The 576,716-nt window shown below is 46.1% G+C and overlaps 7 protein-coding genes and 1 pseudogene across 17 annotated transcripts; 2 read left to right on the top strand and 6 right to left on the bottom strand.

The window, feature by feature from the left end:
* Nucleotides 1-32,652: 32,652 nt before the first annotated feature.
* LOC126531985 (neprilysin-4-like) lies at nt 32,653-55,281 on the bottom strand. Its single transcript, XM_072288331.1, has 7 exons — nt 55,037-55,281; nt 54,160-54,450; nt 50,315-50,512; nt 50,116-50,151; nt 48,414-48,706; nt 43,162-43,305; nt 32,653-33,000 (listed from the first exon to the last, which is right to left on the bottom strand). Exons 1-7 carry the CDS (start codon nt 55,221-55,223, stop codon nt 32,653-32,655), a joined length of 1,497 nt encoding a protein of 498 aa, XP_072144432.1. The 5' UTR covers nt 55,224-55,281.
* A 1,372-nt stretch (nt 55,282-56,653) lies between these two features.
* On the bottom strand, nt 56,654-79,360 carry LOC129385020 (uncharacterized). Of its 2 annotated transcripts, XM_055070819.2 has the most exons (7): nt 78,133-79,360; nt 73,768-73,836; nt 72,158-72,340; nt 67,922-68,089; nt 62,242-62,379; nt 61,555-61,731; nt 56,654-57,276 (listed from the first exon to the last, which is right to left on the bottom strand). In XM_055070819.2, exons 1-7 carry the CDS (start codon nt 78,205-78,207, stop codon nt 57,109-57,111), a joined length of 978 nt encoding a protein of 325 aa, XP_054926794.1. In that variant the 5' UTR covers nt 78,208-79,360; the 3' UTR covers nt 56,654-57,108. The 2 variants fall into 2 exon arrangements, with proteins under 2 accessions (XP_054926794.1, XP_054926793.1); XM_055070818.1 differs by lacking the exon at nt 78,133-79,360 and having other exon boundaries at nt 73,768-74,005.
* Nucleotides 79,361-83,601: 4,241 nt separating this feature from the next.
* Nucleotides 83,602-135,259, bottom strand: LOC126530819 (uncharacterized). 3 transcript variants are annotated; one of them, XM_050178110.2, is made up of 14 exons: nt 134,841-135,259; nt 131,968-132,091; nt 124,340-124,558; nt 120,763-121,041; nt 98,606-98,893; nt 96,963-97,124; nt 95,353-95,450; nt 94,491-94,624; nt 92,710-92,795; nt 92,267-92,342; nt 87,665-87,793; nt 85,509-85,588; nt 84,957-85,051; nt 83,602-84,204 (listed from the first exon to the last, which is right to left on the bottom strand). In XM_050178110.2, exons 1-14 carry the CDS (start codon nt 135,053-135,055, stop codon nt 84,153-84,155), a joined length of 2,037 nt encoding a protein of 678 aa, XP_050034067.2. In that variant the 5' UTR covers nt 135,056-135,259; the 3' UTR covers nt 83,602-84,152. The 3 variants fall into 3 exon arrangements, with proteins under 3 accessions (XP_050034067.2, XP_050034068.2, XP_054926792.1); XM_050178111.2 differs by lacking the exon at nt 87,665-87,793; XM_055070817.1 differs by lacking the exon at nt 120,763-121,041.
* Nucleotides 135,260-147,666: 12,407 nt separating this feature from the next.
* LOC126530817 (uncharacterized) lies at nt 147,667-378,539 on the bottom strand. 6 transcript variants are annotated; one of them, XM_050178103.3, is made up of 76 exons: nt 378,358-378,539; nt 372,838-373,289; nt 368,934-369,124; nt 366,483-366,549; nt 360,018-360,236; nt 359,400-359,515; nt 358,883-358,992; nt 354,186-354,290; nt 354,011-354,068; nt 353,224-353,401; nt 352,575-352,689; nt 347,395-347,588; nt 346,374-346,464; nt 339,774-339,816; nt 339,160-339,269; nt 335,823-335,960; nt 334,417-334,530; nt 329,995-330,093; nt 329,308-329,412; nt 325,751-325,932; nt 323,012-323,176; nt 322,165-322,295; nt 321,206-321,304; nt 319,572-319,844; nt 318,389-318,520; nt 316,692-316,772; nt 315,957-316,126; nt 314,250-314,510; nt 313,867-313,987; nt 312,247-312,408; nt 306,987-307,055; nt 299,348-299,570; nt 297,151-297,332; nt 296,004-296,077; nt 294,831-294,878; nt 281,611-281,851; nt 280,132-280,238; nt 277,400-278,023; nt 275,858-276,491; nt 273,589-273,678; nt 268,257-268,823; nt 261,194-261,673; nt 254,812-255,743; nt 252,899-253,163; nt 247,616-247,989; nt 243,760-244,083; nt 239,445-239,648; nt 233,759-233,921; nt 231,886-232,377; nt 229,362-231,437; nt 228,922-228,983; nt 228,195-228,383; nt 225,959-226,288; nt 215,666-216,032; nt 209,544-209,719; nt 208,184-208,523; nt 206,772-207,146; nt 198,950-199,126; nt 198,804-198,837; nt 197,977-198,146; nt 193,150-193,208; nt 191,591-191,861; nt 189,141-189,298; nt 173,374-173,469; nt 167,199-167,474; nt 166,105-166,209; nt 165,795-165,904; nt 164,562-164,805; nt 164,293-164,408; nt 160,780-160,897; nt 158,609-158,768; nt 157,161-157,297; nt 155,539-155,669; nt 152,119-152,428; nt 150,700-150,882; nt 147,667-148,294 (listed from the first exon to the last, which is right to left on the bottom strand). In XM_050178103.3, the coding sequence occupies exons 2-76, from the start codon at nt 373,251-373,253 to the stop codon at nt 148,202-148,204; spliced, it is 17,202 nt and encodes a 5,733-aa protein (XP_050034060.1). In that variant the 5' UTR covers nt 373,254-373,289; nt 378,358-378,539; the 3' UTR covers nt 147,667-148,201. The 6 variants fall into 6 exon arrangements, with proteins under 6 accessions (XP_050034060.1, XP_050034066.1, XP_050034063.1 ...); XM_050178109.3 differs by having other exon boundaries at nt 215,666-215,864; XM_050178106.3 differs by having other exon boundaries at nt 299,348-299,546.
* On the bottom strand, nt 283,186-284,373 carry LOC140218392 (tigger transposable element-derived protein 4-like; annotated as a pseudogene).
* A 560-nt stretch (nt 378,540-379,099) lies between the features above and the next one.
* Vha14-1 (V-type proton ATPase subunit Vha14-1) lies at nt 379,100-380,304 on the top strand. The gene is made up of 5 exons (XM_050178115.3): nt 379,100-379,288; nt 379,566-379,647; nt 379,720-379,802; nt 379,873-379,995; nt 380,147-380,304. The coding sequence occupies exons 1-5, from the start codon at nt 379,247-379,249 to the stop codon at nt 380,174-380,176; spliced, it is 360 nt and encodes a 119-aa protein (XP_050034072.1). The 5' UTR covers nt 379,100-379,246; the 3' UTR covers nt 380,177-380,304.
* A 9,543-nt stretch (nt 380,305-389,847) lies between these two features.
* On the bottom strand, nt 389,848-429,268 carry mdlc (RING finger protein mdlc). 3 transcript variants are annotated; one of them, XR_007599519.3, is made up of 10 exons: nt 429,111-429,267; nt 428,212-428,285; nt 425,392-425,487; nt 424,707-424,814; nt 424,459-424,568; nt 419,339-419,445; nt 409,807-409,990; nt 401,596-401,702; nt 397,634-397,819; nt 389,848-390,036 (listed from the first exon to the last, which is right to left on the bottom strand). XR_007599519.3 is itself a non-coding variant. In XM_055070816.2 (10 exons), exons 1-9 carry the CDS (start codon nt 429,238-429,240, stop codon nt 397,701-397,703), a joined length of 1,035 nt encoding a protein of 344 aa, XP_054926791.1. In that variant the 5' UTR covers nt 429,241-429,268; the 3' UTR covers nt 389,848-390,036; nt 397,687-397,700. The 3 variants fall into 3 exon arrangements, 2 of the variants coding, with proteins under 2 accessions (XP_054926791.1, XP_050034070.1); XM_055070816.2 differs by having other exon boundaries at nt 397,687-397,819; nt 429,111-429,268; XM_050178113.3 differs by having other exon boundaries at nt 397,659-397,819.
* A 103,625-nt stretch (nt 429,269-532,893) lies between these two features.
* LOC126531984 (uncharacterized) lies at nt 532,894-536,650 on the top strand. Its single transcript, XM_050179692.2, has 2 exons — nt 532,894-534,450; nt 536,146-536,650. Exons 1-2 carry the CDS (start codon nt 532,963-532,965, stop codon nt 536,401-536,403), a joined length of 1,746 nt encoding a protein of 581 aa, XP_050035649.1. The 5' UTR covers nt 532,894-532,962; the 3' UTR covers nt 536,404-536,650.
* The last annotated feature ends 40,066 nt before the right edge of the window (nt 536,651-576,716 follow it).

Here is a 576,716-nt window from a genome sequence, read left to right as displayed (position 1 = left end):
GAGAAAATTATTCTGAGCTTACTCGTTTATTTGGAGCGTAGATTGCAGCCAGCACGTGCGTCGGGAGCGATTCCTGCGCCGCAGCAGCGCTCTCAGAGAAATATTTCTAGCTGGCTGAGACAATATTTGCATGGGCAATAGGCTTACCGATTTTTCATTTTATCGAGAAAATTATTCTGAGCTTACTCGTTTATTTGGAGCTTAGATTGCAGCCAGCACGTGCGTTGGGAGCGATTCCTGCGCCGCAGCAGCGCTCTGAGAGAAATATTTCTAGCTGGCTGAGACAATATTTGCATGGGCTATAGGCTTACCGATTTTTCATTTTTTTCGAGAAAATTATTCTGAGCTTACTCGGCTGAGACAATATTTGCATGGGCTCAGAATTTTTCATTTTTTCGAGAAAATTATTCTGAGCATATTCGTTTAATTCGCGCATAGATTACCGCCAGCACGTGCGTGGGGAGCGATTTCTGCGCCGCAGCAGCGCTTTGAAAGAATTTTTTCTAGTTGGCTGAGACAATATTTTCATGGGCTATAGCCTTAACGATTTTTCATTTTTTCGAGAAAATTATTCTGAGCTTACTCGTTTATTTGGAGCGTAGATTGCACCCAGGACGTGCGTCGGGAGCGATTTCTGCGCCGCAGCAGCGCTCTCAGAGAAAGTTTTCTAGCTGGCTGAGACAATATTTTCATGGGCTATAGCCTTAACGATTTTTCATTTTTTCGAGAAAATTATTCTGAGCTTATTCGTTTATTTCGAGCGTAGATTACAGCCAGGACGTGCGTGGGGAGCGATTTCTGAGCCGCAGTATCGCTCTCAGAGAAATTTTTCTAGCTGGCTGAGACAATATTTTCATGGGCTATAGCCTTAACGATTTTTCATTTTTTCGAGAAAATTATTCTGAGCTTATTCGTTTATTTCGAGCGTAGATTACAGCCAGGACGTGCGTTGGGAGCGATTTCTGCGCCGCAGTATCGCTCTGAGAGAAATTTTTCTAGCTGGCTGAGACAATATTTTCATGGGCTATAGCCTTAACGATTTTTCATTTTTTCGAGAAAATTATTCTGAGCTTATTCGTTTATTTCGAGCGTAGATTACAGCCAGGACGTGCGTTGGGAGCGATTTCTGCGCCGCAGCAGCGCTTTGAAAGAATTTTTTCTAGTTGGCTGAGACAATATTTTCATGGGCTATAGCCTTAACGATTTTTCATTTTTTCGAGAAAATTATTCTGAGCTTACTCGTTTATTTGGAGCGTAGATTGCACCCAGGACGTGCGTCGGGAGCGATTTCTGCGCCGCAGCAGCGCTCTCAGAGAAAGTTTTCTAGCTGGCTGAGACAATATTTTCATGGGCTATAGCCTTAACGATTTTTCATTTTTTCGAGAAAATTATTCTGAGCTTATTCGTTTATTTCGAGCGTAGATTACAGCCAGGACGTGCGTGGGGAGCGATTTCTGAGCCGCAGTATCGCTCTGAGAGAAATTTTTCTAGCTGGCTGAGACAATATTTTCATGGGCTATAGCCTTACCGATTTTTCATTTTTTCGAGAAAATTATTCTGAGCTTATTCGTTTATTTCGAGCGTAGATTACAGCCAGGACGTGCGTTGGGAGCGATTTCTGAGCCGCAGTATCGCTCTGAGAGAAATTTTTCTAGCTGGCTGAGACAATATTTTCATGGGCTATAGCCTTAACGATTTTTCATTTTTTCGAGAAAATTATTCTGAGCTTATTCGTTTATTTCGAGCGTAGATTACAGCCAGGACGTGCGTTGGGAGCGATTTCTGCGCCGCAGTATCGCTCTCAGAGAAAGTTTTCTAGCTGGCTGAGACAATATTTTCATGGGCTATAGCCTTACCGATTTTTCATTTTTTCGAGAAAATTATTCTGAGCTTATTCGTTTATTTCGAGCGTAGATTACAGCCAGGACGTGCGTGGGGAGCGATTTCTGCGCCGCAGTATCGCACTCAGAGAAAGTTTTCTAGCTGGCTGAGACAATATTTTCATGGGCTATAGCCTTACCGATTTTTCATTTTTTCGAGAAAATTATTCTGAGCTTATTCGTTTATTTCGAGCGTAGATTACAGCCAGGACGTGCGTTGGGAGCGATTTCTGCGCCGCAGTATCGCTCTCAGAGAAAGTTTTCTAGCTGGCTGAGACAATATTTTCATGGGCTATAGCCTTACCGATTTTTCATTTTCTCGAGAAAATTATTCTGAGCTTATTCGTTTAATTCGCGCATAGATTACAGCCAGCACGTGCGTGGGGAGCGATTTCTGCGCCGCAGCAGCGCTTTGAAAGAATTTCTTCTAGTTGGCTGAGACAATATTTTCATGGGCTATAGCCTTACCGATTTTTCATTTTTTCGAGAAAATTATTCTGAGCTTATTCGTTTATTTCGAGCGTAGATTACAGCCAGCACGTGCGTGGGGAGCGATTTCTGCGCCGCAGCAGCGCTTTGAAAGAATTTTTTCTAGTTGGCTGAGACAATATTTTCATGGGCTATTGCCTTAACGATTTTTCATTTTTCGAGAAAGTTATTCTGAGCTTATTCGTTTAATTAGTGCATAGATTAAAGCCAGCACGTGCGTGGGGAGCGATTTCTGCTCCGCAGTATCGCTCTGAGAGAAATTTTTCTAGCTGGCTGAGACAATATTTTCATGGGCCTTACCGATTTTTCATTTTTTCGAGAAAATTATTCTGAGCTTATTCGTTTATTTCGAGCGTAGATTACAGCCAGGACGTGCGTTGGGAGCGATTTCTGCGCCGCAGTAGCGCTCTGAGAGAAATTTTTCTAGCTGGCTGAGACAATATTTTCATGGGCTATATAGCCTTACCGATTTTTCATTTTTTCGAGAAAATTATTCTGAGCCATTTCGTTTATTTCGAGCGTAGATTACAGCCAGCACGTGCGTGGGGAGCGATTTTTGCGCCGCAGCAACGCTTTGAAAGAATTTTTTCTAGTTGGCTGAGACAATATTTTCATGGGCTATAGCCTTAACGATTTTTCATTTTTTCGAGAAAGTTATTCTGAGCTTATTCGTTTATATTCGCGCATAGATTACAGTTAGCACGTGCGTGGGGAGCGATATCTGCGCCGCAGTATCGCTCTGAGAGAAATTTTTGTAGCTGGCTGAGACAATATTTTCATGGGCTATAGCCTTACCGATTTTTCATTTTTTCGAGAAAATTATTTTGAGCTTATTCGTTTATTTCGAGCGTAGATCACAGCCAGGACGTGCGTTGGGAGCGATTTCTGCGCCGCAGTAGCGCTCTGAGAGAAATTTTTCTAGCTGGCTGAGACAATATTTTCATGGGGTTAGTCTTACCGATTTTTCATTTTTTCGAGAAAATTATTCTGAGCTTATTCGTTTATTTCGAGCGTAGATTACAGCCAGGACGTGCGTTGGGAGCGATTTCTGCGCCGCAGTAGCGCTCTGAGAGAAATTTTTCTAGCTGGCTGAGACAATATTTTCATGGGGTTAGTCTTACCGATTTTTCATTTTTTCGAGAAAATTATTCTGAGCTTACTCGTTTATTTGCAGCGTAGATTGCAGCCAGCACGTGCGTCGGGAGCGATTCCTGCGCCGCAGCAGCGCTCTGAGAGAAATATTTCTAGCTGGCTGAGACAATATTTGCATGGGCTATAGCCTTACCGATTTTTCATTTTCTCGAGAAAATTATTCTGAGCTTATTCGTTTAATTCGCGCATAGATTACAGCCAGCACGTGCGTGGGGAGCGATTTCTGCGCCGCAGCTGCGCTTTGAAAGAATTTCTTCTAGTTGGCTGAGACAATATTTTCATGGGCTATAGCCTTAACAATTTTTCATTTTTTCGAGAAAGTTATTCTGAGCTTATTCGTTTAATTAGCGCCTAAATTACAGCCAGCACGTGCGTGGGGAGCGACTTCTGCGCCGCAGTATCACTCTGAGAGAAATTTTTCTAGCTGGCTGAGACAATATTTTCATGGGCTATAGCCTTACCGATTTTTCATTTTTTCGAGAAAATTATTCTGAGCTTATTCGTTTATTTCGAGCGTAGATTACAGCCAGCACGTGCGTGGGGAGCGATTTCTGCGCCGCAGCAGCGCTTTGAAAGAATTTTTTCTAGTTGGCTGAGACAATATTTTCATGGGCTATTGCCTTAACGATTTTTCATTTTTCGAGAAAGTTATTCTGAGCTTATTCGTTTAATTAGTGCATAGATTAAAGCCAGCACGTGCGTGGGGAGCGATTTCTGCTCCGCAGTATCGCTCTGAGAGAAATTTTTCTAGCTGGCTGAGACAATATTTTCATGGGCTATAGCCTTACCGATTTTTCATTTTTTCGAGAAAATTATTCTGAGCTTATTCGTTTATTTCGAGCGTAGATTACAGCCAGGACGTGCGTTGGGAGCGATTTCTGCGCCGCAGTAGCGCTCTGAGAGAAATTTTTCTAGCTGGCTGAGACAATATTTTCATGGGCTATAGCCTTACCGATTTTTCATTTTTTCGAGAAAATTATTCTGAGCCCTTTCGTTTATTTCGAGCGTAGATTACAGCCAGCACGTGCGTGGGGAGCGATTTCTGCGCCGCAGCAGCGTTTTGAAAGAATTTTTTCTAGTTGGCTGAGACAATATTTTCATGGGCTATAGCCTTACCGATTTTTCATTTTTTCGAGAAAATTATTCTGAGCTTATTCGTTTATTTCGAGCGTAGATTAAAGCCAGCACGTGCGTGGGGAGCGATTTCTGCTCCGCAGTATCGCTCTGAGAGAAATTTTTCTAGCTGGCTGAGACAATATTTTCATGGGCTATAGCCTTACCGATTTTTCATTTTTTCGTGAAAATTATTCTGAGCTTATTCGTTTATTTCGAGCGTAGATTACAGCCAGGACGTGCGTTGGGAGCGATTTCTGCGCCGCAGTAGGGCTCTGAGAGAAATTTTTCTAGCTGGCTGCGACAATATTTTCATGGGCTATAGCCTTACCGATTTTTCATTTTTTCGAGAAAATTATTCTGAGCCCTTTCGTTTATTTCGAGCGTAGATTACAGCCAGGACGTGCGTTGGGAGCGATTTCTGCGCCGCAGTAGGGCTCTGAGAGAAATTTTTCTAGCTGGCTGAGACAATATTTTCATGGGCTATAGCCTTACCGATTTTTCATTTTCTCGAGAAAATTATTCTGAGCTTATTCGTTTAATTCGCGCATAGATTACAGCCAGCACGTGCATGGGGAGCGATTTCTGCGCCGCAGCAGCGCTTTGAAAGAATTTTTTCTAGTAGGCTGAGACAATATTTTCATGGGCTATAGCCTTACCGATTTTTCATTTTTTCGAGAAAATTATTCTGAGCTTATTCGTTTATTTCGAGCGTAGATTACAGCCAGGACGTGCGTTGGGAGCGATTTCTGCGCCGCAGTAGGGCTCTGAGAGAAATTTTTCTAGCTGGCTGTGACAATATTTTCATGGGCTATAGCCTTACCGATTTTTCATTTTCTCGAGAATATTATTCTGAGCTTATTCGTTTAATTCGCGCATAGATTACAGCCAGCACGTGCGTGGGGAGCGATATCTGCGCCGCAGTATCGCTCTGAGAGAAATTTTTCTAGCTGGCTGAGACAATATTTTCATGGGCTATAGCCTTACCGATTTTTCATTTTTTCGAGAAAATTATTCTGAGCTTATTCGTTTAATTCGCGCATAGATTACAGCCAGCACGTGCGTGGGGAGCGATTTCTGTGCCGCAGCACCGCTTTGAAAGAATTTTTTCTAGTTGGCTGAGACAATATTTTCATGGGCTATAGCCTTAACGATTTTTCATTTTTTCGAGAAAGTTATTCTGAGCTTATTCGTTTAATTAGCGCGTAGATTACAGCCAGGACGTGCGTTGGGAGCGATTTCTGCGCCGCAGTAGCGCTCTGAGAGAAATTGTTCTAGCTGGCTGAGACAATATTTTCATGGGCTATAGCCTTACCGATTTTTCATTTTTTCGAGAAAATTATTCTGAGCTTATTCGTTTAATTCGCGCATAGATTACAGCAAGCACGTGCGTGGGGAGCGATTTCTGCGCCGCAGCACCGCTTTGAAAGAATTTTTTCTAGTTGGCTGAGACAATATTTTCATGGGCTATAGCCTTACCGATTTTTCATTTTTTCGAGAAAATTATTCTGAGCTTATTCGTTTATTTCGAGCGTAGATTACAGCCAGGACGTGCGTTGGGAGCGAAAAAGACAAGAAGAGGAAGAAGCAGCCACAACGTACGGCAGCGGTTACAACAGCAGCAGCGACTGTAATGGCAACGCCGGCTACTACCTCAATTTTCCAAAGATAGACCGTCATTCAGTCACCGACAACCGAAGAGGACGCTCGACTAGCCGCGGCGGGAAGGGCGGTGCGGGAAAATCCCGATCTCGATCCCGCTCTCGCAACCGAGCACAGAGGTCGAGAAGCACGTCAATGACGCGCGGTGGCGGCGGTCCGGGCACCGCAGCTGTGGGCCACATCAACCAACAAAGTCAGCAGCAGCAGCCGTGGCAGCAGCAAGGTCACAGGAGCACTGGGCAACAGGTGAGCTGGGCGGCTGTCGCCGCTTCTCCCGGCGGCGGAGGCGCTTCGGCGGGCCGCTCTGGCGGGCCCGCCGTCGGCGGCGGCGGTGGGAACGAGCTCGAGCGAGCGATAGAGCGAGTCCTAAAACAACGTTTAGAGCCATTAGAATCAATAATTGCCGAGCTTAAACGCGAAAATGCGCTCCTTAGAGAGGAGAATATCAAATTGAAAGGCGAGGCTCCACAACCGCAGCAACCATCGCAACGTCAAACGACGATGCCGCCGTCCTCGGCGCCGCGATCACCGACTCCATCACGGCCTGAGCCGGCCGGGATGGACACGGACAACGAGGGCAGCTGGAGGGAGACGGCGGATGAACGCGATGATCGTCCAGTTACCGCGAAAAGGATCGCACTAGATCCTGCAAGACCCGACAGCAAACAGGGATGCGGCCGTTATGAGAAATTACAGAAACGTGTAGACAACATCGAGAAGAGTCTCGAGGAACGTTTTACAAGACAGACGGCTCATATGAACGAAATGTTCAATAACGCGCTAGCTAACCTCTCTGAACAAATAACACAAATGTTCGCCGCGCACTTGGCGCGCATAGACGACATAGAAACGAGGCTGTCGCCAGCTGCAGGCAGACCAATCAGAACAATGAGCAAGCCGTACGCTAGACAGCAACAACACAATCAGCAGCAGCAAAACACGCTCACAGACGTAGAGACGCAACCGCAGCTGCAACCGCAGCAGCAACCAAGTCGCCTCGATGGTGACGGGTTAAATTAAACACAGGCATCACCATGGCTACACACGCAACGAAGCACACTAACACTGGGAAACAACAATACACAATCTGGCAGTGGAACTGCCGGGGCTACAGGAGGAAGCGGGGTAATCTCCAGCAATTCATACGCAGCCGCGAGACGAAACCGGACGTGATCCTTTTACAGGAGACAAACCATCCGGTTAAACTAGCTGGCTACAAAGCCATAGACGCGACCGCGACGGAGAACAGGCAAAGAAGGAAACGGGCTACACCCCGCGTGGCGGGTGGCACTGGGCCGGGGGCGATGGTGCCACGCCGGCCGTCTCCCCCGCCGCGCCCGTTGCCGGTCGCCGCCGTGCTCGTTCGACGTAATGTCACTGTAGCGCAGCGAGAACTTGCCTGCGTAAATATACCTCACGTGTTCGTAGAATTAATTCCTAAGAGCGGCCGAGGACTCTTCGTCCTTAACGTGTATAGTAAACCCACGCTGCAGCACAGATTCGGGGACCTACTGCGGGGCGCGCGTGCGGCTTCCGGCGGCGAGCCTCTACTTGTTGCGGGCGACTTTAACGCGCCCCACGGAGCCTGGGGCTACACCCGAGAAACACCCAAGGGCAAACACCTTTGGGAAGACTCGCAAGACCAAAGGCTTGCACTGATCGCGAATCCCGCCGATCCTACACGCAGAGGGAACAGCGTGAGTGCCGATACGTTACCAGACCTTGCGTTTGTTTCAAATGTAACAACAGCGCACTGGCAAAATACCCAGGAAGATTTGGGGAGCGACCATGCGCTGATCGAGATCACGATAGGCACGGGCCCGAGCGGTCGTGGTACTAACCCTGAGGGCAAAGGTCGTCAGCTCAAACTCGTGAAGTGGGACACGTTCCGCAAGAAGCGAAAAGAAGCGGGGCGAGGCGACGAGCCGATTACGGACATAGACGAGTGGAGTGAGACGCTCAGAAGGGACGTAGGAGCAGCAACGAGCGACGTTCCGCCCGAGGCGAACCTCGAAATAATTGACAGCAGGCTCCTACACATGTGGGAAGCAAAGCAAGCCCTCCTAAAGAGATGGAAATGCCAACGACATAATAAGGCGTTGCGCAAACGCATAGCACAGTTAGACAGAGGCATTGAAGAACACGCGCTTCAGGTATGCAGGGCACAATGGGAAGACACGTGCAATGGCCTCGAGAGGCAGATGACCGGGGCGAGCGCTTGGCGTCTTTTTAGACACCTATTAGATCCGGAGGAGACTCGGGCAGCTCAAGGCCATAAGACTCGTAGACTCGTAAGAGATTATAAAGGCGATAACTTCCTCGACGCAATACGTGACCGTTACTTTAAGAAGTCCGAAAGCATCCAGCACGCCGAGTACGACGGTGTCACAAACGAGAAACTGGACGCGGAATTTAGCGAATCGGAAATTCGGTTAGTCTTGTTCGAACTCAACACTCGATCGGCGCCCGGCCCGGACCGGGTTACCAACAAGACTCTCCGAAACCTAGATGACGAGTCAATCTCCCGACTCGCGGCCTACGTCAATGAGTGCTGGCGAGAGGGTTCCCTTCCCAAAGCGTGGAAACGGGCCCGCGTTATCATGATTCCTAAACCTGGCAAGCAAGTTACGCTCAATAATCTAAGACCGATTTCGCTTACGTCTTGCGTCGGGAAAGTCATGGAACACGCAGTTCTCACTCGCGTGACCGACTTTCTCGAAGATCATGACGCGTTCCCGCACACCATGCTAGGATTCCGCCGCAACCTCTCAGCACAGGACGTGTTGCTTCAGCTTAAACACCAGATCGTTGACGACACTACCAGCTCCACTAAGGCAATTCTAGGCTTAGATATTAAAAAGGCGTTTGACAATGTTAAGCACGAAGCGATCTTAAAAACAATTAGAACATTAGGACTAGGCCAAAGAATGTATAATTACGTTAGAGATTTCCTCACGGGTAGGCGCGCATGCGTCGTCGTCGGCGACGAGGAATCACCGGAATTTGAGACGGGTCCGTGCGGCACGCCGCAAGGGTCCGTCATATCACCATTACTATTTAATTTAGTTCTACTCGATCTACCCGAGAAATTAACAGAAATAGAAGGATTACATCACAGTCTCTACGCGGATGACATCACCCTCTGGGTTCCCGGAGGAGGATGTGACGGTCACGTCGAGCGAACACTACAGGCAGGAGTAGATGCGGTTCAGAATTACATGCGTGGAACGGGCCTCGAGTGCTCGGCAACCAAGTCCGAGCTCTTACTCTACAAACCCACAAGGAGAGGTCGTAAAACCCTGCGCGAAGAGGAACGGGAATATTCCAAAATACGCATTACATTGGCAGATGGTACTCCCGTACCGCACGTAGAGAAAATTAGAATCCTAGGGTTACACCTGCAGGCAAACGGCCATAACGGAGAGACGGTGCGAATACTTCGTCGTTCGGTAGATGACACGATCCGACTCTTGCGTCGCATCACGAATAGACGCAATGGTATGCGTGAAGAGTGCGCGATCCGTCTCGTGCAGGCGTACGCGATAAGCCGCATAACGTATGTTGCCCCCTACCTGAGGTGGATCGGGTCCGAACAAAACAAAGTCGAATGCATGATCCGAAAGGCTTTCAAGAGGGCGGTCGGCGTTCCACTCAACGCGAGCACCGACAAGTTTCTAGAGCTCGGAGTTCACAACTCCCTCAACGAGTTAATCGAGGCGCACGACATTGCGCAATACGAACGATTATCAAGGTCAAAGGCAGGTCGATGCATCCTCGAGTCGCTCAGCATCGCGTACCACACTCAGCATGGAGAAAAGACGGCGGTTCCCGCCTCTGTTCGCGACCGCCTAATCATCCCGCCGCTTCCCAAAAACATGCACCCGACGCACCACGCCGGGAGGCGCAACAAACGAGCAAGCGACCTTCAGAAGAAGTTTGGTAACAGCAACGAGGCGGTGTACGTAGACGCGGCGCGATATGGAGGAGGGAGAAGCGCGCACGCGATAGCGGTTGTAGACCGCTCGGGTAGGTGCCTCGCGAGCGCCACGGTGACCACGGGACACACGGAGGCGGCCGAGGAAGCCGCGATAGCCCTAGCACTCGTTGCGGTGCCGAACGCTGCGATCGTGATCAGCGACTCGCAGGCGGCAATCCGCGGCTTCGCGCGTGGTCGTGTCTCGCGGGAAGCGGCCCGCATACTCCAAATTTCTGACGACGGCGACTCGCCCTCGCAACCCCAAAATTCTACGGTCTTCCTCCTCTGGACCCCGGCACACACCGATGTTCCGCTCGCGGGAAACGAGGCGGCCCACGCCACGGCTCGAGGTCTCACACGCCGAGCCGCCGCTGATTATGTGGCCGCCTCCGCCCCCGAGAGCGGGGCATCGGATCTGCCGGATCGGGACACTACAACAGAAACACAGCAACAAGAAACACACTGGGCGTGGGGCGATCGCCTAACCACGTTCAGAGACCTCACCCAACACTACAGACTTGAAAGACGCACATTCCCGCCACCGCACGATAAATTGAACAGGAACGAGGCCGTAACATTACGCTTACTCCAGACACACACCTATCCTAGCCCCGCTATCTTACATCACTGCTATCCGAGTTTGTACCCAACAGACGCGTGTAAAACATGCGGACACAGAGCAACGCTGCGACACATGCTCTGGGAGTGTGCCGGCAATAACGGTAATCAAAGCAGCTCCGTTGGCGACGCGTCCAGAATCGCGGCTGTTGCCAGAGTAGGAGAAGGCTCGAGCTCCGTTCTTCCCGACGCCGCCCCGGATGCGGGAGCCGCGGGGGACCTTCTCCGTAGGCGTCGCCGCCGCTGGGAGGCGGCTATCAGAAGTTCAGAGCTGGCAGACCAGCTCTGGGCCGTCCGGCAAGCCAAAGATGCCGCTCGAGTCCAAGAACTTCGAGCCGTCACCTGAGGCCACGACATCAAGAACTGCCGGACTATTCTTTACTAAAGTTTCTTCTTCTTCTTCTTCTTCTAGCTGGCTGCGACAATATTTTCATGGGCTATAGCCTTACCGATTTTTCATTTTTTCGAGAAAATCATTCTGAGCCCTTTCGTTTATTTCGAGCGTAGATTACAGCCAGGACGTGCGTTGGGAGCGATTTCTGCGCCGCAGTAGGGCTCTGAGAGAAATTTTTCTAGCTGGCTGCGACAATATTTTCATGGGCTATAGCCTTACCAATTTTTCATTTTTTCGAGAAAATCATTCTGAGCCCTTTCGTTTATTTCGAGCGTAGATTACAGCCAGGACGTGCGTTGGGAGCGATTTCTGCGCCGCAGTAGGGCTCTGAGAGAAATTTTTCTAGCTGGCTGCGACAATATTTTCATGGGCTATAGCCTTACCGATTTTTCATTTTTTCGAGAAAATTATTCTGAGCCCTTTCGTTTATTTCGAGCGTAGATTACAGCCAGGACGTGCGTTGGGAGCGATTTCTGCGCCGCAGTAGGGCTCTGAGAGAAATTTTTCTAGCTGGCTGCGACAATATTTTCATGGGCTATAGCCTTACCGATTTTTCATTTTTTCGAGAAAATTATTCTGAGCCCTTTCGTTTATTTCGAGCGTAGATTACAGCCAGGACGTGCGTTGGGAGCGATTTCTGCGCCGCAGTAGGGCTCTGAGAGAAATTTTTCTAGCTGGCTGAGACAATATTTTCATGGGCTATAGCCTTACCGATTTTTCATTTTCTCGAGAAAATTATTCTGAGCTTATTCGTTTAATTCGCGCATAGATTACAGCCAGCACGTGCATGGGGAGCGATTTCTGCGCCGCAGCAGCGCTTTGAAAGAATTTTTTCTAGTAGGCTGAGACAATATTTTCATGGGCTATAGCCTTACCGATTTTTCATTTTTTCGAGAAAATTATTCTGAGCTTATTCGTTTATTTCGAGCGTAGATTACAGCCAGGACGTGCGTTGGGAGCGATTTCTGCGCCGCAGTAGGGCTCTGAGAGAAATTTTTCTAGCTGGCTGTGACAATATTTTCATGGGCTATAGCCTTACCGATTTTTCATTTTCTCGAGAATATTATTCTGAGCTTATTCGTTTAATTCGCGCATAGATTACAGCCAGCACGTGCGTGGGGAGCGATATCTGCGCCGCAGTATCGCTCTGAGAGAAATTTTTCTAGCTGGCTGAGACAATATTTTCATGGGCTATAGCCTTACCGATTTTTCATTTTTTCGAGAAAATTATTCTGAGCTTATTCGTTTAATTCGCGCATAGATTACAGCCAGCACGTGCGTGGGGAGCGATTTCTGTGCCGCAGCACCGCTTTGAAAGAATTTTTTCTAGTTGGCTGAGACAATATTTTCATGGGCTATAGCCTTAACGATTTTTCATTTTTTCGAGAAAGTTATTCTGAGCTTATTCGTTTAATTAGCGCGTAGATTACAGCCAGGACGTGCGTTGGGAGCGATTTCTGCGCCGCAGTAGCGCTCTGAGAGAAATTGTTCTAGCTGGCTGAGACAATATTTTCATGGGCTATAGCCTTACCGATTTTTCATTTTCTCGAGAAAATTATTCTGAGCTTATTCGTTTATATTCGCGCATAGATTACAGCCAGCACGTGCGTGGGGAGCGATATCTGCGCCGCAGTATCGCTCTGAGAGAAATTTTTCTAGCTGGCTGAGACAATATTTTCATGGGCTATAGCCTTACCGATTTTTCATTTTTTCGAGAAAATTATTCTGAGCTTATTCGTTTAATTCGCGCATAGATTACAGCCAGCACGTGCGTGGGGAGCGATTTCTGCGCCGCAGCACCGCTTTGAAAGAATTTTTTCTAGTTGGCTGAGACAATATTTTCATGGGCTATAGCCTTAACGATTTTTCATTTTTTCGAGAAAGTTATTCTGAGCTTATTCGTTTAATTCGCGCATAGATTACAGCCAGCACGTGCGTGGGGAGCGATTTCTGCGCCGCAGCACCGCTTTGAAAGAATTTTTTCTAGTTGGCTGAGACAATATTTTCATGGGCTATAGCCTTAACGATTTTTCATTTTTTCGAGAAAGTTATTCTGAGCTTATTCGTTTATTAGCGCTTAGATTACAGCCAGCACGTGCGTGGGGAGCGCATTCTGCGCCGCAGTATCGCTCTGAGAGAAATTTTTCTAGCTGGCTGCGACAATATTTTCATGGGCTGTAGCCTTACCGATTTTTCATTTTTTCGAGAAAATTATTCTGAGCTTATTCGCTTATTTCGAGCGTAGATTACAGCCATGACGTGCGTTGGGAGCGATTTCTGCGCCGCAGTAGCGCTCTGAGAGAAATTTTTCTAGCTGGCTGAGACAATATTTTCATGGGCTATAGCCTTACCGATTTTTCATTTTTTCGAGAAAATTATTCTGAGCTTATTCGTTTATTTCGAGCGTAGATTACAGCCATGACGTGCGTTGGGAGCGATTTCTGCGCCGCAGTAGCGCTCTGAGAGAAATTTTTCTAGCTGGCTGAGACAATATTTTCATGGGCTATAGCCTTACCGATTTTTCATTTTTTCGAGAAAATATCCTGAGCTTAGTCATTTAATTCGCGCATAGATTACAGCCAACACTTGCTGGGGAGCGATTTCTGCGCCGCAGTATCGCTCTGAGAGAAATTTTCTAGCTGGCTGAGACAATATTTTCATGGGCTGTAGCCTTACCGATTTTTCATTTTTTCGAGAAAACTATTCTGAGCTTATTCGCTTATTTCGAGGGTAGATTACAGCCATGACGTGCGTTGGGAGCGATTTCTGCGCCGCAGTAGCGCTCTGAGAGAAATTGCTCTAGCTGGCTGAGACAATATTTTCATGGGCTATAGCCTTACCGATTTTTCATTTTCTCGAGAAAATTATTCTGAGCTTATTCGTTTATATTCGCGCATAGATTACAGCCAGCACGTGCGTTGGGAGCGATTTCTGCGCCGCAGTAGCGCTCTGAGAGAAATTTTTTCTAGCTGGCTGAGACAATATTTTCATGGGCTATAGCCTTACCGATTTTTCATTTTTTCGAGAAAGTTATTCTGAGCTTATTCGTTTAATTAGCGCTTAGATTACAGCCAGCACGTGCGTGGGGAGCGATTTCTGCGCCTCAGTATCGCTCTGAGAGAAATTTTTCTAGCTGGCGTAGACAATATTTTCATGGGCTATAGCCTTCCCGATTTTTCATTTTTTCGAGAAATATATTCTGAGCTTATTCGTTTATTTCGAGCGTAGATTACAGCCAGGACGTGCGTTGGGAGCGATTTCTGCGCCGCAGTAGCGCTCTGAGAGAAATTTTTGTAGCTGGCTGAGACAATATTTTCATGGGCTATAGCCTTACCGATTTTTCATTTTTTCGAGAAAATTATTTTGAGCTTATTCGTTTATTTCGAGCGTAGATCACAGCCAGGACGTGCGTTGGGAGCGATTTCTGCGCCGCAGTAGCGCTCTGAGAAAAATTTTTCTAGCTGGCGTAGACAATATTTTCATGGGCTATAGCCTTCCCGATTTTTCATTTTTTCGAGAAATATATTCTGAGCTTATTCGTTTATTTCGAGCGTAGATTACAGCCAGGACGTGCGTTGGGAGCGATTCCTGCGCCGCAGTAGCGCTCTGAGAGAAATTGTTCTAGCTGGCTGAGACAATATTTTCATGGGCTATAGCCTTACCGATTTTTCATTTTTTCGAGAAAATTATTCTGAGCTTATTCGTTTATTTAGAGCGTAGATTACAGCCAGGACGTGCGTTGGGAGCGATTCCTGCGCCGCAGTAGCGCTCTGAGAGAAATTGTTCTAGCTGGCTGAGACAATATTTTCATGGGCTATAGCCTTACCGATTTTTCATTTTTTCTAGAAAATTATTCTTAGCTTGTTCGTTTAATTCGCGCATAGATTACAGCCAGCACGTGCGTGGGGAGCAATATCTGCGCCGCAGTATCGCTCTGAGAGAAATTTTTCTAGCTGGCTGAGACAATATTTTCATGGGCTATAGCCTTACCGATTTTTCATTTTTTCTAGAAAATTATTCTTAGCTTGTTCGTTTAATTCGCGCATAGATTACAGCCAGCACGTGCGTGGGGAGCAATATCTGCGCCGCAGTATCGCTCTGAGAGAAATTTTTCTAGCTGGCTGAGACAATATTTTCATGGGCTATAGCCTTACCGATTTTTAATTTTTTCTAGAAAATTATTCTTAGCTTATTCGTTTAATTCGCGCATAGATTACAGCCAGCACGTGCGTGGGGAGCGATTTCTGCGCCGCAGCAGCGCTTTGAAAGAATTTTTTCTAGTTGGCAGAGACAATATTTTCATGGGCTATAGCCTTACCGATTTTTCATTTTTTCTTGAAAATTATTCTTAGCTTATTCGTTTAATTCGCGCATAGATTACAGCCAGCACGTGCGTGGGGAGCAATATCTGCGCCGCAGTATCGCTCTGAGAGAAATTTTTCTAGCTGGCTGAGACAATATTTTCATGGGCTATAGCCTTACCGATTTTTCATTTTTTCTAGAAAATTATTCTGAGCTTATTCATTTATTTCGCGCATAGATTACAGCCAGCACGTGCGTGGGGAGCGATTTCTGCGCCGCAGCAGCGCTTTGAAAGAATTTTTTCTAGTTGGCAGAGACAATATTTTCATGGGCTATAGCCTTAACGACTTTTCGTTTTTTCGAGAAAATTATTCTGAGCTTATTCGTTTAATTCGCGCATAGATTACAGCCAGCACGTGCGTGGGGAGCGATTTCTGCGCCGCAGTAGCGCTCTGAGAGAAATTTTCTCTAGCTGGCTGAGACAATATTTTCATGGGCTATAGCCTTACCGATTTTTCATTTTTTCGAGAAGATTATTCTGAGCTTATTCTTTTAATTCGCGCATAGATTACAGCCAGCACGTGCGTGGGGAGCGATTTCTGCGCCGCAGCAGCGCTTTGAAAGAATTTTTTCTAGTTGGCAGAGACAATATTTTCATGGGCTATAGCCTTAACGACTTTTCGTTTTTTCGAGAAAATTATTCTGAGCTTATTCGTTTAATTCGCGCATAGATTACAGCCAGCACGTGCGTGGGGAGCGATTTCTGCGCCGCAGTAGCGCTCTGAGAGAAATTTTTCTAGATGGCTGAGACAATATTTTCATGGGCTATAGCCTTAGCGATTTTTCATTTTCTCGAGAAAATTATTCTGAGCTTATTCGTTTAATTCGCGCATAGATTACAGCCAGCACGTGCGTGGGGAGCGATTTCTGCGCCGCAGTATCGCTCTGAGAGAAATTTTTCTAGCTGACTGAGACAATATTTTCATGGGCTATAGCCTTAGCGATTTTTCATTTTCTCGAGAAAATTATTCTGAGCTTATTCGTTTAATTCGCGCATAGATTACAGCCAGCACGTGCGTGGGGAGCGATTTCTACGCCGCAGCAGCGCATTGAAAGAATTTTTTCTAGTAGGCTGAGACAATATTTTCATGGGCTATAGCCTTACCGATTTTTCATTTTTTCGAGAAAATTATTCTGAGCTTATTCGTTTAATTCGCGCATAGATTACAGCCAGCACGTGCGTGGGGAGCAATATCTGCGCCGCAGTATCGCTCTGAGAGAAATTTTTCTAGCTGGCTGAGACAATATTTTCATGGGCTATAGCCTTACCGATTTTTCATTTTTTCGAGAAAATTATTCTGAGCTTATTCGTTTATTTCGAGCGTAGATTACAGCCAGGACGTGCGTTGGGAGCGATTTCTGCGCCGCAGTAGGGCTCTGAGAGAAATTTTTCTAGCTGGCTGAGACAAGATTTGCATGGGCTATAGCCTTACCGATTTTTCATTTTTTCGAGAAAATTATTCTGAGCTTATTCGTTTATTTCGAGCGTAGATTACAGCCAGGACGTGCGTTGGGAGCGATTTCTGCGCCGCAGTAGCGCTCTGAGAGAAATTGTTCTAGCTGGCTGAGACAATATTTTCATGGGCTATAGCCTTACCGATTTTTCATTTTTTCGAGAAAATTATTCTGAGCTTATTCGTTTAATTCGCGCATAGATTACAGCCAGCACGTGCGTGGGGAGCAATATCTGCGCCGCAGTATCGCTCTGAGAGAAATTTTTCTAGCTGGCTGAGACAATATTTTCATGGGCTATAGCCTTACCGATTTTTCATTTTTTCGAGAAAATTATTCTGAGCTTATTCTTTTAATTCGCGCATAGATTACAGCCAGCACGTGCGTGGGGAGCGATTTCTGCGCCACAGCAGCGCTTTGAAAGAATTTTTTCTAGTTGGCAGAGACAATATTTTCATGGGCTATAGCCTTACCGATTTTTCATTTTTTCTAGAAAATTATTCTTAGCTTATTCGTTTAATTCGCGCATAGATTACAGCCAGCACGTGCGTGGGGAGCAATATCTGCGCCGCAGTATCGCTCTGAGAGAAATTTTTCTAGCTGGCTGAGACAATATTTTCATGGGCTATAGCCTTACCGATTTTTCATTTTTTCTAGAAAATTATTCTGAGCTTATTCGTTTATTTCGCGCATAGATTACAGCCAGCACGTGCGTGGGGAGCGATTTCTGCGCCGCAGCAGCGCTTTGAAAGAATTTTTTCTAGTTGGCAGAGACAATATTTTCATGGGCTATAGCCTTAACGACTTTTCGTTTTTTCGAGAAAATTATTCTGAGCTTATTCGTTTAATTCGCGCATAGATTACAGCCAGCACGTGCGTGGGGAGCGATTTCTGCGCCGCAGTAGCGCTCTGAGAGAAATTTTCTCTAGCTGGCTGAGACAATATTTTCATGGGCTATAGCCTTACCGATTTTTCATGTTTTCGAGAAGATTATTCTGAGCTTATTCTTTTAATTCGCGCATAGATTACAGCCAGCACGTGCGTGGGGAGCGATTTCTGCGCCGCAGCAGCGCTTTGAAAGAATTTTTTCTAGTTGGCAGAGACAATATTTTCATGGGCTATAGCCTTAACGACTTTTCGTTTTTTCGAGAAAATTATTCTGAGCTTATTCGTTTAATTCGCGCATAGATTACAGCCAGCACGTGCGTGGGGAGCGATTTCTGCGCCGCAGTAGCGCTCTGAGAGAAATTTTTCTAGCTGGCTGAGACAATATTTTCATGGGCTATAGCCTTACCGATTTTTCATTTTTTCGAGAAAATTATTCTGAGCTTATTCGTTTAATTCGCGCATAGATTACAGCCAGCACGTGCGTGGGGAGCGATTTCTACGCCGCAGTATCGCTCTGAGAGAAATTTTTCTAGCTGGCTGAGACAATATTTTCATGGGCTATAGCCTTAGCGATTTTTCATTTTCTCGAGAAAATTATTCTGAGCTTATTCGTTTAATTCGCGCATAGATTACAGCCAGCACGTGCGTGGGGAGCGATTTCTGCGCCGCAGTATCGCTCTGAGAGAAATTTTTCTAGCTGGCTGAGACAATATTTTCATGGGCTATAGCCTTAGCGATTTTTCATTTTCTCGAGAAAATTATTCTGAGCTTATTCGTTTAATTCGCGCATAGATTACAGCCAGCACGTGCGTGGGGAGCGATTTCTACGCCGCAGCAGCGCATTGAAAGAATTTTTTCTAGTAGGCTGAGACAATATTTTCATGGGCTATAGCCTTACCGATTTTTCATTTTTTCGAGAAAATTATTCTGAGCTTATTCGTTTAATTCGCGCATAGATTACAGCCAGCACGTGCGTGGGGAGCAATATCTGCGCCGCAGTATCGCTCTGAGAGAAATTTTTCTAGCTGGCTGAGACAATATTTTCATGGGCTATTGCCTTACCGATTTTTCATTTTTTCGAGAAAATTATTCTGAGCTTATTCGTTTATTTCGAGCGTAGATTACAGCCAGGACGTGCGTTGGGAGCGATTTCTGCGCCGCAGTAGGGCTCTGAGAGAAATTTTTCTAGCTGGCTGAGACAAGATTTGCATGGGCTATAGCCTTACCGATTTTTCATTTTTTCGAGAAAATTATTCTGAGCTTATTCGTTTATTTCGAGCGTAGATTACAGCCAGGACGTGCGTTGGGAGCGATTTCTGCGCCGCAGTAGCGCTCTGAGAGAAATTGTTCTAGCTGGCTGAGACAATATTTTCATGGGCTATAGCCTTACCGATTTTTCATTTTTTCGAGAAAATTATTCTGAGCTTATTCGTTTAATTCGCGCATAGATTACAGCCAGCACGTGCGTGGGGAGCAATATCTGCGCCGCAGTATCGCTCTGAGAGAAATTTTTCTAGCTGGCTGAGACAATATTTTCATGGGCTATAGCCTTACCGATTTTTCATTTTTTCGAGAAAATTATTCTGAGCTTATTCTTTTAATTCGCGCATAGATTACAGCCAGCACGTGCGTGGGGAGCGATTTCTGCGCCACAGCAGCGCTTTGAAAGAATTTTTTCTAGTTGGCAGAGACAATATTTTCATGGGCTATAGCCTTAACGATTTTTCGTTTTTTCGAGAAAATTATTCTGAGCTTATTCGTTTAATTCGCGCATAGATTACAGCCAGCACGTGCGTGGGGAGCGATTTCCGCGCCGCAGCAGCGCTTTGAAAGAATTTTTTCTAGTTGGCTGAGACAATATTTTCATGGGCCTTAACGATTTTTCGTTTTTTCGAGAAAACTATTCTGAGCTTATTCGTTTAATTAGCGCATAGATTACAGCCAGCACGTGCGTGGGGAGCGCTTTCTGCGCCGCAGTATCGCTCTGAGATAAATTTTTCTAGCTGGCTGAGACAATATTTTCATGGGCTATAGCCTTACCGATTTTTCATTTTTTCGAGAAAATTATTCTGAGCTTATTAGTTTATTTCGAGCGTAGATTACAGCCAGGACGTGCGTTGGGAGCGATTTCTGCGCCGCAGTAGGGCTCTGAGAGAAATTTTTTGTAGCTGGCTGAGACAATATTTTCATGGGCTATAGCCTTACCGATTTTTCATTTTTTCGAGAAAATTATTCTGAGCTTATTCGTTTATTTCGAGCGTAGATTACAGCCAGGACGTGGGTTGGGAGCGATTTCTGCGCCGCAGTAGCGCTCTGAGAGAAATTGTTCTAGCTGGTTGAGACAATATTTTCATGGGCTATAGCCTTACCGATTTTTCATTTTTTCGAGAAAATTATTCTGAGCTTATTCGTTTAATTCGCGCATAGATTACAGCCAGCACGTGCGTGGGGAGTGATATCTGCGCCGCAGTATCGCTCTGAGAGAAATTTTTCTAGCTGGCTGAGACAATATTTTCATGGGCTATAGCCTTACCGATTTTTCATTTTTTCGAGAAAATTATTCTGAGCTTATTCGTTTATTTCGCGCATAGATTACAGCCAGCACGTGCATGAGGAGCGATTTCTGCGCCGCAGAAGCGCTCTGAGAGAAATTTTTCTAGCTGGCTGAAACAATATTTTCATGGGCTATAGCCTTACCGATTCTTCATTTTTTCGAGAAAATTATGAGGTTATTCGTTTATTTCGAGCTCAGATTACAGCCAGCACGTGCGTGGGGAGCGATTCCTGTGCCGCAGTAGCGCTCTGAAAGAAATTTTTCTAGCTGGCCGAGAGTGAGTGAGTGAGTGAAAAACTATCAGCTCTAGATTCGCTGGTCTTCTGCGGTCTTCAGATGGAATCGTCCATCTTTTAGCACAACGGTCGGTTGCCCTTAGTCCAGGGCTCCGCTGGATGCTGCTGCCAGTTGTGCTCGCCGAATCAGACCTTCTTGGTCGACCTGGCGATCGCTGGAGAGCACTCCCTCCCATTGCTCCGCACTCGGGTTTGGTATAACGGGTACCACGTCTATCTTCTGGCATGCCCACGTTATGTGGTACAGCGTGGGTGTTTCGTGGCACCAGGGGCATTTGTAATTGTATAGTGTGGGATAAATTTTGCTGAGTACGTGTAGGTTCGGGTACGAGCCCGTTTGTAGCTGCCTCCACGCGACAGAGTCCTTTCTGCTAAGGGAGTTGTGCGGTGGTGGATACCGCTTTCTGCAGCCCTTGTAGTAATTGATTATTGCCGAATAGTCTTGGGGTACAGGTTCGGTCTCCTCGAGGTCGCCTACGTTGGATGCTCGGTAATAAGTGTACCCTCGAGCTATCCTGTCCGCCTCTTGGTTCCCTGCCACTCCCGTGTGTCCCGGTGTCCATACTATCGTATGCCTAATTGGTTCTTCTTTTGTTTGTCGTTCTGTTATGTGTTCTCCGGAGCGGAGTATGCAGAGTGCCCCGTGCCCTATTCTGCCGCGTAGATAGTTGCGGCACGCTGTTTGCGAGTCTGTAAGGATTGTTAGAGACCGTTTAGACCGATAGCCCTCCGCTGCCGCTAGAGCGACGGCCGCTTCTTCAGCCTCGACTATCGTACAGCCTTGTAGTGATGCGCTGGTGATCTCGCGTAGGTTCGAATCGATCACCGTTGCTACCGCGTTGCTGTCGCTCTGACCCGCTGCTCTGGCGTATGTGGCTGCGTCCACATATACCGTCGTTTCTTGGGGTGCTAGGGTCTTTTGTAGGTATTCAGCCCTCGCTTCTCTGCGTGCTTTGTGTAGGTTGGGATCCATGTTCCGGGGTATGGGTGCTACCTTTAGTGTGTTGCGATACTCATCCGGAATTGTTTCGGCCTCTGTATCTCTTGAAGTTGATCGGCGCAGCCTAGTTTCTTCAGGAGCTCCCTGCCAGATGGGGTCTGCTGTAGTCTGCGTTGTTGGGAGACTAGTTGCGCCTCTTTCAATTCGTCGAAGGTGTTGTGTAGTCCTAAGGCTAGGAGCTTTTCGGTTGAGGTGTTCTGGGGAAGGTGGAGTGCGGTTTTGTAGGCTTTGCGTAGAATCGCGTCCGCCTGTTGTACCTCACTCTTGATGGGATTGTAGTATGGGAGGCTGTATGCCACTCGGCTGACGACCAAGCTTGTGACCAGCTTCAGTGTGTCCTCCTCTCGCATGCCGTGGCGTCTGTGTGAGATGCGCGTGATCATGCGGGCCACTTGTAGGGTGGATGCCTTGAGTAGGGCGAGGGTGTGGGTGCAGCGTTGGTTTGACTGTATCCACATCCCCAGGATTCTGATGAGCGTCCTTTCCGGTATCGGCTTCCCCTGGAGGTAGACGTTGAGCTTTAACTCGTCGCTGGTGGGGACTGTGCGGTTTTGCTTTCCTCTCCAAACTCTCAGGAGCTCGGACTTCTCAGTGGAGCAGGCTAGCCCTCTTGCCCTGACGTAGTCCTCTACGCAGGTGGCTGCCTCTTGTAACTTCTCTTCTTTCTGTCTGAGCGAGCCTGTGTTAACCCAGATGGTGATGTCGTCGGCATACATGGCATGGTGTATGTCGTCGATTTCATTTAATTGTTTTGCCAAGCCAATCATTGCTATGTTGAAAAGCGTGGGGGAGATGACCGACCCTTGAGGCGTCCCTTTGTTTGGAGTAAGGAACTTCTCTGATCGGAGCCCTCCGAGGCCAATCGTTGCCGTTCTGTTTGAAAGGAAGGCTTTGACGTAGCCGTAGACTCTCCTCCCGCAGTTCAGGTCGTTCATGCTCGTGAGGATAGCCTCGTGGCTTACATTGTCAAAAGCCCCCTTGATATCCAATGCCATTATTATATTCTCCCCGCTCCTGGGGACGTTCCCGAGTACTTCTTCTTTGATTTGAAGCAGTACGTCTTGGGTGGATAATTTTGCTCTGAATCCAAACATGTTGTGGGGATACAGTTCGTTGTCCTCCATGTACTGTTGTAGTCTCAGCGTCACAACTCGCTCGTACAGTTTACCCAGGCACGATGTGAGAGAGATCGGTCTGAGGTGCTCAATTTGCAGTTTCTTGCCCGGTTTAGGAATCATCACTACCTCTGCATGCTTCCACTCCTCGGGGACGGTCTCAGCTTCCCAGTGTTTGTTGAGAAAGTCGGTTAATTCTGCGACTAACTCTTCACTGAGGTTGCGGATGAGTGCGTTATTTATCTTGTCTGCACCCACGGCCGTGTTTCTGGTTGTGCTTCGAATCGCTGCGTAGACCTCTTCTCGCGTGATGGGTCTGTCCAGGTTATCGTTTTCTCTTCCTCGGTAGCGCTCTGCGTAAGCTGCTGGGTTTGTGTCCCCGAAGCATTTAACGCGTACCTTATCCAGGAGTTCCGAGTCTTGTCCCTCGAACTGGTGGATGAACCGGTAGATGGTTTTGTTGTTTTCTGTCTTGGTCTTGGTCGGATCTATGAGAGCCTTGAGGATATGCCACGTCCTCGCTGTGTTCAAAGTTCCGTTGAGGGAGTCGCTGAATTGCTGCCAGTTTTGCCTTGCCAATTGCGCCGCGTACTCCTCTGCTTTCGCTGTGACTTCTGCGATCTTTATCTTTAGCTTCCTGATGTATTTTTGTTTCTTCCACCTCTTCGTGAGCCCGCGTCTAGCTTCCCACAGCTTGAGCAGTCTGGCGTCTACCTCGGGCGTCTGCGTCGTTCGCGCGATTTCTTTGGTGTACTTGCGCTGTTTTTCAATAAGCATTTTCCCCACTCTTCTATCGATTGGATTCCGTTCTCGGCGAAATTCCTATCGCATGCGTCTCGAAAAGCCCTCCAGTCCGTAATCTTTGCCGATCCCAGCTGACGCCTCAGCCTGTCCGAATTTACTTGCTTCTTGAGTATGTAGTGGTCACTACATAGGTTCTCTAACAGGTTCTCCCACACTGCTTGTTCCGCTCCTCGTATGAACGTGAGGTCGGGGCAGGTGTCGGTACTAACGCTGTTTCCGATTATGGTTGGAGTGTCTGGGTCTGTGAGGAGGTTGCAGTCGGTGTTCTCTGCTGCCTCCGCTAGCGTTTTGCCTTTTGGGTTTGCTGTTTGGTATCCCCAGCTTTTGTCCATGGCGTTAAAGTCTCCTAGGATGATTAGCGTGCTGTCTTTCGCTAGTTCGCGTGCGCCATAGAAAAGCTCGTGGAATTTTGCCTTCCTCTGTTTCGGGGGGCTGTATGCATTTACAATAAATATACTGCCCCTCTTTCTTTTCTTCTTTCGTATAATTTCTACAATCACGTGCTCTACGTCGGTGTCGGCTATCCTGTCGTGGCTTATGGCGATGAGTGCCTTGCTGACTAGCGTCGCCGTTCTTCCTTTCTCTTGAGTCTCGTAACACGTGTATCCTGCGAGTGTTGGTGTCGTGCCCGTCTCTTGAAGCGATATGATGTCGGGTGGTGTTTGTTGCGTATGAATGTATTGTTGGAGGAGGCCCTGCTTCTTACGGTAGCCTCTGCAGTTCCATTGCCATATATCTAAAGTTTCTTGCTTGCTTAAAGTTGTACTGGCCATGTTTAAGCCTCGGTGTTGTTTGCGGATGTGTCGGCGAGGGATGCCAGCGCGGGGCGGTGGTAGGCCTTCTCTCTAATGTTCTCGGTAAACTTCTGCTTGCGGATGCTGCTTCGGAGCTCTGCGACTTGTAATTGCACTTGCTGCATTTGTTGCTGCTGTTGCTGCATCATCTGCTGCATCATTTGCCGAATCTCTGCTTTAAACGTGGCGAAATCCTCGTTGCCTGCTTGCCATGGGGCTTGGGTTTGTACGGTCTGTGGCTGCGGAGGGCTGTTCGACCTAAGGTCTCGCACTGCCTTCGTTAGCTCTGCTATTTGGCGTTCCAGATCTTTCTGCCTAGCGCGTGACAGCTCTAATTCGCGTCTAAGCGCTATTTTCTCCGCGTCCTTGTCTAGGCTGTTCGCGGTTGCTGTTTGTGTTGTTCTTTTCGTTAGCTACCCCACCCGAGTGCGGAGCAAACCAAGGGTTTTCGGCTCCCCAGCTCACCTTGACGCCGCCGCTCTTTCGGGTAGGCTCCTTCTTCGTCTTCTTCCTCTGCTGCTGCTGCTGCAGCGGGCTCCCTCCCTTAATGGCCAGGGGCGGCAGGGGCGGGAAGGACCGTGACCGGCTCCGTGAACGGCTACGCGACGCCCGGGATCTCGAACGGCTCCGCGAAGTCTCCCCCTCCGAGCTGAACCATCTCGGCTTCTTGCCGCGGTCGTCCCGGCTGCGACGTCTGCTCTCGCGTCCGCCGCCGTTGTTGCCGCCGTTGGCCTTGCCTCGCACGTCCCTGGCTTTCTTTAGTCGGTCTTGGCACTCCCTCGATCCGGTGGCGTGGTTGCCTCCGCAGATCAGGCATCTCGGGGTACACTGGTGATCCTTTGGCGGGTTCTGCATCCCGCACTGTTTGCAAGCCTTGGCGTCCGGTGTGGGGCACACGTCGGAGCGGTGACCTTGTTGGCAGCAAACGTAGCAGATTTGTCTTGTGGGCCGGTACGGGTAGCACTTGTACTCGGCTCCGCAATAGATGACGTGTTTCGGTGTGATGGGTCCGTCAAAGGTGATGACGGCCGTCTTGGTCTTGCCTAGTCTTCTGGCGCTGTGGATGGTGACACCCTGTGTGCGCGTCCACAAGTCGGTTTTCAGTTCCTCCGGTGTCGCTCTGGGGTCCACTCCGTGTATCACGCCACGCCGGCTGTTTTCCGGTGCGGCCACGTAAGCGTTCACGTCATATGAGCGTCCCTCGATCGTGAGGCTAGTGATGCGCCTCGCGAGCTGGGCGGCCTCCTCGTTCGGCGTGCTCACGATTATTATGTTGGACCCTGTGCGGAGCCTCGTGATCAGGTCTCTTCCCTCGAACTTGTTGCTGCATGCCGCGGCTACGGCCCGGGCCACTTGAAATTGCTGGAGCGACTTGACTACGAGTCCCTTCGGTCGCAAGATAATCTTAAAATCGTCTCTGGGGAGCGGGGGCAGCCTCTGCCTAGGCTGCCGCTGCGCTCCTTTCCCGTCATTTTTCAGCGCGCCGGAAGCTGGCGCGGCAGCTGTCGGCGGTGGGGCTGGGGAATTCCCGGCGCTGGCGGCGTTCCATTCGTTCTTCCTCTGTCGATTCTTTTGGCGTTTGGTCATAACCAATTCCCAATTTGCTTCGTCTTCTTTGTGAGTGTCTTGCTGCTCCTGCATGGCAGAGTCCTCGATCTCCCCGTCCGCCGAATTCTCGGAGTCGGAGGCGCCGAGGTGGTCGTCGTCCATCTCTTGCGCTTCTAGCAAATTCTGGTCTAGCCTACTCGTCGATGGCTCAAAATTCGGATATTTCGTGGAGCGGGAGTCGGGTCCTGGCTGCATAGCTATCGCTGAGCGGGCCTGGCTGCCCGCAAACGCCCGTAGTCGTGCTAAACCTCGGTAGGCTTAGCGGCGAGCGTTTCCCGTCAAAGTCCGGTAATTTGCCAAAAAATGGTCCTACCGTCTTGAAATCGGTGTCCGGGTGATCCAGCTTGTGAGCTCTCTCAGATCCAACCCAAAAGTTGGCGGCCCGGTGGGTCGAGATAGTCCGTGAGGGTCGGAATCTACGGAGCCCATGCGACGAACGTCCGCACAGCTCCGCTTCTTCTTCCTTCCTCTCAGCTGGCCGAGACAATATTTGCATGCAACCCATGCATGCAAACCCATGCCTTACCGATTTTTCATTTTTTCGTTTCTCATTCGTTTAATAAGCGCGTGGATTGGCGATATCACGTGCGTGGGGAGCGATGCTTGCGCTGCAGCAGTGCATTAGGAGAAATTTGTCTAGCTGTCTGGGGCAATATTTTCATGGGCTTACCGTTTTTGTTCCTTTTTCGATAAACTTTTTCTGAGCTATTTCTTTTATTTAGCCCGTAGATTGGAACCTATGAAAATATTTTGTCATCCAGGACAAAAAAAATTTCTCTCAAAGCGTTGGCTTGCCGCAGACATCGCCCCTCATGAACTTGCCGACTCCAATCTAGGCGCCATGGCTGCTCCGACATTTTACTAATCTATAGGCATATCTTCTTGCCTGCAAAATCTAATTTCAACAATTCGTTTATTCATCGCCTAAATAGCCTGCAGCGCATTAGCATGCAGTTTGATACAACGAACCAGTTCTTTCCAGAGAAGTGAGTGCAGCAGGGGTGCGCCGACAGTTTACTACGCTATAGACTTACCTTTTTTTCTCTGCAAAAGCCAATTTCCTCAATTTTATTATTCATCAGCTAAATGCTGGAAACACTTGCATTAGCATCCAAATGCTTTGAGTGGCCAGTCGCGCGGAAACTTTGTATGTATTCGCTGGCTTCTGTCTCCACCAAAAATGTATGTAGCACATATTGAGCAACAGAAAGCTGCGTCGAGTTTTTTTCATGTTTTTGTACAATTTCTTCATTGACACTTTTCATCGAATTAATATATGTATGAGGTTATTTGATTAGAAATTTAATACTATGTGCAATTAGACGGAAGGCAAAAACTAACCCGAGTATTTCCAAGCGACGTCAAACAACCTTCTGTCCAGCTACGTGGCCTTTGCGTATATTTGTATAAGTTGAAATATGTAGACATACATTACATGCATATACCCTTCAAATGCAACTTTTAGTGCATCTAGTTGGTTCACTAATGCTGCGGAGGTGGCCAAATGGTTCTAATCTTCACTTGCCTGAGGGATAGAGAGAGAGAGAGTAAAACTTTATTCAATGCAAATAAAATAAGGGATGAATCAGTAAAAATACTGTTTATTCTTGCACAAGGAAACACAGACATTGTATTGACGGTCTGCGCAAGACGAAGCATAATATCTCCTTTTAATTTGTAGTGTTTTTGCAGAGGGGAAACAGCAGACGAAGGAAGAAGACGTTAGCAAAACCAAACGTGGTTTATTCCATGACGGCTCGTAGTGTAATGCATATCGGTGGCCACATGACTGGGTTAATAGAACAAACTGTCGCGATAATCGCGCCGCCGCTATCGCTCTAGCGGCGATGATAACACAACACTCCTCCTATAAGGATAGAAGGTGCGCTTCTATCCTTACAAAGAACGGGCTTAGTATCGCTCGGGTGGACGTCGTTGTCTTGACGGGTGGCGCGTTTACGGAGCTGATGTCTCTGATGGAGGAGCGGGAGCTGGAGGGACAGACTCCAGGGGCACCGACTCTTCTGACGTTGGCTGGTCACCAGTCTGGCTTTGAGGGAAGGCCAGGAACCCTTCCGTGAAGTCCTAGTCGGATGCCCTTGGTGTCACCATAGGGCCTGCGCCAGCCGGCAGCTGGTCGAAGTGCCGACGCCAGATGAACTTACCTCAGGGTGTGGTTACCATGACTTTGTAAGAGACTGTTCCAGTCTTCTTCAGAACGATTCCACGCACCCACTTGGAGCATCTGTTATTGCGAACTAGGACGCTGTCATTAACACAAAAACAGTCTCTGTTGCTCCTCCGCTGCTGCACTTGGGTGAACTGACTGTACATCACCTTCCCCTCCACTGTAGGCTTAATTGCCTCCAGCCTGGTGCGCTATCTTCTACCCATCAACAGGTTAGCTGGAGCTTCTCTGGTCGTAGGGTGAGGCGTATTTCGGTACGCCAATAAGAAGTTGTGAAGTGTTTCTTCGGCAGACTCACTGGGAGATGACCTGCGTAGAGCAGACTTTAACGTTTGCACGAAACGCTCCGCCAGATCATTTGTGCTTGGGTGATAAGGAACGCTCATGACATGTCTGGCCCCGACGTCCCGCGTAAACGCCTTGAACTCTTCGGACACCACTTATGGTCCATTGTCGGATACCACCGTCTCCGGTACTCAGAATCTGCAGAAAAGTTCACGCAAGCAGGCAACAGTATGCTCGGACGTTGTGCTTCGCATAAGGAACACTACCGGCCACTTCGAATGAGCATCTAAAACCACTAAAAACGTAGTTCCTCGGAAAGGTCCCGCGAAGTCCAATTCGCCGCCTCCATGGTTCGGTCGGCCATGCCCATGGATGCAGAGGTGCCTCAAATGGATCATTCCGTTGTTCCTGGAAGGCTTGGAAACTTCGTACCTTTGTGTCTAAGTCTGCATCAATTGACGGCCACCACACGTAGCTGCGAGCCAGCTCCTTGCTCTGCACAATGCCGGGATGACCTAGGTGCAGTTCGTCGAGCACGGATTCCCTAAGAGGGGACGGAATAACAACCCTCGGGCCATACATGAGGCACCCTTGATGCACGCTAATCTGCAAATGTCTGTCGAAAATGGTTTTAAGCTTGCATCTCGCAAGTGCAGTGGCCCTGAGGCATTTACCATCGCATTAAAAAATAGTGCAATGGCCAGCCTATGCTTGTAAGCCGGAGCCCTCTACTGAGCACCGGATCACGTGCTGGAGCGAACGCAATCTGTTTGGCGGACACAGGTATCTAGACTAGAGGCAAATCATAAAACGATTCCTCGCCTCGGACGTGCCGTCTTCAGTACGCTGGAGCGGCAACCTTGAAAATCCGCTTCTGCCTTGTCACTGGACGATTTGCACACGAGCGAGTACTTGTAAGCGGCGTCAGTTAATGCGCGCGACCCATAAAACACAGGCCGAGAGCTTCCATCTTCAGTTACATGAGAAAGTACTGCACCCACACCGTACTGGGAAGCGTTACATGCCACTTGCAAAGGCTTATCTGTGTCGTAATGCGCCAGGACCGAGGATGACGCCAACGCATTCTTGATTTGCACGAACGCCCCTTGACACCATTCATCCCAGAGCCATGGCTGGTCAGGACGCAGCAGTTTGTAAAGTGGACTCGTCAGAGTAGACAATCGAGAAACAAACTTCCCGTAGTAATTTACAATGCCCAGAAACGATTGTAGTTGCTGCTTGCCTGTGGGTGCGCACGCTTTCATCAGTGCTTTTATCTTGTCTGGCGTTGTGTTGACACCTGCTGCACTGATAACATGACACAGATACTGTAATTCCGTTCGGAAAAATGAACACTTTTCTTTCTTTACTCGAACCCCGCACTCACTAAACCGCTTCAGAACCGCTTCGAGGTTTGCAAAATGCTTGTCTGACGTCTTGCCGGTGATGAGAACGTCATCCAAATAGCAGCTGACGCCTTTCAGGTCTTTCAACAATGTGTCCATAATTCTTTGGAAAATGGAAGGTCACGAAGAAACCCCTAACGGCAGCCTGCTTACGGAAAAAAAGTCCTTTATGAGTATTTAGTGTCAAGTACTTTCTTGACGACTCCGACATTGTTACCTGCTGATAGGTTCGATTTAGGTCAATTTTAGAAAATTCCTGGCCCCCAGCGGGCGCGGTGAACAACTCGTCGATTCTTGGAAGTGGACACCAATCAGCTTTAAGACAAGGGTTTTATGGTCTTATGCCGCCGTCCTTCTTTACTACTGGCACAACCGGCGCGGCGTAGTCACTTGTCACGACTGGTGAAATGACTCCCATGTCTTCCAACTTCTTAAGCTCAGCCTCGAATGCCGGTTCCAATGCAAAGGGCACACTTCTTGCCTTCATAAATTTTGGCACGCTACCTTCTTTCAGGGACAATTTCGCTCTTTTTTCTGTAATTGTCCCCAGTTCGTCCTGAAACAAACTATAGAAGAGCGCGCAGTCTGGAACATGCAGAATCGTCTTACCTGGGAATAGCGTTGAGCTTGAACATACGGCTCCAGTCGAGTCGGGTGGCTTGCAACCATTGTCGACCTAGCAGAGGGGGTCCCTCTTCTCTCGTGATGTAAAATGGCAGCTGAGCCCTCTGCTCTCCGTAATGCACGGCAACGTGAGCAACTCCGACAGGCTGGATGATGGCTCCATCGAACGTCTGCAGCTTCAGCGTCGTTGGCATGACCTTGATTGAGGAAAACATATCACGAAACTCCAAAGACATTACGGACACAGTAGCTCCAGTATCCAGCTCCATTTCCAAGGGTACGTCTTGTAAGTGCATTGAATTTTTTATCGGCTCCAGACCAGGCGAAACAATTGCGTTCACGCTAACAGAAGCTTGAACGGGACTAAACACCTTCATCGCGTTTCGACGCGCTCCCTTCGTCGTTCTCTGCTTGTTAGCTTGGCGCACACTTTGAATGTGACCTTTCTTATACCATTTGAAACAGATGGCCGCAACGTGGGGGCACAGTCTGCTTGCATGCTTCGCAGACCCGCAGCGGTAGCAATTTCCCTGCGTCATATCAGTTTCCCCAGCCACTCCGACTTTGTGAACGTCTAATACGCTTGATTCCGAAGCGTGCACTTCTGCCACGCTCTTTTTCGCCGCTTCCATGGCTAGCCCTCGTTCTACGTCTTTCTGGAAGGTTAGCTTGTTATCCTCCATGAATAACAGGCGCTGTATATCTTCTCGGCACAGACCGCAGACAAAACGGTCCCGAAATGACTGATCGAGGACGGATTCAAATTCGCATGTCTGTGCCAATTTCCGCAACTGCGCAACATATTCCGAAATTGATTGTCTCAAGTTGCGCTCTTCTGTGACAAATGGTCACCAAGAAGTCTCTCTAAAAACTCGAAACCTTCAACTGAGGAAAATTTCGGCGAGGTCAACGACTTGAGAAAACTATGTCTTTGGGCCTATGAGACTCAAAAAAGCGTGTACCTTGTCGTCCTCGGGGATACGGTTGATCTGAAGAAAAGACGACAAGTGTTCCTCGTACGACGGCCAGTCGCTTGCGGACTCGTCCCAGAGCTCGATATGTCCCAGTCGACCAACGATTTGCGCCACTGCGCACGCCGCTGCTGGACCTTCCGTAGCCATGTCAGCTTGCCGCAGAATTGGTCAGAATCCAACCCTCGTCGCCAATATAGTGTTTTCGCGGAAGGGAAACAGCAGACGAAGGAAGGCGTAAGCAAAACCAAACGTGGTTTATTCCGTGACGGCTCGTAGTGGAATGCAGTTCGGTGGCCTCACGACTGGGTTAAATAACAAGCTGTCGCGATAATCGCGCCGCCGCTATCGCTCTAGCGGCGATGATAACACAACAGAATTTCTTCATCGAGTCTGTTTGCGAGCAGCGCTTCATGAAACACCAGCATGAGTTCGCCTTTATTATTGTCATGTTAATCTGTGCAAATACGTGCCCATCAGATGGATTTAGAGCTTGAGAGCGATACTGCTGCTTAATATATTCGCTGACGGGGCCAGCACTGTAGTAAGACAGACACAGGAAATATCTCACTTCATTTGCGTTCCCATGTATCCTCCTAAAGAACTAAGGAACAGAAAATACAACCCAGTCGAAAAAAAATCCATTTGAGTTTCAGAGCAAGCTAACTTATTTAATATGATTGGCCGAAGGAAACCCGTAATGAGGCGATCGAGAGATCTTCGATCTTCGTCCTCCACAAACGTAACGAAGAGTAATGCTCTTTTCTTTGCGACCAAAGCTAACGCAGTCAACTTAGGAAGACCACAAGGTGTGCCATGTATTCATCTATTATTCTGTGCGCAAAAAGCCATTCCGTTAGCTCTGTACTATAGTTTCATGTCTTATTACATACAAAAGCGTTACACGAAATTTCTATGCACCTTCAACGTTTCGTCGTACACGCTACACTCTACCCACGCTGAGGTTTCAGTTTAAACAAATCTATGTGCGCCGCAGTGCTTGCAGCGTGCGCACGCGTGGCTACTCCCAGAAGAAGCATTTCGATGGCGGGTTCATGGGCGCCCCTGGGGAGCAGGAGAATGCGGTCGCAAACTCGGGCGTGTTTCGCAACGGCACAATGCAGCGCGAGCGGCCGGCCCAGTATCGACTGTTGTGCATCCTCTTGGAGACCAGGTCGCACCACTTGAGGCAGTGCGCAACGAAAAACGTCTGCTCGGCGCTGAGCCCGACGTCGGGGACCACGGCCAGGCGCTCTTGAGGAGTAAGGCGATTGTACGCCGCGTACGCCAGTTGGAGGCCATTGAAGTCCGCGAAGCCCTCCGAGTCAACGTCGTCGTCGATAGTGATCCCGGCCCGCTCTTGCTCCGCCTGCGATAGACGTCCAAGGATAATAACAGTGCCAGTCCCCGCGCGCCCTTTCAAACCAATAGCTTACCTAAAGACGAGATGCCCGTGCACAGGCAGATCACGTTCCTCGATTTTAGCAAACCACGCTGCGCCACTTTGAAACCAGTACCTATGTGACATTTTAGACGTTCCATTTAATTACGACAGCCGTAATACGGACACTCGGGACATGTTCGCGCCGCCACCGTCAGCGCCGTCGTTCTGTCACGGCGGATACGAGGGTAACCCTCCACCACGATCATTACTGCCAGCTCCCTCCGAGGAGGGTTGGAACCAGCTGCTGACAAGAGCAGACAAGAAAACGCAACTGGCACTCGTCTCGTGGGCCCAAGGCGTCGTCCCCACCTGGGAGCCACACTAGGCCTACCTGCCCTAACTTCCTACCCTGCAGTGGCAAATAAAGTTGTTTCTCTCTCTCTCTGCTGTCACGGTATATCGTCGGCATATACGCGGACGCGATTCGCGGGTTAGAAGGTCTACAGTAGAGTTATAGACGCGCAGTGCGCGCGGTTGCAAAAAAGAAAAAAGAAAATGACGAAGAAAGTGACTCGCCGCCATGCTCGGCACTGCCAGATCGGCAGTACAGTTCTGCAGTAGAGTGCAATTAACCCTTCCGCTACTGGCTCAAGCATTCCGAGCACAAAGACTAGCGTCCTTGCCGTAGCTGTGGGAGCACAAATGTGTGAGTGGACCCGACGCCCAACGTCGAGCTACATTCACCAACTGTTTTCCTTCAGCCTCGTCTCGTGCGGCAATCGAGCTGCGACACCTGCAATACTGTTGGAGGTGCTCCTCATCCCGCCACGGTTCTTGAACGCCTGGTATGCACCAGAGTGCTGTCCCTGCCACGCAGTAGGAGCATGCCTCGCTTGTTGCGCCGCGCCAATTGGTCGCCCTCGTGTATTGTTAAGACACCGTCCGAGGAGCTTCAGCACAACGCTAAACCTTGCTATCACTTTCTGTGCATCGCTTTTCGGCTGCAACTGCCGAATGCTTTACTTTAGGGGAAGCGCAAGCATTTCGAAACCCTATACAAATGCCGGAATGCCTTGAAGTTCTTTAATTATTTACGATGTAGCGTTCCTATCAAATCCACTTGCGGTTTCCGTTCCCAGGTGGTTGACCTGTCGTGACCTCATGCTGCAGAAGGTGGTCACGTGGAAGAAAAGCGCAGCGGCGTTCTGGTTCACGTGACTGAGCGCAGAACTTATAGGAAAGGCACCACAAAACGCCAACATAAGACCGCGCAACGACTACCGCAGTATAGCAGATGACAAAGCGAGCCAGATGCTGTGCATCGCGCAGTCCTCTCATTCACAGATGCCGCGTTTATAGCGTTTCTTTTTTTCTAGGACTCTTTCTTTAGTTTCGGAACTCCTTTCCTCGCCTACGAGTAGCAGGCGGCCCGCTGCCGTTCCCCCCCACCGCCGCGCTGCCATCGACCTTAGCGACAAGCGTGCGAGCGTCGACGGCTATACCCTGGCGTGGTTATGGTTGTGTGTCACGGCGATTGGCATTTACATTGGGCTCATTAATTAAAGGAGCTGTCTAGCTTCACAACTTTGAGAGCGCAGCTCTTAGGCGCACGTACCTGCGGCGAGCACCGTCGTCGGCGTAACCCAGCGAACAAGGACACAAGCAACAGATGAAAAAACAACGCAGAGGGCCGCGTGAAATGAAAGGCGGTGCCAGCAAATAGAGTGCGAGGGGGAAATGGGAGGTGGACGGTGCAGCGGCACCATATGGCGGAAAGCGGTGGAGGAGGGTATAACGAAAGTGAGAGAAGAAAAGCGTAGCGCCGCGCAATACATGTTATGCGATGATCGCTATGTAGGAGACGGTGCCAAAGTACCACACGTGCTCTGTTCACGCCTTCATCGTTCTTCGGTCACAGCTTTTCACTGGCTAACAAATGTTAAACGTTATCCATCGACACACGACGTGTCTGCGTGTATCAGAAGTTTCTCGAATGTTATCGATAGATCTATCCGCCGGCTGTTTTCACCAAAGCTTTTTGTGATCTGACTGTATGCGCGACGCGAATTGTGTAGTACTTTCTGGAAGCCACGCGGGCACCAGAGGTTACACTGGAACCTTTGACAAGTAATGTGTAAAAGTCGACGAGCTGGACCCGCAGGTAAGATTCTCGAAGGTCGCCGGCTCCGGTCGCCGCTATAGATGAGCTTGAGCGTTACTTGTTTGACTGTGCACAAGTTTGCCCAATAAAGAGTCCAATTTGCAACTCCCAGTTTCGACACTGTGTCGTTCTTCTCTGTCACTACCACGGGACAATAAATCCTAATGCAAAACATTATCAGCCAGTTCTTTTTCAACAACGTGCGATGCAACCGCTAGAAGTGCTTCGTCTGCCGCAGCTGCTAAAGGAACTGCTCCGAGCTGCTCAGCACCACCTTCGAGAAGACCCTGTCGCTCAGAATCAAATTCTTCGCAACAATATATTGTGAATTCAAAACACCTAAACAGCTGTGCTCAAAAGTCGCATTAGGGAGTAGCGTAATCGTCGGTGAATTTTCTTTATGCTCTTACATACGGAGAATCTAATGAGCTGTATCTGATTGAAATCTGAATTAAAGCTGTGTTCCTGTAAGCGTCCTCCTTTTAAGCAAAATGAAAGCCGCTTTCCGGAGAGATCTTCGACGCTCCGCGCATGAAACGTGTGCTGAAGACGAACACCTCTTCCTACCGTGGTATAAGGCAGTTGACATTGGGCCTGTGTAGCCGCGGAGTGACACACAGCTATCACTTATTACCCCCATAATCGGCTGCGCTAAATGCACTGAAACGTTACGTCATCGCTATCCATGGGCAGAAGGGTTCAGCGCATTTAATTACTTCGAAAGCTCCAAGATCGCATATTATTCAAGTACTTCCGCATTTTTCCAACTTACAAACATAGTTATGCGAAGCTATTTTGTTTTCAAGTCATGACATTGAATTAAAAGGAGGAATGCCCACTCCTGCCTAATTGTTGCCTTGTTCAGACGACAGCTAGCCATATCGAAGGACGGGGGTTTTGCTTCTTATTGTCGAAATTTCAAGGCTGATATACACGTGCCAGATCTCATTAGTGCACTTACTTGTCGTAAAATACCGCAAAGTTAACCCCTCGATCCGAATGCACTTCAGGCGCTTTAAACGTCATGCAAGGCACCCTTCTTGCGCCAGCTACACGCCTAACAGCAAGTTCTTTGTTCAACAGAATTGAACCGTTCACGTTAAAGAAAGCGTCCCATACCTACCATTTGTGTGTAAGTTAAGGAGTACTCAGAATGAAAATATATGTCACCTTTATTATTACAAAACACTCGTCACGAGCACGCAAGCCAGTGGCTCTCCCAAAGTATATCATTAAAGTTTGGCATTATCACACTGTTACTGTGAAATAAATAAATGTAAATGAAAGTGGATGAAAAGAAAGCAAGCCGCAGATGGGACACGAACTTGCGTTTTCTCTTCATTGACTTTCATTTTCGTTTAATTATCATTCACCTATTTCAATTAAGAACTGCAGATAACTTCGCCTATGCTGTCCGTGGTGTCATTGTTTGTTGGCTTCTTATGATAATACTAATAAATATCGGGCCTCTTGGTTTCCTTTATTCTCCTTGATTGAACAGTGAGGGTCTCGAATCCGTCAGCTTTTTTTCCTTCAGGTAGCATGCGTGACAATTTATTTTAAACAGCGCCAAAAAACACACGGATCAGTGCCAATTAGCTGGCACCCAAACCCATCTGAATTAGAATGAGTGGGTTTATTGACCAGTTGCCATTACCCCAAAAAAACGTTCACGTAGTCGTGATGCCTGCGGCAGAAAGGATATTCGACATCTTCCGCCAAGGTCATGAGTTGTGGCGCTGGCTAACACTCCCAGGGTTAGTTCTAATAGTTAAAGATAAATACCCCATAAGGTGAACGAGAAAACGGCGCCGCGGTAGCTGAGTTGGTAACACCATTATATGCGTAATGGGGAGACGTGGGTTCGCATCCCACCTGCGGCCAGTTGTAGTTTCAGCGACTTTCATTCTTATTTATTTATCATTTCTTTAATTCAATTAGGAACTGCAGATTATTTCCCTTACGCTGTCCTTGGTGTCATTGTTTGTTGTTTTTTTACTATACGACTATATACATAGAAACGCTAGGCATTGAAGTGAAAACCCTTGAAAGAATTCACAGGATAGGTACCCGCACAAGTAACCGAGACCACCCGATCATCCTTAGATTGTTTGATTACGCCGAAAAAAACTAAATCTTATCGTGCTGCTACAAACCCAGTGAAGAATATTAGGAGTGAATTACCGCAGAAATCAAGTCTTTCAAAACAGTCCCTTTCAACTTCGACTTCGCTGAAATCCTTTAAAAAAAGAAAGTTTCAAAATGACAGCCCAGTACCGAAACTCTACGAATCCTTTCCCTAAATGCTCAAAGTATTTGATCAATTAGAAAACCTAATCCTGTCTTATCAACCTCACATTTTAGTAGTAACAGAAACGTGGCCTAACCCTGGTGTACGTGATTCTGAAGTTATTCCTCCTTTATACAAACTGTTCCGTAAAGACATAGGACCAAGAGGCGGCGGTGTAGCGATAGCATTTAAACGTAATATAAAGTCCTTAGAACTTTATGGCATTCCAGACCATGAAAATTGTGGTGCAAGATAACGTATTGTAACAAAAACATAACTGTAGGGGGCGTTTATCGGCCCCCAAATGCAGCACCTGACTTCATCGATCAGATTCATGATTAACTTTCAAAACATACTAGTTATAGATCATAACTTATTATTGCCCGAGATCTTGACCTTCCCGGTATAGACTGGAACAACCGCTCACATGACGGCCGTGATGTCGCAAGTTCAGAATCACTGCTAGACGTGGCGTTTACGTTTTCACCGAACCATATGGCAACTTATAAGACCCGTATCACTTCAACATCATCATCTTCACTTGACTTAGTTCTTAAAAGTAGTACATTAGAAGGATCTTCCGTGTCCATTGAGAATGGCATTTCAGACCACAAAGCGCTTATTCTAACCTGTCCTATTTCAACCACGCGAAAATACAAAAAAACTACAACCTACATACTTTAAGAATTATACACGCGCCAATGATCCTGCTGTACTAGGTTTCCTAGAATGCCACTTTCATACATTCAGTGAACTAAGAAATGTACAAGAACTCTGGACGCGTTTTAGAAATATTGTTAAGTATTGCGGATACATCTTCATTCCAAATAAAAAGAAACGTATTAACCGAGAATACCCGTGGATAACACGTCAAATATTCCAACTAAAAAGAAAATAATACGACGGCGGAAAAAGGGAACCAAGTGCACGTTACACGATCTTATCGGTACATTAAAACAAAAAATATCGGAAGCAAAAGCCCGTTTCTTTGACACTACATTACCTTCGTTTATGGCGCATGACCCTTACAAATTCTGGCGATGTTTGCCAGATGAACGAGAAAATATAACGCTAATCAAAATCTCGGATCATGTTATTCAGGATTCTGAACACATTGCTAATAAGATGAATAACTTCTTTCAGACAGTTTTTACGAAACATGCTACAAATGCAGCTTTAACACCTTACGATGTCAAAATACCAATGGAAGAATTAACTGTAAGTGAAAAGTCTCTATTGCATAAGCTTGATCTTAAAAAATTTACCGGCCCCGATCGGATTTCTAACTCATTCTTAAGTCGATACGCAAGCTGGAAATCAAAGTATCTATTTAAGATATTCAATCTTTCTCTTCAAACATCAGTGTTACAAGACGATTGGCGCAAGGCTGCAATAATTCGGGCTCGAAATTAGATTTAAATAACTACCGTCCAGTGTCATTAACAAGTTCATGCTGCAAAATAATGGGACACGTAATATTTAAGGCCATAATAACTCACCTAGAAACAAACGAGCTTCTATATAAACAACAACACGGTTTCAGATCAAGCCTGTCAACTATAACCCAACTAGCTGAGTTAACTCATGACATAGCTAACGTACTTAATAATGATGGCCAACTAGATGCAGTTTTTTAGACTTTTCTAAAGCGTTCGACGTAGTTCCGCACCAGGATTTACTCACAAAATTATCAGCTTTTGGTATTAGTAATAAAATTATATCCTGGATGAACAGTTTTTTAACCAATAGTAAACAGAGCGTTGCAATCGATAATCATCTTTCACAACCACTCGATGTCTACTCCGGAGTATCTCAAGGATCGGTTCTGGCACCACTTTTGTTTTTGATGTACATTAACGACATCCAGTTTTCCATTAAAAACTCAATTCAGATGGGCCTGATTGCTGATGACTGTGTCGTGTACACAGTCGTACACAACTCAGATGACCAGATAGAGCTTCACAATTCACTGCAAACAATTTACTATTGGTGCAACACTTGGGGCATGGAACTGAACACAAAAACACATTATATGTATTTCACAAATAAGAAACTCCCGATTAACTTTACATATTCAATCGGAAGGTCAATAATCAACAAAAGCGACCAGGTAAAATACCTAGGCATTAACCTCATGCCTAACCTAAACTGGGAGCCTCATATCTCGACCATGTGTCAAAAAGCCGTAGGCAAACTATCCCTTTTAAAAATGAAACTGCGCGCAGCACCACCACACCTCAAACTAAATGCGTACAAAACACTAATAAGACCGTGCCTAGAATACGCTGATCTAATCTGGAGCCCTCATCAAAAATGCCTAATAAATAAAATAGAACGCATACAAAAATGAGCAATTAAGCTTGTATATTCGGATTACAAAAGGCAGTCCAGTATCTAAGGTCTGCTAGCAAGGGCAAACCTGAAATCCTTCTCGCAGAGAAGGACAATTTCGCGACTAAAATTCATCTATCAATTATACCATGGTCATTTCCAGATAACGCGTTCTCAATATCTGCTAGATCCTCCAAAACGCTCAACCAGACTAAATCATTCCAAAACAATCTATCTTCCCCCAAGTCGTGTTAATGTTCACAAACATTCCCTTTTTCCGTCGGCCATTTCCCAGTGGAACAATTTAACTAACGATATTGTGTGTTGCAATAACATCGACTCTTTTATTAACCGCATTCAGTGTATTGACTTTTCACCATGATTTTTTATCATCGGATTTCTGTACCACTCTTGCACGGGCCGTGAAGGGCCTGCAGTATATTCAAATAAAAAATATACACACACACAATAGGTAATGACACTTTAGAGAGACCATCGGGGAAATTATTTTAGTATTTAATTGAAGTACAGAAATGGTAAAAAGATTCAATGAAAGCAGATGAAAAAAGAACTGGCCGCAAGTAGGATACGAACCCACGTCTTCGCTTTACGCGTCCGATGCTCAATTTTTTAATTGCCCTCGGCAGATAGCATAATTCTACACCATGGGCTAGTCCACTCGAAGAGAGGGACATTACTTGCACAATAATTTAAAATCAATACTCCAATAATTAACAAAAAAATTATAATCAATTTTTAATTTATGTATCTTACAGCACATATTGTAATTAACAAATTCTAGCGGGTGAGACTGCAAGGTATATCCACTTGAAAAGAATTGTGTGGATGACACCACTTACAATATATGCGCCATCAAACTTGCGATAAAAATGCACTGCCGTTCCACTCCCTTTCTTAACAAAACGTCGTTTTATGCATTGAAACACAAAAATAACTGGAACGCCAATGCATTTCTCCGCAAAGTTTGGGAATTATATATCTAAACTGGTGTCATCCCGATAATTCTTTCAAAGGCTACCCACCTCATGAACTCCTCGGCTAGAAGTTGTAAATTGCAATATGTGCCATAATGTAATTAGACATTATTTGTAAATTTTGTAAATTATTCGATTATATATTTCATTCCTTATGCAAGTAATGTCCGGCTCTTCGAGTAGACCAGCTCATGCAAAGAATGAGGCTATCTGCCACAGGCAACCTTAAAACATTTTTGAAAATGTTCGTGGAAAAACCTGGTATATATAAACACTGGAGATCAGTTTCAACAAATGATTAAGGACCTTAACAGAGAAAGTGCAAAAGTGGGTTTGAAGATTAACATGCAGAAGACAAAGGTTATGCTCAATACCATAGCAAGGAAGCAATAATTCATGATCGCCAGTCAGCCCCTAGAGTCTGTACAGGAGTTCGTTGATCTAGGTTATTTGCTCACAGGAAACTCTGATCATGAGAGGGAAATGTACAGAAGAATAAAAAGTGGTAGGAGTGCATAGCGCAGGCATTACCAAATACTGACTGCAAACTTGCCACTGTCATTGAAAAGAGAAGTGTACAATCATTGCATTCTACCGGTGCCAACATATGGGGCAGAAACTTGGAGGTTAACAAAGGAGGTCGAGAGCAAGGAAAGTTCCCCAGTGGGCTAGTTGGTTCGACATAATTAACACTGTTGAGCAATACGACACCGAGACGAAGGTTTTTCTCGCTTAAGTACATTTTCCTTCGTCACTTTGCGCAACAATGGTGTCCATTATTACGAGAACAAGTTAAGGAGCAAGCAAAGAGCGATGGGACGATAAATATTAGGCGTAACGTTAAGAGACAGGAAGAGAGCGCTGTGAATCAGAGCAAACGGGGATAGCCGATATTCTAGCTGACATTAGGAGGAAAAAATGGAGCTGGGCAGGCCATGCGATGTGTAGGGTAGACGGTCGGTTGACCATTAGCGTTACAGAATGTGTGCGAAGGGAAGAAGCGCAGTCGAGCTCGGCAGATATTTTGGTGAGGTGATAAAATCAAGAAATTTGCAGTGCAAGTTGGAATCAGCTAGCGTAAGACAGAGGTAATTGGAGATCGCTGGGAAAGGTCTTCCTCCTGGTTGTGGACAAAGAAAATTATGATGATGATTATGATGATGATGATGTACTGAAATAGACAGTGGTCTGCTCCGGACCACCATAAGTTGCACTTCGGTCCTCGAAGAGGCAGGACGTGTGTCGAGTGAGCTCCTGAACAACACTTGGATGTGTGGTGAACGCGGTTTAAATCATGAAACCTCAAAGAGGAGCGGCGTAATGTTAACGAATTTCTCTCGCATTTACCGTTAATCCGCACAAAATCTTTTTTTCTCTGTCCTATTCGTAGTGCGCTCTTGCAAGTGTCAATCAATCATCAACCCGTCCATTTTCGCTCTCTATTAATTGTGCTTTTTAAGGTAACAGTTGGAGACGGATGTTACTGAAGATAATGTTCGTAAGATCGGGCACCGGCCTATCTTTATAACGAATATGTAATTTGCGAAAGCTTTTGAATAATGATGACCAGTTTTTACAAATGAAGTCATTATGATTCTACAGATGCGTCTAGCTTTTTTTTTTTTTAAGCTCTGCCTAGTGCTACCAATCTGTGGAATATACTCTCGAATAACGTCGCTCCCCAATACAACCGCGGCACATTTCGCAGTCGACTGGTCAAACAATATTTTGCCCTCGCAACCCTCAAGTCGTTTCGTGCCTGTATTTTTTTCCTTTGCCTTTCCATATCTCCATCAGTCATCTTCATTGATATGGTAGTACTCGGTTCTTGCGTATGCTACGTTTATAAGTTTATTTCTCTAATCAAATTATGACTGCGTCCACACGACATTCATTATCTGTAAACCTCTAGGCTAGCGCAAATGGCAGAGTTTAATTTTTATGTACCCCTGCTTTCTTTTTCTGCCTTCTTTAGTTTTGCACTTGGCCACTACACTGCAGTAATTGAACGATTGTTATGGTTATTGTCGCGTTTGTACGCCTGCCGTCTAGCGGAATGATTTTCGTGTAATATTTACAATTATGTACCTTTGAGTACTTTCTCATGCTTTTGGTTTTGGTTTTACACTTTTTTGTGCCGACTCTTTGATCTTGCGTGTTATTCCGCTGTGCGAATAAAGCTTTTGTAACGTTTATGTTTCTAGTTTTTCGTTAACACTTGTTCTGTGTTGACGTATGTGTAGTTTCCGCGTTACGTAATGCCCCCCCCCCCCGAATTTATGTCAAGTATTCAATAATATATATATAAATTTGCCAACTCCGTTTTGAGGTGCGCTACAACCACGGAGAGTGACCGCAGCGGCATTTACCTTTAGGTAAGACTGACGCAGGCAGTACACTCGCTTTGCGTACTGAAACATCGACGAGGAGTCGGTGTTGTGAACAGTTCCGCTAATGGGGTCCAGGCGTATGCCATTCACGTCGTAGCCGTGCATGAGCTCGTGACCAACGATCTGCGCATATCATCGATACAGCACGCATTTGTATACACATTACCATTATGGCTCCTTGAGTTCTCACAAGTAGACACGCCAGACCTCAATAAAACATCGCCGTTTCGCCCAAAAGGCTAAGCACTGATTGCGATAGCAAATTAGTAGGCAGCTATACTTTGTAAGCTTAGTAGTTTTATCGACCGGGTAAACTTGTAAACATTCGCTTATTAACTAGGTAAAATAACAAGTGCGATGTCACGCGCTCACAGGCAAACATGAACACATCACACTCGATGACCGCGGACACTCGCTGTGAAAACGCTAGCGTGAGGAAGCGCGGCAGCAGCAGCGAGCGAAGTTACCTTTGTGCTGCCTATCGCTTTAACGCAAACTGAGCGGCGAGAACCCAGCACACACAAAGCTATGAGACGTGGGTAACCTAGATTCTCTCCCCATCGCAGATCGCCTTCAAGATAGGTCCCGCGCGGCCGCGCCATACGTAGTTGCCGCCGGAGTAGAACACCCCCTCCCTTCCCTTCCTTCCCCCCGGTGCCTTGCGCGCGACGGAAGACGGCGCGCTTCCTCGCCGCTTTCCTCCCTCGCGCAGACGAGATTGAGCCACCATCGTCGGCTCACCCTCGCACGCTTTCACTCGCACATATAGCATACGACGCGCGGGGATGATATTATCGCCCTTGGATTTAATACGGAACATCATGTCGATGGCGGCGACGACGACGGTGGAAATGCACCTGGAGTGTCCATATAACCGATATTGCAGTAAAACAGAATTTCATTTTTAGAAAAAAAATTGTTTTTCTCGGATTTTTGAAGCGCACTTCCCGTTTCAGGAGACCCTCTCACCCAACGTGTGCGAGTCACGCATGTGCCGTCGATAGCGGGACAGAATGACAGCGGCAACGCCAACGGCGGGAAATGCACCTCTAGTGGCAACTCCAGAATCCGTTACTTGTACTGGCAACACCGTTCAAATAAAGATGGCTACGACATCCAGGTTCACGGCCGTAGGTCGCTCTAACGGCGGCTCTTTCGCTTCGTGCTGTTTGTGGCTCTTTCGCTTGGTGCTGTTTGCGGCTCTTTCGCCTGGTGCTCTCGTTTGTGGCACAGAATCGAGGTGGTTTATCAAAGCCGAGAGGGCCCTTGCTGCCGATTACCTTAATCTGACCGGTCTCAAGAATTTCAGCGACGAAGCCGCGGAAATCGTCGCGCTGTGCGTACAAACGTCCGGGCTGTCTAGCGAACCGCATCAGTGTTCTTTAAAGACAAAAAGCCTTGTAACTGAGCCGGAGGTTGAAAAAGGGAAGTGTTTGGGCGTAGTGGGCCTCCGAAAGGTGCAAGCACTTGTTCGCGGCGTTGCTCCATCGCTACAGACGATAGTTGACTGTTTTCGACCTTTATAGGCAGCTCCGCACTGTCAGTCATATCATAGCATATCACAAAGCGTCCCACAATATACAGGAAATAACATCTACCGTGCAATCAGAAGATAAATGCGGATATTGCGCACTGATAGAACGAGGCCCAAAGATATTAAGTTACCTGGTCAGTGTGTCTCGGGATAAAAACAAATCAGATTTCTGTTTGTGAGCAGGGGTGCACCTTTCTTCGTATAGTTAGCTGATCCGCGTGATAAGATAGTCAGCGTTTGATAACTGGAACTTGTTCGTGCTAACAGTTCACAGTGTTCCGAGGTATACGCTCCAAGCTCGGGAAACTGCAGATACCTGCCGCTCGTAGGAATTCTCAAAGCCCAGATAAACGTGAGAAGTAAATACTAACCAATCAGATCAACTTGGCGTTTCTTCCAACAGGTTCCCGAAATTTATCGAAGGTTTTCTTTTTATCAATATCACTTGTATTAGTGCAAGTGCACGACTCGGAAACGACTCAACCAGTTGTAATAGAATTTGGCTGTTTGCACAGTGTCGGATTGCAAACTAACGGCGCTATGGCCAGGCCGAACGCTCCAAAGCTGAAACAACCAGTGTTTGAAGTCGCTTCTAAATTTAGTGCGAGCAAATAACTAACAACTCACTGCGCTGAATGGGAAAGCACTATCTTCTGCTAACACCACTAAACTGAAACATGCTATCAAAACGATAGGTCACCTTGCCGCATAACATGTGTCAGGATCAACTTCAGACCTTCCGAGCTAGTTATCGTTCCCTGCTACCGGTACCTGCGGTCAAAAGTACATTAACGAGAATATTCCTGATGCTTAAGGGATTAGTAACACTAATGCTGCGGCAGAAAACTAACCTAAACAAACCAAATGTACCTTAAGCATACTTCAATAGAACGGGTGTACTTCGTGGATAGTACTTTAACAGAGGAACTCTCCGCGATTTGAAACGCCAGCAACACATTTAAAATATATAAAAAGAAAGCAATGGTCTATTCGCCGGGAATTAAGTCATCCCGAGTGAAGTGTTTCTTAAAATCATCCTTGTGTCAGTCACCTCTTTCCTAATGCGCAAGTTTCTTATTCATGCCGCACATTGTTACAGCGCACGCTGTAAAGTGTGAACCTGCGGCTGAACCTAGATGGGCTGATTCTTCGCGCGGCCGCTAGGGGGCGAGCATCTACTTGGAGTCGCGAATAGCGTCCGTATAATTGCTACCGCAATAAGACACTTATTGGAGTTTTGAAGGGGAGCGACCGATGGATGCAAGCCAGGACTCTTCCGAATGATTTCACTGCTAGTTCACCACGGTATTATAGAAGCCCCATCTCCCCAGCGAATGTATGTAGCAGCTGACGTCTGCTCAATAAAGTCCATGCATTTCATAAGAATGTCTCGCAATTATGCAGCCAACATACGATTTTTTTGTCTCAATTCAGGTAATGTAGCTAGTGGTGAAGTCTCACCATGTTTGCATTTATTTAAAGAACTGTTCTGTGTTCAATAGGTAGCATCACATTTGCACAGCCGCCACAGCCGGAGTGAGAAAATATTTATTCGGATGTCATTTCTTTTTCTCAGTTTGTAGTACTTGGTTCGGAAATTTCGCATTCCGAACAGTTAGGTACCCTTCAAGCAATGCACCTACATAAAATACCATGATGATGATAAGAGGAAGAAGAAAAGAGTAAGCGCTGCAAGCTAGCAGGTGGCATGCCACTGTCCCTGTAACACGGAAGCTTAAGCGGTCAACAATTGAGAATGACGAAAGAGTAATTGTGATGCGAAAGGGTCAAATGGCTCACTGAGAGAAAAGGCCGGCGTCCTTGCGTCTGCATTAGCAAAACGGCACCTAAATTCTTTTTAGCTGTGACGCCATGTTACGAGCGCGCCTCGACGGAATTCCTATTGACTGCGACGCCACGGCACGAACGCGACTTGACGGAGAAGCGCGGGCGAAAGGGTACACCAGCCAGGTGTTGCGCGAGGGGAGAGGGCATCGCCGCTTCGCTGGCATTCGGCGTTGGCACCGCAGGCTCCTGCTGCTGCTTGCTAGCTCGGGTGGCACGTGCAGCTATGGTACATTACTCGCAGCGCAATGCTCGAGAGCGTTCAATTGCGCATTATCGCTTTCGCATTGACAAGTCATAAGAAGTGCTTAGGCATCCTCGGATATTTTCTTCAATCAATGATAAACCTGAGCTGACTATTAGGAAACGTCAACGACCTTGTAGTAACGGGCGGCACCATCTACCTTGGACCTTCATTTGCAATTCTTTTTTATCGTTGTGCTAGAATATTTTACGATGTTTCTCGAATTTTTCCAATTTTGCGAGAAGAAGCTTAAGAAATTACTTCACGGGGTTTGAGCGGCCAGAACCAGGGTATGATTATGAGGCACCACGTAGCGGTGGACCCAAGATTATTATCAACCACCTAGGCCTTTTTAACATGCACGCAATACATAGCACACGGTCCTATTTGCATTTCGCCCCATCCAAATGCCGCCGCCACGGTCGAGATTCGATCCCGCGCCCGCGAGCTTAGCAGCGCAACGCCAAAGCCACTAAGTCACCCCGGCAGGTGAAAACAAGCTTCTTCGCGGTATCTTTTACACCTATATACGAAAGTGAACGGGTAGCCTATGCACATCAATAAGAACAGCGGTGCTTAACCAGTCCGTGCTATTCACGCCTTGCTAGGCAATGACTGCTGCCAGCGCGCAATGCCGCACTTAGTTCTGTGTTGCTGATTTGCGTCGAAAGGAACCAGAGGCGTTCCTGAATGGCAAAAAAAAAAAATGAGAATGATGCGCGTAAGTTAAATTCTGGCACCATTTTTCATCCACAAACTCGTACGGTAATCACAGATTCCGCCTTTGATGTAAAAAAATGGCCCCCAATCCACGCTGTGAAAGTAGTTGGCCAGCGAAGTTGTGGTATCACCTGATAAAATATACCAATTCGGCGTAGCCTTGAACTGCGTCCTGCCGAGCCTGTGAACGACGCCGTTATGTATATTAATGTTGCTGTTCGTTTCGTCGCTCATCGTATTCGCGCTGCTCTTCGGAAGTCCTAACTATCTGTGGCTTCTCCATGGCGCTATCTCAACACAAATGAAATCAGTTGCTAGGCGGGTTCTCCTTTTGCATATAAAAGTGTAGTTACGTCACTCCTTGCTTCGTGTGCTACAGTTGCCGCTTCACGGTAACTACAGATTATGCAACCGTAATCTTTACCGGGAAACGCTTGCGGCTAACGCTATGCGCGATGGTCAGCTTTCTGGTTCTTTTTTGCCTTTCCACCGCACGGTCCGCGCAGCACCTGTCGGGGATGCGCGGAGGCGGGCGCCATATGGTGGTGCTGTAAGGAACACTGCGCGCCTCCCGCTGTGATTGGTTGAATTTTTGCCCACGGATACGACAAACGCATTGGCGGGCTAGACGTATGCAGCTGCGCTGTAAAAGTGATTAACTTTACGGTTTATTACTTTCGGCAACATGGCTGCATCGTGGTACGAAAAGCAAGTCGCTGCTCTAGGCAAGGATATAGACACAGCATTCGTAGCTCTGCTGCCAGTTGTCTGAAAATGCTACATAGCGATAGACGTGTAATGACGTTGTCTGTGTAAGTATCCATGAGCACCGACTCTGCGTATCCCGATTTCAGTGTTTCGGTCGCTTTCATCCGTGCAACTGCGTACTTGACCGAGGCCTCCATAGTTGAGGGCGGCCGTCCCAAGGGCGAAGAAAAACGGCGGCTGCACGAGGCCGGCCTGGATAGTCATCGTGTTCAGGATCTTGTTGTAGAAGGCGTTGACTACACCCGACGTAAAGTTCACCGTGTCGTTTCGGAAGAGGCGCTGCGTCATCAGTCGGTGCGCCTCTAACCACGGGGTGAAGAAATTCGCGCCGGCGTCCGGAAAATCAGCTGCGGCGGCGCAGAAAGAAAAGCGGCCTCGACTATGGTTGGAGTTTGACGGCATTAGCGATCTGTCTGTACATTGCAAATGACAATACACGTCAAAGACCGTGCTTTCCAACGAGCTCACATCATCATCGGCTTGCGCACCGCCGTTATCTGGAGGGATCTGCCAATCAGCGCGACGAAGAAAAAAAAACAAGAATGGAAATCGAAGTGGATCATCGGCGAAAAAGCAGAAGCTGCCTGCATTTATAGAGTATTTTTGCGAAAGCATTGTAAATGCACAGGGTAGACGTGGCCTACCCACTCCTAAACAGCCTTACATAGAAAAACAAATTAACTCAAATAAAATAAATGAAGGAAAAAATATACAGACAAGGGCAAGAGAAGCCTTACCCTGCTTTGTAAAGGCGGTAAAAGGGAGATATAAACTCTCTACTAAAAATTTGTTAATATTTGAAGCAACATAATGAAAAATCTGGTCCTCAGCAGCGAAACGCCAAAACCACTGTGTCAATGCGGTGGGTTTAAGTTGAATAAAGCACTTCAAGAAATAAGAAACAAATGAAACAAAAGCGAATAGCTCACTTCATCTTATCAAGAAGTTACCAGGGCCGATGCTACAAGCATCGTTTTGGGCGGTAGACCTCTTTGAAATGCTTAGTGCGACGTGGCCATTGTCACGGTCAGCTCTGCATTTTTCCAAGCATGCTGAAGACGTGAAAGACTCGCCGCGGCGTGGCGCAGAGTCAAGGCGATTGATCGGAGAAATGAACAGCCATATCTAGATACCTTTTCGCTCATTATAAATGACATGTGCACATGCATGCATGCAAATTGTTCAATAAATGACTACGTACGCATGTGAGCAGTATGAGAGAGCTTGCGCAAAACTGCGCGATACAACGTGAACAACGGGAGACGCGGCAAGTTGGACCATGTTTGACCAAGCTTGAACAAATTTCACACCACAGTTTTACTTGAAGCTGATATGCACTAACTGGCCCAATACAACGTTTCATTGCCGTATTAGAGAGACCGTCAAGTTTATTTTATATGTAACGATCCATTGTACTCGTCACGTATGATTACGTAGCTGTCATGCTAATTTGCCCTCGGGAACTTTCCTGCCGGACATTCTGCCCAGTCAGACTAGTTCGCTATAGAATTTCATCCCCATTCTTTCAATAAAGCAATGAACGGGGCCAGTTGGTGGACGTTCTTGATTGTATTGCGCTTAGTGTTACATTAACAAAACTAATGGACGAACATAAGGAACAAAACGTGGACGTACGTGGCACACGTACATCCACGCTTTGCACACGTACGTATTTGCGCCACGTACGTCCACGTTTTGTTCCTTATGTTTGTTCATTAGTTCCGTCAGTGTAACACTAAGCGCAATACTATGATGAGTGTGCAGTCTTTACAATATAAGTAGTCTTGTTCTCAGTAACAATGCGTATTTTTAATATGCTCACGTGAGTTCTTGATTTCTGTTTCCACGAACAATGAACCTGAGATGCGAGAAAGAAGACGTGGCACATGCAGCAAAGTTACGGAAGCGTAGTGGGCTGGGCATGGTCATAATGCCGGCCGTTCCTATTGCTTTGTTGGGTTCGTAAATCGGTAGCACGATTACCTACTCATGCCGTAGTAACGTTCGCAAACAGCGTTCACCGAAAAATGCTTCCATATGACGGACGGTGTCGATATCCTTGGGGTAGCCAATGAGGAGCCCCATTTTGGAGGCCTTTTTTATGCTCAAGCTCCGCATCCAGCCCTCCATCCAAGGCACATGTTGGACCTTATCGAGCAGGACTTGCATTATGTTCAGAGCAAGCACAGTTGCCGCCTTGAGTGCAGATGATGGGACCACTGCGAAGGTGAGAAGGCTATGGCTAAAGAAAAGTGTTGTTCATGGTAAAGCTGCAGCGCGCACGCAGTACGAGCGAAGCAGGAATTTCACAAGCAAGTATGTAACTTGCGCGCGCTGCAGTCGTATCGCGAATAATTACCAACTCGCCCAATTTTCAGTTTTCTTTCAAGCAGCTGCTCAGAAAGAGACATCAACTTTATTTTGCAAGCACCCCTTTGTCCGAGCCGTCGTCGCTGGTAACACTTTGTGTCGTGATTTGGCCTATTTTAGCGTGCTCATTTGTTGCGTTAAATCAAGGTCCGCGACGTCTAAACCACAGAGAAACTACTGGTGAGCTTCACAGCATCCTAACAAATTTATTATTATAGCCTTTCTATAGCCAGTTCCGGTTTCGTTTCTGCGGTGACGCGGCGTCATGACGCAGAAGGTAGTCCGTATGAGCGAGTGCTTCAATTCAGGGAAGACCCGGGGGTGGGGGGGGCAGCCCTCCCCCTATCGGCAAGTCAACTGTTAGGTGAAACGGCCCTGGTTCAGCGAAACGGCTCTGACTGGTTGCGCGTGGTGTGATGCGCGCGCCTATACAGCTGGAATCCTCGCTGATAAATCGCACTCCGGCGCAGCTGTCAACTCGTCAAACCGCACCTTTCCCGCAGCTTCCCTGCTCGCTCTGGGAGAAACTGGGTTTTTGCGTGACCAGACCACCACCGAAACTTGTGAGCCAATACAATCTTCGCTTGAAAACAGGAAAGCAGGCATTGTCTTATAGCTGCATGCATTTCTCCGAGGCACTGCACATGACCGTCACCATCCTTGTTCGGCTAAGATTCTTGGCGCAGCATAATGTTTCATGAGCCACTTGAGCATGAAGCCACCTGCCCGTGGATTAGTGAAAGTTCACCTTGGCTTCTTTAGGTTACCAGTTCGTTTTCATTCGTTTAGTTATGCATTATGAGTGCTATGATATAACAAAGACGCATGCATTTTGTCGACTTTCGTAAGTAAGCAGGTGCGAAACCATAAAATATATTGTTGTAGTGCCTTAGGTCGTCCATGACGCAACTAATGTTCTTTGTTGCAGCTAGACTTGTTAGCTTTGAGTTTATACAAGCCCAAATCTTTACCCCTCGTGTTAAACGTTTGACAGAAAAAAAGGAACGTGTCCTCGCGTACATCGTGTTGGTTATTGTGTGCTCTGTATATATATATATATATATATATATATATATATATATATATATATATATATATATATATATATATGAGCGTATGCGAGCGCGCACTATAGTTGTCGGCGCCCAGTGAGGGCCCCCTCTAATGAAGGGAGATTTTAAGCCCTGGTAGGAGCAGGGAATTACGAGGTTTTGACACTTGCTGCGGTACGCGCACACACACACCGGCCCTCACAAATAGTAGCAGCATATCAGACTCACCTCACCTCTTCCCACGGCACCACACACTACCATCATGACGCCACGGCACAGTAAAAACGAAGCCGAAACAGGCTGTAGAAAGGCTATTATGTTAATATATTTAGAACATTCTGAGATTTGCCGGTGGTCAATTACCACGAAAACAAATTGAATACTCAACAATGTAATGTCAGTAGTTTTTGAAATGTGCTGTACAAGAAGTTCACGGGGCCGAGGTTTTCTGGAGAAGCGACTCCGCTCACTGACCGAGAACTTTACGAAGAGATGCTAATTTCGGCCACCACGCTCAAAAGCGCGTTTCGACTGAAAATTCAACGACTCTGTTGAGTAGACGACTGCGCATGGCTAGTAGAGTGGCTCAGTGACTGTGTTTCAGTAACGCTTAACGGTGCTACGGAGCTATAACTTCGTAGTGAGGAATCTTCAATATGGACTGAAAGTTGTCCGGATGTTGGAAATAGCATCTTTCACTCTTTCTCAGCAAAAAAAAAAAAAAAATGGCATGAACAAACGTACGCATTTGGGCTGGTTGGTTCATGACATGAATAGGGAAAGAAAACAGTGCAATGAACAGGATGCCGGAAAGAAAGAAATTTTAGTTATATATTTGTAAAGATAGGTTCTGTGTACTGAGTATTGGAACACGAAAACGGAAAATTCCTTTGCGTCGTTGGCCCCTAGGTGGCGAAATTTTCACACCTTGGTAACACTAAAAGGTACTGATTTCCAACTGAAATACTGTTGGAAATCAAGAAAGAAAGAGTGGCTTATTACTCTCTTACGCACGCATTCTACTTGGCTGCGCTGCTGCTTTGTTTTCTGCCATAACAAACGGGCTACTGAAGTTTGATAACCTCGTGCATGTGATTTTTTCATAAAATTAATTTTTCTGTGACCGGCCACTAAGGATTAGAAAGCACTCAATGTTAAGTGTCTAGTGCCTCAGCAAACTCAACGGGACTTTCATATAATTGCGAGGCTGGGTCGCTTCCCCCCACCAGAATACTTGCCTGTGGGATAAAGACTGACTGACAGGCTTGTTGGTTCACGATTACCGGGAAAAGAAGAACGGAACTGTTGGATGGCACGAACCTGGAAGTGAGTTATCTGTCTCTGCCTTGATAGCTCGCGTGCATCAAATAGGCCGCATCATCGGAGACTTCGAAGGTGCATGTTTGTGTTCTCTTCCGCCAATGTCTAGATTGACATGTGCTTTAATTTGGCGACTGTCCGGCGAAGACGGAGACAGTGATGTCTACGCCCTGAATTGTGTAACACAGGTAAAGTTTCTCAAGGAGTTCGTTACTGTTCGACAAGGAGTTCCTCATCATCCCGAAAACAGGATATGTAGGGAAAGTAATGCGACTCATTTTCTTATCACATGCAGGGGAATTGGGAGGGCTGAGCCTCTGGTAACAACCGTTTCTGGTAGGTGTTAGCTCAACGATCCGACGCAGCTCAGTCACTTCTTAGCCTTTACGTAGGACGGAGCGCATGAGAAGCGAACAGTTGTTTCAACGTTGCGTCACGGTTCGAAATGCTGCGCAGTCAATACGTCATGCCGATACCAATACGTCATACCAATGCGTCATGCACATTACATCATGCAAAGGAGCGATACATTTCATTGCAAAGGATGCACGGAAACAAACTAATAAACTTTCGCTGCGCCAAAAGGACCCACACGCTAGAAAATGCGCTGAAACCCACGACATTGCACTGACGTGCGGTCACCCTTGTTCTAACTCTTAATTAGAAAAAATTTGGCCTCCGTTTTTCCACACTAGTAATTAGCCCTCTTTCTCTGCCAAATGAATATAAATTTGGCAGAAGTACTTGCTTGTTTCAACTGATGTAGTCTGCCCTTTAGTTAACCTTCAGACATGTAAAAAAAATAATCTGAGGTCTTAGGTGCCAAAACCAAGATACGATTATGAGGCAGGTCGTAGTGGGGACTCCGGATCAATTTTGATCACCTAGAGTTCTTTAACGGGCACCCAATGCATGGCAGACTGGCGTTTTTCGCATAAGATGCAAAACGCACCAGCGAAAATGAGACAAACACGGAGGCATCACGACATCACAAGGCGATCGCAGTACACCCTGTGATCGTCTCGATGTCTCCCTATCTTTCCTTGCACTGTTGTGCGGCACCACTTGGAAGCCATTATAAAAAAACAACTAGTCCATCACTACGTCGACATTTACACACTCACAACGGCGGAGGTAGCTGCTCATGACGGCCGCTTCCATGATGCCGCTCACGGTCACGAGGCAGGCCTGCTCGAATTTCCGGCCTTGCACGGTCGCCATGACGGCACCGCTGGAAAGTGGCAGAAGCTGTCGAACTAGTCTCCAGGACAGCACTAGCCGCGCATCGTCGCGGCGGATGTCCCCGTTAGCCACGAGCAGCTTGGCCACCTCCGTCGAGTTTCCCAGCACCAGTAGAGTGTCGGATTCCTCGTACGCGCCGCCCGTGTACTTCGCTATGAGTCTCCGCCACTCGTCTGAAAAAGCGCACGTATTAGGTGCGGTGAGACGTTGAAAAACCGTACGGAAGACTTACAATTAGACGAGTGATGACCATGGTCGAACACTTATAGTTTGGCTGTCTATAAAACATCAAATTTAAAAAGAAAGCACATTTAACTTTTTTTAATATTTTTGTCTACGATATTTCACAAATGCACCATATTTCTTTCGTATAACACTATGTGTAAAGAAAATATGACCAACAAATAACATTGGGTCCATCTGATCTCTTTATTCATCTCGCCCTGGCATTATTCGTGACTATGGAGTACATTGCTAATTTAAAAATGACACTCGAACAACCTGGGTAAAAAATGTCTTCTGCACTGTTAAGACACAAGTTCACTACGTTCATCTCGAACTCTCTGTCAGGCGAAGGTCGCAATATTGCAATTACTGTATTCTTTCTTTCTTTTTTTTTTTCCTGCGGGGATACAGATTCCCTGGTTGCTTGCTCTCAACAGGTACGTTGGCTCCATCCACGCACGCAATATCGTGCGCGGGTTTAAAGTCGAAAGTTTGCCTATTCTGCCCAAGGTGGACGATCACCGACTGGCTTACCCTTGGAAACGACGCCTCCAGTCAACGTGCCGAATTCGCCAACGGTCGTAATCGCCCCGTTGCTCGGCACATCTTTCAGCTTGTCGATCAACATCAGCACTGATATGAAATGACAAAAAAAAAACTGCGGCTGATGCAACGCACCTCGTTGAAATATACATTCAACGAAGCTTCGTTTTAAATGCATAAGCAATGCAGAAAGCTGCGTTAGTCTCCGTTTTCTTTTTTTTCGTTGTTGTTGTCTTTTTTGCAACGTCAGTGCAAGGTGAAAGCGGACGCCCTCGCCCAAACCACATCATCCAAATCTCAAGCTGTCCAACCACCGCCCCTTCGCATCTGCTCGCGCGCATGCGCATGTGCCCTCACGCACCCCTGCTACGCAGTGTGATGCATGCGGCGATCGGCTCAAAGAGTTGGCGTTGGCACGACGGAAGTATGCGCGCGTGCTTTTTTGTGCATGAGTAGCGTGTGGAAAATGCGCATGGACGTCAGGAATGCCCACGTAGGCTCTGCGAGGCAATACCCAACTGGAAGTTCTGACGTATGCGCGCGATGCCCTAAAGCGCATGATTGCAACGCCTGATCGGTTTCGTGAGCTTGACGGTTTGGTGTGAGTGATGGTCTCTTTGAAGGCCTTTGAAATTAGTGCAACCTAGCCAAATGACGTCCGCCTAATGTTTATCACCAAGTGACCTACTTTGAACGTGCGTACGATTGTTGCTGAAATAGTAATAAAGGGAGCAGAAAGCGATCGTGAACTAACGGTTAGTGCATCGGGCTGCTGCGCTGGGGGACCGAGGTTCTATGCCACCATCGGGCACGTAACCTTTTATTAACTACGTGCTATCCTGGAAGTCAGCAGCAGCACTCAGCATCCACGGTCGAAAATGTCCGGAACAGTTCGCAAAGGAACCTTTGCTATAAAAAAAAACAAGACTTAGTACATAAGTGTCGCAGAAATATTCGGGATCCTTCTTTTTTTACATTATTCTAATGTATTCTCCATACTTGACTTGTGACGTTAGCGTATGCCGCAGGCCCAGGTTTTCGAATAAAGCCGTGTCCCATCTAACTGGTTTCGTTCAGTATGTTTACCCAAATACGTACTAAACGTTGCATTCGAAGAAGGTTGACCGGTTAATCTAGTTGGTATTACAATAATTTTGTGGCCAATAGCGTTTATTCGGAAATAGTTCAAAAGGACAATAGGCAAGGACGAAACGCCCGACTGCATGGTGTAGGATCGACACAGAAATGCTCCCAATGCTCATTCTAATAACGTAAATGAACAAGGTCTTGTAAGATAAGGAGTAGCACTACACCTCCTACAAAGCATGGCCTTGTGGACTACTTTTTGCAGTTATTTTCTTTGTTGGAAAAGTCAAGAAAATAATGTAAAAGAGGGATAGACAAACTAGTCTCTATTTCTTGTTTTTGTTAATGTCGTTTCTTTAATATGCATTAATAGTGCTTGAGAACTAGAATTTCTAGAGATGAGTTTGTCTCAAGATTTTTGAGCAGCTCTCTTTGCCATTACATGTTCTTGTGAATGATTTCACTTGTTTAAATCGAAGCTTTGTGTCCAAAAGGACACCGGTACTTGAGTTTATCGTTTCTAAAACTTACCAAAATATTCATAACTTTGGGCTGCCGTACAACAAAACCACCGGCATCTCTTCGATTTCCGCGCCAGGCAGCAGCCTGTATTTATCAGTGGTTTTGATGGCTAAAAACATAACCCCCGATTTTTATTCCGCGAAATTTAAAAAAAAAACATAAAGCACAGAAACGAAGGACCCCATATACACACTGCCAGCCCTATACAATTCAATGGGATGATACCAGCTGATTGCATACCCGGCTTGCGGGCCACACGTACAATTTTTTCCGATATGCTCTCATCGGCAATTGGTGGCTAATATTGCTCCGCATTATATTATTACTGACGTCTGATGCCACGAGTTGTTGGTTTTCGGAAACATCGTTGTTTCATATTTCCTGCAGCAAATTCTTCAGTGTTCTTCCTGTTTTGTTTTTTTTCAGTCACCCTTGCTGAAACGTGCAACGCAGGTTTAGCAAGTGAAAAAAAAAAACGTACGCTTTCCTTCGGCGACCTCGATGCGATCGGCTAGCTGAACGATGTCCAGGTTTGAGTCGTACTCGTGTATAAAGTAGGCGTAGACATCAAAGTCGGCAGCTGCATTTTTCAACCATGGCGCGTAGTCTTTGTCTGTATCAATCTGCAGTAGAAGTGACGCCATCGCAAGACGTTACATTTTGAAGTGCAACTAAACACTGTCTAGCGATGTCCCCATATTACTCGCAGATTTTGGCGGTCGTTATGCGGTTCTGGTTTCAGAAACAGCAGAACTCGGACACTGCACCGCTTCCATACTCTAGAAAAGGCTCAATTACATATATGCTCTATTTCTTTTTATTATTATTTTCTGTTTATTGACTGCACGGAGAAAATTTACTAGGAAAAGAAGAAGAGAATACAACAGTAAAGTGTACACATTATGGTAAGTTCCTGATCATAAAAGTTCAACTAAATCTAGCAAAATACAAGGTATCGAATATACAGACAATCGATTTCAGGTAACTTCTCAGTATACACTACAATACAACACGCATCTACACAGACACAAAACCGTACAAGTATAGTCAAATTCCTACGTTTGAAATGTTTGTTAAAGTTGCGCAAAATTGTGAATGGTTAGCAGCTGATACTGCCGAGCCGGGAAAGTGATTGCACTCACCTGAGATGCGGGAGGAAAGACAACTGACAGCCTCTGGTTTATCGCAACCTAGTTCCGGCATTGTGAGGATGGTGTAATTAGCCTCCAATTAAATAAAGATACACTCAGTGATCGAAATTGCTTGATAAGCGCGAGAACTTACGAAGGTTTGCTATAGGGATTAGTCGCAACGAGCTTTTTATTTCGGCTATGCTTGCCGTACGGCGATATTTATTGAGAACGAAAGAAGTAGAGTTCTTTTAAACGATTTCAAGAGGGTAAACTAAGTTATAGGCGACTCGCATGAGACCGCCAGCTTTGTAGCGCCGTGAGGCGACGCTGTTTTTTTTTATTATTTTATTTTTTTTCGCTGCCATTGTGAGGAACAGACACGGGCGGACTGTAGTACAGCTGCTCGACTTCCACAACGCATGTTTGTATGTTTTCTACTGTTTCTGCAGCATTCCTTCACTGAAATTTGGCATGCCGACAAACATATATATATATATATATATATATATATATATATATATATATATATATATATATATATATATATATATATATATATATATATATATATATATATATATATATATATTATACATACACACGCACCAAAGCGCAGGCAGTGGGTATAGGTGTGCAGTTCCGGCCCAAAGGTAAACAAGTGGACGAAATGAAGCGCGGCGTGCAATGCGCCGACTTCACCGTAAAAGTCGCCTGCACGTGCCCGTACCGACCGCCCGTTTTTCACACAAATTGCAACATTTCAAGTGCGGCAGCGGCGATTCGCCAATGCAGAGTCACTCAGTAAACTTAAACTAATGTGCACAGCGGAAAGTCGGTTATAGTTATTCATTTGTTTTGTTCTTGTTTCTGTTTTGTTTTTCACACTCTTAAGCTACAACACCGTCGTAATGAGCTGCGTCACTCGCCCAAAAACCGTGCAGGCGACAGAAACAACGTTTGTTGAGCCAACAATGGGCAACGGTGGCTGCGACAAGCTGACGCGATCCAATGCTTCGATATGGCGTTCCCGAATCCATTAGCTTCGTCCGTGCTAGGTGAGCGCCCGGAATCTCTGCACGAGTACACAACGTGTTGCAGCGTGTGCCACGTTGTGTTTCGCACGCTTTTAGTTTGCTTTCCACCACCACCCCCGCCCCCCCCCCTTTTTTTTTCGTTTTCGTATAGCCTTTCGCCGCCGTCGCTTTCGCGTTGTGTTGTCGACGACGCCTTCGTGGTGCAAGCGCCAGAGCGTGCCAAGATACTCCGCCTATCCTCCCAGCAGGGAACCACTCTCGCGTTCCAAAGCCTATATGGCTATGCCATAAACACACTGTGTGCATGTCAAAACACCAAAGCAAATTAGCTGAATAAGACCTCTAGCAGGGCGCTGCGAGACACATAAACTTCTCTCTCTCTCTTTGTTTCTTTCTTCTTTTTTTCGCGCGCACCCTGCATGCGTTCGACCGCATGTCTACCGCACTTGCTGGCGGCGGCAACCAAATTTGCGCGCCCGGCTGCTCGCATTATGAAAAAGGCCTAGCAGTGTTAGGATCCGAAATAGCCGGATTAATGTTTAGTAAAGGAGGAGCTCAAAATGCTTAGGGGCGAAGTGGAAGTTGCGACGAAGGTATCCTAATGTGCTGTTAACGCTGCTATTTAGTTCGGTAAAGTTAGCGAAGTTATGTGAACACCAAGATATTGATAGCACGTTACAGACTCGAGGAAACAGCTGTGGAGTGAATATGAAGCCTGACTGGTCGAAGTACGATAAATATGTGAGACGTTGCACTTGGTGACGTTCACGACTAACCAGAGGTCACACCGTCTGGCTATATGGCGTCAAGGTCGTGCTGGAATATGGTAACACTGTTATGCCCATTAATTCCTCTGTAAATAACATAGTCGTCCGCGAAAAGGTGGCTGTTAGAAGACACACCAGAGAGGGAAATTATCAATATAAATTAAGAATAAAAGAGGCCCTAGAACCAATCCGTGTGGTACTCCAGAATTAACGGAACCTAACAGAGAATTGAACGTTATTTGCGGTTACGAGCTGTGAGCGATTGCAAAGAAAATGCTGAAGCCAGGTTAGAAGCTTACGGTCAAAGGGTAACATGCTAAGCTCAAGGAAAAACAGCTTATGGCAAACCTATTCAGATAGTTTGCGGTGGTCAAGGAAGATACAATATAGAGATGAGCGACTATCGAGAATGACACGAAGGTAGTCAGTGAAGAATGCTAGTTGTGCTTCACATGAAAAATTGTCACGAAATCCATACCGCGACACCGCAGAGAAATGATTTTGATTCAAGGCAGGTGACAATGTTCGAACATAAAACGTGTTCAATTATTTTACGAGGTATACTAGTCATTGACATGGGGCGGTAGTCTAGCGGCAAATCTTTACTTGCTTATTTGTGGACTGGCAGCACCCCCTCGACCTTCCAGTCAGAGGAAAGAAAGCTACATTCTAATGTTTGCTGGAAAGTTTTAGTGAGTATAAACGAAGAAAACGCTTGAGCGCCTTTGAGGAATTCAGCTTTAATTAAGTCTAACCCGGGCTGGATGAAGTTTTAAGAGCATCAATTTTTTCGATATCGATAGGATCCACTACCATTGGATTCCTATGGGGAAAGCCAAATTACATGGGCTGCGGCAAATTAGGGTTCGGGGCTAGAACGAAACTGCTGCAAAATGTTCTGTTTGAGACTATCGCGCAGTCAGAGTCTAGTACTGGCACTAAGCGTATAGGATCAGACCAGGGTTGACTAGGAGCCACAACTATATTTTGGTAATCAGTTAGCGCGGGAGATAGGGTGTTTTGCAAAAGTTATCTTCAGTTATTACGACTGCAGATACGTAGTTATTAGCCCCGTAATGTGCATTCAAACGTTCCTTGGACGGGCAGTTCTTAGCTGAACAATAGCGGCGTTTCAGTGTTGCTCAGTCATTTGATTGGGTGCTGTATCGAGGCGACGTGGCACGCGTAAGAATCGTACGCGAATGAACGTGTTTGTCAGTTAGTACGTGTTCTTTAGCAAAAAATATATTCCAGTTACTTATAAAAATGAGCAGAGAAATTTGAACAGCTCGTCGCTGTTGACCTGGAAGTTGGCTGCATATTATGTCCGATAGGTTTCTCGATTGTACGGTGTTTAATAGAAAGCCTACGTACATCAAAAAGAAAAAGGAGAGATAAATGACCACTGAAAGCAGGTGGATCTTGCGAAACCCCACTGTCTTGTGGAAAAGCCTGCAATTTACAGAGTGGCAAGCAGCCTGAGTCAGCACAATAATACCTTAAAGGGAACGCTTACTTCTCATCGTTACACTGTAAATCATGTGGTTGTAAGCCTTTCCTCGATAGAACTGTGATCGTCATCAAGCACAAAGAAAAAAAAATCTCGTGAACTTGCAGAAGGCTTTCGCAAACAGATAATGCCTGATGATCGCGTATGGGAGGCGTCTATCTCTTTGTTAAATTGTGAGATGCGAACGCATAGTGATCTCTTTCATTTGACTTAATGACATGCGCACGCAGATTGAGTCCCCTTTCTTGCTGTTTTCTTCTTATTCATCTTTAGTTATTAGGCGGCGCTTGTCATAAGAAGTTCCTGTTTGTCTTGCCCTCGTTTCCCGCGCCGATTCCAGCTACACCTTGGATCCAGACCTTACTCCGTTCCCGTGTAATTAGACAGGCCCCTCCCATATGAAGCTTCCCTTGAAGTTTATAACCTTTCGTGTTCCTTTGAAAGGGGTCAGACGTACGGTCAAAATTTTCTTTGCTTGCCACTTCACGGTCCAGCATCCGAACTTGACGTAGGTCGGAAAGCCGTACTCGAAGCCCAGCCTCACGATCCTCTCGGCGATGCTGAAGTTGGGATCGGGCGGCATGTTTGACAGGTCGAGTCCGACTTGGTCGAGGAACGACTTCAGCGCAGGCACCTGCATTAACATTGTCGTCGTGGCGATGCAGGCCGCTCATTGATGCAAATCGCTCTGCCTATTCACTTTATCTCGTAAAGCTACCTATGCCTATGTGGTGCAGACATTCCACATAATGTGGAATGTCTGCACGGCTTCTGCAACCACAGAATGCAGAAAGTCCGCAGAACTTCTGCAGTCACAGAATGCAGAAAGTCTGCAGAACTTTTACAGTCACACGATGTGTAAACCCTGCAGAACTTCAGCAGTCACAGAATGCAAAAAGTCTGGACAACTTATGCAGTCACATAATTTGGAAAGTCTGCAGAACTTTTGCTGTCACAGAATGCAGAAAGCCCGCGGAGCCTCATCAGTCACAGAATGGGGAAAATTTGCAGAGTTCCTGCAATCACAGAATGCAGAAAGTCTGCAGAACTTCAGCACTCACAGAATGCGGAAAGCCGGCAGAACTCGTGCAGTCACAGGATGCAGAAAGGCCAAAGAAACTTTGAATTAACCGTAATTGCGCACCTCGGATCGAGTAGTGTTTGCCATACTGACGCAGGCACGGAACAGGCCAGCAGCCTTTTGAGTGGAGTTCTGATGCGAGAGCGGAACATCGACGGCGTGCAGCGTGGATTCGGTCAGTTCACGCATGTACAGCTGGACCTGCGGTTACAGGCGGTGCTGACAGTGAGTGCAATCGCCGTGACACACGGTCTTCGATGTGGGCGCAGAAAAGCAACGCACTAAAATGTGGCAGCCACATTGCAGAATAGCGAGTCATAAAGAGTTCCTTAAAATATTCACTGAACATTTAATGGGGCCTATTAGCAATGAGTTAATGTGCTGTACAGCGAAAGACACGACACCTGCCGCGGTAGTCTAGTGGCTACAGCTTTGCGCATCTGAGCTTGATGTCGCAAGTCCGATCCCGGCCGCGACGGCAGCATTTCAATTGCGGCGAAATGCAAAAACACTCACATACTTAGATCTCGGCACACGCCAAAGAAGCCCATGTAAGGAAAAGTAATACCGAGTCCCCTACTACAGTTTGCCTCATAATCAGATTGTGCTTTTCGAATGTAAAGCCCCAGAATTTGTTTCAAATTTTTAACGGTACGACTCAAGAAGAAGGTAAAACACGGGCGTGGCACTGTGCTCACGGCTAAGGTTGATTGGAAGAAAATTAATACTTATTTATGCGCGCGAAAAATATGCGGAAAAAGGGTACAATAAAAACAAGAGCACCACCACCACGAAACTTCGATGAAGTACGCTTACTAGTAAGCGAAATGGGGCTATGGCTGGTTGAACTACTATGCGTACTGATGTGGAATATAGACTTCTGATTGGCCCTTGTTGAGTACGCGATTCATTTAACTGGTTATGCTACTTTTGTCTTCTCTGACAGTGTAAATGGCACTGGCCTCTGTCTCATGCACTGCAAACTCGGGAAATGATAGAGCATACTTTTTATTAGTGGTAATTTTCTTCAGCCCTCATCAGACAAGGCGAGCGCTAGGATTTAAATGCACCATGGGGAGAATGATATGCACAAGCTGCAACTGAATGGGAACGCTGTATAGCGAGCAGGACAGCTGTAAGAATCTGTAAATAAAAGAAGGGCGTAGGATTGTAGGGAAGGGTGATAAAATAGATGTCAGGGTATGGAGAAAATCTAGGTCTCAAATTTCCAAATATGAGAAGGTGACACGTCTCACAGTCTCGATGGGAAGATACAGTCTTTAAATATACCAGGTGGTTGATTAATATCCTTTTTTTTTCAATACAGAATTTTTAAATAATTTCTTGTAGCAGATGGCACAATTTTAATTCTTGAACTGGATTGTTCGATGAGAGGGACATTATTTGCACCAGAAATTGAAATTCCTGATCATCTAACTAGAAAATTTTAATGATTAAGTTTTTAACTAGTTATTTTACGGTACAAATTGCAGAATTGTAGCCATTGAGTTTGCGAGGCATATGTACTTGAAAGGAATTCTGAGGATGGAACCGGTTTAGAGATACGTGCTGCCAAACTTGCTGTAAAATTTCGCTGTTGTTACACTTAGCTTTTATTGCAAAACGCCGTTTTATACATGAAGCAGAAAAATAACTAGGACGCCAATATGTTTCGTTGCACACTTTGGAAATTACTATCTCAAAAACTGGTGTCATGTTTAGTATTTGTCCCAAGTGGACATGGCTTTGCGAATTCAAAGGCTACAATTTGTACATTCCTATTTGTCATAAAGTAACTAGTCTTTTTATTATTATTTAGGTACCCACAGCGCGAGTTTTACATTGCAAAGGCGGAGTGGGCAGCAACAAGGAGTAGATGTAAAAAGTAGCAGGTACAATAGCAGACTCGAACTAACCGAATGTAACTCATTACTTCTTAATAAGGCCCATAAAGCACGAAACTTGTACCGAGGTTCGATCCCACCACCGGGCACGTAATTAATTTTTTTTATATGAAATGTTCAGCAAAACCGCAGTCAGCAGTCACGGTAAGGAAAATCCGAGAGGGTGCAAAAAAAAAAACTCCGCTTAAAAAAATCGGGCAGGCTGTATCAAGGACGCAGCAGTCGAAAGCGTGAAAACTCTTGTGCGGGCTTCGGAGGGCGTATGGGCACTAGGGTACAGAAATCGACGTAATGAAACACGCAAGTTACATTTGTTCACGCAGTAGAAAGCTTGCAGGCTTAACTTTGTTACAGCTAGTTGCGGTCTTGCGGTGTAATCTTGCAATCGTGCTCATTCCGTGCTCGTATCCGTACTCGTGGATCCAAACGCAAAACTCGCATACCTTGGGTAACGTGTGAGTAACGCCAAGAAATTAAAATGAAAAACAAGCTCTACAAAATCTTTTTTAAATTCACGTTCAACAGATGACCTGCGGATGTTTAGGAAATACAGGAATGGGCTAACAAAAAAACTACGCCAGGCACGCGCAGAATACTACTCTACATTAGTTCAAGTTAAAGATGGTCGACACGATTTGCTGTGGCGAAGATTAAATTTTCTACTGATAGGGGAACAATGACAAGCTGCCCCAAGTACGCTAAAGCTAGATAATAAAGATATATCTGGAGAAGAGCTAGCACATGTCCTTAACAATTTTTCCAACCCTAGCTGATAGCAACCCACCACGCAATTCTAATAAATACATTAATTCTTACAATAACGAAACGATATTTCTGAATCCGGTTACAACAGAAGTTATATCAGTAATAGAAAACCTTAATAACAGCCGTAGCTATGACATTGACGGAATTCAAGTAAGGCCTGTGAAGCATGTTGTAGGAGTCATTGCGCCTGGTATTGCAGACATATATGACTTATGCTCAGCTACCAGCACATTTCCTAATAAAATGCAAATAGCCAAAGTAACGGTTCTGTATAAGAAAGGAGACCGCAATGATTTAGGAAATTATAGAGCAGTATCTATACTCCCAATCTTCTCAAAAGCTTTTGAGAAAGTTCTATATACTAGGTTGTTGAATTTTATTAATAAGCATGATCTTCTGTCACCGAATCAATTTGGGTTTTGTAAAAATAAATATGCCGAATTAGCGCTACTCGAACAAAAGGAATACATACTAACAGTTTGAAAAGAAAGCCTTCGCTATTGGCGTCTTTGTGGACTTCTCGAAGACATTTGACTTAGTGAACCACAATATACTACTAAATAACTTAGAGTGTTATGGTTTTCGGGGACAGGCTCATTTATCACATAGAAAACAGGCTGTCTGCATAGACAATATGGAATCTGAACTAAAATCTGTTACTTCTGGCATTCCACAGGGCAGTATATTGGGACCATCACTATTTAATATGTACCTTAATGATATCTCCAACATTAACTCCACAGCTAAATTTGTTATCTACGCCGATGACACTAGAATCTTCTTTTGCTGGAAATGATTTAGATCTTCTTGTTCGGGAATGCAATGACACTATGAACGAATTACAAAAATGGTTCGAATCCAAGTGCATGCGTATAAACGAAAAGAAGACACAAATTGTCATATTCCGCCCTAAAAATAAACCAGTTCCCTCCTCCCTCGAGATTAAGCTGAATTCACGACGTATAGATGTGGTTGAGCACTTTCAATGTCTCGGGGTAGTTTTTTCCTCCTGAATGTCTTGGGAAAATCACGTGGACCGTATAACAACGAAACTGGCTCAAATTACTAGGGTCGTAGGCCGGCTCAGATACGTTCTTCCAAGGTCAGTAAAATTACTCCTCTATAATTCCCCTTTTCTACTCCTATTTAAACTACTGTCGTTTATTATGGGGCACAGCCACAATTAGCCGTCTTCAGCGCATCCACATTCCGCACTGTCTAAATTGATTAAGAGAGGCATAGCAACAACGTGCATTAAGGCAGCACTTAGTAAGTCATGTGAGCATGAGTGCAATCAAAGTTTTTCAAATCAGATATCGCGACTACAGAACGCAGGCTTTCCAAGTTCTGTGATCACTTCAGTATGCGAAGCCATTTTTCAGAAAGAAAAAAGAAGTTCCGATGCTTCCAAAAAAAAAACAAAGACAAAAGACAAGCGCACGTGGTGCCATACCTACACAAGTTGTCACACAATCTGAAGAAGGTTTCCAATAGACACAATATTAATTTGGTTTTCAGTGCCCCGTGTAAGTTGTCCTCGATATGTAATCGCATGAACAAGCTCGAAAGGCACCTGTGCACCACAAACCATAAAACTCGTTTCACTGAGTGCAGGCGCAACGTCATCTATCAAATACCGCTCAGCTGTGGAAAATCTTATATCGGTCAAACGGGACAGTGCTTCAATGAACGAACTCGTCAGCACAGTACTAACCTAAAGAATGGCTATGGGAGTCATTTAGCTGGACACTGTAACAAGTGTCAATGCACCCTCATATTTGAAAAGACAAAATTCATAGGGAAAGCAAAGGGCAAGAAGGAAAGGAAAATAGTAGAGGCCTTTCATATAAGAAAGGAAGGAGATAAATGTATAAGCACTCCCTCTCTTGCCTTGTCGGAAAAAGAAATCACATTTTTGGAAGAAAGATTAAAATGTTGTTGATTTGCAGATGTTTTTACGACTGATGTGCGCATGCCTATGCTGAAAAAGGTATAAATGTCCGGTGAATTTCAAATAAACTTCCCGTTGGCAGTCAGCGCTTGTCTGTAGTATTCGTTTCCTTGTGTCCTCGTCTTTTTCGCGCTGTTTCACCTCAGTTCTAAGTATGAACCAACTAGCCCTCATCAAGACCTTACTCTTGTAGATGTTTGGGCCTCCTGCGCTTGCGCTTGCCACAGTCACCTGTGTTTGCGCTCTCTATGGAAACGGACACGTTCCGCCGTGGTTCATGGGGGTTGGATATCCCTTTGTCTTGCTACCCGGCTCTTTACAAGCCAAATCGTTCGGCACGTGTAGAAAGCGCTAGCACCATATATAGCTGAGCGATCGTGAAATTTCTGTTACTGATTCCACACTTGCAGGCCTTAGAATTCCTGATGAGCACCGGTCTTTGCTTTCATGGATTATGCCTATACTATGGCCGAGGGAGCTCTCTCAAACGCAATAACTGTCTTTCAGATCGACAAACGTACTGCCGAACTATGCCTCTCTGAACGCCGAGCGAGAGGGTAAATTTAACTTCGATTGCGTCATGCGTGGCGCGGCAATAGCACCGTCGACGCACGCGATACATGCATGAACGTGTAAAGATTTTTGTTTTCTTTTTCCACTAAGAACTTCCGCTAAAATAAGGCGCGAGGGTAGTACGGCTGCAAAGGTATAAGCCACAAATGTATAACACATTTTTGTTACACGCCGTTTTAGCAAGCGACGTCCTACACCGAACTGAAAGATGTTTCATGTCTAACGCAGGTAAAAATAATTCGTGAACTTTTGTTAATGAGTGGTTTATGCAAAATGTTTCAATTTATTATGCAAGTTACGTCTGCCTCTTCGAGTAATCCAGCTCCAGGAATGACTTTCTGAAATCTGCTACAAGCAATCTTTTTTTTTTATTATTCTATAGACCGTACTACTTCTTCATCGTTCAGGGCAGTCAGGATGCCCGATATTGAAAACTTGTCATTCTGCGCTATTTCTGGCCCCTTTGTAGTCCGTGTGATTAAAAAGCTTTCTGCCGGTGTTGCATCGGTTTAACTCATGGGGTGGCAAGACGATCCCAGCATAGACTCACCGAATTGAAGACGTCGAACGCGGGTCCACTGAAGCGCGAGCATACGAAGCTGTAGAAGTCGTCGCACGGCTCGAATCTGCGGTCCAGCGTGGATTTCAGCAGCTCCGTCGCGTACCGGCAGTCGCTCGTGTTGCATTCCTGAGCCATGCTCTCGACGACATGCTTCCGCTACACAGACAGACAGCGGTAAATTCCTCTACTGTCAGTGCTTAAAGCTAAGGGGGGTCTGGGGGGTGCGGGCGCCCCCCCCCCCCCGCTCCACCATTTTTTAAGGAGGGACTCGCCCGCCCCCTCCCCTCCCTTGTCAGGTATACTGTAGCACTGCGGCAGCCATTCGACAAGCGCTGGAGGTGATTTTATTGCCAGTGGTGCCTTGTGCAGGGTAATTCCAAGTCCTCAATTTTTCGATTAATGATACGGTCACGCTTATTCGGTTGATGTGGCATGAGAAAAAACAGGAAAGCAGGTATTGACGCACAGCTGGATGCATTTCCCCGAGGCACTGCATATGATGTTCACCACCCTTATTGTTCGTCTAAAATTGTTGGCACTGCATACTGGCGCATGAGCCACCTGAGCGTGAAGCTGCCATGAATTAGCGTAGGTTCACCTTGGTTTGTACATATATATATATATATATATATATATATATATATATATATATATATATATATATATATATATATATATATATATATATATATATATATATATATATATATATATATATATAGGTAAAGAGAAATTCTTCAGGCCTTTCAAACGTGACGAACTTGAGCGGTGCTACAAGGTAAACAGAACAAGTATTTGATTTCAAGAGTTTTGACCGGTGAACCGATCTTCGTCAGGGTTTACATGACAATGGCAGCTCGGCACTGATAGCGAAGATACCAGACCGGGTGCCCGGTCTGGTGTCTTGAATGTTTCCTTTTCCCATGGGCAGCTGTGGCAACAAATTTAAATTTGTAGGGAACGGGCGTCATGCTATGGATCATGTGCTGGTAAAGTTTAACGGCAATTGAATGACTCAACTTTTTTTATAGGTTACTACCCACGGCGGTAGCTCAAAGGCTATAGCGTTCCGCTGCTCAAAACGAGGTTGCCGATTCGATTCCTGCCTCGGCAGCACGCATTCCGATGGAGGCGGAATGCAAAAACTCTCGTGCACCGTGCTTTGGGTGCATGTTAAAGAACGAAAGGTGGTCAAAATTAATCCGAAGTCCCCCTCCACGACGTGCCTCATAATCAGATCGTGGGTTTTACACGGAAAACCGCAGATAAATAAAGTAAGTTACCTTTAGAAACTTCCCGAAGCTTTATGCACGCATCTTAAGTATAACGTAGAATGTTTGCCTGCTATTCTGGAAGAATTGTGGGAACCAACTTCTTATTTGGCAGAAAATGGGGAAGGTGTTACATGGCCAATGTGCATGCACAGTATGAAGTGTGCGGGTTAAGTACGACGTTTGCAGTAAACTATCAACTTCACAAAGCGCAAACAACTTACCACATCACGAAAAATTTTAGCGCCCTGATCATTTTAAAAAAGAACATCTGGCATCGAGAGTACATTCGCACAACAAAACAACAAAAATAAAAAGTCGGGTAGGCTGTATAAACGACGCAGCCGCATTTGGGAGCGTGAAACGTCTTGTGCCTGCTGGAGAGGATTCATCGGCACCAGGGTAGTAATGGCCTAACCAAATACAAAATGTACATTTATTACGAATTGAAAAGAAGAATGCCTAACTTACGTTACAGCTAGTGTGGATGTTACGGTCGAATTATGACGTCATGTTCGCACCCTATTCGTAGTGGGCCCGTCTGTTTTGCAGGGGTTGTTTGATCACTAGGGTACAGAAAAAAATTCGCAGTTACGCCTGAAAGGCGAGACATCGATTACGATAGCAAATGCGTAAACAGTTATGCGAAGTAAGGATAGTAGCATGGTCCTCCAATGCTTTCTGTGAAATGTATTGAATGACCCTGAAAGTAGCTTTATTGGCCGTATAAGCTTGCAAACATTCGCTTGCTATCTAAATTAACAAGCATGCTATCAGCACGCTCAGGCAAACATATCACACTCGATGACCGCGGGCACTCGCTGTCAAAATGCTGGCGTGAGGAAGCGCGGCAGCAGCAGCGAGCGAAGTAACCTTCGTGCTGTGTATCGCTTCACCGTAAACTGAGTGGCGAGAACGCAGTACGTACAAAGGTATGAGCCGCCGTTGCACCTAGACTCAGCCCCCGACGCAGATCGCTTTCAAGATAGGGCGCGCACGACCGCGCAATGCGCAGTTGCTGCCGGAGTACAACCGCCTCCCCCTTCCTTCCCTCCCCCAGCGCCATGCGCGCGACGGAAGACAGCGCGTTTCCTGCCCGCTTTCCTCCCTTGCACGCGCGATATTGAGGCGCGATCGTCGGCGGCCCTCGGGCGCGGTCGTGCAATAGGCAGTCCCTGACGGAATACAATGCCGCCCCCTCCTTACCATCCCTACCACCCCCGGGACCTTTCGCGCGATAGAGGACGGCTTGTTTCCTCCCCGCTTTCCTCCCTTGCGTCGCGATCGTATGCATGCGGAGCGTGCGGAGCGCGGCGACGGTGTTATCGCCCTTGGATTTTATACTCAACATCACGGCGACGGCGACAGTGACGGCGACGGCAAAAAATCACCTGAAGTGTCAATATAGCTGCTATCTAAGTAATAACCCACCCTCTACTGGTGGCCCCCGAGACTGCTCTGCGCTACTCGAGCCTACCACGCTCTCAGATGATTGGGACTATTGCGCTTCTCAATTTCCTACTTCTGCACTCTCTATGAAGACAGACACGTTCCGCCAGGGTCAAATGGGTTGAGTATCCCTCTGTGTTGTTGCGCGCATTTCACCTCGCTGTTTCTGGATCTTAAGTGTTGAACGTAGGGGCACCATAGCCGAGAAAGAGTGAAATGTCTGCAACAAAATTGCACACTTATAGGTCTTATAACCCCTGGTGAGCTCCGGTTTGGGTTTTATGGATTGTATCTACTGTGTCTCAGTAAGCTCCCTCAAACATGACCACATCCGCTCAGTATCGACAAACGCACTGCCGAGCTACGACTCTCTTAGCACTGGCGCGAGGCTAAGTTTAGCTTCGATTTCCTCATGCGTGGTGCGACAGCGGTGCCGTCTGTGCCCGAGACACATTCATGAACGAGTAGCTGCTTAATTTTTTTTTTTTTGACAACGATACAAAAGTACGGTGCGTGGGTTTAGTACGGTTAAAATATGTAAGCGATGATGGTATAACGTTTTCGCTAGATGTGGTTTTAGCACGCGACTCCCTCTGACCAACTTTGAAGGCGTTTTGCGTCCGAAACAAAAGGGATCTTTACTAAATTTGGGCCCGAGTTTAACGGTCATACAATGTCGTACAACAAAATTAACATGCTGCACTTAATGTTCTACCCAAGTTTTGACGTCGCATGTCAAAGGTACAACGAAATGTTGTTGGACCAAAATTATTTAGCATAGTAATTAATTATCAATTTGCTTGTGCGACTATTCACAAATCAAAGCTTAATCCGTGTATGAAAAACGCAACTATGTGCTTTGGATTAAGCTTCTAGCGCTAAAATCAGAATTTTCAGGCATCATTCTCAGCGTACCAAATATGCAGGTAGTGCTTGCGGGGTTAACTAAACTGCTCACAAGCGTGACACACGTGTTTTCCCGATACCCTGGTACCGCTAGACGCTGCACCGCATTGTAACACACCAGCAATTGAGCCCACGTTATCTATCACATAAGGCGGAAAACTTCGAAATTGCGAGATTTAATTATGGGCATTAAAGAATCACTAATGCAACAGCTAAAAAAAAGAAATAGCACGACGGCTTCGCTGGAAATTGCTCAAAAGAACTGTTTCTTGGCCTAGTTGATATTCGCGGAAATACACAGCATTTACCAGTAAGATAACACACAAAAAGAAAGACACATTAAGGCCTTTGCTGTCGTCAGCGTGTCCTGTGCATTACCAATTGTTGCGCAACTCCTTTCTTGCGCCATATATGCTTTTCAGCTAGAAATTGGAGCATGATTCGGCAAGGTCGTACAAGTCTGCTGTGTGTATTATAAGGGGAGGGGAGCTCCCCTTCTCTTTCTTTTTTTCTGTACGGAGCGTCGCCAACCAGTCCGGGTCCAATGCTTTACTAAGCCTTAACGAACCTCCGCACGGTATACCAAAGCGCCACTTACCCCGGACCACAGGAGGTAGGCGATCGAAACACCCACCAGCCCTCCGGGCAGCAGTCCCCAGATCCAAGCCAAGGTGAGCGCATTGAAGCGCACGGCGTCGTCTACTCCTTGCGGCTGCGAGGGCGTTGCAATCGGAACGTGAGCTTCCCTCGTCCCACTCGCCACAACGTCACCACCGATGACCTGCGTCCGATTGATGGTCGTTGGATTTGAAGGAGCAACGCTTGAGCTTTCGTCCTACATGAGATGATCTCTGTAACTGCAGTATGACTGAAATGAAAGTAAAAACTATTTCGGATCCATTCTCAGCGTGGACCTCGGCTGGCGTCGGTGCATTCGTTCGTGGCCGCGCGATAATCCGTTGCCACCGCGGTCGAAATTGACCATTATATATGGTCAGCTTAAAGGTGGGCATCCTCTGAACGTACGCGTCGTGAAAGACTTCGAATTTTATTTGTCGTTCATTCAAACGAGGGTGGGCTACGACTAAAGGCATAAAGCCTGACAAAGGTCTCAGTTCCCGCAAACGACAAGTACGACAGCAGAGTACGTACATACGTATAATTTTGCAAATTACAACAGCGTTGATTACAGTGAGAAATCATAGTAGTAATGTGTATTATCGATATATTCAAATTTCTTCAAATATGTAGACCAACATACAGCAGCAGCATACGTACAACAAAAATTTCTTGCATCCTAATTGTGTGCTAAAATTATACAAAATACAAAAATACAGAAACGGCATCAGGCTTATAGAGCCGTGTATAGCAGCAGCATGCGCACAAAGAAATACATCACATCCTAACTGTGTGCTACAATTATGGGAAATAAAGTTAAAATAATAACTGGAAACTGGATATGCGCACCTTCAAACATATTTGTCTTAATACAAAGATGCAAAAAAAAAAGAAATCATGTCAGGTGGATCCTGAAAATAAAATATATACAATTCATGGCAGAAACATTTTTCTTTTATAAGCTCATTTATTCAATTTTAAAGTATATATCCTCTCTATGTAACCAGTCTTGTATTACGTTTTTAAATGTAGTTGAAGAAGTTTTAAGGGTGCATATTCACTGCATCTGTTCGTTATTTCGGTGGACTGTTCGCCAAATGTATGCTTTCAGTTATTTTTTGGTCTAGCTTGTGCGCTGTGTAGCAAGAAATTTTCCTTTTCTTTATTTTATTACACGTTCTTGATCCGGAGTGGTTACGTTCACTACTTTGCATGCCCGAGTTCTTTTTTCGATTTTCTAGAAACATTTTCATATAGTATATGCAGTCCTCTCGCAGCATGTCATATATTTGGAATAGTGGCACTGTTAGAAAATGTGCAAAACAGCCACAGTATTTTTTTTTTTTTTGCATATAAGGGAATAATTATTTTGGTAAGGTAATCAATTTAATGTAATTTGTTCTGGTGGTTGTACCCCAAAGCAATATTGCGTAGCAAGATTTTGAATAAATGAGTTCATTATAGGGTTCTTTTTTTCCCAGCCCTGGTGGGATCAGGTGTGAAATTTTATATATTCCGTGCCAGGAGGCGTCAGCACTTGTACATGCAGTTGGGTTTAGCTTTGTCATACAGATTTAACATCATGCGTACCTGTACAGTCGACTTTTGTCCTTTGCTTGGCTGGGCAAGTGAAGTGTCTGTACTTGAGTCAGTATCATCCTGCGCCAAAATAAAGCACAACCGAAAGTTCAAATATGAACAAAACTGTTGTAACTGCGTCCTAGCGAAACTCGCACTGCTCACCGCAGGAACTGCTTGCATAAAAACGTTTCAGTGTGGCATGTCCTCCATGTCTGTACGCATTGGAGGCCATAGAGGCGAGGGCAGACTTGTGCTCTGAAAGTCAATCATTATCACTAGCTCTCGGTAGTGTATAGAATGCCAATTCTGCATGAGACCCCGTTCAGAAAAAAAAACCCGCATCTTAGAATCCAGACGGAATCCATGGATTCTGCAGTATATAACAAGGCTTGCTTATGGCTAGCTGGAATATCATTGGTGCGAAAGATCGCTGCATAATTTTAGAAGACAGGACAACATACTTGCTCTCATGATCGTTTCCCGTTGTCTCCTCTCCCAAAGCTACGCAGAGCTGTTTCGCCCCAATTCCTAATCCTGCATGTCGGCCTCGTACTACTATGTAGTCGTACCCGTTGCCTTCGGCCATCACGCGGATCAGTCGAAGTTCTATGTTCCGTGGCTCGCCGCCAGCGGGCTTCGAACTCCCCGCCAACATGCTGAGACATGGTGCCGCTACGTAATTCGCCATCAACGCCTGAGCACCGACGCATCATACGACACCAGCTGTAGTCGTACAGCCAGTAGTCACCTCGTCTAGGGCTGCCACTGCAACACAGCAGCCAAGGCAGCACTCCGCAGGCGTGCCATGCGTGGGAAAGTCACACCCGCGACATTGTCTATGTGATGTGTTTTTCTTCAATATGTAATGTATCTTTGATATGTGTCTTTTTCTTTCACTGTTTGTTGATTACACTTTTTACTGATTGTTGTTTTTTACGTGCATGCTTTTTATTTCACTGTTTGCTGACAAGCTGCTCTGAAATATCAGGCTGAGGAATCCCGTCAAGTTGCTATTTCAGCAGCTTTTAATTCCTGTCCTTGCATCTTTCTTTACTGCTTCATTTTAGTTATCTTTTTTTGTGTAACCACTATCATTGTATATGAATATTGCATCATTGTATTTTAACATACCGTTGTGTGAAAAATAATGCTCAATAATCTACAAATGAAACTGAAACTGGCAGGTTTTTCTTTATCTTGTGGCAACGAAGGAAAAGATACAGAGGCGGGGTGTATGCACGTGTGTCACTGCAGGGAGTTGTTCGCTGCAGCGTTTGACAGAGCATTTCCTTTCTTGGAACGGACACTGAATCAACTTCCACGAGCGGCGCATCTGCCAAAACGCGGGAGGGAAAAGCAGGAAAAGATAAGGCGTAATACCACGCGAAGTAATTTGTCTTCTTTTGCTATTGCAAATACAGTTAAAACTCGGTCTAACGAAACCCGACTTTACGAAGTTCCCGATTTAACGAAGAAATTTACATTCCCTGGCAGGTGCTCATAGGGTTTAGCGTTATCATCAACCCAAATTAACGAAAGAAACTTGGCCGAATTCGATTTAACGAAGTTTTTTCCCAAATAGAGTAAAAATAAGCGGCGATTTCTTTCTAATTTTGGCACAGGCAGGGACTTCTTCAAGCGTGCTCTCCAAAGCTATCGCGTTAAAACATCTAGGCGCCATGGTCACATCCCTAGCTTTATTTTGACGAGGCTGCAAGGAACAGCCGACTCAACACCGCCTCGGTAGGGGCGGCGGTGGTTCGTTATTTCACTGTTTATGTGGCAGGCGGCTGGATTAACGGCAAATACAATGCCGCGGTAGCCTTTGCGTGTCTGCGTGTCGCTACGTTACAATTTCAGATTTCGAAAGACCGAAAATTTGCTTTCTCGATTTTAGGAACTTCCCGATTTAACGAAATAATTCGAATGTGCTCAACACTTCGTTTCAACTGCATTGTGTTTATGTTTTCTCTTCCCCAGCTTAAACTGTATACTAACGCGTATGAGAATGTGGAACTTCTTTCAGGAGAATGCTTAGTTTTGCGCGCTTTGCATCAGTAACGTTCCATTCAGTGTCATTTATAAAGGAGGGCCGACATGCATATCTCGATACGCATTTGGCGCGTCGAACTGTGTCCCGGCGACGCACCGCCGCCTTATACTTACCGCAGTGCTCTCTCCCGCCGCTCAACTCCTCTCTACTTTGTGGCTTTCGTAACGTGCTCTCTCAGTTTTATTGGTTAGCTGTAGGCACTGAAATACGCGGCGGCGCGTGTACGGGGAATGTATACTCCGTTCCACATATAGCAGTCAACGCTGTGGAGGCTAGAGAGACTTCTTGCAGTGGCTTCGCTCGCACTAGAATGTAGTCCGTTGTTTTCTGACCGCACTTTCGCGCAACTGTTGTTTATATAGGCTCAGTAATGAATGAAACAAGTTTTAATCCTTAGAAATAAACACACTGTGGTATGCGGCTGCTATTGCCTTGTTTTAGAACATTTTAATATTTTTTGTCGTTTGCTCTTTTCAGGTTGTTTTTTTTTATTTGCAACCCGTCGCGAGGAGCCTCACGTGCATGCTCGCGCGAGCGAACGCTGTTGGCCCGCAGCGACGCGCGGACGGAAAGCGCGGAGTGATAACGTTTCTTGACCGAACTTCTTGCGTAGCTTCCACAGCGTTGACTACTATGTATGGAACGGAGTATAGGCGTCGCATGAATATACGCAAGAATATACGCGTCGGCGCTAGGACGTCGGCGCACCGCTCGTTCTCGGCCTTGCATGCGACAACGAACTGCGCCTGCCGGATCAGTCGGTGATATGCGTGTCGTCTAGTTATCTGCAAATAAGAACAATCGCGATATGCTCACTGCGGCGCCAGGAGTGTCCGGGAGCGCGATCGCGGTGCTCTCGGCGTCTAGAAAGGACTGGGGCGCTAGGCAAAGTACTTATACATGCATTCATAATTGGCACACGGGCCATGCAGTGCGATGCTGGCGATGAGCCTTGTGCTTCAACGGCGTTTCGTGTCACGTGCGTTTGGGGGCACGTAAACAAGTGCAGTTATGCCACTGTAGCTCACTGATAGCGCCAGCGGCGACCTTCACACGTATATATGCCTTTATTTCCATAAACATACAACTTATGGGGGATTTAAGGAAAACGTTGCTCGCAGCAACTTGACGGGCCTTAAACCCCGTCTGAGGGTAGCAGCTGCAGAAGGCACAGGCACTGATTCAGGACCGACAAAAACAATACATCAGCAAAAAAAAATAACAAGTTGGCTTAGACATTATGCCAGCAAACAGAAATGCAATGTAAAAAAACATTACAAACCAGTAACCAACAAGTACGTGATGGTTACTGCCAATGGCGTACAGAAGTATCTGATTCGCCGCGAATATATTTTTCCAGCTGGATTGCATGCTACTGCGTGGGTGCTGCAGCTAGAGCTGCGAGTATTTTTAAAGCCCCCGATAGCCTTATAGCTGGATTACGCGTGCTTTGTACTTGTTCCAGGTATTTGGAAGGCGCAGGTATTTAATTGCCTGACGAAAAATTTGGGCCAATCCCGAAAGCAGCGCAGTCGGACACAGCGTTTCAAAGCGCTAGCTGTGACGAGGGAATAATGTGAGAAACTGGCACGTAATGCATGTGTCATACGTTTCAAACGGCGATCGTGGTCTAACTTAGAAAATTGGGCCGCTGTGCTGGAAGGCAATGGCTAATTACCACTATCGGGCCAGGCAGTTCATTACAGCTGGGCTTCGCCCACTGTGGAAGCATCTAAAACAAAACTCGAGGTTTGCTGAGCGAGCGCGTCACAGTCTGCACAGTGTGACAAGTTTGCGAGAGATAAGAGGCATAGAAAAAGCATTTGAGGGAGCTCGTTCCGGCGTTCTTGATAGAAGAACCACCTATAGTATGTTCATTTCGTCAGGCAATGGTGTTCTTTTTTTTAAATAAAATTTCCACAGTCTTGATTGTGCAAACTCGTCTGCATACTATTTTGTTATTTACTCATTGTTTTTTTAATGAAGAATAAACTGAAACTGAAACTGAAATCCGCTCTTGCATTCCAGCCGACCAACGCCGCTCTCGTAACATTATTTCGAATGCTTAAGAATATTCACGCGTTATATTATTAGAGCATCGTTGTATGTAAAAGACTGTGAAACATCCGCATCCAACGAATAAATTTTCACTTCATGATCAACTGATAAACTTAAATCAAGACACAGAATGTAGCATTGCGAGACACCCTTATCGAGCATACAACGTATAGGCAAACTGATGTATAGGCTGCCGTAGTCTCCTATATAGTTATATCCAGGAAGTTAGGACACTGCGTGGTTTGAAGAAGCGCGGGGCTTACTTGTTCAGGCCCCTCGGGCTGCTGCTTCTGGGTTGAGCTGGGTTCTGGAGGCATCACCGTATCTCTAGGAGCCATGTTCCCGCGGCGACATTTAGGGCCACGGCGCGTGGACTCTCAAGAGTAAACTTCGTCTTCTCGTTCTTCCGCGCAAAAAAAAAAAGAACATTCAGGCCATGAAAAAAAACAGATAACGCACTGGTTCGCAAGAGACGGAGATACTACAAAATTGAATTAGAGGAGAGAAGGAAAGTATGACAGCAAGCACGTGCGTTATTTCTTTTAATCAAGAGTTTCAACCAAAGCGCGTAGGATTCGCAACCATAGCGAGGTGTTAAGAGAGTTAAGGCTGGTAGTGCTATGGGCAGTATAAATTACACTAAACACTCGACTGAATGAACACCCATGGAGTCAAAGAAACTAGTCGTGAGGTTAAAACAACTTCCGGTCGCTGGAAGAGATTTCGCTTCACGTCGATTCCGATTTCTAAAACCAGGATAGACAGGTTTACCAAATTGTTTGCACTCTGACGTCATGCGCAGTTGCTTCACAAAAACATGTCAGCGCATCACTCTCTCGTTTTAAAGGGGAAAATGAGCTAGTGGACGACTCGACTAGGCAGGCGTTGTGCCCCTTCCGGTTGCCAGCCTGCTCCTCGCTTTCCCTTTCCTGCAATGTGTATATATGCTTTAAATTAATAATAATAATAATAACAATAATTTCGAGATAACGGCATGCCTGCATCCATTCCAGTGCACATATTTGTGAAGTTCATAACTATATAATAAATATTTCACCAACTTTCAAAAGGAGTCACAAGGTGTGCTTTTCAAATCAAAATGCGCTCGTCGAAGGAAGGTGAGGAGATGTTACCGAGCGAGAAGAACAAGGGGATCTGAGTGGATCGATCATTTGGTAGTCGCAACCATACGAGGACAATGAAGCCAGATAAAACATAGCGTAAGGTAATCGTTGTGTTTAACGGATGTGTAGAAACAATTAAAGTAGAAGGAAATGAAAGTGGAGGTAGTTTAACCTGCAACAATTAAGCTCCCTCGGCACCATCCTTCCGGCCACTTTCTACGGTGTTTGTTTACAAGTCTAGCCCTTGGGGTGTTAGCCTACTGCAAAATAGTTTAGCTTCTTGCACGTTAATCTTCAAAGCAATGTTAAACTTGCATATTCACGTCATATCTTTCTTGTAAGTAAACGATACCCAACAACAGTAGCGTCATCTCATCCTATTTATCCTATCCTATTTAACCTATTTATCCTATCCTATTTATCCTATTTATCCTGATCGAATTGCATTTTGCCGATTAAGGCAAGTTTCCAAACCGCTTGAGTTCTGTTTGCTGGGGAGCGGATATAGTAGTAAAATTGACAGGTCAATTTACAGAAACTGCTTATGGAAAATTGGTAATGTCAGCAACATGACTGACAAGAATTGTATGAAGTGCGCATACTACAGGTACATTTCCGTTTAGTGTCGAAGTAAGCTTCAACGCCAATTTTGTCATTAGTATCTTATCACAAAAGGCTATTAGCATTTTGAGAAATGCTACAAATTTCAGTCCTCTGGGCTATTAGTCGGCAAATATAAAAGGAGAACTTGAATTGTAATGCAGAGGAACTCCAGAAAGCTATCGCTGACTTTGATAATAATTGGCAGCGGTTTCAACCGGAACTTTCTACTGCGAAAATGAGTCCCTAACTCTACATCACACCACCTCTCTCTGGTTTTCCTTAGTACAAAACATTTCAACAGCACAGTTTCAGGCTCATATATATGGATTCGAAACAGCCCGAAAAGCGTGAATGAACAGGACAAAGCAAGGACAAAAAGGACACTAACATTTACTGCGCATAACGCAAAGGCGAGTTCAAATACACTTGTGTACTTATAGTTGTACGTTAAAAAAAAAAGATGGTCGAAATTATACCGGAGTCTCTCAGGGCGGCGTACCTCATAATCATATCGTGAATCTGACACATAAAACCGTAGAATTTAACTAATTTGAATTGAGACTACTGTGAGGAGTGCGCTGACATGCTTCTTGCTTTCCATACACCACCACCACATAACCGCTGACTTCATTATCTCGTAGTGAGTGAGTGCAATTGTTTGAGTAAAAAGCAGGGACTGGAACGCTACCTTCACTGCGGAAGAATTCTGCTGTGCCTGCAAATTGAAGTTCACAGCCGAAGGAATCACTGAAGTCGGCTGTGCCGTACTTCCCACGGGACCCCTTTTTTTGCCGCCTTAACAATGTTTGTATAAATGCTGCATACTTTTTATCTTCGTTTCATCTCTGCAGGGGAGGAGTAATGTGTAGCGTCTACATACTCGCCATCCATCACCATTGTGCAGCATAGCAAACACCGAGGATCTCGGATGCTCGGCTCGTGAGCCACGAGCAAGAACACGCTCTCGCTCTCGGCCGGTCTGGGCGCCACATCCGTCGCTCCGCTTGTCCTCGAGTTTCCGCTCGCCGCTTCGTTCTTCCCGAATAAACCTGAGGATGACGCTATACGGAACGTAGCCCGCCGTCGTGTCACTCCTTGTGGTGACGAATGCGACAACCCCGTTACGCTTCGCTCAATCAGCCCTGCCGGAGCCAGGGCAGCGTTGTCGCTTCCGCTGACGAGCGTTGTGGGCACATACACTAGCGTTCCTGCCGAGTAGGAACGTGGCGCATACGTGGCGCATACGTGGCGCAAACGCGGCTCAAACGTGGTGCATACATTTGTCTGCGCCGGAACGGACAAGAAGTGTCAAGCTAAATCTATCTAATCCAGATTCCTATGCGAGCTAACAAACGCCGACAGCTTTGTCGTGATGCTATTCCGGGCACTGCCTAATTCCGCTATATTGTCAAATCCCGTAATGGCGACGTTTAGAACCAATTAGAAGCGCCCAGAGGGCTGCAACGGCCTCTCCGATTGGCTAAAAATGTCACCATTACAGAACTTGCCAAGATGGCGGAATTTAACAATGTCCAAAATAGCACCCTTGGTCTCGTCTTCTGCAGCGTTCAGATGATGATGACACTTTAGTGGCATCCCCACTGAAACTGGATGATGACAAATGGTCACCTAGCCTATTTGAGTTAATCAGGTTAATCATGCTATACATGCATTTCACTGTATTATTTTTGCATACATCTCCTTAATCTTCTTTTCTCATCCTCAAAACTTCTCTATCCTGTACCGCTACCTATGGCTGTAACGGGTTCGGTCTTAACCTCCTCTTTTTTTTTCACCAATACTCCAAAGAACTCTTGCTTATCTCGGCTGCTGACTGGTTGATGCTTCCGTCCACTTCAAATGTAGGCGCTCATGGAAGGTGTACGTTATCTATGGCTCTCTAGGTACTCGCCCAAACATTACAGAGAGAGCAGGAGACAGTTTACCCCACCACATAATTCCCTTGACCGAGGAGATGCTGTTGCGTGGCGACAGCTTCAAACTAATTCATTTCCCCCTCTGCTTTTTCTTCACCTCTTCCACCCCACACAATACCCTGTCCTTACTGTGCAGCAAAGCCCACAGTATATCATCGCACCTGGGAGTGCCCACACCCTCCGGGTTACTCCCCTATTCCTTAATCTTCACCTACCTCCCGGGAGACTGCGCTGACCAGCTTAACCCGCAACAGCAGCGACGGCTGATCCGGCGCGCACGCGGAGGGGCGAGAGCCAATGGGGCCCTGAACTAAGGGCTCCACCCTACGAGGAAGTCTCCCTACATCATCAGTGATGATGAACATCATCAGTGATGTTCTCTCTCACTGGGTGACCCCCTTCGCATTCCATTAGCGTGTCCAGAGTGTATTCGAATTTTTGCCGCAGCACGCACACGAGTCGTGCTGCGAATATTTGGTTCTGTATGTTTTTGTCCTTATATGCAACTAGTTCGAGCCTCAAATAACAATGCATTGTTCTATGTGTTGTCGTGCAGACTTTCGTTCCCAATTTCTCTCGTCTCATTCTTTTAAATTTCCATGGTCTTTTTATTTCCATTCTTTGCACCCAATTCGAAGTCTCAGTTTCCCTTAGTTTTTTTTCCGATAACTCCTAGTTTTCTCTTTGCACTTTCAATTACCCTGTACTCGGTTGCCAACATGACTTCCTCCAACCTGTGTCCACACTTTCCAGGTGCAAATACTTGTGCACTTCAACCGTCCATTTACCTTGATCCATGTTCCCGGGTCTTTCTTCAACTGCAAAGCCTGCAAAGCCGCTGGCGCCGTTCCTCCTTTCGCCAGCGCTTCGAGACACCTTCAGTGCAACGCTAAGGCTTGCTATTGTTTTCAATGCTTCGCTCTTCTGTTCAAACTGTCATTTTTTTCTTTAGAGCCAAATTGTTAGTGCGGCTTGAAGCTGTAGAAAACCGTGTGTGCGTGCGTGTTCTCACACTAGAAAACCTTATGTGCGTGCGTGTTCTCACATTCTCCTAAAAAAATATGATGATGTGCAGACAAATTTTGAAGTGTCTGGTAACTAGGGTTTGAATGGAAATTGGTAAACCCTCTTTCACGCTCGGAAAAACACGTAACCTATTGGGCTACAGAAATCTGTATCGGGAGTTTTTCAAGTTGCTATACAATTTTCTCATTGACACTTTTCATTTAATAATATTTGAGAATTTGATTTAGGCTAATTATGTAATTAGACGGAATTCAAAAAATAATCCAAGTATCCCCAAGCGACGCCAAACAGCATTATCTAGGTTCTGTTCATCTACGTGGCCTTTGCATATTTTTTAAACCTTGGTGCATGAAGTTGGGACGCCCTGCACATATATACATAATCGCGCGCACATTTTTTTCCACTTTGACACTCCTAATGCTAGCTAATTAAAACAGCACGTAGGGTCTGGTAACTGCGCGAGAAGACTGGACACACACGCCGGAAGCGCTTTTGTAAACGTGACCGCACCTCCTTGCGTACCGTAGAATGCAGAATTTAAGATTTAGATGGCGCATGTAATTGCATAATTCCGTCCAAATTCCATTTGTAGTTGAGCATATGCATATAATTCAGTGTGCACCATCCCTCACCGACTGTTATGACAAGAAATCATCCACAGAGCACCTGATTAGTCTTAGGCGTAGAAGTAATATGTAGATAAAACACAGTTATGTAATGCGATGCAATCTTTTTTTCCGTAACTTTGGTCAACTGAAAAATGAAAGCAGGGATCGTAATAATAAATCTACAGTTGCATAGCCTTCCTACCTTGAACATTTGTGGTCAGAAAGTTGAAACAACTTGAACGAGGCCGTAGTAGTAGCGCATTGGATCGGAACGTACGAATGAGAGTAACAGCATATCTTTGACATTCGTGAAAGCCTTTACGCCCTCACTGACGCGCTCTCGGTCGGTCGTTGTACTTAGGCTACGTAATTACGGGAATGTGCCCGCAAGTTCAAAGGAAACTGCTACCAACACGTAGTAAGTCTCGACCGTCTGCAACGTGACGATTTTCCTATATTTGATAACACGACGCAACCTGTGCATAGTAATGTGCACTCACGAGCACGTTGTCAATACCCTTCAACCGCTAACTTTCAGCGAAGTCGACAATAGCAACTTTACCGTCACTTTTCGTTCGTATATGGGAACGCGGAACATCTTTCGCTACGGTGACGTGGTGGTGCAGACTGCTGAATGTAATTAGCGAGTGTGCGTTATGCGGCGGGTATACGCTGTCCCCCTAGCTCATTACAACAATACGCAACACCAGGTGGGACCAACGGATGGAACCTCGTGATTCCTCGTTTCGGAAGGACAATGGCGTTCTCCAGTGCAGGCACACTAAATTGGGCGTGTCATGTGCCACGACACATGAGTGTACGACACGTGCTATAGGGTAATACGGCAGGTGCACAGGTCGCAAAAGACGTTGAAGTAAGGGCGAACATGAGGATGATGTAGATGATGATGATGCTTCGGAGACACGGAATGCACACGTCGATGTCAGTTTGCTCTCTTGGGCGATTCGCACCCGTTGGCTCGACATCACAATGACTGGTACCCCCTCGGGATATTTCGGCCCGAGAGGCCTTTCACTCTGAAAGAGAAGGAATTTAGTAAAATAAAGTATTATATAAAGGAAAAGTACAGAAGCAAGTGACATTTACCTTCCACACCATAATTTCACGATACAGTGGAAAGTAGGAGAGCGGCAACTCTACAGGCTCTAATTCAATATCGGCCACCCTGCACTTCAGTTAGGAGCTCTCCCAAACGCCATTCGTAAACAGCACTGACATTGTTACATTCATATCGTAGCCTAATGTTATGAACAAATAAAACAATCACTCGCCTAAGGCTAAAAAAAAGGACAGTTATTCCAATGGAAAACAAAAACAAGTCAGTCAGGCACATCGACAGCGCTTCTTACGGGGCCAGTTCGAGCTGCGAACCTTGTTCGCAAGTTAGAGCAAGTCGAGAGGGCCAGACTGTTTATGCGTTAGCTGGCAAACAGTGCGGATGTTGCCTAAGCCTTAATGTTCCCCGCGGGGACCGGCAACGGCCCCGAGACGTCACTTGTGTGTTTCTGTACATCACAGGCGAGTGCTCATATTATTTTGTGTTTACCTAACATTGTACTATGCAAAGGCATTCATGTTACTGCCGATCAACTCGGGAGATGGTAGCGGCAATACTCCTGGATCTTATGCTTCATGCGACAAAATTACACGGTGTGGGTTGAAACACATAGCATTGACTCTATATACTAGGAGGCAAATCCTGATAAATCCGTGAATGTGCGGGCAACGCGCGAACGCAGTGGTAATTTAACGTCTCAAGATCACTCGCCTGGTGAAGCTGTCCCAGTCGACATGGCGGAAGAACGGGTGCTTCATCACTTCGTAGAAGCCCGTTGAGCGACAGCCCAGACGAAGCCGAGGTCTCTGAAATAATTACGACACCGAAATGTATAACTTGGCGCTACGGCGGGCACTGAGTTTAGAACCTGTCATAAATTACGCTATAACGAAAAATAATTATCTCTGTTGTAGATAACACACTGTGAACCCGCAACACCTACGCCTTATTTGTGAAAGGATTAGCACAACGTGCTGCCTCCGTAATTGCCCGAATTTTTGCGGGGCAGCAAGGCAGAACGGTTCTTGTTGTTGCCGTTGTCGCAGAAGGGTTAGTTTACTAATGCAGGCCTACTGACTCCTCCCTTTAGCGTCATTTTAATCCATTCATGGAAACGTGCTCCGTCGAGATTTTGCTTTCATTGTAAGTAGCTTAGGTCGTGCAACCTTCTTCCGTTTATAATTGCTAGCTGTTTACTTTTGGCGCATGTTGCTTAAATGACCACCCCTTCACTTCCCCTTTCTTACAAACCCGTTCAATTACCTCAACTAGGAGTCCACTTATAAGGCTTTTTGCATGCGGAGGCATGTGCTTGGGCAGGGTAATGGGGACCACTTCAGCGTCTGCAATAAAAGAAAGACAATATCATAGGAACACACCTTGTTGAAGCGTTTTTTTTTTTTTCCTCACGCTGGAACAGTCACTGTCATTCTTAACCCGAGCACGCCTTAAGCGCATTGCTGGTTTTCTTTGAAGGGTGCTAGGATATTCTGGCTAGGGATACTCGAATTGGGCTTGATTAATGCATCTTCCTTCCAAAGTATTCGATGTTTGCTACTTACAGTCCGTGTTTTGTCAAACCGCTATAGATTGGTCTTCCATTATGCGGGTTAACTCTGACAACGGCTGTGCATGTGGCGTGGATGCAGTCTGTGCGTATTTAGAAAGAAGGCAGGGGCGAGACGAGAGGGCCGCGAGGGTGTTTACGTTCTATGTTTGGTCTCTTAAATGTCGGAAATGATGTTCCTTTGGACCGCGAGACCGAAATGTGGATGAGTGTAGCTTGCCGCTGTCTTAATCGAGTGTCACTCCCTATGTATTAACCTTGTTGCGATAACCTCCGCTCCGTCATGTATTGCTAGTCTCAGGGGGCTGCTGACTTCAGCAATGAAAGTAAGCGTTAAAATAATAGTTAATCCGGAGTCCTCCACTATGCGGTGTCCCTTATATCCAATACTACGAGATTCTGGTACTTAACTACTCCAAATTAACACCCAAATCCTTGTGCGAAAATAACCCAGGCGAAGGCAGGAGCGGGAAACGCACAGAAGTGACGTATACTATAGTTGTTTTTTTAATGCGAACAGCATTGTAGGCATTGTAAGAAGTTTTCTTCTGGCTAACCGAAAATGAGGGCCGATTCCGAAGGCAGTGCCGTCTAAATATATCTGCCTAAACTCTTTCACGGCGCTCTTCAATAAAAAAATCATTTAAAAAATCTCCAGTAGTAGTCCGGAATGTAACCCGCGTTATCACGAGTTCCTCAATCACAGCTCACGACTCTCCAACGCGTTGCGCCACCAATGCTCGTGGGGAGGGAGGGATTAATTCTCAGTGCTCGCACGAACCGGCGCGCCACGGATCTAGGAGGCCATGCGGATACTTCGCGGGCGCACTGCTAGGTGGCGCAGCGCGCCCAGAGACAACACAGAATGGAGGAAGAGGTCAGGAAAGTTGGCAACTAGGTGCAGTGTAATTTCAAGGGTGAAAAGACAAACACGAGTCATCAGAAAGAAAGCGACAGAAACACAGACAGCGAATTCGGATACAAAGAATGGAAACAAGACCATGGAAAATTGCTAGAATGCTAAGAATGAAATTATAAGGGAAAATCTGCACGATAACACAAAGGGCAGTGCCTTGCTATTTGAGGCTCGAGCTGGTTGTTTAAGGACGAAAGCATACCGGAGCAAATATTCGCAACAACATGAGGCATGTGCATGCTGCAGCAAAAATCCAAAGGCCACTCAGCGCATCCTTATGGAATGCGAAGTAATACATCCAGTGAGACCCGTAGGTAACCACAACCTTCCAGAAGCGCTTGGATTTCAAGTGGACGGGAGTATCATCCGGTCAGCAGTCAAGATAAGCAAGAGACGTTTAGAGTACTGGTGAAAAACAGAAGCAGGGAAGAAATTGATACGACCGGATCTGGTAGAGGCATAGGTAGCGGTGTACAAGGTAGAGCTACGAGGGAAGAAGTATTAAGGAAATGTATGCAAGAAATGTTAGGATTAAAAACATGTATAGCATACCTGATTACACCAAGCAGGCTAGTTGGCTATTTGTCCCCGCCTCGTTTCAAGAGAGGTGCCAACTAATCATCATCATCAGAAGCGCGCGAGAGGAGCCCTGCGGCAGTACAGGGCTCATAAATGGCGTGCTCCTGTGCCTCCCATTTGGAGAAAAACTAAGACGTTGACCGTCCCCGCAATGGCGCGTTGCTATTCGCATACCTGGGTGGCCATCATGAGAGAGTGCTGCCCGAAATTTTTAAGCGAATACTACGGCAGTTGCGGTGATGGCCAGCGCGCTCTTATTATAAGTGGATACGTCTGCGTCACCGTCGCGAGTGGAAGAACTGTTCATAAGAGGCTGCAGCTATATCGTAGGAGGACACGTCGACTTCCCGCACTTACATTGGTACATGTAGTCCCTGTCGACCCAGTGGTCCAGGTTGGTTTTCGCCGAGTAGATGGACATTGGCGTGTGGCGGACGTACAGCACGTACGCCAGGATGCCCAGCGACCAGTAGTCGGATGTGCGATCTGTGTTTCAGCGTGACAAAGCACATGCGCGTACGTCACCGAGTTCGTTAGAACAACCAACATCATGTAGAAATGAAATTAAAAGGAGCAGTTTACACAAAAGTTTAGCAGAAGAGCAGTTCAGTAGTGGATCGAAAAAATTGTCCTGGTCCTGGTCGGAAAATCAAACCTACCACTGTGACCTGCGAAGGTGACCAACGTGTCAGTGACCTCAGAGTGGCGAGAAAACTGACCGACGTAACGACAGCCACAGGTCGTGCCGGGAGTTCCTATCGGTCCAACATTCGACATGTGCTGGAATGACTTGACAGTGTCGTTACTCATTTCAGGTTGATTTTCTGTCCTCTATGGGTATTCGAATACCAAAAACTTTGAGTATTAATCGGATAGGCATTGTTATTGGAATCATATCCGACTAAAATATGAATTCTTCAAAAGTGTAGAGTATCCGCCTATGTCGAAAAAAAAAAAGGGGGGGGGGGCTACAATACTTATTTGTGACTCAAGAGAGACAGTGACTAATGCAAATTTTGACTTCGCCGAATGAATTCTTCTGCAAGAGAGCCGCAGAGGCACCATGTAGTTCCTAAACGAGTATGCGGGGCAGATTACTTCTTCTCAACCAAAACAAATTTAAGCCCTTCACTAAGAACCGCCTCACTCACTCCATGCACGAATTCATTCTTTATTTGGCCACTCTCTCAATGTTCGCATTTAAAGCAACTGCGGTGCTGCATAACCACACTTCTCTCTCACGGACGAACAACACACTGTAGGCACATCTAGTGAGGTGTTGCTTCCTTGTTTCATTGGCAGTCATTTACGTGATGGATAAATGAAATGAATTGTTGCTCATTCACAAGCTTTCCCATGTACGGTTAACAAGTTGCAAACGCGATTATATGCAATTAAGAAATAATGTAAGTAAGCATTCCTTTCTTTTTTCGTGGAGCGAACTCCACAAAAGCTTTATATTTCCCTTTGCCTATAAGAACAAAAATATTCAATAGTCGGAAGTCGTTTTCCTCCAACATTCGTATTCGCATAGACCCGGAAAATTCCCTATTCTAGCATCCCTGCTATATTGAGGCATCCTCCATTTTGCCCTTTGTGTAGAACGTGTTGCCTTATTCAATATTTCCGTGCTTCGAGTTGTCTACAAATTCGATTTCTCCCTCTACCATATCCATTGACCCCTGCTTGGCATATTTCCTATAGCGATTTCCCAAAATTGGCGGCGGTGCCGGGCTGGATACTGCGACCTATTTTTATTGCGGCAGCGATTCTTTGGGCACTAGCGACGAATTCGCGCCGTCGGCGCCGCCGACAGCCGTGCTGTCCCGGTACCCACGGTGCACGTGTGGCCTGACGCGTTGAGGGTTAGACTGTCCTCGGAGACGCGAGAGGCGCACAGTGCATTTTGGCTGCAAAAAAACGACACCTTTGGGAACACGGTTCCATTCGCCGTCTAGCCTTTTACGTAATTATGTACAGTGCTGCGCACAACAGACACGGACACAATAAGAGACAGCGATGGGACACACAAGGCGCCGGGTGTGTCACATCGCTGTTTTACGGCATACCAACAGGCCCAAGCAGCTACCGCCTTCGACGCGTCTGGCGCCGCCGCCGTCGTCGTGCCGTACCGGGTATCGACGGCGCAGGTGAAGCACGTCAGCGGAAAGGTAGTCAGTCTCCAGACAGGCTACATGAGTTCGGCTGAAGAAATGACGAAGCCAGTTGGACGCACAGTCTACGCTACACGCTCATTCGAAGCTTCGGTGGGGGAGCACGGACGGCGTCGTGCCTTCCACCACCGACTCTGAAGGTTTTACGTGCAGTATTGAGCCACGTTCTTATTATTTCTTAGTCAGAACCACAGTAATGTAGTTTGTGAAGACCCAGTGTATTACTATTTTAAGAACGGCTCTCATCTTCTCCCGCCGCCCTCTCCCCGTGTGACGGCTGCGGGAGAGGGCTGCGTGTGCAGGAGAGCGGGGGGTGGCAGTCAACGATCATGCCGCTGGAGGCAACACGCATGACGATTCGGCTTATACAAAGTGTCCCAGCTATCATGCATCGCGCTTTTATAAGAAATACTGGCAATTCTACCCGAAGATAACCAAGAACATATTGTTCGTCGTCGAATAGAGTAACCATCTGTAATTACTTTGTTGATGTCATTCGATTTATTAATAAAATGAAGTTACCTTCTTTTTTTTTGCTTACTGCTCTAATGGCAAGGTGTTAATGAAGGATTTGTAGAAAACTTAAACTTACAACTCGCTTGTTTTCAGTCAGGTACTTTTTGCCCGTTTATCTTTCCTGACTGATACAGAAAGTCCTCTAAAAATGAAACATATCAGGTGGCTAACCGACCGACTGCATCAAAAACAGCATCCTCAAACACGCTGTCGTTCCACGCATCAACAACCAGTTATCGGCACTCTTATCAACATCAAGGCGCCACGCTGTCGCAGGCGGGGCGTGCCAGATGAAGTGCCAGCTCTGCCACTAACTTCTAAAAATTATGGGGTTTTACGTGCCAAAACCACTTTCTGATTATGAGGCACGCCGTAGTCGAGGACTCCGGAAATTTCGACCACCTGGGGTTCTTTAACGTGCACATAAATCTAAGTACACGGGTGTTTTCGCATTTCGCCCCCATCGAAATGCGGCCGGCGTGGCCGGGATTCGATCCCGCGACCTCGTGCTCAGCAGCCCAAAACCATAGCCAACTAACTTCTATGAAGCTTGTTTTGGTGCGCTGTTTTTTTATGCCAGCGGAGGGTTAGCCACATGGTCGTTTCTTTTTTTCATTTTTCGTGGTCTTTCTGTATCACCTGGCTGAAAACATGTCAGCTTTAAGTTTCTTTTTCCTTCAAATTCTTCACTGACAGCATGACAATCGAAGCCGTCATTAAGAAAATTGCAAATTGCAATTAACTATTAAATTGAATGGCATCAACAAAACAACTGCTGGCGGCTAATCGACTGAACAATTTGCAGTTGGTTATCTTTGTGTAGAATGGCCCATTTTTATTAAAACAGCGACGCGTGATAGCTGGAACACCCTGCATACATGGCCACCTATACTAACGCTACAGATATGCTGGTTAACGACACTGTTATCTGCGGAATTACGCAATCAAAAGCATCATTTATTTATTAAAGCAGTAGGTTTCTGCAAGCGCTCGACTATTCACTTACATTGCCCGCCGTGGTTGCTTAGTGGCTATGGTGTTGCGCTGCTATAAGTATGAGGTCGAAGGATGCAATCCCGCCCATGGCGGCCGTATTTCGATGGGGGCAAAATGGAAAAACGCCCGTGTGCTTATATTTAGGTGCACGTTACACAACCCTAGATGGTAAAAATTAATCCCGAGTTTCTCACTATGGCGTGCCTCATAATCAGATCGTGGTTCTCTCACGTAAAACCTCAATTTTTATTCGATTACATCGACAATCATCGCCAATAGTTTCTGCACAATGTCTTTGGTTCTAAAAGACCCTCAAAGTATGCGGTCCTTCCCAGGCGCTAGCTGTCTAGCCACATACTCAAAAAAAAAAAATCTTGGCAGTTTCGTTCAGTGGGCGAGGCTGAGAAGGCGATAGGATGATAGGAGTTGCGCTCGAACCAATAGGACAGTGCTGTAACAATGCATCACGCAAAACAACTTCTGCGCTGCAGAAACAGCGCCCTGTGGAAGCCAAGCGTCTCACAACGATCACAGGATTAGGATCGCTGCCAATGGCATTGGAGGCGTGGCACCTCTACTGGGCTCAAGATGAGCCCGATGGAAAACAACCAGCCTTTGTCACAGAACATTAGATAGCTTTAGCTTCACGTCTGCTGTCCGTTCCTATCAGACCAGTGTCACCAGTGTGTGCACCAAGTCGCACACATGCTATGCAGCGCTTATAGCGTTGTGCGCTGGTTGTGCGTTCGTCTGCGCACAACGCTATAACAGCAGCAGCGGAAGGCAGAACGCCGATTCGGTTCCCGTGCAGAGCCGACTGAGCGATGGCGGTAACGTGTCATTTATTTATTTTAAGCATACGATCGCCCCCTTGGATATAAGCCTTCATGAAAATTTAGCCGAACCTGACGGTGCGCACGCGTGGCTTGGCTTGATCGCTTTTGCAGCCAAACGCACTCCGTGTGGCTCGCGCCTCTGGAAACATAACCCTCCGTGCGCGGGACGCACATGCACCGTCAGTGTGGCGGCGACAAGGGGTCGGTGTAGGCGCTCCTAGAGTGTCCGTATAATTGCAATAACAATATTCAGCTGCCATTGGAACTGGAGTACCCGTGCGTTTCTACCACTCTATAGCATGACACCTTGCGTTCCAATTCCGGTGGCTATACCTAACAGGGCTCCACAAACATTCGCACTGCTTTGAGGGCACTCATTTCTGCAGAACGAGGTCATAAGCGTCGCGCAGTTAAGAAAAGTAAAACAGGCGCGTTACCGTATACTTCCATCCTTAGAACTTCCGGCGCCATATAGGGTATCGAGCCAACCCGGCTGCTCGACGTCTTGCCAACCTGCGGAGACGGAGGCCAGACGCCAAGATATATCTCAGCCACTCCAAAAGCATTTTTTTTTTCAATGCTGCTGCCGCTGTACTAGACCATTTCTGCGTTATTTTCGGCCAATCTTGCAGACGGAAAAGATTGGCTGACTTTTTTCTCCTGATCCTTATCGGCTAGATTGAATGTTGTGATTATATTTTTGGGTCTTTTATGGCTTATCAAGTTGCCGTTCACGGTATAGTACGGACGTTTCTGGCATTACAAAGAAAAGTAATTTATCTATCCAGACTAACCTATTGTCTCTCTTTAGCATCACTGCAAATGGCCAATGTATACGATGCATGCAGAAAATACTGCGGCCACATTGGTCACCACTCACGGAGCAGAAGGCGAAGTCGAAGAGTCGCGCGATGCCGGTCATGTCGATGAGGATCGTCGTCGGCGAGATGTTGCGGTACATCATGTCTGCACAACAAAAGCGCAACATAAAGCAGCTGCATAGGCTGCACCGATGCCAGCTATATACTAGTGTGATAACAATGATGATGATTTTTTTTTGGCATTCCCTTCGAAACGGGGCGGCGACAAATAGTCCCATGTAACCTGCTTGAGGCAGTCAACTTACAGCTATCCATAGGCCAAGCATTTTGTCTTTGTCTCCTGAATCTTTGCTCTCTTTCATAAAACATATCCGCCTTCTACGGATTAGGTCCTATTAATTTATTCCCTGTTTACTCTAAACATACCTTGCTCATCTCGATTGTTGCCTGCAGTTAATGCTACCATCCGCTTTATCTCCCAGGGACACTGACATAGCCAGGGCGCGGCATACCGGACTCGTGGCCCTCCCCCTTACATGAGTGAGGTAGTGGCCGAATATTGCCCAGAGAGGTCAATTCCTGTTCTGGTGAGGGAGCCTTCCTAATGGATAACCTGGACCAGAAAATCACCGCTGGCTATCTGCATTTTCCTCTGTAGCGGCAGCAGCATCGTCGTCGCATGAGAGTTACGTAGACGCTCGCGTCCACACGAGGCACGAGCGGCTGGCACGCTCCGGCACGGGCTAGCGTTCCGAAAGAGATTAAAAAAAGAAAGCTACGCTAAGATATCGAGTGTCGGTTCTTCCTCTCCCGCGAGAGCCCGAGACTTTACCGGTCTACGTGGTCGCTCGTCGCCACACCTTTTTTGCCAGAATCAGGCGCCACTCCAAGGCTGAAAAATGTAGCGGCCTAATTGTCCAGCACTAACTGTTTTATTACGATAGTAGTTATATGGGCACTCCAGGCGAGTTTATGCCGTCGCAGTGAGGTTCCGCATTAAGTTCAAGGGCGATAAAATCACCGCTGCGCGTCGTATGCTGTACGTCCGAGTGAAAGCGTGCGAAGGTGAGCCGACAATTGCAGCTTAATGTCGCGCACGTAAGGGAGGGAAGCGGGGAGGAGGCACGCCGTCTTGCGTCGCACCCAAGCATACGAGGGGAGGGGAGGGAGGACGTGGAGGGGCGTTCTACTCCGGGCGTCCCGGCGCCCGGTCCGCTGTATCTTGAAAGCCATCTGCGACATGAATAGAGCAAGCCGCGCGCTGTGTTTTCGCGGTTTAGTTTGCGTTGCTGCGAGACGCAGCACGAAGGTCAATTCGCTCGCTGCTGCTGCCGCGCTTCTTCACTCCGGCGTTTTCGACAGCGAGTTTCCAGGATCATCGAGTGAGATGTGTTCATGTTTGCTTGTGCGCGCGTGACACCATGCTCGTTAATTTAGCTACTATGCCTATGCTTGCAAGTTTATACAGACAATAAAACTATTATCCTTACTTCGAATAGCTGTCCACTAACATTCTATCGCAATCGATGCTTCGCCTTTCGGGCAAAACTGCGACATTATTTTTTTATGGTGCCCTCTATTTGCTAAGCAGTTTGCCTTTAAAACCTCCGCGGTCTGACTCTACAAGTTTCGCGTCATCTTTCCATATTCAAACTACCCTAGTAGAAGTGCCACTGCATGTTACTGGCTTTGGTACCAGTTATATTTGAACTCTAATAACCGTGCACATTCGAATCAATTCAGCGTCGTACTTACAGAAAATATTTCAGACCGCGCCCAGCACACGAATGAACGATACCCATGCCGTGGTTACGCCGTCAAAAATGAAAGCTCAGCCCACCTCGGTCGTGGATGTACTTGAGCGCGTATGTGACGTTGGCGACGATGTTCACGATGACGTCATCTCTCAGCGCGCCTTCTTCGAGAAGCGATTGGAGTGTGCATCCCTCGTAGTACTCGGCCACGAAACAGTAACTGCGCAGTAAACGCGAGGCACACGTTGCAGTGCTTCCGAATAACGCAGGTGCAGCATGTTCTCATCGTACGACGATGAGTAGCCGTGAAGGGCGGGAGAACCTGGGCCCAGATTTAATAAGGATCCCACCCCCGTTTTCTTTCTTTCACCCTTCATTACTTCTTCGCGTGGTGTTGGGCTGCTAAGCACGATGTCGCGAGATCGAATCCCGTTCACGGCGGCTGCATTTCGATGGGGGCGAGATGCGAAAACACCCGTGTACTTAGATTTAGGTGCACATCGAAAAACCCCTGGCGCTCTAAATTTCCGGAGTCCTTCACTACGGCGTGCCTCATAATCAGATCGTGGCTTGGGCAAGTAAAACCCCATAATTTGATTTTTTTGCTTTTTCGCGCACCGCCTCGTTGTCTTTATCGCCGACATCAGCCTTCCGAAGCAAATGATGACATGAAAATAAACGGAAGAAAGAGTAAATATAAATTGTCACAAAATGCGAATCGTTCGATAGTGTCTTGTAACGGTTCAAACCTTTTTTGTTTTTGTTTTCCTCTCATTCGTTTCGCTATTCGTCATATCAGCTTGGACATCGCTGCACCGCCGTTATCGCCGAGATCGGCAGCATAGCGTGAGAGACGATTAAGAAAGAAGAAAGATTTGGTGAAATAATAACGTTGCTCGTTGCAAAATGCAAAATGCAACCGCAGGTTTCTGCTTAATAGCGCCTTACCATTGCGGCGTTTTAAAATATGCCTTGAGGCCCACGACGAACTGGCAGTCAGACACGGACTCCCAGACCCTGCGCTCTCGGGTGATGTCAGCCTTTTTCTGCAGCAGCGAGAGAAACTCCGAGTTAAGATACGGTGACGCTTAAAGACTCATCAGAAACTTCATCAGACTCATCAGCACACCCGGCTAAATGCTATGTTCGTTTGTGCGCGGAACGCTTGGGAGAAGTGCAATCGCGACGCGCAAGCGTGCAGGTCACGTGGTGGTTTTTTTTTTTTTTTCGCGGGCATCCGTAGTAAGCTGAAGAACACTAATACTTAATAAATAGAAAGTGAGAAACTGTCTAGTCGGACATCTTGCAACGTGATTTACAACGTTCTAATTGGAATTTTTTGCCTAGCTTCGTTACTTCAGAAGTTTGTTAATTAACTGACTAATTATCAAATTAAGCAAAATTAAAATAGAGCCTGACACACTACATGCAAAAGTGAGCAACATGCATTTAGTCGCGTTGTCTTAGAGTGCATCGGCATATTTTTACACTCTGGCTAAAGTTAGCTGAAACACTTTGTACACACTATACGCACTGGCTAACCCGCCCAGGGTTAAACATACATAGACAACATATATCTTGCATTTTAACAAACCATGGAGCGCAAACCTTGAGAATTATTTCACGTTAGAAAAAGAAGGCGACATTTGCATCGGCCAGCCTTCCGCAAGCTTGTCTTTCTTTGGGTGCCTGCGTTCTCTTTCTGGCTTTTTTTTTTATTTATTTCTCGGTGCAGTCTGTTTCTACTATAGTTACTGAAAGTACAGGGTTATTCCAGTTTTCTCATACTTAAATTGGCAGCCCAAAGTTTTTTTGTCGACTTGCTTGCATGCTTGCTTAAGACAAAACGAAACGGTGTCGGTGGGAGAAAAGGCCATTCTTCAATTTCTTAGACGCCAATAAGTGACGCTATAAACTGCCTCATGTACATACGTTAGAAACACTTCCTTTTCGAAGAGTTTTAAAATCACGTCAAGCGCACTTAAAGGTTGTTAATCAAACGCGCTTATGCATTTTAAGTCAAGGAAGCCAGAAGATGGGGTCTGTTTAATTAAACCGAAGTAAGCACACCACTACGAACCAGCCCGTCCGATCGGTAATGCCTGTCGTGTCGTTGGTAACACAGTCGAGCGCCTCTACAACGAACGCATGTATAACATAATTACTTTTATAACGAAGGAATAATTATGTATCGGTCCCATTGCGAGCTGAGCTGTGCACGTTCATTACAACGAAGTGACCTGTATAACAAATGATTTCGAAGCCCCATACTCTAAAAAAAGTTTAGACCCTTTGGGGCTTATCTTGTCCCGCAACAATAATTGTCATCTGGCTTGCTTGCGTTTCCTCTCTCGAAAACTCGGCACTCGCTACTTTCCTGTAACGAATGCTGCGTCAAACTGATAACGCGCAAGCCATTCGTGACTAGGAAGTACCAGGGCCCGCAGCGTTAAAGAAAGGAAATGCGGGCAAGACAGATGACGATTATTGTTTGAGGACGAAATACAACCCAAAGGGTGTAAACTTCGGTGTAGAGGAGTCAGACAGCACATATATACCGATCTGAAACGCCTCTTCCAGACGATCTTGAGGATGGCCCACTCTCCAGAGAAGGTGTGCCGGGCGCTGCAGACCAGGTCCTGCTTGCGCGTGCGCAGAATGTCGATGACGACTATCCTCGAGAAGGACCACTCGCGCAGGCTCTCCAGCCGCGGCTTCTCCTGTGTGCACGTCGCACTCGACTTTTGTAATCGAAGTTCGCAGATAAGGTACACGCCGGCGCTCGACGAAAAGCAGCGAAGCCGCGTACAATGCAACAAAGCCGAGTTACCCGCTAGACAAGATTTGCACGCATGAACAAACATAAAACAAGCAAAGTGGCTGCACACACTGGGAAAGAAGCGGAGGGGACAAGGCATATCGCAATAGTGCTCGTTTCGTTCGCATTTCTTTCCTAAAGTTGTGCTTCCATGTAATCAAAATGATAACCCGTCTAGCCTGAATGGAACGTACTGAGAGATGAATACACAACACTGACCACAAAAGCTTTAGTAAGGGTAACATGTGTGCGATTCTGCTTGCAATGGCGCGTTCGTTTATGTCGGCAAAAATGAACATATCGAAGAGGTGGTTCAAGAAGCATCTAAGCGACGTCCAAGCAGCTACACCTGTTCCTCTAGCGTGCTTGCTGAGTATACTTTTTTTTTTCCTTCAGGCCATGACACTAACGGTGAACAAGCACAAAGCGATTGCGGAAGAAAAGAATCTAAGAATTCTTAACATATCAACGCCACACACACAAAGCGCGGCAGACACTATCCACCGGCATGATAATTAGCCGCCATGTATTCGCTAGGTGTCTCGGTCAGGCTGCACGACATACTTATGTGGATGTTTCGCCGTTCTTTAGTCTCACTGGGAACAAGGCTACTGTGTGGGAACCTCATGAAATCTCTTGTGGTTGGTGTTTGCCACCTGTCATCCCTTCCAATGCGTCTGTGACTATCATTGTCTTCTTGTTCGTTCACATTGATGACATCTCACTAACAATGGTAACGATCGAAGGTTTTGCTTGTTGTTAAACGAGTGGCCAGTCAACTTACTTTTACAACTTACTGTCGCTTACGCGAGGCTTTTCTAGCTGTGGTCAAATTTACCCAGAGCAATATTCATCACACAAGCGGCCCCGTGCTACCTCTCAGCAGTTAACAAAAGTTATCCCGATTTGCAAAAAAAAAAAAAAAACGGAGAGAGAGAGAGAGAGACGCTCCATCTAACCGCGCCAAATATTACAATCATGTTATTGAATAATCTATTCCCTAACTTTTGTGATTACTGTAAGCGCGATATCTGGAAATAATTTTCTTATCTCTGAAGCTGATATTCTTTACTCGAAAATTCCAAATATGTTGCTGAAGAAATGTAATTAGTGAGCTGTTTTTAACTGATATCTATAAATTAGTTTTTCTGTATGCTTTTTGTATGATGACAGCGCAAATAAATAAATAAGTAAATAAATACAGAATCGCGCTTGCCATGAACTGGGCCCTCATTCAAAAAACGCTCTTTCGCTATACTTCCATCCCCACAATCCCTATGGCGGACATATTAGCGAAAGTGAGCGTCCAATGGCAGGCGGCGCTTACTAACGAAAAACATTCGTGAATTCGGCCCACGAATCGTTCCGACTGGGCGCGCTCACCACCATCTGCGAGAAGACGGAGAACGTCTTCCAGCTGGAGAGCTTGGACCTCATGCTCATGTGGCTGCGCTCATCGTCTTTCTCGAACAGGCTCTGACTGAGCGAGCCCGGGTGGCTCTGATTGAGCCGGCTCGGTATGAGGCGAGACAGGAAGCGCATCTTGGGCCCCCGGAGCTCGCGCCGGTGCGAGCCGGCCGTCGTCTCGGAGTCCATCACCACCACCTCGTCCCGGGAACCCGCTCGCTCCAGCGTCACCGTGGGGAGGTTGAGCAGCGGTGGAGGGGGCACCTGCGTATCGCCGGCAAGCCTTGGCAACGGTTCAGTCGGCAGAGCTGCACAGCCGCACGCTTTTCCTTCTTACCTAACTGAAACCCGCGGCGTTCCCGCTTTTGCTTATTACCTATGTCAGTCGATCGGCTGACTGACGATGAATGTGTGGCGTGTTGTGCCGCAAGGGCCAAGTGTGGTCAAAGAGCGCCAGGCCAGTGTTGATGAATTCGCACTGGAGCTACGAAATGCGAGAGATGGATGTTACGTGGCTGTAAAGGGGCCTAAAAATTCGTAAAGCCTGTATGTAATTACGCCAGTGATTCAAGAGGTGTACTATGGACACGAAAGATAGACTGTGAAAGAATGATGGCATAGTAAAAAATGTCAGAGGCAAACATTTCCAAGAAGCAATATTGTCTTAACAGAGCCCTTGAAAAGCAAGGGCATGTGCTATACAAGACTACCTTAGCAGCGGCATCCTCTGGAAAGAGGATGTGCTATGAATTTACGGGGCTAATAAAATGTAAGAAAACATCCTTCAAGAAACCTAGGACTGTTCTGGTGTCCAAAAGAATGGTTCTGGACCAAGAAACACGACGGGAGCAAGAGGGATATGCTACCGGTATGCTACAGGAAAGTGCTTCTTTCTCTCAGCTTCTGCTTCCCGACACTCCAAGAGGGCGTGGAGGTCGGTTAGCCTCTCACCAAATCTACCGCAAGTTGGAAGTTCATTACCAGTCAGCAAGAAACTGTGGATGCCATATGTGTGTCCTATTCCGAGACGACAGAATATGACATCAGCTCGTCGTGTTTTCATTGTGGAGGGCCAGGAACCTAACTGTGGCTTAATCAAGTGAAGCTAATTATTTGTTTCAGCGTCCCACAAGCGTCCCACAGCGTCCCACAGCGTCCCACAGCGGGTTCGCAGTTTCTTTTGGAAGAAAGGCTTCAAATCTGTGGCAGAGACTGCTGCTGTAGGATTAAAAGCTTGCGACGTAATAGACGTGGCCATTTGGCCTTTTGGTACATTACCCTCGATGCCTCTATGGCCAGGCACCCAGATAAGGACATGCTGGTTGGATATATACGTTCTACACAGAACTGAATGGAGCTCAATGAGTGCAGGATTTTTGTGTTTACACAGTGACTTCAAGACTTACGACGCTTTGAGAGTTTGTATATATGATTGCTTTTTGAAGTTTTGCTTTATATGATTCACAGGCCGACAATAGTGCATAGGCTTCAGCTGTAAAAATGATTGTTTCCGGGCGCAGTGCACAGGATTCCGAGAACGATGGGCCGACGGCTGCTTAAGATACCCCAGCGTGTGACTTAGAAGCGTCTCTGCAAAACTCTGCACGGATACTTGGACTGGAGTTCTAGAAAATGTATTCGAATATGTGCCTCCGGCTCGTGTTTAGTGGCCACTAGAAAGGATGTGTCACACTATCAGCTGCCACTGTCACGACGGTGACAGTTTAGTTGGAGCCATAGGACAACGTTAAGCATTGTAACATTCATTTCCTCCCTAACGTTCCTTACACGCAAAGAGAACGGCTTTCTCGCTGCAGAGAGGTTATGGAAGAGTGTGGTAGCGGTCATATCGTTTATAGTTGAATAAGAAGGATGTTGCATATTCACGTGTACTTTCAGAAATTATGTAAAACTGCTGTACGACCGCTGCAGATGAAGTGACCACTCATTCGGCTCTGCGTAGAGGCTCTGGATCAGACTTGTCCTGAAAGCACCGGTCACGAGAGGGATCCCCTAATTTTGAACTGGGTTTAGGATTTGTGATGTGCTTAGCATTACGGAATGATAAATTATAGCTCCGTAATCAAGGCGTGAGTGGACAAGACTGTTATACAAGTTCCGGAGACACCTTGGAACAGGGCACCTTGTTGCGCACGACAGAAGTTTTAAAAGGTTCGTTGTGCTCAGGCATTTTGTCCTCAGATGCTTAAGATGGGGAATAAACGTGAGTCTGGAATCTAAAATGATTCCCATAAACTTACGCTCGCTGCTCCCAGAGAGCTCATCACCACTGATTTCAATACTTGGGACTGGCGTTAAGCCTGTTTCACATGATGCGATTTTCGTCGCACCGGAAGTGCGATTTCCGTCGTTTGCGATGAAAATCGCAGTCGCAGTGCCGACCCCCCGATTTTCGGCTGCGACCAACCGGTTGGTCGCACAGTCGCACCGTCGCACCGATCGCTGCGATTTTCCGTCGAAATTGCGCGGAGAGCTGTCAACGGAGCTATTTCGCCGGTTTGTTTTGGAAAATGGCGTCTCGTACGACAAGTGCAATACGCGGAGACGTGGATCGTCGAATTCGGTACGTACGCAAAGGGAGAATAAAAAAACTTGTACCGCAGATTGCATTCTCCGATTGCTATGCGTTTGTTGACACGCTACACAGCAAATGAAGTGCATTTTCACGTTTGCTTCGTACGCCTTTGCGAGTTGTCAGTGCTAGGAGGTGTTCGATCCCCAGCAGACGACGAGGTCGTCACAATGTTCTTTTGTAAAATCGCGCTTACGGAGCAGCTTGAATTATTTCAACCTCGGCAAGGGCAAATGACAAGACAGCAAAGTACCCGAAGTTTCAACGTTGCGCTAAACGCGGTACCGTTCAGTTGCATTTTCTTGTCAGTTTTCAAGCATGAATTTCCCGATGCGTCTTGAAAGCTTATCTTGCCTCTTATTAAATTTGACAGAGCAAAAGTGTAGGCTATCGTAATGAATTTGCTACGATAGCATTAAATCCGTGGTTTGAATAAAATATTACATGCACGTTAAGTTGCACCTCTTCTCTGGAGAATTTTTTTTTCTTGCACAGAAACCAATAAACATAGACTATGTTGCGGACTTTGTATCCTTACTGCATCTGTATGAACACTTGCTCTGCAAGGTAATTAACTGTACAGCTAGTAGATTAAGTAAATTGATTGCTATAGTGGCACAGTGACAACGTACCCTCCTGCACAATCATGTAGAACTCGTGCAACAATGCGAAAACCAAGCAAACGGCCTGTTCTTGTGGAGATAAAACAGTATAAAACGACACGCTGAAGAAAATTAAATCAAAACTGTGCAGTGAAGTCAGCCATTAGAAGCAGTTCTTGCACGTTCACAGCTGATCAAGTGTGCAGAAACATTCATGCCTTACATGTTTCTAGTAAGTTTCTAATAAGTTTGTGATCACATATATTAGTGTGTAAACCCATATAACGATATCCGCTGCGATTACTATCTTTATAAGTAATGAAATACCATGCTACTTGCAAGAACATACATCACCCGAGGATTTTAGAACAAATTTCTGCATTTCAACTACACACAATATGTTGTTTATTCAATAAAAGACCACAAACTGGGCTTTTTTTGCAATGACAAGCTTATTCCAAACTTTACTTACATATAGGGAAGAAAAAAAATTATAGACAGAAATATTGTTCTTCAATATGTTCACCTGCCACTGTGGCTATAGCAATCTGCTGCTAACACAAGGCGAGGGGTTGATTTGCCAGCCATGGAAGTCGCATTTCGATGGGAGTCGTAGGTGAGAAAAAAAGCTCTTGCACTTAGGTTTAGTTCACCTTTTATTGAACCCTTACACTTCAAAATGCTATTGCATAGGGGGGCATGCTTATGCAAAATCTAACACCAATAGAAAGCAAAGGGCAGAATTGTAAAACAACCATCTTTCGTGATAATTCGAGTGTGTAAATATTCATTGCATCAATATGTATTGTTCAACAGCACTGCACAAATAAGCATGATCAGGTATAGCAAGTACTCTGTCAGGAAGCTGGTTCTACAGATGTATAAATGTCAAGGCATGAATGCTCATACTACGTCGCACACATAGCACAAAAAAAAACTTTTTCAAGAGTTGTCCCTTCTGGCAGATATGAGTGGGCCATAAGCAGCAGAAACTTTATTGCAGGACATTGTGTAATACCGCTTATGAAAGAATGAAGAGAGTGAAGAGGCTTTTAACAGCAGTACCTCATGCTGCTCTAATAATAGGAATGATGAGCAAAAACATTTCTGGTAGAGCACTTAAACAGTAACTTTCTGAAAGACAGAAAATTCCAGGTGAGAGTTGGAGGTACATTAGGCCCACACACACCAACAACACGGGCATACTACAAGAAACACTACAGCCTATGGTGTATTACAGTCTATGGGAAAGCTATCTTGTACAGAAATCAAGAATGATGCAACAAGCCCTCGACAACACGGCAGACTTTCTTGGCCAGTCTGGCCTCTCGCTTTCTGATAAGTCAGCTCATATCGACGTTGGAAAAAAAAGAAAGACTAGAATCAAGAACTACCCCAGATTGCACATTGTGATCCACATAGCTGGACAAATATGCCCGCAAGTCAACATCCACAAATCCTCGGCTAGTGTAAGCCCATGACGGCAGAGCCAGCACGTGGGTGAAACAATTATGCAATGCCTGGACGCAACTTCCACACCTGGTGAAAAGAACAATCTCGAAATAATGGGGGTGTACGAGTGGATACTATGGAAAATCACAGATGCTGTGCTTGTGTCCAAGGTATAGTACGGTATGAATTACCAGCAGCACACAAAAAAGACAACTCATCGAATACAGGCATCGGGTAGTAATAACAGGTCTTTCCAACTGTACCATGCTTGAAGACCTCTATGAGAAAGAGCTAACGAACAAGCACCTAGACAGAGTAGAGTTGCAGCCTGCAGCACAAATTCTTTGTCTCAAGAGCTCGGAACCTCGTCCCAAGATACTATGCCAGCTAGCATATGAGATGCAAAGACGACTACCCCTCCCTTCAGAAACACAACCTCGGGAGTACCTGAACTTGAAACATAACAGGCCCGTACCGTGGAATATGGGGCCAAACAATTAGGCCAGGAGACTGTATGCAACTGCCAAACACACAGAGGAGGTTGCTAATCATGAAGATGCAAGCAAACATAAGGCACATATAGTACACTGATCTGGCAATAGCAGTGTAACAGTAGTATGACACTACATAAACTTAAACCCCATATAACGTTTCGACAAGTGGACTTGTCTTCTTCAAGGTCCACGTGTGCAAACGTTGGCTTCTACTTTCACCTTGTTCTCATGTTGCTCATCGTCTTGAATTTCCATCTCCTGCCTTCCCCGAGTTTTCCCCAGAAAAAGAAAGACATCTTTGAAGGATAGATAAAAATTGGTGCTTGATGCAGCCAAACATAAATAAATATGCTACAGAATGAAAATAGAGAAAAATTCCAAGTGCAGGAAAAAATCATTACAATTGCCAATCCTGCATGCCGGCACCTTTCAAGAAACACTGTTGTTATTCCAATAGACAGACTGACAGCTTGCTTATGCAAGCACATTCTTCCAGTTCCATGCCATTGGGAAAAAAATGAGTTTCATTTCATTTCATTTTATTACCTTAAAGGCTCCAATAAATGGAGCGTTACATAAGGGGTGGCAAGAATAAAAATACATAGTCACAATAACAGGAAGTTTTTTACATTTTCGATGAACTTGGATGGGCACATAATGACAGCAACGTCGTTAGGAAGGCCGTTCCAGTCTGCAGCTGTGCGAAGAAAAAAAGAATTTAAAAACGTGACAGTGCGTGAGCGTGGACGGGCAACCTGTAGCTGATGGCTGGTGCGGTGAGATATGCGTGTAGGAGGAAGGATATAAGGTGCGATGCGCATAGGGCTATGAAAGAATTTGTGAAATAAAGATAGGCTGGCAATGCGACGACGGAGCGATAAGGGGGATAATGCGGATGCAGTTTTTAAGGAGGAAACGCTGATGTCAAAGGAATATGACGAGTGGATGAAACGAGCGGCGCGATTTTGTACAGATTCAAGATTATTAATTAGGTATGCCTGATGAGGATTCCAAATAGGCGATGCAAATTCTAGTTTTGACCTGACAAATGATTTGTAGGCTAACAATTTTACGTGTTGAGGAGCATGATGCAGATGGCGTTTTAGAAATCCTAACGTCCTGTTCGCGGATGATATTAGGTTAGTAACATGAGGATTCCAGGAAAGATCGCTTGAAAGTGTTACTCCTAAATACTTGTATGAATGAACTAGTTCAACCGGAACTTCAGATATTACATAAGGAAATAGGAGAGAATTACGGCGACGGTGAATGGACAAATATTTACACTTACGCGGGTTAAGTTCCATTAGCCACTCGTTACACCAGTCCTGGACTGCATTAAGATCACTTTGAAGAGAAGATTGGTCAGCGGTAGAAGTAATAACACGATATATCACACAGTCATCCGCGAACATACGTATGCTAGATGTTACGTTTAATGGTAAATCATTTATGTATATTAGGAAAAGTAGCGGGCCGAGCACGGATCCTTGTGGGACGCCTGATGTTACAGAGACTGAATTACAGATGTGGCTACCTTCCAGTTTCCTGGAAGGTAGCCACATGCACACTTGGTGATCACAATGTTATTTTTCCCCTGGACTTGTATATCTATATGTATTTTCTCCTTTTCCCGCTTTTATGTTTGGTTTCATCAAGCACTAGTCTTTATCAGGTTTTATTGCTGTACTACTTTGTGGTAACCTTTATAGATCACTGCATTTTCACAATAAACCTTTTAATTAGAAGTTAGCATACCCTGTTCTTACTGCTTCACACTGTACATTCTTGCTACATTGGCCAAATAAAAGACTTCATAAGGTATCATGAGGGCCATTAAAGTGACTTGTTGCAGTCTAAAAAAAAATGAATAGCCTGGCTGCAAATGGCACCAGAGAACACATAGGACAAACAAGAAAACCGAGATGATCTAACAACCAAAAGTTTAATGTACACACCGAGTAAATGCTCGCTGACAAGCAATAGACTTCACATACACAAAAAGGAGAAGCAAAAATTCATGTGCGTTTCCTGACAGGAAATGCATCCATTTCTAACGGAGGCCGTGCTGACAAGATTAACCCAGCATTTTTAGATTTACAGCTTCCGTAATTTCTCTAGGCAGCCGATCTGCACAGAATGCTAGCTTCTTCCTCTACAATGCACGCTCAGATGTGGAGAGTGCATTGTAGAGGAAGAAGCTAGCATTCTGTGGAGATCGGCTGCCTAGAGAAATTATGGATGCTGTAGATGCAAATACACTGGGAGAATCTTGTGTCAGCATGGCCGCTGTTACACTTTCAGAGATGGATGCATTTCCTGTTGGGATCTGTATGGACACACATCAGATCTTGCTTCTGCTTTTTGTGTAAATTCGATTTATTGCTTGTCGAACAGCATTTACTCGGCATGTTCAATAAGCTTTCATTTGTTAATACACCTCATGATTGTCTTGGTCTCTAACAGAAAGCCGTTCATTCTTTCTACAGTGAAGCTGTATATGCCTAGGCGAAACACTCATGGTTCGATCCCAAAAACCCTAGTGTAGGGGTATGAGCCATTGCATTCGTCTTGCATGATGGACGGAGACATTTCTTGTTGGGTAGACATAGAAATGCTTATGCATTTCAAACATACATTATATCTGCGTATTATTGCAGGGAAGGGACACAGAGGGGGATGGAGTTAAGACAAGATCATGATGTCATTATTATCACAGCAAAGGTGTGGTGGGCCATTGGCTAGACAGATAGTGACGTCGTTTCTCTCTAGCAGCAGAGCGCGCGTGCAGCAGTCTCTCCGACTTCCCAATAGGTTCGAAAATGTGTCCCTGTATTTAATTAAATGAAATGTGCAGCCCCAGTGTGTCACTTCGTAACTACAGTGCATAACTGAGTCATAAACATTATGATTAACGCATTACAAAACACAAGTGCGTAACATAATTCAGAAAGACTTTGATGGACCCGCTGGATTAACACAATGAACCACTCCATTGCACTTTCTATGATGGTGATCTTGCAAAGTGCAATGTGTGGCATTCCAAATAAAGAATGTGATAAACCCAAGCCAAACATGTGCATAACCTCATTAAGAAGCGCAGACATAACCAATAATATAGAAAGACTTGAATAAACCATTGGAATTAACCCAGTGATAAACACCAGGACTGCACATTTCAGCTTTGCTGGTTCACCGTCTCTACAGGGTGCATGGGCAGTAACTTTTTCTGTTATTGTTTGTTAAGTATTGTATAATGTTGTGCCAGTAAAACACGTTGGGCTAGTTGGTGCAATGTATTGGTACTGCTTTTTTTGCTGGTTTTTTTCTTAATGTTGTGCCCTTCTTCCGTTTGTAACAACTTTTTTATTCCCCCTTGCATAATACTCCAACCTTGCAGCCTGCGAGGTATATAAATAAATAAGTACATAAGCACGTCATGCATTCATTTTATGCGTGGAACAAAAACGCATTGATAAGCTTAGACATATAGTCATTGCTTCACACTTTCGAAATGAATAATTATAGCTTGCTATCGACATTGAAGCAGCCTTTCGACAGCTAGAAAAAGAATCAGTTTTTCCAGCTCTGAACATTGAATTGCAGGAAATGCAAGCAGGCATAAAATTCTCCCAATATAATCTGTTTAGGAATACCAAATTGGAATAAACATTGAGGCTTGCATTTGTACTTTCTCTGGCTGAGCAATCTAGTTTGAAATGACTCCCATAAGCATGTCGTAACAATGTTGATCTAATACAGATTAAATGCATGACTAGCTTAAGAAATCTGGATGATTGCTATATATTACAGTGAAGAAACTATAATATCTAATAACATTAATAATATAATAATAATATTTAATTCCACAACACAGGCTAACCGTGAGAGGCGTGCGAGGCTGAGCAGAAAGCTGAAAAATTCTACGGCAAATGCGCCTGCCGTGGGCCTACGATCCTGCATTACGAATAGCGCGTATTGATATGGTCTTCTTGTTAGAAGTTCCGAGTATACTACCAGCGCGAGACACGGGACAACAAAGTGGACGAGAAGCGTGTCTTTTAGAATGCTATGTTACAAAGTACAGGTTTCTACAAAAGTGACGGTAACTGCTCGAAACATTTGATGCGTCGGCTTTTGCGCCTTTAGAAATATTTAGAGAGGGCTCCCATATATATATATTCGCAGCGCAAGCACGGCGATGGACGAACCAGGCTAGCGCTAAGGTTGAATTTCACAACACGATTTTCATTCCACGTCGTAATCACACAGATCGTTTGAGGCTTCGTTCAGGGGCACACGCGGGCGTTCGGGTTGGTGCTTCTTGTTGCGTTTGGCGTAAGAATATGGCTAGGAGCAGGCACCACATATGCGCAATGACGGGCAATATACACGAATCATTTCTCCAGAAGCTGACGCCGAGCACGGGTAGCGCGAGGATCTTGTTGGGCTCACACGACAACTTCGTGGCAGCCGAATTCCGAATACTGCATACACGGTGAGGGTAGCTATATGAACTTGTCGATAGGTCATCTTTTAGATTGTTGTAGCGCAGGCAGAACGAAACGGTCATAGAATGTAGATAAGACAACACACAGCGCTGAACCACCTGCGAACAGCTGTTTACGTGCGCGATGTCGCACTGAACTACAGAAACCGCCGTCGCGCACCCCAAGACAAATCTTAACTAACGTTTTTAAATTAGTAAACGTATATATTATTTGCTTCTAATCAAGAGAAGTCAATAATATTATAGTGTAAACGTTTTATTCACTACAATAAAAGAATTATGCAGCGTGTGCCACGAAGCCTGGCAGTAAGCAACCCTGGGCGTCGCACCAGTCGCATTGTTGAAATCGCAATCATGTGAAATGAGCCCTCAAAAAATCGCATTGCGACGCGTGCGACAGCACCGATTTTCGTCGTTGCAGTCGCAGCATGTGAAACAGCCTTTACGCGTCTCTTGTTTGTAAAGGGTACGGAAATGCACTTTTGTGAGTTTACTTTAAAACCATCGTAATTTGCCCGCTTGGACAATCTGTTTATTCCAAACCGCGCTTGTCGTTCACAGATGGCAATGCATATTACATGGCTTGAAGGCCGTCTGCACATCGCCGACAGAAACAGGATAAAAAATTGTGCGTGGTATGATTGTATTCAAAGAATCCATTTTCACAATAAATAGTGCGCAACTATAAGCACACACCTCTGCGGCACACCGGTCTCTTTTGTAAATTGCCTAGAGAAAGGTCGGCCCACTCTTACGCTGAATGTGCGATTAGAGAGCTAACCTTCGATTGTGTTTAGCATGTTGCCGCGGACAGCCGTCGCCAAAAGATCTCGGAGAATTACGAAGCGCCATGTCGTGTCGTAAGCTTTCTCTAGGTCTAGAAATACAGACAAAACCACTTACGCATAAAAGCATGCTTTCCTAATATATGCCTCAATGTGGACAAGGCGGTCTATGGTAGATACGTCTTCTCGATAACCACAATGGAAGGTGTCCAGTATTTTTTTTTATTTTCTAGGAACCAGATTAAGCCCCGGTTTATCATTTTTTCGAACAGTTTGCACAGACAGCTTCTTAGCGCTATTGGCATGTACCTGCTGGCTAGGGCAAGGTCTTTGCCTTGCTTAAGAACGGGGATGACTGTAGCTTCTTTCCACGAGGATGGGATACACCAAGCCGCCCACATGGCATTGCAAAGAGACAGGAGTGTTTTCAGTGTTTCAGGATGTAGGTACTCAACCATTGCGTACATGATACGATCGCCGCCTGGCGCCGAGTTGTTGCAGCAAGTGAGAGAAGCCTTGAGTTCAAATAGGCTGAATTGGCGATTGCAATCTTCATTTCATGCACATTTTCGACCAAGGGTCTGTCGCTCTGCGTGTTCTTTTAACCTCAGGAATGTGTGTGTAATGGAACGCACTGGAGATATATTCGAAGTGTTCGTTCAGACAATCTGCATGAACTTCTAGGTTCTCAACTTGAGTACTTACTAAGGGTAATAGGTGTACCTCCCGGAGTCTCAATTTATTTATTCTATTCCACACTTTCGACTCATCCATGTAAGACTTGATACCGGAGATGTACTTCTCCAAACTCTCTTTTAGCACGTCGGCGTGTTTCTCTCCCCTGTGACTCTGCTCGTTTAAATTAATCAGGATTAATCGCGAAGCAATCCCCCAGGCTTCTTTTTTTTTTACTTTTCCATGCTTATTGACACTCTTCATTCCATCACGGTATACGACGTTTATTCACCAGTCCATTAGTTTGACGCGTGCATTTTGTGGCAGCCTCAATTATAAAGTTTGTTATATACGCCACACCATCGTCTATATTAAAACAGGCAATATCATCCCGCCTTGGATATGTTAGTGCTCGGAAAATTTCCCAGTTAGCAGAGTCAACTTTCCTTCGAGGAAAGTGGGGAGAATTCAGTGGTCACTTCCGTAGGAATTATCAATGAGGCTCCCTCTACGTACGGCGTGAGTGTACTCGACGCTATGCCGAGGTCTATGGAAGAGGTATGTTTTGCGCGCAGCGCTATAGAATGCAGGCTGTTTCTTATTTAAGAAGGCAGGTGCTGGAGGAAAATAGAAAATTTTCTATTAGGCGGCCTCTCGTATCGCAGCGAGAGCCTCCCTACAGAGTGCTAGGTAAGGTTTGGGAAGTTCGAAGATAAAGTTAGGGAACTCTGTTCTGGAAAGTTGATAGCTAGGAGGGATGTATAGAGAAGTAATTATAACTAGATTGTCAAACGGTACAACTCGTACAGCAACTGCCTCAAGGGCTGTTCGGAGTTGTATCTATTGCCAGCCGACGCCTTTATCAACTATCATAGCGACACAGCCAGAAGAGGCAGTGGTATCGTCGCGGTCTTTGCGAAAAAATGGCATATTGCCTCGGAAGTTTGTATTTTCTGATTTCAGATGCATCTTCTGGACACACAGCACCCTCAGACAATACATACTAAGGAGCTCTTTAACGTCAAGCTTATGGAGGAGACCCCTGGCTATCATTGCATTATTTGCGAGTCCACATTAAAGATAAGTTTGTGGTGCGTCTTAAGGAAATTAAATTGAGGTTACAGAGCGCTTGTCAAACCCCGCGATGAGGTTTGTTTTTTTTTTTTTTTTTTTTTGACCGATTGCGAGAATCTCGCCGCTCCTTAGGCACTGGCGGCGTCGTTTGAACGGGAGTCGTTTCCATCGCGTCCTGCAGGGCGCTGGACACCCGCTTTCGTGAGCGGTTTGTTTGGACAGAGGGCCTCTTCTCAGGAGACGAGAATCTAGACGCCACGAGCCCGAAGGTCAATGGCCCCTTCTGGGATGGTGGAGCAGCGCTATCCGCAGCCGCCGAGGGGGCGGATATGGCGTCACCACCAGCTCACGGTGCGTGGGCCAGAAAGCATCCGGGGCACATTGTGGAGCCGCCCCCTGAAGCGTCACTTCGGCAAAGATATTCTTGGGCAGGTTAGCCATCCACCAGCGTACCTCCTTGAATGATATGTTCTCTAACTATAATTGTTTCGATTTCTTTCTCCTTCCATGGCGGCCAGGACGGACCATAAGTATAGGCATCGTGCTCCCCATCACAATTCACAGTGTGGAGCGTTATCGTAAGAAAAAAGATTCGTAAGGATGTTCATGGGCCCATTGGGCACCGGTTAGTCGGCCTCGGCAGTCCTAAAAACCGTGGCCAAACATCTGGCATTTGAAGCAACGAATGGGATTCGGGATATAAGGTCTGACTCGGATCTTTACATAACTTGTCTCGATGATCTCAGGTGGCACACTTGAACCGAATGATAGAATTAGATACTTGGTCTGAATCTCTTTTTCATCACGTCTCATCGTAATTCTTTTTACAGTGATGACATTCTGGTCACTCCATGCATCCAAAAGTTCAGTCTCAGTAGCCCCCATCAGATCACCATCGGAAATGACGCCAGGAATGATGTTCAGAGTACTTGTGAGGGATGACATTCACTGGAATCTCCCCGAAAGGCACATAATTAGGCACCTTCTCATGCTGCTTTTTATCACGCAGTTCCAGGAGATCACCGCTTACCAGCCCGGAAACATTATAACCTGAGCTTAAAGCTTCAGTCAGTGATTTCGCAACCAGGAAAGGTGGGATCATTCTTGCTCACTTTTTTTCTGTTTCCGAATGTACAACATGAAATCTTAGGAAATTTATCAACGTGGTTGCCAGAAAACTAGCAGACTTCCTCGGAGCGCCCTCGTTTCGGAAAGCGATCAAGGTGGAGTGGTGGGAAAGAACTTTCCATAGGTGCAGATAAAATTTCGGCAGCCGCGCCAGCCACCCACCATGAAGCCCAACGAGGGACGCTGCAATATCTGGGAAGGACAGGTCCCGCAAGCGCCATCTGTGCGTCAGTGCTATAACCAGCTATAAATAATAAAGAGTAGTTATATAACACAAGGTTAACCCTTGCTGCCGGAAAAAAAAATGGAAGTAAAAGAATGGAGAGGACCTGAAATATTGAAAATGAGGAAGAAAGACGGGGAAAGTAGGAGGAGAGTGTAGGAAAAGGCAACTACGGATTCACTCCGGGTGGGTCAATACGGGGGTGCAGTCTACGTGAAGTCTAGGCCAAAGGGGTTGTGTTGCCCCCGCCGAGGGGCCATAAAGGTCCCAGAACTCAACATTGGCTCAACTCCTGAATCCCCTTTTCCCCTAACACGGCTAAACCACACGCGGTAAAACGCGGGAGAGTTCAACCCTCGTGTGCTCGGGGACGTGGTGTCGCAAGGCACCAAACGCCTGCTGGCGCAGACGCCCCTGCGGAGCGATCTGTTGACTTCAGATGTGCAAATAAGAACACGGCACAGCGAAGACCAAAAGCTCTGTAAGACAATAAGCTTATTTCGATGATTCTGTAAATCAATAGAGCAACCAAGGGATTTTCATTTCCTTCCGACACAAAGACACAAAAAGAAACGCAATACTAACGGGAAACAACAATAAAAGCTGTAAACGGCAGTCAGACTTTTGTATTAAGTAGTTCCTTGTCGCGTGCAGCACGTTATGGAAAAACGAGAGAATAAGTTTTCTGCAGTGCCCGGGAACGTTAACTGTTGCTGAGAAAAACGCAAGACACGCTAAATTTGCAGGTAAAAGGTAACGGTTCCTTTCGCTCGATTTCTTCCCTTCTCATCCACTGGTCACGACTGGGCACTATTGGCAATGACGTAGGCGTAGGGCAGGACGGGTCACTGAAGTAGCGCGAAAAGTTACATTTGAGTATAATCGTTAAATTATCGCCATTGTACTCTACACCGTTCTTGTATTTCCCAGGATTCAACCTACAGCTCCTGTCGAAATGAATGAAACAGTTTCTGCCTGGCAGTTTATGTAGATACCGGGTGTTTTATTACGATAACAATTATGTGGACACTTCAGGCGCAGTTATGCCGTCGGCGTCGGCGTGACGTTCCGTATAAAGTCCAAGGGCGGTAACATCGTCGCCGCGCGCCGTATTCTGTATGTGCGAGTGAAAGCGTGGGAAGGTGAGCCGGTGATGATGGCTAAATCTCGCGTGCAAGGGAGGAAAGCGCGGAAGAAGCGCGCCGTCTTCCGTCGCGCGCAAGGCACGGAGGCCACAGGGGGGGGGGGGGGGGGGGGGCTTTGTATTTCGGCGGCAGTTGCGAATTGCGCGACCGCGCGGGCCTTGACAGCCATCTGAAATGGGGACAGAATGCGCCTAGGGCTGATAGCCTCGTGTGCGCTGTGTACTCGCCGCTTAGTTCGCATTGAAGCGAGAGGCAGCACGAAGGTCAATCGCTCGATGCTGCTGCCGCGCTTTCTCGCTCCAGCGTTTTGACAGCGAGTGTGCGTGGTCATCGAGTGAAATATGTTCATGTTTGCTGTGTGCGTGACATCATGCTTGTTAATTCAGTTAGTAAGAGAATGTTTACATATATGTAAGGATGATAAAACTACTAGCCTTGCTTCGTATAGCTGTGTACTAACTTCTACCATCATTGATGCTTCGACTTTCGAGCGACACCGCGACATTTGTTTTTAATATCATACTTACAAATTCTTAAATATCGCCTGCGGCAAATAGCATAAATTTAGTCATTGAGCTGCACATAGATTACTCAAAGAAGGGAAGATTGCTTGCGCGAGGGACCGAAACGCATCACTGCATAATTCGAAAAACGACGTTGTCCATTAAAAAAGATATGCAGATCCCACGCACTGTTGGAATCGATGTAAGCGAAGCTTTCCGTGCTGGATGCTTTGATTGACTATAATTCGGGTGATGTTGATGGCTAAAGCTTAATTTATTCAACGTTTAGTCCAACATGAGAGTGGTGAGTTGATGCTATACGTTACCTTGCGTGCACCATTGGTTTCTCTGTGTAGTACACAGAACCACAGAGGGGCGCTGGCAGAACACACAGGGATAGGTGTTTGCTTGAGGCGTTGTGCGCCATATTTCATAACCTCTGAGAGGGTTGATCATTGTCATTGCTTCACATGGCACATCCCACCGTGGCAGAAGTATTAAATGTTGAATTATGGGGCTGTACATGCCAAAACCACAATCGGATATGAGGCACACCATAGTGGCAAACTCCGGATTAATTTTGACACCGTGATGCTCTTTAATATGTTCCAGAATCTAAGTGCACGTACGTTGTCTATTTCGCCCCCGTCGAAATGCGGCTGTCGCGGTTGGAATCAAATCTGCGACCTCGAGCAATGCCATAGACGTCCGCATGCAAAGTTTCATCCTAGACGCCAGCGCTCGTTTCTCCCCTGTCGGAATGATTTCACCTCCCACGGTCGCCGCCGCTTCCCTTCAATATCGCGCCCGCGCTTGGCTCGCTCCGCGCGCGGAACTCTCTTGTTTGCGACGGCGCCTCTTCGGATGACTGGAAATTATCATTGTGTTGTTAACTGCCGCAAGAACAATGTAAATACGGGAGGGTTGATGCCACCAGTGAAATTTTGCCGATTCACAAGAAAATGTTATGGAAAAAGCAGACGACAGACATGGATTACTGCGGTGAGCCGAACAAATTAAGTAAACAACTGGCAAACGAGGCGATCTCGTTCATTGATCACTCATGGGTGTATGACGGTTTTTACATGTAATCTACATGAATTTCATGATTACTGGGTATATAATTTTTTTTATTCAAATAAACACTTTCAGTTGTTTTCAGCGCTGGTCCTGTCTTCTTTCTCGTGTTTCGTTTCTGTGTGCGCTGCCAAAGAACGGAAACCACTTCTGTTGCATGCGCTAGCAGTGGCCGGAGTTCACGCGTGCCGTGAAGTTAAATATGTGCACGATGCATTGAAAATGACCGGAGTTCATTCTTGCATCACCACTGCATCGATTGATGGAGTTACGGGACGTTACACGCCCGCATCTTGATGGCGCCGGCATTGCTGAAGCAGAAATGATTACTAATGCTTTCAACTTCTGTCTCTTGACCCCTGTTAATATTTTAACAGTGGCGAAGCTATTTACGCTGTTGCCTCTATTCTATATAAATATTAGTGGACGTACTAGTAAAAGTTGTGTGCGCATGTCATATTTGTGCTATGCGGCGATATATTTTGTATATCTCCGCACAGTGTCGATGGAAGTCCGTCGTCGCCAAAAGAGACAACAGGGACTTGTAGTAAGCATTTTGTGGGAAAGTGCAAAAATTACTTTAGCTAACGCGCATCGTCTGTGCCGACGATTTTTCCAGCGGCACATACAATGTCGTTTTCGATGACGTGCTCCACGCCACTTACACAGCTAAGCAGACGCTTCCCTTTCGCCGCACTGCAGCCATGAAAATAATCGTCAAGCGCATCGATCTTCTTAAAAGCGAATAGAAGCGTGTACATCGTCCTTCAAATAACACGTCCACACACACACACACACACACACACACAGGCACACACCGCGCGCGGTACGAAACGTGCCCAAACACGTACAGTGCAAGAGGCACTCAAGGCAGTGTGAACGAGAGATGGGAGATATGTACACCCGCTAGTTGAATTTTAACCCGCATGCGGCGCTCTCACGCCCGCGCGACAGGTGTGAGTGTGGGCTGGTAGAGTGTTGAGGTATTTGTACAGAAAAAACATTGATTTACAGTGGAGCAAAAGAACTAGGAAGCTTGCCAGCAAGTATGCGGCCTGTAGGGGCGAGTAACACTGCAACATAGAACGTCAAGCGGGAAGTCAGAGAGGCTGAAATAATCTCGTGAGTGGTGGCAATGGAAAGTAAACCTGCCATGAGTAACTATACTTAAGAGGAAAAAACGAAATCAGGAAAGGAACAAATTATGATAAGTCAGAAGTAAGGTAATTACTTTTCGAAGCGAGATCAGGATGCCTTAGAACACGCACCTATAAAGCGAGATATAAGAAGGAAGAACAAGCATGTGCTTGCTTCGGTAAAGCAAAGGAAACGATGGAGCATGTGTCATTAGAATGTGAGAATATCTGCCAACCGGTCGATTTAGGCACCAATCGACTCCTTGAAGCCCTTGGGTTAAGCGAGAACAGGGGCAAAGTAAACATGTCCGCAATAGAGATTAATTAGAGACGATTGGAAGATTGGTGGAAGTGGGGAAACAACAAAAAACGGAGACGTACAAACACAAAGCCCAAATAGGGGATCAGAAAATTTGGTTATGGGAATTCATCGTGTTTTTCCTTTTTTTCTCTTTTTTCCTTTTTTTACCTAGGTAGGACATTCGGCAGTATAATAGCAAGAGCTTGGTGGCGCAGCCCACCGGCCCGTTCCAAAGGTGACGCTCATAACATCCATCCATCCATCGACAGCGCCGTTCGGCGGTGCCGTTCTTGTCTATAGCTGCAAAGCTACCACGGCGGGCACAGAAGTGTTTGACAGTCGACCCCTTCCGCCGTGTCGCCTGGACCCAGCGGTACGCTTTAATTATTCTTCATCAACATCAGCATCATCATCATCAGCAGCAGCAGCAGCAGCCTGTTTTATGTCCACTGCAGGACGAAGGCCTCTCCCTGCTATCTCCAATTACCCCTGTCCTGCGCCAGCCGATCCCAACTAGCGCCCGCGAATTTCCTAATTTTATCGCTCCACCTTGTCTTCTGCCGTCCTCGACTGCGTTTCCCTTCTCTTGGTACCCATTCTGTAACCCTAATGGTCCAACGGTTATCTAACCGGCGCATTCCACGACCTGCCCAGCTCCATTTTAAGTCAATTAGCATATCGGCTATACCCGTTTGCTCTCTGATCAAAACCGCTCTCTTTCTGTCTCTTAACGTTATGCCTAGTATTCTTCGTTCGATCGCTCTTAGCGCGGTCCTTAACTTGGTCTCAAGCTTCTTTGTCAATCATCAAGTCTCTGCCCCATATTTCAGCGCTGGTAAAATGCACTGATTGTACACCTTCCTTTTCAATAATAATGGTAAGCTTCCAGTCAGGAGCTGACAATGTCTGCCGTATGCGATCCAACCCATTTTTATTCTTCTATGAATTTTCTTCTCATGATCAGGTTTCCCTGTGAGAAAATGGCCTAGGTAAACGTACCCCTTCACAGACTCTAGAGGCTGACTGGCGATCTTGAACTCTTGTTCCCTTGCCCGGCTATTCATCATTATCTTTGCCTTCTGCATATTAATCTTCAACTCCACTCTCACGCTCTCTCTGTTAATGTCCTCAATCATTTGTTGTAATTCGTCTGCATTGTTGCTGAACAGGACAATCTCATCTGCAAACCGACGGTTGCTGAGATATTTACCATTGATCCTTACTCCTAAGCCTTCCCAGTTTAATAGCTTGAACACTTCTTCGAAGCATGCCGCGAATAGCATTGGAGAGATTGTGTCTCCTTGTCTGATTCCTTTCTTTATAGGTATCTTCCTGCTTTTCTTGTGTAGAATTAAGGTAGCTGTGCAACCTCTGTAGATATTTTCCAAGGTACTTACGTAAGTGGTCTGCACTCTTTGATTACATAATGCCTCTATGACTGCTGGTATCTCTACTGAATCAAATGTCTTTTCGTAGTCTATGAAAGCCATATAGAGAGGCTTGTATTGTACTCTGCGGATTTCTCGATAACCGGATTTATGACATGGATGTGATCCATTGTAGAGTATCCCTTCTTGAAGCCAGCCTGTTCCCTTGATTGACTAAAGCCGAGCGTTGCCCTTACTCTATTGGAGATTATTTTGGCAAATATTTTATATAAAACTGGGAGTAAGCTAATGGGCCTATAATTTTTCAAATTTTAACGTCTCCCTTTTTGTGGATTAGTATAATGTTTGCATTATTCCAATTTTGTGGGACCCTTGCAGTCAATAGGCAGTTCATATAAAGAGCCGCCAGTTTTCCAAGCATTGTCTCCTCCATCTTTGATTAAATCGACTGTTATTCCATCTTCTCCTGCCGCTCTTCCTCGTTTCATGTCTTGCAGGGCCCTTCTGACCTCATCGCTAGTTACAGGAGTTACTGTGTCCTCTTCATTACTGTTTCTAATTGAGGTATCCTGACTCCTCTGGGTACTGTACAGGTCAGTATAGAATTATTCCGCTGTTTTTACTGTATCTTCGAGATTGCTGATGATATTACCCAGCTTATCTTTCAGTGCGTACATCTTGGTTTGTCATATGCCAAGTTTCCTTCTCAATTTCAGGCTGCGTCTATTTTTTACGGCTTCTTCGGTGTTTCGGATGTTATAATTTCGAATATCACTTATTTTCGCCTTGTTGATCAGTTTTAACAGTTACGCGAATTCTATCTTATCTCTTGAGTTGGACACTTTCATTCTTTGTCGTTTCTTTATTAGGTTCTCAGTTACTTGGGAGAGCTTGCCTACTCATTGCCTTGGTGCCTTGCCTCCCACTTCAAGTGCTGCCTCTGAAGCCAGCCTAGTTACGGTTTCATTCATTACCTATATGCCATCTCCATCTCTCTGTTCTAAGGCTGCAAATTTGTTTGCAAGTACCAGCATGAATTTGTCTGCTTTTACTCTTACTGCCTCTAGATCGACCTATTTCTTCTTGATCAATTTTACTCTTTCCCTCTTCAAGTTGAGGTGAATCCTAGCTCTCAGTAACGTATGATCACTGCACTTTACCCTACCTAACACTTCTACATCCTGCACTATGCTGGGATCAGCATAAAGTATGAAATCAATTTGATTTATTGTTTCACCATTAGGGCTTTTCTAGGTCCACTTTCTTTTGTTACGCTTCTTGAAAAAGGTGTTCATTATTCGTAGCTTATTCCTTTCTGCGAATTTTACCAGCATCTCTACTCTAGCGTTCCTAGAATCAACGCCGTAGTTGCCAATTGCTTGTTTACCAGCCTGCTTTCCCCCACTTTTGCATTGAAGTCGCTCATTACTACAGTATATTGAGTTTGCACTTTTCTCATCGCTAATTCAGCCTCTTCATAAAGCCGATTTACTTCATCATCATCGTGACTGGATGCTAGAGCGTAAACTTGTACTACCTTTAATCTATACATCTTATTAACTTCGATTACGACTGCAGCCACCCTCTCATCGATGCTGTAGAATTCGTCAATATTGCCCACTATGTCCTTATGGATTAGGAATCCTACCCCATATTGCTTCTTAACTGGGAGACCTCTAAAGCAGAGGACATGTCCGTTATTCAGAAATGTATAAGCCTCACCCGTTCTTCTAATCTCACTAAGGCCGATGATATCCCAAGCAATGTCTGCATGATAGTTCCTCAAATGTCCGGCTAAGCTAGCGTCACTCGACCGAGTTCGGCAACTAAAGGTTGACGGGGTCAGTTTACATTGGCAGCCTGTCCGGAGCCAGAGATTCTTAGCACCCTCTGCTGCGTTACAGGTCTGACCGCCGCCTTGTTCAGGTGCTCCGCAGCTGCTGGGGACTGATGGCCATGGGTTAATGGTAGGAATCATTCGGGAGGTATAGTGGCCGAATACTGCATCAGGGTGGTCAATTCCTGTTTTGGTGAGGGAGTGTCTTTGTTGAAGCTTACTGGACAGTTCTAATTTGGTTGTACCTGGATTAGTATAGTCCCACTCACTGTCGGCATCTTTGACGGTGTCAGGTGTCACTCCAAGCCTGTATGTGTCTCTGCTTCTGCACGCCCAGCGTAGTTTCTCCGCTTGACATATTTGCATGGTGTTTATTTTTCAGAAATAGCAGCAACGTACTGCACCGTACCTTGAACTTAAGCTTATCCAGTTTCCCCGCAACCGCTGTCGTATAGTAGTACGGTTTCCTTGCCTTCTCACGTCACCTCCCCCCCCCTCCCTTGTATGGGAACTGCCTCTTCTCCTTACGTCCCCGCTGGACTCGCACCTTAGTAGAAAGGGAAGCGCTGCAGTTTGTGTAAATGCTTCTGAGGGGAGTCACGTATAATTACACCTGTCAAGAGGCCGATGTGGCGACGGCCAGGGAACTCCAGAGGGCATTGTGCACATTCGACACGGTGGGGAGAAAAACGAGTTTCTCCAGTCTCCGCTCTGACTCCAGTCATGTATACACATGCTCTGAATCACCCCCCGACGCGGTGCGCCGGACAGCAGCAGCCACAGCGGCCACGGCAGCAGCAGCAGCAGCAGCAGCAGTGGGAAAGTCGAAGGAAGAGGCAAAGAAAGCTTCGCTTTAAAAAGTAAGTAGAACAACAGTACCTATTTACCGCAACTATGACGGCGCAAACCTCAAAACCAATGTCATCCTCAATATTTACTTAAGTGGTTATACCTTACAAAGCTACAGCTTGTAAAGTGAGGTATGTGCCGTAAAGCATGTAATGACAAAAATGATTTAGTGAATCTTTCGTAATTACTAAATTATGTATTTGGATTTCTCCTACGAGTAATGTCCGCCGCTACGAGTAATCCAGCTGAAGGAATACAATTACGCCATCTGTCACAGGCAATATTTAAAAAATCTGCATGGTCCAAGAAAAAAAAAAACGACTCCCGGGCCCGCTTAGGCCCCGCGGACTCGCCGACTGACGTTTCGGACGCTGGCCTTGGGATCCCACTTGTGCAGAGTGCTGGGCCGTGACTGCGACTCCCTGAGGGCACAGGTGGTGATGACCTTGGCGCACTCGACCGCCTGCTCGATGACGGACTCGACGTAGGCGCGCAGCGAGGCCCGAACCTCAGGGTCATGCAACTTCTCGCGGGGGATCATGAACTGGCGAGAGCTGGAGAACGCCGATGGTTCCTGCTGGAAGTCCCGGTACACCTCGCGCTGCTGTGGCGACATGCTGTCGCGCAGCGCCGGCGGTATCTGCGCGACAGTGGATACAGAGAGGATCCGTTCATCATGGCGTCGACATGCCACGACGTGGTCGGCCCGACACTGCTTTCACCTATCGGGTTGAGTCCATGTTAGTTCAGGTGAGCTTCGTGCTAATTTGGTTGGTGTAGTCGCGAGTTTCTGCTGAGTACGTCACTAATCGAGTGTAAACGGAAGATGGCGTCATGGTGTTCTTCTGTGAAATCTTCGAGACGTAGCACTATTATCGCGCCAGCCATAACCTTCAAGTCAATCCGCTATGGGCACCCGCCTTCCGCACAGATACGTTGTCCCCCTCTGTCTTTTCATGTGCAGGAACGTAAGACTTTGTGCCGCAGGCAAAAGATGCGGTTAATACTGAATTATTCCTGCGTATTTATTCCCTTTATTTAGTACCCCCTAAAGAATGTTAAGTGAGTGAAACGAGCAGGTCTATTCATGGAATCACCATGACACGAGCGTCTCGGCCCGACTGTGCTTTTGACTATTGCATACGTTTATTAGGGTATATTAATGCTGAATTCGCCAAATATATTACGGCTTTTTGGTGATGATGTTACTGATCACGCATAATTATAGGCAATGACCGCATGGTTTTTCAACTGTGACGTTACCAGATTAAGTTATTTAGATATGTTTACCGACGAGGAGATATAGCAATAAGAAGGTTGTAGCAAAAGATAGCGGCCATGACGTATTTCCAGCTCCAGATTGACTTACGGTGTACGCCACCAGCAAAAGCATGGCCTTCGTATTTTGTGCGTATTACTCAGAGGAAACCGTTGCTAGGGCATGGATTTGGACACCCCTTTTTTCATGCTATGATAACTGGACAGAAATCCGCCCACTTCCTCATCATTAGCTATTCCCTCGCCACAGATATGGCAGAACATTGAAACTTTGCCCGCTACTGCTAATGGAATGCATGTGCTTTTGCGGCAATGTGCAGCTGAGAGCTGCACGAGCTAACGACTGCGACATGGCACTTTGTTCGGGGTCCACAAACAGCCTTCGAGGCTGGTGACGTCTGCGCATGAATTTTGAAAGCTGTAACAGAGACGGTGTTGTGGGCATCGAATTGAAGTTCTTGAGGAAATGCGGTATCCACTTTGAAAGGCTGCTGCTGTCGCAGTAGATGAGTTTAGAGCAACAATAATAGTTGAAATCTGCCGAGTGCTCTCTTTTCATATTTTGTGTGAGTGGGCGCAGTTTCGAGTAAAAGTGCCCTACCGGATCGCACCCAACTTTACTCACTTTTACTCGCGCTGGTATTCACCGTTCTATTTAGATCCAAAATCCAAATTTAGGCTATAAGGGACGCCGCATATCAGGGTCCTCTAGGTCAATTTGGACCAATTTGTCAGTACACGAGCATTTTCGCGTTCAGCCCTCATCGAAACACTGCCGCCACGGACGCGACAAGAGCGCCCTTGAATTCTGGCTATGCAGCAGGGCGCCGCCATCCCTGAACCACATTGATGCGTGAAGAGGCAGTGGTACTAAAGAAAACCCGGAAGCACTTACTAACAAAAGGCTAGCAACAGCTAACTTATAACCGTAAAGTTCGTTAACTAGGTCAGCAGGTTTGTTGCATGAATGAGCATCAAGTTCCCTGAATCTCTTAGCACGTACTGAGTTATACACTGTGCAACTTTTCATAGCACGCATGAGTACACGAAACACGACAGGCGTCATGCCAACACATCACCATACGTCATCAAGGGCTTCAATACTGCGCGACGGCACAAGCGGCCCATACTGGAGTTTATATCAGTGATATCAAGGGCAGAAATAGAAACACTGATCCCATAGGCGTGTCGAACAATTACAGAAGATTGTGCATCTGTCAAGTAATCGTCCACAATTATTTGTTCAGGAAAGTGGCACGGAACTCGTTTAACTCAGCATTATCAAAAAGAAAATAACGGCAGAACTCATCTCATGATGACTGCCGATGGTTATGCGAATAGCAATCAAACAATGTAGCGGCAGATCATATTCCTGAAGGCACGTTCACGATGACGCTGGCACGACAACGGCATAAGGGCAATGGAATGACGACAAGTGTTTGTTTACAATCATGTGACGATGATTGTATTATGGAACCTGTATGACGACGATGGTAAGAAGACGACGGCATGACGAGAGTCGAATGATCGAACTGGAGTAACAATGATGGCACGACCACGACGGCATTACGACGACGGTCTGGCAATCGAGGCACGATAGCGACTGTCCGAATATGATGGCATGAAAAGGGCTGCATAATCACGATTGAGTAACGACAGTACGATTATATACATTGACGAAGAAACCCCGACGTCGATGGAACGAGAGAAATGGTATGACGACCGCATGACGACAATGGGATAATCTAACTGAAGTGATGACAATGATAAAAGTACAAAGCGTCGACGACATAACGACGACTGTGTGACGAAGATGGCGTGATGAAGATGACGTTACGAGAGTCGGATGACAAAATCAGGAATGACGACGATGTAACTACGACAGCATCACGACCCCAAGCACACACCTAGTGGGCCAAGATGTTATAGTACTGATGGGTCGGAGTAGAGGGTGTTGCATCGTCGTAATTCTAGCTTTGTCATCCGATACTCGTCATGCCGCCGTCGCCACGCCATTCGTCATACAGTCATCATGCATTCTTTGTCACACCGCCATAGTGATGCCCCGTCGTGGTCGTTCAATCGCCTTCACTACAGATTCGCAGTTTGACTCTCGTCATGTCACATATATATTATATATATCGCGGACGGATTGATAGCCGTCGCCATAGCACATTTGGTAGTGAAACGCACGCGCGTATCGGGGGTTGTGGTTACGCCCCCACCGGCGACAAGTTGCCTTTTCGTCCACTTTCATTTCCCATTTCCTTTATTATTCTCTACATTTGAATTTCAACCGCAGCTCATTTCCCCTATACTTTCCTTGGCTTCATTGTCTGTTGGCGTTATATATGCATGATTATATATATATATATATATATATATATATATATGGAGAGAGCGACAGACAGATTTAAAACTGCTGAAGTAGGCAAAGAATACTATTCGCCTTATTAGACATAGCATGACACTAATGCATTAGAAAAATAAACGCCAGGAAATAACATACCATTTTTTTAAAGATATTATTATAGCAGTATGATAATACTGCGCGATAGCAGCATTTCGCAGTAGTCAGATCGTATGGTTAGTAACAGGTCAAAAGTGTTCACCGACGAAGCAGCTGCAATCGTTTTACGAACTTAAAAAAGCGTACTCACGTGTACGAACTGCGCCTGCTGGAAGTCCACTGATTCGTTCGCTCTCGACGGAGCGATCGTGGACGAGTGCGAAGTCGAGATGTCGATTTCACGGCGCACTCTGGACGACGTGGGCGAGGGCAGGCGTACTCCATCGGAAAGAGAGAAGGGCGTCGACTTAGTGTCGAAGACCGAGAGCTCTTCGGGCGCGGACTCCTGCTGCTGGTTCGGATGGCCTTGCTGTAAAGCGAAGCACCACACAGCCTTCACACGGCAGACAGGCAACTTACCGTGATGGCACAGCGCAGACGTAATACTGGAAGACGTAGGCATTAATAACGTAGCGCTCACCGTTTGTGACATCTAGACCGAGACAATGTACAAGGAGTCGTCGCTCCGGATTCCGCTCCTTATCATCTACCGTTCACGGTCGGTCGTCCCTGGCGATAATGTGGCTGGATCGAGCGCCGTTATGTTGACTGATGACACACGAAAAAAATTGTAATGGAATGGAATCGTTACATTATAGCGGCCCTTATTACGTTGCGTTTTACTACAGCACGAGAGCTAGAATCTAGGCGGCTGACGTGGGCGAAACAGAGACAAAATCAACGCGAGACTACTATGGTACGTTTCTTTTTGAAGGTTCCTGCAGCACAGTGATGTTTCTGACACCACTGCGTCATGACAGAGTCATAAAATTTCACCAGCCCACTGTACCACGCAGCGCCAGAATGTAGGTTTCTTTATGATCAAATGCTCACAGTTGGAAGCAGGAATTGAAAAAAATATGGGGTTTTAACGTCCCAACACTATCCATGATTACGAGGCACACGCCGTAGTGAAGGACTCTGGATTAATTTAGACCACCGAGAGTTCACCGAGACCTGGCAGGGCCCTGAATTCCACCCTGCCATCTGCTGGCCGCCTGGTTATCTCAGATGGTAGAGTGGCTGCCCCGGAAAGGCGTTGGTCCCGGGTTCGAGTCCCGGAACAGGGTGAATTTTTCTTCAACTTCGAGACTTTTCTTTGGAGGAACCCATATGGATTTCCTTTGTGGCAATTGCTACGATTGTGTGGATGTCTCATTTTCCCTTAATTAATTACTTCTCTCCACCTTGCGGGCTTCTGCAGGACTACCACGTCAAACGGTTGCCTTTGCTTCGAGTTTCTGACAAATTCGACATCGCCCCGCCATCTGCTAGCCGCCTGGTTAGCTCAGATGGTAGAGCGGCTGCCCCGGAAAATTGGTGGTCCCGGGTTCGAGTCCGGGACCGGGGCAATTTTTTCTTCAACTGCGAGGCTTTTCTTTCGAGGAACCCATATGGGTCTCCTTTATAGCAGTTTCTACGATTGTGTGGATGTCTTATTTTCTCTCAATTGATTTTTTTATGTTTGCTATGTTATTTCGAAAAAAAATCTTACTATGTTGGTTATTAAATCATTTTAGTTTTATGTGCAGATCTGGGACATTCCATTCAAACAACTACAATCAATAGTAATTTTGCTAGAAAAAAATGGCCGACTGGGTAGATTTTTCTAATTCGGGAATCCGAAGCCATATTTTCTGACTGAAGTTGCCAATAAGCACCGGCCGAGGCAGCCGCATTTCAATGGGGGCGAAATGCAAAAGACACCCGTGTATTGTACATTGGGTACCCATTCAAAGAACCCAGATGTTGTAAATTGACCCGAAGTCCCCCATTACGGCGTGCTTCATAATCAGATCGTGGTTTTGGCGCATAATACCCCAGAATTTAATTTAGTAAGAACTTTTACATATTGAATACGAAGCCTTTTAGGTTCAGTACGCGAACTTACGATGCGTTATGCACTAAAACTATTTTGGTATCTTTTTTTAAAGACCTATGTTTCAGATATTTGAGAAAATTTTGAATGCGCATCACGTGAAAGGAATGTACTTTTCAGCAAGAAATATCTCAGGGGATCACTGAGCAAGGTACTAAATAGCCATGATTTTTTTATAAAGCAAAGTCTGAGATGGTCAAGCGACAGGTATGGGACACTTCGCGTGGAATGACGCAGGCGCGACCAAGACAATTGTGACCTCTATTTTATTGCGAAACACCGTCGTCGGCGTAGTCGTGCGTGCCCTATAGACCGCGCATACGTGCGTTTGGCGGCAAAAACGACAAAGCGAAGTCAAAGCACCGTAAACGCTACGTTCAATCGACGTGGTGGCAGAGCCAGGGCAGCGTTATGCGCGCCTCGGCGTGCCTGCTCTGTGTGTACCTGCAATGCTCTGAGCGGAGCGGAAGTATAGCTGACGTCAAGCTGACGTCATCCAATATTCCACTGGACGCTGAATACCACCGTCCGTCTCATACCGTAGGCCCACTGATGTCCGTGGGAGGGCGTACGTGCACGTCTTGCACTGAGATTCCCCAGATGTTCGACGCCTGCAACGCCGCTGGCGATCCTCCGCATCAACGCAAGCGCTGCGAGGGGCCTGGTATCATGCCAGGACGCTGCTCCTTCTAACCAGCAGCAGCTGCCCCCGCGTGGTGGCGTCGCAACAACATCTCGCATACGCGTATATCTCGAACACCGTCCAAGGAGTCCGAGAGCAGAGCTAAGCATTGTTACCGCTGTCAATAGGTGGGAATGGTTCGCCCTTTGGGCGAAACGGCCATCATTCATATGATATAAATATGTAACAATTTTTATAGCTTTACCTATGACGCGGCGGGAGACGGTTGCGTAATGAGATGGGAAATGCCGAATCGGATGTTTCCTAGAACGCTTCACAACATTCTCAGTGGATCTCTTTCCCTAAGTTTGAAGACTTTCGAAATCAAATACTCTTAACTATACAACAGAACAGAATGCGACTATATATATATAATTATTACTTAATTATGAATGTTAATAAACATTTAGTATAATTACCTTATAATAAATAATACGTGTTTGATAAATTTAAAGAAGTGCAGCCGCACATACGAAAATTTGAAGGACGCTTACGCTTCACCTTTAAGAGTGGCACGCGATAACATTCAAAGACCCCTGACTGCTTTTCATGCTTCCCGGCAGCTGCAGCTTATGTAACTGTCTGGCGGCAAACGTATGCACGAAGGCATGCTTTGGTGGTAGAAGAGTGGTTGGGTATGCGTAGTTCGGAATTTGGTTCGAAATTCTTTTTGCCGAAGCGTCGCCCGATGCTGGATTTTGTGCGACACAGGGCCCCTAACGCTATCGCGTCAAAAGGGAAAACAAACATTTAACTTCGACGTATCGGCCGAGGTCCGGCCTTCATCAAGGGTGCGCGATTGCAAGCACCCCAGAGCTCAACTTATACCTTTTCTCTGTAAGCGTGAAGCATATTAAAAGAAAGAAAAAACGTACGGCGTCATGGATACCAACAGGCGCACATTCAGTAGCATCCACATGGGAGGGGGCGGGAGAAACATAACGTGGAAAGACGCTGCCAGTGCAGTGCAGTGGGAGAGGGGTCGCTTGTTAGCATAGGGCATGCGAGCGGTCGCAGCAAGCGCTGGGCCAAGCTCCCTTAAGGGCTGCAGAAGATAGCTTCCTTTCTCAGGAACCACTTATCTTGGCCAGGAGAGTGTTTCTCTTCTTCTTTGTTTGACCTTACTGCAACTTCTGTGACACCCCGAAGACGGTCAATACAACGCCACTTGGTTATATCACACCCATCATGTGAGCTCTACTAACTTCTGAGTACCGCGAACTGCATTTCATTGTATTCTTTGCACAGGTGGCACCTTTTGTGATTGCGGACGAACTGTTTCTATACAGTCTATGCGGGTATGAAAAATTATATAAAATAAAGGATCGATGAAAAATTACACAAGGTGCAATAATAAACCTCGATATAACAGAAGGGCGAGAATAATCCCTAATAAACGATGTGGAACTGTGAATACAGCTTCATAAACATGCTATATATTATATACCATATATAACCGTTAGTAAGTGCATAAAACAGACAGGGAAATATTCATTGCTCCACCAAACATGCCGGTAATATTGGAACATTTATCTTGCTAGTTGAGCATACGCGTCAGCCTGCCCATGCTTTCATTAATTCGCCTAGAAAATGCGCTGAGCTTGTGTATTTGAAAAGACTCGCAAAGTTCTCTGTAGTGAGTGGAGAGCTGCGATATCAAAATAGCGGCTTTCAATTTTTCGAAAGGGTGGCCTAGTGTGTTCCCCTATTTGGAAAGTGGGAGAGCTGCAGTCTAGATTTTACATACGATTTGTGATTATTAAACCGTAGCGTAAAAGGGGTTACCGTTTGTCCGATGTATTCTGCGCGGCAATTGTACATTCCAGGAGGTATACAAAGTTAAGAGTGTCGCAGTTGTAGTCTCCCTAGATTTTGAAAGAAAATGAAGACGCGGTGCTGCCGGCAACATTACCGCTACTTATCATGTATCAGAGTTCGCATCGAAGTTTTCCGCATGGTGCGCAGCCTGTAATATTAGCCGAGTTAATTTCGGAGGACGTGACAATATCTCTGAGGTTGGTGACCCGTCCGCATACCACCCCCGTAGGTTCAGGAACAACTTAGCGCATTTTCTCGATCTGTTAGAGTATGCCATGATGTTTCCGGAGGATACGATTTGTGTTAGGAGTTGATGCTGCACACTTGAGGATAAGTCCGTGAATCTGGGGAAGCTGGTTCGCTGTTGCTAACCTCATGACGATCAAGGTTGCGTATTTTTTTTTTCTAATCGCGCCGCTGATAACACAGGGACGATAACGCTGTCGTAGTAAGTCGTTACGAAGATTTTTCACAGTTCGATGCAAAGTCCTCTTTTTTTGGTGCGTATATCCGCTTGAAACGAAGAGCTTGGATGTGTGTATGTATGCACACACACACACACACACACATTATGTATATGTATATATATATATATATATATATATATATATTGTGACGCAGCAGTTATCGCGACGTTTATTCCACGTCGAAGATGCGGCGAACCGACCACGCCCACAGACAGCGCGGATCCCACTCAAGAGCAATCCCACAAGCGATGATGAAGAACCCCATATGAACCCCACATGATGATGATCGTGTACATATGACAAAGAATAGCTTATAAATGCCCACAATATATATATATATATATATATATATATATATATATATATGGCGTGGAGTGTTTTATGCTTTCTGTTGCGTTCCGAAGCCCACCCTAATATTCTTAAGTTACGTCTAAAGTCAGCTGGGAAACACCGTACATCCACGCTGGAGGACATCAAATATTTCCGTGCAGTTATCGCAAATTAAATTGATTTAAATTAAATCTATTCAGCACTATGTTGTAAGAATTGCCGCGTTAAAGCCATCCGGTGCTCAAGAAATCTTCCCTTAGTGGATATTCCGAGACTATCTACCCTCCGTTTTGAGCTATCCTTATGACGAAAAGCAGTGGCCATGCCCTTAATTTCCCAGAGTGCCGTCCTTACACGCACTGCCAGACAGCACTACTTATGTAAAGCTTTCGTCAAGGGAAAGATGGTGTTGGTAAAAAATGAGTCGGCTAGACTTGGAAAATTACAACTCAAGCAGTAAGAAATCACGGCAGAACTCACCTCACGAAATGTGGCGACACACCGTATTTCTGAAGTCATGTTTATTTAGAATATGTAGCGGTCACTTTGAGACTTCTGTTGATTCGGCTATACGCGACATACTTCGGTATCGTCCCACTTTGCTATTTCACTGGCTTGCCAAGGTCGCCCGTAAGCACGGCGGCATGACGACGACTCTATGACGCAGACGCAGTGACAACCGCTAACAACGAATAACGAAGGAATGACTTTGGTGAAACGACAAAAGCGATACGATGACGACAGCATGACGACAGTGGTGTGATGATTCCTAAATGCTGACAGCGTTATAACGACGACAGCTTGACGACAGTGGTGTGATGATTCCTAAATGCTGACAGCGTTATATCGACGACAGCTTGACGACCGTGGTGTGATGATTCCTAAATGCTGACAGCGTTATATCGACGACAGCTTGACGACCGTGGTGTGATGATTCCTAAATGCTGACAGCGTTATAACGACGACAGCTTGACGACAGTGGTGTGATGATTCCTAAATGCTGACAGCGTTATATCGACGACAGCTTGACGACCGTGGTGTGATGATTCCTAAATGCTGACAGCGTTATATCGACGACAGCTTGACGACAGTGGTGTGATGATTCCTAAATGCTGACACCGTCATAACGACGACAGCTTGACGACAGTGGTGTGATGATTCCTAAATGCTGACAGCGTTATAACGACGACAGCTTGACGACGACGGTATAGTCATAACCGAATGAGGACGCTGGAATGACGGCGACGGCACAACCGCGACTGCACGACGACGACAGAATAACGACGGATGGATGACAGCGACTGTCCGACTACGACGCAATGACGATGATGGCATGACAACGGTGTCATAATCATGATTGAATGACTACAGCATGATTACGACAGAATTACAAAGAAGGAATGAAGCGGACGGTTCGACGAAGGCGGTTAGACGACTAGGGCACGACGCCGATGCGATGACGTAACTGAAATGATGACGATGGTGAAACGGCGGCGTGATGATGGCATGACAAGAGTTGGAGGATGAAGGTAAAATGACGACGACGGAACGACCACAACGGAATCACGACGACTGTTTGGCAACGATGGCGGGACGATAACGGCATGACGAGAGTCGGATGGCAAAGTTGTAATGACGAGTAAACAACCATGACGCCATCACGGCCACGAGCTTGGGTCCCAATCTAGTAGACAACTTCCGCCAGGCACTGGGTCGGTGTAAAATCAGATCTAATCAGACCAGATCAAGTCAGATCAGACAGATAGACCACGGAAGGCGCGTGAGGTACCATAAGAATGCTAATTGCATTATTCTGGTGTGTCGCTGAGGGTCAAAAGTACTGATCAAAGAATGCTAATCGCGTTAAATATCATTCAGATCCAGGGCATGCACATGCAAGTTAGCTAAGCTTTCGTGAAGCGAATAATTAAATTGTATAAAACTGTTCATCTTCCGCACCTTGTGTTGCAGCATAGTGCTTAGGTGCCTGCTCGGCAAGACGCAGAACCCCCCCCCCCCCCCTTACACGCGACCCACGTGACCGCCGCCACCGCGAGTTTTACAGCCTCAGAGATTGGCGCATTTTATTCGGCGAGGAATCATCCAAGCAGACGCTCCAAACCCCGGGGGAAAAGGTTTTCAGCGCTTTGATTTAATAAAGGAACTATGTACATAAAGGTTTATTTGTAGCAGCGAGGATATCTAGATAGTTTGTTGCCTCACTGCATAATTTCGTTGAGAATGGATCCGGCCACCGACACACCTGCAGGGGCAATGTAGTTGGCTATATTTAGGTCCGTTCGTTAAATGAATACTGTACTTCGCGTGTCATTCGGCTAGACACCGTCATCCTCATCATCATCATCATCAGCAGCAGCAGCAGCAGCAGCAGCAGCAGTCACGGCTAGCAAATTCCAAGAGGGTTCGCAAGGACAGCATCCCTATGAAACTGAGGTTCCATTCGCAAAATTACGAAGCGCTCGCTGAATATTCAACTAAACATAGTTTAACGTACTATGAAACAAATTATAAGCTTTAATTACCTTTGGCTGCCTATTCGGCCTTGGTGATATTACGGGTATCCCTTTCGGTTGCAGCGCAGGTTGCTCAGGTGTCCTCGTGTGGGAGCCGTGACGTCTGTAGATGGTCTTGGACAAAGTCTTGCTCCTAGAAATTTTCAGTAGACAATGTTGTCCCGAAAAAGTTTAACAAAATTTTGTTTAAAAAAGAAAGGGCTATACAGAGTTCTAGAATATGCGTTCAAAATACCTCCAACGTAGCGGAAAATGCGAATCCCTCGGGACTGCTTTTACGAAAAAGCACGCATGCTAAAATAACGAGGTAGCAATTAGACAAGGTAATTAAGCAAGTTTGAATAAATTACCTTTTTTAACCAAAAGAGCCAGACGATTGTTTCTAATGCAAGACATGAAGCCCGTCATCGGGGTACTTCATAGCCGTTTACAGGTATGCAAAAAGTCGACACTACTAATTGCTCGAGCGTAATAAATTCCGTTTGATTTCACCCCTTCCACCCTCTCTCCCCACGGAAAAAAAATCAACACTGAACTGCTGATAGAGCGCAAGTTTCACGCCGTAAGCAGACGCCCACGAATGACGCGACTGTTTACGCTTCACCGCCGAGTGAGCATGATCTGACCAGGTCGCGGCTGGACAGTGACGCTCACTTCATGCTCGCCACACGGTTATGATAAATATATTAATTTGTTTAATTGCTCACTACTCCGGGTCATTTCAAAATGTATGCCTTGGTGATAGTCTATCCAGAAAAAAATTAACCGTCATTGCGATACTCCCTAATGCGAAATTTGAGCGCAGCTCTATCCATGTTTTCATTTCGCGATATATTGGCTGGCGCGGACAATCTGTCTCGTGCGGCACGTTGCAAACGGAGCGAAGTGTGGCGCGACTGTCTCGCTAATTCAGAGATCGCAAGATGCAGCGCGTGGGTGACGCGTGGGCGCCTAAATGTCGCCTAAATATCTCGTCCTTCCTACACTTAGGGAATTTGTAACGCACTTTCTGAAGCACCCTGCAGAGAAGCTATAGACAAACTGCCCTCGCCCCTCTGTGCCGCAATCGACAATCACAACGCCAAAGAACTTCTCACACGCGCGATTACTACACATCTACAAGACGTTCGTTAGCAGTGACTTTACGCCGACAGATTAACAAACATGAGAAACGTATAGCAGTTGCAATGCCAGATAATGGCATCGTAAGGCATGCTCTAGTAGCGCAAGTAAACACACACCCACGCGCACGCGCGTACACACACACATGTGCGCGCGCGCGGCGCTTACACTATTTTTCTTCGTGTGTGTGTGTGCGCGCGCGCGCCTGTTGTCTTGTTTGAACTATATCCGGATACCTAACACTGAGCGCAACTGTTCTTCAAACCCTTATAAATTCGTATTTGACGCAGCGTCATACCATGCGTTCCGTGACATTTGTACGGTTTTCAACGCGCACATACTGAGGTCCTCTGTTTCTTCGTTTTCGTTCCGCGAAAGCTGCTTAGTTGAACCGGCAGCCCGGTTTTTCAATCCTGGGGCGGCTTATGTGAGGATCCTTTTCGTACGAATGTATTAATTTTCGAGCGAAGCTTATATTGACTCGCAAGTGGCGTTGTCGTGGTCACGCAAAAAAAAAAAGAATCAGTTGCTCCCAAAGCAGAGCAGCTGCAGGGAAGCGCGGTTTGATGAGTTGACAGCTGCGCCGGCGCCGGAGCATGAGTCATTAACAAAGATTCTAGCCGCATAGGCGCGCGCTCACGGCACGCGCGCAACCAATCAGAGCCGTTTTGCTTCCGCCGGGGAGGGGAAGGGTATGAAAGGATTTCGCGCGCGATGCGCCGGCTTCGTTTCCGCTCATTCTCAGAAAACGGATGGGACGGCCACGCGTTGTGCGTTCCTTCGAGGAACTGGCAGCTTTCGATGAGCGGCGGCGAGAACTCGCCGGTGAAAGGGCTTGACGTCGGCGCACCGATCCAGCCGTTACAGCAGCCCGAGCCCAGGCAGTCCGACATCAACGAGAAGATCCCGAGATGAGGGAGCGGGAGGCCGAAGCAATCCGGCACCGTTACCTGTGGGTTACTATACCGTGACGAAGGTCAGGTGCACGCAGGACAAGCTTCGCTTACCCCATTTTCCAGTAAGGAAAGGGTTGGTCATTTTTTTTTTATCAGCCCTCGCTATACGAGTGGCCGATAGGGGCAATAACATCGGCGTGGGGTCCTGCCTGCCACTGACGACGGGCAAAAATACTGGAAAAATTAAAAGAATCGGTGTATAATACGGCGTCTTCCTGACTCGACGAAGGAACAAAGAAAAACTAGACGTCTCTAGAAGCAGCGTCGGGTAAATAGTGAAATAGAAGGAAAAGTAAAAACGGTCATAAAAATGTCCGACGATTACGATACTCCCTAATGTGAAATTTGAGCGCAGCTTTATACGTGTTTTAATTTCGCGGTATATTTAGACAAAGGAATTTGAGTCCGAAATCAACGTGCCGACCGGCAGTGGACCAGTGCCGTCAGCGCCTTCGCAGAAGGAGGGGCAGCTAGTATGGGAACGCTGGCATGATTAACGACATTGGATCCAGCTGTGGAAGACGACAACGAAGGCGCGAGCGACATATTCAGACAACGAATTTGAGACTGAAATCACCACACCGGCTAGGAGGCTATGGTCTAGAACACGTCCGAAGAGCTCGAGAGTAACGCCAAGCATCGCTATCTCTGTCAGGCTAAACTGCTTCATTTTTGTTCGCCCACTTTATTGCCCGGACGTGCGCCAGGATCGAAGCCCGCCGTGCACTGAAGGCGTGTATACACTGCGTTCAAATGTGAAAGCGTTATCAGGTAGTCCGATAGAAATTAAAGGAGTGTACTCACATGGTTAAATAAGAGCAGGCGACGGCGAAACGGCGGGTACTTGCGGCGCAGCCTGCTAAATGAAGGGTGTGTCTGCGAAACAAAGATGTCGGAGAACGCTCACAGCATGCGATCGTGCCTGCGTGACACGTTCCTTCCTCCTTTCTTCTTCTTTCTCCCTCTCGCTCGCGCGCGTGTGCACGGAAAAAAAAAGTGCGCTGGCAGAAATAGCCCATTCAAAAACTCTGCGGTTTTACGCGCCAAAGCCACGAGGCACGCAGCAGCGGGGGACTGCGGTTTAATTTGGTCTACATGAGGTTCTTTAACGTGGGCTCATTGCACACCACAGCGGTGTTATTGCGTTCCACCCTTATCGAAATGCGCGTCACCGCCGGCCTTTGATTCCTTGACCTTGTGCTTAGCAGCGAAACACCATAGCTACTAATTCACCTCGTCGGGTTACGCGCAATACCCATAGGGTGGCGCCATCTTGTTTGGGACTTAGACGCGGGAGCAGGCGTCAACTTCAAATCGTTTGTCATTACCAGTCAGTGAACGTTTTATTTCGCCTTCCAAATTTTGTCCTGTACTAACAGGTAGATACAGAAACGAGCAAGTAAAACAGCAAATACCTTCTCTTTTGGTTTATTAAATGTGACAGGAAACACATGACATCATGTGTGCACCTTCGCAAGAATTTCGAAGGATCTTTGCAATAATCTTCTGATATCGTTATCGAAAAATAAAACACTTATAACAGAGGCAAAATACGAACGTGTCCTGCAAAGATATATTGGTTCGTGTTTCCCGGCTTTTTCCTTCATAAGTTTGAAACTCCAGAAAGCCTTCACAAACTTTCTATCAATATACATAACTGGCGTCCTCCTTGCGCACATGCTGTTGTTACCAGCACGAGAGAAACCGGGACTTTACTCCTGCTGCTTCTGAATATGTTCATCATGATTGCATCCGGTTGCTTTCCCAACTCTGCAGGCAGCTGTTGTGATAACGCAAATGTGCTTAGATAACTTCCCAGAAAAGAAAAAAAAACTCAGTGCCCTTCCCCTCTGTGAAGATGGATGACCACCGAAGCTGTGGATGTGGGCCCCTCAATGGCGAACTGCACCTCGGCCGCGAGTCGGCCCGGCATTGCGCTATCTTCGGTATTGGCCCACGTATGGGAAGTTTTGTGTCTACACACGAACACGATCCTGGGGGAACTAGCCCTTAACAACTTCGCTCTAAAAATTTTAACGTGTAGTTATAGAACGAAATCTGTAAACTAAGGTCACACGATTTTCTCCGTCTGAACATCATATGGCTACAGCTACCGTGCATTTGTTGACACAGTCTTGCCGCTCAGTGCCAAAACAACCTCGAAAACACGAGAGGCCTACCAGCGCCCGTGAGGTTCTACATATTTCCGGGGCAGGTAGTGCAAAAAAGTGGCTAGGATTCAAACCTGGCTTGAACCGAGTTATACGAGCGAAATCTCTATTAAGCATGGTTATACACGGTTTTTAAGTGCTTCTTCACGGCGAACCACCGATATCCTATCAACATTCATTCGCCTAGTCTCGTCATAACAAATGCGCATCTTTCCTACATGTATTTCCTAATATCAAATAGCGGACGTCTTATTGACGTGCACTTAATCTACTTCGGCATTAGATTGTTTAGATATTGCAAAAACTGACGTCATAGAGATCTGTATGCTACGTCACATGGGTTGGCTAGATTTTAAGTTTTCTAGAAGATTTCATTGTATAATATGCCACATCGAAATTGGCGTAATTTAAAATATGCCCGTGTAATTTTTATGCGACTAGATATGTGCAAGCTCTTAATTCTCCGTTTTATTGCGTGAAATGAGATTCGCATTGAACGTGGTGCTCACATTTTGTAGACGTGAAATGCGGAACCATAAGCTTGCCTTAGACAGCGAAGGCTTGTCCAACATTTCAGAGAATTTTCTTTCGGGAACGTGGTACCCCGCAGCTGCGCTGCTGATCACACAATCGCTCATATACGTTAAAACAACATGAAAACAGACTTTTTTTTCGGACAACAGCTGAATAATTCTCTTCCAATAGACCTCTTTAACGTTAGCATTATTTCGGTATTTCAAGCACTTTCTGAGGGCTAACCATCTATCTATTTATGTGCATATCTACGTAGGTTTGTATCTAACCGTTTTCCCGCCGACCTCCCAGTGACCCAGGGGATACGGGAATGCAGTTGAATGTGTATCGTGGTCGAATGGGCAGCGTATCGGGCTGTATGCTGTGCTGAGGTAGCAGGGTTCGAAGCCAACCATAGGATCAACTTAGACCACTGAATATGTGCCAATGTGTACATACGTGCCGCTCTTCAACGTATCTCTTTCACGCCGATATGGGTCTGGGTAGGTACCGCTGTTCTAAGAAACTCTTCGACGTCGACTTGGAGCACTGGGTATGTGGCACTTTGTATGTGCTGGTCTTCAAAGCACCTCTTTAATGCCAACTTGGGTCACTGTGTATGTTTGAATAGGCATGTGCCGCTCTTGAATGAACATCTTAGGGACCAAGTTAGGTAATGGGCATGTGGCACTGGGAATGTACCGCTCTATAATGACGTTAAGTCTACAATGACGTTAATTGTAGAGTATGTTTATTGAGTTTCTCCGATGCTGCGCGAAATGGGACCCGCGTTACAAGGTCTCTTCAAGGACAGTAACTCGATGCTTTAGCAGGCTGCGCCATAAGCCCACTGCGTATGCGCTGCTTTTCAACGAACGTCTTTCACGCCATCGCTTCAGCGAGCTACACCATGACTGCACTGGATAAGTGGCACTCTTCAATGAACCTCGCGCCAACTTGGGTCACTGAGTATGTGTCGTTGAGATTGCGGCAAGCGAGGGAACAATTCTCAGCGTCCGCAGGCACCAGCGCGCCGCGCTTCCAGTCTCTGAGGCCACGCGCGCACCTCTCAGCAGTGCCACTAGATAGCGCATCGTGTCGAGAAAAAAGTGCGAGAGCGGAGCGTTCGCACGCACCGGCGCACCATGCATTTCGGAGGCCACGCGCAGGATTCGTGGCTGCGGCGCTAGATGGCGCTAAGTGTTCTAGGGAAGCGCGTAGTAGTAGTCCCACTAGAGTACACGCCTCGCAAATAACTCGTATGGGAGACAGCAATACGTTGTGTCGCTATATTGATTCAATGCTTCTCCATTGCCGTCGTCAGTCATCGTGAGAGAGGTTCTGCTGCAATTTTATTGCGAAAGCATTATATGCCCCGTTACGCGAAAATCCGTCGTACTCGGCGGCGTGACCGAATGATGGCCCCAAAAATGGTCGAAGGCCCAAACAGTACAAGCACGTCAAAAATGCTCGGACTGGCATAATTTTTCTCAGGGAGGTTCCTGTAAACATAGTAATTAATGCCTTTGAAAAGAAAGTTCGGTAAATTTCGGTATTAGTGGAAATCGAGCCCGGACCTCCGAGGTGCGAAACGAGCATGCTTCCCCGACGACTCCACGGTTCTGATTGACTAAATGTGTGCCTACTGCGTTTGTCATTGCACACGTCACGTCGCAGCCATCAGGCTAAGCGCGTGCGTCGTTGGGCGGCTGCGCCATATCGTGTCCAACGTACCCCGTCAGGTGGCACATGTCATGAGTGTATAAAATAAAAAATTATGCAGAACCCAGGCACTGTGGGAATCGATGTAAGCGAAGCTTTCTGTGCGGTTTCCTTTGATTGACGATAATCAGAGGCGATGTTGACGGCGAATGTTTAATTTCTTCAACGTTCGGTCAAACACGAGAGTGGTAAGTTGAAATTAAACATGACTTTGCGTGTACCACTGCTGTTTGTCTGCTAGTACACAGAACACACAGGGAGACGTGTTTGCTTGAGGCATTGTTGTGCGCCATATTAGAGCGAAAGCTCCACTAGAACATGTCTCCCAAGGTCATTCATCGTGTCGCAATGACCTTGAGCTGCCGGAGCGTGCGTGTGGTAGGTGTGACGTCACGACACGTGATCCGCTGCGGAGAGGTGTCGCAGCTGCGCTCGCTCGGAGCCTTGCCGCTGCAGTACCACGTGACTAGGCGAGGGCACACAAATGACTTGTACTACTCCTTGCCTCAAAAGAAACTAATAACATGCGTAGAATAGTGCATAGACGAGTATGGCGTGGTTTCATTTCAAAATTCCGCCGGTTTATCCGTTCAGGGCTTTTTAGATATGCTTAGTTGTTACCTTCACTCGACGTATGCAGCACGGAATGATGAAATATTCATTCAAAAGCAGGGGGTTTCCATTGGTTCATGGTTAATGTTTGGCGCCTATACTAAGCGACATTTTTCTAGCCCACCATAACAAGTACCTGTCGCGTACCTTGTCAGAGCACAGGGTGGTTAAAGTTGTCAGTTATGTATGACTATCTAGTCCTTTTCGAACCAGACGCACGTTCAACAGTAAGCAAGCTTTACGAAGTTTTTTTCTGCAGGCCTTAGCCCACTTACACTCATGCTTGAAGAGCCGACTGATAACGTGCTGCGTTTCTTAGGTATGCAGCTCGACTTCATGGAACGGCACACGTGTTGGGAGTATAAATCTAGAGCTAATAAGCCCCTGTTGCCGTATCGGTCAGCCCACTCGAAGCTCGTCAAGAGCAGCATTGCCAACTTGTGCTTTGGAAATGCATTAAAGAAATCTTGCCACCATAAGATCTATACGAGTCTTATGGATAAGCCGGGAAGGTTATCAGCAGCAGGGTTTCCGGAGTCAGTGCAAGTTTCGGTCGTAGAGGGGCTGCTATAAAGGTGCGGGTCAGATAGCACAATTCGGTACGCAGCAAGTCAACGGACGGAACACAGAGGGAACGTATAGCGGTAGTGCCCTACCTGCATAGAACGACACATAGTCTTTAAAAAATGGCTAGCCGGGTGGACACAAAAGTGGTCTCTTCAGCGCTAGAAAAACTCGGGAAAATATGTCGATTAACGGACCCAGGCTGTCGGAAGCCAGCTGTCGGGTGCTCTACGAATCATCGTAAAGCACCAGTGGGTTGCGTAGAAGCTGTTGTTTATGAGCTCCCGCTGTCCTGTGGGAAAAAATACATCGAGCAGGCAGGAAGGTGTCTTAATGACCGGTTACGAGAACATAGCATAAACGTGAAAAATAAGCAATACGGTCATCTATCAACTCACTGTCACGAATGCCCAAGTATGATATGCAGATTTGTAGAGCACCTTCAGAAATCACCGATCGAGTTGTTTCCTTCACGATACGTCTCACGTAGTCCTTTTTTCTGGGTTGCAAAGAAAGTCCGCGAAATATGAAAAAAAGCCACATGGCGGTGCGTTTGCGCAGTGGTATTGTGCTGCTCTCAAACATGCGTTCGGTGAACAAGGTCGGCTGTGTCGTGACTGGCGACTAGGAAGCGGCAGGGCGTTCTTTATGTCATCGGCAGCGCTCGGCCAGCAGCACGCATCTTAGGCTTAGGCTTAAGCTTTAGGCTTAAAAAGGGGGAGGAAAACAAATCTTACGATTCACAAAACGACCTTGCTACTAAGAAGCATGCATGCCTTTGACCACTCGAGCGTACGCTCGTGATGCTGATTGACCGCCGGCTTGACGAGTAACCGTTAGGCACGCAAGGACTACCACCATATACACGAGAACGCCTTGCCGAGTAATCGTTTGGCATGCAAAGACTACTACCTACACGAGATAGTCTTGACGAGTAACCGTTTGGAAAACCAAGGCTACCCCCTGTCTACATCAGCACAATGCGTAAGTTCTCGGCAGAACGGAACGCACTATGTGAACACGGCAGGAACATCAGCACTCCGGTTCTCAAGTAAACACAACACCTAAATTGTGAAACATTTCGAACATATCTTGCGGTCAGTCCTTGCTCAAGAACCAGCTAAACATGAAAGGCTGCATGACACGCTCGGAATAAACTTTTCGTGAATGGACACGTGCAAAAACGAGAGAACCGCCAGCGGAGATACGCCGCGAACGGGCTGGACGATGCATAGGTGCGCACTGCCCCCTGGTGGGGCCTGGAGGAATTGACAAACTTACATTCGGCAGGGGCACGCGTTGATTGGCACGGCCGGGGAGAAAAGCGCGCGGGGGTGATCTCGGAGGCCACGTGTAGACGACCGCAGCTTCATGTGAGCTATCGGCCAGTAGCAGCCGTCTAAGGGTGCGTTCGATGACGAAATAGTGAGTCTAGAAGAGACTGAGGACAGGGCCTTCTTTTAAAGAAACAGCGTTTGAGAGAAAGGCGACTTCGCGATCCGCTCGCGAGCTTCACGCACCGCGTACAACAGCAAAACTTGGCCGAGATGTTCACAGCAGCGTATGCTACCAGCGGACGATGTTATTTCACCAAGCACGGGAGGTGGTTCAGGGCTCCTTTAATAATAAAATGTTTGGTATCAATACGACAATATCAAATAAGTTCTAAAAATCTGGCACTTTACGATAAAATCGTAAAATACTCCGTCGGTGTCTATATTCATGGATGGAGGAAAAAGTTCATGGCATAATTCTATCCGCACTTGCATGGTCACGCATTGTGCCCTGGTATCAAGATCAGTCCAACCCTTTTTGATTACACAGGCTTCTGGATAACAACTCGCGTTATTTTGCATTGACACCAAGAACGAATTCAGGCTCGCTGGCAAGCGCCTTGCACGATGCCACAGCATTAAAAATAATAGCAGGTGGTCTCCATGCTTCAAGGAGCTATTCTCAACGCAGGGCGCTGCATGACTCAACGAATGCGCATGAGGCATTAACTTGTTCTAAATTCTGGAACCATGCAGCAGTCGAGCGAGATTCTATGCGGAAACATTCTGCTTGACGAGTGTTTACACATGCTTACAGAAAACCACGGCAGAAAAGTATAACAGTTTCTCCTTTAAATTTATGTCGAAGGAGCTTGTCTTATTCCACGTCAGTTTCACGCTTGTCGGCAAATTCATTGATGCGCGGATATTGTTCCATATGAATATAGTACGAATTCTGGAAGACTTGCTTGGCCTACAAGCAAGTACAACCTGGGGTCATATAATGCAAGTATTTCTTCACTTACTATTAAACTTCGATATAACGAAATTCTCGATATAACGAAGTATTTACATCTTCATAACCTCTTTGCCATAAAACACCATGTCATTAGACCCTCATATAACAAAGTGTGTTTGCATGAAATTTCAATGAAACTAAATTTCGCTTCCGTAGCAATGGAATGCCGAGACAATTAATGGAAACTTCAGCGGACGCAGATAATCAAATGATTGAATTAAAAGCGGCTGCTTGCAAACGCACCTCTCAAATCGCGGGCGGCGCAACAAGAGCAACCGCCAAAGCGCGGAAGTGAAGCCAAATCACGTTCCGTATTAAGTCAAAGAGCGATAAGATGCTATCGCGCCCCGCGCATTTTGTGCTGTAGGTGCGAGTGAAAGTGTGCGAGCATGAGAAAGAACGATGGTGGTGGCTTCACGCACGAATGCCGCCTCCCCGCGCAAGCAAAGGGAATAAGGGGAAGGGCAGCTCGCGCGCGTAGCGATTTCTCGGCCGTGGCTCTGCAGCATGCATGGATGTAGTAAGCTCGGATTGAAAACAAAAAATTACAACTCCAACCAATAATTTATTTCAAACCCAACGTTTCGGGACCAGCTCGGTCCTTTCTTCAGAGGAGACTAAAACGTGGGCCAGCAGCAGCATGGGGCGACCTACGGTCTCCCTTTGTTAGCACGTGGCGCAGTCCACTAACGTACGCGGAGGGGAGCGTTCCCGGCGTCCTATTCATTGTCGCCTCTGTGAGCTGGATGTGCCAAGACTCGACGTGGCGTCTCTTACACGGATTATGCACCACGGCCAAGACGCTCACTTCCTCGAAAGCGATTCTGTGGTCGGCGCGCTCGCAGTGCTCGGCGAGGGGGGTTGCCTTCCGAGTTGAGCAATCGGACGTCTTGTGTTGCCTTATCCGCTGGGGGAGGTTTCTTGTTTAGCCGATGTATGAAGCTGGGCACTTGGAGCACGGCTTATTGTAGATTACACCTGGTTGTTAGTAATTTTTGGTTTTCAACTCTTGTTCCAAACCAGACGGACTTCCGTCGAAAATGTTTTCATAGTAAGCTCGGCTGAACGCATACGCGCACCCTGCTTTAGAAGGTCTGCCGCGTGTGCAAAAAGTGGGCGTGCCGAGACGGCGTGACATCACGTAAGCTGTCTTCCTCCGCGTTAACTATTGAAGGTTGCGTAATCTCGAGTTCCGGTGACCCGCTGCAGCGAGAGGCAGACGAAGCATTCGCTCCCCGGTGACGGCACTTTTCTCAATAGCGTTGTCCCAGTGCGGGCGACGCTATCAGCCGTGGAGGCGGAGTGCACGCGAAAGCGTGGCCGGCTTCGCTTAATTTGTACCGCCTACGTGAAGATATCGTCGACCTGGCATGAAACCGTATCATTCGTTCCAGACTCCAAAATTCATCAGATTGTTTTCTCATTCACATTAGCTTTTTTTTTTTTTTATTGCCCGATAATTCGGAGAATTCTCCGGCCTCTTTCCGTGTTAAAAAAAAAAATATCGATCGGTGACTGTACTCATTTGCATAAAAGGTCGAATTTTAATAACGAAATTTCGATATAACGAAGCAAGCTGCTGAGCAATGATTTGGTGTCATGTCAGGTAAAAAAACAAAAGAACAGGAAGGAATCCTTAGATGACACAGCCTCCGGACTTGCACAAGGCTATTGCCGCTAAAAAAATCACGTTTCATAATGCTTCAACTTTAGCAAGACCTAACACATAGCACAATGCTTGATTGCGATGCGACATTCCTCATGCAACATCTCTTGCCAAAATGCCTGTAAAATTGTCACTTATTGTGGTTTTCCTGCCATTGCTTCTATTCAAAGTTCTTTTTATATTAAAATTTATGTAGTGTCATTTATATTCACACATTCTATAGTCACTGCACACAGATAAGTTCTCAAGTTACCTGTACCATGCAGGGCATTCATTTAGCAATGAGCAATCATTATGATCCTTACTTCTTGTGAAATAATAATAGCAACACAAGAGTTGCAGCCATCATTGCTTAGTGCAAAGGAGTGTCATAATAATGCCATAATGACCATTCCTAAAAGGCTTTTCTAGGGGTGTGCAAATACTAAAATATTCTATTGCGAACCAAATAGCGAGCGCTCGAATAATCTGATTCACAAATCAAATATTTGTATTCGGTTTCTTGAATATTCCGTGATGAATGTTCGGGCTGTGGTCGGTGCCTTGACATGCGCAGCATTCCCATGGCGCACAATCTCATCGGTGCAAGGTTGGACCAGGCGGATCGGACCGATCGAAATTATTAACGCTACGCGAACAGAGGGAACAACAAAAGCAGCACGTATGAAAAGCGCGGAAGCATGTGTGAAGATCGGGCCGATTAGCCACCAGAAGGCACGCTGATCATGTCGGATACACATGCTCAGTTTTCACATTCCCAGATTCGCTCATTTCATAGCTATCTGCCCACATGCGAGCATGCAGACGAACTTGGCACGCGTGCCTACAGTAGCTGCCAGCCTGCGAACCCGAACACACCGCCAGTGTAACCTGTACGCGTGATCTTGCGACCGATCACTGATGAGCATGCCGTAGGAACATATTAGCCATGGGCCTCCCAATTTGTAAACTTTTCACCGTCAGCGCCAACCGTGGTCGACGTGTGCGGTGCCAATGACCGTGCAGAGCGGCGCCAAGTGACGAGATGTGCATTCCGTACTTTTCTTCTGTCGTGCAGATTGGCCTTAAAGGGCCCCTGAAACGGTTCGGACAAATTTTGTAGACGCGTAGGGTACAGCTTAAGTAGAACATTCACACCACAATTTAAGTGAAGCGTTACGTATTAATGGAGCTACAAGCGATTAGAAGTTACCCTCCTCCCTAGTCATGCTTTTTCTCCTCAACTCGTTCGCCGAGCGATCGGGGCTAAGTTCCGCCTTCACTGGTTTCGCGTCACGATGCGACGTCACATCGTCCACTTCCGGTTGTTTTGGAGCCCGCCCCCGCCCGCGTGAAATCTCTCCGCTAGCCGCTTGGCCGTCGACCCCAAGCGAGAGCTATCGAAGCAGCGTGCGTTGCGAGCAATCTGTCGTAGCGCCGAACGTGCCTGGTACTCCGGTAACCACAGACAAGCTGGTCATTTCGGCAAATGACTGGAGGCATAAACTCAAGCTGATGAAGGAACTTTAGCGTAGACGTACGAGCGGCCTGATCGGTCTGCACGGTCCAGCCACTTGTTGGCGCAGCGCTTAACCAGCCAAACAAAGCGCTAATATTGCTCTAACCAAGTGTAAAATATTTTAAACATTTATAAAAAGAAAGTGTTGATGATTACACTCCTGCGAAAAATACACAGCAGCAGCCAAAGAAGAATACACTTCGTTACTGCTACTGTGTATGGTTGAGCTCTGTGCCACCAGGTGGCTGCACCGTGCAGATCATTCGCATTTGCGATTCTGCTCATCCCATGGCTCATCCCGTTACGGCACAGTCAAGCGGCCAGACCCTGTCCCCTTGCGCTTGCATTTGCCCTAATACCGGACTCGCGAAACGCTATTGCGTTAGTAATCTTCCGGTGTAAAGTGACGGCCACAAACACGCAAACCCTGGCGCCGATCGAATAGCGGCAGTCCGATGCGCAGCAGCCAGCTCGCTCGTATGCTGCCTTGCAGAGGGACACGATGTCACAGCTTGACATATTGCCAGTCGCTACGTTTGCAGTCCACAAAGCAACAAAGTCGAATCATAGTGCTCGCGAAAAGACTGAGACCACTCTGACCGCGGAGCTCTCGTCAAAATGGAGTACGTTGTAACACAAGCAGACGACACTTGCTGTGTGCCGGAAGTGCTTAATTGTATTGAAAAATCGTTCTTGTGTATTCTCTTTATGTTACCTTCTGTTTATAAAAACAAATGAACTAACATTCCAACTATTACGAAGATCATTTGTTTACCATAAAGTTGGAAAAATTATTGATCACGCGCCCTGGTCAGCCAATCGGATAGCTCGCCCCACTGACGTCATATGGGTGATTTTCGTCATATGGGTAGGGGCGGCTTAAAATTCCGCCGAGCAGCGCGCTCCGATCGGCAGCGATGTGCATTTTTAAAACCTTATAATAAATTACACGCTTTACGCGGAGCACTTAGACGTGTCAATTAATGATCAGAAGGACCTACTCTAACGACTCAGTACGTTTGTAGAAAATCGTCAAAATCGTTTCAGGGTCCCTTTAACACTAGCTGATAACCCAAAGAAACCATCTGCCATAAAGTTGCAAAATCCCTCGTTTCCTGGAAGAAAGCTGGGAAGGGAAATTTTCTAAACAATAGAAGATTGTCATTAAGAACAGTATGACTTAGTGTCAAACTAAAAGCCTCATTGGTGTTTAGGACAACTTTGCTATTCCTTCAGCGTCAGAGGTAACAAAAGCACTTAATTCCATTCGACTGAAATTCTATCAATGACATATTTTCCGCACCTTCATATATGGACAGAGTTATCAGTGCTGTCATAATAATTTGGTGTTCCCTTTAATAAGAGTATGTATATCTGGATTCCAGGGTACCCAAGTTACTGACAGCTAGCGACATTCTTATGTAAAGCGAGCAGCCCTTTGAGCATGTCTATTTCAAAAAATTTGTAAGCATACATGTTTGTGTCAAACTTTCTGATATTTAATTCAAAATTTACTACCGGGTATTCACACACCCCTATTTTTTTTCCCATGCTTTCAACCAACATAGTCGTCTAATCAGTGTCTATCTAAACATGCATGAATATATAATGTACAAATAGCATTTCTAACTCCAATGAGGCAGGCTTTTTACTAGATTCTATTGTATCTCATTTCATTTGGGTGTCTGAAAAAATTATGAAAATAGAAAGGAAGTGTTACTGCGCCAATGGTTGGCTCCAATTCCTTCAGCCATCACGACAATTCAGGTCACTTCTTATCAAGGTTACGTCATTCAACAGTGACGCAAAGTGACAATGATGATGACGGTAAGTGAGACCACCGCAACCTTAATTTGTTGTGTCCACTGCCGCTGGCTTGGCCAATCAGTGCACGACAGAATAGACCAATCTTACCCGTCATCCGCACTGCTTTACCACTGTAGTTGAGGGGAATGCCAAGGAGATTGCAAACGGTGGATTTTCCCACCAAACTAATCTCATTGAACCCTTTTCATAACTGCATAACTAACTTTCCTGTGAGGCAGTTAGTCTGACTTATGACAGAGAGAACATACATGAGGCTCTCGTGGTGAATTTGTGCACGAGAGGCAAACCCCGGCATGTGAAGCTAGCACTTCCTTTGAACCACGACCGGTGCTGCCATTGTTTGGCCATATGCGCATGCGGGGAAACACACCTGCAAATTAGTAAAAGGGTCTGCTGTTAATTCTATGCATAATTCTATAAATATGCATGCATAGCTGTCCTACGGCCTGCTACCAACTACGACTACCGGCATCCTTTGAGGCAGCAGTTGTGAAATGAAACTCGTGAGATAACCCCCATTACATCTCCAAAAATAAGCGTTTCAGATCACCTGCTGTCAACAAGAGTGCAGAATGCAAGCCAGACGTTGCATGTTCAATGTGTAACATAATAGGCCTGTGTACCCTACCCCCGACCTTACCCGAGTGCAACACATTCAAATGGTGGAGGAAAAGGGGAAGTTGAAAGAATGAAATTAAAAACGAAGCACTTCCTGAACAGTGCCGCGATTAAAACCACGCCAAGGAGAAAGCCGTGTGCAATAACTGTACATACAAGTGTTCATTTTATAAACATATATTGCACTACAGATTTCTTGACTGCTCCATTATAGTACATAGCACAGGTCAAGGAGGCGCAAATTACAACAATACAGACAATAATGTCGCAGCACATGTCATACACTTTTACACTATCAAATGGGACCATTGTGAGTCATTAAGATGGGTGCAAGTCACTATGTATAAAATTTACATGGGCGCTAGAATAAAGAAATAAAACAATAAAGAGACAGAAAGAAAACAACGAGATGTCTGGCAATCTTTTTGAAGTCCTTACCAGTGGCATACATGCATCAATTAGCATTAACATAAGTGTAAATAACACAAGGAAAACAATAACAAAAAAGAAGACTGTACACAAAAAATAACATCAACATATACAGTGTCCAATGCCCACCGCATAGCAATAAAGAGCCATGCACAGACTAATAAACAAGGAGCCGTCTACACTGCAAGTACAACAGTCTGTGGTGTAAATAAATGAGTGAAAACGCTCTGTCCACAAATCAATGTCTTCACAATTAGTTCATCCATTTGCGACAATTTGAAGTACCGCAGAGGCATGGGATCTTGTGCCCGTCATCTTCGTAGTCGAACTTGTAATCATAGGTCAGCTGAAAACAAAAAATATAATTGTTTGACATCAATTCGTAATAAACACTGTAAATAATACTGCTCTTATTTAAAAAAGTTGGTCATTTTGACATTATCTTAATCTACTAACTAGCCTGTCTCGTTTTTCTCGCTCCGTCAACACATCCTCCTGCTCGGTCCGTGAGCGATCAGCCAGCAACAACCGCTAACGCCTATCAAGTTGTTGTGCATACTTACTGGACAAAACAGTGTACGCTCACTTGTGAGCATAATGCCAACAAATCTCCAAACTGATTGTGAACATAAAAGTCTAAACTGCATATCATGCAGCTTAAGTCTCGTGTACTACAGCATCTGAATTCTGCACTTCAAGACGACCCGCATCATGCATTGGGCTGTGCAATGTTTGAACTGTTTGAAATGTTTGAATTTCAAGTACTGCATTCACTCGAACATAAGGCGAGCTTTTTTTTTCTCGGAATGCTTTGGCTCCAAGTCACCCCCCACCTTATATAAGGGGCTGATAGATTCAGTAACTGTTTCCATAAGGCGGCATCGCCATATTTTTGGTGATCAAGATTTTAGACTGCAGCGTCAATTGCAGCAACTGTAATACAGGTGTCACACTGTGCATTTTAGACTGCAATCAAGTTCGATCGGGGTCAAATTTGTTGACCACGATTGGCTCCCTTCCAAAGCTTGCGCGTATGAGCCAATTAAAAACGAAAAAATGCGATGCCAATCGAGCTAGAGTGCGACCGAGAATGTGCCCTGCGACACATGTATAATAAACTTTAGCGGGTGAGGCAGTGTTTTCCATCACGCCAACGCAAAGCAAGTGCCGCTGATTATTGTCATCATCAACGAGCCGTTGATCGAACTTGGTGCCGCCTCAAAAGCTGTTGCAGTTGTGGGTTCACACCAGAAAGTGGGATTTATTTGTATGTGTTAATATAAGCTTTTTTTTTTTCTGTGTAAGATACTTTCTGAGACGGTAACAGTCACAGACTGATGTTTTGGACATCACCATGGCGCCACCACTAGCGCCAGTTAGCTGCAACTTGGCTGACCACCTAGCTATGTGGATATTTTCGTGGCATTGTCCGGATTCTAAATATCTGCCACCGACTGTGGATGTGTTCATATTCACTCTCCAGTGGTTGCTTCATTATAAATAGCAGTTTGAGCCCAGTTCGAGGCTTCAGTGAGTAACCATAAGCCTGCCTCGTGCAAGGCCTGCACCTTGCAAAAATTCTGAAAAGAAATAAAAATAATGTGCAGGCCTTACACGAGCCATTACAGTATTTTTTTTTTAAATTCATAAATGTACCCTATAAGATCATACAACCAAGCCCGGATATATCAAATTTGAAGGGGCTCACAAGGAGTTTGATATATATAGGTAATGTGATGTATAAATTAAAAATGTTATTTGAAAATTTTCAGGGGGATTTCACAGCTGTTCGATACACACAATAATTTGTTATATGTGGGTTCCATATATTCGGGTTCGACTGTATCAGCCATAGCTTTCCAATATAGGTGAAGAAATGCTCTAGTTACTGTACTTACTTGCATAAGGCCCACACTGTATTTAATGATTTTTACAGAGTGTAAGCCATACACAAAGAAGGCTTATGGCTACTCACTAAAGCCTCGAACTGCGCTCAAACTGCTATGTAGAATAATGCAACCACTGGCAATTGAATATGAATAGTTTTATTCAGTCATCCTCCTCACTTCTACTGCCCTCATCGTTTGATGAGCTCACCTCACCCGTGCCTTCCCAAAGCAATGTGCACACATTTTTCGACCCTTTCGAACTTCCGTCCAGCCGCATGTTTACCACGCTGTACTGCACACATATTCTGTCAAATCAGCTGGAGCTTGAAGGCCTCGGCGAACGATTGATTGATTTGCTGTCGTCCCCAGCAGAATTCTCCCAAACACACAGTGCAGCTACACAATGCTACAGGTAAACAAGCTACACAATCTGCCAGAAGACTTTCGACACCGTTCAAGCGACTGGATCTATGCCATGTGATCTGGCGGGATGTGGTGATGGTGACGACGATGCTGTCATTGGCAGGACTACAACTAATCAATATAGTAGTTGGTTGTTGAGAACCAACATGCAGGCATGCACATAACGCTTCGTGAAACTTTTTTTGCCCAACATTTTTCAATACAAATGGGGTGTGTGTGCCTTATACGAGTAAACATGGTATCTTTGCTGTACTGCCGGATAGGTAGGTACACCCCTTAACAGCGCACCCCACTGTATAGGGTTGATAAGTGATGCACCGTGATGCATTTCCGTTGACAGTAGTTTTTATCACACAGGACAGCGTGCAGTGGAGAAAGAAAACCAAATGAAGAAGAGGATAAAGAAAAAAAGCAACGGAAAGGTCATAATCCTGCATACCTCTTCACCGCGTGTGATGCGGCGGTTGGCGATGATGAGGATTTTGTTCTCGCGGTCGATCTGCACGAGCTCGGCAACACAGTTGGGGCTGCACGAGTGGTTTATGTAGCGTGCAAGGCCACCAGACAGGGTTGCATCAATCACACGATTTTCATCCAGTCTGAACATGTACACGCCACGATTCTGTAAAGAGAGAGTGAGAGATGTGCCATTAGACAAAGACCCGAGGAGGTCTTCACCCTGCAGCTTTCGCTTTCCTGTGACACAGTCAGATCCAGCACGAAAATGCTTTTGTAATGTCTGACATTCGTTATAAGCATCTATCCCTCATATGCTAATATTGGGAAGAAACATTTCATATCTGCTTCATTATATGCAATAATTCGTTATATCCACATACACTATATTGAGGTTTCCCTGTAGTACCATTAATGAGAATGTCTCGCTGGGCAACAAAGAGGCACTTGCTGGAATCAACACATTTCAGCAACTCACTTGGCCTTTATATTCGATTTCTGCTTGCAGCACCACCATGATGCAAATTTAAACGTTATTCTATAGTTATAGCGCCAACTAATTATGCATCATGCAATGATTGCCGCGGGCATATTATTAAGCGTTAACACCGTGTGGTGCCTGATCCCGTGCAATGAAGGCACATTTACACAGGCCCACCTATCCATAAGCCAGGGCCTAAGCGTTGGCGCAATGTACTATTGGATCGGGCCACTGAACTATTTTGTTAAGCCACCACTTTTCTCCCCTTCATTTTGCTAGCACTTCCTCGCAGACTTTCTCTGTTTCCAGCACTAGCAAGCGTTTATTCTCCTTTCAACAACGAAAGGTCAGCTTTTCAGCAAAGCTTAGATGATCAGTGCTTAAGAATGCCACATATCATAGTGCGAAACAAAGGGCAACAGCAAAGGCCTTGTAGCAAATTAAAAACACGATTGCAAGGACAAGAAAGCAGTAACTTCTAAGGCAAATATTTCCACATCTCGAAAGTGGTGCTAGTCTAAGGATTTTTACTAAATGAATTCACTACTTTTGGAAACTAGGGACACCGCAAATTGACAAGCAATGGACTGTTTTCAGATCACAGGGAATTTTCCAGCGACTTCATCGTAGCCGTTTTTGCCTGCTTCATATATTTTCTAAATAAACTTGATCGAAGTAGGTACCCCTGGTGCCTTTTCATAAAAAAACTTCCAAGAGTATGGTCAGAGACCAACGAGTGAAAACTTTTGCAAACAGAATTTATCTTCCATTAAACTTGATGAACCATTCATAAAATCGTACAAGACCGAATGCACAACCATCGTGGAACATTAGGGAGAGTTGGCAGGTATGCATCACACTTTTCTAGAGGTACAGCCGAAACACGGGCACAACAGAAAAAAATAATGCGGCAGTACCAACCTGCGCCTCGTAGATGGCCTCGTTACGCTCGGCGATCTCGTTGCGGATGAGCTGGCCGATGTATTCGATGATCATGGTGTGACACTCGATGTCGCGGGCAGCGTACAGACCCAGGCCTTGGATGCCTGAGCGGGCCAGGTAAACATTGTTGCGCCACTCAATCTTCATTCGCCGATACTGGGACGACTTGGGGTGCACAAAGTGCTTGGTGTAAGGGGAGCTGGCCTCCAAGCAGCTGCCGCCGCCGCCGCCACCGCCAAGGGTCTGCAGTGAGAGCCGCAGCGTGTTGCTCGTGTGCATCGTGTGGGGCCTGTGGGAGGGAAGGAAGGCAGGTCAGCAGGGGTCAGCAAACCTGTGGCAGGAAGGGGTCAGCACAACTGTGGCAACATGTGCAGGACACTCCCTTTAAAAGCCAACGTCATAGAAATTTTGGGCTGGGGAGTAAGCCTAGCTTCAGATAATGCAGATGTAAACCGGCATTCGTGCAAAGTTTTGCACTTGAAATGCACCTGAAATTTTACACCGACGTTGGATGCGTTGTGAAAGGCTCGCAAAAGCGGATTATTTTTGATACCAAAACCTGAAAAGGAAAACCGCCGCCGTTACTGCTCAATAGAAGTGACACGCGACAAGGAATGTGCAGCTCTTCGGCCGGACCTCCCAGATTAGACGTTGCTAGCCACTTCCTGCAGATTGCCAAAATATCTCGGAGGCGACTTGCATCATGCAGGCCAACCGCCAGGTGCATGCGCCATATGCTTAGGTGCTACGTAAAATGGCTGATAATGAGAAAATTAGACAATTACCAGCCCTGCAGCTCTGCCAGGATTGTTTCACTAGTATGTACTGCTCCCTTACAGCCAATTTAGGCCAAGGCGAAATTCTGTAGCACTTGGCCTTGAATCAAATCTTGGGGCTTAACATCTTGAAACTGCAGCACAGTGGGCTACGAGTGGCACTGTATGGGGAGGGGGTGGAGGCACCAGATTATCTTTGGTCACCCAGAGTTCTTTCATCTGCACCCAAAGCTTGGTAAGCGAGCATTTCCTTTTGCATTCTGCACCTATTGCCGTGTGGCTGAGGCACACAGAAATCAAAGTTGCAGACTTTTGCTCAGCCGTGCAACAGCATAACCACTGAACACACTTCAGCAACCTTACAAGGCCAAAACGTCATTCTACATCAAGGAGAAGCAAGACTTGCTCTCCTTTGTGGAGAGAATGGGCCATGGAGAACACATTCATGTAGAAAACAATAAATTACTGGTTCAGTAAAAGATTGATACAGGAAAACCTCGTCAAACAGTAGTTGGCCGGAGCTCGGAAAAAGCACGTACAGTCAAACCTCGATATATCGAACACGGATATATCGAATTATTGCGTATATCGAACAATTTCTATATCACATGGAAAATCGCATGCATTTTTAATTCTTTATTTCGAACGGGGCCGGATGTAAAATGGGTATATCGAACTCCGCCGCCCCAGACCAAGTGCGCTCTGTTGACATGAGGCGAGCTTTCCCGCAACACTCTCGAAGATAGCGGCAGCGCGATCGGCGTTCCAGGCTGCTGCGTACGACAGCTGCCCACATCGGTTGCGCCGAGGGCGCCATTTGAACGTAGCGGCGTACACACGCGGCGGCTTGGAGCCAGCACGGCCGCCTCGATCACGCGCGCACCTATGCGCGCACGGCGGGGCAAGCCGCCTCGATCACGCGCGCACGGCGAGGCTTGCCCCCGCCGTGCGCGCGTGATCGAGGCGGCCGTGGAGCCAGTTGGAGCGCTTTGTCGGTGCTGAGCCACACATCATGTGCATTGCGGACTTCGTTGGTGACGACAGCACCGGAACGGTGGCGGAGTTAACAGACGTGGAGATCGCGGCAGAAGTGACTGCTGAGCGGCCAAACGAAGACGCTGCCGAGGCTGATCCAGCAAGCGCTGATGTTGCCCCGCTCCCGACTGCAACTGAGGCTGTAGCTGCTTTGGCCGTTGTACGCCGCTACTGCGGCGCAATAGAAGGCACTGGACTGTCTCTTGTGGACCGTTTGGACTATGTTGAGGACGCCGTGGTCAAGCACGCGGTTGCCAATATGAAGCAGGCTACGCTGCTTCAGTACTTTCAGCGAACTAAATAAATACTTTGTTTGAAGCTTCATGTGAGTATCTATTGCGCCACGATTGGTTCATTGATTGATTTGCGCTAGTTTTTGACGCGTTTTCTACGTGATTTTATATATCGAATTCTGGCTATATCGAACTATTTTGCGATCACCGCGCTGTTCGATATATCGAGGTTCGACTGTACTAAACGGTGGTACTGCTTAACCGAAATAGCACGAGATCGCCCACTTACCTGTCAAAAACGGAACTCGGAGAGAGCGCACGATGAAAGCGCAAAAACATGCAGTATTTATTCACTTCGTGCAGCAAAAGTCTGTTATAGTTTCATTTGATGCCGCAGTAGCATAGCAGTGACGACAGCGGCCTCAAACTTACTGAAGCTACGAGCCAGCTTTTCACCAAGCCCCTTCTTCTCAGCAAACACTCGCATGGCAGATTCCTCGTAGGCGTTGCATATTCTCTGTGCATGGGTGCGGTAGCGCTGTAGAAGTGGCGGGGCACCTTTCTCAGAGCGGGGTGCTGTTCTCGTCGCGACGATTGCATTAATGAGGCTGACGTAGCATGCACCTTCTGCCACTGTCGGGCCTGAATCGCCCGTGTTGTTGCTTTCCGTGTTGTCCTCATCACTGTCCCTAGTCAACACTTCGGCAACGATGGCAAAAAGTCAAACCTCGTAGCCGACATCTCTTTGCGGTCGCAGCAGTGCTGCCGGGCAACTTCTTCGCGTTCCAAATGCCACACACCGTAGTCAACAGCAGATCCCTGTCGCATGCCCGCGCCGACTTCTTCGTGTCACGTTCGATAGCATGAACGATGTCTAATTTTTCTTGTATGCTGAGCACCCAGCGTCTTTTTTATCCAAGCTTTGGCATGATGCAAGTCCTAGCTCACACAATGCCACAACGGTCTCTGGCACAGCATCGAAATGATGTTGATGTGGCTTCACATGCAAATGAACAGGGCGTTTGGAGGCCGTTGTTCTGATCTCTGAGGCTTGTTCTGCTGGGCTACCCGGTGGGGATGACACACCGCCGTGATTGCGCGACGAAAAGGGGAAATGCTACGTGTTAACTGATACGTACGCAACAAGCTGGTACCGTTTATGCAGACACAAAACGCATTACGTTCAATGGCCGTCGAGTTGGGGATTTGACTTTACTACTTTTAAAATGAAACTACTGTTTAAGCGGGTACAGTTCAATGAGGTTTTACTGCATTGACAAATTTATTATTCATCGGTTCATTTAACTATCCCACACTGATAACTCCTTGCTATGCAAGCAAGCTCCTGAACTCACCTCTTGAAATGGGTGCGCAACTTTGGTTCTGACCGTGCACAGCCTGTTGGGTTGATGGCCAGTGGAAGCTCCAGCAGTGGTGACCGCCCATACCGGAAGTTGTAATCACTCAGCGTCTCCACACCCGGAAGCTGACGAAGGAAGGAAGGTTGGGACTCGGACATAGGCTGGCATACTCGCTCATAAGTACACTGACTCGCACTGGCTCCACACTGTTTACACAGCTCAGAGGTGGAGCATTAGTGAGTCACAAAGGCTGCAAGTGGATGCGAGTACAAACAAGAGTGAACGCTGCTTAACGCGAGTACTAATGAAAGTCAGCAACGCTGATTTTTAGTGGGTCCTGGTATGTATGAGCGACTGTCAGCTAGCGTGAGTGGACGTGAGAATGTGTCCAAGAGGGTGCCAGAGTAAGCATCAATGGAAGTGACTCTGCATGCAAGCAAGTGTTAGTAAGCGTCAATAATAATTTGAATGAGCGCTGGGGAGTGTCAGTACACATGAGTGTAAGTGAGCACATACCGAGAAAATATTGGCGAGTGTGGGCGAGAATCCACTTAGTAGCCGACCTATGGACTCGGACTACTGATGAGTGGAGAAACATTTCTTTGGATAGGCCACTGCTTATTTACTAAACAACTGCCCTATGAGCCAAACTAATGTTCCCCTTGTTCTCAGCGTGACTTCCAGCTACCAGTGTCCCGTGTGGAAGGCACTTGCAACCCTAGCTCTCAGCACCAGTGACCTCTGAGTATCATATTTGCACGAAAGCATCGTGACTACAAACACAGTGAAAAAAAGAAAGAAACGAAGGCAATTTTGGTGACCCAGAAAAATAATAGCTTATAGCGCAAAGCAAGGAAATGCTAGGCAAGCCAGAAAGACTGGAAGAATGAAAATGAAGGACAAGTGGCGACACAGCCTTGAAATTCCTGCACTGGTTCCTCGTGACATCATCGATTTTTAGAGCATCTGCTCAGCCCTAGCTATAAAGACCACACTGCCTTTCGATAGTGAGCACAGACTCAACCTAGCAACTTTTCAGGAACATTTCCTGCACAAAGGCATGCAAAGTGTGGAAAATATCACAAAATCTTCTATGCCATGCTGATGTTATTGGGAACACAGTTAATCCAGGCAGGGAAGTCTGAAATTTGCTGTCCTTGCAACTGTCTGTTGTCCTCCAAAATTCATAATTCAAGCGGGACAGAGGTCTGCAGCAACATAGGGACTTGAAGTCATCAACAGTGGCTGAACAAGCAAAGCCTCAGACAATGTTTCTACAAGGAGACTTGTCAGGGCAATTCCTTTTCAGGGCAACAGTCTTTTTCAGCTGAGCTGTTGCCCTGACAAGCACCTTTGTCAAACATTTGCTGCAGCCCGGGGTTTCTCTTGTTTGTCGAGCTAGTTGGCCCCGACTCATGTTGAAATTTCAGCATGTAAAAGAAAGAAAAAAAATGGGGAGGGAGATGGGCAGGGACAAGACAGAAGCACACAAGGCTGCTCGTGCCAAACTTTTGGGCTGGCCCTGTCCTTTTGGTATTGTCCTAGGCCTTTTCTGCACTTAATTTAAAACAAATGCACCCCCCGGCTGTTGAGCCATACTTGGCATGCCAACTTACCGATTCAGTGATCCTTACAATTGCGGGTTCTGTCAGCCCAAAGAGGTCTTCTCCCGTGATGAAGTTGGAGAAGACCTTGATGGCCTGTGTCTCCCTGCGGAAGCTCTCGATGGGCTGGAGGACTTTCTGCCACACACCTGCACAATTTGGGATAGGACAGGAATTGAATTTCATTCTTGTCTACAGTGTTTCTTTTGAGGTGGAACAAAAATTAAAACTCCAAAGCCAATTTGTTTTCTTTATCAAGTCCAAAATAGTGCTTGTAAATGTCTGCCATAAATCCCAGTACCTTAAAGGTGCACATGTCTTGAAAAACACTAATATTTATATAGTCTTTCAGTCTAACTGTTTTGCACTGTAGTACAAACAAATCGCTACTCAATTTACAACACAAGGAACATTTAACCCTGCTGAGCTTCACAACAACCAGTGACCGCTGCCACCCATCGACGCCTCCAGTGCTAGTCATGCGAAATACAGCGTAAGTGATAAGTATCTTCGAAAAAGATAATCTGGGAATACCACTCAAGCTAGTCAACATGTTGCTATGCGAATATACCCTTGCCTTTGGCCTAAATAGTCCGTGTCCGCGATGTTCTAGCCATGCCCTTTTATGAAATTTGTTTTCATGCTTTTCACACTTCTTCAGTAATCATAGCGATGCTCCACCTGCGTTATCGACGGGATCAGCTGGCCATGAATGCTGCATAAGAGCACAACATAACATGCACATAAGATACTACAAACTGCAAATGCAGCCTTCACCAACGTTACTATTTCAGGTAATGCTGGCCTCTACAACTTACTGGCTTGGCTTGTCCTGCGGTTTGGGCGTGACCGTCAAGTACTAGACCGTCTAGGCTTCGCTAGTTTCGGTTTCAAGGAGGCGCCGGTGACTTGGCCGACAATGCATCAAAACGAAAATATCACTATTTCTGCTTGAGTCAGTGGCCAAATTAGCGCACGACTATGCGGTCGAAATCCGAATTATCGCACGACGTGCTGTACAATGTCCGAAATTTCAGCTATCCTTATGCATTAAGTCTATGGGGCCCGTGGCCGTGCCTCAGAACTGTCCAAATGATCAAGCATGTCCAAATTATTGATGTCGGAACAACCAGTCCGCGACTGTAGCTCAAAGCATGACAGTTTATGCAATGCGATTACCACTGGTATTTCGTGATATCAGTGTGATATCTAGTACTAAATTCAAAAGAAGTAACCTAACGATAAGGGGGCCAATATTATGACAACTAATCAGGCCTAAAAATAGCCATAATGGCACAAGGCATCCAAGAGCTTCACAGCCCTGCTGTTCTCTTGAAGAACAATATTTTTCTTGTGAAAACATGCATTCAACTTTTCATATTAAGTTTTAATCTTCCGAGCCCCTATTAGTTTTGTCTTGGATGAACACCGCAGCCCCTGGACCTAAGCAGCACACGTACCCTTGGGTGTGCGATGAGTGAGCACCTTCTCCTGGCCTTTGTACGACACCTTGACCTGGAACTGTGGCTGGCCATCTACGTCGTGAATGCTGCACGTGTAGCGGCTCCGTGCACCCAGCTTGTGCATGCTCCAATAGATGCGCACTACTTTGTACCCAACCTAGAAAAAAAAGAGGGCACGATGGTAAAGGTGCAGACCTTAACAGCGCTACGCCGCCATTGTTGTGGGGACCACAAAAAAATCCATCAGAACCAGCTGGGAATACTGCTAAGATGTCCAGAAATGCATTTGTCGAAACAAAATCGATGCCATAGTGCCTATACTTTACTCGACAAGCCTGCGCACTGTAGTGAAAGTTAGAGGTCTCACCAGCCAACGTGGAACAAGAACTGGCTACGTGTTTCCGAGAAAGCCAAAAAGCTCCATGCAGCTAATCCATTCATGGACCTTCCATTCAAATAGCTCATTCAAACAAGTACTGCAACTGACCTAGGGCCAATTTTGCTAAAACAACATCTCAACTCTGCTAACAATGCGATATGAAACATTTAAACACCAAATGCAATGAAATAGGGTGTCGAGCGTCATTTCAGATAGAACAGATATAGAGCAGCCTATGTGCAAAATATTTTGTTAGAAATACACTTGAAATTCGTTATAACAAAATGGGATAGAACGAAGTAATGGATATTAAAACAAAGTAAATGAAATTGCCCTTAATGTCCCTATAGAGATCCATGTACAGTTGAACCCGACTATATCGAACCCGTTTACATCGAAATATTCTGTATATAGAACAATTTCTGAGCACGGTATAGTCACAATGAGTATATATAGCAAAAATTACGCTTCAAACAAAAATAGCAGTGGCTCCCGATATATCGAACGACAAGTGGCGCAAAAATGCTTCCAGAAGTTGGCTTTCCCTCGCGGCGGCGCGGCTCCATCCAACCGCTCTCCCTACTGTGACCTCGCTGCGTCAAGCGAGCCAATGACACCCCCCTGAAAAGATGATCCTGGCCCGCCCACAGCGCTTGCTCGGACAGCCACTCAGAGGCTCTTGTGCCCCTGTCGTGCAAGATGGCACAAGTGTCAGTTGTCTCGCTGCTTTTCTGGTTCACTGTGGTTGCGCCTTGTGGGCCTTCTCTCGCAGTGTTGCCGTGATGAAGCAGCAGAATTTGCCTTTCGCCGTGAAGCTTGAAATCATAAATCGGGTTGAACGCGGTGAGAAGTCAGATGACTCCGCAGTGTGCAAGATTCCGAGGAGCACTCTCAGCATGATCTTGAAAAATAGGGCGGAGATTAGGGCTAAAGCAAACTCACGACCCGGTGCCCGTGGCGCCCGACGCCTACGCGCGGCTGTGTACAAGTGCTTCGTCTGAAATTGCTTCAGGCATGCCGGCTTCCGCGTGCCGGTGGTGGCTGTAAATTCTGATGAGTGCGACGAAGCTGTTCCCGGTGTTGCCGAAGGTGTTGCCGCAAGTCATTGAGGGGTCAACGGTCAATGAGTTTGCGAGTTTGTGACCACAGCAGAGCCCAAAGACGAAGACTACCTTGCCAACATCGTACCGAGCACAAGTGAAAGTAGGCACTATGAGGAAAGCAACGATGGTCCTTTGCCCACATCCTCCGAGGTGATTGGTGCACGCGCACTAGTCTGGTGCTTCTGCACGAATGTGGAAGGTTGCGGCCTCGGCTGCTCCGACTCTTTAGACAATGTAGCGAAGTACGTGCGTCGCAGGCAGCGAGATTGCCCAAGTAGAAGAAAATACAGGGCTATTTCGTGCTAAGCTAAGCTAGTTTCATCAATAAAGTGATTTTATAAATGTTACGTGCTTTTATGACATCTAATCTATTAGCAGGCTTAAGTCGAATTATGCCCTATATCGAACTTATAGGCATTTCTTTGCAAGTTCGATGTAGCCGGGTTCGACTGTATTAAGAACGCTGTTTTAACGAAGTGAAATTGTCTTGCTAATGACTATAGCAAACTAGATTTTCATGGTTCCTTCGAGCTTGCCTTAAAGGGAGCCTACTGTAACTCAATTGGGTCAATTTTTGTCATGATCACAAATGTTGGCCTTTAAATGAAAAATCCACAAAAAGTGCATTGCTGTTTGTCACTTACACAAGCCAAACTAGAACTGCGCAGAAGGCAAGCGTCACTTACAGGGTATAGGCAATTCTGTGTATGGAAGTTCTGCAGCTGGTGCGGCAACAGCTGTCCGATGCTCAAGAAGATGAGGCTGCCCACTCGCAGGAGATTCTGCTCCCCCTTGTGAAACATGCTGCGATGCAGACAACACAAACTCAGTCAAGAGTCAAGCAGCCACCCGCAACTCACCACAGCGCATTCTACAAAGCACTAAGAAAAGTCAGGTCCTGTGTCGAACGTTAATAAACCAGAGGCCTTCCATGTTTCTGCACTGAAAGGGGTACTGTTGTGCCAGGCGTGCTGGTCAAAGAGCAGTTTCCGGCAGGACTACAAGGTTGCGGAGAGGCGGCAAGTTTTTCCAAACACACTCACACATCTCCACCGAAGTTTCCCCTTTTAGAATCGTTCAAAAATTGCACACTGAGCGGTGTGTACAACTAACAGCATCATAAAACACGATCCTGTTTATAAAACCAGAAGCCAGATGACAATATTTACATTGTTTACAGTGTGCCCGATTACAACTGCAAAGGCCACCGAGCAGGCACTGACATTATTAAACACCAGAGACTCCACAACAAAGGCCTATCCCTCAAAACCATTCTGCAACCATCAATAGCAGTGTGCAATGTGAATAGAGATGGTGATTGTATGGATACTTAAAGGGATTAACCACCAATCTTGATGGTACCAGTTTTTTTAGCGCAGCAGAATGCTTACTGGTCTGAGTGTAAAATTGTGCAGTGGTAATGCAGAAAACGCTGTGGAACATTTTTTAGTAGAATTTTCATGTCTGCAGTGAAGATGTAACCATGCTCATGAAGCATGCTGGAAACAGTGATAGGTGGGCGAGATAAAGATTATACAGCAGTATTGGTGGGAAGCAGACAAGTATGGCTCTAGCTCTAATAAAGTAATAAAGTAGAACCTCGTCGATACAATCCCACTATGTACGTTCTCCCGGCGCTAACGTTCACAAGTGAGAACACAAAAAATGACCCAATAGAGTTAAGCTCATTTTTTACCGGTTCATACGTTCCCAGAAAACACAATTTGTCGGTTGCAACATTCAGTATGTGACCGAAGTGCGACTGTATGCTACGTTTTCCGGCTGTTAGAACCCCCGTAAACAAGAAAATGCGCGAAGCGTGCGCAATCAAGAATAGTTTATAACTACCTGCTGCAGTGGATTCACCGCATTACTCGCCCGCCTGTCTCACCCATTCAGTTTCTCATTTCGGTACCAGCAAATCTTCTTCCGAGTTGTCACACACGGCATTCATAGCTATCACCACCAATTCTATTGAGATAAGCATCTTTGACTATCTGTTTCCCAGCGCATGCTTTTAATATGCGATAACCAAAACACATCGCTGTTCCCTGCTGAAGACTGTGATCATATACGTTTTCCACCTGCTAGATCCTATGTGAACAAGAAAAGGTGCGAGGCGCGCGCGATTGAGAACAGTATATAGTCGCCCATTTCACGTGAAACTGACGGCACGCACAGTTTCTTATTCCAGTAACCGCAGACCTCCGCTCGGGTCGTCGCATGCTGCATTCACAGCTATCCCCACTAAACGCATTGCGATAAGCATCTTCACCTATCCGTTTTACTATGCGTGGTGCCATTAGTAGTGTACTGCGCACTTTTAGTAGGCGGCGAGAATCCAAACGCGCCGCTGTTCCCTGCTGCAGGCAGTGCGATGTGGGCATCACATTTTGCTTCGACAGCATCCGGCATCACCCGCCTGTTCGAACTTGTTTTGGTTTCCCGTCACCCTCTCAATACACCACGGAATAGGAAAACAACAAAATGCATCTCGTGCCACCGGAGCACCGTGAGCTCGAGGCATGTTGGGGTCTTGTGCCGCAACGATCCGCACAACGCTTCGCATTACGTAGATTTCAAAAGTAGTGGAGTCTGTCAAACTTTTTAGTTACTTCGGATTGTACGTTTTCCCGGTTAGTATGTTTTTTCTCGTGGTTTTTCACAAAAGGTATGAACGAGGTTCTACTGTATTTTGTTTATCAAGCCAATGTTTCTGCGGTTGATGTTTTATGAAGCGTTGAACTATTCTTATTAATAGGTGGCATTCGAATCTATGCCCCAACAACGACTCCCCCCAAGTAACACAAGCTAGTCTCAAAGGCCATGCTTTTGCTGGCTGCATGCGCCAGGCTTTTCTTTAGTCAAGCCAAGCTAATTAATAGGATATGCCAGTGGTGCTACTATTGCGGTGCTGGCACCCATTCAGGGCACAATTCGTTAATGGCATTTTGTACCTTACAGAGGCCACAGAACTTGGAGTACTAACTCGCAAACTTGCATGCGTACAACAGCCCTCATGTGTGCCGCGATGCATTGAATATCTCTGCCTGTTCTAGCGCTCCACCCGTTACCATGAAGGCAGCGTTGCTTGTTAGTGTGCCGCTTTTTTTGCAATGCACTCCAATTTTAAGTAATAAGTAAGGTTTACTTAATAAGAACCAACTTATGAAAAGCAATCTCGTATACTACATCTGAAGTACCAAGACTTCACCATGAGGCTGTGCCACTTACTGGTTTTTAGAACTTTCTTTGCCAATTTAAAATTATAATTTCTATTTAAATTGCGAACTGCATGCTGGATTCTATCACTATAAATCACAATCACTTTATTCCCATCAACGTCTCACAACATGTTCTGGCCTGTTGTGAGTTTCTTTAACACAAAGACAGTTGAAGAAAACAATAAGTATGACAGCGCAGAAAATTAGCTATAGTCTGACACAACTCAAGTCTGCAGTGAAGCCCCACCCATGCCCTCATAGCCGCCAGCCACCGTTCCTCTGCAAGGCTGCAAATAGTTCGTACTTCATACTTTCCTTGTTACCTAAATAAGGCGGTAAAAGCACAAAAATAAAATGATAAGCGCATAATTTTGTACGTTTTCGCTTGTCTATTACAGTAGAACGGTGAAAGCCTAATTCCTTATTGAACCGAAACAAAACGCTCACTTCCCTGCAACTATTTATTGGCAACTATTTATTGCAAAGTTTCACTTCAGTTGGCAGTGAAGTTTGATGAGTAAAACGGGGTCAGCAGTGAAATGAACTGCACCGCAGACTTTTGAAGAGTGAAATGCTCAGACTCCATACACTTTGTCCGTGTCTGTTGCACACGTCATCGCTTCCACCGATAAAAAGACTCTTCGAAAACAGCAGACGCTCCGGAGGTATCAAGTATGACACCGTGTTGAAATGGTCGCATGACAACAGTTTTGTCTGCATCTGTGATTGGTTGGCAGAGTAACAACCTCGCGCGGTGTGTGTGCCTTGGCTGCCAACTGCTGTTTCTTTAAATTCTATCTTACTATACAAACAATGCACACAGATTGTTAGTGCAAAGGCAGATCGGGCACCTGCTTAGGATGACTGGAGACAACAAATATGAACACAAACTGCTGTGCTGATCCTTCTACAAAGTGAATTTTAGCCCCACGACAAGTGCGTCACTACAAATGGGACAGGGAAGCAAGAACTTACCTTGCAACTTGCTTGTGCTCGTCGCGACTTATGTACACCCTGCGGAAAACGGCCACCGACTCAAGAACGTTCTCAAGGTTTGGGACACGAGGCGTGTGCTGAGGACAGAGGATGGTCTGCGGCAGAAACCAAATGTCAATGTAAAACCCCACAGCACCAGAGAAGAAGCTAAAATACGACTCAAGCAAGAAAGTCTACTAATCCACGCACAGTGAATGAATCGTGGAAGGTGAAATGACTGCCGCAAAAGGGAGAAAATCTGCGCGCACCTTGTCCTTGTAGAAGGAGCAACCATCGTGGGTGGCACAGGGGAAGTGATAGGCAGCGGGGCAGCGCATTCGGAAGCAGTGCAGTGAAGCACCCGTGCGATGGCACCGGCTGCAAGTGACCAGCAGCGCCCGGCGGCAGGCAGAGGCCACGTTCATCAGTGCTCCGTCACACGTCTCGTACACTTCTTGCGACCACAGGGCACAGTTTAGGTGTACCCACAGGTCTACATCCAGGTTCAGCAACCTGCAAGAAGGTACATGACACAATTGCCATTAAAGGGATGCTAAAGGCAAACCAACTGAGTCAAACAAGGATGACAGGTAACAGTCCTAAAAATCATTCAGCCTTTTTCTTGTAGTTAGTGTATTCACAAACAAACCTAAACTCACAGCTCTTTTCCCAACTCCACTAAACGTAAAACAGAGCCGCTGCTCATTTAAACAATTATTGCCGATCAACAATGCTTCTCAGTGCTTCCAGAACTAAAATTTTATGGCATGAGACTCTCAGCATCTACTTGAAAAAACTAGAAAGGAGACATGTCATTCATTGCTGGGATCATCAAGGATAATTATAAGGTTGCAATTCCAACGTACTGACGTCCTGATTGAGCTCATGGTTGCTAACTGACTAAGCTCATGATTGCTAGCAGCATCAAAAAACTTGAAAAACAAAAACAGATCTTTCTTTACTTGCTTCTTAATCATAATGTAGCCCTGGATCCCATGCTACGTCTTCCCACTCTGCCAACAAGGCATACATGACTCTCTCTCAAAGCACAAGAGGTGGCGCCAATCACACAAATCCGAAGCCGCACAAACACACAAAAAGATGATGGTGGATGGTGCGCTCTCTCTATTGATAGCCTGCACCTCCATATCTTGGAGGCTATAGAGCAGGCCACTGGAAGCCAAGCCTGGCCAGGCCAGAGGAAAATACAACATGTCGGTCTCCAAGATTGGGTAGCGTGGCTAAGAACAAGAGACTTGGTGCGGAAAACCAAACTTTGGGGCACAAATTTGTCTGAAAAATCAGTCGCGGAAATGCATTAGCTCTATTGGAACCCTGACAGTGTATTCACAATGTCTGGAATATCCAGCAAGTCCGAATTTTAGGAGGCCGAAAAATCTGTTGGCTACTGTATTCTCAAAAGTGATTGCCCAAGAATGCTGCCCTTGCAGGATGCTACTAATTAATTCATTAACTGAGCAATGAGACTAGACAATTGGTACCTGGCAGGGCCATTGGTCTCCCCGTCCCCAATGTCATGGCACAGGATGCACTGCCTTGTGTCTTCTACAGGATTCTCGGGCTTTAGGAATATGTCCTGAGCATCCAACAGCTGCAAGCAAAAGCCACACATCACTCATAAGAACCACACCCCAATTACTGACAATTACTCGTATCTGAATGCAGGCAATGGCAAGCTGGCAATTCACGGGAAAAGGTTGCACAGCACAGCTCAGCACAGCACACAGCTCAGCAAAGTAAAGTGACAGCAAATAACCCATGGTGGCAGTTGAGTGAAGCAAACAGCCTCACCTGACCAACTTCCTCTTCCGACGGAGGTTCATACTTCGTGACGCCTACCAAGTCGACAGACCACAGCCTCCACCGAACATCCTTCCACTTCTTGACCATAGGTTCCTATGTAAGAGATGAAATAAAAGAAGAGGTGAGAGATACAGTGTCGTTAAATTGCCAGGAAGGAATTTCCTTCTAATTCATCTACGTGACTGAAGTGGAACACAAATGTGCAGGTATCAAGACACCAACAAATTCATCGAGCAGAACACTCCATTATATGCTGACACTCCCCATCACACCATTACATTGTCATGAAGCGCTTGAAAAAAAGTCAGAACATGCTGGAAATCAAAGTTGGCATCATGGTTCATTCAGAGCCTTCGACGCAATAGTCAAGGACAATTCAAGGATTTCCAGGCTGTCAAAGGCATGGTGCCGATGCGGTTTGTTACTTTGAATATTCACAAGGAAATCAAGGAGGGCATTTATTTTCAGGAAGTGTTAAGGGCCCTTGAACACCTTTTTTCAAATTCAAGTTTTCAAGGGTTTCAAGGTGTATGAACCCTGGTTTGCATTTTCCCAGGCAGGAAAAATAGTAACTTATCAAGTGCTCCAGCAAAACAGAAACTTGAGCAAATTGGTATAGGTTGACCATTTTAACTGCGCACAAAAAAAAAAAAAAAAATACTGGAGCATGGGAGCAGATGAAGATAGAAGTTATTGCTACACTTACAACTTTTATTAGAAAAGTGTGATTTTAAAAAACAGGAGCGTGTGCACATACAGTGCAACATATATTTAAAAAAAGCACATAACTTTAATAAAAAACCAGAATGTCATCAAACGTATGAGTGATGTCATTTGCAGTTGAGATATGAAATCTCAGCTGGGTCTAAGAGTACAGTGAGCTTGCCCACACACGTGTCCACACATGTGCTTGGCCAATAAAACATGCCCCCACTACCTCCTTTCTTTTGTGCCGCAATGTCGTTGAAAAGCAGCTTGCACCTTGACTGCCTACTCTACTGTACATGGTGGGAGCATGGAGGGCACAAAATGCCTATGCTCTTTTAGCTGCATATTGAAACAGCGACCCGTTATGTGCTCACCTGTTCCTTGCTAATCGAATGACGAGCTACCCTTTTCCTGTGGGTGGAGTCCATGCTTGTTTCGCTGTCCTCCTCGTCGGCGAGCAAGCGGCCCTCCGAGGTGTTGTCCTCGGTGCTTGCCCGCGTCTCCTCCTGGGGTGTGACCCTGCCGTCCTCTTCCTGTTTGATGCAGGGCTCCTCATCTTCCTCCATCTTGTTCATCAGTCGCTCCTTGCAACACTCGCCCCGAAAGCCACCGTGCTCGTCTTTGGCGGCATGGCACACCACCGTGGCCTCCTGATTAAGCCAGAGAAGCCAAGCAGGTCATGATTGCTATGGTAACTGACATGGTTGAATGACTGATCGAGTTTAAGCAACAATGAAGCTAGACCTAAGGTGTGGGGAGTGCCACGGTGAAGAACTGCAAGACAGTTTAGACCACAGAACTTCCTACAAAATTTGCTGGAGGGAATGCTGGCGCTAGCATCCACAAAATCGGCAAGTTTGGCGGTTCAGCCAGCATGAGAACAATGGTTAGCACATTGATTTGTCTAAAATCCATCCTTATGGCTTTCAAGCAATCTCGTGACTTTGCAAATTTATTACTTTCAACCAAATAATGCATTATAAATGCAACGATTTGCTATAATTATGCCTGCGTGCAGAGTTTTATTGCCTTGCTATGCTTAGAAAATTATGAGTGCTTGAAAAATTTAGAAATATAAGCGTAATAAATAACCTCAAAAGAATGTTTGAAGCTGCAAGCACGTAGGTTAGACAAATCCATGTACTGACCCTCACTCCCACAGTATCTGAACTATCGCAGCGCCAGAGTTCTCTCTAGTATTATTTGTAGCAAACTCCATGGTTTAGACTTTCGGTAGTTCTCCAATGCATACATAAATTAGCAGATAAGCATTTTTGCAAAATGCAACTGCGAGCTAGGATGCAATGATTCACGTCAAACATGACATGCATTTCTGCGCAATGCCATTCATTTAGTGCGAGTGCAAGCTTCGTGCAGATTGGAGTTTGCGGCATTCCCAGCGCTGGCAGGAAAAAAAAAAGTGCAGGCACTTTGCGCAGGATATGCCAGGCCTATTTCGTGTGATCGTGGAACTGGCCCTGGACTTGCATAAACTAGTACACGCCCCTTGGGTTGCACTGGGTGGCCCTTGAAAAGGCTCTCCATTACAAATATTGCACTAATCACAGCTGCGTGGAACAAACAGCTGTTAATTTCTCTATCGAAGCTGTTTGTCAGTTGTGCATGGTCACCCAAATGCACAGATTATAGAAGCGTGCTAGCTTTTCACATGGTGCACAGTTAGCTGAATTTTTATTCTAAGAAGCTAAAAAAAAAAAGATCTTACGCTTACTGCTAGCCCATGTTTTCGCTAAGGTTTCACAACTAGATTGCCTTTTTGGTTCACAACATTGAATAGAACACTTGAGATAATTGTGTGCCTGGGCTGCAGCACCTCATTTTTCTTCGGGAAATTTAACTGAGTTAGCTTACGCAGTGGCTGGCAAATAGCTCAAAGCTTAAAACGTCTGCATGCATTTTCTCATTTAACTTACATTGTTTGCATGGTGAACAGAGGGGGGGTATTCTGTAAGAGTCCGCCTAGTGGACTGTCCATTTCGGCCGCTGCTGATTGGCTAGGGCCGCTCGTCTCCTCCTCTCTCGTACAGCTGCGTCCAATCAGCAGCAGCCGAAATGGACAGTCCACTAGGTGGACTCTTACAGAATACCCCCCACTTTAACTGCTTACACTTACTGCATACACTTTGACTGCTTACACCCCCGCTTACACTTCAACTGCATCACTTAAGTGACTGTTTAGCTGAGTCGACAGATGGCAAACTGCTCAAAGTTTACAACTTTACTCCCTACATCAGTTATGTTGAATTCCAATGGCGGAGTCGGAGCAGCCGACGGACTCTGCGAGTGAGCACTCGACTCTGGCGCAGAGCAACGCCTCCAGATCCGCGAATGGAACACAACCTGCGCCGCCGGAGCAAGGCGGAAGCGGAAGTTCTATCACCGAGTTACCCAGGATACCTTGCGTGTTGTCATTTTCTTCCGCTGTTTGCTTCCAGCACCGCCGCACCGGTCACTTGTCTCTTCAGCGCCGTTCACCTGTTGTTTTTTTAAAAGTGCGGAATGGATTTCTCGCCAAGGGTGCAGCAGCTTTTGCTTCCTCGCGAGTCGTGACCGGTGGCGCCTCCCAGCGGACAAACGTGGTAAAGGAAATACGTCACGCGGAGTTCCGGTCCACTCCGCCGATTTTGGCGGAGCAGCTTTTTCTGCTCCACGGAGTGACTCCCGCTCTGAATCCCCTCCGACTCTCTCATTGGAACACCTTACTCCCGCCCTCACTCTGCCATTGGAACAAACTTGCTCCGAAACGAGCAGAAAAACTTGCTCCGACTCCGCCATTGGAATTCAACATTAGATGATTACTTAGCTGGTGCAACAGATTGGTGAATAATTCGAAACTTACAACTCCTAAAAAATAACATTATGGGGTTTTACATGCCAAATCCACGATCTGATTATGAGGCACACCATTGTGTGTAACTCTGGAAATTTGGACCGCCTAGGGTTCTTTAATGTGCACCTAAATCTAAGTACATGGGTATTTTCGCATTTCGTCCCCATAAAAATGTCGCCACCGTGGCCAGGATTCAATCCTGCGATCTCGTGCTTAGCAGCCCAACACAAAGCTTACAACTCCTGCCTACACGTCCTCACTTAAGTGATTCTTTAGCTTTTGCAACATGTCAACTACGCAAAGCTTACATACCATTTAGGTGGTTGATTAGCTGATGAAACAGATGGCGAATACTTTAAAGCTTACAACTACCACCTGTATCCTTTAGGTGATTGTTTAATTGATGCAACACGTGGTGAACAGCTTAAGCTTTACAACTCCTGCCTTTCTTTGAAGCAGTTCAACTGTTGCCAATGCAGACATGACTTCAGTCAGCAGACAAAAAGCAAGACCAATGGACAAATTTCTAGGTTTGTGAGACTGTTCTGATGGGCAAGCTAGTTCAGGAACACAAAACTACGTCATGCAGCTTTGCGATATGTGGGATTCAGTTTTCCTGAACCATGCCAATTGTTTCTTATCTGCTCCAAGGTTAACTACAAAATGTGGAAGCCATGCGGATGAAAAGTCTGGCACTGAAATCAGTTCGTGGCATTCGCAACAGCGGCTGTCTATTGGTTGCTTGGTACTGGCAAATGTGCTTGTCTGTCTAGAATATGTGTCGATGATAGATCAAAACAGTCTAGCTATAATGTAGGCAACAGTGCTGGTAATTAGCATTGTATTGCTGCCAGTGCTATGTACCCTTGCTTTTCATTAACATATGTATGTTGCACTCAGCATCCAGGCACATTAACCAGGAACATACTAGAACCTTGCGAAATGGAAAGAAACATCATGCCAGCAGCATTAAAGCATTTATGAAGTTTTGAAAAGGATCACAGAAAAGCCTTTAGTGATATTGCTTTTGGATTATAGATAGAAACACGAATAGTACCACCATGACATCCCGACCTCTCTGTCGCATCAGAAAAGCAATCTCTTTTTCGACAAGTGCCACTGACGGGCAGCTAATGCACGTGCCCTTGGCCTTTGCAATGTAAAACACGACTAATACCTCTCTTTCTAGTCTATCTCTAGAACGTGCCAGGAACGTGGTGTCACGAAGATACGGACGGCATTTGTGACGTTTACAATGTTCAGCCAGATGACCCCCCACACTGTTATTTTAGCCTGCATCTTTGTAGCACTGTTTTTTCTTCAAGCAAGCATTCAGTTGCCAGTTTCCAGATCCTTCAGCAGTTTTTTTAAATTTTAGAGGCCCATTCTGAAAAAAATATAATAAAATAAAATGAAGAGACCATAAACAAGTTTGTCAAAGAATAAGGATACCAAATTTGTCAAAATAGCACACTTTGCACTTTTTATCGGTGTTGAGCAGCAGTATTTGCATGTTTCACGTGTATATGTTTTTTTTTGTGTGTGTCATCATTGTTAAGCAATCTCATAACCTATGTCCCTAAAATAAATTTATAAATGTACAAACCTATAAATTCCGCCAAGGAACAAAAGGTGCGCTAAGATACTAAGCGCTGCAAAAAATTTACCGATGATTACGATACTCCCTAATGGAAATTTGAGTGCAGCTCTACATATGTTTTCATTTCGCGATATATTGGCTCGCGTGGACGATCGGTCTCATCCGGCACATAGAAAACGGAACAAAGTATGGCGCCACTGCCTTGCTAATCGGGAGACTGCGCGAACCAGTGTGTCAGGCCAGCCCGTGGGTGACGTGCGGGTGCGATTCACAGGTGCCACCGCCAACAAACCTCCCAGACAACACACGCTACTCTGACACCATCTCATAGCCGCTGTCGCCGCACTGCAATTTCCTTCTCATGCTTTTGCCATACCCTCGTCCACTATCCGCCTCATGGTTCCACTGCACCCTCCTCTCTGCTTTCCTTCTCACACTTCTCTCCTGCCACTTTTTTCATCTCCCGCTGCGCGACGCATTCGCTCTCATCTTCCGCTGTGCTTGGTCACTCGGTTACGAAGGAAACGCCGATGGTCGCCGCAGGAGCTGGCGCATAAGAGCTGTGCACTAAGAAATATTGCCATGACTTCCAGTTTATAAGTGCTACAATTTCGTCCATTTTATCCAACAAGTCAAAGCCAAAAACATCAGCACAGCTACTTATCTCACTACAGCACAGCCGCGTTTACATAAACATGAAGGAATGCTGGAACTGTTTCCTGTGTTCATAGAACTGGTCTATCACACAAAGCACCATCTGTGATTGGCTATCAACATAGTATTGCTATCACTTGTCATTAAAATACTATCGCTTGTCATTAAATTAAAGACAATTACATTTTTATAGGGCTCGCAAATATAAGATAATGTGTGCTATCACCAAAAAGAATGTACTACAGTCGATTCCGAATACATCAAAATCGAAGGTGCTGTGCATAATCTCAAGATGGATTGGCAGCTGTATGCTAAATCACTACTGTGTGCACAACACAGATGCTATATGTAATGTCAAGATGGAGCAGTAACTGTACACTAAATTACTACTGTTTGCATAAACACAAATGATATGTGTAATATCAAGATGGACTGGTAGTTGTATGCTATAATCTCTACTGTTTGCATGCACATAGGTGCAATGTGTAATGTCAAGATGGACTGGTAGCTATATGCTAAGTCACTACTACTGTTCGCACACACTCAGATGCTGTGTGTAATCTAAAGATGAAGCAGTAAGCGTATGGTGCTAATGCAATGGTGTTTCCACACACACCGATACTAAGAGTAATCACAAGATGGCGCTGCTACAGTATGCGAACGGAGTTCATCTGCTGCTCCCTCACACTAGACGCTCGTGACCCGAGTGAAACTGATGCACTACCGACTCTCAGCATACAGTTAGAGCGACAAACAGCATCCTGAAAACTGTCACTAAAAGGCCACATTCGCAGCACAGCAAACAGAATAATAGCACACAGATTTTACCGATAAAAACTCGCAAGCTCAATGCACGGCACTCACACTGCAAACTTCCCTTCTACGTCAACAAGGCACACCGACGAGAGCATAATGGCAAAGAAAACGGGCAGGCGCATGCTTTCACCGCCAGCTTGCAAGCCTCGTGCACATCGAGAAGTGTTTGATGTTTCCGTCAGGCGTAAAAGAATGTAATGAAGGAATGAGAAGGCAAGCTGAAGGAAATACATAGAGAGAGAGAAGGGAGGAAAAGGCCGGGAAAAAATGAGGGTGGCGGGAGGAAGGCAGTGGGCAAACAAAAGCGCACAGCTTTTCTCATTCCAGATGACCGACGAACAAGTTGGCAAGCCAATCCGCAAACCAGGGTCAGCTCCATTGACCACGAATAGAAAAGAAGGTGAAAAAAAAGCATGAGCAGAGCGATATATGTTCCATAACATATAGCAAACCACAATAAAAAAAGAGAGAAAGAGAAAAAAGGTGCCAGGTAATCCGTGATAGTAGCCACACACAAATGGGAGGCAAGACAGTGGAAAGGCAAATATTAGGTGAGAGGAAGAGAAGAGACATTTCTGTTTAGTCTTTTTTTAAGGGCTTTTATGATTTTTTTTTTTTTTGCTCTAACCTTTCGCTGGGGAGCTGCAGCCGATGAAGGGGTTCGGTGCGCGAGGGCGAACTGCATGTAGCAATTGCTGGAGCAAAAATAAACTGCCTCTTCGTCCTTGAGGAAGAGCGGGGAAGCAGCCACGCAGCGGGACAAAAAGGAGGGCAAGGGGGAAAGAAACAGTGAGACCACAAGGGAAAAAAAATGAAATAAATAAAGAACAGAAAAAGAGATGTGAAGAGACATACAGCGGCACACAAATATGACACGCAATGAAAATGATTCATATATATATATATATGTATGTATATACATATGAACACAACCACGAGAGAGAGTGTGAGAGAAAGAGAGGGCAAGAGGCACTTGGTGCGTAATGTGGTGAAACATGAAGAGCACGTCACAAGATGAAGGAAACAAAGACGGCTTCATTACAGAACAGAAAGAAAAGGCAGAAGAAAGACGTGCTCAGTGCAGAGACGGCAAGGAACAACACTGCTTACTAGTAGTGTGACACAATATGAGAATGAAAAAAAAAAAGAACAACGTAAAAGAGCAGAGCTGCAGAGAGATGAGAGTATGCATCTACGCAGTTCAGTCGCTTGCACCAGAAACGGCACCAACAGAATATGCAAAAACAGGGTGCCTCTCGATAAGAGAAATAAAGAAGGGTGCAAGGTGTTGACTCAAGAAGTAAAGCACAGACGCAGGCTTCAAGACTTGCACAACACAACAACCACACAAACACAGCACTAATGATACTTGGAGCACTCTGTATCCCCACCCACAATCCCCTAATCTGCCGCCCCAGCTTTCTTCTTGTGTGGCTGTTGTTACTCTTTGTTTGCCACTGTTGCTTGTAAAGACCACAGTAATAGTTTGTGACTTGCCATTCAACAATATGGCTAGCTTCGTGGCATCATGATTGAAAGCAGAGCAATTAATTTTGATTTCTATCAGCATTCTGAGTAACAAGCAATTTGCCTGTCAGCAATCTGCATACTCCATGTAAAGCCAACTAAAAACTGACAAATATGTCTATGATGAAAAAAAAAGCAGGCTATTTTCCCCTTAAAATTAAAGTAAGTGTTATGCCAGAATACAGTCCAATGTTGCCAAAGGCAAATATCAGCCAGTGAAAATGAAAACTCCACACATACAAAACGATCACACATTAGTAATGTGTACATTATGTTCATCATTCAAAGGCTACTTTATGTGATGCGTGGTGCTATATGGCAATGTCCATACTACGAAGCTCCTCTTAATGGTGAAAATTGGCCCAAATATATCATTTTCAGGTTTCTCATTTTCATTTTAAAAATATGAATCACAGAATGCATTCCTCTTACTGCCCCCAAGAGCTCGAATTGCCACAGGCACATCTGAAACAGCTCTGAAGGCCTGCCAGTATACTTATTGGGTGTATTGGGTGTGGTGCTCGTACTGTGACGGGAGATGGCTAGTGCACACGTGTATAATTAAGAAATTCATACTCTGCCTCTTAGCAGTTGCCCCTTTCTACTCTTGGTATGCTTCACAGCAATAAATAATGTATGCTTCATGCGTAACACCAATGTATTGTGACAAAGCTGACTTTTGGGAAACAGCATCATGCAACACTTGGTTTTTGCCTGCTTTTCGCACTTCCAAGCCATCGGCGAGAATGACAAATGCAGAGCCAGTGCCATTGCCAATAGCAGCCAATTCTTTCAATGAAATACACGACGCCAAACAACAGGAAGCTTGGTAGCGAACGGCAAAACAGCTAGGCCTAGCGTTGCCGTAGTGGCGATGGCTGCCAGTGGATCAGTGTGTGAGAGCACTAGTTCAACGCTGCGAGATAATCAAAATGGCGGCAGCAGTGGTTTCGATTAATGCCATTTCGGGCCTGCGGTCACGGCAAAAAGTCTGAAAAATCGGAGGGCGAAAGGTTTCTGCATCCCAAAATTTTAGACGTTCTTATACATTGGCTCTATGGGGTACTTCCTGATGCTGTGAAGGCATCCAAATTATCTGGCATGTCCGAAAAATCTGTCCTTGACTGTACACACTCATCAATGCCCAATTGACCAGCGGCCTGTGAATACTTTGAAATGCTTAATGCTCCAACGTGCTTGGGTACACTATCCCAATAGTTAAGCAATTCTACACCCATCCCTGAAGAGATGGGTAGACATGGAGCCCTGACCTTTGTTCTCTTCACAAATGGTGGACAAGCATTTGTAAAGTGGTTCTGGAGCAACAAGCTGTGCTGATGCAGCCGCAGCAGTACCTAATCACAGTCAAGCATAACACCTTTGCCACGACGATTTGTGATCACAAGTAGATAAGCAATATGTACTGTGTTACATCACGCATCATAAGTACTGAAGGGGCTCAGCAACACTTCATGAATTCAGTAAATAAGACAAGCCATTCATTAAGGCTAACCATAAATATAACGTTGCCATGTGTACATAATTTTACTTTTTACTCGTCAGTGTTATGAGAGTATTGCTTTTGAACAAGGTGCACTTGATGTGCGTCTCATCGAAACAAAGAGTGAGACAGCCGTGCATTATTATACTACATATGCAACATAAACAGCAATACACAATCTCAAATCTACACAAGCACCAGTAATTGCTTTGGCAAGAATGGTTAAGAATGCATAAATACAGTTGAATCTTAATAATTCTAACTCGAGGGGGCCTGAAAATTTGTTCTAGTTAGATGAAGTTCGAATTAAGAGAAGCTCGATGAATGGAAGACCAATGCATTAGGTGGCATACGTGCACCGAGGTAACACATGAGTGACGAGTTCTGGAAGCATGGCTTTATGGCATCGTGGCCCGTTCTGCCGCGAATTCACACGTTATGACAAATTTTAACTGCTGTGAAGCCTCAAGGTAAAATTTGCATATAAGCCACACCCCGACTTTTGCTGATCTGGGTGTCGACCAAGTTGACATTTCCAAATCCTCTGAGCTTTTAAGGTTTTCCCTGAGTGCCTTAGCAAAATTCACTGAGTGGCACAGAACTTCATTTTATGTCAAGACGGGCTGACACCATGTCACCCTCTGCTGTCACTCTCTAGTAAGCATGCAAAAAAAATTTAAGACGACTTAATACACTTTGAATAGTAAGGAGCAATGCCTATTTTATTCAAAATAGAAAACTGAAGGGAGGGGTTAGTAAAATGCACAGTGTATATCTTCTAAAAAAAAAGTAAAGCCCATTGCAAATCGAGTCGAACATGTTCAAATACGAATAAAGATAGATACATACAGAAGCAAATATTTTCGAAAATGAGCTATTTCTATCAACTGATAGGAAGCTCGTTGGTACTAGGCCTGAACTTTGTCACAAGTGAGATTCTCTCAGCAGCTGGAAAGTCAACCTCAACTGTCCTGACATACTGTTGGCCTGTGCACAATGCCTCAGTGTTGCATTTCACTGCTTCAAAGAGTTTATTTTGGTTTGCATGAGGGCCACCTGCATCTCGGCGTCAGCCAACACTTTCCTTTTTGAGCTCAAGCTCCTTCAAAGAAGAGGAGGCACAGTTCCTTTCCCAATCATTCCTCAATGCGACGGTCCTTTCTGTTCTCGTCCTTGTTCCGCCATGTGTTCGCCTCACGGACCATTTGAAGCATCTTTTTGGTCAGTCATACAGTCAACGTCTGATTTTTCAAACTACCTAAGGGCCGCTAAAGCTTCCGAAAAATCGGGCAGTCCGAAGAAATGAATGCATGTCTTTTACTGCCCTTAAGGGCTCAAATTGCCACAGTCATGTCCGAAAAAGCTCTGAAGGCCGGCCAGTACACTTATGTGGTATATTGGTGCTCGTACTGTAACAGGAGACGGCGGGTGCACACGTGCATAGTTAGAGAATACGTACTGTCCCGTGACAATTTCCCCTTCGCAGACTTGTTAAGCTTCACCATAATACTTCACATATGCTTCACCGCGTAACATTTCTGTGCTGATGCAAAACTGCCTTTCGAGAACCGGCATTATGCAACGCGTCTTGCTTTCAAGCTTCAAAGCCAATCACGAAGATTACAGAGGCGGAGTCGGTGCCATTGCTGACAGTGGCGAGTTCTTTCAATGAAAAAACATGGCACTGAATTGCAAGAACTTTAATAGCGAATGTCAAAGCAGCAAGGCCTCGCGTTGCTGTGGTGGCGGCTACAGCTACCAGCGGATCTGCGTGAGTGAGCCGGTTCGAGGCGGCGAGGTAATCAAAATGGTGGCGGTTTTGATTAATACCATTTCGGACCTGCGGTCATGGCAAAAAGTAAAAAAAATCGGACGGCAAAGGGGTCTTGCATCCGAAATTTCAGACGTTATTATACATTGAACCTATGGGGTATGTGGTGGTGCTACGAAGCCGTCTGCATTATCGGGCATGTCACAAAAAATCGGCCATCCCGAAAATTAGTCATTGACTGTACACTGGCAACTCTGCCAGCCGACGACACGGCGCCAAAGACAATTCGGTACAATTCCTCTCTTTTACTCGAGCCAGCATTAGGGTGACTTTCGTTCCCTTTCAATAAAATGACAGCTAATTTTCCCCGATAGAAGCACCGATTCCCTGAGCTTTCCCCGAGTATTTCCAGACTATTCAAAATTCCTAAGAATTCCAGGCTCTCCCAGTTGGAAGACACCCTGCTGATAACTTTTTTAAAATCTTTCGTGTGGGTTATACGTGCCAAAATATGGTACTTGCAATGGAAGATGATCGTAGATGGCACGTGGCTGCGCTGCCACGTCAGAAACGCCACCACGTGATCAGGCACGCTACTGAGAGCAGCCGGTGGTGTGGCATGTTTGAGCTAAGGGGGGACCTGGGCCTCAAGCAATGCTATTACTGCTATTGCTAGTAGAGGAATGAAATTTATAGGTAATATGTAATTTAATGTGCTCATTGCAAATATGCAATTAGGTTTTTTCTCATATGAAGAAAATATTTTATAGAATTCTTTCTGTTACAATGTTTTGGCATGACTTGCAGAAATTGCCCTGAATACTCAAGGAGTGCAATAAGCATTGTTTTATGTTTATACCTCCATTGTATCCAAAGGTAAGAAAATTCCAAATTGTAACTTGACATATGATATTCGTTTTTAATTTCATCAAAATTTCCAAATGTTTCAAGGTGCAGAATTGTGGTATTATAGACTTACTGCAATCCTTGGAAGCCTAGCTATCAGATAAAAATGAAATACCAAAATTGGATGTTTAGGAGAGTAACTATTACTCCTGGAACATTGCTGATAACCAAAAGAAAGGTCGCAATTTTGCCCGCAGGGGAAGCATCGATTCTGATAGCAAATTAGTGCACAGCTATACGAAGTAAGGATAGTAGCTTTATCGGCTATATAAACTTGGGAACATTCGCTTACTAACTGAATCAAGAAGCGTATGGTGTCAGCGTGCATGAGCAAACATTAGCACATCACACTTGATGAGCGCGGTCACTTGCTGTAAAAATGCTGGTGTGAACAAGCACGTCAGCAGCAGCGAGCGAAGTGACCTTCATGCGGTCTACCACTTCAACACAAGAGCGTCGAACACAAGGCAAGCACACAGCACGCACAAAGGTATGAGCCGTCTGCAGCAACGTTAGTGTGCAGATCATTTTTAATATACGGTGCGCGCCACCGTACAAAATGCACACTTGTTGGCGGAGTCGAAGACGCCCCCTGCTCCCTTCCTCACTGCCTGCGCGCTTGCCTCCATATATGCGAGATTGAGCCGCGATCACCAGTTCCCCTTGCGCCCAGTCGCGAAATGCGCAGTTGCTGCCGGAGCACGCCACACTCCCTCCCTCCCTCCCATCCCCCTACGGCCTTTAGCACAACAGAAAATGGCGCGTTTGCTCCCTGCTTTCTTCGTTCGCGTGCGCCGCATTGAGCCGCAATTGTCAGCTTCCCTCACGTGCTTTCACTCGCACATACAGCATACGATGCGTGGCAACGGTGTTATCGCCCTTGGACTTTAATGGAACATCACAGCAACGACGATGGCAAAAATGTGTTTGGAGTATCCATATATAATTGCAATAAAAAGCATTTTATTCTCCCGGAGGCAGGGAATTGTCAAAGCGAATGGGTCAGAAGGCTCCATGCAGGGGGGTAATCTGGATGGGACTTTTCTTGCAGCCTCCGCTTCGCAGCTGCTCGAAAAGCTGCTGAGGACACTCACTTTCTCTCCATGCCAGCAGTGTGACGGCAGTCCTCTTCAGTGGCCCTCAGACTACCTTTAGAGCTCTTTTCTAACTTCAGCTCTCTCAATATGCTTGAGCTGGTCTCAAGGATGCCAAGGTTGAAGCTCATCACAGCCTCTGCAGCTGCTTCCTCAACTGCAAACACATGCATTTTTGTCTTCAGGAGCAAGGCTCCAAATCACAGAGTGCAGTGCCTCACTTGCATTCTGTGTATGCCCTCGCCAACACCGTTGCAGTAGCTTCTTGTCAGCCAGACGCTCAACGATTGGACGCAGTGCGCTGGTAGCCACTTCTTGCAGGTTGTACCTGCTTTATGGTGGTGGCTTATTCTTTGCCATGGCCAACTTATACTTGCACCATAAATTGGGACCATGCAGGCAGAAGTTGTGATCGGGCCACTCATCCATCGATGTAATGCGACAGAATGTGGCCCATAGTGAACCATGCTTTTTGTCCACATATACAGCAAAAGACTTGACTGAAACTCCATAACAGCTGGAGACTTTCATGATCAGGTCTCCCGTCATCTGTCCTTTACCACTGATGCACTGTCCATGTTCATCAGACTTGTGCTTTAGCGCAAGGTTACAAAGTGGTGTGCCTGTGCCCTTCCGCATCTGATTTGTACATTCTTCTTTTTTAACTGGAATAAAGCCACAATCTTTGGCTTCATCAATGTAATTAAATGACATGCTGTCCCCATTACGGAGCATGGTGATATACCTGAGGCCATGCAGTGGGAGCAAACGTTGAACCAATATTTTTGCTGCCTCAACTGCCATTTAGCCTGCCTTGCAGCTCATGTTTTTTTCTTTTTTGCATGAATGTTTTACCTTCCATTCACCATAACCTGGGTGGGCTGGTTGTGGTTCAAACTCACAACCGATGCAGACATTGGAGAGGACCGCATAATCAAGCGCATACCCCGAAAACAGCTCAATCACAGCGGCCACCCCAAGGCGAGAACAGTGGCCACTGGCATGCCATGTGCCATAAAAATTTGTAAAGCTCTTTTACGGTAGAGGCACATTTTTCCAAGTTCTTGGTGCACGCTCTGATTGCTGCTGGGTTCAGCGTGCTTTTCAAGTAATTCTGCTATATCTTGTTGTGCATACCTCTGTGGGAAACTCCAATTGCCAAAAAAATGTCATTTAGGACAGACTGCCCATTTCTCGTGCTCTGCACAGCCTGCGCTCCAAGAAGATTGGTGATTTCAAATGGGTTGCAGTCCGCCGAGCCTGCAACTTGTCACAACCACCACTGCCAATGAGATTCACGACAACTGCTGCATAAAACTTTCAGTTTCACGGCTATGCCGTACTCATGCGTGTCCCTTTCAATAGTCAATGCTCCACAGCACCCCTGGCAAGTAGCAACGTCCAATAAGCTGTTCACGGAGTCAAGGTTTATATACCTGCATGTGTCGTGGGCAAACTTGGGGGCACTGCGCTCACTTGCAGCGCACTGTGTTTTTCTGTTAGTCGCTGAAATCGACATGAGTTCTGAAATTCTTGCTGGGCTTGCAGCTCCCGGATGCACAGTCTGCACTCAACAAAGTGGAATCGAACCTCATGCACGCAGTCCACACGGCTGGACCGCTTCGTCATCCTGCGAGGCCGCTATCGCAACTGCCGGGGCTACATCCATGGCGCCCGCGTCAGTAGCTGGCACGCATTCATCGGTGTCGAGCTCTCTGCTGCTGTTCCGATGCTGACTACCATCTCCATCAATGGCAGCGATGCATCTTTTCGCTTCCGAAACATTTTCGATGATTTTTTACAAGCTTGTGCACAGTGCAAAATTTTCAATAGACATTAGGCATAATACTTGACACTGTTTGATGACAGTCGATGAATTGATGGCGGCAGCCTTGTTTGTGCCAGAAGCCACCGAAACGGCTCACAGTCATTCTATCACATTGTCTGTGGATCAATGAGATAGCAATGTTTCATTTTCTTTTTCTTGTTTGATGGCCCCTTCACAGCACAGATTTGAATGCTGGCATTTGGTGGGAAAGAAAGCCTGAAGGACGCACTTTCGGTGGAGACCAATATGGCCAAGCTACGTTTAACGGTTGCAGAGTTGTGAACGACGCGAAACTGTCTATTTTATGGCGTTTCTCGGGAATGAAACTCGCACGTTTGCATAATAAGTGTTACTATTTAGCAAAAGTATGCATTTTTCAGCATTAATTGTTTGCACGCATCATAACAAAATTGAATCATTAGTTACGAAAATGCAATCATAGCAAAATTGAACAATTGACTTTCTCACCATTTTTTTTTTTCGTCTTCAAGACCTGTGTTGTTACCCCACTTGCATATTCAAATTACAGGAAATTTGCACAAATTTAAATACACAAAACTTCAATAGAACCACAGCGTTCCAGTAACCATAGTTCAAATAAACCAGAAGTTAGAAATAAGCGGGTTCAAATTCGAGATTTCAATGTACCGAACTGACTTGCGTGATAATTGGATACGATGACTGCCAACTGTGCTTGTCGCTATCATTGTCAGTTGAGTACTCTTTTCCTTGGTGAGAACAAGTTCACCCACTATAGTATTAGATTCATTGTTCACTACTACTGGTAGCGTACTGTGCTTATTCACCACAGCGACAGTGACAATATGAACAGGATATCCTCTTACTTGCCACAAATAACAGAAAAGAAGAGATAGCCTTGACAATAATGATGGTCAAAACATCCAGGGCACACAACGTTACCAACTTATGAATAAAGATTGAAATGTGGTCATATATATGGTCCCTGCTATTCAATAAATTCTTGAATTCATCAAATGTGATAGATTTGTGAAATTTGATATCTAAACTTAAATTTAGGTTTATTTTTTAACATTTGACTATAGTTGGCCAAACAAGATAGCTGTAACTCTTAAAGTCTACATGGGAAATGAATGCAAGAGATTGATCAAATGTTAAGTGCTAAGCCAACTAGACAAAGAGGCTTTGTCATTTTTATAACGCATTTTCAGAATGATTCTGTTGCACTGAGCTTCACCACTATGATGAAGCAGAGGTTATACTATTACATACTATACTATACTAGTTAGGTCAAACATACTATTTCTTGCACAACAACTAGTTAACACTTGTGTACTTGTCATTGACAAACCGCTCAATGTGTCAGACTTTTAGAGGTGAGCAGCAGTGAACGTAGTTATCGATACAGAGAGATTTGTTTACGACATAGACTTTATCTGACGTTTCTCTTGCAGTACCCATCTAGAACTGAACAAAATATTTTTCACAAAATTTGACTAGAAAATTGAATTATTTGAATGCATCTATCAACTTTTGCTTCTCCTGTCACCATGAAATTATGGAAGCGTTGTCATTTTTCAAGACGTTTTCAAATTTCAGTCATGAACATGTGCTGCCGGGCCCCTGAAATGTCCTTTAACACCAAAAATTAATCTTGCTTCGTTCTCTGGTGCTAATTAGCACAGAAGTGACATACCGCCACCCAAAAGATTATTTTCACTGGTTTCTTCATTAAACTCTAGGCACAAGCCTACATCCCCTAAATTGCACACAGGCACACACATATTGCCAGAAAGCACCACAACACCAACAAAAGTAGGACTCACTCACTAGCTCATGTAATTGTTCACTGTTACAGTGTGCCCAACACCCAAAGCAAACAAACGGCTCAACAAGCTTCTCGTTAGCCTCATTTCACCTCAGCCACAAATGCAGTCGACTTCCATTACTTCGACCCCCGATAGAACCTACGAAATTTATCAAATTATCTGCCTCCAAAACCCACCACTGATTTATTTGGCAGTATTTTCTGCAAATTTAACATGCCTCTGAATCAAACATGCCCAAAGTACAAAACTAGCTTAGAAATGGCATTACAGTTCTTAAACAAAGTATAAATTTAACGTGTACCCAATTTTTCAGTAAGAAAAATGGGCAAGGGTTGTCTAATAAGTGTTGCACAATGGTGGCTAGTTTCCTAAAGTCAGTTTCGCCGCATGGTTTCTTAAGGTCAGCTTGGCCGCAATACATCCGAGTTGTAGCAAAGCATAAAAACGCCGCAAAGGTGGTTTTGGTAGCGCACCTGATTTCACCATGCAGGCAATTTTTGACCTAATTTGCTCGAAAAAAAAAAAAAAGAAATCAGATGCTAGAATCAGGTAAATACCATGACCAGACATTGGTGAGTTACATTCATTGCTTGAAGATCTTCCCAGGGCAGGCCGAAAATAGGCATTTTTGACGGGAGATGATGCATGTTTAATCCATTCTCTGTCCCCTAAGCTCTGTCGAGACAGATGGTGCCCCTAATGGGGTCAATATTGGGGGTCAGGTGTATTTATGCTAGTTGGTCAAGCTTGAATTATCCGAAGCTCGAATTATCCAACAAAGGCCAATGATAGGATCGAAATAACGAAAGTTTAGCCCCATAGACATGCACTGGCAGCAACTGGGACCTTCGGCCAAGACTGAATTAACCAACAAGTCGAATTAACTGGAGTCAAACGAAAGCCAACTGTACCCAGCTTAAAGGGCCTCTCTCCAGGCCACATAGCAAATTTCGGTTATACGCTGGAAGTTTTTACGTGTCCTCTAGAGAGCGTTTTGCCGCAAAACATTTTCAAATCTGTTCATTGATAGTCGAGACAGAAATATTTCAGTGCTGCAAACCCATGATTTCAGGAGGCGAGCACCACTGCCAAGCAAGACACTCCCTCTACTTGCCCTGTCTAGCCTCCATAAGTGAAATTCCTTCCCTGCATTCTCCCATACTAGAGCTCAAGATATGCGTGACGCTATGGGGATGAGAGACTCTCACGCGTCCCCTGATATGTTGTTTTCCGCGCATAGCTCCCGGCTCCTGTAATTCGGCTTCGCCGCGTGGCCTAGTGCCCGCGGCGGTAGGTGTGGTTGAAGCGCAGTACGAGAGATGGCGCGAGTGCGCTGCTAACGCTGCCTCAGGGCGGGGTTACTTGGGCATGGAAAGGAGAAAGCACTTCCTCTTTGGCTCAAGATCGGCAAGCAGCGCGGACGTTCCGCGTGTGCGTCGATCCATGCTTCTGCGAGACCGTCTCACGAGGGCTTGTTCAAACGCGCCACTGTTCGCGTAACAGTACGCGCGAATGACCAGGCGTTGGGATCCAGCATGGGGCGAACATATTAACTCGCAATCCGGTCGCAGTGAGTCAGACTTCCGCGATTTGTCGCGCATCTATCGGCATGTTTTGTGGATAGCAACTTGGCTAGCAGGAACTGATCTATGAAAGGTGCAATAAATGCCCTTGTGATTGTTTGCACTACTGTGTTGTCGTTCCTTTGTCCCAAGAGCACGGGTGAGAAGCCCACAACGCATGCAACACGGGCCCCGCCTTCATTTTGTTTCTTCTCGCTTTTTTGTGGTGCAGGGCACTTCCGCTGACGGCGTTGCGCGCGAGCTGTTGCAATTGTCTTATTTCACCCAGCGCACAATCTTGAGCGCCGTGCACAAGGACACCTGACTAGCGGTATAAGTCAGTGCTACACGAATACTGAGGCAGACACAAGTGGATCACAGAGCATGATCGTACGCTGGAACATGGTAGAAAATGACATAGTTTCTTTGTCTGGATGTGCGATTGCACAACGTGGGAACAAGCAGATGAAACGGAAGTATATCTCTCTTGTGTGAAGTAAAACAAAAACACACAGACGTTTGGTGTGTGTTTTATTATTTCTCTAAACTTTAATTCGTCTATTCAAGCAACAGATTACACAAATAACCGATGTTGCTTTGAATAATTATCGAGGTCATGTGTTACTACGAGCAACATCACAGCCCAGACACATGTACGTAGGCTCACTAGCATGTGTATGCCACCCTGCGGCTTGGACCAGAGCGGCTGCGAGGAGAAGGGCAAACGGTGTTCGGTTTGAAATTTCAGATCTCTCCGCGGCGCGCAGCGATGTAATACTTAGCAGACGCAATAGTTGGCGCACATTTTATGCTCTGCGCTTATTGGGTCGAAATGGCAAGACCTAGTGAGGAGTCCTCCACGTCACAAAATCTCGGTGGGATACTGACATTGTAGTAGGGATACTGTTTGTAGGTAACTATCACTAAGCTTCATGTGACATGTCCTTGCAGAAACACGTGAGAATGGGTGGAATATCTGAATATATATTAATTCCTTCTCTGAAAAGATGCACAAACCTATTACGAGTTACATGTTACAAAATTTGATGATTCTCATCAAATGTTATTACATTCCTCTGGGCTCATTTGTAACTTATTGGCAGTAACAGTATTGGATGCTCCTGCACTGATGCAAATATTGGGTCCCACATGATGACAAATGAAAATGAGGCAGAGCTGGAGTGAATTCATATTGCTGGAGCAGGTGTTCGCATTCTTCGTTTTCTGAAGGCACCGTCTGGCTACACAGTGCTAAACTAACTAGGGCAAGAGAGAATAGCTGAAACACTGCCCTGGAGTTATCAAGCTTGCACAAAAGTATCCCTAGCCTTCTACCCCAGAATTACCACCCCGAAAAAGCACTGCATTTTACATTCGATCTGTGCTCGTGACAAACGCCAAAATCCTTTGCCTTTGCGAGCTCGACTTTGCAGTGAATTGTATACCCGGTCACCGGCAGCGAGTACGCGCGAACTTCCCGCACTAAGTCAGGGAGTGTGTCCTCAAGCTGCGGATTAACTGCACTACGCTCACGAAATGACGTTTTGCACGGGTTGAACTCGGAGGTTGCCTTTGTGCACTCAGCAATACGCCAAGCTTTCTTTCGGAAACGCCAAACTGGTGCTGAGCGGCCATGTTGTCATTCGCTTCGATATTTATGCCTGCCACAGATATCCAAACGACGACTCACATTCAGTTAAAGACCGCTGTATGAGACAAGGGGTGACTTTAGATTGCTTTTTTTTTTCTGAAGATATCCCTGCTTATGTAGCCAAGAGTTCGACGAAAGTTCGTCTGGTCAGGTAACATGATGATGAAGAAATTGCGGCCACTGACCAAGTCAAGGTGAAAAAAAAAATCTTTTTTTTCACCTTGACTTGGTCAGTGGCCGCAATTTCTTCATTATCCCTGCTTATATTCCGGTTTATGCGGTATCAAAAGACTGCAGGTGCGGCTTCATTGCACAATGTTCACACTATAATTCGAAACTACAATTTTTTTTCCCTGTAGTCATCAAAAGGGCTCTTTTATATTAACTTCATGGAATAAGGACACCAAAATGTTTCAGGGATGGCATAATCACTGTTGTGTACCAAGTACCAAATGTAGAAATTGACCAACTGTTTCATATGCATTCTGACCTATTCCCGACAACTTCCCAGTTGCATGCGTTCCCCCCAAACTGTGTGATTAAGCATTCTGCAGTATTACGTGCTTGAGGTGGTGCATGAATAGGCAACAAGCTAGAATTGAACAGCTCACTCTAAGATTTTCATATTTTAGCGCTAGACCTGTTTCACAAGTGGCTGCTAGCATTCGCAAGAAGGCTTAATTACGGGCAATTACAGCCGTAACTTCTAGATGGCAGATATACCTCATTATCATGACCAACTCATATTATTTTTTCCATAAAACATCAGCACTGCCTTGTTTATCACACTCAAAGCATCAAAAATTAGTACAATTCTAGGATAACCAGAATAGCATCTGCAATTCTGCTTTGGTGGAAGACATGAAACAACAGTAGTTCCAATACAGTAATACCTCGTTAACATGAAGTAGTAAAAACCAGGAAAAATTTCGAGATAAGCGGATTTTCAAGATAAGCAAAGTTGCGCAAACTGCCGTGAAAAATCGCGTTCTTTCCAAAAAAATCCCGACTTCTTCGACAGCAGCTTCAAATCTTGCTTTTTGTAAAGGTTTGAAAGCTTGCTGCCATTTTATTTAGCAGAAAAAAAACTGCATGATGCTGGTCTGCTTTGCGGTTGCACTCAGGCCTAGGAAGGTGTCTCCTAGCTGCTCGACGCTTCACAAGAGCCAACCTTCCCCACCGCTGCACTCAACCTTATTTCGCAGTAATTATCGGTAAAGGCAGCTTTTCATCCCCTGTTGCATTGGCTCCAAAAAGGACCATTACTCTGTGCTTCTGCTGCTTTGCTCCTAACACGTTACACCTAACACAACGCGTTACACCCTTTAGTGCGAAAGTGCAGCTCGGCAACATGTTATCAAAGAGCGCCGCCTCGTTGAGGTTAAAGATGTCTCTAGAGGCATAACTCTTTTGCAACTTGGCAAGCCGGCTGCTGTGCCAACTGTCCGCAGTAGCTGTGTCGACAGTGCTGCTCTCGCTGTGCACGGACTCAGACAACACACTGTTCTTATTTTTTTGAAGCGGTCAAACCAGCCACTGCTGCAGCTGAAGCCTGTGCAGCCCATTTGCAAGGCCAAAGCAACTGCCTTCTCCATCATTAATGTTGCAGTGGCGGGAAGGTTGGCCGCTCTGGCATTTCGCAGCCACACCATCAACGCCACTTCGACGTCTGCTTCTGCTGGCTAGAGGAGCTCTGTTGGTATCCATCGAGCACCTTCTCTTTGTTTTTGAGCACCGTCGAAAGCGTAGGCAAAGGGATGCCGAATTCTTGAGCGACGCTCGATTTTGTTCGGCCTCCTTTCTTGACTTCCTTAATTAGGGCTACCTTCCTTTCTAGCATCTTTCTAGCGACTTGCACCACTTGAGTGGCGCCATGCTCGCCGCACTTGCGCTAAGTTGCTGCTCCTCACAGCCAATGAAAAATCTGTGCCGCGTCACATGATGTGCCACAGGGTTGCTTGACATAGTTGATATGCCGCTAGGCTCCAACTTCACTTTTGGGGAAAGCATAGGCTTTGTGGTAGGCGCAGCAGCATTGCGCAAATCTTGTGAAACGGTCTGGTGGTGGAATTTTCGTTCCACTCTCAATAAAGATTTCGAAATATCGGCACTTTGGCCCAAAAATACATTGAGATAAAGGGCAACAAATACATGGGACTTATAGGAAATGGTTCGGTGCCGCGGAAAATTTCGACTTAGCCGATTTTTCGAGATGTGCCAGTTCGAGTTAACGAGGTATTACTGTATTTAAAGTGAATACAATATGAAACATGGTAACAAGTGACACTCAGTGCACAGACAAAGGAAAAAGAATGGTGTGCATGACATGACACGAGAGCTGTTCTTACAACTAAAATTTTATTCGTATCTACTGAGAATACGTACACATATAGAAGCAAAAGAAAAGTAAAACAGAAAACAAAAACAAACCATACCGCAGTGAAAAGGCCAATAGAGTCACATGATTGAGTGTCGAACAGCACAAGCCAACTACAGTGAATTATCGATGTTAACATATTCAGTATTATGTAAGGTTAGCGATTCCTGGCTGACACATGCACCTTTGTGCTTTCTAGTAAAAAAAAAAAAAGTCTGTTAGTTCACATATAGCTTGGTCTGTGCTCTCATACACTCCTTTCTTTGTCTTAGCACCAAGTTTTGTTTGTCGCCATGAATCCACACCGACCAGCCCAAATTGAGGGTCTTAATGATATCAAATGTCACAAGGAAATAAGCACAGTACTTACCCCGTCCTCCTTGGGCACTCCCGACTCAAGATTAAGTTCTGACGCCTGCTTCTTGACCATACCAGTCTTAGAGACCATGATCTCACAATGTCGGCAAAAGCGCTGCCTCCCGTCCACCAAGTACTCCGCTTCCTCCACTGACGTCACATGTTTGTTATCTGCAATGGGGTAGCACATGGCAGCGATTAGCATGCCCAGCTACTTGTAGCTAAACAAAAGCAAAACCCCACTGGCTAGTCCTTGATCGTGAGCCGATATCATGATGTTAGATGCAGTGCAACGAAAGAAAGGAATAAATCACGACCTTAAAAACTTTGGCAATAGACAGAAGCAGCAATCACATAATGAAATAGTCACAGTTTCGGCCGAAAGGCGAAGCATTGATTGTGATAGCAAATTAGAAGACAGCTATGCGGAGTAAGGATGGTAGTTTTATCGGCTGTATAAACTTGGAGACATTCGCTTACTTACTGAATTAACAAGCATGGTGTCAGCGTGCACAAGCAAACATGAACACACCAAACTCGATGAGTGCGGACACTCTCTGTCAAAACGCTGATGTGAGCAAGCGCAGCACGAGCAGCGAGCAAAGTGACCTTTGTGTATCTATCGCTTCAAGGCAAGAACGGCGAAAACACAGCACATACAAAGGTATGACCCGTCTGCAGATCCCTTTCAAGATAGGGTATAAAGTACTGTATTTATTAGCATAATGATGGCACGTTTTTGTCAAGAAAAATTGACGCAAATTCAGGGGTGTGATCATTACGCGGGTTAAATTTCCCACGAAAAGAAAACTTTCTTTTTTTCATCCCGCATTTGCTGCGGGATGTTAATTTAACAGGTCAACAAATAGGCGGCTGCCGCTGTAACAGTCCGGGACACCAAAACAAATATGGCGGCCGGCGGAGCAAGCCCAACGTGCCGAACACAATTTTTTTTCTTCTCATGAGTACATTATGCGCATTGAAACAGTTTATTACGTATCAGTAATGAATAATATTGTTACTATCGGCAAGTTTGCGGCAATAACATAGCCATTACCACTTTGAGAGGACAGAAACAGAGATGGGCGTGCTTAGCTGCCAGTGACAGATACCCATGGCGGGCACGATGCGGAAACTGCGACATCTGTCTTCACTATCTTAATGCAGCACAATTCTGCCATAGGTGGGCGAATATCTTATCTGTGTTACAAACGCCTGCGTATGAATAGGGTACACTTCTAACGTATCAGAGTAAATATGGCTATTATCGTTGCCACTCGCGATTTGTTGCATGCCCACGAGTGCAGACAAGAAGAATCGAAAAGCGCCTTTTTTGTTGTTGACCACAACCATTACAAAGCCTACAAATAATAAAGGCAAGACAAGTTTGGTTGTCGCTTTCTTTTAATGGAAGTACGGAAAGTGATAAAAGGAATGAAATGGGGCATCTGCTTAAGAATGTTCGGTGCGTGCAGACCACTTGGTATGTTTTGAAGAGTCATTCGCGCAGCATTCGACAGCATTCGACAGATGGTAAGTGCGATCACCATTAGCTAAACTGGGCACACAACCTAACGCTGTGGCAAGCTCGGAGTGCGATCATTACACGGGAAAGGGAAAAAAAAGAATTTTGATGACAATATTCAGGGGTGCGATCATTACGCAAGTGTGACCATTATTGCAAGTAAATACGGTATGCACTCGTTGGCCGAGTCGAAGCCGGCACCCCCTCTCTCCCATGCTGCCTCCACTTTCCTCCATATATGGCATGCGAGATTGAGCCACGATTGTCAATTCCCCTTGGGCTCGGTCGAGAAATGCGCAGCTGCTGTCGGAGCACAATGCCGCCCCCCTTCCCTCCCTCCCATTCATGTGATGGAAAACGGCACATTTACTCTCCACTTTTTTCCTTCATGCATGCCAGACTGAGCCATGATCGTCGGCTTCCCTGGCATGCTTTCACTCATACATACAGTATACAACACGCGGTAATGGTGTTATCGCCCATGGACTTTATATGGAACATCACGCCGACACCGACTGCAAAAATGGGCCTGTAGTGTCCACATGATTTCTATCGCAATAAAAGAAGAAACAGTAGTGGACGTTGTTTCACACATTTAGTTGCTTGGCTGCCTTTTTGCAAAGCCATACATGAACATGACAATACAACAAATTCCACACAAGATGACATCGTGCAGCTTGCTGCAGCGTATTTCAATCATACAGATGGTAGGGCAGAAACGAAGAATCGTACATCACACTACGAGTGATGGTCTTGCTGGACCTACTTCTGATGGCAAACGAAACCAAAAGTGGGCACTGCAACCAATGCCGCATCTAATCAATCCCTCGTGATGTTCCTGTGCCACACACATTTGGAGATGCAGCTAATCTCAACAGGCAGCAGTCATGGAGAAAGGTTAAAATTGGCCCCACAGAAACCTCATAGATCAGACTCACTGTGTTTGTAGAGCCCCAGCTTCTGGCTGGGTGGCGTGGTGGTGCGCTCAATGATGTCATAGGACGACGGTGGCTCCACCTGTAGCAGCTTGGCGAGTGAGCAGAGTAGCCCCTGGATGTCGCCAGCTGCCTCCGAAGTCAGTGTTAGCGTCACGGACACGTTTCCAGATTCGCGCAGAGGGACAGGAGGGGGCCCACCGCCAAATGCTCCAGGCAGGCCCCGCCCGCGACAGAGCCCCAGCTTGTCGCCCGGGAAGGTGTTTTCCTTGTCCTGGAATGCCAAACACATGATGTTAAATTAAATTACACTGAGGTGTTGAACATCCTAAGACCACACAGTGGGCTATACGGGATGCCGTAGTGGAGGGCTTCAAATTCATTTTGACCACCTGAGGTTATTTAACGTGCACCCAAAGCACGGTACACAAATGTTTTTGCATTCCTCCCCCATAAGAATGTGACCTCCACATTCAGGAATCAGACACGCAGCTTCATGCTCCACAACACGCCATAACCACAGTCGACAGGAGATGACGCACCGGCACTCACAAGCTTATGGAGAAGTCTTAGGTGGTCAAGCCCCAGCATGCAAAGGCTGGATCTTCTGGTGACTCCTTGACAGCTGGGTGATTAATCACTGAGCCTTCACAGGAAAAAGCAACACAGGCACTACAAGAGGCACAGTAGTGGAAGACTCCAGATGAATTACAACAACCACCTGGGGTTCTTTAACATGCAACGAAAGCTTGGTAGTCGAGTGTTTCTACGTTGTGCCTACATTAGAACATGGCCGCCATTGCAACGCATTCAGCCTGCCAAATCATGCTCGGCAGCTAAATGCCATAGACATTGAATGTCATTCAAGCTCCCGCTCCAGATTTTGAGACCACAGCTATTTATGCCGCGATGCCATAATGAGCAATCTAGCAGTTACGCCAAGAAACTTCATTGATCAACTACACCTGCCTCCATCTTTATAAAGTATACTCCTTTATGATTAACTCTGATGAGACACCTTCACTAACGCATTGAACCCTTCCATGGGCATTAGTTACCTACAGGCTCAGTGCCACAGCTTCTGGTAAATGAAAAGATCTATAATGTCCTTTCATGCTGTCTTTAATTGAAGAAAATCTGGTGAACACGCAGAACATACCACTGACGAAGACAAATGTTGAGAGCTACATCTTCTCTTAATTAAGTGGACTCTACGGTAACTTAAGGGCAAAGCAAAATAAAGTTATGCACAATAATTACTGTGACAGGTTAACATGGGAGAGGCTAGCGCAAGGCACTATGTAACTTCTTTTTTTTTTTTTTTACACACAAAAGCTACATAAGAATAGACTACATTTTTGAATAGTACAAATCCAATTTTATTGTTGCCTTACCTTTCATAATCCTAGTGTTATGAACTTAAAAAAAATATTGTGCTTACAAGGCACATTTTTGAAAAAGTCGGCTTCCAACCCCCTGCTCCCACGTTTCCATGCTTGCACAAACCACTAACCAACCTTGTAGCCACAAATCTACGAAAAAGAAGACTGTGATGCACGCACCTTCTCGTCCATCAGGATTTTCAAGGGAGCAGGAGGTGGTGGTTGTGGAGGAGGTATGGCTGGTGAAGAAAACAAAGAGAAAAACAGAAGTTGGCAGAGCACGCACCCAACAATTATGCGATTTTATAAGTGCAGTAGAACCTCGTTCACACATTTTGGAAAGAAACCACGAGAAAAACGTACTAACCGGGAAAATGTACGATCCAAAGTAACTAAAAAAAATTTTACAGACTAAACTATTGTTGACATCTACGTAATGCGAAGCGTCAAGAGGATCGTTGCAACATGAGACGCCAACATTCCATATTGTTGTTTTCATGTTGCGTGGTATTTTAAGAGGGCGACGGGAAACCGAACTGAAATCAAGCTGTTGGGCGACGCCAGATGCCACCGAAGCTAAACGTGATGCCCACATTGCACCACCTGCTGAAGGGTATGGCAGCGCGTTTGGATTATTGCCTACTAAATGCGTGCAGTACACTACCAATGGCACTATGCACCACGCGCTGTAAAACAGATAGGTGAAGATGCTTATCGCAATATGTTTGGAGGTGATAGCTGTGAATGCAGCGTGCGATGACCCGGGCGGAGATTTGCTGGTACCGGTATAAGAAACTGCATGCGCCATTGTTTTCACACGAGACGGGTAGCTATATACTGTTCGCAATCGCGCGCGCCTCATGCCCTTTCTTGTTCACTTGGGATCTGGCAGCCAGAAAATGTATACGATCGCAGCGTGCAGCAAGGAATGGAGCCGCGTTTTAGTTATTGCCTATTAAAAGCGTACGCTACACTTGCGACAACACGACATGCTGTGAAACAGATAGGCAAAGCCGCTTACCGCTATACGATTGGCAGTGATAGCTGTGAATGCCGCGTGCGACGACCCCAGAGAAGATTTGCTGGTACCGAAATGACAAACTGACTGCGCGCTGGCATTTTCATGTGAGACGGGTGGACAAGTACTGCGGTGGGGCTGCCACAGTGGGCAGCTATATACCGTTCTCGATCGCGCGCACCTCGCACATTTTCTTGTTCACATGGGACCTAGCAGCCGGAAAATGTGTCATACGATTGCAGTTTGGCAACGAAGTGAACATTGGTGCCGAAACATTTTTCTTTTTTTCTGGGAACGAATGAGCCGTTAAAAAATTAGCGTAGCTCTACTGGGTCATTATTTGTATTGACGATTGTGAACGTTGGCGCCAGGAAAATGTACATAACGGGAAGGCATCAACGAGGTCCTACTGTAATGTGAAGTCTTAGAAGTAGCAGACGCAAGCAGTCTACATGTGCTTAAGGGGGGATACTGAAATTCTAAAGCTGCAGGTTTAAGAATGTGAATTCTTGTTGGTGATTTCTACAGGATTTCAAAATAAATATTTAAGTGTCCTAGACACTGTGTCACAGTTTTTGTGCACTCCCTTGACTCGCATGCATTCAGGGAAAAAAAGAATGATGAGAATTGAATGAGTAGAAAGAACACAGTGCTGATCCCAAAATTTGAGACTTTAAAGAAGCTATACTTGAGAAAAACAAAACTAAAAAAACTGGGAAAATATGAATCTGAAGCTTCAAAAGCGGGAAATAATAATTAGAATATAATTAAACATGCAAAATTATTCCGCTGACGTAGACCTTAGGTGCACGTATAACCCGCGTATGCGCGAGAGGCACGGGAATAGGCTTTGGCACATCTTCTGCAGTCTCCAAAGTAAACCTACACGCGGGGACAGAAAGCAATGGTTAGCTTCGCTGCTGCATTATTGCCGATTCGTTACGAGGTTGCGCTATGCAGTGACTTATCTCCGGAGCGATTTTGTCGGCTCGTCTGAACTTTGGGGTAACCGCCTCCCCTTTCTTGCTGTAGGAAGTAGAGACGGCTTGCGCTTTGCTTTTCATGGACACATGTTCAGTTGCAAACTTCTCTCTCTCTCTCTTTTTTTTTAGAGAGAGGGTCAATTTGCCGCTTACATTCACAATACGATGAACAAAAAAAACAGCATATCAGCTGTTTTTCAAATAACCTAGTAGACGAGCTCGTCTGCTAGGCCTAGCTGCCATAGCAACCGCCAATCAGAAGGGGCCTTTTAGCCTGCTGGCACGCTGAGCCAATAGGAGGGCCACATGCATCGTGAGCTTCATCAGACCGGCCCCCGATTGTTTTACGTTTTCGCTTTTTCTATGCGGCCATTGTTGGCGAGGATGCGAGGAACTGAAAGGCGGAACTTTGAGCTTTTGAACGATGTCGAGATGGCGGCGCTCAGCAGTGGGAAAGATGAGAAATAGTTCTGTGAACTCCAGTGCTTTTGCGTGATTCTGGGGTCGTTTCACGCGGTCCATGCTGACAAAATAATTTTTTCTGACACTTAAGGAGGGACGCGGGGATCAGATCGCGAAAATCGCAAAAAAGATCGATTTTTGGCAACGACGCGTTTCAGTATCTGCAATGCCTAATCTACATTGTATCAAAATGGTTTGACTGAAAACGCGCTAAAAGTGCCCGAAAAAAATTAATTTATCAGTGCGTAGGGCGAGAAAACAGCTTTAAATCGCGTAAAATCACCGCAGTTCGCGGAGCCCTAACTCGTCTTTCCCGCCACCGAACGCCACCATCTTGGTATCGTTCGAAAGCTCGAAGTTTCGCCATTCCGTTTCTGAATTCTTCGGTCGTCGCCATCTTGTAACAAACACACAAACACAAAAGAAGCGCGGGTCTGCTAGAGGCGGTCACACGGGCCCTGCAATGAAAGCGGGCCTCCGATTGGTTGCCGTACTGAAAGGCGTCTCGCCATTGGTTGCTGCTGCAGCCGCGGGCAAGCTGGCAACCACAGCGGACCGCAGTTGTCTGCTTTGAAAACCACGCCGGCGTCGTTCTTCGTTTGACACTTGCAGAATTCGGATTTATGAAAGCTCCCAGGTCAGTGATGGATCGTCGCTCATTCGAAAAGAACTTTTAAATGAAGCATGCCTTCGGAAAACGGAAGCGCGAGCCTCCTACGGCGAGAAAAAGGCGGCGGCCAGCGGGGGAAGCGGAGAACCCGACTGAACAAGCGAATAACGTGCCGCGTTATCTTGCACCGTGCGATTCCAGCAGCGACACCGACAATCGCCCTGTGACATCGACACTGATAACCAAGCCACCGGAAGACGTGCCAACGGAGGCTCTCGCACCTGTGCGTACGGCCGCGCGAGTCGGCAACCGAGATCGCGTTGTTGGAGGCGACGCGGGTCGAAGGTCTCCATCGCCGGCAGAGACTGTGTGTGTTTCCGATGCATCGTGCGACAGGGACACGCAGCCTGCGAGTAAGCTTCAACCGTCGACGAGCTACATACTGTATGGTGACTCAAGGCTCACCAGATGAATCGTCGCACGATTCAGACGCGCTTCGAGCCGCGTTTTGTGTCAGCGGTGACTGCAGAAGCGCAGGCATGCAGTGTTCGCGACTCCCTTCGCGCAGTGTCCGCGACTGAGCGGAAGCAGCAATGCCAAGAACAAATTTCGGCCCCTAGTGACTGAATTCATTATTATGCCTGTTTCCGCGATGAACTCTGATCGCTAAAACTCTGTGCCCAAGATGCCAACAGCGTTCTGTGGGTGTGCAGTGTGATACCAGGCTCGGTCTGGCAGTGAAAATGGTGGTCATGCACTACTCCAGACGGCGCAAGAAAAGGATAAAGAACGCCTGAAGAAGGCATCCAAAGCCCACCAAACAATGAGGCAAAGGTGTAAGAAGATGCCTGACAGCAATGATTCAAAATATTACAGCCCTGGTGCTTTTTAATAAATTTGCAGTGCTTTTAAAACTTTGCAGCCAGTTTTCTCAATTGCATTTTTTTGCCAATCACCTCGCTCGTGGAAAGCGTAGCACAACAATGGCTGGACCGATTTTGGCCCAGTTTGTTTTGCTGTGATCCACAAGCTGTGCTGCACTTAAAGACAGTCCTGAAATGTTTCTTTATCTTTCAATTATTTAATTATTTCACAATTACTACGTGGCTCCATGCAGTGAAGTACAGTCATGTGCATGTTATGTTGAGCAAAAAATTATTAGCGTACTAAAAAAAAAATCGAACACTGTCTTGATGTAGATTAGACATCTGGGCAAACATGCAAAGTATTCCCAGCTCCCTATCATGTTTCGTTACTGTGCCAGGCTTTCCACAAGCAAGGAACTTATAAATTCTTATAAAACAAAAACTAATTAAGATATCCTAATGAAATTTTAGATTTGTCTCTTAATTGCAATGTGCAGTGTGTGTGCCAAATTTCAGCCCTTTCTGTCAAGAAACAAAAAAGTTAATTCTGATCCCCTCCTCCCCCCTTAAGGGTGTGTTTTTGGGCAAATCGTTTTGATACGGTGTAGATTAAGCATTAAGGATGCCGAAACAAGTAATTCCCCAAAAATTGACTTTCTTTTTTTCGATTTTCAGTTTTTATGACCCGTGTCCCCCCTTAAGGAACCTTTAGTGTAAGCAAGGAACGGCATTTACAGTACTGCGTACATGCCACACCAAAACTCCTCTCTACGTTAGCTTCCAGTTTGCTAACCTTGAGTCCACACTTTCCTATAAAACTAGTCAACAGCAATGTGCTTCAGGGCACCTTAACAATGACTGCAAACACAGAAACGACTGCGGTCAGTCGAGATTCAAGTACTCCATTTGAATACACACATTTCCGCATCAAGCCACTTTTTGGCTTCAAATGCAAGATAATATAGGGGAATATATATATATGCATGTGCCAATGAGCACATTTGTCACAGCTGACTGAGACAATTGTCGTGTGTACAGCACAGGGCAGGAACACTAGTGACCCCTCACCTTTTACAGGAATGGGCGCGACAATGGGCACCGTGGGCGAAGGAAGGGATCTGGCAGAGTCGTTGCTGTCCTCGTCGACGAGTTGCAGGCTACGGAACTGGAAGGGAGCCTCGAACATGGCACACTCTGGAGACGAGGCGCCCACGATTGTGTCGGGACTGTCTGCCTCACTGCAAGCAGAGAGGGAGGACCTTATTAAGCTGCTGACACGAACACAAAGCCTACAGATGTCCAGTGTGGCCGCAGCATTCTGGTCCTTCGATGATGCACTACGGCATACTGCCCAACATATTGCTGCGTCTGGGCGACAACCATGTGAACTGAAAGCACACCTGTAGGCCCAGAGGTTATCACTTATAAGATGCATGATTTCTCCTGCAGCCAGGGTCCTACGGTCTCTTTAGAATTATGGGTTTAATTTGGGTGCGCTTGTTTAAATATAAAGCTAAGGTTTTCTGCCAAGTGAAAGCCTGGTGCTTAGAAAACAGCCAAGACGGAGAAAAGAATGCTCCTTCATGAGGCTGCGTCCCAAAATTCGTGCCCAGGATACTTTGCATTGCAGGCTTCCCTTTCTCTTAGTCAGTAAGCGTGCCACCACTGCACCACATTTTGCAAAAGTGGGTGCGCCATGACAATGGTGAACCTGTTTCAACAGCTGACTTTGATACGGTACCTCCTAAATACAGCTCAACTTGTACAAGAGCTGAGCTAACCTCTGTAACACCTCTGGTGTGACAAATGAAACGTGCTTATGCAAAGCCTAATTGCTAAGAGACAGCCATGTTTCTTAATGCTTCCACGTAAAACCAAGGCAAACTGCAACTTACCGGCACCTATTGGAGTCCGCGCCACCGGAAGTTACTGAAGAAAAAGAAAGGAAACAAGAGAGTACAGTTAGCGAGAATGCACACCTGGAGGGGATGGAGTGGTCGTAACTGATCAGCTGACTTCAGCCAAACGGAAGCTGCCCTACCTCTGGTATGCATGGAGAACTCCTGGTTGTAGAAGCCCCGGAGCGGGGTCGGGGAGGGTGTGACGGCAGAGGAAGGGGCTGAGGGAGGAGGGGCCCGATCACCAAAGGGCAAAACAGAGTACGGGTCCGGCTGGCCCGGCAGGAATGCTCGGCCGTAGCTGCCCTTCAGCACAGGTTCTGCGCCCGCGACACATAAGTAACAGCTGTCAGTCCGGCACGACACAAATTGCTTCATCATGCCTTAATGCGAAACGAAACCTTAATGGTGAAACAAGAAATGAAATTCATTTCATACTTTTTGCCGATCCCAGCATAGTGCAGGATGTAGAAGTGATAGGTAGGGTAAAGTGCAGTGATCACAACAGGGTGTCTACCAAGTTGAAATTTCCAAATTCCCTGAGTTTTCCAGGTTTTCCCTGAGTGCCATTGCAAAATTCCCTGAGTGATGAAGAACTATGTTTTATGTCAAGATGGACTGAAAGCATATCGCCCGATGCTGTCACTTTCTAGTAAGCATATGAAAAAAGATGTAAAAAAACGCTTTAATCCAACTTGAATACTAAGGAGTAGTGTTTATGTTATTCAAAAAAAGAATAGAATGGAGGGGTTAGTAAAATTCACAGCAAATAACATGTCTTCTAAAAAAATTGCAAATTGAGTCAGACATTCTCAAATACAAATAAAAAGGAGATCCATACAGAAGTAAATATTTTCGAATATGACCTATTTCTATCAAGTGATAGTAAGCTCAGTGGTACGAGGCCCGAATTTTGTCACAATTGAGATTCTCTCTCAACACCTCGTAAGTCGACCTCAACTGTCCTGACATACTCTCAGCCCGCGCACGACGCCTTAGTTTTGTGTTTCACTGCTTTAAAGAGTTTATTTTGGTTTGGATGAGGGACACCTGCATCTCGGCATCAACCAACACTTTGTTTTTTGAGCTCAAAATGGCAGCAGCACGCCTCCTTTCCTGTTCATTCCCCAGTGCGTAGGTACTTTCTGTTCTTGTCCTCCTTCCGCCACTCGTTTGCCCCACGGACCATTTGAAGCATCTTCTTGGTAAGTTGCACAGCTCACGTCCGATTTTTCGAACTCCCTAGGGGCCGCGAAAACGCCCGAAAAGTCGGCCAGTTGGAAAAAATAAATGCATGTCATTTACTGCCCTTAACCCTTTCGCTGTCACGGACGTACCGGTACGTCATTGCGCTTCCCCCCCACGGTGTCACTGACGTACCGGTACGTTCTCTATCGTGCGTTCAAAATTTCGCGCCTAAGCGCAAAGCTGGCGCTCCTGAATTGGCCACGCCATCTGTTGACTCTTTCTACAAGTTCGTATATTCTCCCCGACCTGTGTTTACCCATGTATTGAAGAGTACGGTGCGACTGCCACTCCCCACTTTCTCTTTGCTGAGTGGCGCGGTGGCTCCGCGTTCGCTGGATCATGCGTTGCGCGCGTGTTGTTATGGGTTCAAGGGTTGTTTTGCCATCTCCGCTGGTTTGAAGGTTTTTATTTTTCTTCTGTTGGTGTGTCTGCTACACCGCATCAAGTTCAGGCGCACGTGCCGTTGCCTCTCCGAAAAGAGTAACTCGATTGCTGCTTCCGCTCTCTCGCCGAACCCTCGCTTCCGACTTGCAGCAGTAAACGTAAAGCCCTTCAAACTTTGTTTAGCCTTTTTCCATCTCCCTCTGTCTTCTTGATCACGCAACGTCCCATTTCTCTCCGTTGTGCGGGCGACTGAAAGCGCATCCTCCCAGCCCGCGGTTACTTTCGGATGGCTGAGCGCGCGGGACCTTCGTCTGCTCCTTGGTGCGGAGGCTCAATTCAGATTTAGAATACGAGCCGAGCTCGGATTCGGACTCGGACAGAGTCGCATGCGAGGAAGAGGGTTCCGCATCGTCAGATTCGTATGTTGAACGGATCTTATAGTCAGGCTGATGATGATGATGATGTTTACTAACAGCAGCTGCAGAACACTGAAATGTGCATATAGCATTGACTACGTTATTTGTATACCAATCATAATCAAAAATAAATTGCTATGTTCATTCCCTGTTATGCTCATTCCCTGAAACCAAGCCGACACTGGGGGTGCGTCACGGCCAGAATGGTCCGACAGCGAAAGGGTTAAGGGCTCAATCCGCCACAGGCACATTCGAAAACGCTCTACAGGCCTGTCGGTACACATATTAGGCATATTAGTGCTCGTACTGTGACAGGAAATACCGGGTGCACGCGTGTATAATTAAGAATACATACTGTGTCCCGTGGAAATAGCCCTTTCCCACGCTTGTTATGCTTTACTGCAATACTTCTGCGTATGCTTCACCAAGTAACATTTCTGTACAGAGGCGAAGCTGACTTTCGGGAACCGGCATTATGCAACGCACCATGCTTTCCAAGCTTCTAAGCCAATCACGAGGACCACAAAGGTGGAGTCCATGCCACTGCTGACAGTAGCGAATTCTTTAAAAAAAAAATGCGGCACCCAACGGCAAGAAGCTTCACAGCGAACGTCGAAGCAGCTAGGCCTAGCGTTGTAGCAGTGGTGGCTACGGCTGCCAGAGGATCTGCGTGCGAGAGCGCCGATTCGAGGCGGCGAGGTAATCAAAATGGCAGCGGTGGCGGCTTTGAGTAATGCCGTTTCGGACCTGTGGTCAGGGCAAAATGTCCGGAAAATCGTACGGCGAAAAGTTCTTGCGTCCGAAATTTCAGGCGTTCTGATACATTGAGTCTATGGGGTATGTGGTGGTGCCGCAAAGCCGTCCAAATTATCGGAAATCCGGAAACTCGGTCGTTGAATGTACACTGGCAACTCCTCCAGCCGACGACGGGGCGTCAAATACGATTCATTACGATTCCTGCCTGTGACTCGAGCCAGCATTACCACGACTTTCGACCCTTTCAACAAAATTATAGCTAATTTTCCCTGATAGAGGCACAAATTCCCTGAGTTCTCCCTGAGTTTTTCCAGACTACTCGAAATCCCTGAGAATTCCCGGTTTTCCCGGTTGGTAGACACCCTGCATAAGTTAGTGAGGGCTAGGATTCACCTGAATTTGGACAGACAAAGAGCAAAATTGGCCAAGAAGAAACAGGTCAACTTAGGGGGCGTAAGGGTAAAAGCAGACATATTTAGGCTGGTACTTGCAAATAAATATGCAGCCTTAGAACAGAGAGATGATGATGATAATAATGACATAAAGGTAATGAATGAAACCGTAACGAGGCTGGCTTCAGAGGCAGCAATTGAAGTGGGAAGCAAGGCACCAAGGCAACCAGTAGGTAAGCTCTCTCAAGTAACAAAGGACCTAATAAAGAAACGACAACAAATGAAAGTGTCCAACACAAGAGATAAGATAGAATTTCTGGAACTGTCATAACTGATCAACAAGACGAAAATAAGTGATACTTGAAATTATAACGTGAGAAAGACTGAAGAAGCCGTAAAAAATGGATGCAGCCTGAAATCAGTGAGAAGGGAACTTTGCATAGGACAAACCAAGATGTACATATTCACTGAAAGATAAGCAGAGTAATATCATTAGCAATCTCAAAGGTATAGTAACAGCAGCGGAAGAATTCTATACTGACCTGTACAGTTCCCAGAGGAGCCACAATACCTTCATTCGAAGCAGCAATGAATAGGTTGCAGAGACTCCTTCTATAGCTAGCTAGGAAGTTAAAAGGGCCTTGCAAGACATGAAACGAGGAAGAGCGGCAGGAGAAGATGGAATAACAGTCGATTTAATCAAAGATGGAGGAGACATAATGCTTGGAAAACTGGCGGCTCTTTATATGAAGTGCATATCGACTGCAAGGGTCGCAGAAAATTAGAAGAATGCAAACGTTATACTAATCCACAAAAAGGGAGACGTTAAAAAATTGAAAAATTATAGGCCCATTAGCTTACTCCCAGTTTTATATAAAATATTTACCAAAATAATCTCCAATAGAATAAGAGCAACACTGGACTTTAGTCAACCAAGGGAACATGCTGGCTTCAGCAAGGGATGCTCTACAATGGATCACATCCAGGTCATTAATCAGGTAATCGAGAAATCCGCAGATTATAATAAGCCTCTCTATAGTGCTTTCATAGATTACGAAAAGGCATTTGATTCAGTAGAGATACCAACAGTCATAGCGGCATTACACAATCAAGGAGCACAGAACGCTTACGTAAATTCCTTGGAAAATATCTACAGAGGTTCTGCAGCTACCTTAATTCTGCGCAAGAAAAGCAGAAGGATACCTATAAAGAAAGGGGTCATACAGAGAGGCACAATCTTTCCAATGTTATTCACTGCGTACTTGGAAGAAGTATTCAAGCTATTAAACTGGGAAGGCTTAGGAGTAACAATCGACGGCGAATATCTCGGCAACCTTCGCTTTGCCGATGAGATTGTTCTATTCAGCGACACTGCAGACGAGTTAGAACAAATGATTGAGGGCCTTAAAAGGGAGAGGGTAAGAGTGGGATTGAAGATTAATATGAATTGAAGACAAAGATGAACAACCAGGCAAGGGAACAAGAGTGTTAAGGATCGCAAGTCAGCCTCTAGAGTCTATGAAAGAGTATGTTTACCTAGATCAACTAATCACAGGGAACCCTGACCATGAGAAGGAAATTCACAGAAGAATAAGAATAGGTTGGATCGCATACGGTAGACATCGTGAGTTCCTGACTGGAAGCTTACCGTTATAATCGAAAAGGAAGTTCTACAATCTGTGCGTTTCACTTGTGCTGACATATGGGCCAGAGACTTGGAGACTGACAAAGAAGCTTGAGAACAAGTTAAGGACCGCGCAAAGAGCGATGGAACGAGGAATGCTCGGCATAACTTTAAGAGACAGAAAGAGAGCGGTTTGCATCCGAGAGCAAATGGGCATAGATGATATTCTAATTAACATTAAGACAAAGAAATGGCACTGGGCAGGTCATGTAATGCGCAGAATAGGTAACCGTTGGACCATTAGGGTGACAGAATGGGTACCAAGAGAAGGGAAGCGCAGTCAAAGACGGCAGAAGACCACCGTATTTACACGACTTTAAGTCGACCTTTTTTTTTTATTGTTTGAAAATCTGAAATGGGGGGGGGGGTTGACTTACAATCGAAACCAAAACATGGCACCGCCAAAAAAGTGAGACCAACGAGATATCAGGGGAGCTACAACATAGTTACAATTTTATGTTCGCTGTATGGCCCTACCCGTAGCTTTTCGCTATCCCGCACGTTTTACAGTGCACACAACACTAATGGGAGAGTGTCGATAGTTGATAGAAGTGCAGCTGTTCCATTCGCGGTGGCACCCTCAGAACGGCGGCGGTTGCGGGGAGTACCGATAGGTCACGGAAGAGCAGACACCGCTCACATGTTTCTTTTTCCCTGTAGCTCTTGGTTTGATGCGTTCGACTTGACTGCCGGCTACATGCTACTTACATGCTTCCCCAGTCGTCATGAGTGCTCCAGGCCCACTAAACATTCAGCGCTCGTTCATAGCAGTGTTCAAGAGGGCTGCCATTCTTTACGCCAAAGAAACTAATCCCTGCGCAGCGGGCTGCAAGTCCAATGTTTCTGAATGGGTGGTGCGAGAGTGGCAGGCTGCAGGGAAGCACAATTTTCACCTGTGACGGCAAGGGAAGAATTTCCGACGGGCCAAAGTCTTGGTGCTTACTGGAACTGTAGGCCAAGCTTGCGACGTACGTCACTGAAATGCGTGATCGGTCCCTGCCAGTTTAGTGAGACATGGTCATGAAACAAGCCCGGCCCTTCGCCTTTTAAGGACTTGCTCCGCCGTGAGTACGAGTGGCTGGCGGCAGAAGACCACGAACTTATGCCAATCAGACCTGTCAAAAGAGTCTCCCTGACGGCTGCGTGTGGTTGGGTGCATTCGGCGTGGGCTGCTGTTCCACAAGATGTCGTGGTGCGGTCGTTTGCCAAATGTGGAATTTTGCTGGACGAAGATGCGCTGTGGGACCGTAGCAGCGATGACAATGGCAGCGCTAGTGAGGACGATGGCACAAGTGAAGACGAGTAGTCCAGTGATCATGCCAGCTACCAATAAAATTTCGTTATCGAATGCGCCCTTGGGTATGCTCTTCTTTTTTTTTTTTCCCCTGTCACACGCGATATTGGGGGGTCGACTTACATTAGTGTAAATACGGTAGGTGGGGCGATGAAATTAGGAAATTCAGAGGCGCTAGTTGGAATCGGTTGGCGCAGGACAAGGGTAATTGGAGATCGCAGGGAGAGGCCTTCGTCCTGCAGTGGACATAAATAGGCTTATGATGATGATGACAATGATTTGAAAATCTGCTCCTATCCTTGTGTGCATTATGCATTTATCGCATGCTGAAATAAAAATTCTGATTCTAGGTGCCTCAATGGCTGCTACATACCTCCTAAAAGAGCACGGAGCCCAGAATTCATGTTTTTAAAAATTCAAGAATGAAAAAAAAAGAAAGCAAGGTCATTTTCAATTGAATACTACAACAAAAAAATATTGAAATATTTACACTGTTAGACGATCAGTAGCCACCAGGGATATAACCAGCCCGCCTACAGCTACAACAAATACCCTTTTAAAATAGTGTCGCGATATTTTGGTGTTTAAGACCTATGTCCCCCATTAAGCTTTAAGTGCTCTCCTTGAATCCCACTTACAACTAGCAAATTTTTCGGGTACCACAGGCAAGAGGTAGTCAGCTTGCAATCAGAAGTAATTAAATTAAATTATGGGCTTCTACGTCCCAAAACAACAATATGATTATGAGGCAAGCTGTAGTAGGCGACTCTGGAATAATCTGGACAACCTGGCTTTATTTTTATGTGCACCCGATGCATGTTACAAGGGCTTTCTTGCATTTCGCCCCCATTGAAATGCCGCCGCCGTGGCTGGCATTTGATCCCGGCTCCTCGGGCTTAACAGCGCAATGCCGAAACTACTACACCACCACGGCAGGTGCCACAAGATGTTATGCTGTCGAGAACGATGACCTTCAATGTTTACAATACGTGAGCTGTATCTCTGCTTGCTACTACTCGCCCTAAAAAGAGAACTGCACAGGTGACTTTCCGTGGTCTTGTGCGAGACCGAAATTGTAACTAGCGGCAATTACATGCAGCAGCCAGTCAGGCTGAGAGCGCCAGCACGGTACATTTATCAAGCAAGCTGCAGAAAGCCATAAAAAAATGCACAGCACCGTTCATTGAAATGACTTTGGCGAGTTCATACAAATGACGACCTTGTCAGTGTGTGAAACTCTTGCGCATTTGCTATATGCCAAATGCCTGTGCATGAGCATAAGACAGCTTCCATATACACATTTTAATTAAAAACCCGAGGCCAATCATCCAGGCAAGACCACATGACCAAGTACTAACATGTCTGCATCCTGACTCTGTAGAGTGCGACAAGCGACCACAGCAATTCACAGTGCAAGGAAGTTTGCACTATCCAAACATAACTGCTCTAAAAATAGCTCTAGGAAAAAAAAAATTACAATATGCTCCAAGTTAGTTGCAACTATGAATGAAGCAGCAAATGAACCTCAACATCAACTTTCCTAGATATGGCCAACCAATCATCATTTGTGTGCCTGTGTCCACTCATCATCACATCAGCTCACTGCTCTGTCTCCATGAGTGTCTGCAGCAGGTTGATAGGTAAGAACAATGCCACTTTAGATAGAAGACCACCGCTGCATATGTCTTGCATCTCGCATGGTCCGGAAATTTACAGGCACAACAAGCACCACACTGCTACTTCTACCCTGCTAGCAAATATATATATATATAGCAGGAAGGATGCACCCACCACGAAGGTTGAGGTCCCCACGCCCGAAAACGGCGCCCACATTGAAGTTCGGCCGGATGTGCGGCTCCAGGATGCGCACGGGCGGCAGGGCTCTGATGCGCCCCATAAGGGCCTCCAGGTACACCTCATAGTCCTCGTCGGCACGCGAACCCTTGCGCGGCCGCTTGGCCCTGGCGGCCCCGCCTCCTCCATGAGAAGAGGAGGGTGGGCGGGGCCCGTCGGGGCCTGCCCCCGTGGCCTCCGAACTAGAGGGGGCCGACGGGGGTGGCCGCGGCTTCTTGGGCCGCTTGCGCTGCTGCTGACGCCGCAAGGCCAGGTCCTCAGCTGACGGCGGAGGGGGCGTGGGCTCGCGCTCCAGCTGGGCCCGCCGGATGTCTGCACACGTGCCCATCTAATTGTTAAGAGAGGCACTGCGCTACTCCTACACTCCGTTTCACTCCGCAATGCTGCGGAGGCTAGAGCAACTTATTTACATTTTCCGCTTTTGTGACTGAGGACTAGTGAGCTCTACATGACAGTGAGAAATTGAAATGCGCTGTCTGCTTCATATATTGTAGTCATAATATATGAAGCAATTGTCACAGAAGACAGTAAAGGTCTGAACCTGCTAACCATGGAACAATCAAAGTGACACGCTTGTATGACGGCACTCGCTGCACAAATTTCGCGGCGTACTGCCTGCATTGTGTGACCAAAACAGCCTGTCACACAATGCAAGCTCAAAGGCATTCAAACTACACACACAGCCAGAGATTGCCAAACGCTGTGACATCAAGAGGCAGTTTTAAGAGCTTGAAGCCAAGATGCAGCCGACCTCTCACTTCTACAGCAATTTCATGCATCCCAGGTTTTCTGCTGGTAAAAGCCATTTACTTGCTATTTCATACGTCTTATTATGGCAATGTAGCATTATATTAGTTTTCTGTACCTGTAAGCGTGACATTGAAAATGCTGCCAAAACACGTCATAAATGTGCTGCCTGTTTCTGGCAAATTAGTTACCACAGGAATAACACTCGTTTGGCAATGAAATATAAGTTATAGAAGTACCTAATCATTATTTGTGCCATACACAAGCACGCTTGCCAAATATGGTTTACTTTGGTACTTTGGTGTTTTAGGGCACTGTCTTATGAAAAGCTGCGGAAATCAATAAATGATAATTAATCTTTTACTGGATGATGCTGACCCGTAACAGCAGCTTTCACATGCCCTACTGTGACATGCAGTCAAGATAGTAAAGCATAAGCCTGGGTGAGTAGGTAGTGGTGATCTATTTCAGTTCTTCTCGCACAAAAAGTCAGATGAGCACTGTTTTTGTGCCCAGTTCATCACTTTGCTTGGTTGACTGGCTGTGTGCAAAAGCGCAACAATAAGTCAAGACAATAACAAAGTGATGTGTGCTTTACGTACCCAAATATGTAAGCTTGCGAACTTTGGTTTCCTCAGGTTTGTCGCCACCTTCTGCAGGAGTCGTCGTCACCGTCGTTCCCCCTGGGGCTTGGCCAGCAGCCACGGACACTGCTGGCTGCGAGGGCTGCGTTTCCGATGCAGACGCTGTCGTGGCTGGTGTTGTTGCTTCGGCATTCTCCGCCGTCTCTGCCAAAGCCGGTGCTGCCTGATCAGATGACGCGGAGCACCGGTCATTTGGGGGACTCGAAGGACGTGAAACTGCCTGTGGTACGGCCTGCGTCACAGCCTCCGAAGGACCATTCTCAGATTTTCTGCATCCTGGCTGGCTGGTTGGTGCGACCTTACGATGCACAAAGTAATAAAAAATAACACACACATTATGAATGTCTATTCAAAACAAGGATTCAATGAACCTCAAACAACAATAGATAGTCATAAACAGATTAGAAGAATCGAGACCTAAGCGAGTTAATACATTTTAGAAAACTAGTAGCAGCACACTAGGAACAAAGAACAATGCAAGGCACAGCACAGGCACTGTGTCAGTGCCTGTGTTGTGTCTCGCATCATTGTTTGTCCCTTGTGCATGGCTACTAGATACCCATACACAGATCAGAAGTTTTCAACAGTCAACAGGAGAGCAGATAGTGTGCTTAAGCTAGAAAAATGTCACACACATTGTACATAAAGAAAATTAATCGTAATGCATATAGTTTTAAATTAAGACCTCACAGACATCGAAAGCTTGCCTGACAATGCCGTTAGTCAAAAAAACAACAAAACAAAATGCTTTACACAGACCCAATATCAGAGAAAATATTTTGCTTGTAACAGCAAGCCAAAGATGTTGAAGGTTGAGCATGCAACAGCACTAAAGTAAGGACGACATCCCCCCAAAATTTTACCTACTTCTTCCAAACTACTGCACACTGCCTTTCTGTTTTACCACATATGGTTGCTGAAGTTGAGATTTTCGTATTTGCAAGACATTCAGTGGAACATCCAGTTACTACTGGTGAATGCCTAATCTGTATGCAATGATCATTGAAAACAAAACAAGAACTGTTTATGAAAAAACTTTTTTTTTCTCAATATCTGGATTCCCTACTCAACCTAAAAGAAAGAAAGAATGCATGCAGGCCTCTGTTACTTGTTTGACGATCCACACCACGCGCTCATTCACACTGCATGAGAAGTTTCGCAGGGAAGTGCACCGCGTCTGAATGTAACAAAATCACATGCGCGGAAGGGCAGACAGTTAGTTGCTTTGCAGCAACTACAATGTTGCACATGCAAACCTGCAAGAGAAATTGAACCACGTGAAACAGGCTTATACAGTATAGATGCTGGCCCTAGGTACCTCGGGGAGGTCTCCGGCAAGCGGCTTGTGGGTTTCAGCTGAGGGACAGTTCTGCAGCAGCTGCTTGAGGAGGACATTCTGCTTGCCTCCAGTGGACCCCTCAGGCTCTTCAACAGAACCCTCGCACGCTTTCACAACGGGGCTCTCCTCCACAGCAGCAGCTGCTGGTGATGCATCTGCATAATGTGGGGAGGGAAGTAAACATGTTGCTACACTGGTATGGAATTTCTGACTTTTCATATTTGTTTTTTGGGGGGTGGGAGGGGGGGGGGGGCTTTAAATGAAGGTCCTCCATTAAATCCTAGAAAAAAGCACTGAAAACCCTCAGAGTGCCCTAAATAATTTACTGTAATAGTGTTTCTACAAACCTGTTCCAATTTTGTTTCAAAGGAGGCGTATATGTCATGATATCATGACGCAGAAGGTGGTCATATGGGAGCAGGATATCGTAATGTTTTGGCACTCGCTCTGGTTCGCTCGGCTGCCTGCTACAAGTAGGTTTAACTTTTTTGTTACTTTTACATTACTTTTTAAAGGTTGCCTAGAGCACAAGCCCTTTGCAGGCTATATACACTTTTTGTTGGTTACATACACACTAACCATTATTTACTTTTATGTACAGCACACAAGCAGCAGCAAACTGAACAGGAGAGGCAGACAAGCAAATCATTGTTTTTAAGTCAAAGTGACTTTTTCAGCAAATTTTCTATTGATTTCACCTGCTTCAGGAACTTGTATATGCTATACACTTGCTCAAAGTATACCACTCTGGCGTCCTTTCATGATCAGAAGAATTTCAATGGTAGAATCTAATGTCGACAATTGAAACTTTTTCGCGAACAAAATTTATTTTTCATAAAGCTTGATGCAACAATTGTAACATCATAGAATGAGCTTCAATTTGTAAACATTAAAGTAAATTTGGGAGAGTTGGCAGGTATGGTTTTCATGGACTTCAGCCATTATAACATTGCAAGTTTTATCCATGCAATAAAACTATGTTTACATAGACTTTACGAGTGTATAACACATTAGTTCGGGGTCTGTGAAGAAGTTTCACACAAACGCTTGTGGTTTTATAGTTTGAGGTGACAAGCCAGAAAGAGCCAGGTGCAATCAATAAATGCTCATGTTATGCATGTACCACAATTGTTAAAACTTTATTGAGCGTGAATTTAAAAAAGAATGCTCAGTTTCTTATCAGTCTTTAAAAAGAGGAGTCTTTAAAAGTCTTTAAAAAGAGACTAACAAGGAAAATAAGTTGAGCTGTATTAGTAAATCACCTTTCCATCAGAATACCAAAAGAGCCACTCTTACTGTGAGATGAGGCTTGGTAAGCCAGAAAACATACAGAAACAAAAGAATGGGTGGCGCTGTCTTAAAGGAGCCCTGAGGAGTTTAAAGGGAAGCTGAAAGGTTTTCCAGAAAAAATGAATGAACATCTGTACATAATGGTTTTCAACCCTCCGAATTCGAATATCGTATCGAAATTGAGCGAAAGAAAGCGCAAATATATTTTATTTCGACGAAAAGTGCAGCAGCGGACACGCCCAGCTCGCGCGTCTCGTTTCCGCCTGTGATTGGTCGGTGCGCCTCGTGACGTCAACTCTGCCGCTGCCGACCGCTGCCGCTACACATGAAGCGCGGTGCCAGGTAGTTTGGTGCTGTTTTTCTGAGACGGTAATGGAAAATTTAGAGAGACTGCGTTTTTCTGAGGAGTTCGGCGTTACTCCCGACATGTACGAGCCGATTGCGAAGAGCCGGCCTCTCGAAGAAGCATACGATGCTGGTGCGAGCAGTGCTTTCGACGCGAACGAAAGCAAAGTCTTGGGATCTCCTCGTGTTGGAAATGCTCTATGGTGAGTATGTTTTTTGCAAAGCGATCTAGTGATCTCGCCGATCTTTCGCCGATCTAGTGAGCTAGTTTCCGGTCAAACAACTGTAGTGTTGTGTTCCTGCATGCCTCCTCGTGGAACGTAAGCGGGGATGCGATCGTCGGCATTTGTGCGCTGTCCAAAGCTGTCGGCAATCTACAAAGACGGTTTAAACGCGTGAAAAGCTTCCCGGTTCATGCAGTGCGTGTAGTGACCTTCATCTGTTGACTACCACTCACGTTGACTACCACTCACGTTGACTTCCACTCACGTTGATTACCACTCACGTTGACTACCGCGCACGTTGACTACCACTCTACATACACGAAGACGCACCAACAAAGGAATGCAGGGTCGATCGAAGCAGATTACGATGGCACGCACGCAGAAACAAGCGCGGTCAGGCACGGTCGCGGACGCTGCGAAGGAACGAGGCAGAGTTGACGTCACAACACCGCGGTTTCCGGTCTCCGCTCCGCTCGCTCGCTCAAAGGGGGGCGGAGCTACAGCGCAATTTCAACCGACGATTACGTCACCCCTAATTTAAAAAAAAGCCCCCAAATTTTACCTACATGGTTTATAAGGTTCCCGCATCCGTATATGAGCGTCTTATTGAATTCGACAGACTCTTCAGCTTCCCTTTAAAGGAGTTTTATTGAAGTGGAGAAAGGCATTTGAAGTGAAAATAGGCGATTTCAGAATACTTTGATGCAAAAAGTACTTCAATGCGTTCAGCAGAAACAGAGTTATTGGCAATCAAACACGGCCTCTACTGTGTTCCCATTCCTTCTTCAATGCCTTGCACTGTGAAGGTGCAGTGGGGCGTGCCCACAACGCTCCGCCTTCTAAATGTCACCGTGGCGCGCAGTTCAAATTTCGTTTTGGATGTTAATGTAGATGCCACGGCTTGTGCCTTTGGTGCCTATGATGCGCTAAACGTAAGCCAAACACGAGTGTCCTCAGCAAGCTGCAGTGCGCTTAGCCAGTGGACTCGTGGCGGCACCCTGCGGCATCTACGCCACGTGGCAGACCACAGATTCCTGTCAGCTATCGGCTAATAGCAGACGTCTGAAGGAACGACGAAACAGTGCGTCTAGAAGAGAGTGAGGACAGGACCTTCTCTTGAAAAGAGAGCGTTTGAGAGAAAGGTGACTTTGCGATCCGCTTGTGAGCTTCATGCACCGCGTACGACAGCAAAACTTGGCTGAAATGTTCACAGCAGTGTGTGCTACCTGCGGACTACGTTATTTCTTCAAGCCCGAGGGGTGTTTCAGGGCCTCTTTAAGTTTCCACACCCGCTCGCCGTGATGTCATGGGTTTTCAGCGTCTGCTCAGGCCTAGTTAATTGCTCATCGATAAAGACAAATCACATGCGCTCTATATACTTTGCCTCACAACAAATGGCAGAGCAGCCAAAGCTACGTGCCTCAGCAGGCCGTTTGGGGCTGTGTGCTAAAACCTAGTTCCAGTGCCATCGTGTATTGTTTGGCCCATTAGTTCCCAACCAATGAATTCTATTTTCTTTTGATTTCTGTCAAAACCTTTAGCCGTAAAGTATTCACGAATATTCTGTGCCATTTTCGATTTCTCAGCGCTTATTTAAAAACAGAGGTTGCAATGGCTGTGCTTGGCGTCCGAGACGTCGTAGTGCAGGCGGCAGCAAGCTTCAGGCTCTGCTAGATCTCAGAAGCTATAGTACACAAATGGTTGCTCCATGGCAGAGGAACACGGTGCTTTTGCATTATCACACTCCTAGTTGGCTGATACCCACTATAGCCACTTCACTGCAAACCAATTGTAAGACAGAGTGGAGGCAACGACTGATCTTGGCAAACTTCAAAGGCAACTACTGAGCCACAATGGCCCAATTACAACAAACTAATGTGAAAATCATCACATCACAGTGGCATAACGGCGCTGAGGTATCAGGGCAAATTATTAAAAATGAAACATTGACCTTGATTTTCTTTTTCCAATAACCAAACTGCTACAACGAAATCAACTACAATAAGAGTTTCAAAAGAACACCTGGTCAGTTTATAAAACTCAGTGTTTCTCTTTAGTGTCCCTTTACAGGTATGGAAATTCATGCTACTGCATAATGATGGCCTAATTAAGGGGGGACACTGCTATTAAAATAATGTTCATGATGCTTTCCATTAACATTCATGAAACTTTCCATTCTTGTTAAGATTTCTGTGCTGATTTCAAATATGTAATTATTTTTCCAATAGGTCATTTAGTTCTGAAGGTAAATGAAATTCATTGTTCGTCATTTGCAGAAACAATAGAAAAAAACCGCGCTACAAAAATTCATATTGGCATACGCCTAAGTACTAGAAAACACAGGGAACACAATGGTAGGAATACTACTTTGATAAATCAAATATTAGTAATTTTATAGCAATTCAATCTTCACTGTTCCATTTGTGGGTACCCTACTGTCTGACCTAAAACAGAATTGAAAAATTTTAAAGCATAAGTTCAAAGAACTGTTCCTACCATTGTGTACTTTGTGCACTCAGCTACAAGCCACAACAAAAATTATGACTCTACCTGCCTTGAAGGCAGAGATATCGCTGCGGCAAATCAGCAAGAAGTCAAAAGTCGGTGTTTTGAGAAAATGAGAAAGAAAAAGGAATACATTCACTTTTAATCAGAAGTGCAGAAGTAATATTGCAATATTTTGCAGTGGAAGTGGCTAAAAGCCACCAGAAATCTAGTCGCTCTGACCTCGGCCACCCAAATGTGGCCAAAACATCGTGTAGCGCCGTTCGCCGATTCCCGGTGGCTTGCATCGCGCGCGCGGCAAGGTTGTCGTTCACGCGGGTCGAGCTCCACGCCGACGCGATATCACCGCAGCACGCGCACGTGATAACGATCTTTATGGCGATGCCATCATATTACCGTTCGCTTTTGCCTACTGCGACGCTGCCGCCGCGCACCTTGCACTTGACAAATGACATCAGTGCGTCCACGGAGTCCTACTGACGATAGCGAAGCCTGCCTCGGCGTCGACTGGTGCGGCTGCAACGCCGTCGGCGCGAGTGAGCAAATCCAACACCCGCTTTGTTGCTGGCGTTGAAGCAAGAACGTAAGTTTTTTTGAGCATTCATCTCTCTCTGCAACAAATCCGCACGCTGCAACATTGCAGTGTCACGCCGAACGCGGCCGCTGTCCGCAACGATTTCACTCATTTGTGAGCTGGCTAGGCCTACTTCGGCATCGTCCGCGGCGAGCTATCTCGATGCTTTCTGAAGGAATGGAGCGCTTCTGAAAGTTATAAGCTGATCGCTTCTTCTTTTTGCCGAACTTGTGCCTCATGGCGAACTTCCCCTGCGGATCGGACATGGTTTGGCACTTGTCACAAACCTACGACTGAGAAAGAGAGACGCGCCGTCGCGTCGCCTGCGGAGTGGAGCAGACGACGGGAACCTCGCGCAGCCAACCAAAGCACGCGTTTTTGGTTACGTGCGCTAGCCAACGAATCGGATCGCGCGTTTTGACTTCTTTTCCTCCCCGGATTTCAACGTCACTAGCGTACTGACGGAGTCACTTTTGGCGGGAAATTAAAGAAGGAAGGCTCCTCTTTCCAACGAGACCAAGATGGCTGCGATTGCGCGCATAGAAAACGCGCTATGCGCCGCGATAAAAAAGGGCTGTTTCTGCGCGGAATTTAGCTCACAGCGATGTTATGAATTGATATTGCGGACGAAATACTCTTCCGTGAGATTCGAAACTTGGTGAATTAAAGGAATATTAGCTGTAGATATCGAAAATTTCATTTTCAGAAAATAGAGTTCTTTCGCCGCAAAGAGCCGTGTCCCCTCTGGCTACATGCACACGCTTCGTAGACATTCAGCTGCCTTTACACTTTTTTTTTTCTTTCTGAACCTTTCTCACCTTTTGGATCTGATGCCATATTCTGGCCTTGCTTTACTAAAGGCGCTGCTGCAGAGCAGCATCAGCATGTACTATGAGCCTTTAACATGAACCCTACCATCAGAATTATAGCAAGCAAAAGGCACAGCTACACGGTACACCTCAGCAAAGCCCTTCAGCAAGCTGGCACATGTTCATCAGCTCTCATCCTGTTGTCTTCCTTGTCTCCGCACTTTTTTCGTGCTCGTCTTTTTTTCCCTCTTTTGTGAACAGCTATACCTGTTTGCTGAATTCTACTAACGGTTGCTTCATCAGCCAACAGCACGTCACCCCCTCTTCTAAGGCTCCACGAGAGAGCTGCCATACCTGAATCCAAGGTGGCCATCATGGCAGGTTCCACTTTGATCGTCACCGGAGGTGCTGAAGCAGTCGCTGCAGCTGCGGGGCTGGCTGTCGGGCTAGCTGACAACCTGGTGCTGTCCACGGCCAGTGGCCCGAGGAGGGGACTTGCCACGGGGGCGGCCATGGTGGCCGGAGGGGTAGCCGCGAGAGGAGGGTTCTGTGTCTGTTCGGGAGGAGGAGGAGGAGGGACGTCATCGGAAGGAAGGTTACTCTCTTTGTGGCTCGCCACCGCCTCAGCCGCCGTCGCCTCAGCCGCGCTGGCTGGCCGCCCAGCGCTCTCTTTCTCCTCTTCTGGAGGAGCAACCTCTTCGCCATTCTCGTCTTCTGACTCCTGTTCCCAGTGCAAGCATGAATGGAAACGTGGGGGCAGAAGAGAGAAACACGAGGGAAAGGGTGCCGGAAACGGGAGGATTGACCGGGGGAGAGAAAAGGAGCACAGAGGAGGAAGAAAGGAAAGAAAAAAAAAGAGAGAGAGACATGCTTGTAACCACCACACATGCACAACACAATCAGTACGCAAGAGGAGACATTCCACCTTGGTGAGGCAACTGCAACCAACTTGTTGCCTCGATAACTTATCTTGCAATCAACTACAGTAACTGCATTTTTCAAGGGGGGGGGGCCTGGTCTTCAGCGAATTCTTTAAAAATCCTTATTATTCAGGTTATGGTGTTGAAAAATTTTAGATATGTGTTCATTTTATGTGCTTACTTCGGACATGCTGTCCATTTCTGTTTATCTCATTTGGTTCTGACAGTGTGCAAACTTCTTTTACCTTATTTCCTGAATGGTTATAAAAAATTTAGTTCCTTAGATTTCACTAAACAAGGCATCAATGGCTTCTGAGCATGATTCAATGAATCCATTAGGACCAATGCGAATGCTCTGTTTTCCCTATAACGAGTTGCCAGATTTCAAAGGTGAAACTAAGAAAAGCGTTTTTCTAGAAGTTTTCATAGTCTCACAACTCTTGTTCTCTTACAGCCAGTGATTGCATGTTTAGCGAAATCTTAGCAACTGATTATTTACAAGCATTTCTAGAAAGTAAAGTAAGAGAAGCTTGCATAAAATTAGGACCAAATAAGACAAACAAAAATGGACCTCATATTCGAAATAAGCATATAAAATTAATGCATCTAAGCTTTTCAGCACCATAACTCTTAGAACAAATATTTTTAAAAACTTTGGTCTAAGACTAGCTTTTTCTTAACTATGCCATCACACACAAAATGCCACCCACAACCAAGAAGAAATAAAAACTGGGCAAGCAAGAAAGAAGAGAGAATTAAAAATACTTCACTCAACATTTACCGGACATGCTCCCCGTGCCACCACAACCCCGTGCAATGTTCCAACATTTCATGGTAATTTACTAGCCAAATGTAAATTACATTTGGCTACTTGTGACAGGCAACAGCAAAGCAAAGTCAGAGCACGAGTTGCAGACACATAACATACCACACAAGATACTGTACTAATCTGCATAAAACATGGGAACCTAAATCTAGTGCGAGAGGCAAAAATTCGACACAACTAAAGAGTAACCCCTGGGAAACATTTTGTATACAAATTGAAAATTTCAGCATCGACAAGGCGATATATTTGATGAAGCCTTGCGTTTTCATCTCGGTGCAACCTTTTGGTCAGCTACAGAGGTCGCTCAATACAACTGATGATGTTATGACATGCCATTTCTAAAAAAAGAAAGGATAAGAAAAAGACCTTGTAGTACCATATTTACTCGCACAATGAATAATGCATAATAAATGCACCCCTCACTTTTCCAATCAAAAAGTGTGTTTTTCTCTTCCTCACATAATGAATGCACACCAAACTTGCTGATGTGAAGTAGGCGACACATGGTGTGATTTGGCGTCCGATAAGGGGCCTGACGCGCCAAAGTGGCAGCCAGATCCAAGGCGTTTTCAAGTTTCGAGTTTATTGCTTTGTTTATACAATATGTTATAAAATGTGTGCAAGAAATGTTTTGACTCATAGCCAAAAACTAGTAACAGGTTCAATGAAAGAAAAATATATCACTGAATGTGACACAGGCACTTTCAGTACAGTGGAACCCCAGTTATACGTCCCCCGGTTATACGTCTTCTGGTTTTGCACCGACCCAGGTTTTACGATGGATTAGCGCAGTCGCATTTTTTTTTATCGCATTTACTTTTTTGGTCATTTGGGTTTCCAAGCCCTGCAGGGTATGTTAGTAGTTTACGTCAAAGTTTCTCGCAAATCCATTGCGTGAAATAAGTAGTATTTTTATAGGCATAATTTACGTTCAGATTTTACGACACTTTTTCGCGGTCCCAAGAAAGTCGTATAATCGGGGTTCCACTGTAAATATCATGCAATATTTTGTAAGCACATGGTTTATGTGTAAAAAAAAAAGTACACCACTAAAGTGCATAAGTAAGTTGGAGGTTTCCCCACAAATACTACGACTCATTCTGTTGCAGCACCAGATTGGGCACGTGGCATGCAGTGAAAGTAGGACACACGGTCTGATTCCACTTCCAATACTGCATCCGACGAACTGGAACAGCAGCCGGATCAAAGGCGTTTTGCCGTCCTGTAGAGCTGTATCAGACGCCTGGCATGCGACACATGGTTAAAGTGTACTAGAACTTTCTTTGAGTGCCACGATCGCGCCTCTCTATCTGACGCATTTTGCAGCACCAACAGTGATGGCAGTCACTAACTACTGACGGTTCATCGCAGTAACACACGTCAGGCACTGGAGCACGGCCTCTCTGGAATGCACGACTGATGTCTCATAAAAAAAAAAGCACCACACAACTCTACGCAAATTTTGGGGAATAGAAAGGTGCATTCATTAAGCGAGTAAATACGGTGTATATATATATATATATATATACAGTGGAACCCCGTTCATACGTTTTTCACTGGACCGAGGAAAAAAAACGTAACAGCCGGGAAAACGCAACAGTGAGGAAAGTTCCGAAAATGAATGAAAAAAGTGCAGCTTCAACTATAGACAATTTATTTCCACAGAGTGCGCTTAGAACTTAAAAAAAAAAAAAAAGTCTAGAATGGTGGCTTGCCGTTTGCTTCGCTCGCTAGAAATCACCACACGTTTCTCAATAGCCTGGAAGGCCGCATAGCTGTCAGCGTCGCTGTGAGGTGCGATGTACCTGCGGAGGAGGTCCAGAGCCGAGACGGCTTCTCCAAAGCTAGGATTTGGCAACTCCCCGGCATCATGCGGCTTGTGCTCTTTGTCGTCACCGCGCCAGGCAACGGCAACGGACGAATGAATATCCGCGGGAAATTTTGCCCCCTTTGGCGTAATCATGCTAACGTGCTAACGATTGTTTAGTATTGCTGCGGAGCGCACGCATCCGAGCAGGCCGATTGCATGCAGCGCTGCGTGGTTTCGCGAGAAACGTAAACAAGAGAGGAGAGCTGGCCCAATAGGTGGAGCAACGCCAACTTCCGGCTTCCCTTTAGCTATAGCTTCCCAAAGAGTGACGTCAGGGCCTCTCCAGAGTTTCTTTCCTCCGTGAGTCGACCCGTCCAACAAACCATGCGGCATGCGGTGACCGTAATCACAGTGATGATAGTGAGAGCATTTTTCACGAATGGCCACCTAGTGGCGGCCTCTCGAACTGGCGTGCGGCTTCTTGCAGCCAGTTCCATAGCCAAGCCCGGCCAAGCCCGGTCACAACTCGTCAAAAGACAAAATGGCAGCTACTACGTAACAGCGGGGTTCCTTATACGTTGGATCCTATGGAAGCTATGCCGGGACCGGATGAAAGCGACGTAGCAGCCAGGAAAACGCAGCAGTGAGGAACGTAAAAGCGGGGTTCTACTATATATATATATGCAGGCCCTTAATGTCAATTTTTGTTTTTTTTTCCTTTAGGATGAACTAGGCTTTTATTTTGGTTGACCTGCCCAGTTCCTTGCAACAGCATGTAAAAAAGCAAAAAGCTTGAATGTATGAATCAGCAAGTAGAAGAAGACTATTCCACAAACCTATGGTGGGCTTGCCCAAACGCAGCCGCATCCAGTTGCGACAACGCTGCAGCATTTCTTTACTCCACCTCTAACATGCTTCCAGAGAATAATTCGAAGGTACTGATGAGGCAAACTATTAAGTGGCCTTGCCAAAAGTACCAAGGAACTCCATTATGGCTTTTGGTTTTTTATGAGTGCCTTGTTTGCATGCCCAGGCATAAAATGGCTGAATAGATCACACAGTCAGCATAAGTATACACCACACCCAGTCACAGATGCACTGGTATAAATTAACCTCGCAAAAAATGTCGCACAATGGCAACCAAGAGCAATGACAACATGTCAATGATTTTCCCCATCCGCCACCTCGGTCACAAGTGGTGCAATCGCAGTGATAATATCAAGGCTAATCTTGTACGCATACACAAGTACCTAAGCAGCAAGTTTGATTGGTAAAGCAGTACATAAAGGATGATGAAGATGTGGGCTCGACTCCTACGTGCAGAAGGTTATCCTTTCATTTCCTTTTACTTTATTATTTCTTCATTTCAATTAAACAAAACATTTAACTTCCCCTCAACTTTCTCTGGCTTCATTGGTCGTTTCCTCACGTGGTTGTGACTAACAAAAGATCAAGCCCCCCGGACTCCCTTATTCTTGTCAATCATGCTGTTCAGAGCATTAAAACGTACTCACAAGCAATCACCGTCCTTGTCACAAGATATATACAAAGCAGCACACTATTATTTTGCAACACAACCTCTTTAGTCATTGAAGAGAAAGCAAGCAAGCAAACCTCATACTATACCTTCATGGTGAAACAGCGCCAGAAAACACCGACAAGAGAAGAACACAAAGATGAGTGCGCGTCGTTGTGTTGTTCTTTCGTCTGTGTCCCTGTAGTGCTGTTTCACCACGAAGGTATCATACCAACTAGCTCACGCCCAGACCCAATTAACTATTAAATATTAAAACTAATGCTACAGAGGCAGAGCTTCTGTACGTGTTACAAAGTGAAATCCACCACTGAAATCTGACGAACCGAAGTTGCCTTATGTGTCAGTGCTGCTCCCAACGTCCAAAAACTGGCATGCAAAAGCACTAGAATTGGTAGAAATGCGATGTTTCATTGATGAGTGATGTGCAAAGTCAATGCCATCTTGGGAACTACGAGCACTCATTGCACCGACCATGCCCTTACTCTGGAGGCACTCTAAAAATCCCCGCGCGGTGGTAAAAGGAAACAGCAAAGCAAAACTGCACAAATAGTTTCTTAGTAACCACTAGATGAAGCTAGCTATCCAAGAGCACTCGAAAAGCAGCAGACTACGCATTTGCAACCATCGATAGTGGGCTAGGGATGGATATAGGCGCGGACAGGAAAGTGTTAACTTGCACCTATATCTAAGCACACAAGCGTTTTTGCATTTCACCACCCCCAAAATTCAGTGCATTGAAATGGGATTGAATTCACGACCTCAGGCTCAGCAAGGCAATTATTAGATACTCCTCCTAGCAATATGAAAGGGAACACCTGAATGACTGTCAAGAGTCAAAAGGCCATAGTGGCTCAACACACACAAACCCCACATAAACATGTTCAATAAGACTAGTCTGACAACAAAGCTACTTACTGCATACCTGTCAGTTTCTGATTTACATTGCTACTTAAAACGAATTTAGTGTTCCTTCTCATATTGCTCCCACCTGTACTTACAGTCAGCAACTTCGACTGAAAGAAAAAAAAAATTATTAAAGACTGCCATGCTGGCCTATGCTATTATTACAGAAGCAGCATGACCACTACATCAGCACACAATGCAGCCAGTTTGCCAACCAGCAGAATACCATGTACCGTGTTTTTCTGCATATAACCAGCAACCTTGAGTAATTTTCAACCCCCCATTACAACAGCCAGGAAAGAAAACAAGGGCACTTAGGTATCCCTACATGGATGAATGCAAAAGCATTGCAACGGCTTTCCCATAATGACTCGTTTTACTAGGCATAATGGTACTGTTTTCACGTTGCCTTGTATCAGTTTTTGCATCACGTGCCTCAGCCACGTGCCTCAGCCTCAGCCTCACGTGCCTCAGCCTCGTCGTCCAAAGGAGCGGCGTGCAGCTACTGACTGAGAAGATGAAGTCGAACATTTGTCCATCGGAGCGCATGACAGAACTCCCCGAAATCACCACACCAACTGGCAGCACCATGATGCGCAACACTATCTTTGGACCTACAAACGGCTCGGTCCATCTCTGTTACCACGTGACTTTTTACAGTGAAGCTGCTAGAACTGCGCTGGGTTTCTCTTGACGTTCGCAGAGTATAAAAATAGCATCGTGCACATGAAAAAAATTCGCCGAGCTGGGGGAGAGAGAGGTCAGACAGAGTGAAAGCAGAGTATAAAAATAGCATCGTGCAGCATAGCGACACGGCGAGGGTGGGTGGAGCCTAGCGAGGGAGAAGGAGTGGCGTGGCGGGGACACAGCTGGTGTGACGTCATTGCTCTCTAATAAGAACCTGCGCGCTCGCTTCGGCAGATTTCAAGAAGCTACCAGGTACACGGCATGAGAACTATGGTGGGGCGGTTGCTGCCACATCACGTCGGTGCAGCGTCTGGCACGCGACACTGATGCATGTGGCATATCAACAAATAACTTCTGTTGCGGCGGGCGCCTCAAATGGCACGTCGTCCCAACCGAAACCCCCCACAGAGGGAGACAGCATGGATTTTTCTGAAGCCTTAACTTCCCCGAGCTCCGCTAGTCTCTGGTGTTTGTGATAGCAGAGCCACACATAACTAAGTGTGCGGTTTGGCACTACTTTACTGGCCTTCCTGCAGCTCCACTGGTTTCTGGTGTTTGCGATAGCAGAGCCACGCATGAATTTTGTACCATCTCCGTCGAACGCTCGTGCATTGGAGCACACGACAGAACTTGCTGAACTTGCCAAAACCACCACACCGACTAGCAGTAGGCCACTGCCATCAGCGCCTTTGCAGAGGGAGCGACAGTATGAAAACGCTGGCATTATCAGCGGCATCGGAGCCGGATGTGGAAGAAGACGACAACGAACGCACAAGCAGTGGCACAAGCATGTCTCTGTGACCACGTGACTTTCTGTACCATTTCCGGCCATGCCGCCATATTTTCTACTTCATGAGCCATATACTGTATTTAGCCGTGTAATGAACACACTTTTTTTTCACAATACTATATCAAAGCAAAGTTGAGGGGAGCATTCATTATGCGGGATAAATTTCATGGAAGCATATTCAAAACAGCAAAAATTGAAAAGTAAGACAGTAATGATTTGGAACATGCATAAGATGACTTGGTTTCACCATATCGTGGTTTCACCATAGAATAAAGAACCAATGCATGAGTTGCGCGAAGTCAGTGCGAGCTAGGCCAATCGCACGCGGTGAAACTGAATGCGCGCTCTAAACAGCGATCTCCGATTGCGCCCCAGTTCATCCTCACAGCCGCTTCCGGCCGTCTGCAGTTATTGCAAGCATCACACTGAAGCGCGCACCCGTTTTGACAAGCATGCTGCGTGCATCTCTTTCCTCGACCGTCCTGCTCATCGGCATGTCAAAGTTTATCGGTGTCTGATCAGAGTTTCCGTTTTGGGAGCAGATAAACTCTATGTCCCACAGCAGGCATATAACTCGACTTAAGGCCCATCACACACATCAAAACCCTAGGCAGGCAGAAAAGCGGGCCACAGACGCGTCAATTCGACACTATGCCCACTATACCAAACAAGTGCCAGCTGCCCCTTCCACATTTTGACTCTCCGGTGCACCGTGCTCAGCCGCGCATCCTGCAGAGAGCCAGTTGCGTTTTTTCCCCTCTCGAATCTGCAAGGAGCCTTTGCGCTGGCACTGGCAGAAAGGATGCATTAAGTGCGCTTGCTTTAAACACATGTGAAAGACTCAAACATTGTAGTCTCTCTGAAAAACTACAGCATGGCTGTTCAATCGTGGGACGGCACCGTAGCAAATTTAGGGGTGTGTTTATTATGCGAGAAAAAAAATCAAATTTTTCGCGACTAATCTGGTGGTGTGTTCATTACAAAAGTGTGTTCATTCATTCGTTCGTTCAATCTGTGCATATCACTCATTGAAATAACTGCATATGACAACGCTCAAATCTTTACAAAATGTTTCCATTAGCGGATGAACAACTTCTCTGTTGTATATTCAGCCAGTGGCTCTATTCCTCTGCCCTCCACTGTTTGGCGATGCTGCTGTTGAGCAAAGCTCACTGTGTTTGTAGTTACAATTTGCCGGCACTGCGTGCATTATTTGCCAACTACTAAACACAAAATGGTGACCCATAAAAAGGAGGAAAATGGGCGACCATGGAGGAGGGGAGAAGAGAGCTTCAACATGCAGGGGTGGGGAAGGGTGGGGTTCCCTAGGAGCATAATGAAACATTGAACGGTGGGGAACTTTGCCTTTGAGTGCGGCTCCACAGCAGTGCCCAGTGCATCACCGTGAAACCACACCTCAAGGTGAATTTCACAAATAATCTGTGCCCCGACTGAACCGTTATCTTTTAAAAATTTTCGGTGCAGGTTATACAGTGAAACCTCGTTAAACCGTAGTTGGCCGGAGCTCGGAAAATGTACGTACTAAACGGTCGTACTGTTTAACCGAATTAGCATGAGATCGCCCACTTACCTGTTGAAAATGGAACTCAGAGAGAGTGCGATGAAAGGGGAAAAAAAACATGCAGTATTTATACACTTTGCGCGGCAAAAGTGTTATTTTTGTTTGATGCTGCGGCGGCCTAGCACGACGACAGCGGCCTCAAACTTACTGAAGCTGCGTGCCAGCTTTTCAGCCAGCCCCCTCTTCTCGGCAAACACTGGCAAGGCAGATTCCTCGTTGGCGTTACGTATTCTCCGTGCACGCGCGCAGTAGTGCTGCAAAAGTCCTGGGGCGCCTTTTTCATTGCTGGGTGCTGTTCTCATCGCGACGATTGCATTCATGAGGCTGACGTAATGCGCAGCTTCTGCCACCGTCGGGCCTAAATCACCCATGCTGTCGCTTTCTGTGCCGTCCTCATCACTGTCGCTAGTCGACACTTCGGCAACAACAGAGGCAACAATGGCGAAAAGTCGAACCTCGTAGCCGACATCTCTTCGCAGTTGCAGCAGCGCTCCCGAGCAGCTTCTTCGCATTCGAAATGCCACACGCCGTAGTCAACAGCAGATCCCTGTCGCGTGCAAGCGCCGACTTCTCCGTGTCACGTTCGATAGCACAGACAATGTCTAATTTTTCTTCTAAGCTGAGCACTTGGCGTCTTTTTTTGGTCCTCGCTTGCACGACGCCACAATGCTCTCAGGCATCTCTCTGGCACGGTACCGAAATGATGTTGACGTTGATGTGGCTTCACACGCAAATGCGCAGGGTGCTTGAAGGCTGTTCCTATCTCTGAGGCTTGTAGTTCTGCCGGGCTACTCGATGGAGACGACGCACCGCCGTGTTTGCACGATGAAAAGTGGAAACGCTACGTTTTAACCGATGCGTACGCAATAAGCTGATACGGTTTATGCGGATACAAAACACATCATGTTCAGTGGCCGCTGAGTCGGGGATTTGACTTTACTACTTCTAAAATGAAACTACTGTTTAATCGGGTACGGTTTAACGAGGTTTTACTGTACACACAAAAATACGGTATGTGTCTGGCCTTCTGCTACACTGTATATTTAATGCCGAAATGTAATAAGCAAATGTTCGTGTCACAACCTGGTGTATTCAAGCTATGACAAAGACAAAGGCTTCTGGTCGCTGACCAAGTCAATAATAGTAAAACGACATTTCAGGATCTATACGAGTCCCTCGTTCACAATGTATTAGACGTAAGGTCACCAGTGTATACAGAACAGCACGTGATGTTTGTCTGCATCCCATGGCATAATGTTTACCGACACTGTCAATACATGATGCCGTGAACCGGAGGAATGACACCTTGCCCCAAGTTTAATAGCAATCATTATATCACATGCTGGGTATTCGAACTGATGATGAGCTTATGTCTACAGCATTGCAAATAAGGAAGCCATATGGGTTGTGAAACATGAAATAACTTTTTACTTGGTCAGGGACCAGAAGTCTTTTTCCAATATGTTAACTGATAATATGAATTTTCGTTGAACTCTTGACTATGTTTTCAAGCCAACAGCATGAAGCAACAGCCAGCACAATTCGACCTGAAAGGGAGGAACCTTAGCATTGCATGAGCGCCCATGTCTCACCTGCTTTTGGCAAGGAACAAGGCAGGGCGAAGGTGTCGCATGTGCTTCCTGCTTTATCACAACGGCCGGGGGTGGTGGTGGGGTAGGTGGCATGGAAGGGGGCACCACAGTCAACACCTCCTCCTTGACAGCCACCACTTCTGAGCTTCGAGACCAGCGCAGGGGTGCGCTGTGAGGAGTGCACACGGCACTGCTAACCGAAGGTGGCGGCGTTGGGGGCACTGGGTGCATGCGAAGCACCAGAGGGGGTGTGGTAGCACCCACAGGAGGCATTGGCTCTGTCTTCACGGTCAAGGGCTCACAGCTGACCAATGGGGGAGATGGTGACAGCTGCAAAGAGACAAACACGGTGATTGTTGTGGGTGGCACTGCTAACTTTCACGAAAAAGCAAGCAAACTTCTTAAAGGGGCGCTGAACCACTTTTTATCAAAGTCGAGAAATGCATTTGAAGTTCAAGTAGACTATTTCAGAAACACTTTGCCGCAAAGAGCACTTCAATGTCTTTAGAAGAAGCGGAGTTATTGGCAATCAACGGTCGCATATGATCCCCTCTGCTGTGCTCCTGTTCCTTCTTCAATGCCTAGCATTGCAAAGGCTACAGCGAAGCGGGGCATGCCCACAATGGGCCTACTGAACATCACCATGGCACGCAATAAAATTTTGATTTTCGACGTTCACATAGACGCCACTGCATCCGAATATGACGTCTACGACGCGCCAAATGCAGTTGTCCTCAGCGAGCCGCAGCGTGCTCAGCCAGTGGACTCGTCACAGTGCCTTGCGGCGGCCATGGTATCTGGGCTACGTGGCAGAGCGCAGTTACATGCAATTGTAGTGCGTATGCACAACATTTTCTTTGTGCACAACAGGTCTTGAGTGCACATTTGCATTCAGTGCTCCAGTCTGGCCATGCGACATGGTGCACTGCATAGCTTTGTCCTGCACCAGCTTGACCGGCAGGATAAAAGCAACATCCAACTTGCACATTCTGAAACGCTATCAACAGCTCAATATAAACCGAAGTCTGTCAAGGCATCTAACCAGGGGCAGCGAGGAGTGAGCGCACTGGCAAGCGTACGTGTGGTCCGACCTTAAGTTTTGAGCGGTTCAAGACTAGTAGAGTGTCAATACTAGTCGAAACTACCGAAACCCGACGGCTACGCCACTGATAAGCAGGGTGGCCAAAGTTTCAACCCTATGCCGCCAGCCACAGCCAAGAGTGAACAGATCACAGTCGGCTTCATTCAGAAGCAGGTACTTCTAACAGAAATTCGTAAGCAGATTTTCGCTTACTTGAGCCTGTTTATGAAACAACGTCAATAAATATACACAGTAACAGTAGAATGAAGCATACTGATGCAAACACCCTTCTCGATTGATATTAGTTATTGGCCAATAGCAGCCGCGTATGGGAAACTTCTATATTACGAAATAAAGCAGCCTGAAAATAGTGAAGAGCTGGCTTTTGTTGAAAAGACAGCATTTGAGAAATAGGTGATTTCATGATTCGCTTGAAACCCATGCACCACATACAACTGCAAAATTCGGCCGAGATTTTCCCAGCAGCATATGCTATCTGCGGACTGTCTCTTCAACAAGCCCAAAAGGTGGCTCAGGATTGCTTTAAAGGAGTACTGACACAAGTTTTCGAACTAGGAGAAACAACCAAACACTTCCCGCACTGAAAGGATGAAACTTAAAGTACAATAGTTGCAAAATACAAGATATTTTAACTTTATGGTAAAGTAGGTCTTAATGTGTCAGACCTCGTGTAATACAACACAGAGCAAAATTTCCTGACAGAGCAATAGGGCCAGGTGTGAAGGCACTGTTCATAACAAAATTAAAAAAAAGTAAAATGCTTGTTTCTTTTGGGTGAGCTCGCATGGGGAAGCAGCAGCTATCACAGCAATGGAGTGAGAAACTAGTACGTCATGATGTGTCCGATTCTTGAATAACATAACCAAAGATGGTTCATGCTTCGAAGCTTGCCAACCTATTTTATAGAGTTTAGAGGTCTTGAACCTTTGTTTAATGCAAAAAAAGAAAAATAACAAGTGAGACATAACATATCTGCTCACTTTTGACAGAAAGACCCTACAACTTGGTATCAGTGAACGCAGAAGTGGTCGCCTTCACAAAGTCAGCGGGTGCCTTCTACTGATAGCCACCAGTGTAAGCTGTCCTTTTCTGGCAAATGACGAGGCGTAAGGGCAGTCCTCCATGTCCACTCACCTGAGGTACTACCGGCACCACTGTCTTGGCAGGAAGCACCACAAGCTGCCCTTCATCATGAGGCAGCCGCACTGTTTGAGGCATCCCTGTCTGTCGCAAAGTGAAATTTAATGTATGCGTCACTGATGCTGGGAAGGACATGGCACTGGTGGAGACTGGTGCTAGGGGTGGAGATGGCGTTTTCACCACCTGCATAAGAAATAAAATAAAGAAAATGTGAATGCTCTGGCTGTTTTCACTACTTAAGTGGAATTAAACATAAGGTCTCTGACAAAGCTTTACAATATTTGGCAAAAAAACTTATTTCTTGGCCAATAACAAAGAATTTGACTTGGCATACCTTTAGACAAAATTAAAATGTACACTACCAATTGCAGCCAAATTGGAAAGATAAACTACAATGATGAAGTGGCCAGCAAATCAGTAGTGCAGGGCACACGTAGCCACCTTGTGAGCCAAGAGACGTGGCAAATTTGACAATGTTCAGAACCACCCCCTCCCACCCTCCACCCAGCAAAGCCTAATCTAATGACAGCAAGTGTGTGCCATGGAAAGGCTTCATACAGCAAGGCACCTCCTGTGTCTTTCACTGAATTGCAGTTGTTAGATATACGAATGGAATTATTAGAGCAGTAACATTTGATTTGCTTATTTGAGTACTAGCACACACTCCTTTTAACTTTAGCCATTTCAAATTGAAGCACAAAGGTATCTTAATTTGACTAACCTGTGGTGGTGTGGTCCTTTCGTTCATTATTTTTTCAATGCAGGGTTTTTCATCTGCTATTCCTGAAAGCAAGAGGCAAGAAAAATGAAAATGAAACAACACTTCATTAGATTTTGCACTGCACATTACCCCTACAAATGAGGGAAACACAATAAGTTATGAAGAAGATATGGTCATTTAATGCACTCTGGAGTACTTAATTGCGCATTGTGCTAAGACAGTGTTAACTATACTGGAGTCAACTGTTAATTTACAAGGCTGAGATGCATAATTCGAAAAGCAGCTATACATGGAATGCACAGCTTAACAAGAAAAGGAAAAAATTCACCCTATTGCTATAACCACTTGCCAACAAATCAGCAGAGCATAGAAAAAGAATGTGCTCTTAGACAACAGAACACATACGAAAAGCAAGACCCATCAAAAAGCATTCCACTCACTGAGTATATGGTCTTCCAGCTTTACATCCATCCCCATGTTCATGTGGTCAAAGAAGTGCGTCTCATCAGAAACTTTCTTGGCGAGTTCGTTGTCTGCGCCTTCCGGAGGCAGGTTGGAATAGTTGTGGTCGCCCGCAGGTGTGCTGCGATGGTGCAAATCACCACAGCCCGAGAGAGCCATTTCAATGCCCCCTTCAGAGCCACTGGGGCTAGAACCATCCTCTCTGGCCTCGCACTCAGGTGTCGGTAGAGTCCCTACCGTCTCCACGACGACGGCAACGTCCAGGGGCTCCTCCTGTTGGGCAATGCCGTGATCTTCGGTCCCATCCTCCTCACCTTCTTCGCCAACCACCACAAGGGCAACTCGCGACTGTTCCACTGAGGCGTCTTCGTCCTCGGACGCTGCCAGGGCTGCCACGTCGGGAGAGCCATCACCCAAGCTGAGTAAGACTTCCGAGGACACGCAGCCGTCGGGGCTCGTGATGGTAGAGGAAGGATAGTCGAGCGACACAAACACGCTGGTAGCCAACTGCTCCGCTTCATACGACGTCAGAGTTGAGGATGGTCCCACGTGGAATGTGCTACCTCCAAATGAGCTGCTTCCACTTTCTCCTGCACGGTGCAGCAGAGACGGTGTTGAGGATGAGGTGCCCCCGTCTCCTTCATCTCCCGATGACGATGAATTCTTGGGAGGGCTTGCGGGTGTTGGGCCCCGACCCCCTCCCACCGTGTGGGGGCTTCCGCCTGGCAAACCTCCACCGCTATTGCCCGCATTGTTATTCCCACCGGCACCTGGCCGCACTGCGAATGTGCGCACTGCGTTGTTACCTGGAGCAGCACCTCTGAACATCTGTGCACGTGCAGCGAACTGGTTATCTGCAAAGGAACCAGGCACTCCAGGCCGTGGGCCCTGCACAATGCGTCGAACTAGCATGCCTTGTTGAGGTACGTATTGGCTTTGCTGAAGCATCATGTGCTGCTGCTGCTGTTGTTGCTGCTGTTGCTGCTGCTGTTGCTGCTGCTGCTGTTGTTGCTGCTGCTGTTGCTGCTGTTGTTGCTGTATCTGCTGCTGTTGCTGCTGTATCTGCTGTTGCTGTTGTTGCCGTAGCTGCTGTATGTACTGCATTCGTGGCTGCTGCTGCAGCTGCTGCTGCTGCATTGCAGTGTTTCGTGTAAAGCTTGCTGACGAGGTAGGCAGGCCCATCATACCTTGGCTTACACGTACCATTTGTGTACGAACCTGCATCGATGAACTGCCATCGCTACTGTCTGAAGCAAAGGTGTCCGTCAGTGTCATCGTTTGTCCCTGAGTACTGAATGTTGATGAGACTGGGCTCCCAACAGGTGATGCCACCACGCCCTGGTAAACGGATGTGGCCACATACTGTGGGCTTTCGGACGCCCGTGGTGTTGTGTCCGGAGCACTGGACATTGGCTGAGCTCCAGTCATTCCACCAAAACTGTCGACACTCCCACGAGATGAATTAGAGTTGCTGGCTGGGCTGCCGACAGAGCCAGCTCGGAGGTACTGCAGGATGCTCTCCTGCTTGGACAATGGTGGCGTCTGTCCACTGTTGTCCTGTGAGACACAGCCTCTCCCCGGCGACGGTTCACCAATGGAAGGACGCCCTTCATCTGTTCGGGGGCTCGGGGACTCAGAGGGAGTCTTGGAAACTCGTGACAGCAAGTCAGACAGGCTTTCAACGGAGCGTTCACCATCACCTCTCCCATCCTCTGGTCCAGGTGCCGGCACTGCTGGGGAGCGCTGAGGCAGGCTGGAGGAGCTTGACGGTGTCCCAGGTGAGAAATGGCGCTCCATGGGTGACGATCGTGGGTCTGGAGACTGAAGGGCTGGCTGTGAGCTGGGACGCGAGAGTGACGGTGGCGTGCGTGATGGGTCTGGACTCCCACTACTTTCAGGCTGCATGCCACCATGGCTTGGTGAAATGGCCGGTGAAGGTGGCGGCTTTCGGAGGTGATCTGGGTATGGAGGTGGAGGCCTCATCATGGGATGAACGCCTCCAGTACGCTGCAGGTAAGGATGGCCTGGCGGATGCTGGCTAACTGGATCCCCACCTACGCAAGACCGTACCATTTGTGATCCACCTTAGCAGAACTGGTGCAGATGCCACGAAACACGTGGCACACAAAAGAGCGCCATGCATCTTCTGCTCAATTAAATGCTTGTTAAAAACAATGAGCTAAAATCTTGTCAGCAAAAGCTAAGCACAGCTAAGCACAGCTGAGCTTCAAGCAATTCCCTTACTTGCCACTGTCAATAATACACAAGGCTAATTACATGACGCGCAAGTGCATGCTTATTCTTGCAGCAAAGAAAAAGATGCAAAGAGAAATGGTGAAGAAAAAAATCGCATCCACATGCGTACTGCATAAACAAGGGTGAGTTGAGCTATTTTGCATGAATTCACAGCCCTGCACAGTAAATAATAGGGCCTTGGCACATCGCTGAGAAAATTGACAAAATGACGGAACTGACCCCACCATTCCAAGCATGGCTCCGTACCTTGGCGGCTGAGGTAGCGAGGTATTGGCGGGTTTCCTGGAAAGCGTGGATGCAGCACAACATGCTGGCCCTCGTGCTGTTGGAAAGGAGGCCTGGCTCCCATGTGGGGGACCATGCGCACACCATGACTGACTGGAGGGCCTGCAGAGCCGTCCTCTCGCTTTATCAGCATCTGCTGCTGCTGCATTTGTTGTTGATGCTGCTGCATTTGTTGTTCCTGCTGTTGCATCTGCTGCTGTTGCTGCTGCTGCTGCTGTTGCTGTTGCATCTGTTGCTGCATCTGTTGTTGTTGTTGCTGCTGCATCTGTTGTTGCTGTTGCATTTGTTGCTGCTGCTGATGCTGCTGTTGTTGTTGCTGCTGCTGCTGCAGCTGCTGCTGCTGCTGCTGTTGTTGTTGCAGCTGCTGCTGTTGCAGGTGCCGCTGCTGCTGCATGTGTTGCTGCTGGTGGTGCTGCTGTGACTGCTGGTGCTGTTGGAAGTCTTCAAGATCTCCTGCGCAGTAAAACAACACACGAGCTGTAGACAATGTTGCAGAGTCATTGTGGTGCTGCCATCATGGTCTGTCAATACATACTGGAAAATATACTGACTGCAATACTGTAATGCATGCTATTATGGCTGCTTCCTTATTAAAGGTTACTGCACAGACATGTTCATTAATTACTGAGCATGTTAGCTTCGCGTTAACGCACATAAAATTGAGGCGATGCTATTGGTACAGGCCAAGATGGCAGCACATCCCACGCAACTCTAGGATACCATATAGGCCAGTAAAATAGCAGCACATGCCTTTTCAATACATTGGAAAAAAAAAAGAAAAGAAACAACGAGCAGCCACACTTGCCTCTCTCCCACCGTTCCCCCCCCTCCCGGTAACATGAGCTGACAATGCCGACTGCCACCCTCGCAGGCAATTGTCGAATCTGTTGGTGCAGTCGACTGATACTTTGAAGGGGCGCAAGGGAGACGAGAGAGAGGCGGGCACGGCTGGCAATGCGGCAAAGGCGCATAGCATGCAGGCGGGTGCGGAGGCTTGCATTTTTCTGTTCTTTTCCAGGACACTGCGTTCCTGTCGTTGCTGTTGATATTCACGCTGCCCAAGTCAGTGCACGGCCCCCACGCAGTGTTGCAAAGGGTCGGTCGTTACTGCGCCGTTATCAGGAGATCACGGTTCAGCGACGCTTCATTTACGCATTGCAGATTGCCGATAATGATTCATGGTGACAGTCCACCTTTCGAAGATTGCATTTCTTTCACCCGAAGCGACATAAATAACATTATTTTACAGATCCTGTGTGGCTGAGGCGCAGTCGTAATGCCGAGACCACAATGGCCGAGACCTTTGTAGAATGGCGGCACGCCGCAGTAGTTTTTAAAGTTTATGGTACCGGCCAACTAGAATGCTTTAATCTCTTATGCAGAATATGGTCATGTCCTGCTGGCAGTAAAATATATCACAAACCCTCTAATAAAAAATGGCGGCAGCGCTTGCAGTTTCAAAATTACGGGTGATCATAACCGGGAGCCGTTTTGAAACAGCTATACGATGCGCATTTCATTCTTCAGATGGACATTTCCAACAGAAATGTGCAGTTAGGCGCAGGAATGCACCGGGAACAGAAGTGAGACTGAAAGTGTGGTTTTCAGACCAAAATACTGCCATATTGTAACTGCTCATGCCAGCTTCAGTGCGGTTAATTTTTGAGCGTTCTTAAGGGCAAGTCCACATATAACAAACTATTGATACAACGACCACTTTTCGCGGAACTATCGAGTTCATTATAGATGGGTTCAAATTTATTGTGGTTCGACTGAGCAAAAACAAAATTTGCACATGAAAAGACAATAAATCTGGTTCCACATGACGCCGTACCTTCATGAAGTGGTGAATGTTGTGTCAGTAGTCCTTGCACAATGCTTGACATCATCTGTTGTTGATGCTGTTGATGCTGCTGCTGCTGCTGTTGCTGCTGTTGAGGGCCTTTTTCAATGCCTTCTCGCAGTTGGAAGCCATCTCCCAAGATGCCGGGCTCATCCTAAGAAAACCAGCGGTAAGAGAAAAGTGAAAAATTGGTTGAGATGACAATCAAGCATATGCAATAAGAAAAACCAAGCACCCCTCTGATATCGCAAACGGCAATGCTGCACGAAAGACTAAACTGGTAACAAGATTTACAAACTTAAGGTAATCAGACATCTGAACTCACTCGCCTGTAATCAAGACTTGCTGTAATAAAAAGGTCCTGAACCATATTTATTGAAGAAATGCATTTAACGTTAAAACAGACTATTTCCGAAATACTTCACCACGAAAAGTACTTCAATGCATTTAGCAGAAGCAGAGTTATTGGCAATCAAGAAATTGCCTGGGATCCCCTTCGCAGTGGTCCCGGTCCTCCTTCAAAGTCTTACACTGCAACAGCTACAGCGAAACGGGGTGATTCCCACAGTGCTCCATCTACTGAACGTCATCATAGAGCGCAGTTCATAATTTAAATGTTGGATGTTCACATAGACGCCACTAATTCCAATTTTGATGCCTACGATGTGCCAAACTCAGAGACTCTTCCTCAGCTTACGGTTGAGTTCAGTGTCTCATCCCTTTTCTGTGCTACAAAGTACTAGATAGCTGTTAACAGATATTCTCACACCGAGTGCCTCGAGTAGCACAATTCCTTTCACAATTATCTCTATGCCAATCACACAATTTCCGAGGGTCGAACAAACTTCATCTTCGCTTGTGCGAGTATGTCGGCAGCCAGCACATTGGCTAAGCGATGGATGTAACACTCTGTACTCGCATTGAAAGGATTCCTGACATAACGAGCTTCGACCATGATGGCAACACACCTCTAGGGTGTGCAACTCAAGAAGCGGACAATCTGTTTGTCAAAGTGTTGTCACTCAAGCCTTAAGTCACGTAACCCAGAGATAGCAATCGGAGCATGCTGTTGCCCGCAGCAAGCTGCAGTGAGCGCACTCGTCGCGGCACCTCTCGGCGGCCACAGTATCTGCACTACACTGCAGCTGCAGCTACGTGCAACAGTAGTGGCCAACTATGTGCACGACAGGGCGCTCATGTGCACTCGCACTCATGCGCTCCAGTTTGGCCGTGCTGTTTGGTACGGACCAGCTTTGTCCTGCGCCAGATTGACTGACGGATAATAGCTACACACAAGTTGCACATTTTGCCCAGTAGCTCAATACAAAGCGTAGTCTGCCAAAGCACCTAGCAGCCAGGGGTGAGCAGCCAGGGGTGAGCGCACGATGGCGGGCATACGTCTGGTCTGACCTTAAGTTTTGTGGGATTCGAGGATAGTTGAGTGTTCAAAACTAATAGAAATTAGCGAGATCCAATGTCTACAACAGTGATTAGCAGTGTGACCAAAGTTTCATTCCTACGCAGGCAGGCACAGCTGAGCGCAAGCAGAGACGATAATCAGTGATAGTATGACAGTTGTACTTCCAGAAGTACGCAATTACTATCGAACTTCGAAATGCAGATTTTCGTTTACTTCAGCCTGTATAATAAACTGTGTCAATAAATACACACAATAACACTAGGAAGAAGTGCACTGATTCAAGCACTTCTTGATTAATGTCAGCTATTGGCCAATAGCAGCCACGTAAGGAAATCTGCTATATGATGAAATGTAGCATCCAGAAATGAGTGAGGACAAGGCTTCCGTTGAAAAGAGAGTGCATGTAAAAAAAAAGGTGACTTCGCACTCCGCTTGCGAGCTCTACGCGATGCACACAACTGCAAATTTTGGCTGAGATGTTTACAACAGTGTTTGCTAACTTCAGAGTATCTTTTTTTCATCAAGCCCGAGGTGTAATTCAAAACCCCTTTACGGCAACCCCTTTAAGTATGGCTACATTATGTCTTACGTTCTGGTTAATCTGGCCATCCAATAAACCACTCCCTTAACATATGGGATGCATTCATGGTTGCGTTTAACCTTAAATTATGGGGTTTAACATCCCAAACTGTAGAGTAGGTTATGAGAAATGTATTAGAGAAGGGCTCAGGACTAATTTTGATGACACAGGGTTTTTTAACATGCACCCAAAGCATGGTACAAGAGGTGTCTGGCACAATTGACACCCGTTAATTTGACGTATGATGGGCAGCACATTTTCGTCAAATTATATAAAACGTCGAGTCAAGAAGCGGCGGCAGAATGAACAGATGCAAATCTTATTACACGAAGTAATATGTCATCATTGACAGACAACAGTTAAACCTCACTATAACGAATTTCCATACAGTCAACTTCCATTAACCCTTTCCCTACTGTAGATGAGCTGAGCTCGTCCACACAGTTTGTTCTGCTCCCACCGAAGACGAGCTGAAACAAGCACTTGTGCACCGCCACAGTCAAGCTACCCTGATAAATTTTGTTTAATTCCTTTTGGCTTCAACAGATGGCACAGTAAAATATTAAAAATGCACTCAAAGCTTGCAATTCGGTCAAGAAACGTTTCGATGTGGGAACTGGGATTTAAAATTGCGTCTTCGTCTGTGCGTGACCGTGCCATCAAAGGCTCCATTCTAAAAAAAAGAAGAAAAAAGAAAAACGTTTGTTTGTGGAAGTTTTTTCAGACTTGGAGAGTGAAGAAGAAGTTCGGTTTTCCTCCGAGAGTGGCAGCGACGATACTGAGCAGCATATCTTCTCTGAGTTGTCGGATTCAGACGACGAGAGCATCTCAACATGTAAGCAGTGGATGCCGATAGATGTAAAAGAACCCCCACCGGCACTTCCAAGGTTTGTTTACACGGCTGCGCATGGCATAAAGGTACCTGTGACAGAGGACGGGAACTGTGTACGGTATTTTGAATTGTTTCTAACGAATTAACAGATTTCATTCTCCACGGGACCAACTGCTATACGTATCTGGTGTGAGGGAAGTGGAGTAGCGCTTTGCCCTGTTTTGTGCCTTGAAATGTACCCCCCAAGTGTCTAATTTAGGGATCTGACATCCCTTGCCACAAGTATGAGCTCCACTTGTCACAGTATTGTTTTTGAATTTCCAAAGAGAGATTTTTATGCAACGAGGACTACAGAAAGTCAGACACTCTCTGCTGTGCAGTGCAGTGAAGCCAATCCTCCCTCCATACTTTCAGAAAAATATTTCGCATGTACCTTAAAAACAAAGTGCTTTTTAAGGATACTTTTTGGTTGTTTCAAAATACGTAGAATTACTTAGGCAAATAAAAAAATCGGTATTTTTGTATTATTTTTGACCAGAAAAGTCGGCAGGGAAAGGGTTAATTCAATCCTGACAAGACCAACAAAACTGGTCAAATTATTCGGTGGGTCGAATTAAACAAATGGCGGGAAAAAATTCGAAACACGCTCTTGATTTGTTTGGCAGCATTTGCCTTAAAATTAGCTTTGCCGCAATACAGTCGTGCTACGCGGCGAAGCATACAAATTGGAGAAATGTTATTGGTGCGAGACGCAGCACATGTTCTTTAATTTACACACGCACGTAAGCCATCTCCGGTCACAGTATGAGCACCAAGACACATAATAAGTTTAGTAGCAGGCCTTCAGAGTTTTAGATAGAGCCCTGCTCGTTTGTTGGCTTTCAACTCTGCTCAGCTTTCCAAGCTTTTTTTTTTTCAACTTACCTTTTTCTTTTCCGCTAGCTTTCCCAAAACACAGATGGTTTTTCTCCACTTTTCGGTGCACGGAGCATGCGTATAATTAAGGAACGCATACTAGACCATGTTAATGGTCTCAGGTACAAGGCACTCATGGCAGGTGAAAAGAGGCTGCAAATCGCCACAGCAATGTCAGAAACGGCTCTGAATGGCTGCCAGGATGCTTGTTCTGTACCTAGGTGCGTACTGCGTGTGGACTGCGTGTACATGCCTGTATGATTAAAGAATGCGCACTGTCCCATGACAGTGGCCCCTTTCCATTCTTGAGATGCTTCACCACAATAACTGTGGGTGCTTCGCCCCATAACAGGGCTGTACTGCTGCGAAGCTGGCCAGCAATATTCGAATTATTTGACGCAGGCCAACTTTGAGATCGAGATAATGGCTATTTGGGCCCATAGAAATGCATGGGCACTGGCTGAGACCTTTGGTCAGGATCTTTTAACCAAAAAATTGAATTATCCGAGGTTGAAGTAACGGAAGTCTACTGTACAACCAGATTCTCAATATAATAGAGTATCTAGCTTTCTATAACTTCTCGTCCATATACACTAACACCATGTAACTAGAACCTAAATTTAATAAAGCGTGCTTACACACGATTTCAATATAACTAAATTTCAGTGCTGCCATGAAGGAATAACGAGACAACAAATGGAAACTTCCGGTAATGTAGATGGTCAAATGGTTGAATTATTGAGTGGCTGCTTACGAACCCACTTCTCAAATTGCGTGCCCTGTGACCAAGAGTGGCCACCAAAGTGGAGCAGCGTCATGTTCGGTATATAGTCCAAGTGCCAAAAGGTCCTATCGTGCCACGGCTGCTACATGCTTTCGATTCGAGTGAAAGAGTGCAATGGTGAGCGGAGAAGGATGGTGGTGTGATTACCTCTAAAACGGCCCTTGCGCCCTGTTTTAAAGTAATCTGTGGGGTGTGCAAAGAGTGGGCATGCCAAGATGGCATGGCTTCATGTGCGGTGTCTTCCCACACCTTTAGTACTGGAGGTTGCCTAATCTCAAGTTTCGGAGATGCATTGAAGCGAGAGGCAGATGAAACATTTGATCCCCGCTGCTGTCACTTTTCATGATAGCATGGTCTCACTACGGGCAACACTATTAGCTGCACGACGACATGAAACCGTGTCTTTCGTCACCAACTCTCAAATTTGACAAAATGTTTTTGTTTCTCATTCAAATTTGTTTTTTTCTGATTGTCTGATAATCCAGAAAATCCACCGGCGACTATTTGCATACAGGACTGAATTTCAATATAACAAAATTTCAATATCACGAAGCAAACTGATGATTTTACCGACTTCTTTATATCGAGATTTAACCGTACTTCAATACTGTGTCAGAATAGTTATACTGTTGCCATCACTCAATGGCCCACAGACTTTAACACTACCATTGGCGCAGACAAAATTGTTAAAGGACACCCCCAGGGCACAATGCAAGTCATCATCACCACTGCAGGGCAGCTTACAGCCATCACTGTCGTCGCCTAGGGAACCTTTAGTGCTGTCTCTTGATTTTCTTGTGCTTCCAAGCTTCTAGTAGCCGCCGTGTACATGAGGGAGTGTCGATGGGGGTGGAAATAACCGGAGCAGCACGCTTTTGCATTCAAACTAAATGAGCTTTCCTTTCATAGCAATGTACAGTTTCCCACCGAGACATTCTAGTGCAATATAATTAAGTGGAAAGTCAGATCAACCGAGGTCAACTAAAGGAAGTCGACTGTATGCTGCAGTGATGGCTGGGAATCAAACTTGTGATCCCATGCTCCGCAGCATAATGCTGTAGCCACTGAGCCACCGCTGTAGTTTTGTGTGACTTTCCCAACAGAGGAAAGATAGAGAGGCAAGGTAACAGGGACAAAGTCACTGACCTGCGGCACGGGGTGGACAGTGGGTGGCCTTGGGGTGCGAGGTGAAGGCAGCTGTGGTGACATCTGGTGGAGGGGAGAGGCCATAGGGGACGTTGGAGGCTGCTGCATCCGAGGGGATGGGGAAGGGCCTCCCATTGGGGAAGAGGGCGGTGGCATGGGAGAGCGTGGGGGGCCGCAGGTCACGCCCCCGGCACCAGTGGACACCTGGAATCATGTCATCGATGCCATGACCATTTAAACCAGCCCCAAGGTAAGACTCCAAATGCACTGTTTAATAAATGCTCACCTTTTGTAAAGCACGACCGAGAAAAATCTAGTCATCAGCAAGGGTGTTGACCGAATAAGTAGAAACCTTGTGATGTCAGCTGTAACGCTAGCTTCTACAGTGAGTGCTACCTAAAATATTGCCAAGATAAAAAATTACAAAAAGCCTTCTTATTCTTAGTTTGACCCTCATTAACTCAGACAATCAGATCATTTGCTCTCATAATTTGGTCTGTATGATTTAACTGAGTGAAATGCTCATTATTTCAGAGGTATTTGGCTGCATACCGATTATTTTGAACATGCCCCAGAGCATAAGAAGTGTGGAGTGCTGCAAATGAATGACACAAAATCGGAGTGGTCTTGTCAAATCTAAATAAACAAAATTTCGCTGCACAAGCTTCACATTTCACCCGTTTCTTTGGTTGAAGGTGGCTAATATGACAAAGTTGCAGCCACAAACTATACCAGCATGATCCACAATCTACATACTGCCATCTCTATGTGTGCACACACCTGCAGCCTGCAAAAATGGTCACTTGGGGCACTGTGTCATACCAAAGCCCTACAACTGATTCAGGATATATCAAACTGGGATATATTAATTAATGTCTATATCGAACAGAGGCAACATCCCCCTGAAAATCTAATGCAAAAGCATAGCGATGTACCACGTGTACATTGAACTCCCATTTTCCGCCACATTTGATATAATGGACGCTGTGCCACACCGTGTCCCTACAAGTGCACTTCTCCTAACGAGACTCGATCACTTTTATCACTTCTTGCGTCGGTGGAAACACTTACCCTATATTGCCGCGTATTAAGACGACCCCGAATATAAGCCGATCCCCCCAACCAACTTTCGATCCCCTGATTGGGAAAAAGAGAAAAAAGATATAAACAATAATTTAAAAATAACTGGCCACATTCAGGAACAAAGAAAATGCATTTGTTGGGCTTCTGCAAGCATCTTGGAAGTTTGCGCCATTGTGCCGACAATCTTGAAGTCACTACCATGATTGAGCCCTTCGAAAAAGCTTTGCGCACCAAGTTGTCAGGCAGACCGTACCGCATGCCATACGCCCACTGTGCCACAGTCCCCAAAGACTCCTGCTTCCCACGCCCTGTCGGTTACTGCGGCTTATCGTCCTGTTCCAAGCACTCACTGTGGAGTGCTTGGAACCTGAGTGAACAGTGAGTGCCTTGAACAGTTTGTTTAACGCCATGTCGAGAGGCTGAACAACAGGAATCAAACCGCCTGGGATGATTGCCACCTGGGATGATTGCCAACTGACACTCCACATTGGCCCCAGCTCTCTTCAAGCGTTCTGCGATGTGGCCATAGAATGAGTCCAGTATCAACATGCTTTCTGGCTTGAGGAGACCGCCTGGGCACCAGAGCCAGACGACGCAGAACCATTCTAGGACAGTCTCCTCAGTGGAAAACTCCTTTTTGTTCACGCGAACGATCACTTTTGGGGGGAATTTCTCTTTGGGCATCGTTTTGCGCTAGAACACAATCGGAGGAGGAAGTTTATGGCCATTGGCAGTGCAGCACAACATTACCATAAATCGGTTATGCTCGTTGCCTGTCGTCATTAGACGCACTTGCGGCTCACCTTTCACTGCGACAGTCCGCTTGCTTGGCATGCAGAACCAGACAGGCGCTTGATGGGTGTTACCGATCTGGTCGAGTATGAGGGCGTGCTGCGCCTTCAGCTCACTGATGAATTTTAAGAAGGCTTCTTTCTTCTTCTTGTAAGCATCAGGTAGCTTCTGCCAAATGGTGGTATGCCTCCTCAAACTCAGCTTATTTTGCTTCTTGAAGTTCGTCACCCACTTCTTTGAACCTTTGAAACCACTGCGGGCGATTTTCAATTCATTCACAACACTGTGAGCCTTCACCTGAATGTCCTTGTAGGACACACTCAGGGCTTTGTCCCGCTGTTCTTACACTTACTTTTGCACAACTTCTTCAATGACAGGATACTTGCTTTCCGTCAGGACCCCGGAAGTACATTCGCGATCCTGCACACATGCAAGAAGCTTGTCCCTTTGCTTCGTATGCATTTTTCCGAAACGCCGTAATGATGCTCCGCTGCTAAGTTGTTGGTTGATTCGGCGTGAAGAATAACTTTCCGCTTAAACACCGCACTGTAACTGCGCCGAAGGGTTGGTGCCATTTCAGTGTTTTCCTGCCAGACACTTCGCAATGCAATGCGGACAAAGCTGCCGAGTGCTCGCAGAGGTACGGTACTTTGTCACTCTGAGCGTAGGCGTTCACTCTGTGGCCCCCAGTGGCAAGTCAAGTCAGTTTCGTTGCTGCAGCTACTCGTGATCAAGTGGCATACACCATTCTGGCATCCGACGACATCACACGGACCGTGGAATTTGGTCTAATTTGCAGTTAGAGGAAGTTTTGCGAGCAAGTAATGCTTGCGCAGCAGTACACAATAATTAAACTACTACTATTGAGACGCAACTATGTGAGCGGAGTAGAGCCGGTGAAAGCGAAACCTTTCTACCATCCACATTGTTCTAACGTCAAGGTAACGTCAAGGAGTTCTATTTTCCAAGAATTGAACAGAAATGCTCAAATAGAATTTGATTGAATGCGTAAAACAATTGCTGCTATAGTGCGAATATAGAACAGGTATGTGTACGGGCAGAAAACACTGTTTGCCAAGGCTTGTCTGAGATTTCTCCCTCCCACCATCAGGTCGGGCTCTGCATATAAGTCTACCCCCCTAAATTTGGCGTTACAATTAAAAAAAAAAAAAAAAGTCGACTTATACATGGCAATACAGTAAAACCTCGTTAAACCGTAGCCGCTTAAACAGTAGTTTCATTTTAAATGTAGTAAAGTCAAATCCCCAACTCAATGGCCATTGAACATTATGGGTTTTGTAACTGCATAGACCGTACCAGCTTATTGCGTACGCATCGGTTAAAACGTATCGCTTCCACTTTTCGTCGCGCAAACATGGCGGTGCGTCGTCTCCATCGGGCGGCCCGGCAGAACAACAAGCCTCAGAGATCAGAACAACGGCTTTCAAGAGCCCTGTGCATTTGCACATGAAGCCACATCAACATTGACATCATTTCGGCGCTGCGCCACGGAGTGTTGTGGCGTCGTGCAAGCAAGGACTCGCGTCTTGCCGAAGCTCGGATAGAAAAAGACGTCGGGTGCTCAGCATAGAAGAAAAATTAGACATCGTTCTTGCTATCGAATGTGACACGAAGTCGGCGCTGGCACGCGACAGGTATCTGCTGTTGACTACGGTGTGTGGCATTTGGAATGCGAAGAAGTTGCTCAGCAGCGCTGCTGCGACCCCGAAAAGATGTTGGCTACGAGGTATCGACTTTTCGCCACCGTTGCCTCTGTTGTTGCCGAAGTGTCGACTAGCGACAGTGATGAGGACGACACGGAAAGCGACAGCACGGGCGATTCAGGCCGAACAACGCCAGAAGCTGCGCGTTACATCAGCCTCATGAATGCAATCATCGCGGCGAGAACAGGGGCGTGATAATGTAACTATTCCAAATGAAAAGTATTCCTAACTCCGGCACCCGGCAATGAAAAAGGCGCCCAGGGACTTTAGCAGCACTACTGCGCGCATGCACGGAGAATACGCAACGCCAACGAGGAATCTGCCATGCGAGTGTTTGCCGACAAGAGGGGGCTGGCTGAAAAGCTTGCACGCAGCTTCAGTAAGTTTGAGGTCGCTGTCGTTTTGCTAGGCCACCATGATGGCAGAGAGTGATGGTCGTGCTAGGCCGAAAGTGATGAACACTCTCCCCAAATTTACGCCAACTTTTTCAGAAAGAAGGTGAGTCTATTATGTGAGTAAATATGGTAGGTGTAGCTATAATTATTTTTCTCAACACTGAATATGGCATTCCTGTTAAGACGCAAAGGTGGGCTTATGTGCATGAATATATTGTACTAATTACTAATTAGGCATTCTCGGCAAATGTGTGCTGCACAGATTTTCAAACCTCTCGCTAAATGCAATAAAGGAAACCCAGAAGCGGATTCTCGACTTACAGACACTGCATGCTGGTGTGCGGCGCCAGCCACTATGGGACTCATGGCAGACGACATCCCGGGTGACATGGCAGGCGACATGCTCCGGGACAAGCTGGGCCCCATGCTGGGCCCCGAACTGGATGCCATGGGTGGTCCACCTCCCATGTGGTGCATGGGAGAGCCCTGCGACATCATGGCACCCTGCAGCAACTGGCCACCCTGTTGCTGCAGCTGCTGCTGCTGTTGCTGCATCTGTTGCTGTTGCATGTGCTGCTGCCACTTTTGCTGCTTGGCACGGTATTCTTGCATCACCATGCTGTGCTGCCGACACAGCTTGCGCAGCTGAAAAGTAGTGCCAGCCACAGCGTCAGTCACTGGTACCGTTGCTAAAACTGCCAAGCATGCATCAACTATCAATTTCATTTTGGTTGCTAGGGCAAGGTTATTGGAATAAACCGTTATTATGAGACAGTCATCAGGGTGGGAAATCTATTTCATTTAAGCGTTGTAGCACAAGCACAACGACACAGACACAGAAGGCACACGAGACAACACACAGCTGTCTTGTGTGCCTTCTGTGTTTATGTCGCTCTTAGATGACCTGCCAACAAGCCCATATATCTATATGTTCATTATAAGCATTATTCCATTGAAGGCGAAGAGGATGTTAAGAAATCATACAGTGAATCCGGATGCTCAATTAAACAGTGCATGAGCCCATAAAACGTATATTGAAACAAAGCCTCACTCAACACCATCAGGATAATAGCGGAGAAATTCTGCTCATTCCCATTAACCACTGCCTCATCTGTCGGTTATCAGAATGTGATACAGTCAGTACCAAGAAGCCACGTGATGGAGTGACCTTCATAGCGCAGTTTGTCTCGACAAGTTCATATGGAGGAACACAAATGTACGCCATACCTAGCTGTGCCGTGCGGATTTCCCACTTAGTACTGAGTTCGGTGCTGCTGCACTTCAAATAAACTGGCGCATGCATGCACCATAAACTGGTGCAAGGATGTTGTGCAGTTGGGACCACGAGAAACTTATGACAAAAATTTACTGCACACTTTTAGGTACTCATTAGCGTGATTACACATGAGGCAAGCAATGGCCACAATTTCCTGTCAGAAACTGCACCAAACAGGGACATTGCATTTATTTGGTGACCATTCCTCTGGCCTAGTTCCTTAGAATGCCTCACACCAAGGTTGACCAACTGTCCCCAATCTCAGCTAAAACACGTACCGTAAAAACCGGAATATAAGTCCAAATTTTTTTTCAAAAAGCCATTCCGAAAAGTTGACCCTCGTCTAATATACCGGACATTGGCGGAAAAACTATGAAAGCCTTGCAACAATGGGCGGATGAAGTAAAAAGCCGCCTTCGCCATCGCCATCAGCAGTAGCGCGGCGTGGCGACATTGTGGCACCGCCAATTTGCGTTTACATTGTCACAAAGTTATATTGGTTAAAGGCTGCTTTTTCATATTTTGTTTCAAAATGAGCGGAACCCGACGGCAATTCACTGTCGCCTTCAAGAAAAAGGCGATTGAGTGCGCGGAAGCCCACGGCAACCTCGCAGCACAGCACGAATTTGGAGTATCCGAAAAGAGCATTCGGTACTGACGGAGGCAGAAGCAGCAAACCAACAGAAAACGTCATTCCGTGGGCGGACCGCAGAACTGGAAGACAAGGTTGCGGAGTTCGTCCGACAGCTGCGTGTAAGATCGCTGCTTGTGACTGCCGAATGCATACGTTTAAAAGCGGTAGAGATCACGCACGCCTCTGGACTGGACAGCGAGAAGCACTCGTCATCCGACTCTAGTTCGGATGACTCTGATCAAAGGCGTTGCTCTGATTTGGAGTAGCGTGCGCACTTCGTGCCCTTCTGTGTACTGTACACCCGCCCAATTTTTAACAGTATTGCGCGACCATTGACCCGCGTGTTTGTCAGCACCTTATCATCACGGCACAGAGCAGCGAAATATCGAAAGTAAGCGCACGTGTACACATGCGCGTATCTCATTTGTTTCGCCGCTCAGCACCGTTAATAAGGTGCTGACAAGCACGCGGGTCGATGGTCGCGCGATACTGTTAAAAATTGGCCGGGTGCACATGCGAGCAGCATTTAAATAAATACTGTCCCTATTGTGCATGAGTCGCATTTGTTTCAAGGTAAGGGTGTCTTTCGGTACTTTTGCCATTGAAAAAGATTTTTTTTTCATTTTTAGAATTCGTTAGTTGGGGGATCGACCTATATTCCGGTCTGACCTATAGTCCGGTTTTTACGGTATTACGTCATACATGTGAGATAAGTGTGTAAAATTGCCTGAACAGGTGGCTGGCCTATGTTTAGGCGTGCCAGTTCAATAGGCCAGGCTGGAAACATTTAGCAGAGGCAAACAGTGAGCAATGCACAATCGCCAAGTGGCTGGCAATGGCAGCTCTTAGCAGTACAATGAAGGAGCAAATTGCAAACCCCCAAGAGCAACATTGGTACCCCATAGACTTTGGTCCTTTATTGCTGAGCATCACTCAGCTCATAGTGGACTGGTCTATTCTACACAGCCTAATCTCGCCTCACTCACAGCATATGTGCATGGCATCTACTTGCATCACAATGCCAGCAGTGCTTGCTTGCCACCTTGTGACCACTCTTAATGCATTTTCACACTGGAGAATCTGGCTTCTAGAGTGATGCGAAATCCAATTCGGCAATGGCAAGATCTGCTGAAAAGGCCCTTGCCACGCAGATCGGTTCCAGATTGATTTCTTTCACTGCTGCCACTCTTCTGCCGTAGATATTCGATTTGCAAATATAATTATTCGGACGTTTACTATTCAATTCGATTAGGTAATTGAAACGAAACTAGGAGTATTCGCAAACTCCTAGTTTTTGGAGCTTAAGGTGGCTCATTTTGATACACCTGTGTGTCCGAACGAAGGGTATAAAGGTTTAGTTTCGAATACAATAAACTTGGACTTAGTTTTGGTCTTGGGATATAGCTCATTCTGAAGAAAAATATTTAAAAAAAAAAGCCTCCTCAATTGTCTCTGTCATGTTTAACGTGACCAAGCACAGGTCACAGAATTTAGTTCTCCTTAAACGATTACCAATAACTAAAAAAATTTGTAAGCACTGTATATCCGTGCTAAGAAAATCGGGTTACCCGTATTCTCTTGAGTCATGCTGGATTTGTAACTTTACGATTTCAAGATAAATGCAGAATTTCAGCTCTTATCACATGTGTTGAAAATTTGAAAATATTGCTACATGCATATTGCATGCTTAGACGAGGTGCACAGGCACTCCCATGAAGAATACGATGAATTGACCCGTTTTGCTCAAGCTGCCATCTTCACTGGTCAGCGCTACAATTGCGTTTGTAAATATACCTTGTAAATAATCTTCAGCACAGTTACAGAACCTTCTTGAGTTGATGACAGAGTTCGTTATGAACACCTGGGCTCCAGTATCAATGAATGCCTCCAAAGGAACACCATCTACGTGTACCTGAAGTAAGTGTTCGTTTGTAGAGCGCGTCAATGGAGGATTTTATCACGAAGAAGATAATGCAGCAGTAAATTATCAAAGTAAGTGCCTTCCACACACTGTTGGTAAACTCACTGTTCACTCCTCACCTGGACATATATTAGAGGTTTGAGCAGATGCGTTACGCTATGCTAGCCTACATTGCAGTTTTCCAAAACAATTACATTACTTAAAATTCACCATGCAGTTTTAGCAACAGTTTTAACAACTTTGCAGCAAAATTTAGATAAAGTTTAGCAACTTTTTCGTTAATGTTTTGTGACACACTTGAAAAAAAAGCTGACGATGCTGTCTTGGACTGAGTCTAGTCACTCACCTGGTCTAAGTTCTTCTGCATGCCAGGCTGCTCCTGCGCAATGCGTTGCAGCTCAGCAGCGTTGTGCTGGGGCAGCTCCTGGCCTGTCTTGGCCAGCTGCCGCTGCTTGGTGCTCAGAGCCTTCTTGGCCTTGCGCAGCTTGCCAACATCACCCTCGAGGGCCTTCTTCTGGGAGGAGAGCAGCGCCTCCTGCTGCGCCAGCCACTGCTCATAGGCAGCCACCATCGGGCCCGGCGGCGGGTCCTGTCCAATGCACAGCGACGGTGCAGGAGGTGGCGGCAGGGTCTGGATTTGAAATGGCACCGGTGGCGGCCCTCCCTCGCCTGGCAGTGCCAGGGCTCCTCTGCCACCAGCCACACCAGTGTGAGGGCCAACTGCGGACAACACCACAGTGGTGCGTGGTTAACTAAACGGCTCCTCCCAAACCGCAAGAAATGCTGCTGCGAAGATGGAGTGCCAGTGCCAACCTGGTGTGCCAGGGAGTACATGCACCGAACACAGCCACCCCGAACATAGCCGTATATCCTGTCTGTCCATGCTCAATGACTCGCACACCATAGTACACTGAGTAGTGACACTGTTCACCGCATCCACAATTGACAGCGTGTCACGGTGTCGAGAACATTGTTGCCTGCCCTGTGCCAGTTGCGTGAAATATAGAAAAACTTGACTCAGCCTACCATGTTTTAACATATTTGTAACAGTGTGCTGCTGCTTTTCAGTCATATTTGCTATGTTTGTACAATAATATACTCTTCTTTTCTTTCCCCTGCCCTGTTCCCTTTCTCCTTGCTTTTTGATCAATGATGAGCCAACTTCTATATAAATGTGTATCACCTTTGCCACACACCACTGTGTTGCTCTGTTTGCTAGGACGTCAGGACTCCTCAAGCTGTTTTCACAGCTTTTTACCTGTCCTCCTCGCAACATTTCTTTGTTGCGGAATAAATTTCAATTTCAATTTGTACAGTCAACGACAGATATTTTGGATGCCCAATTTTTCAGACATGCCTACATGACTACATAATTCAGATGCTTTCACGGCACCGCCATGTACCCCATAGACTCAATGTATAACAACCTCTGAAATTTCAGACACAGAAAACCTTTGCTGTCCCATTTTCCAAACTTTTTGTCATGACTGCAGGTCCAAAACGGCATTAATCAAAGCCACCGTCGTCACCATTTTTATTATCTCGCCACCTTGAACCAGCTCTCTCGCATGCATATCCACTGGCAGCCATAGCCACCACCGCAGGAACGCTAATCCAAGCTGCTTAGAGATTCGCCACCAAATTTGTTGTTGTTCGGGGCCGTGTTTTTCATTGAAATGGTTTGCCACCTGTTCGCAACAGCACCGATTCCGCCTTTGTAACCCTCGCCAATGGCTATGAAGCTCGGAAAGCACGACGTGTTGCATAATGCCAATTCCCAAAAGTCAGCTTCCCCTCAATACAGCGTATTATGCGGCGAAGCATACGCTGAGTATTGCGGTGAAGCATACCAAGAATGGGAAGGGGCACTTGTCGCAGGACACAGTATGTATCGTATTTACTTGAACCTAACGCGCACTTTTATTGCGATAGCAATCATACAGACACTCCTGGTGTATTCCTGCCGTCGCCATCGCAGGAATGCTCAGTACAAAGTCCAAGGGCGATAAAATTGTCGCTGTGTGCCGTGTGCTGAATGTGCAAGTGAAAGCATGCGAGGGTGAGCCAGTGATAGTAGCTCAATCTTGCGCATGCAAAGCGGGGAGGAAGCGCACTGTCTTCCATTGCGCGCAAGGATTTCGGTGAAGGGTAGGGAGGGGGGGCACACTCTACTCCGGGCAGCCCGGGCTGCTGTGTCTTGAAAGCCATCTGTGATATGGACAGAGTCCACCACATGCTGTGTTTCCGCAGGTTAGTTCACGTTGATGCGAGATGCAGCGTGAAGGTCAAATCGCTCGCTGCTGCTGCCGTGCTTCCTCACTCCGGCGTTTTTACAGCGAGTTTCTGCTGTCATCATGCTTGTTGGTTTAGTTGGTATGCCTATGTTTACAAGTTTATACGGCCAATAAAACTAGTACTACAGTCGCCGACGGATAAATCGGACACCTACAATCCGGACATAGTTGGTAATTCGGACAGTTTCGCAGCTCCACCGATGGCCCCATAGACTTAATGTATAACAACAACCGATATTTCAGACGGCCACCAGCTCTGCGTCTGATTATCCGGACTACGTCCACGGCTGTAGCATATGCCGACTCTGCTGCCTTTATCTCCTTTGGCAACCTTGATGAGACATCAAGTATGGCCTCGAAGATTACACGCTAGATCGTAATCCCTGAGGCCTTGCCTTGGTTGCAGCACTGCACCTCAGAGATTTAACTGCAAATGCCAGTCTTGGAGGCCTTGCCTGAATTGTGAGGTTGCATCAACATCGCGATCATCACATCTATTCCGGCACCAATGCACATGGCCCGCTCTTGTTTGTCTAGTATGCATTCCAGACAGCGCTCTGCTGGCTTCAAGAAGTTTTTCTGGTGAAGTTATCGACAATCTGCGTCAAATGGCACCAACAGCGCCCTCGCAGTACAACTCCAATTGAGTCTTGAGTTGCAGTCCAAATGAGCCTGGCTCTGCAGCTGAACAGCCTGAACTGCCACCTACCACAATGAGCTCAAATGCGGATATCATTGGTGACCTGCTAGGCTGCGGTGTGCCGATTCCTGATGCCGTTACATTTGAAGACTTTGCAGACGTCGACAGCGCAGTATATCGTAGTGTGCCGAACTGAATGATGACGAAACAATTGAGCAAGTTCTCACACCATAAAACTGCGACTCTAACTCGGATGATGATGATGATGTGCCATGTGCTCCAGAGCCTTCCCATGCAGATCCAACTCAAGCCTTTACAGTCCTTGCATCGGTGCACAGAGACAACACAAAACTGGCAAAAATACAGGGGAACTTGGTTGCACGTAAGTGGAAGTGCATGCAGCAATCGGCCACTTCTTCCTTGCACAGGGGCCTTAAAACATAAATAAAATAATCTTTTTTGGATACATTCATTTTTTGAGACATCCGATAGTTCGGACTTATTTACGTTCCCTGTTGAGTCCAAATAATCAGTCGTCGACTGTATCCTTACTTCATATAGCTAGTTGTCGGCTAATTTGCTATCGCAATCGATTCTTCGCCTTTTGGGCAAAACTGCAACTTCTTTTTTTTTATGATAAAATGGGTCAAAAAATTATGTGCGCATAAGAATAGAGTGCGACCCTAAATCTGCGTTACCATATCGCCATTGGCATTTCAATATGGCCGCCTCGTACGCGCTTCGAGCTTAGCTGCCATAGCATCCTCCAGGTGCCGTAGTACGTGTGCTTAGGTTAGTCCACAGTCAGTCTTCCCGTTTTCTGCATTTGCTCTATCAGCATGGAAGTGCCAACTGCAAAGGCACACCGAGTTCATCATGATGCCGTAATTAAAAAGGAAACTGATCACGTGTGCGGAGACGGACAGAAATCAGGCCACATCACAGGTGTTTGGAGTTCCCGAAACTTGCATACGGGACAGATGCAAACCGGAGAGGCGTTTTACTTCGGCAGCTGCTGCATACGGCTTAGCCGCGTGGGCCCTATCTTGAAAGTGACCTGCGATGGGGACAAAGTCTATTCGTCTAAGTGCACCGAGGGCAGATAGCTTCGTATGCATTGTGTTCTCGTCGCTTAGTTCACATTGAAGCCAAGAGGCAGCACAAAGGTCAATTCGCTCGCTCATGCAACCGCAGTTCCTCACTTCAGTGTTTTGATAGCAAGTTTCCATGTCATCAAATGAGACGTGTTCGTGTTTGCTAGTGCGTATGTGAAACCACGCTTGTTTAGTTAGTAAGCGAATGTTTACAAGCTTATACAGCCGATAAAACAACTATCCTTACTTCGTATAGCTGTCTACTAATTTGCTATTGCAATCGATGCTTTGCTTTGAGGCAAAACTGTGACTTTTTATTCATGGCTATTTTAGTGCACTGGGAGCAAATCTTGGTTTTTCTAAATGAGAGAAAGTTGTATTTCTGTATGAAAAGCATGAGGTGCATGGTATTGTAAAGGACTTTTTTTCTTTACATCACGGCAAACAAGTGTGCATTACAATGGAGGGCACGTTAGAAACGAGTAAATACAGTATTACTTAATTATACACACTTGCACCCTCCTTCTCCGGTCACAGTATGAACACCGATAAGCCTAATAAGTGTAGTGGCAGGCCATCACAGCTATTTCGGATGTGCCCATGGCGATTTGAGCCCTTGGGGGCAGTAAAAGGCATGCATTCATTTTTTTCAGATTGCCCAATTTTTTATACATTTTCACGGCCCCTAAGTAGTCCGAAAAATCAGACACTGACAGCATATGCAAGTTGTCTACACTTCAATGTAATAATTTCAGTACCTTTTTCTACATGTACTGTATTTACTCGCATAATGATCAAACTCTTTTTTGGTCAAAATGATTGGTGCAAATTCAGGGGTGTGATCATTACACGGGTTAAATTTCCCGTGTCCACTTTGAGGGGACAGAAACGGAGATGGGCGCGCTTAGCTGCCAGTGACATAGAAACACATTGCAGGCATGCTGCAGAAACTGCAGCATTTGTCTTCACTACTAACCTAATACGGCACGTTTCCGCTAAGGGTGGACGAATATCTTAGCTGTGTTACAAACGCCGGCGTATGAATAGAGTACACTTCTAACGTAACAGTGTAAACGTGGCCACTATCATTGCCGCTCGCAATTTGTTGCGTGCCCACGAGTATAGATGAGAAGAATCGAAAGGCGCCTTTTTTTGTTGTTGGCCGAAACCATTATGAAGCCTACAAGTAATAATGCCAAGGCAAGTTTGGTTGTAGCTTTTTTTTTTTCATGGATATGCGGAAAGTGATGAAAGGAATGAAACGGGGCATCTGCTTAAGAACGTTTGGTGCATGCAGACTGCTTGATATGTCAAGATTCGTTCGAGTAGCATTCGACAGATGGTAAGCGCGATCATCATTAGATAGACTTGGCACACGACATAACGCTGCGACTAGTTCGGGGTGCGATCATTACGCGAGTTCGATGATTATGCGAGTAAATACGGTACTTTGTTTACGAGGGATCAAACGCTGTAGATGACCATATGGGCCCCTAGGAATTCCCAAGACACCTGTGTGACATTTTCTCACTTGCAGTGTGGCATTGGCAATAAAGATGTTTCTGAAATGTGCGAGACACACTGGATGCCTCCATGCTCACCGTGTCCGAGTTGGTCTGGTGGCCTGTGGGGAGGGGGGCCCCCCATCACGCGGATGGCACCCTGCTCGGTGCGCACCAGGTGCATGGTTCCACCTGGAGACACCATGGGCCCTCCTGGCCCCACGGACATGGGCTGGCGCATCAGGTGTGGCCCGCCCACCTGGGGTGGGCCTGCCACCATGCTGCCTGCAGGCCAGCCGGATGGCCCACCCGGCATCTGGTGGTAACGCTGGCCAGGGTTGCCCACAAGCTGGTTCGGGTTCACCTGCAATAATGTTCACTATCATTACTACGGATGTGAGAATATCAAATTTTCCAATACAAATCGAATACAAACACTTAGCTTCGAATATAACATAATGATATGCATATGCATTTATTAGCAAGCTTGGTTATTTTAACATGTTGGAACATTGCAAATACATTGTCTGGACTAGTAAGCCACGCTTCATCGTGTATACGCGAGTGCGCTCCCTTCCCCCCCTCACCCCTTGCTTGCACGGGCAGACAGCACTTACCAAGCCACCATCCTTCTTAGCTCACCCTTGAACGTTTTCACTTGCACCTAAAGCACACAGCGCGGAGGGTGCAATGGGATCTTATCACTCTTGAACTTTATACAGAACATGATGCTGCTCTGTTTCAACGATCGGCCTCAGTCGCATGTTTTTCAACCATTTGACCACCTGCGGTCACGGAAGTTCCCATTTATTGTCTCAACATTCCTTAGCAATACAGTGAAATTTCGTTATACTGAAATTGTGCAAGAACACTTTGTTATATTGAGTCTCAAAATACAGTAGAACCTCGTTCATACTTTTTAGAAAAAGCCGCAAGAAAAAAATGTACTAACCGAGAAAACTTACGATCTGAAGCAACTAAAAAAATTTGACCGACTCAACTATTGTTGACATCTACGTAATGCGAAGCCTCGTGCGGATCAATACGGCACGAGACGCCGAGGCCCATCCAGTTGGTGGTGCTCTGGCGGAACGAGATGAGTTTTCTTGTTTTCCCATTGCGTGTTGTTTTAAGAGGATCATGGGAAACCAAAACGAAATCGAGCTGGTGGGCAACGCCGGATGGCGCCGAAGTGAAATGTGATGCCCACATCGTGCCGCCTGCAGCAGGGAGCAGCGGCTCATTTAAATTATCAGCTGCTAAAAGCAGCAGTATGCTACCCATGGCACTAAGCACCACGATAGGCGAAGATGCTTATCACAATAGGTTTGGCGGTGATAGCTGTGAACGCAGCACGCGACGACCTGGGTGGACATTTTCTAGTGTACCAGAATAAAAACTGTGTGCACCGTCGTTTTCACATGACACAGGCGGCTATATACTGTTCTCGGTCGAGTGCACCTCGCACATTTTCTCGTTTACATGGGATCTAGCAGGTGAAAAACGTATCATACGATCACAGTTTGGCGACGTTCTGAACACTGATGGCGAAAAATCCTATTTTCCGGGAACATATGAATGATATGAATGCTCGTAGCTCTATTTGGTCATTTTTTTGTTTTTTCAATGGCGAACATTGGCACCGGGAAAACTTACGTAACAGGAACATGTCAACAAGGTTCTGCTCTACATGGTGTTCTACGGACAAGAAGTTATAAAAAGCTAAATACTTTGTTATAACAAGAATTTCGTTGAAGTTCATTATATCGAGGTTAGCTGTACATGTGAGCAGCACAAAAGTATGTGACTTACGATTACACCAAATTATGTGACATATACTATCCTTTTCTTTTATCTGTGACACACTAATATTTGTTTGTGAATGCAAGCAGTGAGAGGAGTCTCTATAGCCCTAATAGCGTTGCCTGCTATGTATGAAATGGAGTACAATGGGGACTGATTTGGACCAAAAGTCGAGGACTTAATAGAACTACCAGGGACGTCTCACTCACAGGATGCTGTTGTGGCATAGCGGGCAGAAGAGACGCCTGAGACATGACAGGTGCCGGTGCTCCAATGCTGTCATCAGGTGGGCCTGAGAGTACGTCGGCCTTGAGGCGCTCAAAGTCCACGTCACTCAGCAGGGATGCCGTCGCAGCCTCTCCGCTCTGCTTTCGCTGCTCCCTCTTCTCCTGCTCCACCAGGTCCTCCAGGAGCAAGGGCTGCTCTTGCAGCAGCAAAGGCCGCTGCTCACCGGGCGGCCCACTCAGACTTCCACCCATGGCCACCGCCGCAACGGGCACACCGGCTCCTGGGGGACGCATGCCCGTTAAGGAACCTCTCAGGTGACTCATGGCCACCCCCGGCATGGCTTGGGCCATCATGCGAACACCTGGCATGGCACCAGAGCCGCCCGTGTAAGGCGGTGGTGGTCGCATCCCCCGGAGACCCAGGTGCTGCGCCGACATTGTGAAGGATGCTGTAGGCACCACATTCATAGGTGGCCGATTCTCAAACACGGGCATTTTGGGAATCTGCTGTGGCTGCTGCTGCTGCTGCTGACGTTGACGCTGCATGAGTTGCTGCTGCTGTCCTTGCTGCTGTTGCTGTTCTTGCTGCTGTGCTAGCGCAGGTTGCTGTTGGTTTGAAACATTACCTTCTGCTGAAAACGTTGAAAAGCCCAAACTCGTTGGTTTGCGGTCTTCCATCCTCCGCCCCTCTTCCTTGACCGTGGGTTCCTGTTTAACGCCCCCACCTTCCTGGGGCATGGCTCCATCTTCGTCTTTGGTGTCCGTTTCCTGACGCCCGACTTCATCCAGGTCGTCTTCTTTGTCGTCCAGATCAAGGTGCTCGTCGAGGATATTGCTCTTTTCGCCTTCTCCTACAAAGGCCCGATCCAGCTCCGGGTCAGCATACTCAAGTATGTTGAAATCGTTTCCAAGACCTGATTATAAAGAAAGACAAAGGCAAAACAGGAGATTACCAAAACTTGCAAGGCAAGCGGTGCCTATTTCTAAAGGCTCGCTATCCAAGCTGAGCTGTGCGAGAGTCATAATGCCAAAGTCACAAATCCTAATAAAGACCTTGTGCACGGACAAGAAACAGGGCTCTTTTTTCCCCAAAGCAAAGCAGCAGGACCAGGAGAAAAAAACATGCAGCTTCACATCTTCGGCCACTGAGAGTCTGCCCTGTGCAACTACAATAAGTTTCATAAACAAGCAATAGGCATTACACTCGAGCTTCATTACAAAGAATTCGCATCCAACATGAATATACCTTCATTATTCCAATGTAGGTTATAAACATACATTCATTAGACACTGCCATTTGCAAGAAAAATTTTAGATTTACTTTGTTACATCCAATTATATTTTGTATTTTTGTGCAAATAACCTGCAGCAGGAATTTAAAAATTTAACAGTGGAGTTGGGGTGAGGGTTATAGACGAATTTCACCTGGAGGTGTGGCTCAATGCCCTGCTGTGAAGCCACACCTCAAGGCAGAAATCTCCGCCGCCAAAAGTTTCATTATCTCCTAAGGATCCCCACCCCTTCCCCATTTCCAAGTGTCGAAGCTCTCTTTTCTCCTCTTTCATGGTCGCCCACTTTCCTCCTCTTTTCGCCTCGCCATCTTGAGTTTTGGCTTTGTTAGTAGCAAATTGTGCATGCGGCACCATGCGACCCAGAACTCAGCTCAAGGTTATCAGCATCGCTGAAGAGATGGGGAACAGAGTCACTGGCTGAAGGCACGATGTGAATGAGTCATGCTTCTGCCAATGGAAACTGTTTCTACAAAGTTTGAGCATTGTTGTATCAGTTATTTTCGCAGAAGTGTAGACTTCTTTTTTTTTTTTTCTTCCCGGGATGTGACAATTTGTATGCCTTCGCAGCACCATCATATGCCCTATAGAGCCAATGTATTGACCCTTTTCGCAGAGCAGTTTGCTCTAGAGAAACAAGATGGCACTTCCGGCGGCGCGCTGCACGTTGCCTCAGCGAAAGAGCACGAATACGAAAACATTACTTCTTTTGCCCTGCTTCTGTGCAACCAGCTGTCGGAAATGCAACTGGGTTTTCGCTAACGCACTACGCTTCATTCATGCTGCAAAATGTAGAACGGTGGAGAGAAGACGTGCGCCGTAGTCGGCTGCAAAAATTGTGACTGGCATATTAAGGGGTGAAATGAATTTGTGCGTCCAAGTTCACGAAGCCACTGCTACATAAGGACTGCCTGTGTTGCCAGTTCTTCGTGATGCATGATTTTCCTCGAGGATGAAAAAAAAAAAAACATCACTTATCCGCCATCGTTGTTTCACTAACCTCCTCAAAAGGGGCTTCAACCCCGGAACGTCTGCACAAGTGAGTACCGCTGGTTTTACGGAGACAAAGAGAGTAGCGTCATTTCTTGGCATATAGTAAGTTTCTCTCACATTATTTACTCGCCTCCACCCCAAATCACACGTAAACTTATGGCCACTCTATCGCCAACGTATCAACAATAAGTGAACGGACGCATACTTGAATCAATGCACTGAGGCATGGGTGACGGTGACTACACCGACAAAACACTAACGTTCAAAGCTGAACGTTTCGTAACGGTCCACAGAGTAAGCCAGTGAATAACGATAATTAGTATTTGCTACCAATATTACAAAGTACAGACCATCTACATTACAAGTCTTATGTAATGCAAGAACAAATATATGGCAACTAAGCACACCCGTGACCGATCAGGCTGAAAATAAACAATCAGATAGTGACCGCCAAGGGAACTTTACTGAGTCAGAAACGTGAGAAGCTGCTTCTTAAAAGTATTTGCTAAACAAAGAACGAAGAGGTAAACACACTGATACTGATTCAATTCATAAGCGGAAAGTTAGCATAGCTTGGAATACATATTTTAGCCTGGCTTTTAGTACAAGCACCGTATAAACTGCTTACTCCATTTGGACAAAGCGTAATTGCTCTGAAAGCACTTACATGTCCTGTGAAGCTGTGGGTAAAGTTTTGCGTGTTGCCCACGCAGTCACACTCTACGATATCCGCCAAAACAGAGGTTTGCAAGGTCACACCGGCGTCAGGTACATCCATTGTAAACACAGAGGTAACAGAGGCAGCCGAAGCAGGCAATGGACGCGTCACCACGTGATCAAACATGACAGTGCCTACAGGATCACTATGAAAATGGTCAATAAGGATGTCTGAAATTGTGGACGCTGAAACTCTTCACTGTCTCATTTTTTTTTCTTTTTTTCTTTTTTTTTTTTACTTTTTGCAGTGACCACAGGTTCGAAATGACATTAATTGAAGCCACCAGCGCCGCCACTTTCATTACCTCACACCCTCAAACTAGTGCTTTCACACACAGATCCGCTGACAGCCTTGGCCAGTTGTTGCCACTGCAGCCATTCGTGTTTGACCCCGTGATGTTTGGTGTGTGGTGATATGGTCATTTTGTACTGTCGTGCGCCCTGCAACACTAGGCCCAGTTGCTTCGATGTTCGCTGCAGTTGTGGTTGTGGAAATCTGAGCCCTTGAGGACAGTAAACGGCATGCATTCGTTTTTAGGAGTTCCCAATTTTTCACACGCCGGAGTGGCTTAGCAGCTATGGTGTTGCGCTGCTAAGCTCAAGGTCGCGGGATCAAATCCCTGTCACAATGGCCGCATTTCAATGGGGGCGAAATGCAAAAAAGCCCATGTCCCGTGCTCCGGGGGCACGTTAAAGATCCGCTGGTGGTCAAAACTAATCCGCAGTCCCTCACTAAGGCGTGCCTCATAATCAAATTGTGGTTTTGGCCCGTAATATCCCTGAATTCTCCAATTTTTCGGACATTTTCGCGGCCCAATGGGAGTCGGAAAAATTTGATGTTGACTGCAATTAGAGGTGCAGATTACACGAGGAGGTGGGTTATACACAAAAGAAATACAGCATATTCACGGTCATTACATCAAGATTCCATTTTTCTGACATGCTTTAAAGGGGGGACATGGTTGTGAAAATCATCTTATTTATTTCTTCATGGATTTCGATGAAAATTGGTAAAAATGTTTAGAATGTCTCCCTGATGCTTCCATAAAAGTTTCAGAGCGATACCTTGAGAACATTCTATTGAATTTTATTCAGCAGAATGTCTGTCCCTCAAACTTTCTGGAGGGCCTGGGGAAGTTAAAAAATGCAATAGAAGGCTCATTGAGTATTAAAAAAATTATGGGGTTTTACGTGCCAAAACAACTTTCTGATTATGAGGCACGCTGTAGTGGAGGACTCCGGAAATTTCGACCACATGGGGTTCTTTAACGTGCACCTAAATCTAAGTGCACAGGTGTTTTCGCATTTCGTCCCCATCGAAATACCGCCGTGGCCGGGATATCTCATTGAGTATTGACTGCATAGCTAAATGTGTGCTGAAGGTCGTGACAGTCTCGCACTTTTTTTTTTTTTTTTCGTGACACCAATCTTGTGGAGTGTCATTTATTATTTGTTACCTTCTTATCAAGCACACTTTCAAGGTAGATGAATAGCCATATCATAAATTTATAAAAAGTCAAGATAAGAAAGCGAGATTGTCACGACCTGCACTGTAGCCCAAGGAACGTGAAAAAAGAATGGAGCTAGAATATGCTAAATGGTAACAAAGAAATCGGCTCCAGAAACTGAGCACGAAGGCAAAAAAAAGCAGTTGAGAAAACGGCTCTCAAAGTTTCACCTTCACTACCGTTTTCTAAAAGTCCCCAAATTTGTAGTCTTTGGGGTGTTTTGTGGGACGTGGGGCTTGTATATGTGGCCTCTGGTCCGGTGTGCCTTTGTCCCCCCCCCCTCTTTTTTTTTTTTGCATGGCATTTTTCACTGCTGCTCTACGAAGAGCATGGTGCCTGGGTTTCAAACCAAGTGAGGTGCAGAACTCTGTGTGGACATGAATATAGTTCCAGTGTTGTAGCTGCAGGCTGCCTCATTGATAGCAGTCTCCAGTACAATCAGTGAGGCATTTTTTTCTTTTGGTAGAATCGACCATGTTACTGAATGAAGGCCCCCGAGTCTCAGCAGCCTTCCAAGTCATCTTTCTTTGACAATGCCTGTGGAATTTAGGATCAGAGAGCCAGTGATAGATATGCAGCTGCTAGGTGCTTTCCAGCTCGTACTTTTGTATGATGCCTCGATCACTTCTGCAGCCAGGTGTCTGTGCCAGCCCAAGGGGCCTAGTGAACAAAGCTCACGATGAGCTTCTCTATATGAAAGGGTAGCATGACAGATATTGTTACGAGATATCATGACAATATAATAATAGAGTAAACGCAAAATGTGCTTGGTTGAGGGTCTGAGGTGCTGATGTGCGAAAAGCCTAGTCGCAGATTCAAGGAGCCAACACTCGATGTGCTTGGTCGCGCAGTTCAAGGTGCTGACGCGCGGAGTACCTAGCCGCACAGTCCGAAGTACCGATGCACAATATGCCTAGTCGTGGGCTCGATTAGTAGACATTTGATGTGCTTACTTGCACAGTCCAAAGCGCCGATGCACGTAATTACTAGCCGCGGGCTCGAAGAGTCGACACTCGATGTGCTTAGTCACGCAGTCCAAGGTGCCGACACACGAAATGCCTAGACGTGGGCTCGAGGAGGCAACGCTCGATGTACTTAATCGCTCAGTCAGAGGTGCCAATGCATAAAATGCTTAGCCACGGGCCCGAGGATTGCGTGCGCGATGAGCTTGGTCACGAATTACTAAAGACCGAGTGCTGAAAGGCTTAGCCGCGTGTCCAAGGATTCTGTGCGTGAATATTGGTTGCGATGTTCATGTCGCCGATGCTCGGTATGCTTAGCCACGGGTCTGAGATGTCCACAAATGTAGGGATCGGCCACGCTACTGCTATGTCCACATAGTGCCTGTTTTGATACGTCGAGATTACGGCGAGTGGAGACATCCATACTCGCAAGGTGCAAAGAACTGAGTAGACAACGCGTACGCCAGACCAATGGCGAACTGCACTGTAGTCACATGGTGGGCGCGGCCAATCGCAGACTCCAGCACGATTTTCAATCTTTTGCTTTTTGTGTGCTTGTTTCTATATAGAGGAGATAGCTGAAGCAGCAAATTCGAAGACGAAGAAATGCACTTTTCAACGAGACCAAGATGGCAGCGCTCGGTCACGCCGTTCCGGAGATATTGTGGCTTGAAATACACTGTTCTTTCTTGATTTCCGTGAAATTTTTCGCCACCGTGGCTGATAAAACATTTCTTTAGAGTACTTCAATGGGGTTTACAGCGATGATATTTTGGAATCGGATAGAAAAGAAGTTATAGAAACAGAAAATCTAGTTTTTAAAAAATGGATGTTTTGGCCATATTTCGCGATGTGAAAGCTGCATCTTTAAGGCTATAATTAGCATCCAGCTCACCTAGAAGTTCGTCGTCATCCAGGTCGTCCTCCATGTCAGCACCCCCATCATCTTGGTCTTCAGCACCCTGGGCCTCAACTTCTTTCACCAAGTCCCCCGCAGTCTTCTTCTTCGCCGGCTGGGATTCCAAGCTCTCCGAGCGAGCATTGGCACCAGCAGCAGGTGAAGCAGCAACAGCAGTTGCTGCAGCATCAGTGCTACTGCCAGCTGGGGCAGGTCGCTGCTGTTGCTGCTGTTGGTGCTGCTGCTGCTGTTGCTGCTGCTGCTGTTGTTGAGAGGGCTGCTGGGGTGGCTCTGGCATACCACCCTGACCAGGCTGGCCTTCTCCCGATGTAATGCTGCCCACCAAGCTCTGCTGTGAAGTGCCCTGTGCAGGGAAGGCGCTGCTCTGAATCAGGTTCCCTTCCTTGGACAACAGAGCACCATCTGGAAATCCACTGGATGGTGGCAGTTGCTGCCTGAACATCGCTGGCCTTGGCCCTGTAATGAGAGTAGCCAATTTCAGTTCCAACAGTAGGCACCAGACAATCAGGCTGAATCTTACTGCACTGATTAAAGGTTCCTTAAAGGTATCCTCCAGTGATACCATAAACATTCCAGGATTTAAAACTGATCGTGTTCTCTTATGTGTAAACAAATGCCACCTTTCTTTTTCAGCACCAACAAACTTTTAAAAAAGTTCTTTACACCATATTGCTAGGCTGGCACAATATGGACTGCCAGAAAAAGCAAACGCTGCATAGTGAGTCCGAGGCCTAAATGTACCAAATAAACTTTAACATGAGAGGAGAAGCCCGTAGAACACAGGCACCAACAAAATATCTAGCGTTAGCCATGCGCCATTCCAGTTACTGTACCTAACAACTGTGAATAGTGACATAACAAGAAGCTAATACAGTGAAACTTTGTTACTACGAACTTTTCAGAAATCCCCTCCTGACTTCTTATAGTTTCAATGTAGAAATATTTCAGTACTACGAACTTCGGAATACCGAAGTTTTCAGAATAACTATCGTTATTCAGCTTCCCTGTGATGTTAACAACGCCTCAGTACTACGAATTATTCAAAAATCTGGTGATTCTTAGATTTCCGTGTATTCTTCATAGCAGCCGAAATAGTAGGCTAGCAGATGACAAGGTGCAGAGAGCGGACGTCACGGCGCATGGGTTTGAAAAACCTGAGACAGTGCCCAAGAAAAATATGCGGGCGAGCAGAGGCGACAACGCATCAGGTTTTGTGAGCGTATGCTCCACCCAGAAAAGCGTCACCTAGCTATGGAGGCGCATCTCTTTCTTCTTTCACCCTTCTTTCTGCACACGCCTCTTTCTTTCAAGCTTCTTTCTCTGACCGTACTCGCTACATGTGCGTTGAAATGTAACCTCCATGCTTGCAGAGATGCCACACGGTCGCACTTTACACTTTCCAGATGGTGTCGTTTACGCGCGCTTGCACTTTGACATACGTTAAACCTGCCTATAACGAACCTCTATACAACGAATTCGTCGATGTACCGAAGTTTTTCTATTCGCTACCGTCACTCCGTAGAAGCACATGTATTTGGGACCTCTATGTAACAAATTGGCGGCAGGAGACACCCTGTATATAATGAATTCCCTTTGCCGACCACCTAGCGGATTTTGCCCCAAATTTTGTTATTTTGGCACGAGCAGCAGCCACATGCATTTCCTGCGGTTGCCCCACCGACGATGGAGCGCAAAGCAGTGTCACCGTGCTTGGCACGCACATAGTAGCCCCGGCGAGAGCAAGGCTTCCACAGTGTGCAGCCGGCGCAACACGTAGGGAAGCACAGCGCAACACGTTCCGAACAGCGAGGCTTCCGCAGAGTGCCGTTGGCGCAGAGAGTAGGGAGGATCGACGCTTGTCCGCACGTGTCTACACCCGCATTGAGGCACCCCCTGCGTCCCTTGAGCCGGCCGAGAGAAAGTGTGATTGTGAAGCGAAAGAGGCACTACACGCGCATTCAGCCACCCCCTGCGTCCCTTGAGCCAGCCAGCAACACTCTTCTTGATGACAGTGATCTAAAGAAGAGAAAGGCGCTTGATTCTGCAACCCATGAGGGAACACGGCGAAGCGTCGACGTGGCCGTGTCCTTATTTCCTCCTCCCTTCAAACATTCCGCCGCTCATTCTAAGTAAACATCCCGCCGCTCATTCTAAGTAACGTTGCTGCCGCTTGCGGGTTGCTGGCGGGGCGTTGGCAGCGCCACTATTTGGTAACTACAGAAGTCTCTGCACTTCACTTCATTAACCTGACACCAGGTGATACTACTAAGAAGAAAAGGACTGCTTTTCATGTCTCGTGGAGTCGTGGTCACTCTTTGTTTCTTCGTTTTTGAACCATGCGCACGTGCAAGTGGACTCCCGTGTCCACGCATCCAGTCACTTCGGTGTTCCAAGGATGAGTGTCTCGATAAAAAACATAAAATATTGACTCTTGAAGACATAATGGCACTCTTGGACACTGTTTCTGGAGGCGAAAAAAAGAAAGATGTAGCTACCAAATTTGGCATCCCAGCTAGTTCTCTGTATACAATACTGAACGCAAAAAATACAAGTTGCAGTGCAGTGGAGTCAGATACTGACTGTAAGAAGAAGCTGAAGCCCATCAACATACTCCGACATCAACAAAGCGTTGTTTAGTTGGTTCGTGGACATGAGAGCACGAAATGTTCCCATCAGCGGCGCTGTTTTGCAGCAAAAAGCAAGGGATTATGCTTGTACCTTGGGTTGCAATGATTTAAAAGAAAGTAACGGGTGGCTTCAAGGCTCCAAAAGCAGGTATGGAATTGTCGGCAAAGTAATTAGCGGAGAGTCCTCCTCTGCGGACAGGGATGGTGCCCCTTCTTGGATTTAGCACAAGCTACCAGGCATTTTGGAGCGTTACGACGCATGTGATACATACAACGCTGACGAAACGACCCTTTTTCTACGAGTTGCTCCCAAACCGCACCTTTACGCTAAAAGGAGACGTCTGCCCCGGCGGCAAGCAGAGTAAACGTCGCTTGACTGTTTTGCTCTAGGTAAATTCGGACAGAAGCGACAAGCTAGTCCCACTGGTTATCGGCAAAAGCGCCCGACCCAGATACCTTAAAGGGACACACAGAATGCCTGCGAAATACGTGGCAAATGCAAAAGCATGGATGACACGGGACATATTTTGCGACTGATTGAGAGAGTTCTACAAAGATATCAAGAAACAAGGCCGCAAAATTAGTCTATTCATAGACAACCGTAATGCCCACCATTTTGAGGGCCTCGAGCTGTCTAACATTGAACTATCGTTTTTACCTGCGAACTGTACCTCGCTCATTCAGCCCCTTGACAGAGGAATTATTAAAAGTATGAAGTAGATTTATGCAAAGGCTGCTTCTGAGCATTCGTCTTCGGCGGGAAACAAAGGTGGACACTTTTTCAAGCGGTTGAGATGCTTGAAGCATCCTGGCGGGAAACAAGTGGAGACATTACTATGAACTGCTTCAGCAAGGCCCGGATCACTAAAGAGGTTCAGGCTGCGGAAACTGACAGTGGAGAGGAAGAGCTTTCAGGCCCATCCAATCTCACCAAAGCTTGTGTTTCACTGTGCGCGAATGGAGCAGCCCCGGACGACGTGCAGCTTTGTGATCTTTTGTGTGCGGACAACTGCGCCATCACTGTGGAAGAGATCTCGGATGAGGTGCTGGTGGAAAGTATCTGATATCACAGTGACGACGACGGATCTTTGGAGGTCGATTCATCACATGCTTTGCATTCCACGAAGGAAGTGCTGGATGCCATTGACTTTTTGCGCCGCGTCATGGGCTCGCTAGATGATGAGGGAATGGCGTTGTGTCCCTTGATGTCTTATGAGTGTTCAGTGTTGTCGTCCCTCACAAACAAGCAACGGAGCAAAATAACACAGTTTTTAGCCATTAAATAAATGCGTTTTGGGCAAGTACCTCCAGTTCCCCTTTTGTTTAATTTGTGCATTTCTCTCACAGATTTTCATGCTGAAACTGCATATAACAAAAACCTCTTTGTAACGAAAATTTTCGAGCATTTCTCAATTTCGTTATATCCAGGTTTAACTGTAGTTCAGGTGTCTGCCTCAAGCGCAACAGTTGCGGTGTCCACGGGCAAGAAATGTGGAAAACAAAAAGCAAGAAACATTGCACTTTGGGAGCGATGTGGTGCTATCATTTGGTTAGCAGTTTTCTCTACAGCAGTGTCTCTTTTGCGTGCGTCACTCTTACTATACAGTGCTTTAGTGGTGCGCGGTGGCAGAATGTATGAAAAATAGCAATAGCGCGTGCCAAGAGCCTACAGCGATGCTTTCGTGGATGGCTCATATATTGACAATTCATGAACTGATGGGTTGATGGGCAGAATGGTTGGTATTGGGCCTTTCACTAACCAGGCAAACCTCGTTAATACATACCCGCTTAATGTGTAATTGCAGTTTATACGTAGTCACGAAGAATCCCCCACCCAGTCCCCGTTCAACCCCATGTATTGGCTGACCGCTTAAGCTGTAGACACTCAGTACCCATCAAACGGTTAGTGCATACTTTTTTCTTTCTTGTTCTAGACGCACAGGCACAAAATCGGCAAAATTTCATGTGTGCAGACGTTCCATTCTCGAGCAGCGACACCCGGTTGACAGCCGCCAGCGATAATGACGTGAAAACATGGCCACCATGACATTGTTCCTGCTCATACAGCTGTTGCCGATCGCAGCGCACAAAAGCATGGCCTTCGAGATTGGCTTCCTGTAACGAAGAAGCTGCCGGTAGGGGTGAGGATTCGCTATCGCCGTTGAACCCAATCCAATCCGATTCAACTAGTAACGGCGCAAAAGCAAATTTATTTAATATATGCATAGGTATTTATACGCTTACTCAAAAAGAAAAATGTCCCTCCGTCCGTCTGTCCCATAAGCCGACCGCTTTCAAGATAAAGCCCGTAGAGTGAATGACTGTACCTTCATGCTGCCTGTCGCTTCAACACTAACGAGGCGGCGAGAACACAGCACTCACGAAGCTTTCGGTACAAGCCGCACCCTGCCCCTTTCGCAGATCGCTTTCAAGACGTGAGCCCCCACGTCTCTCTTCAGTGTGCAGCGGCGGAAATGCAGCATGTGGAGCTATTAGCAGTCGGCAGTCTCTGTCCGTATCGCAGATCGTTTTCAAGATACGGTCCTCGCGGCCGTGCCATATATGTAGGCACAGCCGGTGTACGCTTGATCACAGTTCATAATGCTTCAAAGTAATCGGATAAAGCGCTAATGAGCGATAATGGCTCATAATAATCGGAACATCATCAGCGCACCGGGTGCAGCCACCTGTAGTACTTTGCTTGCATTATCAATGCACCTTGCGCCGCCGTCCGCACCAGTTCGTGCCACTGCAGTGTTGTCGTTTGTTTGTACTGGCTGGATCAAGTTTCATAACATTGATAATGACACCGGGCTGCATGTTGGTGAGCAAGTAGCACAATGCTTATGCATACTTAGATGACTCCCTCAGAGGTTCCTGCATGAATTATTTTTTCTTCATTGCCCCAGAGTGTTTATGGTCGTGATGTTGTCGCGGGGTTCAAAGGTCATTGCTGCGGCGTGTCGGGTTTATGTTATTGAGATGTCGACGTTGTTACATCTGCGGAATTCTCGGATAGCGACAGTGTTGCTGCCTTCGCACCTCGCCCATCTTCAAGCAAAAGTGACGACGACAACGATGATGTAGAAGTGGATGACAGCCCTGCATTATTTGACGCAGCGCGTGCTTTGAGCATCATGCGAGCTTTCACAGAGAAGCGGGGCCTCGTGGACAAACTTGCTTGTGGCCTTACTGAGTTCGAAGGTGCTGCGGCAAGTGAAGATCACCAATTTTTTTGTTGCCTACCTACAAATAAAGCCTGTCTGAGTGTGTGTTTGAGAGCATCGTGACGCAGTTATTTTCCGGCCGGTAAGTAGCTTCTAAACTGCCATTGGCGGTTAATTCGTACATCGTTTAGCGCACACCTAAACGTCGTTCCCGGCCGACTACTGTTAGATACAGGACCTTTTCCTGAGCCTCCTTCGAGTTCACCAGACCACATTGAATCGCACCACACCTAAGTAAGGAACGCAGAAGCAGATCTACCCCGTTCCCGAGGCGCGGCACATGTAAACGAGTTGGCGTCCCCCACCTCGTGCGCCGCAGGTGGAGCTATTCACTGCTTGACTCTTCCCCAAAGTGTAGCGAGAGCCTGGCACTGTTCGAGGTAACGTGGGTAACCCGGCAAGACGGCTGTAATGCACCGTGAAGCCCTGGCAGCAATCCCCCCATCCGCCTTTGTGAAGGCAGTTGCAGACCGGGAAGGCAATACCGCAGAGAGAAGTAAGCCTTCGGACAATTGGGGCCCAAGGAGCGACCCTGTGCGCCGGTTGTGACACAATCGCACGGGCACCTACCATGGCCGAAAATGACAACACCTGAGCGGGCTCGCCGATTGGCCGAAAATGGCGTCACCTGAGCGGGCTCACCAATTGGCCGAACGTGACGTGACTTCAAGACATCGAAGGGCTTAAAAGCCAGAGACCGGCAGCAGCAGATTCCTTCACTCATCTCTTTCGAGCTTCTTGCCACGGGCCGCAGCGTCCGAGTTGCTGCCGGCCCGTAATGACTTTATGACTGTTAATTTCTTTGTATTCTCACTGTAAATAATGTAAATAAACCTCCAGTTTTTATCTCTAAGTCCTCCTCAACCTCGGCCAACTCCCGCACCCAACGGCAAGGTCCAAAAATCTGGGAGACAGCAATTGGGATTGTCCTCCAGATCCAACACTACGCATTAATGAGGTTTGACTGTAACAATCTTTCAGAATAACAAACAATTCACCACAGTCCCATAAATTTCGTCATATCGAGATTTAACTGTATACGTACATAACCCTATGTTAACTAAATAGGACTGGAGGTTCATAGCGTAAGAGATGGGAACAATGCAGCAGACAGGAGCATATGGACAGGGCTCTCCTGTATAACCCCAGCAATTGACCAAAACCCCTGGTAAACTCAAGGATCACCTGGCATGTGCTGCGGTGGGATGCCCATGTGTTGTGCCTGCGCCTGCATGGCTGCCGCCCGCTGTGGGTCGAATTGCTCCAGGCGATTTATTGGTGGCCTCTGCAGCTGTTGTTGTTGCTGCTGCTGCTGCTGCTGCTGCTGCATCTGCTGCCACTGCTGCTGGCGCATTAATTGCTGCCGGTGGAGCATCAGCATCCGGAGCCGGGCCTCATTGATCTGGGGCCGCACGGCTCCTGGCTGTTGTGGCTGTGGCTGAGGCTGTTGTGGCTGTTGCTGTTGCTGGGGGTCTCTTGGCTCGGCTAGCAAGCCACTGTGCGGAAAGCCCTGCTGGCCAGGATGGAGCTGCTGGGCTGGCTGTTGTGTCTGCTGCTGTTGGAGTTGTTTGTGCTGCAGCTGCTGTTGCTGCAGCTGCTGTTGCTGCAACTGTAGTTGCTGCTGCTGTTGCAGTTGTTGCAGCTGCTGCTGCTGCTGTGGTGGCAGGGACTTCTGCTGCTGCGACTGCTGCTGCTGTAGTTGCAGTTGTTGCTGCTGCAATTGCTGCTGTTGGTGCTCGACAGAGGCCATACCTGCGAGTAATGCATCCATGCCTGTCATGCACAAGATTTGAGTGCCAGCATTGATGACAGACATCATTACTGGCATCAGTAATGATGCCAGTAATCATTAATCATCAGTAATCATTACTGGCATTACAGCATCATTACTGTCACAAGGAGTATTAGTCATGACCCTGTGCTGACAAAATTGTGACTAACGACCCCTTTTCTTATTTGTGACTAACAACTAAAATGTAGGGTTGTGCGAATATTCGAAACTTTTGAATACCGAAGCGAATAATGTCATAATCGATTCGACCTTGGATTCGAATAGCGCTATTCGAAAACTCCGAATATTTTCAAAGTCTTTCGAAGTTTAAGAATACCGGTACGCGTACATTCTTTGCAAGTTTGTCTTTCTATATCTACCCTGGGTAGAGCATTTTCATGCCACTTTGCTGACGGAGCCACGACCGCTCGAAAGAAACAAGGCCGTGACGAGCTTTGGACCTAGCATACGAATTCACGAACGTAAACAATATTGATAACGATAGCGATGGCTCTTCGGAAGTTTTAAAGAAAGCATTTACTATTGCATTTTTAGACACTAAATGTAACGTAACTGTAATGTCATCATAATATCCGTAGGTATTTATCTACCTAAAAGTACATATTATACCTTGTAATTGTAAAATATAATATAAATCGCCTTAACACCGACTAATTAAAAAGAAAGTTTGTCTTAGCAGCAGCAGGTATTTGGTACAGCAACCATGTGCTTTCTATAGCTTCTTTTTTTTAGGCTTGCGCTTGCAAACGTGGTCGCCGGATGTGTACGTCGCTTCAAGTTATCAACTTCAGTCACGCTTTAGTTGTTCATTTTGCTCGATTGCGCGCACAGCCGAAGTAGCCAAACCATGAATGAATCGGTGCAGCTGGTGTTCCGGAGTGCCATCTGGGAGTTCTTCGATCGCGGAGCCAGTTACGCAACGTGCCGCACGTGCAAGATGCGCCTTAAGACGCCCATGGGCACTACAACCACCCTCGTCAATCACCTAAAGCGTCACCCTGATCCATTCAAGCAGTTCGAGAAGCTCCGTGCTGCCAAAAGCTCAAAAAAAGCCTGCAGGCCCGAAAAAGACGACGGGCACCAACAAGGCAGACGCAAGTGCTGCTAGCTGTAGCTACTTCAAGCCGACGTTGAAAGGTGACAGTCAGCGCGCAAAAACGTTAACAACGAAGGTTGCGCAGTTCCTGGCCACTGGCTTGCACTCTTATTCTATCGTTGAGGAGAGCCAGGCTTTTTGTCTTTGATGCACACAGCAGTGCCCGAGTACAAGGTCCCATCGAGGACTACGTTTTCTCGGAGTGTCGTGCCAGAACTTTACGCCAAAGAAAAAGAACGGATCAAAAGCAAGCTGCGCAATCACTTCACTAACGGGACCCCGTGCTACTCGGTGACGACCGACGGGTGGACGTCTAGGCCCGGGGATAGCTATGTCTCATTTACATGTCACCTCGTTGATAAAGAGTTCCGGCTTCACAATTATCACCTTGCATGCCGGCACATGCCAGGCCTTACATCTGACAACCTGAAGCGCATCCTCCTTGACTTGGCAAAGGAGTGAGGACTGCCTCAAGATGTTCCAGTTTTCATTGTCACTAACAATGCCAGAATTCCTGGGCGCCGCATCGCGAACAGGATAGACAAGTATACAGTGCTTCGCGCATATGTTACAATTGTGCATCCAGTGTGCGAAGAAGGACACTCAGAATTTTGAGCAGCTGTGTTTCAAGGCCCGAGCAATCGTAGGGCACTACAAGAGGAGTTCCCAAGCCAGAAGTCGCCTCAAAGAGGTTCAGGTTAGCATGGGCTTAGAGCCCCTTGAAGTGATTCAGGATGTTGCGACGAGATGGAACAGTGAATATGAAATGATGTCACGCCTTTTAAAGCTCCGAGTACCAATTTCTTTGAATCTGTCGGAACAGGACACATTTGAAAACCCGACTTCAAGTGAATGGCATCTGATGGCATCCGTCACATCAGTGCTAAAATGTATTGACGATGCAACAAGAGAGTCTTGCTCCGAAAAGCACCCAACTCTTTCGCAAGTGGTGCCACTAGTGCATTGCATGCAACTTCTGCTCACTCAGCAACAGCAGTGTTGTGGGGGAAGTCTGCATTTGCAGGAAACCTCCTTCACGGCATGAAGTCCAGGTTTGTCGATATAAAATTGCAGGTGACATATGCCTTGAGCACAGCATTAGACCCCCAATTTAAAGCCATTTGTTACGACACCACAAGTGAGAAACGGTGGCTGAAAAATCTACTCTGCTCAGCTGTGGAGAAGAGCCTGCCTCAGGGGAGAGACAGCGAAGAGTCCAATGCACCTGCACAAGCTGTCTCTAGTGATGTGTGGGATGTTTTTGGAGCTTTGGCCTCTACCACCACTTCAAGCACTGGTTCCCAGCGAGTTATGGAAGAGGTGGAGGAGTACCTCCATGCACCTGTTTGGCCCCGCTTGGAGAATCCTTTCCTGTGGTGGAAAAATTTCGGCGAAGTCAAGTACCCGTCACTGTCCAAGCTAGCTCGGCTATACCTGTCGGTGCCAGCAACCCAAGTGTCAAGTGAGAGATTGTTCTCGTCAACAGGAAATGTTGTCACCACTAGAAGAGAACACCTTCTCCCCGAGCATGTTGAGCAGTGAGTGTTTATACATAGCAACATGCACTAGGATGAAAGACTGGGTGAGCAGTGCACAGTGGTCTGAATAAATTGAAAAATGAAAAGGCCTCGTGCCTCATGTCTGTTTCTCATTGCCTCACATTTATAATGGTTCAGAAAATATAACTGATAAAACAGCCAGCAGAGATCATTGTAACAAGATTATGTACTTCACTCCATCAAATTTTCTGTTGTGTACTAGGAGTCCCAAATATTCGCTTCGATTCGAAAATATTCACTTCATTTTGAAATTACTCGTATTCGATGACAATTCGCTTCGTATTCGCTTCGAAGTGAAAAAGCACTATTCGCACATGCCTACTAAAACGTTTACCTTCCTTTTTTTTTTGTTACAGAAGGAAAATGCATTGTGCATAGGAGTGTAGCTAAAGTAGTGGCTGCTACGTCAAATAATATATATATATATATATAGAAAATTATGGGGTTTGCCTCTCCAAAGCAACACATTGGCCACGAGATAGGCCACAGTGGGCATCTACAAATTAATTTAGAACACTTAAGAGTTCCTTAACATGCCCTTTAACCTAAGTGCATGAGCAGTTCTTGCATTTTGCTGCCGTCAGAACGCAGGTGCCACGACTCAGAATTGAAACAATGAACTAGTGCTCTGCAGCAGAACACCACAACTAGGGTGGCTAGAATCGCTAGGTATGATAACGCTGAAAAACAAGGCAGCAAACTGCAGGAAGCTTGATGGAGAACATCGAAGCAGATAGAGAGCATCGAAGCAGTGTCGTAACAACAGCACATAACGACTACTACGGCTGTCAGTGGATCGGCATGCAAGAGCGATGGTTCGAGGCTGCGAGATGATTAAAATGGCAGCAGGGGCAGCTTCAATTAATGCTATTTCAGACCTGTGGCCACAGCAAAAGCATTAGAAAAATCAGATGGTGAAGGGTTCCAGCGTCTGAAATTTCGGACGTCCTTGTACAATGGTGCTATGGGGCATGCAACGGTGCCACAAAGGCGTACAAATTATCAGGCATGCCCGAAAAATCAGCCGTTGACTGCATATCAGCACCAGCTCCCCGCACATATTTTTCGATCACGCGCATACTTATTTGGATACAGCAGAAGCAATATGAAAAGCAGGAGCACTATGTAAAGAGTAAGCACTGTTAGCATTACCGATTACAGTCGCCAATTGATAATTCGGACAGACTTGATTATACGCACCACTCCGCGGCGCCACAAATTGCCCCATAGACGTAACGTAAAAGGACGACCAAAATTTTGGCACCTTACTGCACTGTGCTGTAATTCGGACTCTTGACTGCAGAGTCATGTGCTCCCAGACAGCACCCACTGCACCACATTGACACATTTTGAGGCGAGGCTTTGGCAGCTGCTTTTTGCACCTCCCCATTCTAGCCACCCTACCACAACCATTGAGGCAGCCTGGCAGGTGGCAGGTGCAATGCCTGGTCATGTGATAAGAGGCAATTTAAAGGGGCACCACGCAAGATAAGCACTAAATCTATTTAGACTGGTAAAATAGTCTTCCAAAAATTTATTGCTGCCAATTTCACAGTAATAAGGTTGATTATTAGAAGATAAAATCAAGGCCAAAGTTCAGTTTCTCGAATTTCGCGCCGAAATCCCAGCTCCAGCGCATGAGCGTGACGTCACAGATTTCAAAGTTTTCCTTTTCTTTTTTTTCATATTTGGGCCCCTGTAGCTCAGTTCTTGTAACCTGCCAAGCTGACCCTAGCTCTCTCAGGATACAAGGCAAGTAAGCCGACGGGCAAGCGGCCACTCCTTTTTCGTTCTTGCAACTTCTCTGGCTTACCATACCTATTCTCAAAGTAAGAGAGGCTTTTGGGTATTGTAGAAAGGTGCATTAGTTAATTAACTAATATAGCTGAAATAATCTTTGCCTTTAAAAATATGTCACCACTAATTGAATAAGTTGTAACCACATCTTCCCCAATGGTGGACACCTTTCTTCTGTCTGCCAATGGTGACACCAAACTCGCTAGGTAAACAATGACCATGGGAGTCATACTTTGCAGCATAAAATTAAGACATGATACGAATTCCACTTACGGGAAGCCATGATTCCAGGGGGAAGCGGAGTGCGAAACCCCAGCTCTCCAGGTCCTGCCATAGCCATTCGGTTCCCTTGCAATGCCATGCCTATGAGAAGGAAACAAGGCCCGAGATTGTTTCTTTAAGAAGAGTATGAAGGCTTAAGCTCTTTGCACTTATTTCCCACAAGCTCCCCATATTGAGCTGTGTACCTTAGCATTGGACAAGCTAAGGTATGCAGCTCAGAGTTTGGCACTGTATATGCAATGTATATGCACTGCAATTTATTTTTTTTGTACATTGTATTCAGATGCTTGTCACATGTATTGTGCACTCTGCCTAAATCAGATGTGTTCGCATTGACTGTTTTATTTTATTCTTTCTACACTCTTGTAATGGCTCTATAAGGCTGACAGTATCAATAAAGAAAGAAGAAAGAAAAACGAATCAGCGGAGGTAAAAAATGCTGGCAGTAAAACATCAATGGACAACATTTGAAAACATAAAGAGGCTATAAGATTGTTGTTCTTTTGTATTTTGCTTTACAGGGGTTTTATTTCTGAACACGTTCAAGCGCTAATCAAAGTAAGACCTGTCGTGTGCAAATAAAATTACTGAGAACTACACACTACCCCATGAAAAGCTGCTGTTCGCCATGACAATAAAAAAATGTCTCCACAAAGCATTAGCCCTGCACCACAAATAGAAATTAACACTGTAGCTATTAACATTATGCTAAAGATTGCCATAACGTTCATATTTAGCCTTATCAATTAGAAGCCAACATTAAAACAGCGATAATTAGCCTTATAAACTAGCAGTGACAATAATAATTTAGCAATGACACTATCAACTTGCATTATCAATCATCTGAAAGGGTACAATAAAGTTCAAGTTGTCGATTAATTCACCCTTACTGTGCGATCTGCTAGCCTCCTCGTTAGCTCAGATGGTAATGTGACTGCCTCGAAAAGGCGTTGGTTTCATGTTCAAATCCTGAACCAGGACGAATTTTTCTTCAACTGCAAAGCTTTCTTCTAAGAAAGCAATGCGAGTTTCCTTTGCAGCTTCGTGCTACAGTTGGGTGGATGACAATTTTCCCCTTTCATGAACTTTCCTTCACCTTACAGATATCCGCAGAACTGATTTGCCATTAACAATTACCCTATTTACTCGTATAAGGCCAGCCCTCACGTAAAATCTGCATGCCCACCTTGGAGCACAAAAATTTTGAAAAAGTTTCACTAACTACCACTTGCATACCCAGGTGCAAGGCCTTCACGATTACACCGGCATTCCACTGAGATCTCGGAAGCCATGCCCACATGCTGAACAATCTCCACAAGGCGCTACTAGATGGCGCTAGTTACTGTCCTGTTGGCAATGGCATCGTCGTCATAGAGTGCCACTAGATTGCAATCACACAGTATAGATACAGAGTCCAGCATTCTTCAACAGCAGCAGCTGTGCCGAGACATGCTGTTAAGCAGATTTAGCATGCATTGTGGATTTTGTAAATGGCGTACAGCTTTGTGCGAAACTATCATCAAGAGCTTCGTGGAGACGGGAATCCAAGCAGCATCCAACAGCACAGAGGACAACCCGCTTTCGGAGAGTGCCAACGAGGCAAGAGGGCGACTGAATAAAGGTGTTCATATTTGGCCACTAGCAGCTGTGTTTTTCTGCATAGAAATCTGAGCGCAGTTTTAAGGCTTCCTGGTGGCATGGCACATGCTGGCGTGAAGCCACACTTTTGGGCAAAATTCTTGCTACTGTGAAGCCACACCTCAAGGCGAACTTCGCGTATAACCCACATCGCGATTTTACTATTACATTTTTTAAGTTTTGGTGCAGGTTATACGTCTCAAAATACAGTGCTTGCAGTGGGAGACTGCTGCAGCAGCCGGTGAGCCGCCGCACTGCCGGGTCAGAAGCGCCACCGTGAGAGCTGACGCGCTGCTGAGAACACAGTTGGGGCCACAGTATGTTCGAATTAACCATTGCAAACACTTACGTGTTAACTTTCCAAAACTGTTGCACATTAAAATAGATTATCATTTTGACAGGACCACAATGTCAGTTTGAATAAACAGCAAGTTCGAATTAGCGAGATTCCACTGCACTAGCACTGTAGCAATGAGCATAAACAATTCGCAATTACGTAGCATTACCATTGTGCAAATTAGCAAGTACTATTTATAGTGCAGCAATTACACAGACAATTGACATTAACACTATCGATTAGCATCAGCACTATGGCAATTAGCACTCTGCAGACAGCACTAACCCAGCTGCATGGCTTGCTGCGGTGGAGGCCACTGCTGGGAGAGCTTTTGTTGTGGGGGTGCCAGGGGGGATGATGGTGGCCCTCCCAGGTGGTCCTTCTTCATCTGGCGCTGCAGCAAGTCCCGAAGCTGCTGCCTTGCCAACACCTGCTCCCCCCCACCAATGACCATCTCATCTGGCCGCACCCCGGCGGCACCTGGAGGGGTGCCTGCACTCGGAGAGGATGGCACACGCGGCGTCGCCACAGGCCTTGCGTACGGATCAGCCGAGCCTCCAAAGGGCTCTGGTGCTTGGGGTGCTGATGGAGACTGAAGGGGCTGTGGCTGGTGTTGTGGTGACTGCTGTGGCTGCTGGGACAATTGCTGCTGCTGCTGATGCTGCTGCTGCTGCTGCTGTTGTTGCTGCTGCTGCTGTTGCTGCTGCTGTTGTTGCTGCTGCTGCTGCTGCTGTTGTTGTTGCTGCTGCTGTTGCTGTTGCTGTTGCTGCTGCTGCTGATGCTGCTGCTGATGCTGCTGCTGTTGCTGCTGCTGTTGTTGCTGCTGCTGCTGCTGTTGTTGCTGCTGCTGCTGCTGCTGCTGCTGCTGCTGAAGGGGAGTTGGTGGTTGCGGTTGACTTGTGAGCCCTTCCATGGGAGCCTGCAAAAAGTTTTCAGTATGACCGTGTGCTGAAACCTTAATGATAAATATAACATCGTTTGTTCATTATCAATAAAGAATTTTAGTGCGTCTGGTATTCCCGCAAGCGCGGGCAGTTTGCCGGATGAGCGGGGGCATAAACATGAGCGGCCAGATTAATGGTGCCAGCTGGTGGTGCAAAGCCGAACTGCACAAACACAGAGCCAATTACTATATTCTGCTTAACTGATGGTGTAAATTTTCGACAGCGGCATAATCATGTTCACAATTACACCACTGCCATAAATTTGCAGCAGCAGCGGAGCAGAATATAGTAGGTTACTGCAATTTTAGTACTGTGTTTGTCTGGTTGAACTCTGCGCCACCAGGTGGCTACACCACTCTGGCCACTCACGTTTACGCCCCCGCCCATACGACAATCCGCCCAAACCACGGCCATTTGCCGGAATAGTGGACAAGCTAAAAGGCCTTATTGTCACATGATCTACATTCACTGCTGGACAAAGGCCTCCCTAAGCAACCTCCCATTACCCTTGCCCTAAAGAACTTGTTCTTGGGCAAGTTTGTGTTTAGGTTTAACTATGCATGTTGTTCTTAGCGCAAAGTACGAAGCATGAAAACAGAAAAGACACAGACAAACACCAGAGATAGTGCTTATCTCTGTCTTTTCTGTTCCTTTGCTTCATACTCTGTAGTTTACACCAAGAACAACGTGTTTAGTATAGTCCTGCTCTGCATCGGCATTTAGCTGCCCTTCAATAATAGAAGCTTCACTGCTAGCAGTGAAAACAGCGGAGATTTTGTAGGCCTTGCTATAATAAGCACTAGGCATAAGCACTGTTCCTAAGATCAGACCAAACACCAGCATCTATACACAGTCACTATCCTAAACAACTGCGTCCACTCACTTGTGTAGCTTGCGGAGTTGCTCGTGGACTCGTTCCATAACCTTGCTGTGGCGAGTACTGTGGCTGTTGCTGTTGTTCGGACATAGATGCTGGAGGCATAGGTGTCCCAGGAGGCACAGCATACGGGTCAGAAGTGGCTGCGGGCCTGGTCATTTTCGGAGCAACCGCTGCTGCAGCTTGAGCTCGCATGTATCCAGGATGGTAGCCTCCATCGGATGTCGGAGTTGGCCTTGGCGTGCCTGGCATCTGGGCATACGGGTCCATGGCGGGCGGTGCCCTGGCAGTTGGCGAGGGCGTGTGGGGTGGCGTGCTTCGTGGCGGAGGCGGTGCCGACTCATCCTGGGAGGGTTGGCGTAGAAGGGGTCCTCGCTGGGGTGGGGCAGCCAGCCCAGGGGGCCTGAGTGGCTGGAGGAAACGCTCTGGCCCGCTGCCCGGCTGCCCCGGCAGTGGTGGAGGAGGTGGGGGCACGGGGGCAGGTCCATACGAATCGGGCGACGAGGGAGGCAGGCGGCTGGGGTCAATGGGGGGACGCACTCGAGACACCTGAATCAGGGGACTCACAGGTGCTGAGGGAATGCGCACAGGGCCGGGTGAGCGTTGCGCTTGCGCAGGAGACAGTGGGCTCTGTAATCGAAACAATAATGAGAAACAGTTCTGACATTTAACTGGGGTTGTGAGTGCCAAGTGACAAGATGACTGAACAGGATGTAAACAGCCTGTGTTGTGGCATAAGACATTTTCATTTCTGTTTACTGTAAACATTATCTTGGGAGCAGCAAATATAAATTGTTTTAATTTCTATGAATCTAGCTCAGTACAGTCGCCGACTGATTTTTCGGACTCCAAAAATTCGGACATGCTCCATTATTCAGTCTGTTTCGCGGCACCGCCATTCTCCCTATAGACCATAATGTATAACAACTGTCGAAAGTTTGGACACCTTGCAACCTCTCGTCTGATTTTTCGGACACTCCCTGAGCCAACTCAATCGAGAGCACCGTACACCGACTCTGACCGGTGCATGGTTCGACTTGCTGAGCCTGAACACCGTTTTTCCTTTGAACGGAGCCTCCTTGCTGCCCCACAAAGTGGCGCTACTGCAAATCCCCGCTCATCATCATCGTTTCTGCCTGGTTCGATAGAGTGGCTACAGCAGTTCCGGTCTCAGCTTAGTAAGCCATGTCAAGACGATCCAGCAGCTGATTTGTTTCTTCGCGCACGACGGTGCGAGTAGGCCACGTTTTTCGTTTGTGCGACTGGTGTCGGCATGGTGGTGTTTGCTTAGTGTGCTGTGTCGAGGTTTCGGTGATCCAACGCGGCATACGGAAACATCGCGTCAAGTGTTTAATGGCACCGACAGTGCCCGCGCGGACTGCACTGGGGAATGCCGGCAAGCTGGTGCCAGGAGGCCTAGGATTTGTCGCCTTCTGATGTGCTCCCTACTGACGCGAAAAATGTTCTGCCGAGACCTGCGCAGTGGTTGCATTGCGATTCCGGACACAGTCTCATTTGACAGTTTCACAGGTGCTGATGCTGCTGTACCTACATGCGCAGAACTCGACGACGGCGAGATCATACGTAAGGTTTCTGCTGCACCGCCGGATGATGACTCCCGAGTCGGAAGATGACGCACCATGTGCTAAGCTGCCGTCGCATACGGAGGGTGTACAAGCAGTGACTGTGCTTTCAGCCGCCTTTGCTGACCGTACGACCCTCTCCGAGACTCGGGCTTATTTGATTGCGCAGCTTTGGTGACCAAGCAGCATACATGCAGTGTTTTATGTAGTGGTGGTTAAGTGGTGAGCAGTGTCTATTTTGTTCTGTTGTAAAACATGAATGGCTTGATGCATTTTATTGGAAGCTCAAGTATCGTTCCTTGAGGCAAAACTCCCAAAACTCTCATCAGCCTCCCATTATGATGTGCTACGCGTGCCTGAAATGCAAGGCAAATTATTCAATCATTACTTCACTCTTTCAGTGCCTTCTTATACGGAACTGTATTTACCATATTTACTTGTGCTGAGACCCGTACACCCCACTTAATTAAGAAGCCAGAAATTTAAGAAGTATATCTAAAAAAATCACTAGCACAAGCTGTTTGGTATCAGTTGATACTGTTGCTAGATTTCAAGTTGCTATGATATGTAAGTGTATGTGCAGCTAGTGGCACCATTATTCTGTGCATCATTACTGTATTTGCCATATTTACTTGTGTTGAGACCCATACACCCAACTTAATTAAGAAGCCAGAAATTTAAAAAGTATATCTAAAAAAATCACTAGCACAAGCTGTTTGGTATCAGTTGATACTGTTGCTAGATTTCAAGTTGCTATGATATGTAAGTGTATGTGCAGCTAGTGGTACCATTATTCTGTGCATCATTCACGACACTGTTCAGTTTCAGTGGGTTGTCATGTAACTGATTCGTATAAGAACCACATCCTGTCAAGGTTCCGAAAAAGAGAAGAGGGAAAGAGACAACTGCATGGCTCATAGCAGTAAATATGGAAACCCACTTTCTCCCTCCCTCAAACAAACCTCTGAAGCCTGCTCAGAGACTAAGTCAAAGAGATTGCAGAAAATAGCATTTACACGGTGCAATTTTGCAGAGAACACTCCTAATCTCATAACAGCTACACAAAAGGAGGGACAACAAAATTGTTTCAACACATCATGACACATGAATGAGGATGACCAATCTGGAAGATGTCAATCTGTCAGTGCTACCAACCTGAGCAGTGGCTCCAATCAGCTGTGAGGAAGTTGGCGAAGGAGCAGAAGGCGAGAGGGACCCAGCTGGAGAGGTCTCTCCCAGCATCAACTGGTGGCTCTTCCCCACTGCACAAAGCACACAAAGAACGAGCTTGCAGAGAGAGAGAGAGAGAGACAGCAAATAGCCACAATGAAGTGCCGTAGTGCAGAAGTACACTTTTGCAATGGAAAATTGAGCGCTGTGAAGCGCGAACTGGTGCCACCCATTGCATAGTGCGAAGCGTACCATGCAAATATCTATCAAATCATTATTCTGTGGATTCCAGGGTCTTAAAAGTTAACAAAAGCCCTAGAATAAGCAATTGGAAAATTTGCAAGCAACCAAGCAGAAGCGACAAACTGAGGTCTGCTTACAATGAGCATCACTGGGGCAGTATTCTTGAGCGATCACTTTCGCTAAATTTTGCACGATTCGACATTGGACACTTGGATGCATATGGCGAACAGCTCTCCTGACACTGTGCAAAGAGCTTGGCGTAGTGCCGCGATTGCTGTCGCCAGTATACCTCGACGCTTCCGGTGCCAAGACACATGAAATTTAGCAAAGGTAATTGGATTCGCAAATGTGATCAGTCGAGAATACCACCCCTGGTCACTCTGCTCCTAAGTCACAAGGCCTCACCGTTCAAGCACAGTGAAGCACAAGGAACACGAACCAAAAGCAGACAAGATTGTTCCTGAGTGAGGCAAAGATAGCTGTTTAAAGTGATAGTCGTTCGGCTAACAGGTGTTGCATAAGGCTCACAGATGTCGATTCTGAATCCGAATGCTCTGCACATATGTGCTCCTGTTTCATACTAAGCAGGCAATGCCGCAGAAGCTATGCAAGTAGTTCGGTCAAAGAAGTCTTACACACCGTGTGCTTTGCAGTAGAGTTGTTTTTGATCTGCAACACTTTCTATAAAGCAATTACGTCATGTTACAACTACAACTTGTGGACATAAGGTTACGTCACATATACATTATTTGTGCACCCACTATTTTAAATGTGCGGCGCTATGTTTTGGTCGCAAACACAGTTGGCATGCTGCAGTCGCTTGTCACAGAACCATGTCCTCCGCTCGTTTGGTGGTAAGTTCAGATATGTGAGTCCTTCTATGTAATAATTAGATCACATTTTACTATATAAAAGCAGGAGACTTAATGTTACGTCAAATTACATTATACATACCTACATCTTTTTTGAATAAGTGACGCACTATTTTAGGACGTAAATAAGAGCTGCAACAGAAGTCTGCCTAGTCCTTGTGGCATTGCCTACAATGTATGAAACGAAGTACAGGTGACTTGCGCTGATATCACCATAGCTGCCATGTTGGAGGACTAGCACAGTGAAAAGCTGCGTTGGTGATGTCACATGCAGGCTATCTATACATGGTGAAGTGTTCTGTCAATATAGGAACAAGATAAGGCATCTGGAAGATCAAACAGCCCCTACCGGCAGCTCTCTGTTGGTCAGCCATGAGGTGTGGTTGTGGCTGGTGCTGCATCTGCAGCTGCGAAGGAAGCTGTTGTTGTTGCCCCTGTTGCTGCTGTTGCTGCTGTGATGGTGGAGGAGGCTGTTGCTGTTGTTGCTGCTGTTGCTGCTGTTGCTGTCGAACATGCTGAAGCTGCTTCCACTGTCGCTCCTGCTCCAGTTCCCGTGGCGACTTCTGCTCGCGCGCAACCTTACCGGGGTCCTGTCAAAGTGGGCCAATGACATCTCACCAGGGGCACCACTAAAGCTCGGTTATAAGCGGCCCTCATTACAATGTGTAACAAAATTTGAAATATATGCACCATACCTACAATCTGATAAATTAGCTAACAGCCCAACTTGCACTGATACAGTAAACACTTCTTAGTGATACCAATAGCTCACTATTATGCTATACATTTGTGGCCCTACTTTGACAGGAAATGAAATGCTGAATAGCCACCAACAGCAGACCTTATGAGCAAGAAATAACATTGTGACAGACATTTTAATCTTAGCGTCAACCTTTTTCCAAAATGTTAAGCTGACTTTTGCATTAGCCCCTCCATTAGCCAAACAATGCGCAACTAGAGTGAAAAACTATGCATGCTTGCACAAGTGCAGTACGCTTAATTCTTTGGACCCTTGTCGACTAAGTGTAGTGTGGGGTACAAGGAGTACATCTAAAACACCAACCTCCGTTTTCCACCTCTTTCCCCATGTCGTCCCTTGTGACTCCAGATGCTAGATACAAAGAGAATGACACTGTATGCTATGCCAATATTTAAACAAGGATGTTTCCTCTTTCTCCCTTTAAACGGATCTCCCCTATTTGACTACTCTTTTCCAACAGGGCCCCGTGTGTTTCGTTTTGGCTGTCACTGTTATCTCTACTGTTGTAATATACTTGGTAATCAAGAAGTGCAGAACAGTTCCATCCCCACATTAATAATTAGGAAGTGTGGAGCCATACCTTATGCAACATAGTTTGTGCAAAGCCTGCATGGCCCACACTTCCAAAGTAGCAACCGAAGGGGGCCAACATTTACAGACTTCTCTTGCACATGAGTGTCCCCTTGTCAAATGAGATATGGGCACCTCTGTATCATGGTACCAAGCAGCATGATAACCACATTGTCAAATTAGCAAAGGACCAATCATGGAGAGCACTTCCCTAAGATAAGTTTTAGGAAAAAAGGCTAGATTCTTCATGACAGGAAATGGAAATAGAGCTGCATGATGCATGCTGCATCGTCAAATCAAGGACTAATGTACTGCGCTAATCAAGCTAACCCAGGAAATTAAGCCAAGCACTGAAGAGATACTAATTATTGGCTTCACCATCATTCATGTGGATAAGTTGGTTCAACAATTAGCAAAAGTGTCGGTTGTGTGCTAACTGTGGAGGGACCAGGTGCTCTTAGAGAAAAAAGAATCTGCTATATCATAAGTACAGTAGCCAACCGATTTTCCGGACCTGGAGGGGACCAAAAAATAGTCCAAATAAAAGAACAGTCAGAAAAATCCGTTGAGTTAAAAAACCGAACTTCATTCCAGCTAAACTGGACTGAAAAAGTCGCGGGTGGTCTCTTGTTTTGAATTCCTGCTTTTCGTAACGATGTCTGCTTGCATCTGTGCAAAGGTCATGTTCTCGTCATACACACTAGACAGCAATATTAGAGCGTTGATAATGTCTTGTGTGGATGGCTGTGGGCGGCCAGAGGTGTCATCGTTAGAGTCCAAGTCACTTTGCGGTGGTGCGGTCACCTGGCGCACGATCTCGTCGTCTGTAAGATCTGTGCACAACATTATGTTGTAGTCAATCACGGCAAACTCGTGAAAAGTAACAGCAGCGGGAAGGTCCATCCCTCTGCTGCGTAAGTCAGCAATCAGCTGCTTGTCGTTGTGAATGTCTTCAGCGGCGCTGTTTGCCTCTTCGGTCATGGGCTCTTCAGAGTTGCAAAATCCAGCATGCCTAAAACAATTTGCAATCGTCAAAGGCTGAACAGCCTTCCAGGCATCCACTAGCATGCTGAGTGCCGAGAACAGGTTAACGGAGTACGTCTTCCAGTGGTCAAATCACATGAGTGCGCGGCCAAGTAAACGGGCTCGGTAGCACACCTTGAGGTTTTAATGACCCCTTGGTCCATCGGCTGGAACACACTCATTGTATTAGGTGGCAAGAATTCAAGACGAATAGCTTGCAGGTAGCTTACGGTGCCATGCGCCCCGCCGTTGTCTACAACTATTACCATTTGCCTCTTCTGGTGCTCGACCATCTGGTCCAGATGGCGGATGTAATCTTCGAACAAACTTTGTGTAATCCAGGCCTTTGTATTGCTGCTGTACCACACAGGCAGGTTCTTCGCACGCTTAAAGCAGCGCGGGTTTTTCGCCTTCCTTATCACTAGGAAGGGCAGCTTCTCGGTGCGAACCGTGTTTGCCCTGACCACGACAGTTACCCTCTCCTTACTATGCTTCCCACCTGCGCAGCCCTCATTAGTAAAGAAAAGTGAATGGTTCGGCAGCATTTTGAAGAATAGGCCTGTCTTCTCACAATTAAAAATGTCTGCAGGAGCGTACTACAGACAGTAGCAGAGCCTTCCACTTACTCGTCCGGTAATCCGTGACGGTAGATTGATCCACGGCACCTCTCTCCCCGCAATCTTTCTTGAAAGAGACTCTGTGCCTTCTCTTAAACCCACAGATGCACCCATCAGTGAACTTGAAGTCCTGAATGCCCATTTTCAAAGTGAGCATCTCAGCTTTCTGCTCGTGCATGTTGCCCGAAACGGGGAGGTTCTTTGCTAGGACTCCTTTCAACCACAGCTGCAGGGCCTCTTCAAGCTTCGGATATTGTCCTTTCCGGTCATTTTTGTAGTTTTGAAGTGCGACTGGTTGACTGCAGACAAGCTCTTTTCTTTGTTTTTCACATAATCAGACAAGTTCTGTTTGGAGATATTAAACTCCCTCACGACGTCGACTTGGGTCCGTCCTTGCTCGATAAGCCTGACGATGGCGGCCTTCTTGTCCAATGTCACGGTCGAATATTTTCCACGCTTCTTCAACACATTCAGTGGAGGCGGGTAAAGAGCAGGGGCCATGGCATTGAAAACACGTCGGTGTTACGCTGAATGAACGGCCGCAACACAATGAAATAGCAATGATACGTTGTACGGTGGCTAGTCATGGCAGGCGATGATTTCAATTGCACTGTACTGGATAAGAGCCGGCGGATCACTGCTCGACAAAAAAGTGCACGACGCCACCTACGACTCCAAGGCAAAACTGATGATGATGGCGGTTATCGTGAGCATCACCTGGAGTTCATAGGTGGTGTCCTAAACTGGCCGTGCATGACCGGTTTCCGGCTCTCAAAATCGCTTCCACCGCAGGCTACAGGCAAAAGCATGGCCTTTAAAATAGGCCTTTCTTACAACAGGCGCCACCATTGCCCCGTGAATTTGGGCGCTTCTTATACAGGCTAATCAAATTACTATACTGATCCAAACAACTTCAAGTCCAATTCGAAGCAAGTCAGGTTCGAAATTCAAAATGGCGTCCTCCCTGACTCATAGCGCTGGTCCGTCACGGCAAATTTTGTCCGGAAAATCGAACTTCTGGCTCTATGTAGTCGGAAAAATCAGTCGCAAAAATGCATTAGCTCTATGGGAATCCTGATGGTACATTTATGATGGAACATCCATCAAGTTCGAATTTCTGGAGCCCGAAAAATCGGTCGGCTACTGTACTTACATGCATTTTACCGCAGACATAATGCAAAAAACTGTATTCACTGCTGCACCAAGAATTCGAGATGATAGCGCTCATCTGCCCCAACTTTGCAGTCCAGTGCACTTTTTTTTTCTAGGATTGCCGATGCACAATTACAAATAAACTAATTCAGCAACAGTTATCACAAGACTGCACACGCCATAAGTCTGTTGCTAGGGCTTTTGAAAGCAAAATAATAGGCACAATGAGATTATTCTGTTCAAGCCTAAGTTGAATGAACTGATAAATGCGAGAGTGAAAACAAAGGATAGACATGTTAGCAATGTAACAATACAGCTAAACTGTAAATCCATAGAACTTCATAATACAGTGAGCAGAACAGGCACACAACTATACACAAAGGTAAACAGACCATAGAAAATATATAAAACACCATATGTTGTTTTGGCTTACAAGTAGAGCTCATAGCTTAAACAAATGCTGTAGTGGTCATGTGCCTGTTGGCTGGCTAACTGTAAACATTTTTTGCCTACCTTTATTCATTTTTCGTTCCCAAGTACACCAAGAGACTATGTTAGGAAATGCTAGCATTAAATTTTTCTGGAGCCTTTATAGTTACTAATAGCACAGTTGCCTCTGCAGGAAATCAAAAGCAGCAAGACGTACCATCTAGACAGTTTACAATTGAAGGAATACAGCAGCGATACAGTAATGAATAGCATAGCACAGTGCACTCATAGCAAACACCTCCATGAGCCAATACATTGTTTATAACACTCAGAACTATAATTTATACGTCCACATTGATTTGAGTCGCATCACGCAGTTTACATGTTACTGCAATCCTGGTCACGTTTGTTGGTTTGATTTGGGAGGCAGCGGTCTGAAGCAAGAGGCTCCGAAACTATTTTCCTATTAGTAACCTAGGCTTCTCAGTTTGAGTTCTACTCCTGCCTTATTAGCAGCCACATCAAATCAAACAAAGATGCTGCAACATTCATGCCAACAGGTGTTACGATTGATTCCTGTGTGCTATTTGTAACCACGAGCTGTCACTTGAATGAATAAGACAGGCAGACAAAAAATGAGTAAAAACAGTAAAACCAAGTCCAATAATTTCCAAGGAATGTTTCTTGCTTTTAAACTAGTAACAACTTGCTTTCATGCTTAGCCTAAGTGTTCTGACACTTCAGGCACAATTCAGCTCGCTGACCTCTTGATTTACTGTGGAATGTGCACACCCTAGATTTTACTCCTTTGTATTTTTATAAATTCTTATTTCTTGCAATATTTATGGTTTTATGATCAAAAAGCTTCAATGTAGGCTGTAGTGGCATGTTCTGGACCCGTTCCCCCCATTTCATGGTCTTAAATGCGAACCTAAATCTATTAAGGGTATTAATATTACCCTTAATATTACCCCCTATTATTAATATTACCCTCTTACCCTCTATTATTATCTTTTTTCCCTTCCTTTGCTCCAGGTTGGTGTAAAGCATTTATTCTTGCTTGAATGGATCCTTGTATCATCCCTGATTGATTCAGCATTTGCCATAATCCCCATGAATATGCTGTGAAATGCTTTTCCTCGTTGCTTTTTTTTTTTAACAGTATTTCTGATGGCATCACAGCTTTGGAGTAACAATATCTCTAGTTGTACTTTTCTTATTGCAATAATTATGCTTTGTCAGAAAGGTAGACAATTCAAGAGTGCAGCAGCCCTATAGTATGAAAAAAGATTACAGATATTTCAAGAAAGTAATAGTTTGTCCTAGCATTAGACTATGGGTTCTTAATTTTAAAAGTTTGACATAACTTTAGCTCTAATCAGTCTGCAGGATTCATCCTTGTAGCACTGTCAAACTCAGATCATTCAACATCATTTTTGTATGTCAATCTTTATTACACCATATATAGTTTTGTAAATAGCTCACCTCCAAGCAAGTTATGCAGAAAACTGGATTTTTCTCATTTCTAAGAAGGTATTTACTATGCAAGAAAACTGAATGAGTATATTAAATTAGCACACTGAAATACATGAACTCAGCAAGTTTAAACAAATTCTATAGGATTCAATCTGCATTGTGGCTTGGGATTTGACTCCATGACCTCACGCCTGGCAGCAGAATGCCACAGCCACAGAGTTACTGCAATGAGTACCGTATTTACTCGATTGTAACACACCCTTACTTGTAACGCACACCCGTTTTCCGCGACCCAAGAAAAAGAAGAAAAAAAAAGTGCTCTTGGTTGTAACGCGGACCCATTTGCTGTGACCTAAAAGAAAGAAAAGTCCTTTACAGTACCGCGCACCTCATTCTTTCATACAGAAATACAACTTTCTCTCATTTGGAAAAAAAAAAAAAAGTTTACTCCCTATGCACTATTGTTGGGATAGATAAAGTCGCAGTTTCACCCGAAAGGCGAAGCATTGATTACAATAGTAAATTAGTAGACAGCTATACGAAAAGTAAGGATAGTAGTTTTATCGGCCGTATAAACTTGTAAACATTTGCTTATTAACTAAATTAACAAGCATGGTGTCACGTGCGCACAAGCAAGCATGAACAAGTCTCACTCAATGACTGCGGAAACTCTTTAAATGTTGGAGCGAGGAAGTGTGGTAGCAGGAGCGAGGGAATTCACCTTTGTGCGGCCTCTCGCTTCTACCCGAACTAAGCGACGAGAACACAGCGCAGTCCGCCTAGATGTGTGGACTCTGGTTTATGTTGCAGATCGCTTTCAACATAGGGGCCACGCAGCCGCGCTGTACGTAGCAGGCACTGGTGTAGAACGCCTCTCCTGTTTGCGTCAGTCCCGCACACAAGTTTTGGGAGCTCCGAATGCCCGTGATGCAGCCCAATTTCCATCCGTCTTCGCACACGTGATTGCTTTCCTTTTAATTGCAGCATCGTGATGAACTCGGCATGTCATTCAAGTAAATACGGTACTCCATGCTTTGCTATACAGCTATCAAACTAGTTGCACAGGGATAATTGTATTTGCATCCGATTCGCATGTGAAAATTTTTGTACTATTCACACACCCCTACCCTAAAGTCAATGCCTTTCAGGTAAAAAAGACATATTGAGACAAATAGAGGCAGTGGTAAGAGTTTTTGCTATCCCTTGAGGCTAATCAAACATGAAGCATTAGTGTGTCTATAACCTACGCCTGCACACAACCAGCATAAAGTGATGTTTAAAATGTCATGGAAAAGCAACCTGGCAAATTTGTTGGCACCAAGCAAAGCTCCAGAAATAATTAAGCTTAACATTTTTAGTCATCACAGCTTTCATCTAGTGTTCTTTTTTGAAAAGCAACACAGCTTTGCTCAAATTTCACCTCCAAATGCCCATCCGGGACAACACACTACGTATTGCTGTGAGGCCACATGCAAAGGCAATATTTGCGTATGAAAGCACTTAACACTTACACTTCAACTTTTGGGGCAGGTTACGCACGCTAAAACATGATGCAGTGCTCCTTATCTTACTAACACTTTGTTATAGCCGTGGCTACGTCTGTCAAAATCCACCCCAGCATATATAGACATGGATTTTTCTTAAAGAGGCCCTGTAACACTTCACGAATGGGGTAAATAAACTTATTCATTTGCCAGAAGTGCTACCATGGACAACCAAGCCACATAACATTCCTGTGCACGCAGCACGGAGCCTAAAACTTTGCTCAAGAAACTTTCTGCTCCTTCTTTTTTGAAATCCCCACCACATTTTCCTGATACTATCACACAGCTACACACACAAGTACTATGAGCTGGACATGGATGTTATGACCAAACAGTGCCTCCAGACAGACGTAGGGACAAGAAGCCTCATGATGGTGATGTTTATTGGCATCCTATTTGAAAAGGGGTGGGTACAAATAGTCACCTGTCACCTAGCCTGCTCTATTTATATAGGTTTTCTTGCATTTACCACCTTAACTAAACTGATCTTAACTTTCATATTCAAAACCTCTAGTATATCCCTATATCGTACCATTACCTATGCTTGCAATGACTCCTGTTCTATCATTCCCTGCTCGTTTTCCACCAATACTCTAATCGTGTCTTTCTTACCTCAACTGCTGACCTTTCATCTCCTTTGAATCACAACACTTTTGGAAGGTGCACACTCCCTACGCGTCCCGCTGGGTGAATATATTGGCAATCTACTACAACGTGCAGAGTCATTTCAGGTCTTTCTTTGCAGCACACATGACTCATCCCATGGAACACATTTGCTCCGGTATGTTTTTGTCCTCAGGCAAGCCAGCTCAGGCTCCAAATAGCAAGGCACTCCCATTTTCTTTATCATAAAGATCTTCCTTCCCGATTTCTCGCTTGGCGTTTTTGTGAATCTCCATGATCCTTTTTTTTTTTCATTCTTTCTGTATCCAATTTACCACATCCCTTTCCCTCACTTTCATTTTTTACGATTCCCGGTTGTCTATGTACCCTTTCAATTACCCTGTACAACCTTGGATGCCAACTTTCTTGACTTCTTTTTCCATTCTGTGTCCACACTTTTGAGGTACAGATACTTGTGCACTTTAGCTGGCCCTTTCTTTTCATCCATGTTCCTTAGTCGTTCTTCAAAACTAAAAATTTCGCTCTAATTTTACCGATAGAACATTGGTGTCATCTGGTGACAGGGCACAACGCTACTGTGCCTACGCTATGGCCTCCAAGAACCCTGGAATGTCAAGTACCAAAGCTAGGCAAGATGATAGGCATGGCAGTCATTGCACCATGTGGGCATAGTGGCACAACCAAACAGCTTCATGAGCAATAGGAACAAAAAGTAGTGCAAGGTCCTAAGGCTGTGAGAGGGGCCGCATTCGAGTGCCGATAACTCCCCTTACATAAGTACACTTGAAATCTTTTCATAGGAAAAGGTATTTGAGACTAACTGTTCCAGACACGTAATACACCTTTCATAAAAGGTGCTTCATAAGGGTTCCTTTAAGTTATTTACCTTTGCACAGGTGTTGCGAGTGCCATGCAAAACAAACACGCTCTGCGGGTACATGTGCGCAAACAAGGAGCTGTGCCACATTGCGCATCGGACAAGACTTGGCCATGGCGCGAGCAAGCAGCCATCTGAGGCTATGCAAGTGACAGCACCTCAAAGCAACAGGGCAGATGCACTTCATGCCACAGAAAAGCCACCTAACAGACGCTTTGTCACAAGGCACGTTGCACAACTATTAGTGGCCACATCAATGGCATGGCTAGCAATTGCATTATCCAGCTTTTAAATTATTTTTTCCCCCATAGGTCAATGAGGTGCATTTAAAACGAGGCTTAGAACTGCTGTTTTTATTTTCCTGCAGAGGCAAAGCTTGGGGCAACAGCAATGCAACTCAAGGCATACTCAACGTGTGATGAGCATGGTATGCAGCAAAGCGAAATGAAATTGCAATAAAAGAGCTCATCCCCACCTGTTCTGTAAACAGTGCATTCAGCAACCTCAAAATTTTCGCTTGTTTTCAGCATACAATTTTAAGGTATAAATGTAAATTAAACTTCTATGATATTAAACAGCTTCTTTTTACCGACAGTGCAGAGGGCATGCATGATATGTCAGAAAATGATGCAAAATCAAAATGACACAATGGCTAAGTCGCATTTACATTCCTTCGACTGGCCTTTCACATACAGCCGACATCCGTTAATTCGATCCGGACGGGATCGACGAACGTGATTGAATTATCCTGCGGGTCATGTTAAACGAGTGCAGAAAAATGCCAAAACATACCACTTATTCCTTGGCAGTATTTTTCCTCCAATTCTAACACGCCCTCGAATCACATGAACACCCCTTTACTATGTGTCCAAAGTAGAAAACTAACGTAAATATAACACTAAATCTCCTAAACAAAGTAGCAATTTAACGCACAACAAATCTTTTAGCAAAAAAAATAGACAAAGGTTTAAAGGGACCCTGAAACGCTTTTGACGATTTTCTACAAACGTACTGAGTCGTTAGAGTAGGTTCTTCTGATCATTAATTGACACATCTAAGTGCCCTGCGTAAAGCGTGTAATTTATTATAAGGTTCTAAAAATGCACATTGCTGCCGATCGCAGCACACTGTTCGGCGAAATTTTAAGCCGCCCCTACCCATATGACCGAAATCACCCATACGACGTCAGTGGGGCGAGCTATCCGATTGGCTGACAAGGGCGCGTGATCGATAATTTTTCCAACTTTATGGTAAACAAATGATCTTCGTAATAGTTGGAATGTTAGTTAACTTGTTTTTATGAAAAGAAAGTAACATAAAGGGAATGCACAAGAATAATTTTTCAGTACACTTAAGCACTTCCGGCACACAGCAAGTGTCGTCTGCTTGTGTTACAACGTACTCGATTTTGACGAGAGCTCCGCGGTCACAGTCGGTCTCAGTCTTTTCGCGAGCACTATGATTCGACTTTGTTGCCTTGTGGACTGCAAACGTAGCGACTGGCAATATGTCAAGCTGCGACATCGTGTCCCTCTGCAAGGCAGCGTACGAGCGAACTGGCTGCTGCGCATCAGACTGCCGCTATCCGATCGGCACCAGGATTTGCGCGTTTGTGGCCGTCACTTTACACCGGAAGATTACTAACGCAATAGCGTTTCGCGAGTCCGGTATCAGGGCAAACACAAGCGCAAGGGGACAGAGTCTGGCCGCTTGACTGTGCCGTAACGGAATGAGCCATGAGATGAGCAGAAGGGCAAATGTGAATGGTCTGCACGGTGCAGCCACCTGGTGGCACAGAACTCAACCATACACAGTAGCAGCAACGAAGTGTATTCTTCTTTGCTGCTGGTGTGTATTTTTCGCAGGAGTGTAATCATCAACACGTTGTTTTTATAAATGTTTAAAATATATTATACTTGGTTAGAGCAATATTAGCGCTTTGTTTGGCTGGTTAAGCTCTGCGCCAACAAGTAAGTGTATGGACCGTGCAGACCGATCAGGCCGCTCACGTACGTCTACGCTAAAGTTCCTTCATCAGCTTGAGTTTATGCCTCCAGTCATTTGCCGAAATGACCAGCTTGCCTGTGGTTACCGGAATACAAGACACGTTCGGCGCTACGACAGAATGCTCGCAACGCGCGCTGCTTCGATAGCTCTCGCTTGGGGTCGACGGCCAAGCGGCTAGCAGAGAGGTCTCGCGCGGTCGGGGGCGGGCTCCAAAACAACCGGAAGTGGACGATGTGACGTCGCATCGTGACGCTGAACCAGTGAAGGCGGAGCTTAGCCCCGCTCGCTCGGCGAACTAGTTGAGGAGGAAAAGCATGGCTAGGGAGGAGGGTAACTTCTAATCGCTTGTAGCTCCATTAATACATAACGCTTCACTTAAATTGTGGTGCGAATGTTCTACTTAAGCTGTACCCTACGCGTATACAAAATTTGTCCGAACCGTTTCAGGGGCCCTTTAATATGTGTTGCAAAACAATGGCCGGTTTCCCAAAGTCAGCTTCGCTGCATGGTTTGGGCTTCCTGAAATCAGCTTTTGCGCAATGTGTACGCGTTGGTTTTTGCATCGTTTGTGTCGGTTTTTGCATTTTGTCCGATGGTGCAGGCAGTTGCCAGTTCAATGTTCGCGAGAAAAAAAAAAGGAAAGAAAGCCATAAATACCATAATCAGACATGGCGAGCTACTGTTATTGCTTGAAAATCTTCCTAGGGCAGGCCCAAGATAGGCGCATTCGATGAGAGATGAGATGTGTTCCAAACATTTGCTGTCCCCTAAGCTCCACTGAGACAGACGCTGCCCTAAAGGGGCCACTAATGGGGTTCACTGTCAGGGTCATACATGCACGTGCTGACTGGTAAGCTTCAAATTATATGGCAAAGGCAAATTTTAAGATCGAAATAACGAAAGTTTGGGCTCATAGAAATGCATAGATGCAGGCCGAGACTTTCGGCTAGGATCAAATTAACCAAAAAATCCAATTAACCGAAGTCGAAGTAACGGATGTCTGCCGTATTTACATACTGTTCTAGTCTATGTGACAAGTCACATACAGTAAGACGCTGTGGGACATATTTTGTCAATCCTCTTTGTTTACAATGAGCAGACACATACAAATTTAGGAAAATTATTCTACCAGTCTACACTAACTTTGCATTCTTGCTTTAGCATCACTTTCAGTGCCCTAGAAGCTTATGAATGTTACAACTGTACGTCGCCGCATTGTAATTAGCTCCTGCATTCCCTCACCGCACTTCACTGCACAAAATCTTCTAGAAATACAAGTTGAGAGCAATTTTTTCATTCAGAAATCTCACTACCGAGCTTGAAGGAGTAAGAGCTTATTTGCACTACTATGTAGAAAAAAAGCCCACTAAGTCTCATTTAAAAGCAGCAAGAACATTGTAAGCACTGCAGATACAATCACAAAAGACTGCAACACGGTTGGTGCAAAAAACAAGAACAGCAAACATAACATTACTCAACAAGGTGGGGAAAAACAAAAATATAGTAAGTGAGCAAATATTAAAAGTTCCTGAATGGGAATGGGACTGCTGGCAGCAACAACGAAACATCGATAAAATGAAAGTTTGGCCAAGGAAATCTTTAGCACCAGCAAATTTATGCCTACAGCCTGTTGCAATACACAGCTCTCTCTTATAGATAGGTGCTTTCAGTTTTCCTTACCTGTTATGGCAAGAGCACAATTTCCTTGCCATCTAAGCAGGCTATCTGGCATATATTAGCATGCTTCTTTTTGTGCTTATCATCATACTACCAGATGTTGAGTAAACAAACAAGGAAGACTGGCACCAAGTCAGTCGGCTATGCCACTTGGTAATCAGCACTCGAGCATTTCATGGTGTATTCTCATTAGCATCATATTTGGGAGCACCACGTGGCCCATTGCAGACAGAATAAATTAGAACTACGTACATGTCGAATGCAGTGACGTGGGCCGAAAAAGTCATCACCTATGTGAAAGGAACAGTGGTGCGATATCATATGTTAATGTTGTAGCAAAACACAGCGTACTGCATGTCTCACCGTAACCATGACAGACAGAGACCTATTCTGTCATTGAGAAAATTCTCTCTTTTTTTTTTTCATTTTGCACTGTGCAGGCATCAAATGCTCTCAATTTATTTTGAATGAAATCAGCAAGTACTGCACCCAGATAATGCTATTAAAACAAAATACACCACAAAATGCCATGTGTGCGTGAAATTCAAGCATGAACGAGCCAGCTGATCCAAGAGAGGCAAATTATTATACCGGCCTCATTTATTTACGCAATGTTTTGTCTAAATCACGAGTGCCGGCCGCCAGGCCACACCCAAGGAAAGCAAAGCAAGCCTTTGCGGCATGTCTCGCAAACCTTGTCGCCGTCGCGCATTCCCACTCGAGAAAGGTTTTCAATGTTTGCCCACCTTGGCAGAGAGACAAGGGAGAGAGAGAGAAAAAAAAAGAGGACACAAAGAAGCGGACGATACATGCCTGTGACTTCTGAATGCGACTGGCCGCCCGGTTTTCTCTCGCTTTTTGCTACAAAGAGGGATACACCAAACGATGACAATCACAAATGCAATCCCGCCCCTTTTACTGGTGGTAGCCACACAAGTGAAACCAAGTGATTTTAGAGGTGGTGTGTGGCAGAGGGGGGAGAAACAATCAACAGAAGCAGCGATAGCAGCAGCAGGAAATGCGCTGACAAAAAGGAAAAAAAAAATGTCAGAAGAACAGCCAACAATCAACAGAAGCAAAGGATGTTTGGGCATACAGTGCAGCCGAGGAGTGCCATTCAAGGACACTGGTGTGGTGGTCATCTGTGCTCACACTGTGTGAAAGCTGCAATCTGGCAACTGGGGGATGCAGTATTTTGGTTATGCATAGCAATGCTGGTTTGTTTCGCTTGTTAACTTCTGGATAAACAAATTTAAAGAATACACGAGAAAACATGGCTAGCAATTAAAAAGAAATTTAAAATCGGTAAATCTAAAGGCTTGTCTCTGATAAAGATGTAACAAGGTACAAGTTTCTTGGAAGGCGTTTTTCTTGTTATTGATTTTTTTGTTAGAGTCATTGTTGTTATGCTCGAATTAGTGCCAAGCTTGCTTCCATTTAGGATTCATAGGGCTTCCACAATAACACAAAGGGGTTGAGTGCTCAGCAGCTTTAACTAGCAAAAAATGATTTACTTGAATTGAACACCCAACACTACAGAAAAAGTGCATTGACATTTAGCAAAGCTATCACTAGGAGCACTACAACACAGTACAATGCACGGTTATAATGCAAAACTAATGTGCACAGCTATTTGCATGCAACTCTCTTACCACTATCACGTTTACTTTTCTTTTTCAGTCATATCAGGTCAGATGAATAAAAATTTTCCCACTCAAAATCTGTCTCTATATTAATATTAACAGTCCATTACATTGCCTCCCAAAAATGTCGGGCCACATCTTTCAGCAGTTTCAGGGCACCGCTTACAAACAAGGTTAAGATGCTTAACACAAGCACAAGTACAGTTTCACGACTGTGTAGCCCTCCCAATATAGCTGCCACATGCTTGTCAGTACAAAGTGTGCAAGAATACTGTCCAACGTAGAGGCAATGCAAATAAAAAATAGAATATGCATGGCAAACCACAAAAGGTGAGCGACTCACGAGGTACGGCTGTCGTTTCTCGGGAGGCAGGTTTCTCCAAATCTTTGCGATCTGTTTGGATCGCTCAACCCAGCCTGTTGCGAGTCAAGAACAAAAATGTATGTTGAGTTAGGCTGCACACATTGCCGGGGCATAGCTGTTGCAACAACTAGAAAGGTTTTCCCTTACTGAAGCTATTGTCTATTAAGTTCTTTAGTTTTACCCCATTCTACCTGTGAGCCTACAGGTACCAGCGCCATGCTGTTACCAGTTGCCATTGCAATCCCGACCATTCTTTTGAATTAAATCATCAATGAGAAAAAGGGTGCAGGATGTTCCACTTCCTAGCTTGCTCTGCCACTCAAAAGCATCAAAACAACAATCACTGTAAGAGAGAGAGAGAGAGAAAGTTCACTTCATCTATGCTTCCCATTGCTTCAGCACTCTTAGCATTATATAGTGCTCAATTACATGTTTAAGTAATGATCTCCTCAGCAGCCCCGAATTTTCCAACTAATTGACAAAGCTTAAAAAGTAATTTTACAGCCCCATGTTACCCCAAGATGCTGACCGGTCTAACAGCAGCTTGTCGGCTATGGTGTTCCGCTGCTGAGAATACTAGTGTGGTGCATACAGACAAGGATATGAGAAAGCAAATGAACACACAGGCACAGCGCTACAAAGGCACAGTGTCTTTTATTGTCCTTGTCTTTATGTGCTACACTAATATTCCAAGATAAAATACCCACAAGCCCACATTGCAACACTGGCGCTGCTAAGCTCAAAGTCGCGGGTTCAATACGGGGCATGGTACCGGGCCACATTTCAACGGGGGGCCAAATGTGAAAACATTCGTGTACTTAGATTTAGGTGCCTGTTAAAATTTAGGTGGTCAAAATTAATCTATGTTACTGGTATCCTCCCTGTGACGTGCCTCCTAATAAGACTGCAGTTTTGACACGTAAAACCCCAGAATTTAATTCAGTGCTGACCAGCCTATGTGGGGCAAAGACTTACGCTGCAGCAGTTCTGTCCTGCGCAATGTGGGTAAAATCTACACCAGCGAAGAGAGAGTCTGTGCTCTTACGAGCGCGAGTACTAAACGAAAGAAAAAAAATGTGTAAATGGCAACAGAGTGTAGCACCAGCAGGCATGTACGGGCACTCACTTGGGTACTCCAAGCGCAGGCTCTGGCAGTTGAGATTGGCATAGAGAACGGGCGAGATAGTGGCCCCAGCTCCCAGGGCCTCGTCACTCTCCCATTTGAGGATGTTCTTATGGCCTCCCGAGGATGGCAGGTCGGCGTCAGGGTCCATCCAAGGGCTTGGGGGCGGTTCAGAAAGCTGAGGACTGCATTCCAATAGGACAGCAATTACAGGAAGAGTTGGCTTCTGAAGCCAAATAGTACTTTAAAATAAAGGGCGGGGGGGACTCTCCTACTATGGCAACAATTTTAAATTTTCGCATAAACATTGTTACGGTGATCAATATTTGCACTGCAAATCATACCGGATGCCTTGTTGCTGTTTGCCTTTAGTCCATTTTAAAATAAAACCTGCCCAACTTTGCACGGCAACCCACTGAATGAATAATTGCAGCTTGATATATAAACCGACTTTTAAAACTAAAGCTTCCCCATACTATGTGGCATTAAAAATAGCTAAGCTATTTTCATTTTCCAAGAGGTTCTTTTCTTGAACTCTGCTATAAAAAAAGAAGGCCTACCCAGAAAAATGTTTCCTCAGCTTAGAATCCATGACTCTAACCCGTGATGTGAACTGTCCTGTCTGCTTATCTTGAAAACAAGTGTTGATCAAACAATCTTCCTCGCCTTATTACCCTAAGCTGAGAAAGCTTAAAAACTGCAATCTCTTCCTGAATTCTTACTTTAACATACACTAAATGGTCACTGATCTGAGCTTCATGACGTCTGAATAGTTGAAATAGTAAAAATATCCAGCTATCAACAGTTAGGGGGAAAAAAAACGTCCCATTGGGCTGTGACTGCAACCGCCAGAAGCTCGAAAAGCTCCTCATAATCTACAAATGAAATTTGTGTAAATTGCTTCTTTCTTCTTAATTAAGACAGTGATTCCCATGAACTCCTTGTGTATAAGAGTAAGCTTCCTGACATTAGCTGTTACTCTGGTTATGCATTATGCAATATAATCAAGCTTCAAATAGCGAACACTGATATATAATGAATTATCAAATATAAAGAAGTAAATTTTAGAATTTTCTCACTGTGAGCAGTATGCAATGAATGTTTCGATATAATTAACATTGGATACAATGACTTTATTCTCACATTGGTTGTGGCTTCATTATAATGAGGTTCGAGTGAGACATCGACACACACAAATTGTTTATCTATTCTTCAGTGACAGTTTTTCCCCATGTAACAACAGCTACAATCTTATCACTTGACATAAGATATGCCTACATGTATAGCAACTTTTCCAAATGTTGTCGCCAATCCTACAGCGAAATAATCTTGTCGAATCAAATTGCGTGCGCAATGGGATTAGTGCTGTACGTTCAGGAATATATTGTATATTACTTGTGTAAGGGTTGCAACCCAACTTTGCAGGGAAAAACTTTTGAAAAAAATTCATAACGTACCGCCAGAAAGCAAAATTAATTCTACTGCCGCTAGATGATGCTAGCTGCTTTTCTGTCGATGCCACTCAGGCCGGCGGCGCCCCATTGTTTCTTTGTGTGGTGCATTGTCTCAGCTGTGCTGTCAGTTTCTCCAGACAGATCAGTGGCATTCCGCCTCTAGAGGGGAGCTCTGTTTGAGTCAGCACTGGCCAGGGGCGATGAGCTGGCATCTGAGGTCGTTTACTGCAACATTATGTCATCTGCACCTCTCTCACCCTCTGCTACAGTTGCAGAAACACTACGAACCTTTAGCAGGCCATCATCAGCCTGATTCGTGGAAGGGCCCCTCACCCAGCAAAGATTCTTGAAAAAATTGTGCAGTCCTTACACAAGTATATATGGTATGTAAGCACCAGTGATTACACTGGCATAATTCAGCAAACAGAGCGAAAAATACTGGAAGAACCAGAGGCAACATAGCACTGCCTTAGAGATTACACTGGAATGTATGATAAGTCATGTATAAATGGTCAACGCACTTGAACCATAGATCACTTTTAGACGACCGACTAACTCGCTGCTAGCATTATGCTTCTATGTTACTTGCCGTTTTCCGGCAAAAAGTTCGCCCAATAAACAGCCAGATTTTCTAGCCACAGTTTTCGCACTAACTGGTCCTCCACCGTCACTACATTGTGAGAACGTCACTACACGAGTGCATGAAAAAAAAAAAAAAACCAGTCCACAAGGAGCGCCGTCTTCACCTGCCGTACTCCATGGGGAAAGGTGATGGGGACGGCATGCTGAAGGGCGAGCCCACGCTGTGGGAGCTAGCCGGAGTAAGCGGGTTCTGCATCACGGGTGCAGGTCGCGATCCCGAGGCACCGTGCTGCTGCTGCTGCGGCAGGGGAGACATGCTGGCGGCCGATGCACCCATGGAGCCCACACTCTCGGGTGGTCCACCTGGGGAGACCGTCAACTTGTTTGCTGACACGGTCCAGGTAGGAGGGCTTCTCAAGAGAACGAACTGCTTGTCTCCATTGCAATGAGCATAACACAAGCTGCAACATACACTGACACAGCACATGACACCGTGCATGACACAATACAAGACACACAAAACATAGGATTTCTACCACACCCCACAGTGGAACAGACGTTAGTATTTCATCCTATGTTACCAATTCGTAGCCTCGCAACCAAACAGGTCTTATTTGTCTTACCTCAGCCTCAGACTATGTGTAAGTAATAAGGGCAGTAACCCAAGATAAAGTAAAATCAACCAGCCAGTCCTTTATATAACCCTGTTGAACTTGAACACTGAACAAAAGCGCAGCATATGTAAAAGAAATCCCACTTAGAAGTGCAGCTTCACAGCAATGCACAACACATTGCCGTGAAGCTGCATCCCGCTGCCCTGCGCAAGGGGCAGCAGTGAAGACTGATGGCTGAGACTTTCTACATAGATGTTTCTCTATATGTGCTTCACGCTTATGAGTGCGTGGTACTGATTTTTCTAAGTTGTAAAATATCTTATTATATGTAGTTATATCAGCAAATTTTTTTTTCCAAGGGCTATTTAATTGAATTATGGGGCTTTACGTGCCAAAACCATGATTTGATTATGGGTCGCGACGTAGCGGGAAGACTCCAGAATAATGCTGTCCACCAGGAGATCTTTAATGTGCCCCTAATGCATGAGACACGAGCGTTTTTGTATTTCACCTCCATCGACCCAAGGGCTATAAATGATGGTGCGGCTTCTACATGGGAGCAAGTCGCATGCACGAAAAAATGGCAGTACTTTTCAAACACAGCATCTACAGCATTCTCATTAAGGGGGGGACGTGGCTTTGAAAATCAACTTCCTTATTTCTTCATGGATTTTGATCAAAATTGGCACAGATGTTTAGAATGTCTCCCTGATTCTTCCATATAAGTTTCAGAGCGATATCTTGAGAACATTTTCTTCAATTTTATTGTGCAGAATTTTTCTCACTCTTACTTTCTGGAGAGCCTGCGGAACTTAAACGTGATAAGGCTGTTTCACATGGCGCGATTGGGGCGAAAAAAATCGTTCTGCCGCGCACGTCGCAGAGCGATTTTCGCTCACAGCTTTCACATGCGCTTATGGCAGCGCGATATCCGTCGCAGCGATGCGCAGGGCTGCCTCCTTCTCACAAAGTATCCATACCTACATCGTTAAACAAAAACAACATGGAAACTGGTCAAATGTTCGAATTTTCCTAGTTTTATTCGATAATAGAATAGGTACACCATTTTTAACGTTTAAAGGCGTTGAGACACGACAGCTTGCAGATACGGTGAGTGAGGCGCTGCTCTACACCGCAAGTATGACCGTGCGGCTTGCGCGGCGTCGGTGGGATGGTTCTGTGTGGTACACTCTAGTTTCGTTGTTACTATGGGAGCCGCAACTTTTTTTCCTGGATGAGTATTTGCTTTTGCAGAAGAACAAACTACTGTTGAGTGTGCATGTATATAAGCAGCTGGCGCGGTTTGTAGGGATGAAGCGGTTGACGACGGCGGCGATCAAGTGGGTAGGTGCCTAATGTTGAAGCGGCGTCCTCCCGATCTGGATAGTGCAGCTTCTCCTTTCAAACGAATTGTGTAAGCGAAAGAAAAAAAAATGTATGAAGCTCCTAAGCCACAAACGCTGGTGGGTACACCGTAAACATAGCTAGAACTGACGCGCGACATTGCTCCACAGAGCTACCAATGCGCGGTGAAACACACATTGCCCCTCCCACATCGCGCCGATCGCTGCGACTGAGCGACGGCGCGACCAACTTGTTGGAATCTCGTCGCGGAGAGCCCACGACGTCGCGGCGGTCGCTGAGCGACGGAATTCGCTGTGTCGCTGACTGAAAATCGCGCCATGTGAAACAGCCTATAGAAGGCTTGTTAAGTATTGACTGCATAGCTGAATGCATGCTGAAGGTTGTGACATTGTTTAATTTTTGTTTTTCGCAACACAAATTTTTTGGAGTGCCATATTTTATGTTGCCTTCACATCAAGCACACTTTCAGGGTAGACAAATAGCCATATCGTAAACTTACAAAGGGTCAACATAAGAAAGCAAGAATGTCACGACCTGCACTGCAGCCCAAGGAACGTGACAAAAAAAAAACGGAGTCAAAATATGTTAAACGGTATAAAAGAAATCACAAACTGAGCAGAAAGGCAGAAACATTCTTGCTCCACAAACTGAGCAGAAAGCCAGAAACACACTTTTGAGAAAACAGCTCTCAAAGTTTTACCTTCTCTTCAGTTCTCTAAAAGGCACCAAATTTGTAGTCTTTGGGTTGTTTTGTGATGTGGGGCTTCTTGTACATGTGGCCTCTCGTCTGGTGTGCTTCCCCCCACCCTTTTTTTTTTTTCTTTTTATAGGGCATTCGTTGCTGCTGTTGCTCTACAAAGAGCATGGTGCCTAGGTTTCAAACCAAGTGACGTGCGTAACTCTGTGTGGGCATGAATACAGTTCCAGTGTACATTCCAGCAGCCTGTACCCGCAGGCTGCCCGATTGATAGCAATTTCCAATACAATCAGTGAGGCTTTTTTTTTTGGTAGAATCGACCATGTTACTGAATGAAGGCTCTGAGTGTCAGCAGCCTCCCAAGTCATCTTTACTTGACAATGGCTGTAGAACTTAGGATCTGAGAGCTAGTGATAGATAGGCAGCTGCTAGGTGCTTTCCAGAATTTCACTTTTGTGTGATGCCTCGATCACTTCTGCTGCCAGGTGTCTGTGCCAACCCAAGGGGTCTAGTGAACAGAGCGCATGATGAGGTTCTCTTTATGAAGGGGTGGTATGATAGATATTGTTACGAGCTATCGTGACGATATGACGATAGAGTGAACGCGCAATATGCTTGGTTGCGGGTCCGAAGTGCCGATGTGCGAAATGCCTAGCCGCAGATACAAGGGGCCGACGCGCGATGTGCTTATTCGCGCAGTCCGACGTGCCGACGCACGAAATTCCTTGCCGCGGGCTCAAGGAGTCGACACTCGATGCGCTTATTTGCGCAGTCGGAGGCGCCGATGCACAAAAGGCTTAGGTGAGGGTCCGATAAGTCCGCGCGCGATGTGCATGATCGCCGAGTCGGAGACTCTCTATGCGCGAAATGTTTAGCCGTGTGTCCGAGGATCGCGTGCGCGATGTGCTTCGTCACGAATTCTGAAACACCGAGTGCTAAAAGGCTTAGCCGGATGCCCGAGGATTCCGCGCGTGAATCTTGGTCGCGAAGTCCGCGTCGCCGATGCTCGGAATGCTTAGCCGCCAGTCGGAAACGTCCACAAGCGTAGGGATCGGCCACGCTATTACGATGTCCGCGTAGCGCCCGTTTTGACACGTCGAGATTACGGCGAGCGGAGACGTCCCGACTCGCGAGGTGCAAAGAGCCGAGCAGACGACGCGAGCGCCGGACCAATGGCGAGCCGCGCTCGAGTCACGTGGCGGGCGCGGCCAATCGCAGACTCCGGCACGACCTTCAATCATTTGCTTTTTGTGCGCTTGTTTCTGTATGGAGGAGATCGCTGAAGCGGCAAATTTAAGAAGAAATGCGCTTTCCAACGAGACCAAGATGGCGGCGCTCGGTCGCGCCGTTCCGGAGCTATTGTGGCTTTAAAAACGCTATTCTTGATTTCCGCGAGATTTTTCGCCACCTTCGCTGATAAAACGAATTATTTCGAGCACTTCTAAGTGCTTTACAGTGATGATATTTGGTTATCAGGTAGAAAAACGCTTATAGAAACTGAAAATGTGATTTTCAAGAAATCGATCTTTTGGCAATTTTTCGCGATGCGAAAGCCGCGTCCCCCCTTAACCATTTAGCGCCTCTCAAAAAAAAAAAAAAAATTCGCTGTGAATGATGTCGTATGCATACGAATCCTAATTCCCGAGGCAGCAAGCAGGCACAATAATCAAATCAGTTAACTACTTCCACCTTGTTGGCAGTAATGACTAATGTCCCAGTAGAAGGCTGGGACTTCACCCCTGCCCCCTCCACCCTGGAGCAGTGTTGCCAAGTACGTTCATTATTTTGGAAAATCCTCGGCGCACGCACACACACGCAGTCTGCGTTCCGTCCCACTGCACCGCACGCGGCTCCACCGATTACTCCACTCACTCAGTTCGCTGTCGCGCACTCCCCGCACACCGACCGCGCACACACAACTTCCATGTTCTCTCTCCCCGCCACACACCATTGCCTACCCTACACGTCCTTGCTACACTACACAGCTGCCTACCGTATCGTGCCTGCGACTCTATGCCACCTGGCGTCGGCCCGGCACCCTCACAGTGTACATAGCGTATTTAATCGCATAATGATCGCAATTTTTTGTCAAAAAAAATTGAGGCAAATTCAGGGGTGCGATTATTACGCGGGTTACATTTCCCGCGAAAATAATTTTTTTTCATCCCCCGTTTGTTGAGGGATGACAACAGGTCAACACAGGCGGCTGCCGCTGTAACAGTGCGAGACACCAAAACAAATATGGCGGCCGGCGGAGCAAGCCGAACGCGCCGAACGCGATTTTTGTTCTTCTCGTCAGTACATTATGCGCATTGAAACAGTTCCTTCCGTATCAGTAATGAGTAATATCGTTAAAGGGGCGGAGACATCAAAATTTTCGTTCATGCGTTTGTTGATTCAAACGTTGCGTCATGCTTCAGGGAGCGCGATACACACAGCGGGATTCATATATATCCGATAAATAATTTAATAATAGCATTATTATGCCGAGCGATTTCGGTTTCGGTTTCTGGGCTCCGGGGCATGCTATGACGTCACAGAGGAGGAAACGCAACATGGCTTGGTCACGTGGGCCACAAAAAATAGTGACGTAAAACTATGCTGCGTCGTCTGCTCGCGCATACGCGTGCTCTGCCAGCAGATGTAAACTGGCGATTCCAAGTGCATGTCGCGATTATTATAATTATTGCGAAGAGCGACAACAACGGTAAGAAAATATTGCGGCTTGTGAGAGTCGGTGATTCATTCCGAAGCGCCGTAAGCTTTAGCTTTGAAGTGAACCGGAAAAGGCCTAGCGACGATATCGGCGGCGCCGAACGATCAGAGGCGGTGAAGCTGTCGTCGGTGCCAGAGTGGCCACTCCTTGGTCGCTGATTGGCCGCTTCGCCATACGGCTGTCGCACAAATGGGTCCCGGGCCCGTCCTCTACGGCAAGGAATCTCGCCATTCGCGAGCAAAACCGCCGTCGCACGGGGGCCCGCGAACGGAAAACGGCGTGCGGCGAGTTTCCGTGCCGGTAACGTGGACGGGCCCTCACATTGAGAAAGGCCAAGCGAACGAGAGACCACTCCGAGCTGCCGAACTATGCGACTATGCGAAGAGAGAAGCGGACAACACGAACGCCGCATATCCTGGTCCCTTTCGGAGTCGGCCGGCTAGTGTTACACTCAAACGTAGGCCCGTCCGCACGGCAACTCGCCACAAGCACTTTGCCGTTCGCGGGCCGCCGTGCGGCGTTCGTGTTGTCCACTTCTCTCCTCTTGTGTCCGTGCCTGCATGCCTTACCCCTTCTTTGCATTAAGAAAGGATTTCTATATGCCTGTAGCTCGGTCATAGTGGAGGCTATGCTCGGCTCAGCAGGCTCCGTAATCGGCATTTCATCGCTACTCATCATACGTCACGTTTTTGTGCTAGTGTGCTATGACGTCAATATTTTCGTTCCTCCTCTGTGACGTAGTAACTGCCGCGCTAGCGATGGGTCTCGACTACGAGAAGGAGTTTTTAATGAGTTTTTGGAGATGAATTAAAATTATTTTAAAATGTTTGCAGCGTCCAATACCTCGTTCTGGGTGTCCTTGCATACTGAAGCAGCCTACAACATGCTTTTTATAGCCTCAAAATTTGGTGTCCCAACCCCTTTAATATCGGCAAGTTTGTTGCAATAACGTAGCCATTTCCCCTTTGAGGGAATAGAAACAGAGATGGGTGCACATAGCTGCCAGTGACATAGAAACACATGGAAGACATGCTGTGGAAACTGCGGCATTTGTCTTCACTACTATCCTAATACGGCACGTTTTCGCTAAGGGTGGGCGAATATTTTAGCTGTGTTACAAGCGTCGGCGTATGAATAGGGTACAGTTCTAACGTATCAGTGTAAATGTGGCCACTATAGTTGCCGCTCGCGATTTGTTGCATGCCAAGGCAAGGCCAAGGCAAGTTTGGTCGTAACTTTTTTTTTTCATGGAAGTGCAGAAAGTGATGAAAGGAATGAAATGGGGCATCTGCTTAAGAATTTTTGGTATGTGCAGACCGCTTGGTATGTCTTCAAGAGTCGTTCGCGTAGCATTTGATAGCATTCGACAGATGGTAAGCGTGATCATCATTAGCTAGGCTTGGCACACGACATATCGCTGCGACAAGTTCGCGGTGTGATCATTACGCAGGAAAGGAGAAAAATCAAATTTTGACGACAAAAATCAGGTGTGCTATCATTACGCGAGTGCGATCATTATGCGAGTAAATACGGTAGTACTGTACTGTAATGTTCAGTGTAGACAGTTTTCAAAGTCACAAATATCCACACTATAACCAAAACAATATTATTCAAAGGCTACACACACGCAACACTCATAGACCAAGCAGCTGCGCATATACGAAAATCGGAGCATGTGACTAGGATGTTTACATTCGTTTAAGTTTACAAATGTTGAAAGGTTAACGTCCATGGGCTCGCGGTCTTCACATGAACTAGACAAAAGTAAAGCACTATAGACGAACCTAAGCCGCCAACAGTTTTTTCCGACAACTAATTGTTTTTTCAGACGGGCTCGATTGCTTATCTTCCCGAGGAACTGCCACCAACCCGACAGAACCAATGCAGAACAGCGACCGAAATTTGACACGCCGTTTGGTGCTTCATTTGATTTTATGACTGATTTGCGGGTGCGATGTCAAAAGCACAGCGACCACGAACCAAGTTGTCACGATTCCAGTGTTGCACATGACACCCGTGACTCCACTTTCATTATCGAGGTGGTTCTTTCGTTTTTCCAAGTGCAACACAGCCACTGCAAATCGTTTTGTTGACTCAACAGCAAATCTCAACTTCGGTCGCCATGTAAGCAAGCCATGCATTATAGACATTACTTTTGTTGATTGGGTTACATGATGGCCCTGATTAAATGACACTTTTGCGTGGCCCCTGGAAAGTCGTATAAGGGGTTCCACTGTAGCCGATATGTTGTCTCGCGCAGCTGCACTATAAGCAGTGTGTGCATACAGGGAGTCCTATGGGAAGGTGAACGGTAGTTGGAAAAGACCATGTTACAGCCGGTCCTGCACTATAAGCGGTTACATTATAAGTGCTACGCATCAAAGGCAAAAGGCAAGAAATTTGTAACTCACAACTGTCACCGGGGCTAAGCACACCCTTGAAGACATCTTCAACATCCTTGCTGTCCATATGTGGTAACCCTGAAAGCATGGTGCATGCTTGTGAGTTTGTGCAAGTTTGTCCGTTTGTGCAAGCTTATACGGTGAAATGCTAAGCAGAGCATGCCAACAATCTTCGTAGTGAACACAGTCTAGAATCAGGCAGCTATAAGAATTTTTGTTTCGGCACACTTTACCGCATTCACAGGTACGTTAAAACATTTAGTGCTGTGACACAGAATGCAAATGATACAGCCTGTCCAAAGAAATAGTGCAAACTGCACATGCCAGCACTTGGCATCAACATGAAAGGCATGCCTACATCTTCCACGTACATGAGTCCATTAATTTTAAGATACCTTATACATCTAGCACCTTTTAAAACTGCGTCATACAGAAAGTACCTCTACAATTATCTTTATTTAGCCATCAATAATTATATATGCACTCTAAATAAGATATACGATTACAGCACAACCTCACTGATACCTATATTTGTTTTTTTATGTATCCTTACCTTGCTCCTTTGCGTTCCTTGTTTGGCTTATTGACACGCAATTTGTATGTGCAAGTTTATTACCATGTATTTCATTTTTGTATGTCCACCTGCTATGGTTTCTAATGGGACTGGCAGTATTGAAATAAATTCTAAAAATATACGTCTTCTTGGTTATAACATCGCTGATGCCCAACCCACATGAACAACAGGTTCCGCATATTTGCATGATGTATTTTCCTGGCCAGCAGGTTCTGTTTCTGTGCCCCCGACAACCCCTTCGGGAAAAATAAACGCATTGAAGGGGTTCTACTGCATAACTACATGCCTGATATGTTTGCAACAATTTTCTCAATTACACCAAATCAACCATAACGTGGCCTGCTTCAAAGCTACTGCAACACCCTCCACCCAACATTGTTCGGTTGCAGAGAAAATACATGCCCTTCACATGACTGCCCTTCCTTCAAAGACCAAAGGCTTGCCCTCCACACAGCCTTTAGCTAGGCCTTTCTCTAAGAGCAAGATTTTGGGACCACGCACATCACAGCAGCAGGAAGCCGCAAGAGCACTGCTCTGCTTTTGATGTCAACCAGACTGAGTGACCATCTATGAGACGATGCTGAACATTCCAGTCTGTCTGCATCTATACAAGTCCTATGGCTAATAGGGAGCTTTATAGATACAGTGCAGTCCACTTATAATGATACCACATATAACAATATATCGGTTATAACAATGGGTTGACATGAGAGTGTCATTTTATGCATTAGGTCTATGGGGAAAAAAAACATTTATAACGATAGGTTATTCCCCGCATATCGGATATAAAGATCAAAATTTTGCCGTCTGGACGGCGTTTTCCGTGCCAAATAATCGTAACATTTGCGTTGCTTAGTTCCCTGAAATGAACGATGTCGAGACGAGGCGATGTTTACCTCCGTAAGTTCGTATCTGCCGCCATTACCGCGCAGCGCGTCCCGCCCCGGCCCCGCGCACCGGAGAATAGCTGAGTAGGCGCAGCGCACCATAAGATGGTGCTAACTGCTTCATGCGCGTCGGCCACAGTCGCTCCGAAAGAGAGAGAGATAAAAAGCGACAAGCAAAGCGGCGCGGTGGCGCCCGTCCCGCGTCTCTCTCTCTCGCGATAGCAGGCTGACGCCACCGAAGCAGCGTGCAACCAACGGTTCAACCCAGTTCGAAGATGGTGCCGACAAAGCGCAAAGCTGTGTCGCTCGACACGAAGACGGATATTTTGCAGGACTCTCGATGTGGCTTCAGGTGAGCGCCCTTGTGAAGAAGTATGAGCTCGCCCAGTTAACGATATCAACCATCTTGAAAACCGGGAGCACCGCGATTGTGAAGGCAGGAGCTATCAGCGGCCATGCCGATCAGTGGAAAAGGGGTTAGAGACCCTTCGTACGCTAATGTTGAAGAGGCGCTTTACCAGTGGTTCATCACCAATTGCTTCAAAAAGGCGGGCTTTGTGCGTAGGGACGAACTTCCCCAACCCGCTGAGACCGACCCGGTGGAATTCACTGACATAACCGAGCTCTGGGAGTTCGTTCCTACTGGCGACACAGGTGGTGCGTCGAAGGAGGAGTTTTTGACTGCAGACAGTGCTGCCTCGTTCTGCGATGAGGTCACCGACGAGCGATCGCCGAAGATGTGCTGTCTCGACAGATGGCAAAGTTGTGCGACGGTGGCGACGGCAGCAGCGACAGTGACAATGAGATTGACAGTGGCTCCTTGACCCCGACATCGATGTCAACGCAAAGTGCACTGTCGTCGATCGACCCCTTAATTGATTTTATGCATGCTAAAGGATTGCCACCAGTGTTCGCGCAGCAGCTGGAATCTATGCACACCGCGGTTGTGAAGCTGAAGCTGCCACAAAAGCAAGTGCGATTTTGGACTATTTCGGCGCACCTAACCCTTGACACGGTCAATGGTGCTAGAAATAAAGTTTGTTTTTCACGGCCTACCGTATAATGCGGAATATAGGTCGAGGCGGAATATAGGTCGACCCCCTTACATTGAAGCAAAGAAGTCAACATAAAAATTATAGGGCACAAAACTTCGTTTTATTTAGTGGTGCCGCCAGACTCGTCACCTGCTCTTTCGTTTGAGCTGTCTGAACTCTCGTCCGAAGACGACTGCTTTTCACTGGCTGCGTCCCACAACATGTCATCCTCGGTGCCGTCCAAGGAGTTGCTAATGCAACACTTCTTGAATGCCCACACCACCATATCGTCGGGCAGCGAGCGCCATGCCTGCGACACCCATGTGGCCACAGTGGCAAGAGGCGGCCTGCGCAGCCGGCCTGTTGGGGTCGTCAGGTTGTCGCCGGCCATCCACTGATTATATTGTTCACGGATGCGGTCTTTCAAAGGCTTGTTGAGCACGATGTCCAGTGGCTGAAGTGTTGACGTCATGCCTCCCGGAATGACAGCGAGTTCCGTCCTCCCGTCGCGGAGTGCCTGCTTCACACCTGCGGTCAAGTGCCCGCGAAAGGCATCCAAGACGAGCATGCTCAGACACCGCAGGAGTGCGCCGGGTCGCCGATTCCAGACGGTCTTAATCCAATTGAGCATAAGGGCCTCGTCCATATAGCCCTTTTCATTCACGCGAACGACATCCGGTGGGAAAGCCTCTTTTGGCAGCGTTTTCCTCTTGAATATTATGTATGGGGGCAGCTTTCTGCCGTCTGCAGTACACGCGAGCATCACCGTGAAGCGAGAATGCTCGTTCCCCGTAGAAAGAAGCTTGCCTTCTTTTGCGCCGCGTTCGCACACTGTGGTGGGTGACGGCATGTCGAACCACACCAGCGTTTCATCAGCGTTGCCGATCTGTCCCAACATGTAGCCATGCCGCTGCCGGAGACTGATAACATAGCGCTGGAATTCGACCAGCTTGTCCTCGTATGCCTCTGGCAGATTGATGTGCGCCGTCGAAGTGCGAATCCCTTGTGTCACACGAAGCGACGAACCCAATAAATGGAGCCCTTGAATTGTTCCTTGGGCAGTCCGGATTCTCGGGCGATCTCAATAGCTTTGATGCGGATGAGTTCTGCTGTCACTGGCAAAGATCTGGCACGATGCACGCTGACGAAATCTGCCACCGTCTTCGAGCTCCGGGTGCACCTCGCCATAGAATAAAGAACCGTGCGGCGCCCGCGAGTTGGGCCGCGTCGGTCACCAAGGAGGCGATAACGATGCGGATGCCAAAAGGTCTGCGCTCCTACATGTTGCCAGACGACTATTCATGTTGTGCCAAGGGCCGGTATATAAGTCGAGGGGTGAACTTTTAGTAATATTTTTTGGAAAAAACCTCGACCTATATTCCCCACTATACGGTACTTTCTACATCATCTATTCTTTAGAGCAAGTAGCGAATTCGAAGCTGCAAAGGTATGTTCCGCATATTTTTTTTAATAACTGCAGTCCAGATATAGCGATCATCGGTTATAACGATCATATTTTTCGTCTTTCTCGATATCATTATAAGTGGACTGCACTGTATACGGTAGTGCAGCCAAATGTCTTTTTAAAGCAAAGCTTTCTTTGCCTCCTTGTTGCCTCTTTCTTAGACTTTCCCGCTGCTGCTGGCTGCTGCTGAATATGGGGGTCATATTGAAAGTAATGTCGTCATTAAGCCGTCGTCCTACCATTGTCATCCCCATTGGCTTCTGGCCCAATTCTTTAAGGATTGGCCAGTGCCAAACAGTGAAACAAACACCGAATATACAGTGGACTCTGTTTAAACAGAACCTCAAGGGACCAGGGGAATTGGTTCCGTTTATCAGGAGTTACATTTACTGAAAGACAAAGCTGAATACAATTGGCTGCATAGAAAACCAAACAACCATGAGGATGGTGTTCCACTTAAGAGGCAGTTCGTTGTCATACATTATCGTGACTCCATCGTCATCATACCACCATCGCCACACCAGCACCATCATCCCACGGTCAGCACGCCATCATCGTCACACCATCGTCACTCCAGCATCATCATCCCATGGTTGTCATGCAGTCATCACACCAATGTTATCATACGACCTTCGCCACACCAGTCTCATCATCCGATGAATGGCCCGCCGTCATCATCACACCATGGTGGCCACTATAGCGACATCACCTCATGCTTGTCAAACAGTCATTGTCACTCCGTTGTCATACCATGGTCATCATGCCTTCATCATCATTTCATTGTCATCATCTTCATGCCATTGCGGTCATTCCTTCGTAGTCATGCATGTCATGTGCATGATCGAGCGCAACATGTTTATGCCCAGCAAGGCAGTTCCCAATGGAAATGTCCATCCGAGTCACGTGGTCTCAACTTGCAAATGGTCACTAAGCAGCAGCACCCCAGCTCACAAACACCAAAGAAAGCTTCGTTTAAAGCGATTCCCAGAGCGCATGGAATGCACAGATTTTAATTTTTTTTATCCCCACGACCTGTTTGCATTTTGTGCTCCTTTAGTGTTATTTTGTATACTTTTTTGCATTCTTCTGTAAGCCCAGCAGTTTGCCACCCTTAATTGGGTGCACAAAATCTAAAGCTCACTAATGTCTGCCTCCCCTTTCCCCCTCACCCAGTACAGGGTAGCCAATCAGGCTTGGTCCTGGTCCAACATCCCTTGTCGTTCCTTTATTCTTCTCTTAAACTGCTAAAATAATATTTGCAGACTTGGCCAAGGCACTCTAGTAAAGCAGAAGCAGCCAGTTCACGAACCTGAGCCAGCAGACACCATGCTGTCAACCAGGTTGAAGTGAGGGCTCAGCAAAACTGTGTCGATGTTGCTGGACAACGGGTCGTTGTCCTTGACACCAGCTGAGCCCTCCTCCTCTGACACACCAGCGCCCGAGTGCTCGTTCAGGGTAACATCGTCGAGCCCTACATTGAAACATTGACAAAGCAACAAACATTAACAAAGCAACAACGTATGCCATCACATAATGTGGCAGGCATCCAGTAATCTTCCAAAAAGTGATGAAAAGGAATCAGTGCACAGTAAAGTAAAATCCATCAGCATGGCAGTCAGACATCATGCAGAAGCGCCCGTTTTGAACAGTGTGAAAGCTTTTTAAATATTGGAGAGGTCAAACGTGTGCAGTCATATACAGTGGAAGCCCGTTCATACGTTTTTCACCAGACCAGTAGGAAAAAACATAACAGCCAGGAAAACACAAAAACGAGAAACGCTCCGAAAATGAACGAAAACAGTGCAGCTTTATTTATTTATTTCCGCAAAGTGAGCTCAGAACTTACAAAAGTCGAGAATGGAGGATTGCAATTTCTTTTATTCACTAGAAAGCACTACGCGTTTCTCAATAGCCTGAAAGGCCTGCATTGCTGTCAGCGTCGCTTTGAGGTGCGACGTACCTGCAGAGGAGTTCCAGAAACGCGACGGCTTCCTTAAAGCTTGGATCTGCCAACTTCCCAGAATCTTGTGGCTCATCACCATCATCATCGCATTCAGCAGCTTCCCTCGCGACCGAGTTCACAACGATCTCGGTAACGCTTCGGCACTCTGATGTCACGACGGCAGCAACCATGGCGACATAGCCGTCGTATGCGATAGTGTGGCCTTCCAATCATCGACTGTCTCCAAGTTCACACTTGCTGCTTCTTCTCTTACCATCTTATAAGCGATTGCGTGCCTCTTCCTAAAACGGTCGATCCAGCCATTTGACGCTGCGAAGTCAGAGATGCTTAGTCTGTCTGCTATCTCCATCACCTTCTCACGTAAAATGCTGCTGTCGAAGTTAACACCGGCAGCGCAAGCTTGTTTAAGCCAGGTAAGAAGAGCCTCGTCGAGGTTCCCGTACTTGGAGCCACAAGCCTGCTTAGCTTTTGGGCTGAAGAGCGCAGCGTCCCCTTCTTTCGATCACAGTTGGCCCGCGATGCAAGCAAACCGAACAACCAAACCACCCGCAAACGCCACTCAAAACAATTAGCATGCAAAGAGTGCAAACAACTTTGGTCATCTGCTGCCGCTACTCTGCGGCAACACCGTAACATGATCGCCTAGCACCTGGTGAGGGTTGTCGCTACTATAAAATATGCTGACTCTCATTCTACGTAAGTGGTGCCTCCATAGACAATGGCCGTGGTACCGGGTTGCAATGTAGCACGCGGGAACGTTTTCACAGCTACAACATAACAGCAGTGATTTTAATATAAGAGATGCTATGCAAGCTCCGCCAGGACTGGGCAAAAATGACATAGCAGCCGGGAAAACGCAGCACCAAGGAACGTAAGAGCAGGGTTCTACTGTATAAGCTTTTGCATGCAGTGACTTTCTTTTTTTTAATAAAGAAAAAAAGAAAAGTAAAATAAAAATTTTCTCACCAGATCCTTGTTTAGAGAGATCATCGCCCTCATTCATGAGCATGTCCATCAGTTCGTCGTCTTGAGGGAGGTCATGAGGCAAGATGTCCTTCAGCCCCAAGTCCTCATCGTCACTTCCAGTCTTGAAGGAGGAATGAAATGGGAAGAAATCAATACTGTCAAAGTCACGGCACAGCGTAAGCACCTATGGGACCAGCCTTTGGAAGAACTATCTTTAACGATTTATTTTTTTTCACACAGTCATGTGCTGTTTTCACTTACATTTGCCACTCAGTGTAGGGAAGTATAGGAAAGGACACAAATCAAAAGAAAATACGTGCTACAATATATGGCCCCCAGTTTTGATCAGATGCAGTTAGGAATGCACTTTGGCCAGTTCTCACCTTGATGGGAGTACAGGTACCGTCGTCATGGAGAGCAGGGCTCTCTCCCTTGCTCCCACCAGCGGTATGAGGAGCAGGAGAGGGGGCGCCACTGTCCGACGGAACACAAGCATCATCCGATTTCTCCTGCGATGTCTCCAGGACAACGATGGAGTTATCCTCAGAGCGCCCTAGAGTAGAATCCTCATCATCCTCACTTGGCATGTCAGGAGTTGGTTCTGTCCGGCTTGTGATAAGCAGCTCGTGGCCAAAGAACGCCTCCTATGTGAAACAGAGTGAACAAATTGCTGGTATGTGCTTCATACAGCCGAAGAACCCGCAATTTGTAATGCCAAGCCTGCAGAGATAAAATGTCAGCCCAAATGACCTTTTTCGCTATACCAAACATCACCACACCAAACCTCTGCTCAGCGTATTCAGGAAGTTTTGTCTCCCAACCTAGCATGTAACACAGTACAACCTTTTTGTAACATGTTATATGCGAGATTGCTACAAAAAGGGTTTCGCTGATCTTTAGTGTCCCTTTAAACACTTTCCTGTCCGCACCTATTCCCATTGATAGCCTGCTATGGATAGTTCCAAATTCTTATTTTTCCGCTTTCTGAGTGCTGTCAGACAGCTAGCACCATTTAATGGATTATTTGGGAATTAGTTATTCAGTTTCGTTTTTCGGTTTTTTTCTTCAACTGCACGCAAATGTTTGAAGTGCCTCAGGAGAAGGGGCGTGGTCAGCGTGATAAGCACTCGAAGTTTCCAAGATGACTTTCAATTCAATTCTATTCCATCTTTCTTGAGATATACAAACAAAAATGGAGGAGGCCCGAACAAAAAGTGAAACTCTGTTCACTTGACAAGGGTTCGGGCCCCCTTTACAAGGCATATAGCATGGCGGTTCTTTTCTGGTATCACATACCGCTCCATGCATAGAAGTGTCTAAATTCTACCAATTCTAATGCATCTGCACAAGAGTTTTTGGACTCTGAAAGCAGCCTGACGCAGAAGACAAGTTCGATTTGTGAGATTTCAGAACAGAGTTTCGCTTTCTTCACCAAACTGATTCAAAGCTCCCGCGCGCTGATATAAAGATATCCTGCCTGTTCTGAAACTTCTCGTTCTCATCTGCAGGTTGTTAACATCCTCCAGTCGGGATCATTTGCTGGCGGCCACACAGGGAGTCGAGTGTTGCTTGAGAAGACGGCCAGAAGTCCACTTCGACTCAGCATGAGGACTAGTCACTAGGGTTAACGTTTTCTTTTGTATGTCAAGAAATTATTTTACACATAAAGATGATAACTGCTGAAATATTGCACAGGTCCTTTGCATTGAAAATGTATATTTTCAAACTTTTTAAGGCTTTTCTGTGGAAAGCAACAATGACGTTTTTAAGTAACATTTCCCTTTTTTTTTTTCAACACAATATTTGTTCAGATATCTTAATTTCTCAAGTTCTTTTTAATAAGCATGCTGTTTGGAACAAGTACCACTGAAAAAAAAATTTCTTCCTCTTCAATTTTACACTATATACTTGTATCAAGCATGCTCTGTGAAATTATTTACTAGAATACCAAAATACTGCTGGTTTTCTCACAGGCAGGAAAGTATAAATCAATGAATCAGCACAGAGATGATCCCTCGTGCACTCTTCAAAGAACTGTCCCCAGAGAGGAACTGCAGGGCCAGGCATCAAGGGCAGCAAACAAAGTTCACCTGAAGGTATGAGGGAAAGCTATCTTCCAAAGGGTTTTTCTTCTTCACTCGCCGCCGACGCTTGGGCTTCTCTGCCGTTGTGCCTGTTGCTTCAGCTGCTGGCTCAGGGGCTGGGGCGGCCACGTCTCCAGAGAGCGCAGCAAGCGCTGCCTCTGAACTTGTCTCCCCAGCTGCAAAACAGAACAGGCACATTTCAGTCAAAGAACACAGCACCACCAGTGGCAATGTCTTTATGTCTGAATGCATGGTGCAATGACCTTAATGGGCCCTCATGGGAACACGGGAACAGTACAATCAAACTTCGCTATTATGAACAGCGTGAAAATTACAATTCGGCATAGCCAGAGTTTCTTAGGTATGATTAGGTCGGAAAATCGTTTACAACCAGTGTGACTTTGTCACGTACATCGAGAGCTGTGCAAGAGAACAATCAGCGGGAATAAAACAAATATTAAAGTGCAGATTCCGCAGCTTGACATCTCAAAGCAATACATGGGCTACGAGGAACCACGTAGTGTGGGGCTCTAGGTTAATTTTGGTCCCCTGGGGTCCTTTAGTGCACACCTCAAGCAAAGCATGTGATCGCTTTTGCTTTCTACCTCCAGTGAAACGAGGCCATTGTGACCCCATGCTCAGCAGCAAAATACAACAGCTGCAGAGCCACTATGGCAGGTAGGAATATAGCTGTTCTCATCATCATTATTGGTAAGTTTCGCAGAGTAAGACTGCAGTTACCTCCGGCCAAAGGCAACGTCACATCCTGTTCCTTGGCGGAGACGCTCCGACTTCTGGCTTTTGCGACAAATCCTCCGATTCCTAACAGAGATGAACAAACAAGCAGCAACAATTAGGAGAGAAGACATGGCAGGAGAGGCTCAGCAGTTTCACAAGTGGGTAATACTTACCACAACAATCACCTGCGTAACTCATGCAACAGATAAATACAGCATCTCAGAAACAACACGGTAAGCTAAACAATTAGCTTATCATCCCTTTGTAGGAGTCATTTATCATTTCCTTGACCTGGAACATGCCAAGAGACATTACTAGGTGTCTGTGTGTTCCCATTTCTTTCTTTCTCCCAAATGAACAAATATTAACACAGAAACTTTCAAAAGTAATATTTTTGTCCTAGGTGTTAATATAAGTTCGCACTTCAAAAAGTTTGACATGCTGTAACTTTGGCCCAAATCAGTCTAGAACATTCCTTCTTGTGCAAACTTTGCAAACTTTGATAATTCAACATCAATTTAATATGCCAGTCTCCTTCATAACAACCAGCATTTCAGAGAGAGCTCATCTCCAAACAAACCCACAAAAATAAAATTAACAATATTTTAAAAACTACTTGTTATACAGAAACATCAATTGCATATTTATAATCAGCATGTCCAAATACATAAGCAATGCAAGTTTGATCAAAATGCACCCATAATTTTTTTAAAAAGTGCTGTTAAGTGGAGTGTCCCCCCTTGACCCTTTAGCTCCAGCTGATGAGTGTAGTCATGAAATTTTGTACCAACATAACCAATGACGATTATAGTCATCATGAATAAAAACTGTCACACGGTGAACCTAGACGACTACACTCGTCCTATTGCATCTAGTTGCGATTCCTGACACTAGATGGCCACACTTGTCCAGGTTGTGTCATTTGTGTCTCGCCTTTCATTATATTGCCACCACTGACACCCCCGCATAAAGCATGGCTGCCTCCTTGAAGCGAAGCAATGAAAGCGTGCGTAAAAGAAATTATTTTGACGACTCCTCGTTACACCACAGCTATGTAGAGTTTTGCTCGGAAACGGAAAGTGATGTGTTCTCATCCGAGCAGTCTGATGGATTCTATGGATATTCTATGGATTGCCCGGAGGATCTATCTTGCGGCTGCTCGTGAATCTACCACACAAAGACGGCCTGCTAATTGCTTTAGGAGCTGCGTAAAAGTAGCCACTACTCATGTGCATGTTTTTGCAACGCTTAGGTTATTTTTTCTTCGTATTCTCTTTCTTCATAGTGTATCGAGCCCTGCAAAATGCTTTTAAGCAAGATACCAAGGCCATGCAGTGAAGCCTTCTTCAACCTATCTTTTTATGCAATTTGTGAAATAAAGGGACTCCGCTGAACTGCAATAATGGTGCCATTTGATTTAGAAAAAAAACTCTACAAACTGAGCAAAAAAAAAATTATGGTAAATTTGGTACAATTTTCTTCTTTTTTTGCGGTAGGGAATGGGTTAAGCATGTCTCTTCTAAATTAATAGAACACCATGTAGGTCGCACAAGCTACTGCTGAGTACAGCTCTCAACTCAAGGTTTGTGCCCCAGATTCGCGACAATTTCGCAATTTCTGTGTCCCATAAACTTTTGAGGCCAACAGTACAGACAAGCCACGCCTTGAAGTGCCCCGAAAACCCAAGTATGCAGACGCACCAAGCTTTTGAAGTTTGCGCTGGCGCTTTTTCTTCAGCTCGCTCTCAGCATCTTGTTTGGCAACCTCCTCGGAAGTTAACTTTGTCTCCTCATCTACCTCCATTTTAGGTTCTACATCAATGTCGGGTAGATCTGTAAGACAGAGAAAAATCAGAGAGAGATGCGCATTAGCATGTGGCAATTGGCACTAGACAGCGATGCCATCGTAAGTAACAGATTGTGTTCAAGGTTCTGAAAAAGTGCCACAAATACATACAGTGCAGACAATATTCTCAAAAGCATTTGTCATCTTTGCCGGGAATGCTGAGTAGAAAATATGAAAACTCTTTGGTGGACTGCAATGCATTGTGCGGCACATAAAATTTGTGTGGGTTATAAATCCTGGCGGTATACAAATATAATTTTCAACATGTTTGGAGTAGCACTTATTACACTAACACAGTAGTACCTTGAAGATTTGCAAGCACCAAGCCCAATGATCAAATATGAAGCTGCCCATTCACACAAACATTGTTAATATTTCGTTAATTAAAAGTATTAAAAGTGCAGTTTTTGTTCTCAGCAGTCAAGAAAACTCACTAGGTTCCTAGAACATTCCTCATGAGAAAATCCTTCCCGGTGAACGTTTCTGAATGAAATACTGCAAAGAAGCTGGGAAACACTTCAAAGGATTGACAACATGACTGTTTCAACTTCAAGCATTTCTTCTGGATTTCTCAAGCTGAGATGCTGCCAGGGCAACCTTCCGCATTTTTTAAAAGGTGCCTTTTGGGGCCACCAAAGTGATGCCTCGGCGGAGCTCGTACGTCACTTGCCACTCGTGACTCCTCTTTGCAGTTATAGTGGCGCCATTCTTGAACGCCGACAGCCATGGCTTGTTAACAACATGCGATTGGAACACGCAGGAAGCAGAGTTAAACGAGTCAACACAACCAGAAGCAGGACGGAGGAAGGTGGTGGGGAGGAGAACTGGCCTCCCCGCCATTACAGTTTTCTCGGAAACACTACGCCATCCACCATTTTCTTTTTTTTTTTTTTCACGCAACGCGTTTATAACAATTACTGGTTACAACAATGGAATTTTCGTGGCACTTGAATATTGTTATAAGCTGGTTCGACTGTATCTGGGTTTGACTGTGCTACAAACATATCATAACTGGTCTCCCTTTAAAAGGAACTGCACCTTTGCTGCCGTCTTCAGAGTCCTCTGTCGAGAGCCTGCTTCTGAATCCGAACAGGCCAGCCGATAGGGAAGACTGCGGCGGCGTTGTCGTGCTGCCCTGCGGAGCCGCAGGTTGGCCCCCCGAGGGTTGGCGCGGCCGTCGCACTCGCTGCCGCTTGGGCTGCTCGATGGTCAGCGCTTTGATCTGCTGCATGCCCGACTCTGACAGGTACACGCCGTCCATGTAGAACTGCGGCACCGTCGGCTTCTGCTTCACGGGCATTGGGGGTGGCTCTGTAATGAAATCGCATCCAGCCGGCACTTCAAGCTCACGCACACTGGGAAACAGGTTCTGGGCATGCCTTCCAGGAGGAAAAACATGAAGCGTGACGGGCACTGGTGCTTCAGGAAAAGGCTGATAGGCTTTTTCTTGTTAGGCTGATAAAAGCTTTCTTAAAAAAACATCTTGCTGCTAACTTCAAAACAGCAGGTTGATTAATGGAAGAAAAAGTGAAGGAGAAAGTTCTATTAAATTTTGCATGGAAACCCCAGTTCCGGTAAGTCAGTGTGATGTCACAGATTCTCAGATATTTCACATGGCTCAGTAAAAGTTTTTGAAACCTTCCAACTTTATAGTCTTTGGCTTCTTTAGAATGCAATGTACAGTTAAACGTCTATATAACGAAGTCGGTAAAATTGGCCATTTTTCGTCATTATATTGAAATTTTGTTGCATTGAAATTGCACTTTATGCAAATAAATGCATTCGCAGATGGATGTTTCTTACACAGAAGGGGCCAAAAAATTTTTCGAATTATCGAGCAAGTGGAAAAAGTAACTTTGAATGAAAAAAAACGTAATTTTGTTGAATCTGAGAATCAGCAACGAAGGATATGGTTTTATGCCGTGTCAACAATATCCTCACATTGGCGCCGCGCAGTGCACGATTTGAGAGGTGCGTTCGCAAGCAGCCGCTTGTAAATCAACCATTCGACTATCTGTGTCTGTGGGAGCCCCCATTTATTGTCTCAGTATTAATTTGCTGCAGTAGTGAAATTTCACTATATTGAAACCATGTATAAACACACTTTGTTATATTGAGGTTCTGAATACACGGTGTTCTATGGACAACAGGTTATAAAAAGTTAAACTTAGCTATATTGAGAATTTTGTTATATTGAAGTTCATTATATTGTGGCTTAATTGTAGTTCTTGTTAGTCTTTACTGATAAAAAATTAGACCCAAGCAGGCCCCGTCAAACACATGATGACATGACGAGCTGGTGCTTGAAATTGAAGGCCCGTCGTCCACTTCCGAATTTTTTCTGGCTTACCACACCTTTTTTCGTGGTAAGGGTAGCTTTTCTGGTATTGTAGAACAGTAAGTTACTAATACAGCAGAACTTCTTTCCTCATTAGTGTTTTTTTTTCTTTCTTATGTTTTTCCTAAGCCTATCATTTTGCCCCCCCCTTTCGACTGCTTACTGCACGGTTCGTTAGCTTCCTTTCAAGTTCCTTTGTTAGTCGCCAGATTTCGGGCCCATAAATTGGTAATGGAAGGATATAGAAATTGTGTTACTGCTTTCTGCCAGCACTGGCAAAGCCTTCTTGCCACAACACTGCAGCACTATTTGTTTAAGAGAGCAGTTCACTGACCCAGTTCTTTCACTGGCTTCACGGTTGGTGCCGGTGGTGGTGAAGGTGGGGGAGTCTCTGGCTTTGGAGGAGGCGGTGGCGGTGATGGCGACATGGCAGCTGCCAAGGAAGAAAACCATTTTCATCACTCACACACACACACACAGGCCATTAACAGATCTTTTTCCTCACTCACTAATGTCGTTCTCTGATTTGCATGTTTACCCAACTGACAGTGGCACCATTCATTGGTCAAAAGAAGACAAAGCGGCACATGCGAATTCTTGCGTTTGGCTCTTTAGTTCTTTGTCATGTTCGGTTCCTCACAAACATCAGAAGTGCTTTTGGGAGCAGAGTGCTTCAAACGGGGACAAAGAACAAGACACAAAGGGTTATGCCGTAGCCCCATTTTTAGCGCTGTTTGCTCCCAACACATACCAATTAGCTCACCTAGTCGTGTTACTGAAATCAGAAGTTTACAAGCACTGACTGGACAAACAGCCTGTTCCACATTTCTTTACCATGGGAGTCACTACAACTACATGTTATTAAGCCCACAAACCATGCACATATACATTGACTGAACGCAAAGCTTACTACAGTACCATAACGCTGCAAACTAATATTTATGTCATAAACTATGCTGCTTTTCAATTTCTCTAATCCTGCCACATTTTAAAAATATTTACACGGCTCTTCAGCAAAGAAAGTGCAAAGACTAGCAAATGTCATCCTTCTTTTTCTGTACATAAAACTCCAGCCTCTCTCTTGTTTTTTTTTTTTTTTTTTCATTAATAAATGTCGTACAGTAAGACATCTGATCACTGCTTCATTGGCACACATAATTTGAGACTAGGGTAACTGGGACTTCCAGTTTTACGAAATATGAATTACTTGGTTTTGCTAAACATTTTCCAAAAATCTTAGTGAACCTTCGACACAGCAATATTCTGTTCTGCGTGACCGACTGATCCGCGTACCAGTGTGGTCTATCAGCAGATGAGGTGGCAGCTCGTCCTTGGGACGGCAGTAGGGGCAGTTGTAACCATACTCAGCACACTTCTCCGCATCTTCTTCCGAGGAAATTTGGTCACATAGACCATGCATCCAGCTGGTGGAAGAGGAACAAAAAAAAGGGTGTTTCAATGCAAAGGATTTCCATTACACTTACATCTTGTAAAGTTTAAGGTAAGCCTTTCTGGATGCTTACATATTTATATTAAACATTACCACGAAGGTATTAAAACAACTTGATGCAAAAAAAAAAATATCATTCAAAAAGTTCAAAGTCAAACTTATAGCTGCAGCTAATTATTTTATGCCAACAGCTCCATGCTTTTTTACCAAAGCACTTAGTGTCTACCCAGCAAGCCTGACAGTACTGGTTTTTTGGGAAAGCATGGCCCATCACAACTTTAGACTTTCGACTTCTTGATGTGGTAATAAAAAGCAGATATGAAATTACAAGAAATCCCATGCATACATACATACACTTTCATCCAAACACTCATGAAAATGCCAGGAATTTTAAGCCAGCACATCAAACTACATTTTACATTCACTTTCTTATTTTTTTCAGTTGGTTTCATGCTTTATTATCATTCTCGCCACTATCACTGCTATTGCATTAATTGCATGGCAAAATTGGTGATTTATTTATATTAAAAAAATATTCATTTCAAAGTTAGGCCTCTTGGAATCTCAATCCAACAATCACATTATTTTTAATATGTACTACCTGATTTGCACCACACTTAAAAGCATGACTTCTTAAAATAAATAAAAAGGTAATGAAAAGGCACGCCACTCCTTTGTACAGTCACTGACCGTTCACACTGGACGCACTGGATGACGAGGTCATTCTCCTGGTATTTGAGCAGGCACAGAGGGCACGAAGTCTGGCTGGCACAAGGACCGCACTGGGTGTAGTTATTCTGCCACTGTGAGCCATAGCCTGGCTCGGTGGCCCCACACTGGATGCAAACCACGCACCTGGTGGAGAGAAGGCTATTCTTGAGAATAATAAGTGCGCCCCGTTGATCTCATTCTAAAACCACCTACAGCTATGCTGTCTTGAAAATCATCCTTCTTGTTTCACCATAAGCTGCAAGCTACAGCACTGAAACCCACCAAGGGGCCACACCAAAATGCATGTCTCCACAATTTTATTTACATGACGTAGAGCATGTTATGACTGGCGCAGCAAACAGATCCAGAAATTGAAGCACTACATTATAAAAACTAAAATGTCAATTTTTTTTCCTTGAAAGCTGCATATATGCACTCGCATGGAAACGTTCTTACTGCGGCTGACACGTTCTTGCATCACCACTGGTTTTTGTTTCAAAACAGTGATTGGCCAGCAAGGACGGCACTTTTCCACTGCAGAGGTGTCATCAAGTAGTGACCCCGACATGACGCACAGGGCTAGACACTCGACACACTTCATGCACTACACACAGCAGCAGCACCCCTCAGAAGTTTTTACAATAAAGACTGGAAAAAAAAAAAAAAGCATGGTGCATATCACTACAGTAATGCAACTCCAGAGACATGGAATACAGCCAAGCGTGCACACTGACGTGGGGGCCGCACTTGCGTGGTTCACAGGCCAGCTCAAGAACAGGTTAGGTTATGTATTCAAAAGTTGAGCTAAAATTATTAAGTCAGTATACTATCAAAATTCAGAAACCAAATGTTCACATATTCCTGGTTTACACATTCTGCCCCCAATCAGAATATTGTTTGTAAAAGCCCACTGCTCATGTAATACCACAATGAAGGGGCAGTTGACATATAACAAAGAAAGAAGGAAAGAAAGAAAGAATGTAGCCATGGCAGCCAGGATTCGACCTTGCGACCATGTACACAACAGCAAAACACCTCATCCAATGAGAAAGCGTGGTGGACGGCCACAGTAAAGTTTCAAAGGGCAGATATTTTCATAGATTAAAGCATATTTTCAGTATTCCAGCATGGTACTAGTTTGCACATAGAGTACCGTGCCTGAGTCATCTCATTCAGGTGTATGTGCACAAAACCCCTTGCCGTGCCCGAGATAATCAGCGATCATGAAAGCCCTGTTCTGGCCACAACATGCAAGCTGGTTAAACTACAATTTTAAGGCAGCTTTTATTTGTGTGCGACAGGTTGCGTCTGTGTTGCTCGGATGGCACGCATCTCTCGAGTTCCAAAATGGCGGAGTGGCTCAAGAAGTCCATGCAGTTTACGAGAGAAATTAAAGAACTTGTATAAACGGTGATTCAGAGGATTCGAATCGTAACATAACTCACATAAATTTTTTTTTTTAGCCCTTTCGCTGTCACGGACGTACCGGTACGTCATCGCGCTTCCCCCCCACAGTGTCACTGACGTACCGGTACGTTCTCTATCGTGCGTTCAAAATTTCGCGCCTGAGCGCAAAGCTGGCGCTCCTGGATTGGCCACGCCATCTGTTGACTCTTTCTACAAGTTCGTATATTCGCCCCGACCTGTGTTAGTCCACGTATTGAAGAGTACGGTACGACTGCCACTCCCCACTTTCTCTTTGCTGAGTGGCGCGGTGGCTCCGCGTTCGCTGGATCATGCGTCGCGCGCGTGTGGTTATGGGTTCAAGGGTTGTTCTGCAATCTCCGCTGGTTTGAAGGTTTTTTTTCTTCTGTTGGTGTGCCTGGTACGGTGCGTCAAGTTCAGGCGCACGTGCCGTTGCTTCTCCAAAAAAGGTGACTCGATTGCTGCTTTCGCTCTCTCGCCGCACCCTCGCTTCCAACTGGCAGCAGTAAACGTAAAGCCCTTCGAACTTTGTTTAGCCTTTTTCCATCTCCCTCTGTCCTCTTGATCACGCAACGTCCCATTTCTCTCCGTTGTGGAGGCGACTGAAAGCGCATCCTCCCTGCGCGCGGTTACTTTCGGATGGCTGAGCGGCGCGAAACCTTCGTCTGCTCATAGGGGCGGTGGCTGAATTCCGATTCAGTATACGAGCCGAGCTCGGATTCGGACTCAGACAGAGTCGCATGAGAGGAAGAGGGTTCCGCATCATCAGATTCGGATGTTGAACGGATTTTATAGTCAGGCTGATGATGATGATGATGATGTTTACTAACAGCAGCTGCAGAACACTGAAATGTGCATATTGCATTGACTATATTATTTGTATACCAATCATAATCAAAAATAAATTGCTATGTTCATTCCCTGTTATGCTCGTTCCCTGAAACCAAGCCGACACTGGGGGTGCGTCACGGCCAGAAAGGTCCGACAGCGAAAGGGTTAGTAAGATACTAATTACATCAACCAAAACGCCAATTGGGAAAATCATTCATTTTTCTTAGAATATTAGGATAAAGAAAATTTGCCAAATGTTCAGCAGCGTATTGCGAACAAGTATGATTTCAATGAAAAGTCTGCTAATGTGTTATTTTGATAGAAATTCACGTTGAAAAACACTTCCGGCACACAGCGGGCTAAAACCTCTGCCACTGAAAACATGGTGGCTGGCCTCACTCAGTTATTAAAATACTGAGTTACTATAAACAGAAACGAAAATAAAGGAAGCAAGGTGCGCACCATCGGCACTTCCAGTTTCCCTGGGGCACCGTCTCGAGAGGCGGCGATAGGCAGTACGTGTGATAGCTGATGTCGCACTCGTCGCAAAGCAAAAGCCGGCTCTCGTCGTGCGGCTGGCCACAGCCCTCACACACCGTGCAGTCCAGGCAGCGCCACCCCTTCTTCAAGATCATCTTCGTCACCTGGCACAGAATCACAGGCCATCAGCAAAACGCACACTTCCACACAGATTACGCTAACTTTTCTACAGGGTCACTAATTCCAATTCCTCAGAACCACCCATGAGGTTTGAATCAAACAAGATTCAGGTAAGCGAACGCATCTCAAAAGCTGGCCACACTTGGTGATGAAAGACATAATATACAGAAAAAAAAAACATAAATAATTGTTTGTTCCTGTGGAACAGTAACCACTGCCAGTTGGGTTTCGCCTTTTCAGGAGTGCAAAGTTGGCAGGGGGATTTCTTTAGGCAACCTAGACAGATGAAGACGGAACGTTCTGTGCTTCTGAGGTGTCTAACAACGACGGCCACATTGATGTTTTCTCCTCCTCTACATTTTACGCAGAAAAAGCACCTCTACTCTGCATGAGACTCGTTGATCCAAAATTCTTTATTTAACTCAGTGCACTGTTACATCTACTATTACCGCAGCCCATTCCCTTCCGTTTCAGGCTCTCGGATATTGGTCTGCAACCTATACCAACAAAGTTCACAGACATACCACTTTACATCCTCCCAGAAAGCTTCCTTCATGCATTGTGTGACAAAACTGTGCAGGACGGCAATGCATTTACAAGAAAATCACAGGGATCAACATTTACAACTTGCCGCTAGCCTCAGGATTCCTACTCAGTGGTGATACCTTGAGCGCTGACTCGGATTGATTCCGCACATTACGATATCAACCGAATTCTGGAGTGCCACCAAGCCTTCTGTTTTCTGTTTGATGTGGTGGGACAATTCGGACAGCAATTTTTAGCACAGAAAGGAGCTCGAGTTGCCACAGAAAAAAAAGCAAACAACACCACAGCTGCAGACAGCTGCTCTTCAAGCACACACAGTCACACACAAACCCAGAACCTACAACATTATTGCTTAATGCTGCATTTCAAAAAATATTACACGACTAAATTAATTTAGAACCTGCTATGGCAGTTGCACTGAACCTTAGGCAAAAGTGATTCGAGTTTAACGAACTTAGCATAAGGTAACATTAAGCTCCACGGAACTTTTTTTACTTGCTGGCACACCGTACAGTGTCACCTACTCTGATTTACAAAATTGTCCGGTGGTATTACTGCTTAGCAACACCAAATATTAGACTGCTATAAATTTGTTCAAGACCTTTATTTTTGTTGTTTAGTAGCACAGCAAAAAAAAAGAAAGAAGGAAAGCACGTTGAGAGCATGAGCACAGGAGAAAATCTTTTTTCCCAAGATACTGTAAGTCACTAGACTGGGTCTGAGGTCTGAAATTGTAATGAAACGGTCAATAAAGGCTTCAGGCTTCATTAGAATGTCCTGCCTACCGTATTTACTCGATTCTAATGCACCCTTTATTGTAACGTGCACCCATTTTCCGCGACCAAAAAAACAATTGGAGAAAAAAACATTCTCGATTGCATCGCGCACCCGCTTGCCGTGACCTAAAAATAGAAAACTCCTTTACAGTACCGCGCACCTCATTCTTTCATACAGAAATAAAACTTTCTCTCATTTGTAAAAAACAAAGATTTGCTCCCAATGCACTAAAGTTATGATAAATAAAAATGTTGCCGTTTCACCCGAAAGGCGAAGCATCGATTCCAACAGCAAATTAGTAGACAGCTATGCGAAAAGTAAGGATAGTAGTTTTATCAGCCATATAAACTTTTTAAAATTTGTTTACTAACTAAATTAACAAGCATGGGGTTACACCTGCACAAGCAAACATGAACATGTCTGACGCAATGACCGCAGAAAATCTTTATTAGAACCCTTGAGTGGGGAAGTGCGGTAACAGGGATGAGTGCATTGACCTTTGTGCGGCCTCTCGCTTCAATACACACTAAGCAACGAGAACACAGCACGGTGTGCCTAGATGTGTAGACTGTGCCTCCACCGCAGATCGTTTTCAAGATAGGGGCCGCGTGGCCGCATCATAGGTAGCAGCCGCTGGAGTAGAAAGCTCCTGTTTGTGCCAGTCTCGCACACAAGTTTCGGGAACTCGGAATGCCCGTGATACTTCCCAATTATTGTCCGTCTGCACACGTGATCACTTTCGCTTTAATTACGGCATCGGCATGAACTCGGCATGTCTTTGCAGTTGGCACTTCCATGCTGATAGAGCAAATGCGGAAAACGGGAAGACCAGGAAGATGGGTGCACTAAACTAAGCCAAAGGAAGCATTGCCTATGCACACGTACTGCAGCACATGGAGGGAATTACAGCAGCTAGGCTCGAAGCACGTACGAGGTGGCCATTTTGAAATGCCGATGGTGATGTGGTAATGCAGATTTAGGGTCTTACTCGATTCTAACACGCACGCACTTTTTGGACCCATTTTATAGGAAAATGGGTCCAAAAACCAGACATATATAAATGGGTCCAAAGGCCAGACATATTGAATACTTAACCTTAAAATCATCTCCTATGCTAAACCTTGTTAGACGTAATATTTATAACGCCCCCCAGAAAGTAAAAGAACTGCTTTACATAACAAATGTTCTTCCGGTACTCGAATACGCTTGCCAGGTATTCAAAGGACCCTCAAAGCTCTAAACTTATAGAAAAGCTTGAACGCGTCCAAAACCGCGCTGCAAGATTTGTTTCTAGTAATTATAACTTCCGTAGCAGTATTACATTAGTTAAAGAGGACCTTGGTTGGAAAACACTAGCACACCGCCGATTAACTGCAAAATTAGAACTTTTTTTGCGAATCTAATCTAATCTCACAGGAATAAATAAGAACTTGCACATTTTCCCTCCTCACTTCATCTCTAAACGATGTGATCACGAGCTGAAAGTTCTTGAAATGCGCTGTCGTACTAATGTCTACCGTAATTCATTTTTTCCGCATGCTTCCGCACACTGAAATAGGCTTCCCAGGAGCATTGGTGAATGTAAAACGTGTTCAGAGTTTCTGTCTTTATTGTCACGCAGTCTGTCGTAGTATAATATCATCCCATTTTCTTTATATCATTTGGCTGGCATTGCACTTCATGCGATAGTGCACTCTTTCCATTTCTGTCTTGCAATTTTGCACCGCATTTCATTGAAGACCGTTTTGCCGTCAAGATGACTCATCGATGTTACGTATTTTGTTACTTTTACCACCTGTGCTTAGCTGTATCAAGTTTTTGTCACATGTTCATTTTTCTTCAATTTGTCCCCCCCCTGCAATAATGCCCTTGTGGTGCTGCAGGTACTTGTATAAATAAATAAATAGATAAACAAATAAAAAGAAGTGCGCCTTTGATTCAAGTAAATACGGTATGCTTTCTTTCTTGACAAGAGGCTGCTTACTGCACACGAAAACACAAAAGGATTAGTGTGTGTTGGAGACATGTTCACTCACTTTGACATTGACGCAGTAAGGATGGTAGCACTGCCCACATTGGGCGCATGCGATGAGCCTGCCTTCTTCGGCCCGTCCAAAGCTCCCACACATGGCACACAGGTCCTGAGTGCAGAAGTTTTTGAACAAAATAAGGCATACGGCACCCTAGCGAAAATTCTAACAGATTTTATCTGCCTTGCACATTGTTCCATATTAATGCTGCGTTGGTCTCGCAGAAATTTGTACGTTTACTAGGTTTTGGATTAGTTTTGGCATGGCACCTATTAGGCTAAAAGGAACACGCCCAAGTCTTACGCAAGGTTAGAAACTACTAAACGCGTGCCAATGTGGCATGCTATGCGCAAAGCAGAGGCTCTAGTTGCGCAGTGCAGCGGCACGTAGACTAGGGTGACCTAATACACCTATTGGTGCCAAGACTAATAGGTCTACCTAACTAATACAGGCCATTAGTCTCATCCCATAGGGCTAATCCTATTAGTATAATGCTAATGCACCAATACAAGCGTTAATAACTTAACAGGCTACCAGATTTTACATTGCAATTTTTGCTGGGCAAAACACAGCACTCAACACCATTTCTGCCGGATTTAGGAGATCCCACACGGCTGCACTGACCATATTTCATTAGCATCTCTACTCCCCGCAGTGCTCACCCCATAGCGTTCACCCCATCAGTCTGCTCACCTGGCTCAAGACGAAGTTATCGTTGGCTGAGAAGAGAACCATCTTGTTCTGTGACTCGTCCTGCTTATCTTTGGCTTCAGGAGTGCCAGCAGCGGCTCCCTGAGAACACATGGGAAAAAAAAAAGCACTCGAAAGATGGCAGAGTGCAATGTCCATTGACTACTGTGTTTTCGCGAGGTCATTTCATGCTCATTTCAGCATTCCATGCCCTGATGATATCAGAAAGAGTGCAAAACAAGTTATAACAAACACTCACATACTGCAAACCGAGGTATCATGACAGTCAGAACTGCGTGCATGTCTTGGTAATCAGATATGTTTAACATATGCAGATCTAAAAAGAACTCCCTCATAAAGAACTTGCCAGCCCACCTCATTTGCTTGAAATAGCAGCATGTGAACAAAACTGCAGATTTTTTTTTCCCTACATCCTTTGCCTATTTCACTGTGCGAACAAAGCTCACTAAGATTATCTTCCGGGGTGGCACGTTTGCAGAGGCAATAACGAAGTTTGCATTGTTCCCTCAGCCACTAAGATAAATGTTTCAATTTCAGCTTCATTCTTGTCAAATTCGAACATTCGCACGTTTCCTTGTGATTGCTGGGCACTGTTAAATGTGACTTCACCAAAGTATCTGCTTTGCACTTCTCTGCCTACTGCTGAAAATAGGGAGCCACAGCCACTGATCACTTCAACCACAAATGCTTCCATATCATCACTCAAGCAGCAGGTCTTCAGCAGAGGTCTCAGTGATGAGCATATACTGCATCTACCATAGGCAAACTAGTATCAGTAGCTACAAGTCCACAATCAAGAAACAAATTTACAATGCCAGCTTGTTTGCAACATAAACTCTCCTTCCATTTTTTACTTTATATTCCCTTACAGTAAAACCTCATTAACTCAACCCTCCTTAATTAGGAAAATTGGATAATTCAGACGCATCCTTTGGTCCCAGCAGGCATATGAGTGCTTGCATAATGATCGCACTTTTTTGTCAAAAAAATTGACGCGAATTCATGGGTGCGATCATTACGCGAGTAAAATTTTCCGCCAAAAGAAAAAAATTTTTTTTTCCATCCCACATTTGCTGCCAGATGACAACAGGTCAACAAACAGGCGGCTGCCGCTGTAATGGCGCGGGACACCAAAAAAAAAATGGCGGCCGTTGGAGCAAGCGGAATGCGCCGAACTCAATTGTTTTCTTCTCGTGAGCACATTACGTGCATTGAAACAGTTGGTTCCGTATCAGTAATCAACAATATCGTTAATATCAGCAAGTTTGGGGCAATAACGTAGCCATGTCCACTTTGAGGGGACAGAAACAGATGGGCGCACTTAGCTGCCAGTGACATAGAAACACATGGCAGGCATGCTGCAAACACTGCGGAATTTGTCTTCACTACTATCCTATACGGCACGTTTCCGCTAAGGGTGGGCAAATATCAGAGCTGTGTTACAAGCGTCGGCATATGAATAAGGTACACTTCTAACATATCATCGTAAACGTGGCTACTATCGTTTCCGCTCGCGATTTGTTACGTGCCCACGAATGCAGATGGCTTATTTTGCATCACCACAGCCATTAGTGGAAATCGTATGTGAATGCAAGAATTACAGCTACACCAGAACGCTTTTTGGCTATTTGTGCCTCTAAACCTTTTATTCTTCCGTTTACCACTGCACATAGCACCACGCTGCCTGAGTGCCTTGACAACTGCGTATCAGCATCCATGGCTGCATCGATAGCGGCTGCCATTGCGTCCCCAGCTGTTGTGGCAAACAGTACCGTATTTACTCGCATAATGATCGCACTTTTTTGTCAGAAAAAATTGACGCATATTCAGGGGTGCGATCATTACGCGGGTTAAATTCCCTGCGAAAAAAAAAATTTTTTTCGGCCCCCGTTTGCTGCGGGATGCGGGTGCGGGACACCAAAACAATATGGCAGCCGGCTGAGCAAGCCGAACGCACCGAACGCGATTTTCTTTTTCTTCTCGTGAGTACATTACATGCATTGAAACAGTTTTTTCCGTATCAGTAATGAATAATATCGTTAATATCGGCAAGTTTGCGGCAATAACGTAGTCATGTCCACTTTGAGGGGGTAGAAACAGATGGGCGCGCTTAGCTGCCAGTGACATAGAAACACATGGCGGGCATGCTGCGGAAACTGCGGCATCTGTCTTCACTACTATCCTAATACCGCACGTTTGCGCTAAGGGTGGGTGAATATCTTAGCTGTGTTACAAGCGTTGGCGTATGAATAAGGTACACTTTTAACGCATCAGTGTAAACGTGGCTACTATCGTTGCCGCTTGCGATTTGTTGCTTGCCCACGAGTGCAGATGAGAAGAATCGAAAGGCGCCTTTTTTGTTGTTGTTGACCACAACCATTATAAAGCCTACACATAATAAAGGAAAGTTTGGTTGTACCTCTTTTTGTCATGGAAGTGCGGAAAGTGATGAAAGTAATGAAATGAGGCATCTACTTAAGAGCGTTTGGTGTGTCGTGCAGACCGCTTGGTTCGTCTTGAATAGTCGTTCGCCTAGCATTCAACAGATGGTAAGCGTGATCATTATTAGCTAGACTTGGCACACGACATATCGCTGCGGCAAGTTCGGGGTGCGATCACTACGCGGGAAATAAAAAAAATCGAATTTTGACGACAAAATTCAGAAGTGCGATCATTATGCGAGTAAATACGGTAGTTTCGTTTTGACTCGGTACACGCATCGGCCGTGAGCTTTCGTAACTGCATAGTCGTCATCCAAGATCACGTCAATAGCGACCACAGTTTCGTCTGCAGTTGCTGTAAACAGTAGTTTCGTTTTGACTCAGTGCGAGTGTCGGCCGCGCACCTTCAGAACCGCAAGGGCGCCGTCCATCAACAGCAGCCACGGTTTCGTCCGCAGCAGTTGCAACAAACAGCAGTTTCATTTTTACTCAGTGCAAAGCTGTCCAGGATGAAGAGCACCATTTACATCGTGATGGACGGCAACCTGGCAACACTGGTGAAAACAATCTGGATGTGCGTGCGGCAGTGAAAAGCGCGTCTCAGATGAACATACACGCCGTGGCCGCGCGGTGAAGGAAGTCGCGAGGCCTTCACCGCTGTGAGCGCTAATCAGTCACGAGATGATGAGAATTGCAGTTTTTGCACTGCTTTCGTGCAAAAAATAGAAGCAGGATTTACCAATTCATTCAGTAAACAAAAGCGTGTTGATGTAGTAAGCATTTGCTTATTGTTTTCTTGATACCCTCGATGATTTGACATTTGGTTCATTCGGATGTTGTTGTTTTTTTTTTTTTTTTTCAGACCCATGAAATCCGAATTAACCCTTTGAAGGTTTTCGCCGTACATGTACGACAGCGGTTTTCTGTCCCGCAAGGTCTTCGCCGTACGGGTACGGTTCCGACCCTCCGTTTGAAATTTCGCGCCATAATGACGATGAGCGCTCATCGGGAGGTGCTGCCACCTCTTAGCACTTACAAGATGCGTTTGAAATTGGTGCTACCTTCTTGGTGAGATAAATAGAGCTGATTGCTAGCTTCAGCGCGTCGCTCAGACTGCGGCAACGCCCCTTTGGCGGTTTCGGTTTCGCCGCTGATCGCAACAGAGGCGTGCGAAACGCCATTTTTTTCTTTGTCAGCACTCTCTTGCAGGGAGTTGGAAGTTGATTTCTATCTTGATTGGCGCTGCTCTTAGCTTGCTTATCAGCGCCGTTCGCGAGGTACTCGCGCTCTCGGTGGCAACGCGCTTTCGCGGTTTTGGTTCCGCCGCGTGATCGCAACGGAGGCGCGCGAAACGTGATTTTTCTTTTTGTCGGCACGCTCTCGCACGGGCGGCGGAAGTTGATTTCTATCTTGATTGGCACTGCTCTTAGCTTGTTTATCACCATTTGCTTATCAGCGCCGTTCGTGAGGTCTCGCTCTCCGCGGCAACGCGCTTACGCGAGAGGGTGCCTCAGACCTCTGCCCAAGGCAGCCGCACGCAGAGATGTCATGTGTGCGCCAACACAACTCCTCGCTTCAAGAGAACAGACACGCATTTTAGGTGTGCAGACTGCGATAAGGCGCTGTGCGTAGACCCGTGTTTCAAGGAGTACTACGCTCGGAAATACTATTGAACATTTTGCAGTTCTGAGTGATGCCGACACCAAAATACTGTTCCTAATTATTTTTTACTATTTATTCCCGACTTAATACATTTTGTAGATTCAAGATCTGCAATAAACTAATTTGACCACCTGGGAAAGTTTTTTTCAAAATAATTCGACCCTCAAAGGGTTAACAAGGTTTTACTGTATTACAGAAATTTAAGCAGGTAAACACACACACGTCATAACGCATATGCTTTAGGTAGCACTTTTGAAGATACCTTAGCTACAAGGAAGATTCCAAGAAAGTCAAGCCAAACCTGAGAAACATTCCAACAGGGATAATAGGACTTGAGCTTGGGTTTTGGTCCTCGCTTTCTACGGAGCTCGACAGCTTTCGCCCTCCGTTTGGCAGCAAACTTTCCACTAGTTGCCTGAAAACAAGCACATGTCGTCACAACCTAATTAACAAAAATATTCAAGCAATAATATGTCGAGCCAGTATTCTTCACTAGTGTGACCCACCACACATGATGGTGCAATACCACGAATAGTTGTTACAACAAGGTTTTTTTGCATCAAAACTCAGCTGGTTTGTCATGGCCATCCATGTCTGAAACACGCCCTCCATTATGGATTTCTGAAGTTGTGCCAGTGATTCCGATGTTCAAGCTATGCACTGATTTTTAACAACAACCAAAAGCTCGATGAGCTAATAGTTTGACAAAATGTTTTTCAATCTGAAGACAAAGTTCAAGTAGCTGGACATCAATTTGTCTGTATTTTGTGTGTTCGGATAGCAATCCGTTGCACCAAATTCAAAACACTAAAGTAAATCTTACAATTACCCCACACTCCAGTTAATGGTGATCCCTGTTCCTTCATTTATAATACATATTTCAGCTACTCACAAATTCTACGAAGTATCTAGAAAAGACTGCCTTACTACATGCACTTTCAAGCTATAATGAAATGCAAGAAAAAAAACAATTAAATGGGACACATTACATACATAATTTTATAAGTGTCCCATGTAGTTTCACTCTGTAGCCACCAGCTAAAACGTTATGTTAAGTGCCGTGCCCAAGTATACTCCTCTGTCCACCAAAGCACGCCCTTGGCTATGCCCGAGATAACTCATGCATGTGAAACATCTGTGTACTGGTTGTACAATCTACTCAGAAGTCAGTTGAACTAAAAATTTTATGGTGGGTTTTGTCTTTATATGACAGACAGCGTGACAAGGCTTATCGACTGCTGGTGTCGCTCGTGCCTCTTGTTTTCCAGCATGGTGGACTAGTGCAAAAAGCCCGCGCATTTTCTGACCGATGCATAAATTGAAGAACTTCTGAATTCCCAATTAAGAGAACTTCAATTTTGATTATGAGGTGCCTTCAGGGCACAGTGGCAGCGACGAAGAGGCCATGCTGCCTGAGGAACACTATCTTAATTAAAATCGTTAATCAGCATGTCATAATTTTGTTTGAATTTCCCGACTGAAGCATTACAAAACGTTCAGCGACATATTGCCAATAAAAAGCATTTGAATTTAAACCTTGCTTATGTGTTGCACAGATAGGAATCGAACTTGTCGCACTTTGGAAAAACACAAGACCACCCAAAGGGTTAAAAAAAAACTACTAAAGCCTTGTTGACAATGTACTTTCTATACACTGCAGATATACACAGAGCTGAAAACTAATCAGCAAAATGTACGTCTACTCACTCTCGCTCGTCCCACGCCGCCAAACCTCCGTTTTCCTGGGAAGCGGGCAAATGGTGGCTTTCCTAATGAATGATGGGATGGAGGAGGGAACTTGGACTCATTCTCGGGGGACTGCATGCCTCCTGAAGACATCTGCTGCTGCAACAGAATAAAAAAAAAAAAAAACAAGAACAAAGAAGAGCCTCTTAAAAATAGCTCAGGCAGGAGGCTGTAAAATCAAAGACATTAGGCATCGACTGAGCACACAATTCTGATAGCCAACCTGTCAACAGCTAGTTTACTTCGTAAAGCTCCAGCACACTTTGAAGCAGAGACTGTTTTCTTTCCAACGTTTGCTTCACTAATAGGGCCGTATAAATGCCCGAAGCTTTTGAATAATGAATCGAGCCTCATTATAATGAAGTTGAAGGGGGAGCTGAAATTATTTCATTATGTCTGTTACTTTGTTACATCCATTATTGCCACTTCTGCAATATATGCCCAATGGGGTGCACAATTGTAAACATGGAAATAAGAAGATGGCTTTACGACCAGCGCAACTGCTACACGGCCACGCATGCGATAAAATTTGAACAACAAAAGAATTTTCGCCATGTGCAACATACAACTAAGAACCTGACGTGACATTATTTAGATAGCTGCTTTCTGTTCCAACGTGCTGGTCTTTCACGTCCACTTTCCACTTCGCTCGTCGCGGTCGAGCAGCATGTGGTACACAACACAGTGTTCCACTGTGTGAGCGAGAAGGCAAGCAAACTACGCCACGCCAGCTTGGCTCAGCTGGCTCATAGCCTCAGAGATTGCACCCATGCCAATGCGATCTCAGAAGCCATGCTCAGCTGCCAGCCCACGCGGCATGTCGCAAGGAGAGGGAGAAGTGAATGCATAGCCTGAACGTGACCCCCAAGATTGCGCTGGGAAGATCTCTGAAGCCAGGTCTAGATGCGGCTGCCTGCGTGCCATACAGAAAGAGAGAAGTGAATGCACTCATTTTTCGCACCGCCGCGCGTAGTCTCGCATCATGGCACGCCTCCCCCACCCAATATTGTGGCATAGAGATCTCGGAGGCCATGCCTAGCTGCACCTGGATGCGCTGAGTGCTGCACACATAGAAGTGAATGCACCAATTTCTTGCAGTGTTGCACGTAGCTGTGCAGCATGGCGAGGCTTACACAGCCAGGTATGTGCAAGAGAGAGAGAGGGAGAGGTCAGTGGAGAAGTGCGATAGTGAACTGCTGCTTATGCGCAGCTATGCACGGCAGTGGGAAAGAGCATTGTTGCTCAACGACACATTCAAAACAAGGACGTGAGAGTTTTGAACTGCCGTGAGTGCCAAATCTTGCAGAAAGCGATATACTCAGGGCACAAGGGTGGGGTACTTCTTTGCTTTGGAGACAAATCTAGTTCGTTATATCCACTGGCCGGTCAATTTCACTTCAGTAAAGCGAGGACTTAAATACGTGCATTACTATGGGGATTTCAAGGGGAATTTCATTTACTTCGTTATATCGATTATTTTATTATATGCAATTTCATTATAACGACATTCGAGCGCATTCGATTTGGTCTGTGAATCGAATACTCACTACAGTCGAACCCGTTTATAATGAACTCGATAGTTCCGCAAAGAGTGTTCGTTATATCAGTAGTTCATTAAATAGAGACTCGCATTTAAACATGCTCAAGAATTAACCGCACTGAAAATGGTGTCAGCAGTTGTAATTTTGCATCCCTCTGGTCTGAAAAGCAGATTTTCAGTCATTTTTGTTCCCAGTGCATTCCTGCACCTAGCTGCAAATGTTTGTTAAAAACATCCATCTGAAGAACAAAATGCAGTATCGTATAGCTCTTTCAAAACGGTGCCTGGTTCTGATCACTTGTCATTTTGAAGGTGCAAGAGCAGCCACCATTTTTCATTCTGCACAAGAGCGCAAAGTCTTCTAGTTGGTCATAAGTATAACCTTCGGAAACTACTGCGGCATGTCACCATTCTGCAAAGGTCTCAGACATTTTGGTCTCGGCATTATTACTGCGCTTCAGCCACACACAAGCCGTAAAATGACGTTAACTTTAGATGACATTTTTAATGGAAACTTGATACAGCAAGGTGCTGGGAACAAAAATGAAAGTACTAAAAATTCTATAACTAATGTGGTGTCGAATCATAGCTGCATGCCGACGCCAGCTACAGTGTCGTTAAATTTTTGTGCGCTTTGAAGAGCGAATCCACATAGAACTAACTACTGATCAAAACGACCATTTTTTCATGGAACTATGGTGTTTGTTATAAATGGGTTCAACTGTGTATCCAAACGGAACATCATCCTAAACTACACACCACCCACAAATGTGGTGCATAGAGTTTCCAAATGGCTGACCGTCAACATGCGCGAGCACTCACTGGATTGGATTAACTCGGTGACCCTTTAGCTTATTTAGCTCTATAAATGGCAGGAGGTGCAACTCCACTCGTCGCACACGGTGTTGGCGATCGCCACCCGACTTTCACCACAAATCTTCTTTGCCATGTCCTCCAATAATGCGCAGCATGGCTCGCCCTGGAGCAATTTCTCTCATTTGTAACATGTATGTAGCAGCTTTGACAAAATGTAGCAGATTTGAGCAACGGTATCAGCATGCCCACTACTGCGTACACCCAATCACAGTCCACAAGCATTCTCACAGACCCAGCTCCACTGTAAAGCAGCAGCTCTGGTTAGCTCGCCACCTCGTACTAAGCACAAGGATACCATAGCCACTCAAGCCAGTGGTAACTAAGCTTTCCATGAGTCATTCAACAATGTTTCTCTTTGCTCATAGAATGCTGTGTGTTCAGTCTAGCGTTGCACTTAAAGCTTCCAAAGAACTACATAGAACAAGTCACGTACAAAGCTTGAACAGACTTTTGTGCATTCTAAACAATGCCTGAATGTTCGTTTCTCAATGGTACAGGCCAGCCACAAAACAAATAAATATTATCCTGAGCGTGTCTTACCTTGCTTTCACGTTGTTGTGTGCATGGTCGGGTATAAGAGCTACTTCATTTATTGAACAGCCCATACAATGGTTTGCCAACATTAAAGTAAAGGTCACAGTGTAACACAAGACTGCGCTTCCATATTTGGAGCAACCGATTGGGGCTTCGAAGGGGTTGAGGAATGTTCCAGAAGTACACATGTAACCAGCTTTTCTTTTTTTCCCCCCTTTTTTCCATGCAAGTTCATACTTTTCAAATTATTACTACCAGTTCTATATTCTAAGCAGGATGGTAGAAATTGACTGCATCTACACTGCAGTTATTAACCACACGTCAAAACCATGTGACAATGTAACTGACCAGGACATCATTGTCATTACTGGAACGAGAGTCGTCATTGCCACAGGCTGCAATGTCCCTCTGTGAGCTAAACATGTAGTCAGGTGACCCGTCCGAGGCTGGCACCCTCACTGGAAAGGATCAAAAAGATAACAGAGGTTACAGTGTTATTCTTGAACACGGAGTGCAGTGAGCCAATGACGTAGGCAGATGCAAATGAACCTCGCGGCGAAAACAGAGAGAACACAAGCAAAACATGCAAGATTTCCTTACTTCCACGACATTTCTTCGTGGTCCTGTCTCATCTGCCAGCCAAAACTACCAAGAGCATTCACCAGATAACAATTTAATTTTCCATGCAAGAAAACTGCGTTAAGGTGGAACAATGCATAATTTTTAAGCAACGGCGATTCTTGCAAGCAAGCAACTTTGCAGGTGGGCGTCACGTCACATTTAAGCACCACCCAGTTGCAATACTTACAGAAGGGAACCGGCGAGGCTCCCAGACATTTCTACAGAAAAATAATGGTCGCAAGAAAAACAATGTTACCAATGTTGTTAGCTTTCTTTATAAAGTGAGGCTCAAGCTGCAATATCTGCTTTTCAACATACTTCAGAAACAGAAAGAAGCTTACATCTCACAGACAGCTCAGTCTTGCCAGGCAGTGATATCGCCGCCTGAAAAAGACAATACAGGAAATAATGTAACACAGCTAGAGAATGCAGGAAGTTGATGAGAAACTGAGGCCAAAAGTGCACAACACCTCTTCTTTTTTAAATCTAGGAATGGAAGACAGGATAACGGTAAAAAAAGTAAGCGCATACAAATTTCTTGCAACAAGAAGGCATGCCTTAGTTAGCTATAAGCCCGAAAGAAATGGTGCATTTTTCGCACCCAAGTTCTCTATCCGAATACAGCAGGGTGGCATTGATTGACCATTCAGACCACTTATAATGAAACCACTTGTAGTGCAGGACCAGATATAATGCAGTCTTTCCCGACTCCTATTTTCTGGTTCCCATTTGCTCCTGTGAGTATGCGTACCCTTTATAGTGTAACCGAATGAGACGAAATACCAGTTATAGTGCAGCTGCCAGAAAATCCTGCAGACAAGCGAGGCAACGAGCACGCTTCTCAATAAGGTGTGCTAGACAAGGGCAATGCAGAAGAGGAGAAGACACAAGAGCACATAAACAAGGAACGAAGAAAGCCGTAGAAGTAGTGCATTGTATGTATGCACTCTGCAGACATGCAGGGTTTGCCTGACCATCGCCTCTTCTATTTTTTTCAACGCCAGCACAATTGCTAACTCCCCAATGGGAGCCGTTAGTGCATCTTAGTTCAGTGAGTTGCCGTCACGTGACGCTACCCAGATGGTACGACTGCATGCGTTGAGGCGGCATGCGTGCGTCGGAGCGCCTGCCACTGGCGTTCCAGTGGAGAAGCGGTAGACGCTCCGCCCCTCGTCTATATCACGTGCCTGTCAAGTTTTTTTCCTTCGTACCCTTTACTTTGTAGCTCTCTCTCCATCCACGGTGTCGTGATTTTTGCGCTTCCAAAATGCCGGAGCGGCACTCACTGGATCGACAGCTTAGGCGGTAGCATCGAGGCATCCTAAGACAGGTTTGTTCGTCATTCACAGCGGTCGTTCCGCTGATTACTGTCTTTTGCTAGACATATAAAGCGCTGTATGCTGTCACATTCGTGTTTCGTGGCACCCTGGTTGATGAAAATCATTTTTCGCAGGTAAATGGTATAGTCTGAGACGCTGGCAAGGTGTCTTTGCTGCAGCAGTAAAATGGCATCGGTTATATATCTTTCTTTTTATTATTTTTTTTTCCCTGAAATCTGGGCATTCTTGGGCTTGTTTACTTGAGTTACACCAAAAGTTACTTCAGAACAATTTATTACTGTAATAACTACCTTTGACCTCTCATTTCATACTGCTGTTATATAGATTCAGCGCCTCTCCCGGGAATGTTGCAATGTTGCGGCTAAGAGGCCCAACGCGATTTGAACACGCCGCCATGGCATATCAAAGCAATGGCAAATTTGCCGCAAAGCACACGTGTGACACATTTTACAGCCAGTGCCTGCAGCAGCAGCACCCCGGTGATGCGTCCCCGTTGGTAGCGCACGCGGCACCACAGCACCACGAACGGGGACACCTCACCAGAAAACACCATGTCTCTTCAACAGCCAGCGTGACAACAGACATGGTGATCGTGAGGGATACAAAATGCGGCCTCATAGATGAATGGACAACTTAAGAAAAAGGTACTTCCCTCCTCCGACTTCTGTCGTAAGGTGCCACTGAGATGGTACTCTCCCCCACGACCATAAAGCAGGCGCAAACACTAGCCGAGGGAGGAGAGCAGAATAGGATGATAGGAGAGCGTGGTGAACGGCTATTTCAGCCACATCTAGCTGGCATTGACAAAAAATAGAGGAGGCATTCAGCTGACGGACCTCTGGTCTGGCTGCTTGTCAGCAACATGTATTACGTACTGAACACTTGCGCACTGTCACTCTTTGGATCTTCAGTTTGTGTACAGAAAGCAAATACAGTTGCCAACCAATTTTTCAGACACAGATGGGGGGTCACAAAAATGCCCAAATAATCGGGCAAGCCAAAAGAAGAAATTTTGATGGTAAAATCAATTCTATTGTTATTTACAACTCCAACATTGCTGAAAAACTATCTACAAAATTTTGCTCTATTTGTGTTTTATTGAAATATTACTGTATTTATTCGAATCTTGGCCAATGGTCTTCTTTAAATAATCATATACCAAACTCTAGAGTCAGCTTAGATTCGAGGATTTGAAAAAAACGCACCAGTTTTTTTCATTGAAATTGATAAGCATGGTGCATAGCTAGCACAATCTAGAAAAGTCGATATCACAGCCGCTGCTAGCCGTGCCAGTAGCCAACTGAAGTACATGAGCAACACCGCCATTTTTTACCTGTGTCATATCGGCGTGCAGCGTGGCATTATCGTAATGGCATGTAATGGCACCAAACAGGCAATGCCATTATGCTGCCGCTTTCAAACGAAAAGTTGTGCTGGCTACTGAGGCATCTTCAAACGTTCAAGCCGGGAGGGACTTCGGCATCGATGAGAAAAATGTCCATCGGAGGAGGCAACAGGAGATGCTCCTTGTGTGCGCCAGCCATAACAAGATGACAGCAATAAGGAAGATAGCAACTTAGAATGAGGTCAGCATGTTCATATTCAATAAATGCTGTTTTCAATAAATGCTGTTTTCATTTCGTGAACGCTGTCCCCGCCTTTTTGTTCGGCTACATTCGAGGTATGTTTTCTTTTTTCTTCTGGCTTCAGACATTCAGAGGTAGGCTTAGAATCGGGGCCGGCCTATATTCGAGTAATTACTCTATTCGAAATTTCATGACAGTCAAACAGCAGACAAAATTAGCATTCATACACTACTATGCATGTTCGTGTGCAAAAATCGGGTGTGTGGCCTTGACTCCGCGATTCTGTCAGTTTAGACTGTGTTCTAAGAGTTCTGTTCGGAGCTTTATGCCCACACGCAAGCTTTAGCCGTTCATACCAGAACGCCAACAAACAAACCTGGTAGACATTCATGGTAGCCGCTGGTTGATCGCCTGCGAACACTCTGCTATATGAACACCGTTCTGTTTAACCCCATGCGCACGATCTCATCTCCGATCTCCCTGTAAATGTCTACTGGTACGAACATATCAAGAGATCAAGGGCGAGCTTCCTGCAATGGCCTACCACCAGACATCCCTGCTGGCTAAGCCTAACCACTGTTGGACGTCAGGAGTCAGAAGCAAAGTTGTGGTTTGGTGATGAGTAGAGAAATCATTTCGCACAAACGATATGGCTCTTGGCCATATCCATATAGCCACATCAACAATGAAAGTGAGGGCTTGGGTGGCACCAGAAACACCCGAATGGTGGCACCTTGGTTCACGGTTACCATAATTTCGACATTTCCCACACGAATCAGTCTGAAAACTTGAGAAAGCTGTACAGTATCCAAAATTTGGTCCCTATTATACATCTGTTCTATGGAGTAGATGGCGTTGCTGTGGGGAAGACCAAATACTGGAGCAGGTCCAATAAATGATGTATCCAAGAAAGCTGATTGGCGACTTCTTTTCCTCAATAGCACTTTTTTTTTCTCTTTTTGTCTGCTTCATGCAGAGACTGCAAGTACTCGGACGCTAACCTTTCGATGTTTGTAAATTTTAACGAATGCAAACATCCTGGTCGCATGCTTAGATTGTCGTACACATGGGACTGATTATAGTCTACATGTTTCAGACAGGTACAGCCTTTGTAAAATGTTGTTTTTGTCATAGTGCAGATACAATAAAGTCCCATTATGACAAACACGATTAAGCCAAATCCTCGGATATAGTACCGAAGGATGTGGGAACCTCTGGTTGGTTTTCCATACACTTGCTGCAAAAAAAAAATTCCACTTAATATATACTTATAATTAAGACGAACTTTCGCAGTAACTGCCAACACTGGCGATTCCACACACTAGAAGTTGCAGTCTTGGCTAGGCATCCGCAGGACACCAAGGAAAAAAAAAAATCTAGGAATGCTCCCTGGCACAGTAGCATAAAGTGGATCCGCTCCGCCAATGGAGCAAGAGAAGTTAGAAAGAAAAACAAAAAAAGAAAGCTCTCAGTCAAACATAAACAGCGACACTTGTTTTTATACGTCAACGGCATGATCGTTGGCGGTGTTGCCGGCACCTCCTCAAAACTAAAACTGTTTCTAGTTGATTTAGTAGAACTCGCCAGCCGCAAGCAAACCGCAAGAAAAGCCAAGCCAAGCCACTAAGCTGTAAAGGCTGCATTTGCAATTCGTACTATTCATCGTGCGAATTCCATCCGCTATTATTCACCATTAATGGCAAGCTGATCCTGTTGATAACCCAGGCGGAGCATCTCTCTGACCCCTGACTAAGCACGAAAAGCGTGAAAAGCAATGGAATAAAAGGCATCGCTAAATAATCGTGGCAACAGACTGTCTAGGCCAAAGGCAAGCGTATGTGCGCATAGCAAGACGTTGGCGAACTTCACCCATATTCTCAGAACACTTTCCAAAATACGTCCAATTTCGCAATATTTCGTGTACTATCCCCAGACGCATCGACATGCAGCAGGATGTAAGAAAACGTGCTTGGCACTGTGCCAAGAATGCCGGCGCTCATAGATGCCGATGTGCCTTGTGCTAGTCACGCGAAATTGGTGTCCCCAACAGTGACAATCAGAGAATACAGTACACCTTCTTTTGTCATGGTCTCCGTGGAGTCCATGACATCTTGCCACTTTAGGCACTTCTAATAAGCCAAAGTTCTGATAAGACAAACAAGGTTTCGTGGCCCCTTCAAGTTCGCCTTAAATGGAGTCTACTATATTCAGGATTCTGGTGACTTACATCATAAGCAGTCTACACTGCATATTGCAACCAGAAAAACAGGAACACAGACAACAGGCGTTCCTGTAGTTGCAAGAATGCATTTATTCACCATCATTCAGGTTATGAAGCCTTACACAATATTAACGCTTCAGAGTAGGTGAGCCTCTACAGCAGGGTTCTGAAATACTCTGGTCTCAAGAACCCTGCAAGCCTTTACAAGCAGCCAAGCACACCTGACCTTTCACCCCAACCTCCGTGCTTCTTTGTCAAATGCTGATGAACATTGATGAATGTCGCATGTCAATAGAAACCTTTAGCAGTGCCCTGTTACCGTACGGTAAGTGCAGTATACGATAAGGTATTACCGTTCCGTACAGACATACTGCGACAACGACAATATATAAAAAAATTGGAGGACGCTTAAGCTCTGCCTTCAAGAGTGGAACGCAATAGCGTTATCGCACCCCGTTCGCACCGCCCACTCATTCGCTCGGCATGCTCTTGACGAGACGAAGGGGAGAAGCGGGCAAGTGGCACGCCACCTGTCGGGGCAGCACCGTACATTGCGAGGAGAGGGTCTTCTGTGTTTGCCGCAAGATGGCTCTGCGTGTGCGCCAAGCGCAGAAGAAATGTAGCAGAAACGTACTTCGCTACTCGTTTAACTGCGACTTCTGTAATTTACATGCTCATAATTACCGATATACACCGCAGTATAATTTTCTACGGCACGTTTCTAAGGCAACACTGCATTCACTAGAGGCGCTTTTGTCCCGTTTTGAACCATCAAACTCATGGCTGAGTGGTCGTGTCTCCATCTCACACTCCGGAGACCCTGGTTCGATTCCCACCCAGCCCATCTTGCAAGTTGTTTTTATTTATGAATTGCCTTCCGGGATTTTTCGCTCACGGCCAATGCCGACACCAGCTTTTCTGTGACACGAGCTCCTTAACGCTGTCGCGTTAAAAAGAACTGTTTGTTGTAAATTGCACCACTTCCAAAACTTTAGACCAGCAGATAAGTAGAATACAGACAGTACTGCAATAAAAACTCAGTGCCCCAAGTATACTCTGAATTACTAGATGGTACCATCAATATGAAGTGTTTCTTTTTTCTCTATGTCTTATTATTATTATTTTTTTAATTTTCGTTCATTTTAATTGTTTTTTCTCATTCGGCCTGAGTATACTACTCGCCTGTTATGAAGGTTAAGGCCACAAGTTCAGTTCATTTCAGCTGAGCTCAAGTTTATACTTCCGGTTTTAAGGGCTGTCATACTTGCTGCCACTTCGTCACGTCGCAGGTGAATAAAAGTTAAATCGGCTCTTGGTCCTACCATGGTGAAAAACACACGCGAGACGTGGACACGCACAGTGTGGACTCTGTGGCCAACGCTGGTTTCTCACTATGTTCTGGCTTGGTCCGGCTCGGCTCGGAAAACACTGTGCACACGTTACCATTTGTGGTATATACTCCTTACCACCTAGTATGCCGTACGGAAAGTCTTTCCATACAGTAAAGTGCGTGCTTGCGCAGCTTTCGGCCAGTATGGTGCTATGGCACTTACCGCACAGTAACTTAGCTCTATTAAATCTTTCTAATGAATGTACTGCAATGAATGCCATCAATCTAATTTCTACAAAACTGCATGTCATCCTAAAATGTTTACAGAACACTGCACATACTGCTAAAACACATGAACGTGAACATGAACCAAGTGAGTGCTATCCAAACAGTTGTGCGCTACAAGGCAACTAACACAAACCGCAATTCCCAGTGCACTTTTCGCATCTCAATGTAGGACTGACCTGCTGCCTCATGTTGCTACACACTGGACAAACGTAGTCGGCATCTTTGGGAGTGCTTGCAAGCTGGCTGTCGCATTCAACGTGAATGAACCTGGAAAAAAAGTTGCAGATTCGCCCGAAAGGCGAAGTATCGATTGAGATATCAAATTAGTGGACAGCTATACGAAGTAAGGATAGTAGTTTTATCGGCTGTATAAACTAGTAAACATTGGCACACTAACTAAATTAACAAGCATGGTCACGCACAAACAAGCAAACATGAACACATCTCACTCGATGACTGCGGAAACCCGATGTCAAAACGCTGGTGCACCTGCATTCTGACTACGCCTCGGAAAGGCCAATGAAAATGTGCCAAGCGTCTCAACGTCTCAAGCCTCCCAATTCCAGTTGTGCCAACCCAAATTTCAAGTAGGCCCACCCCGAAATTGAAGCTGGGCCACCCCCAAATGTAAGCTGGCCAACCCCAAAATTCCAGTTGGACCACCCCCACATCTGAGTTGGCCCATCCCCAAATTTCAGTTGGCCTGCCTCCAGTTTAACTTGGCCACCCACACACTTCAAGTTGGCCCACTCCCAGATTTTGGATTGGCCCACCCCACATTTCAATTTGGCCTGCCCACAAATGCGAAGCAGGCCCACCCCCAAATTTTTTTCCACCAATTTTTTTCCAAAGTTTTTCCACCACCAAATTTCAAGTTGACCAAGCCTCAAATTTCAAGTTGACCCTACCCCAAATGTCAGTTGGGTCACCCCTACTATAAGCTTCCCGATGCTTTCGTCTAAGGAGCCCTCTGTATCTCTATGGGTACTCTCTATTTTAATTTTTTTGCCTTAAATTGTTCTTTAGCTAAAAACCTACCAATCATCTGCATTTACACTGTCATAACGATTAAATAACTTAGCTTTGCAAATTACGCATTTTGTGCAGATACAAGGTGTCACACTTTTCACGTGACAGGGCTGGGGAGCTCGCCAAATAATGCTTACGCATTAAAAAGAAGCAAAGCAGTGCACTCACTTTCGGCACACGGTGCACTGGGCCATGTCCGCTCGGTTGTTGAACTGCCGGTAGGCCTTGCCGCACAGCGGACAGGCGACACCTTTATTGCGCTGCTGGTAGCAGCTGTCACACACCGAGTAGTTCATGTGCCAGCGGGAGCTGGGCCCGCTCCCCGGGGTTCGCGAGCCACAGTCCCCACACACCCGGCAACTCTGCAGAAAAGGAATGGAATGGTAAGACGGCCTAGGAGTTGGAGGAGGGTAGAAAGACGAGCTGCGTTCGTTTTAAAAATATTTTGCACCCAAGATGATGAAAGAAGATCTTAGAACATACCACAAAGCAATTCCAGTGTTTTGAAATGGTCATCTTATGCTGTATGCACCAATTCCCATCAGATTCACAGAGACTAAGTCGCATTCTTCTTGCAACTACTTGAGGGGCCATGAACCACTTTTTATAGAAGTTGAGAAATGCATTTGAAATTAAAATAGGCTATTTCAGAAATACTTTGCCGCAGAAAGTACTTCAATGTGTTCAGCAGAAGCGGAGTTATTGGCAATCGAATGCCCCCTTCACAGTGCTTCCGCTCCTTCTTCAATGCCTTACACTGCGAAGGCTACAGCAGTGTGGAGCATGCCCACAGCACTCCACCTACAGAATGTCAATGTGGCACGCAGTTCAAATCTCATTTTGGATGTTAACGTAGACGCCACTATTTCTGATTTTCGCCCCTACGACGTGCCAAATGTAAGCCAAATGCAGCTGTCCTCAGCAAGCCGCAGTGCACGTAGCCAGTGGACCAGTCGTGGCACCCCACAGCGGCAGCGATACCTACGCTACGTAGGAGACCGCAGCTACATGCAAACTGTAGTGCGCAGCATTTTCGTTGTGCACGACAGGGCTTCAGTGCATGCTCGCGCTCATATGCTCATCTGGGCATGCTACGTGGTGCGGACCGGCTTTGTCCTTCACCATCTTGACCTACGCATAGCAGCAACATCCAACTTGCACATTTTTTTAAGCACTTTCAATGAATCTGCCAAGGCGTACAACCAAGAGTGTCCAGGAGTGAGTGCCCGCTGGCAAGCGAGCGTGTAGTGTGACCTTGAGTTCCGCGTGGTTCGAAACTAGTTGAGCATTAGAAACTAGGAAATTAGCAAGTCCCAAAGCCTACGCCATCGATAAGCAGGGTGGCCAATGTTTAATTTCTGAACTGAATCTAATTGAATTCTGGGGTCTTGCATGTCAAAACTACGTTGTGATTATGAGGCATGCCATAGTGGGGGACTCCGGGTTAATTTTGACATCAGGGGATCTTTAACATGCCCCCAATGCACGGGACATGGGTGTTTTCGCATTTTGCCCCCATCGAAATGCGGCCACTGTGGCCGGGATTTCAAATAACGACCTCTTGCTTGGCAGCGCAACACCACAACCTCTAAGCCACCACAGCAGGTAAAGTTTAATTCCTACGCAGGTGGCCACAGCCAAGCGTGTGCTGATGATAGTCGGCATCTTCTGGAAGTACATAATTACTATGGAAATTCGAAAGCACATTTTCGCTCACTTCAGCCTGTTTATTACACTTGATCGTATACATAATAACGGTAGGAAGAAGCGCATTGATCCAAACACCATTCTTGATTGACGTCAGCTATTGGCCAATAGCAGCCGCGTATGGAAATCCGCTTTACAGTCAACAACAGATTTTCCTGACACTCGATTTTTCTAACATGCCCAATAATTTGGAAACCTTCGCGGCACTGCCACGTGCCCCTAGAGTCAATGTATAAGAACGTCTGAGCTTTCGGACGCAAGAAACCTCCGCCATACAATTTTACTTTACTTTATGCCATGACCGCAGGTCTGAAACAGCTATAACCGAAGCCACTACCGCCGCCATTTTGATTATCTCACTGCCTCAAACCGACACTCTCGCAAGTACATCTGCCGGCAGCCGTAGCCATCACCGCAGCAGCGCTAGGCCTAGCTACTTCGACATTCACTAACAAGTTTCTTGCTTTTCGGTGCTGCATTCTTTATTTAAACAATTTGCTGCTGTTAGCAATGGCACCGACTCCGCCTTTGTAATCTACGCCCCAATGGTGTCAAAGCTCCGAAAGCATGGCGCGTTGCTTAATGTAGGGTCCCAAAAGTTAGCTTTGGCTCAATACAGTAGTATTACGCGGTGAAGCGTACATGAAGTATTACAGTGAAACAGTATTACATATGAGCGGGAAGGGGCAATTGTCAAGGGACATGGCCCATACACCCGTGCACTTGCCATCTCCTATCACAGCACAAGTACCGATAAGCCTAATAAATGCACTGGCAGACATTTAAAGTTATTTCGGTTGTGCCTGACGCAATTTGAGACCTTGGGGGCAGTAAACGGTATGCATTCATTGTTTCGGACTGTTCAATTTTTCGGACATTTTCGCGGCCCCTAGGGGGTCCGAAAAATCGGACGTCGACTGTATTACGAAATAAAGCATCCAGAAAAGAGTGAGGTGCAGGCTTCTGTTGAAAAGAGAGAATATGAGAGAAAGGTGACTTTGCACTCCGTTTGCGAGCTCCACGCACCGCGCACGACTACAAAACTTGGCCGAGATGTACACAGCAGCATATGCTATCCACAGACTATGTTTTTTCATCAAGATAAGGGGTGATTCAAGAGCTCTTTGATAAGGTGACCACCTGCAATTAATAAGTGCTGACAGCTCACTTCCCTTCAGCCAAGGAACAGGTTAGCTGCCTGGTCTTGAGCTAAGCAGATAACACTATACACAGCAGGAGGCACCCCCGTTTTTTTCAACATGTACAATATGGCGTCCAGCTTCTTCTGTGCCTCTGTCTTGGGCTTTTCCAAAATGAGCTCACGAAGCCCTTGAACCATAATTGGCTGTCAAGAGTAATGTGTCCTACCAGGAGTCAACACAGAAAGCACGGATGGCACTTCACCTCGACAATTCACATGAGGTGACACTAATCTAGAAGTGCTGTCCACCCCAACCTGGAGGGGGGGAAGGTTATTCTGTAAGAGTCCACCTAATTTCGGCCGTTGCTGATTGGATGCAGCTGTACGAGCAAGGAGTATACGAGCAGCCCTAGCCAATCAGGAACGGCCAAAATGGACCGTCCACTAGGTGGACTCTTACAGAATACCTCCCCAGGTGTGTGAAGTGGCACAAAGCGTACAGATGCAGAATGCTCTTGCATTCTGGGGCCTCCTGCCGCAGCTACTCTATACTCGGTGAGGACTGTGTCTAGAAATTAGAAAGCTACCACAACTATTAAAGCAAGACGCACACTCACATAGCAGTCTAACAATATCAAACTATTTGTTACCACATTCAATTTAGATGCCGACGATGGTCATTAATGCACGCCACCGATGAATAGGAAGAACACCTCGTGAGATGACTATAGAATAAATCTCGCACATATGTTTAACGTTCTTGTTGTCCGAAATACAGCTATACTGAAAAAAAAAAAAGATTACCACAGCTGAATCACGGAAAGAGCAGCGAACTTTTACTACGCAGCACTGCTGCTCACGAGCTTGCAGATGGCAGCAGTCTTTCCCAACGTGCAGCAAGGTGGAGCTTAACAGCTGCTCTCAAGGACTGCACTGCTGCTACTGCTGCTGTTGTTGCAAAGTGCCCAGGGGTGCTACTCCGGACACTGTCAATTTCACTGTTTTGTCAGCTCTGATTGGTCTACAGGGCTGCTACGAACTCTCGCGTTGGCTCAAAATGCCACCACTGCAAAATCTGACGATACGGCGGAATTTGACGATGCTCGGAATAGCACCCCAGATGCTGTGCAAGACGGACAGCACGCCAGCACAGCACAGAGTGAGCACAGACTAAGTGCCTGAACTTTCTGAGTATTAGCGTAATCGAGTAGCGTAATCGAGTAGTGTAATCGAGTAGCGTAATCAAGTAGCGTAATCCAGTAGCGTAATCGAGCTCCCCCATAAGAGTGAATGATGTAAACAGATCAGTGATTTCGTTGTCACTGCGTTTATGAATCCTGAGCACTAAACACCAGCATTTTTCTGCTCTGCTTATTAGTTACTTGTGCTTTTATGAACCACAGCACTCAGACTAATATATAAAAATTAAATTCTGGGGCTTTATTTCTGGTGCCCAGACTATGATACTATTGTGACAAATGCCGTAGCAGGCGACTCCAGGTTAATTTCGACCCCCTGGGGTACATTAACGGGCACCTAAGTTAAGTACAGAGGTGTTATTGCATTTCGCCCCCATGAAAATGTGGCCGCTGCGGTTGGGAATCGAACCCACGACTTTGTGCTTAGCAGCGCAACGCCATAGCCACTAAGCCACCGTGCCGTGTAACCTCGGCACCAAACACCAGCCTTTTTCTACTCTTGTTATTGGTGACATGTGCTAATCATTTTCGACTGCACATTGCACACAAATGTAAATCCGTGAAAGGGAACTGTCCTCCACCCAACTGTAGCACAAAGCTACAAAGGAAACCCAATGGGTTTCTCAGAAAGCTTTGCAGTTAAAGAAAAATTTGTTCTGGTCCAAAATTTGAACCTGGTACCAATGCCTTACTGGGGCCATTGTTCTACCACCTGAGCTAACTAGGAGGCTAGCATATCATAGAGCATGGGCAAATTAATCAACAGTTTAAAGCACAGGGACACACAATATTGTGAATCAGCTCTGCAGAAGCCTGCAAGGTGGAGGAAGTTTCATGAAAGTTGGCGTAGTAGGGTGCCTGAGTGCTCCTCCTTGCTCTGAGCTGGGGGAGGGAGAGGATACAGACAACCTAAGACTAGCAGATCACTGTGCCCTTGTCCAGCAATCACTGTGCTCTTGTCCTGAGGTCTGCTAGCCTCCTGGTTAGCTCAGATGGTAGAGTAACCGCCCCCGAAAGGTGGTAGTCCCAGGTTTGATCTCCCAGACCCGGACAAACGTTTCTTCAACTGCGAAGCTTTCTTTCTAAGAAACTCATATGGGTTCCCTTTGTAGCTTCATCCTACAGTCGGGTAGATGACAATTTTTCCCTTTCATGAACTTTCCTCCACCTTGCGGGCTTCTGCAGAACTGATTTGCCATATGAATTCCGAGTCGATGAAGGCCTTTGTTTTTGCACTGTTCTAGCATTGCACAGCTTGTTTTAAGGCATTTTTCAATTAATTATTTTGGCAGTGCACTTACCTGACATTTCCAGCCATGCTTTGGAACATTGGCTACCATTGGCTTCACACAGTAGACATGATAGGCCTTGTCGCAGACGTCGCAAGTCAGAAGCCGGGCATCATCGCCAGTTTGCCTGAACACAGCAAACACAAGCGTGAATTCCGAGGCTTAGTTGGTGCCTGAAGCACGGCTTGCTGTACAGTATGTAATTACTCTCTCAGAAAAGTGAGCAGCAAAGGACATGTCCTCTGCGCTGCTTTTATTTTTTTTTTTTTCATTTGGGGGAGGGGGAGGGGAACAGTTACGATAAGCATAAAATACACTGGAAAGTCCATATGTAAAATTTTTATATGAAGATGGAACTTAAAAAATGAAAAACAAGCAAATTTCTGGCTAAGACAAACAAGTCTCAAACCGGTTTCACATGATAAAGCTTTTGATTAAATAACCCCATAATTTCTTTCCCTTTGCAACTCAATTCAGTAAGGTAGTCACGCAGTAATTACATGTGGTATAGTCATTCTCTTGCAGAGTAATGGGAAGCGGTGCACCACATGACAAGACAAGGCAAGCCACGAGCCTTCAGAATATTCTCGCATCATGTATTTTCACATGTACTGCCTCGTCCAGCTTTGCATGCTCGAGCGCACTAAGATATCGCACACACCTGCAACACTGACAGGTCTTGCAGTCGGGACACTGCCAGCCGAGCCGAGAGCTTGGCGTGACGACCACAGAGGGATCCAGGCAGAAACCATGGTAGTGGGCACCGCACACGGTGCAGAAGAGCAGTTCAGGCACGGACACCATCTCTTCACAGGACTGGCAATTGGCCTGCGAACCCACTGCACCGACGACAAAGCAGTCACCCGGGCAGTTAGCGAAGCTTTGCATTTGCAAGATCAAAATAACTACCACGCATTACCTCACATCACCCTTGCCTTCTTTCTTTGGGAAAATCAGCTTCCCAAAACAAGGAAGGGGGCACAATATATATGAGGATATACGTTCCAACTGTTTCTCAGAATGAGGACAGCACCAATGACTATGACGGCAATGGCTGCGTCCTCACGAAGACAGATGACAATGCCGGCAAAGCCTAGTTTATTTGCGCAGCAAATAGCGATAGGAACCAACACTTGTATAGAGCGAATAAATTTGACATGAAAGGGTTTGTCAGGCCTTCAAGCAGAATAGCATGGATGCATGGCAGTATCACGTGTGACAACAGTGTAGCTGACCAAGGTTTAGTTCAACATTCAAATGATGGCCGTCGATAAATAAACACATAAACACACGTAAACAAAACACGCATCAGGGGCCACCTTCCTGATGCACACAATGCCTGTTTTCATGCAACAGACCTTTTTTCCTTATTTTGTCATCCAATGGATACCTCCCTCTAAACATATTACTCCGAACGCCCAAAGTCACAAAACTACTGCAATACGCACCGTAGGACACGGCTTTGTCAGCATGGGACGGGCAGAGAAGTATCAGGGCCTTCATGTCCTGAAGGGAAAAATGTAAGAATGAGTTCACACAGACATGAGAAAATATTTTGCGCAGTGCAATGCATGACCACACGTATAAAAAGTAAAAAGAAAGAAAGAAACAGGCCATACTTACTTGAAAACAACCATAGGCTGCTGCACAAGGGAAATGAAAGATCATGCCACAGTCTGGTAAGTGGCACCGAATACTTGCTCCATACTTTTGACACCCACTACAAATCTGCAAAGTAAATGAAGAAACACTTAAAAAGAAGTAGAAATACACACATTACAGGCATTCAATGCAATAAATCTTCACTTTAAGCTCAGAGCTACACCCTCTCCCTCACCCAACACACACTTACATCGAATATCACTCGTCGCTTTGAGAATACTTGTATGGCGCAAATAAGCTGAGAACATAGAAGAGAGCATGAACACAGACAGGGCACTAACTTCCAACTACTATTGTTTGAAGTTAGTACACTCGAACCTTGTTATAAAAACAATGATGGGAGAGCCGAAATTACTTCATTACGTATAGTATTGCCACTTCTGCAATATACGCCCAATAGAGTGTACAATTGTAAACATGGAAATAAGAAGACGGCTTTGCAGCCCGCAGAACCACTACATGGCCACGCTTGCAATGCAATTTGAATAAAACATCAAAAGAATCTTCAGCGTGTGCAACACACAACTTCTTAGCGTCTCACACGACAGCTTTTAGATAGCTGCCTTCTGTTTCATTGTGGTTGTCTTTCACCTCCGCTTTCCACATGGCTCGTTGTAGTCGAGCAGCACTCAACACCCAACAAAGAACTCTGCTATGTGATCGAGGAGGCAGGCAAACTTCAGCTCATGGCTTCGGAAATTGCATCGGCGCCAATGCTATCACGGAGGTCGCACATAGCTGCCAGCCCGTGCGGCGCATGGTCATGGTCATGGCATGAATGCATGGTCTGGGTGTGACCCCCGAGATTGCGCCGGGGAAATCTCAGAGGCCAGGCCCACCTGCAGCTACCTGCATGGCACGCCATTGAGAAAGTGAGGAGTTAATGCACTAATCTTTTGCACAGCATGGCGCAACTCACGCAGGTTTGCGCATGAACTGAAGACTGCGCCAGGGAGATCTCAGAGGCCCCGCCGAGTTCGGCACATTCAGGAGAGAGGTCAGTGGTGAAGTGTGACAGTGAGCCGCTGCTTGTGCGCAGCTATACGCGGCAATGAGAAAGACCAGTGCTGCTCGACGATGTATTCGACACGGGGACATGGGACTTTTGAACTGCCGTGGCAGACAAGTGCGGCAGACAGTACGCTTTGCAGCTGCAATGGCTTAGTGAAACTCAACATGAAATCGGTCTATTACAATTACAAATTGCGAGTCCAAATATGCTGCAGGAAAACTAAATGCTTTTGTGGAGCTTGAACACAACGAAAGTTGCTACGTGCAGCCAGCAGGACATGACGCACCATCTGGAACCTTTAATTACATCTATGCCTTGACGGCAGAGCAGGACAGAGTGAACTGCCAAGAAGCAAGATCTGAAAAGAACAGCAAATAACTAGCCCTCTCCAAAGAACAAAAACATGTGCTCTAGAGCAAGGGCTCTCAAACTGAGTTCCGTGGAACCCAGAGGTTCCACGAACAGCATCTTAGGGTTCGACGAACAGTCAGAACAAATTCGACACTATGCCGTTTTTCCCTATTAACATCCACAATTTATCAATTTAAAGAACTAATTTTGCATTGCATTTTATATTTAATGAAGCCACTGCATACCACATCGGCACTTCGGTAGTCTGCAAGCAACAAGAGGTCCTTGCAGCAGTGGCACACGAGACTCATCATTGTATGACTTGCGGGCTTCGTTGTGGCCATGCCGATAACTTTTAATTCGTGCTTGCAAGCGCAGTTTATAACGCGTGAGCAGGAATTAACTGTGAAGTTCTGAAAGCAGATAGCCATTGCCCTATTAAGCAGCGAGTGCCTGGCCGACTCTTGTTATGGACAGATGAAGACATTGGCACATTGTAATAGAGACATGAAGTGCATTCATGCATCATTTGTGGTTCACTCAAGTCAGTGTCACCACAGTTTCAATACAGGCTGGTATGCCATCACACTGTGTTGGTTCTGTAATAAAAACACGAGAACAAGCATTTGGATGAATACGTGGGGCACCGTTGCATGCCAACTGAAATCGGGATTTAGGCTTAGCATTGTTTTTGGCAATCAGTACATCGAAGACCATTCTGTGGCACAAATGACTTGTGACATTTGTTTGCAAAAAATAATATAAACTTTTGAACGTCTGACACTTCTTCTGAATGAAGGCACTGTTTGTGGCACACTGTGCGTACAGCGGTAGCTGTATTGTCGGTAGGCGTTGTTTCAGTGCTCAGAGTATCATGAAAAAATGAATATGTCCCTTGTCTATATATTATCCAGAGTTCCTCATCAAGATCGATGGCCTTGGAGATTAAAGATAACATGCTGAACTGTAACTAATGGAAGCCACACATATACACAACAACAGTGCTGCGTTGGTTAGGAAGATCCAGAGGGGATGTAGGTGAGCACTACAGTCTATGCTCGTTACAAAGTACCTGTGTACAGCAGACTTTCAGATATAAGGGACCATATTTGAACGTTAGATTGCTCTACCTATTTTATTAACCCTTTGAGGGTCAATGAAGTAAATATACAGCACCACAAACAAGTCCGAAAATGGTTGATGCCGTATATTTACGGCGCCGTCTGTATGTTTAAAAAGCGCGCCCATTTCCTAATTTTTTCTTTTCTGTCATGTGCTGCCACTATGTGGGAATACAGGGAATTTTTTTTGCTCGTCTCCCTCTCTCGGTTTTCGTTGCATGATTTGTTTTAGTGCTAGTTCGCTCCCGCGCGTCTATATAGTACCGCCCGCGCATTGGTGTGCGCGCAAGCGGTTGGCGGTTCGGGTTTTATTCTCGCGGGTGGTTTCGGCTTCTTGCGCTTGCCAAACTGATGGCTATCTCGTTACTAATCGCTCAAAGGGCGACCACCTCTTTCTCACTTGTTCAGTGCTCACAGGGGTGCACATAGGAAGGATGCCGCCGTGCATGCGTTCCCGCTGATTCTTTCTTTTTTTTTTTTTTTTTTTTTGACACTCACGAAAACTATTTGCCTCTGGTTGGCGATAAGATGAAGATTAGCGGAAGTTTGTCACACGTTTTGCGTTTTTGACGGGCACACAACCACACAGTTTTCTTGAGCGCACGCACCTATGCAGTTCGATTACGCTATGGATGTACATATTAGATATTAGTGTAAGAGCAGGAACATTTGAGTCTTGCGAAATATTCTCGTGTGTGCATTTTCAAGGCCTTGAACTATGTGTATAAAAATGCATCAAACTTTTAATTCTTATAAGTTTATTTCCTTTTTTTTATTGTTGTTATTCATGAATGAAGAGTACATATATGCCAACGCAAAATATATCTTTCTCAATTTATTGTCACCCTAGAAAAATTGTGGTGAATTTTTTTCGAGATAAGTCCCTAAGAAGAATTGAAATGTGCAATAAAAAAATCGACCCTGGACGGTTGCATATGTCGAAAAAAATCGACCCTCAAAGGGTTAATGCAACCAAGTTCACTTTTAAAGGACGATTGGCTACAGCGTATGAAATTAGTCGCAATTTTTGTCAAAATCAGGCATATAAAATGGATTTTTGCCGTGTCGACACGGCCTGACAGCTGACTTGCGAGGGTCAGCCGACAATCGCGGCTCAATATCACACACATGCATTGAAGGAAGGCAGGGCGGAAGTGTGCAATCTTCTTTCGCGCACAAGGTACGAGGAGGAGGCGAGGGAGAGCGAGGGGGGGGGGAGGGCGTCTACGTCGGCGGCTGCTGCTTATGGCATGGCTGCCACATCTTGAAAGCAATCTGCAATGTGGACAAAATGCGCCCAGTGCCAGTAGCTTGGTATGCACTGTGCTTTCTAAGTTTCTAAGTTTAGTTCACATTGAAGCGAGAGACAGCACGAAGGTCAATTTGCTCGCTGCTGCTACCGCGCTTCCTCACTACAACGTTTTGACTGCAACTTTCTGTGGTCGTCGAGCGAGATATGTTCATGTTTACCTATTCACGCTTGACGCTATGCTTGTTCATTTAGTTAGTAAGCAAATGTTTACTACTTTATAAGGCCGATAAAACTACTATCCTTACTTCGCATAGCTATCTACTAATTTGATATTGCAATCGATGCTTCACCTCTCAGGTGAAACAGCGACTTCTTTGTCTGTTTCTTAGTTTGGGCGTTCATCATTCACTCTTTGCAATAACGTTGTTACACATCGCGACCAAAGTTTCGGAAGTGAGACATTTCGGATATTACAGACTGCAGATAAAACGGATATATTTTGTCAGATTATCAGGGTCCATTGTAAAGAGTCGACTGTATTTTGTAAAGATCAATCGACTCTAGGTGAAACAAGGTGCTCTGTCCAGAATACTTGAATGTGCAAGACAGTCAAGCTTGCTCTCCGGGGCTCTTTAAGGATTTAAACTTTCCGAGAGTCACTCAACACCCCAAACAAATGTAGCTGACACAATAACAGGAAACATGAGAAACCAATGACGACATGTTCAGGTTTTAAGCACCCAAGATTGAAGCCCGTGAATTCCAGGTGACGACAAATTACGAGTTTTCTATTTTGTCCCTTCCGCCGTGACGACACGACTGCTTTCTGGCACATCACGGGTGAACGCACCATCATCAAGAGCACAAAATAAATACCACCTTGAAAATGAACAATTCAACCTTAATTAAAGCCAACTCATACCTGAGACATTCCATAGAAGACAGCTTTGTCAACGTGAATGAGGCTGTCATCTTCTCCAGGGCAAACGCCTTCCGACCATGCGGCACAGTTTCGGTGAACATACGTATGGCCTGAAAGAGAACATCATGACTGCTGCCCATGAATGCTACAATGACATGGCAAAATGCACCACGAGACATTACGGAGCAGTTACAATGTCAACCTATAATCTTTCTTCACAACTGCACTGGTGATTTGGTACATTTCCAACAAATTATTTGTTTAGATTTTAGCTGTGCACATAAACAAAGCTTGCTTTTCTCCTATTAAAGCTTTGCGCACTGTCAATGGTCCAATCAGCATTCCACCTGCATATCACAGATCTTATCACCATTGTCAATGTTGGATAAGGAATAGAATCAAACAAAAGGAATTCATGCATTATACCAGCCCAGCATCTCAGCTCAGCTATATGTTATTTCAGCAAGAGCCCGCTCTTAAGTCTTGCTTTATTGGGAGGTCGGTAGTATTCCCATACCTGAAGGCTCAAATATTGTCCCAACATCAGGTTCTTCTGCAAAGCCCACTGTCAGCATCTCCTCAGAGGTATTTGGAGGCTTGAACTCGGCAGACAGTCGAGAGAGAGGCTTCCCCCTGCAATACAAAAAAACACCAAGATGATACCAGTGCAACTGTCTATGAAAAGCTTCAAAACATGGTAAGCCTAAGAACAAGAGACTGCTCACATCATCCTTTCTTTCTTACGTATCATGCCATAAAGAGACAGTAAAGAAAAACACCAGAGCAGTTTAGACTGATACAGTATTCCTTCAAAACTCTTTATCTTCTGGTTTATTTTCTTTTCTGGTTTATTAAGCCTCCTCTCGCATAAGAGTGGCTTTTATTTGGTACTGTAAAATTGACATTTACTAATATCGCTCAATTCATTTTTTGCTTTAGTGTGCCTTTATTGTGTGCCTAAGTCAAGGTAATGCATGAGCATTTTTGCATTCTACCCCCATCATAATGCAACCAGGGCAGCCAGAGAGCTGTCCTGGTTGCATTCTGGTTGCAGAGAGCTGCCCTTCCCTCGTACTCGGTAGCAGAATGCCACAGCCAACTGATCCACTGCAGCGGTTGCAGAGACGATACATACCTGGACAGCCGGAGCCCCTTCCCACCTCGGCGCACAGGGGGCGTGGTGCTCCCTTGCAAAGTGGGGGTGCGATCCTCGGTGGACAAGGCCCCCCGCTGCACCAGCTTGGCCGCCCTGCGGAATGGCTGGAAGCCTAGGGTGGGCTCGAAGCGCACCAGCTTGCCCTGACCCATGGAGCTGCTCTCGCCCAGGTTGCACAGTGCACACACACGCTCAGATCTGCATTTTTGAGAAAGAAAAAAAAAAGGCCATTGTAGCACGGCACATGCATGTATGCACAGTGGGCCGTAAAAGCAACTGAGCAAATACCATATTTACACGATTGTAAGCTGACCTCTTTTTTAAAATTTGAAAATGTGAAGTGGGGGGGTCGACTTACCGTCGAAACCAAACATGGCACCACAAGAAAAAGCGAGACCAACGGGATGTCAGGGGAGCTACAATGTAGTTCCAATTTTATGTTTGCCCTACGGCCCCACCCATAGCTTTCTGCTGTCCCGTGTGTTTTTTTCGCTTTTCGGAAGAGTTTTTCAACATTTTTGAGAGTTTTACAGCGCACACAGCACTCATGTGGGGGTGTCGATAGTTCACGGAAGTGCCGCTGTTCCATTTGCAATGGCACCCTCAGAACAGCGGCGCTTGCGGGGAGTATCGATAGTTCATAGAAGAGTAGACGCCGCTCGCGGCTCACATTTCTCTTTCCCTGTAGCTTTTTAGTTTCATGCGTTCAATCTGACCACTGGCTACGTGCTACTTCCGTGCTTCCTCAGTCGTCACGAGTGCTCCGAATCCACTGAACATTCGGCACTCTTTCACAGCAGCGTTAAAGAAGGCTGCCATCCTTTACGCTGAAGAAACAAATAACTGCGCAATGGGCCACAAGTTTGATGTTTCTTAATGGGTGGTGCGAGACTGACGACGGTAGCGAAACAAAATTTTTCCCTGTGACAGCAAGCGAAGAGGTTTCCGTGGGACTAAGTTGAGATGCTTTCCAGAGCTGAAGGCCAAGCTTGCGGCGTACGTCGCCGAAATGTGTGATCGGTCCCTGCAAGTGACGTGTGACATGGTCATGAGACAAGCCTGGATCTTCAGCTTTTAACCCTTTCGCTGTCGGACGTTTCTGGCCGTGACGCACCCCCAGTGTCGGCTTGGTTTCAGGGAACGAGCATAACAGGGAATGAACATAGCAATTTATTTTTGATTATGATTGGTATACAAATAACATAGTCAATGCAATATGCACATTTCAGTGTTCTGCAGCTGTTGTTAGTAAACATCATCATCATCAGCCTGACTATAAAATCTGTTCAACATCCGAATCTGACGATGCGGAACCCTCTTCGTCTCAAGCGACTTTGTCCGAGTCCGAATCCGAGCTCGGCTCGTATTCTGAATCGGAATTCAGCCACCGCTCCCATGAGCAGACGAAGGTCCCGCGCGCCGAGCCATCCGAAAGTAACCGCGCGCAGGGAGGATGCGCTTTCAGTCGCCCGCGCAACGGAGAGAAATGGGACGTTGCGTGATCAAGAAGACAGAGGGAGATGAAAAAAGGCTAAACAAAGTTCGAAGGGCTTTACGTTTACTGCTGCAAGTCGGAAGCGAGGGTGCGGCGAGAGAGCGAAAGCAGCAATCGAATCACCCTTTTTGGAGAGGCAACGGCACGTGCGCCTGAACTTGACGCGCCGTAGCAGGCACACCAACAGAAGAAAAATAAAAACCTTCAAACCAGCGGAGATTACAGAACAACCCTTGAACCCATAACCACACGCGCGCGACGCATGATCCAGCGAACGCGGAGCCACCGCGCCACTCAGCAAAGAGAAAGTGGGGAGTGGCAGTAGCACCGTACTCTTCAATACATGGGTTAACACAGGTCGGAGCGAATATACGAACTTGTAGAAAGAGTCAACAGATGGCGTGGCCAATCCAGGAGCACCTGTTTTTGCGCTCAGGCGCGAAATTTTGAACGCACGATAGAGAACGTACCGGTACGTCAGTGACACCGTGGGGGGGGGAGCGCGATGACGTACCGGTACGTCAGTGACAGCGAAAGGGATTAAGGACCTGCTCTGCCGTGAGTACAAGCGGCTGGTGGCCGAGGACCGCGAACTTATGCCAACCGGACATGTTGAAAGAGCCCCCCTGACGGCTCTGTGTGGTTAGGTGCTTTCGGTGTGGACTTATGTATGTATGCAAATGCACTTATGTATGCAAATGCACTTATGTATGCAAATGCAGAATTTCGCTGGACGGCGACGTGCTGTGGGACCGTAGCAGCAATGACGATGGCAGCACTAGCGAGGAGGAGTTGTCCAGTGACCATGCCAGCTACTAACAAATTTTTGTTATGGAATGCACCGGTGGGTATGCTCTTCTTTTCTTTTTTCCTGTTACTCGCGATATGGGGAGGTTGACTTACATTTGAGTCGACTTACAATCATGTAAATACGGTACTAAAACGCAATCATTCATTACATGTGGGGATGCTCGACTCTCACGCATCCCCTGATGTCGTTTTCCCCATATGGCTTTCGCGTCTACTGTAATCAAGCTTCTCTGCATAGCTGCATAGCAGGTCAGTGTGGTTGCAGCACATCAGAAGAAATGGCACAAGTGTTGTGCTGCTAACGCCACCTAGCGGAGGGGTTACTGGGGCGCAAAGGGGAGTGGGCTCTTCCTCCTTGGCTTGGGGTCGGCAAGCGGAACAGACGTTTCATGCGCTCACCCAGTGTTCGCGGGACTGTCCTGTGAAAAGCTTAGGAGCAGGACACCAGAATGGACGAACACAATCGTTTTAATGCGCCACCGTCTGTGTGACCGTACATGCAAACGATTAGGCGTTGGTGTCCAGCATGGCAGCGCACATATTATCTCGTTATCCGGTCGTGATGAACCAGACTTCCTCGATTTCTCGCATGCCCATCAGCACGTTCTATGGGTAGTAATTTGTCTAGCAGGCATTAGTGTATGAAAGATGTAATGCCGTTCTGATTGTTTGCGTTACTGTGTTGTCATTATTAAGTCCCAAGAGCATGTTTGAGAAACCACATACTTGACATTACTTTCCATCCAACCTTTACTATAACATCACACAAATACAGTAAAAAAAAAAAAAAGCTGGCTTGGTTCTATCAGTGTGTTCTCTGCAGCTGTTCACATGTTCATCACTTTCTATGAACTGCTTTTCAAAATTTTCATCGGCCATCTTCCCTCGGTTGCTTGTAAGGACAACAGTAACAATACTGAAAACTTGCTCAATATGCGCATTAGAGGGAAGGGCACTGTTGTAACATCAGAACACCTTGCACACAAGATCGTAGTTACTTGATGCCATGATACTCGCTCTGGGTCCATTATTAGGCGCAGTGCTAATATGCAAACATATTAAGTCGCTCGTGCTTGTCTTTGTTCATTGCGTTGAAGTCGTTCCTGGCCACGTAGCTTATCAGCCTTGTTTGGCTCGCTGCCAAAATGGAACATGGACGATCCACCCGCTGATCATCGGCAATGCACGATGTTGCCAGTGAAATGAAAGCGCATTGCTATAAATTTGGAAACAAAGTGCTTCAAACTGATGAGGCGATCGTCGTGAACATGTTTGAATCGGATAGTGACAGTGATGGCCATGACGGCAGCGCTGATACAGTAGAGCAGGTTGTCTCAACACTGTCCCTGCGGGAGGTCCTGTAGTTGATTCAGTCCCTCATGGGGGCTGAATCACGCGAACTGAGCGAGGGACCTTCCACTTCACTACGTGGAGCACCTGGATGCCTTGGAGAAAGATGTTGGCAAGCTTCGCGTAAAGCAAGCAAGGCTGACGGACATGCAGTTTTCTCCTGCAAGCCATTTGGAAGTATGTGACAAGGTGCTTGTGGCGATCTCGTCCCAGCGTTTCCTCTGGATTTCTCAAGCTGAGATGCTGCCCCGACAACCTTCCCAAATGTTTTAAAAGGCGCCTTTTGGGGCCACCAAAGTGATGCCTCGGCAGAGCTCATATGCCACGTGCCGCCCGTAACCCCTCTTTGCAGTTGTTATAGCAGTGCCATTCTTGAACGCCGACAGCAGCGGCTTGTTAACAACACGCGATTGGACATGCGATTGGAGCACGCAGGAAGCAGAGCCAAACAAGTCAACACAATCAGAAGCCAGATGGAGAAAGGTGGTGGGGAGGAGAACTGGCCTCTCCGCCATTATAGTTTTCTCGGAACAGCTATGCCATCCCGATCATTTTGATTTTTTTTTCCATGCAACCCATTTAGGAATTTTCATGGCACTTGAATACTGTTACTATAAGTGGATTCGACTGTACAGAGGAACCGCTATAAGACAACTTTCTCAGAATCATGCAAACAATCGTATAATCCGGGCATCGTGTAATCCAACCAACAAAAGTTATGTCACGCACAAGATTTGTGAGGACCTTATATTTAAGCTGTAAACTAATACTCTGCATAACTCAGAAACCAAAACCGCCAAGAAAGTAAATTCAAAAAGAATACTGCACTGCAGGTGCCAATTGCGCTTTACTGGAGAGATTTAGCATACAGTGTACCGCGATCTGCGCCAACCGGCATGCTAAAACGTTTTTACCATTCACAGAACTTGCAAAAACTGGTTAATTTATTACGGACGTTCTTTGAGCCACGCCGCAAGAGCTGTCTTTCAAGTGCAGCGATGTCTGCAAGGAGGTCACCTACATCGGCATCGCCTGCACAGACGAATTTCCTAATGTTATCGATGCAATGCAGCACATGCGCCAACGTGGGCACAAGCACAGCAGAATCTTTGGCATCGCCCTTGTCCGAGGTGGCAGTCAGCAATGCAGACACAACAGTATGATCTGTGCAAAACCAGAAACTCAATGGCACGCGCTTGAGAAGTCTTGTGTACTTGCGTGTAAACAAAGCTCCGAATTGCATGAGTGAACGCACATGTCTGATACAATCTGCAGGCCTCTCAGTGGCTGATTGGTTGGTTTTCCAGGTATGCTTTCGTGCTAGCCATGCGTGTTGGGGCAGTATTCTCGGTTGATCACTTTCACAGTTTCACTTTCGTGTGTTTTCCGTGCTCCATGCTGCGTCACCTGTTACAGACTTGTTTTGTCAATAATGTAACTGGTTACATGCAATTTGTTACTGAAAAGGGTAACTGAATTACAGCGAACATTACCACACAAAACAAATTACCGTAAAAACCGGAATATAGGTCGAACTTTTTTTCAAAAACCCATCGCGAAAAGTCGACCCTCGACTTATATACCGGACATTGGCGGAAAAACTACGGAAGTCTTGCAACAATGCGCGGATAAAGTAAACAGCCGCCTTCGCCATCGCCATCAGCAGCATGGCGGCGTGGCGACGCTGTGGCACCTGTGACACCGGCATTTTGCGTTTCCATTGTCGCAAAGTTATATTAATTAAAGGCTGCACTTTCATTTTGTTTCGAAATGAGCGGGAGCGGAAGCCGACGTCAATTCACCGTCGCCTTCAAGAAAAAGGCGATTGAGTACGCGGAAGCCCACGGCAACCTGGCGGCACAGCGCGAACTTGAAGTATCCGAAAAGTGCATTCGGTAGTGGCGGAGGCAAAAGCAACGTATTACAACTTGCAGCAACCAAAAGAAAACGTCATTTCGTGCCGGATCGCAGTGGACTGCAGAACTGGAAGGCAAGGTTGCGGAGTCCGTCCGCGAGCTGTGTGTAAGATCGCTGCCTGTGACTGCCGAATGCATCCGTTTGAAAGCGGTAGAGATCGCACGCGCCTATGGACTGGGCAGCGAGAAGCACTCGTCATCCGACTCTGATCAAAGGCGTTGCTCTGATTCGGAGTAGCGCTTGCGCACTTCGTGCCCTTCTGTGTACTGTACACCCGACGAACTTTTAACAGTATCGCGCGACCATCGACCCGCGTGTTTGTCAGCACCTTATCATCACGGCACGGAGCGGCGAAATAGCGAAAGTAAGGGCATGTGTACACATGCGCGTATCTCGTTTGTTTCGCTGCTCAGCGCCATTAATAAGGTGTTGACAAGCACGCGTGTCGATGATCGCGCGAAACCGCTAAAAACTTGGCCGGGTGCACATGCGAGCAGCATTTAAATAAATACTGTCACCATTGTGCAACCCCCCGAGTCGCATTTGTTTCAAGGTAAGGGTGTCATGTCTTTCGGTACTTTTGCCATTGAAAAGGATTTTTTTTTTTTTTCATTTTGAGGATTCGTTAGTTGGGGGATCGACCTATATTCCGGTCCGAACTATAGTCCGGTTTTTACGGTAATAGATTATCGACAAAACTAAATATGTAATTGATTAGAATTAATTAGTTACATGTAAGTCGTTACATACATGTCTGATTTCTAGCAGGACTGCATAAGAAACAACTAAACAGCAAGTTCAGCAGCAAAGCAATGAGATTGTTCTTTTTCTATTTTAATACTGCAGTGCGTGCCTCAGTGCACGGCACTCACCCTTCTGGTGACATCTCGTCTTGCTTCTCATGCGGAGATTCTCCATGACCAGGTTGATCATAATGTGCTGCAGTAAACAGAAGCAACAGAACAAAGAATCACGTGCCTGCCAATGAGAAACATGTTTAATTAAGAGACAAACAACTTTCAGCTTTTACACCCCACTGTAAAACTTAACCCAAACAACACATCTCTCTAGTGGCCCGACTTCAGCAAACACAGGTTGTTAGAAGCAAACATCGAAGGCATTACAGGAGAAACGCATCAAGCTACCCGTTTCATGGCACACCAAACGTAAGTCTCCAGCACCACCTGGAGGAGAAACAAAATGACACACATTTGTGTTTAATATGATCGAGACTACAGTATTTTCCGATGTATAAGGTGCATCTTTATTTCAATATCTTCGTCGCTTCGTCTTGTAAAATGGTGCAACTTATATGCGGAATTTACAAAAGATGGCAGGTGTTACACGGCAGCACTCAGAGCAAGTGCGCTTGCCAACGTGCGCAAGCACGCATTTTATGTGCCTATGCATGCACAGACGATGCGAAATAGGTCATACACGTCGAAACGCGACACGATTTTGGCCCTTCCTGCATTACTTTGCCGATGGTGCGAGACCACGCAAGCATCTCGCTTTTCAAACATTTGTTTTGGCTCCCACGTCACTGAATAGGCAATTGTTCAATTTGCGCTCCTGTCCTGCCGTGCTAACAACCGCTGATGAAAGCAAGGCATTGGCCCACCGCGAGAGATAGCGAGAGCACAAGCGAACGTTCGGAGCACTAGGTGCCCACCCGACATCGCCCCTCGTTCACTTTTGATATCGGCTGCCTCGTGACTTGGGTGCCCAAAATCTACGGTACACCAGCAGTGTGTAGTAGCTGAGCACGTCAGAATTGGGTGAGTACAGCATTTTGCAACAAGAACACTTGCGTGGGAACCTGCAATGCGTGAAACGCATTGCAAAGATGTTACTGATACGTTATGCAAAAATGTTATGATCTTACATTACATACATTATGATACATTACTGATACATTATGCAAAGATCTTATGCAAAGATGTTACTGATACATTAACTTTTCTGCAAAAGTGGCTGCATTTAGGGGGGGTGCGACTTATCCACCAGAAGATACGTCGATAACAGCAAAAGCAAGCTTTAAGTCTTTAAAATGTTGAAGTAAACACACATTAACCACACTGTTACACATTGCAGCACAGTCAACCAAGTCAATTTACCTGCTTCACAAACACAGTGACACTGGCCATGCCAGCAGAGATAATGAAAAATGTGTAATGAACTTTTAACAGTTATTCACCGTAAAATACCAAATGTAATTTAGTCATGCATAGATTCTATGAAGTAGCTCACACAGCTTTGCATCATACATTGCAGTGTTGATCATATAATGCTCTGCTACAACTTTTCTGCAATTGCATGGCCCAAATTAACAACACTAATAACTGCAACCTTACAGAAAGAAGTTCAGTATTGAATTTTGACTTCTTATTAGGCTGCAAAGGACACACATTTGATTTGAGCTAACATTTAGCTATCCCCACACCACTAGAAAACATACCAAGATTGTACTGGCATGGGTAAGCAAGCAAATGTCAATGGCAAATGGTTTTCCTATGAGCCTCTATGATAATCACACTTTTAACATGCCTAACTTTCGGTCCCCTTCTGCCCATGACTGCCTGCCAGTAAAACATGACTGAAGATGTCATGGGCTGCATGCTGCCCAGTGCCGGATCATTTTACCCACCAAAAATCAAGATCAGATTGTCACTGTCTTCATGCTTTCACAGCTTATCCTTTCTGTGCTCTAATGCCAAGAAACAGACTTTACAGTCACTCACTGCCTTACAAGTTAACTGTCATCACACTTTCACACTTTAGAGCGAGACTCACAAATTTCCTAACACCGTAGCGTACAGAGTAGTGCACATCGTCTGGGAGATCCGTTGGCAGCAGATGTGAATCACGCCTACGCGTCACCTACGCGTCACCTACGCACTTGCTCTCCTGATCTCCAGATTAGCGATGCAGTTGCAACACATTTCACTCCGTTTGCAATGTGCCACAAGAGATCGATTGTCTGCGTCAGCCAATATATCATGAAATGAAAACACGTATAGAGCTGCGTTCAAATTTCACATTAGGGAGTATCGTAATCGTCGGTGAATTTTTTTAACTTGCACCCAAATCTAACAATGCAAGAGTTTTTGCCCCCACTGAAATGCAGCCACCATGGATAGTACAACTGAGTACAACAACGCACATAAAGGACACCCATGACACATGGAGAAGTGCTTGTTCATGTGTCGCGTACTGTTGCTCAGTAGCGCGCTGCAATTCAACATGTACAACTCAAAGCTTAGCCCTTCCAGCATTTGAAGAACCTGCTTTAGCGCACCTCTCAAGTGCCATAGCACACATACCACTGTCAGACATGGACATGCTGGCTTGAGGCGTCAGCGGGGGTTGCGCTGAATGCTCCAGCTCCATATCGTAGGAGGCCGGAGGCTGGTCCAACAAGGAACCACCAGGTGGCGTTTGGCCGCTGCTGCCTGCCAGCGACAGCAAGCTCGGCTTCCGCGATCGCACCCTGGGCCGGCCAGGGAAGCTGTGACTGGAACAGGCACAAACACTTCTCAGTCAAGTTTGTCACCTGTTCTTTGAAATGGCACGAAATTATTAAAACATCAAGCCAGGTTAAAAAAAGTATGCCTTCAAGAACGAGAAAACAAAGTGCTTTTGCATGATCTGTCAAAGAAAACAAAATCACCGTGTAATGACATTTGAACTGACACGAACTGAAGTGACATTCAAACCTGTTGTTGCAAGCGCCACAGCTGCACAAAATGAAATAACCTGGGGTTTCTGGAAATGAGGCCACTGCACTGAGAAAGAGGAATCTAGAGAAGAAATGAAAATGGTTTTATGAGTGATTCAAAGCTAAATGGTACAGCTCTTGAAAGAAAAGCCCAGACAATAAGCAGCTCAAGAACCGCCAATTAGCTGAACTTCAGATGCCATTTTTCAAGTAAGCTCGGCCCTGTGCCACTTGGCTCTTATGATCTTTGTTTCATGTGCCTCTTGATGTAAAAGAGTGGCCATTCAGTTGTGCCCCAGTTACACAGCTATAAAGGTCAGTAGATGCTTGCACAAGGTGAAAGCCAGGGACTTGGGGTGATCGAGTGCAAGCTAAACCAGTGCTGAAGTCTCATACATGAAACAGCCAATGTAGCTTTCTAGAGAGTGGTTGAACTACCCTTTAGAACATCTGGAAGTGGGGAATCCGATGTGACTTTGATGAAGAGTGCTCACCATAGCTAATTAGTATTCACCATTTGTAAATTTTGCTACCTAAATTCCTAACTAGGAGCCGATGACAGAATGCTGAGAACAAGCCAAGGCACTGAGAACACAACAGCTAAAACAGAGCGCGAGCAGAACAGAAAAACTAACTGGAAACAGTAGCACTGCACAAGAATGGAAACAAACTGATAGGAGAGGCTACTGCTGAGGTCTGCCCTTTGCAAATGCATACTTGCCAACCGGTGAACATTTAAAATTTGTAAAAAATCCTGCAGACACAACACTGAACAAGAAGAGAGGGGGGAAAGAATGAATTTTTAAGCAGTTTGCCCTAAGCACACAACTTTTCCGCGATACAAGTGCACTTTATTAGCAATGATTTACCTTTAGACACAACATGCAAGCAGCAGAGAACTTGGAACAGCAGAGACTGATGAGCAGTGCATTGCTTTTAAATCCCAGTGACTTTCTCGGCAACTTCTCTGTTGCTGATTTCGCCTACTTCGGGAACTTGTCTGGATAAACTGGCTCGAAGTGATAACCCTCTAATGCCCTTTTACTGGCTTCAAAGGGTATGGTCAGAGACTGATGAGCAGTTCTTCCCGAACAGCATTTGTTCTTCTTTAAAACCTCACATAAAATTCGTAAAAACACAGAACGACCCTAAATTCATAAACTTCACAGAAAATTTGGTAGAGTTGGCAGGTATGCACACAGGCAGGCTCATTTGCTGCTAACCTTTGCCAAACATTGTCTTAAGGACCAAAAGTGGGGACCAAAAGGTGTTGGTTCAGGTGCTACCAGTCAGCCAGGGAGCAGAAATGAATTACATGGATCATTTGGTTCACGACACAGTTTGATCAACACCACTTCTCATGACAGAACACATAGAAGTGTACTTCACATGCTGTTTCAAGCAATGGCAGAAAGCCTGGCAGAAGCAAGAGAACAAATGACCATCCATGAATGACACATCCTTGACAAGGTATGAAGCAAAAACCCCATACACAGATGCACAGCTTCTGTGTATGTCCCGTAGTTATAGTCTAATCCATCGTTAAGATGCTTTAATCTGCGGACAAAAACACGACAAAGGAACTACGTCTCAATGATAATTTCACAACACTGTCCTGAACAATGCGATACAATTTGGATAGCACTAGCTGCAGCTATAAGCTTTTACTGTCAACTGCACAATATTAGCCATATAATAAGCATATTGGAAAATTAACCCCACAGAATGGAGCAATGCGAAACGTAGAAAAACCTAACAAAGACATGGAGGCGAATGACAGCTCGATGACAAGGATCATGTGATGCATTCTGTCCACAGTTGCTGCACTGGTTCGCACCAGTGGAGAGGGCCTTTAGGATGGTTTCTCTTCGAAAATATGCTGCTGGCAACGTAGGCCAGCGCTGCATCTTTCTGACAGATGTATGGCCAATAAAAAAAATCAACCACATCATTGCTTCAATATGCCTTTGACGACTCCTCCCAGCTATCAAAGGCTTAAAGAATCCTCGCGTGTCGTGTCGCAGTTGCTCTGACAAGATAATGTCTAAATTATCCAGTTTGAGGAATCTCATTTATTTACATCAGTGCTTGTGCCCAGTCATCCATTTGTAATTCAGTTAAACCCTGTTACAATGAAGTCACTTATAACACGAAAATACCTTTGCTATATTCTGTGTTCGTATATGCCGATATCGGAGAGAAACATTTTAGATTTACTTTGGTATATCAGTGCTTACATAGAGTTTCAACTGTATGAAAATAAAGACAACTGAAAAAGTAAAACGCAACACCGGGGCAGCTTGGGCTAGTCTGTATATACAGAACAGAACGAAAGGACGCAGGACAAGAAGGGGAACACACACAAACACTTAAAGGTTATTCTTAGTTATGGAAAATTCACTGGAATCACACATTTCCTCAAGAGACACACTTATAATGGCAGGGTGTATATCAATTCAATACTTATATCAATAAAACAGGCATGTTTACTCTTAGTTCTGTAGCTATGTGCAACCTTTCAAGTGAAGTGTTTTCTCAGTGAGCCAACAGAAAAGTTAATTTCTTGCATAGGGAGTTACACTGGCCTAACAAGACATGCCTCTATTTTAGACTGTCTGCATATTTTTAACATATAAAGAATGGAAAGAATATTTGCACTGACTAGGCTAGTGCACAACAATCTTTTTGTGCAAAACAAAAAGTAAGTTTTTCACTCTTGCCATTGGCATAAAGGATATAATAGTATATCGAATAGTAGATTATATCAATGGAACTTTACAGGTGCATCAGGTCATGCATTCCATTGCTTTCTCCTTTACAGACACAGGCACCGCAGTAATTTTTCAACTGCCTTTCATTCGTGAGTTATGCAACCGAGCGCACACTGATTTACGTACCCTTGCAAACTAAGAAATACCAGTTGGCGGCTTCTGATCCCACGCCACTTCTCTCTATACTATCCACTTGATAGTTGCCCAATGTGCACCTGATAAAATATTCTAAAAATTTTTTGTTTAAAATATACATATTTTATTCTATTAAATAAATTGACCATTAGAACAGTGTAGTACAATAGATTTGTTATGAGAAGGTCATTGACACAGTTTCATAGAGGCCACCCATAAACAATGTTGTTATCATCAGCCCATGCAAGTCCATTTTTGAAAAGACCTAGCAATCACCAGTAACACATAGCCTTGTGTTAGGCAACTCCATCCTAAAGGTATCTGATCAAAATGGGGGGTTTAAGGTCACAGAGTAATTGCCATCGACTGGCCATATTTACTAACTATACATCCAACGCCATGACTGGCTGTCATCTGGTCTTGAGAACAGTTCTAGTGCAAGAACATTTTTGTGAACACGCAACCTGCACTATTCCCTAGCAGAAGGAAAGGCACCAGCCCTCAGTGATTCCCAGCTGGTCTCCGTCCCAATTACAGACCACCGACAATGCCACTTTGCATTAGAAACTGGCCCAGCGCGACACAGTCAGTGGGCAAACTTACAGCTTCTTGCGTTGCACGGGGCTACTACCATCCTTTCGCGGTCTGCCGGGGCCTCTTTTCACCACAAGGGGCGACACCACACCACCGCCGTCTCTGCCAGATGACGCTGATGGCAGGCTGGACGCCTTGGGAGAGTCTCCAGCCTGACGTGCGGGCGTTCCGTCACGCTGGCCTTGGCCATCATCGTCCGTGACACCTGTGCCTCCTCCCTCGGGGACACTCTCTCCAGTTCCAGCACCAGACCGTTCCGAGGAACTGGGCTTCTCAGTCACATGACGGGGCTCTTCTTCCGCGGCACTGCCCTGTGTGCTGTCGGCCACCGCAGGCGAGGAGGCCGCGGCTGTGTGCGGTGGCAGACAGGCAGCTGTGCTGTCACTGCTGCCTTCGTCCGTGGGCCTATCCAGTCTTGCTTCCATCTCGACATCGGCCTCGGTGGAGCGTCCCAAGGGCCTCTGGGGAAGCAGGTTACAGGAAAAAAAATTTTCGTCAGACAGCCACACAAACAGGCCAACAAAAGGATTCTGAGGTACATTAAAAATAAAATTTTGATCCCTGGTTTTAATGTCATGAGGGATGCTGCAGTGGAGGGCTAGGGATTAACCTTTGATCTCCCATGGTTTGATAATGTGCACCTAAATCTAAATACACGAGCATTTTTGCATTCCACCCCATTGGAATATGGCCGCCACGGGCCCGGGACCACTTGCACAAAGGATCTTACCCAAGATCACCCAAGCCTTGCACAACTAATAGTAAGTTGGCACACAATAAGTTGTCAAATGATAAAGGAGCTATACTTGCACGGAGCTTTTTAGCTCCATCACTGTACAACTTACTGCGTGGTGCTCTTATTATCACTGTGCGAAGCTTTTTAATAGCGGGTAAATTTACCTACAGGTCAAACATATTGTGTAAGCAGCTCTACCCTCCAGGACAAATGCTCCTCGTGGACATTGCTTCGTAACACACTCTCCCTCTCCAGCTCCAATCTAAACTGAACCATGTCTGAAAGCTATGAACGGGTGAAAAACCATCATCAAATTGCCTAATACACCTGAGCATGCTAATCTGCACTCCCACCAAGCCATAAGATCTGTTGCTGTTTTATACTTCAGCTGGGCTGTCTATATTAGAGTTCTGAATAAATAACACTTGTATCCTAGCTCATTTAGGGATGACTTAATTAGGAGTGTCACTCAAAGGTTCAGATTTGACCTCCAGCCATGATATTGAAAACTGCACAAAACATAGCTCAAGCTTTCACAAGAAGCAGCCGCTCCAATCTTATTTTCCCTCAGTGATGATGGTGTTCAAGCCAGTGAGGAAGCAGGAAAGGATTGATTGCGCAACGAATCCTCACTTAATACCCAGGTTGCTCATATATCTCATATACCGATGCAGTAGAGGAGACTTGTAACAATTCAGAACTCCAGTTGCTTCACAAGTCTGAAAATGTTGGTCAGCTCACTATGTTCTCAATGCATTCTGAAGCAACTTAAGTCAAACAGATCAAACAAGGATGACAAGCAACTCATGTTTTCTGGCTTTTCAAGTCAGACCAAGTGAGGACATTTACAAGGTATGAGCAGTCTAAACATGTCCACGTTAGATGGTATTCAGGTTACTATATAACTTGACTGATGCCACTAGAAGTGGAGCCACCAACCCAGTTACTGCATAACCAGATCATATATTACCACATAATTTCTCTTATTTTAACAGCATATAAAATACTAGAACACATAATCCACAATAATTTATCTAGTTTTCTTGATGAACATAAGGCATTGAAGGGGCCCTGAAAAACTTTTTGAACATAGTAAGAAAACATCGCTGATCTGTCATAGAGGCCCCTTCATTCCATCTTTCCATCTTTGCACTACCGGTTTACAGACGACAATTGCATATAGCCGCGTCTGCCGATCATGGCCTCTTAGATAGCAGCAGTGTGCTGCATAGTATAGTCTACCGCAGCTGCCACCACAAGCCATTTCGCCGCCACGACAGTAAATTTTTGAGCGGGGCTCTGCCCTTATGGCTTCTCCACTGTGTATCTTTCGGCACGCTAACAGAGACTAAAAGAGAAAGCCGGTGCAATAACTGCACTTATAGTTGAAGGATTCTAAAAATTATCTGTGAGATAACCTTTAATAGCGAGTTCATTCTATGATTACTTAGGAAAGCATTTCAGGGCCCATTTAAAAAATGCTCAGCACAGATTATGGCCTGACTTTTCAACCACTACGCAGTCAGTTCATACAATCAATAACAAAAAACAAATCAATGCTACATTTATGGATTTCAGTAAAGCTTTGACAAGGTTTTCCACAGCAAACTAATTCATAAATTAGGATTCAGGCCTAAAGATGATCAGTTATTAAAATGGATGAAGGCCTATCTTTCTGACGTTGACTCGTTTTGATTGTCTTCTTCCCACATTGTTCCTGCTGATTCTGCAGTTCACCAGGGATCCATCCTTGGCCATCTCATTTTTGCTTTTTTAGATAGATAGAAATCTCAGCAAAAATAAAACTATATGCAGATGACTGTGTGATATACAAAGAAATATATTTAATTAATGACCAGACTATATTAAACAAAGATTTTGTGAAAACAGCTGCTTCGTGTGAACAATGGCAAATGCCCATTAACTACAAAACCATCTTCACGAGAATAACATTAAAGAAAAGCCCTCTGTTCTTCTCTTATTCCCCTAACAATAATTTTCTCTGAAGCAATGCAATGTAAATACATAGGACTATGCAAGTCTAATAATCTTTGCTGCATCATAAACTGTGGCCAGGTGTCTTTGTCAGTTTATTTTTTTAAGGTGCTCGTTAAAATTCTCCTAACCAGCAATGCACTTTTCCCTGGCATATAACACCATAGTTCATCCTGCTTCAGTTGCTATGCTTTCACAAAGAGAAATGTTAACAAATTAGAAAGAACTCAAAAGAAAGATATTTGATTTATTTACAACTACTATCTCCATACTTCAATCCATGAACTGCTAAGGCAAAGTGGACTACCATCGGTGGCAGATAGAAATCACACTAACAGCTTTAAATAATTTTTTTTTTCAACTTTTAGATGGCCATTATAAGTATTTGGGTATTCTTACTTTTGAGGCAGGTTACCCTACAATAAGTAAACACTCCCTATCAATTACCAGCTCATACAGCATAACAACTGCTTTAAATATTTTGTTTTCCAAAAACAATAATGGACTGAAATAAACTTTCACTTGAAACTGTGACTCAGGATGCTCTAACAAATTTTGAAATGCAGCTTCCATCATGGGCTTTTACCCCGTGTACTTTCTTCTTTATTGTAGTTTGATTTTTCTTTCCACAATGTTTGGTTATGCTTGTCAATAATTTTTGCGTTAATCTTTCTTCGTACACTGTGTTTGATTATGCTTGTCAACATTTATTACTGTATTGCAGCCCTCTGCAAACATCTTGTATGAGATTGAAGATATGCGCAACATCAAACTGAAAATGGGCTAAATGTAAGCCTACAACTCTCACAGATGTTCGCACTGCTACCCAAAAAGATTGTGTAACCATTGATGACTTATACAGACACGGTATAACTACAACTAACCAGAAGTTTATTCTGTCTCAATGGCATAGCCTCCTAGAGCAATTAACTGCTCCTGTCGCCTTTCAGCTGCAAACAAGTTGTTTAGTGGGAAAAGGACCCAGAAAGCCTCTCAGATACGTTCTACCTCCATGCGGGGACTCCAGTAATCCTACGAAGCCCACATATTCAGGTGTGAATGAATGGTTAACTTCATTAGCCGCACCAACACAAGACCTGAATTATCACCATGTAGCTGGCAAACCATGAGCTGTGGATTATAAGAATGTAATATAACAGAGCGAAAAGCCCTTACATTATGTTGGCCTAGATCTGCATTGTAAAAGTGTACTGCTGGTATGTACAGACTCACATGCTGCTGACACAAGGTAAAACTTACATCACTACAAGAAAAGTCTGTCAAGTGAGCCATAAAGCTTTTGGCTTGTGCACTCTCTGCAAACAAAGAGGGGAAACAAATTCTCAGATGAGAGAAAATTGCTAAAGAAATTAAGATGTAAATTTTCAAGCCCTTGCACAAGTCTGCGCATTTGAATAACACAATGACCTGGGTGGCATCACAAACTTACTTAAGGAGACAAAGCTATTAGAAACGTTTAACTTGGGCAGTTCAACACCCTTTGTTAACTTTGTTAGAAGGGCTCGCATACAGGAAACAGTTTATCACGACAATGTGATGCTAAACTGTCAACAAAACAAACAAATGTTCAGGTAAGCTTTTTTTTTATTATTTTAGGCATTACTAAAAGACGTCCAGACGTCGATACATTCACGGTAATTTGACGGTTCATTTCCGCTCTTTCTTCAAACTACACTTTGCTGCAAAACATGGTGTCGCAGCTTTTTCAAACATAGCACACCTAGAGGTAATCAGAGATTGACACTCAGAAGAAAGCGGCTCAAGGACTTCGCTTACGTGCACAGCTAATGCATGCGCGCGCGGTTTTATTTTTCTATTTTTGACAGTAAGAAAAAGTGGAGCAGCTGTATTTCGCTCGCAATTCGAAATAAAAAGACTAAACAATCACCGACACACAGGTGTGTTCTTAAGGAATATCATACAGCACGCTCCTAGAATCTCCTGAGCTTAACATAAGCAATCGTCTCCTCACAGGCAAATGCGCCGCAAAGCACGCAGGTGCCGAATTTCTCCCCATTGATGGGATTTAACGATTACGTGTGCAAGCACCTGTTTCACGCGGAAGAAAGTGTTGCAAATAAAAGACAAAGACGGTTATGTTAATTAGCTGGTGCTCGTTAATTGCCATTTGCCTTGTATACGGCCCAATTTCACTGCGAAAGTATGCGGGAGAAAACACGCCGCAAACTGATGCCCCAACTGTCAAAACGAAAACTTACTGCCAGGAAAGCTAAACTCGTGAAATGGCAGCGCTACCAGCGAACGGAAAAGCCCGACGGCCAGCAGTGGTCAATATGCAGATCATGGACGGCGGTTTCCCCTAAAAGCGTGCTTCACCCAGAGCCGCCCAACTATACGCGCGAGAGGTACTAGGCAGCAGGACGCCGCGCAGAACGGGAAGGAGCTGTATAGAAACCCCGGCCTGCGCTATGTTCATATCGTCTTCTAGCAGGAATACTGCGATGAGCGGCGCAATGACGCGATGTGCCGACGGAGCGCAAACAATCACGCATGTGGGGCGTTCAGTGGCTGAGGCGTACACAGAAAGAGGGAACAGGTCAAACTCTCAGACCGAGACCCCAGCAGCAGTGCAGGCTAGTAGTTTATCGATGCAACTTCAACGGGGACCTGTCTGACGCCATGCGTTAAGCATGGTGCTAGACGGGACGGGACCGTAGGTTTCGGCCATGATGCCGACCGAGAGGCCCGAAGAACGACCGTGGACTGACGGAAGCCGCAACATAGAGCATAGACACCGATCGCAGTCATGAACTCACCGGGCAGTGTTGCTGCTAGCGCGAAGACGCTCAACATTTGGTCCGTAAAAGTGCACAACACACTGCGACCTTGATTTCACGACGTAAAAAATAAGTACTTGCAATCACAAACACCAAAAATTATAATCCAAGAGATCTGCGCCATGTTTAGCGCCAGCAGCGCCGATTTTCCGATGGGGCGGCCGATTCCCACTCTGACCAGCGTTGCCAGAAGCACAAAGCGCTGTGACAACAAAATAGTTCGCATCGATTTGGTTAAAATAGAAAGTACTTTTTGTGCAGCTGCCGTGTTCGTCACTCGAGCCTTGTTTAGCCGGACATCAGAGTTTGTCTAGGGAGTGACACTGCTTCCAGATAACTATAAACTACTTTTTTTTAACCTGCTTTTAGCGCAAGAAGACGCTTTAGAAACGAGTCCATTGTGTCCAGACCACGACATTCAGACAGAGCACATGATAAGACTGCACTAGCGGAGGTTGTGCAATAATTAAACTTCAAGTTGCGTTAAATATTTTACGATGTTTACACTTACTATTTATGATGACTATAAGCACTTTTAGTTGAAACTGGTTCCAGAGTTTTTAGCGTTATTACCGTAAACAAACACCGGATACGGAAAACGTGCAAAACTTTTAAGCCTGATTGGCTGATAGCTTTAGTGGGCCTCTTCGATTTGTCGTCTCGGACAGCTTAGAGCTACTCCCAGCCAATGAGCGTTGTGGCATACAAGGTGTGCGCGTCAGTACAACGTCTCCGGCAGCCCTCTAGACGACAAAATTGAAGGCACCTAGTGGGGCTCGTCTGGTCCGAACTGCTCATCCCGCTTGACATCTCGTGACTCTACGGGTCACCCAGTGCCGTTACGGTATTTTTCGGCTTACAGCAAGCCATGGCCGCAAGGGGAAAGCTCATTGCTATTATAGGGGATGAGGTGAGTGCGCAAGCATGGGCCGCGTGCGTGTAAAGAGACGTAAAAGTGTTGTCGGAAGTCGTTTCGCTTTCGCATCCACTGTGCCGTATATTGCCTCCCGACAACACACCTACGCTTTAGGGAATTGCTCAGAAATATTAAAAGATTGGAAAAGAAAATACTTATATTAAAGTCCACTAATTAATCTGAGGCTTTGCTACCTTGTATGCTGCGTAAAAATGTGCTGGTGCCTGTCTTGAATTCATCACTTGACCATTGAACGATTCTTCTGTTATAGGACACCTGTGTTGGATTTCTTCTCGGAGGAATTGGGGAGATCAACAAGCAACGACAGCCGAACTTCAAAGTAGTTGATAAGAGTAAGTTTGACTGCATTCGCTTCGACTGTTTCGCTGGGCAGTTTCATTAAATGTCCATTCCCCTGTTTTCAGATACAAGTGTATCAGAAATAGAAGAATGCTTCAAAAGTTTCGTCAAGCGCGGAGATGTGGATATTATACTCATAAATCAAAACGTAAGTTAGTGGATATACCTCGTCCGTGTCACGTTGCAATTAATGCATTTTGTCTAAATGGTTTGTGCAGATAGCTGAAATGATCAGGCATGCGATTGACTCCCACACACTGTCCATACCAGCAGTTCTGGAAATTCCATCCAAAGATCAACCCTACGACCCAAACAAGGACTCCATCCTTAGGCGAGCAAAGGTTTGTTTTGAACTCTGCTGGTACTGAACATTGCAGCCATTTTGGTGCATTAAAATAGGGCATTTAAATCAGTATGATGGCTTATTAAGCTATCACACCGGACAGCGACAAAATTGGGTAAAAATATTGCCATTTTTGTTTTCTTTTTCAGGGGATGTTTACAACTGAAGATTACAAGTAGCAGTCTCTCTTTTTTTTTTCTGTGCTTTCTTGTAATCAAGAAATGCCTCTCCATTCCAAAAAATCAGCCCTGTAGGGATTTGTTGTGTCGTTGTAAGTGTTGTGTGTATTAAAGTCTAACAGAGTGACCACCTTGGTTTTGCACTCATCTGAAATTAAAGCAGGTAGGCCACACACAACTTGAGACATGCCAAGCTATGCCACTCTACTGCCGAACACATTTTTCACTCCAAAACATCTCTGTACTGGTATTTTGGAACATGTGAAAGAAAACTGGGCATTGCGAAATTAAAAAAAAACTCTCCAGCACCTCTTTTAGATGTGCCAGTTTAACGTTGAATTCAGCTCTTAAGGTTGCACGACAGATGCAAAGGAATAGGAGAGATGAGCCGACATGGTTGGTTGGCTGTTATTCTAGAAAATTCAACACGCAAATGAACATCTTTTGTGTACCGAAATATTGGCCCTTTCCATCACCTTGTTTCACTTACCCACTCAAGTAAACTATTGCAGCCAGTATCAAACACCCAACATGAACACAGAGAAAAAGCTTGCGTGCCATAATCATCCGTACATCGTTGCCAGTTTCCACAAGTGTTAGTGGCATGCCTTCCGTGGCTACAAGAGTAAAGTGGAACAACGTCAACAAATGTTCGAAACATCAGTGATAGTGGTAACATCTTTTGTCAGTGTGAATAAATTACGGACTAGATGCTGGCGAAAGGGAGCCGGCATTTGTGGCCGAAAAGTATGAAGCCACAGCGAAAGCATCTGGCAGACCTACTGGATACTCCGGCACGTGTCCACCACGCCCATGTTGATTTACTGTCAACCCGTAAGGCCGAAGCTATGCTCATCGTTCAAATTTATACCAATATCGCCAAGCGCTACTTGTCCATGCTGCAGTTTTCATTGCTTTATTCATCATGAATTGTGCTCATTCACTCATCCCAGTGCCTAGCTACTCCAGAGTTTGGGCGCTCATGTATATTATTTTGTGCTGTCATGCGTAGAGAGAACGTTGTTGAAGATTTCTGTGTGTTGTGCGAAAAACATATTTTTCTTGAAACATGGGTAGTCGTTCACTGTCTTCATATATGGCTCATACATTTCTTTCTATGAGCATGCTACACACCAACCACCAGAGGAAGTAACATTTTTGTTTTTCAGAAAACATTTTGGGAGTTAAAGGGTTAAATTGATTGTTGTGTCTGTACATTTTCACTGCTAAACATGTAGCACCACATGCTCTAACTTTGCCTGATGATACCCCTTATTGAAACACCTTATCACTAGACTAGCTGCAGCAACACAGCTGAGGAGGGCAGCAAATACTGCGGCCACTTCATGCAACTTTCCCCACTGCCTTTGAAAAAAAAAAATTGTGTAAAAGTAAAAGCAGCTCACGATCTATGCAAGGTTCACATATTTTACAGATGTGCAAGAATACTATCAGAGGTGTTACTAGTTCTTCCTGGCCCAAAGTAGAACATGAAGAAGAGGAACAGGAAAGAGAACGGAGACAGAGAAGTGCCAACTACCAACTGTTTATTAGCAGACATATACAAAAATGAAGACTTCCATGCGAGCACCTTGCTGAGAATGTGTGCCGTAGAAACACAGCATCACGAAATATGCCTCTCAAAAAAGCACTATTTCCGAAGAAGGCAATGCAACTGATGTGCCAGTAACACAGGCTGACCCTTTCTGATAAACGCTCCCAATGATTCCCTCAAATTTTTATCTCCGCTCTTGCCTACAAACTTAGCTTGCTGAAAACCAGGCATGCCTAGGCAGGCTTTGCCATGTGCAGGAAGAAGCACGCCGTCTGCTTTACCAATGCTGTTAGCGTGCTCCCTCATCAGATCATTCATACAGCATTCCATTTGTCCAATGTTGGATTTGCCACACCTCGTGGGAACTTTGTGAACGACACCCACGGCTTAATGCCTGAAAGGTTTTGCATGCCTCTTCCGGCATCTCTGCTGCTGCGCATGAGTGATTCGGGAGCACAACTTTGCCAACTTGTTGGGAACTGGAAAATCGATCCATGAGAATCGCATATCTGGTAGCCGCCTTCTTAAGGTTATGGTATCTTTGTATCTGTCCACTAATAAACAGTTGGCACTTCTCTACGTTTCTTTTTTTTCCTGTTCCCCAGTTTTATGCTCTTCTACATTGTGCCAGAAGCAATATGTATAGTAAGCCTAAGCACCAACTTTCCCAAGAACAAGTTCTTTTGTAGTAGGAGAGTTAAGAGCTATAGTTGATGTCCCTACAGTTCTTTATCGGTAACATATCTTTGCAGCGACACATATATGTAAGACCTGAATAAAAGTGTAACATAATTTAATACATACTAGCAGATTAGGAATAATGGCGACATTCATTGGCCAGTCATTGGGAATGCAGTACTTGTTACTGCCTTTGCAGCATTGCTGAGAAGTGCCATTGCTCGGTGATGGCAGTTTTTTCCCAGTGCTAGTTTTTTGCACAGCTTAAGATAATATATACAATGAACTCTCACTTGAGTGAGCTTCAAGAGACCCAAGGAAATAATTCACTTACGTGAAAGTTCACTAAACTGAACATTCACTAGAATATAGAGCAGTATAGGGTACAGCAGACTTGAGTCAAAAGTGTGAAATGCAATTTATGGAGTTATGTAAATCACTGTATACGAAGTGCATAACAGTTACATTGCTGCCAATCTCTTTTTGAAAAAAAGGCGCATTTTCATTTGCACTGGTGCTTGAAGCACAAGAAGTAACAAAGCTGTCCAGACAGTCTATGTTTTTGTGCACTTCCTCTAGCACAGCTTGTTGCTGTGACACAAAATCTTGCAACTTTCCAGGACATCCTGCAGCCTCGGCTAGAGTTGCAGGATTTGAATCTGATTCTGCCATTACATCTTCCTCGCGCTCTTATCTTTGGGACGAACACTGGAAACAATTTCCAGATGTGACAGTTCAGCACAGGTAACGAGCTCACTGTCGCACTGCACATAGTCTGCAAACGAAGTGTTGCTGTCAACATCCAGCTGGTGACAGACCTCTGTCCACATCCCGGAGTCGATCACCTCTTTGCACTCTTCCACTTGCTCGCTTTCACCGCACGGGGGGGGGGAGGCAAGATTTATGCCAGCAGTTTCTAATTGTAGCCAGTGTTACTGTTACGTCACTGAAGGGGCGATTTGGGGGTGGCGAGCATCAGCTATGCCAGTGCTGCAGAGTGCAAAACTCCACTGAACTGATTTTTAAAACGAGCCTGGGTCCACTGATCAAGTGCGTTCAACTGAAATATTCGCTATTCAGAAATTCACTTAACTGAAAGATTTTTGCATAGTATATGTAGGAAAACCTCTGGGGACTTTCTAAAGGTTTGTTATTCTGAAAAAAAAAGAATTATGGGGTTTTACATGCCAAAACCACGATCTGATTATGAGACATGCCGAAGCAGGGGACTCCGGAAATTTGGACCACCTGGGGTTCTTTAACGTGCACCTATATCTAAGTGTACGGGTGTTTTCGCATTTAGCCTCTATCGAAATGCGGTTGGCATGGCCGGGATTCAATCCCGCAACCTCGTGCTTAGCAGCCCAACACCATAGCCACTAAGCAACCGTGGTGGCTATTTGTTATTCTGAAATATTCATTAAACGACCATTCGTACAACTGAGAGTTTACTATATATGCCTTGATGTTTGATACCGAGAAGGGGAATGAAGGGGCCTGATCTTTTTTAGTCACAACCACATGAAGCCAAGGAAAGTATAGGTGAAATTACTTTTTTCTTCTATTATTAAAATGTAGAAATGAAGAAGGGAAATGAAAGGTGATTTAAAAACGACTTGCCTCAGGTGGTAACCGCGCCCATATCTTCCGCATTACATGCCCAGACACTGAAAGCATTCCCTGCTACATTTGTGTACAGCTGACAAATAAAACGTAAAGCAATAGTTTATTTTAGGTAGCTTGAGTAGACCATTTTGAGTCTTTTTAAGGTGAAGACTAAGTGGGGGACTGTATGCCACCGGCACGTCTGCTTTCACCTACGGGGTTGACAAATGAAGCATGCACCTCAAAATGTGTTCACTAATCTTAACGTACAAGTAGATGAACAAAGCGAGTGTAGCCATAAAGCTTTGAAAAGGTTGCACTGAATTGACCTTTTCTGTATTCCTTAAAATGGAGGTGCTAGTTGCCAACATGATCTGTGTGAACATCGTTGAATTTTCCATCACAATTTTCCATCACACCGACGCATTCCTAGCAAATTGTACTTCTCATCCATTACATGAAAACATGAACAGCTGCAACTACAAGCAATCAAATGCAATTTGGTTCTGTATCTCCCAGTGTTGCATGAAAGAAGCGAGAAGAAGGGAAAAAATGGCCAGTCTACTTGCACGTTGGCTCTTCTGGGCTGGGTTGGTACAGATTGCGACATGTAAAAGTCTTGGCTGTCTCCCTTTCTGCCCGCCACCCAGACCTCATGTAAACATTTTCTGCCTCACTGCCCCCTCTTCTGCTCACCATGCTGAGTACAACAGCATGAAACTAGTGACAAGATTCATGCTGTTGTATTTGGCTGTTTTTTTGTGTGATACGTACATGAAAGCATGCAACAGAGAAAAATTTTCCAGGGTGCTTTTTGTATCAACGGTGCATGGAAAAAATAGTTTCTCTTTCATTCCTTTATCTTTTTGCTAGCACTGTGTTTGGTTCATCTCTTTTTTTGTTAACAATTATTTCATGCTAGAAACTATGTCGCAGCAAATGCACCACCAATTAGCCCAACTCTCTTTAAAAAGAAAAAGGTTGTCCGTACACTTACTATAGACTAGATACAAAACTACAATTTTATACTTCCAAGATAGAATGCCTGGAGTGCCCAGCTCAAGCGGCCACATCAACCTGTGGTTACTCAAACCGTGAGCACCGTGGCTGGCTGCAGTTCCAATAAATCACAGCCATTGTAGCTCACTCTTCAGGCCGCCTTCACAATACGTTTTGTACAATGCCCAATATTGCATTGAAAAGGACACTGCAATGCGTGTTTCTCATTTTGTTGCCACTCTAGCTACAATTTCCAGCTGTCGGTGCACTGCACAGGAATGGAGAAAGGTGCCAGCACCACCAATCGCAAGTTGTCTGCTACAAAGCCGGGCAATTCCACTCTAGCCGGAAGGAAAAATCAGCTCCCCGTAACAGTGGACTGGACTGTACCTGGGGCAGCCAGGAGTATAAAATTATAGGTGGCTGTGGGGCTTGCTTAACTTGGGGCCCCTTCTAATTTGAGCCATCCATCAAACCTACATAATCAAAATGAACCCAAAGCCTTCTGTTAAGGCTTCCTTCATTGTCTTTCACACATAACAGAAGCAGACTTCTAAGCCCCTATGGAAGTCCTCTTCTGCTGAACACTTCAGCGGTGATGGCATTTCCTTTCGAACTGTTGTCATACTGCCGAAATGCGATCTCCATTTCGACAAATACCAAGAATGGGCTGCGCAAAAAGTACTCGCGTAAAATTCTGCATTGTCAACAGCAATCCGGCTCGGTCAACTGGTTCTTTTCAACTGGAGAGAGTGACGCTCTCTTCATTTGAAAGGACCTATGCTGCTGCTCACAGCATGAATTTTTTGGGAGAGACCTTGTATACTACAAGTTGTAAAGTGCTGTGCGAGGAGCAGCACTTTACCAAAATAATTTTTCAAAAAGGTTTATATCTGCTCAAGCAGCCTTTTTCTTTGTTGTTTCATTTGTTTTGGATTTCATTTGTTTTACATCACGTGTATGATACAACTGCAGCCAGAGCTCTTGCAGCAGTCTATCTCCTCTGACAGTGCTTTCAAAGGAAAGCGGGCTGCATGCTAAGCTTCTTCATTGTCCTGTATTCCTGGGCTACTATTCAGGGCATTGTCAGATTGCGACATGTTGTCAAATTTGGTAATGGCAGCATTTTCAGCCAGTCAGAGGCCCACAGCAGCCTCTGATTGGCTCAAAATACCACCATTACCAAATTTGACATGGTGGAATTTCACAAATGTCCAGAATAGTATCCTTGCCCTAAACCAACAAATGACCCTTGCTGCCTGTCTTTCAGTATTGGCCGAAGACATTTAGCCAGAAACTTTTTACTCGACACCACAACTCAGCAAGGAGAACTTTTTTTGGTATGTTGCCTCTAGGCAACACTCACAAACGGTTAAATGCATTAGACAAGACGAAAACTCAAGTTGACAGGACAAGGACCAATGCTTTGTCCTGTCAACTTGAGTTTCCATCTTGTTCCTATGTGTATTGCTTTTAAGTTGGCGCATTCTTCAAATAAATCAAAATGAACCAACTAGTCCCATTTATTACCCTGTTAGCATTGTACGTGTCTGCAGATATTTCGTGCACACTGCATGCAAGAATCTGTACTATTCCTTCATGCAATGCTTGAACTCCTAATCAAATAAATGTTATTGTGGAACATATTTCTAGTGCAAATATTTAGACTATTTAGAAATATTTAAGAATACTTAGTGAGATACACAGGACAAATGTTGAACTTCAACTAGTCTGCTGCACGACACAACTTGCAGTTGCCATGCAAGACACACACAAAAACATTTTCCCTGTGTACATACACTATCATCAAACATGTTCAGAGACCGTGCAAACAAATGAGGCACCATTTCGATTAGGCTGAACTCTTTTTTTTTTTAAGGGCAAAATATACAAACCAACCAACCATCAATTGGTTGGTTGGTTACGGTGTTTATTACAGGCAGTGTTAGCCTGGAAGTCTTGGCCGGTGAGTGCTCCACCTGTTCGTCTTTTTCGTTGTTCAGAGATCTGTTATATGTCTACGAGTTCAGGGTTGCGTAGATGTGAGAGTAGAAAGTGTGAAACCTCTTGCGGTGATCAGCCAAATGCAATCTCTGCTCTACATGCCTGTTGCATTTGTAACCAACTACAGGCCATCTTACGTCTTGCTTGGTCAATTATATCTCATGCCACAAACCCAACATATCATTCCTGCTGTGCCGAGTTGGGTACCTAAAATTCTGACTTAAAAGTTGTGATCTTGACATGTGGCTTTAATGTTATTTCTAAATGACGTGAGGGGTCCATTTCAATTGTATGTTAGCAATGTAGCCAGATTCTAAAAACTATACAAATTATTGTCACAAGCTGTTCTCACTGTTTCGAGTCATTAGTCCAGGCTGTGATACCACTTGGGTTATTGTAATGTACCATAAGAACAGATATACAGCCGAGCCTGGATATATCGAACCCACATATAACGAATTACTATGTATACCAAACAGCTGTAAAGCCCCTTGAAATTTTTGTCTAAAATTTTTATTTTATATATTGAATTACCTATATCTCTAACTTTTTGTGATCCCCTTCAGATTTGATATAGTATCCGAGTTTGTCTGTACCAACAAGTTCAAGTGCTCACCACTGGGCATAATTACAGATTGCAGAGACCGCCAATTTTTTCACGGCCTCTGCAGCTGCCAGCTGGAACAGATTTGGAAGCAATGTTGCGTGCATTGAAGGACATTAATGTAGCTACTACTTGTGAGCAAAGCATTGTGCGAGGCTATAGTCCACGTTTCTTTTTTTCTTTTGGGAGACACTTGGGAACTACTGTGTATACAAACTAAGAAAGATGCCTTTGGACTTGCTCACACTGGTCAATATTGATACAGCACACATGCACATGAATGAGCAATTTTTCAGATATACGCACAGTAAGCTGGTACCGACAGGTTGTGATGTTTTATTCACTATTTCTTATAACTTGTTCTTGTGTCTTCAATTTTTGTTGCGATGTAGTTCTTTTTATCTGTATGTATGCAAGGCTTTACAAAAAATGACCAGCTGGCAGTTTGCATTTCATTGTGTACATTCTGTCGTCATGCATCATCCATAAAGTGTTTTTACATACAGCCAGAAAAACTGAACAAACTTCTTTTCCTATACTATGCTCGATTTCCCTGTGCTATATAGAAAATAAAAAGTTGCAGGGTTTAACCCAATTATTGAAAGCTCATACAAAGGCAAATCAGAAAGACTTTGCTCATATCTTTTTTTTAGCCATTACAGCTGGGAATGCAAAGCCAACATATCCATTCCCAGCAGCGGACCTTTCTTGGACCAGCCCGGCCAGTAGCTCCGCAGCACGGCACTGCTGTCAGTTGTTGAAGATGGTGGTTGTGCTTAACATGTCCACAGCGTACGAGCAACGAAGTGCGATTCATTTTCTGCGGAGCAAGGGACGAACGTCGATCGAAATCCACAGGGAAATACAGCCCACATATGGGGAAAGGTGTTTCACTTCAAGAAGTGTAAGCTGGTGGTGTTGAGAGTTTACAAAATGCAAGCGCAGTTATCCTCAAAGATGATGGGAGGCCACATGTGGCAATCAGAACTGCCGACAAGCTCCGGTCGTTTCACTGGGAGAGTCTGGGCCGCCCACCATACAGTCCGGATCTCGCCCCTAGCGATTTCCACGTTCGTGGTCCTTTGAAGTTCCTGGCTGCACAGCGATTCACGTGCGACGATGAAGCCAAAAGAGTAGTCCGACGGTGGTTCCACAGTGAGCCGGACGAATTCTACCACAGGGGCATCTCAAATTTAGTGCTGCAATGGGACAAATGTCTGAACAGGTGTGGGGACTATGTGTAAAAATAGTGTAAGGTATGTAGAATAGTACGTATGTTTGTAATTACCTGTACATACCTTTTTTTTTGGCTAATAAATAATAGGGGCAATGACTTTATGATTTGCCCTCGTATTTCTCTAATTTACTATTTTCACTCAACTAGAGAATTTGACTACTTGAACACCTCTGTAAACATAAATCCAAATTTTTTTAGACAGCACAAAGGAGATACTGTATTTTCTTTGCAACAGGGCATTATTAGAGGCAGTGGGCATAGCAAATGTGCAATAATAAATGATAGCTTATTCTTGCCACCTTTTTGGTTAATCAGTTAGGTGCAAATGTTTCACTTACAAAACTGAAGCTGGTCAATGCTCAACACACATCCACCTAATAAAGAGTTCCAAAATATTTGTCTTCAAACCTTGTCACAAAACACACAAGTTTTCCACTTAGCGCTTTTCGACAAAGAGCAAAAGGGTCTTTCAGGAAAATAATAGGGCAGCACTAAACTCTCCAAAAATCTTAGGAGAGATATCGCAGAACTGCTGCTGGTATCAGGATTCCTAATAAGTGGAGATGCCTAGAAAACCGACTGGCTTCAATTCTGCAATACACACCCTAAGGTAATTAAGATGTTATTTTGCAAATTTTAGCTCATCACTTGTTTCACAAGTCATCACGCATTTACTGATGTTCATCACCAATCACCATCATCACCAAAGTAATATGCATTGCCAATAAAAGATCATCTTAAATGTGCCACCCTAAAGGAATTGTAGCACTCCCCATTTGAAACAACCGTTACATGGATAGTATGGTGCCATCGCATGTGTGATTTGTTACACCTAGCTGGCATGACTGCAGCAATCACCTGCACTGCAGCTACGGCTTGTATTCCTTCACCGGCACAGGTTCTGCAGTGGGTGCTTCGTACAATCAACCTCTTGCATTCTCCAAACAAGTTTGCATCAAGGAAGTTTATCCAAAAAATAAGCACCAAGGTTGCCAACAGGGTGATGTATTTATAATATAAAAGCGACATGGACAACAGTGTAGCGATGGAAAGTGAAAGTATACACATCCAGGCTGTGCAACAACAGCCTTATAAAATTGCATGCACAGTGCCGTAACCATGCCTGTTCTGGGAACGGCCTCCAGCCGACACGCTCCAGTGTTTGGATGTTCTTCTGCCTATAAGGAAAGCAAGTTGGTCTGTGTTAATTATAGGAAATCAGTGCTATAGACAATGTAGTGGCAAAAAACAACGAAACCCAAACACGAGGCACCCTTTTGCAAATGACGATTTCTCGAAGACACATGCACCTATAGGACTGAGGCAATCTGAAGCCAAACTTGACCAAAATAATGGCAAAAAAATGTTGAAGTGCATTCGCAATTATTTTTACAAAATACTGTGCCTGATAAACTATGATGGATAAGCAAACCAACACATCCGGATCATTTCTTAGCTTATAACTTCTTTTCATGGTACCGCAATATGCCTTGTTACCTGCCGGTGGTACACTTTTGTGACAATGGAACCCCATTCATACATTCCTCGCTGTTGTGTTTTCGCAGCTGCTACATCGCATTTTCGCAGTAACAAACTACAGCCTATTAACTCTTATATACTTAGTTCACATTTGGTACGTTGGCAGTCGTGTAATGTTTCCACATCTTGCGTTGTGTTTGAATGCGGTGGTCATGTAAATTTAGTGCTGCAGAGGCGAATTCGCTCTCACACGTTGCTACGAAGACGATAATTGTATACCCGCAGTTAAGTCTGTCAAGCCCCACCAGTGAGCCCGGCCCCTAAACCCTAAATGCTGCCAGTACACAACTGTCAGTCCCAATAAGTGCTTCTCGGTGCAAAAGTGGTTCTTGCTGGTTTCATTGTCAGCTTTGCCGCAACACAGCCGCATTGTGCGGTGAAGCATATTAAATGTGTAAAGCAGCCCCCGTCATGGTACATATTACGCATTCCTTAATTATGCACGCATGTACGCGCCATCTCCAGTCACAGTACGAGTGCCGAGACATCACTGTACTGGCAGCCATTCAGAGCTGTTTCTGAAGTTGCTGTGGCGATTTGGATTCTTCCTCACATTAAGTTTTTTTTTTTCCACGACATCCTGAAAAATATAACAGCATTCTATTGCAGTTGCTTGTCTGGCATCACAGAGTGGATGTTTGTCATTCTGTTTTGCTGTCTGCCATCCGTGAGTGTGCTTCAGCATACCTGGATAAGGTTTCACTTTATTTAAATAGTGGCCACTGTTACGTTTCGCCTACAACGCGCGGTAATGCCGGCGCGGATGCAACGGACGCCGGGGCTTTGTTCAAAGCGGCGGACATTTTGGCCCGTCCGACGCCGCCGCAACGCCTACCCGCCAAGCGTGCCCAGGCGTGTTTCAGTGCCACGTGTCTTCGTGTGTGCGTGTGTGTGTGTGTGCCCTCGCTTGTCAAAGCGCGGCAGCCGGGGAGCGGAGTTCCCCGAATGAGGAGCCTGGAGGTCTCTCGGCCCGACAGTTCGCGCCGTCGTGGGCTCCTGCTGCGCCGTCCCGTGACCTTCATCCCGTGACCTTCCCTCCTTCCCTTTTGGACCGCGACGCCGAGGGTATAAGAGCAGCTGCCCCCGGACGCCAGGGGAGAGGCTCCGATTTGTACTGTTGAGTTACGTGCTCTCCCGTCTCTCCAATTCGGTCGACCTGACCGGCCGCTCTTTTGCTATGTTAGAATAAACAAGTTGTTCTGTTACCAGTCTTCTCTTGCTTTGCCGGGACCTTCGGATGCTTCCAGTGCCCCAGGCCGCCAGGCCAACGCTACCCTTGGGGCTTGCGACCCATTGGCAATAACGGGCGTCAGCACCGAGACCCCAACAACTCGTGCCAGCGGTACGATTACAACATCTGGTTGCCAGCGGTGAGATCGCGACAACGGAGGCCAGCAGCGAAGAGATGCGGTTGACTGTATGCTGAGCAGCACAACGACCATCCGGGAGCAGTGCAACGAGCCCTGTGTGACGACTGGTTGCCTGCAGCGGAACGACTGCGCTGAAGTCTTGGCTGCAAGGTTTGGTGAGTGCGGGACTTTCTTCTTCTGAGTTTTGCCAGGCTTTTGTTAGTGTTAGAAACAGAGCTGGTAATTGTGGTTGTCGTTGCTGCCGGGTTAGTTTGCGGCAAGACAATAGTAGGCAGTAGAGAAAGCAGCATTCAGAGCAGCCATGGATTTGAAGTCGTTGCGCAAACCGATATTACTGGAGCTTGCAAAAGAGTTGGGTCTGGATGTCTCAGACAAACTCAGAAAACCAGAACTGCTAAGGGCTATTCTTGAGTTAGAAGCTGAGGATGACGAGCTGTCGGATTGCCTTGAGACCATTGAGGAGCGGGCAAAAAGACATGAGCGCGAACTTATAGAGCAGAAAGAAAAAGAAGAGCGCGAACACGCTTTGGAATTGAAGCGTCTCGAGATAGAGATGGAACGCGCTCGTAATGGAAGTCAGGCACACGGTGCAGGAGAACGAGTATTGTTCAAAATGACTGACCTGATGCGGCCGTTTAAGCTTGGAGAGGACATTGGTTTGTTCCTGGTTAACTTTGAGCGAACGTGCGAGAAGCAGGGGTTCTCTCGGGAAACGTGGCCACAGCGCTTGCTCACTTTGCTACCCGGCGAGGCGGCCGACGTAGTCGCTCGCTTGGAGAGAGAGGAGGCAGAGGATTTCGACAAAGTGAAATCGAGTCTGCTAAAAAAGTACCGGCTGTCAGCGGAGGCGTTCCGTCGGAAGTTTCGGGAAAATGAGAAAGGCAAAAGTGAGTCATATACAGAGTTTGCGTACAGGCTTATGTCAAACATGCAGGAGTGGCTCAAAGAAGAGAAAGCGTTTGGTGACCACGAGAAAGTTCTGCAGTGTTTCGGGCTAGAGCAGTTTTATAGTCGGTTACCTGAGAACGTGCGGTATTGGGTCTTGGATAGGCCAGACGTTAGTACGGTGGCTAGAGCCGCTGAGTTAGCCGAGGAGTTTGTGACGCGTCGGGCTCGCGGAGCTAAGGACGGTCAAAAGGGTGAATTTGGCTCCAAGTTTGAGAGGCCGAAGTTCACACCCATGAGAGCAAAGGGGGATACACGTAGTGCGGATGCGAGTGAAAGCAGTCCGACCGAACGTACGGAGACGGCGGCAACCGAAGCCGAACGCAGAAAGCGGTTCGAGATGAGGCAAGCGCGCGTTTGTTATACGTGCCAGAAGCCGGGTCACTTTTCGGCGCAGTGTCCAGAAACAAAAACACAAGTCGTGTTTTTGTCTATATGCAGCACTGACGAGAACATGAAGCTTCTCGAGCCTTACATGCGAGACCTCCTCGTGAACGGGAAAGAGTGCCGAGTGCTTCGCGATTCCGCAGCTACAATGGATGTAGTTCACCCCTCTTACGTAGAACCCGATATGTTCACGGGCGAGTGCGCATGGATCAAGCAAGCAGTGGAAGCTCATAGCGTGTGTCTGCCGGTAGCAAAAGTGCTTATTGAAGGACCTTTCGGAGCACTTGAGACGGAGGCCGCAGTGTCATCTATGCTGCCCCCCCAGTACCCGTACTTATTTTCAAACAGGTCCGATCACCTCCTGCGCGAGAAGGGGCTTTTGTTTGGTGAGGCTAGCGTTCAGGCCTTAACCAGATCGAAGGTTCGGGAGCTCGCTGCAAAGGCGGTAGTTGCGGGGCCGACGTTGTTGAATGATGAGAAAGGGTCAGAGGCGCAGCAAGCTGGTATTCAGAGCACGCCCGAACGGGATAAAATTGAGCCTGTAGCGTTAAAGGCAGCAGATACTGGAGAGGAAATTCCCGACACGGGAAAGTTAGAAGAGCTGTCTCCAGATTTGCTCATCGCGCCTACGTCAGACGGACTTAACAGGTTGCTAAAAGTCAGCCGGTCGGCTTTGATAGCCGAGCAAAAGAAGGATGGCAGCCTAGAAAACATACGCTGCATTATCAAGGAAGGTATCGCCAAGAAAAATGCTCGCTTTGTGGAAAGAGGTGGGGTCCTGTACCGGAAGTATCTAGACCGCAGAGGAGTGGAGTTCGATCAGCTGATCGTGCCTCAATGCTATCGTCAGGATCTGTTGCGCTTGTCGCATGGGGGTTCGTGGTCCGGACACCTAGGAGTTAAGAAAACTAAGGACCGTCTCTTGCAGGAGTACTATTGGCCAGGGTGTTTTCGGGACGCAGACCACTTTGTGAAGACATGCGACACCTGTCAGCGGGTGGGCAAGCCAGGGGACAAATCGAGGGCGCCGTTGAAGTTGGTACCTATCATTACGGAGCCTTTTAGACGGCTCGTTATTGATACAGTGGGACCTCTGCCGGTAACAGCCACGGGGTACCGACACATTTTGACTGTGATCTGCCCAGCGACAAAGTTCCCTGAAGCAGTGCCGCTTAAAGAACTCAGCTCAGTTGAGATAGTCAATGCACTACTGTCCATATTTGCGCGAGTTGGTTTTCCTGCAGAAATCCAGTCAGATCAGGGCACAGTGTTTACTAGCGCTTTGACGACAGCCTTTCTCGAAAGGTGCGGGGTAAGGCTATTACACAGCTCAGTGCACCACCCCCAGTCGAATTCCGTTGAGAAGCTCCACTCCGTCATGAAGCGCGTGTTGAGAGCATTGTGTTTTGAACATCAAACTGACTGGGAGCTGTGTCTGCCTGGAGTGATGTTTGCTTTAAGAACCGCGCCGCATGCGGCTACGGGGTTCTCGCCAGCTGAGCTGGTGTACGGTCGCTCGCTGCGATCTCCGCTTCGCATGCTTCGAGAATCATGGGAAGGCAGGGGCGACGACCCAGTCGTGGTAGAGTACGTGCTTAAGCTCCTCGAACGCTTAAGAAGGGCACAGGAGTTGTCAGGTGAAGCAATGGCAGAGGCCCAGCAGAGGGCCAAGGTTTATTATGATCGGACAGCCAGGGCCCGTCGTTTTGAGGTGGGCGATGAGGTCATGATATTGCGCACATCGCTAAAGAACAAACTCGACGTGCAGTGGGAGGGCCCAGCACGGATTGTTCAAAAACTGTCGGACGTTAACTACGTGGTGAGTCTGCCAGGAAAGCGGAAAGCACAGCAAGTTTACCACTGTAATCTGCTCAAACCCTATAAGCAACGGGAAGCAGTGGTGTGCATGATGGTAAACGTGCCCGAAGAGCTTCCGGTCGAGCTTCCGGGACTAGGCTCAGTGACGAACAGGAAAGACACCGATCAAGTCATTAGTGACTTAATAAGTAAAGCATCGCTGTCGCCTGAGCAGAAAACCGAACTACACCAGCTCTTACAAGAGTTTCAAGGTCTGTTCTCTGAGAGGCCTGGTAGGACTTCTGTCCTTACTCATGACATAGAACTTACCTCCCCAGAGCCAGTACGATCCAAGGCGTACCGGGTGTCACCCCGCCAGAACGATATTATGGAGGCTGAGGTAAAGAAAATGCTACAGCTCGGTGTTATTGAAGCGGGTGAGAGTGATTATACCTCCCCTTTGATTTTGGTTGAGGTACCGGGCAAGGAACCTCGTCCTTGCGTCGACTACCGCAGGCTTAATTCCATTACTAAGGATCAAATTTATCCGATCCCTAACATCGAGGAGCGCCTTGAGAGAGTGAGTAGCGCTCAGTTTATTTCCACCCTAGATCTTGTCAGGGGTTATTGGCAGGTTCCACTTACAGAAGAGGCTAGTAGGTATGCGGCGTTCATTTCACCCATGGGGACATTCCGTCCTAAAGTTTTGAGTTTTGGTTTGAAGAACGCGCCATACTGCTTTTCAAGCCTCATGGATAAAGTGTTGCGGGGACAGCAAGAATTCGCTTTACCGTATCTAGACGACGTAGCGATATTCTCCGCATCCTGGCCGGAACATATGGCGCACTTGCGGGCAGTGCTAACCCGCCTGCGCGATGCGGGCTTGACAGTCAAGGCTCCCAAGTGCCAGTTAGCACAGGCCGAGGTTGTCTACCTCGGACACGTGATTGGTCGGGGTCGTCGCCGCCCCTCTGAAATAAAAGTGGCCGCTGTGCGAGACTTCCCGCAACCGCGCACGAAGACCGATATTCGGTCGTTCTTAGGTGTCGCCGGCTACTATCAGAGGTACATCCCCAGGTACTCTGATATCGCGGCTCCCTTGACGGATGCTCTAAGAAAGACAGAGCCGCAAACAGTCGTCTGGGATGAGACGAAGGAAAGAGCTTTTAGCGCCCTAAAGAGCGCCCTAACAAGCCAGCCTGTGCTACGATCGCCCGACTACACAAAAGGGTTCGTTGTTCAGTGTGATGCTAGTGAGCGAGGCATGGGCGTTGTACTGTGCCAACGGGAAAATGGAGAAGTAGAACACCCCGTCCTGTATGCTAGTCGTAAGCTGACCAGTCGTGAGCAGGCGTATAGCGCCACCGAGAAAGAGTGTGCGTGTATCGTGTGGGCCGTTCAGAAATTGTCATGTTACCTAGCTGGCTCGAGGTTTATCATTGAGACGGATCACTGCCCTCTCCAATGGCTGCAGACCATCTCTCCCAAAAATGGCCGCCTCCTGCGCTGGAGCCTCGCTTTGCAACAATATTCCTTTGAGGTGCGTTACAAAAAGGGGAGTCTCAACGGTAACGCCGATGGCTTAAGTCGAAGCCCCTAACGTGGGAATCAGCCTCAAAATTGCTTGTTACTGATGTTTTTCTTCCTGAGGCAGGATTTTTTTTTAACTTATTGCTTTTGTGTAGTGTTTCAAAGTGATGATGTGCTTTCTAGTGCAATTTTCCGATTTGTGGACGCGTTCTGAGTGCTGCTAAACTACTGTAAGGAACTAGGCAGCAGTAAAAAAAGGGGAAAGAGCCTGGCAGGGCTTAGTGAGGGTTGTGCCGTGCTTGCTGACTGAGCGGTTGACTTTTGGCGTGGTTCTACCGCTTGCCGGAAACGAGAACAAAAATGTCAACTCTCCCGAAGTCACTTTGCAGTGTCCTGTGTGCACCTGAACGTGAGAACGAGGCCTTCTCTGTGCGCTGCGCTCAAGAAACGCCCAAGGACGCCCAACTTCGGTTATGAGCATCATCGAGCGACATCCCTCCGGACAGCGGATGCAGTCCCCTGACCTTCGGGATCTCCTTCCCCCGGCGGGGCGGTCTGTTACGTTTCGCCTACAACGCGCGGTAATGCCGGCGCGGATGCAACGGACGCCGGGGCTTTGTTCAAAGCGGCGGACATTTTGGCCCGTCCGACGCCGCCGCAACGCCTACCCGCCAAGCGTGCCCAGGCGTGTTTCAGTGCCACGTGTCTTCGTGTGTGCGTGTGTGTGTGTGTGCCCTCGCTTGTCAAAGCGCGGCAGCCGGGGAGCGGAGTTCCCCGAATGAGGAGCCTGGAGGTCTCTCGGCCCGACAGTTCGCGCCGTCGTGGGCTCCTGCTGCGCCGTCCCGTGACCTTCATCCCGTGACCTTCCCTCCTTCCCTTTTGGACCGCGACGCCGAGGGTATAAGAGCAGCTGCCCCCGGACGCCAGGGGAGAGGCTCCGATTTGTACTGTTGAGTTACGTGCTCTCCCGTCTCTCCAATTCGGTCGACCTGACCGGCCGCTCTTTTGCTATGTTAGAATAAACAAGTTGTTCTGTTACCAGTCTTCTCTTGCTTTGCCGGGACCTTCGGATGCTTCCAGTGCCCCAGGCCGCCAGGCCAACGCTACCCTTGGGGCTTGCGACCCATTGGCAATAACGGGCGTCAGCACCGAGACCCCAACAACTCGTGCCAGCGGTACGATTACAACACCACCAACACTTTCGCACCTCCAGCCCCATGAAAACCACGTACATGTGGCCAGCCTCTTCTGCTCGGGTACCTGAGCAGAACTGTTCAGTCATCACTATCATCGTCGTCGTCGTCATTTGCAGGTGGTGGGTCATCCTTTTGCTGTTCCTCTTCACTTTCTTGTTCACCTTCCTCTTTAGCTTTCTTCAGCCTCTGTATTATTTCTGAAAAAGAACAGACAAAACTCAGAGGAGTTTTCAGTAACTTTACAGCTTAGATGACAAACAAATCAAATTACAGCAGACTTTCATTAAGACGAGCTTGACAGTGTCAGAAGTTTGTCTTAACAGAATTGAGCCACGGAACACCAAATCTGCTATTACTGGCGCCCCCAAATATTCACAATGACAACAAAGAAAATAAATAAATAAAACAGCACTAAAACAAAAATGAGGACGTGAAAAAAGAGATATTTATTGAATTTGTATTACACAAAACACTGCTTTATGTCCTTTTAAGCTAGACTGAGTGCTGCTTGTCAGTGCTGTGCAAATCTGTGCACTGTCACAACTGCTGAAATTTCACCTAGATTGCTAAAAAATTATCCATGGCTTTCACGTTTCTGATTTAGCAAAATGTATCAAAGTATTTAGGGCATTATCAGCTGCATCGTGCAAGGTTCTTGTGGCTCCTAGGCAGTCCCCCCACCTAATTACCAGCATGCAGTGGCACGTCGAGGATCTTCTTAATTATTGTTTCCAGAGTATATCAGCCCTCCAGGTTTCCAAATCATTGTCGATGCTGCCATGGTTGTTCATGACCCAAGAAACACCATTTGTATTTCGTGTCGCTAGCAGATTTGTCTTGTAGAAGTATAGTCGAACCTTGTCATAACAAAGTCGTATCCGACACATAAACAGGTAGCTTTGTTATATCTGATATTTGTATAAGCATATATTTGTTACATGCTGATATCAGTTAGACATATTTTAGGTTAATTTGATTATATCCAATAATTTCTCATATCCATGTTCAACTGCGCAGTGATACAGGAGCCAAGTAGCAGGTGCCAGTACGGTTGCAGAACTTCTGCTTAACTCTTTCCCTACCATGAGGAAAGTAGGTGTTTTTTGTAGGTTACGCCAGATTTTTTTTTTTTCTGAAATATCTACTGCACTCAATATGCGATGTAATACATAAAAAAAAAGCAGAATGAATACACTTTTCATGCATAAAAGATTTAACGAGATGTATGTCATAAAGAAGATATAAATTGCCAGAATCAAGATTGCGGGATAAAATTGAACAAAGTTTGTAAAGACATGCTTGTGTCTACTAAGAAAGAAACGTAACAAAATTTACTAGATATACAAAATGCATTGCCATCTAATAGGCCCTATCTCCGAAAAAAAATCAAAAATTTTCATTGAACAGGTATTTCACTGCAAAACTTCAACTGCAAGCACTACATTTGGGCGTGCCGGGCTGTGGCCACTGATGTTCCAAGCTGTTTTGCATCGTCGTCGCTCTCAGAGTCAAAGTCCAACTAAAAGGCAGCATCCTCAGACTCACTGCTGTTCGATCCATCAATAAAATCAGCCCCAGACACAGCGGAATAACGAGATCTGCAATCTTTCGAAGTGCACGTGCCACTCCCAGAGGTGGCCATTTTTGCTTTCTACTTTGACGATCGTGAAACTTCAAGGCACATTCAAAAATTACCACCAGGAAAGAAAAAAAGTGAGCTGCGCAGAAAAAAAAAACATATATAGTTCTCCTTCTTCACGTCCGATAGCACAGTGTGTCCATGAGCAATGTGAAAGGTCTTGAAAGCGGCATTTCAAACCATTGATAGTGGGCTAACGACACCCAATGGGTGTGGAAGGGAAAGAGTTAATCGAATGAGTGGTTTGTATCGGTTCGATTTTTTTTTTCACTAGGACTATGGGAAAGCACTCAAATGCTCACACAATGTTCCCCATATCCCAAATATTCAGGTTAACTGGGTTAATCTTAATGGAAGTCTACTACATTTGCTTCAACGTTTCAAAGCAACAAATTGGTTCTGGGAGACGATGTAGTGCGGGGCTCCATATATAGTACATCTGGGGTTCACCAGTGTGCTCCTAAACCTATTACACAGATGTTTTTTGCAGCTGACAACCATTTGAATGTGGCCATCACAGCTCCTATTTGGACTGGCTCTATACGGGAGGGCGATGAGTGTAAACTGCAGCAATGTTTGTAGTTCTCGTTAAAATGCATGCTCTCTTACAGCTCGCTTCTGATTTCATAGTGTGCTTTATGACAAAATATGAATTGCCCACAAGTGCTGCTTTATTTTGTGTGTGCCTGTGTGAAAGATATTTTGGCAAAATGCTCTTTACCTCTTTACATGCAGCAAATGGTTTTATGCGCATCACGACTGGGCAATACAACTTTTATGTTTAAACTTTTGACTGATTTCTGCCTATATGTTTAAGTTGAGATTACGTTACACTTACTTGCACATTTCCTATTTTTCTTGTTTCTTTTCAGTTCCACATTTTAATGCAATTCGCATTCTTTGCAAACTTTACCCAGTTTCCGGTACGTCTGTCTGTGTGTGTCTTATTCCGTTTTTCCTCGGCTAACCTATTTCATGCCCACTTTTGTCACTGGGTAGTCCATGGCCTAATGGGTAGAGCAACGGGCTGCTGTGCTGAGGAAACCAGGTTCGAAACCTACCGCCAGATTAACGAGGGACACCAGGGAGGCTATTCTGCAAGAGTCCACCTAGTGGAACATGTCCATTCCGTCTGCTGCTGGAATTCTGATCGACTGGTCTGGGGTACGCATGAGAAGCAGACAAAGCATCCTACAGTCAATCCGTACTTCCGCAGCAGACGAAATGGACATGTCCACTAGGTGGGCACTTGCAGAATACCTCCCCCCCCAGGTATGTAACACTCGCTATGTGCCCCTCTTCAATGAGCCTCTTTCATGCCAACTTGGGTCACTGGTTATGTGGGTATGTATATGTGTATGGTATGTGGGTATGTGTATGTGTGTATGTGTATGGGTATGAGAGAGGAGCCCAGCTGCAGTAGACACTTCATACATGACATATTTCAGCGGTGGCAATACGGTTTGCCGTTACACTGCTTCAATGCCAATTGCATTGATGTTGGCAGTCGTCTCGAGATGGTTTCTGCCGGAATTCTTGTAAGTGCACCTTAATTAAGGCAATGGCTGTTCACGGGAACCTTCATAAATAAAATAATGAATGAACAAACAAATGAAAAAGTTCCCTTCACACTTAAACATTAGTGTTCACACAGCTCAAGTTTTGCCATTTCCAGATAAGCATGTTTATGAACCTCTGTTTCTTAATGTCTTGGTGAACTTGTTTGATCTGTAGTGCCAGCACAAGAACAGAACCTGACATGCAAGAAATGAACAACTAGGAGCATGTTTCAGGAAGATTTTGTGAAGAACAATTGTGTCCGAATGTTAAAACTATTGACTACAACTTTGAATAAGGTTATAGAGACTGATGCGCGACAGGACTAGTTAGCACATAAGTTTAACAAATTGTGATTAAGATTACTTTGGCAAAAAGCAAGAAATAGCCAAATTTACACAAACTAAACATCAGCACGGGCAAACAAGGCAGATGAACATGAGCAAAGTCATAGCACAAGCTAATCTGGCAAGCAAACAAACATGAATTTGCGGTAATCAAACTTAATGGCCGTGAGAGCTGCAAAATGTGAACTAGTGCAACTGTCACTCAATCTTATCATGAAATGCCTCTACAATATATATTAGGCAATTGTTCAGATGCGATATCCTTTACCAGGACACAGAATCACTCCATGACCAGTAGCAGAAAAAGAATGCAGCCAGATAAACATGAGTGAATTGATGATCAACCTGATGATAGCAATGCAATGCAGCTATGAATTCGGTTAATACAGTAATGTCCCTGTTTTATGCAATGAAATACATAGTATGGTACCTTTTGCAGGGTTAAAAACACCATTGGTCTGTTGACTGCAAACATAGCACCTTGTCGTTTTTTTGTAGTGCTTCAAAGCACACTTTTCACAAAAGTAGTGCTTGCACCTGGAAAAAAAAAAGGAAAAAATTGTTTTATTTCTGAGTGCATATAGTGAGTGGCATCATGTCTAATTCCAAGTAAAGAGAGCGACAACGCTGCATGACTCAAGTGATGTAGGCTATTGTATAAGCTAAAGTTAAGCTAAGTTAAGCTAAAACAATGAGTTGGTTATTCTGAGAACTGAAGTTAGTTATGGCAAGTAGTGAAAGTCAAGCAGGCATGTGCATAAATAGCTGTCATTTGCATTATGTAAATAAAGCCCCTTTCTGGTATAAACTTTATCACTAAATTGAGAAATTTATATTTTGTGCATCTAAATGATGAAAGACATATTTTTTGGCAAAATATCAAAGCCTTTTCTCATGGAGTGGCAACAAATTGAGGCGTTAGAGGAAGTGCACGGGTCTTTGAAGTTCTTATCTCACAGTCATAATGATACGAAGTATAGCCATGAAATATCTGAAGGTAATTTTATTCCACCAAACGCAAGTTATAAGCCTCAGGCAGCATGCCCCCAAGATACCCCACAGAAGCATAATCTATGGGTGATGCGACGCATGAACATTTGTGAAATATCACAGAGACCCACATTTACGTGTGGCACTAAACTTACAAGTAATGTAGTTAGCGTTGCTGATGCTCAGATTTCTAAGATTAGTTCTGGTGTCTCTTTTTTTTTTCAGTTAGATATTTCTTGTAAACTGTTACAATTCCTGCAGGAATTATTGGACCAGAAAGGGTTAAGCACTTTTAAAGAACTGAAGTCCAAGGTTTGTTGGTAGCTTGTCTGTTGGGATTAAAGAAAGTATTTGTCGATTGTTTATTTCGGCTCACAGAATAATGTACTGCAAACCAAGGAAGGGCCGGTTAAAGGTGTTTTACAACACCTGGCCAATGTCTGACCTCCCTTCATAAATTCACTCCCATACAGTTGCAGCTTAAAGGGACTCTAAAGCTAAGTATGATTTGAGTTGTGTTAGTAAATTACCCTTCCACCAGAATACCAAAAAAAGTCACTCTTACTGCGAGATGAGGCCCAGTAAACCAGGAAAGGTGCAAAAATGAAATGGGTTGTGACGCACCAGCTCAATGTGATGTCACTAGATTCTGACAGTCTGCTCGGGCCCAGTTAAATTTTTATCGGCAAGAATTGGACAACACTGTATTTCAGAGGAGTCAAAGACAGAAGTTTGAAAGTCTCAGGAACTTTTAATTTACCACCAACGGCTAAAATTGGAAAAAAAAAATAGTTTGCAATCCACGATGTCACACTGACGTATTGGCTCTGGAGTTCTGGTGCAAAATTCAAAAAGTATGCATTGACTGTCGTTTTGTCTTCTAATAATCAACCTATTTGTGTGAAATTAACAAGAGTAGAGTTCTTCGAGAATACCTTATCAATATAAACTAATTCAGCAGTTCTTTTAAGTGTCCCTTACAACTGGCCTAGTCAACCACATGATAACACTGTTTAGATAAACAGAATAACTAGGATAAAACAATCTGTCAGTAAATCACAACATAACATTGTTTACACAAACAAAGTAGCTGGAATATGGAAATGCACTGCAATATGGCACAGCTCAACATAACACACAGTAAATGCATGAGTGTGCAATACAGTAAAGTATTTTGTTATGTTGTGTAGCAGTACATTTAGTGCACTAAAAAAATTTTTAGCCAGCCTGGTAGGAATGAAGGGAAGAAAAATGAAGAAACAACAGGAAAGAAGCAACAGTCATACTAAGTGTCTCCTAAGGGACCCATACGGGGCCCAAAACATCTGTTTTTAATTTTTATTTTATTCTTGGCGAGTGCACGTTCTTATTTTTTTTTTTGACACCAATATGTTTTCTCGGCAGACAAGTTTCGTCGAACACTTGACTATAAGTGTTTCCTAATAACAAGTAACAGTGCATCAAATTGTTATTTGTGACAGCTAAAAACACACAATGCTGGCTGAATAATTGTTGCGAACAAAGTGCCTGTAGAAGTGCAAAAGAGTAATTTCTTTCATTTTTTGTTTCCCGTAGTCATCATCATACGCCTTTATCTCCTACAAAATTATTTCAGGACTGCAATTGTCATTTTAGCAGCAATAAGCAAAAACATATTTGCATAAGCTCCCATGTGAGCAGATTTATGCATGACACAACCTCACAACAATGAATGACAATTTGGATTGTTAGATAGACCTGTAAGTTGCTGCCACTTGCCCCATTACTTGGTCCTGGGTATACTTAGAAAACATCACTCATCACCCATAAATGTGTTGAGTGACTAGTGAATGAAGCAACACCTGTTGAGTGATCCATTCCCACCCATCATAGAGTCTTCTCTATGCATTGTGGTGAAGAATATCTCTTCAGGATGTGCAGCCTGGTTCTGTCAGTACACTCACCACTGCTGCAAATGCAAATCACTGTACTACTTGCCAAACTAATGTTGAACTAAAAGCGATTAAGCATGTTTGCCATTGCTGGGGATAGGATGCATGGTTGAAAAGCCAGAAAACATTTCCTGTAACCTGGCTTTCTGTCACCGCATGCGGTTCACGAACTATAGTTGTGTCGTTTAGAGGTGAAATTTTCGCACTGTGCCAACTATACAACATTCTTGTTTTCGCAATTGCCGGCACTGTCGTACCAGCACTATGCTTCTGTTACCACCACACAGATGTTACTTGCTGCTAGCAGCTACAGCTGTCTATCGAAGTTCTGAAGAATGCCACTCAAATATGCTTGTTTTCTAAAAAGAAAAGAGAGCACATGGGTGACTAAGGCACATTATTTACACAGTACATACGTGGCCTTGCTGAAAACACATGCATGTAGCCTCGCAGGCTGTTTTACCCTACACGTGTGAAGGCACTGAAGCCAGTGTGCACATTCCTTCTGCAACCACAGTCACCTTGCCTCCAGAAAGAACAGCGTTACTGTGTCCTTCAATCTGAGCATAGCAGAGTGCCCAAAAGAGCTCAATTCAGGCACAGACAATCTGATAAACTCCTGCAACACTAATAAATAATGGACTACTGTGGACTATCCACCGGGTGTAAACAGCCAAACAAAAATTTAAATTTTTTTGAGAAGTTGACTTGTGTAGACTATACAATTACAATGTCACAGAACACACTAGTATAACAACAAGTACCGTATTTTTTCACATATAACCTGCACCCACAACTACAGGAGCCTGCAAAGAAAAAAAAAAATAATCCATGCATATAGCCCGTGGAAATAACTGCATACAAGAACACTAAAATATTTGCAAAATGCAAGAACAGCCCCAATTAACGGATGCATGACTCGTCCACGTCGTATCTTTATCCAGCGGCTGTCTCCTCAGTCTTCAGTTATGCTGATAAAGCTGAATTCACACCACAGAGGTGATCGCGGACAAATCAGTCACATGACATGTGATGTAAATCGGAACAATTTGCAGCTAGAATTCACATGACAGAGATAACAGCATGGATGGAGCAGCCCTCGCATGAGTAATACCGATGGAGCAAACTTAACTCAGCCAAAAATCCCAATGGTAATTTGGCTCTCCGCTGTTTCACGAAGTGCTTGGCATGAACCGAGGCAGCACAACGGGAACAGGTGACACGCGAGTTTGTCGGAGTTGCCCGCACTATTCGCTAACAATTAAACACAAAATGGAGATTGGTAAAGAGGAGGAGAATGGGCCACCCTGAAGGAGGGGAGAAGGGAGCTTCAACGCCCAGGAGCAGGAAGAGTGTGGGGTTCCCAAGGAGGTAACAAAACTTTGAATGGCGAAGCACCTTTCCTTGAGGTGTGGCTTCACGGCAGTGCGGCGCCAAGGCGAAATTTGCATTTAACCTGCACCCGATTTTACTGCTAAATAAAAAAAAATTTTGGTGCGAGTTACAGCACAAGAATACAGTATGCATCAATCACTCTGGCATTGCTTGTCGAATCAGGAATAGTGGCATAGGAGATGATCATTAGTCTCTTCACATCTACACTGAGCACACATGGGCGAGTCAGCTTATTACCAAACCAAAGGACCAGGAATCCTGGCCTCATAGCTCATCAGGCCAGAAAGCCACACAAGCTATCCTGCAGTACTTGAAGGCAACAGACTTCAATGCCCAATTGTAGACACGCTGCACCTTGTCTAGGGCATGTGCTTACCTAAACTCCAGTCCTCTCTCTTTCTTTCTCTACCAGGGTAGCAAACTGGACAAAGTCTAAACTCCCTGCCTTCCCTTCCTTCACCCCCTCTCTCTAACTATGCTAGCATATATACAATGCAAGATATTTTGGCTACACAGTTTGACTGCTCAGTTTTTGACACTGCTTTTCATGAGCAATGATTAAAAAGACCATTATGGCACAAACTCTAGCGGTAACTAGCTAACTTAGGAGCAAACTGAAGTAACAGCAGCAAGTCTACTATTTAAAGATGCATTTGCTCATTCTAAACAAGTACTCTGACGCAAAACACTTTAAAACAAGTTTGTTTTGCTTATTTCACACCATGTTGCTCACTTGTTTGGTTTTACTCACAAGTATTCACAAGTAACTAACTGACCAAACAGCAACCTAGACAGGTCTCTTGCTCCTTGTTTCAAGTGGAAATTGCCTCTTCAACCAAACACCAAACAAGAAGCATTGACATGGGATAGTTAGTACATACTGGAGCCAAAATTGTGCAAAAGAACAAGACAAGGCAAAAAGATGGATGACAAAACACGGCAAAGTAGACATGCACTTGTCATAATTCAGGTGAAGACAGTGTAAAAATGTTTCGTGCCAGTTTTGAAGGATAGGTATGTGCTAAGATTGCTCATGCTCTCCGGATCTGGGCAACGAAAGTTCCCCGAAAGCATGAAAATGGGAAAATGCATGAAATTTACAAAGCGCAGAGGATAGAAAAGAAGCAGAGTACGACCCCACAGCCGAATATGCGAATAAAGTTTAATAAAACAACAGCAAAAGGCTCTCTGGTGTGTGCAACACGCAACAGCCATTGCGATAGTGTCTTTATGTTCCAACTTGATGGTCTTCTGCTTCCAGTGTCCACTGGGTTCATTTATATTGTCGTGAAACTGGCGAATCAACAACGCAATCAAAGGGAACAGCTAGCATGCTGCGATGTGGAACAAAGTCCATTGTGTTCGAACAGCACGTGGCACACAAGACGGTGTGCCAACTATGCAGCTAGGGCAGTATTCTCGGGCGACCTCCATGAGTTTCGGCGATAGTTTCACTTTGACAAGATCTTGCAAACACGTCAAAGCATACAGCTGACAGAGCTCGGCACAGCACCAGAGACGCAGACATATGCAGACACGTTTGGCCCGTGAAAACGAAACTATTTGATCTGCCGCTCTTTTGTGGCCTTGGCCGCGGTTAGAGGTGTGCGCCGAGATGTCAGCGCGCCGCTGCCGCCTACGTCAGCAAGATCAGCGCGCCATTTAAATAGGAATAAAGCTTTCTTTCTTAAGTCAATCCAGCTTCGTTTGAGATTTTGTGTGGTCTCGTTTAATTGTTTTGCCAGTCTCAAGCATAGAATCATATCAAGCAAGGGAGCAATGAACAACACAATACAAACACGTGTAATGCGCGTCGTCACGAGTCAGTGCAACGTGGGATTCCGAAAATTCTCCTTCAAAAGTGTAATATGGCTCAACGAGAAGAAACAGCGGCCTCGGAGTGGGGGAATCATGGCTTGAGGGTCATGGGCACTGTAGTTGCAGGTAGAGTCGGCGATATGTCTGATAGCGGCATCAACGCAAGAGACGCAACTTGTAGCAAGATAGAAATTTCTGGCCCCGATGTGTTTAAGATGCTAGTTGGAAGTTTTCGTATTATTCCGGCTGCTTCATTTGAAGGAGTTTTTCTACATTTCTGCATGTAAAAAAAATATTTCTGTATGTCTACTGCATGGTGCTGTTTCCTTGCAGCAGTCATATAAAAAACTGAATGCAACTGACACCGATATCTGCACTGAACTATAGAACAGTTTCGACATGCAGATTAAAAAAAGTCTTTTTTTTTCCGGAAATAATTGTGCATCTGAGGAATGCCTGCATTTCTACTAATACACACTTCGTTCATTCAACCTGGTGATGACGAGTTAACAAACTGAACAAATTTGTTTTCTGCAGCATCATAACATATCTCAGCTGAAAAAGATGTTCACCTGCTGCAGAAAAAAAGTTTTTAGATTTATTTTCTTCAGGGAAAAAGGATGTTATAAGAAAAGTTACATAAGCAGAGGGTGATTAGTATTCAGGAAAGTTACTTCACTTATTGTCCAGTCGGGAAGGTGCGTTATAACATCTGCCAATTGGTTGACGGCTTAAGAGCTAAACCCAGCAAAAGTTGATTATAGCAGAAGCCTTTTTTAACGTAAAGCATATTGTATAAACACAATCTCGTTCAGAACAAGTGGAAGCAAGGTTGACATATTTAGCGACTGTCACGGGCGTAGGTGCTGGCTTAGCAATTCTAGACGAATTCCCTCCTTGCTCAATGGAAAAATATTTCAAATATACCGAGGCATAGGGAAAAAAAAAACAATTGCGACTACGACGTAACAGCAAGGCTCTGCATATTTGTGGAGACAGGAATATACATACACACTCAACGTAGATGCTTTTAGACATGTGGCCAATTTATTTTTTAAATATGTTGGCTGAAGAGCAAAAGGCTTGCAAAACGTCTTGCATTTCTCTCAATTTCAACACCTCTGTATTCGGTCCTCTCAGCCCTTAGTATGAAAAGGCCATAATTTCAACCAGTTTAGCAAAGAACGATGTTAATAAAGGGAAAATGAGACATCCACCCATCCATCCACCCATTTTCCCTTTATTAATTACTTCCCTCCACCTTGCGGGCTTCCACAGAACTATTGCATCAAAGAAGGATGTAGCAAAACGGCTTCTTAAATTTGTGGTTTCGGGTTCCACACTGCCACCACCACAGATGAAAAATGGTCATGCGCCACCGCCGATGAATACCCGGCACCGCGCCGCCGCCACTGCCACTGCCGGTCCAAACTGACACGGCGCACACCTCTAGCCACGGCTCCTGTGTGAGCGGGCTGGTGCTGGTTTCACGTAATTTCGGAGGTCACGTCTAGCTCTGTCAGCAAAGCGTGATGCACCGCAGTGAAAGGGAAAAGTGAAGGCTGTGGTTTTTAGCACACCACACGCAAGCATCATCACTGACACATGGCATGGTGCAGCTAGGCATGGCCTCCGAGATTGCGATCTCGAAGGCTGCATATAGCTTTGCCAGCTACTTGCCACAGCGAGAGAAAGGTGCAATAAAATAAGAAAGAAGTGGTGCTTGTGCCTGGCCACCATGCATGAGGCTAAGCGCAGTGGTGAGAAAGACCAGTGTTGCTTTATGGCGTATTCGATAAGGGACTTTTGAAGTGCCGCACCGAACGAGTGCGGAACCTGGCAGAAACCAATATGCTCAGTCTGCAATGGTCAGTATTATTCATTTTGGAGATTAATCTAGCTTGTCATATCCATTGGCAGAAAAATTTTACCGTTAAGAAAAGTTATTAAATACATGGACCTCTATGGGGATTTCAAGAGGAATTGCACTTACTTTGTTATATCCATTATTTAGGTATATCCCAATATGCTATAATGAGGTTCAAGTGTATTTATATTCTGTGAGCAGTATGCAATAAACATTAGTTGCAGGTCAGTATTTCATCGTCCGTCTATGTGCCCTGTCCCACTCTTTTGAGCCGTTTCAACTCCAAATACCTAACCATTTCATGGCACTCAGTGGAGAAGACACATACGTAACTCTGTGTTCTATAAAGGGTTGCACTTTCAAAACGTAGACAAGGCACACGGATACACAAATGAAAGCGCTCCTGTTTGTGTACTATCCATGTGCCTTCCAGTTGTCTGTGTTAGAAAGCGCAACCCTTTCCAGAGTGCAATCCCAACTCACCCAAGAAACAGCACTCTTAAATCTGTGGCACTGAACACTTTTACAATCTGTCTTTATCTGAAATATGACAAGTTTATGTCCACTAGTCAAGAAAGGTGTAATACGAGAAACTGAACTTGACAACTAGATGCAAAACACCGGTAAACAAACCACTTACTTTGTGACAACAGGGTCCACAAACGATTTCCTGCATAGGAGACACCTGAAAGGCAAGTCCTCCTCATCAGAGCTGATTTCATAGCGACTGGTGTCCTCTTCACGATATTGATTTCTCTCCATCTCCAGTTCCAGCTGCCAGCCATGCTTGTAGTCAGATCGGTCGTGCATAAACTTGCAGCTGTCTGATGGACAAAGACAACAAGTGTCTCGCTTAACACAATCAGAATATGAATGAAAAGGCAGTATAGTTGATTTACATTAATTCTACTCTGGTTAATTAGGTTTTTCAGTTCATTCGATCCCAATCAAAGATCTGGGCCGGCACCCGTACACTTATGGGGGACCACACTTTCATTATTTCGATCTTGAAATTAGCCTTCGCTGAAAAATTCGAACTTGGCTCATCGTAATGCACATGCCTGAACCCAATGATGCCACTGCAGTGGTGACTCCAATAGCAGCTGCATCCACATTAGCAGCACTTAGGGCACAGTGAATACGTCAAAGACACATCATCGCTTGTTGAAAAGGCCTATTTCTGGCCTGCTCCAAAACGATTTTACAATGTTAAATGAATTTTTACAATGTTTACCAGATTTTAACGTGCGCATTACTTCCCGGGAAAATTTGTACGAATAATACTTGGGCCAGTGCAATCCAATACAAAACCAAAGCCAAAGCAGTCTTTGCATCATTCACAAGAGCCAGCATGGCCAGTGCCATTGCCGTGAAAAAATGGCAACCATGGATGCCGACTATAGAGGAAGGAAAGGATTAGGAGGGAGCATAGCACAACACGATTGAAGCCAGTTTGGCCCAGCATGTGATCATCACATCAGAGCGCATGGTAGGATTCAGTGCTTTGTAAGGGTATGCCAGCAAACGGATAGGATAATGAGAAAATATTGTGAGGCAAGACAGAGAAAGGAACAGAACAGGAAGGGTGCTGGCATGGCCTTACAAAGTGTTATGTACCAACTCGCCCAACAAACCACTCTTATTAGGATTTAGTGCTCCCACTCCGGTGGCAGAGCTACAGCAGGGAAACCAAACAAGTGTGCATCGATTAAAAACTAGTGGGAACCAAACATTCCTGGCCAATATGCCTAGTCTCAGAGGTCATATGTTTGGCCAATACCACGAGGGAAAAAGCGAAGGGAATGGCTTCATGGAGAGTTCGTTTGCTAAGGCTTACTTCATAATGTAATGCTCTTTCCTAGTTTATTTCCTTCCTCCATGACACCGATAGAATGAGTATTCGCACAGCAAAATGACGGCAATGCGGTGCTTTCAGTCTGATTATGAAAATGTATTGAAGTGATGTGTTATTTTACATGTTAACTTAGTGGCAATCGATCATGCCACATGTTCTTGGCATTCCAGAAAATCATACGCGTCACGGGATGAACTAGCGAAGTGAAAAAAATTAAATTAGATTATGGGATTTTACGTGCCAAAACCACTTTCTGATTATGAGGCATGCCGTAGTGGAGGACTCCGGAAATTTTGACCACCTGGGGTTCTTCAACGTGCACCTAAATCTAAGTACACGGGTGTTTTCGCATTTCGCCCCCATCGAAATGCGGCCGCCGTGGCCGGGATTCGATCCCGCGACCTCGTGCTCAGCAGCCTAAAACTAGCGAAGTGGTTAGTCTAGGTGTGGACCACCATCCTGTTTGCGATCATAAGATGAATACTTAAATTCATTTGATAAATACAGAATACCAAATGCCCTATGGACCGTACGGAGGACAGCATGTCATGGTTCTTCATAGACAGTGATAAAGTGCTACCTGAGAGTGATGACGATGGACATTAAGTACCGTATTTATCCAAATCTAACGAGCACCATTTTTAAGGGAAGATGGGTCCAAAAATTACCTGGGTGTTGCAATCAGATACGAAACAAAAACTGCATTTACGGTGTTGCCAAAAAGTTACCATAAGAGCCGTCAGATGCAGCATCATCACCATCAGAAGATGGCGACAGGGCACCTTTTTTGAAGGCTGCTTGTGGGTTCATTTCGTGTTTGACTATGACCAGTAGTGGTATTCTTGGTCAATCACTTTTGGAGATACTACCACTTCTGTGAGATTTCATGCAACTCGGCATCGGATGCATCGGCAAATATGGCCGCCAGTGTTTCTGGCGCCGTGCCAAGCTTGCTATCTGCGTAGAGGGCCAGGAACACTGTCGGCTGCATACTTCAACAAGTCCAACAAAAAGTCACATAAAATCTTGTGAAAGTTATATTAGTAGCACCTCTATAAGTGATCGCTCAAGAATACTGCCCGTGTGTGCTTGGTATCCGTGGCGAATGAAGTGTAAATGGTGACTACGATGTGTCACTTTCATTATGAAAGCTAATTAAAAAAAAGAACATCTTCTGTGGAGGTAAATTCTGCATGTCTCGTTTATTTCTGATCGAAAACCTGAGGGACATGCTAAATTTCCTGTTTATTTTATAAGTTTAGACCCGCAAAAATCGGGCGTGTGTTAGATTTGGGTAACTATGGTATAAATAAATTTTTATTCTGTGAAACAAAACTTCACTGGTGTCATTTTTTTCTTATTGCCAGAATCAGAGGCATGCCACATTTATTGCTAAAATTTCGAGCGTGCATTTGATTTCTATTAGTTTAGAAGTTCCAATGTCATTTATGTGTTAGTTATCTACTCTGAATCCCATAAAATGTGGGTGCACGTTCGATTCAGGGATATGTTGGAATCAGGGCAAATACTGTCAAATGAATCAGAAGTGTGTTTTCATGTTTTTTTGGTCTTGTACAATTCGACCAATGTGGTTGGCCCCATCAGGGTTCAATTAACGTAAGTCAACGGTGCAACAGTCATTTCCATCTGAGGCAATGTTGCAAAGTGTTGTTTTGAGAGTGCAGGCATGTCATAAAGAAACACTGCAAGGATTGTTGTCACGGTTACTTGATAGCACTGCTGCTTCACTCTGACAGCTTATTTATCCTCTACTTTGATTTCCAAAGTTCGCTTGAAGATGTTACAGCAGGAAAATTACAGGATTGGAAAAAAAGAAGTGTCTTCATTCTTAGAATGACTGAAAGTTGAGCAAGTTGGCAGGAGCAAGTCAGTAGGGCTGCACAGTGGCTACTGCGAGACCTTTTGGGTGATAATTGGCACTTGTGTTGTCCTTCTTGTTTTACTTGCGTCCGTGTTTGCACTTTTCATATAATGTGTGTTCATTTACACTGCACACTCACTTAGTTGACAGCCAATTCAATTGACTGACAGTTAATAAAGAAGAATATGAATTTGCATACAGGTTCATGTTGGCCTAGTATTCCCCGATTTTATATGTGTGATCAATATGAACAGATAAATCATGTTAAAGTGCCTAGTTAAAGGCCAACTGCAACGAAATTTCACTTGGGGTAAATTGCCTATACAGTTGAACCCGGCTATATTGAACTCGCAAAAACACGCTTATCAGTTCATTATAGAGCATAATTTGATATAAACCTGCTAAAGAATTGGATGTCATAAAAGCACATATCATTTATAAAATAATTTTTTTGATGAAACTAGCTTAGTTTCCCATGAAATAGTCCTGTATTTTCTTCTGCTTGGGCTATTTCGCTGCCTGCGATGCAAGCGCTTCTCCACACTGTCTAAGGAGTCGGAGTACCTAGCTGAGGCCGCAACCTTCCGCATTCGTGCAGAAGCACTGGACTAGCGCGAGTGCACCAATCACCTCGGAAGATGTGGGCAAAGGACCATCGTTGCTTTCCTCATTGTGCCCACTTTCACTTGTTCTCGGTACAATGTCGGCAATGAAGTCTTCGTTTTCGGCTCTCCCAACGTTGCGGCATCATAACTTGCACTCACAAACTTGTCGACCGTTGATTCGTCAAAAGCTTCCGGAAATTCTGGCAGCTTGTTCCAAACTTTGGCAACACCGGCAATGGCTTCGTTGCATTCATCATAATTTACAGTCATCACCAAGCACGCGGAAGCCGGCACGTCTGAAGCAATTTCCGATGAACCAGTTGTACACTGCCGTGTGCACGCATCTGGCACCCCGAAGCACTGGGGCGCGAGTTTGGCCGCTTTAGCCCTAATCTCCACCTTTTTCTTCAAGATTGTGCTGAGAGTACTCCTTGGAATCTTGGGGGCCATCCGTCTTCTCACCGCGTTCAACCCAATTTATGATTTCCAGCTTCATGACAAAAGGTGAATTCTGCCGCTTCATCACGGCAACACTGCGGGAGAAGGCCCACAAGGCGCAAATACAATGAACCAGAAAAGCAGCGAGACAACTCGCACTTGCGCCGTCTTGCATGACGAGGGTACAAGTGCCTCTGATTGGCTGTCTGAGCAAGCGCTGCGGGCGGGCCAGGATTATTTCTTGCAGGGGGGTGTCGACAGCTCGCCCAACGCAGCGCGGTCATGGTAGGGAGAGCGGTTGGACGGAGCCACGCCGCCGAGTTTCCCCACCACCGCGAGGGAAAGCCAACTTCTGGGAGACTTTTCCGCTGCTTGAAGTTCGATATCTCGGGAGTCGCTGCTATTTTTGTTCCATGTAAGTGTAATTTTTGCTATATATACTCATTGTAACTACACCATGGTCAGAATTGTTCGATATATAGAATAATTCTATGTAAACGGGTTCGATATAGTCGGGTTCAACTGTAAATGCTTAGCATATACTATCAATGTAATCTAGGCAAAGCAGCAGGGCTGGTAATTGTCTTAAAAGTTCATCACGATGCCGCAATTAAAACGAAAGTGATCATGTGTGCAGAGATGGCCGAAAATGGGCCGCATCACGGGCATTTGGAGTTCCCGAAACTTGCATGCGGGACTGGCGCAAACAGGAGCTTTCTACTCCAGCGGCTGCTACGTACGGCGCGGCCACGTGGACCCTATCTTGAATGCGATCTGCGGTAGAGGCACAGTCTACGCATCTAGGAGAACTGCGCTGTGTTCTCGTTGCTTAGTGCGCATTGAAGCGAGAGGCCGCACCAAGGTCAATTCACTCGCTCCTGCTCTTGAACTTCCCCACTCCAGCGTTTTGATAGAGTTTCTGTGGTCACTGCGTGAGACGTGTTCATGTTTGCTTGGGCACGCATAACATCATGCAAATGATGTTAAGTAAGCAAATGTTTAAAAGTTTGTACAGCCGATAAAACTACTATCCTTACTTTTCGTATAGCTGTCTACTAATTTGCTATCGTAATCGATGCTTTGCCTTTCCGGCGAAACGGCCACTTTTTTAATTCATCGCAACTTTGGTGTATCGGGAGTAAATCATTGTTTTTTTTCAAATGAGAGAAAGTTTTATTCCTGTATGAAAGAATGAGGTGCGCAGTACTGTAAAGGACTTTTCTTTATTTAAGTCACGGCAAATGGGTGCGTGTTACAATTGAGGGCGTTTTTGTTTCTTCCTTTTTTGGTCACAGAAAACAGGCGCGCATTACAATCGAGGGCGTGTTAGAATCGAGTAAATACAGTACTCGAACACGAGCGCTAGCTGTCCAGTACACAACGCTGCGTGCCAGGCAGTGGCCAGTGAAGTCGGATATGTAATGCTAGAGATGCTAAGATCGCTAAAATATTATCCTGCATGTTAAACGTGACCTGCAGCAGCGCGGTGATCAGTTGTTACCATTGCGAAAGCGCACACGTGCGCGGGGAGCGAGCACTTTGTTGTTTGCCGAAGGCGCAGACTCAGCATGCTCGCTTCAGTGAATGCTGCTGATCAGCCAAGCTAGCACGCTATGCACTCTGCTCAAGCGGCTCTGGCGTGATACAGGACACATTCTATTCCCGCGTCAACCACGCTAGACTGTAGAGCGTCCAATTTTCACCGATGTAACATAACTGTGCCACACGTCAATCATCCCCACGTTGCGCCGAACTATATCAGCGCGTTTAGCTTGGTGACCCTAATGCACTCTTATTCTCCGAGCGGAGAGAGAACACATTAAGGCTCTGCTTGTTGAATGTAAACAACCAGACACAGAAAACCGGCTTGACTTGGAGAATACTCTGCATTAACCCTTTCACTGTCACGGACGTACCGGTACGTCATCGCGCTTCCCCCCCACAGTGTCACTGACATACCGGTATGTTCTCTATCGTGCGTTCAAAATTTCGCGCCTGAGCGCAAAGCTGGCGCTCCTGCACTGGCCCCGCCATTTGTTGAATTTTTCTACAAGTTCGTATTTTCACCCTGCACTGTGTTGGTACATGTATTGAAGAGTAGGGTGCGACTGCCACTCGCCCCTCTCTCTTTGCTGAGTAGCACGGTGGCTCCGCGTTTGCTGGATCAAGCGACGCGCGCGTGTGGTTATGGGTTGAAGGGTTGTTCTGCCATCGCCGCTGGTTTGAAGGTTTTTATTTTTCTTCTGTTGGTGTGTCTGCTACGGCACGTCAAATTCAGAGGCACGCACCATTGCCTCTACAAAAAGAGTGACTCGATTGCTGCTTTCGCTCTCTCACCGCACCCTCGCTTCCGGCTTGCAGCAGTAAACGTAAAGCCCCTCGAACTTTGTTTTAGCCTTTTTCCATCTCCCTCTGTCTTCTTGATCACACAACGCCCCATGTCTCTCCGTTGTGTGGGCGACTGAAAGCGCATCCTCCCTGCGCGCGGTTGCTTTCGGATGGCTGAGCGCTCGGGACCTTCGTCTGCTCATTGGCGCAGTGGCTCTTCCGATTCAAAATACGAGCCGAGCTCAGATTCGTACTCGGACAGCGTCTCATGCGAGGAAGAGGTGAATTCCGCATCGTCAGATTCGGATGTTGAACGGATGTTATAGTCAGGCTGCTGCTGCTGCTGATGATGATGATGTTTACTAGAAACAGCTGCAGCACACTGAAATGTGCATATTGCATTGACTATCTTATTTGTATACCAATCATAATCAAAAATAAATTGCTATGTTCATTCCCTGAAACCAAGCTGACACTGGGGGTGCGTCGCGGCCAGAAAGGTCCGACAGCGAAAGGGTTAAAAGAACATCGCTCAAGGGCGCGCAACGGTGTGGGCACAGTACACGAAGCCGCTAGCAGAGTATACCAACTCTGTGGCTAGCAGACATGCGTGACCTGTTCACTGATACATGGGAACGATATACAAGCAAGGGAAGCAGATGATCTGGACGATGGTTCTCTACCGGCAAATGGTAATGGCAGCATTCTTTTTTTTTTTTCAGTTTTGGTGTGAAAAACTGATTTTTTTCAAGCATTTTGTGAAGTACCTTTCCTCGCATTCCTCGCATCTGAAACGTTTTTTTTTATGTGGTCCAGAATTTCGTTGCAATTGGCATTTAATATGGGGAACTACTGATAAAAAAAAACATTCATCGCCAAGGGCTGGAAAATTGATTAGATCTGCTTGTTCGTACATGCACAAACATGTATCATCAAACATTCCGAGCAACTGCGGCCAAAAGCTTTTGATAAAAGTCAACAAGCTGTGATAGCAAATGCCATTACTAGATCCTTGTTTTATAAAAGGAAAGTGAATTTTTTTTTAATAGCGAGCTAGTGTAGTACCAGGGTGTCTACCAAGTTTAAATTTCCGAATTCCCTGAGTTTTCCAGGTTTTCCCTGAGTGCCATTGCAAAATTTCCTGAGTGATGAAGAACTATGTTTTATGTCAAGATGGACTGAAAGCATATCGCCCGATGCTGTCACTCTCTAGTAAGCATATGAAAAAAGATGTAAAAAAACGCTTTAATCCAACTTGAATACTAAGGAGTAGTGTTTATGTTATTCGAAAAAAGAATAGAATGGAGGGGTTAGTAAAATTCACAGCAAATAAAATGTCTTCTAAAAAAATTGCAAATCGAGTCATTCTCAAATCCAATAAAAAGGAGATCCATACAGAAGTAAATATTTTCGAATATGACCTATTTCTATCAACTGATAGCAAGCTCAGTGGTACGAAGCCCGAATTTTGTCACAATTGAGATTCTCTCTCAACAGCTCGTAAGTCGACCTCAACTGTCCGGACATACTCTCAGCCCGCACACGACGCCTTAGTTTTGTGTTTCACTGCTTTAAAGAGTTTATTTTGGTTTGGATGAGGGACACCTGCATCTCGGCATCAGCCAACACTTTGTTTTTTGAGCTTAACATGGCAGCAGCACGCCTCCTTTCCCGTTCATGTCCCAGTGCATAGGTACTTTCTGTTCTTGTCCTCCTTCCGCTACTCGTTTTCCCCACGGACCATTTGAAGCATCTTCTTGGTAAGTTGCACAGTTCACGTCCGATTTTTCTAACTCCCTAGGGGCCCAAAAAGTCGGCCAGTTGGAAAAAATAAATGCATGTCATTTACTGCCCTTAAGGGCTCAATCCGCCACAGGTACATTCGAAAACGCTCTACAGGCCTGTCGGTACACATATTAGGCATATTAGTGCTCGTACTGTGACAGGAAATACCGGGTGCACGCGTGTATAATTAAGGAATACATACTGTGTCCCGTGGAAATAGCCCCTTTTCCCACGCTTGTTATGCTTCACTGCAATACTTTTGCGTATGCTTCACCAAGTAACATTTCTGTACAGAGGCGAAGCTGACTATCGGGAACCGGCATTATGCAACGCACCGTGCTTTCCAAGCTTCTAAACCAATCGCAAGGACCACAAAGGCGGAGTTCGCGCCATTGCTGACAGCAGCGAATTCTTTAAAAAAAAAATGCGGCACCCAACGGCAAGAAGCTTCACAGCAAACGTCGAAGCAGCTAGGCCTAGCGTTGCAGTAGTGGTGGCTACGGCTGCCAGAGGATCTGCGTGCGAGAGCGCCGATTCGAGGCGGCGAGGTAATCAAAATGGCAGCGGTGGCGGCTTTGAGTAATGCCATTTCGGACCTGTGGTCAGGGCAAAATGTCCGGAAAATGGTACAGCGAAGAGTTCTTGCGTCCGAAATTTCAGGCGTTCCGATACATTAAGTCTATGGGGTATGTGGTGGTGCCGCGAAGCCATCCAAATTATCGGAAATCCGAAAACTCGGTTGCTGAATGTACACTGGCAACTCCTCCAGCCGACGACGGGGTGTAAAATACGATTCATTACGATTCCTGTCTGTGACTCAAGCCAGCATTACCACGACTTTTGACCCTTTCAACAAAATTACAGCTAATTTTCCCTGATAGAGGCACAAATTCCCCGAGTTTTTCCAGACTACTCGAAATCCCTGAGAATTCCCGGTTTTCCTGGTTGGTAGACACCCTGAGTACACAAGGTTAATGTAACCTTAAGTAGCTCAGGATAAAGCGGTTAGGCAGAAAGCAGAGAGCACTATAGAATACATGTAAGTGATTAAACTTCCAGAATATGATTTAATGACAAAAGCTTTCCCAGAAGCATTGTTACCTGAATGTATCAATGCTGTTGCTCAACAAAAAAGATCCAGTTTGTCAAATCACACGGCACAGCACAACTGGCAGGGCTACACAAGTTTGACAGTTTGAATCCTAATGATAGAGTCGCATGCTTCAAAAATAAATGTTCACTGGCAGCTGGTGTTAGTAGTAATAATCTCTAAAGTTACCTCCAAATCCACAGAACCCAGTTTCTTTATAGTCCTTGCAGATGTCGGGCTGGTAGTCCCATCGGACAGTAGAACGAATGTGCTCAGGAGCTCTTATGGGACCTTTTCTAAAAATGAGAAGAAAAAAGGTATTTGAGGGGTTCTATGCTTCTTAGACACAACCCCACACATAAAACAGACAATGAAGCTTCAGAAAGCATGGGGGGGGAGGAGATTAAATGCTGTATCTAATTGTAGTGTAGAGATAAAGAGAAATGAAAGTAGGTGAAAAGATAACTTGGCGCAGGTGAGAGCCAAGCCCACTCTTTCTGCATCACGTCTGCAGTGCTTTACCAATTAGGCTACTGTGGTGCCGTCCTCTCATCCACTTTCTTTGGTATTTTTTTATGTGCACAAGATCTAACCCTGGGCCCTTCTAACCCTTGGTCTAACCCTTGGCCAGAGATCCCTGCTGGCCATGGTGTCGGATGTGTAACATCTCTTTCAGCTGCAGGCATCACAATGTATGTGATCTTAGGAGCAGGCAACTGGCCAATAAAAAACCATCAGATGCTACCTTGTGGCATAAAGACTCAAATTTGAGGGAGGAAAATGAGGAAAATGGAAGAGGCTCAAACTTTTGACATCCAAAATATGAGCAGAACAAAAAGTTACTCAGGCAGCTATTGCTAGACAGAAACGGGATGCACAATACAGGCAGATCACATATAAGGCTTCTCAGTTTTGGATTTAATATACACATTCCAAAACCTGCATGGCAAAAGTGAAGCAACATCATCTGTACATGGCAGTCAGGGACCGATCAGGTTTTGTTTGCAAGAACTGCTGAAATGGTTGGGTGTTTTTCAGCTTTCTCTTTTGCCAGTTACAATTAGCAAGCACCCATATTATGCTGCATCTGCGGCAGCTGCTCGCAAAAATAAAATATTTATGGTGCTTTTATTTTCTGTTGCCCCTGTTGTCCCATTAGTTCCAAAACCTGCTTCTGCACATGTAGAATTTAATGCTTTATATGTACCTCTCAATACATAACTTGTTACATCTTTTGTTATGACTTACCGCATATATAGCATGCTCTTCTGTTCCTAGTATACTCAAACAGTTCCATGCTTTGTATACGCATATCGCTATATGTGTACTCAGTTTCAGTAGTTCCGCGCAGCAGAGCCAAAGCTACACGACCCATGAGCGCAGATTCTTGCACAGCTAGGTGTAGTGTTACAGTTTTGAACCCATTGGACGTATAAATGGCCTTGACAAGTGATCTTGTTGGCAAGTGTTTACTTGGAAGCTTCTCTGCAGGTCACAGGGTGGTTTATTGCGTGATTTTGCTTCGTCCTTTAATAAAATATTTATTGAGGCTCCATGATGCTGAAAACAGAATTCTCCACTTGTTAGAATGAAAGCGTGCAAAGAACAAAAACATTATTGGAACGGTGCCATACAGACATTATTTTTCTTTAGAAAGTACAAACACTCAATTGCTCCGACATTGGCTAAACTGTGTGCAAGTGGATGTTACTAGAGAGATCAAGAGATGGCGCCACCATCCTGCGCGACACGCTGACTTGGTGCTTTCTGAACGCTCCGATGCTGCTGTCTCTGCAACCCTCCCCCTACTCTGCATCTCAAAATATCTTGGAGACGCACGTTTTTTGGCATCAGACCAAATATCATATCAAATGAATTTTCCACCACTACTATTACAACAGCTGATCTTGCTGCTCGGTTGAAGTCCTAGTAGACGCTGCCGCTGCCTGCACTGCAGCGCTCACCACTAGCAGTCGACAGGGCACAGAAGGACACCTTTAAGATGTGTCCACCGCTCTGATTGGTTGAAGAAGCCTTTAGCCTCCACAGTGCTGCATGGAACTACTGAAACAGAGTATACGCTGTCGCATGTTTATGATTTATTGCAAATGTAAGTAATTATAGTCCCCACCCCGCGATGTCTCGTAATGAGACAGCATATTTGTAAATAAAGAAATAAATAGATATGTAAACAAATAAACAGAGAGACTACAAGAGACTACATCAAAGAAAGGTATTTTTCAAGTCGTATGCCTTTTGTTTATTTCGCATATCTCAATTATATCTTATCCCCTACATTGCTGTCTGAATTTGCAGCATCATCTTGTTTATGCTGGTCCTTGATGTAAACTTAACTTTAAAAGCGTTACTTCATTTTCAAAGCAAACAAATCGTCTTTTTCGCACAAATAGCAACAACCACGTGAACCCAACAAATCCTTCGCTAAACATACTGCTGTGGCAGCTGCTCCTCTCTCCACTTTCTTGGGTAGTTCCGTATACGTGCAGTACAAACTACAGCTGAAGAGAATACCTAACCACTCATAAAGCCTACATAACTGGAAAATGTTTTCTGCCTACATAAGGAAGATGTAACTGATATAATCAATTGAACGTACAAGTGATAAAGAAAATTGTCTTTGGGCCTTTAGGCTTTGTCTCAGTGATAAAGAACAGTACAATACTAACTGTGTGTTTTATTTTAGCAGTTCACTGTATTATACACACATTCTAGCAGTAGGAGTGTTTAGCCAATGTCCCCAGGACGAGTCATGCATACATGTACAAAATATTGCAAGCTAAAAGTGGCATCCACATGCATGATTGCATATGGATGTCCTCCCATGACTGCAGACATGCATGTTTCACCACTGCCGCTATTCTTACCGCGCCTTCTCGTGTGCCCCACGATACTTTGTGGGCGAGTGTACACAAATACCCATGAAAGCATGAGGAAAGGCAGCCATTCCTGTAGTTCAATCGGTAGAGCTGCACACACATCATGTGACAGCTGTGTGTTCAGCTTCCATTAGCAGCAAAGCTGTCATTCTTTCAACTTCCTTTCTTTTTTTTTTGTTCTGTTAGTAAGAATATAAATATTATCAGGAAGCAATCCTTAAAAGGAAGTTGTTTGAACTCAGTGTGAGGTCGTGTCCATGGCTGCCAGTTAAGAAAGGGCATATACAGTCGTGTCTGCTTACAAAGAACATTGTGGTGCAACAAGTGCTTACTACAAAAGAAGCCTATTATGTAATAACTGAAAAAGTTCAAAGTAAAAATTTTCAACAAAGCATTACCCACATATAATTCAACGATGTGCAGAACCTATTTTTGACTATCAGATTATTGGGTGTGGCATTAATTGCTAGACACTGCTAATTACCATCTCCGACAGATACTTGCCAGATACACTACACTGTTGACGTGTTCACCTCATATAGTCTAGCACAGCAAATATGTAACAATGTGTAGCACCCATGTTTCCACTTGACCTTTGCACGTTGACATATAAATTAATTTATAAAGCCCACACCAAGGTATGGACTTTATTTTGAAGTTAAAAGCACTGGAAATATTGTGGATCTGGAACAAGCAAAAAAGGTGGACGCCACCAATGCCAGAGGCCAAAACATACCAACACTGACTTCAAAGAATACAGAAATAAAATGAAAATCCAGGAAAGAAATCTCCCCAGGCTCCTTAGGAGATTACAAAAGATAAGAATTGAAAAGAAAATAAAGTAAGAAAGACAGAAACCTGAACTACCTTAAAAACCGGAATATAGGTCGAACTTTTTTTCAAGATACCATTGCGAAAAGTCAACCCTCGTCTTATATATCGGACATTGGCGGAAAAGCTACGGAAGTCTTGCAACAATGGGCGGATGAAGTAAACAGCTGCCATCGCCATCAGCGCGGCGTGGCGACATTGTGGCACCGCTATTTTGCATTTCCAATGTCACAAAGTTATATTGGTTAAAGGCTGCTTTTTACATTTTGTTTCAAAATGAGCGGAAGCCGACGGCGGTACACCGTCGCCTTCAAGAAAAAGGCGATTGAGTATGCGGAAGCCCACGGCAACCTGGCGGAACAGCGCGAATTTGGAGTATCCGAAAAGAGCATTCGGTACTGGCGGAGGCAGAAGCAGCGTATTACAACTTGCAGTAACCAAAAGAAAACGTCATATCGTGGGCGGTCCGCAGCGGACCACAGAACTGGAAGACAAGGTTGCGGAGTTTGTCTGGGAGCTGCATGTAAGATCGCTGCCTGTGTCTGCCGAATGCATCCGTGTGAAAGCGGTAGAGATCGCGCGCACCTCTGGACTGGGCAGCGAGAAGCACTCATCATCCAACTCTAGTTCGGACGACTCTGATCAAAGGCATTGCTCTGATTCGTAGCGCGTGCGCACTTCGTGCCCTTCTGTGTACTGTACACCCGGCCAATTTTTAACAGTATCACGCGACCATCGACCCTCGTATTTGTCGGCACCTTATCATCACGGCACGGAGCGGCGGAATAGCGAAAGTAAGCGCATGTGTACAAATGCGCGTATCTCGTTTGTTTCGCCGCTCAGCGCCCTTAATAAGGTGCTGACAAGCATGCGGGTCGATGGTCGCGCGATACTGTTAAAAACTTGGCCAGGTGCACATGCAAGCAGCATTTACATAAATACTGTCACCATTGTGCAACCGGCTGAGTCGCATTTGTTTCAAGGTATGGGTGCCTTTCGGTACTTTTGCCATTGAAGATTTTTTTCATTTTTAGAATTCGTTAGTTGGGGGATCGACCTATGTTCCGGTCCAACCTATAGTCCGGTTTTTACGGTATGCGCCACTGATCGCCCTCAGTCTTTCTGGATGCTCTCCATGCTTAAACGATGAGTGCACAAGCTAATATGTTGCTTTAAAATCTGGAAGATTACTACTAGTGCTGCCATACACAACAAATATTCTTTCTCTTGCCAAATAATTCTATCTAGTCTGACAGTAGTTCTATGTGGCTGTATATGATAGTATATCAGCTCATTACACCAGTTTAGAAATTAAATAATCAATTCAGTTTCATAACAGAAATTACATTTTGCACCTTCTTTTGCGCCAATGGCATTGCAAGCAATTAAACCACATTTACTAAACTTTCACTTCTGCTGCTTTCCCTTTACAAGAAAGCGTGCTGGTTGCACGTCAAAATTATTTTCGTCAAATTTTCCTTAGGTGGTTTAGTTGGCAATGTGTGTGACAACAGGCTTCAGATGAAGAAAGTGCGTTAAACTGGAGCATAAGAAATAAATAGACAAATCATTTTTACTCACCTAACCATACCACTGGATGCATTCCCTTGTGCCGTGTCCTTTTTTGTTATGTACTGCGCATAATTGTTCATTCCTCGGTAAACCTTGTCATCCGCCTTCCCTTTCAGTTCCTGGGAAGATTACCATCACTACATATCATTTATGTGCATATCATTTAACACATCAATAAACATTGCAGTTGCTGACAGCAGTGACTGCTTCAGCAAAATGCCCTTGACGATTTTCCTCCAAGTTTCTGAATGGCTCACCTTGTTAATTTGCTGCGCTTTTTCAAATATGCTTTGAGCATCCTTGCTCTTCTCTGTGTCAATTTCAAGGACAGCTGTGGCACCCATGTCCTTGGGTCCTTCCATCTCCTTGAAATGCAAAAAGAAAAAGAGAGAAGCTCATAGAGTGAGTGCAGGAGCAGAAGTTTCAGATATATTTATTTCGATGCACACTGTGTGATTAAGCCTGCAGAAGCAGTTGTGTCAACAGAAGGCTGTGGGTAGGAAACCTCTTGTTATTTACATGCCATAAGTGCAAGTGCAGTGAGAAGCGCACAGACGTCAACAAACGTAACAGATATAAGGCGATGTTTTGCTGTGTACGTATTACGAGAAGGTAATACCTCAAGTTCAAGTTGACTTATTTACCCCATGCGCGGATTTTCACATAAGTTAAACATATATATATTACAATACATATACCTATATATTAATATTATTCAACACAAACACACTAGTTAATATACTGCTCAAAACATTCCATGAAAAATAATTCAGCATCAGAAGCAGTGGGCTTGACTACCGCACTTCCCTATAGATACTTTACACAAAAGTATACTACAAAATATTCTACACACCTATAGTAGTGAGAGGTTTGCTCAAAATGATTAATCATAAACACAGCTCTGGAATGGAAATCACAAGTGGCTCATTTGCCGGTACTCACGGCGGTTCGCCGTGACTTGTAGGACACGCCAACCTTGATGGTTTCATCGCCACTGTCGCTGTCAGCTGTATAGGTCGTAGTCTTCTTTGTAAATGTCTATATTGTAAACACACAAAGGAGCCTATATCAGTGAAAACAGAAACAAAAGCTTATTGCACTGAATAACTCTAGCAGAGTACTTTTACATACATAAAATGACTCTGTTACACTTCAGGTAACTTCCAAATATACCAAACATGAGAGATGTTAGAGGATTGTTCAATCCATCCAGGGTCGCAATAATGTAAAACTGTCAGACTTCTTTTTTAAATTATATCCCCTCCACCCCCAGATTCACCATTAGCTCTCACTGATTGGTCAAAAATGTTCAGGCCACACCCTTGTGGGTGCAGTTTGAAGAATTTTTGCCAATCACAGAGGGCTAATGGTGGATTCAGAATAAAAACAAAGTGAAATAGTTTTGCCTTATTGCAACCCAGAACTTCACAAGCTATTCCATGCCAGCACAGTGTTCATGCAGAATAGTCCCATCCACTTGTGTTCAGAGAGCACAAGTGAATTACAGGATCCACAAGATCTCCACAAGCATTTCAGTGCAAGACTACAGAGTATCTATGAGTTGCAAACCTGCAAGCCATATCCAAACTGCACTCCACAGAGAGTTCACGTCTCTCAGAACAAAGTGAAGCAAATTGCAATGCCTGCTTGCAGTCATATTCCTCAGTGTGTCTCTGCTGTAGTGTTTTGGCATACAATAGTAGGGGAATGAGACATGTTTTCATTTCCCTGGGGGCCAGACTACAACCCAAGGTTAAATACGGCCTTATCCTAATATGAATAACCTGTGTATCCCTCGAAAACATTTAGCTATAATTGCAGCCAGCGAGCAAGCTTGATGAGAAGCCAGAAAGAAAAGGTGCTTGAAAGTTTTGTGTCCCTCTTTGGAATGTCACGACCGAACCATAGTTTGTGTTGGTACTACCAGCTTTTTCCAAATACCTACTCGAACCATGGCTCCCGCACTAAAGTCATAGCGAATGTGACAGCACATAAGCACACGTACATATCTGCGTATGCATATACACAGCATGCTCACTACATAAAATGCAAATGTAGCGCAATTCTAAGATGTGGCTGGAATGTAACCAAATTGAGAGAAAACAATATATTTAAACAAAATGCACATTACAATCCAAGAAGAGAGATGCAACACAAGCGCATAAGGAAATGCGCTCGTGTTTCATACTCTTCCTCATCCGTGTTTACAGCGTGCACTGTAAGTAATAACAATGTAATCAGCAACCAGAGCTCAAACTTCAAGTGCCAAGAGCAGAGTTGGAACACAGGCCTACCGAGCAAAGGAAGCAATTTCCAGGAGCACATGCAACAATTTAGCCCTTACAACTTCACTGCTTATTTTGAGGCGTACCTGTCCAGTTCCTAACCTAACCGGGCACTGGCATATCAGAACGTGGGAGCGCATGGGTTCCTCGCATTGTGCATGGTCATTGACAAAGCTTGGCTGGATGCATTGGGGCTAAAGCAAAGGTCGATACACATGTGTATCCGTTATCCTTCCAAATGTCCTACCATTTTCGTGGCCGCTCTATCAGATGGAGGCACAATATTTAAGTTACGCACTCAAACTGTCATAGTGCCTCCTGGTCAATGCTGGTTCTCCACACTCAGGGACAAGTCAAGGACGCTGCATGAAATGCACCTCAAAGGGAGTCTGCACGCATGCATCAGCCACTAGTTGTCACTTATCCATCCATTGTCAGACGACCGATTTGGCGAAGGCACTGCTTTGCACGACGAAATGTTTGGCGTGAGGCATTTCAGTAGCAATTGCAAAAAGAATAGTGTTTCTTTTCTAGCAATGCTTGCAACCAATAATTAACTTGTGCATGTAATGCTTGCGGGTGCTTCGATTCTTCTTATAAAGAAACATAGCATGACTGAACATAGAATAAATAAATACTTAATTATTCCGCAATTAAGATGACTCAATAAAAATGCCCAAACAGTCATTCTACCACTCCCAACTGCTTTCAGTCTCCAGCACCTTGGCATAAAATTATGTAAATTTCACATGCCTATCAACACTTAATCATAATTTGTGACTGAAGGAGATAAGGAAAGCCATGTTTGTGAGTCCAGTGTGGTGTTGTTTACCCACCACTAAGCTGATGTTATGACCTCTGAGGTTGGTGGTGCAACAGAGGGTATATATGGCTCTGCAGAGGGTTGTGCCACACGATACTGAGGTCACGCCTGTACAAAAAGCTCAGTGTGAGGATGGGTGAAGCGTGGCAGACTAAATGGCAAAAAGGAGGCGAGTGTCATGCATGTTTGGCAGCGGCAACACTTAATTGGCGATAACACTGCTCATAATATAAAAAGGTGCATTGAACTTTTTGCTGGAGAGGATTTGTGGGGAGATGCGCCTCAGTACCAGACTACGCATGCACAACTTGTCAAAATCGATATTGCAGGGCCCTTTTCACTAATTCAAACAAACTGAATTCCGTAGTGGTGTAACGCATACCAAAGAAGCACTGTATTCTACAAAAAAAAAATCTGAATTTTAAACGTCCTATGAGCAGGATGTCAAGTTAGTATTGAAAACACTTATCAAACATTTACTTTTGCAGGTTGATTGCATATAATGAAAGTATAATGCTTTATAATGTTCATTCATTAGGTTCTTGGTGCTTCCATAAGGACATGTTAACCTTACTAGTAGTTTGTGAGCTCTATTAGAAAGCCACTGTCACCAGTGTTCTCCAGGTTTTCACAGCGATGAAAGTGGATGCTCACCCCTTGTTTCATTGGGTTTAGGTGGTCCAACTTCTTTTCCTTCTTGACAACTTGCGTTTCATCTTCACTGCTGGCTAAAAAAACGAAATAGCCAATTCGCAATATGTTAAGCTATGGTACTACCCTTACCGTAACCCTTTCACATCAAAACATCTGATGCCATGTGATGAAATTGCCATTTAATGAAATCAGCACAACACTGAGTATGTAAAGTCATCCTCTGCTGGAGTGTGTAGACAATTAATAAAGTGCCACTTCGGCTTTCAGCGTAGAATTTACGTGCGTATCCTGATGCCCAAGCGTCACAAATGAGAAATAGTGGCATGCTCTTCCCATTTTGCTTGAGGTTCCAACATATTTTACCAGTAATACGTTTCGAGTACAAAGGCAGCGGCACGCTGCCTCGTACTAGAGACGGAAAATCACAACTTGTAATCTGCAACAAATCAGTAAGGACTGAAACTTGCATTAAATGAAATGTGACCCTCCTGGCCCTGAATTGCAAGCTTTAATGAACAATTGCTAGCCAATAGCATATTCAGAACTCTGTGCTGTCACAGCCACCTGCACTTCTGCATACGCAATCGGGACGCACTTTGTGCAGCGCCGACCTCGGTTTTCGTTTAGCTGCATGTTATTTGCATTTAGAGATAACGCGATTTAGACACCGAACACATACATCACTGTAACATCAATACACATTAAGACGCGACTTTAAGATTAATAAAAACCTATATAAGATAACAAGAGTTATTGTTCTATTAAAAGATATCTTATTGTGCCATTTTACACAATAAAAACGCATCGCATCTCCTTTGTTTACCAACACGGCTGGTCCTCGGTTCCGTTACTTTGATACTACTTACTATTCATTATAAAACATAGGTTATTACGTTTACCTTCTTCGCTGCTTCCTCTCCTTTTTCTCTGGTTGCCTCTTTTGAAACATTGCCTTCTTATAAACTTGCATACTGGTTTAGCCGATTCCTCGGAAGTTTTCGTGCTCTCGGACGGCGCTAACGACGCCATAATTGCCGGGTAGTGGATCGTACCGACGAGCTTCCATGCTCACATCGACTTCTTTTGCACATAGTTTGCAACTCGCATTCGGAAACGGCGAAGCTTGGATTGCAAATTAGGGTTATGGTCTCCGAGAGCTCGGACGTGCGCTCTTTAATATTGGAGGCCATAACAGGGAGCACAATATAACTCACGGGCTATAGGACGCTGTAAGGGGAGCTTCGAGAATAATTTCTACCCCTTAGAGCTCTTTAAACAGCGCAGGAGCGTTTCGTGACCGCTGCAATTAGGAACCGATACCGCGACTTCATGCTCGGGAGCAGAGCGCATAGCCACTGAGCTACTGCTGCGGGTACAATTGAGGTATCAGTCGTCAGATGGATTTTGCTTTACTCTTTGAGCGTGTTCTCTTAATTGGCAATACAAGCACCGATCAGTTAGACTCGTGTACAACTGTCCTCATGAAAATACGTTCAGTCTTCGTAAGAGCTGGGCCTAGAACCGGGGCCTCACCTCTTGTTTAGTTTAGTTTTTTTTTTCCTTGCTCAGTGCTTATAACGAAACTTCGCGATAAGCAATAATGGTGGTTACTTTTGGGGTTTCTTTTCACATTCATTTATTTTATGTTATTTTATTTTATTTGCAGTATTCCGTGGTCACGAAGGACCATGCAGGTGAGAACTTGTTTGTACAATTTCATAGTTTTGTGGCACGAATGAAGCTGCCCGGCACACAAGCACGCAAAGTATATAATACAAATCAAACATAACTACAACCATTAAAATAAATTGGTTCAACCTGCCCAGATAAAATATTACAACCCATAGGAGGGTGCAAAATAATACAGTTCACATTCGAGTGCAAGACATAACAGCAGGAAGATGCAAAAAAATAAAATAAAAAAAGAACTCACCCCCGAAATAAGTCAGGTATACAAATTCAATGTTTTGCAAATTATGAACTAACACTGCATCAATAAAATATTGAGATTCCAAAGAAATGACAAAATATTAAACTACTAATTATAAATCAAGTAGCGCACTTTCAAAAGCACTTGCAGATTCTAATGAACCAATTTTTTCAGGCAGTAAATTTCAATCAGGGACAGTTTGCGGAAAAAATGAGTATTTGAAAACGCTTGTGCGCGTTTGATACGGAAATAGATTGTAAGCATGCCGATTTCTCGACGTGCGCGACGAGAATGGCTGAATATATGCGCGTGCATTCACATTGAGTTTGTTGTGATAAAGCAAGAAAAAAAATTGTCTCGCTATTTTCCTGCGCTGCTCTAAGGTTGGGATCCTATTTACCAGCATTATGGATGACGGCGAATCTGTTCCTTTATACTTGTTAAATATAAAGCGTACTGCCCGCCTCTGGACCAACTCGAGCATGTGCTTATCTTTTGGATAGTGGGGATCCAAAACTACGTTCGCGTATTCAACTTTAGGCAAAACAAAAGTTTTGTAGGCAAGAAGCTTTGCATCGGACGGCGCGTTTTCTTTAGTTTGTGTCTAAGTAAACCGAGTTTTTGAAGAGCGCTAAAGATCTAAACGATAATGCTCCAGTTCAGGCAGAGCGACCCTTGTCATATATACACCAAATTGTACAGCTTTTTTATAATTAACCCTCTGACCGCGTGAATGTTTTCTATCGTTCAGAAGTTTTTTCTTGCCTTGTGCTTTGCTGCGGCATAAGAAACTAAGCATGTATTCTATTCCGAGGACCCCATCAGTATGTTATCTCGTCGTGTCCTATTCATATGACACCAGGGCTTAGTGGTCGTGAAGAGCAATAAAAATGAATTTGTTGCTACAATTTGTTTCCTATTGGGGGCGAGCTCCACCACTGGAAAAGCCGGCGCCACCGTCGGCGTGACACGTGGCATGAGAGATCACGTGGACACGGCGGCCGCGTCGGCTGCTTCGGAAGCGCCGAAGCGAGCTGAAAACGAAAGTTTAAAGCCCCACCTGCGCCGCGGTTCTGATTAAGTGGTGAGGCTTTCCCGCCTTGGGTGTGCTTGACAACATTTGAAATCACTATGATAGGTAGTGGCTGCCTTTGGAGGCGTGCAGCATGGTACTGATCGGTGCCGCAGTGCCGGACGCACGCAACGGAGCCCGGTGTCACCCTTACTCACACGTAGCAGCAGGACTATAGGAGCTGCGTGAAGCTTGGCTGGCGAAACTTAGAACCGGCAGACAGCCATCGGCTAGAACTCGGGTGTGCAGCAAGCACAGACGCGAGGAAGATTTCTGCTACGGCACCGGGACTGCGCGATGTTCGGAGAGTAGCAGAAAACGCGCACTGAGACGCTCGCCCGAGCCCGGCTGCCCGGCCAATGTAATGACGCTTTATTAGGACTATGAACTTGTTTATTCTGGATTATGGTAAGTTCATTGGAATGGAAAAGGAGTTGTAAGAAGTGCATTAAAAAAAGGCATAGCATATGGTCATGTTTGTGTTATGAATTAATGCACTGAATTACGAAAAAGAAGCAGAGGGAAATCGCACGCTGAGAAGACCGATAAACATACAGTGCGACGCAACTTGAGAAATAATATTCAAATTTCCAAGAATTTAGAAGACAAAAAAAAGATTGAATCATTGCGACGGCACATCACAGTCGCCGTAAGCGTAGAAGTTTCTATAACGAAATTATTTTTGAGCTGCTCTGATAGCGTACACGCAACAATGGTTGCTAGTGTGCTGTCAAATGCTCATATGCTGTGCCCTAAAGCTCACGGCACGGTGCAAAAACGCGCTCACAGCGAAAGCAAAACATTGTGCGCGGACATGCATGCGGACGCGCAGTCGGTCGCTGCGAACTCGTGCGATCGCTGCATCGAGGCTTCATGATGTTATGCTCCATTTGGTTATACAGACAACCCACTATAAGAACCTATTTCACATACTTTACTCTCAGTGTTTGCCTACCTTTCAGGCAAGAAGCCGGTTCGCGAGACTCCATCGCGGCGACCGCGCGTAGTGGCGCAACGTTCACTGTGCGTATTCGGTAAAGCGATAGCGTCTGTAAACGATTCGGTGCTTTCGGTTTTCCAAAGATTATTATATCGACACTCAAAAACTTCCCTCGTTTTGAGAGTACCTACATGAGTAACCAATAGGAGAGCTGCCGCGTGGTGTTTTTATTGAGCGCCGTAAGCGAAACCTATGAGGAGCGCGCCGCGTGATCCCTCATACTACGCAAGGGAGGCGCTTCCGACAGATGGCGTCTCCGTAACTCCTTGCCTCCAATATTTTCACACATTTAAGCGTTAAACTAACGTGATGTTGGTCACACTGCGATTAGTGTGGCACGTGAGAGGCATTTAGGCAAGATTTTGCGCTCGTTATCCATAGGTGGACGTTGCCTCACCCTCGACATATGTGCTCCATTATCTCTTCGTCAAATTTGTCATGGTGATAGGTGATCGATTCGTAGTCCAATGTCTCCAAATTATTTTCACACGCATCCCCAAGATGAAGCGCCCCCATGCTCCACTTCATCGTCCTACCTAAGACACGTCACCATTACCTTAAGCAGCAAACGTGCGGATTCTGCGACCCGTCTAGCGACCTCTCCATCGTCACTACCTCAGCTCTTTCACCTAGATGATGCTACCCTCCTTTTAACAAGAAAGGAGCACATCCGGCGCCGCACACGTGCTCTCATACCTCCGTGTGCGGTAAACCTCCCTCGCGGTCTTACCCGCGCATGAGGAGGTTGTGCTACGGAGGATGCGGGTTGGGGTTGCCCTCACTCCTGCCGTGACTCGAAAGTGGCCGCACATTCGCCCGGTATATCCTAGCCCCAAGTGTCCACTCTGCAAGTCGCGAAATGCTGAAGCCGATGTCCACCACCTGCTGTGGGTTTGCCCTGCACTGCAACCGACGAAGATTCCGGCACCTCGCAGCAGCGGAACTTTCGCCGCACAATCCGAGCGATTACACTGCTTGGGCGCAGGGACCGCATTATCGATCCCTCTTGGACTTCATTAGATCAGCAAATCTTTTTTCATTCATTTAATCATCCTTATTCACCCCCATCCCATACCCCTGTATGCCCTGAGGCATTTACCTCACAATAAAAAAAAAAAAGTGACATCTGTAGCCTCCAATCGCCGACGTTTTTACAGGGGTCATCTGGCCGCTGACCGTAAAAAATATCAGCTGGCAGAATTCTTGCCTCTGTAATAAGAAAAACAAGGAAATCTGAATCAGCAAGCACCCGATGCAGAGCGCTGACAACCATTGAGTACCTGGTGTACTATGTTTATGACATGTACAAAAAATTGTTACACTTTTAGGAGTGCTTTTGATTTGTCCCATAGGTTTGTATATTTCCCATAAATGGCGTAAACATATAACTGTGTGCACAAACACGCCCACTGTGCTTGTTCAAACATCCCGTACATGATGGGTATCTCGCAGTGTTGCGCATTCCGCTCATCAGTTACAATTTCGTATTTCACATTCGAATGACTTAAATGCGAAATAAGTTAGCAAGCGACCACTAGTATCGTAACTTCGCACGCTGCTCACAGATTCACGCCCTGTTTACATCCTATGATTGGCGTTGCGAGGGCTCTCCCTTGTTCAACGCCCTATGAAGGGCAAGATGGGCGCTATGAGGTGTTGTTACGGGTGCAAGAACTGAAGCGCCCTTTTGCGCACCCGCACATCCATACACGTGCACTTTCCCGATGTGTGGGAACTGCCATTGTGGTCCACTAAATGATAGCTGGTGGTGGAAGCAGAAGAGGGCGAGGAACGCGTGAGCAGTGCGGCGAAGGAAGGCTGCATGAACCAGAAACTATGACCATTTCTTTCTTCCTTGCCGCCGCTTCTCCTCCCTCCGCAGAATGTTCCTCATATTTCCAACTACAGTAAACTCTCAGTTGTACGAACGTCGGTTTATCGAATATTTAAGAATAAGGAACTCTTTAAATATCCCCGGCAGTTTTCTTATAGATTCTATGCAAAAATATTTCACTTAGACGAATTTCGGTACAGTCAATATTTCAGTTTAACGAACTCGCTCAGAGGACCAAGGCTCATTTTTACGATCAGAACCGATGCCCGCCCTCATCAAACCGCCGCCCCAGCGGCAATGTAGCGTCGCTGGCGCTACAGCGCCCCTGGGGCAAAGCGGCGGCGTATAAAACGAACGGCAACGAGGCATGGCCTTCGAGATTGCCCGCACAAAACGAGCAAGCATGTAATCTCGGAGGCCATGAATAAAGTAACATCGCTGGCTTTTACAACGCCGCCAGAGCAAATCGGCGATCTGTCAAACCACAAACCTCGTGGTGTGTGTTTTTTTCCGACCGGCTAGTCGTGGCATGGTCGCCGTCTCTTTCTTTCGAAGAAGAGTCGAAGAAGACGAAGAAGAGGCAACTGCCGAGCCAGTTTCAAGCGCTAAACCCTAGCTGAGGTTGTAGGGTAATTGGAAATTTGAGAGACTTTGTATCTCAACAGCAAGCTGTGCCAGAAGAAGTGTACAAAAACATTGACTCTTTGGACAGTTTTGTTACTTCCTGTGCTTTAAAAGTACAAGTGCAGAAGAAGATTACAGATTTTTTTTCTAAGTGAGGAAGGCAGCATTATAACTGTTATGAACCTTGTACTTGTTGATATGTACAAATTCCGTTTCACACATTTCTAACACTATGGATGCCATGTCTTTTGCTCCATGAATTGCACTTCAAACTTTTGACTCTGTATGCCATGTCTTATGTTGGTCTAGTGAATATTCAGCTTAGTGAACTTTCAGTTAAGTGAACTATTTCCTTCGGTCCCTTGAAGTTCACTCAAGTGAGAGTTCACTATAGTAAACTGGGTTTAGCAATTACAACACCAAACATTTTGTCTTTTAGTGCCTGTCAATTAGGCGCAAGCGATGGTTCGATGAGTAGTGCTTTGCACAAGTTCATTTATTTTATTATTATTTTTTATTCAGTTCTTCAGTTTAAATATATTTTTATTTATTTAGTTTATGTAAAGGTACTCTCAAAATTTGTGTTAATAAAAATCCGTTTTACCAGTTAATTGCCAAATGATTCGTTCTAAATGTTCGCCTTTGTGTACGTTTCAATCCATCCAGTGTGGCCAGTCCCCCTCGTGGGTACGAGCCATGTTTTGAGGCAACAACAGCAACAAGGCTGGATAGTGCTGATAAGGACTGAGGCCTGCTGGCTATGAGACTGCGGGCCCGCGTCAAGGAGCCCGGGGAGGTAAAATGCATGCTTGCCGACCAAACAATCTCTAAATTTTTCTTGCTTGCCACTGTGACGAAAACGACAAGAAGAGGGGGGAGGAAAGGGTGCGCAGATATGGGCAGCTCTGGCCCGGGATTGCAGACTTGATCATATGCGGTGGCCACTGAGATGGACGAACTAGGCAAGATCACTGATGGTAACGCGGGTTCATAGCCACTAATCATTATCCTGCTTAATTTGTTGGAGCTTTGTACTCGCATAATGTTGCAAATAAAGCCTAATTTTATTTGTGTTCGAACATCAAATGCACTTGCAAAGCCTCTCTAGGTCACGCGTCACTTCCGGCAAGCCGTAAAATGATGGCATTTTTAAAGCGAAGCTTTCTTTGCCTCTTCGACCTTTGCGCTACTGCTGCAGCTGCTGTCTTGTACGCCATGTCGGGGAGTAGTTCAGAGCGTGTACACGTATGTACACGGCAGGAGCGTGGCAGAGAGGAAAGCCGACGCGAGAAGCTCGTTGTAGCTTGACGGCTATAGCATTGCTCGAGGTCGCGGATTCAATATCGACCATGGCAGCTGCCTTTCGAAGGGAGCGAAATACAAAAACGCTAGAGCACTTACTTTTAGTTGCACGTTAAAGAACACCAAGGTGTCTAAATTAATCAGCAGTACGCTACAACGGCCTGCCTCATAAACCGATCGTGGTTTTGGCATGTACAGACCCATAACTCAATTAAAAGTTTAGCACTACTGCCACAATGCGACGTGCCATGTGAGGTAACGATAATGCTCAACCCTCTCAGAGAGAATGGCGCACAACAACGCCTCAAGCAAACACGTCTACCTGTGTGTTTTGTGTGCTGTTATGTCTGCCACCAGTTGATACGGAGACAGGGTTTCAGTGACCTTCAGCAGCCTTTCCTTGGAGCTCGAACTAGATTGACCATCGGAGTGAGTTCGGCAGGGAAGACGAGGTGATGTAAGAACAGTAACAGAAGTTTAATACATCGTTACGGGTGAGCGGTGCGATCCAAGGCAAAATGCACAGAAACGTTCGACGTGCGTGTTCCTGCACGCAAGGGCAGAGAAGATGTCCACGTGCAGTCTCTCTGGCCTTCTTTCTGTTGCTCAGCGTACGTGCTACATGAAAGTGTTTTTCCGAGCGTGAAAAAAGCCCGCGAATACACGCAAAGTGCCCCGAGCGGCCAGCCGCTGGCAATTTTGCGTGTATTCGCGGGCTTCTTTCCTACTCGGAAAAACAATTTTGTGTAGCACGTATACTGAGCAACGGAAAGCTGTATCGGGAGTTTTTCATGTCGCTCTACAATTTTGCCATTGACAATTAGTTTTCATATAGTTATAACATTTGAGAAGTTTATTTATTTTTATTTTATTTGTGCATACTGCAGTCCTATTGTGCTATTGCAGGAGTGGGAGTGAGAAGCAGAACAATGACAAACAATGGAGGCAATATGAACAATAAAGACCCAATGAAAATACCAACTACCTATTCAATAGCCGCTAAAGATATGTTTAAAGGAAGGGAACGAGATGGACCGGGCAAATAATTCCAATATTCAATTACACGGGGAAAGAAACTGTATTTAGTGGTGTTCGTTCGGCCAAAATAAGGCGCGATGTTTAGGTGATGGTGACTTCTAGTATTAGATGGTTTAGCGGCAGTTAGGTAATTATCTGAGGAAATCCGGCAACAGGAGTTAACAATGCAATGCAGAAACTTTAGTGTTTCCGTGCGTCGGCGATCTAGAGCGGTTGCAAGCCAACCAATAGAGCATTATTAATTAAGACTAATTATGTAATTAGGCTGAATTCAAACAATAATTTGAGTATCTCCAAGCGACGGCAAACAACATTACCTTGGTTCTATCCAGCTACGTGTGGCATATGAATATTTTTAAATCTTGGTGCATGAAAGTTGGGACACCCTGTATACACAGGACAAAATGTATTATATCTTTTAATGAGAAGGAGCTAGCCAACTAACAATCATTGCTAATCGTATAGATAGCCTATGCCTAGAGAATAGATATGTTACTGTATGTTCACCTCGCTTCAAATTGCTTTGCGTGCTTTGTTGACCCTGAAAAAAAACACGTGCAGGCTTCAGTGACCCTTCCGGCAGAGTCCTTTAGCAAAGGCGTGCGAAATGCACGTGAATGATATGCGTCTCGGTATTGCTTCCCTTTCCAGTAGGCAATGCTAACGACTAATGAAAAAATGGAAACTTTTCGAATAATTTACAACATTTATTAGGAATGGAAACATCGCCATTTGCATGCAGAGGCCATAAATATGTATAATTCACTCAGTAATCGAAATAAGGCCAAGCCAGATTTACTCGAAATCAGAATCAATAACAGTCATGCTCAGCAGCGCTTATACTCGAACTCATAGTGCAAAGAAAATAAAGAAAGAAATGACTAGCGATCTCGATCCTTGTCTGCGAAAAAGGATGTCCAGCGAAGCTGTTGAAAACCACGACGACAACTGCTGATGGGGGTGTGCAATGCTTTATTGCTTTAGAGCAATGGTAGTAATGGTAATTTAGAGTAATGATAGTAATGGGAGTAAAGGTAATTTTGACAGCACGCAGCCGCTGGTTATACTGCCGTTCGTCTTTTTCCCTTTGCCGCTCCTTGTATTCACGCCGCTTCTCTGGAGTCCCACCTATGCGTTGCCTACCCATAGCGGTACTGCAACAACAATGAAATTAGTTGCTATGCTGGTTCTTTTATATACGAAATACCAGTGACGTCACTCCCCACATCGCAAGCTGCCGTCGCCGCGGCAGCTTTCGCAATAGTAATCTTTACCGTGAAGCGTGTGCGGGGAGCGTTACGCGCTTCACATTGTTGTCAGGAGCGCTTTGTCATCAATTATGTGGTTCGAACGCTTGTTTTGTGCTTGTTCTTTATTGAAACTAACGCTGTTATGTACGTTGCATACGCGATTCCAAAGAATGTATGCACTTTTCGCTTCGCTTTTCTTAGTGCTTCATACCAGCCTCACCTCCGCCGCATGTCGGCCCGGTATTGCCCTACCTCCTGGATTGGCCCACATTTTTGCCTACGGTCGCGGACACAGAAAATGCCGACCAACCAGTAGCTAACAGCTTCGCTGTAAAAAAAAAAAAAAGAAGAAGAGGCTGCTGTTTCGCCGGAAGGTCGAAGCAGTGTTAGTAACAGTTGCACTTGAAAAAACTTCGTGTGACCTCGAAGAATTGTTAACTGGAGTGACGGCCTCACATGAGTATTTGCAAGACCCTCCATAGTAGGAGACAGTTCAATTTCACTCCTCGCACCAACGAAACACGCCAGTCTCAGATCCACACAAAGGACAGCACCGCATGCGCAAGCAATGACGTGGGTTCGTGTCCCACCAGTTGCTTTTTCATCCACTTTTATTTCCATTAATTTATTATTTTCTTCAAGTCAAATAATAAGTACGTGCAATTTCTCCTATGTTGTCCTTCGTCTCTTTGTTTGTGGGCTTCTTATGAGATGACTAGTAAAAATCGAGCCCTCAGTTTCTTTTCTTCTCGTTCACAACACACACACACACACACACACACACACACACACACACACACACACACACACACACACACACACACACACACACACACACACACACACACACACACACACACACACACACACACACGCACGCACACGCGCACACACACACACACACACACACACTATATATATATATGGCTGGGGTCCGGAAAACGAATCCTCCCCCCCCCCCCCCCGGAAAAATGAGAACTTTCCCGCCTATGGCTGCTGCTGTGGCCGACTCGCACGCCGCGTCAAGGGGTGGTTAGGCGACGCGAGAAACTTGTTTGGACCTTTCCACCGCGTCGCATGTGCACAATGCACTCTGGAGCTGCCCGGGTGCCGGCACATTATTCTTTCGACAGCTGTAATTATCCGTGACCCCCGCAAAAGCATTTGAAAAGCTGCAGCGCTTATCCTTACACTAACGTTAATGCATTAGTGAGAGTTGTAGCAGTAGTCGTAATAAAACTAGATAGGAGGTATGGAATAAAGGTAGTGGAAGCCTATGCTCCAACATCCAGTCACGATGATGATGAAATCGAACAGTTTTATGAAGGTGTTGAACTAGCGATGAGAAAAGTGCAAATTCCGTATACTGTAGGACGACTTCAATGCAAAGCTGGGGGAAAAAGCAGTGAACAAGCCATTGGCAACTACAGCATCGATTCTAGGAATATTAGAGGAGAGATGTAAGTAGAATACGCAGAAAGGAATAGGCTGCGAATAACGAACACCTTATTCAGGAAGTGTATAGCAACAGAATGGGGACCCGGAAAAGTCAAAATGGTGAAACAAGGAATGAAATAGATTTTTCATACTTTCTGCCGATCCCAGCATAGTGCAGGATGGAGAAGTGTTAGGTAGAATAAAGTGCAGTGATCATAGGTTAGTGAGGCCTAGGATTTACCTCACTATGAAGAGAGAAAGGGTGGAATTGGTCAAGAAGAAACCGGCCAACCTAGACGCAGTAAGGGTAAAAGCAGACCAATTCAGGCTGGTACTAGCAAACAAATATGCAGACTTATAACAGAGAGATGATGAAGATGAAATAGAAGTAGTGAATGAAAGCGTAACTAGGTTGGCCTCAGAGGCAGCAATTGAAGTGGGAGGTAAGGAACCAAGGTAACCAGTAGGCAGGCTCTCCAAAGTAACAAATTATCTAATAAGGAAGCGAAAAAGAATGAAAGTGTCTAACTCAATATATAAGATTGAATTTGCGGAACTGTCAAAACTGATCAACAAGGAGAAAATAAGGGATATTCGATATTATAATATGAGAAAGACTGAGGAAGCTGCAAAAAATGGACGAAGCATGAAATCAGTGAGAAGGAAACTTGGCACAGGACAATGCCAAGATTTACGCACTGAAAGGTAAACAGGGTAATATCATCAGCAATTTCGAAGATATAGTAAAACCAGCGGAAGCATTCTATGCTGACCTGTACAGTACTCAGAGAATTCACGATACCTTCATTCGAAGTAGTACTGAACAGATTCGAATGTTTAGTCGTACTGAACATTCGTAGTAGTACTAACAGGTACTGAACTAGCCATGAAGTTAAAAGGGTCTTGCAAGACAGGAAACGGGTAAAAGCGGCAGGAGAAGATGGAATAACAGTCGTCTTAATCAAGGATGGAGGAGACATCACGCTTGCAAAGCTTGACGCCCTTTATAGAAATGTCTCACTACTTCAAAGGTCCCAGAGAACTGGAAAAATGCCAACATTATATTAATCCACAAAAAGGGAGACGTTAAAGAATTGAAAAATTATAGGCCCATTAGCTTACTTCCTGTATTGTATAAAATATACACCAAGATAATCTCCAATAGAATAAGGGCAACACTGGACTTCAGTCAACCAAGGGAACAGGCTGATTACAGGAAGGGATGCATTCATTGTAAAAAAAAAAAAAAGAGAGAACACCTTACCGGGTGAGAACAGACACCGGGAAATTTTTCGGTGTCTGTTTTCACCCAATAAGTTTTTTTTTCGGTGAATGTATTTTTCCAGATAGATTGTGATCGGCCTTTTACGGGTGGATGATTTTTCTTGTCAAGATTATTCGTGTTGTTGTTGTTGTTGTTGCCGTCGTCATCGTCGTCGTTGTCGTCGTCGTCGTCGTCGTTGTTAAGCGCGCTGAACTTTAGAAAAATAAGAACCAAGAACCCTAAACCACGTATTTATAGCAAGCTCTCTGCAAAAGGCTCTGATATGACTCAGCATGTTCCCATAGTGTCCCTCACGCACATGCAAGGGATGTCCGCAGGTTACGAGAAATGCGGCCAAACGATCACTCGATGGGTGAATTCAGCGCATTTCATATACGGGGTGCCTTTTTTTTAAAGCCATATATAATTTTTTGTTATTTAGAACACCACGTGTTTAGACAGCGTAATTGTAGTCCTTCAATTGGATTACTCGAAACGGACGACATTACTCGGACAAGAAAAAAAAAAAAACTAAATAAATTAAGAAAATTTACTAATTACTGATTTGATTAATCACTTTACGACAACGTTGCAACGTACGATTTGTAGCCGGTGAGATTGCAAGGCATATCCGCTTAGAATTAATTCTCTGGATCGCATGGGTTTCGAGATATGCGCCATGAAACTAGCGGCAAAAATTCCCTATTGTTCCACTTATTATTTTTTTTTTATTTTGTACCAAACCGACGTTTCATACAATAAACCATAAGAGTATTTGAAACACCCATGTATTTCGTCACACAGTTTGGGAAGGAATATCTCGAAACTGGTTACATCCTAAAAGACTCGTTCTAAGTGGACACACGTACCTCGCTAATTACTGGCTGCAATCCGTATATTGGAATATCTGCTATAAAGTAATGAATTAAAGTTAATCAGTCAACTTTTGTGTAGTCAATTATGCATTTCGATTTATCGCGCACGTAATGTCCGCCTATTTTGCGTAATCCTGCTCAATGAATAGAATTATACGATGTGACAGGCGATTAAAAAAAAAAATCTGTATGGTTCAAAAAAAAAAAAAAAAAAGGAAAGCACACATACCTTTGCAATGGGTGTTCAAACAATAGCCATAGGATGTCACTGCGGCCACTGGTAGGTGACAGCTGTCATCATAGGCGCAGCGGAGCGTTTGAACCCCGCAGAAACTTTACAAAAGCATCAAGGCTGCACCGCACCAGGCGCGCTAGCCCTGTGGCTCCGTGGAGCCGTTGAGCTCGAGGTAGCGGGTACGATTGCCGGCCCTGGCGGCCGCATTTAGATCAGAAGCGAAATGCAAAAAAAAAAAAAAAAAAAAAAAAAACTCGCTTACGTTCATTGAGGGGCATGTTAAAGAACCCAGGGTGGTCCAAGTTAATCAGGAGTCCCCTACTACGGGATGCCTCATAATCACATCGTGGTCTTGGCACCACATAAAACCACAGAATTTAATATAAAGCTACGCGATGAAGCAGCGCACGCGGTTAGCGCGTCCGGGTGAAAACTGCGCATTGCCGCTGGGGCACGAGTTGCAATCGCCCTAGCGTTAGTGCTAGGTGAAGTATTAATTTTGTTCTTCGCGCTAATGGCTACGATCGCACGAGGGCGAAATGCTTAGGAGGAGGGGGGGCGGGGAGGGGGGGGGGGGGGGAGTACGTGGCCAGACGAATACTAGACGATGACGACAGTGTCGTCAGCGTAACATTTCAGGGACTGACACCGCGAACTATGTTTCGAGCTCAGAATTGCTGTCGCTGTAAAGGATAGAAAGGGGGAGGACAAACTTTTCCGTGCGCACCGTCGCATGCTAATTTCCCACGCCCCGGTGAAGTGCGCTTCGCCGCAGCACTTAAGTGTTCCCGCGCGGAGCCCGCCGCGGGCCAGCCTGGACCCCTTCGCACCGGCGCGGAAAACGTGCGTCTTTTAACTGCTGCGTGAAAACAATGAGTAGCGTGGGACCTCCACACATCACTTTGCTTGTATGTCAGCTGTTACGATGGCCCGTTCCAGCTGCTATTAGTCGATTCGGGATTTGGCGTTTAAGTCGAGTTGATTGTAAGTTTCCAGTTGCTTTCCGTGTGCGTGTGTGCATATATATATATATATATATATATATATATTTACTATAATGGACCCAAGATAACCACAAAGTCGTGCTCCTCATCTTTCCATATATTGTTTGACTGCGCAGATTGTTTTGCAGTGATGTTTTCACGTCTGTGCGCGGAAAATTAGTAATACGTGATACCTAGTTGCGTATTTTTTTCCCCCGCTTGGATTGCTACGCGGCACAACGTTAATACGAAACTAAATATAAGCGTCCAGGCCCGTATTCTAGAGATACTGCAGTATTGACTTAAAATAGGTGTTGTCAATAATTCATCGTTCATAGTCTCCACTTCGATCACTGTTCCATTTCACGCGTTTAAGCACACTTTCCCGAATTGTCTTTGTCCCAGGGCACGTCCAAAGTATAACGACGGGCATCCGCTGCGGACGCAGGAGCGGAGCACATCGGACACTGGACAATGTCTTCGTATACGGTTGACCCCAAGCACAAGTGCTGGCTTGTGTAAGGGCCGCTCCGGCCCGACGTCTCCGGATGGAGACCTCCTCCTCTCGAGAAAGATTGTGGGGAAGGGAGAAGACACGCGGGGGGATGAGGACACGCTTGTCACGCCGGAGGATGGATTTTCGGGCAATGAAAACAGAGTGGGAGTCAGAGGGAAGGGAAGAAGGAGGAGTTAAGGGTGTCCAAAAATAGGGAGCAACGTAGTCCACAAGGTCACTGATGTGGTCATGACCATGTGCCTGCACCCAGTGGACAGTAATGTTCACACATGTGGAAGTGTCAATTTCGTGTATCAGCTCACAAGTACGCAACGTTTTCGTTACTTGTTTCAGATGCTTAACTACGGCGAGGCTGTCAGTACGGATTTGGGATTCATTGATGTGAGGCAAGTTGACAAGGGTTTCTATCGCGCCCTGTATAGCCTGCAGCTCATATAGTAACGGATCTGAAAAGTCCGTTACAAAGCTGCGAGTGGCTTGTATATCAGGGTGCGTAGGACTTGAGGAGGCCACTTGTGCTCCTTTTGAGTTAACCGCCGCGTCCGTGCATGTCACACAGCGTGCCGTAGGTACGACTGTTTCGGTTGTTACAATGGGTTGAACCCAACGGTGGAGCTTTGTCCCTTTGTTATTGGTTCCACTGTGGAAGATCGTCCAAGTTCATGGTCATGGCACAATCTCCATAGAAATAGGAGTGGAGTGCCCCGACAGTCGGTATGTGGCACCTTTTACGCTTTATTGCTTGCTGCCGCTGCTCAACGAGCTCAGAAATGATGTTGTCCTCACAAGGCAATAGCAAGATTCGCTACGATGCGCGGCATATTCCCGACAGCTTTACTCCCGGTGACTATGTTTTGTTTTTGATGTTCGCAAAAAGGGATAGTACCGCAAGTTTCTCTGTACACTGGGCCATTCGTTATACTTAGTCGCTTGAGGGATGTGAACTATGTCGTCGCCAAAGTGACGGCAAGTAATTGGCGTTCGCGTGCGATGCAAGTTGTTCACGTGGTCATACTGAATCAGTATCATCACAGGTCCCTTTAACTCGCTCAGCGAGCCTGGTCTGCCCCCAGGGAAAATGTGGCAGCAGTGCACGACTGGGGCCGAGAAAGAGGAAGTAGCGTGTGCGCGCGTTGGCTCGGCTGTACTCTGCGCCAGCTGGGCCTTGCCTATGGCTTACTCCTTGACCTCGTTTCACCCTGTATATAGACATCTTTCGTAATACATATAAGATTTACGGATTATGATTTCATTAAACGAGGCTGAAAATGCCGAGATATCTTTGTCGTTGAAAGAGCTGGTTAACGATCACACATAATGAAACATTACAGTACAGTGTTGCAAGAATTTGTTGAAGCATGTCGCTAAAGGGAGACAAAAACTCGCTAAAATTCCCACTAAAACTGTCAAGTGAATTTTATATAACATAGGCGTTTTAAAATTCTGTAACAGAAGCAAACGTGAACTAAATCGGGCATTTACCTAAACGTTTCACGTTTGCTGGTCTCTGTACAAGACAGTGATAAACAATGAATTACCAGCAGAGTGCAGATGGCTTCTACTTTTATTTATTTATTTATTTATTTATTTATTTATTTATTTATTTATTTATTTATTCGCATCGGTGAACACGATTTCGCACTGCTGGTTTCGAAACAATAACGTCAACGCTTGGTTGAAGAACTTCATCATCAGTTAGACGGTTACACTCGTTAACAAATCTGGAAAAGATGGAGTACTTAAACCAATTACGCCGCTGCAAAAGAGAGTTGCTGGTAAATTACGCCTTTGTCTGCTGAATATCCGGATGACAAATTGATTACTTTTGATGCGTCAGTGTTGTAGTGCCCATTAATTAAAAAAAAAAAAGATTAAGACGGGAACAGCAATTCCTCTGGGACAGGGTACGTAAGTTAGCCTCGGCCAAAAGAGCTATTATTCCAAGAGCATCCAGAACTGTTATATGTACTGTATTTTCTCGATTTTGTCAAAATAAATTTTGGTAAAATGGTAGCAAACAATAGAAACATAATCTATTAGTTGTAAGACAACAGCTTTATAGGCGAGCAAATGAACAGCAGGGGTTGTTAATTTTAAAGCTATTTGCTAAAAAAACAGTTTGCGGTTTGGTTTAGCTGTAACGTGTTCAATGTGCTTCGACCAATGAAGGGTGTTATTGGCACAATGTCCTAAGTATTTAAAAGGAATTGTTTCAGGAAGAAGCAGATTATTTGCACAATAGCTTAACGTTACATGTTTTCGTTTCAGAGTTATAGTCATATAAACAGTATTTATGAAACTGATTTCCATTTGCCAGAATTGACACCGTTCAATAATCTTCTGGAAGTCTTGATGCAGCTTCGAGAGAAGAATTTTTCGTCTCCGCGTAAATAGCACAATCATCAGCTTAGAGATAAATTTTCAGTGAATTATCTATAACTGTGTCATTAATGAATATAAGAAATAAAAACGGCCCAAGAACGGATCTCTCTGGGTACCGCAGTTTACTGAAATCTGTTCTGAAGAGTTGTTCTTGTAAACGACATATTGCTGCCTGTGTCAACAAGATTGTCAATTGTGTATTTCTGAGGACTTAATTTAATTGACAACGTAACTCTTTGTGGTAAACATGGTAAGATTCTTTGCGGAAATCTATAAAAATTGCTTCAGTTTGGTTACTATTATTATTGTATACTGCGACATCACGAGCGATTGCAATTAGCTGAGTGGAATGTAGAATAACCTTTCCTAAACCCTTGTTGCTATCTCACTAACATATTTAGATGACGGATGATGACAGCCTAAATTCTGCGTTTTCTTTCATACTGCAAAACTGCCAATACAGCACGATTAAAAAGAACACAAATAATCAAGGGCACAAAGCTTATCGTTCGTAAGAGCTGTTTTTCATTGGTTGATTGCCTTCGCTAATAATATGTCCTGCATGACTATTGGCTGGCACAAACGCTTTTAGGCTAAGAACGTTTTGTGAATATGGGCCGAAGTTTCCCTAACACGAAAAGCACTTAATCTACGTGTCCATCAATGTTCTAGTTGTTTATGTTCGTGATAGAATTAAATTCTTCACCGCATGTTGTTAACAGGGCGATAACAATTACCCGAGCTTTATTCAGGTCAAATACTACGCTTCCGCTCTTGATTTCTATGAAAGCCCCACGAAGTACTAATTGGTCTGAAAGACGATTTTCGATGCGATTTGTTCAGATTTACCGTGAACGAGCTCTCATACCTACGCCTTTCTACAACGTCGATCTGTCTCACAACTGCTGTGTTCTAAATCTGAATACAAATTTTATTCCCATAGGTTCGAATAAGTTTAATAGTATGCTTTCGAACGTCCAGCAAGCATACAGTTAGTGACGCCGCAAGACCCGCGGATTGCTCCAACACATTAAAATCAGTTTTGTAACGAATAAAAAAAGGACATCAGTTCTATGAGCAGTATGTCAAGTCTGTGATTGAACGCTTTGCTGTGAAGCAGAAATAGAGTGTGAGGACTCCCACTGTGAAGGTAAACATTGCTTCATCATGGCCATGAAGCCTACGCGTCATGCACCTACTTTCGTCAGCTTACAAATAAGTTTAGAATAACGAACTGCGTTCTAGAAGGCGCATTCTTGAAGCAACCTGCCTAACTTCGAATTTGGTAAAATGTCGCCAAAGAAGTCACTGGTCGCTAAATAGAGAACTTTGGCGCAAAACAGAAAGCAAAGTCGTAAATCTAGCGACAAAATCGCCAAAATGGCAACACACCATAAAACTACAAAAAAACAAAGATGATTTCGCGTTCTCAAAAATGGGTAGATTCGATGACCCCAACAAATATGGCATGATGCAAGTGGCGGAAGGTGAAACTTGTATTTGAAAGCCCGGCTACAGCTTCTTCTGCAATTCAGACTTACAAGGCGCATCCCGCGGGCGACTAGCACTGTGGAGAACCGCCAATCGTTATCTGCTTACAACGCGTGACGACGAGGCCCAAAAGAAAATCCGCGCTGCTTAAGAAGATAATATGTAGTAAAAAAGCACACTCACGTGGACGCTGTTCTGCAAGACAACTTGGCTTAGGTGGTGTTTTAATCGTTTTTCCGGTGTGAAGCCGACATGGCCCGCTTGACCTACTTTGCCCCCCCCCCCCCGTGAATACGCCTATGATGGTACTTATGGTTGTGCACAAACCACCACAAAAGCTGAGTATATAGCCAGTATTCGCTCAAACAATTCGAAGGTCGTTTTGGGTGAGAGAAATTGTCCGGAGAGCTTCGAAACTTGTTGGCGGCTTTCGTGGTTTATGCATGGGGGCCACTACGGAGTGGAACTCAGGTGGAACGGATCGCTCGATCCATACGCTGTTCGTAACCTGTAGTAAAGTGTCGATGGCCTCATCTTCCATGTTCTTAAAGAAAGCTCATACGGGTGACGGTCATGTCCAAGCGTTGAATGTTGCTTTGTGCCTTCAATTGCAGCGAGTATGTCTGGGCATTTGTGAAAGGCATCGTAAAGCCCAAAGTATCATCCGCATCAAGTGAAGGAGGAGTTGCCGGTGGTTGCTGGCGACTCAAAAAAGCCGACAGCTGCTTGCTTAGCAAAATCTTCAGGCGTAACGTTGAGAGCCAGTAGGATTCCTGACGATGGGTCTGCACGACAACCACCGCGCTCCATGGCCCGAAAAGTGCGCCGTAATTTCTCGCACCAATCACGCCATCGGTTTCGTGAGAGTTGCTTTTCGTAGCGCCGAGAACGCGCAGTGATGCGGTTAGCCAAAGCGCGAGCTTCGTGTTGCAAAGGGTTACGACTGGCCAGATATTCCGCCTGATGGCGCTGCGGCCATAGGTTGAGATCGTTTACGTCACAGGTCCCTTGGTACTCATTCACTGTCGAAGAAATCGTTTGCCATGTAAGATTGTTTATAAGGTAGAGACGGAAGTGCTTGCATCGAACGTCTTTGCTCTGTCATCTCCGCGTACCTTGTCCCAGTCGCTTACCTGTAATTTTGCGACAAAGTTTTTTTCATGTATTTAGTATGTATGCTAATCAATACGAGCGAGTGGTCACTTCCACATGCGTCCGCCTCAGCCACCCAGGTAGGAGATTCAAGAACAAGCCACCAAGTGAGTTCCGGTGCGTGAGATATCGAGTTGCCGGAATTGTAGGTACGCCTGGATGATTCAGAAGGGGGAAGTTTGGATGCTTGAAGACTTCTTAGACTTGCTTGCCTCTTTTTGAGTTGTTTTCCTAGCCCGACATGGCGGGCGGGTCATTAAAATCACCTCCGACAAAAACCGGAACTCATGGATAAATGGACCTGATGTGGTGCAGCCAACCGAGATTAATACGGGCGCTGCCTGGTGTCCCGTAAAATGAGACAACTATTAATGATGTTTTGGCCGGACCAGTTAAAACCACAACCACTTGTTGCTGTGCGCACAATTTAGCGAGTTTTATCGGTGTTTAAGGGGTGTTTGGATGGATGTATACGGCGGCCTTCCCAGGCTCTTTCTGTTGAGGAACCTCCCCGCTTATCTGGAATGGAATGGGAAGGGTAACCAAGAAAATGTGGGATTCCACAGACTTTATTCGACTACTCTAGAAGCAATGCCCTTACATTGGGTTTGCCGAACTGTATTTTCCACTGTAGTTCTCGTAATTTGTTAGAGAGGGCGCGACAGTTCCATTGTAACGTGGCTGGATGCTGCTTACGTGGGAAGTTAGCCACGGTGAATACTTGTTCGAATCAGTTGTGTGAATTTGTTCACGATGTTAAGTACAAGCGGCGACATGGCCAAATCGGTAGGGGCTTGCTTTTGTACTGGCGGGATTGGCAAGGTAGGCGAGGCCATAAGTAGGCGGCAACGCGGCTGCGAGTTCCTTCCTGCGGGTATATATATATCCGTGCTGAACTTTCGCGCAAGAGTTCCAGCTGCTATACACAGCAGCGTTATCTGGGCGTCCAAGTGAACAGTATTTTGCTCTTCAGCTAACTCGACCTTATTCAATGTTTCCCAGCCTATGCCCGCTCTGCTGGGAACCGAGTAGTACAACAACACATTCCAGCTGCCTGCCTTTCAGATATATATATATATATATATATATATATATATATATATATATATATATATATATATATATATATATATATACCTCATTTTGTCCCCTTTCCACTCTCTCTCTCCTGGGCTACTATATAGACACCCTGCAGTTTATAATGTTAGTTTTTGCCCGTTCCTTCCATGGCCTGCCGGCCACGGCCGTGTTATAATATATACATACAAAAAATACAGTGCAAGAAAGGCGCTAACATATAGTAATGTGGTGTTAAAATTGTGCATTGAATAAACCGAATGCTTTTGAAAGCGAGAGGTCACTGAACAATAAACTTTCACAAAGTGTATATATATATATATATATATATATATATATATATATATATATATATATAGAGAGAGAGAGAGAGAGAGAGAGAATTTGTGTTGGGTTTCGCGTTTGCTGGGTACCAAGCAGAGAAGTCCGGCGATGCCTTATGAAAAGGGTGCTAAAACGAAGCGTCAACAGCAGATACGAATGCTGTGCGTGATCTTGACGTGTAAGAGTTCAAACGGGCGATGGTTGAGCCGTTCAAAAAGATACTAATCACAAGCGGAGCGCTCTCGTCGTGTTACGCGCTACACGTACTGAAAATCTCAAGAACAAATAAGAATAAAATAAGTTAAGGGAACGGGGAAGCGAGGCTCGAGATGCAAGGAGTTGAATGTACACAGCAACAACAAAAACAAGGTACCCGCTTCGGTAATGCGTGCCGGGGGCCATTTATTTCCCTCGCATCGTGAGTGGCAGGAGTCTCGGAAGGTTCAAGTATAAAAGGGTCGACGCAAAGAGGCGTCGCGGCGTCCGAGAAAAACAGGCTTTGACAAAACCGCGTCAAGGAGATTACTTTTAGCGGTTGACGGCCGCGGCAAAAGCAAGTGAAGAACTAAGAGAGAAGGAGGAAAAACATGAAAGAAAAGCGCGGAAGGGAATCATGCGGCGAAGCCGCGCGACAGCACTCGAGCAATAGGCAACCGAAACGGCAAGGAATCGGAGGCAAAAAGAGGCGAGGAGAGGGTGACGTCAGTAAGGCGAGAAGAGGTTGTTGCGCGCGGCGTCCCACTGCAGGGCCGATCGGCCACAAAGTGCGGTGAGCGTTTGAGGAACCGTCTCGGTGCGTGAGGTTGGCGCAGCTACAGCGAATGTTGGATAGGAGGGAGGGAAAGGTGCGATGGCCGGGCTTGAGTCCTCCTCTCTGTCTTCCCACCTCTCCTTCGTTTCACCCTCCGCCCACTCCCCACCTCCCCCTCCTCCCCCCAAAAGAAGAAGAAGAAAAAAAAGTCCGTGCCTGTGTGCTGCACGCTTCGACATTATTTCTTTGCGGACGCATATATATTGGACGAACATGTTCCGTTTCTGACCTCCACGCCACCTGCGACTGACTTCTGAAACGTGTGGCCGTGCGCGCGCCGGCTCTTTCTTCCTCTCTTTATTTTCTTTTTCTTCCTTTCTTTTTTTGTACACGTGCGAGAACGTTCCGTCCCTACTCTAAGATATGCGTTGCCCCCCCCCCCCCCCGGCCTAAATTTGTTTTTCTTCTTTTTCTTTGTAGTTCTAGTTCTCTTTTTTTCATGTTCTGTTCATCTCTTCTACCGTTTCTCGCACACAGCCGTCGTTTCGCTCTGCAAAGGCAGCCGAAGAGGCGGAGGGGGTTAGATGAGCGCGAAAGGGAGGGGAGGCAGCGACTGTAGTTTCGATTGGAAATGGCGAAAGAAATAAGCTCTCGACGAAGAAGAAGCCACGCGATATTGGTTTTTCTCGGACAACACTGCACGAACGCACGGTATATATACGTGCGCGCGCGTGTGCGCGCTTCCGGGGGAAAAAAAAAAAAGAAAGAAAGAAAGGAAAGAAAGAATGCACAGACGGCGCGTATAAGGTTCGTAAGGATGCCTGGGAGGTATAGAGCAAGAATTGAGAAATACGAGAAGAATAATAATAATAATACCGGGGCCGGCCTGTCCGTGCACAAACTTTACTCGGCGAAATCCGTTTAGGGACGACGCTGGTTGCTAGCGCACGAGCCTGCAGCACCGTTACGCGAAGGCAAAGAGAGAGAGAGAGAAAGAAATTAAAGAGATAAAAAGATAAAATGCGGAAGCTAGCCTGCGGCAGGCAGGGCGGGCTGGTTGACGTTAAACGTTATAAAAGCAGGCCCGCTTCCTCGCTGCCTTCTTCTATCTCTTGTTCTTCCTCCTGCCGTATACCTTGCATGTGCGCAACGGACAAACACGACCAACCGACCGACGTAAGCAGCGCGCTCTCTCAAGGATTGTCAATTTTGCCTCGCCGAGCTCCCTATTTTTATTCTTTCTTTCTTTTTTTTTTCTCAGAAGAAAAAAAAATCCCTTTTCTTCATATTTTCCCGCTGTCTCGTGACACGGGGCGCGTATACGTAGTTTGCGAGCACCCAATGCCCGATGAAGCGGGCGCGTGGGTGCGCATTGTTGCAGGAAATTGAATCCGTGCGCCAGTGGCAGCGCGCGCGCGCGTGTGTGTGCGTATGTGTGTGTGTGTGAACCTTTTTAATGTTTACAAACCGGATCGTCCGTACACGGGCGTCAGCTTGGCGCCGCTTGTTGCTGAGGACGTGGCTCGTGGCAGCTGCTGTTGTTGCTTGCTACACCTCTGCTGTTGCGCTTCTCGCGTATAGCCCTGCCTCTCACGCGAAGGAGCCCCGACAGCTCGGTCGCGCGCCGCGCGGAACCCGCGAACCGTTTCCACAAATAACCCCCGACGTCAGCTCCCTGCTTGTGGCCCGATTTGAAACATGTCATAACCGTGTCGCACGGGCAGAATTAATGACGTTTGGTCCACAACGAAGTCGGTAGGAATGCGCAAAGGTCCGACGTGCCCGCACACGTCGGGTCTACCTTGACAAGCGTTGTTTGGAGCTTTAGAGTAAATGAACGAATAGAATATGCATTTGCGGGGGGGGGGGGGGGGGGGGGGATGGCTTTGTGAGATGGACGATCTCTCCGCCACTGAGGCGCAGATATCTACCTTAGATCACGAAATTCACGATTTTTGTGCGTCCGTGGCAGGTGAGCAGGACATTCGCTCTAGCGTGGCATTCGAGCGTTGCACTGCGTGTCGCTGAGTAAAAACTTTATAACAGTTTTAGAGCGCAGCTCTCCGGCGTCCGTTCGTGAGCGAGCTGCGGCGTTGTCCCTCGGCGTAACCGAGCGAACGAGTACAGCGAAAGATGAAAGCGAACGCGGAGCGCAGCGTGAGAAGAGAAACGTAGTGCCACACAAGGCTTGCGGCGACCGCTACGACATGCCACTAGAGGAGCGTGCCGTCGTCTGTTCACCGATGACATGTGCCGAGCGCGTCGTACGATACCATATGTCGAAACAACGCGCAGTATGAGCGGAAGTTTGTCTGCGGCGGCTGTTGTGAATCGCGTCCACGTGTCACCCATGCGCTGCCTGTCGTGATCTCCCGACTAGCGAGACAGCGGTGTCACACTTCGCCCCGTTTGCAACGTGCCGCACGAGACAGATTGTTCACTCCCATGGGGACCGACTACGAGAGGGCTCTGGGGCCCGAGCCACTCCCCCTCCCTCCGGTAAAAGAGTTCATGGAAGTTACCCACGGAGATTGTGACCGTGAAGTCAACAGTGCCATAGCCTCCGATAAGGCAGTGTAAGCTACGAGAGCTCCTCTGTGCCGTTAAGACGCCTCTGCGTTTTGCACATGCCCACTCATCACCCTAAAGAGCTCTGCATGCCCAGATACTTTGTACTATCAGCGCAAATTCCAACGCGAACAATTATGGAACTATACTCCAACGCTTTGTTCCGTTTCTAGGTTCACGTGCACTTGTAACAGTGGCCTAACGCAGACTTTAAAAAGTCGCTTTGGACTACTATGCATACTTAGAGACCGGAAACGGAACAAATGCACGTCGAACTTCCATGTAATTCCGAAGCTATACTCCAATCCGTTGTTCCATTTTCAGGTTCCCCTGCACTTGTAACAGTGGCTTAACGCGGACTCTAAAACGTACAATTCGGACTGCTATGCATACTTAGAGACCAGCAACAGAGCGATTACATGTCGCACGTTCCCGTAATTACGCCTAACAGACATTTTGATCAATTATTTTTTGTTTGCGTTTCAATATATGCTTGTGGTGTACACGTAACTGAACTTGCACTCTTTCTTCTGAGCGTGTTTCACAGTTGAGCTTCTCAAAGAAAACGCGCGGGGCGCAACCGTCTCCTCCGTGTACCTTTGGCTGACGCCACAGCGACGACGACTCATTATTAGAATGAGCATCCACGATGTTTGTAAATATAGACTTTGTCTCGGGCCGGCCCCGAGAAGCGCATGGCCATGCACTGCTCTCTCTTCGATGTAGAGGAGGCAATTAGGCGCTACACTTTCAATATTCGAAGACGTTCTGTCGGGCTGTTCAGCACGCTAAGTCGGCATTAAATCCTCAGTAATCACAAAGGCCGCGGCGCGAGACATTTGCGTGATGGAGGGCACGCGCGAATGAGCGAGCGGCCTAGAAAAAGAACGTTTAAGCGGATTCGGGCTTGATAGAGTCGTCAGCCCTGGACTTGCTGATCCCCGAAGAAGCCGAGCGCATCCGCGGAGGAAAGTAAGGAGTTGCCGTTCGACGGTGGCAGCTTTATTCGGAAACTCATCAGACCGGATCTTAGGGCAAGTTAATTGCCTCCTGAGAAACGGTCCTGCTTCCAGCCTCGTATGTATACGCTTTGCCAGGAAGAGCTCAGATGTTCGAGGACCTTGGCCGAAAGTTCCGGAGGTCAGTATTGATTAGGCCTCGTTTCAGCGACGGCCATTTCTCTCTATACGCCCATATGCCGCTCCGCGGTGATTGCAACGTCGGCTCGGGCTCGCATTCTTGGAATTTCATTGAAAACAGGGATTTCCAACTCCGTAGTGAGTTCGCGTAATTATCGCGTGCAAAAAGGTGTACATAAAAAGAAATAGTTAATGGGACAGATGAGAATGGACCTGGCGTGATAAAGAAGCCGCAGTTTCACCCGAAAGGCGAAGCATCGATTGCGATAGCAAATTAGTAGACAGCTATACGAAGTAAGGATAGTAGCTTTATCCGCAGTATCAACTTGGAAACATCAGCTTGCTAACTGAACGAACGAGCACGGTGCCAGCGCGCAGAAGCAAACATGAACACATCACACTCGATGAGCGCGAACAATCGCTGTCAAAACGGTGGTGTGAGCAAGCGCGGCAGCACCAGCGAGGAAAGTTACCTTTGTCTATCGCTTCAACGCAAGAGCGGCGAGAACATAGCGCACACAAAGGTATGAGCCGTCTACAAACAACCTTCAGATACGGTGCGCGCGTCCGCGCGTTACCGTGCAAAGTGCGCACTTGGTGGAGTCGAAGCCGCCCCCCCCCCCTCCCTCCCTCCCGCGCTGGCTCCCCGCTTTCGTCCCTTCCGCGCGTGAGATTGAGTATCTGTGATTGAGACGCAATCGTCAGTTACCATTGCGCCGGCGGTCGCAAAAGGCATAGTTGCTGCGGGTGCACAACGCAGCCGCCCCTCCCTCCCTCTCTTCCCCCCCCCCCCTTTCGCGCGATGAAGACCGTGCGTTTGCTCTCCGCCTACCTCTCTTTAGCGCGCCAGGTTGAGCCGCGATCGTCGGCTCCCCGCGCGGGCTTCCACTCGCACATACAGCGTACGGCGCACGGCGACGGTGTTATCGCCCTTGGACTTTATGCGGAATCTCACGGCGACGCCGACGCCCACGGCAGAAACGCGCCTGGAGTGTCCATATAGTATAATAACAGACAATATTGCGTGACCGCAGTTTTAATGCCGTACTCTTGGGTCCACATTCAGAACAAAAAAGTTCTTATGCTTAGAAATATTCTTAAGAGCATAACCCAGCAAATCATGATTTTTGAAAGGTGAAGGCGGCCTGCATGTGGCAGTGAGCACTCAGAAACAAAGATATTTGTTAATTAGGTACCAGGTGTTCCTGCGAAAAGGTTTTGCTGGACGGTATATAGCGATATTTCACCTACTTTTGTCTGACAGTGCTCGTAGCTAAGAACTCTCTGGAAAAATAACAAGTAGAAGACAACGACACTTCACTGAAATTTTACGGTCACACACTGTACAAGCTGTTTATTTAGTTTCACCAAATCTTTAAAATGTCACCAGTGGCACGCAGTGAGTGAGTGAAACAACTTTATTTGGCGCACTATAGACGTAAGCGAGCTTCACATCCCCTGGCTAGGCCCACTCGGGGACCATCAGGTGAAACCTGATGGCCCTCTCGCGAGCCCTTTGGACTGCCAGGATTTGAGAGGTCTGATCCTGGGCCCTAATTAGCTTCATCATTTCCTCTTGGGTGAAAGGGGGACCGGTAGAGGCGCAGCCCCACAGGACATGTTCGAAGTCCGCATAATCACCACACAGAGGGCAGTCCGGGCTTGGGAACCGTTCGGGGTACATTGTGTGCAGCGCCGCGGGGCTCGCGTAAGTGCTTGTTTGCAGAAGTCTGAGAGTGACTGCCTGGGCCCTGCACAGCGAGGAGTGCGGCGAAGGTAGGCACGCAGCAAAATTTTTAATGAGGCGGGCAGTACTTCTACGAGCAATCAAATGCGAAATTGTCTAATTAACAAAGATTACCTAATTACATTTTAACTAATTAATTTACAGCACATATTGCAATTTACGAATTGTAGCTGGTGAGTTTGCATGACATATAGACTCGAAACGAATTCTAAGGACGGCACCGGATTTGAGATATGGGCCGTCAAACTTGCGGTTATAATGCCCTGTTCCACCTACTCTTTTTTTAAAAGGAAAACGCTGTTGTATGCATTGAAGCACAAAAGTAACTGGAATGCCCATGTATATTGTCGTACACATTGAAAATTAATACCTCAGAACCGGTGCCATCCTGAGATGTGGATACGCCTTGCGAACTCACCGGCTATAATTGGTAAATCGCAACATGTACCGTGAAGTAATAATTAGAAAGGTAATTCGTGCAATTACGGTAATTATACAATTCAGCATTTTGATTTCTTATAGAAGTAATGCCTGCCTCATCGAGTAACTTAGTTCAAGTTTTATAATTGTGCTATCTGCCATAGGCGACTTTGAAAAGTTTGGTGCAGCTAAGGAGCAATAAACGTTTATTTTTCAATAAGTACCTCGAGGAAAGCCACGATTATACTCTAAGTGGAAGGTCTCCTGCCTCCTTGGCCCTGGCGACAAGGCGTCATTGTCCCATGTCCTCGGAGACGAGCTTGACCTCCCACGTTTCGATGAGCTCTTCGATTACTTGTCTAGTGCTACAGTCTTTCGTATCCACTCGGGATTATCTTCTTTCCTTCTGGTACGTAAGATGCTTGTCGCGTGGGTTTTGTCTTATGCGCAGGCATTCACGGATGTTCTGGGTAGTTCTTTCTTTTCTATCCGTGGCGGCTATAAAGGTTTCGACGCGGTTCAGCCGTTGGAGCACTGATCTTCCAGTATGCGTGAGCTTCAGTCATTCTAATTGGCTTTATGAGCTTCAGCTAGTTCTTGCCAGGTGTTGCATACGCCCATTTTGAGAAGCGTCGTAGACGAAGCCGTGGATGGGAGCCCCAGGGCAATTTTGATAGCTTTGCGTATTAGAATGTTGAGTTATTTAGCCGCTGCCTTCCTCAGCGGGAGGTAGGGCGTGCCGTATGTTGTTCGACTGGTGGGGAATGCTTGCATCACGCGTAGCATGTCTTGTTCTTTTATGCTTCTATGGCTTGCAACTCTCCTGACGAGACGCGTGAGCTGTGACGGAGTTCGCTGTAGTCGTGGGAGGGTGGCCTCCCCGGACCTGTCTTTGTGGATGTGTAGCCGTAGAACTCGTAGGGTTTCCACTTTTGGGGTGGGTGTTCCATTGAGGGCGACACTGGGATCGGGTTCATCGTAGCCGGGTGGTCTGCCTCTCCTTCTTGACTTAAGAACGACGTGTTCCGACTTCTCTGGAGCACAGCGGAGGCCACATTTTTGCAAGTAGCTCTCCATGGTATCTACTGCTTCCTGTAGGCATGTTTCTTGCGCTCTGGCGTTTGAGGTCCTTGTACATAACGTGATATCATCTGCATAAATAGCGTGTCGTAGGTCCGGTGTGGCGTCGAGGAGGATGAGTAGCTTGATCACGGTAAAGTTGAAGAGCAACGGCAATATGACCGAACCCTGTGGGGTGCCTTTGCTCGGTAGTCGGAAGCTGTCGCCGCGCAAGTTGTATATTCCAACCGTGGCCATGCGGTCCGTGAGGAAATTCCTGACATAGTCGTATGTCTGAGACCCGCAGCCCAGGCCTTCGAGGTTGTAAGGGATAGCTTCGTGACTGACGTTATCAAAAGCTCCCTTTACGTCGAAGGCTAGGATCGAGCATTTGCTTGTCGTGCTCAGGTGGTTGATGAGGTCTTCCTTGAGTAGAAGGAAAACGTCTTGCCTCGACAGGTTCTGCCTAAATCCGAACATAGTGTTCGGAAAACATGCGTTGTCTTCGAGGTGTAGGGTTAGCCGATTGTGTATCACGTGCTCAAAAAGTTTTCGTACGAACGAGGTAAGGGAAATTGGCCGCAAGTTCTCGGTGCACAGGTGTTTGGTTTGGGGATCATGGTGATCTCCGAGTGCTTCCAGGCAGTGGGTAGCTCTCCTCCCAGCATGCATTGAAGTACTGGAGTAAGGCTGCGGCGGCCTTCTGCGGAATGTTCCGGAGATTCTTGTTGATGACCCGATCTTTGCCCTGGCTGGTGTTTCAGGTGAGTGTCGATAGTGCAGCAGTGAGTTCAGCCTGCGTAAGGCTTGGTCAAGTTCTGGGTTTGGTTTCCCACCGTGTGCCGTCGTATTATCGGATGGGTAGCTTCTTCTGACTTTCACGAAGGAAGTTCTCTTCCGATCGGGCGTGGTTGTGCTCGAGCCCACAGAGGTGCTGTCGCTGCTACGTCTTCGTAGGGCCGTTGTCGAGAAGGGCGCACAGGAGGTGCCACGTCGTCTTTGTGCTCAGGGTTCCCAGGAGTTAGTCGCAGGATGCGTGCCATTTCTGTCTTGCCAATCTCTCCGCGCATGCCTGTGCTTGGTCCGTGAGGAGGGCGATTCGCTCCTTTAATTTCTTGTTTAGCTTCTGTCTCTTCCATCTCTTGAGAAGAGCTGTTCTGGCTACCCATAGGTGGAGGAGGTGCGTGTCGACGGCTGGCGCTACTTCATTCAGCTGTACTCTTGGTGTGGCGTTCCGCCGTGTCGATGAGCTTCTTCAGCCAGTCATCTATGTTCTCGATATTTGTCTCGACGTTTAGCGCATCTCGGAATGACTTTGACTCCGTTAACCGGACCATTCCAAACCTGGCGAGCTTGAGAGTATGAGCCACGGTTAGTTGGAACATGTGGTGGTCGCTGTACAGGGTTTCTGCACGTCGGCTCCATTCTGCATAAGACAAGTTTAGCGTGAGGGTGAGACATGGGTTTGTGTCTCTGGAGACAATATATTGCCTATTCTTGAGGTTTGGATTGGGTCGTTCCACAGAGTGAGTCTGTGCTGTTGTGCATGGTCGTGTTCTCGGGCTCCTTTTTTCGTCGTATAGTCTGGAAGCTCCAGGTAACCACGTGTGTGAGAGGCCGTGTGTGAAGCGTTGAAGTTCCCCCCCCCCCCTTTAACGACTTGATGACCATCGGTGCGTTTCTTAATTTCTCAGACAAGGTACACACTCGCTGCGAAGAGGCTCTTGAGCGATTTCGAACAAACAAACAAACAAACAAATAAACAAACAAACAAACAAACAAACAAACAAACAAATGAACAAACCTCTAGCATATTTCGAAAGTGGTACTACAGTCTCGGGGTAGCTTCAGATTGACCACGCCTTCAGATATTGGTTGGTATTAATTGCACTATTGCAGGCGTGCTCTGTAAAGAAATAATGTTTGTGATCTTGTGCAATCAAACTTAATCGATGATTATCCAGAATTTTTTATCTCCGCCGGCACAAATACTACTCGTATGCCACCGAAAAAAATATTTCTATTGAAACGTTACTTCATCTTTGCTCAACGGAAGATCGCTGCAGGGCGAAGACCTATCCCAGAAACCGCCATTCACCCCCTTCCTGCGGCAACCGAACCCATCTTATGCAAGCAATTTCCATATCTAATCTCTCGATCTAATCAGACGGCACTCAACTGCACTTCCCATCCCTTGGCAGACGTTCTTGCTATTCTAAAGAAACCCCGTTTATCTCCTCTACGTGCTAGGCATAGACTACAGTGTTAACCTTGTGACACAATTCCATTTACTGCGTTCTCACTGCGATATAGTGCATAAATCTTAAAGCGTTTCAAGGACTCCTTTGAAACAATCGGCAGCAAGCTTCAGCGATTCTTGCGGGTTTGAACTCATTTATTGCGACAGCAGCAGGTTCTCATTTGCTCTATGCCGCAGAGGCAGGAGTTAGAAACTTCAGTGGCGGCGGAGATGGGGGATGTTTTGTTTTAATGAGTTATCATTATAGGTGAACTCCACTCACTGTGAAGGTATCTGACAGAAAATGACGGCCGATCCCGAAGACTGTGCAGTCTAATACAGCGTTTCAAACGGGCTAGCTGTCTCGAGGGATTGATGCGAGAATGATGCGAGAACTGGCACGGGACGCATGCCCCACACTTTTCAAAGATAAACTTTGCCACGAGCGAAAAATGCGTGCGATCGCGGCCTAGTATAGTTAGAGCATTGGGCTACCGTGCTGGAATACAGAGGTTTGATCCAATCATCGGTCACGCATACTCCCATTGTAGCATTACAGGTGGACTTCACCCACTTTGGAGATAATGTAACAGAAAACGCGAGGCGTGTTGAGCGTATGCTGAGTGGTATCACAGTGGGCACAAAATCACGTTTGCGAGTGATACTATAGGTACATATAGAAACGCCGCTTTTATGAACGAGTCTGTGCGAGTTCGCCCGTGACGCACGCACGTGCGCTTGTCGACACGTCACAGTCATGCCATTCCAAGTAGGCCATCACATACTTAGAGAGTTAGTAATGCTAAGTTCCGGCCCAGCGTTTTTGTTCCTTTGCCATTTGGTGAATGAGACGCTGAGGGAGTGGTCGGACGACGGCTGCACTATAACGGCGCGATGACGACGGAGTACGTGACGGCATTGTAACGGACAGGATGTACGGACACAGAAAACTCTTTTAACTACTGTCGCGGTAGCGTAGCCTAATAGAGAGCAGTACGAACATCGGTCATCGCTTGAGTTGCAACATGTATAATTGGACCATGGACTAGCGCTGCCTGTGCATCTCGTGCAACCAAGGCACATTTAACCTTCCTTAGGTCTCAATGAGATATACCATAGTTTGCCGAGTGTTGCGACATGTTTAGTGTATCTGTGACGTACACTGTGCATATCATTTCATTTTTAATTGTATATACCCACCTGGAGTAGCATGACAAGCCAAGTCGCCAGGTAAACCGCTCAAGGATTTATTGAAGAGATCTCTTCACTTCTCTCTCTCTCTGAACATTGGTGCGCAGAAAATAAGCAAAAATTCAACCTCATTGAACCAAAATGCACACAACTGACCTATCCTGAAGCAATGCCTGATTAATAGACTGACAAGCTTTCACGCCCCAGAGCAATGCAAAGGCTGTATGGCAGATGACAGTGAACTCTAAATTAATTGCTACTACTTAGGGTTGTTTAACATCCATCCAAGGGTCGGCGCACGAGCACTTTGGCATTTCGTGTGTTCTCGACCGACATATCAATCAATCAATCAATCAATCAATCAATCAATCAATCAATCAATCAATCAATCAATCAATCAATCAATCAATCAATCAATCAATCAATCAATCAATCAATCAATCAATCAATCAATCAATCAATCAAATCATTAATTTATTTATTTATTCATTTATTTGTTCATTGCTTGGTCAATCAATTCTGGCACCGCATTGATTGTGAGGTTCCAGACGAATTATATATCGCTCTCCACATTCCTCGTGCACGGCGTTCTGTCGAAATGCGCGTGTGCGATGGGCCGACGATCGATCGATCGATCATTCAGTTTGCGTTCCTTACAATACGAACACGGACCACGTCCTAGTTTTAAACGTTGTCGGAAAGGCAGCACGTTTCTAGAACGAAGGTTCCGACGACGACTAGGCCTTTCAGTCCGCCATAAGAAACGCACTCTATCGCTGGCGACATCTCTCTTGGACACATCTCAGCGTGTACTCACTGTTAGAAGTACACTGCTGTCCGTAGTGTATACACGCTGGTACGTACGTGCTAATCGTGAAAGGAAGTTTTCTCGAGGGCCACTGTCCGTGGCGTTATCGCGCGACCAGGAAGGAGCGTATATACGCTGCTGTAAGATGTACACGCGCACACTAGATATCTCTCGGCGACAATGAAACGAGAAAGGAAGGCGGCTGGGGCACCTACAGAGCTTTTCGCTAATTAGCACTGCGGCCGGACACGCGCTCACTTAGCCCTAATTGACTTTGCGAAACGGTGTCTTAATTGGAACGCGCTCTTGAGGACCGCGGTCAAAACTCTTGGCGCAATCTATCTTCTTCGAAAATTTTAGGTGCTTGTTGTGCCATAGGACTTCTTTCGCCTTTGATTTTCATATGAAAGATAATTCACTGTTCTGAATTTTCATACGGTGAAATATTGACCGAACGTCAGAGCATAGAGTAAGAAATTCAACAAGAGCGGATACTCGGCGAAAACTGCCAACAAAAAAGAAAAAAAAGAAAAAAAATACGTCTTCGATGGGGGCGAAATGCAAAAACACCCGTGTACTTAGATTTAGGTGCACGTTAAAGAACCCCAGGTGGTCGAAATTTCCGGAGTCCTCCACTACGGCGTGCCTCATAATCAGAAAGTGGTTTTGGCACGTAAAGCCCCATAATTTTTTTTTAATACGTCACGCTATAGTACTGATGCCAGCCGTTGGCTTTAATTCTTTCCCGCTAAATGTAAAAAAAGTTCTCCGCATAAATGAACTTATACTTTGCGACTTATATTTCTTGCGTCAGCGATAAGCCAGTGGCGTGCCATATGTATGCGTCATGCAAGGTTGATCCAAATAGGTCGCGAAGCTTCGGTCCAAATGCGGTTCAGAACAAATTATTACCGACATGTGTTGTGTACAGTATTCCTTTGAAGTGTGGTAGAGATAACATAGGACAAACCGGTCGCTGTGTGAATGATCAGATGCGTGAGCATGCGAATCTAATACCCAGAGGCACAGGAGGCAACCTTCCGCTGCATTGTAAGGAGTGCGGTTGTAATCCCATCTTCAGTGACATTTCAATCTTGGGGAAGGCTTATACTCAGCAGGAAAGAGAGTTGATTGAAGCCTATCGCATCTATAAACTTGGCCCCGAAAAGTGTGTAAGTGCGCCATCTGTGTTCCTTAGCAGGAAATATATTTTATTTCGTGATAAGTGTAGACGTGTATAGATAAGGTGTATAGATAAGAATTTGGTGCTATTCGACTACGGAAAGGTGAGAAATTTTGTTTGACAGTCGGCGCTGAATTTCACGAGTGTTGTGACGCAGTTAGCGAAACCAGCTCGGCCGTTCTGGCGCAGTTAGTTTGGCATGTAATGATTCTTTTTGGGACATGTTTGTGAAGCTTTTTCGGCCCCGGCCCCATATCATCGCAATTTTTTTTTACTTTTTGGGGTACGTTTAGGGCACGTTGGCCGCACCCGGCGTTGTGAAGCAGTTAGCGAAAATCAGCTCGGTCATTGCGGCGCAATTAGTTTCGCGTGTATTGAACCTTACGAGGCCAAGTGTGTAAAGGATGTTGACAAACGGCATGGGGGCTGAAAAGTTTTTTCGCCCCGGAATTGAGGAAGAGAGAGTAAAACATCTTTATTAATAATATTTGAATGGCGAGAGCAGTGTGGGAGGAACCCTCAGTCCAGGGTCCCTAAGATGATTACGGCGATGTTTCGAGCCCATTGTATCGCAGCTCGGAGGACCTCGGGAGGTCCGTCGCGGAGGGCATCGTCCCACAGCTCTTTGTTGCGTAGGGGGTAAAGGAGAGTTGGCAAGGGAGGAAAGAGGTTTGCAGTGCACTCAATCGTGACGTGGAAGATTGTGGGCGAGCTGCCACAGCCAGGGCAACGATCTGCATAACAGTGTGGGTAGAATTTATTGAGAGAGACAACATTTGGAAAAGTTGCGGTTTGTAACTGGCGTAATGCCACTGCTTCCTCCCGCGAGAAGGACGGCGGTTGTGCGGCGTGGGTGCGACGAATGCGTGTATAATGACGGAGTATGTCTTTGTAACGGAGCAAGGGATCCCCCCCACTCTGAACTAGTCGCCTCACCACGCCGAGTCGCCCGGAGGGAAATTTCTCGGGCAACCGCATGTGCTCGTTCGTTACCCGGCAGCGAGGTATGACCAGGGGTCCAGAGTAAGTGGATGCGGGGAGGTGTGGATCAGCGTTTTCGGGCTTCGCCGAGGGCAGAACCAGCGGGGCGCTTGGTTAAGTCGGTCAGGAGGCGCTCTTTGGCAGCAGAAAACCCGCGTCACCACCCCAGGGCATCGTAATATGTCGCACGTGTGCTCTGGAGACGTGGGAAAGCGTGTGACATTGGGAGCTCGCTCTTTGGCCCAGAGGCGCGGACGGAGGCGCGAACGAATGCCCTCTCGCGCCCTGCCTGGGACGGACTACGGGCAAAGCGTCATTAGGGCGTCAATGGGCACGCCCCGGGGGCAAAAAAAAAAAAAAAAAACAACTTCAAAGCCACGGAGATCTTGTAACCGGATGCACAGTCCCTCGAAAGACGTGCTGGCACCGGGGACGCAATCCGTCTCTGTACTGACAGTTTTATGGGGCCGCCGGAGACGAACCACGCACAAGACGGCATTGTAAATCAATGGGTGCGCTTCAGCAGGGATGCCCTTTGCGGCCTGCAGTGCGCGATGTTTAATTAAGGCGCGAGGACGGGGCGACGCAGATGTTTTTTTTTTTTTTTTTTTCCCGTAAGTGTTCTTGAAAACGTCGGGAGATTTTCCCATGCATGTCGCACAGCAGGATGGTTTGGACGTTATTTGTTTATTTGTTGTTTGGCGGTTCCTTTCTCTCCCTCTATCTCTCTGAATGTTCCGGGGAATGCAGGGAAAGAGTGAGAGAGAGAGTGACCAGTGAGTGACAGCCGATTTGACCCAATCAGGTCACTGGGGTGTCGTGATTTGCCATTAGAGCATTCAGGAGGAGCAACCGAAAGGTCAAAACCTGGCTCCCGACCTCTCACGGGGGGTTCTGGACACAGGAAAGGTGCTCTGCACTTTCGGCTCTGCCGAGTTAAGGCGCCGGTCCCAGTGTAACCAAAGGGTCTTGACGTACGGTCGGTGTTATGCACTATGGACTACGTCGAATTGATACGTCAGACTCACTGTAAATAGCTGTCGATTGTGTATTGTGTACATAAAGACTGTTGTCCGAGTACAAACGTCTATGGCATCCCATCTCTGATGAAAGAGGAGAAGCGACGACGACGGCAGCTCAAAAGAAGTTTCTTTACCAAGTAAGCTAGTTACGACAGCTTGGAGCACTCTGTGCTACAAATATGAAGGTAGAAACGTTGGTCCAAGTTTGTGACGCTTGTGACCGAATTGGCACATGCTTGTAATTTACTTTATTCAGCTGATGTCGTCAGGTGGAGCTTCGTGCGGGAACTAATGCTGCTTATCTGGTGCCACAACATTGGATAAACGCATAGAAAACCCGCAACGAGCGTTTATACATAGCAAAATAAACATTTCCTCATTTCGCAAGGCGTCTTGCGTCGGTTATCCACCTTCTTCTGTCGTTTATTCATTGCGAGCGTCTGGCAGCCTTGATGTCATTAGGTAGCGTGCAAGCGCTTATTAGCAACGTGTCTGCTCTCTTATGAACACGTGCTACGTGGCGCCATCGGGCAAAAAAAAAGTATGTTCCACATCCGCCCCCAATTCGCTCTGAGTGGCGCTGGCTAACACTCCTACAGGGCTAGATTTAGTGAGCCCAAATACGAAAGTCAGTGGGCGAATTGATAGCCTTCGTCGTAGCAGAACTGATAGTGCAACGCACGCCTAATGCGGAGGTGGTTGTTTCGGCTCCCACAGGCGACAAATTATCTTTTCGTCCGCTTTCATTTCCCTTCATTATTTTCTACATTCCACTTTCAACCACGATTAATTTCAGCGATGCTTCCCATGGCTTCATTGTCTGTTGGCTTTATGTGGTCATACCAAGGTAAGAGCTTTCGAATGGCCCATCTTCTTGGAGTTACATTCAGAGATGGAATTGTCAGCCTACGAAAGCCAAGGTGTTACCTGTGAACAGTTGCTACGACATGACTGCGATTACCAGGGCAAATTACGTACTTCGAGCTTGGGGCTGTGTATCGGAGTGCATCCACTTACTGAAAGGTCCTAAAAATGCGAGAAGCGGGGCACCATCACTTATTTTACAACTCATTCGTAAGCAGTTACATGTGTGCAACGACACCATCCACGCTTATCGAGAGCGAGTGTTCGTGGCTGCTTATTACTGATTTATTGTCATTATTATCGGTTATTTAGCTCTTCGCATGCCCGGATGTTCAGCCGTAGGTGCCCCGCAAGATTCGATGCCTTACAGAGCCGACTGACTGAGCAAACCAACTGTGTTTAATGCATTGGTCAATCACTTTGTCAGTGAAAATAAAATAGGATTACCGTATATATATCTTTTTCGTTGTCACGTGGTAGTGGTGGTAGCACTGCGCAGGAAGGTAACAGTGATGCGCAGTAGAGCGATAAATGATGCAGTTTAGTGGGCGAACTTGTACCCGCAAAGGCAGCAGAAAAAGAAACTCGGTGGGGATGGAAACTGCAAGCTTGAACGTCGGGTGCTGAATTTGCAGCGCCCACGCTGACTCCTTCGTTATTTATAATATGCCCCCAAGAACCTCGATGCATGCGTGTTAAGCTTGTCCGACGGGCCCGCCCATCGACGATTTCAGGACGCATCAGTAATCTGATATGTCGCTGGCGCATCGTTGCGGTAGAAACAAAAACGCGATAACAAAGCCGTGCCGAGCTAGGCGGTCAGATACTAGGAGCGCACGTGGCAATATCTTGCATAATAAAATAATTGTCGGGTGGGCGGGCGTACTGAAACGCAAGCAGCAAACTATATACGAAAATATAACGTACAGTTATATAGCCTATAGCGCGAAGGTAAGCCGAAACGACAACTCATACTTCTCGATTTCAGAGACGTCGTTTGCCGTTCGAAATTTTGCTCCACGTGCCACCACAACGCCCAAGTTTCCCAATAGGAATGACAATTCGCCCGCGTTTCTTCTCAATCCCACACAAAGTCTGTTTCTTAACGTTCGGCCTATAATTGTTTCGTTCCATCGCACGAAGAGCGGTCCTTTATCTGCTTTTCAAGTTTAATGGCCCAAGTTTCTGCTTTACATTTTATAGTACTAACCGAATATGGGGATGGTTAAGCCTCACGAAAGAAAAATAAAGGAACAGCCTGATGACGTACTTTCCAGCAATATCCCCGAGGAGAAATATATCAGATTTGGCAATTTGTAAAGCGAGTCAAACACGGGCTGTGAGCGCAAGTTGCATGAGCCCAGTCGGCCAATAAGGCGAAAGCAGAGCTCGTAATGGCTCATCCCGCTGCTATTCAAGTCCACGATGACACGAGGCTGCAACGTCATTAATGGAAGGCTTGTTTCGTGCTGTCACGACGCGGTGTGCCGCGGTTGCCTTCCCTTACACTGTAACATCACTGAGGCAACGGCTATGTCGCAGGTAACCGATACGCGTGCACGCATGCATGCGTGGCTGCTTAGCAGCTGCATCGAGTCGCGGTCTCTTCTGAGTGCACGCCGCAATCGACTCCTCTTCGCGGCGGCCCAGTTCAGGTAGCGAACAGAAATCAATAACGAGTCGTGTTACATGGATTAGGCAGCTCTTTAGAGGCGATTTTGTCGACCTTTTGAAAGGCCGTCGCCGAAAGAGCGCCGTCGCGAAACACCATGCGTGGAGCCGCATTCAACGGACCCAAAATGAACGTGCACTCAACGCCGCTGTAATTAGGGTTGTTCGCTCAACGCCGTATGCACAAATATAGAAGCGAAGCAAACTCCGGATTTGGTTCCATAGTCAGTCTTCGAGCGTGTTTTTCAGATACCCAGTCTCGCTGCAATCGTGCCGACGTATTCAGGTCGGGGAGACTTACGTAACACTTTTAGCCATCGCAACAGTCGAATGAATGAGATATTTCAGTGTACAACGAAAGAGGTACATATATTTTTTTGCACGAAGCGTTCATCCGAGATGTCCGCGAAGTTTCAGTCGAGTCCCATAGCAATTTCGGTGCTCTCGAAAGAGTGCTAGCTGTCCGTCTCGTAGAATCTCGCCCACCTCCCAGAGCAGGGGGTATGAAACGCGCGGCTCTCATGAGCTCCTGTTTGCGGTTTACGTGTCACCTTCCCCTGATGGTCTCTTCACACTTGCACTTAGCGCACATTGGTGAATCCGCCATTTCAATACGATAGCTGTAGGAGTTGGTGAATGCTACTCCTACCCACAGCCGACACAGCAGTGTTGCGTCACGTCGTGAAAGTTTCGCTGGTAGTTTAAGTTTCAGTGATGGGTCGAGGCTGTATAAGCGACACTTAGAGTTCTGTGGTGTATGCCAGTAACTTAACGTGAGGGTATGAGCGAGACTCTGAAGATCTCTTGCAGCGTCGATTCTCGATAAAGGTATGAGGAGTGTCGGTGCGCCAGCCAGGGCACGTCGGGCAGCGTCATCGGCGAGGTAATTACCAACGACGCCACAATGTCCCGGCAGCCACTGAAATATGATATCATGACCTTGTTCAGAAGCGCAATGGCAGCTTTCGTTGATTTGTGACACCAGCTGTTCATAATTGCCACGTCGTAAACTTCGCAAGCTCTGGAGGGCTGCTTTCGAATCACAAAATATTGCCCATTTGTTGGGCGTTTCTTTTTCAATGTATTTGACAGCAGCGCGAAGAGCGGCCAGTTCGGAACCTGTAGATGTCGTTACGTGTGAAGTTTTAAACTTGATGACGACCGATTTAGATGGTAGAACAATGGCGCCCGTAGAATTTTCCGAGACGGAACCATCCGTGTAAACATGGATTCGTTTAGCGTAGGAACAATGCAAAAGTTCCAATGTGATCTGCTTGAGAGCCGCGGTGGTCAGGCTAGCTTTCTTCACTATTCCTGGAACAGCAAGGTACACAGGAGGCTTTTTCAAGCACCACATAGCGGACGGCGTTCTTGTTGCGGGTGATTGCCTCAAAGACAAAGAGTGCCGGTTAGCCGCAATTGATCTGGAGAACGCTGCCTTGGGTCTTTTCTCAGGCAAGCGAGCGAGATGGTGGTCAGGGACTCTGGATATACGGCGAGCATGCGCCTTCATGAAAGCTCATTCAGCAGTAATTGGAATGACTGACAGTCCTGCATGTGTTGTCTGCGGCTGCAAGGAGAACATTTACCGCCTATTGTGCCACTGTCCTGAGTTTGAAGCACAAAGACAATCTATGCCTAACACATTCGGGAAACTAGATGACCGTCTTCTGATTAAACAGACCATACTAGAATACCGTCCCCACCGATCATCGGCTCAGCAGGCAACGAAGGCACTTTTGTGCTGTCTGAGAACGTCTGGCTTGTGCGAGCGCCTTTGATTCTGTATTGCTGTCCGTGCACAACTCACGCTTCCCCCAGCGCAGGGTAGCCAACCGGACTGCTGACTGGTCCTTTTATCTCTCTCTCTCTCGCGCGCGCTAGTGTGGTGACACTGACTTCCTCTTTATTATTTGTCTTATCTTTCCCTTTTCACTTATATATTCTTCTCACTTTTTCCAAGAGCAAGGTATCCAACCAGGCGCCACCTTGGTTAAACCCCCTGCCTTTCCTTTTCCAACTTCGTCTATTTCTCTCTTTTCGTCCTATTTTATCGTTGACGTGACTTCTTACAGACAACCACAGTCGGGGAGCTACTGCGGGGACGGCCTACGGCCGGGCAGCACATGTGCCGTGAGAACAGTTAGAATTTCACTGCAACAGGAATGGTCGCAATAACAACTAGTAGTTGACGGCTATATAGAACGTTCACACTGGTGTCCTGCGGGTTTCGCGGTGGAAATAAAACTGGTATCAATGTTCACTGGTCAACAACAACAATAACAATAAAAATCAAAAACAATAACAAAACAATAAAAATGTGAGTAGGCAAACTCAGGTGAAATATGGGCAAGTAGGCAGCATTCGTATTGGGAACACTGCACGGGCATACTAAGATGGAGAAGAGGGCAGACACGTAGGGGCAGTATTGGGGGCGAGGACTTGCGGAGTCGCCATCTGTCGGAAGCGCCTCCCTTGCGTAGTATGAGGGATAACGCGGGGCGCTCCTCATAGGTTCGGCTTTTAAGGCGCTCAATAAGAACACCACGTGGCAGCCCTCCTGGACATTTCTGTAAGTACTCTCAAAACGAGGGAAGCTTTTTACTGTCAAAATAATCATCTTGGGCAAACCGAATACGTACATCTTTACCGAATACGTACAGTGAACGCCGCTGCGCGCGGTCGCCGCGATGGAGTACCCAGAACCGGCTTCTTGCGTGAAAGGTAGGCAGACGCTGTGAGTGAACTATGTGAAATATGTTCTTATAGCGGGCCGTATGTATAACCGAATGGAGCATAACAGAATGCAGCCTCAACGCAGCGATTGCACTGGTTCGCAGCGACCGAGTGCGCGTCTGCATGCATGTCTGCGCACAATGTTTCGCTTTCGCTGCGAGCGCGTTTTCGCCCCGTAGCGTGAGCTTTAGGCCGCAGTATACGGGCATTTGATAGTACCCAAGGAACCGTTGTTGCGTGTACGCTACCGGAGCAGCTCAAAAATAATTTCATTATAACTAGGCATCTCGACGCCTACGCCAACTTTTGATATGCCGTCGCGACGATTCAAACTTTTTTCCTCTAAATTCTTGGACGTGTCAATATCAGTATTTCTCAAGTTGCGTGCATCGCACTGTAAGTTGTCGGTCTTCTCAGCGAGCAATTTCTCGCTGCGATATTTTTTTCTTAAACGAGTACATTCATTGTTTGGTGCTAACACAAACATGAGCATATGCCATGATCATTTTACTGTGCTTCTTACCGTTCCCTATCCATTCTAGTGAACTTTCTAGTATCTAGCATCAATAAGTTCGTAAATCAAAGCTTCATGACACTAGCCGGGAGCGGGAGAGCGACTCAGTGCGCGCTTTCTGCTACTCAGCGAACTTCGTAGCTCCGATGCCGTAGCAAAAATCTTCCTCGAGGAAGCGCTTATGCACACCCGAGTTGTAGCCGATGGCTGATTGCCGCTTTAAGTTTCGCTATCCAAGCTTCACGCAGCTTCTTGTTCTGCGGGAATGTGTGAGTAAGGCGGAAACCAGCCTCCCTTGCGTATGTCCGGCACTTCAGCGCCAAGCAGTATCCTACCACGGTGCACGCCTCCAAAAGCAGCCATTACCTGTTATAGTACTTTCCAATGCTGTCAAGCAGATACCCAAGGCGGTAACACATCACCACTTAATCTGAACCTCTGTGCAGGTGCGTCTTTACACTTTCGTTTTCAGTTCGCTTCGGCGCTTCCATAGCAGTCGACGCGGTCCCTGTGTCCACGTGATCCCTCATGCCAGGTCATGCCGATGGTGGCGCCAGCTTTGCCAGTGTTCAGGTATCTGTACAGGAAAAACACTCGATTCACAGTGGAGGAAAAGAACTAGGAAGCTTACCAGCAAGTATGCGGCCTGTAGGGTGGGCAACACAGCAACAAAGAAGGTCAAACGGAAAGTCAAAGACGCTGAAATAATCTCATGGGTGGCGGCAATGGAAAAGAAACCTGCCATGAGTAACTACTTAAGAGGAAAAAACGAAATCAGGAAAGAAACAATTTATGATAACTCAAAGGGAAGCTCATTACTTTTCGAAGCGAGATCGGAATGCCTTAGAACACGCAGCTATAAAGCGAGATATAAGAAGGAAGAAGAAGCATGCGCTTGCTGCGGTAAAGCTAGGGAAACTATGGAGCATGTTTTATTAGAATGTGAAGACGTCTACCCAGCCATCGATTTAGGCACTACTGGCCTCCTTGAAGCCCTTGGGTTCAGCGAGAGCAGTGGAAAAGTAAACATGTCTGCAATAGGCATTAGTAAGAGGCGATTGGAGGATTGGTGGAAGAAAAGTAGGGAAACGACAAAAAACGGAGACGTACAAAAGCACAGTTCACAATAGGGGATCAGAAAATTTGGGTGTGGGAATTCATAGCGTTTTTTTTTTTAATTCTTTAATCTAGGTAGGACATTAGGCAGTATAATAGCAAGAGCTTGGTGGCTTAACCCACCGCCCCGTTCCAAAGGGGACGTTCATAACCTCCATCCATCCATCCATCCATCCATCCATCCGTGGAGCTCGCCCCCAATACTCACCGCTATGACAAGAATTTAATGGCACAAAGACACGTGTTGTTAACTGTTGGTTAACTGGTGAACAGCTAACATTGTTAACTGTTGACATCATTGAAAGCATATTTAGCGCCGGCAAACTAGAACAGAAGGGATAAGACCCCACAATGCGCTCTGCCTTCTGTCCTTGTTCGCTGGCGCTAAATACGTTTTCAATGTCAGTTAACCAACACGCCCAACGAATGGCCATGTTGACAACAGTCGTAAATCGGTACCAGCTGCGGATACCTCTGAACACTACAAATTGGATGTAAGTGGCTTCGCAAATGAAGCTACAATAAACGGCTTTAAACGATCGAACGCTTGTTCTATTGGCGTTTTCCAGACCCGACGCCAACTCTTTCATTACTGCGACTGCGCGAAGTGCGGCAAGAAGACGCTGGTCACGACAAGGCAATCGCCATGTTGGCAATCGCAGGTTTTAGGACAACGCCAATTCATATGCCGCGAGACATCCAACAAGGTCATGCGAGCGTTCCTCACGGATTGCAATTAGGCGTCGCCTTTACAGAACGACATTGTGCGGCTCGTTCAACTTGCCCTTTTTTGTCAAATGCGATAGTTGCGATACGCCCGTAACAGTGCACCACGTCATTTGTGTTTGCCTCCAATGGGAACGTGAACGGCAGTCGGCTGGCGCTTCCTTGCCCAAATTTGGCCGTCGGTCTCTGACTGAAGGTTTTCCGCTGGGATCTTGATTTCGGACTACATAAATCAAATTGCAGAGCCACTCGGGCGTTACCTGCTATCCTATAGGCAGCACGTGACCTCAGTCACGTCTACGATAGGTTTATCTGTCCTGTGAATGGATTTCTTCGCTTGCTCTGCTGTCACCTTCTTCCCGGCCGAGCAGGTGTTTACAGGAAGACAATTTTCGTAGCACAAATATATATATATATATATATATATGCACACACACTGCAAGTCACGATTGCGTGTGTCAGCCTTCTTGCTAAGCCTACTTCGTTAGGCACCGACTCCATTTCGGTACGCCATATTCAGTTCAGATCTTTAACCTTTCTTACAATGGAAAAACAATGCCGATAGCACTTAAATTTCTCCTCGACTTGTAAAAAAAATTATTATATTGTATTAACACCTAGTATGTCCTTGTTTGCTTAAATATTTATTTTGCATTATTCGATTGACTTGGGTTGAATTGCAGAATGCGCCGTTTCGGAGCTGTTATTTTTATACGTACTGTTACGTCTCGACACCAGAAATACGTTAATTAGACGTATGCCACGAGGCAAACCTCCACCCATCCATCAGCGCCTATCCAGACGTCAACGCAGCGTGGACACCCACTGTTGACGGGTCCACAAAGGGCAACTACCCTCACCAATACCTGACAGTCTGAACTAATAATGAGAGGGTCAACAACAAACGCGACCGAAGAACGACGGCGACTTTGGATTCGCGGCTTACTAACCTGCCACATATTCCATACCATCGGGCTTTGGAGGCGGGGTTACTGCGGAGTGTTGCGATAGCATGGGCGTGGTATCGCAACGGATTCGACGATTGTGATTTGCTGCTACACAGTCTTCAAGTTCCCTAGTCGACGCGCCTAGGGAAGACGACGGTAATAAAAGCGGGGACTTTTCGTCCAGGAGGGCCGAGGGTCCTGATGTGAACTCGGACGTTTCACTTGCTCCTGCATGGAATGGGCTTCCGTAACCGGAGCACTGTAAGCCACTAAACCATTTTTCATTCTTTCCTACTTCTGGACGTACTCGTCCATGGGCTTGGTGGATACAACAATACTGAAATGTTACGCAACAATACTGACTATGTAGTGACTATGTAGTATGTTCACTAAATTTGCTTTATTGTCGGAACATTTTGCTATATCATCTCATGCTGTCATACTTTGATCGGTGGACAATTTATTTATTGCTTGCGGAGAAACTAGCGATACAATAGTCTCCAACATTTAGAATTTCATCCGAATAATTAATTCACTTAGACCCGCGGCAGTGGATCTTAGACTATGACATTCTGCTGTTGTGAACGAGTGCACGGGTACGATTCGTGGTTACAGAGGCCGCACATCGATGGGGGCGAAGTTCAAGGACATTTCACGTGCTTATAAATATATTCACGCGCAAGCTAAAGAAGCTTGAGGGTTGAAGTGTATTCGAAGCGCTTCACAATACAGCATACCTTAGCGCTGATAGCGCTGCACTTTCGGTGTGTTAAGTTACAAGTGTAGTTAGTTACGTAGTTACGAAGTTAAGCTCATAACGAATGCATGCCGGGCGAAACACTTTTCTCAAGTTCTTTTGCCTTGTAAGCATGTACTCTGAGAGAATTGATGGCAAACATCGCTTTTCTACGCAGTCACCGTCAAAAAGCAAAGCTGTTTCAGCTGCAACCTGTAGGTTCATCCCTCAAACTCTCTTTGCTTAAGCTCAAAAAAAAAAAAAAAAAAAAAAAAACTGGTGCCTGACTAGGTAATCCTTCACGAGTGAGGTCCAAGCCAATAGCAACGACGCTAAGCTGCTCGACTCATGGCGGATGATGCAAGAAAAAGAAAAAAAAGAGAGAAAAAGTACAAAGTGCAGTGTCCACCACCAAGGATTAGATTTTCCTGTTACACTAGCGTTTGCTTTTTTTGTGCGTCTGGGCCAATCATATATGCCTAATTATACTACGCACACAGGAAGCACGGTTCGATCGAAGCGAAAAAAAAAAAAAAGAAAACATCGTGCCCTACATGTTATATATGGATGTCGCTGGAGACGATGTGACGGCACGGAAAAAAAAGGAAACCTCTGTCGACATTTCATTCTTATTTTTACCGAAGGATTTAGAAAATCCCATTACCATCCCTGGAGCAATGAGTAGTCCATAGATACCTAATTGCAGGCTTGATCTTCACTCGCGAGGGTTTCCAATTAGGTCGTCTGCGAAGCAAAAGCTACGGCACATATGAATCTAGCAGGCATGTGCCAGAGTTCCATGACGTCAAAAGTTCAATGGATCACTACTGCATTTAGTGTTGGGTCTTTTTGCGACGAACAGAAAGTCGCCCCCTCTCCCTGCGCCTCCCCTCCTCCCATAGAAGAATAAAGAAGTAAAAACCACTTGCATTTTGCCTGCCTGAAATGAAAGTAGAGATGTCGACTGGGGACGTCATTACCCTAAGTACAGAATAGATTAAAAAAAAAGAAAACAAAATGATCTCACTTCATAATTTTTACTTATTTGCCTAAAGGGCCGTTTATAGTCCGACGTAACGCCCGCGCGCGCGTACGTCGGACTATTTTCGGCTCGGCTATAGGTATAGGTATCACAGGGATAAGCGCTAATCCGCACTGAACTGTTGACAGATTAGTACGCATTAGAAAAGCAAGAAAAACGAAAGTATGTTTTTAAGCACACAAGGCGAGAATCCTATGCAGGCAATGAAACGTGGCGAAAGACCGCCTAAAATACAGTCTCTTAACGAGGGCGGTAGAACTGCAGCACATCACTGACGATATCTAACCTAACAGTAGCAAAAAAAAAAAAAAAGGAACCGATAACTTTTATGGCATACATTTCAATAAATACTGCCCTATACTGAAAATACGTTTACGACCTTTATGTAGTTTGTATAGTTAGGTTAAAAAATAATTTGCATCTCGATACTGCGTTGGCTGTTCGAATTTCTATCGGCTCTCGATGCGTCATATCTTACACCGCGCCAAAAACTGTCATCGTCATAATCGCGTCGCCGTGTCAACGGCACCATATACCCGTCCAGTAGTATACACTGCTAAACTGACATCGGCGCTCTGGATCTTTAAATTTAAATGGTTGAATGGAACACACTACCGTTTCATCACCAATCAATTCTGGTGCTTTTCAAGAATGCCTTAATAATTGACGTCGCAATCTTAGAATGTGGATAGTTTGTTTTCTGGATGTTTGTGTAAAATTTGCTCATTGTTTTGCGCGTGCCCCTCTACCCATCTTGCCATGGGACACAGGGGTCAACGGTATTTTTCAAACAAACAAACAAACAAACAAACAAACAAACAAACAAACAAACAAACAAACAAACAAACAACCAAACAAACAAACAAACAAACAAACAAACAAACAAACAAACAAGCATGCAAATGTCAGTACTAAAACCTAATAAGTATGAAGTGCGCAAGAAAAGAAAACGCCAAATAAATTTCAGACGTGATATCCCATTTCATTTCTGTAGACTACAGCGGAGTTTGTAAAGTGTAAACGATGACAAACAAAGGAGGTAGTTCGTAAATTTCACCAGGACTGGCTCAACGAAGCGCTTATCTGACATTTTCAAACGGCGTTCTTTCTGATAGTTATGATGAATGTGCTTTCAGAGAGAGAGAGAAAAACACCAAGCGGGAAAGGTATATGGAGGTTAATCAAGCACGCGTCCGGCTGGCTACCCTACACTTGAGCTTTTGTGCTTGGCCTATATATGCTAGACAACGAGTGCGGTGTCTTGCATTAGTTCAACACACATTCTTGTTAAAAGTGCGAAAATGGACAGTACATGGAGAACAGGATACTGCGTGGTGCCCGTTTCTATGCCGTTAAAGAAAGAAAAAAAAAAACACTCAGAGTACAAATCTCGGCTTGTTGGGTATTCTATTTTAGCCGTCTGTGTACTTTTTTCGCGTGCAAGTGAACTAGTCAAAATGAACTTATACTAAACCGCACCAACTTGCCGAGCACATCTTTTTGAACTGCTATACTGCATGTGGTTCGTTCTGGTTGACTTCCCTGCCTTTCCTTTCTTGTTCTCTCTCTCTCTCTCTTCGCAATATTGCGTTTTCGAAATTCATTGCAACGGCAACAGTCACGTTGGCAATATACATTGCTCACGTCTAGTTTTTAGTGTAGCTTCTACGTAGATTCTGGCATCTGGTGTAGGGGGCTGTTGCGCGATTTCGTCGAGAGCTAGATAAATCGAAGCTATTCCAGTGCCCCAGTGGACTTGTTGACGCCTTCTTTTCTTATTTATTTCCTGCACTTATTATGTACTCTTCCTTTCACACTGATATTTCTTCGCCGTTCCCTGTGCCGTCGAAAACATTGCATTTAATTTAACAGCTTTACACACTGTATTTTTCACAATGCATATCGCTGCAAGTTTTGAGTATACTTATTTCTCAAAACTGGTGCAAGGCACAGATAAATGTTATGCCATCTCTCTCACGCTTTGAATACTGGCTGAATTGAATTCCTCGATTACAATATGCCTCAACATTATCATTCATCTCCTGAAAGGGTTAATTAGTGAGCACTTGCTAATTAATCGTAGTATTGACAATTATCCTGCAAATTATGGTGTACCCCGCTCTTCATAGGAATCGTGCTCTGTAAAAAAAAAAGACTAATTTTGCCTCGAATCCTCTATCTGAGACAAACGTTGCAGAAACACTCGACGCTTCCCTTGTTATGTGATTTTATTGGTTGCACTGAACGAGAGCAAAAAAGAAAAAACTGGTTTTTATTAATCCAAGCATATAAGCGAGCTTTATTTCGAAAGTCTTCATTGCATTGTCACGTAGTAGTGATGGTGAAGAAAGGAGCCAAACCGTGAATGACGAAACCAGCCTTTTATTGGGCGAACCTGTGCCCTCAAAACAAGTTACGCTCAAAGAACGGCGACAGCGGCGAACACACTCGGCGATCGTCGAGAATCTTATCAGCGGGTCAAGCGCACCGGCTTTTATACGTCAGTCGTCGAAGGTTCGAGAGTAAGCGCTGGTGCCCACGTGTCTTCCATAAAGTTGCACACAATTCGCGTCGCACATGCAATCAGATTACACAAGCTTCGGTGACAACACACAGAAAACATAACCATCGATAACGTCCGAGAAAAGTCCGATACATGCGGGCGCGTCCCGCGCTGATCGATAACATTTGTTAGAAGATATGTTTCTTGCTGAAAGTTAATACACAAACAAACACCGCCCTTGTTTTCTATGTGTCTTCCTTTTGTGTGTGTTTTAACTTGCGGCAAGAAACATGTCTTTTAGCAAGCACCAACTAGGCCAACAAGCAGTTCTGTTGCAATATTTGTTAGACGGTGAAAAGCGGTCACCCGAAAAAGACGAACAAGTACGCGTGTCAATATATATAAACGGGCACAGCCTTTCTTTGTGCTGTTTCTAGTCCATTAATTTTTTGTTTCGGTAAAAAGACCCCAGGACATTGGAGCGCAATCTAAAAGTGGGCCGACAATGAATCCGCACGTCAAAAGGCGAACGAGGAGAATCGAAAAGAAAGTGCCCGAGGGAATAATAACGGAGAATGGTCTCCATTAGTTACTACGGTTACTGCGTAACCGATACCCTCGTGCTAGCTTATACCGTCACATGTACAAAGCACCAAGTAGGTATTTATAGACGGCAGATAAAAAAGTGTCTCTATTGCATTTAAAGGGAAAATCGATTCTATGTGCTTTTTTTATTACGTGTTATAAATGAAACTTGCTATTCGCGGCATCCCGACGCAAGCGGCACGAGTCCGCACGGACCCATGAATTTCGTTCGCTATTCTGTTCGGTTCCAAGGTAAAAATTATTGATTTGAAGCAAGCTTGATTTTACCATTAACATCTCTCACAAGGGTATCGATAACGGTAAAGAAAATTATGACACAAGATCCCTCCGGATATAGACTTGATAGCAAATTAAAAAAAATAATAAAGAAATATCCGCCGCAGTACCTCAGAGGTCAGTGTTGCGCTGTTGAGCTCGAGGTCGCAGGTACGAATACCGGCCGAGGCGGCCGTATTTCGATGGGAACAGAACGCAAAAGCGCTCTTGTATTGGGCATTGAGTGCCCCTTAAAGAATACCACGTGGTCAAAATTAATCTTGAGTCCCTCATAACGGCGTGCCTCATAATCATATCATGGTTCTGCCACGTGAAATCCCAGAATTAAAGAAACAACAACAACAACAACAACAACAATAACAATAATAATAATAATTAATGAAAGTTTATGTGTGTTGTTTGGGTTCACACGTATCGCGTCCAATCACCTTGACTTCGCGAGAAACCTTATCGAATAGAAATAAGAAACCATCAGCATTGACAGATCTTGTAAATTCGTGAAATGTTTTAGCTAGTCCACTGCATGCGGAGAGACATTTTCTGGAACAGTGTGCGCATTTAACTGGGAATTACGTGATCACTTGTAACGTGCTTGTTACGTGTAAAGTGTAAGCGGTTGTTAAAGTTTAAGAAATCTGAGGGTGGGTAGTAGTCCTATCACTGTTCCACCTGAAAACGCGAAGATTTCTTTGACTACTCTTCCGAGTTTGGGGCGGCTACTACTACTGCTGGCTACTGTATTTTGCTGTATCGGTACCTCGGTGGGCATACATATATAGGAAGGTTATATGTGTGCCGAATTCAGGTACCAGCGAACGGTGTGGGGTTATCGTAAGCGCTGCATTCTGACAAAGTAGTGTTAGCGTACCTCTGTTAATGCAATAGCCCATGATATTAAACGAATACTTTGATTTTCTCGATGTTCTTTGATTTAGCCATTCGGTATGTTCACTTCTTGGCCAATCTTAGTCAATTCTCCACAATTGGAATGTGCTGCAACGACATAGGAGGCCCAGAATCCTTAAATGTAACCTAGGTATGTGCTGTACTTCAGACACTGTTATTTGTATTCTTCCCTCGGCAATGGTCATACATCGCCTTCGTCCTAGTGACATTGCTGAGTTTCCCAATGCGCATCCGACTGATTTGATATTCTGCATTTCGTCAGAACTTGTGAGCGATGTAGTGCATCAACAGAAAAAAAAATCAGGACAATAAAGTTGGACCTTTGTGGTGGATGACGTTACGTGATATTGCGCGTTGCCCCATATGATGGAAGTAAACACAATTATACTCATAGCAATAGTATTTAATTAACTGCTTCGCCAAAGCGTTTTTCCACAGATATTCCGAAATTTGTGTTGAATCTGCATAATTTGCAGTCTCGGATAGTGCGAAGACAATAAGGCATTCAATAGTGTAGGTGTTTATGTAATGGGTTGATTCTGGCAACCAGCTAGTCTTGGTCATCACGTGAAAATTTTGAAAAAAAAATAAACAGTATAATTTAGACATGCACGCTCTGGGCATCCTTTCATTGAGATCAGTATTTGGAATATTACGTGGATCACAAAACTTCGTCACATAGAGTTTAAAAATTATCAGAGCACCATATTCAGAAAGAATTCAAGATTTAGGAGGGCATAAAGCGTGAACACAGTTAAGGGGCGTTTCCTTCAGAAATGTTTCCTTAATTTTCGTTAAATGCGCTGGAAATATTCGCTGCGCGTATCACAATGTTTAAATATTAAAATGTCCTACATCTAAAATATCGCAATCACTATGTACTGCTAAATCGCTTTCTAACACATTTGCTACTATGTAACAATAAAATTAAGTGCACTATTAGCTGTGCACTAACATCTGTAGTTCACCCGCTAAATTTCCTATGCGTGATGCCCATAAGCATTGCATATTGGTAAATATTAAGACGACGGGGTCAATGATTCCCTATAAAGATTCTTGCTGTTATGCTCTAACGTATCACAAACATTTTTCAGACATATTTGCCTTGTATTGCGGCCAGCAAAGTATTCAATACTTTCAGAACGATCTACACTTCTGACAGCCGCCCATAGTCAGCAAGGCGACACCTCTGTTTCGTATGTCCTCGCACAGATGACGCTACTAGTCTGTCGGGACTGGCATACCTCGAGAGGGAGTGATGACAATATGTATAGAAAGTTTCATACGGAGATATTATGTGTTTCAGTCGTTGAACTAAATCGAGAATCATGGATAGTACATAGGTTCTTTTTTAAACGATTTCGAATGGCTTCATTGAGAACGTCTGTTTGTACTTTATCTTACTGTTCTTTGAGGTTATAGTGAAGATAATTATACTGAAGCTATTTGAGGTTAACAGAAGCTAACTGAAGTCGGTGTCGCCGGCGTACCTTGCAACGTTTACTTGCAACGTTTACTTACAACCCTTAAGTGTTTCATAATGACAGACTTTTCGGCGCATAAGTAATCAAGGCCTGTTTGCACTGCTGAATGAAGGCATTAAGATGCAATGAAACTTGCTAATCATGGGTAAATTATTTTTATACCTTTGACAAGTGTTCAGACAAATCTTAGACAAAGAAGTGGAATGGCCACCCGCGATATATATTAGCTGTTATACAAGGAGTTTGCGATGACAATTCACCTTCGAGAAGGTTGAACGAAGAAGTCACAAGCATAGCTGAGCCCTGAAGGACAAAGTTTACAGAGATTCATGCACTGGGCATCTTATCCCACATTGCCTGATCTGCAATAGTGGCGTCTCACTCAGACAGTAGGAGCAAATTTCGTAATAAGATCACGAAAGAGAAATGTGATAGTGGCAAGAAGCGAGAATTTCACCCGGCATCGCGAGATGCCGATAGGGTCGCGGTTACGAAAGATTAGAATTATCGCAAAGACGGGCTTGTGTCCCTATGTTTATGGCTTCGTTATTTTAGTTTTTGCACTCACCTCGTTCTTGTCCCACGTTTCAAACCGAAAAAAGAATGAAAAAATGGTTTGAGTATTTTCTGATCCAGATCCACGGGTTCGGTTGAAGATCGGCACCATCCGTACGATGGCATCGACGAACTTTAGTCTGAACGTCTGCGCAACTTCGTGGTTTGTAACGAGTTTAGTAGTGGACGAAGGCCGAATGAGTAAAGTGAAAAATTGAATAACGTTTCATGAAGTTAACCAGCAAAGTTGCATTACTAAATATACTGAAGAGATCACACAATAATGAGAAAACAGCAAGTAAAGCAATGCCAAGCAACCGTGTGATTGATTAGGATATTCCGCACACTGTAGTCACTTAGATGCTCCGATGTTCTCCTACTGAACCTATATCGAAATATTAAAGCGCAGTGGAGGCAATCTCTTCATGATGGAAATGTAAACACGATTGAGTACGTGGCCTTATACCTCGTAACCGACCCAACGCGGAGCTTATAAAGGGAGGGGGGAGAAAGATAGAATTCACTCGTATAGACCGTTGACCATTACATCGGTAATATACAGGCTAGCAATGGAGGCAATCGAATTAAAGCTGCAAGCATGGGCAGAGAATAATGGTATTTTGGGAGAACTTCAGAATGGCTTCAGAATAGGTAGGCGTTTGGATGATAACTTATTTGTTCTTACTCAGTTTATTGAAATATCAAGAGTAGAAAGCAAATCGTTATATGTGGCCTTTTTAGCCATTACAGGAGCGTATGACAACATAAACCGCAACACTTTGTGGGATATTCTGGAAAGGGAAGGCTTAGATTATGATTGTCTACAGTTTTTGAGATAGATTTATCTAGAAAACACCGTTTGCATTGAATAGGAAGGGACGAAGGGCGTGCAGAAAGTTGATATCAAAAAGAAACTGAGGCAGGGGTGCCCTTTATCCCCACTGCTGTTTATGATGTACATGGTGACGAGGGAGAGGCCGCTAGAAGGAAGTAATATCGGGTTTAATCTTTCATATACAAACAAGCGGGTACAGTAGTAGAGCAGCAGCTTCCACGTTAATTTTATGCTGACGACATTGTGTTGATAGCTAACAAGCAAAGTGATTTGCAACATCTGGCTAATATCTGTGGACAGCAAGGCGAGAATTTAGGTGTGAAATTTATTGTTAGAAAATCAGATGTTATGGTGTTCAATGAAAACAGTGAACAGACAGTGACAATACAGGGCCAGGAAATACCTCGGGTAATTGAATATAAATATCTTGGTATATGGATAAACGAAGGCAATAGATATATGGAAACACAGGAAGAACAATAACAGTAAAGGGGAAGAGAAATGAAGCCACAATGAAGTAAAGAGCGCTATGGGGATACAATAGGTACAAGGTGCTCCGGGATGTGTGGAAAGGCGTAATGGTTCCAGGACTTACTTTTGGAAATGCGGTTGTTTGCTTGAAGGGTACAATCAGGACTCGATGGGAACCAAAGGTCAGTGGGACGCCTCGCATTCGGCGCTCACGGGAAGACTACAAATGAAGCTGTGCAGGGTGATATGGGCTGGACTAGTTTTGAAGTTAGGGACGCTCACAGTAAATTCATTGTGAAGAACAACTGAGGAATATGGAAGAAAGTAAATGGGCTGGGAGAGTGTTGAGGTATCTGTACAGGAAAAACATTGATTCACAGTGGAGGAAAAGAACTAGGAAGCTTACCAGCAAGTATGCGGCTTGTGGGGTGGGCAACACCGCAACAAAGAACGTCAAGCGGAAGGTCAGAGAGGCTGAAATAATCTCATGGGTGGCGGCAATGGAAAAGAAACCTGCCATGAGTAACTACTTAAGAGGGAAAAAAATGAAATCAGCATAGAAAAAATGTATGATAACTCAAAGGGAAGCTCATTACTTCTCGAAGCGAGATCGGGATGCCTTATAAAGCGAGATATAAGAAGGAAGAAGAAGAAGCATGTGCTTGCTGCGGTAAAGGTAGCGAAACGATGGAGCATGTTTTATTAGAATGTGAAGAATGTGAAGCCCAGTGGTCGATTTAGGAATCATTGGTTTCTTTGAATCCCTTGGGTTCAGCGAGAGCAGGGGTAAAGTAAACACGTCCACAATAAAGATTAGTAAGAGGCGATTGGAAGATTGGTGAAAGAAAAGTAGGGAAATGACAAACAATGAAGGCGCACAAAAACAGTTAACAATAGGGGTTCAGAAACATTGGTTATGGGAATGCACATGCAGCGTCTTTTTTTCCCTTTTTTTCTTTTTTAACATTGGTAGGGCATTAGGCAATATAACAAGTGCTCGGTGGCGCAACCCACGGCCCCGTTTTCCAAAGGGTACGCTTATAGCATCCATCCATCCATCCATCCATGAATGTGAGCGATTCGGCGATAACACACAAGCAGCAGCAGTAGCAGCAGAAGGTGGCAGCCATGGTCAGGAAAGTCCGGGATGGTTCGCAAAGAAAGCTTCGCCTTAAAAGCCACTTCTACTATGCAGTACGAAGTATAGTCATAGGTATTCCTTAGGCTAGAGAGCCATCCTGTGCAATGAAGTTTTACTCGCTCACTCAGAGATGTTAGCCGCAGGCTTAATGGCCTGAATATTCTTTTTCTCTCCCTCTCATTTAATCGCGTTTTCGTGTCGTCTACGTCCGACGCGGAGACCGTTTGGTCATTAGGAGTTGACAGAAGCACGTGGTTGCTCGAGTCCAGCCGAGGCTATCATTCAGGTAAGCGAGGCGTCGCACGGGAAGCAAGCGAATGCGCCAACGATAGTCCTCCTTTTTTCTCGGTTGACGTGCTTCGCATTCCTCGCATTACGGGGGCGCGCACGGCACTGGCCATTAATGCGCGAGGACAGCAAGGTAAATATTTGCCACAAGGATAGGCCTGCGTCTTCTGTAGAAAAAAAAAAAAAGATCTCCGGAGGTGACTGTAAGCACATCGTAACTGTATGCGGAGATATCCAGCCAGCCAGAAACGGTGGAAACGTGCACCTTCCAGAAGCGCTTCTGTTCAAGGCTGTTCAAGGCTCGCTAATCATCTGTGCAGATCAGCAAAAGACGATTACCCTCTTGGCGGAGAAAAAAGCAAGGAAGTGATGTGGACTGGCTGGTCGCAGGCATAAGTAAAAGAGAGAGAGATAAATTTAAATGGGACAAAGATTGGGAAGTCGGCCTGAATGATGTGAGTGTATAGTCTGCTACTCCACGCTAGGGAAATGGTTTGGCGAAACGACACATAGAGGTTAGGGAGATGAGGGTGGTATGGCGAAGAAGATAACGACGATATCTGCTGCCCACAGTCTACTGTTTGTGTGCAAACCTCACGTGTACGCTTCACGCCCCACCCACCACGGCTGAGAGGGATCCAAGCCACATGCGTATAGGTAACTTTACATGATAAAGCGGACATAGGCAGTGTTAGGCCGCTCATCTCTCGAGCATGCAGAATGGACGGTGTAGGGCTGCATGATTGTTTTGTACATACTTCTGCAGTGCCGCGAGTTGCCCATGTGTTTTGTGAATAGGGAGGCGTCCACCCCCCAGCGCGTCGGGCAGCAACCGTTTCTGTTTTTGAGGGGTCGGACGGCCCGCGTGCTGTCGGGTGACGAGCCGCAGCGCGCGCCGGGGGGGGGGGGGGGGGGGGGGGGGGGGGCGGATGCGGTAAACGGATTCGGAGAACGTGCTCTTATGCGCGCTGTGTTGGCATTCTGCCGATGGTCACAATAGGTCCACGCGGACAAACCTCGCGTGGGACGGCGGTATACGCGACGCTGTGGCGCCGGCTCCGGAGTCCCCTGCTGGTTAGAGACGCAGCCGAGGTTTAGGGGCACTTAGCAATGTTGACCACGTGTTGCGCGTACGGAGCGGGGGTCCACTCCCCTACGCATCCGGGCGGCAGCCACGTGCATCTTGTTTTGAGCGCTGAGGAGAGCCCGCTTGGTGTCGAGTTACAACTTGCAGTGCGCGCCGTAGAGAGAGGCGCGGTCCGCATGCGGAGACCGCGTTCGGAGAACGTCGTTTTAAGAACACCGAGTCCGGATGCCGCCAGCGGTCATTATTTTTTTCCACGAGGAAAAACCTTGAGGGGGACTGCGGTACGCGGTGCTGGGACACCAGCGCCCGAGCTCCCTGCTGGCTAGAAACGCCGCTGAGGTGCGAGATGGCCTCAATAAATCGTGCGTGCCTGGCGTGTTTGCCGAGGCCGTCACTGACCACGTGGAAATAGGAGAGGGAAACGAAGTTGTGGGAAGAAGGAAAACAGGGTTGTTTTCCAATGCATTTACTTTTGAGAGTAAGGCCATCCCTTTGGGTCGTGGCTTAAGCAGACTTTCAACTCTCATTGGCACTTGCTTCCGTGGGATGGGCTAACGACCCTACCGCCCTTTTTCTTTGTCTCTTTCACCTATAACAATCGAGACGGGGTGCTTGTTCCTCAGTCTAGGCTGTAATCACTAAACCTGATAGACCAGTAAGACTCCGTACGATGCAATGCTAGTCTGGGCCGTAACCACTTAGTGGCAGAACAGTGAGACTCGGTTGGTCGTATGTAGTGACAGTTGTCCTAGGCTCTAACTTAAGGAAAAGTAGAAGAGTAAGGCGCTCTTTACTTGTGTGTTTTGCATCAGTGTTCTTTTGCTAACTCTGTATTTGACTGTGTAAATATTTTCGTTGCAATATATCTTCAAGTTTTGTTACCTCCAACCTGCCTCCTGGTTCATCAACGCCGATAATCACCTTGAAGAGACTTTGGTCAACTTCAAGGAGAAAAGAACAAAACTTAACTGGCAGAATGCTAGATTGCAATAGATATAATGGAACCTTAATTCCTCACGCGGGCTAAGTGACTATTTGCTCCTTCTCCCCGGTTCAATGGAGGTGCCATTTACGATCCTAATCACAATCATGATGTCCTTATTTTCCCAGACGTACAGATACATGCAGGTGCGTTACGCGGAGCTGTGCTAAGCAGCAGTGTTGTGCAATTCTGTGCAGCGAGCTTTCAGAAGTTGGCCTAGGTGTGAGATAGTGAGCTCGGCAGGCACACAGTGAGTCCACGGTCAAATCCTGAGGTGCGACTTTCTTTCTTTCTTTCTTTCTTTCTTTCTTTCTTTCTTTCTTTCTTTCTTTCTTTCTTTCTTTCTTTCTTTCTCTTTCTTTCTTTCTTTCTTTCTTTCTTTCTTTAGGGGAAATTTGCAGCAAGGCATATGAGGAATAAAACAATATCAAATTAAACCTTGCGAGTGTCTAAATCTCGTTTATGTTCATAACACCGTATAGATCATGGCGAGATAGGTAGCAACTCAGGACAGCTAAAAAATGCCGCACCAGTAACAACTAACATTCGTTTAAGTAACTGAGGTTTCCATCTCGGTTAGCTATATGAATATCATAATGCTCATGAAGCGGTGCGTTAAAGGGCTAGCAGTTTTCTTATTAGTCGTTAAAGCTTACATATAACTGAAATAGTTAATTTGCACTGATATGAGGCGCATTTCAAAGCTTGCCATTGAAAATTGAATAACGCTAATAAAGCTATGTTAAATGAAACCACGCCTATATAAACATGCTTCCCACGAATAACCTGTCTTGGGCTGTGGCGGCACTTTAGCCTTTGTAATTTTCAGTTTAAATATTTCGGTTTTTTCGTTCCAAAGCTTGATGTTCACGATTAGTTCCTAGAAAGAACCGCAGCAAATTCGAATTTCACAAATGCGTAAAAAGGAACAAAACATTCGAGCACAGACTTTTAGTCTGTCTAGCTACGGATCTCTCTCTGGTCAGAACCAGCCGTATGCAGCTGCGGTATATTGCAGTCTACCGAGACCTCTTGGGCCATCGGCTTGTACTGTCGCGAAAGCGCAACTTGAAGCGGTAACCGAAAAAAAAAAAAATCGTTTCGGCTCGAAGCTACACACTCACGAACCTAGGCATATGCGAGCGGTTTTATTCGTTGCCACCAGGACCGGGGATAAGGTAAGGATTCTATTCCGATTCCTTTCCTTTCGTCCGTGGCTTCGTCAGTGACCCGTACCAAGGCCGCGTATAGATATCACAATGATTGTGAACTCTGCTTTATAACGTCATGCTACTAAGGCCGAAATTCCAATTGCCAAGCCCGGCGTGACGAAAGCGGTGACGTCAAAATCACCGCGGCTTACTCAGCAGTATTCTCATTATATTCTATGGCAGTCGGTCCTATTATCATGACGTCTTAAAGCAGAGCGTACCGACATTGCGCTATCTACGTGGCTTTGCCCGAACGGCACTCCGCCTACCTTATCACCAGGATCGGCTGGTCGTTAGAGGGAGGTATGAAAATAATACAAAAGAAAAGGATAGCATCGAACGAAAGGAATTGCTGTATTATGTCGGTCCAGGAGATGCCGCAAGTAATTGGCGCTAATACATGTGAGACAGCTGTGTCAGCACCGACGACAAAGAGACGCCTCTGTGGACTGCGCCATTTTAAATATGTACGGCGATATGCCGCGAGGCAGTGTGGGGCACAAAGAGAAGCAACCGCCGTGCAACATCTCCTACTTATCTGCTTACGTAAGCAGCTTTTAGGTTAGCAAACACGAGTAGGCGGGCGTCATGTTCGTGTAGGCGCTGCTGTATACGCATCTATAACCGAGCCATTTCAGCAAACACCAAGTTTTTTCCCCTAACGCGATAGGCCTGCCTATCGGAAATAAAATATGACCCGCGACGGTATTGAATTACTGATCTCTTTAGCGTTTCAGGAGGTTAGAAATGCAATACCTACTTCGTAGTGTGGTACCTAAAAAACAAGAAAAGAGAAAATTGCCGCCGTAGCTCAGTTGCTATGGCACTGCGCTGCTATAAGCAAGATCACGGTCGCGGTCTTGATCCCGACCACGGCGACCCCATTTCGATGGGGCTTAAGTGCAAAAGCCTTCGTGTACGTATATCTAAGTGCACGTTAAAGTATCCCAGGTGGTCCAAAATTAATCCGGACTCCCCCGCTGATGCGTGCCTCATAATCATATCGTAGTTCTGGCTCGTAAGCCCCCACAATTCATTTAATTATTTGTGCCATGTAGGTACAAAGCTGTAAATGCATTTAGAAGAGTTTGCTTTATTTATTGTTCGGCGCAACTTCTCTGTGATCCGCCATGATTGCTTAGCGGCTACGGTGTTGGGCTGCAAAAGACATGGTCGCGGGATCAAATCCCGGTCACGGCGGCCGCATTTCGATGGGGGTGAAATGCGAAAACACCCGTGCACTTAGATTTAGGTGCACGTTAAACAACCCTGCTACGGCGTGCCTCATAATCAGAAAGTGGTTTTGGCACGTAAAACACCATAACTTAATTTTAACTTTGCTGTGACGCACTTGCGAGTGTGACGGGCGTTCTGTATTTGGCCTCATGTTTATCCATTTTTTTGTGTGTTTTTTAACGCATCACTTTTTTCGTTCTGTGACCAGCTGCGTGCGCTGATGCAAGTGGAATCGTGTCGACGTGTGCGTCAATACCTTTATTTTCTTCAGTCAAACCGAAACTTTAACATGCCTACGCGAACTATCTTTCGGGCACTAAGATGTTGCGTTGCTCCCCGTCTGCACGTATTATATTTTTTTTTCATAAGCTACAGTTGTGAGACAGCTAGTATCGGTGCCTCCTCAGCGCGTGAACATCACATGTATAGTCATTGGGTAAAAAGAAAAAACCGAAAGGTACGCGCGCCAGGTATAGTGAGTAAGCTCTTGCGTTCAACGAGAGGTAACCGCCCGAAATCGATCCTCCCTGTAATCACCACCTACGTCGTGAGTGGTGAGTCCGTTAAACGAGGAAGCATGGACGCCGAGCCGCTTCCGAGACCGGCGAAAAGACGAAGTGAACGAGAAACGAATGCAGTCGGCATAGTGGCACGGCTCCCTTTGCCTATTCGATTACCCGCCGACGTCGAAACAGTATAACTGCGTTACAACCCCCGGACACCGCGGGGAGTCGGTATAGGACAGATCCGAACATCTCGTCCCATCGCCTCTCGCTTGCACCACGAGAAGCTGGGGGCAAGGGTGTGTGTGTGGGGAGGGAAGGGGGGAGGGGGGTTCCTTTACGATTCTGCCGGCTCCTTATATGCCGTAGGAGAGCGGGGGACGACCAAGTGAGATGGAGAGCTGCATACTGCATCTCGGCAATTCCGTGCACCGCCGCCAAAGGCTATACGTGACTCGTCAGCCAACCGGACGCGATAAATGGGTCGCTTGACTCATAGAAGGAAGACAAACTCGCCCATTGTACGTCGCTGATTACTTCCGTGATACTTGCCGACTATATACGTCGACGCCGCGTGCAGGACAATTAGTGGCGTGCAGTGGACGAGTACCTCTCTTCCGGCTCGCGTTCCTAGTTGGATGCGGGAACGAGTAACTTGGCACGCAGTGCACGGAGTTAACGACGCGGGGTATACAGCGAGATGTGTAGTGAACATCGCACTCGGCAGCTCGGAGAAAGCGAGCTCTCGAGATCGGCCCTCGACCGAGGGCGTGCGCACATAGGTATGCTCGCTCTTTCTGGGGCGGTACAGTGTTGTCCGAGCTGCCAGGCGTACTCAGGCGTTCTCTACACAGGGCGCGGCTAAAGATAGTACCGCGTTTTCCGCGGTGGTTGCCGCACCCATCGGCCGACGAGTGGGGCGATTTGATTTCACGGTGGGAGGAACGAGCGGAATTTCACGTTAACCGCGACAAGCAGCGCAGACAAACAGGGCACGCAAAGATGGGACCGTACCGCTGAACTTGGGAACAGCCTTAAGGTGGGTCTCACACCATTTATATTAACCCGTGCACGTCGTTTATCTTCCTTTTTTTTTTTTTTTTTTTTGGTGACTATTCTTTCATGGACTCCGACTACGCGGGGACTCCGGGGCCCGAGCCCCCTCCGAAGTTTTCCGAGGGTGGGGGGGGAGGAGTACAGTGCCCCGCCGATGCCGAAGCCAAGCCCCCCCCCCTCCCCCCCCCCCCCACACACACAGCTAAAATGTAATTGCCAGAGTTTTTTCCCCTACATCGTTTGATGTTTCTTTTAACTTGTCTCTACCATTCCGCCTAAAATTTTACTGGGGTTAATAGCTTACCGCATCATTGTTGGCCCGGACATACACGGGTTTTGATTCATAATTTCGCTTTATTTCGTCAAGTCCTCACACTATGATGGCAAGCGCATTAGAAGCATTGGAAGCGGCGACTTACTCATCCGTATTTTTTCATTTCAACATTGTTTTAAATTTCCATGTAAACACCTTGCACATGCACAATATATTTAAAGATATACACAGGACAAAGTTTATTATATTTTTGAAAGAGGAGGAGGTAGCCAATTAACAATTATTTTTAAAGGCATGGATAAACCTATGCCTAGAGAATGAACATGCTGCTGTATGTTCACCTAACTTAAATTGCTGTGCGTGCCGTTTTGACCCTGAAAAAAAAAAAAAAACCTGCAGACTTCAGTGACCCCTTCGGCAGAGTTTTATCAACGGCATGTGAAATTCACGTGAATGAAATGTGTTTCAGTATTGCTTCTCTTTCCAGTGAGCAATTCTAACGACTCATGAAAAAGAAAGACAAACTCTTTTAATAAGTTACAACATTTAATAGGGATAGAAACATCGTCACTTGCATGCAGAGATCATAAATACATACAGGGTGTCCCAATAACTATGATGCACCAAGATTAAAAAGAAAGAGCAATTGCGCTACTCGAAGAAAACCTAGTGCATATCGTTTATATATATATATATATATATATATATATATATATATATGGTGTATGGAAAGCTGGTCGCCCCCCCCCCCCCCCCTACCGCAAAAATGAAAACTGTGCCACTATTGTCGCCATTACAAGGTCACAACGAATAAATAGAGTATGCATCTATAATATGCAACCCTGATCAATTGTACCTAATCGACAAACTAGAACCGTTTCAGAACAAAGCCGCTTGTTTCATTGCAAGGAAGTACTCTCGAACATTTAGCGTAAGGAAGATAAAAACATCGCTCAAATTACCTTCACTTGCACATCGCAGGCGTCAGGCACTGCTGTCTTTGCTCCAAAAAGTTTATCACAGTCATTCACCCTTTGCCACTCGTTACGTCACGTCAGGTTATCGCGTTTTTCCTCGACTAGACCGTTCCTTTAAAGTGCAGCTTATGTATGCGCGAAGTTAAGCACTTTTTTTTACTCGCCACTTCTTGTTGCTATGAGACAGTGGAATTAGCTCTCAAAAGTTGTTGCGTGTCTTACCAATCACGACAGATTTGCTAGCCATTTAGATAGCACATTCTTACGACCAGCATTGATTTTGTTTCCTATTTCTATCACTGTCAGATACAGATCACTTGTGTCATGTTACTGTTTTATTTTTATTTCGTGTATAGTTTTAAATCACAGATCCCTTCTTCGGTTCAGGTACTTCGGTTCAGTGTACTTAGTGTCGAGTACCTAGAAACTGCAAAGGCATGTTATAGTTTAGTTGGTCATTGTAATTCTCGCTCCCTTGCTTTACATTAACTATAACGCGTATAGTAATTTATATTGCGATGTTTGCACCATTGCGCACTTGCTGACAGTTTTTTTGTTAACTATACTCTGTACTAGATTCATTGTATTTTATCGCTCTTTCGTTTCCTCTTCTTTTTTGCCGTTACGTAGGTATCTTCAATGAGTCAGAATATATTTTCGTTTTGTTATCCTTTCCCCCTTATATATTGCCCCCACCAAGGCATCTGAATGAATATAGCATGCAAGAGTCTGCGCTGCTCTTGTCACCGTCCCTGATGAATGAATTCGCTCAGTAGAAGTTAGCATGCTGCCGAAAATTTTTCTTAAAAGCAATGTGACGTCGTGTCGTGCATTTAGTAATGTCTTTTGACCAGTAATGTCGAGGGAGGTGAGTAAGTAGCAGCCAAATAAAACTGAAGCCTAATCTCAAACTATACACGCGGTTCGGAGCGATCGATCGTGGTGGTTTGAGCAGCATTACAACTTGTTGCAGCTACAGCACGTAAAATGTTTAAATACTGGTATTTTCTGTTGAAGAAATGCGTGATATCACAGGGGGTTATGTGACCTCCTGTGATATCACATAACGTAAAGCTATTCCATTCTGCTTTCGTTCCAATCTTTTGACGTCAAATTTATGCAACCGCCAATGCAAGCATCGGACGGTGACCCGCAGCGTTGTTTGCACAGCCCAATCAAACGCTCTTCTTTTTCATAAAAAGGTCCCTTTCGTTTATATACAAATACCATTGCCTACCTTGACAGATTAAAGAAAAATTTAATTGGCTGACAAGAGGCGAGGAGCGCGTAGAAGTGGAGAGGGTTTCCGCGGGAATGAGCCACAGCGCAGTGAAAGTAGATAACTGGGTGAAAAGAGGGGTCCCGGTACGCGCGATTGGTCCGCTTCCCCTTGATTACCTTGCGGCGGCTTGTCGAAAAACGCGGCGGTGTGCAACGGGGAGTCGGAAATGCCGCTGAAATGGGCCCTCAGCGACGAGCATTTGGCAGAAAGAAGCCGTATACGTGCCGAAAGAGGTCGACAAAGTTTTACCGCCACTGAAAATTTTGATTGCCAATTTTGATTGATATTGACACGTGGACTTATCCTTTACGGGTGAGCGCTTTTCACCGTATAACGAATATTATCGCTCAGCGCGGGACGCGCGCGCATGCATCGGAAGTTTCTCGAATATTGTCGACGGTTCTGCTGCCACCGAAGTTCGCGTAATCTGATTGCATGTGCGACCCGAATTGTGCAGAACTTTCGGGAAGATACGCGGGCACGACCGATTACTCTGGAGCCTTCAACGACTCGTGTATAAAAGTCGACGTGCTTCACCGGCAGATCAGATTTCGACAATCGCCGATTGTGCTCGCCGCTATCGTTGTGCTTTAAGCGTAGCCTGTTATTGTGGGCACAGGTTCGCCCAATAAAAGTTAGTTTCGTCATTCGCAGTATGGCTACTGTGTTCTTTACCGTCACTACTGCGTTACAATATCGTCACTCCAATCGAATTTGTGCCGTCGACATTGCCGCGAGGTTCCGTATATAATCAGGTATATCTATGCTATATGCAATACCAGGCTATATGACATGCGGTATATGCGGGTTATATTTATTATGTGCAACAAAATCAATTCTCGCCGGCAGCTCCGAGTAGCGAGTGCCGGATCCACCCCCACCACCACCGCCAACAACAACAACAACAACAACAACAACAACAACGACTACGACGACGACGACGACAACAACAACGACGACGACGACGACGACGACGACAACAACAACAGCAACAACTCAGTTTTCGGCCTACTAATGCACCTTTGGTGCGTATACGCCAATTTCATGTGGTGAGTTTTCGCGGTTTTGTAATGTCACGTGACAGATAGCAGAAATGGACGCAGCTCGAAAAAACTGACCAATAGCGGATGGCTATAACGGCTAAAAAGGCGTAGAATCAGAAATAACTTAAAAAAATTGTTATGCCTAATCATGCGTAATCAATGTGCACATGTCCCATCAGAACGAAAGTTTATTCTGTGGTTTTCGTGACGTCGCGTGACAGACAGGTGAAGTGGACGTAGCTCGAAATTTTCTTGGCCAATCGTGGAGGACTATAATAACAGAAATGGAATAGAAATAGATTGGAACAGCTTTACGTTATAGCGCTCCTGCGTGATCTGCGAGTTCCTTAAGAGTGTCACAAACATCTTGAATTGGGAAACAACGAGAAAGAAGAGGACGCAGAAGAAGCACATATTAACCACACGTGGCCAACTAATTCACCCTACTAATTCACCCTACTAATTCGAGATGTTCAGCCAACCAGCGTTCATTTTATTAGTCGCAAACATGTTCTACATAAATTAGGCCTTCGGCGCACAGACGCGACCTGAATAGCACGGCGTGCGCGAGCGTCGGCCGAAGTGCATCGGTGGCTCAGGGCCATTTCGCGTGACGTCACGGCGCAGGACACGTACATACGTACTGAATTACATGTACACGTCATAGAGGAGGCGCTGCACAAGCGATGCAACGTCTGTTCCGGAAACACCGCATTGTACTCCGTATATCACTCGGTGAACAGTTAGCAACGAAGCGCGTCGTCGTGACCTCCTCCTTCAGACCGCAATCGCCCGAGAAACGCTCCATCGCTGCGAGCATCAACGAGCGACGCACGAGAGGCCGTCGACGACAGTCGAGCTCTCTGTACTGAGGATGAGTCTTGGCCTTCGCCTGGGGGGTATTCTGTATACCTAGTGGACTGTCCATTTCAGGCGCTGCTGATTGGCTAGGGCCGCTCGTCTCCTCCTCTCTCGTACAGCTGCATCCAATCAGCAGCGGCCGAAATGGACAGTCCACGAGGTCGACTCTTACAGAATACCCCCCCCCCCCCCCCCCCCTGGAGGTGCAAGCCAGCATGAAGCTCCGGCCAGTGTGAAGGGCCGCGGCTTCCCCTCTGCGGTGCACGAGATCCGTAACCAACTCGCAGCACTTCGGCAGAGGGGTGTCGTGGTTCGATTGCAGTGGCGTCAGTGGCGTCATTTCCGTTTGACGAGTTTGCAGTGAGGATATTTTTAGGCAGCAGTTGTTGTTTTACTGCGTAAATACACATATGACAGAGCCGTTATAACCAACACATCTGCAGTGGTAACGTAGGCAGACAGTACGTACTACGTCCCAAAAGCTAGAGTAGTTGGCGTTCGGCAACTAATGGTTGCCGAACGCCAATTAGCAACTAAATCGGTTGCGCGAGCGCACGAAAGTCCAGCCTGCGAATACAAATCACCGGCCACAAGAACGGGCGAAAAAGCCAAAAAAAAAAAAAAAGAAGAAGAAAAAGAAGAGAGAGAAAAGAAAGGAAAGGCCACATCGGCATGAGCATGGCCTCCGAGATCACATGTACAACACTTGCACAGTGCTGGAACTCCCAGGAAATGACGACGAGAGCACAGATATTTCTACATTATCTAGAGGAAAGTGTGGCCCTACCATATATGCCAGTTTGCACTGAAAGTGTCACGATATTCACCTGTGGAATGCTGGGACCTAAGTAGTCCCACTTTGCTAGAATGTGGCTGCGCCTCAAACATAATCTCGACTACGCAAATAACGCTGTCTCTGAACAAATTTTCCACGGCAACTTGTTTCTTTCTGTATACATTGGTAATGTTTCCTCAGAGATACAAAAACAAAAGTAAAACAACACCAAAGATAGAAACACATGGAAACTTGAACAGAGCCAGCGAAGACGTTTTTGTCTTTCATCTAGACTCGTTGACCAGTCAGTAATCACGCTCACATTTTAAATAACTGTACGCCATGGCTCAAGTGCTCACGGTTTGATGAGTGCTTACAACGATAACATACACGCATTTTTGTACGGAACTACCAATCCCGGCAGAGACACAACTACCGTCTCTAGACGCCTGTTTAAGGTGTGGTGGCTCTCCGAGAACAATTTCAATTCAAAGCTTGCCTTCCCTACCTCCCCACCCTGGCAGAAGCGCTGGTGGCCCATATTTTTCTGCATTGGCTGCATATATTAACCATTCTCCAGAAGCTACCGGCTCCTGGACGGCTCCGAGCAGGAGTGTCATGACGTGGATTAAGATATACTTAGAAAAGAGCATCGCAAAAGACTTATGCGACGCCATAAGTCTTATGCGACGCCATAAGTCTACCATCCCGTCAAGAATGCAGCAAAAGCAAGCGAAGAGAATTAAAAAAAGGCATACATAATCAAACGCAGGGGCAAATATTACGAGTGCAGACAAGGTCCGGATAATAAGAAAAGTCAATAAGCGACGTAAAAAGTGGGAGGACTTCCTCTGCCAGAAGATATGCATTTTAAGTGTCGCAATGCAGGTCGTAGAAGCGACGACACAGAGAGGAGAAGAATGTGCAAGAAGGTTCGCGACACAGCAGTGTTATCCGTGCTAATTAAATATCTGCGTCGGAGACAGGATCTTTCATTTCTTATTGTGGGCAGGAAAAAATCTTGCGTACCCGAAAGGCTGGCTTAAAAGACTACTTATGCCTTGTTAGATGCTCTCTAAGTGGTCTCAGGCTGCATGCTGTTAAAGAAGAAAGGAAAAAAAAAGAACAGATTTAGATGGTTGTTTTATTAGAGTGTAGCTTTCTTTGCATAGCCTCCATGATTTGAGAGGCTGTCTGCTGAGTCGCTTGGTAGCTCAGCGGATATAGTTATGGATACATACGTATATACGAAGCTCATATGTACGCCGAATGCAAGTGCCAGCAAACGGGCTTGTATTACTTTTGTCTGCTGGCCGAGATAGTAGTGCCAGTATTCGTGCCTATGTTATGCATGTTAAGAAGTTAATTGCTAAAGAAAAAGAAAGAGAAAAAGTAGAAAAAATGCACATAAAATTATGGCGCATAGGTATCTCTAAGCACACTGACCTCTTAATAGTACATTACATTCAATTAATTCCTTAATGTACTTTCTACTCTTTGATTTAGCCCTTTTTGTATGTGACACAGAATGTACGCCTATCTTTCGCCAATCTTCCAGAATGGGTATGGGACGCTGGCACACGAGGGGTGACACAAGACAGAAAAAAAAAAAAACAGATTGCACGAGAATAAAGTTGTGACCGTTGTGGCGGATAAACATAGACAGTGCATGATATTATACATTGCATAGGATTAAACAAAATCGTTCACATACCCTTAGTTGTAAAGCACTTAGGAACCGCGTCACTAAAGCTTCGCATTTATTATTATTAACGCGACAGCGTTAAGGAGCCCGTGTCGCCGAAAATCCGCCGTCGGCGTCCGGCTTCGGACGTCGTTTAGGCAAAAAAGATTTTCCAACCACCCATACCCAGTAAAGCAATGAAGGGGGCTAGTTGGCGAACGTTCATGGTTATATTGCGCTTAGTTTTACAGTGACGATATTAAGTGAAGGACATATTAAGCGAAGGACGTACGTCCACGTCCTGTCCTTCACTTAATATCGTCACTGTAAAACTAAGCACAATATAAACATGAACCCATACCCAGGCCCTCCATGTAGTGCAAGGAATTTACTGAAATAATGAAATTTCTCAAGCTAAAATACGTGAAAAAATCGTACACTGTGACTTACGCACAACCTACAGATATGATAGCTCTCGGATTGTAATTTGACTTGGCGAGAAAACATCATTCTGTTACGCGAAAATTCAAAGAAACCCCTTTTCCAGCGTTTCTACCATTCGCAGACCTGCCGTGGCGTCCGCACATTTGCGCGCGCCGGCTCGTGGTTGTCTTGGGAGCCACGGAGCGGCGCGCCCGGTTCCTTTTCTCGCCTCCGTCGCATCAGGGCCCCCGCAAGAGGCCGCGTTTCTACCACAAAGCCCGCCTTTATTGCATAGCGTTCGCGGCCAGCGTTTCCCGGTAAACATCGCGGTTGCATACGCTACAGTTGCGGGAAGCGTGAGAACCGTTTCACTCTTAAAGGCAAAGCTTCAGCGTCCTCCAAATTATTATTATTATTATTATTATTATTAATATTATGAGATTTAATTACAAATGTTCAACGGAGCGGCTCAGCTGAACACTCGGCGACATGTTAAGGATGTACGCCTGACCGACTACACCAATTGGGACACAGTACTCCCGTTCGTTACGTTCGCGTTTAACACCGCGACGCAAGCGACCATAGGATTTTCAGCTTCTTTTTCTCTTGTACGGACGTGAGCCTGCGTGTCCTCCGGATACTATACTGCGTTACCGACCTGTCACCGCCTCTCAGTGCACTACAATTTCAGAAGTCGACCGATGCGCTGAAGATTGCCGTCGGCTGGCTCGTTGCCAGCAAAGATCAGGGGCGTCAGAAGACACGACGTGACAGTCAACAGTCCATGCCCACCTTCCCTGCCGGTTCACTTGTTTGGCTAGTGATACCAACTCACAGCCCTGGCCTTTCTTCTAAACTACTTGTGCGGTACCCCGGTCCGTAACGCATCATCGACGTCACCTCACCTGTGAACTATATCGTTGAGCCCGTGACACCATCACCGGAACTTTGTTGTCGGGGTCGATGCAGTGCGCGTTAGCCGCCTCAAGTCATATTACGACATTCTCTTCTTGCCTGATCCCTGAGTTGCTAGGATGGCTCCGTTTCACACCAGGGGCCAATGTATTGAAGCAGACGCGCCCCGTGTGTTCGGTGGCAGCTCGAAGACGACGACGACCCGTGCTGTGATTGAGAGGGAGCTCGTGCTATTCGCCGCTGCTAGGCTGTTGCTAGACTTCTTATCACCGCTGTAGGGTAGCCAACCGGGCTCAGTCCTGATTAACCTCCCTGCGCTTCATTTATCCTTTTTTTTCTCTCTCTTATCACCTTTGTAATTACATCTCTTTACATTATTGTCATTATTATTAATATTTAGTTTGCAGCCGTTTCATTGTTACAACCGTTCACCGGCTTACTTCAGAGCACGGCATTTAGACGAGTCTACTGCTGGCAGGTGTGCGTGGCATCATTTAGTGAGCGCGAATGTTGATTTCCGTGTAATATGTTTATCGCAGTTGGCGATTGATAATTTAAATATGTAAGCTAGCAAACTTTCTGATTGAGCGCCTTTTGGTTTGCTTCAGATGAGGCAACGTTTTCACTTACAGACGCACGTAAGAAATTTGTGTACATTTATTGCTGCTAAGAAATGCCGAGCCTTCGTGAATATTGAAACCCTGGGACGATGCGACTGCGTGAAAAATAAAAGCTTCATTCTAATCCATTAAGTTAGAAATATTCTGTAATTATTCTACATTTTCATACCCGTGCAACGGAATGGGAATGGAATGATAGCACCAGTCAGTTGGATTGAATGAGAATGGAATGAGTGCCCGATATTCCTCATGGAATTGTATCTGGCATAGCACAGGAAGAAAGCAGACACAAAAAGAAACGACAGCGGACACGAGCGCCAAGTATCGACAACGGAATTTTAATTTTAAAGGATAGGAAGCCGGGGAAAAGCGCGAGTTGTTCTTGAGCTCCAAACAGGCTCTGTGTAAAACCACTAACCAGATGTTGACAAAAAAGCCGGCATGTGATAAGAAGCACAAATATTAGTTCGTCTGTGCGCCGTAGGGGTGGTCTATCGCATTCCGCTGTCATGCGGTAGATGCTGCATAGGTCAAACCGGAAGATGCATCAATGAACGCTTAATACAGCACAGAAACAAAGTGAAGAGTGTAATCAGGTGACGGTTTTCTGTCGTTTCATTGCAAAGCGTGTACACGTCAGCCTCTTCTAGAAGACGCTGCTATTATAGACAGGAATAAGCGTGAATGTGCAAGTTTAATAGTAGAAACTGAGCGCATCCTGTCACGGTCATTGTCCGCGAAAGTAATGAATTATTTGCGCATGCCTTGAGACCTGACTCCATTTGCAATGCATCTAGTGCGTGCTGCCGAAAAATAGAGCTCCTATGGAGGCGTTCCTCCAGCTTACACTGTGACTGTGCTGCGTGTGACTCACTTTTTGTGATGTTTCATGTCATGTCAGATTGTTTTAATGCCGTCATGTATCTTATGGTTTGATATCGCTGTGCACGTGGTTTTGTATGCTTATAAGTACGACCGATCCCGGAATAAAAATTTGGTTGGTCATAGTTAGCGCTTATGTCCGTGCTCTGCTGCCTTAGGTCACATACCATTCCATATTATTACCGACCAACAAGCCCATATTGCCACCCTTCCCGATATTCCTGGATGGAGTTGAAAGGGGACGGGCACATGGTCCTGAAACGCTAAGCATTCATATTAAATGACGCTACAAAATCGGTAAATTTGCCAATTACCCTAAACTAGACTTCGCTAATTTTTTATATTTCTCGTTTTCTTTTTTCGAATACCGGCTAATTCAGTATCTACCTATTGGTGACTGCCTTCGCTATAAATACAAATAAAATAAAATAACACGCTTTTCTGCTAATTTTACGCTTCTGAAGACCTGGAAACTTTTCTACGTTACAAGCGTTAAGCGCATTTAAAGACATCACCTTTTAGTTGCCAAAAATGATTTGATTCGACAAGAGCATTATTGGTTCACGACACAAGGATGGAGGAAAAAAAGAAATGTCGCAAACAGTGGCACCCTCCGACAGTCCATGAGGATCTGGAACACACGCCATTTTTTTTAGCACACATCCACATAGTATGCAAAGGGCGCAATAACAGGCGGTCACAAACGCGTGCTTTAAAGAAAAAGAGTTATGCCAGTTGAAATATGCCTAAATATGAGAAAAGAAAAAGTCTGTCCTGCGATACATAACAATGCGTTTTCCTTTTCAGAAAATAATGCTTAACAGTATTTGTAACGTCTTTAAGGATTAAAAACTTCTGTTCTTATTACGAGGCACGCAAGCGCAAGAAGTAAACAATTATAGAGAAAGCGTTTCGGTTAGCGGAATTAGAGGAGCGGAATGGATTAGCACAGTGAAGAGTGGAGTTAACAGGGATTTTACACTCCCCGAAATGGAGTTGGGATGGAATGGATGGCGCTACTACGTAACTCCGGTCTAAACTAGAATTCTTTCAAGAAAAAAAATAATTTCTTTAAATTTTACGTCTATGAAAGTATAAACAGATTCTTCAGGCGGCAGGTGCTGCAGGACCTCTTTAAAAAGAAACGCGAAAGAAAATGTGCGGCTGTCAGCGCGTGCTCAGGTATACGGGTAACGTGCATATATGATATAGGTTTTCAACCATTGGTGCACCTAAGAGTTCCAGCCAACCCTGAACGACAGTACACGGATACAAATTGGCTCCGTCCAATGACCTCCTATATATATATATATATATATATATATATATATATATATATATATATATATATATATATATATATATATATATATATCAGGGTTCCTCAGTGGTACCAGCTCTGGAACTTCGCTTAGAACTCCGAGAATGTAGAGGACCCGAATCTGGAGTGGTTTCGCGACTGACATGTCCCCAGTGAATGACGAAATGAAACTTGCATCACTTATCACCCGATAAAAGTACTCACAATACCAAATCCAACCGAAAAGAAGGTTATAATTGGAATGCAGTCTGGTTTTGCTTATAGTGCGTTAATGGATTTATATCTTCTATTGTGGTGACAGGCGAAGTGGCGTCTCCTAGTTAGTTTTGTCTTCCAGGACAATCAGCAGATCCCCACAGCTTCCCGCCAATTACTGTGTCCGGATTCTACAACATGGGACCACACGCAGAGTTCCGCGACTGGTATACGACTGAACAGCTCTATCCGACAGCTCAAGGCCTTCGTGGCTCTAGCCGTGATGTCATGAACGTACGCGGGCAGCTCTACGTTACCATGCTGAACACTGTATATAGACACTCCTCCGCACTCTCTTCTTTTTCTTTATTTCTGAAAAACAAAACAAAATAAAAATCACAGCTTGCATAATGGTAGTGGGGGCGCACACTGTTTCGATGCAGTGATCTCGCAGTGGAAGCTGCAGCCGGAATCAGCCAATCAGGAGCGTGATCGTCCGAACGCGTGGACGATTGCCCTCCTGATTGGCTGGTGGTGGCTGGCGCATTCATACAAATGACGTGCATCACCATCTCAGTATCGAGCACAGTATTGAGTTCAGTCTCGTGCGACAGGGCGCAGCAGCCTTACCTACTTCCACGTATCACATCCAAACAAAGCACAGCTTACGCCACACACCGAGAGCGCGGGCCTTGCTTTATGCAGGAGGCTCACCTTAATCCGCGCTCCCCTGAACAAAGTTAGTTTTGGCTGCTGCTTCGAGTTGCGCGCTATTCCGAGAGCACCCGCATGCGCGGCGAAACGCGCCGGTGAAATCGCCTTTTCAGCAAATGACTTCTAAATATTTTTGCTTTAGTTGCCTCGAAGAGCCGCCTTCACTGCCCCGCGAGCACTGCACGGTATAGCTGGGACAACAACCGAGTCCTGGCGTTCGCTTCTAAGAGAGAGAGAGAGAGAGAGGGAGAGAGATTCGGGGCATTCGTGCATGGCCGAAACGTCCCCACGTCAAATATTCATGGCCCGCTGCGGCGGAGAAACGCGGAAGCCCTTCCCGCTAGGCTGTCGGGAGCGCGCATGTTGCTCTATAAACCATTATACGTATGGCACAGCCACCACCGTTCTCGAGCTCCTGTCGGGACTGCTCCGCGCGGGAGTTTGAAGGAGGGACGGCTCCACATACGGGGTGGGGGGAGGCCCGCGCTGCCGTGACGGTCTTAGCAGACGCTCGGGTATGACGAGACGAAACGGACTATGCCGCCGATGCGCGCCTGGAAAAGCACAGAGCAAACGCACGAGAGTTTGAACGCGGGCTCACCGCTGTTGGGTGAAGGAGGACGGCGCGCGCGTTTGTGTTACGTGCGTGCGTGCGAATCGCGGATCGGTGATTCGGCTGCCGACTGCCGGGACACCGAAGAAGAGATGGAGGCGTCTTTTCCCATCCATGCGTGCGTGGCTACGCGAGTGCGTGGGCGGCGTCGCGTAGGAGGAGGATGCCATTTGGAAGGCGCCATTAAGATTTTACGTTGTGGGACGAACAAAATGGCTGCGCGGAAAATAACGCAAAAGCGCGTATGTCGAGCGCTCGCGCGCGCCTTTCTTCTTTTTTTTTTTCTCGTTCTATTTTTGTTGGTCTTTCAAGAAACCAAACGGATAAGGATTTCAACCCGGAAGAAGAAGAGACGGCCGATCCGGGAACACAAAAAAAGCTGGCCGTTTGGTCCGAGACACAAGAGCTTTCCTCTATATCTACACAAGCTTAACGTGCTATTTTCCTTGCTCGAATCTTTCTTTTCTCCACCACACCGACGAAAAGGAGATAAGACTGGTTGAAAATGGCCCTTCTCTATGGCTATTTCCCTCAGGGACTGCTCATTCGATCTCTCGATGCACCGTGGCGCTGAGAACAAGGCGTGCACACACAAACGATATATATATATATATATATATATATATATACGTTACCGATAACTTTGGTGCTGCACGAAGGAAGGAAGTCACACGATGTGGTTGTATAAGTACCAGATTAGAGAAAGCAATGGCACTTTCCAGCTCACGTTTTTATACCAGGCTTCCTCGATTTCGTGTAGGCAGCATTGTCCGCGTAGTTCGGAACATAGTCATCGTGTTCCGGTATTGAGTCATATTAATATTAACGTTACCGGAAAAAAAAAGAAAGCACTTCAACTATGCTTGCAAAACACGAGACATATACGTAAACACGGCACAGACGATATTTACACGACAATGCGATGCGAGATTTTTATGACCTGCATTAAGCTATTACTTCTGCTCCCGAAGCGACGCTGTCTAGACAATACCGCGAGGAGATTTCGCGTGGATTCGGACTGACGTACTTAAGAAACGTGTACATCCGGCCCGCGAGGAAGTATACCCGCCGCGGTTGCTGCTTACCTCAGGAGTCCGTTTCCGCCTCCTGTTCCTCGCGAAGGGTAGCGAACCGGACGCCCGTCTGGTTTCCTTTCCTTTATTCGCTTTATTGGCTATTTCTCCTCCAGGACTCGGCCGGTCATTAGCCTCAGTGGCATTCCCGAGACACTTGCACGGAAGGGGCCTCTCAGATCAGGTGACAAGCGTGCACTATGAATGAGACAGCAGATTCCAATCGCTTATCGTTAGATAACAGTTGAGGATTACATGTTTTTTGTTTTTGGAATAATTTCAGACAAGTGGAGAATAAAGGTTACGTAAGAGCTATCTACTGCAAGAAGCTGTTACGAATTCAGTGGTGCCCATCCAGAGATATAACCACATGAAGCCAACAGACACTGAGACCAAGGAGAGCGCCGGTTAACTTACTTACGTTTCCTTTTCCTTTTCAAGAAAATTGAGAGCTAGAAATTTTAATATCAAGGTAATTGAAACTGAATTAGAAAAGCAACTTGCCACAAGCAGGCTCCAAACTCGCGTCTTCGAATTAAGCGCGCGATGTTCTTATGCTACAGCGGCGCCTCTTTCTCATTAACTTTCTTGTTTGGATGTTACGCGTGTGCTATAGATCTAGCCCCGGGAGTATTACACAGTGCCATGACTCACGGCCGCGGCCGCGGTAGACTGCGGGAGACGGAACGTTGAGGAGCGTCCCAGAACCTAGCTTTTCTATAACGGGGACGGACGTGGCAGCTCTGGCGGATATAGATAATCAAGCCTTGAATGAAGGAGTATTGGAGCCGAATTCACAAAGCTTTTATACTCTGTTTCATACATCTGGTGCAACGCTGTGGTAGCTACGCAAAGTAGTGCGGTCTCCAAATTTTATCACTCCGCGCGTTCCGTCTATGCTTCGCTGGGCGCCAACGCCGTTTGGTCGCGCGAGCATGCACGTGAGGCTGCCGCGACGGGATGCAAATAAAAAACAACGAAAAGCAAATTTATATAAAACAACGTGTGAGCAGCTGAATGAGCGCATGGTTTGTCTGCTTCTAAGGGTAAATTCTTATGTTAATAGTATTAAACAAGAATTTAACAGTAAATTCTTATTTTAGTGCAGAAACTGCCGCCCTTGTCACCTGCAACAGCAACGACAGTAGAGGGAGGAAGTGGTGAGGATGTTGGAGAGGGAAGAGAGAGAGAGAGAAGGCAGGTTAGTGAGTTAAAACGCTACAATCACGAATGGCGCCGAAGCGTGCACTTAGTGCCGAGAAGACGATAGGTTCGCATAATGCGTCGAGCGGAGCAAGAGCAATAAACACAAGCGGAGCAGGCAAGGTAACATTTCACATCACGTCACGACTGCCATATGCCGTCGATATCACCGCCGAATAACGTCAATGAACGCAAACAACAGACAAAGCTTCGCCTACATCGATTCCCACAGTGCGTGGGATCATCATGTTTTTTAACAGTCCACGTAGTCTTAGCATTTGCCTTTAATGACGACGATGGAACGGCCCCGACGGCATCACGGTCACGAGCACATACTTAGTGATCCAAGCTGGTCGGCAACTTGGGCCAATGGGTCAGTGTAAGAGGACGGACGGACGTACGGATGGATGGATGGATGGATGGATGGATGGATGGATGGATGGATGGACGGACGGACGGACGGATAGGTTCAAAACGCCTGAAGCAGACAGAAAATGTTAATCCTATTAAAAAAGAAGAATGAAAGAATGAGCAATTGCAAGACTATAAAACTACAAATGAAGCTTGCACAAGACTCTCAAGAAAATAAATTTGGCAGTTGAAAAGTTCGTTATGGCCCGAGAATCCAACCCAGCAGCAACACTTTTCCAGAACGGTAGTTCTACCATGTGAGCCAACCAGGGGGCCAGCAGAAGGCAGCACGAAGCTCGAACTGATCGACAATTCAGAGCGCAGTAGAATTGGATAAGCAAATCAGTTTTGTTGAACTGAGCTGAAGGGAAATATTGTCAGCCACCCGTAAGTAGACCAAACTACAAAAGATACCCATACGGGTTTCACAAAAGATAGAGCTTACATATGCATATATCATGCGTGGATCTCATACTACGTGTGAATCGGTCTACGCGAAGCTTCTTTGATGTATGCGTGTGTTAACGCAATATGTGCGAACCTTATGTGACGTGAACTTAATGTAGATGCTATGTTGATGTAATGCGCATGATGATGTTGCTTCTGTTGAAGCGATGCACTTTAGTTTAGTTATTTATTCCTCGAACGAATTGAATGATCGTTTCTGCCTCAGATTCGAACACATTCGGATCCATCACGGTCGACAGCTTCCACCACACGATCAATACTGAAACGCTGTTTGTATCGTGGTGCAGGGAGAATTGCTAGTAGGAATGCGTGTACTGGGGCCTACGAAACGTGACGCTTGGCATTTAACGCCTTTACACCCCTTGCAAAGACACAATCAATATTGCACCTCCCAGTCGAGACCTTTGGGGTCACATTGAACTGTACGCACACCATTGGCGATGTATAAACAAACGCCACTACGCAGCTGCTTTCCCGGTAATCCGCTCCACGACAATGTCATTGCTGTTCTTCATGCTTTCTTTCTGCGCGCGTCAGCTATGTGAGAGAATCCCCCACTACGTCATCTATTCGATGAGACAGCGACGCCAAACCGGAAGAAAGTGGCAAAATAGTTACAGATCCACATGCTACACCTGCATGGCTGTAATGTGTTATCGTTATCAGGGTCGACCCAGCCACGCATTTGATTTAGCTGGCTCGAGGATCGCCCCCCCCCCCCCCCCCCCCGTCATCAACTTTGACTACACTGCCTCTGAGCTCCGCTCGCTTTTGATTACACTGTGCTCAGGATTGGTCCAGGTTACAATTAAGCCATCCGGGATAGGCCCAGTTTGCAGGGCTGGAAACCCAGCAACGCAAAATCTTGAAGGGGTTGGCAAAGAAAGGTCCACTTTAAACAAATTGGCAGGTGAAGCACAGACAGCGATAGCCGGATTCAGCGTCACGCTCGAGCTATCTCTCATCGGACAGTGTTCGCAACACGTGGCGACGACAAGTGGACGCGACGCGACATGCAAGGCAATCATTGCTGCGAAGCGTAAACGGTACCCTGACAGAGACAAGGCGCCTTGCAACGCTGGTGTGATGAGCACCGATAGCGGCGTTGCAGGCGCAGTACCTCGATGGGGCACAACATGAGACCGAAGGAAAACCGTCGGTATCCGTAACTAAGTTTGTTGAGCGTTTCGATCATGCCAGCGTACGGCGCCGCAGTGCGGTGTGCACACAGCTGATCGTAAGGAACGCTGGCGTGTGCGCGCACAGCGCTCGTGCTAACAGCGGAAGGCAGAACGCTTCCCTGCAGAGCCGATTAAGCGGTGCGTGACGTTTTGTCCGCTTGGCTTGATCGTTTAGGCAGCCAAACGCACTGCGCATCGTTCACGTTTCTGGGGACCTAAATTTAAACCCTTCGTGCACAGGCCGCGCTCAAGCCGTCGATACAGTAGGCAGCGCGGTGGCAGCGACGGCCAAAACACGCCTCCAGGGTCCGTGTAGTTGCTATCGCAATAAGAAATGAGGCACAACCCATCTCACGATGATTGTCGACGATAACGCGAACAGCAATCGAGCAGTGTAATGACAGACCATATTCCTGAAGTCCCATTTATTTCACACGTATAGGGGTAATTCTGGGAATAGTTGATTCGGCTTCATGCCACATAGTCCGATATCGTGCGACTTCGTTATAGCACTCGCTTGACAATGTTTCCCGTGGGCATGAAGGTATGACGACGTCTGTATGACACTGACGCAGTGACGATGGAATGAGGAAGAAGGAATGATATCGATGGAATGACAAAGGCGCGTAATGACGACGTGTTGTGCCATTACCACCAGCCCGGATTCCGAATCTACAAGATGCAGAATTTATCCTGCGAGCGCCCTTTGGACAAACCCGGGGCTGCGCCGAAAGGCACAGCGCCCTAATTCTCCCTTGACAAGTCAAGATGCTGAGCCGTCAGGCATCGGTGTCCTGCGGAGAAGTTTCGGCGAGCAACATGTCCAAACGTGCCACCAAGTGCCAGACAGCCCGGCGCCACACCTCCTTTTTCCTGGAGGTCACCGCGCGCGCGAACTTTGAACCGGGTGGCCAGCGCGGTCGCTGGTTGGACCTCTCGGACGACCGTCGAGTGCTGGCTTTGTATTGGGCCGTTTGAGTGACAATGGTTTCTCGGGGCTTATAAGCCGTGACGCGCCGCCTGGAAAAACCGGATCCGCCGACCCACCGGGAGCGAGTGCCGCTCTCGACTGGAGTGAGATGTGTCACGCGTTTTCGCCGGACGCCGCCGTGCGGGAACCGTCGCGTTTGCTGTGAGCTCTCGGCCCCAGTGCCGATCCCTTCATGTCCTGTATAATGACCTGTATATAGTGTATAAAGTCCCTTTTGTTATTCTCACCGACGCCTGACTCGGAGTCTTCGCTACCAACGCTCTGTCACGAAACGGGTGACGAGCGCTACGGGACCACCTCAAAGTCGTAATAGCGGTGGCAGCGGTGCAAAGTCGTAACAGTGGATGGCAGCTACGGGATTGACCGGCATCGGCTACCTCGGCGCGGTGAGTGCCTGAAGTTTACCTCAAACACCAGACTTTCTCTGACACAGGTTATAGTTGCTTAGGGAAGGATTTGGTGTTGCGTTGTGTTAACCTTGTGTGTTTCAAGCCTAGTGAGAGTGTTTTGAAAACCAGGGGATGCTGAGGGGGTAAACAGGGCAGTGTGTGAAATACTTGCGGATGTCTTACTAGTAGCGTTATAGTAGCGTACGGCAGGTATATTCAAAAAGGGTAAACAGCAGGAGGACAGTGTGAACGATGGAGAAGTACAAGGTCAAGGAACTTCTCCAAATTTGTGAGGAGTTGGGCATTGAGTTGGGCTCAACCAAAAGAAAGAATGCGATCCTTGAGGTCATGAGGACTGGGGACGTAACGGCTGAGGAAGCCGAAGAGGCCTGGGCGGATATCAAGGAACGTCAGGAAAAGAGGGAGAAGGAACGTTGCGAGGAGGAAAGGAAAGAAAAGGAACGTCGCGAGCACGAGCTTAAAATGAAAGAGTTGGAGACCCGAAATAGCTCGCCGGCGCCTAGACTCACTTCTAACGTTCCAAGAATACGCGATCAACTTCCACCCTTTGTCGTCGGAGAGGATATGGCCAAATACCTCGTGAAATTTGAGCACGTGTGCGAACGGAATAGCATTGAGCGATCCCTCTGGGCACAGAATCTGTTAGCCTTGCTTCCTGGGGAGGCATCCGACGTAATAACTTGCTTATCGAAAGAGGCGTTTGAGAGCTACAGTGATGTGAAGGAAGCGCTACTGCGGAAGTACAAATTGTCGCCCGAAGCTTTCCGGCAGAGGTTCCGGTATGCAAAAAAGGGCAGGGAGTCGAATGTTGACTTCGCGTTTCGTCTAAAAGCCGACCTGGTGGAATGGCTGAAGGGCGAAGAGGTTTACGACAACCGCGACAAAGTCGTCGAATGCATCGCGTTGGAGCAGTTCTACCGTTGCATTGATGAGGATGTCAGGCTCTGGCTAAACAGGAGGTTAGCTAGGTTAAGGAGGTTAAGCTAAACAAGGCAGCAGAGTTAGCGGAAGAGTATTACACCCGCCGCAGCTTGCACAGCAAGGCAGTGCGCGTAGAAAAGGCAGATAGGAGAGATGGGTTTTCCGGGAAGCCCGACGAACGGAAGCAAATCACGCGTCGCGAGTTTCGGGAAGACGAGTCCCTTACCAAAGAAACTGTAAGAGGAGGACAGAATGCATCTCAGAATGATAGCGATGGTCCCACACAGCGAAACGATACGACGCGTTCTTTTGAAAAACGGAAACCGTTAACCTGCTACAATTGCAAAAAGCAAGGGCACATCGCTGCGAGCTGCCCAGAGAAAATTGCTTTTGCGGCAATACAGGAAACTCACAAAAACATACGACTATTGGAGCCCTATGTGCAGGAAATTAGGGTAAACGGTAAGAAGTGCCGTGCACTTCGGGACTCTGCAGCAACTATGGACGTTGTCCACCCGTCTTTCATCTCCTCGAGTGATTTTACGGGAGGGTGCGCTAGGATACGGCAAGTGGCCGAGGAGGAGAGTGTCTGTTTACCGATCGCAACGGTTATCATTGAAGGAGAGTTTGGGAAACAACACAGAAGCCGCTGTGTCTGCCGCCCTCCTGGAGCACTTTTCCTACCTCTTCTCAAATAGCTCGGAGCAGCTACAGAAGGATCAGGGCAAATCCTTCTTTGCCGACGTGGCGTACATGGCCCTCACGCGATCCAAAGCGCGCCCGCTGTCGAGGGAACTTGACTTTGCGTCGGTGAGCGAACAGCGGTGCGGCACACGGACCGATCAAAGTAACTTGAGTGGCGAGCAGTCACGGGAGAGGCAGAGCTCGGAGGCTGGCCTAGGCGAGCGGGTCCTGGAAGTGAGTGGGAGCGACACGTGCAGTGCTAGCCGCGATATGGACGCGACGCCGCAGTTAGGCGACGCGGGCTCCACGCTCGCTCCGGTTTCCGCCAGCTGGCAGGAGCAGATTGCAGTTGAAAGGGAAACTTTGATTCGCGAGCAACAGGAAGACTGTTCACTAGCCGATCTGAGGAAGAGCGTCAAACGGGGAGTGAAAAAAAAAGAGGGTTTCATTTTACGAGGAATCTGGCTTATTGAACCGCCGCTACACGGATAAGCAGGGTCGTAAATATAAGCAGCTTCTGATTCCGCGAAAATATCACCGGGAAAAATGAATGACCTCACTTGCTTCCTCAGCAGTGTGTTTTCGGTCCAAGTGATTTCAAGGAGACCATTATATTTGTCATTATTATTGCTGATTATTAATTGTTCCTGATATTTTGGTGTGTTGTTCATTTGAAAAATGGTTGTTTGAGCCTTGTGTACTAGATCGTACACATGCCTCTTGTTGCAGCGGGAGCTGTCGCGTTTGCTGTGAGCTCTCGGCCCCAGTGCCGATCCCTTCATGTCCTGTATAATGACCTGTATATAGTGTATAAAGTCCCTTTTGTTATTCTCACCGACGCCTGACTCGGAGTCTTCGCTACCAACGCTCTGTCACGAAACGGGTGACGAGCGCTACGGGATCACCTCAAAGTCGTAATAGCGGTGGCAGCGGTGCAAAGTCGCAACAGACGGCATGACGACAATGACATGTCGATTCTTAAATTATGACGATAGAATGATGACGATAACGTGACGCGACGACATGACAATGAGAGGACGACGATGGTCTGTCGACAACTGTGTGACGACAACGGGATGAAGAAGCGAGAATGACGACGATCGCACGTCCACAATGGCATGGCGTCGACAGTATGACTATGGAGACATGATAGCGTCTGTGCGGCGACGACGCAACGACAACGATAGCACGAAGACGGCACTATCACGATTTAGTGACGACATCATGGTTGCGATAGGCTGACGTACAAGGAATGACGTCGATGGATCGGCGAAGGCGGTGTGACGATGACGGCATGACGACAATGGGATGACTATACTGACCTGATGACGATGGTGAAACGACAGCTTTACAACGATGACGCGACGACAACGGTGTGACGACCCATGCATGACGACGTATGACGCCGGTGGTGTGACGACGATGGCAAGACAGCGGCATAAGGAAATGGGATGACGACGAGTGTATGATGAGAATGGCGTGACGATATATACTGCATCATGAAAGGTGTATGACGACGATGGCTTGATGGCGAAGGCATCACGAGAGTTTAATGACGACGATGGTGTGACCATGATGGAGCACCTACGACGGCATTACGACGAAGGTCTGATGGAGGCGTGATAGCGACTTCCGACGATGACGTCATGATAAGGGCGCCATAATCACCATTGAATGACGACAGTATGGTCAGAATACAGCGACGAAAAAGCGTGACGTTCATCGAACGACGAAGGCTGGATGACAACGATGCCGCGGCGACAACGCTGTGACGTTACTCAAGTTATGACAACGATAAAATTACAGCGTGACGACGACATGAAGACCGCTGGATGATGAGAGTCGGATGAAGAAGCTAGAATAACGACGATGCAATGACCACGACGGCATCACGACTCCGAACACATACCTAGTTGCCTAAGCTACTTGGACCACTGGGTTGGAGCAGTAGAAGGCGTCACGACGACAGCATGACGAGAGTCAGACCACGAAGTGGGAATGCCGACGATTGAACCACTACGACAACACTATGGTGGTGCGACAACGAATGCATGACGACTGTATCACTATACGATGGCCCGACGACGAGGGAATGACGAGCGTCCGATGACAAGCTAGAATGACGGCGATGCAAGGACCACGACGGCATCGCGTACACGAGCCCATAACTATCGGCCCAAGCTATCGACGAGTTGGGACCTGCGGACAGACCTCCACTCTAGCACAGTTGTTCTGGGAGTGCGCGTCAACATACCCCAAGTTCAGCAAGGAGGAGTGGGATTCGCTTCTCGTAACCCTGCTCTAGACAAGCAAATCCTGGCTGTCCGGTGTGCCCGCGACCGGGCCGGTGGGCTAGACCTGCCATTCTCGACGTGAGACTAGCCGGGTGCGTGACGAGTTCGCGTCCTCTCCGGACCTCCAATGAAGTTCACTCACTCACTCACTCACTCACTCACTCACTCACTCACTCACTCACTCACTCACTCACTCACTCACTCACTAGACATACAGACAGACAGATAAGCTCAAGATGGCTGAAGTAGGCGAATCATGCTACTCGCATTAAAAGAAATTGTACTAGTTCAGGGATCGGACCCTGCAGGGGCCAGTGCTTTCTGCACCGGTCGCTCTGCCATCTAAGCTAACCAGGGGAGTAATTATCATCTGAGCTAAGCCGAATTGCTGGTCCAATTTTTATTGTGTCACTTCAAGACTTCGGGGAAAGCTAATGAGGCTCCATAGACAGGGCTCGCGTCCAGATGAGGTGGTGTGCATTAGGCACTTTGTATTCATGACAGCGTGCAAAACGTACACTTTTACAGCGAAAGCTGTATATGACTAACCTTCCGTAGTTTTTTCGGCGTCCGGCAACAGAAACAGACTTCGCGATTTCTAACAAACCTATACGGGCGCAGTGCGGCGGCGAAGATGTCAAAATGCGGAAAAGATTAGAACGTTCGCTGTGAAGAATAGCGTGACGTCAAGGTTATCGCAGTATATACAAGCAGGTCAGGTTTCGGCGCTAAAAACAAGTGCGTTATCAATGGGGCGGACACGTATAGTTCGTACATCCGAAGAACAACATGCGTACGAGAAGCACCGGAGGGCACAGCAACGAGAATGTAAACGGCGCCGGCGCGAAACGACCACCGACGAAGAACGTTCCCGCGATGCTGAACGAAAACGACAATCGCGAGCTCGGGCACCTCCGAACGAGCAACGACGCTAGACTAGCAACGCAAAAAATGACAACCATTCCGCTCTGTAAAGATGGAATGGCAGCGAAAGCTGACGACAGTAAAAGCTCTCAAACGAAAAGCAAAGTGCTTTCTCTGCCATTCCATCTTCACAGAGTGGAATGCTCATTTTTGTGCCTGCGCCTGTCAGTACGAGGAAAGCACGTAGGAAGCTCAGCTTCGATAATCGTTACTTTCTTGATATTTGTTGAGGATGCTTTAAACTCATGACAATGAGACTCGCGTAGTTTTTAGCATTTCGTTCAAGGCGGGAAGTAGGAGTTTGTCGCTGCCAATACTGAGCGTGTTTGTAGCCTCAAAGTATCCACCAATGGATGAAACGAGTGAAAATGACAAATATAACAAAATTGACAGTCACTTAAGTATCCTTAGGTGATTTGAATGCGAACGCATTATGACTTCTCTAATTTATTAGTTACGTCCGTGGTACGTAACGTCACACACTGTCACGTGTCCTTCACAACTCTGTCTTAATCCGCCTCTCTCTAATTGTACCAACGTTAATCCACTTTAGTTCACTTTAATTCGTTTTATTCCACCTTAGCTCACCTTCATTCATTTTACTTCACCTTAACTCACTTTACGCCACCTTAAGTCACCTTATTCTAGGTAGTTATAATTCTAATTCACCTTAATTCGTTTTAATTCACATTAACAACCAATAATTACTACTGCTTAACGTTGTTATACCATTTACTATCTTGCGTATTGCTACCTATACCATACAAGACGCATACCATTTAGTATCTCTTGTATTACTAATGACGTCATGCAAGACGCTTATGACTTCACTGATGGCGATAATTTTTGGTACCATCGCTTGAACACGCCGGATCTTCTGCCCCATGGGACATATAACGCTTTTGCATCAAAACAACCCTAAATGAAATCCAGGGAAAACACGGGAAAGGTCTTGAAGAAGACAAGTTCACTTGTCGAACCATTGGCTCCTGCTTTCCCCTCGTTATCGTTTTGCCCATCGTCACGAAATGAAATCGGAGCACAAAAGCGTACGTAAACCGCGGGCTGAGCTCCGTGACGTGTACAGAGCAAGGGCCGAGAAAGGAACGATTGTGCGTGCTAGCAGAAAGAAGTCACAGACCGTCCGAACACGGTTCATAATGTCATAATGTAAGAGCGGAAGTACTGACAGCTGGCCGAGCTATTGATTCACATTAACTGCGCAACAAACGGGGACGAAGAAGGAACAGACGACAGAAGCGCAACTCTCAACTAGTTTATTTAGGGAAATGTAAGAGCAGGCGGATGTGAACTGTGTACTTACACCGAAGGGGGCACGAGGGAAATAAAGAGAACAGAAAGAGACAGGCCACGACATCCGCCGGGGAAATTCGTTACTTCCCGGGGGATTTGTATAAAGCTGGCAACAGAATTCGCCGAGACAGGCGGCAGGAGTTTGAAACCCGGATGAATATTTTATAACCGCCCTTTACGACCTTGGGAAGTAACCGAACGAAGAAGTTAATCCCCGACTACAACAAAACACGCACGCAGAACCAAAGAAAAAGAAAGTCCAGACATCTCAGAGCGGAAAGAGATGTAGATTGGTCCCTTCCTACTGGAAAGCACGAATTCTCTACGCCTGAATTTCTGAGTACTCGACTGCGATTTTGCTTTGCGACTTTCGGGCAAAGGTCAGTTTTACGAGCGCCAATACTGCCCTTCCTTCCCACTTTTTCGCGAATCGGTAGCGCATACCGCCTCGGGAGAGGCCGGCTTTTTTTACGACGATGTAGCAGAGGACAACTCGAGTTCAACGATTTTGTATCTATGCAGCGAGCAAAGCGTATAGTATACGTGATTCGAGGGGAAAACGGCTTGCCGCCTTGCTCCTCATTGCTACAGCGGGTGGGCGAAGATGGTTTTATGCCTATGACAACCTTGGACGCACACACCCACGCGCACTCACGCGAGGAAGCCCGCACGATTCTGTTGCCGAGTTCACTCTCGTTGCCGACGTAGTACGTTCGCGCCCGGCGTCCTTGCACTCTTAAATAAACCCTTGGGGCTTTGTTTTCGTATGTTACGAAACGTACGCCGTCAGAAAGAGGTAAGCTGACTCTTTTAGGGAGGGCTCATTTTACAAATGCATGCATGACAGCCCCCACGGAAGGCTGAATGGAGGAAGGCTCTATAGTGTAGAAAAACACCAAGAGGGCGGCTGGCGGGCAGCAAAGGGATCGGCAGGGAGGTGGCAGACAACAAAGTGCCCTATCGTAAGGATTGTAAAACAATGAGCCAGTTAGCTTTGTCTCCTTGTACATACTGCACCTGTGACTCACAATGGGCATCAGACAAGAGTTCGATGCTGAAGCGCAATTACATACACGTCGCACCATATTTACAACTTTTTGTAACAGGTGTGCTGACACTATAGCAAGCTGGTGGATGGTTGCATCATGCAAACCGGAATGGCCGCAGTGAGGTTGTGGCATTTGCACTGCCGCACGTACGGATGCACTAATAAATTGAGAAACTGCAGTTTTTACAGGTTGGCTTAGTGAAGTAAATGATGGAGCTCGAGATATCCTATCTTGTAGCAGGAGGAGGAGGAGGAGGAATAAACCTTATTTTAGGACAGCGTATTTGAGGCCTAGGCCTCTGTACCTAGATGACGGCCTCGAGCCCTTGGGCACTGGCGGGATCTTAGGCCTGCTGGATTGCCTTAAGTTGGTCTTCCGGTGCACAGCCGAGCAACGCGTTCTCCCACTGCTTTCTGGTCTTGAGTATATTATTCTGTGTGGGCGTCTGAGCACAAGCCCAAACCATATGTTGTAGGTCCATCCTTTCTTGACAGGATCTACATCTATCCTCGTAGCAGGTCATTTGGTTTTTGAGGAAACAGCCGGCAGTGTGTGTTGCTGCGCCGAATACGTAACGACCTCTTAATTCGCGTATGCAATGCTTACACTAGTATATTACACTGGCCAGATCTACAGGAGATGCTGTATGTCGCAGCTGAAGTAGAGCGTGGAGCAGCCTACCATGCGAATCAAAGCTTCAGTAGCGCAAAATATGCCCATAAGCGGTAGAGAATAGTCAACTTTTGATGTCATGGGCCTGGGGTGACAATTGGCTGGGACACGGCACCTGAGCGACCAAGAAAATGCGCTCTTCCCTTGGGAAGTAAGGTGTCGGCTCGAGTCTTCATTGTGGAATGTCCGACTGAGACATTTCGAGCGACTCTGTAAGAAGTTCGAGTCGATTTGCGACAGCGAAGTGCCTTGTAAGACGCACAGCTCACGAACCGAACGATGTGTGGTCGTGCGCCAACAGTTAAATCGATGGCGATCCAGCTAACCTTCTAGTTCGTATTTTGTGCTTTCGCTTAGACGTCCTGCCTCCGAAAACAAGGTCGAGCTCGAACTATCAGAACGCCGAGAACTGCTCTCGGTTTCTCGCTTCTCCATGCTCGAGACCGTTTTCATCAAGAAATGACTTCCAGGAGCGCTAACGGAACAGGCGCGAGAGCAAGAAGGGAGATATAGAGTTCGGCGCTATGATGGAGCCAGACGGCAGAGGAGGCACTTACATCAGATTGAAATACGAGAGCGCAGATTGGAGCTCGTGTCCCTTGTACAGAGAGCATAAATATCTACACACACAGCAATTTGAGACCGGGCCGAGACAATTCGCACAGTGTTGTAGACGGGGCGCTATGCACGTGCTTGGGGACTATGAAACCCACGACGCACTACGGTGTAGCGTTACTAAAAGCATCTGTGGGCGCCTGGGGGCTTACTGAGGGAGTCGCATTTTCTTTGGGTATCACCGTTTGCCCGTTTCATTACCGACGTGGTCGTATGTACAGGAAAAATGCGGCGAAAGGTGAAACGTGATCTTTTATTTACTCATTATGCTGGTGCGCAGGCGTTCCCTCAGAGAGGTTATAGTGCGAACAATCCGGGAAGCGACGGCTTAGTTTTCGCTTGATTCAACATTTCAAAGAGACACTGAGCACAGGCGAATGAAAAGTGGTGTTTTCTATATTTTTTCGTTACACTGTAAAATAATTTAGACCCTTAAACGTGAAAAAGCGTGTATATATGTCTATAACTCACAACTTCCACTGACACCCTTAGGGTGTCAGTTATTTATACACACTCTAAGGGTGTGATTTATATCTAACATTATAATTTGTAACGCACACCCTAAGGATGTGAGTTATGTACACATTGGCACCCTTTTTCACTTTTAAGGGTGTAAATTATTTTACAGTGTACCGCTAGAAATGTACTCGTTTTCGGTTCTTCTATGTTTAAACATTTTTGTTTCAAGACGTACAGTCGCAACGTTACTGCGATACATAATATTATTGCCTGATCCCTGGTGTTTTAAATGGCTGTATAGCAATAATAATTGTTCAGACAACATTTGAGAGTTCTTGTATGAAACTTAGAAGAAGCACCTCAAGGAACACGAAAAAAAGTAATAGCTTGTTATTTTTGGCAAAAGTATACTGAGAGTAAAAAAAAAAAATCTGAGATATAAAGAAATATACGCCTGGTTTCTAGTTCCCAACTTCTGTAAGATCACGCAAGAAATTTATTATGGAGGTTAGTTGATATCAAGACTAGCCACAGTGATACCCATGCTATGCGGTAAAGCATTAGCTTCGCAAATGTGAAAACTGGGGTAATTTGATATTGTAGAAGGATCATTTGTTTTATTCATTGCAGCAGGCATCTGGTGTGTATTTTAGCTGCATTCTTTATGCTCGCGAAGTAATGGTTCTCGGGTCAAGGAACATGCAGAAACCTCCTCATACTTGGTCATTTGGCTCGATTAGCTTTTCTATGCAGGCAAGATGGTCTCGTGTGCGTTTACCTGGCGCTGGAACCTCCACGTACTTTGTTCAGTTCCTGTACTGTACAGTAATGTGTAGTGTTGCACAATATTGTACAGTAATGATTAAGTCCCTTTGCACAGACAGCGCCGAAAATGTAAGAACGCAAACGGCTAGCCAAGCGTCAGTAAGCTCCCTTAAAGGGATGGACAGCTCGTAATAATTTGTACATACGCTGTCTAAGTACAGATGGGTAAAAGCATCCCATGGTGGGGGAAATAGTTGCACTTGATATTAGTCGAACACAAGTATCGAGATAACACGCACTCATGATCATTTAACGCTGTTTGAGAGATCGTTAAAAAAGTCTATACGTCGGATCGGAGAATTGACAATCCGAGAGACGCTCCTGTGTCTGCGTAGCGGCTGTCATTTAAAAATTGTGTTGACGAGTAAACCAGGATGCGAATTTTGCGTCTCTTTATTGAAGTGATGCCAGGAGCACTGGACGCTAGTTTCTACACTACCACTCGTCGAAGTTTTATTTTTCAGACTCCTCAATCGGCCAAGAAATTGTCAAATCTTACAAATTGTAAAGGTTCAGTCGTCCTTTCAGACGGTGCATGATGTTGCTATTATCACAATTCTAACGAAAATTTTTAACAACGCGTAGAAAAACTGCCGATCAAAGTTATCGATTTCTACAGGCACGATAACTAAAGAGTTAAAAAAAAAGACGTTTGAAGATGTATGCAAATTCTAGCAACTCATGCATCAAAGACAGCGAAGCTTTGCGACGGAAGTTTTCACACCTTTTGGAAGTCTTGGGATCTGGTTTTCCACTGCCCCAAATTTACCCAAGACTTTGCAAGCACTTCACTACTGTATCAGATGCGATTACTTCGCTGTACGCGAGCTTTTTAGAAAGCTTCACTTCATCCCAGCTTAGTACTATATAGAGTTATTTAGTGGACATGAAAGAAACGGCGATTTCTGCTGCGCTCATGCAAAATTCGAATTACGTTCTCGATTGTGCGATCGAACCTCGGTCCCCCAGCACAGCAGTCCGACGTTTTAACCATTGGATCACAATCACACGTATCTTAGTACTGACGCATGCCTCGTGTTATGTATCGCCCCTATTGATGCCGGCTGCACGTTCCACCGCTATATGGTTGCGATGCCAGCGGCGTTGCTGTTTTATTACGATATCATTATATGGATACTCAAGGCGTATTTTCGCCACCGCCGCCGCCGTGATGTTCTGTATAAAGACCAAGTGCGATAACACCGTCGCCGCTCGTCGCATGCTGTATGTGCGACTGATAGCACGCGAGGGAATCGCGTCTCAATCTGGCGCGGCCGAGGAAAGGAAGCAGCCGTCTTCTATCGCGCGAAAGGCAGTGGGGGGATTTTTATTTATTTATTTATTTGTTTATTTATTACAAATACCTACAGCGCCCGAGTTGGGCATTATCGTTGGGCATTATCAATGTTTGACCTTTACAAACATAAAGGTCAAACATTGAAGTTCGCGAAAAACGGCATCATATCAGCTATGGTATGAAAGATACAATCATCACAATTAGCAGAGAAAGGCAACACATCCAATACTAACAACATCCGATTATAATATTTGTTACGCAATGCACAAAACGGCACACTGGAAATGTTGTCTAAAACAGATTCATGTAAAGTTCTCTTTGGTAGATGAAAAATTGGGTGCAGATATAATACCTCATCCGGGAGTAAATTCCATTCTGCAATTGTTCGCCGAAAGGATTAAAACTTAAATATATTAATATGACCTTGGTAGGCCCTTATTTTCTTGGAATCGTCGCGTCTCTTAGACTGATAATGAGGTGTTTTTAAATATATGTTCTTATCGATTCCTGTGTTACCGCTGTTAATGTTGTGTAAAAGCTTTAACCTGATTATTTTTCTGCGTGTGGACAGCAACTTCCACCCTAGATTTTCCCTGATTTGCGAACCTCTAATTTTGTAGTCGTAGGTGCCCATGACGAATCCTGCAGCCCTTTTCTGAACACGGTGTAACTTGAAGAACTTTTGTGAAGGGGTCGCATGCTGCGAAAGCACATTCTAACACCGGCCTAATATTTGTAAGATACAAAGCTTCCTTCAAAGGTTTGGGCGCATACTTGAAGTTCCTCTGGAAAAGGTGCAAAAGGCGTACGCTCCCCGAAAGCGGAGCGGACAAGCGGATTCGGCCAAGCGGCCGCGGATTTCGCGCTTTGCGGAAAATACGCGGCCGCTTGGCCGGATCGCGCACGGACCGATTTTTTCCGCGCGGACAAGTTGGCCGCTTTGGCCGCAGCCAATCAGAACCCGACACGACGGTAGCGCTGGTGAACGAATGTAAACGAATGTCTTTCTCTGGGTTTTTCGCTTCTGTTCTTGAAAAGCGTCAAAACGGCAAGTTGGGCTACTTGGTTGGGATTTATAGTATGGTTTGTTACAGCGCAACACAAGACAAGGACAAAAGAAGGTATAAAACGACGACACGGCGCCGTGTCGTCGCTTTATACATTCTTTTGTCTTTGTCTTGTGTTGCGCTGTAACAAATCTTGAAAAGCGACTATACAAGTGGCGAGTAAAGTGCCAACGATATCGTCTTCTTCGTCTGAGCTCATCATTTTGCAGAAGTAGATAGCGGACGGGAGCGCGCCAACCAACGACGAAAAAAAAAAAAAAAAAGTCGAAAGTGCGCGTACAAACCCAAAGTGCCGCGAGATGGCGGCACGTCCCTGAAATTGCGACTCAATCGCGTCTCAATCCTACCTAGGTAGGATATTAGGCAGTATAGTAGCAAGAGCTTGGTGGCGCCACCCACCGCCCCGTTCCAAAGGGGACGCTCATAATATATATCCATACATTCCATCCATACTACAGATATTGCGGGATGCCCCACCTTTCCGGCGGCGCGGATAGCCAGACAACGCGGCTGGTCTGAACAGGCGCGGGTGCTCGCCGCCTCGCCGCTTTGAAAATCCGCTTGTCCGCTTAGACAGCTTCGGTGTGAATGTGCCTTCAATGTGGGATGTCCAGTCTAATGCCGCAGTTTAAGTGACACCCAGGTATTTGACTTCGTCAACGCATTGCACTAAAACGTTATTTAGAGAGTATGAACTGGACACCTTTTTCTTTTTGTTCATAAATTTAACATGATTACACTTTGCTACGTTCAAATCAATTTTTCATTTAGCACACCAGGAACAAATTTTTTTCGAGATCAAACTGCAACACACTCGTATGTTCTGCACATGACACAGGATAGTACACAATGCAATCATCCGCATACAGCCTGATATTTGAAACACAGCCTTCATTTAAATCATTGATAAATATGAGGAACAGCAACGGCCCAAGGACCGACCCTTGAAGCACATTCTCGACGTCGCACTGTTCAGAACCATTTTTTGCTGCCGTTTATACAAATAATCTTTAAGCCAACCGTAAAGTGAATCGGGGAGGCCAAGAAATGACAGTTTGGGTAAAAGTAAGTTATGCGGGACTAGATCAAACGCCTTTCGAAAACCAATAAAGATAGCATCTATCTGTGTACTATTGTTAAAGCAGAGTGCAACATCACGTATGAATTCAGTAAGTTGAGTGGTACAAGATAATCCTATGCGAAATCCATGCTGAGTCGGGATGAAAAAATCAGGTTTATGAAGATGCCTAATAAGACCATAGTAAATAACATGTTCTAGTGTTTTACAACAAAGAGATTTTAAAGACACCAGTCTGTAATTGCTTGCCAAATCAGGACAACCACTTTTACATATAGGAGTTACATTGGCCATTTTTCAGTCACTAGCTAATCTTTGAGAATTTATTGACTTGGTAAATAATTCAACCAAGATAGGAGCAATACTGTAGGAACAGCGCTTCAAGACGTGATTTGGTATTCCATCCGGACCATGAGCAGAATGAGGATTAATGTTCCACAACAGAGCCCTAATTCCAGCCTCATTTAAAACGATGTCATGCATTTGAGGTAATTGTTTGGGTAATTCAGGTACCGGAGTATGACGATATGCAGTGAATACGGAGTGGAAATATTCGTTAAAGCAATCAGCTATTTATGTATCATCAGTTAACATATACCACTTTCATACCGGAGAACCGGAACGCCAACACTGTTTTTTCTGTTACTGTTACTGTTCGGGATGAGTGAGAGAGGGCGTTGGTGCTCCGCCGGCAACTGCGTATTTCGCGACCGGACGCAAGGGGAATAGACGATCGTGGCTCATTCTCGCGCGCGACAGGGAGGAGAGTGGGGAGGCAGTGCGGGAGGGAGGGCGGGGGCGGCTTCGACTCCGCCAACAAGTGCGTACCTTGCACGGCCCCATCTAGAAAGGGATCTGCAGACGGCTCAAACTTTTGTGCGCGCTGTGTTCTCGGCGCTCTTGCGTTGAGGCGAAGTGACGAAGGACACTTCGCTCGCTGCTGATGCCGCGCTTGCTCACACCAGCGTTTCGACAGCGAGTGTCCGCGATCATCGAGTGTGATGTGTTCATGCTTGCTTGTGCGCGCTGACTCCGTGCCTGTTAATTCAGTTAGTAAGCGAATGCTCTCAAGCTTATATACGGTCGATAAAACTAGTGTCCTTACTTAGTATAGCTGTCTATTATTTTGCTATCGCAAGCGACGTTTCGCATTTCGGGCGAAACTGCGAATTTTTTTTTATAGCGATAAGTCGTACACACGGCCTCCAGCTCGGTATGCTTACCGACACGCTTCGTGGCTCCGACGCAGATACGTTGCCGGCTCGATCGTCCTGGATTGATATTTGATACGGACCACGCCTCCGCGCGCGACCGCCTTTGCCCGGGCAGCCTTAACCGGCCTAGGCCGGTGACTGCCGCCACACAAAACCACCATGGAGCTGCTTTTAAAGACCTCACTGGAATAAGAGTACATTACAGACTCATTCAAATTGCAGGCAGAAACGCAAAGTATGTATTTTTTCTTTGGCACAAGTGACTGGTTCACAATCAATAGCCGGTGGCAACCTAAAAAAAAAACTACGGCAGAACTCAACTCTCGATGACTGCCGATGGGAGCGCGATTAGCATTCAAGAAATGTAGCGACACACCATATTTCTGAACTTACGTTTATCTAACATTTGTAGCGGTCATTCTGAGAGTTCCATTGCTTCGGTATCGTCCTACTTTGCTGTGACGCTTGCTCGCCAAGGTCTCTCATGGGAATTGCAGCACGACTGCGATTGTACGACGCCGGCGCAGGGGACGACGATGGAATGACGAATGAGTAACGACGTTGATGGAACGGCTAAGGCGGCATAACGACGGCAGCGTGACAACAACGACATGAACACGATGGGATGACGACGAGTGTCCTCCGACAATTTCGTGACGACGATGGTACAACAAAAACAGGACGACGAAGCTGGAAATGACACGGCTCGACCCCAACGGCATGACGACTCCGGCTGCTGCTGCTTACGGCGCGGCCGCGCGACTGCCGTATCCTTTCAAGCAATCGGCGACGTGGTCTAAGTACGCTGCGTGCCAGTGTATATATTATATACACACACAAAGCTGTGCTTTTGATGTTTAGTTCGCGTTGCAGCGAGAGACAGCACGAAGGTCTATTCGCTCACTGCTGCTGCCGCGCTTCTTCATTCCAGCGCTTTTGACAGCGAGCTACCGCGGTCATCGAGTGAGTTGTGTTCGTGTTCACCTGTGCGCACGTGACACCATGCTTGTTAATTTAGTTAGTTAGCGAATGTTTGGAAGTTTATATGGCTGATAAATGTAATATCCTTACTTTTTTTAAAGCGTAAAGCGTATTTATTTCAGATAACCAGTATACATAGTTGCCTAGGGAATCGGCGTAAAGGCACAGAAAGCCTTACAGAGCACCAATTACCCGCTTACACACATGTGAATAACCAGCCATCACTAAATATGAATATAGGTTGGAAAAGAATACAAATCGTGATTTTTAAGGAAGTCATGCCAGTAGACACATAAATGTATATTGAGGTGGTTTGCACACGAAAACAAAAAACAAAGAAACAACCTTATACAGAGGTATAGCTAAGAAAAAAAAAAAAAAAAGGACAAGTGTAGCATATGAAAGTTACATAAGATAAAAGAAGGAATTGAAAGTGGTGTGAATTTAGCTTTGGATTTTTAAAAGGTAGACATGCATCTTCTTTCGAATGGAATATGAATGGAAGAGCTTTATTCAATTAATGTCTTTACAGTGGGGTGTTCGTTAAGGAAGTCAGGTATTCGGTATGTAAATTTTTGTGCGCTGTATTTAGTACGAAACGTATCCTTCTTGTAGATGATGTATCGTAAATTGTGGCTGCAATCTTTCTCTAGAAATTTCTTTAAAAATTCAATTCGGTTACATTACTCTTTGTGCTATGCAACCATAGCTAATTTTTATATCGGGTCTTATTAATTATTAGCAGTCCATGCTTTTTGAAAAGTCGCGCTGCATGTTCTCAAAAGGGCAGCAGTTCAATTAACCGCAGAGCTCTTTTTTGTAGCAAATGTAAATAGCCAAGGTTAGTTTTTATCGTTGTCCCCCATATAAGAAGGCAGTAGTGAAGGTGCGAATGTATTGTTGTGTAGTAAATTTGTTTATTTTTTAGCCATAAAGGTAATAAGCAACGTAACGTGCAGAGTATGCCAACTGCTCGGGAGTTGTTTCTTCGTAAGTAGCTGATGTGAACAGACCAGTCTAAATTTTCGTGAAAAAAGACACCGAGGAATTTTTTCGACGTAACGCGATCAATAGGCTGTCCCTGAAAGCTGAGAATCGTTTCGCTTGTATATGTCTTGTTACGGGGTCTGAATACAACATACTTCGTTAATTTAGTATAGCTTCGTATAGCTGTCTACTAATTTGCTATCGCAATCGATGTTTCGCCTTTCGGGCAGAACTGCGACATTTCTTACGTGCACTACGGCTTATATATATATATTGTTTGTTTAAATGTTCAGTGGCGTCCATAGCGTCAGACTGCACTAGGAGTGTTTCTGGTGCATCGGTTTCTTCCAGTGCAACTGCGGATCTAAGCGCGTCAATCGTCTCAACGCGCTTGCTTGCTTGCGAGAAAGGGTGTTCTATGCCGCTTGTCGACGCATGCGGCCGTGGCGTAATGGTCTCAATATCAGGCACGCGAGCTAAAAATTAAATTATGGGGTTTTACGTGCCAAAACCACTTTCTGATTATGAGGCACGCCGTAGTGGAGGACTGCGGAAATTTCGACCACCTGGGGTTCTTTAACGTGAGTCTAAAGCTAAGTACACGGGTGTTCTCGCATTTCGCCCCCATCGAAATTCAGCCGCCGTGGCCGGGATTCGATGCCGCGGCCTCCTGCTCAGCAGCCCAACACCACTGCCACTGGGCAACTACGGCGGGGTTTTGCGTGCTAGAGACCCTGTGCTCGAATCCTGCCGTCGCACAACGTTATTAATGTTTGCTTAATGATCTATGACCCGTACTGTTGGTGACGGCGGGAGAGCTACCCTTGCAACAAACCACAGTTTACTGCACAATACGTTCTTAATGAAGAAAGCCCTTTCTGCCAGCGGCAGTGGCGACGCAGTCATTGCTTCCGACTGTTCTTTAATGGAACTGACAATGTCTCGCCACGTGTGAAGTGAAACACCACTTGTACAAAATTTGATACCTAAAATTTAATGCTTCACATTTTCTGACAAGGACATTTATTGACCCGTAGGCACGCTTACAACTGTGGTATGAAAGAAAAGTACAATATAAAGTACATCACATGTAATACATCATACTTGATGTAAACAAAACAGATTAACAAATGAAATAATAAATGGTGTCTACTTGACACTGGCTTTGCCACACACAACTACAACAACAACAACAACAAAACTCATTACCGCATCCACGCAAAAGCATTATTGTCAGCCTCGAATTTATGAAGGGTACCCGGGGCACATACAGATACAGTCTGAACTCAAGCAACAGAATTGAGCATTATTCTGGCTGTAGAAAGGCTTTGCCTCGGGAGACGGTTATGTACCGCGTAGACCAGTGGCGAAGAAACTCGGCTTCACCGAGTTTGAACAACTGTTCTTCAAGATGACCCCATATTATCACCCGTAGTTTCCGCATTCTGGGGTACATTGCTCTATTTGACTGCCGAGATCGTTCTGCGATGTTACGGAAGCACCACAAAACGTAGCTAGCGCTGTAGTAGACGAGACTCGCAAACCGATCTCGGCGCTGCGGTGGCCGCACGATGGATATTCCGAACATTCTTGCAACTAGCTTCCAGAAGGTACGTGCTACAACGCAGTCCTTTACTACATGCGCGTTGGTCTCTGTTTGTGCGCAATATATGCATTTATCATTCGCTACCATATGCCAGCGTTCAAGCCTGTCTCTTGTAGGTAGAATGCCCCACTGATATTGCCAATGAAAATCCTTCACTTGAGAGGGCAAATCAGGTGAAAGCACAGCTGTCCATGTTTGTGTAGTAGCTGTCCGTGGAGGTACAGCTGTCTCACACAACATTTCACAAATCCTGGAAACTGGTGTCGCACGCCACTTTGTAATTCTTAGCTGTACAAGCTGGCTTTGCAAGCGCGCAGCCGCCGCATACTGTGGTGCTGGCGTTACCGCCGTCTGTGAAAGAAACGAGTCGATCAGAGGTAGAAGGACGCCTTCCGCTGTTTTCGCGCTGATTAATAAGCATGCAGATCTGTCCTTGTGTCACTCGTTTCAAGTCAAAACATGATTGCTGAGGGCAAATTTTATGGATGATCGTGATATAGCGGCTGAACTAAAGAAAATATTTTAGCTTGAAACAACGGGTTTTTATTTTGCAATTAGCCCTGCATTTACATTAGCAGACCAAATTCATTTAACTATGAGTGGACTCCGGCTAGTTCGGCTCCCTTTCAGAGGTGAAGGGCAGGTGGACTGCGTTTTTGTGGGTGGAACTTGTTTGCAATTGTTAGGTTGTCATCGAGTATAGTGTCGCTCCAGCGTCGGAGACTACGAAGGTTGGAGTAGCCGCCGCATAAACCAGACTATTCCTGGTTCGTTGCCTTTCGTCGTGTGTCCCTTTTACCAGATTGGTGACGTGGAATCGAGCATCCTGATGCCTTCCTTTCCAACTCTGGGTCTTTCATATCGGAGCAGTAAGAAATAAAGTCGTTAGTTGCCCCTACTGCATGTCTTCAACCGTTCTGGGCTCAACTCGCTAATATGCGACTCACGCAAGTTGAAGGAAACTCGAAGGTCAAACACATCTGGTCGCAAGAATCCTTTGCATCCAAGTTTCAACGGACACTGCCCTGGGGAGCTGCACTGTCGTGACGTTGTTTTCTTAGCTTTATTATTACATTATTATGTTTGTTCGCGTAAAAACGATCAACGACAGCAAAAAAAAAAAAAAAAGAAACATCTAGCTGGCAACTGCCACCAGGAGGGGCACGACGCCTGCCGCCTTTAAAAGAGAAATAGCATATAAATAATAGAGTAGTGAGTAGGCAACAGGAAAGATGTTGAGAGGGAGGGGGCATAGTGAGCGGAGTGAAGAAAGATTTAAAGAAGAAAGCGTTGACAGCAACACAAGAATAAAACCTGCATGTGCGTCACACACTCATCGGGTGTCATCTAACGTGCGGCAAATGTTCCGCAAATTAGCACTACACAAATGCGTGGTCGATAATCGGGGAATCTAAATGTGCGGCCTTCAAAAATGATAAAACAGCCACGTGAGCTTCACCATGTTTAGACGTTCGACCAGTGGGAAATATAATGTCGCACACTGTAGCACATGGTAAGCCCAGTGAATGGTAATCTGTAGCGTGCAGCCCACTGCGTACTGCAGGAGGGACCGTCCAATATTAAGTAGCTAAGTATTTCTGCTGCGTGCATCACAGGACGCAAAGGTTACACCCAATGCCTGTCCTTGTCAGCGCACCCGTTCCGCCGCCGTGATACACCGTACACGAAGCTATAATAGCACGGCTCTAACGCAACCATGTAAATCGTGCCTGATAGTGATAGTGACGTCCCCATATGTCACTATCAGAGTTCAGGCGGCTCAGCCGTTCATTGCTGACGAGGTGATCTTTGATATGCAACTGACACGTCAGATGCATAGCTAGCTCGGAAAGGGAGCAGCAAGTTTTCATTACTATAGTTTGAAGCAACTTTTCTCACACTGGCATTTTGGTTTTGTTGGCGCAGCTTCTTCTTACAACCAACTTCAGCAACTCACTCTGTCAACTCTCGCGTCGACACGGGGATGTAGATGGCCGACCAGCATCGTACCACGCCTATACCATGTCGTTTTGAACATTCCTTTCACCGTTAGGTATTTAGTTCAAACACCTCAGCGACGACTTTCACATCATCTTGGAGCGAAATTGTAAAGACCGGCGTAATGTTCGTTACCTAACTCCCACCGCGATGGTTTCTCAGCCCCATCCAAGCTGGGTTCGTTACCAGCACAGCACTCTTGCGCAATTCCGGCCCCGGTGGTCCGGCCTCCCTGCCCACTCGCCACCTGCTCCCCATCGGCCAAATCCAACCCCCCCCCCCCCCCCTCCCTCGCCCCCTAGTCGCATACTGCACGGCACCATCACCGCTTCGGCGCGTCGGAAAAACCCAGCACGCAGACCAGCGACTAGTTGGGAAACGAGACGAGGAATGGCTAATGTAGTCCAGTGGTTCTACTGAAAGGTCGCTTCTCTTGCATTGCAGATCCCGCAAGTGGCCCACGTTTAGTCGTAAACACGGGAGCTGAAGTTACCGTATACTTCTCATCACTAGAGCTGACCACACGCTTACGCCCGTGTGACATCTGCAAGCTGTAACGGACTTCAGCGGTCTAGTGCTCATAAAGAATGGTCGTTACAGGTTAACTCAATTGAGTCTGCGTCGGACAATGCGCTGCATTTTTTTCGCGGCAGAAGTCGAAGCACGTCGTACTTTCTCCCTCCTGCTTGACGTGACCAACAGGCAGATTCTCGGCTCTACCACAAGTACTTTCGATACCAGCAAGTCACCTATAATTTATTTCCATTTGCTTTCAATGTACCCCATACCGTGCCTTTGCCTTGCGGCATCTTGCTCAGCGAGCGCCCTCTCGAGCAGCGCCCGAATGGGCACTAAACTAAACCATTAACACACCAAGAATATTCGAAGAAACGGAATAGATAATGAGGATTAGCGGACGGAAGCGACTTGCGTACGCTAAAAAAAAGAAAAAAAATTGGCAGCGTCAGAAGTGACGCACTCAAGAACTTCGCGTACACCCTTGAGTGTTTCTGCGAAAGATACGGTAGGTGCAGTTCGGCGTTCTGTCCGGAATGCAAAGTAGTGAAGAATGCACAGAACACGTGCTGTGCAAATGTGAAACATATATGCAGATTTGCGTTTGGAAGCTATGGAAGTGCTCGGCGTAATAGTTCATTGCGTGCAGCTTTAGCTCAGTCAATTTCTGGCCTGTGGAACATGAAGAACAACGCCGTGCGAATCACCATAGCCATTTCATTTTCGCAGCAGTGGGGCTATATTGTACGCCCTTTCACCTTTGTTTGATGTACGCTGAGTTCTCCTTTCCCCCCGTATTTTTAAATTCTTTTTTATCCGTCCTTTCATTCTTTTTCATTCATCCTCATATGAAGTACCGAGCTCTGCTAGAAGTACTGACGTTTGCGTGAATTCTTATTAGGGCCTCTGTCTCTCCCAATAGGAAGAGAATTCATGGCAGCATGCCAATCCGATAGCATTGGCCAAATCTAGGGCCGCTATTTCGAAGGCTTCCCAAATGAAGACAGTGATTACTACTATTAACGTGAGCTTGCTGTATATTTTAAAAACGGATCGACTCAATTTTCTTGTTTCTCAATAAGAGGCTCTCTTTACCAACAAGTATATTTCTGTTAAAAAAGATCTCAATTGCTTTATAGTAACCCAACGTATTCTTCATAACTACGTAAGGAAAGCTTTTTGGGAGATTAAGACATCGGCCGTCAATTATTACGGTCGGCGCACATTTACAGATGGATGTATTAAAACTTCTCTATGCGTTAAGCTCCCTACTGAACAGATATGCCCCCAAATTTGATGGCTTGAATTCCATGGCTCTAATGCTCGATTGTAAGCAGAATTTTGACTACGATTACTACTTTGTTAATTAGCAAAGTGATTGTAATGGTTGTCAAGCAGGGACAAGCCGCATGTTCAGGTAATACAGCTGAAGTGGCAAAATATTTTGTTCATAGGGTGACCTTAAAAAAGTATCTTACTCATGATGCCAACCTCTTCTGCAAGCACATTCAATAAAAAAAAAAGGTCTCTTAAGACACAAATAAATTTAGAGCTGCTTTTGCTTCTCAAGCAAGCGTCAACCGCTCCATAGATGTTATTGAAAAAGTTTCATAGCGAGGGAGAAATATGCAGTGCAAAACGAGCTTCTGGCGTCCAGTATGTAAGGTTTCGTTGTGGAAAATTCTGCCATACGTACAACGCCACCTGCGTATTCACGCAACATACAAATCCCTGGCGAGTACAATCCCCTTTCCACTTTGTATCAATAAGTTTTTGTACTCGTTGACGCATCATTGACTCACGAAGCAAGAGGCGCGAAATGTTTGAATCAAATATCCCATCAAGTTTGCCCTAGCAGCACTGGCGTATGTATCAAGCCAACTTCAGCCGGTCGCAGACACACGAAAAAATGGTGCCGTACTACATACCGTCCCGTTTTAACCAAACTCATCAACTAAAAGCTTTATCTCGCCCACATTGCGACAGACGCGGGCTTTCTCTTTGCTACGCATCGACTCCCTTCGTATGGCAGCACGAAATGAAAGATCAGGGGCTTCCGTGAGTGCAGCTACCACAGTGCATTGAACTTGATGTAACGGACGACCCTGACGTTCTCGGTGCCCCCCCCCCAAAGCGTGACGCTCTTTGAATAAACCAACCTGAACGACTCTTTTTTTTTCTCTTTTCTTCCGTGCCTGTAGGCTAGGCACAATGGGTCTGTGTCAGATTGGCGCACTTACATTAACGTGGGGCATCGCAACGATTGAGACATTGTAAGTGTAGAAAAAACAACGATAAAAAAAGAAAGAGAAGCATCGCGAAAACAGCGACAAATTTGAACTAACGCTTTTCTCGCGGAGCGTATACACACGGGGCAGGAGACGTGCAAGATAGATGTGCAAAACGTTAATTCTGGGGAGGTTTTTCATTGTGCCGGCGTTCTTTTCGAAATCGCCGTCTACCGATTCTCCGAAATTGACGTGCCCCCTTGCGAAAGTTCACAACAATCGGCTAGGGTTGGTAAAAACAAGTAGAAAAGAAACATCTACAACACATCGGAAATACTGCGTCATATCTTCACGTTGTAGTGACGGCGTAGAACACAGTAGCATAACTGTGATTAACGAAACAACTTTTTATTGGTTCACCTCGGGAGCTCGTATCTAACTACGTGGAAACGAATTTGTTTTTTCTCGGCATGCAATGCACCAAATTGTATAAACTTTGTTACATTTATAAAATACAAGAAGCTGCCGATTTTGCGGAGCAGATATTTATTTGGGTTGCAATTGTTTTCGAAAAAAAAAGAGAGCTGAAAATAAATAAGTACACAAGAAGAAAATAGGTATAAAGTTTACTGTGCTCTGTAAATCGGCATTAGTAAGCTCTGTCACGATTATGTAAATTGGGTCTAAAGGAACATATGGAAGTGGCGTGGCATTATACTCCCTGTATATGTCAATAATTTGTGAAGGGGTCTTTTGCAGTATTCACGTAGAAAATTTAACAATTTCACGTGAGATAAAAAGAAATACTAGCCCGCTTTAGACAACCTAACAGGAAATATTAGAATAACTATATCTGCGTGTTGCCATGATATACGAAGTTGCGGACCTTGAGCTTCAATGTTCACATTTTTTACGCATTAGGCCTGTACTACTCGATTCTTTCCCCATGCCCCTTAGTGAGCACGCGTTATGGTTTGAGATCATTATCATCATCATGTAAGTTGTTAAATCCGGGTGTGCAGGTGGCACAGCTTTAGTAAAAGAAGAAGAATGGGCAGTCATTTGTTGATTCCAGGGCATAGCGAATCGATCATCACCATTAGCATACCTCGGCTAATTCATCCTCGAAATACGTGCCATTTAAATGAGCCGACGGGGAATCGCAGATATGCGATACTTTTGCCGTGGCTATCCCGGTAACAATCATCATGATGTTAACCATCATCAACATCGTCATCCGCAAGCGCCAGGCCAAGCTATGGCCGTCGCAGGCGTCTCGCCAGCGCCGCGGGCCGTATTGAGATGACAGCCGTTCAGCCATGGATAGCCAGCCGGCGGCGGGAGTCGCCGATGGTTGCCCGGCTGACGCCGAGCAGGCGGAAGATCAGCGGCGTTGCTCTTCGCCTTCTCCAGACACCGCCGTTGGCAGCACGCCGGCAGACGCAGAATCGGCGGCGGCGACGGGGGCGTCGGACTCTCAGCGTCCTTGCTCGGAGGAGCTAGGCATCGAAATTCTGAACCCAGAGGTCATTCGGCTCATCTTCGGTTACCTCGACGTGCAAAACCGGGGCCGCGTGGCGCAAGTGTGCACCACCTGGAGGGCCATCGCCGACGAGCGCTGCATCTGGGTGGATGTGGAGGCGCGGCTGAGGCTTTCCGAGTGCAGCGCCTCGGTCCTGGACTGCCTCGCTCGACGGGGCATACGACGCGTGAAGGTTCTCGGCTTCAAGGGCGACCAGGTGGCGCAGCTGGTCCGGGCGCTGCCGCACATGAAGTCGCTCGATCTGTCCGACAACTTCAGCGTGAACAACAGCGTCGTCTTGGGGGCGTTCGAACAGCGGGTGTGCGAATCGCTCGCCATTCTGAACCTCAGCTGGTGCCCGCAGATCGACGACTCGGCGATCGATTGCCTCACCAACCAGCTTCCCAACCTCGAGGAGCTGTACTTGATCGCCTGCGACCACATTACCGATTCCAGCATGGCATTCGTCGCCGCCAGGCTGACCAGGCTCAGGGTGCTCGACGTCAAAGAATGCGAAGTGTCCAGCGCGGGCCTGCAGCAGCTAGCGGGATTCTGCGAGGATGGCGTGCTGTCGGCGACGCTTGGCGCGAAAGCGCTGACGCATCTCGGCCTCGAAGACTGCGCGCTCGTTTCCGACGCCGGTCTGGAGTCCATCAGCTTGGGCCTGCTTCACCTGTCGCGCTTGGACCTCAGCATGTGCCTCGGCATTACGGACGCGGGATTCGAGCACGTGGGCAGGATGACGTCCCTCAAGAACCTGGCCCTGGCCGGCTGCGAGGACTTGACGGGACTCACCGTTCATCACCTCGCCGCCGGCCGGTTCTCGCTGACCAGCCTCGACATCGCTTACTGCAACCACATCGACGACGATGCCATTTCGAACGTCTCGCGTGGTTCGGGCCTGCTCACGCTGAGGACGCTCAACATCACTGCATGTCCCGTGACGGACGTCGGCGTCTCCGCGTTGGCGCAGAAGTTGACCGATCTCAGGGTGCTGAACATATCCGAGTGCGACCTCGTCACCAAAGAAGGCATCGCTGTCGTGTCAGCGCATCTGCGCAGGTTGCGCGCCATTCACATGAGGCTCTGCATGGGCCTGACGAACATCGCTCTGAAGCACTTGTCACGCATATCTAGCCTGGAGGTGGTGAACCTGAAGGGCTGTAGCAAGTTAAGGAACAAGGCAATGGCCTACATGGCACCCGGCAAAACGCAGTCGAATATCCTGGAACTGGACGTCAGTTTCACGGCCATAAACGATGCTGGCGCCCGCTACATAGCACAGGTGAAAACTGCTTTCGCTCTCCTCTACAATACTGCGAAACATACGATATGCGTGGCGTCACGCAAAAATATTATACTAGATTCTGCCTGTCTTGAAGTTTGAGCAGTGTTTGAGCCGGTAACAAAACTTAACGCGTTACGTGAAAAGCATTATATGGTAGAGATTAAACCATTGCATGCTGCCAGGTTATATATATATATATATATATATATATATATATATATATATATATATATATATAGCTTTTTTTTTTGGTGTGACGGTGGCCTAGCTATAGCAGGCAAGGCAGGCAGGAACTTAACGGTCTATATTGCGCGCGCCCTCAAAGAAAGTGAAGAGAAGCAACTCAGCAGCAGAATAGCAGCACGCACGCTCGGAATTCGTCTAATCGAACGATGACCGCGTGTCACCGAAAGTTCAGGACGCCGTTTCAGTTATGAAGTACATTCTAGAACGTGCCACAATTACCTATAGTGCTCCTACAAATTAATAAACAGCGGCCCCGTCCCCCCCATTCTGAAAACAACTACTACGTTCTAGAATCATGCGGGTCTGATACCGCGAGCACGTTCTCGCACTACACCGGAAACGAGATAACAAAGAGGCTTATCGAGAGGGAATAAAACTGACATGACACTATAGCTAACTGACACAAGTGGGCGTGCTTACTATCATAGTGCATGAATCACGAACGTATTTAAAACTCTCTCAATACTTCCTCAAATTCCTGCCAGCATAAAAGAAAGGCATTTTCAATTATTGCCCCCTTATCCTTGTAAACCAAACACCCCCAATCCTCAGCCTACGGATGATTACAGTCAAGGCTGGACACCATATTTAAGATTACAATAAATGCGCCTGTCACTCTGTCGCACATTTTCTCAATGGTTTGTTTGCACCGCGGTATGCCTTGACTGCAATAATAAACATCGGCTTGAAATGTTCCAAAGGCCTGAAGAGCACGCTGCGATAAACGGCGTAATGATGAACTGTGGTAGAGGAACGTCTTTGCATCCTATCTCCAAAAGCGTGTTACCACGGCGACCATGAGGCGATCCCGTGCATGACTTCACGCTTCGAAATGGAAGTGAAATCGCATTAGAACTCCAATCGCTTTAAAGTTAACATTCATCATGAGATGGGTTTAGCCGGAATCTTTTTTTTATCGGCACGCTTATTGTGGCGATCAACAATCACATAGCTTTTATCTTTGCATTCGTGAATTTTAAAACAGTGACAAGAATCCGACAATTTCAAGCAAGAAGAAGCACTGAAAGATAAAGAAAAAGCTGCAGGTAATCATCGACAATGATAATATCGATGATAATGGCTGCTCTTAGTGATGGCTCCCACATGCTGCAAAATAGGGAGTGAGCTTTCACCGCAGCAGCCGTACAGTATCCTAGCTGAGCTCCAACTTAGAGCTGGAATAAAATGTCGTCTATTCGAACGAGATACATGCAGGGTAACTTTTATATAATCATAATTTATTATTGTGCTTTACAGCAAATTCATGGCACCGATACACGTTGCGTTGCATTTACGTCTGATATCGACCCCGCTGTCACACGAAAGCCGTTGTGGAACCCGCCTTACCAGCTTCACTGCAAAAGATAAACAACACAATGGGATACATACAGCGTACCAAACGTTCACCTTCCTTTATATTTATCAAAGTATCCGCGTATTGTGCAGAGCATGCAGAAGTTGCGGAGCCTGAACCTGAGCGGCTGCATGGTTGGCGACAAGGGCATGGCGCGCATCGCACGCAGCTTGGGCAGTCTGAGCACGCTGAAGATCTCCCGCTGCCACGAAATTAGCGACAACGGCATCAAGACTATCGCTTGTAACCTCAAGAACTTGAAGGCCATCGACATCAAGGGCTGTCCGAGGACCACGTCAGCCGGAAGGCGATGTCTGATCGCCAGGTTGCCGAACCTGAAATTCCTCTAAGATTGAAAAAAAAATCTCGAAAGGAAACACAGCAACGGACTGAGTAGTCGTATCACTAGAAAATAACCTCGGTGGCATCTGTCGGAGACGCCGGAACGAGCTGTCGCTATAAATGTTCAATGTTTTCACGCGTTACGCTAAATCCTCCGATGTTCGAGTTAGTGGCATTAGTCGCTTTTTTTTATAAATTCGACGCTAAGGCGATTGCGTGTGATGGTTTAGTAATACACGATCGTATGGAATAATACGTAAACTGCAAACTCTGAGGCCGTGCTAGTAACGCAACGCCTTTGCCTCGGAGTATGGGAATATGCCACGCCGGTAATATGAAAATAAATCGCAAGAAAAATAATCTTCCAATTCTGCATTAGTTTCACTTCTGAACTATAAATCATGCATGTGTACTCAAACCCGACGCAGATCTCATATTTTCATCATCTTGAGACGATATAGTGGTGAGATTATAGAGGTATAGTTTGATGCCGCAGCTATAGTTGAACATATACTTAACTACAACCATTTAACGTAAACCAACACGCTTGGCGTATAAAACTCTTGCTCATTTCACTGCGCTGTTCTTCTGCAGAACACGATACATTTCTTTCATTAATATGAAAAAGTGCCACAAGAATCGATGTCTGTAATTTCTGTCCGGATGCACACGAATATTAATGAGACATTAAACTCGCGAAACGCACGAGCGACTGCAAACGGACGTTCGCAATTTTATCGATGTTGACGTCATATAATTCGAATTAATAAAACACTCCACAGCCTGTGTAGTTCTTTGACTAGTGTTTCTAAATTGTAGTCCGCCGTCCTGTAGTTCCGCTATGCCCAACAGAAAGCGTCTTAGAACATCCAAAATGTTTTGGTCTGATCTAATAGTTGGTTCACGGCTGCTCTAGCGCGCAGCTTAAGTTTACAGACAGGGCATGAAAGACGCAACACGACGCATGGCTGAAGTTCTCAGATAGGACGGAACAAACATTGTACTCCCGAGACAAAAAATAACATAAAATACTAGCGACAGAATGGTTTTTACAGTAATTTCGTAATACCAAGCAGTATCTTGCAAGTCTTAAGAAAAAGAAACATAGCTTGATTAAATAGACCAGGTATATGTGTAGCAATCACCTCCAAAGTAAGAACTCCTTGGTTAAACTAAACGCACGTATAGATGTAACGAAATAGCCGTTGTGTCGATTCTTCACCGTAAATAGTAACGCAATCTCATGTCATTATAAATGTACCCGAAGGGATTCTTTTTTCTTTTGTCCTTCGTGAAGCTGCAACAACTGACACATGGTAGTCATATTTCAAGATACGGTGGCAACAAAATGGTTGAATCATTAATATACGATGCTACATGCACCTGACTTTAACTTAGAGTTGATTTTTCCTTATTTTGCGTTGCCACGTATTGTTCAGAGAGAGAAAACACTTTAATAAAATGCAGAGAATCCTGCCGACGTGCACGTAGCCGCTTGAATGCTACTCGGCGTAAGGAAAGAGATCGGGGACAGAAAGTTTCTCCAGGAGGAGGAGTGCAGGTAAAAAAATAATAATCAAGAAAACATGTGATCATGGTATGTACAGACAAGAAAATAAGGGTGATGGTGCTGATGTTGAAACAGGATGGTGCTAGTCAATTAAGACAGTGTACTGAAAAAAAAAAACGAGAAAAGAAGTTAAAGATTGACGTTGCTTTGAGGGAGAGTGCGTAGGACCCAGCATACTTACCATAGATCTAGTGTTTTTTTTGTTAAAGCAGAGCCGTTGAATAAAATAACAAATTCTTTCGTTTCTTTATACCCTGGACGTTCAAAAAAAAAATGTGACCCCGGTTTACAACGCCCCAAGGTTATCACAACAAGTGTCGGTAGTCAGTCCATTACGGGCACAGATGGATATTGCTGGACGCGACGTTCAGACGAAGCCGATGTTATTTTGCCTCACGGTGACGGGGAAGATGAGGTGGAAGCCTTGAACTTAGGACGTGGTCGGTTGCGTGTAGAAGGTGATGATAATGAAGCGACAGACTCTACAGGCGTTTCCTTACTGTTCAGTTCTGAAAGGAATCGACGCCTATGCCCACGGAGTAGTATACGGGGTTTCAGAAGGTTAAAAACAAGGATCAAGCTAGCAAACGTGCTATGTACAGCGTGCTCCTCTGTTAAATGGAAACACTCAAATCTACGCCTGTCACTTTGCTCGCGCCCTATATAGCTGCATGTGGGTGCGGAAGCAATGTCAGTGCACTGCACAGATGTGCCGAAAGGAATCGTAGCTACCAACCACGCGTTATCTGATGCAAATATAGGCGATTGTGCTCTTGCAAGAGAGGAATATGCGGACATGCTCTGCACTGAAGTTTTCCCTTTAACAGTGGACCCCTCTGTATATATACAGTGACTCTTATACCCACTCACTAACCCGCTGTGATGGTTCAGTGGATATGGCATATTGCAGCTGGACATGAGGTGGCGGCTTGGAATCCCTGCCGCGGCGGCCATATTTCAGTGGAGGAGGATTGCAAAAAAGAAAGAAAAAATTACGGCTGAAACTCCGCTGGAGTTAAGTATGCGAAAGCATCGTGCCATTTGCTCATTTTCAACCAGCCCGCCCGGTGTCATTATCAGTATTATCAAACTTGATCCGACCAGTATAAACCCTTAACAACCCTTATCGGTCGTTATCAACCTTATCGGGCTCGATAAGGTCCTTATCAGCGTGTATTGGTGCTTATAAATATTATGGCACTTGATCCAATCCTTATTAGCCCTTATCTGTCCTTATGAACCTTATCGGACATGATCCGACTCTTATAATTTCCTTATCAACTTGGTCCGACCAATACCAACGTTTATCGGTCATTATCAAACTTATCAGAATTGCTCCGACCATTATAAGCCCTTGTTGCTCTTTAGCACCTTAACCATCCGCGTCGAACCACTATCAACCGTGATGAGACCCATATAACCCCTCATCGCTCCTTATCAACTCACTGACTACTTATCTGTCTGTGTTGAGCAACGCGAAGCGCATGAGCCCTCAGAGGTTGGTGCCATTTTGGTCGTTGAAGGAGCGCCCCAACGGAAGGTACATCCCGCGACCACCGAAACGCATCGGAGATGAGGCGTGTTTCGCATTAAATTTACGGAAAATCGGAATTTTCCTAATGTCTACAAAATCGGAATCCCATAGATCTTGTGGTAGGATCTATAGTGATGTCTACAATGCTCCAAGTCGGCTCTACACGTGGTCCTAATGACGGCTTTTATTCCCCCATCACCAAATCTTTTAACAAAGCCTTCATAGAAGCTGTTCTATTTCACATTTGTATTGTACCGCCAGTACAACACATTCATAGTGTTCAGATATATTCCCCATCTGCAAGCGTGGGTGTTTAGCCCAATTTAAAGAAAAATGTTTTTGTACATGCTGATAAAGGCAACTTGCGGACTCGCTGAAATACGTCGTGCCCTGTCTTGTGCCATACTACGAGCACCACGTGGCGACCACGAGACGACGAGAGCTCCCACTTCTCCGCGACGAATCAAGAATTCGACGCGGGCGAGGTAATCACCTTGCCCCGCCTGGTTCCTGCCGAGGAGAACTCGCCCAAACCGGTTCCTGCCGTCGAGGTATCGCCGAAGGGATTTAAGGGAGAACCGGCCGATTGTGAAAACAGAGAGTCGTTTGCAGCCACCAGGTCGGTCTGATACGCTCCTACTGCTACCTGTACGCTATCATCCACTATCTGTAAATATTGTACAAAGTTTTTCGTTTCTTCTTCGTCTACGGAACGAGTCCGTCTTTCGTCCTCCACCCCGAAATCACAACACCTGGCAAACTGGGAATGTAGGACGGTAAAGGGGAGGTGTTAAAATCAGCGATATCAAATCTTTATGCAGTTCTTTCCTGGACACTGTGTAGAGATATTCATTAGAAAACGGAACCAAGAGGAATTGCACAGTGAAATATACTTGATACATAAAACCCCAAAAATAAGGTCATTCAGAATATTGGGACAAAGCTGCCAGGTTGGGTAAAGCATTGACCAAGTTAACTTTTATGAATGATCGTAGTATTGGGTGTGAAATATATCAAAACGACAAGAATCGAGAAACGATCTGTCGCACAGATACACGTACCAGACCAAATCCGAGAACACATACGGGTCTAAAGATATCTCGCCTCATAGACTCATAGGTAGAAGACTATACTAAAGTAGCGAATATTCGATGAAAACCTTGAGTGTAAGTCCGGGAGCAATGAAGTGTCTGCAGTACATGACATATTCTTGCGGCCAGGAACAAATTACAAGCCGTCGCCCTACCAAATACAGAAAGGCGGTGTGCCGTAAAAGTATCCGCATGGCGCTGAAGTTCTTGCCAGAAATGTGCACTAAGCTTACACGCTGTTGCATCTGGGTCGCAAGCCCCAAGGGTAGCGTTGGCCTGGCGGCCTGGGGCACAGCTGGAAGCATCCGAAGGTCCTGGCAAAGGATGAGTCGACTGCTAACAGAACAACTTGTTTATTTTAGCATCGCAAAAGAGCGGCCGGCAGGTCGACCGAAGTGGAGAAACGGGAGACCACGTTACTCGACGGAAGAAATCGAAGCCTCTCTCGGCGTCCGGGGGCAGCTGCTTTTATACTCTCGGAGTCGAGGGCAAGAAGGAACGGCTCGGGATGAGGCGCACGTGACGGCGGCGCACGGACACGTTGAGACGAAAAGTGACGCATCCGCCGGGCCGGCGCGGGTCAGACCTCCTCGCTTCACAGTTGGGGAGCTCCTCTCCCCGGCTGCCGCGCTTTGACAAGCGTGGGCACCAACATGTACACAGACACAAACACACGAAGACACGTGGCTTTGAAACATGCCTGGACGCGCTTGGCAGGAAGCGTTGCGGTAGCGCTGAACGGGCCAAAATGTCCGCCGCTTTGAACGAAGCCCCGGTGTCCGTTGCATCCGCGCCGGCTATACCGCGCGTCGGAGGCGAAACGTAACAGACCGCCCCGCCGGGAGAAGGAGATCCCGATGGTCAGGGGACTGCATCCGCTGTCCGGAGGGATGTCGCTCGATGATGCTCATAACCGAAGTCGGTCGCCCCTCGGCGTTTCTTGAGCGCAGCGCACCGAGAAGGCCTCGTTCTCACGTTCAGGTTCACACAGGACACTGCAAAGTGACTTCGGGAGAGTTGCCTTTTTTTTTGTTCTCGTTCCCCACAAGCGTTAGAACTACGCCGAAACTCAACCACTCAGTCAGCACGCACGACACAACCCTCACTAAGCCATGCCAGGCTCTTTCCCCTTTTATACTACTGCCTAGTTCCTTACAGTAGTCTAGCAGCACTCACAACGCGTCCACAAATTGGAAAATTGCACTAGAAAGCACGTCATGACTTTGAAACACTAAACAAAAGCAATATGTTAAAAATCCTGCCTCAGGAAGAAAACATCAGTAACAAACAACTTTGAGGCTGATTCCTATGTTAGGGGCCTCGACTTAAGCCATCGGCGTTACCGTTGAGACTCCCCTTTTTATAACGCACCTCAAAGGAATATTGTTGCAAAGCGAGGCTCCACCGCAGGAGGCGGCCATTTTTGGGAGAGATGGTCTGCAGCCATTGGAGAGGGCAGTGATCCGTCTCAATGATAAACCTCGAGCCGGCTAGGTAGCATGACAATTTCTGAACGGCCCATACGAGACACGCACACTCTTTCTCGGTGGCGCCGTACGCCTGCTCACGACTGGTCAGCTTACGACTAGCATACAGGACGGGGTGTTCCACTTCTCCATTTTCCCGTTGGCACAGTACAACGCCCATGCCTCGCTCACTAGCATCGCACTGAACAACGAACCATTTTGTGTAGTCTGGCGATCGTAGCACAGGCTGGCTTGTTAGGGCACTCTTTAGGGCGCTAAAAGCTCTTTCCCTTGCCTCGTCCCAGACGACTGTTTGGGGCTCTGTGTTTCTTAGAGCATCCGTCAGGGGAGCCGCGATATCAGAGTACCTGGGGATATACCTCTGATAGTAGCCGGCGACACCTAAGAACGACCGAATATCGGTCTTCGCGCGCGGTTGCGGGAAGTCTCGCACAGCGGCCACCTTTATTTCAGAGGGGCGGCGACGACCCCGTCCAATCACGTGACCGAGGTAGACAACCTCGGCCTGTGCTAACTGGCACTTGGGAGCCTTGACTGTCAAGCCCGCTTCGCGCAGGCGGGTTAGCACTGCCCGCAAGTGTGCCATATGCTCAGACCAGGATGCGGAGAATATCGCTACGTCGTCTAAATACGGTAAAGCGAATTCTTCCTGTCCCCGCAACACTTTGTCCATGAGGCTTGAAAATCAGTATGGCGCGTTCTTCGAACCAAAACTCAAAACTTTAGGACCGAATGTCCCCATGGGTGAAATGAACGCCGCATACCTACTAGCCTCTTCTGTAAGTGGAACCTGCCAATAACCCCTGACAAGATCTAGGGTGGAAATAAACTGAGCGCTACTAACTTTCTCAAGGCGCTCCTCGATGTTAGGGATCGGATAAATTTGATCCTTAGTGATGGAATTAAGCCTGCGGTAGTCGACGCAAGGACGAGGTTCCTCGCCCGGTACCTCAACTAAAATCAAAGGGGAGGTATAATCACTCTCACCCGCCTCAATAACACCGAGCTGTAGCATTTTCTTTACCTCAGCCTCCATAATATCGCGCTGGCGGGGTGACACCCGGTACGCCTTGGATCGTACTGGCTCTGGGGAGGTAAGTTCTAGTTCATGAGTAAGGACAGAAGTCCTACCAGGCCTCTTAGGGAACTGACCTTGAAACTCTTGTAAGAGCTGGTGTAGTTCGGTTTTCTGCTCAGGCGACAGCGGTGCTTTACTGATTAAGTCACTAATGACTTGATCGGTGTCTTCCCTGTTCGTCACTGAGCCTAGTCCCGGAAGCTCGACCGGTAGTAGCTAGGTCGTCTGGCACCCGGGGCCCATAGGTCTTCTGTCACTCAACTATCACTCAACTGACTATCTCAACTGAGCTGAGTTCTTTAAGCGGCACTGCTTCAGGGAACTTTGTCGCTGGGCAGATCACAGTCAAAATGTGTCTGTACCCCGTGGCTGTTACCGGCAGAGGTCCCACTGTATCAATAACGAGCCGTCTAAAAGGCTCCGTAATGATAGGTACCAATTTCAACGGCGCCCTCGATTTGTCCCCTGGTTTGCCCACCCGCTGACAGGTGTCACATGTCTTCACAAAGTGGTCTGCGTCCCGAAAACACCCTGGCCAATAGTACTCTTGCAAGAGACGGTCCTTAGTTTTTTTAACTCCTAGGTGTCCGGACCACGAACCACCATGCGACAAGCGCAACAGATCCTGACGGTAGCACTGAGGCACGATCAGCTGATCGAACTCCACTCCCCTGCGGTCTAGATACTTCCGGTACAGGACCCCACCTCTTTCCACAAAACGAGCATTTTTCTTGGCGATCCTTCCTTGACATTGCAGCGCATGTTTTCTAGGCTGCCATCCTTTTTTTGCTCGGCTATCTAAGCCGACCGGCTGACTTTTAGCAACCTATTAAGTCCATCTGACGTATGCGCGATGAGCAAATCTGCAGATAGCTCTTCTAACTTTCCCGTGTCGGGCATTTCCTCTCCAGTATCGGGTGCCTTCAACGCTACAGGCTCAATTTTATTCAGTTCGGACGTGCTCTGAATATCAGCTTGCTGCGCCTCCGACCCTTTCTCATTGTTCGACAACGTCGGCCCCGCAACTACCGCCTTTGCAGCGAGCTCCCGAACTCTCGATCTGGTTAAGGCCTGAACGCTAGCCTCACCAAACAAAGGCCCCTTCTCGCGCAGGACCTGTTCGAAAATAGGTACGGCTACTGGGGGGGCAGCATAGATGACACTGGGCCTCCGTCTCAAGTGCTCCGAAAGGTCCTTCAATAAGCACTTTTGCTACGGGCAGACACACGCTATGAGCTTCCACGGCTTGCTTGATCCATGCGCACTCGCCCGTGAACATATCGGGTTCTACGTAAGATGGGTGAACTACATCCATTGTAGCTGCGGAATCACGAAGCACTCGGCACTCTTTCCCGTTCACGAGGAGGTCTCGCATGTAAGGCTCGAGAAGCTTCATGTTCTCGTCAGTGCTGCATAATGACAAAAACACGACTTTTGTTTTTGTTTCTGGACACTGTGCCGAAAAGTGACCCGGCTTCTGGCACGTATAACACACGCGCGCGCTTGCCTCGTCTCGAACCGCTTTCTGCGTTCGGCTTCGGCTGCCTCCGTCTCCTTACGTTCGGTCGGACTGCTTTCACTCGCATCCGCACTACGTCGGTTCCCACTTGCTCTCATGGGTGTGAACTTCGGCCTCTCCAACTTGGAGCCAAATTCACCCTTTTGACCGTCCTTAGCTCCGCGAGCCCGACGCGTCACAAACTCCTCGGCAAGCTCGGCGGCTTTAGCCACCGTACTAACGTCTGGCCTATCCAAGACCCAGTACTGCACGTTCTCAGGTAACCGACTATAAAACTGTTCCAGCCCGAAACACTGCATAACTTTCTCGTGGTCACCAAACGCTTTCTCTCTTTGAGTCACTCCTGCATGTTTGACATAAGCCTGTAGGCAAACTCTGTATATGACTCACTTCTGCCTTTCTCATTTTCCCGAAACTTCCGACGGAACGCCTCCGCTGACAGCCTGTACTTTTTTAGCAGACTCGATTTCACTTGGTCGAAATCCTCTGCCTCCTCTCTCTTCAAGCGAGCGACTACGTCGGCCGTCTCGCCGGGTAACAAAGTGAGCAAGCGCTGTGGCCACGTTTCCCGAGAGAACCCCTGCTTCTCGCACGTTCGCTTGCACGTTCGCTCAAAGTTAACCAGGAACAAACTAATGTCCTCTCCAAGCTTAAACGGCCGCATCAGGTCAGTCATATTGAACGATACTCGTTCTCCTGCACCGTGTGCCTGACTTCCATTACGAGCGCGTTCCATCTCTACCTCGAGACGCTTCATTTCCAAAGCGTGTTGACGGTCGCGCTCTTCTTTCTCTTTTTGCTCTTTACGTTCACGCTCGTCTTTCTCTTCTTGCTCTTTACGTTCGCGCTCCTCTTTTTCTTTCTCTTTTTGCTCCTTACGTTCGCGCTCCTGTCTTTTTGCCGTCTCCCTCTCCTCAATGGTCTCAAGGCATTCCGACAGCTCGTCATCCTCAGCTTCTAACTCAAGAATAGCCCTTAGCAGTTCTGGTTTTCTGAGTTTGTCTGAGACATCCAGACCCAACTCTCTTGCAAGCTCCAGCAATTTCGGTTTGCGCAACGACTTCCAATCCATGGCTGCTCTGAATGCTGCTTTCTCTACTGCCTACTATTGTCTTGCCGCAAACTAACCCGGCAGCAACGACAACGAAAATTACCAGCTCTGTTTCTGACACTAACAAAAGCCTGGCAAAACTCAGAAGAAGAAAGTCCCGCACTCACCAAACCTCGCAGCCAAGAATTCAGCGCAGTCGTTCCGCTGCAGGCAACCAGTCATCACACAGGGCTCGTTGCACTGCTCCCGGATGGTCGTTGTGCTGCTCAGCATACAGTCGACCGCATATCTTCGCTGCTGGCCTCCGTTGTCGCGATCTCACCGCTGGCAACCAGTTGTTGCATCTGGGTCGCAAGCCCCAAGGGTAGCGTTGGCCTGGCGGCCTGGGGCACAGCTGGAAGCATCCGAAGGTCCTGGCAAAGGATGAGTCGACTGCTAACAGAACAACTTGTTTATTTTAGCATCGCAAAAGAGCGGCTGGTCAGGTCGACCGAAGTGGAGAAACGGGAGACCACGTTACTCGACGGAAGAAATCGAAGCCTCTCTCGGCGTCCGGGGGCAGCTGCTTTTATACTCTCGGAGTCGAGGGCAAAAAAGGAATGGCTCGGGATGAGGCGCACGTGACGGCGGGGCACGGACACGTTGAGACGAGAAGTGACGCATCCGCCGGGCCGGCGCCGGTCAGACCTCCTCGCTTCACAGTTGGGGAGCTCCTCTCCCCGGCTGCCGCTCTTTGACAAGCGTGGGCACCAACATGTACACACACACACACACACACAAATGAAGACACGTGGCATTGAAACATGCCTGGACGCGCTTGGCAGGAAGCGTTGCGGCAGCGCTCAACGGGCCAAAATGTCCGCCGCTTTGAACGAAGCCCTGGCGCCCGTTGCATCCGCGCCGGCTATACCGCGCGTCGGAGGCAAAACGTAACAACTCATAAAACGGAACACCAAGGTATTTATGCAGCATGGTTGTCCATTTTGTACCAGCATAGTGAGTTGGCATAGATCCCCATAAAACAAACCGAAGACCTCAGTTTTTGACCAACTTACCTGGGCACTAGAAGCCATGCCAATATTTTCAGACAATGATAGAGCTTTGTCAAGGCTCGGTTTGTCGGATCATAAGACGGCAAGATTATTTGCGTAAGCCAATACTTTGACGAGGGTGGTGATATAGGCTTGTTGGTCGGTCATCATTGAACGGTACCTGTACAACGCAACAAAACAAGGACACAATAAGAAACGAAGACGAAGACAAGCGCTCGTCTTTGTCTTCGTTTCTTCTTGTGTCCTTGTTTTGTTGCGCTATACAGATATGAATACTTTGAGTTCGTTGCCCAAAATGTTAGGAACCATGAATGTCACCGCACTTTAGAATGCTTGCATACAATGGCTCTAAATAAAAGGCAAATAGAAGTGGTGATAAAGGACGTCCCTGTTTCACAGAGGAAAGACTACACACCGGCTCGGACAGATTACCATTACTAATGATACAGGTAGGACAGCTACTGTAGCACATGCGAACACCTTTGTAAACAAGGGAGCCAACATTAACGTATACATCCTAAAAGGTTTAAACGGTAGGCATGGTTCACTCAGTCAAATGCTTTTGCTAAATCAATCTGAAGCAGTGCAAAGTGGTCACAGTGGGATGAGCAATATTGAAAATCTGTACAGACTAGATATAAAATTGCATGAAAAGCCCTTTTAATCCGAAAGGCTGGTGAGGTCCAATAAGTAATGACATTGCATACTGGAGTCGATTAGATAAGACTTCTACATAAATTCTGTAGTCGACATTCGTCAGTGTAATGGGTCTATAGCATTCGACAGACCGTAATTATTCTTTGCTACTACTTTTATGCATAATAATAATAATAATAATAATAATAATAATAATAATAATAATAATAATAATAATAATAATAATAATAATAATAATAATAATAATAATAACAATAATAGCGTTACCTGAGCAAACTTGGTTGCGCAAACAAGTCATTTCTCTATCTACTCTGATTTGTCGCCTTTTCGATGCGTCCGAGACCATGTAGCATAGCTTCATGAATAGTAAAGATGCAATATTATTTTGGGATGTGTTTGAAAGAGCTCTTGAGAAAGACTGTCTTTATTCAGGTACTCTAAAGAGCCCAGAGGGCATTACATAGAGGGAGGGGGGATCACAATAAATGAGGCAAAAGCTACCAAAAGTACACAACTAAACAAGAAAATACAAATTAGAACAACAATAATCAGTAAACACGAATTAGTGCAAAGACAATGACTTATTATAGGGTATACATGCGTAGTAATCGCAAGGTTCAAGGTTCATAAAATACTTCAAACACCATAATGAGCGGTGTTACATGTATATGATAAAACAGCCCTAAATAAAACGAGCAAAAAAATTAAGTATACGTCAATAAACACGAAAGCAAAATTACAGATTAAATCATAACATCAGAACATAAATTCTGAACATAATCATCAGAACATCATTTTTTTCTTTTCTTTTTCCTTCCCCTTTTTTTGAGAGGGGAGGGGGCAAGGATTACGGATAACCATTAGTTTAGTTTTCTAGGAACTACTTTAACCTGTTTACAAATGAGTCATGATTAACTATGCACGCGATGTCTGCAGGAAGCAAATTCCATTGACGAATAGCGAGGAGGAGAAGTGAGTGGAAAAACAGTTAGTGCGGGCGAAGATGGGTTCCCTTTTAAGTTGGTGAGCAAGTCGCGAAGACACATGGCGGCCTGGCCCGATATTTAGAGTAACGTGGGACGACTGATGGAGGTAAGGTTTAAGAAGGGCAGTAGTGTCAACAGCCTGCGTGTTTCGAGGAGAGGTACTTTAATTGAAGATTTAATTTCTGTAACGCTTGATGTACGTGAGTAGTTTCTTGGAATGAAGCGAGCAGCCTTACTTCGCAGACGCCAGCTTGTGTTTGGGGTAGGCCTGGTGTGGAATACAAATTAAGGAGGTGTATTCAATTTTAGAACGTACTAAGGTGGTGTAAGCAAGAAGTTTGGTCTTCGAGTTAGCAGAGTGCGAACTTCGCCTTATCAAGCCAAGTGATCTGCGTGCTTTACTAACAATCGCGTCTACATGAATGTTCCATGAGAGATTGGATGACAAATGTTTCTTGGAATGAAGCGAGCAGCCTTACTTCGCAGACGCCAGCTTGTGTTTGGGGTAGGCCTGGTGTGGAATACAAATTAAGGAGGTGTATTCAATTTTAGAACGTACTAAGGTGGTGTAAGCAAGAAGTTTGGTCTCCGAGTTAGCAGAGTGCGAACTTCGCCTTATCAAGCCAAGTGATCTGCGTGCTTTACTAACAATCGCGTCTACCTGAATGTTCCATGAGAGATTGGATGACAAATGAACACCCATATATATTATTGTACATGCAGAGGCTATGGGCACGTTGTTTAATATGTAACTACATAACACAGGTTTAGCTGCAGTCCCGAATCGGATAGCTTTTGTTTTATTATTGCTTATTTCCATTTGCCACTTATTGCACCATTTACTGAGATTGTCTAAGTCAGCTTGAAGGAAGCAGGTATTCTCACGGCTGTACATCACGCAATCGTCAGCAAATAGCCTGACTATGGAACGCACACCATTACTGATATCGATAATATAAACTAACAACAAAATAGGACCGAGAACGGAACCCTGCGGTACTCCAGATTTTACGTGTATTAACAGAGACGAGTGTTCATTAACGAAAACTGATTGGCACCGGTTAGTTGAAAAGTCGGTAATGCACCTAATTATTCTCTCATTTATGTCAAGATCTGTCAGTTCTTGAATAAGCCGCAAGCGAGAAATCTTGTCGAAAGCCTTCGCGAAGTCTACAAATAACGCATCAATCTGATGCAAAGATTTAAGGGAGTGATGCGTGCCATTAATTCAAACAATTGCGTTTCGCAAGATCAATCATATAAAAATCCGTGCTGATTCATAAAGAAAAAGTTACGATCTGTAAAAACTTCATTACAGCAGATGAACTGATGTGTTGGAGAAGTTTACAACACGTGATGGTTAAAAAAATTGTCTGTAATTTGTTGGGTTAGACGAATCACCAGATTTAAATACCGGAATTACGCGAGCTTCGTTCCAATCGATTGCTCAAAAAGCGTGGCTAAAATGGGACATATTGCAGTTTTGAACATTTTTAAGAAGTTTGGGGCAGCTGCCATGAGCATCAGGAGCCGAGTTAGTTGGAAGACGATCGATACATGACTGTACTCCTTCAGGAGGGATATTAATGTCGTGCATGCTTGAATGTAAGATGGGGGCCTGAAGGCTACTAGGTACAGCAGTCTCATCCGTGAGAACAAATGAATAAAAAAAGCTAGTTGAATTCGATAGCGACATGCGCCGGAGAAAGAATGTTACCATCCTTGGATGACGATACCGTCGAGTTCGATGCGTGATGTGGGTTAAGAAATTTCCAAAGTTTTATTGTGCCATTGCGAAGCATGTTTGAAATGTCGTGGTTGAAAAATGTATATTTGGATGTTGTTATTATATGGTTCTGCATAAGTGCGCGTGCTCGCTATAGTGCCTCCAATCTTTTACAGATGCTGATAGTTGAGCTCTGGAATACGAACTTTTTTTTTTTTTTTTGTTAATAGAACGTCTCACATGCATCGAAAATCAAGCGTTTTGCGTGCAGGCTGCAATTTAGACTTTGGGCATATGCTTTTCTTTAAGTGCGATCAGCTCGTCACCAAGAGTTACCCAGTTCGCGTTTACGTCGCGATGATGGAACGACTGCAAGAAGTTGACAGAAAAGGTGGAAAAGTAATTGACAGGCCCGCCTACATTCATGCGCGTGTAATGAAATATTGCTTTCAGTTTTCACGTTTTTTGCAGGATGCCTACGAATTCGCAATGCAAGACATTGTGGTCGCTGATGCCATCTAATACATTTACCGAAACATTATTTGGTTCGGTGGTTAGTACAAGGCCAAAGTGAATCACAACGAGTGGGAACAAAAACCATTTGATGCAAATCGAACGACGAGAGCATTTCAAGAAAATATTGACATTCACGTTTTCTTATGCCATCCAGGAGTCTGCATGAATGCCATTCAATATCAGGATCGTTGAAATCACCGGCAAGAAATACAGGTGATATGGGGTACTTGTTCTGAATAAAACTTGAATAGGTCGCGTAAGAGTTGGGCACGTGCTAAAGCTTCCTGGGCCCGAGCTAAAGCTTCCTCAGTGGAAGCTTTAGCTCGGGCCCAACTCCGACGCGACCTATTCAAATACATGTAAAACGCAAAAACGTTTTTTCTGAGATAACCCCTGGACCGATTTAAATGAAGTTTGTTGCGTTTGAGAAAGAAAGTTAAATTATAGTGAGTGTTGGAAGCCGAATTTTGATTTTGGGCCTGAATTTTGTTAAAACGTTTTTCAAGAACTCAGAAGTTTGAAAGGAATAGAAAAGCACGAAGTTTACAAACTAATAGCTCTGCATCAAGAACATATATCGCGGTTCTGTAAACGGCACCCATTAGATCATTCAAAGCGGACAAATTTGATATGTCAATTTATATCTTACGTGAATTTATTACGGTGTGTACAAGAGTTCTGCAAAAGCTATATTTCCATATTACTAGATGTTTTTAGATTCATGTGTAACATACCAAATTTGTCCGCTTTACATGCGATATCACATACAATTCGCAGAATTGAGATATCATTCTTTTCTTGCTGAGTTATGGAGTTGTAAACTTGATAGTTTCTTTTTCTGAAAATTAGCGATCTTTGTCAATTGTTTATAAAACTTTGACGAGCTAAATCGAGAATTCGAAACCAACAGTCACTAGATAATAAGTTTTTCTTTAGAATGCAACAAAGCCTGTCAAATTTGGTGCAGTGGTTGCCGGGAAAAACGAATTCTCCTTTTACATGTATTTAGATAGGAGCACCCGAGCTAAAGCTTCCTCTTAAGTATTGTTAGCCGAGTATGGCCTGGTGTTTTATTTCCTATTCTAAGGGCGTTTTGAATTTCACCAGCTGTAATTCCGAAATTTTTAGAAACGAACTCATTTACAAGCCCTTACGCTTCCTGCCGTGTCTCACGTCTTGTTCTATGATTCCTTTAAAGATAAAGTTGTTACGACGAAATCTGCTATTGAGGTCGTCTACCACCAAACTTTAGCGTTGCGATTGTCTCTATTCTATGCTTTCCACTTTGTCCTGGACATCCTTAAACATCTGGACTATCTCGTTAGGACCAGTGGTTCCTTCTATTTTGGAAAGACATTTCTCTAGTTCGGTCACATTCATTTGGACGTCTTTTACTTTCCCAGGATGTCTTCCTGAAGATGTTTCATTAGAGGCTGCCATATCCTTGACAATGGTTAGGAGTTGGCCTACCTCGTCAGGGTCGTGATTCATTTCGACGTCCCTCGCAGGTAGTAGCAGATGCGCTACACAAAACACCACAAGAGATCGCCGGCCTGCCATGCAATATTTAGCAGAGACAGTTGCCAGACGCAACCAAACCACAGAGATATATATTTATTATGAGAGAAAAGGTGAGATGTCGGCCTGGATCAATGCACTGACGCGCTGTTCGTGGTTGGGGTAAGGGGAATGGGCTATAGGTTGGGTACGCGTTCGCTTTACTCTGCCGCGTCAAGCGAAACAACCTACGCGGGCACGACACGTACAGAGGTATGTACCCATTACAAGCACACGCAGTCGGGATTTGCCGCCGAATAAATGGAGTATCTAAGATTTGCTGGTAAGGAACACTCACCTTGGAGGTGACCACAGGTCTGGTTAGCGACAAGCGATTGGCCGCAAATCCCGCTTCGAAGTTTTCTTTAGTCGATGGGAGGGCGCTGCGTCCCGCGATGAGTGCACTTGCCCTTTGGTGGCACGCATGCCTCGATGCCCACAAGGGCGGGAGGTAAGATCAGCGTACAGTGGTGCACCGGTCCCTTCCACATGGTTTCCGAGATCGCGCGGGCTTCTCGTCTAGAAGGTGACAACACAGGCTTGCTTAGTAACAAGCAATTGGCCGCAAATCCCAAAATTTGAATAATTTTGAATCATTTAACTTCATTTTAAATCAGCATACCATCCGATACTTGCTTGTACCCCACGGAGAAGACGTGCGCTTTGATGTGTTTGTTCTAATTGGGCTATATAGGTCACGGAAGACATGTTTGTTGGACCGATACGCTGAACCCACGGTTTCGTCGACATTTAAGTATACTCAAATGATGGGACACTTGAAGGACATGTGTGAATAAAGAGAGTTTCAGGACTGGTGCCACCTATTGATAAGTTGCTTGTCATTGCCGCTTCTTTTAGTTCAAAACTACTTGTAATTTTTGTGTGGTGCATGGTGTGCTCAGCATGATTTATTGGTCCTTTCTAGGCCATGAATACGAGATGCGCTAGCTATTGCTTGCACGTTTCTCGCGTATAGTATTTTTCGCACTAACATGATGCAATAAATACCATGTAAAAAACAAAATTGGAGGACGCTTAAGCTTCGACATTAAGTGTGGAACGCGATAGCCTTCAAAGATCCCTGAGGGTTTCTCACGCTTTCCGGCAACTGAAGCTCATGTAACCGCAGTGTTTACCGGCAAACACTGGCGGTGAGCGCTATGCCCGTAGGCGATTTTCTTGTGGTTCTTTTTTCGATAGTGCGCAAGGAACCGAGGAAATCGCGCCCCTCCTACTAAGACAGGCCTCAAACGGCAGCTGAGAAACGCTATCGCGTTAAAAGGGGTATGTATGAGTATGTATGTATGTTTGAGTATTCGCGTAACAGAATTTTGTTCTCTCGTATATTCAAATTACAGTCCGACGCTATCATGTCTGTAGGTTGTGCGCAAGTCGTACTTGACGATTTTCCTGACGCATTTTACTTTGAGAAATTCAATTAGTTCATTAACTTCTGTGCACTACACGGAGGGCCTGCATGGTTTGGTAGGCGTGGTTCGAAATGATGATTCCCGAAACGACGGTCGACGCGGGATACTGGACGTCGACGCCGTGTTTTCTGCGACACGGGGACTTTAACGCTATGGATTTAAAATTGAGTGTTTCGCTTGTGGAAAACACGAATGCGCAAGTAAGGCACGCAGACATTAATACCCGCAGTGTACGTGAAAACTTTGTTGAAGGCGCTCCTTACCTTCGGGAATATATCCGGGCACAGCGTAATCCACCTCAGCGGGTAGCATTTCTTGACGATATAGTGAAATTGAAGAAATTTTAACTTAGCTCGCTTCAGCTCAAGTGTACCTGAAGTGCTTCATTGTGCCTGACTTTTGTGTTTTCCTGTCAGTTTCGGAAATAAAGAAAGAAAGTGTTGCGTAGGCATAGAAATCCTTTCGCATTAAAAAAAGAAGGAAGAAGGAAAAACAGGCAATTCCGCCCGAAAGTGAAGCATTGAAAGCGACAGCAAAATTGAGCGTTGCGCCGAGGGGGAACGCCGGCGTATAGGGAAGGGAGCCTGCGTTGGCGGAGCGCTGTTGGATGGCGTCGAACATTAAAATTAAATTAGATTATGGGGTTTTACGTGCCAAAACCACTTTCTGAATATCAGGCACGCCGTAGTGGAGGACTCCGGAAATTTCTACCACCTGGGGTTCTTTAACGTGCACCTAAATCTAAGCACACGGGTGTGTTTTTTTCTTTTTTCGCATTTCGCCTCCATAGGAATGTGGCCGCCGTGGCCGGCATTCGATCGCGCGACCTCGTGCTCAGCAGCCCAACACCATAGTCACTGAGCAACCACGGCGGGTGGCATCGAACATCGATTGTGCACGAAATGAGAGCGAAGGAAACGAAGAAAAAAACTTCCGGCATTCGTCAGAGCCCGAAGAAAGGATTAGCTGGATCCAGCTTCTTGTTTTCTGTCCGTTACGCTCAGACTAACGCACACACCCCGGCATGGCATGCACACGAGCTACCCAGCATCACGAGTCGGTGTACTAGTGGGTTCGACAGTAAGGCAGCAGCAGCAGAGCCGGAAAGACGAGGACAGCAGGAACAACAGTGACACTGACGCTTCAATGCTCAGCAGGTGCTTGAGGCATCGCCGTCGACTGTTGATGCTGGTGCCATCAACTGCTGGCACCAGCAGTTTCTTCTGCTGGTGCAGAAGCCCGGACTGGCCTCCCTCCGGCAGAGCCGTCTGAGCGGAGCGAGACCGCGCGTCCACTTGGCTCGGTCGCTTTTGCAGCCAAACGCACTGCGCGTCTCCGGAGACCTTCAACACGCGTGCCCCGCGCGTGATCTGCGCATGCGCATTGCTACTGCGAAAGCGCGACAGTAGCGGCGTCGACGGTGCGAACGCGTCTCGAGAGTACGCATAATTGCTGTCGCAATACAACGCTTGTGCACTGCAGCTTTGAGTGCACCTGAAAGAGCGTGTGCTTGGGGCATGTTGGTAATCCATAGCAATCTTTTAGCGAACAAAATGGACACGGGACTGAACGGAACGACGAGGATACAGCGCTAACTTAGAACGTTTAGGTTTATTTTCCAAGTTGGTACATGCATACAGAAAACAGACAGGGGCAGGTGCAGCCGCACTTGTATGGGTTTAGTGCTTCAAAGACAGGAAAGGTGCATATGCGTCGAAAGTTAAGATAAAATGTCGTAAAGAAGAGATAAAATGGATGCAAGATTAAGAGACCCGGCTGTGAAGCCCATGCCCGTCGAGCCCCTCTCTGCGTTTTGTTTAGAAAATCAGATCCTTTTTTTCGCGGCTTCGATTGAAGGCGAACCATGCAGGACACTTGTCGCCCGAGCTAGCGATCTCCGCCGCTTCAATTATTTCACGAGTCGCTTGCGTCGGACTTCTTCCTATCGCGCTGCATTGCCTGTATGTGGGGTCGCACCCTCAGTTCCTGCAGTGAAAGGCCGGACGGCCCGTGCCTACGGTTCGTACAAGATTTGCGTGCTCACGTAACCTATCACTTGCGCGACGTCCCGTTTTGCCATTGTATTTTTTCGACAGTACAATAAGGGTAACTCGTGCACAATGTTGCACTCACATTTAACGAAGCTTTCATTGTGCTTTTTTTTTGCTTGCAACTGAGCTTCTTGGAAGCGCCGTAACTGGCCTTGCACAGACTACGAAGCTTGTTTGGCCCAGAAAAGACGACTCTTACATTTGCGTAATTTCCTATTTCCTTCAGCCTGTGCGAGTCATCGTGCATGTACGGTATTACTGCACACTTCTACTGCATTCGCTTTCTTTCCGGCGCGCATCTTAGCAGGCGCATTTGACGGTCTTAAACAAACATTCGGTCGCTGCTTTGACAACATCCTGAGGAAATGTGGCTGTTCTTTTTCAAGCCATCTGCTTGTGCCAGGAAACTGTTACAACACTTCTGAAAACATGAACGGCGAAGCGGGCTTACAACCGCTCGCAGTTACACATGAACTGCCAAGAGACAGGAACTTTCGATTCCTTGGCATAAGAATGTTTTCCGAGGAGGACCACGTGTGCTGGTTATATGAACCAAGGGCCCCAACAAGCCACTTTTGCCATTTTCTTTGGGTCACTCCAAGTTGGTAAAGTGGGGCGTCGCAAAACTGACCATAATGATTGCGCTTCGCTGTTCATGTTTTCACAAGAGTTGTAACAGTTTCCTGGCACAAGCAGATCGCCTGATAAAAAAAAAAAGACACATTTCCGCAGGAAGTCGCCACAGCAGCGAACGAGTTTGTTTAAGATCCTCAAACGCGCCCGAGAGGGTGCGCACCGGAAAGAAAGCGAATGCAACAGAAGTGCGCAGTAATACCGCACACGCACGATGTCTCGCACAGGCTGGAGGAAATCGGAAATTACGCAAATGTAAGAGTCGTCTTTCCAGCGCCAAACAAGCTTTCTTGTCTGTGCAAGGCCAGTTACTGCGCTTCCAAGAGAAAAAAGCACAAGGAAAGCCTCCTTAAACGTGCGTACAACATTGTGTACGAGTTACCCTTATTGTGCCGTGGCAAAAAACACAATGGCCAGACGGGAGGTCGCGCATATGATAGGCTATAGCGAGCACGAAAATCTTGGGCGAACCGCAGGCACGGGCCGTCTGGAATTTCGCTGCAGGAACTGCGGGTACGACTCCATAAACTGCCGCATGACAGGAAGAAGTTTGACGCAAGCAACTCGTGAAATTATTGAAGCGGCGTAGATCGCTAGCTCGGGTGAACGTGTGTTGGTTCGCCTTCAATCGAAGCCGCGAAAAAAGGATCTGATTTTCTAAACAAAACCCACAGAGGGGTTCGATGGGGATGGCTTCACAGCCGGGTCTCTTAATCTTGCAACCATTTTGTCTCTTCTTTCAGACATCTTATCTTAACTTTCGACGCGCATGCATATTTGCTGTCTTTAAAATACAGAAACCACACAAGTGCGGCTGCCCGTGCCGCTGTCTGTTTTCTGTATATGCATGCATACCGACTCGCAGAATAAACGAAAACGTTGCAAGTTAGCGCAGTGTCCACGTCGTTCCTTTCAGTCCTGTGTCAGTTTTGTGCGCTGAAAAATTACTTTGAGTGCACGTTAAAGAATGCCGGGTGGCCATAAATGATTCCAAAGACCTCGACAGCGACCAACTCTGGGCATTCCAACGGGCCAAGGAAGCCGCCAGGAGACAAGAACTCTTAGCCGTAACCTCGGCGGGTGCCCCAGTCAACTAACTCGCCGGACGCGAACCGTTCCGATTTGAAATAAAGTTTTCTCACTCACTCACTCACCTCGACTGCGGCGTGTTGCATGATTCATTTCGCAGTTTTGAGACATTAAACACCGCAACGTTTAACCCTACTCCTGGTTTGCTTGATTTTCTTGAATGTGTTGATGCATGGTACCTATACTATATTTTCTAATTAAATATTGGCATGTCGATGCGAGGCAGGAAACGAACGTGGGAATGTTGTGTTTAGAAACATAGACATTTCTTCCACGCACAGTTTTCGAAGCCAGGTTGAAAAGCTAAGCCTCTCTCACATAACCAACAATAAAAGTATTCAAGCTTCATTGTCAATCGCTTTTTTTTTTCATTTTATTCTCTTAGCGGCTGAATTTAAAGTCAGAGAAGTGGCGCTTTTATTACGGCCGTGTTGGCGCGCAACTTCCCAGCGCGAAATCAATCCGCACCAGCACAAAAAGCAGTGAGTCCAAAACGTAAAATGATTGCAAATCCGTGACCATGTCCGAAACAAGGAAGCACCTTTTTTTATGATCTCGTTTATGAAAAATGTTATGACCCTTATTGTAAGTATCTTCCATCATTTACGCCTTTCCACGTACGTGAATCGCCAGCAATTCGAACGGTACAAAAAAAAAAAGAGAAGAAGAATCTGAAACCAAGTTGATCATAACGCGACAAACTCTATAACAGTTCCGCACGCTTCTGTTCATGAGTGTGCGCCTCTTCCTGCTCAATATTTATTTTCTCTTCCTTCTGGACCCCTCCCCTCCACGCACAAGAAAAGCAAGCATAATAAAGTAATCCACCACTGATCTCACATTCGCGCTCGGAACTCATTTCGGGATGAAGCTGCACTGCAGGGCTGCTCGCGGCCTTGGCTTCGGCTTTGGCTGGGGAGTTCAAAGCGCGCTTCGCTCGGCCGTTTTCAATAGACTGGAGGAGGCGGCCGTCGGGTCCTTTTGTTTCCACCAATGAAGGGATGCATAATGGATTGAGTCCATCAGCCTTGATTGCCTCCCCCCGCCCCACCACAACCGAACCCGCCTCACCGAGTTCGCGGCGTTGTTCAAAGCCACAGCCATGTTACGCCGCCGCACGGCGATTCTATCGCGAGCGGTTCGGTCTGACTGGCCCGGTTCGCGATCTCACTCGCTCATAAACTTCCCTGCACATATAAATCTTTATTTTTAACTTTAATTTTCCGATCTCGCCGGCCAATCTTTTTATTTTTCTTCAATCACGTCCGACAGTGTTTGCTCGATCCCCAAATGTTCCGTCGCTGAGTAACCGGATACGATATTGGACGACGTGGAGCGCTCATTAACGCTCGCTTAGTGTGGTAGCACGACGTTTCTCTTTGCTTTGGGTCGTCGGTTCGACCCAACTTGCGCATGCACATATCTCCTTTCGTCGGCTCCTGTCCGCTGTGTACTTTCCCTCGGCTTTCCTGTTTTTGTTTGTTTGTTTGATTCCTTGTATTCCGCACTCGGCAATATTCAGCGGTAGCAATGTTTTTGACCGGCGCAGAGTGCTTCTTTTCTGTACCACCCATCTTTTTTTTTTTTTTTGTTCTTTTCGAAACACGGCAGGGCCCTTCTTCGGTCATCAAAGATGTTTCGCGTTACATCCTTGCCACCACGAACTTCCCGCGGCTTCGCTCGACAATGGGCGCCACCGGGCAAGCCGCCAGGCGGCGCGCCTGTCCTGGAGTGCGGCCATTTTTCACGATAATGCCCACCGATCGCGGCCTAATGTGTGTCGGCTCCCGTCGAGAGAGAAAAAAGAAAGATGAAGAAGAATACGGCGCTGCGCGAATTAATGCGACGAACACAAAAAAAAAAAAATTGCGCACTGAAGAAGAGAGTCCTCGATCGTGCGGTGATCTGGAAGGGTTTGCCCGATTATACCGCCTGCGTGCTTATTGGTTTGCTTTCAAACCTGAAATCCTGCGTATGAACACCGCATATTGATAAGCGCTAGCACCGGCGCGTTGGCAACGACGGTAATGGTGTAACGCTAAAGGATAATGACCGTAAAGCAGCGCTCTCGAGTCGTTAAGAGTGCATGCGTCGGTCAAAAATACTGCACGAACCATAATGGTGTACGTTGGGAATTCTATGCCTTGCGTCTTAGAAAAGCGTAATCCGGCTGCGTTGCGTACGGTAATGTTGGGAACCTCATTTCGGAATCAGGCGTGTGTCCTTTACAAAGTTGTGAGGGGAGAGACAGCGTTCGAGGTGTATTCTCGCCCGGTAAGGAGTCTAGTCGGTTAGTCGTTGGGAACGTGACGGCTCAGCCAATGGGAAGGAGTTGGCGCCACGTCATGGAGTGTATAAAATGATTGCATAAAATAAAAAGCGTGAATGTCCAATTGAACGCCGCTGAACGGTCCTTCGAATTATGAAATCCTTGCGCGGGCAAGCGAGCGCGTTGAGACAGTTGGCGCATTTTGATGTGGCTTTACCGTCCACAGTAGAGCGTGAGCGAGTGCGTGCGAAGCATCCTCACCCCCCCCCCCCCTCGTCGTGCAGGCCCCTTCCACGAAGAAATGAACGTACAGTAACACGTCAACCGGCTGACACACGGCGCTACCTCACATTCCTCCACCGACGTTGAATAGCACACCTTTCTTATTAATTCTACACGTTCGCCACTCACACACTCTCGGTCGTTGCCTCGCCCACTCGCCATCTCCTATCCCCTTTAGAATAACCCTACCTATATATACTTCCCGAGGAAAGCATATGTCGCCTTGAAAAACACATGTCCACTCGTAAAAACGTTGGCTCCCGTTTTTACTTTGTTCTCGTTTTGCTCATACACTTCTATCTCGAAATTCTTAGAAGAACATCATTAGGGTCTTCGTCCCCCTGACCGCTAATAAAGTCGTCTCCCTCTGTGTCTTCCCTTTTTTTTAAGACTCCCGGCAGATATACATTTTGTAGCCGAAGTTCAATCAAAACGTCTTTAGGTGTACGCGACACGTTTTCGACGTCATCATTTTTACAAATTATTCTGATTTTGGGGTGTCACCTTGGCGTGCACCACCGGGCACGCCGTCTTAGAAAAGAAAAATGTCAGTGCCCTTCCACTCTCTGAAGAAGGATGGCCAGCGAAGCTGTGTATGTGGGCCCCGCCTTAATGGCGAACTGCCCCTCCGCCGCGGGTCGGCCCGGCGTTGCACTATCTTCGGGATCGGCCCAAGTAAGGTGAGTGCTTAATGCCTGCTTCACCTCCGCCGCGGGTCGGACCGGCATTGCCCTATCTCAGGGATCGGCCCACGTATGGGGAGTTTTTTTGCTTACAACGACACAAAAATTTCCTCGGACAGTAGAGGTATACAGCTTCGCTGTAATATATATGCACACTTCTAACCTGCCGGACGAAAAGAGATCCATCCTTCAAACCGTTTGCACACACATATGAGGCGTAATCTAGATCGTCGGTAATCCGGCTTCAGTGCGAGACATAGCATATAGCTGGAACATTCGCACGCTGTCAAAAATAGAGCACGCGGGCCTTTTGCGCACTATACACCTAATAAATCCCGCCATTGACAGCGTGCGCTAATGCGGGCTGTATAAAGCCGCATTTTTATTGCGGTGCGGGAGCTCGGCACGCACGCAATATACTTGGAACTCTATGAACTGTGGGAGTGTTCGCACCTATTTCCTGTATAAGGCCTGCTTCGCACCGCTTCCGATACGCGGTGTTTGCGTGCGCGACCTGCGACTTAACTACCCGCTTTAATTTTCATTTTTTCTTGGACGCCACGTCGGAGCCTCACCTCCATCAATACCACCTCGCTACCTTGACCCGCGCGCTCCTTGAGGCTGTTTCTGTCTTCGCGTGCGTCACGCAACATCGCTGGAAAGGTCGCGTCTCGCGAGAGCGTCTCGCGAACACGAAATGTTTTTTTTTTTTTTCTTCTCTAAGACGCCAGCGCGGTCGAGCACGCATGTCTGAATCTTCAAGCTGCCGCGCTGTTCAGCACTGTTGAACGGGCGCCTGCAGGGTTTCGTTGTCGAAAATAAACAAGGTGGTTTGAGAGCCGGTTAGTGGTATTTCACCACCAGTAGATTTCAAGTGCGAAGGAAGAAAAGAAGTATAGGGACGAAAGAACGAACACGGACAGGCGTTAATAGTTTCTATATGATTTTTATTTTTAAGCGGTGTCGTCCTGTACAAAGGGAAAAGAGAAATTGCAAAAAGAAAAGAGGAGGGGGAGGGAGAGAGAGAAAGAGAGGGGACCAGCTTTTCGAACGCGTACGAAATAGCGGCCCTGGGCTGCTCTTTTGTACGCGTTCGAAAAGTTGGCGTACGGTTGCGCTTCACGCGGTTGGCCTAGATTGGCCTTGGCCGCGATATCGGCGCAGCCTGGACAATCGCGAGAGGCGAAACCGAACGTCGGATTTCCGAACGCGTACAAGATAGCAGAACAGCAGCTGGCATGTTCGCCACCACCGCACTACGGCATAACACGCGCAGGGTCATGAATCAGGGACACTTGTTCCTGTCGAACTTGGCGGTCCACTTTCGCGTTTGCGGATGCAAACCAAAATTCGACGCGTGCAAAAACATGCATAAATTTATTATAGGTGCAAGCAAACGAAGAAGAGAGCGGAAGCAGACAGAATTCAGGGTGCGCAGGAATGGTGCGTCAGCGTGGCGTCCGTCGAACTTCTTCCACATGGAATTCGGTAGGAGTAAAAACAGCGACCTTGAGACCAGCAGCAGAAGACGCCGCAGACGCAGAGCCGCTGCAGTAAACTTCGAGTGTTGCTTACTAATGCAGATAAAATGAGAAACTTAAAGCTTCGAAAAAGGCGACAACTGGAAAACGTTCCTTTTTTTATTTGTTTCGTTTAGGTACGCAGGTTTGCTTTTAGCCGGAAATTTGACAGAGATAGCGAGGCACGGAGGCTGGACAAAGCTATCTCGGCCCTCAACAACGAGATGACTCAACCAGATAAAAGAATGCGTGATACATAAATTGTCGCATTTCGAGCTTCGGAAAGTTTCAGCGCAGAGATGTTCATGCATGGCACACACGCACACGCGCACACACACGCACGCACGAACGCACACACACACACGCACACACGCACACACACACCATATACGTAATGCATGCATACATACATGCCTACATACATACAGAAATGCATACGTACAAAGGACAGTCGTATAGAGAATACGTACGAAGAAAGCGAACCCGAATAGCGGCGCGAGCATGCGCATGACAAAAAAAATAATAAATCTCGTTTACCACAGGGGGAAATGAAGAAACAATACACGGACGAACAGCTGCAAGCAGTCATGCATTTGAAGGGTGGAAATTACGCCAACCAACGCAAGAGACGGAAGAGGTGGGCTGAGGTGGAGATGGGGGGGTGAGCTGCGGGCCACACCGCACGGTTCCACGCGTCCCGCAAGCCAGGGCTGCCGTTGTTTTCCGTTTTAACGGCGATATCTTTCTCGAGAGCGCTTCCCTCCTCTCCGCCTTCTCCCGCTCCTACCATTCCTCGTCCTTTTTTTTTTTTTTTTGCCCACGACGCGCTCCTACACCCGCACACGGGCTACCGTCAGAGATAAACGGAAACGACGCGCGAGCTACGGCAGCTTTGAGAACAAAGGAGGTGGCGTGCCGGCGCAATTTGTTCGGACGGTGTCCACTCGTGTTGCGATGGCCGGACGGAACGGCGAGACGTCCGACAAATATCGCCCCCGCGAGCCGCGATGGGGCCCGGCGGCAGGAAGAAAGGAATGCGCCGCCACGTAGGGGTGATAACAAGCAGGCGCCCAGCCGGCCAGTCTTGGCCGGTCTCGCCGAGGAAGACAAAAGAGCGATAGACGCAAATAAAAGGTTTAACCGGAAGACAATGAGAAATACGCCAACGGCTGCGGCCACAGAAACCGATAGAGGGAGGTGCAATCGCACGGGGCCCCCGCCGGAGCTGCGGTCCGTCCGTCTGTTATCTCCACCTCAACGCTATTCGCACGCTCCCCTAACGACGTTGATGAACGAAGCCGCAGCAGCCGCAAGTCCGCGTACTGTGCCCGGCGGTGGAAGACATAGTCGTGATTACTCTAGCCGGTGCTTTAGGAAAGAGAAAAATCGCTTTGTGTCGTCGGCGGTGTTTCAGACAAAAACGTCACGGTGGCGTGTGCAACATATAAGTTTTTGGAGAAAGCGAACAACGTAATCAAGCGGCACAAATCAAAGAAGGCAGCTTCTCTATCTATTGGGAAATTTATAGCAGCGTAACAAAGCAGGGCATGCCCTATTCACTGCCTAGATAAAAACTCGAGACCTTGAGGGTGTGTTATGAAAGGAACATAAGTCGCTAGCATAAAAAAAGGAAAACAGGAAAATAAAGAAAAGAAAACTCTGCAACGGCACATCTCGGCGTACATAGAAAACAATATATTCCACTGCACGCTCGTTAAAGGATATGCGTATAGCATATCTTATAGCAGACTGCTTTTGATGCTTACTATCCGCGTATTTACTTTCTTTTCTCGCGCGCTCTCTCGTGCTTTCTGCTGCAAGCAATGACATGAAAGTCGTTAAAGTTGCAGAACTGTGCATGGAACTTTCATCCTGCTCTTATCAGAGCACATGCTGTAATGGTTCATAGGATGTATTATGATGCCGCAGATGGGCGCTACACGGGCGTTTAGTTCCCGCTGTGCGAAATTCAACATATTCCGCAATTTCCGGTAACACATTATAGCCCACGTCCTATTTAAATAGACTCTTTGCTTTCGCTCACGCATACAAGCGGAACGAATGTAAAAGAAGCCGTTGCAACTATCCAACGCATAGCGTGCTGCGGGGTCGGAAGCGGAACACAATGCACGGGAATCTTTTTAAAGTGAAATTTAGAGCTTTCTATAGGGCTCTGTCGCCCGTTTTCGTGGTAGTCGCGCTATCACCGCCGATGCGAAGGCGCTGATGCAAAGGGCACGTGCTTTCGGACAACTTAGTTCATCGCCGAACGCCAACTGTTAACAAACAGCTCTTCGATAGGCACGTGTTATCAGGAAAGTGTTATAGGGTGTCCGAAGGTTAAGATGCTGCGGCGGAGGAAGGACAGCGCTCTCCTCCCATCGCCGTCTCCCCGTGCGGCGGCTGCGGGAGAGGGCTTTGGCAGCGGGAGTGGAGGATGGCAGTCGCCTTCAGGCCCGATGCTCGCGTCGCATGGAGGCAACGCACATACGACGGGCCGCCTTGTATGTGTAGCCACCTATACTGCGGCTACGGATTCTTAACGGCTCTGTTCGTTATAAAACTAAGCAATGAGACAAAGACCGCCTCAAGATCCTCGCTGCAATAAATGTACACGTCTTCTAGAGCATCGTTACTTTAATAAAGTGAATAGCTTCCTAGAAGCGCTCGACTTCTCGATTACATTGACAATCATCGGCGATGGTTCTGCACAATTTTCTTTTTCTTTTTGTTTAGAGTGACTATCTGCGAAGTACAGATATTTGTGACATCTTGCGAATACTGGAGGGCTGTGTCCTGCAGTCTATTACGCCAAACTTTGAGTAATGCAGTATACTGGCCCTTTCCCAGCAATCCCGTGGGCGCTGTCATGTTTCATCACGTGGTGACGGGTCCATTGCTTGCTTCAGCTGCCTCCGTTGCCTCTGCGTTTACAGTGGATGTAGTACTACATGACGCCGGTGTGGCTCTGCAAACTTCTGTTTCGACGGATATCGTAGACTGTGCTTGGGTGGACGACACGCGAAGCTACCCACAGCTTCACGTAGATGTTCTGTACATTGTAATAGAATGAAGCAAATACGTATTATCGCTAGACACTCGCTTACTGTGTGGACCATTACAAACGCTCAGCTTCGAACATTAGTGCGCTGTCGGTGTAGTCACCGTCACCCATGCTTCGGCGCATTGATTCAAGTATGCGCTCGTTCGCTTATTCTCGATACGTTGCTGATAGAGTGGGCGTAAAATTGCGTGTGAATTGGGGGGGGGGGGGGGAGGAATGCATGTGTAGATAACGTGGGAGAAACTTGCTATATGCCACGAAGCGGCGCTGCGCCCTTTGTCACCGTATAACGAGTGGTGCTCACTCGTGCAAACATTCCGGGGTGGAAGTCATTTCGTTGGAGATTAATGCAGCGACGCTGGCGGATGAGTGATTTTTTTTTTTTGTTCTCAGGGAAGCCTTGCATCAAGTAGAGCCGACCACAAAGGCAGTTCCTATGTAGCAGCGGTTCGTGAACTTGGACACACAGATGCATTCAATTCCTCGTTATGCCAGTCACAATTTTTTGCTGTCAACTACTGCACATGTATTCACTCCACCGCTCCACCTTTCACAGCAGGAATGGAGCACAGTGAGTTAGCGAAAACCCAGTTGCATTTCCGACAGCTGGTTGCACAGAAGCAGGGCAGAAGAGGTAATGTTTTCGTATTCGTGCGCTTTGGCTGAGGCAACGTGCAGTGCGCTGCGGAAAGCGCTTTCTCGTTTCTCTGGATCAAACTGCTTCGCGAAAAGGGGGAATATAATACATTATTATTCTGCCTTTTCTTTAATTTTAGAGCGCGCGTTTTAGGCGCCCGTTCCTGCGGCGAGCGTCGGCGTCGTCCCCATAACCGAGTGAACGAGCACAGCGAACGATTAAAGCGAACGCGAAGCGCAGCGGGAGGTGAAAGACAGCGATAGCGAAGGGAGCGCGAGGAGGAAAGCGGGAGAGGAGGGTGTAGCGAAACCATGAGGCTGAAAGCAGAGGAGCAGGGTATGGCGAAAGCGTGAGAAGAAAAGCGTAGGGCTTTGCGGCGGCGACGGCTACGAGATGTCACCAGAGTAGCACGCATCGTCTTTATGGAAACAAAGCGCTGCATGAGCGGAGGTTTGTCTGCGGCGGTTGCTGTGAATCGCGCCCACGCGCCACCCACCCTCTGCGTCTCGTGATATGCCGATTAGCGAGGAAGTCGCGCCCCACTTCGCTCCGTTTGCTACGTGCCGCACGAGACAGATTGTCCGCGCCAGCCAATATACCGCGAAACGAAAACACGCGCAGAGTTGCACTCAAATTTCTCATTAGGGAGTATCGTAATCACCGGTGATTTTTTTCAAGTGACTGCCACACGTTTGTTTGCTCACTGCTCAATACTGACATGTCCCACGTTATCCATCATCATCATCATCATTCAGTCAGTTAAGGAGTTAACGTAGTGGAGGAATCAATCAATCAATCAATCAATCAATCAATCAGCCAGCCAGCCAGCCAGCCAGCCAGCCAGCCAGTCGGCCAGTCGGCCAGTCGGTCGGCCAGTCGGTCGGTCGGTCGGTCGGTCGGTCGGTCGGTCGGTCGGTCGGTCGGTCGGTCGGTCGGTCGGTCGGTCGGTCGGTCGGTCGGTCGGTCGGTCGGTCGGTCGGTCGGTCGGTCGGTCGGTCGGTCGGTCGGTCGGTCGGTCGGTCGGTCGGTCGGTCGGTCGGTCGGTCGGTCGGTCGGTCGGTCGGTCGGTCGGTCGGTCGGTCGGTCGGTCGGTCGGTCGGTCGGTCGGTCGGTCGGTCGGTCGGTCGGTCGGTCGGTCGGTCGGTCGGTCGGTCGGTCGGTCGGTCGGTCGGTCGGTCGGTCGGTCGGTCGGTCGGTCGGTCGGTCGGTCGGTCGGTCGGTCGGTCGGTCGGTCGGTCGGTCGGTCGGTCGGTCGGTCGGTCGGTCGGTCGGTCGGTCGGTCGGTCGGTCGGTCGGTCGGTCGGTCGGTCGGTCGGTCGGTCGGTCGGTCGGTCGGTCGGTCGGTCGGTCGGTCGGTCGGTCGGTCGGTCGGTCGGTCGGTCGGTCGGTCGGTCGGTCGGTCGGTCGGTCGGTCGGTCGGTCGGTCGGTCGGTCGGTCGGTCGGTCGGTCGGTCGGTCGGTCGGTCGGTCGGTCGGTCGGTCGGTCGGTCGGTCGGTCGGTCGGTCGGTCGGTCGGTCGGTCGGTCGGTCGGTCGGTCGGTCGGTCGGTCGGTCGGTCGGTCGGTCGGTCGGTCGGTCGGTCGGTCGGTCGGTCGGTCGGTCGGTCGGTCGGTCGGTCGGTCGGTCGGTCGGTCGGTCGGTCGGTCGGTCGGTCGGTCGGTCGGTCGGTCGGTCGGTCGGTCGGTCGGTCGGTCGGTCGGTCGGTCGGTCGGTCGGTCGGTCGGTCGGTCGGTCGGTCGGTCGGTCGGTCGGTCGGTCGGTCGGTCGGTCGGTCGGTCGGTCGGTCGGTCGGTCGGTCGGTCGGTCGGTCGGTCGGTCGGTCGGTCGGTCGGTCGGTCGGTCGGTCGGTCGGTCGGTCGGTCGGTCGGTCGGTCGGTCGGTCGGTCGGTCGGTCGGTTTCATTATAGGACACCTAAACAAACGGTACGGACGCTTACTTGTGTCACTGACTGTCTGTCGTTTTAGAGAGCTTCATGCAGAACTAAAGAGGTCGTGTGAATTTATGTCCAAGTTGTAATGCAAAAATAGACGCGCTTCAGTAGCGATTATGAGGTCTTGGTATACACCCTAATTACATCCCGCTTCTCCGCGATGTACCGAGGTCGCATTATCACTTGGGTCGCTTCCGGCGACACTTTCACATTTGAGTCGTGTGGTGCCTGGCGCGACGCCTCACAGGAGCCACAGGAGTTGTGCTCGTTGACATAGCCAGTCAGCGCCGACTGAAAGCGATATCGCCAAATGCGATCGCTCGAGAATACCGCTCCAGCTTGAATAATTTGAGGACCAACGGGCAAACTAGGGAAGCTTCTGTCCGGAGTGAACGTTCGGACAAGGGAACTTGTCTCCGTCATCGCTTTTTCTACTTTCAGATTGGGCTGCAACAGGGAATTCCGCAGGATAATGTCGAGTTGGTTTTATCGCTGGCTGCTGCATCGACTTTGAGTAAATAAATAAATAAATAAATAAATAAATAAATAAATAAGAGCGGTTTCTGAATATCTCGCGTGTCGCAGGGAGCAACTGTTATCGTTTTAAAAATGTTGAAAAAAATGCTAATACTGGATTAGGTGTGGTGAGAATTGCTGTTTAAGGAGGTATTTACCTGGTTTCATTCAAGTTTTCTTCGGCATGAAACAGGTGGGAGAACACGGCAGTAAGACAGCTAAGCATTTCTGCACGTTATATGTGGCCTAGCTAATATCACGAATGTCTCGGGAAGGTGCGCAACTCCGTTTGGTTCTTCCGAGACGTCATTTGCACTCGCCCCGAGATGTCACTGTAAAGCGCTTGCCGCACTTGGGGACCGCAGTACCGCCTTGCGCTTCAGGGAAACCACTCGGACCGCGACACGTCTTCAGGACTCTATGAACTCGGAAACGCTCACCCATTCTAGCTTCCTGTGCACCGGCCAGTGTCACAAATGTTACCACTGTATAACGTTTATGAAGAAGGAAATTTTTCGATTTAAGTGTAACAGCCGAGCTGGTTTTAATATTGTGATTCCCCTTTTTTTCAGGTTGAAGAGCATCATCTATCGGGATGGCTGTGGGTTTAGACGGCGAACCCAGTTAGACCATCTCCATTTATTCAGGGGCTCCGAGGCATCCAGCCTCGGAGCTCAGAGTAGGAATGACTCAGAGTAGGAATATAGGCTCCTCAGAGTAGGAACATAGGCTCAGAGTATAGAATGAAGAAGGTGGTCCCTGTGTAGGTTGCGGCTGCAACGTTCCTGAGATCGCTTGGTTCTCGGAAGGAACGGGTGGCGCTCGCGCAATACACTGAACTCAGTGCTGCAGGATTTGCGTGGCGTGAGTATACCGCGATACACAGCGCAAGAACATGGCGGCGCCCATGTGCGACCTGCTTCCATGCATTTGGAATTGAATTCGCGGCCTTGCCTCTGTTCGTCGCAACAGGATAAATGACAAAAGAAAGCAGGTTTCGCTTGGCCTTACCAAACTTCGAAAAAAAGAAACTTATGTAGTAGTGTTTTGTCGTTATTACTCAGATAAGGAGTTTGTTTTGACGCTTCTAGGCCTAACAGGAGGCGCCACCATTTTCACGAAAATGCATTGACTTTTATCTATATAGCAGATGGCGGCTCGGTATATTTTTCATTGACAGACACTCGCAAGTGACTGTCATGGCGACGCCCTCGAGGCAAAAGCGTCCTCGAGAGCGTGTGTAAGCTAGGTCGTTCATTCACGAGAACGGCGGGAAACTATTACATTTTAATGTGTCTATTACTGCGCGCATCATCCTGTCGCCGCACCAAGTAGGATGCCGCAAGTGAGGCGATTCGAGGCTGTGCACTGAAAAACGCCCGCCCTTGAGCCGCTGGTCCCGGATGTAAAGGAATTCGAGCGAGACCGCGCGACAGCGGGAAAGTCGTGGGGCAAGGCTTTGACCGTGCGTGTATGTGGCGCGCATGTTGAACGTGCAGACTCTTAAAAGCTGCGGGAAATCAGAGCCTTGTAGTTTATGTCCCAACTGGACAAAACACGGATCAAAGTTGAATGTCCGGCCCGAGAATGGAGTCTGTACGTATTTATTTCAAGCTTGTCACTATACCAGAAAAAATATAATAGAAAACGTCTCCGCATGAAGCAAAGGTCAACGATCAACAAGATAGGGCTGTGCGCAATGGCAGGTAAGAAGTCATTGGTCAAGCGAACACGGTAAGACCGGTGTGCCGTTTCCATTAATGACAAAAAAAAAAAAAAAGACACACAGTTTTCAGTGCACGCAACGTTATTTGAGAAGCCTGTCAGGAAAGTGTGGTCGGCTAAATTGCAAAAAGAACCGTTCAAGCAAGCGCTGAGGCAGCGCGCGTCACCTAATTCTCGTGGTATGGCAAAAAGTACGCGAAATAAAAGTCTCAAAAATGCACAAATAATCGAAGCGGGAATAAAATCGCAGGTCATCTGCCGTCCAAGTATAGCCGTAGATTGCTGGCGTCAAAGATACAGCCACATAGAGCCCAAACACGCAATACTCTCGTATACACTTATAAATCTTCGTTCATCCGATCAATCAGTGGATAGACCTCTATTTTGATTTTAGTTTCTCGTCATTGCAAGGTGCTGCTATTGACGATTATTTTCGGGAAATTGACGAAGAGTCGCCGAAAGCCGGATTAACTTCGCCCTCGGCCTATAGTCAGATTCTGGGCTTTTTCATGCCAACGCCTTGATCTGATTGTGACGCACGCTGTAATGGAAGACTGAGGATTAATTTTGACGTTCGTTAACGTGCATGTAAGTCTAAGTGCACTAGCGTTTTTGCATTCCGCACCTGTTAATTACCTCTGCCTCCTTCGGACGCACACGAAACCGGACACGAGGTCACATGTTCTCTGACTATGCGGCTATAGCCTTCGACCCGGTGAGAGAATACTACTTTGTTGTCAGAATGGAAGCACAGATACGACTTTCGCTTTATCGCAAACCTTGATCAGAGCTAATCGAAGCCCCTCGAATACAACTGGCTTAGACACCTGTATACATGCGGCCAGATTTATATATGCAGATTCTGCCTCAGGTTCTGCCGTTAAGCTTCGGAGTATGTGTTTTTGAACAAACGTTTGTGCCTAATACGATAACATAAAAAAAAGAAAGTGAGACACTCGTGACCTAAGAGGGGTGCGTGGCGCAAGGTTATTACCAACCGAAGAAATGAGAGATGACAGAAGAGCGCCGTATACTCGTAACCGCAGTGCTGTACGTATATCCATGCACTGATAACATGAGCTTAAATCCTTCGTTTTGCTAGAGAAGCCTCCAAAATTTAACGATTCCTATAAGCTCCCCATTTAAACACTGCGGGCTTAATAGGACGGAAAAACAGCGAGAACGACAGACCCCGACTGATCGCAGCCTTGAGTCGTTTTCAACGATAAGCCGTTTTACCTTGAAGCTGTTTGCGCTCGCATCACTGCTTCCCCTGCTTCTTCACTCGTCTTCACTGAGGGCCTTTCGGAGCTCTCTGGCTCGATCGAGTCGACTCTCTCGCAGCTTCTGTGCAAGCCTCATTCTTTACCCGGCCCTGAATTACTCCAACTTACTAATATCATTATAGGTAGCGCGTCGTGTTCTTGAAACTTTTGCAATTCATGTCTGTAAGCTTAAGGTTTTCTCCATCCAATACATTATCTCCTTGTCCTTTCTAATTCGCCCATGACGCCAATTAAAGCTGAGGCGAAACGAGCGTGCCGTTAATTGCCATCTTTAACAACTTCTTGCCCCAAATATGGTTGTATCTTATTCCTGAAAAAATGAACAGTTATCATTTAAGAAACTTGACTTTTCCCATTCGAAATCTTATCTCAGTATCCTTACCTGTTATTCCTCCGTGGCATGTTACGTACGTTGATTACAGATGCCGTGTTTCTTAAGGCCTAAATTGTTCTAGCAATTCAACGCACAATAATACAAACAGAGTATAAAAAACCTGCCTATAGACGTGCTGTCTACACGCATAGAATACATTTTTTCGAGTAATTTTCGATTGTGTGATCAGATATCTGGCAGACGTGCTGTTTCGCACAGAAACCACACCTGCTTCGAATCTCCAATCATGGTTGCTTATACGAACTTTCATTTGTTTGAATTTGTTTTTCGGTTGAATGCCCGCATTTTTCAACTTGTAAAGCGCGCTTAAGCACCTTGCGTGCTTTTGTTTTATTATTATTTCTTTTGAAAACATATATACACTATATATATATGCAAAGCGAGGAGCAGGCTGTCAACTGCCACCGGAAGGGGGACAACGCCTGCATACTCTTAAGGAGAGAGGTGGCAGCAACACGGAAATGGAAGATAGGAAAAAGGGGAGGGAAGTGGAAAGAGTGAGCAACATAGCAAATCTCACAAATTAAGCCCAACACAGACAGTACAGGTCACACACAGTATAGAGGTTCGCAACTGCAGGTTACGCCACTAAAGAATGTCGAAATAAACGAAATATTGTCTGAGGTCCCATCACTCGAAAACAGAAATGGGCTACAAACGTGAATTGAAGTTAGTTACTTTTATAAAAGTAAGTAGGGCGCTCTGAGCCTGATCGCGTCGAGACGCACAACCACATGGAGAGAGAGAATTTTTTTTTTATTTTTATGCCAGCGTCCGGCGCTCACCTCTGGTCGGTCAGCTACCAGTCCTCACCCAACACGTCTCTGACATGCTGGATAAGCCCCGGCAGGGGATTGTTAGCTGCATAGAGTGGTGGAGTGAGCCAGTCCGTCCATGATCGTGGCTAGATGTTAGTGGGAATGGCGGATAGGGCTGACTGCAGATTGGGTTGAGTGTAAGGGCAATGCCATAGGCAAAGCTCTAGAGAGGGATATTCCATACAGTTCGAGCATTTTGGTGGCCCAGGTAGGCGTTGAATACAGTGACCGAAAAACATTCGTTGAGTGTTGCACACCGCAAGCTAAGGAGGTGATAGTCCGTCACTAGTGACATGCGCTGCGCACTGAAAGCGGGACACTCCATTATCAGGGGCAGAAGTGTCACGCAGCAGCCGCAAGACGTCTGCGATGGACTGACCACACGTCATTGTCCGTATAAACGTTCGCACACGTTCGCACAGCCAACCCTTAGCTTGAGCAGTTGCACTCTAGCGCGTCGAGGCAAGCCTCGACTGCGAACCAGGGGCGGGAACGTTCCATTTACGACGCGCTGGTCAGGATGCTGCTTGAGTAGGTGGCAACGAATCAGCAGACGAGCGTCATCAATCTTGAACAAAATTTCATGGCAGACACAGTCGTTCTGATTGGTTGGATTCAACTTGCGCTCATAACGACTGTGTCTGTCTGGAAATGTTATTTAAGCTTGATGACGCTCGTGTGCTTATTCATTGCCACCTACTCAAGCAGCATCCAGACAAGGGCGTCGCAAATGGAACGTTCCCGCCCCGCGTTCGCGGTCGAGGCTTGCCTCGACAAACTAGAGTACAATTGCTCAAGCTAAGCTTTGGCTCTATGAACGTCTGCGTGCTTTTGAATCAAGCAGTAATCACACAGAACAAGTTTAGCATCGGTGAGGGAAATAAAGGCCTTAAAATCACTGTTGCCCCAACACTCCACGCTTTGAAAACTCATATACAATCCTTTACAGACTCCCTCAACTGCCTCCAACGGCAATATGATAACTGAGGTTTTTTTAGCGCACGAAAAGAGACGAAAGACAGTGACAAGACGCGGACACAGCCCTAACTTCCAACAACTGTTTTATTCTACGAAGAGGTATAGTAACACGCAGCACCGTACGCATGCGCATGTGTACTGATTTCTAGTCAAATGAGACAGCAACGAGACATGTGTAATGGAAAGTCAAGATGATATCAAAGATGAAAGAACGACCATGCATAGCCACAACATATTTTGTAATTGCAAGATTAAAATGTAATCTCCATCAGGCCACCATCTGTGTCACGTTTAAAAAATCGAATTCTTTTCTTGAAAGATCTATTGAAGGCGCGCTAACACAAGCGCTCCCTAAACTAGCGATCTTCGCCGCTTCAATAATCTCACGTGTTGTTTGCGCTGGGCTTCTTCCTATCACCGTGCACTGTTTATAAATGGGACTGCACCCATGCTTTCTGCACTGGAACGCCAGATGTCCCACTCCTCCAGTTCGCACATTATTTGCGTGTTCACGCAATCTGTCATTTACGCACCTTCTCGTTTGGCCGATGTATTTTTTGCCGCACGACAGGAGCAGTTCATACACGATATTGTTCTCACAATGAACGTAGCGTTCCTTGTGATTTGTCCGGCAACTGGGTTTCTCAGAACCACAGTAGCTGGCTTTGCACAAGTTGGACTGCTTGATTGGCGCTGAAAAGATTACGCTTACATTTGCGTTATTGCCAATCTTCTTCAGTCTGTGCGAGATATCGTGGATGTACGGTATGATTGCGCGTTTCTGCTTCCCTCTCGCATTTTTCGGTGAAGTATACTGCTCATCCTGTCGCCCGCGCTTTGTGGTCTTTAGGAGACCTTCGGCCACAGCTGTGATGATATGCTGCGGGAAACCCGCCTGTTTCAGGCGATCCACTTGCGCCATAAAACTGGACAAACACTTGTGAGGACATGTGCGGCGAAGAGCATTCATTAGGGTTGACTTTGCAATCCCCCTCTTAACCAACTTGGAGTGGCCTGATGAAAATCATCATCAGGCCACTCTAAGCTGTGGTAAACGCTTCTTTAATGAAGGAGAAAGTGACCCGCCGCGGTGGCTTAGCGGCTACGGTGCTGCGCTGCTATGCACAAGGTCGCGGGATGAAATCCCTGCCGCGGCGACCGCATTTCGATGTGGGACGAAACGCAAGAACGCCCGTGTCGCGTGCATTGGAGGCACGTTAAAAATACCCTGGTGGTCCAAATTGATACGGAGTCCCCGACTACGGCGCGCGCGCATCATAATCAAATCGTGGATTTGGCACCTAAAACCTCAGAATTCAGTTCAAAGGAGAAAGTAAAGACAAAACTTATCTTTCTCTTCTTTCTCTTCACCGTTGCTTCAGCGCCTATGATGTCATCGTGACGTCGCGGTTAGAGTGGCAGTTTTGCGTACTTGCGTTGATTTTCTACACGAAAAGAAGTTCATAAAGCTTACGAGGTTGAGCCGAAGTTCAATTTGTAATACAACGCAAGCCTTACCCATTAACCCAATTCAGCCAAATGCCGCCAAAGCGTATGACGCAAAGGGGAGTAGTGCACGGATTTCAAGATGGCGTCGCCCCCTGTCTTTGGATTTTACGTCTCTTCTCGCCCAGCAAGTCTCAACTCCCGTGAAGGGTGGCCTATCCTTTGAAGCCGAAAGGGTACTGTACTATGCTAACTTAATAGTTCTCTTCGGTATCAGCTTGAGTTACGGGCAAAAGGAGCTGCGTTCATTATTGATCACGGTGTAGTCACCACAAACCGCGTAATTGACGAGGTAAGAAACCGCTCCCTCTTTACCCTTCCGATCACCCTAACCAATGAAAAAAAAAAATAATAGAATGAAGAACCAAAACAAAACAATAAAAACGTGAGAAATGCGGTTTCGGTGGTTTGCCGCTCCTACGAAACGTACGGTTTCGAAATAGCGCACGCTGCGGGCGCTCTTCGCTCTGTGATAAATGGCTCTGGTAAAATTCGTTCCTTTTTTTTATTTTTCGCCTATAGCTCTCTGGAAGCAGCCCGCAGATCGCGCGCTGCGCTCGCAAATCTTGCCGGCCAGTCGGACCGCAAATCTTGCAGAAACGTGCTCGCGCGCTTTTACCTGTAAGCGCTCTTACATAGCGCCCCGAATTGCATAAACCCTCTTTATAGCGCAGTGCATTCCGAGGCCGGGAAACGAGCAGGCAAAGAAACAAACCATTTAAAAAGAAATGAAAAGAAAAAGGAAACGGAAAAGTGAAAGGCAAGTAAGTACACGAGTGCAACCCGCATATGGTAGAAAATACATGAGAGAAAAAAAAAACAGAGACAAGATAACTGTAAGCGAGCGAGAAAGTGTCTCGTTTAATTTTTTCTTTTCAGTTTCTCTTTTTTTTTAGTTTTTCCGATTTTTTTGTCGCACTACTTTCTCCCGCGCAGCACTCCCGACACTGATGTGAGGCGCCCGCTCAAGGCAGTTCGCCCCCGTACATATCCGTCCGACCCGCCGCTCGCACGGACGCGCGCAGTTGTGTACAGGCGCGCGAGCTGCGTGACCGACGAGTTGCAGCAGTGCGTGTCCGGCTCCGAGCACACCTTGGGGCGCTTCACTCGAAACGCCTGCAGCGGTGGAACAGCATCGACCGCAGACCCGCGCACACGCGAACGCACACGGAAAGAGCGCACTGCTACACGCACACCGTGGCCGAGAACGCGCGCCGGCGCTCTCGCATCCGCGCGCACTGTTTTCGCCCTTCAGTCGCGCGAGAACCTCGAAATCGGCAGCGCAAGCAGAGCATGGTGGTGGCGCCCGACCAGCGAGGGGGTTCGCCGCAATAATAAAAACGATGACTAGTGGCGAAGCCCAGTGCGCAGGCGTATACACGCAGGCAGGCAGCACACTCACTCTCTCTCTGAAGCGTTCACACGCACGCACACGCACACACGCACGCACACGCGTCTATGCAGGCTGCTTCTTGGTTAGTCGCGCACACTGCTTTTTTATGTTGTTTGTTTGCGGTGCACCGGCGCCAGTGGGCAAGAAGAAAACCAAGAGAAAGACGACGACGAGTGAGAGATGAGGGGCGGGAGATGCCATTCTTTATTCATGCCCGCCGCTGCGCTGTCAGGCATCCACTGCGTCGGCGTCATAGCAGCCTGGCCGCTTCGTCCCGCCGCCGCGTGAGCGA

Source organism: Dermacentor andersoni, chromosome 5 (genome assembly GCF_023375885.2).
Source record: "Dermacentor andersoni chromosome 5, qqDerAnde1_hic_scaffold, whole genome shotgun sequence".
In the NCBI taxonomy this organism is placed as follows: Eukaryota; Metazoa; Arthropoda; class Arachnida; order Ixodida; family Ixodidae; genus Dermacentor; species Dermacentor andersoni.
The sequence above is the reverse complement of the archived record's forward strand: the minus strand, read 5'-3'. Positions and strand labels throughout refer to the sequence as shown.

Excerpts from the sequence above, each read along its gene's own strand:
- LOC126531985 (XM_072288331.1), bottom strand. The coding sequence starts at position 55,223 with ATGCATTTAAAACGAAGCTTCGTTGAATGTATATTTCAACGAGGTGCG. Across the intron at positions 50,152-50,314 it reads TCATATGGAAGCATTTTTCG|GTTCATTGTTCGTGGAAACA; the intron begins GTGAACGCTGTT and ends CTCGCATCTCAG. Across the intron at positions 33,001-43,161 it reads TGCGTCAGTCTTACCTAAAG|GCGGAGCAAGAGCGGGCCGG; the intron begins GTAAATGCCGCT and ends CGTCTATCGCAG.
- LOC129385020 (XM_055070818.1), bottom strand. The coding sequence starts at position 73,938 with ATGCAAGCAGTTCCTGCGGTGAGCAGTGCGAGTTTCGCTAGGACGCAG. Across the intron at positions 72,341-73,767 it reads GACAAAAGTCGACTGTACAG|GTCATCGGTGGTGACGTTGT; the intron begins GTACGCATGATG and ends AATCGGACGCAG. Across the intron at positions 57,277-61,554 it reads AAGCAAAGAAAATTTTGACC|ATTGATACAGACAAAGACTA; the intron begins GTACGTCTGACC and ends CTTCTACTGCAG.
- LOC126530819 (XM_050178110.2), bottom strand. The coding sequence starts at position 135,055 with ATGGGCTATTTCTGCCAGCGCACTTTTTTTTTCCGTGCACACGCGCGC. Across the intron at positions 132,092-134,840 it reads GCCTGCTCTTATTTAACCAT|GAGCAAGACTTTGTCCAAGA; the intron begins GTGAGTACACTC and ends GAAAATTTCTAG. Across the intron at positions 92,796-94,490 it reads CAAGTACATCCACGACCGAG|ACATGATGTACCGCAACATC; the intron begins GTGGGCTGAGCT and ends TTTGTTGTGCAG.
- LOC126530817 (XM_050178103.3), bottom strand. The coding sequence starts at position 373,253 with ATGGAAGCAAGACTGGATAGGCCCACGGACGAAGGCAGCAGTGACAGC. Across the intron at positions 330,094-334,416 it reads CCTGTTGGAATGTTTCTCAG|GGAGCCGCTGCTGGCACTCC; the intron begins GTTTGGCTTGAC and ends ATGTGTTCTCAG. Across the intron at positions 226,289-228,194 it reads TGGTGCCGGTAGTACCTCAG|CTGTCACCATCTCCCCCATT; the intron begins GTGAGTGGACAT and ends GTCTCTTTGCAG.
- Vha14-1 (XM_050178115.3), top strand. The coding sequence starts at position 379,247 with ATGGCCGCAAGGGGAAAGCTCATTGCTATTATAGGGGATGAG. Across the intron at positions 379,289-379,565 it reads TTGCTATTATAGGGGATGAG|GACACCTGTGTTGGATTTCT; the intron begins GTGAGTGCGCAA and ends CTTCTGTTATAG. Across the intron at positions 379,803-379,872 it reads TTATACTCATAAATCAAAAC|ATAGCTGAAATGATCAGGCA; the intron begins GTAAGTTAGTGG and ends TGGTTTGTGCAG.
- mdlc (XM_055070816.2), bottom strand. The coding sequence starts at position 429,240 with ATGGCGTCGTTAGCGCCGTCCGAGAGCACGAAAACTTCCGAGGAATCG. Across the intron at positions 428,286-429,110 it reads GAGAGGAAGCAGCGAAGAAG|CCAGCAGTGAAGATGAAACG; the intron begins GTAAACGTAATA and ends TCGTTTTTTTAG. Across the intron at positions 424,569-424,706 it reads AAGCGCAGCAAATTAACAAG|GAACTGAAAGGGAAGGCGGA; the intron begins GTGAGCCATTCA and ends TAATCTTCCCAG.
- LOC126531984 (XM_050179692.2), top strand. The coding sequence starts at position 532,963 with ATGGATAGCCAGCCGGCGGCGGGAGTCGCCGATGGTTGCCCGGCTGAC. Across the intron at positions 534,451-536,145 it reads GCGCCCGCTACATAGCACAG|AGCATGCAGAAGTTGCGGAG; the intron begins GTGAAAACTGCT and ends CGTATTGTGCAG.